The sequence below is a fragment of the Ursus arctos genome, unplaced genomic scaffold, assembly GCF_023065955.2.
Source record: "Ursus arctos isolate Adak ecotype North America unplaced genomic scaffold, UrsArc2.0 scaffold_19, whole genome shotgun sequence".
Lineage (NCBI taxonomy): Eukaryota > Metazoa > Chordata > Mammalia > Carnivora > Ursidae > Ursus > Ursus arctos.
This window is the reverse complement of record NW_026622863.1, coordinates 43,169,508-43,648,489: the sequence shown is the minus strand read 5'-3', so window position 1 is coordinate 43,648,489 and position 478,982 is coordinate 43,169,508. Positions and strand designations below refer to the sequence as shown.

Here is a 478,982-nt window from a genome sequence, read left to right as displayed (position 1 = left end):
CCTCTCCCACTCCCCCTGCTTGTGTTCCCTCTCTCGCTGGCTGTCTCTCTCTCCGTCAAATAAATAAATAAAATCTTAAAAAAAAAAAAAAAAGAGTCTCAATGTGAGGACAAAGACCTCTCCAGCACCCGAAACCCCCACCCCACCCCAGCCCACCCCAAGCCAGGGGTTGAGCTGGAAGACAGGACTGTGGTGAGAGCTGAGGCTGGAGAGGAGTCACAGGTCCATTCATTCATTCATTCGTTCATTCACACATCCGATCATTTGGCATATTCACTGAGCACCCACTATGAGCCAGGTATTGTTGCAAATGCTGGAGGAGATACAACAGTGAACAAAGCGAAATTCCTGCCCTATTGGGACTCATTTTGTAATATTGGGAACAGTGGGAGAACTAGCATATCTGACACCTGGAGGGGATAACTTTTTTATACTTCCTCCTCTCTACCAGAAAATTATTTTCAATAACATCATGTAAGAATCATTAATTTGGACTAACATAATATAATAAAAAAAAGAATCATTAATTTGTTCTTTAGTCTTAAAATTAACAATTGAAAATGAATAAATTTCAATTTCAAAGCCATTACTCAATTCAGTCAAATATTTCATGTGCGAATGAAAATTTTCACTTACCAAAAGAAAAAAAATAGTACAGCTCACAGTTCATTCACTATTCACTGATTCACTATTTTAAACAAAAAATTCCAAAAGAATATGTAGGATGACAGGATAGATTCTTCATCTTTACAATAATTGTGCTATCATTTTAATTTCTTTTTTTAAGATTTTATTTATTCATTTGACAGAGAGCAAGAGACAGCCAGCGAGAGAGGGAACACAGGCAGGGGGAGTGGGAGAGGAAGAAGCAGGCTCCCAGCGGAGGAGCCTGATGTGGGGCTCGATCCCAGAACACCGGGATCACGCCCCGAGCCAGAGGCAGACGCTTGACGACTGAGCCACCCAGGCGCCCCCTAATTTCTAATCTATTACTTAAATGCAAGAATATGTAGAATCACAGAGATTGGAGACTCAAACTGCACAAGCCCAAATGATACCAAATTGTTATGAACCTACTTTCAAAATGAACACATACAGCTGAGTCTTCATATGTCAGAGGTCAACTGTATACCTGGGAGTTCTCTATATTAACTTCCCTAGAATTTTGTGGTAAACAGACGTTGAGTAGCCCCCATGCTCATGGCTTGTGTATGCCCCTCCCCTCAAGTGTGAGCAGGACCTAGGACTTCCTTCTCATCGATAGAATATGGTAAAGGAGGTTTGTGATTACATTACATTATGTACGACTCCTTAGTGGGCTGGAGAGAGAGACTCCATTGCTGGTTTTGAAACAAATAAGCTGCCACATAGTAAGAAGACTTTTGGAAAAGGCTACATGGCAAGGAGATGGCCATTAGGGGCTGAAAGCAGCCCCTACTGACAACCAGAGAGAAACTAAAGACCTCATTCTTGCAAGGTCAAGAAGCTGGAAGCAGATCTTTCTCCCGTTGAGCCTCTGATGAGATGGCAGCCCTGGCTGACACCTGGATTATAGCTCAGTGCAGCCCTGGAGCAGAGGGCCCAGCTAAACCATGTTTGGCCTGGATCTGGAAACCATGAGATAATAAGTTTTAAGCCACAAAGTTTGTGGTAATTTATTCTGTAGCAATAGGAAACTATTACAAATACAATGTTTACTAAAGGATACAGTAATAAAAATAACTAACTGGAAGCCTATTATTAAAACTCAACAGGGGAGGGGAGCGCCTGGGTGCCTCAGTCCCTTAAGTGGCTGCCTTCAGCTTAGGTCATGATCTCGGGGTCCTGTGATTGAGCCCTGCATCAGGCTCCCTGCGCACTCTCTTTCAAATAAATAAATCTTTAAAAAAATAAAATAAATTCAACAGTAATTGCATCAATTGTTTATAAGCAGACCAACAAAAGATTTGGGATTAATTTGGAGGATTATTTTATCACTGATACTACTTAGAAATTGTCAGTGCGTGGTATAATAAAAACTGGGCCAACTTTTGGTCAGTTTTATTTATTTATATTTTAAATTCTCTACAGACAGCGCACCCCCTTTTTGCCTGTACTACTGTAAACCACTCCTATTGTGCATCACTAGTTGGAAAACAGACAATAAATAAAATGAGTAAATTCTATATTGAAAGGCAATGTTATGGATAAAACATAGAATCAGGTAAGGGCATGGGACTGACAATATGAGTGAGGTGGGGTGTTCGGACAAGACCTCACTGCGCAGGTGACATTTGAGGGAAATGAAGGAATGAGGCCTGCTCATACCACTCTCAGGAAGAGCCTCCCTGACAGAACCATTAGGGCAAAACACCATGCTTTGTAGAGGCTACTTTGAGACAACGGGCATGAGCAATGGACCGGCACAAGGGCCCACAGCGACCCCCTGGCTGAATCCACACAGCCCCAGCAGGCGACCCACCTCAAACTATCCACAGGCCCTAACTGACCAATGGGCTACTTGGAACCAGACACAGTTACCAAAGAAGGGAGAATCCCACGCGTCCCATACTTCCTCACCTTCCCGTTTTAAATACAGCCCCCCCCCTCAGTGGAGAGTCGGCTTCTCCCTCTCCCTCTGCACCCTCCTTGTGCTCTCTCTCTCTCAAATAAATAAAATTTTAAAAAATAAAGTAAAAAAATAAAATACAGCCCCCACCCACTGCCTTCTTGCAGACAGCCTTTCCCCTGCCGCCTGCCTGGCTCTCTCTTACGGTGTATTCAATAAACTTTTTCCTTTGTTCTGCCTTGGGTGAATCCTTTCACCTCCCGTGCCACTGGCCCCCACTCCACCTGATTATAGCCCCATACTCGCCCCCCTCATCCAATTGAGAGAGACACTGTAGGGTTGGCAGAGCTTTGAATGCCCCAGGACAATGGCGAGCAACGGACAGTTGTTGTTGTTGTTTTTAATATAACAGCTTTATTGGAATATAAGCCACATACCATATAATTTACCCTTTTAAAATGTACAATTCAATAGTTTTTGGTTTTGGGGTTTTTGATGGTTTTTAGTATATTAATAAAGCTATGCAACCATCGCACTACAATTTAGAAAATTGCATCATCCTCAAAAGAAATCCTGTACTTGAGCGCCTGGGGGGCTCAGTTGGTTAAGCGGCTGCGTTTGGCGCAGGTCATGATCCCAGGGTCCTGGAATCGAGTCCAGCATTGGGCTCTCTGCTCAGAAGGGAGCCTGCTTCTCCCTCTGCCTGCCACTCCCCCTGCTTGGGCTCTCCCTCCCTCCCTCTCTCCCTCTCTCTCTCTCTGGGTCAAATAAATAAAGTCTTAAAAAAAAAAAAAAAAAGAAAAGAAACCCCATGCTGATCAGCAGTCACTCCCCTTCCCCCCAGTTGTCTCAGCCCCAGGCAACCACTAATCTAATTTCTGTCTATGGATTTGCCTATTCTGGACATTTCACATAACTAGAATCATACAGCGTGTGGCCTTTTGAGTCTGGCTTCTCTCACTTAGCATGTTTTCAAGGTTCATCTATGGTGTAGCATGTATCAGTACTTAATTTCTTTTTATTGCTGAGTAACAGTCCACTATATAGACGTACCACATTTTATTTATCCAGTCATCAGTTGATGTGCTGCGTTGTTTCTACCTTTCGGTTATTATGAACAATGCTGCGACGAACATTCACGTACAAGCTTTTGTGTGAACATATGCTTTCAGTTCTCCAGTATATTCCTAGGAGTAGAATTGCTGAGTCATATGGTAACTCCAAGTTTAACCTTTTGAGGAACTGCTAGACTGTTTTCCAAAGTGGCTGCACCATTTTACATTCCCAACATCAACGTATAAATGTTGTGATTTCTCCACAGCCTTGCCAACACTTGGTATTTTCCATTTAAAAGAAATTATAGCTGTCTGGGGCACCTGGCTGGCAAAGCCTGCGACTCTTGATCTGGGGGGGTTGTGAGTTCAAGCCCCACATTGGGTGTACAGCTACTATAGAAAATAAATAAACACTAAAAAAGAAATAAGAAATTATAGCCATCCTACTGGATGTGAAGTGGTATCTCCTCTTGGTTTTGATTTCCATTTTCCTGATAATTAACATGGTAAGCATCTTTTCATATGCTTATTGGCCTTTGTATATCTTTTTAATTTTTTATTTATTTAACTTTTTAAAAAGATTTTATTTATTTATTTGAGAGAGAAAGAGAGTGAGCGAGAGAGAATGCACATGAGCCAGGGGAGAAGCAGAGAAGCGGACCCCCCGCAGGGAGGTCTGATGTGGGACTTGATCCCAGAACCCTGAGATCATGACCTGAGCGGAAGACAGATGCTTAACTGACTGAGTCACCCATGTGCCCTTTATATCTTTTTTAGAGAAATGTCTATCTGGAGCCTTTGTCCATTTTTTCATTAGGTTATTTGTCTTGTTATTACTATTGAGTTCCACCACTTCTTTATTTTATTACAAGTACTTTATTGGGGGTGCCTGGGTGTCTTGGTTGGTTGGGCACCCAACTCGTGGTTTCAGCTCCAGTTGTGGTCTCGGGGTCGTGGGATTGAGCCCTTCGTGGCACTCTTCACTCAGTGTAGAGTCTGCCTGGGATTCTCTCTCTGCCTCTCTCTCTGCCTCTCCCCCCCTCAAATAAATAAATAGGGGTACGTGGGTGGCTCAGTCGGTAAAGCATCTGCCTTCAGCTGGGCTCAAATCCCACATCCGGCTCCTTGCTTCTCCCTCTCCCTCTCCCCTTGCTCATGTGCACTCTCTCTCTCACTCTCTCTCTCTCAAATAAATAAAATAAAATAAAAATCTAACCCCCCAAAACAAGTACCTTATCAGATATATGATTTGCAACTCTTTCCCCATTCTGTGGGTTCTCTCTTCACTTTCTTGATGATGTCCTTTGAAACACAAAACTTTTTTTTTTTTTGAAGTAAGCTCTATGCCCAACGTGGGGCTTGAACTCACGACCCCAAGATCAAGAGTTGCAAGCTCCACAGACTGAGACAGCCAGATGCCCCTGAAACACAAAACTTTTTAATTTTGAAGTCCAATTTATCTATTTTTTCTCTTGTTGATTCTGCTTTTGGTGTCACATGTAAGAAACCATTGCCTACTTACGGATAGTTTTAAGCAGGGATCGGACATGGCCAAATTTAAGTTTTAAAGTATCATTCTTGTTGCTTGTAATTAGAAGTGGAAAGACTGGTGAGGTAAGGGACTTCTGTGATCACCCTTGCTAAAATTGCAACCCCTCCCTCCCTCACTTCATTTCTCCTTTCTGCTTCATATTTCTCCATAGAACTTATCATATTCTAATAAGCTGTATAATAGTGCTTACTATTATTGACTGTCTCCAGCACAAGAATGTCGACTCCCTGAGGACTGGGCTTGTCTGTTCGCTGTTCTATCTCTAGTGCCTAGAACAGTGCCTGGTGTGTGTGTGTGTGTATGCGATATGTATATATATGTGTATATATATGTGATATATATGTGTGTGTGTGTGTATATATATATATATATATATATATATATATATATATATAATATGTATATGCGTCATTGATATTTTCAGAAAGCTGAAAGGATTGAAGAGAGCAGGTGCCTTCTCCCCCTGCACAGGTCACTAAGAAACGCATTGGGAAGGAAGTCAGGCAGGAGGGGCCTGGTAATAACCAGAGGCAGAGAGGACCGTCTGGATGCTACCCTGCTTGAGGAGTCTGATATAAGAGAGAGGCTAACAGATGTCGTGATGTCAAACGAATACATATTTGTTGAATAGAGTGAGTGAATAGATGAAAAAGGCTACGTGGATGAGTGAATAAATGAAAGAACGAACAAATGACGTACTGTGAGTACTCCGGCTGGATCTTCTCTTGCAGAGAAAGGTGGCACGGGGGCTCCTGCACTGTCCCTTACAGCCGCCAGGGGGCGCAGACAGGCCCGGTCCCCAAGAGCCTGTCCCGGGACCCCGCCCCCCGGGATCCAGGCCCCGGGAGCCCCAGCCGCCCGGCCCCGGCCTGGGACTCCCGGACAGCGAGCAGACCTGGACTGGGCCCCGCTGCGGGCTTTAGGCGGTGCAGCGACGAGTCCCTGCGCTGCTGGCGGGGAAACTGAGGCCCGGGCGCCTGGGGCGGAGTTGGCCCCGAGGCGAGCCCGAGCCCCCGCCCCCGGCCGGCCCCGCCCCGGCCCGTAAGAGGCCCCCTGGGCTCCCGGCAAAGCAGCACAGCGCGACGCGGGGGCCGGGGCCGGGACCGCGATGGCAGCTCAGCGGCTGGGCAAGCGGGTGCTGAGCAAGCTGCAGTCTCCGTCTCGGGCTCGCGGCCCGGGGGGCAGCCCCGGGGGGCTACAGAAACGACACGCGCGTGTCACCGTCAAGTACGACCGGCGGGAGCTGCAGCGGCGGCTGGACGTGGAGAAGTGGATCGACGGGCGCCTGGAGGAGCTGTACCGCGGCAGGGTGAGGCAGGGAGGGGAACGGGGGAGAAAGGGGGGGTCTCGGACCGACAAACCCCGGGCCCGGACACCCTGCGCCCTTGGGGTCTCTGGTGCTTGTGCTGGCCTCAGTAACCCAAGAGAACGTGCGCCCCGGGACCAGGCATTCGTGGGACTCATTGGCCCTTGCCGACTCCCCTCCATGGCTCTCCGCTTGTGGACCCAGACACACACTTGGGTCTCCCGAGATGGTTGTGCATACCGGTTGGGCATATGGGGGGCTCGGAGGCACAACTGGGAAGCCTGAGCGGCCGTATCTGGACAGAGGTTGGGGGAGGGGCATGTCTTAAAGCCAAACTTAGATACGGTGAAGTGACCGGGAAGATAGTGAGACCCAGAGACGCACAGCAAAGGAAGCAACAGCATTCCCAGATGTGCACAGCGACTGGCCAGAGCCACTGCGACACAGGCTGTGGTCACCTACACATCAGCAGCCCCAGACACAATAGCTCAGGCCACAGCCCTATGCAGACACCCGGCACAAGGCACCCACACAAAAGGACTCCGGTTGCAACTCCTCAGAGACACGCAGTGGAGCAAGGCACACACCGCGCGAGCTGCAACTCCCCTGGGACACGGAATGATTCAGTAACAGCCGTCCGTTGCCTCCTAAAAGCAAAAGCAAGAACCACATGCAAACACAATGACAGACGCTACCCCTGCTCACAGAAAACAGCAGAAATGCTAGCTATACGCAGACAGCAAGCCGCACGAGCCGTAGGGACACACAGGCCTCACGTGGCAGAGACTGCAGCTGTCTGTGGGCACACAGGGCGTGAGCACAGCCTCGCGTGGGGACGCAGAGGCCACGGACACACATTTCACACCTTCCGCTTGAGTCTTCTTGAAGTCACACTGCACCACACACGAAACACAATCCAGGGATGTGGTGGTGGTGTCAGCGGACGGACAGGATGCACGAATGTTCCTGGGCACAGCTCGAAGGTGACAGAAGGCAGGGCCCCTCACGGCGACGCACACGGGGAGGCTCCTATAGGTGGACGGAGAAGTCCAGTAGCCATTGGTAGATGGCATCCTCTAAGGTCGTCCTCCGCTGGTGGGCATTACAGCTGCCATGACACATGACAGTGGGACAGACACAGCTAAACCAGAGCCACACGCCTCGCAGTCCCCCGACTGTAGGCCACCGTGCCATCCACGCCCATGACGCCCCATACCTCTGCACTCTCATGCCGGCCCTGGCCCCTTGGCCTGGGCCTCTGGCTCACACACAGAGCCTCACACAGGCATGTGATCCACTTAGAGACTATCCATGCCTTTGCTGAACCCCCTTCTCTGCGCCCAAAGCTGAGACCACCCAGCCCTGAGGCCCACAGTGAAGTCAGAAAGGACTTTGGGTGGGGGAGGAAAAAAAATCTGTAACCTCAGGGACCTCTTGCTTTGACAGCTGGATTTTGTCCCCCGCAGGGATAGTGAGCCAGCCTGCCTTTGGCTTTTTGCCCCAACAGGCTATACACGGAATCCCCCTCTGGGCCACGCAAAGTTGGGCTCCTGGCTCATGCCACCCACCCACTCCCGGGGGTGTTGGTGGTCATCTCTCTGGATGACCAGGGTGCACTCTTGGCCCTGGGGGCGGGCCTGAGCCCTACCCTCCCTTCCGGTCCTCCTAGGCAAGGGGCCTCCACCAGCAGGCTCTAGCCGGCCTGCACCCTTCCCCCACACCTAGTGCTTAGACTTTTCCTTGAAAGGGCAGAGCCAGCCCCTCTCCTGAATCTCAGAATCTGACATTCCAAGACTCGACCAGGCCTGTTTCCCTCTATGGGAACTGGGGCCAAGGAGAGAGACCTGTGCCAGCCCCAAGGCTCTCTGGGCTTTGGGGCCCCTCCAGCATCTGAGCTGGTACAAGCCCCTGGGCCTCTGTCAACCCATCTGTCACCCCTCCCCCCAACACCCAGATGTCCCGCCTTGGCGGTGCTGTCCCTGACTGCCACATTGTTGCTCCAGAACCCGCCAGCTGGGCCCTGGCGCTGGTGGGGCTTCTCCAGAGGCCTGGACAAAGGCGAGGGAGGGACAGGCAAGGGACCCTGACCACCCCTCCCTCCCTGCCTTAGGAGGCAGACATGCCTGATGAGGTCAACATTGACGAATTGTTGGAATTAGAGAGTGAAGAGGACAGAAGCCGGAAAATCCAGGTAGGTGAAAGGGAAAGCTGCCCTCCCCCCACCTTGCACCTTCCTAAAAATCACAATAGTCAACATGTTGATTGAGCACTTACTATGTGCCAGGCACTGTTTCACTTGCTTTCCACTTAACTCATTTAATCCTCACAAATCCTATGAAGGGTTTATGCTCTCCACCTTCCAGATGAGGAAAATGATTTAATCACTCTCCCTGGGTCACAGCTCAGAAGGAGCAGCTCTGGGAGTCAAAGCCAGGCAGGCTGACTGCCTGTGTCCTTGCTGTTAGGGCCTATGGACTCCCAGAGGCAGGAAATGCTGAGTGACCTTCTGGCCCTCTCTGGACTTAGAGCTGATCCTGGTGCTGAGTTTCTTGACTCAACCCTCCCCCCAGTTGCTCTGTAAGACCCTCGGGCTATGTTCTTCCCTGGTGATCAGATGGGAAGTCCACCCTGGAGACTGACTTCTTTTTGTCTTGTTGCCTTGGGGCTTTGTTGGGAAAGAGAAGGGGCTGGAGGGGCCTAGGGGCTAGTTGTTTACTAGTTTCTTTTTTTGCGGCGGGGGCGGGGGGTTTAGGGACTCCTGAAGTCGTGCAGGAACCCCACGGAGGTGAGTTTTTCCTCTCTGCTCTGGGCCCCTGCATCCTGGTGGAGAAGGGGGTCCCTGGGGAGGAGGGAAGAAGCTGCCTGGCCCAGGGACGGCAGAAGGAACTCTGGGGGAGCCCTCTGAGTTTCTCAGCCCCTTTCTTGTCTCCAGTGGTGTCTTTGTCTTCCTCACCCTAGCTCTTCTCTCCCCATCTGCCACTAGGGCCCGTCACCTCCTCCCACTGAGACGCTCCCCATCTGTGTCCGGCTTCTGCTGGTCCCTCTGCTGTCCTCCCCTTTGGGCGGCCCTTCCTGGGGCTCAGCCTCTCCCCGGCTCTCCCCCCTTCGGCTGCTTCTGCCACCCTGGGATTCCCTTCCCCACCTCTGCCCCCCCCATCCCTCTAGGCCCTGAAGCCCAGTGGCCCAACCCCTCCCACTTCCTTCCCTGCTTTAAAAGGGAAAAATATTCATGTTTCTCCAACCAGCTCTGGGCTGCCTGAGGGACAAACGTCATTGTGTGTCTGTCTGCCCCTGGAGCTAAGGCCTCTTTCCCTGGGGACCATCCTTGCGATCTCCTGGCCTGAGAAACATCTTGTTGTCTCTCTGTGGTTGTTTCTTTCTCTGTCCTTTTGTCTCTCCCTCTCCATCTGTCTCTGTGCCTCTGTCTTGGCTCTATCTCCCTGTCTGTGGCTCTATCTCTCCCTGTGTCTCTGTTTCTTTCTCTCCTTCTCTCCGTCTCTCTCCCTGTCTTTCTCTGTCTGTCCCACCACCCTCTTTCCCCATCTCTGTCTTTTGATCCCCCTCCCTAACTGCCTCCAGGCCCTCTCACTGCCCAGAGGGGAGGCGGGAGCAGTAGGGGCCCAGGTCAGAGGGGTTGGGCTGGGCAGGGGGCAGCCCCGCCCCTCCCCATGTTCTCAGGACCCCTGCCCCGTCCTCAGGACTTCGTCCAGGAGCTGCTGGGGAAGCTACGAGGCCTCCACAAGCAGCCCGGCCTCCGCCCGCCCAGCCCCTCCGGGAACCGCAGCCTGAGCCCCATCCAGGACTCAGCCCGGACTGCACCACCCTGACCTTGCCTCCGTGGCCCCCTCCCTTCTCCCCTACCCTCCACACCGTCCTGGTTTGTTTGTAAGTTGTATGTAATGGTTCTGTAACAACACGGTGTGCCTGTCTTTCCTCTCCCTGATTACCGTGGACTTTCCCGAGCTCCCCACACACACCTCCCTCTGTCCTGCTGCATCTCCCCTGCTCCCGGCACCCGCAGCTGGCCCGACAGATGGAGAATCACTCCTCAGCCAGAGAGCATGAGAACAGGCTCTGCTGGCCTTGCTCCCCCCCACCCCTCCCGGGACTCATCTTGTCCTCACTTCCCCCTCAGCCTTGGCCCAGTGCAAGCCAGCAGGGCCCAGTGGGTGTCATTCAGAGCTCCTGTGGGAGTGACGGCCTGTGGTCCTTGTACCACGGGAGATGCGCAAAACCAAATGTGCCCAGTGTTGCCACAACACATCATGAACAAACCAAGGGGGCTTCCTGAAGAAAGTGACACTGAGGCAGGGCTTTGAAGGATGCATAGGAGTTTGTGGGAAATGGGTACCCAGAGCTGAGGACTCTGAACCTTGTGGGTGGAGGGATTGACATTGAGGCTAAGCCAGGGAAGATACCAAAGATTGGCAGGGCCATCCACCCATCGGGATGGGCAAGTTCCCCAGAGCTGGATCAGGGAGGCCCCTGGGCTGGGCACTAGGGAGGCCTGAAGGGCTCCAGGGGAGGGGCTAGGGCATCAGAAGTGGGTGGCAGCTATTTACCCCAAACTGTGGGAGTATTTCAGTATTTTTTTTAAAGATTATGTATTTGACAGAGAGGGCACAAGTAGGCAGAGCGGCAGGCAGAGGGAGAGGGAGAAGCAAGCTCCCCGCCCAGCGGAAAGCCAGATGCAGGGTTCAATCCCAGGACCTTGGGATCATGACCTGAGCCGAAGGAAGACGCTTAACCGACTGAGCCACCCAGGTGCCCCAGTATGTCAGTCACAGCAGGTCTAATTGTAGCAGAGGTCCTGCCTGGGTCCAGTCAGGAGATGGGGGGACAGGGGAGCTGTGCCGGGCTAAGGACTGGGGCAGGGCCAGAGCTAGAGCACCCCCCCACCCCCACCACCAGGACAAAGCACACCTTACATCTTCCCTCTACCGACTGACATTGGGGCCCTGGCCTCATCCGTATGCCGTGCCACCCAGCAGCCCAGCCGGGATCGGGCAGCCATCCCAGGGAGTCTGAGCTCCAGTCTGGCAGGGAGAACTCCTGTCTGTCCAGCCCTGCAGGTGGCTCTGCTGTCCCTGCGCAGGCAGACCTCAGGCTTCCAGGGTCCGCTTCCCTCCACCCAAGTGTACAAAGAACAAATGGACATAGCCCTCCCGGCATCCAATCACCTGCGTGCATCTCCCAGAACATCCTCTTGGGCCTACGGAACTCCGACTTCCCTCTCCCAGAACCTGTTTTTGGTTCCTCATTCTGCGGAGGTGATTATGTGCTCAAAACCCAGGTCCTAAGGTCCTGGGTGTGCCATGTGTTGAGCCTCTCAGTTTCCTCATCTGGAAAATGGGGACTTTACAGATGAGGAAACTGAGGCCCAGTTTAGTAATATCAGTTGCCCAAAGTCACACACAGCAAGTGGCACTGGGCTTCAGTCCCAGGAATATGACTCCAGAGCCCAACTACTGAGCTACACTACACTTTGCGGTGATTGGTACACATTAGTGTCGGGGTGGGGGGTTTAACTCATTCATACTAAAGTGTTAGTGACTGCTCACACTCCTGAGATAGCCTATCCAAAGGGCCATACAACTTGACTGAGAACGAGGCTACAACGAAAGCACTGGGAAGCAGCATACCATGGTGGGTAGGAGCGTGGACTCTGGGGTTCTTGCCTGGATTCAAATGCCATCTGTCCCCCTTCCTAGTTGTGTCATCTTGAACAAGTCACTTTACCTTTCTGTGCCTCCGTTTCCACATCTGTGAAATGAAGAGGATATGAACAGTACCTATCCCCGGCGTTGCTGGGAGGTTTAAATGTAGAGATCACAGACGAGTGCCGGGCACGTAATAAACATCGTTATCAACCTTATCATTGTAGGGAGGAGCTGGACCATTAGCTCCTCCAGCCATCATCCCTGGCCAGCAGAGATGTGCCTTGGGAACACTGATTTTCAGGCCCTCTGATGTGGCAAAGCCCCAAGGGACACAGTGTACCCGACCTGCCAGCCTTGCATTGTTGCCCCCCAACTTGCCTGGTCACCAGGCTCCCTGCCTCCCAGGGTCTGTGCTGTTTCCCACTCGGCAGCCACAGGACGTCTTTCCCTCTCACCTTTGTCTCCATCCACTCCATTCCCTCTTTCTCCTTCCTCCAATTCATCATTTTAAAACATCAATTTCTTGGTATTGTTCTAGGATTTTTTTTTTTTTTTTTAGATTTTATTTATTTGAGACAGTGAGAGCACAAGCAGGGGGAGCCGCAAAGGGAGAGGGAGAAGCAGGCTCCCCACTGAGCAGGGGCTGGATGCCAGGACCCTGGGATCATGAGCCCAAGGCAGACGCTTAACTGACTGAGCCACCCAGGCACCCGAGAGAGAGAGAGAGAGAGAGAGAGAGAGAGCGCGCGAGAGAGCATCTTAAGCTGATTCTGCCCTGAGTGCGGAGTCCAAGGGGGAGGGGATGGTTCATCCCGAGATCACCACCTGAGCCAAAACCAAGAGTGGGACTCGCAACCGAATGCGCAGCCCAGGCGCCCCAACCCTGATACAATGTTAGTTTATTTTATTGTCTGTCTACACTCCCCGACTTTCAGCATATTAGCTCCTTGCCTGGCTTGAGCATGGCAATCCTAAGGTCTAAAACAGCGACTGGCCCACAGTAGGTGCTTGCCCCAAAGAGTGCCCCCTGGTGACCACATTCTCTCCACCCGGTGAGTCTCCCCGTATCTAAGTGAGTCCTCAGTGCCCCCTCGTGGCTATATGAGTTGGTTTTAAACTGCACGCCAGAGGTTGGTTACGCGGGTGGCGGGAGGGTTGTCAGCTGGATTTTAATTAAAAGAGCAGGCTGCAGAGGCAGCTGCTAGGAGGCATTCATCCATCTCTGATCAACAGTAGGGGCTTTGCTAATTAGAATGACAGATATTAGAAATGAGCTTTCATCAATGATATGACTGGTATTCACAATTGAGGCAGGAGGGCTCTTAGCAAAGAGATTAATCATGGTTGATATACAAAAATCAGTATCATCTCAGTAACACTGTAATAACCAACTAAGACATAACTTTAGGGGCGCCTGGCTGGCTTAGTCAGTAGAGCATGCAACTCTTGATCTCAGTGAGTTTGAGCCCCACATTGGGCATAGAGATTACTTTAAAAAAATTAAAAATAAAAAGTAAAATGTCAATAAAGGATATAGAAGGTAATCTGAAAAAAAATGAAACCATCCATGTCCTTGGATAGGGCATCTTAAATATTATCTACATGTCAGTTCTCTCGAAATTAACCGATACATTTAAACAATCTTAATAAAAATTCCAGATTTTTTTATTTTTTATTTTTTATTTTTTTTAAAGATTTTATTTATTTATTCATTCGACAGAGATAGAGACAGCCAGTGAGAGAGGGAACACAAGCAGGGGGAGTGGGAGAGGAAGAAGCAGGCTCATAGTGGAAGAGCCTGATGTGGGGCTCGATCCCAGAACGCCGGGATCACGCCCTGAGCCGAAGGCAGACGCTTAACCGCTGTGCCACCCAGGCGCCCCAACAGATTTTTTTAGGTACTTGATAAACCAATTCTCAAATTTATATGGAGGAATGAAAGTATACAGATAGTTAAGTCAACATTGAAAAGGAAAGGGGGGGTTGTGCTTTACCAAATATTAAGACAAACGGCAAAGCCGTAGTTATAAAAACAGTGTGTTGCAAGAACAGACGACTACACCGAAGGAACAGGACAGGCTCACAGGCAGACCCAGGCATGTATAGGGACATAAAATGATGGAGGTGGCACTTGCATTCGGTGGGGGAAAGGATGGATTGATTGTTCATCGCGGCTTTAGGAAAACTGACTCACTATATGGAGGGGAAAAAAATGGATCCTTACCTCACACCAAATACAAGGATAGACTCCAGATGAAGTCAAGACCTAAATGTGAAGAATGAATGTATGGAGTGAATGGTGGTGCCAGACAGGCTCAGTTGGTGGAGCGTGCAACCCTTGATCTTGGGGTTGTGAGTTTGAGCCCCACACTGGGTGTAGAGATTACTTAAAAACAAACAAAAAAGAAATGCATTTTCTCACAGTTCTCAAGGTTGGGAAATCTGAGATCAGGATGCCAGCATGGTTGGGCTCTGGCAAGGACTGTCTCCCTAGCTTGCAGACGGCTGTCTTCCTGCTGTGTCCTCACACTCAGAAAGAAAGAGAACAAGCTCTCTGGTGTGTCTTCTTAAGAGGACACTAGTTCCATCAGACCTCATCTAACCCTAATTGCCTCCCAAAGCCCCATCTCCAAGCACCATCACACTGGGGCTTAGGGATTCAACATACGAATTTGGGGGGGACACACAAACATTCAGTTCATAACAGTTACTTCTTTTTTTTTGAAGATTTTATTTATTTATTTATTTATTCATTTGAGAGAGTGTGCACGCATTGGGGGGGCACAAGCAGGCTCCCTGCTGAGCATGGAAGCCTGACGTGGGACTTGATCCCAGGACCCTGGGATCATAACCTGAGCAGAAGGCAGACGCTTAACCAACTGAGCCACCCAGGTGCCCTATAACAGTGACTTCAGAGGCTAGGTCAGAAAAAGCTTCAGCTGGATTCTCTTGGTATGCCTGGTCCTGGAAGCCAGCTGCCATGTTGTGAGGAAGCCATACAGACATGGAGGGGTTTTGTGTTCAGACAGCCAGAAAACAAAATAAAAACAAACAAACAAACAAACAAAAAAACCCACACGTGTGAAGAAGCGTGGAGAGAGAGGACCCCAGCCCTAGATGCCACCTGGCTGCAATGGCATGAGAGACCCCAAGTGAGAAGTGCTCAGCTGAGCCCTGTCACTGAGAACCATGAGAAATAAATGTAATAAACAATGCTGTTTTATGCCACTAAATGTGGCAGAGTTGGTTAAACAGCCAGTGATCACAGGAACAGTGACCTATGGGGTGGGGGTGGGGTGCGGCAGGACGGGAAGGACTTCTGAAACAAAACTTCAAGATGATAAACTGTAAGGTGAAAGAATTTGATGAATTTGATCATGTCAAAATTAAGAGTTCTGTCCAAGGAACAGCCTCATAGATGAAGCTAATGTTTAATGGGCAGAATGAGGGACGATATTTACAACATCTACAACTGATGAATGATTACAATTCAGAAGCTACAGGGAACTCTTGCAAATCGACGCCAAAAGATAACACCCCTGACGCTGATCTTGATGAGCACGGACTAAGGTACAGAATTGGAGAATCACTAGATTGTAGCCGGAAAGTACCATAACACCGTATGTTAACTATACTGGAATTAAAATTAAAAACTTAATTGGGGGGTGCCTGGGTGGCTCAGTCGGTTAAGTGTCTGCTTTTGTCTCAGGTCATGATCTCAGGGTCCTGGGACTGAGTCCCTTGTCGGGCTCCACACTCAGTGGGGAATCCGGGAATCCGTTTGTCCCTCTCCCCCTCCTCCCTGCTCTTGCTCTTTCTCTCTCATAAATAAATCAAACTTACAGAAACCCTTCATTTATTTTATTTTTTAAAAAGATTATTTATTTAGTTATTTGACCGAGGGAGGGAGCGCACAAGCAGGAGGAGCGGCAGAGGGAGAGAGAGAAGCAGGCTTCCTGCTGAGCAGGGAGCCCAACGCGGGACTTGATCCCACGACCCCGGGATCTTGACCTGAGCCAAAGGCAGACGCTTAACTGACTGAGCCACCCAGGCGTCCCAAAAACCCTTAATTTATTTATTTTATTAATTTTTAAAAAGATTTTATTTATTTATTTGACAGAGAGAGACAGCCAGCAAGAGAGGGAACACAAGCAGGGCGAGTGGGAGAGGAAGAAGCAGGCTCCCAGCGGAGGAGCCTGATGTGGGGCTCGATCCCAGAACGCCAGGATCACGCCCTGAGCCGAAGGCAGACGCTTAACAACTGAGCCACCCAGGCGCCCCCCCAAAACCCTTAATTAAAAAAAAAAGGGGATTAAGAGTACACATATCTAAGTACTGAGAAATGTATAGAATTGTTGAATCATTACGTTGTATACTTGAAACTAATATAACACTGTATGTTAATTATACTTGAATTTAAAAAAAAAAGTTCACACCAAAAACAAACAGAACAAAAACATCCCGGGTAGGAAAATATGCAAGGAATTATCAATAGTAATCTGAAAGAAGCAAATTAAAACAACACCGAGAGGGGTGTCTGGCTGGCTCAGTCAGTAGAATGGTGTGGTCAGTTCGAGCCCCATGTTGGGGGCAGAGATTACTTAAAAATAAAAATCTTAAAAAAATAAAAATAGAACAACAGTGAGATATCAGTTAACACTTATTCATGAGGCAAAAGTTAGAAAGCTGGATGATAACAAGTGTTGGCAGGAGTAGCAGTGGCATTGACCAACAGAAAGGACCAGAAAGCATGGATGAAGTATGTGGTAATGCATGGTAAGTGAACTGGATAAACTGGGTAGCCTAGGCCTGGGGAAATAGGGCCCCCATGCACCGCAGGTGGGAGTGGATCAGGGGCCAGGCTTCTGGAGAGTAATCCATTCATTCAGTCACAGAAATTTCTGAGCACCTGCTCTACGGCTGTCACTGTTCCAGGGACCAGGTTACATCAGGAGCTTAATCAGGGCAGAACAGGCAATAAACAATATCGTAAATAAGTGCATTATATATTAGAAGGTGATAAGGATAATGGGGAAATTTTTTTCAGATTTTTTTAAAGGATTTTTATTTTTAAGTAATCTCCACACCCAGCGTGGGGCTAGAACTCACAACCCCAAGATCAAGAGTCCCATGCTCTACTGACTGAGGCAGCCAGGCGCCCCAAGAATCATGGGAAAAATTAAACGGAGAAAAAATTAATCATAGCAAAGAGACTGGAAGTTCTAGGAAGGGGGAAGATTGCCATTTTCAATAGGGTACTGTGGTAGGCAGAAAAATGGCCCCCAAAATGTCTGTGTTCTAATCCCCAGAACCTGGGACTATGTTACCTTACATGGCAGAAGGGACTTTGCTAATGTGATTAAGTTAAGGGTCTTAAGGTGGGGAACACTCTGCTGGAGTGTCCAATGTAATTATAAGGGTCCTTATAAGAGAGAAGAAGAGAGGGCGCTTGGGTGGCTCAGTCAGTTGAGCAACTGCCTTCGGCTCAGGTCATGATCCCAGGGTCCTGGGATGGAGCCCCAAGTTGGGCTCCCTGCTCAGCGGGGAGGCTGCTTCTCCCTCTTCCTCTGCAGCTCCCCCTGCTTGTGTTCTCTCTCTCTCTCAAATGAATGAATAAAATCTTAAAAAAAAAATTTTTAAAAGAGAGAGAGAGAGGCAGAGGGAAATTTGACACAGACGACAAAGTGATGTGAAGACGAGCAGAGAAAGATTTGAAGATACCGGCCTTGAAGGCTGGAGAGTGGGCGGTCACAAGCCAAGGAAAGCGGTCAGCCACCAGATGCTGGGAAAGGCGCAGACCCGATGCTCTCCCAGCGCCTCCAGAAGGAGGGGGGCCCTATCCACACCTTGATTTCACCCCCAGTGATACTGATTTCAGACTTCTGGCCTCCAGGAGTGTAGGAGAAGACATTTCTGTCGTCTAAAGCTACTGAGTCTGTAGTCATCTGTCACAGTGGTCACGTTCTGTCACTTCTCATCCCCTCCTCACCCCTGCTCTGCCCCCTCCTTCCACTGGAGCCACTGTGCCCTCCCCATTCTCTGTGCTCCTGCCCCCCGAAACCGTGGGGATCTTTCTAGGACAGTGTTAGATCGTGCTTAGAATGTACCACTGGCTTCCTCACCCCAGGGTTTTAAGGTCCTACCTGATGTGGTCTGACCTTGTCCTCAGTCTCAGGATTGCTGTGAGGGTCACATGACTGGGCACCGGCAGGGGGAAGACTGCTCAGTGACCAGGACTCTCCCCATAGCCAGCCCGTCCGGGCAGCACACAGGTTGCTTTGGGGTCGGCACCCAAGTTCAAGTCCAGGCTTTGGGATTTATTTGTGATCCCCCACCAGAGACCACCCCTCTGGGGGAGGGGGAGGGGATGGAATCATGCCCATCCCACTAGGCTGTTGGGATTATATATGTAAAACCACAGCCCGGGTGAGGTGCACGGTCAGTGTTCAGCCACAGGCATTTATGATGTAAGGATCACATTAACACGTGCTAAAGTGTGCCAGGCGCTGTTCTAAGTGCTTCACATGGACCCACAGCATCCTCCCCACACACCTGGGAAGTTGCAACTATTACACCTGTTTTGCAGATGAGAAAACAAAAGTTCCGGAAAGATGAAGGAGGTTCCTGCAGAGCTACAGGGAACACAGGACATTGGCCCACAGAGCCCACGCCATCCACTCTTGGCTGTGTGGCTTGTGATATGACCCCCGCTCCCCCACCCCACCGCACCCCAGTGCTTGGTAACTTTCCCTTCAACAGCATTTTGTTTCTTCTTTCTGTGTTTGTCCTCAAACACTAACCCAGTGGTTCTCATGCCTTGAGGTCATTAGAAAGATGTGGGGGCTTACTAAGGATAGATTCTGGGGTCTGTTTTCAGACACCCTGAATCTCTAGGACTGGGGTGTTTTGGGGGGGGTGGAATTTTCACAGAAGACCTGAGTGGATTCTGACCCGGGAAGTGAGTAAGCTCCCTCTCAGAGTAGCACAGGGTGGAAAGGCGAGGTTAGCTTCTCAGTCAGACCTGGGTTCAAATGCTAGCTCTCCCTGCCCTGATGGGGCTCTTGGTGAAGGTATTGTCCCTCTGAGCCTAAGTTGCTTGTCGTGCTGAGGACCAGTCCTGCCTCCTGAGGGTGGGCAGTATGATTCAGGGATATAGAACCTAAAAAGCCCAGTCCAGGTCCTGACACACAGGAAGAGCTAAACCACTGGTGTGACTCTTATTAATCATCATTGCTGTTGCCCTGGTGTTGCGTGATCCCCAACCTCACCCCCTTCGTACTTCAATATCCCCGTCTGGTCAGACTTCGGAAGGTCATGTGTGAACATCCCAAGGGAGGCTTAGGGGAGGGCTGTATACTCTGAAGATTAGTGGCGAAGAGAGGGATGTGGGGTGGGAGGTTAGCAAAGGTGTCTCCCTCAGAGGCCCAGGTGAAGCCCCCAGGGGTCTGGAACAGAGGATGTCCTAGCGATTCTACAGGGCTTCTGGGGTAGGGTGTCAAACACCAGTGACCAGGTGCCGGACAGGGTCTGAGGCCAGGGTGGGTGGACCAGTGTCTCCACTAGTGGCCCCACTGCCAGCAGGGAATCTGTCCAGGTCTGAGGATTCAGAACTGCCTGTGTGGACAAAGACTGGGGCCATAGCGCCCTCTACCGGCCATATCCTTGGGCTCCAGGGTTAGGAGAAGTGACCAAAGGCTGGGACTTCCAGGATCAGTGTTCGTTCCCAACACTTGCGTGACAGCAAGATCGGGCATCAGGCCCCCAAGATGTCAGAACAGACAATTGCCCCATGTCTAGAGAGGGCAAGGGGTCAGGACTCGAAAGGATTCCCGTGGAATCTCCTCCAAAAAGCCCCTCCCTGACTCACAGCCAGGGGCAGGAGCCTCCTCTGGGCTCCCACTGTTCCTGTGCTTCCCTGTCCCAGCCTTGGCCCCTCTGCTTGTGCTTCATCCACTCTTGGTTGTCATTGTGTGCGGATGGGTTTGTTATCCCACCGGGCTGTGCGCTTACGAGCCCAAGGCAGAGCCAGCACAACTGTGTCAAGCATGCCTGCACAGAGCTGGGGACCGTAATACTTGAGAAAGGAGTGAATGTGCCTGTGAACCTCTCCTTCTCTTTGTCTTTGGCTCCAGCCCTCTGCTGGGGTGGGGGGAGTCTCCTTAATACAGCATCCCCTTCAGGGTGTGCAAGTGTCTCTGTGTGGGAGGGCACAGTCTGGAGCCCACCTTACTCTCTGTTCTGCTGGTTGCATGGCTCAGAGCTAGACGGTGGGGAGAGACACGGAGCATAACGTCTGGTTGATCCACTCATTTGTTCAACAAATAATTACTGAGCACCTACCACTTTTCAGGCCCTGTTCTAGGCACTGGGAAGACAGCAGTGGACAGGGCAACAATGCCTGCCCTCACAGAGCTTATATTCTAATGGGTGGAAACAGACAATAAGTCAAACAACTAAATAGATCTATTACACGATAACAAACTGTGATACGTGTTGGAAGAAAAGGCATTTGAGAGGACAGGGTTATGGGGGATGCTATTTTAGCTGAGGCTGGATCTGAGGAGGTGACATTTAATCAGGAACCTGAATAAAGTGAGGGATGGAGCCATGTGGATATCTGGGGGAGGAACATTCTAGGCAAAGAGAAGAGTAAGTGCAAAGATCCTGTGGCTGACATGGGACTGGAATCTTGAACAGGGAGGAGGCCAGTGTGGCTGGAGCAAAGTCAGCCAAGGGAAGGAAAGAGGGAGATGAGTTCGGAAATCTGATGAGGGTTGGGGAGGGGATCAAGTAGGGCCTCGAGGGCTGAGGGAGGATTTTGCATTTTATTCCAATTGTGAAAGAAGCCACTGGAGGTTTTGAGCCAGAGAGCATTGTGATGCCATGTGTTTTCGATAGCCCACTCTGGAGGCTGTGGGCAGAATAGACCTGGAGCTGTCCAGGCAGGAGACAATGCGGACGGTACCAGGTAGAGGCTGTGAAGGGAGAAGACTAGATGCATCCTGGATCTGTTTTGTGAATGTAGAGATAATAGGATTTGCTGATGGGCTTGGTGTGTGTGTGTGTGTGTGTGTGTGTGTGTGTGTGTGTGTAAAAGAAGAGAGCCAATGATTGATTGCACTTAGAACAAAATCCATTTTCTTTCTAATGTCCTACAAGGCTCTACATGATCTGGGTCCTTGCTCTCTCCCCAACCTTGTCTCTCCCCTCACTCACTCTGCTCCAGTCATACCAGCTTTCTTGCTGATCTTTGCACTTGTCAAAGCTCGCTCCCTCTCCCCTCCTATTGCCTGGCTGGAACTTCTCAGGTCTCAGCTCAAATGCCACCTCCTCAGAGAAGCCACTTTGTAGCATTCATAATTCTCTAAAATGCTTTTGTCTATTTGCTTTCTTCTTTATCACCTATCAGTTTTTCTCCATGAAAAGGTCAGCTCCTTGAGGGCAGTGACTTTGTTGGTCTCTGCTGTATGCCACAGTATGTAGAAGAGTGCCTGGCACCTGGCAGGCACTGAATAAGTGAACAAAGGCAGTGATTAACCCCTGTGCTTGTTTACACGCTGGCTTACACAGAAGAGACACCCAGACCAGCAAGCATAGACAAGAATACACACAGATCCTGGGGTCATCCACATACCCTGGGGAGACCCAGAGGCCAGGGACCACCTGCTCCCACGCCCGCGGTTCCTGGAGGATGGAGAGCCCGAGATGGGAAAGGAGAACCCTCAGGGAGGAGGAAAGGATGCTCTGGGACGAGCCCAGCCCCGCCCTGTATCCTCAGCAGCCAATGGGCGCGTGGTCCTCCCGGCGCCCCCTGGGACGTGTAGTCCGGCCGGGGGCGCCCTCGGGCGCCGCCGCGCGCCCCTAGACTCCACGTCCCGTCGTGCGCCGGGAGGTGCGGGGATTGGCCGAGCCCCGCCCCCGGCCCGCCCCGCTCGGCTCGCGCCGCAGCCCCAAGAATGAATGAAATCGTAGCGCGCTGGGCGGCAGAGCGGGCGGCGCAGGCCGGGCTGGGCCCGCGCGCGGCGGCAGCAGCGCCCCGGGCCGGAGGCGGCCCAGCCGAGCGGGCCATGGCCACCGCCATTCAGAACCCGCTCAAGTCGTGAGTGTCCCCGCCGTCCACGTCCCTCCATCCCGCCCCCCACCCCCGGCCCTTCCCCCGCCCTCGCTGGGGAAGGGGATGCAGCGCGCGGAAGGTAGTTTAATGGGGGCCCCCAGAGCGCCCCCGCCATCCCTGGGGGACCCGCCGCCCCTTGTTGTTCCCTGGGGTTGGGGGCGGGAGCCCCTTCAGGGTCGCGGGGGCGTCTCTTCTTTGTCGCTGTCAGTGAAGGAATGTGGCGCGGGCTGGGGGGTGGCGGAGGCCGTTTCCCCACCCAGAGTGGGGGTAGGGGCTTCCCTCTCCTCCTCCTCCATCTCTCCTCCTCCGCGTCTCCGGGGGCGCCGGGCCTGCCCCGGCATAGAGCTGGGAGTACGGAAGCCTAAGTCCAGACCTCGGTCTCCGGGGTCTTCACCACCCTCTTTCCTCTCATCAGAACACCTTTCTCTTTCCCCTCTCTTTCTCCGGGGACCTCGGCCCGCGCGGCCGCAGGGTGGGAGCTGAGACGTCGGGGATCCTGTCTCCCCTTTTTCCTCCCCAGGTCTTCAGGACCTGGAAGCTCCGACGCCCAGGTCAGCTTAGACCGTGGGATCGCTCCCTCTCCCCGCCCATAGGCATCTATCGAGAGCATCTCTCATCCCCTTGGGGACCGGATGCCTCGGGAGAGGATGCTGGCAGCGCCCTCAATCTCGGGGGATTCCCTCCCTTTCTGCCTGTCCGCGTCCCTCCTCCGAGCGTTAGCTTCCTCCTGGGCCCGGTGGCTGGGAACCTGGACGCCTGGGTTCGAGCCCAGCCCTGTCCCATCCCTCCCCTCTCCTAGCCACCCCTCGCTCTGTCCACCTCTCTTCTTCTCTCTCTTTCCATCTCTCTCTCTCTCTCTCTCTCTCGCTCCCTCTTCGGGATCCCGGACTCCCGGGTCCCAGCGCTCCCCACCCCCTTTCCTCCAGCGGTGACAGCGGGCTCAGAGTGACAGGCGCGCGGCCGTTCCCGCCCTCCCTCCTAGGCTGGCGAGCGCGGCACTCCCCTCCCCCTCCTCCCGGGCCTGGGGGAGGAGGCGGAGGGCGAACGCCCGCGGCGCCGCACAAAGGGGCTGGGGCGACCTCCCCCCCAATCCCCCTTCCCCGAACCCCTTGCGCTCGCCGTCTTGACCTTGAGCAACCGGTGCTCGTGGGTGGGGAGGAGGAAGGGACCGGGAGTGCCCCCCACCCTCCCAAGAGCTGTGTCTGTGGGCTGCACCCAAGGCCCCCAGTAGTTTCTGGTTTGGGCGAGGTGGCGGGGGCAGGCTGTTGGGAGAGGAGGGGGTCGGGGGTTAATAGGCACGCGCCTACACGTGTGGCTTTGCGGTGAGCCAGAGAGCTTACAGGGCGTGTGTGCCGAGCTGGGGTCAGTGTGAGGAGGTGTGTGATGGTGACACCCTTCTGCTTCCCTCTCACTCTGTCTTACACACAGACAGATGTGTCTCCTGGCTGGGACAGGGTTCCTATGCAGGTTGGTGGTGTGTCTACTGGCATTCTGGCCCCCTCCCTCTGACCCTGGCCCAGACCTCTTGGAGGAGGCCAGAGGCAGCGCTGGGGTGGGAGTGCCTGCGCCCTTATTTGCCCTTCTTAGCTCTCACTGTTGGAGAGGTCTGCAGGGTTGAGGGTTGAGGGTAGGAACTGGCTCCTGAAAGAATGTGAGAGCCAAATCCCCTTGGGAGTGGGAGAGTGGACTGAGCAGGCCTAGGGGTTCTGACTACCTGGTTTCAAACCTCACCTTGAGCAATTAATTCACACCCCCCATCCCCCTCCTCCAGAGCCTCAGTATTACCACCTGTGTAATGGGGAATCATAACAGTGCCTATGACCTCAAGAGGCTGTTGTAATCTTTGTAAAGCACTTGGTACAGAGCCTGACCCTCACTAAATGTACTAATTAGTAGTCATAGTATCAATATTGATTTCTCATGGGGCCCACTTTCCGTGTAGGGAACTGCAGGGGCCTGAATAAGGTTGGGGTGGGAGTGCCGGTGTCCTTCTCTGCTCTCATCTTCTGAGGGTCTGCAGTGATGAGGCTAGGCAGTGAGGCTAGGAGGACTGCTTCGGCAGGGGAGTTCAGGTGTGGGAGAGGGATCTGTGAAGGCGACTAGGGGAGAGGGAAGGGAGGGAAGTGACAGCTTGTGTCTGCGGGTCAATCGTACTGCTGGACAAGGGCCTCCAGGGAGGTGATGGAGTATATTCTACACTCAGGCTCCAAACTGATCGAATTGCTGTAAGTGTTCTGGGGTGGGGCAGGAGTGAGCTGGGGTGTCTGAGGCTGGAGGTGTGGGGAGCAAGTGTAATGTGCTGGGGGACCTGTGAGGGTGGTGGGAGGTGTGAGAGGAAGGTGGCAAGGGCACTCTCAGAGCTGAGCGGATGGGCGGAGGGGCAGGGCTTTCTGCTGGTGAGGTATGGGGTGGCCAGTATAGGAGCGTGGACATGGGGGTACCGGGCGTCCCTGACTTACTCCCCTTGCCACCTACTCTAGGCCAGATGTGAAGCCAAGACCCACTGTGTCCTGTTGAGAATGGGGGAGGGGTCAAGGCCTTACCTGGGGGAGATCAGGGAGAGTTTGTGGAAGGGGTCTAAGACTAGGAGTGAGTGAGTGAGTGTGTGTGTGTGTGTGTGTGTGTGTGTTTACAAGTGATAAGTATGGAAGACATTGAAGGTAGGTGGAGGCATCAAGTGACAAAAGAGGTGAAGCCTAGTCTGCTTCTCTGTCTGCTGGAGAGCCCCCTGGTGGACAAGGACATTTGTGGGCGTTTTTATCCATGCGGGGGCTCAAACTTGAACACAAACTTTGGAGGGGGTGTTCCAGGTGAGTGCTGGTGTGGCCTGGTGGGTCAGCTCGCTGTCTGTCTGGGGATCCCTTAGGGTACAGTATGTGTGGGTGACAGTGGGAGAAAGAAGGAGGTAAACCTCACTTGGGTACAGATACCTAGGTGAGTGGATAATCCTTAGTCCCACCTTCAAACAGTCGCCAGAGGGTGAGGGCATGTAATTTCACCTCCCTCTGTCACTGATTCCTTTTCTGGAAAATGGGGATAAAAATAGCATCGCCTCGGAGGGTCATTGTGAGGACTGTAGGAGTTAACTCCTGTCGAAGTACTTAGAACTTCTGGCACATGGCGGCCACTCAGTATGTTTATTTACTCATTCGGCAAAAACGGATTGAGCATCTATTATGTGCCAGGCATTATTCTTTCTAGTAATGGTTGGCTATCGCCATTTTACATCTTACTGCATATCAGATCCTCTTTGTGGAGTGAATTTACTGAACGTCTACTACCTGCCAGGTACCTTTTAAAAGGGTGCCTTTTACCTTTATGGGGGTGCCTCGGTGGCTGAGTCCCTTAAGCGTTGGATTCTTGATCTCAACTCAGGTCTGGATTTCACAGAGGGTGGGCTCCACGCTGGGCATGGGGGAAAAAAAATAAAAACACTTTATGCATATTTACTCATTTAGTCCTTACAACAATCCAGTGAGGTGTGATCCTCATTTTACAGATGAGGAAACTGAGGCCCAGAAAGTTAAGTCATTTGCCCAAGGCCACATGGCCAGCAAGTTGCAGAGCCAGGATTTGAACCCCCAAGGTGCGGCTCCTGCTCCTTGCCAGCATTGTGCTACCAGGCCTGCGGAAGGACGGGCTGGAGCAGGGCGGGGTCACTGTGAGAGTGACTGCCCTAGTGGGACAGCTAGGGTTCTCGGGAGCTGAGGGCTGGGGATGGGGGAGGGAGAGGTGTCAGCCTGTCAAGTGCAGGCACGCCGGTGGGGACGTTTGTGTGGGCACCTCTGAGGTATCTCTAAGTCTCATGGCATCGAAGTGTTTGTGTGAGTGTAAATGTATGTGAGTCTGTGAAGGTGTGGGAGGGAAGTGTGCGTGAGTCTGCGTGGGAGGCTGTGAGTATACGTGTGAATGTGTGTGTAAACTGCCGTACGGGGGTGTGTGCGAGTCCAGGTGTGCATATGTGAGTGGATGCCCGGGACACTGGATGCGCGTAAGAGCGGGCGCGTGTGAGTGACCGTGCGCGCTCCCTGGGCCGCACCTCTGCGCCCCCTTCCCCTCGGGGTCCCGCCGGCCCCCAGGCCCGGGACTACCACTCCCAGCATGGCCCGGGCGGGCCCGCCCTGCCGTCGTGATTGGCTGTGGCCCGGGTGCTCCCGCCCCGCGGGAATGAATGGATGGGCGGCCTCAGCGCCCGCCCGAGCGCTGGGAGGACCGACCCGGCGGGGACCTGCTGGGGGCAGGACCCGGGGAGCAAGATGGCCACGGTCATCCCCGGCCCCCTGAGGTGCTGCGGGCCAGCGGGAGGCGGGAGAGGGCGCGCGGGCGGGTCTGCGCGGGCGTGTGTGTGTGTGTGTGGCGGCCGGGGGTGGGGCCGATGGGGTGTCTGGGGGGCTGTCACCGTGGGCCGTGCTGCGCGGGGGTGCGAATGTGTGTGACTGTGGGTCTCTGGCAAGAACGGTGTCCGATGCGCTGCTCCTGGAGGAGCGGAGGGTGCGGGGAACTCGGAGTCCTCTTCGGGTCCTTTTCGGGGGAAGGGGGTCATGTCCCGCCCCGCGACCCCCTGGGTTGGGGAGAGAGTGAAATGGCCTGGGGGTGCGGGAGCCTTGGTAAACTTGAGTGAAGCCCACACTACCTTTGTCTTGGCATGTGGAGTGTGTGTCACTTGTTTGTTTGTTTGTTTGTTTGTTTTTAATGTGTGTGGATGTGTTTAATTTATTTTAGACTACGCTAGGTATCTTTGGATATTTGGGTCTTTGAGTGTGTGCACATGTCCTCTGAAACTGCATCATTTGTGTTCTGTGTTTGATTTGTAGGTATGGACGTATTTATGTGTAAAATTTTGTGTGACTATGGGTGGATTTGTCTGTTTCTGTGTTGTCTGTGTGCATCTTTGTGTGAATATGTGGTGTTTTAGATGTTGGTTTCTATATTATGTATCTTTGTGATTGTGTGCGTGTGTGTCCTGTGTGAATCTGTGTGATTTCTTTGTATAGTGTGTCTGGATATTGTGTGTGCGCGTGTGTTTTGTTTGTGTTGTATCTTAGGGTATGTAAGTGCGTGTGTGGGTAGTTTAACATTCTTCTCATAATATTTGTGTATCTCTGTGTGTCTTTGGATGTGTGTGTGTGTGTGTGTGTGTGTATAGTGCTGTGTGTGTGATCTGTGCTCATGTTGTGTGTCTTTGTGCGGGTGCTTTGTTTATGTTGTGTGTCTTTGGATATGTGATGTGTATTGCATGGATATATGTATGATGTGTCTGTTCCTACACTAGGTGACCACGATGTTTGTGTTTTCTCAGTAGATACTTGTGTGTGCATATATGTGGGATTTGTCCGGTTTTCCTTTGTGAGTTTTGGGATATGTCTCTCTTTGTGCGAGAATCCTGTGTGGTTTGGTTGTGTTGTGTATTTTGATATGTGCATGTATGGATGGGTCCTGGAGCATTTTGGTCTGTTTCTATACTGTGTGTATCTTACTCGGTGGCTCCAGCCCTGCTTGGGCCCTCGGTTGGGGGCTCCCGAGTCCAGGAACGCCAGGAGGGGAGAGGTGAGGTTGGGGGAGTCGGCGCACCCATTCCTGAGGGGCGCGCTGAGGGAGGGGTGCTGGGCGAGCAGGCGCTCCTGCCCTTGCTGACAGCCACTCGCCCGCTCACTCGCCCCCTCGCAGCCTAGGCGAGGACTTCTACCGCGAGGCCATTGAGCACTGTCGCAGCTACAACGCGCGCCTGTGCGCCGAGCGCAGCCTGCGCCTGCCCTTCCTCGACTCGCAGACCGGCGTGGCTCAGAACAACTGCTACATCTGGATGGAAAAGACCCACCGCGGCCCTGGTACCGGCCGGGAGGACGGGGGCGGGGAGGGGCGGGGCGGCGGCTTTGCGGCCGTCTTCCGTGTTCTCACGGCCCTTTGCCCTTCTCACTCCAGGTTTGGCCCCCGGACAGATCTACACGTACCCCGCGCGCTGTTGGAGAAAGAAACGGAGACTCAACATCCTGGAGGACCCCAGACTCCGGCCCTGCGAGTACAAGATCGGTGGGTGGAGCTTCATCCTGTGCCTGGGGTGGCCCCGTCGGTGTCCCTAGCGCACGCTGATAAGCGTGTGATGACGCCAGTGTGGATCCGAGCGTTTGCCTTTATTTCCCTCCGAGCGAGTGTCTGCAGGTGTGTGTCTGGGTGTAGCTCAGACCTTCTGCGGTTTTCCCTGAGCGACTGGGCTTTGCACTTGGACTGGATCTTTTCCTACTTGGGCCCAGGTGTATCAGGGGCGCAGAGTGGTATCTGTTACGTGTGTTGAGGCGTATCTTCCCCGGTGAGCTGGGATGTGTCAGCGTCTGGCTGTATTTCTTCCTATGGGCGCCTGCATGTGTCTGGACGTGTCAGTGTCTTTCCATCTGTAGTGGAGTGTATCTAAGTGTCTGTGTCTCTTTCTAGGTGTTTCCAAGAGAACTTGAGGGTTTACTTAGTCTTGTGTGTGTCTGGTCAGAGTGTCCAGCTGTTGCTGAGTGTGTCTTGTGTCTGGGTGTATCAGGGTGTCTGGCTGTCTCTTCCTTTGAGTGTCCAGATGCCTTGGAACGGCTGGGAGAATCTCTTCCCCTAGTGGCTGGTGTATTAGGTGTATTTCTGCCCACGAGTGCTGGTGCAGCCAGAGCGTGGGGCTTCCTTACTTCTTGGATGTGACCAGGACTGTCAGAGTCACTGGCTCTTTCTCTTCCCCTGTCCAGGTGTATCCAAGGGTCTGTGTGGGTCCAGGTGTATTGAAGTGTCCATCTGGCTGTGTCTTTCTGGGTGTGTCTGTCTGCCTCAGAGGGACTGTGTGTCTCCCCTGTGTATGTCCACATGTATCCATTTGAGTGATCCTCTCTAGGAATGTCTGTCTCTCCCCGCTGTGCGTCCAGGTGTAGGGTAGGGTCTGGCTGTCTTCCTCATGGGGATCTAGGGACAGCTGATGGTTTAATGGCTCTTTCTGATTGTCTCCGGGTGTATCCAAGGGCTTGGATGTGTTTCCTCCACGCGTCTCGGTGTATCTCTTCCTTTGTGTGTCTGGCTGTCTCAAGATGATCGGTCTGTATCTCCCATGTGCATCCTGGTGGAGTATCTGTGCCTCTCCATCTGCACCCAGGTGTGAGTGAGGGTCTGGCCGTGTCTCCTTCTGCGTGGGTCTGAGCGGGTCTGAGGGTCTGGCTCGGTCTCTCCCAGGGTCTCAGCATTCTTCCCAGTATGTACGATTGCAGCTTTGGGTCTTGTTGCTGGTCGAGTGTGGGAAAGCCTCTTTCCTGAAGCGAAGGGCATGGTTCCCCGACTTGGGCTGTTTGAAGAATCCTCCAGGGGCAATTTCCCCACTTGACCCCACCATGGCCTTGTCCCCAGATTGTGAGGCACCCCTGAAGAAGGAGGGCGGCCTCCCGGAAGGGCCAGTCCTTGAGGCGCTACTGTGTGCTGAGACAGGGGAGAAGAAGATTGAGTTGAAGGAGGAGGAGACCATTATGGACTGCCAGGTGGGACCGCCCCTCAGGCTCCGGCTGCCTTCTCACCCCCAGCCACCTGCCCCGGCCCACCCTGGCCCTGCTCTGCAATCGCCCCTGGCACCCTAGGGCTTGGGCATCCTAAGTCTCCATCCTTCCACACCGCATCTCTTTTTGGAAGACCTCCTGACTTGTCCTGCTCCCCCCAGTCTCCAGCTGTGTCCACAACCCCCACAAAGCAGGACAGCGTTCCTCATTTTCTTGACCTCAATCTCCCTTCTCCTGGTCCCCAGAAACAGCAACTGCTGGAGTTTCCACATGATCTCGAGGTGGAAGACTTGGAGGATGACATTCCCAGGAGGAAGAACAGGGCTAAAGGAAAGGTATTAACCGCCCCTCCCGTTTTTCTCCATCACCCCGCTCTTCAGTGACAGATCCCGTGTACTGAGCATGCACAGTGGTCAGGCCTTGCCCCAGTTTGACCTCATTTAATCCCCAGAGCTGCCCAAGGTGTGTGTGTGTGTGTGTGTGTGTGTGTGTGTGTGTGTGTATGTGTGTGTGTAGGCTTGTATACCCATTTTACAGAGGAGCAAACTGAGGCCTGGATATTGTTAAGCCATTTGCAAAACAGAGGTTGTGCAGTGGGTTAGACCACCTTTATGCCCACGCTACAGATGAGGAAACAGAACCTCAGAAATGTCGGGGCTCATGGTTAGGAAGTGGTTCACCTTTCGGGCTCAAATGATGAAAGCTCTTTCAGTTCCCTCCCTTTCTTTGCCCCTGTCCCCAACTCTTCCCTCCAGGCATACGGCATCGGGGGTCTCCGGAAACGCCAGGACACCGCTTCCCTGGAGGACCGAGACAAGCCGTATGTCTGTGATAGTGAGTCCTTCTGAAGAGGGGGAAAGAGAGAGAGTGGGGCCTAGAGACCTCTCCCCTGCCGGCCCCCTCCCTCCCGTTCTAGAGCCCGGTGGGAGGGGATGCTTAGGCCTCTGGCAGAGGGGGGAGGCGTGATCCCCGAGGCCAGGGTGGAGGCCGCTTGGGCTGGGAGGGCTGACAGGCCCTCCCTGCTCGCTCTCCAGTCTGTGGGAAACGGTATAAGAACCGGCCAGGGCTCAGCTACCACTACACCCACACCCACCTGGCTGAGGAGGAGGGGGAGGAGAACGCCGAGCGCCACGCCCTGCCCTTCCACCGGAAAAACAACCATAAACGTGAGCAGGCAGGCGGGCTGTGGGGTAGTGAGGGACCCTGGGAGTGGGGGCTGAGGAGCCTGGGAGGGAGGGGGCACATTAGACATTTCTGGAAAATCTCCAGCTCAGCGGTCCCCTCCCCCCACCGACCATGGGGATGCTGGCTCTGGGGTTGCCATGGCAACCAACCATCTCTCCCTCGCTCCCGGCCGGGCATAATATTTCTGGGTCTGATTTATTGTTTCAATTAGAGCTTGGGGAGGGGGGTGATAGATGACTCCCCTCCCTCCCTGCCTCCCTTTCTCCCTTCTCCGCTAAGCTTTGGCTGAGGGGCAGGGTCTGTGGCCTGCAAGCCCTCGGCGCCCGCTCATGCCAATCCCATGCTAGCCCTGACAGCTGAGGGGTGGGGGAGGGCTCGGGGAAGCCTCTGCCAGTGGAGAGACTGTCTTCCCACCCATCTCCTGGTGGGAGAGGGCAGTCCCTTCATGCCGTCCCCACTCCACCCCAGGCACCTCTGTGTTCAGGATTTTTCTTGTGAATGTCCGTCAGTCTCCATGCCAGATCTTGGCCAGTGGTGTACCCACTTTTTATCTAGTTGGGGCTCAGGCAGCACTGGTTTGTCTGGTAGAACTGTGTGAATGGGGAAGCAGGGGGCTCTTCCGAAAGCTGATATTTGCACTTTTACCTAAGAAAGAGGATGCGTGAGTTGTCCTCAGAGAGTTCGGGGTTCCTGATGAGAACTGTTTGGGCCCCCGACTCTGTCCTGCTCCTGGCCACAGCTTGGGGGCAGCTACTCTCTCTCCTTACCTCCCCCATGCCTGGAAAAAGGGGTCCACCCCTGGGGCTGAGGCTGGGGGCAGGGTGGAGCCTTGCCTATGGTGAGAGCCCCTCTCTCTGTCCCCCCAACCCCAGAGTTTTACAAAGAATTGGCCTGGGTCCCTGAGGCACAGAGGAAACACACAGGTAGGGACGCCTCCCTCTGCCCCGACTTCCACAGCAGCCTTTGACTAGGTGCCCCTGCCTGTCTGCGTCAACCCCTGCCTGCTGCTGTCTTTCAGCCAAGAAGGCGCCTGACGGCACTGTCATCCCCAACGGCTACTGTGACTTCTGCCTGGGTGGCTCCAAGAAGACGGGGTGTCCCGAGGACCTCATCTCCTGTGCTGACTGTGGGCGATCAGGTGATACCCCTACCCGAGCTTGCTGGGGGCCGGGGTGGAGGGCACCCCAGGAATCCAGATCTGGAGGGTGGGAGGCAGAGAAATGTGGCTGGGGGTGGGGGGACAGGACTCAGAGCTGGTGGAGTGGACTCCATGGCTGAGGACTGTGGGAAACTGAGGGGGCCAGAGAGGCTCTGGGAATAACGGGAGGTGTTGGTCATGGCATTGCTAGTAGTGGTCTGTGCTTGTCATGGCACAAGGGGTAATGAAAGCTGGTCACCGAGGCATTGTGGGTAGTGGACTGTGATAGTGAGATGGATGGATGGATGGCCATCCAAGATGGATGGCCACTGTCTGGGTACTGTGGATAACCGACGGCACTGGCCATGGACTTGTGGTTCACAGAATGTGGTTTCCCAGGGTGGGCTTGTAGGTAATAGACTGTGGTTGCCTTAACACAGCGGGTAAAGACTTGGGGTTGTCATGGTATTACCGGGAGTGCGATACGGTTGTCATGGCGACTGGGTATACTGGGTATTGTGGCTTGTAAGTGTTGTGGCACCAGGGGTAGTGGCTGAGGGGGTCTCTGCACCAGGGCAGTGGGACGGCCAGTGGGCGGGCATCGCTAAGCAGTGTCAGAGAGAGTTTGGTTGCTGTGGTGTCCTGGGTAATGGGCTTGGGCTGCAGGGAACCCGGAGCGTGGGGACCCCACTGTGGCAGGCAGTTGCCATGGCACCGTGGCTGGGAGACTGTGGTTGCCACGTTACTGTGGTTCACAGAACCTGTTGGCCATTCTGCTGTGGGTAATGGAATGTGGCTGCCTCAGCACAGTGGTTAACAGAACGTGGCTGCCCGGGTGTTGTGGGTGGTAGAAAGTGGTTGCCACAGCACTGTGGGTAATGGAATGCGGTTGCCATGGTGTTCTGGGGAGCAGAATGTGGTTACCATGGTGGCTGGGTAGGAGCCTGGTGGCCACGGAAGCGGTAGCCTGTGGACGCCCGGCACCGTGAGCGGGGCGGAGTCGGGGCAGTGCGCCTTCGGAGCCAAGGGTGGGGGGGCGAGCCATCTCCTCCCCGGGGCTCAGCGGCCCCCAGGGGCATGATGGCCCCTAACCGCACCCCTGCCCCTCGGCCCCCAGGACACCCCTCATGTTTACAGTTTACGGTGAACATGACCGCGGCCGTGCGCACCTACCGCTGGCAGTGCATCGAGTGCAAGTCGTGCAGCCTGTGCGGCACCTCGGAGAACGACGTGAGTGCGCGCCGCCCCCGGCCGCGCCCCCAGGCGGCCCCCGACCCCGCGCCTCCGCCGCCTTTGCCAGCGGGGCCTAGAGCCTCTCCCCGGAGCCCCGCCCCGGGGAGCACTAGTAACCGGTACTATTGTTATTGGTAGTGTGCATTAACTGAGCCCGGCACTTAGCACTTATGCTCTTCAGCTCTCTGACTCCTCCCAACCACCCTCGGAGGTAGGTGCTCCTGCCCCCGCTTCACAGAGGACCCGAGCTCAGAGAGGGGAACTGACTTGCCCGAGGTCACCCAGCTAGGCAAATAGTAGAGCTGGGACCCGAGCCCACATGCGCGGCTTCCAGAGCCGGTATCAGACCATCTGGGTGTCCTTTTAAGTGTTCCACGGAATCTATAAAACGCAGACTAGGAGCTGCAAATGGGCAGACCACAGGGGTGTTCTGCTGGGCCAAGCTGGGTTCTTCAAAGACCTTCTCGGAGCCCCTTCTCGTGGGAGGGCTCACCTTCCCCAGCCCCTGGGACCTACCCCTGCCCCAGCCCCCCCACCCCGGTTTCTGGTGCCCGTGCCCCCAGGGTGCCAGCTGGGCGGGTCTCACCCCCCAGGACCAGCTGCTGTTTTGTGACGACTGCGATCGGGGTTACCACATGTACTGCCTGAGTCCCCCCATGGCGGAGCCCCCGGAAGGTGAGAGAAGAGGTGGGCACCGCATGGGGTGGGGTGGGGGGTGGGTTGAAAATTGTCCTCCTGCTGGTGAAGACCAAGGACTGTGGGACTGTATCTGCTGGTTGGGAGGGAGGTGGGCCAGCCCTTCTGGGACCTGGGCCTAACTCCCTGTCTCTATCCCCCCCTCCCCCCCCCCCCGCCCCCAGGGAGCTGGAGTTGTCACCTCTGTCTTCGGCACCTGAAAGAGAAGGCCTCTGCCTACATCACCCTCACCTAGGCCTGGCTCTGGCGCACCTGGACCTCTGGGGTGGTGCTTCCCGAGCTCCTCCATGCTCTCCCCGCCCTCAGTGCTCCACAGTGGGAGGGGGAGAGGGGGAGCCCGAGAGCGGGCTGGGGCACCCCCTTCCCTCTGTGCAAGTGGAATATTTGCCCTGTGGGTTGGTGGGCCCAGCAGGGCCCCTCTCCCTTCCTCTCCTTCCCCATCCCTTGGCAAATGGGCACCAGGGGGTTCTGCTCCCCTCAAAGCCATACCCCGCCTCTGGGCGGGCATGAGGGGTGGTAGATGCCAGCCCGAGGCACGGACACAGCGTTTTTCTAAAGAAAAAGTCAAAAAGTAAAAAAAAAAAAAGAAGAAAAAAAAAAGAAAAAAGAAATTAATATATACAAAGAGTCCTATAAGGCCTGGCTGGGCGGAGGGGGCACTGCTGAGCACATCCACTGGGCACCAGTCTAAGCCAGCTTCCTGCCTAGCAGCCCCCCCACCCAGTTTCTGGAGTTGCAGCTGTCCCACCTCCTCACCCCAAGTGGGCACCATTCCCCCCTTGTGCCCAGGGCAGGTGGGTGTGGTGTCCACCCTCGCCCCCTCTTGGTGCCCACCGTGGATACTGCATGACGTGAACCATGGTTTTGAACTCCGCTCCTGCTCCCTCCCTGAGAGCCCCGCCCTGCCGCTCTGTGCCTGCCTTGGCTGGGGCCTGCCGTGGCTGGTGGGCATCGGCTGGGGGGGCCAGGCGGGCCCCTGCCCAGCGCCTGCTGGAATGAGAAGCACAGACTCTGCAACAGACTAGTTTTTCCTCCTTCCCCTGCTCCAGTTCCCCACCGGCCAGGCCGGGCTGCCCCCTGCCACCCTCGCTGGCCATTTTGGGGGTAGCGAGGGGGCGTGGTTGTTTCTTGTGGTTGTGTGTGTTTGTTGTTCGGGTTTTAAAAAAAAAGGGAAATTGAGACTGCAAGTGGGGGAGGTGGTGGGCTTGGGGGGGGGTCTCCCCCAATCCAGGCATGCCCCCCCCTTGTAAACGAGTCTCCTTTATTGCCTGCCTCTGCTGTGAATTAACTTGTTCTGTGTATTAAACTGGGCCTGACCCCTCTGCCCACGACTGCCTTGTTCTCCGGGCTGGATTGGGGGGCAATCGCCATGAAGGGGAGATGAGGGCCTTGTTGAGGGAGAATTGACCGAGGTTAACAGCTGGAGCCAGCCCGACCTCGACCTTCTTCTCCCTCCATCTCCCCCACCCCTGCACCCCGCCTTTCTCTGGCTTTGTCCCAGCTCCTCCCAGCCTCGCCGGAAAGGAGAGAGGGGGGATGGGGTGGAGGGGGCTCCCGCCCAGCCAGCTGTGGTTGCCCTGGCAACGGGCTGCTGCAGCTGCAGCGAGCAGCAGTGAGGGGGGAGGCGGGAGCTGGGGCCTGGGGGAAGGGATGGAAAGATGAAGAGGCTGCCTTTCTGGGCTAGGGTAGGGGGCAGGGGTGCCAGGAGCACCTCCTCCTAATCGCTTGACCTCACCTGGGGTTCCCCATCCCAGGGATGTTGGGAGGGAGGCAGATTTGGGTGAGGTGGGATGTGGAGAGAACCAGGACACCGACAGATCAGGAAGGAGACACAGAGCCACACATTTATAGAGAATGGGAACAAGAGCAGGAGAGGGAAGAAATAGATCTGGGGAGAGAGGTAGATGAGCGAGCCATAGGAGTGATGGGGGGGGAGAGAAGAGAAGAGAGATGGAGATTCAGTGGGAGAGGAAATAATAGTAAGAAAAAATAGCAGACACATCAGGGAGAGACAGAAGGAGGAAGTCGAGAGTGATCTGGAGAAGCAGGAGAGATTCTATGAGGGGAGGCAGAGAACCCGGGCACATAAATTAGGAGAGAGACAGAAGAATCAGAGAGAAGCACATGTGGGGAGAGAGACAGGATCCAGGGACAGGTAAAGTCCCAGGACAATGACACAGAGATGAGCCTTCAGGGGAGAGGACAAAGAATTTAGGGAACAATAAAATGTGGAGACAGCCAAAGGTATGAAGGGCTTCAGAAGTTGGCTGGGGACAGAGCCAGGGGTGACGGGGGGGGGGGGGGGGGGCAAGACTGGGGGAGGGTCCAAGAGGGCGCCTGCTGGAGAGATCAGGACGTGGCCGGGGAAGTTGAAAACTGGGGCAAGATGGGAAAGGGACCAGCGGGGCACAGTGTGGGTGCGAGTTGCGGGGCATTGGACGTTGGTGTGTGTCACAGGCGCCAGGAGAGGATGTGAGAACAGCCTGTTCCACCGTTCCCATGCTGGTGGGGGTAGGGCGGCACGGGGAGAGGATGGGGCCTCAAGGAGGGTGGAGACTGGGAGAGTGTCTGGAACACTCTAGAATTTTTAGGAGATGTGGAAATAGCTGGTCCACCTCCTCTGGAAAAAGGATATATACCCGTTTTGGAAAAAGATATTTTTTCGGGGGGGGGCAGGGGAGAGGCTGAGTCAGAGAAGCATCAGGTTTTAGCTCAGGGATGGAAAACTCAATGACAGGTAAGGGGGTGAGGCGGGTCAGGAAGACTTAGCCACCTGGCCAGTCCTGCCAGGAGGTTGGGCTGCTTCTCGGATCCGGACTTCCCACAAGAGGCCAGACCTTGGATTTTCACGTGGAATTCTGAGATTCAGAAAATCAGTTGGGCCCTGATCCCCAGGTCAAACTGCGAGTGTTTCATCAGGGCTGCTGCGTAGCCGGGCCAGGAGAGCCCCTGGAGGGAGGGGGTAATGGGACACCCCCGCTTCACTGTGTTCCCCCCTGGCCTGGAAGCAGGGGCTGATTTGCACCCGAAACCACCAACCAGACGACTGACAGTGGGAGGCCTACTCCCACCGATGAGGGCGGGGGCATGCAAATAAGCCAGCACCGGGAGGGTGTGGCCTGGAGAGGCCGCAGCCAAAGGAGGCAGGGGCCCCTTGGCTCTGAGTCCCGCTGCAAAGGACAGATTTACCAGGCTGGAAATCCGGCTGTCTGTACAACCTCCAGATTTTTAAGTTTGACCACTAAATCTGAAACCGGCCCGCTCCGCTGGCTTTCTGGCCGATAGAAATGACTTCTTCGGTGCAATCTCTTCCTCTTTTCAACTTAAGGACTTTCTCACCTTCTGAGGGCTGGATTCCTGTCATTTGGGTTCCAAAGAAAGGAAATTAGCAAGGCTGGTGCTTAGGGAAGAGTGTGTGTGTGTGTGTGTGTGTGTGTGTGTGTGAGAGAGAGAGAGAGAGAGAGAGAGAGAGATGGCGTTTGGGACAAGGGGGACAGGAGGAGGGGGCTGACGCTGGACCACACCCTCATCAGTGACTCCAGGCAGCTGCCCAGCTAGTGAACACACAAGCCATTTCTATGAAACATTTATTTCCTTTGAAACTTCCAGAAACATGCCAAAAAATCTCAAGACAGGGATGGGGGGGGGGGAAGACAATAAAGAATAAAAAATCCAAATGAAACAAATCAACATAATGAAAAAAACCCCCTGCTATTTTCAAGCCTTCAGATAGAACACCAACGTCAAATTAAATAGATTTCTTTTTCAGAGATCCTTAAAAAATAACAGAAAACAAAACCAAAAAAATCATAATTTACACTTGTCAATGTACATGATTAGGTCCCCAAAATGATCTGAATGATCTGAAGAGATGAAGAGAACTTAAAAAAAGAGCGGGGGTGGGGGTGGGCAGCCTCCAGGTTAGGGTCTGAGGAAAGGGTGGTGGGGTGGTCCTGGAGAACCCTTCCAAAAACGGGGTGGGGAAGAGGGGCAGAGATATCACAGTAGTTGGCCAGGGCGGAGGACCAAGCTAGCCCCACACCTGCGGCCCTCCTCTCACTCCGAGGGCTTCTTCGGGACTGCAGCGCTGCTGGGGTCAGAGGTTGATCGCAGGGAGACAAGAGTGTCCTTTTCTGCTGCCCCTGCTGGCCCAGCCTGGCCCCTCCCCATCTTGCCTGGCACCTCTCTGAATGCCTGTGTCCCGTGTGGTCCCCACAGCCCCCTTCCCTGAGGTTTCTGGACCCAAAGAGAAAGCGGTGGGGTCTCTGGACCAGGGCTGGGCCACCTGGTGCTGGCTTCCAGCCCAGAGAGTGCTGCCTGGAGCGGGGCCAACTCCCCCTGCCTGGGGCCTCCCCAAATGGGAAAGCCCACCAGCCTGCTCCCCCGACTATATCCCTCGGGAGTCCTCCCACTGAGTCCCAGCCTGTGGGGGACACACCTTGATCCTCAGCTTGAGGTTTGGGGGAATCCACAGATTGTGGCCATACAGACTTGTTCTGGCGCAACTCTACATGAAAAAATAAATATATATATATATATCTTTTTTGTTTTTAAAGGAAAAAAAAGAAACTCTGTTTCCTGGGTGAACAGTGTAGTACCGCTCTGGCTTGGCTGACTGGCAAGCTGCCCCTTATTGCCTTTAGAGAACCAGCATCCCGTGGGGGTTCACACAGCAAAGCACCCCCCCGGGGAGCACAGTGAGGGTGTCCGGATGTCGGCTTGTTCGCGAAGGGAAAACAAAACCAGAGAGGAGATGAAGACTGTTTTCTCATCAGCCCTGACCTGAGGGCTTCGTGGAGCCCCTCTTGGTGCCCGGAAGAGGCCCCGGCCGTGTGGTCAGAGCTGGTGGGGCTGGGGAGGAGAGATCGGGCTTTGCGGTCTGGGCAGAAGCTGGAAGGTGGCCTCTGGCGGTTGAGGGGCTGACCGAAAAAAGACTGTAGAAATGGTCCCAAGTGTGCAAATAGAGTTTCCCCTCAGAGAAGCTGACTCTGGATGCTGGGGCTTCCTCTCTCCAGCCTGCGGTCCCAAGAAAAGAATCGAAACTCTAAGAAAGTGCTCCGGGCGGCTTTTTGGAACAATACGGTTGGAAGGGGGTTATGTCCGTGCTTTCTGGAGTGAGCACACCAGTACTGAGAGCCCTGCCCAGTGTCCACACAGGCCCTCCTCTCTCTGGGGCCTGGGGGAGGCTTGGGCCAGTCTCACACTGATTTCTCATGCAGGGGGCTTGGCCCCACAAGCCCAAACTCTGTTGTACGCAGTGAAGAAACCTGGTTTGTGGACTCCTGGAGCTGTGGGGTTTGGAGACACACTCTGGCCCTCCCTTCTCCCCTTCCTACAGCTTCCGATGGCTTGGTCCTAGGAAGAGGCTAGGGCCCCCAGGGGCCAGGGTGGGCATGGTCCAGTGTCACGGACCAGAGCTGGGCAGTTCAGAGGAGGGGCCTGAGACCGGATCACCTTGTGGGACCGGAGGACCGCGAGCAGACAGCGGCCCAGCTCTGGTGAGGCCTACTGCCGTCCAGGGTCTCCATGTCCATGAGGAGGGTAGTGGGGCCCTGGCTGGGTCATCTCGGTCACACTCGCAACCGGGGAGCGAGCTGAGGGAGATGGGAGAGCGGGAGCCCACAGGTGGCCCGGCCAGGGGGCCTCGTCAGAGCTCCTTCTTCTCCCTGCAGAAGATCTCGGCGAACTTGCGCAGCTGCTCGCTGGCGGCCTGTGACTCCTCCTGCAAGCGCTGGTTGTTCTGTCGCAGGCTGGCCACCTCCGACTGCAGCACTGCCTTGTCCTGCTTCTCCTGTGGGGCGGGGCTGGCGTCAGCTGGTGGGAACAGCGGCGGCCTCCAGAGCGCCGGGCAGCCAGGGTTCAAATCCCAGCTGGGCTTGCTTGCTGGCTGCTAAGCGACCCTGGGCAAATCGCCTCATCTCTCTGGACCCGTCCCCCTCAACTCTTAGAACAGAGACCTCATGGCAATGATTATCACCTCAGTTTACCCTCACAGCCACCCACGGACTTGGGGGACTGCTGTTAGGCTCAGGTTCCCAGAAGAGGAAACCCAGCCTCGCACAGCAGGTGGGGAGCTGGGATGCGGACAAGGGCTGCCTGTACGGGCTCCGCTGGCCCTTCTGAGATGCCCTTCCAGTCTCTGTGACATCCCAAGGCAGCCGACTTGTCCAACGTCACACAGTATTACATGGTGGCATTGGAACCGGGGCCCCTAGGATTCCTGGGCTTGAGACTCGCACAATATATTCTGCCACCTTTTTGTCTTTTCCCCCAAAGTGTATAAAGCAACAAGCAGACGTTCTCTGCCCTTACTTCTCTCCCCCTGCTTCTACATCCTGGAGATAAGTATAACGAACAATTCGGAATGCTGCCTTCCAGATAACCCTCTGACCACGGACGTTACGCATTGTTTTTTCTTAAGTATGACGATGTTCTAGGCAATAGTTCTGTAGCTCGCTTAGTACCTACTTGAGTGACTCGACTTCTTTTGTATGTCAGTAAATACACAGATTCCTGCTAGTGTTTTAACTGGCTGCAGAATATTCCACTGCACGGGTGTCCTGTCCTTTATATAACCACGCTCCTGTGGAGGGACAGCTGCACTGGAGCCAAGTTTTTATTGCCAACGGAGCAGCAGTGAACAACCCTGCTCACGGATCTCTGTCCCCATGCTTGAAATTCTGCTGGACAAATGCCCACAAGCAGAACTGCGGGATCGACAAGATGCAGAATCCCATTTGTTTTTAAATAAATATTGTCCAACTGCCCTCTGAAAACGTGGGGCCAATTTGTTCTTCCTCTAGGAATTTAGGAGTTTTCTCCATGTGCTTACCAAACTTCGGTGGTGTCACTTTCTACTCTTTGCTCATGACTGCATTCCTTCAAAGCTGGGTGGCGCCCCTAGGATGGGTGGGGTGGGGTGGGGACAGGTGCTTCAGCCTCGCGGCCCCCCCGCCGCTCCGAGCGTCGGGGAAACGAACAGGGCGGCGCACACCGCGAGGGCTGGCTGCCCGGCGGCCTTACCTTCTGGAGGTCTGTGTGTAGCTGCTTCAGCATCACCTCCAGCTGGTACACCTTGCCTGTCAGGTCCAGGGGAGGCTCCTCGCTGGAAACACAGGGGGCAGGGTGAGACTCAAGGCCCCCAGGCCCCGGGGAGGGTTCCAGACCCACGGGGCCCAGGACCCTCTTGTCCCTGAAGTTCTGGGGATTCCTATCCTTGCTGGGGTCCTGAGGGATGCCTGGAGGAGGGGCTCCGGGGGAAGCCTGAAGCCAGCCCTCCTCCCTGCTGCGCTCCACCCAGAGGGAGTATGTCTGTGGGTGTGCATGGGGGCTGTGGATCTGTGGATGTGGACGGGGCTTGCGGGTGCCTGTGGAAGGCTGGGTGTGTGCCTGCCCTGAAGAGTGCCCTCCCCCCAGGCACAGACCATGCCTGGACTTCAGGGAGAAACTCCTCCCAGGTGTGAGCACCTCACGTGGCACAATACAAAGAGACCGCCTGCGGACATCCACCGAGCACCCCGCAGACCTGGGCCCTGCGTCTGCAATGGGCAATGAACGGGAAGGCCTGCCCTTGGGGACTATAATAAAGGACACCGACAAAGATGATGGCAGCGTTGCCCTTCCAGAGAGCCTACCCTGTGCTGGGCACAGTCTCAGTTTAACACAGCTCCTGGCCCAACGTGGTCTGGGAGGGCACCGTGTCCTTATCCCCTAGAGAGGGCAACCCAGCCTATGGCTCCTCCTCTGTGCAGCCCCCCAGCCCTGGCCTGCTCGGCCTGCCCTGCGGAGGACTGGGGACGGGGCGGGGGGGGGGGAGAGGGGGGCTGCAGCAGACCAGAGGGGAGAGAGAGGGGAGAGGACTCAGCCTGCCTTCCAGCCCCTTTCTTCCCCCTCCCCGATCTTGGATCCTGGGGACCTGCAGCTGCTGGGGAGGTGGGAGGCAGGTGGGAGAGGGTCACCAGCTCAGGGGCGAAGGGATTGAGGGTGCTCGCCCGGAGGCCACGGCCCTGCCATTCCCACAGCCAGCCTGCCCCCCCCCCCCCGCCCACTCCTCCCTCGTTCCTCCCCTCGCGGCAGTGCCTGCCTTATTCCTGCGATTATAGTTGGGCCTATATCTACCACCTCTTTGGTGGAGGTTGAGTTCTAAAGCCAGGGAAAGAGGAGTGTGAAGAAGAGTCAAAAAAAAAGAAGAGTCAGAAAAACCCAGAAGAGTCAAAATTTCCGTCGAAAATCCCTCCATTTGCCCATAAAGTGCAGCGCCCCGCTGATGTACACGTCAGCCTGCACGGCGAGGTGCGCCGGTGAGAGTGACGCGAACTCCTGAAATCCACGGACGTGCGAACATGCCCTTTCCACTCTGTCTCCCTCTTTTTAATTGTATTTCCGGCCAAGCGAGTGCAGTCAGATATGCTGCACTAGATGTGAGAAGACAGATGTGAGCGGTCTGTCTCCCCGTCCTCCTCCGTCCCTGCCGGGTCCATGGACAGCCCAGCTCCTGGGTCCATGGACAGTCCAGCTCGGGCTGCCAGGGGAGAGGTGACCGTCTGCATAATTCAGGCATGTATAGAGGGGACCCAGGAGCAGATGGAGGGGAAATGAAACGCAGGAAGGGACCAGGGTGGGGGGGTACCATGGGGGGCACTCCTTAGCGCTTCACAACTTAGAAGTGAACTGACTGTACGGCTTATAGTGCTGTCTCCATCCATGGGGATGGGGCTAACCTGGACTCGGCCACCACTGGGTCCCCGTGCGTGGATTACTCCACAGTCTGTTGGGGAGAAGAGTAGATGTCTCCCCCAACTAGTGTGGAGGGGGTGGTGGGGGATGCCGAGCAGCAGCTGCCTCTCACCCCCCACCCCCGTGGCCCCTCTTTCACTGGCCGTGGATCTGGGTTGTAGGGACTCAGGCTGCCGGCCTCCAGGTGTTCCCAGGGAAACCTCACCTCATGGTTGGGGTGGTCCTGGGAGTGGGGGGCCCCCTCTCCAGGCTCAGGTGGCTGTGGACAGGACTGTGTGCAGGTGGGACCTCCGGGCTCAGAGCTGGGTCGTTGAGGGAGAAAAGCGAGACGGCTCTTTGCACTGCCCAGGAGAGAGAGGGGAGAGGGGTCAGCCGGGCTCCCCGTCCCTCCACCCCCCCTGTACCTCTGCCCCACTGACTAACCACCTTTCCCGCACACCTCCCAGCCAAACCACCCCGACATTCCCAATCACTTTTGCTCGATAACACAGGCATTTAGGATGGGTTCCTGCCCCAAACCCAAACCAGGTGACACACAAAAATCCCATCCTGATTCTGAGCAAGATTCTGGACCCAATGAACGGTTTAAACAAAATTCAAGGGATAGAAACAAGTGAAATGACATTGTGAGAGTAACCACCCAAATTCGGCATAAATGACCTGGTTTCATCAACAAGGAATGATATGCAAAACATGGCCACAAGTGGATGAGGTTGAAGCTGGGTGAGGAGTTCATGGGGATTCATTTGCACTATGGTTTTGAGAATGTCTGTGAAATTTCAAAAGTGAAAAGAGAAGCAAGACAGAGAATACTATCCTACTGAAGAGAGAAAAGACATCCCATGGTGGTTAAGGCTCCGATTCCTAGGTCCCACCCTAGACTCACCCTGGGGACGGGGCCTGAGCACTTGCATTTTTAAACGGGGACCAGGAGATGATCTGTCAGGGTAAGAACTGGTGGCAGCCGGACCCTCTCAGAGCCACTAGGTCAGTGAGCCCCGGGGACAGCTGGACAGTGGAATATGTGGGCACAGAAAACCGGGGGGGGGGGGGAGTCCCTGCGTGCCCGTTGGGCACAGGTGCCACCAGGAGCTCAGGGGCACAAGCTGGCCACCCAGCTAAGGCAGGCCCCCGATTCAAGTTTTGACATTTTTAAAGAAGTTTTTATTTTGTTTTTGAAGATTTTTTATTTATTTGAGAGAGACTGAGAGAGCGAGAAAGAGCACGAGTGGAGGGAGAGGCAGAGGCAGAGGGAGAAGAAGGCTCCTCGCTGAGCAGGGAGCCCAACACAGGGCTCGATCCCAGGACTCTTGGATCATGACCTGAGCCAAAGGCGGACACTTAACCCAATGAGTCACCCAGGTGTCCCAGATGTTGATGTGTCTTGTTACCAGCAATGATGACCTTGCTCCCTTGGTTAAAGGGCTGTCCACTGGCTCTCTCCATTGTGAAGTGACTACTGTTCCCTTCCAATAGCCACTGAGTTAGGAGTGAGATGCTGAGTCTGGCCCGCTCCCAACAGCGAAAGGAAACGAAGCCCCACCTCCTGGAGGGACGAGTATGAAAGCACTTGGGGACTACGCAATCGTTCATTAAATATTTTGGGGTAGATACTTTGAGGCTATGTAAACACTTTGCTTCTGCTGAAAGTCTCCCCACTAATTTTAGAAATCATCAATCACTACTGTGTTATTTTAATGATGACTTTCCATTTTCCTCATTCCTTCTAGATGAACGGGGATCCTCTTATAAGGAAGAGCTGTCACAGAGCCACCGTCTGTCTATTCAGTTACTACTTACATGAGCACGGACTCAGGGACATTTATTCTCTTCTTTGGGTTAGAATCCAATACCGCTCTTATTTATTTTGTTGTTCAACTGCTCCAACTTCGGCCACTGGCAGCTCTTCAGGATGACTCCCGTGTCCCCCTGACTGCTCCATTCCCCCCACCCCCCTTTGCTAAAGCATTTCCTTACTTTCTAGCACCCCAAGATGTGATCTCCTTTACTTTTTTTTCTGGAATATTTTGAAGCAAACCCCATATTATTTTTGTGGTTCACCCACAGAAGCTTCCCTATGCCATAGCTATCACGCCGTGAATATACCTACCGAAATTAACAATAATTCCTTTAGTCTTTTCCATCCGTCTGAATCACACAGGATAACGCACATACAACATCCCGGAAACAAACCAACCAAGCTCACAGCTCTGCTGCCGGCCCGCGCCCTGCTCCACAGGGAAGTAACTGCCACTGTGGCACTGGTGTGTTTCCTTCCAGGCCTTTCTGCTACACAGTCCCACATCACCCATTACCTAACCTTCTGTGGTGTTGCGGGGGTTCATTTATTAATTTCATAGAGAAGGAGGAGAAACCCCCCTGGGGGACTCTGATGTGCCACCAACCTGCTCCCCCAGCTTTCTCACAGGTGGTGCTGGCTCCTTAGGCAAGGTGGGGGGGTGGAGCAGTGTAAATGGGGTGGCTGCGGGGAGGTGGGGCTCTGGCTGCCCCAGTCTCTCCCAGAAGCCCACAGCGGGGGCTCAGTGTCTGGACAGCTCTGCCTTCTGAAGACAATACCACAGGTACTGGTGGCATCTGGTCTTCAGGGAGCAGCTTGGAACCTCCCCGCTGCTTCCCACAGACCAGTGGTCTTGGCCCCGGGATGCCTGGACACCCATGGGAAGAGAGAGGTGGGGAGAGAGGAGGTGGCCCCGCTGCCTGGCACCCCTCCCGGGACATGCCCCCACACTCCCCATGCATCCCCTCAGATGAAGAGCCAGCTGCTTGGGGAACCCAGGGAGTGAGACCCCCTGGGGACCCTGTGGAGACTTGGAGAGTCCAATTGATAAAGGCCCTCAGATTCTCTCCCTGGATCCTGAATCTGGGGTTAAAATCCCAAACGGCCTCAGGGACGCACAGGTGCTACAAATGCTGACGCGCGTTCGTTTGTAAGCGCGGGAAGTCTACGTAAACCCATCAGTGCTTACAGACACCTTGCAGTAGGAATGTCACCTTGACTTTACAGATGAGCAAACTGAGGCAGCAGAAGCCAACCCCTTGTCACCCAGCTCATCAGTGGAGAAGCTGGGGTTCAAACCCAGGCTGGAGGCTCTGCTTTCCTTTTTAACCACGCCTGACCTTTCCTCCCTCAGGAGACAAGGATGCCTTCACTTGTCACATCCTGCGCTGGCCCCACTCCTTCCCCTCCCTCCCAAAGTCCTGGACCCAAGTAATGTTCAGCCTGACACTGCCCGTGACTTGTAGGGGGACGTGAAGTCCTTGGGGCCGGCAGCATCGAGTTTGTGGCATCAACGAATAAACGGATAAAAAAAATGAACTTTTTGTCCCCCAAGTCACCACCGCCTTCCCTCAGTGGCCATTCAGATCATGGGTAAGAGGTGAGGTCTGCCCAAGTCCACGCCAGGATGGACACACCACGGGGTGATGGTCAACTGGGCCACATTTAGAGGAAAGGCTTCCCTGTGCCAAGACTCCCGAGATTTGTGGGGAGAAAGGGCTTGTGCACTGTCCATCTGGCAGTGCCAGGGCCTGCATCCAGCTTACACCGCACCTGCCACACACGAGGGGCCCCCTTCCCCTGCTCACCCACGGGGTCCTCCACCTCCGTCTCTGCAGCTCGGAGAGGTGAAGAACTGTAGCTCAGTGAGTTACAACCCGAATTCATCTCAATGAGGAGAGCGCCTGAGCGTATGTACAAAAGTGTAAGAGCATCTGAGTTTCTTTTTCTATAAGTGGTCTGTTTCCTATGCCCATCTTTCTGGAGGATCTTTAGGCCTGGTTTCGAATCCTGACCCCGTGTGCCCGTGGCCAGGTGGGGGATGCTGGCAGCTGAGCCTCAGTTTCCTCATCTGTAAACAGGAATCCTAACACATCCCTGAGACCAGAGGTTAGAAGTGATGTCTGTAAGGTGATAAAGTGCTGGCTCTGTGGAGATGCCCTGTAATGTCATGGTGGCCGTGTCACCTCCTCCCAGAAGTGCCGTGGAGCAACCCTCTCCTCCGCTGTGTGTCAGAGCTCTGAGGGTCCAGTTTACCTGCAGTACTGGGCCCCTGCTAGCAGCCATTCCCCTGCCGGTGGTTCCTGAGCATAAGGCGGGGGTAGACCAGAGGCTCAGCCTGGTGTTCTCCGACCGCTTTCCCTCCCACCCTGCCCACCCCCGGAGGCCTGACTGTCTTCATCCTGTGATGGGAGAGGCTGCAAGGTAGGATGGAAGAGACCAAAGGAGCAGACAAGGAGGGAAGCTTTCTCCAGGCCATGTGCCAGATGTGGACTGACCCAAACATGGAAACAGGAAGGCCACGTACCCTATGGGTCTGGTTTAAGGGATCCTGCTCTGAGCCAGACCCATTCAGGGCATCCAGCAGTGACCAAGATGGTCCTGGGTCCTGCCCTCCCAGTCCAGCAGGGAAGACAGACCCACCACCGGATAGCAGTGGCCCTGAGTGGTCAGTGCTGGGCGAGCCCAGAGCAGGTGCCAAATCCAGACTACGGGATATCAGGGAGGGCTTCCTGAAGAAAGGACAGCAAAGCTATCATCTAAAAGATGAAAAAAAGAGCCAGAAGAATATGTTCATGTCTGTCAGGGGTCACCATAGGTCTCATTTTACAGATGAGGAACTGATGCTTAGAAAGACAAAGCTGCTTGCCCAAGGTCACGTGGGAAGGAAATGGCAGAGTGCTAGCTGTCCCTCATTATCTGTTTTCCCTTTTTCCCTAAGAACAAATCCCAAACGTTCGCTGGGCACATGGCCTCATTCTGCAGGCAGCCTGTCCTGGAGCTATTAGGTACGGCTGTGTGTGACACTCCGGCCCATGGTAAGGAAGTGGAGGAGGAGTGTCAGGGGATGTGTCCTCTCTCCTGCTGCTCGGAGCTGGACACAGTGGCCTGCACTCTAGAAGCCATCTTGGACCGTGAGGGTGAGGCCCCCGGAAATGGCAGAGGGCACAAGGAGCCTGCACCCTAGTGCATTTTTTTTTTAAAGATTTTATTTATTTATTTGCAGAGAGAGAGAGAGACAGCGGAGAGGGAATACAAGCAGGGGGAGTGGAAGAGGGAGAAGCAGGCTCCCCACTGAGCAGGGAACCTGATGCGGGGCTTGATCCCAGGACCCTGGGATCATGACCTGAGCCAAAGGCAGACGCCTAACAACTGAGCCACCCAGGCGCCCCGCCCTAATGCAATTTATGGAACTTCGGCTCCAGTCCCAGGCTACCCACTCCAGGAATTTTCACCTGCATAAGACCTTGCACGCTTAAGTCATTGTTACTTTGGGTTTTCTGCCGCTTGCAGCCAGAGCAAATCTAAATACAACTTGGAGGACTATAAGTTCGCCCTGTGACATGATACAAGGGACCGCCTGTTGAGGGCTCGTTCTGTGCCTGATGTGTTTCACACATGGTGTTTCATGCAATCCTCACTGCGGCCCCAGGCACGTTCCTGTTCTGTAGATCAGACAGGCAAATACACTTGCCCAGGACTGCACAGTGAGCCAGAGCCAGGGCAGGATGTGAACCTGCCTCCCCCTAATTCTGGATCCTGCGTGTGCCCTACTTCAAAGCCCTAAGGCCTTCTGCTGGTCCTTCTAGAGCAGAGCGGGGGGAGGGATGGGGCCAGGTGGGGTGGAAGGTGCCTACCTTCGTAGGCCTTGGCTGCGTTCACTAGACTGGACCATTCAAGGCCAGCAGCTGTGTCCGGCAGGGGCATCATCCCGGGGTCAAGGCGCCGCAGTGGCCGGTCCCGCCCATCGGTCAGCGAGAGCTCCGAGGCAGAGATGGTGGCTGGGTAGGAAGAGCGGGGGGTGGGGGTGAGGAGGATGACAACGTGAAGGAAACAAAGACGCTCATCCATTCTGTTTTACTTTCTGTGTAGCTCTATCTATTACGCTATATAATTGTTATAACAGCACATACGATCAAATAAATATGTTACCATCATTGGAAGATGCCAAATGCCAGCAGGTAAGAGGGTGGGAGTGTCAGGTGTTTATGTGGGTGGGGATGGGGTGAGAGGGACAGAACAGTGGGAGGTGAAGTCCGAGGTGACGGGGCTGGACCGAGTGGGGCCTCGTAGGTCAGGAGGACTCTGTCTTTTACTCTGAGTGGGATGGAGCCACAGGTAGGCTCTGAGCAGGGGGGGATGCGACCTGATGCAGGCGCTCACAGGCTCCCCCTGGCTGTGTGCGGAGGCAGGACCGTGTGGGGGTGGGGAGCAAGGAGGCAGTGAGGAGGCTGCTGGGGAGAGTGGACAGCACTGGGTGAGGTGGGGGGGGTGGTGTTTTTGTGGCAGGTCCTGGAATGATTTTGTACGTGAAACCAAACGGACTCCCAGAAGAGGGGAGGTGAGTGTGGGCCAGAGAGAAGTGTGTAGGGTGACCTCAGAATTCTGAAGCCAGCCCTGAGATGGGGAGGCCGGGGGTGGGCCACAAGTTTGTTTCTGGAGGTGTGGAGAGGGGGAGGCAGTGCTAGGCCACAAATATAAATCGGGGTCGTCAGTGTGTGGCCAGTGTCCGGTGGCGGGCAGCGTCACCGTGGGGAGACCTGCTGGGTCCCTGTCCAGAAGTCAGGGCAGAGAGAGGCCCCTGGTGTCTCCGGGTTGGGAGTGACAGCAGCAGCAGCTGCATTTGCTGCAGCCATCGGCTGAGCCCCACGTGCCGGGCGGAGGCCCCGGGCCTCACCTTGCTGACCCCTCACAGCTGCCAAAGGGGAGGGGACAGAGGACGGCCATGGAGCACAGAGAGGTCAGGAGGTGACTCAGGCAGGAAAGGCAGGGCCCAACCATGCTGGGCGCGCTCTGGGGACCACCATCTCACAGCCTCACCTCCAATAGCTGGGAGGGAGGTGCTGTGATGACCCCCCGTGTTGTGGAGGGGGAAACCGAGGCTCAGAGTGAGATGCCTGGCTCGAGTTCACACTCGCTGGCAGTGGCACTTGACTTTGAACTGCATGGTCTGACGCTGACCCTGCTCGACACCCAACCCCACCAGGCTTTGGGGTTTAGAAGGTCCCTGTTAATACTCTGTCCTACCCCTGCTCTCCAGTCCCGAGGTACAAACCTGACTCACAGGGGGATTAAAATGCTTGCTCCAGACGGAAGAATACCAACATAATAATAAAGAGCTAGTGCTCTTCAGTGCTTACTGCACCTGTCAGGGACAGTACGCAGCATCTTCCACATACTAACGTGTCTGAGTCTCGGTTTAATGCGGTGAGGGGTAGGCCGGCCTAGAGCTGAGACGGGGATGAGGACGGACAGGGAGCAGGCTTTGGGGAGGTCCACCTCAACGATATCCAGTCCTCAGCCCAAACTCCTGGGGTAGACACATCTCCGAAGTCAAGATCTGTCTGCCGCAGAGGGAGCTGCACAGGTGCTGCCGATTACACACCAGCCCCCGGAAAGGCTGGGCAGCACCCGTAGTCAGGGCCAGCGATCTGCAATTGAAGTCACGATTGCTCACACCACGTGGGGTAGAAAAGGGCAATAAACAAACAGCCCCGTGGCTGTCTGGGTTGGGTTTTGCTGCTCAATGAGCCTGGCCTGAACTTCTGCATCACCTCTCAGTTTTGGACCTTTGGGGTTGTGCATAAGGGATTAGAGGGGGGCTGGAGGCAGGGCCCGCCCTGCCGGTGCACGGGTTTTGATGGGGGCCATGTGCATTGTGACCCCTTTGTGGGGGATGCTGCGTAAGTAGTCGCTGGATGAGTAAAAGGATGGATGAGTCACCCCCTTACACCTCCTCCCTCCAAGAGTTGGCAGACTTGGGGCGAATCAGGTAAGTAAATAAACATTCACGAAACCATCTGCTTGCTGCTGGAACAGGGAGCTGGGGGAGCAGCTAACGGAAAGCCCGATCCTCAGGGCCTTCCTATCTGCAGCCGTGGGGGCTAAAACCCCCCTCTGGCATCAGATGACTCCAATCTTTGGGCAGTCCAGACTTCTAGCGAGGTGGTCCCCAGGAGACCCCGTGATGCTTGGCTAACAATCCCTTGTTCTGTCGGTGACACACAGTGCCCGACCAACAGTACCCCTCCCGAAGCTCCTACGTACCCCAGCTCCCCACCTCGACTGACAACAACACTGATGACCTCCAGTGTAGACTGCCCCCAACTTCCCAACACTGGGGGAAACCCCCCACCAGCCCCGGTGCGCCCAGGCTCACATTTCTTCTCGGGGAAGCCATTGCCTGTTGCAGGGACAGTGCTGGGGCTGCTGCCGCCGGGTGGGTGGGGGTGCTGGTGCTGGCGGCGGGCGGGCAGCGTGCTGGAGGGGAAGGCGCAGGTGCTGGTGAATAGCACGTCACTGGGGAGGCCCGGCTCCAGGCTGGCAGGGTTGGCAAAGCTGGGCTCCCGCCGCCCGCTGCACAGACTCTCGTCAGACAGCGTCCGCTGCAGGCTCTTGTGTGGTGACTGTTGACGAGACAGGGACAGTCATGGGGAGCGGTCATGGCCTGGCTCCTGGTCATTGTCCTCACAGGTGTCTTCCCATCCCAGACAGCTATGCGTCTTACCCACCCAGCATCTCTTTCTGCTCAAAGCACCTCACGTTTCCCCTGGGGATACCTCCTCTCCTCCTCCCTCCCCTCCTGCTCCTGGCCCTCTCGAGGCCATCGCCACCCTCCTGCTCTTGGTAAGGTTAGGGAAGGTGGTGTGATCTAAGCTGGCCTTATGGGAGCCAGTCCTTGGTGGGGACCACTGGAGACAGCTTGGTCCCAGAAGAGTATGGCCAACCAGGAGTAGGCGGGGACAAGAATGAAGAGAAGCAGTGTCGAGGGATTAAGGGAGCCTTATGTTTCCCCTGCCTTTGGGTAACAAGAGCCTGAATTTCCCCAGGGAACCCCACCCCCACTCTTGGTCCACAAGGTTTGGGTGGGAGGAAGCTGCTTCCACTCTGGGCCCCAGGAGAGGGACATGAGAGCCAGTAAGAGCATCCCTTTCCAGTCACGTGAGCTACCCTAGAGAGGAATGAATCCTCTACATGCCTGCCAAGGCTGGCTTATGCTGTGATTTGGCCCCTAATTTGACGACCTGACTCCTGGCTATGAAGCCACATACACCAAAATGGGGCTGGCAGGTGCCGCAGGTGGAGGCCACAGGCAGGAAGCTCTGTCCTGCTCCTGCGCCCTCCCGCGCACTCCCATGGCTACCGGCCCGCCCGATACTACATACTCCTGCATCTCTCTCCTGCTCGGGCACCAGGTTGTCCATGATGATGAGCTTTTTCAGGTCGTCCTCAATGGTGGATTTGTAGTTCTTCCGTGGGGAGCGGAGGTCTCGGAGGGATGCCCTCAGCCGTGGCTGCCCGAAGACGTTTTTCGTATTGGTGTCCACCTGCCTGGAATGAGAGGATCGGGGTCAGAGGGGCCTTGCAGAAGCTCATGCTGCTTCTCAAAGCGGTCCTGACCCAAGAAGGCTGGCTGCCCCCTTCACCCGCTGGAAGTGAGCCGGAAGAGGGATCACATTTATTCTCTCCATTCACTCATCCCACAAGATTTCCTGGGAACCTGCCCTGGGCTGTGCCTGTTCTAGGCGGGGGACACACAACAGTGAATATGGAGCTGACCTCCAGTCACGGAGATCCACAATGAATAAATGAACAGAAAGAGAGATCCCATAAGGTGGGGCAGAGGGAGGAGCTCTGAAGAAAAATAAAGCCAGGTAAACGGGTGGGGATCAGTGGGGATGGAGCATGGCTCTTCTAAGGGGGTGAGAGCAAAGAAGAACACTCCAGGTGGAAGGAAGCAGGTGCTGGGCTCTGAGGGGGTCAAGCCTGGTGAGTGAGGAGTGGAGGAGGCCCATGGGTTGGTGATGAGTGAGGGGACAGGGAAGGGATGAGCGGTGCAAGGTCAAGTCTGGGAGGGGACGGGACAGACCTCGCAGGAACTCATGAGCCACAGAGGACACCTGGGACTGCCTTTGGGATGGAAGCCTCTGAGATTCTGAGCGGGTGAGTGTGAGGTCCTGATCTGTGTTTTATTTTTTTTTAATTTTTTATTTATTTTTTAAAAGATTTTATTTATTTATTTGACAGAGATAGAGACAGCCAGCGAGAGAGGGAACACAAGCAGGGGGAGTGGGAGAGGAAGAAGCAGGCTCATAGCAGAAGAGCCTGATGTGGGGCTCGAGCCCATAACACCAGGATCACGCCCTGAGCCGAAGGCAGACGCTTATCCCCTGTGCCACCCAGGCGCCCCTGATCTGTGTTTTAGAAGGATCACTCTGGTGGCTGGACAGAACAGACACCCTCACAGAAGTGGGGCCAAGCATGGGGGGAGAGAGATTGTGAGAAAGTTCCTGCAGTTGTTCAGGTGGGATGAGGGTGGCCCAGACCAAGGTTTCCAATCGCAGAAGAGGGATGGGGTCTCGGGCTCTCATAGAGGGATAATCTCCTGGCAGTCAGGGCCCCATGGTGAATGTGGGGCCACAGACAGCAGACCTCTGGCCAAGTGCTCCAGGGTCTGTCGTCAGATGTCCCTAACTTCAGTTTCCTCATCTGTCACGTGGAAAAAGAGAGTTCACGAATCATGGGGTGGCTGGGAGGCTCAAAAGATGAGGCACCTGAACCCTGACCAGGGCCCCGGAGCCCCCTCACTGTCACCACCCCCGGGCTCCCGTTCCAGAAGCTGGTCTGTGAGCCGGGGTCACTCGGATCACCATCTTCTTCAGCACGCAAAGCTGACCCCATAATGCCTTCCAGAACATTCTGCCATCTAAAAGCCATCGAGGCACAGCCTTGGGTTAAAAGCAGGAGCCATGGAGGTGGACAGGCCTGGGTCTGAGTCCCAGCTCTGCCTGTTCCTGCTGTGGGACTGCAGACAGGTGGCCATCTCTTGGACCCTCTGGAGAATGTGCTGACCTCACAGCACTGTGGGGATTGCTGCAAAGTGCCCAGCTGGCACCTTACAGGGTGAACGCTTGGGAAATGGCGGGGGCGGGTGTGTGTGCTCTCGTTAACTGCTGACCCGAGCTGGCCCTGAGCTGCACACACTCCTCTGTCCCCTCTGCTGGCTCTGTGGTCTGTCATCCCCGGCTCCTTGGCCCTCTCCCAGCCACGGTTGGCTCTCCTGGGGCTCTGTGTCCTCCACTCCTGGGACTTCTCCTGAGGCCTCCTCTGGCCTTCTGATCCTGGCTCAGCCTTTAGGCTTAGGCCTTACTTCCCTGGTGAAGATTGGGTCCCTGACCTGAAGTGTCACCAGGAGAGAAATAATGACAGCTAACAGCCCTCACTGTGTACCGGGCCCTGTCCACCATCCAAGGGCTCTGTGTATGCCAACAGAGCCTTGATCTGCACAGCAGCCTTGATTACTATCACCCCCATTTTACAGACAGGAGAGTGAGGTACAAGGAGACTAAAAAACTATACAATAGGTGTCCAAGGTCACACAGCCTGTGGGAGTGGAGGAGTCAGGATTCCAGCCATGGCCACCAGGCTGCAGAGCCCACATGTGTCACCTCCATATCTGACTGCTGTGCTTGTATCACAGACATGGCATAAAAATGATGTACACAGGGCGCCTGGGGGGCTCAGTCAGTTGTGTCTGACTCCTGACTTCAGCTCAGGTCATGATCTCAGGGTCGTGGGATCGAGCCCCACGTTGGACTCCACGCTCAGTGAGGAGTCAAGTTTGAGATTCTCCCTCTCCCTCTGCTTCTACCCCAATCCCTCAAATAAATAATAAATAAATAAAATCTTAAAAAAAAATGTATAGTGTGTGGGGAGCATAATCACATTTGGTTTAGTAATACCCTTTTAAATGCAGAGGAAAAGTTCTGGGGAAATTATGAACAATGGTATGTGACCCCTGGGAGGTCAGGAGTCCCTTTAGGAAGTGGAAAGATGGGACTGTCACTTTTCATCTGATACCTTTCTTTTTCTTTTTTTTTTTTTTTTTTAAGATTTTATTTATTTATTTGACAGAGAGAGACAGCCAGTGAACATAAGCAGGGGGAGTGGAAGAGGAAGAAGCAGGCTCATAGCGGAGGAGCCTGACATGGGGCTCGATCCCAGAACTCTAGGATCACGCCCTGAGCCTAAGGCAGACGCTTAACGACTGAGCCACCCAGGCGCCCCTTCGTCTGATACCTTTCTGAACTGTCTCAATTTATTTTACCACAATCACGTGCCAGAACAGTCCTCATCATTTTAAAAACTAGTTTTTAAAAAAGGCAACACCTGGAATTTATCGATATTTTGTAACTCAAGAAAGAAAAAGTCTTTGGACCCAGGAAGAAAGACGATGTCTAGGGCTCCTGAGCATTTTGAAGTGTGCGTCCTTCTCATTTTTCTCAGCTGCCACCTTGGGGTTTTAACAAAAGAAGGAAGAGAGGCTGGCGAGTTTTTTCCTGTCAGGTCGTAGTCCTCCCCAAATTAGAATCCCAGGTCTAGGGTAATTCTGGCTTCATTACAGTGTTCTCTGAAGTGTGTTCTCTGGGCAAATGAAAAGCTTTAGAGCCCAAAGAGAGATATACACAGAGAAACAGAGGAAGAGCATACACCCCAATGTGTACATGGTTCCTCCCCTGGGAGCTGGAAAGGGGCTTAGCCCTCCCTCTTCCAAAGGGATTTCACAGTTTTCCAGAAACCCCTGCAAGGAGCTGGGTGGAGTGTGTGAGTCAGTGCAGGGCATGTCCCGTGCTGTGCCCACCTCCCCTGGAAAGGGAGCAGGCCGGGACTTCAGCTTATCTATGGCAAGAAAGGGACACTATTTATGAGGCTGGCCCTCCGGGAGGGGCGCAAAACCACCTGTGGAACACTTTCAGACGTGCACGCTCTTGGCCCTCGGGGCTCTACTTCTGGGCGTGTGTCCTTCAGAAAGGCCCAGGTGAACCTACGCGTGCCAAGTATATGGCAACGCTTAATGGGGTCCTGTCTGTGAAGCAAACACAGAATTGGTCCGCAGGGGAAGGGTGAGGCCCCACAGAATCAGGCCATCTAGCTGTTAAACAGAAGTGGAGCCGATGCACGTGACACAGAAAGAGGTTCTCCCAGATATGTCACAGGAATAAAGAAGCAGTATGTACAGTGTGAAATCGTTTTTAGAGAACAAAGCTTACACATAGCTTAGTTTGATATATTGAAATTTACCAAACTCTCAGCTCCAAAAGATGGGTATGTTGGGGGATTCTTAAAAATGTGCCTCACCACAGCCCATGAAATCCTTGACAGTCCGCCCTGCCCTGCCGCTGCCCTCATCTCCTCCCACACAGGTCTCCCAATTCTCCTTTAGCATGCCAGGCACGGTCCTGCCCCAGGGCCTTTACACTGGCTGTTCTGTCTGCCTAGAGTTGCCCTCCCCAGCATTCCCCATGAATGGCAGCTTCTCTTCTACCCAGCTTATCTCAGATGTTGCCTCCTCAGGGAGGCCTCCCCTGACCACTCAAACTTCTGGTGTCCCCTCCCAGCTCGGGTGTGCTCGATCACGTAATCCCGTGTGCTGCTTCACTGTGTTCATCTCCTGGTGGCTTGTCACAGGCACTTGTGTGTTTGTGGTTCCACTCCCACCTCATCTGCAGCCTTCGGTTCTGTGTTGGGACAAGGCCCGCCACGTTGTGAGCAGTCCGAAGCAGCTGTTCAACGTGAGTCACACGGAATCAACCTTCCTTCCAACCAACCCACCAACCCACTTCCCTACCTACCTCCTTCCTTTCAACCTTCCTCTCTCCCTTTTAAAAAAAAATTTATTTAAGTAATCTCTACAGCCAATGTGGGACTCGAACTCACAACCCTGAGATCAAGAGTCTTATGGTCCTCTGACTGAGCCAGCCAGGTGTCCCTCTTCCTTCCTTTTACAAGAAGCTTCAATGACTTTAATAAAAGAGGAGAAAGGACAGAGATATTTTAAAAAGTTGAGCCAAAAGAACACAAGCATTTCTCCCCTCTCTGTTTAATTCTGTGTTCATTTGCTAAAATCGCCTTCCCAGCTCCCAGGACTTCCAGCATTCTAACGGGCCCTCGTGATTCTGCGGTCGAAGGCTGGCTTGCCAGAACACATCCGGCTGCAACGTCCTGCCCCCACCCTCAGTCCTGCACACATCCCCTCCACTGCAGGCCTGCCTCCCTCAGTGCGCCGCTGGGATGTGTCTGAAGGGGAAAAGTATGCTGGAATTCAGTTTGGAGTGTCAAATCGATTGTTTTTGCTCTTATTCTCTTTCTTCTGGAAGAACTTCCCATTGTAGTTTCTAAATGGCAAATTCTAAGCAATAATGTAAAATGGCATTAACTCTAGGTTAACAAAACCAACCAGACTGGGCTTGTACATTCTGAATTCTGATCCGTTTCCTTTTTCTCAAGATCTCGGGTCCCCCCATGATTGTGAAAACCTGATGACCCCTGAGGACAAAACAGACTGCTCTCGGACTGTTCAAAAGGATGAGCTCATCTTTCACCTTCTCTGTGCTAATATGGTAACTGTCCCCAAGATATGAGCAAGTGAAAAAGGCAGACGTTAGAGACAGGGAGCCACGCTGGCCAAGGGAATTCCACGGGCTTGTCATGGTTGGAACACTTCAGGATGGATGCGGAAGAAATGAAGGCCATGGTTGCGTCTGGGCGGCGGGAGGCTGGATGGCTGGGGGCCAGGGGAGGGAGAGAGGCTGGTTTTGCGCCGCAAATCCTCTGGGACTAGTTCGGTTTTTATCCTGGGCATGGTTTACCTTTCACAATGCAAATGAAGAGAACACCCGGAAGGATGTGCTTTCTCTCCGGGTTCTGCCCAAGAGCACCGGACAGCATCTCTGATTTGCCCGTGTTGCCTGAACTTGGATTTGGCCCTGTTGTGGAATTACACCACTTACAGTAGAAAACAAAGGCAGACAACTTACAAAGAAGGCTCTGCAGTAAGGTCCCAGACTCCTTCTTCCTGTGACAGGAGGGCCAGAGGTGGACGGCGACCAATGGCTCCGACATGGCTGGGCCTGATTCCAGCTGACTCTGGGCTCTGGCCTCCAACTGGGGCAGCTCCCTTGGGGCCAAGTTAATTAAGCTAATTAGCACCACTGTCGGCCTGTCTGGGCTGGGGCTGTGCCGACGTGGTTGGTGAGGACATGCAGCAGGGCTGCACCTCAGGTGGCAGGCGGCTATTCCTGGAAGGACGGCTGGGAGAGGCCGGTAGGAGCAGGGGAACTGAGGAGTGGGGGCTGCCCTGCTATGGGGTGGGGACGTTGGGGAGAGGCCTTTCCTTGCTCCTTCCATGGCTGCACGGAGCTGGACCTAAGTCCAAGGAAGGAAGGAGCCCGAATGCCAGGTGCCAACCACGAGACAGCCGTGCCGTCAGCCCAGTCAACAGTGACTGGGTATTTCCCTATGACTCGCTGAAATCCTCACGTCACCTCTGGAATGTAGGGACTCCTGTCTTCCCCTTTTGAACCTGGGGAAACTGAGGCACAGTGGGTTGAGAACACTCAGAATCCATACGTGCTGGGTGCTCTGAGGCACCTCAAGATTCACTCCTAAGGGAAGTGGTGCTGGATGTGCACGGTTCGTGGTAGCAAGGGCTCCCAGTGACGTGGGCCCTTACCCCAGAGGCTGGTGTGTCTCGTGTGCGGCCACACTGTTTCCTCATGGCGGCTGTGAGAGGCAGCTTCTACCATCACCTCAGCCCACAGGTGAAGCCTACTGCTGCCGAGAGGTTCTGACACACAGTGCTGGTGGAGGTGGGATGCGAACCGAGTGGTGGGACTCAGGGACTGCTCTGGACTGCGGGTTTCGTAACAGCAGTGACAAAGCTCACGTCCCGAGTGCTCACTCGCTCCTGGGCCCCGGGCAGCCTTCACACACGTGATTTGCTTCACCCCCTCAGCGGCGCTGCATGAGGACGCTTGAGGCCTGGGTCCTCAGCTGTGACCTGGGGGCTGGCCCTCCCATCCACTACTCCACACTTAAAGGCTGGGCCCAGAGTCTGTGGGGCCAGGGGCCAGTGGGGCCTAACCATGTGTATCTCACAACAGCCCTATGTGGTGGGGCTGACTGGATTAACACTCAGAGAGAAGTATGGGGACATTTTCTGGAAGAGCAGAGGCCTATTCTTGGCTGTGCCTACCTTGTGAAGGAGGCTTCTCAGGGTGGCCCAGGGACTACTAGCCCATAGGGGCATCTCCAGCCCTGCAGTTGGGGCGAGACTGGCCCGTTGAGGAGGTGGTGCCCAAGAGAGCTGAGGGCTGCTGGCTCTGCCTCCAACCCGCTGGGCTCCAGCCTGGCCCCTCCTGTCAGAAGGGAAACCTGTCGGCCCAGTCACACCTCACCTGCTAAGCCCTGTGCAGCTCCAACATAACGCTGGGGCCTCGAATGGATTAACTCATTAAATCCTCACAACCCTGGAGCTAGGGACGACTGTCATCCCAGGTTAAAGAGAGGGAAGCTGAGAGGCTAAGGTGGGGGTAAACAGCCAATGGATTCCCATCCTGACCCTCACGCTGTTCTGCCCTCTAATGGCAGGAAGAAGGCAGGCCAATGAATTAATGAGTCCTGGGACAAAGTGGCCAAAATGGGGCTGTCTGGCCATCCCTGAGGCAGAGGTGCTGGCCTGTCCCTCCCCAAGTGTTGACCAGGGCCTGCCGCAGAGAGGCCGAGCGTGGGAGACAGAGCACAGATTCTCCGTCCTTTACTAACTTACTCCGTTGTTTGGTCAACTACTGCATGCGCTCCGATACAGAGGAGACTGTCCCCTCCAAGAAATCAGTCCTCGGGAAATAGGAGTCACTGCACTGGACAGGAGTCCTCCTTGGGTCTTTATATGATGAGATGCTCTGTTAGTTACCTAGCTGGGTGTGGATCCTAGTTCTGCCACTTCTGGCTGCGGACCTGGCTATGTACTTCTAACTGTGCCTCAGTTTCTCCATCTGGAAATGGGGGTAAGAACGAGATTCCTCACTAGTGGGGTTGCCGGAGGGTCACTGGGGCCAGGTCTGTACAGCCCCAGCAGTGCAGCCGGGCTGGTCCCTGACTGAAATCAATGACACAGGAAGCAAAGAAAATAGATTTGGGACTTACTCCTGGTGGGGGTGGGGGATAAGCTCATAATATGTGGTGACCTTGTGGGGACAAATCACAAAACCAATAAGCATAGTATTTGCTGTGATTAACCTTACCTAACCGAGTGAATCGGGCAAGTGACGTAACCATTCCGTACCTCAATTTTTCTTATCTGGAAAATGGGATGCAAAGTACTTACATCTCCTTGTTCTACAGTGAGGATTAAATGAGTCAATTGTAGGCTTATGACAGTACTTGGTAAAGTAGGTATTAACATACGCAGGTAAATAAGTTATGCAAATAAGCTCCTGAGCCTTGGGATAAAATTTCAGTGACAGCTTCATATACGGGAAAAAAAAAGTATGTTTAACCTCAAATAATTTAGCTTGAAGATGATATTTTCTGGAAAACTAGGTTAGGTGACTCAGAAGGATCTTTTAACAATGAAAAAGACACTATCTCCAAAACGCTCAGAGAGAGTCTGAATAAAACAGCTTTATGAAATGGGAGTATGTGGACAAAAGCAGTTCTAAATTAACACATTACCTTCCACGTGTGATTTAGAAAATGTATCTGTAAGGGGCGCCTGGCTGGCTCAGTCTGTGGACAGTGTGATTCTTGATCTTGGGGCTGTGAGTTTGAACCCCATGTTGGGAGCAGAGATTACTTAAAAAAATACAATCTTCAAAAAAATGTACCCATAATTAAATATTATAAGAAGCCATGAAACTATTTTATGTGTGGTCCCAAATATTTTATATATTAATTTAGCCCCGCACTGGGTTCCCTGCTCAGTCTGCTTCTCCCTCTGCCTCTCCCCCTACTCACACACTCTCTCTCTCAAATAAATAAAATCTTTAAAATAAACAAACACCTCTATAAAAAGTCTTGTTTGAATTTTATCATGGAGAAAAGGGGGTTTTTGTTTGTTTAGGGTTATTATACATCCAGGCATATTTTCTGAGTACCTACTATGTACTGGGCCCTGGATGGGGCTCACAGTATCTCTGCTTCCCCAGAATTCTCAGTCCACTGTGGGGGACAGAGAGGAGGCAAGCCACTAGGTCTGATGTGCCTGGGACAGGTGCCGGGGCAGGGAGGAAGCATGCGGTCAGTGGAAGGTGAACCCGGTGTGGGCTTGAACGAGCTTCCCCAAGGCTGGCGTGTCTGTGTTAAGACCTCAGAGGTGGTGTTATGGGTCCCTTCCAAAAAGACGTTGAAGTACGAACCCCAAGTATCTGAGTGTGACCTTATTTGGAAACAGAGTCTTTACAGAGGTAACCAAAGCAAAATGAGGTCATTAGGATGGATCCTAATCCACGGACTGGTGTCCTTATCCACAGGGGAGATGCCAACACAGAGGCACACGTACAGGGAGGGTGCCGCGTGAAGATGAGGGCAGAGGACGGGGAGCCGCACCTACCGGCCAAGGAATCCCACACATGGCCCGCGATCACCAGCCGCTGGGAGAGCGGCCGGAACAGATCCCCTCACAGCCCTCAGAAGGAGCCAAGCCCGCCAACACCACGATCCTGGACGTCTGACCTCCAGAACTGTGACACAATTCATCTTTGGAGTCGAGCACGGGCCTGTGGCACTCGTGAGGGCCGCCCTAGCGCGCACGCGGGGGAAGGACGGCTAGAGCAGCTGCCACACGGGAGAGCCTAATGGGGTCCGTGGGGCCTGCCCCTCTGGCCACCCTAAACAGTGGGGGCCTTGCAGTACCTCACGGGGTTGTGGTGAGATCAAAACGAGATGCGTGGCTCATGCGTTCACTGAAGAGCCACCCAGAACGCCAGGCTTATGACCGAGACAGTGGCGCCTGCCTTCCAGGGGAACAGAGAAAAGTGACACGGTGGCAGCAGGGTACATACAGTCGGGAGGCCCCATCTGAGGAGGTGGCAACAGACCAAGCCCCCCAAGATGGACGCAAAATCTGGAGGAAGAACACTCCAGGCATTAGAGAACCCCTACAACGGCCCTGAGGTTGGCCTGGCCGTGGCAAGCAGGCCGGTGGAGTAGAGAGAGCGAGGGGCAGAGCAGCAGGAGGGGAGGGCAGGGGGAAAGGAGGCCGATTGTGCAGGGTCTGGGCAAAGCACATGCCGCACCAATGCCTGGTACCATTGGTGTGCTTGGATCATCCGTCCCGGGAGTGGGGGAAGCTGCTGGAGGTTTTGCTCAGGAGAGCAGAGGCTCAGAGCCTGGGGCTGGCAGTGATGTCTGTGAACTGGATTCTTGGTGTGAGCTCCCCAGGCTTGCCTGCCGACGTTTGCAGGTACCCGTTTCTCTCTCCTGACACCTTTCTGCTTCTGAGCTCTGTGTCACCCACACATCTGAATGGACCATCCAGGTCATGAAAGACATTACAGAGAACCGGACGGAGGAGAGCAGAAGCTCCTCTCCCCTGGAACCAGCTCTATCCCTTACCAGCTGTTGTGACTCTGGGCCTCAGTTGCCATATCTGTGAAATGGGGTGAATAATAGATCCACCTCACGGAGCTGTTGTGAGGATTCAGGGAATTAATTCACATCTACGCGAGCTGAGAACCGAGACTTTTACACAGTGAGCACTAAGTAAATATGAGATACCGTATTCTTCTAACTTAAAACAGAAATCCTTCCCTAATGCATATTCCTCTCTTCTCTTTTGCTTTACAGCAAAATGCCTTAAATGAGCTGAGCACACAGTTTCCTCCAATTCTGCCCTACCCTTCTCTCCTGCACCCTTGAGGGACCTCCATGAGGCTCAAGGCGACGCCAGCTCACAGCCCATCACGCTTGGGGTCCCAGGACGCCGCACTCGCCCAGGCTCCTCCTTATACTCTCTGGACGGTGAGGGCTCTCTTGCCTTGTCCTGCACCTCCCCCTCCTCTCTACCCACACTCTCAGCCTTGGGTGTGCCTCCAGCCTTGTGCCTCTGTGCTGACGACACCCAACTGTCCTCCTGACCTCTCAGCTCCAGACTCCTGACCCGACCGCCTCCTTCATGTCTTCTGTGCCGCTCCCCCAACCAAGCCTGTTCCTCACTCAGTCCCCATCTCAGCTCAAGGCCAGTCTGCCCTTCTGGCTACGGGACCTGGGGTGTTCTTCAACCTCGCCCTTCCTCGCCCTTCCCCGCATTCAGTCTGCCAGCCAAGCCTGGCTGCTTCCCTTTAAGTGTATTCATCCTGAAGCCACCCCCTCTTCTTCCTCGGCCTCCATCCTGCTCTGCCTCCCCCAAACCCGGTCTCCTGCACAGAAGCTCCTTGAAGGCTGTGTCCCTCAGGCTGCCAAGGGATGCTGTGAACACCCAACTCAGGGACCTCTGTCCACAGCTGTACCCATGGCATCTTGCCGAATGAGCAAGTGAGGGGTCACCCTCCTCCCCGCCCAGAGACGCCTGGCTCGGCTCTTGCAGCACCTCACTGGGTGTCCAAGCACTTACTTCTTTGGGTCAGTGAAGGGGAGCGGCCGTGGCGGGGGCTCGTCTGTCCTCTTCCACCCCGTGGGGTGCTTATTGCGTACGGGCTGCTTGGAGAAGAAGGACTTGGGGACGGAGGCGGAGAGCTGGAAGGGGCTGGACTGGGTCAGCTGTGAAGGCCGAGGAGTCTCTGCGCTGGCAGTTTTGTAAACCTGAGCGGGGTAGCCAGCCCTTGAGCTCATGTCACTGCAGAGCAAAAACAAGAGAAATAAACAGTCGAATCCATTCCACATTTCCCAAAAGTGATCTGTTTAAATATACTCTTGGGATACAACAAAGTTCCTTCACACAAGAGAGATACAAATACACTGCTGCTGTGGAAAATTCCAGTATGGAAGTCTGAGCCGAGAGAAGGTGAAGTCGCCCACATGGCCCCTAGTTCCACCCAGGAATGCCCGCTGGCACACGTGTGTCTTTGTGGGAATCCACAAGTCACCACCTGTGGGTGGATGCACCCCGAGATTCCCTATCTCCTGGACACAGCCTACATTAGCTGAAGGTGGGGGTCCCACCTGCCCTAGAGGGATCCAGGGTTTACAATTTGCTCCCTCTCTCACTTGCCTCAACTTTCTCTCCCTTTTCCTATGCGTTACAAATATACACGTGAATACAATTAGGGAGGTAGGAATTTTTTGGGGGGATGAGAATTGCATTTTTATATAACTGGGATCACATTAATATATTGTTCTGTAACTTTTTAAACTTAAAATAGAGCTTGCCAAGGAGCCCTTTCATTCAAATATTTTTTGGAGTCCCTGCTATACATCAGACAATGTTCCCGCTAATCTAATCTAAAACCACAGCTCACCACCCCAAATGCTGGATTCCCACAGCATTCGTGCTGCAGCGAGCCTCACGCTGCTAACCAGAACCCAGCTGCTGGGGACCCGGCTGTTTACTCCCCTGAAACAAAGTGGCTTTCGAAACTTCTCAATAAAATTCCAATCTCACTTCAAGTCAGAGGCATTTAATGAGAAAATTAATGCCTTTGGGGTTAAGTCAACAAATGCTTTTTGAAGGTCAATTTAACAATATGAAAGGGGGGGTACTTTTGACTATGATCAAACAACGAGACCGGCAAATCCTCTCCCCTGAAGCACAAGATTGACAAAACCACCATTTCAGCACTCCGGCCATTGACCAAGGGCATACGACAATCTAAGAGTCATCTATGCTTGAAAAGCTGCTGCACGTCAGGTGAGAAAAGAGGGAATCTGTGGCATTTTGGCAGGGGCTCCTCCCACCCTCCCGCCCAGCTCAGTGCATAAGGACATACGCCGTACCAAAGTCTTTGGGACAGCATCAAGCGTTCGGACATGTGTGGACCCAGAGTTTTGGAAGGAGAAGAGAGAAAAGGGCAGAAGAGCGATTTAAAGAAGTAATGGCTGAAAACTCCCCACATTTGATGCAAAAAATTCACCTACACATAAGAAGCTCCACAAGCCCTAAGCATGGTAAATACAAAGACATTCATATCCAGAAAAAAGCTCGAAGTCAAACAGCGAGATACAAACCTTGAAAACATCAAGAGAAAAAGGATTCATCACATACAAAGAAGCATCAATATAATTAACTGTTGACTTCTTATTTGAAACAATGGTATGGAATATTTTCAAAGTGCAGAAAGAAAGAAACCACCAGCCAAGAATTCTGTATCTAGCAAAACTACCCTTCACATGTGAAGGCAAAATAAAAATATTCCCTAATAAACAGACTGAGAAATTGATTGCCAACTCATCTGCCTGGTAAGTTAATAAAAGAAGTCCTCAGGCTGAAAGATAATGACTCCAGGGGTGCCGGCTGGCTCAGTCCACGGAGGGTGCGACTCTTGATCTCAGGTTGCAGGTTCAAGCCCCCACATTGGGTGTAGAGATTACTTTTTAAAATATTTACTACTCCTTTAAATTTTTTAAAAAAGATTTTATTTACTTGAGAGAGCAAGCTAAAGAGAGAGCATGAGACAGAGGGAAGGGGGAGAGGGAATTGGAGAGGGAGAAGCAGACTCCCTGACGAGCAGGGAACCGGGACCCTGAGATCATGACCTGAGCTGAAGGCAGCCGCTTAACTGACTGAGCCATCCAGGCGCCCCTAAAAATAAAATCTTAAAAAAAAAGAAGAAAAAGACTCCAGATGGTGACCTGAATCCATACGGAAAAATGAAAGGTCCAAGATGGTAAATTTGTGGGTTAGAATAAGACTATAGATTTATGTTTTCTTATTTCTTCTCTAATTTCCTCAAAGCCATAAGATTGTAAAGGGCAATAAGAATAGCACTATATTGTTGGGCTTATAACATATATGGATGTAATAAAATGACAATAATAGCACAAAGGACAGGGAAGCGAATGTGGCTACACTGGAGAGAAGCTTCTTTCTTTAAAATTGAAAAAAAAAATTTTTTTTTTTGAGAGGTGGGGATGGGGCAGAGGGAGAAAGAGAATCCCAAGCAGGCTCCACGCTGAGGATGACACAGAGCTTGATCTCACGACCCTGAAGATTATGACCTGAGATGAAATCAAGAGTTGGTGCTTAACCAGCTGAGCCCCCCAGGCACCCCTGGAGAAAAGTTTCTATATTTTATTGGAATTAAGTTACTAGATCTGAATTACACTGTTAAGATGCATATTATAATAACAAAAAAAAAAAAAGTAAAAAAATCAAGAGGAATCCAAACGGTACACTAAAATAAATTTATTTAACACAAAAGGTGGCAGTAAAGGAAGAGCAGAGTGGGGCCTGGGTGGCTTAGTTGGTTAAGCGTCTGATTCTTGATTTGGCTCAGGTCATGATCTCAGGGTCGTGAGATGGAGCCTTGTGTCATGCATGCTCAGTATGGAGTCTGATTGAGATTCTCTCTCCCTCTGACCCTTCCTCTGGTCTCACTCTCTCTCTCTCTCTCAAATAAAATCTTAAAAAAAAAAAAAAAAAGGAAGAAAAGCAAGAAAGACAGTAACCATATAGAAAACAGCAAAATGGGGAATGTAAATCCAATTATTATCAACGATTTCTCTAAATGTGAATGTTTCAACACCCGAATCCAAAGACAGAGATTGTCAGACTGGATTAAAAGAAGCGAGCTCTGATCAGATATGCTTTCTAAGATTTAGCAACATCTATTAATGGGACCACAGGTACAAACTGGTGGGGGGATGCCCAGGGAGCCATGGAATGGACATCAGGGTGGTCAGGCGGCCTCCCCAGGGAGCCAGCGGCACCTGAGCTGAGAACTCAAGGATGAGTAGTGTCAGTCTAACATCTGACCTCCCAGAAATTCGTGCCACAGAAAAGCTTGCACAAATACTTGTGGGCACATACGAGGATGGTCACTGTAGTGCTGTGTGTAATTGAGAAAGTCAGGGGCACCTGGCTGGCTTGGTAGAAGGGGTATGTGACTCCTAATCACAGGGCTGAGGGTTCGAGCCCCACACTGGGTGTAGAAATTACTTAAGACAATAAATAAAAACTTAGAAAGAAAGAAACAAAGAAAGAAAGAAAGCAAGCTAGTTAAACCTGGCCTGGATGTCTTCTAACGGGATTAATAGATGTTCCAAGCACACCCTGATGATCAAAAACAATGTAGCCAGTTCGGGCGCGTGGGGGGCTCAGTCAGCTGAGTGTCTGTCTTCAGTTCAGGTCATGATCCCGGGGTCCTGGGATTGAGCCCTAAGCCCCTCTGTCAGGCTCCGTGCAGTGCTCAGTGGGGAGTTTGCTTCTCCCTCTCCCTCAGCCCCTCCCTGCTCATGTGCTCTCTTTCTCACTCTCTCTCGATTAAATAAAATCTTCAAAAAAAACAAAAAAACAAAACCCAAAAACGAAACGTAAAACAAAACAAAAAATGATGCAGCCAGTCCAAAGAATGAGGCAGGTTTGTTTATGAACAAGAACAGGTATCTGAGCTGGAACAGGCAGGGAAACAAGGCATGACTCTGCTCTTTCTTTTTATATATGCACAGAGTGTAGGATTATAGGGTTTTTTGTTTTGTCTTTTTTATAAAAAGGAACCATACAGTTTTTTTACCCTCAACTGTGGGTCATTAAATCATTTTACTGGCTCTGGACCATTAATATTAAGGGGGGAAAATACCCCAAACCAGACAGATAGGAATAAAAAACATCGGTGTACAGCATGTGAGGTAAGGAAGGGTAAGTGTTTTGTGAGACTTCATTCTGGATGTCCGTGCGGGGTTGTAACGTAAGTTGTAACGTAAAGTGCTTCCCCCATTTTGGGCAGTGGTCAAAAATGTTTGAAAGAACTGGGCTGGTTCAGGTCTGGAGAAAAATCTCCAGGGGAGTGTGTATGAGCTGGTTATCTCTGAAGGGAGTCATGATGGGCAACATGGGTAGAATTCAAGTCAAATGAAACCACACAGGTGGCGCAGGGTAAAAAGGCAGGGTGACCTGACACCTCGGTCTCCCTGCATGAGGTAACCGAGACCCACCCTTCTTCCTCAGCAGAGAGCCGGGGCACACGCAAGCGTACGTGTGCGAGAGGGAGTGTGTATTGTTTCTGCTTTCTTTTTTTCTTTTTTAGATTTTATTTATTTGAGAGAGAGAGAGAGAGAGAGCACGAGCAGGGGGAGCGGCAGGCAGAGGGAGAAGCAAACTCGCCGCTGAGCAGGGAGCCCGACTGCGGGCTCGATCCCAGACCCCTGGGATCATGACCTGAGCCAAAGGCAGACGCTTTACTGACTGAGCCACCCAGGTGCCCCTCCCATCTTTCTTTGTAAAATAAATGGCAGCAGACGATAAGCTTGCTGCGCACCTTGCTTTCACCTTAACAATATATTCTGTAGATCTGTCCGTGTCGGTCCATATAAGCCCTGCCCTTCGGTGGCCACAGGGGGTCCACTCTGTGAATCTACTGCTAGTGATTTTAACCTTTTTACTTTCCATGGTACGTCTCTCTACCTGGCCATCAGGCATGTTCATTCAGCTTTTGTGAGCTGAAAAAACCAGAGATGATTAAAGAAGGAGGGGGAAAAGACAAACACCCTTTGCCTCTGTCTACCAGCCGGCTCCATCCACTGCCTCTTTCGAGATGGGCTTGACCCTCCTCAGGCCCTGCCACTGACCGACACCGTGTCGGCCTAATCCCCCCATAACCTGTAAACTGAGGCTGATTTTACTCATCCCTTGCTTGAGGAAGGTGACCTGACACCACCCAGCTCAAAGGGCAAGTCCTGACTGGGTGACGCCACTTGTCTGGGAGGGGTATGGGTAAGTCTGTAACCTATTCCTGGCTGATGAGACATCAGGGAGTGCGTCTATGGGTTGTCTGCTGGGTGATTTCTGGGGAAGATTTCTTCTCTAAAAAACAAACAAAAAAACATTTGCAGAAAACATCTCCTTCTCCGCCATTGGACACCGTGACTACCTGGATGAAGGACAGCCACCTTGAGACGGAGCGGAGCCAGCCTGTAGGCCTCCCTAACTTGGCACTTTGTTCTGTGAGATAACAGACTTCCTTCAGCTGAGCTGGGGTTTTCGGTTACTTGTAACCAAAGGCATGCCCATGACTGTGTCCCTGTCTTCAGCGTCTCCAAGACTCAGGGAGTAGCTGGTGCTTCACACACAGTATGGCCTCAACACAGAACGATCCCCCGGAATATGCTGTGTATCTCGACCCAGCCCCGAGGTGGGTGCCCTTCCCACACATCCGTGGACCATAAGCCAGGTGCCCAGTCAGGGGTGGAGTTCTTACCCCACCTACCAATCCCTTTCTGAAGCACCAACATGGGCAGGTGTCTTCCCTGGGCCTCAGCCAGGACTTGAAAAACGAGGCAGCACCGTGTGGTGGACGAGAACTTGGGCTGCAACGCTCACCTCACCTGGGTTCCAACCCCAGCTCCGAGCGACACCCTGCAGCCTTAGCTCGGGTCCCTTTACCTCAGCCAGCCCATTCCCTCCTCTGAGGGAATAGCAGCACCACCGCCTGATGCCATGTGTCCAAAGTTGTGAAGATGTGTTGTGCCCGGGGGCGAAAAGCCGGGACTCTGGGCTTGGCCAGGACTGCGGCAGGGGCGATGCGCGTTTATCTGTGTTATGTCTCAGGGGAGCACTTCAGATTTTGTGGGAGGAAAAGGTTTTGTGGCTTACGAAAAAAGCTGAAAACACTGGCCTGGCTGGAGAAGCCAGAGCTGCGCGCGCACGCGCGCGCGCGCGCACACACACACACACACACACACACACACAAACGCTCTAGTCTTGGTGGGTGGCCCGGGGTGGGCGACAAGCTTTCAGGAGGCAGGGACAGTGCTGGCTGTGTGGAGCCTGTGAGCACGGCCAGACCCTGCTCTAAGAATCTCACAGGCATGGAGCGGGGAAACTGAGGCCCAGAGAGACGAAATAACTTGCCCCGAATGATGCAGCTGGTAGGGGATGGAGGCAGGATGCAAACCCCGTCTGGCTCAAGAGACCCTGCTTTCAACATGAGCCTGTACTTTCAAGGACAATGGCAGTCATGATAAATACGCGATAAGTGCAAATGAAACCTAGCAGCAGGGGGATATTTTTGGACCCAGCGACGTCTCAGGCCCCGCGCGCGCGAAGTACTTTAAATGCATGATGTCGGTTCATTCTGGCAGCCAGAGACCACAGATCCTATTATTAACCCCATCTTACAGATGAGAAAATTGAGCCTCGGAGAAACTAAGGAGCCTTGATGGAGATCACAGTGTTGGGTCAGCTGTGGAGCCGTGATCTGGACACTGGCAGTCCAAGGCCGGAGCCTGGGAAATAACACTGCTCACCCACGTACCCCTTGCTGCTTGGCCTTAACTGCTGGACCAACCTGGCCGTCTTGGCCTGCTGTTTGGCATGGCCTTGAGAGTTTGAATCAGTCTCTGCCTGTGGCTGGAGTTATGCTCCAGGGTAGGATATGGGGTCAAATTGATATAGAATCCAATTAATGCTCATAACCTCCACCCGACGCCCCCCATCACTGCAACAGCCTCCTCCTGCACCTCCCCCCCGCCCCTGCCCCACTGAACCAAACAGCCAGAGGGAGCCTGTAAACACCGGAATCAGATCACAGCCCTCTTCTGCCCAGGACTGTCTGTGGCTCCGCCTTACTCACAGTAGAGTCAGAGTCCCCCACTCTGCCCACAAGGCCCCACACCACCTGGCCTGCCCCCTTTGCCCTCAGCTCCTCCCACTCACCAGGCTCCAGCACGTGGAAGCTCTTCCTAGCCAGAAACATTCTGGCCTCAGGGCCTTTGCCTTGCTCCCAGCTTTCCTTTAGAGGGCTCGGGCTCCTCGCCCAGGCTGACTGTGACTCTGCAAGTAGGTCTCTGTCATGCGTGACCCCAGTGGATCCCGAGGCCCTCGAATTACCTTTAAGGGTTGTGTTCCCAGAAAGGATATCCCAGAGGCTCCTTCCTGGGCCAGCCTGAGGAAGCAAAGCCACCAGCTTCCTGTGGAGCTGAGAGCCTCTGAGTGCCCCTTCACAGCTCTGACAAATTGTTCTGGAAACCCAAGAAGCTTTGGAGCGTGTGCTGCCTTGGGAGAGGGCTGGGGGCCAGGTGGCTGCCCGCCTGGGATCACTCGGCCCACTGCGGTGCCCACAGCGGGCGCTGGCGCCTGGCAGTGCGCCTGGAAGCTGGGCTCCCATGACGAACGTCTGGGGAGAGCGTCTGCGAAGTCCCTGAAATCATCGACGGGCACAAGCTGCTGCAGGCCCCTGCAGCTTCCATGGCAGGGCTGGAGCACGGGGAGGGAGCACACGGTGTCTCCCTGTTCAGGCACGGTAGGGCCCACCCCTCTCCTGGCAGTCCTCGATTTTTGTGGGCAAACTCAATTCCTTCCACCCTTCGAATAGTCCAGAGTAATCTTTTTAAAACTTAAGTCAGATTATGCATTCGCAGACCTCCCATGGCTCCCACATCTCTCAGAACCAAATCACAGCAGCTGACCATGGTCAGTTAAGAGTGCGAGAACCGGGGTCTGGCCTACCCTGCAAAACTGACGTCCTCCCACTCTCCCCCCTTGGCCCTGTCTGCTCCTCCCTCTCTGGCCAGCTGACCATTTCTTAAGCACTGCAAATGAGTTCACCTACAGGGTCTTGGCATTTGCTGTTTCCTCTGCCTGGGTCAATCCCTTACTTCCTACAAAATACCAACTCCTCAAAAGGCCTTCCCGGCTCTCCGTCCTGTTGGGTTTTTCTCCCCAGGCCTCATCAGCCCCCTCCCCCCAAGCCCAGTGAGATCACGTGGTTGCTCAGTTTTCAGTCTGTCTTGCTCTCTCTCCAGGAGAATGTCAGCTCCACAAGAGAAAACCCTGACTTGGTTTCCTGCCACATCACCATGTTTGGAACAGTCCCTGGCACACAGTGGGTGCTTTAGTGGTAAGAATAACATTTTTGGGCTGGGCCTGCCTGGCTCTTGTTTCCAGAACCTCACCACTCCCTGTCTGCAGCAGCCTGCCGACTCTCAGCTTGCTGGCACAGTCCTGGACCTGTGTCTCCCTCCCTCCTTATGTCCTAGCAAAGCCACTTGCCGACACAGACACAGCTGCTCTGTCCCCTGGTCTGGGCCCCTTCCTTCTTACTCACATCTCAGCCTCAGCCCTGTCCCTGAGGCTCTGCTTCCAGTCCCATCTCCAGCACCGTCTTTCAAACCATTAATCTGCCTCTCAGCACAGGATGGAATCCGAACTCTGTAATGTGGCTGACAGGACCTTGCATGGTCTGGCTCCTGATGACCTCCCAAAAAACCTTCCATCAGCTACTCCCTTCAGTTTCTTCCCGTGAGCCAAGGAGCCTGTGGTTCTGTGACCTAATGGCATCTACCCTCCTTTCTACCTCAGGGCCTTTGCACGTGCTACTCCCTTTCATAGGGACACCCTCTCCACACTCCATCTTTTCTCTCTCTTTTTTGAAGATTTATTTATTATTTTAGAGACGGGAAAGGGGCAGAGGGAGAGGATCTCATGCAGACTCCCCACTGAGCACAGAGCCCGATGTAGGGCTCGATCTCACACCCTGAGATCATGACTCGAGCTGAAATCAACAAGAGTCAGATGCTTAACTGACAGAGCCACCCAGGGTCCCCTCTCTCTTAAAAAAAAAAAAAAAGTAACATAATATCTCACATATAGCAAAGTGTACAACGCATATGTATGACTTAAGAAATAGTCACAAAGCAGACACCATGTAACTGCATCCTAGGTTAAAAATATATCATCAGCCCCTCAAAAACCACTCACCTGCTCCCTCCTCCTTGTTGCTTTTATCGTTGGCAGAAATGACCCCTCTTCATGGAAACTACCTTTGCTTTTCAGGCTACAGATGAGACATGCCCTCCAGCCCTGCCCCACATCCACCCAGTGGGGTGGATGAGATCCCAGTGGGTCTTCTCTCCCCAGACTTTCCCCTAGCACAATGCAGTCATTACTTTTATTATTCTTTGCCTGCTGTCTCCCTGGTACCTGGTCTGTCAGGACAGAAGGCCCCTCCCCATGGGGCAGCACCCAGCAGGGGGCCAGGCACATGCCAGGCGCTTGCTGTGCAAATAAACATGGGGGCTCCGCTACAAAGTACTGGGGAAGCAGAGCCAAGGGCAGCTATGGAGTGCACATGCCTGCCCCAAGGAGCTGAGGCTGGGCTGCAGGCTGTCACTGCAGCTTCGTGCAAGGAAGCAGATTAATAACAGCCGATGCACAAGGCTGATGGGCAGCCTGGGGCCAGGGGCAGTGCGGCCGGGGGCAGGTGGAGGTGCGTGTGGGCTTCCAGGGCACAGGTGTCCAACGACCATCTGGGAACTTGGTTCCCCAGCCGAGATGGTAAGGTTGTGGGAGGGCCAGCAGAGTGGGGCCTACAGTGGGACGTGCACATCTTCTCTGGGACACTCCACTCTCTTAGTCCTCCCTGTTCTAGGAAAGCCCCTTCCACAATGGGGTCTGGCCCCTCCTTCGGGCTCCCACATCCCAGGTGCTTCCCTCACCTGGGCATTGACCACTATGGGCTGCCACTGTCTGGGGATGGGTTTGTCTCTCCCCTGCTGGATTTTGAGCCCCGAGAGGGCAGGCCTGGAGCTGTCTTAAGTCACTGTGGTGTCCCCAGCACTGCAATAGGCATGGCCCAGGAGAAACATTCTGATTTAGTTTTAGAACAATCCCCTGTGATTTCAATGACAGCAGGCTCAAGGTCTACTACCCAGTACCGTTCCAAGCGCCCTACAAACATCAGCTCATTCAGTCTTCACCATATCCCCAGGAGGTCAGTATGTGATTTAGCCCCCATTTTACAGACGAGGAAACGGAGGCGCAGAGAAGTTCAGTCATTTGCCCAAGGCCACAGAGCCAAGGCAAGGCAGAGGGAGGGCCTGAATCCTGGTGGAGGTCCATTCTCTCATCTACCATGCAGATGTTTCTTTAAATCCACTCATTTAATTTTCCTTAACTTGTCCAAGACAATATCTGTAAAAGCAGGGAATGGGCGGGGAACACTTTCCTAATACTCATTAAAGCAAACATATACCCATTTAAAAAAACACATTTTCCTCCTGTACCACCCAAATCACCTCGAGCACCCCATTTTGGGAAATGCTGTTCCACACCAGAGGCTGGTTGCCTAGGAGAAAACTTCGGGAAGCAGCTTAATGAGTAGATAAGAATGATTTGCAATTAGCATCAATTGTCTGTATGCAAATTAAAGCTCCCAACCGCAGGGCCCTCTTTTGTAGTGGGCTCCTCTCCTATTTTATTCCCTTCATTTCTGGGTTCAGCAAATCCTTCTCTCAGACACAGGGTAATTTTATACCCACCCCTGGCTTCAGCCAGTCTACTCCCCAGTGCTGCTGCCTTTAGAACACAGATTTCAAAACCCTACAGTTGCTCAGATTTACTAACACGGTCCCACGCCCAGCACGGGGGCTAGGAGAGCCGGGACTTGGGACCCCTGCGGCACCCAGGACTCTCCTGGTACAGAGTCCTTCTCGGTGGGCACACTTTGACATTTGTCTCAGTGATGGCCTGATTGGCATCTGTCTCCCTCAACAGATAGGGCGGGGAGAGGGGCTGGGGGTCTGCATTTGCTCAATATTTCTCCCCAGCTCCCACCCCAGCGTCTGTGATGATCTCTAAGAAATAGTTGTGCATGAAATGAACTGATAAATAAATGGATGAAGGAGCTGGGCAAAAGTCTGAGAGTTCAGATGACTGAGAACTACCTGTGTGGGGAGGAGGGCTGAGCCAGAGGCTAAACTCACTGGGACTCGAGCTCTCTCCCTCTCCATCTTCACCCTTCGGGGCCTGTGTCTCGGGGAGGTCAGGGACCAGGGCGAGGCGGGGCAGGGGGTACCCACAATGCGGGCACTCTCAAACACAGTTTCCAAATCTGTCAGAGAACCACTGCTAAGTCATGAGATCATTTAAGGAGGTATCGAGATGTATTCACATTCTCAACAGACGAGACTACATCAGAGTGCTTCACACACAGGCTAAGTGCTATTTGGGGCATTTTTGCTTTGCCTTTTTAAAAACACAGCTATTCCTGCAGAGACACAGAAGAAGTCCACTGTAGGTTGTGGTCAAGGCCTGAGGCCACTGCCTGGGTGCAGGAGTCCTGTGTGGAGAGAGGCCGTAGGTCTGAGGGCTGGCAAAGGCATTAGAAACCAAAGGAGAGGAGGACCCCCCCCCCCATTATCAGGGTCCTGGGCTGGCCCCTGCTCAGGTATAGTCAGGGAAGGGAAGGAATGCTGGGGCCTCTGGAGTCTGCACTGGGGGCCGCAGACCTCGAGGGGACACACATACCAAAACCACGTGAGCCCTGTGGGAGCAGAACCGTTTTCTCACCTCTGTGCATTCCTCTGGGAGATAGTTCAGGGTTTTAATCTGATGCTCAAAGCATATGCAGTCCAGGCCTCAGACTGATGGCTCATTAACGCCAGTTCCTTCTCACTTACTCCGCTGCCTGCCTCGCGACCAGTGGTTCTCAAAGTGTGGTTCCTGGACCAACAGCATCACCATCTACCAGGAACTTAACAAAATGCATATTCTCAGGCCCCGCTCTGACCTACTGAATCAGAAACTCCGAGTGGGGTCCTGCAGTCTGTGCCTGATGGCCTTCCAGGGGCTGGAGGGCTAAAGCGCGATCTCTCAGACCTTCTCAGGACATGCTTGCTCAAAGGGCTCTGGGAAAGCTCTTACTTTCTCGAGAAAAAGGGAGCTACAAGAAGTGATCTTCCTCTGTTCTCTGGCCCCATGCCCCCCACGGGCACCACGGCCACATCAGACGAGGAAGCTGTAGACAGTATGATAAGAATGGTGGAAAAGGAAGGCCCAGGGTTCAGGCCTTGAGGCCCTTCCTGAGCTGCTGTACTAGTCTGGCTTTGCCGTCTGTGGATTTCCCATCAGGGGACTGTGAAACCTCTATTTGTTTAAGCCACTGTGGGTCAGATGTCCTGTTACCTCCAGCCAAATGCACGCCTAACACATACAGTTACCCTCAGAAAGCATAAAACCACTGGTCTCAAGCAAAGAGAGAAGGCAAGAGAGACAGAGGGTCAGAGTGAATCAGAGACAGATGAAGCAGACAGCTAGGGGTTTCTTTCCCCCCACCCAGGGTACCTGAAGGCTAAATGATGGGCACGAGCAGGTGGTCCACGAGCCTCCTGACTTTGGAAGCAAACTAGTGTGTAAGCACATCCGTCTGCGAGCCTGTGTGTAGGGAGGGGAACCCCACTGTCGGGACTGTGGGGGAAGCAGACAGTCGTCAGGACCCCCTGAAGGACTGGGGTCAGGAGCAATGCCTTACCTAGACTGCCTGGGTGGGTCACGGCTCCCCCCTGCCAGGCCCGTCGGGGTGCTGGAGCCTGAGGAGTACAACTTCGGGCGGTAGCCCTTGGTCTGGCCAGCAACTGCAGGGGCCGGTGAGACCTCCCGCCGTCTGTCTGCATGGTGGGACCGCCCAGCGGCCTCCCGTCCGCCCCCACAGAGGCCCATGGTTCCAGGAGGCTTGTGCGGCTTGGCCTGCCGAGGCACCTTGGCCAGGGACATGCAGCTGGGGCTGGAGGTGTAGAGGGTGGTGTCAATGCCGCTGTCGCTGGAGCCACCCTTGGAGAGGGGGTCTTGCTCTGGCTCCAAGGGGTCCAGGGGGTCCAACCAGCGGTCGTCGCTGTGGCTGCTGGATGCGTTGCTGGAGAGCGTGTTGCTGCTGGAGTGACTGGAGTACGGAGGCTCCCCCTGGAAGGCGAGAGAAGCCTGTCATCCCAGACTCCACAGCCAGGGCGCGGACCTCACCTCCTGGCGTCCTCCCCACACCTAAGCTCTGGATCCCTCACTTCTTGGCCATGGTACCTTGGGTGAGTGACATAGCTCTTCCATGCTTCAGTTTCCACATGTGTAAAGCTGGGTGGTTGATAACCCTGCCTTACAGGTCTGCTCAGAGGGATACACATTATGAGTGCAAGGTGCCCCCATAGTGTAAGCTCAGCACACACAGAGCTGTGCTCCTGGCCTTCCCTCCCGGATCCGCCTCGTCTCTACCTCAGTAAAGGCACCTCCATCCTGTCAGCCGCCCCACGCAAGAGCCTTACAGTCACTCCGGACCCTGCTTCTGCTCTACACCCATGTCCAGCCCCACAGTAGATCCTGTGGCCTGCACCTTCAAAGAGGACCCAGGATCCGCCACTTCTGGTCCTCCACGGCTCTACCCTGGGCCTGTCCACCACCACCCCCCACTGCACCAGGCTCCTCCCTGGTCCTCTGGCACCCAGTTTGTTTCCTGCATGCAGCCAGAGGGAGGCTGTGAACACCCGCACTGTCTCATGTCCCTTCCTTGCTTAGAACCTTCCTGTGGCTCCATTTCACTCACAGGAAAAGCCAGATTCTTCCCTGAGGCCCTGCAAGGTCTGGCCCCACATTCTGGCCTCTAACTTCATCTGCCCCCTCCTGCCTGATCACTTTGCTCCAGCCAAACAGGCCTCCTCACTGTTCTTGGCGAGAGTCAGGCATACCCCCCACCTCAGGGCCTTGGCACTTGCTGCTCCTTCTGTTTGGAATGCTCTTCCCTCAGGTGTGCTCATGGACGGCCCCGTACTTCACTCAAGGCTTCAGTCACTTCCCCAGAGGCCCTCACTGACCACCTCACCCTAAAGCAGCAGTGCCTGATGCTCTCTTTTCCCTCAACTGGGCTTTGTTTTTCTTCCATAGCAAAGACCAGTTTCTGGTGTTCCAGAACATGTGTGTTCATCTACTTCCTGCTCATTGTCCCCATTTGGATGTCAGCTTTGTGAGCACAGGGGCCCATCTGTCCCCTCCATCACTGTGGTCCCAGGGCCCGGCATGTGGTTAAGTGCCCATCAAACTTCCACTGAATGAAGGGAAGCAGAGAGACTGCCGAGTGCCCACCAAAACCACCTCCTTTTCCCAGGCACACAGGACTATGCTTCCCAGCCTCCCCTGTGCTGTGGTGTGGCCACGTGATGGTTTTCTTATGTAACGGCCAATGCAATAGAAGTGGAAATGATTTATGCCATTTCCAGGCCTGGGCCATAGAGACTTCCCACCTGATCCTCTCTTCCTCCCACCCTAATCTGCTGGAAAGAGGCGGGGACCCAGCAGAGGGCTCTGAGGGCCTGAGGGACAGCGAGCCTAGGTTCCAGAATCACCATGTGGAAAGACGCTCACTGAATACCACACTGACTTGTTGTATGGGAGGGAAACAAACTACTGTGCGAGATCACTGAGATTTGGGGACTGTCTGTTACCTCAGTTAACTTACTGCCACAGCCTGAATGTCTGTGGCCTCCTAGTGTGATGGCATTAGCAGGGAGGGCCTTTGGGAGGTGATTAGGTCATGAGGGTAGAGCCCTCATAAGGAGGGTTATAAAATCCCTATATTTATTTCCCTCTGTATATTTATACATTCCTCATGAGTGGGATTATTAAATCCATATACATACACTTATATCCTTATACAGGAGACCCCAGAGAGCTCCCTCGTCCCTTCTACCACATGAAGTGAGAAGGAGGCCATCTATGAACCAGGAAGTGGGTCTTCACCACTCACTGAATCTGCCTGAGCCTTGATCTTGGGACTTCCCAGCCTCCAGAACTGTGAGAAATAAATTTCTGTTGTAGTTCATCTAGTCTGTGGTATGTTCCAGCAGCCTGAGCTGGTGAGAACACTGACCATGACTAGTGTAATAACAGGGTAACTGGCACAAGGAGACGAGGGGATTTGTTCACGATGACCTGGTTGGTGAGGGCTGGAGCCTGGCTGTGCATCCGGCTGGTACTAGACCAAGCAGTTATAGCCTGTCTGCTAGAGCAGAGGAGGCAAAGGTGGAGGATGTGCTCACGTGTGGCGCTCAGAGGCCCACACCCCGGTGAAACCACCCAACCCACAGTGGTCAGGGAGGCGAAGCAGCCAACTCCTGCAGCCCCGGCTCCCCAGGATTAGGCAGGTGGGGCCCAGACTCACTTTGGAATGCCTGTTGGGGGAATCTTTGCCTGCTGGGTCCTGCCTGGAGGCGTGCTTGCTCCCGCTGCTTCCAGCCATGGCTGAGAGCCGGGCCTGGGCAGGCACATGCCACAAAGGCTCTGCAGGAAGACAGGAGACACATCAATGGTTAGAGGTGACTCAGGCCCTAACCCGAGTCTACCTGAGGAATCTGGCCCTAATAATGGTCCCACCCCTCTGCCAGCTTGTCTGCTCAGCTCACACAGGACCATGGCTCCGTCAACTTATGTCTTGGGGTATAACAACACTCAGTAATGAAATATTTACCAAGCGCTTAGTATGTGCCAGACACTATCCTAGTGCTTTACATGGGTTAATTCATGAAAGCCTTAGGACCATCGTCCATCGTCCAGAGAAGGTTGAGCACATTTTCATCCTTACTGGCCATTTGAATTTTCTTTTCCTTTCTTTTTTTTTTAAAGATTTTATTTATTTATTTGACAGAGAGAGACAGCCCGCGAGAGAGGGAACACAAGCAGGGGGAGTGGGAGAGGAAGAAGCAGGCTCCCAGCGGAGAAGCCTGACGTGGGGCTCGATCCCAGGACTCCGGGATCACGCCCTGAGCCCAAGGCAGACGCTTAACGTCTGAGCCACCCAGGCGCCCCAGGCCATTTGAATTTTCTATTTTGTAAATTACCTGTTAATTTCCTTTTCCAATTTTCCATGGGATTGATATCTTTTATTTTATTGCCAAGTAGTGTTCTTTATATACGCAAGGTAGCAATCCTTTGCTGGTTAAATATGCATAACTTATTTTGTTAAACAAAAATGGGATCACACACTAGGCCTTGTCCTACAATGTGACTTTTTACTTTACGTTACATTTACACTTGCTTCTCACTTTATAGCCTCATAATACACCTTCACGTACCTGAACATCAAGTTACCTTGTTTTTAAAGGCTGTAGAGCATTCCATCATGTGAATGGACATCACTTTTTAAACCAGTTTCCTACCGATGGACACTTAGCTTATTTTTAATTCTTCCTTATGACAATGTTTGGGTGTCTTTCCCTCTACATGCAACCTTGAACAAGTGTGGGATTGTGCTGGGACCGAACTCCACAAGTGGAGTTGCTGGTTCCACGGTAAAATAGGTTTAAAATTGGGACAGCTAATGTAGGTGTGAATGAGTCTACACTTCCAGGTTCTCAATGTGCCTCAACTCAGCAACTGACCTTAAAAAAAAAAAAAAAAAAAAAGTACAACTTCAGTGGAGGACTAGTTAGTATCTACCAAACACAAATGCACTAACAGAGGAAAGAGGCCTGGAACCCTGGTGGTCTAACCTCAGGGCCCACACTTTTGATCACTGCTGCATTGAAAATAATGATAATAAAGATGACTGTTAAGCACATGACCTGTGTTAGGTATTAAGAACTGCTTTGCACACACTACTTTGCTAAGTCCTCCCAGTAATACTGTAAGGTGGATATTACACCACTTCCAAAAGATAAAGAACATCAAGACTCAGAGAGGTTAAGTACCCGGCCCATGGTCACACAGAAAGGGCCTCAGACTTGTGCTGCCCACCTCTGCACCCTTTCTCTGTTTCCCCAACAAGGACAACACTGGCAACGATGGAAAATACGTGCTTGCAAGACGGAAATCATCATTCTCTTAATGACGGGCTGGGGCCTGTGCTGAGAGAGCTGGGCAGGGGTGATCTCACTGGACCTTCAAACCATGCAGGAAGGAGAGACTGTTAGGATGTCCACCACAGAGGAGGGACCTGAAGCTGGGACAGATGAGGTCACCACCAAGGTCACATGGCTGACCCTGAACTTCCCACAGGGCCTGTTGGAGCCTGAGTTCACAACCACATGCTGCTGCCTCCAGGGCAGCCCCGGTGCACTGTGGGTCCATGTTCTTGCTGTGGAAGGTTCCTGCTCGAGTGCACTGGGTGGGGCACTCAGGGCCAACGCAGAGAACAGCCTGGTTGGCATAGTAAAGGGTGTCCTATTGGTGTGGTGGCTGGGAGGCTACCCATTGCGTCCATCTACTGTCTACCTCCGGAGACAGTTTTCCTCGGTGGAGCATTGCACGGGCCCACTGGTTTCCTGGGAGGTGGCCCCACCATGCTGGAGACCACGTTTCTACAGAGAGCCACGCCTGTAGCTGCTGCATCCAGCCCCAACTACCACCTATAACACTGGTGACTTCCATTTCCATCTCTGGCCCCAGACCTCTCCTGACCTCAGACTTGTATATATGGCTGCCTCCCAATGCCTCCTGCTGAACACGGGCAAAGCCAATTCCTTTTCTTCCCCCAAATCTGCATCACTCACTGTCTTTCCCGCTCAGTCCACATGGCTCCACGGTATCACCCTTGAATCCCGTCTCTCAAATCCACGTAGAGGATCAGGAAATTCTGTCAACTCTACCTTCCCACGACCGAATCTAGAAGCTGCCCATCTCCCTCACCCCCATCCCCACCCTACAAGAATCTGCAGCCTGAAGGACCCTGTGAACACCTGAGTTAGATCCCATTCCTTGAAGGACAAAGTCCTCCCCACAAGCTCTGGCCCCGTCACCTCCCTGACCTCAGCCTCCGTCACCTCTCCAGCTACACGGCCTCCCTACTGTTCCTCCTACACTCACTGCTACCTCAGGGTCTCTGTTTTCCCTGGAAGGTTCTCCTCCCAGGGGACTCCTTTGAATTTTTCCAGCCTTGCCTGAAATGTGATTTGCTCAGAGATTCCCCCAAACCCTGTCCATCTCTCTCAGCACTGTGTTATAGTTTCCCCTTGTTACTCAGCATTTATCAGTGTGTGCCTGTCTGTTGTCCATCTCTCCACCAGCCTGTCAGTCCAAGAAGGCAGGGAACGTGCCTGTCTGGCACACACTGTGCATCCCTGGTGCCCAGTCTGGTGTTTATCATTAGCGACATGTCAAATGAATGGAGGGAATCCCTCCTGGGCTGCCCCAGGGTCCTCAGCTCTGCCCTAAGCAATCCCTGATACTGAGCCCTTCACTGGTTCTCTGGACCAGCCCCCTGTGACCTCCTGGCTCTCCTGCTGCAATGATCTCCCTTGTCACTCTGGGCACATGACAGATGTGAATTTGGCAGACTTGGGGCAGCTGGTGACTCAGGAACTACCTTCCCAACCTGGGTGCTCTGAAGCTTGAGAAATCCTCACACCCGGCAGGTGAGGGGCTGTGGGTGCTGTCTATGGACAGTGGGGGCTGAGGGGTTCTAGCACCCAACAGGTCTTGGTTTCATCTCAATTATGCCCCTCACCAGCAGGGACCTCGGCCCAGTGACAAACTTCCAGGGCCTCATCTTCCTCATTTCTAAAATGGGGCCGTAAAAAGTGCCCACTCTGTCATGGTCCTGAGATGATTAAATAAGAGGGCACAGGGAGTACTTAGTACAGCACCGGGCATCTAACAAGCATGCAGAATCATAGTGCACTGTTCCTATGATTACGATCATCTGATCTGGGCGATTCCCCACATCTGTCATGGTGCCTGATTCTCCCCATCCTGAACTACCTTGTCTCTGTGTCTTGAGCACATTCTAGGCTTCATGAGGATTTCTAAACACCGACTGCCCTGATTTCTGTGTGTGGGGGGAGGCAGGGTGGTGGTGTTAAGTCAACTTGTAACAAAGTCCCAAGCTCTAGGAGAGAAGAAAGAAGGGAAGGACAATGGGGAGTTTCCATGACACCCTATTTGGGTGAACATTGGAAAAACGTGCTCCCCATGTTATACTTTGGTGTAATGAGATCGCCAAGCAACACTTTTCTTTTTCTGAACGGGCAGGGAGAAAGAGATGTAGATCTCTGTGTGTTGCAGCAGAGAGCACAGAACGGCGGGCGGTGGCAGGCAGGGTCAGGTGTGCTGAGGAGGGAAGCAAGCCATGTCCACAGGTCCCGGAGGCAGCAGAAGGTAGAGCGAGGTTGGAAGGCTGACCTCCTTGAATGAAGTTCAACCATTTTCCCTGGTTTAAGGGAACTACGGGGGTTGGAGTGCCAAGGAATTCCCAGGCCACCAATCCTGGGACACACAAGCTCTTCCCTGCCCTCCCCACCCCCGCCCCGTACCTGAAGGAGCCAGTGATGTGCTGACGTGGTCATCCCCTGGAGCTGCCTGGAAATTCTCGAACATCTCTCTAAGAGGACAGCTCCATCTCCCTCCTCCAACACCAACGCTCTTTGACACTTCATTTCTTTTCTTTGTTTTGAACCCACCCATTCATCTAATAGCGCTCAGGCTTTGGAGGGGTTCCAAGTTTGTCGCGTGAAATTATGTGTCGAATATTCATCTACGTGTACACGCTCACGATTAATCATCATACAGAGGAGCACACACAGATGAGAAGATGCTCAGTCTCGTCAGGCACCAGAAAGATGCATGTTAAAGCCACAACGTGATGCCGCTATGTGCTCACTAGAATGGCCCAAATGAAAAGGTGGGTGAGGACATGGGACAATTAAGCGCTCCTCTGTCGCTGGTGGGAGTGTGACGTAGTTTGTCACTCTGGGAAAAGTGTGGCAGTCTCTTAAAAAGTTCAGTGTGCAACCCAGCCATTCTACTTCCGGGCATACACCCAACTGAAGGGTGAGCGTGTGCTCAGCACAGGCAGGTACGAGAATATTCCCAATAGCACTATTCTAAGCCATCCCCAACTGGAAACGACCCCAATGTCCATCAACGCCAGAACGGAGTAATAAACTGTGGGTCGTTCACACGATGGAATACGCCTCGGAAACTGCACTGCTCCGTACAGCCATGTGGCCGGCACTCAAGAACACGACACTGCGCGACAGGAGCCAGACACGCACACACGATGCATCGAATCAGCAGGAGTCGGCCTCATATACACAAAATGCAGAATGAGGCAGAACTAAGTTTGGCTGTGAGAAGCAGGGCAGGGGTGGCCTGTAAGGGGCACTGAGTGGGAGGGGCCCAGGGGGCTTCAGAGGCTGGCCGTGTTCAGCCTCTCATCTGGGGTGTGGGGTGCTCACTAAGTGACAGGTTATCACGCTGGACACCAGGATCTGGGCTCTGGTCTCGGCATCTGCCGTACAGCTCCAGCAGTGGGAAGGGAGGGCAGGAGGGTTTATGTAAGGGAAAGCCTCAGAACGCAGTCGGCACTGCTTTTAGTCCATTTTCAGCTGTTTCCCCGGGAGGTCGCCACCCCCGCCTCGCACATCTGCGCGCTGGCTCCCGCGTGAGCACCACCTGCGGATGCCCTGTCTGGAGGGCCGAGGGGCAGGCTCACCGGTCCCTGCTGTTCTCTTGCAAGACCTCCCTGATCTCACATGTGGCTCCAACAGCTTCCTTTTGTGCGTCGCTAACAGGAGGAGGGGTGTCACCTGGTGGATTAGAAGAGGCCCTGCTGGGCACAGCCGGCCTGGGGAGGCCCTACCTGGCTTCTGACGCTCCATGGTGCTCTCCTGGCTGGTCAGGCCGCCCGAGGAGGAGTCGCCGCTGGACATCCCATCGTGGCTGAAGTGGGGATCAAAAGATAGCAGTGGGTGTGGGGCGGCTGCATACCTGCAGGGGAGTGAGAGGCAAGCACAGGGTGAAGGGCTGGTGGGACAAAAACCACCTGAGCCGGAGACTTGCTCACTGGTGGGTTTTAAATACACTGGAGGCTCCGTGTGGAGGGGAGGCTAGATGAGTAATCCTGGAAACGTGCTATTAGCGGAGGGTCAGGAATGAGTCTCGCCTGGGAAGCATGCCAGGGAGTGCAGGGCGATGCAGGGTCCTCCAGGGAGGGAGGGGCTAGGGCGGAGGCCCTACCCGTAGGTTCCTCAGGGGGTCTTGCTTCTTGGCAGAGAAATGGGGTGAGCTATTGTTAGCAGCCCCGCCTCCCAGGCCTGTCTCAGGGCTAAAGCATCTGTAGGTACAGGAGGCCTGGCCTCTTTCTCAGCCAGGGACAGTCCCTTCCTAGCCCTGAGCTGCAGTTTCCCTCAGTTGTCAAGAGGAGATCGCAATAGGCTTTTCCTCAGAAGACCGATGCTTGGCCTGAGACTGACGCACACACAGCCGTGACAACTGGCCAAAGGCCAGAACTCTGTGCCTGTGCCCCTGTTGGAGGAAGAAGCCACGTGCTCGGGCTCCAGAATGAGGCAGAGCGGGGCTCAAACCCCAATGCCACCCCTGACTAGCTATGTGACCTTGGTCAGGCGAGCGCTCGTTAGCCTGAACTGGTCTCCCTATCTGAAAAATGGGATAATGACATTTTCTACTTCACAGGCTTGCAGGGTGGATGAAATACCAAAGTTATCTCCTAGACAGAGATTCTCCCGGAGGCTGGTTCTGTACACCGCAGGGAGGGCTGAGATCTGGGGGAAGAAACAGCAGAAGGCTTTCCCTGTGGTCTCATGTCCCAGCAGCATTGGTTCTACGCCCTGGAGTGAATCCTAAGGGTGCCTCCAACGTCCATTCCACCTCAGATCAGAACCAGTCATGACTGAACCCTTCTCCCTGCCTGGGGTTGGTTCAGGCATAGGACACAATTGTGGCTAATGTGACATGAGAGGATGTGAGACTTATAAAGACTCTCAGAAAACATGTCCTGCCCTCCCCCTGGCAAGCACGCAGCAGGACCGCACTTCCTGGGCCCTGGAGACGGGCTGGGAGGGGTCTGGGCCTGGTCTTGTCAATGAGCTGTGAGGGAAGTGACTTGGCGGCGGTGGCTGCCCCGGCAGCCTGGGTCCCAAGGGGTCCCCTGCCAACCAGCAGTGGAGCCGCAGTGTGGGTGTGAGATACACCTTTGCTGATTTAAGTCACTGCTGTTTTCAGGTGATTGTGACTGACACGGGGGAGGTGTGCTGGGGAGGGCTTCCGGGAAGAGTCTCCCGGTTCCTCAGACAGATGACGAGGAAGGATGGCTGTTCTTCTTCACCAATTATGGCTGGGTCCGGATAGAACACCGCGAGCTGCCACCGCCCTCCTGCTACCAGCCTGAGGATGAGGTTGCTGCTGAGGGTAGAAGACAAAAGGTGGGATGGACGAGGCCTTGACACAGCTGCCAAAACGCTGGCTCCACCCTCCCCGGAGACTGACCTACTTCTGAGACTCCTTTTCTGTGAGAGCACACATTCCTACAGTGACCCAGCCAGCCAAATTTCAGTTACTTGCAGCCAGAAGCACCCCGCTGACACAGGCCTTGTACTTCGGAAAATTATTGAGTCTCCATTAATAGAGCTGATTTTGTGATTTCCCCATTTGGTTCCTTTTGTCTATCCTTGCAACTTGGGATCGTCTCCAGGGTCGTCCTGCCAGCCAGGACTGTTTCCGCAAAGACTAACTCTGAATCCCTAGGATTCGCCACCTCCTGGACAGCAGAGTGCTCTGGAGGAAAACTCTGTTTCTACCCACCTGCCAGGAAAATACGTATTCTCCCCACCTGCCCAAACCCTGACCTCTAGTTCCTCCAGAGAAGGAAGGCTAAACCGAAATAAGACAAAGTACAGCAATCTACAATACTGACTTATCAGTCAGCCAACTGCCTGCTATAATGCGTCTCCACCACGGCAGGAAGTTGAAGTGTTGACGAGTTTATTCCATTTTCTCAAGATGTTTGTATCAAATCCCGAGGACTGAAGGAAAACGTCAGTGGCCGCTGGGGTCAGCCAAGAGGAAAGTGGAAGGTCTGAGTGGAGGCTCCCCCGTCTCTATTCTCTGCTTCTTTCTTGGTAACAGAACCCCGACCGTATCCGGGGCTGCAATGTAACTGGTTAGCAGACTACATTTCCAGGCTCTCTTGCAGTTCTGGCCAATGAGATAAAAGTGTCGCATGTGACTTCCAGGAAATGTCTGGGTATGCTGTGCGCGCCTTTGCCCCATCACCTCCTTAAGACCAGGAGGCAAAAGCCAAGGACGGCAGAGCACCAGTGAGGGGGAGCCTGGGTCTCTGACAACATGGGAGAAAGAAAGAAACTGTCTTGTCTGAGTCATTGTTTTCTCTCTTAGGCAGCTAAACCTAATCCTGACTGACAGACTGTAGTTGGAAGTGTTTTACCAGGCTTCAGCACTCGGCTACTGTCCTCCATGAAGACAACCTGTATTTTGTGCAATCACGTAATTCTCGAACGAATTATGAGAGCCCGATGTAAACTGACTGGCTTATGCTGCCCATTCTCCGGGGGTGCAGATATGGCCCCATATGGGGCCATTTTGATCACGGCCAAGTCCCAGTCAAACCGACTGGAAATCTGGACCTGCTGGTATCTTACCATGCACGGCTCTGGGCAAAAATCCCCGGAAGAAGAGAAGTCCAGAGCTGTCCTCAAGCTCATCTGAGAAATGTTAACGTCCTGTATCTTTTCTCGGAAGATGACATCACTTTAGAGATAAAGGGTTTGGGTTCTGGTGAGAAACTAACTCACTGAAATTTCAAGCATCGTCAGGCAGAAGCTGTTGTGCTGACTGACCCTGGGAGGCAGGTGGGCTGGGTGTGGGATGGCTTTCGGGTCAGCAGGGTCGGGCCTCTATGGCCACAAAGGAAAGTACCAAGACAGATGTGAACATGGGCAAGAGCCTCTCCGGAGGGGAGGGCTCCAGCCTGCTCTGCTAGTCTCCTACACAGACCGATGGGACATCACACGGGTGAAATCCCAGATGACCGGTTGATGTAGCCATGAGTGGCCGCCACACCAACAACCATCAACCTTCTTGGTCTCTGCTGGTGAAGCCCAGGTTTCCCTGTGGAGGCCATCCCTCAGCCATGTGACTTGAGTAAATCTTGACAGTTTAAGACAGTCGTGCGGGTCCAATGTGACCTGCCAGCGGCTGGTTCAGGGGTAGGCAAAATGACCCAGCTCCTTTACTCTTAAAAACTCTTCCCTCCTTTTCTACAGGGCACTGATTCTGCCTGGGGCCCCAAGAGCCATCATGGATCACTAACGGAGCCAGGTCCCTGAGGAATTCCCTGAAGAATTCGCCAGTCCTATAGCTACCCTACCTGTGGACCTACTATGTGATGATACATCCTCTTAGTGCCTCATGATTTTTTGAGTTAGGTTTTCTGTCACCTGCAGTCAAATGCCTCCTCACCAATGTACCACTCTTTATGGAGCTGACAGAGAAAAACAGGAGAGAAGAAAAGCCAGCCAAGTGGTCTGGTGAGCAAATGTCTAGGGTCCAGTCCAACCCTGCAGGCTTGCTGAGCCGGGCACACTATTCTGTTCTAACACTCCGTACGAGGTTTGGTGGTTTCCTCAATTTGCCAACAAGGGTGGCCACTCCTGAGGACAGGGACAGCATCTGCCAGCCTCTGTCCCCCAGCTGCCAGCACAGGCGCTGCACCGGGCAGTAAATAACAGTCATCAACATTAAGGAGCACTTACTATGTGCCAAGCACAGTTCTGAGTGCCCTAGAGGACTTTCCTCCATGAAGACTCTCAGTGCTGCTCAGGGACAGACATTTTACATGGAGCAAACTTGAGGTGCAGAGAGGTGAAGTCACTTGCCCACACTCACAGGGCTGATAAAGGGGTGGGCCATCTTACCACCTTGTCTCCCAGTGATTCTAAGATGGCCCTGGGACAGATTCTGTGCATATGGGCCTCCACAATCCTAAAAGCTTGATGAATTCGGCAAGTAGCAGGCCCGCTGGAGACAGCAGGAGACAGAGGAGTCCTGAGTGGGGGATGTCCAGAGTTGGGCAGGAATGTCTGGCTGGGCTCACATGGGTTCCAGGATGTCAGAGGGCGGCTGTGCGGAGGGGAAAGGGGAAAGGAGCTGAGGCTAAAGGCCACTGGAGTAGCCCTGGCCGGCTCCCAGGTCTCGTACCACAGGCTGGTGACCGGCCCTGAAAGACAATTCTGAGGTTTTAGGGGATGCACTGTGCTGGCACCCTTTCGCCAAACTTGGAACCCAGATGTTGACAGAAATGAAGTGTCACTGTGGGACGGGGACTATATAGGTGGGACCACGTATTTTACCCTGATTTGGAGGGAAAGCTCAGAGTCCTTTGGCAGGACAGGTCTCACTCGGGTCAATTTCCGCCCTCCAGAATCACGTGGGCCTGGGTTCCTGTCCCAACTCTGACACTTCCTGGAAGAATGACCCTGACCAAGGGGATGCACTGAGCCTGTTTCCCCTCTGTAAAATGGGATAATTAAGTACCCACCTGTGGAGCACTCACTGAGATCATGCATACAGCTCAGGGGAGCCAGAAACAGATCCACACAAATGTGCCCAACTGAGCTCCCCTTCCAATGATCTTTTGTTTTAAGGAGCAAGAGCAATGCAATGGAAGAGGGAGAGCCTTTTCCAGAAACGGTGCTGGAGCAAACTGGACATCAGCAGGCCAAAAAAGTAACATCAACCTAAACTTCTCACCTTATGCAAAAATGAACTCAAAATGGATCATGGACTTCAATGTGAAATATAAAAACATAAAACATCTTGGGGCACCTGGTTGGCTGAGCCTGTGGCGCATCCGACTTTTGATCTCAGGGTTGTGAGTTCAAGCCCCACACTGGGTGTAGAGCCTACTTTAAAAAAAAATAAATAAAACTTCTAGAAAAAAACGAGAACATCTTCAGGACCCAGGTCTAGGCAAGGAGTTCTTAGATTTCACACGAAAAACGTGAACTATAAGAGGGGGACAATGTAACTTGGACCTGATTAAAATTGAGAACTTTTGTTCTGCTATAGACCCTATTAAGGAGAAGAAAGGACCAAAAAAAAAAATATATATATATATATACAAAAGGACAAATAAAAAACTGGGAGAAAATATTTGCAAATCACACAGCTGACAAAGGACTCGTGTCTAGTATATACAAAGAACTCTCCAAAGCTGAAAAATGTTGAATCCAATTAGAAAATGGGCAAAAGACATGCACAGACACTTCCCTAAAGAGATATACACAGTTGGCAAATAAGCACACGGAGAGATGTTCAACATCATCAGCCATTAGAGAAATGCAAATAAAAACCACAATGAGATCTCCTTACACGCCTATCAGAATAGTTAAAATGAAAACCAGTGAGGACACCCAGAGCTGGGGAGGACGTGGAGAAGACAGATCACTCATACACCGCTGGTTGGGGGGGGGGGGGTGTAAAATGGTACAGGCACTCGGGAAAAGAGTTTGGCAGTTTCTTTTAAAACTAAAAAAGGACTTACCACACGGTAAGCAATTGTACTTTTTCTCCCCTCTAAGTGCTTCTGTCTGTGCAATGCAGAACAGTCAGCACACCCATTCACTCAAGTAACACTGTCCTCCATGCACTGAGCAAGTAGCACTCTTAGAGGCACTGCTCCCTCCCCCCGGCCTTACTGGGGCACAGCCGACAAATAAAACTGTAATCGGTTTCAAGTGTACGACGCAATGATTTGATGTACGTACATACACAGTGCGAAATGAGCACACCTCTCATGGCACAGAGGTACCTTGTTTTGGGGGACAATGCTGAAGGTCTACTCTCTTGGCAGACTTCAAATGTATGGTGCAGAATTATTAACTCTAGGCACTAAGCCTACACATACATTAGATCCTCTGAACTTACTCATCTTATAACTGCAACTTTGTACCCTCTGGCCCAAATCCCCCATTTCCCCCATCCCAGCCAACCACCACTCTACTCCGTCTTTTCTAGGAGTTCAGCTTTTTGATTCTCTGTATAAGTGACACCATCCAGTATCTGTCTTATTCTGTCTGATTTATTTCACTTAGCGTAATAACCTCCAGGTTCATCCATGTTGTCACAAATGGCAGGACTTCCTTCCTTTACGGCTGGATAATATTCCATTGCGTGTATCTACATCACATCTTCTTTATCCATTCATCTGTCAACGGACGCTTAGGTTGTTTCGCTATCTTGGCAAGCAGTTGTTTACTTGGGCATTTGTTCCAGGGAAAGAAGAATTTATTTTCATGCCTGTTCAGAGGATGAATGTTTGTAATAGCCCAAGCCCAGAAACCACCCAAATATCCTTTGATGGGCGAATGGTTGGTTATACATACGAGGCTGGTTCCATACCATGGAAACAGCTCAGCAATAAGGAACTGACTACTGATACCCACAACGGTTTGAATGAACCTCAAGGAAATTATGCTGGGTGAAAAAGAATCTCCAAAAGATATATACTGTATGATTCCTTTTATATAACAGTTATAAAATAGCAAGAGTTAGAGATGCAGAACAGATTAATGGTTGCCAGAGATTAAGGATGGGGGAAGGGATGGGTGCAGCTTTAAAGGGGTAGCAGGCGGGAGCTCTGTGGTGATGGTACAGTTGAGTGTGTAAATTGTGGTGGTGGTTACACAACAGCACACATGTGACAAAACTGCACAGAGCCACACACACTCACTGCACACACACACGTGTACACGTGTAATTGGTGTTCTATGGATTGTACCAATGTCAACGCCTTGCTTTGTTATTTGCATGGGGAGGCTGGGTGAAGGGTTCATGGAGCTCCCTGCACATTTCTTTGCAACTTCCTGTGAACCTGTAATTATTTCAGAAAGTTTAAAAATAATAATAAAGGGGTGGGACTCCAAGCCTTTGAAAAAAAAAATGTTCCCTGGATTTAATACAGTGACATCATTCCCACCACCTCTGTTCTTGGACAATCACTGGGTACCAGCTGCCATTTCTAGGCTCAGCCGCTGCTGCTGCCCAAGTGCCCCCACACCCCAGACTCCTCTCCATTCCTTCTGTATTCCACACCATTCCACTTGCTCCTATCTGTGGCCTTTGCTTTGTCTAGAAAGACTTTCTTCCTCTTCTCTGTGGCAAACTCCTACTGACCTCTCAAAGCCCTATCCAAACGCTGCCTCCTTCAGGCAGCCAGCCTAGACCTCTGGGGCTGCACTGGGCTTCCTTTACCACAGCCTAAGTCTATCACAGTGCTCGTCGGGGTGCGCATGGTTTCCAGGGTGCTCCCTCCACTGCAGCCAGCGGCACTGACCACAGGAACCCCTGGTAAATGAGTATCTCAAATAGCTCTCTGTGGGCCTGGCACACAGACTGTGCCTGAGACCCTCTGCTGAATGAAGGCTGAACCGTGGTGGCCGGAAATGGAAGAGAAGTCTGTTTTCCCTGATTTTACAGCAGAGGCTGAGATCCGACAATGGTTTAGCTCAGTGGCTCTCACCCTGGACCAGCAGCGTCAGCCTCCAGCGTTCTATACCTACCAAGTCGGAGCCTCAGGGGGGAGGTCCAGCAAATGTTTGTTTCCAGGCCCCCTTCTGGGTGATCCTGAGGCACGCTGGCTGGAGATCAGTGGACTGATCCCTGTTCTGACAGCAGGGGGTCTCACTTAAATGAACTCACGCACTCACCCTGTCCTTTGACCCAACAGATACTGAGGATCTAGCAGGGGTCAGCCTCTGTGCTGCATGATGGTCACACAAAGACGCACTGGGAGGGTCCCCGATCTTGAGGATGCACGCGCACACATGTGTGCACACACACTCTTGAGCTGGCTGACGGAATGGAGACAGCCCAAGGACACGGTCAGGAAATACACAGGGAACTGAGGGGCACAGTGGCAGCACCTCATCTAGTGCTGGGGGAGGTTCGGGGAAGGCTTCCCAGAGGAGGAGTATCAGTGCTCAAGCTGGCAGGACGGGGGAGTGTGGGGTGAAGTGTGTGAAGAATCTGTAGGCAGAGGGAGAACACAGAGGCGGGCTCTGAAATTCAGACAGCCTACCCGGGGAAGCGAAAGCAGCCAGCGAGGCTGAGGCTGAGGTGTGGCGCTCCAGGCTGGAGAGGCGGGGCGGGGCCTAGTGGCCACACGGAGGTGCTGAGGCTGTGCCCTGAGGGCTGTGGGACACACGGGAGGGTCTGAAGCAGGGGACAGACATGGCCAGACATAGAAAGATCTCCCTGGCCGCTAAGTGGAGGGTGGACCACAGGAGGTGGAACGGAGGCTGGGGGCTCAGGGAGGTGGCCAGGGTGGGGCACTGGGAGGAGGAGGAGAGGGTGGGGGGCAGAGCTGCTCAGGAGGCCGAATGGATGGTCTGCAGTAGAGGGGAGGAGTTAGGGAGACATCCAGGAGGAAGCCCAGAGCTCTGGCCTTAGGACAGGGGAGTGCTGGGGCTGGCCCTTACTGAGACAGGGATCCTGGAGGACCAAGGGCACAGGGCACTAGGGAGCCATGGAGGAGTTGGGAGGATCACTGAGTGGCCATGCTAGGAGGCAAATGGTCTTACTTCGGCAAGTGATACAGGTGTCAAGAACACGCCAGCAGAAATCCTGCCATGAAGAAGGCCGGCAGTGAGTTGTGCCCAAGGCAGCTCAGCCCTAATTCACAACAAACAACCAATCCTTCCAGAGGTCCTCTGATGACCTTCAGGGATCTAGAAACCCCATCAAATGGCAAATAAACTTGTAAGGTCTGTGCATTTCCTGGGGAAGAAAGATCCCCAGCTCTCATCAGATTCCTTAATTTGGAAAGAGTGAAGAGATTCTGACCTTTCTGGAGATGGCTTGTATCTCGTGTAGGTGGCCGAGCCGGGGGTGGAGAAACTCCCAGAAGGCTGTCGGTAGGGAGGGACTTTGTCGGCCCCTGCTGGTGATGCTGTGTAAGGGGTTTCCGGGAAGCTGACAGGCCTGCAACAGAAACAGGAGGGAGGGCGGAGGGCAGGGTGAGTTGAGGATACCCCTGCCCTCAGAGGACAGAAGACAGACCTTTCCCTCAGGCCCAGGCACATCCCATCTGCTTCGTCTGCCATGCTCCCGTCAGAATCAAAGGACGGGGGAGTGTGGGGTGAGCAAAGGGTGGTGTCCGGGAGCCCAGATACCCCTTGCCCTCCCTCTCCTGTTACAGCTGTGCCTGCCCCTCAGCTTCTGAGGCCTGACCGGGGTCACTGAAGCAAGATGAACCTCTGCAAGTTGGATCCCTTCATTTCTTAGAGATTTTTCTTTATTTTTAAGCATGTACTGCCTTCAAGAGAATTTACCTGTGAGCTACACCCCGTCATAATAAAACAAACTCCCAAAGCTACCACCCAACCCAAGAACTAGAATGGCAGCACCTCTACATGTTTACCTGTGGGCTTTCCCCCTTCCCTGCTCTCCCCCCCCACCCCGAGTAATCACTAACCTGAAGTTTGTGCTTATCAGTCCCTGGAGCTTTCAAAAAATATATAGCTTTAATCATACATGGTATGGTGGCTATCCAGCCTCAGACACCGAGCTCCCCAGCCCTGGGCCCTCACACAAGAGGCTCGTAATGAAAATTTAAAGGAAGGAAGGGAGGGAGGGAGGCATAAGGATGAGGAGGGGGAGGAGAAAGAGCAGAGGAAGAGACTGGACAAAAGGGGAGGAGGGAGAAAAGGGCAAAGCAGGGATGCAGACCGGAGGAACATGGGGTGGCACCCCTCATCAGTCCTTACCTCTTGCTGTGCAGGGGCTGGGGCTCCCGGAAGGGGACCATGGGGGTCTGCTTTGGGGGCCGGCTCAGGGACTGGGCGTGGCCAGGAGTGCTGGGGTTGGCCCACTTGGAGGCTGGTAGAGAGTTGTGGGAGGCAGGCCCGCTCCACTGCCAGGGAGCATTGCTGCGGTAGGGGGGCCGGCCCCCAGGGGGCATGTTCTCCGGCTCCGTCTTGGGCTCCGAGGTATTCATGTCATAGGTCTCCAGCCACCCCCTGGGAAGAAAAACTTCGTCACTCAGAAGGGTCCCAGCCCACCAGCACACATGCCTGCTGCCCAGGAGAGACCGCTGCCTTGTCACACTGGGCTGGGTTTCCCGGCCAAATCTGAACCAAGAGAGCCTATTGTACAGGCTGAGTAGGTACCTTTTAAATTGCCTGAAACTTAGCAGCTCAGAAAAGTCAGTCGGGACAGGGCTCAACCCAGAGGCTCTGACCGCTTGGCCCTCTCTCCCTTACCTCCTCTCTGCTCCTCACTCTCTCTTCGTCTTCCCTTCCTCTCCCTTCTCCCTGACCCAGGCTTCAAGTGGACCAGTGTCCTCTATGGAATGGCTCAGCAACCCCCTCCCCACCCCTGCAGCGGTCCTCGGGGCCAGAAAGGTGGATGCCCTCAGAATCAAAGGATAGTATCTGCCTTGTTCCAAAGAACCTCAAAGGCAGCTGGAAGAGGAGCAAGTGACCTACTTTGCAGGGTGGTTTAAAAAAAAAAAAAAAAAAGCCACAAAATCCAGAACCTTGAAATAGATGCAGAAGGGCCTGTGACTCCCCCCAGACCAGGCTGGCACACATGCTGCAGGGTTCCTGGCTCGAGGTGGGGTGATCCACATGCTGGGCTGGTATCCTCCCCGCTGCCGCGGTGCAGCATGGGAGGGGGCTCCAAGCCCAGGGAGGGGGCCAGGCTCATGAAATCCACCTCCCAGCAGGAGGAGTTTGGAGCTGAGTTTGGAGCCCTCGGCCTGGAAGCTCTCATGCCCTCGACTGAGCTGAGCCTCTGTGGCTCTCCTGGGTCCTCTGGAGCCCAGGGAACTTTCAGGACTGGCAAAAGATGTGGTGGATTTGGTGGCTGGGGGCTCAGGACACGGCTGCTGAGGAATCTTCAGAAGGCGACCGGAGGAAGTGCTCTGGCATCTGGACCCAACACGCTGTGCCCTTCAGCAACATTAGGGTCAGAGCTCCTTCTGGCAATCCCTTGGGTTGGGAGGTGCCAATGCCTCACCAGGTACATGAGGAATGACAACAACAGAAATGTCTAACAGAACCCACAGATAGGCCAGGCCCAGGCAGAGATGGACGAGGGGGCCATCATGGCACCACTGCTTCTGCCTGCTCAGCTCCTACACCCCTTCACCTGGGAACAGGTCTGTGTGCTCTGCAGGGCTGACCCCGCTTCTTGGCTCCGGGTACGAGAATGTCACCCAGGCCTGGCTAACCAGAAACCCCTCCTCCTCCCCCTTCCCCGGAAACAATGATTGGCCCAGGATTGTCACATGCCTGATGTGCAGCCATGCAGAGACAGCATCAACTCTGGAATTGTTTCTGGAACTAATGGGGGAAAGATCTGGTTCACTAGGGCTGCTGTGCTGGAGAGTCCCAAGCTGAAACTGTGAAGAAGGGTGGGTCATCTTTGTCCCATGAGAATGACAGCAGTGCAGAAAAGGAGACAGGTGATAAAGATTCCTGGTGAGGCCATCTGGGTCCCTGCATCTGGCCATGTCTAAACCTTGCTCTGCCTCCTAGTTTGTCAGGGACAGAAGCCAGGACAGTCTGTCTTTTGTTTCACCAAGCTTGAGCTGGTTCTGTTGTCGGGAACCAGAATCCTGATCACTACAGCCGTGCTTTCAAGAGAAGTAAACTGAGGCACAGAGAAGCTAAGTAACCTGTCCAAGGTCATGCAGCCAGTAAGAGGTGGAAACTGGATTTAAATACAGGAAGTTGGCTCCAAAGGCCACAACTTTAACCACCATGCACATGGGCCACTGAAGAGTGGTTTGGGAGCCAGTGAGATTTCTTGGGTCCCGGACTTCTCTTCCAGTTACTGACAGAGTGGCCTTTGGCCAGGAGCCCTTGGGCATGATCTCAAAGAGGGCAAGATTATCCAGTCCTCTTGAAGGCAGCACAGGGTGGTGGAGAGCCAGGGCTTCTGGGCCACATGGTCAGTTCACACCCCAGCCTGCATGGCCCTGGGTGAAGGATTTCCTTCCAGAACCTGTTTCCTCATCTGTAGGACGGTGGTGGCTGCAGGCGTTCTAGAGCACTAGGAGAAAGTCTGGTGCTTGCCAAGTGCTTAATAAACAGGGCTTGGCACTGTCACCTTCTCCAGACGATTCTGTGGCCAAACCACCTGCTGTTCCCACATGCTCAGAGGTCGAGTCTCCCTTCCACCTTCTGAAGTCCAGCCACACCCTGCGGGGGCTCTGGAACAAATCCTTCCCCATCGGTCTGAGAACCAGCAGCACCCACACCACCCTGAGAACTCAGCAGAGGAATGCAGATACCTGGGTCTCATCTCAGCCCACTGGAGTCAGAGTCCTCCTTGAGCTGGGGGCCCAGGAATCTGCATTTTACCAAGCTGCTGGAGATGGCTTCAACACAAGACAAAGTTTGAGAAAGTGGGACAAAAATGGCATCCCTGTCCCCTGGTTTCACCCACCAGAAAGACATCACAGCTTCCATTTCTTATATGTTCTTTCAAAAGTATCCTATGCAGGTATTTCTATGCAGATATCCTACACAAATATTATTTAAAACAGAAATAAAAAGGACAGCACACTTAGCTCCAAATACCATCTTGCTTCCCCCTTCTTGCTCCCCAACTAACAATATTTCTTACCAGGCCCTCTCGGTACAAACAAATTCACTTTATTTCCTTTAAATAATCAAATACTATCCCATCCCACAGATGACCAGGGATTTACTCAGCCTGGGTCCTCTACGGTTGGATATTTAGGTTGCTTCTAGTCTCAGCCAACAACGCTGCGCTCGTGGGTGTGCTCGTCTCAGCCATGTGCCGGAGACGTCTGAGAGGATGCCCCTGGGCTCACAGACCTCTTTTCCTCACTGCCCCCTTGTCCTCAATTCCTGACAGCTGAGTTTCTGGGGGCCATGAGGACTCCTTTCTTACCCCATCTGCTCACTCACTTGCGGGGTTTCGATTTTCCTTCTCAGAGAGAAGTTTCCAACCCCCTTGACCAGAGCTCCTGAGTCCAACTGAAGGTGACAAAAGCATCCCAGATGGCCTCCTCTATCCGGAAGCGACAGAGAAAGTCAGATGAGAGCATTCCTCCTGGGCCTGTGCAAGCAGCCGACGTCACGATGACCATCCCATCAGGCTGGGGGACGTTTTCCCAGCTACCCGGCCCAGCTCAGCTTTGGCCAGTGGTGCAGTGCTCAATCGAGAACCCCCGTCTGATGGCCTGGGAGTGTGCGGATGATCCACTCTGCTATTCAGTGTCTGAAGAGTGGGGTCCCGATGCACACCATGCAGAGCCTGGCTAGTGAGAGGGAGAGCATCTCTGCCCATCCCCATGTGTCTCTTGTCAGGGCTTATTTTGACATCTGAGCCAGGAGGCCAGGGCTGCAGCAGGAGGCTGGAGAGACCCCAGAAGTGGGGTGACCAGCTCTGCAAATGAAGTCAGCCAGACCCCTCTGCATTTGAAGAACAACAAAAACCATACAAGTCCCAACACACACGTGCCCTTGCAAACAGGAGATCCTGTTTCAGTGGCTGCCCCGTCAAGGGAGTAGGATGATAGCTTTTCTCCTAATGAGGGCAAGCAACAGGGCTTGTCTGTCTGGTCACACCCTCCCTGCCTGGTCTCCCCAAAGTCTCCCCAAAGCTGGAGAAGGGAGCCTGCAGACTTTTACTGTTGCTTCCGCTGGTCCCTTCCTGCAGGTCCAAGGATGTCTTTGCCGCCTCCGGTGCGCAGAAAGTTGTCTGACAGGCGGACTGGCTTATCGTGTGCACGCGCGTGGGTGTGAGGGTGTGTGCAGAGCAAGGCAGAGGGGGGTCTGCTGGGGAGCTTGCCTGTGGAGTTACTTCGGCTTGACTTGCCCCTGCAGAGCCTGGAGCGGGTGTGGCTGGGCCGTGGTGCCATGAGAAGGCTGAGAGAAGGGGACGCCTGGGGCTTGACTGGAGTCCCGAGGAGAGACTGGGGAGGTGGGTGAGGGGAGGCCCAGCCCTTGGTTGCAGGGTTTAGGCGTGCCCTGAACTGCCCTCTACCAAGTTCAGAGCAGGCAGGAAGGGGCGGGAGGAGCAAGCACAGCTGGGCATGCACACAGCTCTCAGCAGCCTTCCCAGGTGGCAGAGGACCGTGCAGCTGGGAAACCTGGATTGAGGTTAGTAGCTGTACAACTCTGCACAACTGACGGGTCCCCTCGGGGCCTCAGTTTTTCATCTGTAAAGTGAGGGTCACACCAGCCCTGTGAGGTCACGTGTCACCTCATGTCAGCCTTCCCCTTGGCTCACTCTGCTCCAGACCCCCTTGGAGGTCTGGCAACAAGCCAAGGGCCTTTGTCCTCACTTCCCTAATGGCCACGCCCTCCCTGCAAGGTCCTTCTTCCGGCTCCTTCTCACCTTCAGGCCTTCCCTGACCACCTGGTCTGAAGTCAGGCTATATGCTTTTTATTTCCCTCACACCCAGTATCTCACAGGTGGTGTCTCTAGGGTGCCCCCTCCAGGACGAGTGCTGTTCTATATGCTTTATTTACAAAGCTTTTCTCCAGCCTCACCGCCATCTTTGGAAAAAGATCTATTACGGCCCTCGTTTTATAAATGAAGAAACTGAGGCGCAGGGTATGAGGCCACTGGCCCAGGGCCATGGTTTACTATGAGGGAGAGCTAAGATTCAAACCTAAGTAATCTCACTGCAGAGCCCGCCTTCCCATGATGCTCAATTGCCTCCCGCTTTTGCTATGTGAAATCATCTTATTCCCTTGTTAACTGTTTACCTCCCCTGACCCATTCAGTAGCTCCACGAGGGCCAAGGCCTGACTGCCCTCTGTGCAGCTGTGTGTCCAGCACTTGGGATGTAGTGCTTCTCTCTCTGTTTCCGGCCACCTGTGGAGGTTGCTGAGGCACCAAGTCACCATTCTCAAAGCTGCATTTACCCTGCCTTCCCCATAAGATCAATTCTACCTCAGAGTAACCAAACAGTTACTGAAGGAACGTTCTTTTTAGAAGAATTTCAGCCAATAAATGAAGAAGGAATGATGGAATTGAGAGCAGTACTTGCTACTCTGTGACCCATGATGACATAACTGATGGAGGCAATAATGACACATGGCTGTTGAGGGGGACAACGTATGAAGACGGGTCAGGTGCCACCACATGAACCCTCTGCTCTTTGGATCACTCACAGAGGGCAACACACACAACCGGGAAGTGTTGTTACCAGAAGAAACCTAACCAGAATTGGATCAAGCTTCTACATCAAACTCCAGTGTACAGGAAATTCATGTGCTAGAGGAACAGGGTAAGGGACACCAGGGGGATGGCAAGCAGCTAAATGCAGGAAATGCATCACTCCAAAGGGCCAGTGACCTGGGTTTCTTCCCCAAATAAATCTCAAGGGGAAAAAAAAAGTGGGATGGAAAGCTTATAGATTGAAAGAGCCCGAAGCGACCCAACAACCAAATACAACAGGAGGAGCCTGATTAACAGAACGATTCTTTTTTAACGAAGATCTCTCTGATATACCAGGAAGGTAAACACAGATGGGAAGCTGATACTGACTTACTGGTAAAATTTTTCAATACAGTCATAATTTTTTAGAGGTTCTTATTGCGTAGAGATACATTCTAATCACTGGAACTGCTTCAAATAATCCAAGGGAGGGAGGGAGGGAGGTACAGAGCTTGAAAAAAAACTAAACAACAAAAAGCTGACTGCGTATTGGTTAAGTGTTAAAATGGGGCTCGGTACACTTTTGATATGTTTGAAATGTTTCATTAAAAAAACAAGACAAACTCTCTATTGTCTTCCCATTGTATGTGGAATAAAACCCAAGTCCGTCACTGTGTCCGTAAGCCCCCCTGAAGGGTGCCCCTGTTCCAGTCTCACTGGTGTCTGCTGCACAGATGGACGTGCCACACACATTCACACTTCGGAGCCTCTGTGCGGACTCCGTCCAGGACCCCCTGGCCCAGACAAGACCACGTGGCTGCCTCCACCCAAGAGCCTTCCCTGACCCGTGCGCAGCTCTCCCACCATGCTGCAGGCCCTGTAGCCACCATGCTTTAATTTTCTTCTTAAACCTCATTACTGCCTGGTCCTGCATTATATCTAATTACTGCCTGTCCCTGCCTCTAGAACACAAACTCCAAGGGAGCAGGCGCTCGCTCCATTTCGTCCCCGCTGTCTCCCCAGCACTTCAGATGGAGCTCGCACCTCGTTAGAGGCACAATAAATGTGTGTCGAAGCAGTGGATCAAGTGCAGCGCGCGCTCGGGGCAGGTTAGTTTAATGCCGTGTGCATCATCTAGAAGATGGGACCGATGAGGGTGCCCACCTTGTGCGGCTGTCACGGACATGAAGTGGGACAGTGCGCGTTTGGAGAGCTTCAACCGTTAAGTAGCACGCGGTAGGCGTTCGACAGATGTTGGCTCCCCCTGTCACCATTAGTGCTCTTCCTGCTGAGGAAGGGCCTCGGGTGACAGTGCTCTGGAAGCTGCCACCCCCCACCCGGCTCCCACCTTGCAGGGCAGATGCCCTTACCTCCGGGGAGTGCCGTCGTCGAAAGGCGGGATGATGACCACCTTGACAGTGACAGAGGTGCGCAGGAGGTCGATCATCTGATCGTGGGTCAGCGTGACCACGGCCACCTTGCAGATCTCCACCAGTCGGCTACCTTGCCGGAGGCCAGCCTGCCAGGCAAACCCATAGTCCTCCACCTCGGCCACCGTCCCGTCATACTTCACGTGGAAGCCCAGCTGCCCGAGTCCGTTCCGCCGCAGGGTCATGTCCACCGTCTCCCAGCCATTGGTCATGACCTGTAGGCAACAGGCAGGATCTAGCCTGAGAAGCTGTTTGGGGCCAGCTCTGGATGACCCCTGCACAGATTTCCCCCCTTCAGGGCCAAAGACCCTGCTGACCTCCATCCCTTCCAGGTGATGCCAGGATACAGGAGCACAAACACCCACCTAGTCCCAGCCTCAGCTCTTGACTTCTGAAGAAAGTGGATAGGCAAACATGTGGCTTATTAGCTGGCAGAGACCGTGGCAGTCATGAGCCGTGTTCTCCAAATGCCCCTGGCCTCCCCCCTTCCCAGCTATAGGGGGATTATACTTCTTGGCCCCCTTGTGGTGGGTGGGCTCTGGGACTTGTTTTGGTCAGTGAGTTGTGAGTGGAACTGTCATGTCATGTCATCTAGACTGGGGCATTTAGTTGCCAGTGCAAGACCCTCCGGAGGCCTTTCCCCTCTGCCACAGCTACTGGGATTGTTCCAGAGAGTGTCTGTTTGTGGTCAGCTGGGGTCCCAGGGTGAGAACACTGTGGAGCAGAGACCCCTGCTGAACCTAAGCTTGGACATGTAGTGTGAGCAACAGATAAATCTTCGTTGTTTTAACCCACTAATATTTTATCCTGACCCAATGACTCTAACCAAAGTAGGCTGGAGAAGCAGCAGACCAGAGATCCTGGGATCTTTGCTGGCTGGAAGCTTGCGCCGTATTCTTTACTTCATGGTATCCTTCTTAGAGGCACAACCCCCTCCCCAATCTCTTCCTCAGACTGTCCTGCAACCTGGAGCTGACCAGACCACACAAGGCCTTGCTTCCGATTCACTCCCTGCTTCATCTGTGTGTGACTGTCGCCACGATCACATATTACTATAGATAAGAGGACCCACCGAAGAGAACCCCAGTCTCTCAGTGTGTTCTTAGGAATTCCCTCCTCTTCTTGGGAGAAAAGGATTAATTTAACAAGCCACAGCTACGGCTACTGAACAAGTTACATCGAGATCGGTCTGCGCTCTCCAGAAACTGCATTAAGGAAACAGAACATGTAACAGTTCAAATTGCTGGTGGAAAGCCATCCCGTGGCTAGAAATGATGCCACCTGACATACCTATGACAGCAGGGGCTTTCGCCCTTCTCTGACCGCTATGCTCCATGAGGAAATTTTAGGTCACAAATCACTCTATGCATTCACATGACCATCTACACACACATATTCCTTGCAACCCAAATCAACCACATTGGTGAGCGTAGGCATCCGGAAATGAGAACGTGGATGGTGAAGCACTCACCTGAGGACATAACCACATCTGATTTAGATGGTGAGAGTCTGCACAGTGAGGGGCACATGTGGGACCCGGCACCGCTCCCCAGAACGGTACTTATCCTTACTCACTGGGACGGGCTGTGACACTCTGTATCCTTTCCTCCAAAATTCTGGATTGAGACCCAGCAATTGATTTCATAGCCCAACTTGTTCACATGCCAGTGAAGAATTACTGTGACTGCTTCGTGTATGATAATGACAAAACAGTTGTTTTTTGAACAGTCTTTATGTTTTCGAGATAAATATTGAAATGTGTATAGATGAAATGATAGGCTATCCCGGATTTGTTTCCAAATAATCGGGGGCGGGGGAAGAGAAGGGAGGGAAGGAAGAAACAAGACTGGCCACAGGCTGGCTGAGAGCTGAGGGAACCAGTGATGGCCTGGGAGTTTGCTAGGTTGAATCCTTCTGCTTTTGTGGCTGTTTGATGTTTTCCATAATTAAAAAGTTTAAACTGGTTGGAAAGGATAGTGTTTAGTGCACTGAGAGAGAAACTTGTGTGTGACTGGCTCCATCCTAGCCCGTTACTTCTGCTCTGGGAGTCCAAATTCTCCTCCCTGAAGCGGTCACCCTTGTGTCCAAAGAATCTGGCTATGGGTGACAGAGAAACGTCCCGTGTGTCTGAGCCCATGACCAATGAGGCCACACCAGCCCTGGAGGGGGGGCTGCGTGGGGAGGCCCCGACCATCCCTGGAGGCTGCAGCGGGCCTGCTAGCTGCTGTCCATCTTCCATCCTTCCCTTCCTGCTTTTGGTAATAAGACCTCCCACAGCACAACAGACTTGGATGGGCGCGCGGCCACCCAGCAGAGGCCCGCGTTTCTCAGCTTCTCTCACAGCTGGCTGTGGACATATGACTTGCTTGGGGCCAGCAGGATAGACGTGAAGGCATTTCTTCTTTGTGTTCTTCCAAATAGTACTGCTTGCCCTCCACACTCATGCCTTCTCCCTTCCCGCTCACAGGGACATGGATATGGAGCGATACCAACCAATACGGAAGGAAAAGGAGGTGCCACAAGATGGAAGGGACTGGAGTCCTTGGGCTGTCCCTTGCCACCGTGACCAGCCTGGGCATTAGCCCCAAGAGAAATAAATCCCATCTTGTTTCAGCTCCTGGATCTCTGAGTCTCTCTCGGCAGCCCGGTCTGTAACCACCCACTACAGCTGCTCTGGACCATTTCAGATAGGGAAGGGAGGGGTGGTCGGGGATCTCTGCGGCTTCTCTCTTAAATGTCCTGCCACTTCCGTCCCTTTTGCTTTTCTAATGAACCAAAGGAAGCCCCACCTGAAGAACAGAAGCATTCCTGATGTTTACAAGATTCCAGAAGGGCCCCGTGCCACAGGGAACACCGTAGGAGACCGAATGCCTATCAGCTGAGAGGAACCTGTGCCATGACATGTGGCCACACTGCCCCAGGCCCCCCCTTAAAGTTAATCTTCCTGGGGACTGATCTTTGTGTGCCAGGCACCGATGAAGCCCTTCCTAGGCCTAATTTCACCAATATCTCACTGGGGAGACAGGTACAACTAAATTGCTTATCTTACAGTTGTAAAACTTGTACAGACCTGACTTTTTAACTCTTGCTTTTAGCCTCCATGCTATATTCCCCGCTGCCCCCTTTGTTTCCTTCCCCCTCATTCTGCACCAGGATGATTCCAACTTCTTGCTCTTGTCTCAGTTTAAAAGTTGTTTCCTCAGGGACCCCCTGGCCCGGGCTCACAAGGTGGGGTACTTGGTGGGTACTGTAAGGGAGAAGCAAGCTGGTGGAACTGTGGCCAAACAGTACACCCTATCACCCTGCTTCAGCTGCCCACCGCCCTGTGCAAACATATGCCCAGTGTAGCCAGAGCCCCCGGGGAGCTACACTCTTGTGAAATCTTCTGAAGGTCAAGATTTGGTAATTAACTGAATAGGTCTTGGAGCTGCATCCGACCTGTGGCTTCAAGACCTCTCCCCACGATAGGTTCCCCTGGCGTGCTCAATACTCCCTCTTTAACCTTTTGGCACTTGTAACTTTTTGTTCAATTTCTGCCTCAGAGGGGAGCCCCAGAAGGGCGGCCAGGGCCCATCATGGTCACTGTTGTGTCCCAGCACTGCCTGACTCAGAGAAAAGCACACAGTAATACTTGCTGACTTAACACAAAGGATGTCTGAATCCCAACTATGTTGGGGAGGGCGTGGACTCCTTCCCCTGGAGGACTCTGCAAAGCCGACTTGCTGTCACGAGTCGTGTATGACAGGCTTGTCCCTTCACAAAAGATGGCTTACATCATCACTTCCTGGCCACCCGGATCCTCAGTGGGCTCTGGGGCACTGAGACTGTGAGGGGGGCTGTGGTAACAGGCTGTAAAATGCTGCACTGACAATCGGGTCGGGGGTGGGCGTGGGACGGAGCAGCCCAGAGAGGACGTGGGTAAAACATGTCACCTGGCACGGTGCCCGGCATGGTCACTGCTCAAGAAAAGTGAGCTGCTGTCAGGATTCTGGGAGGAAGAATACTCTTCAGTGGGGATGAGAAAGGTATCTCCTTCACTGGGCTTTGGGTAGGAAAAAACGCAAAGTCGTGCAAGGTGCTGGGCAGGGTCTGACAGCCCTACGTAGACGTTCGCTTTTGCTATTACTACAGGGCAGTATGCAACCGGGCGTTCAGAATGAGTTCGCCAAGTGTGTGCTGCATTCCAACCTCAGTGCTGAGGACACAGTGGCGAACAACAAATACATAAATATGCTTCATATGGTGTAAGTGCTTTGGGGAAAATTAAAGCAGGGTAAGTGGGTGGAATATGCTCAGGGCCAAGCTGGGGGGGGTTTGCAATTTTACATAATGAGGCCTTCCTGACAAGGTGACATGTAACTTAAGGAGAGGAGGAAGTGAGTCACAGGGGGATCGGGAAAAGTACTCCAGCGAGAGGGCACGGGGCAGGGCAAAGGCCCTGAGGCCGGATGCCTGCCTGGCACACTCGGGAAGCAGCACAGGTCTGTGTACCCAGAGCAGAGACAGCGACAGGGAGCCGGGTCACACTGGGTCTCAGAGGCCACTGCAAGGACTCTGGCTTCCATCTAGAGAGGGCAGGGAGTTTTGGGCAGAGCAGTGATGGGATCGGATCCCTCGGGTTGCCTTACTGAGGACAGACCATAAGGAGGCAAGGGTGGAGGCGAGGGAGACCAGCGAGGAGGTGACTACAGAGTCCAGGAGAGGCCGGGGGAGGCTGTGGAAGGGGAGAAGTGGCTGGAGTCCGCCCACCGGAGGTGGTGCTGCCAGACGGGGTGTGGGAGTGACAGAACAGCGGGGCTGATGCTGAGGCTTCTGACCTCAACAAATGGAGTGACGGACGTGCCCTTTCTGGAGACAGGAAAATTCTGTGGGGCAGGAGAGGAAAACCAGGAGTCTGCTCTCGGACATGTTGTTTCGGGGGCTTAGAGACCCCAGGTGAAGATGCCAAGTGAGCAATGAGCTACCAGTCTCGAGTGTAGGCACAAATGGGTTTCAGAGTCAGGAAAACCTGGATTCAGACCCCAGTCTGCCACCTGCTGGCTGCGTGACCTTCTGTGAGAGTGTACCTCTCAGAGCCTCAATCTCCTCATCCTGTCAAGTAGGGTAAGAACAATACCTACGCTCCGTGGGGCGGACGGCTGTGATCTCGCGTGTGAACGCTGCTTATCAGCGTGCAGTCAGGGTCCAATTAAACTCATTCAACTAATCAATTGATCTGCACTTACTGAACACCTACTAGTGCCAGCCCTGATCTATGCAGAGGACATGAGCACGTAAACAAAACAGACGGAGGCCCTGGTTCTCATAGCTCACATCCATGTTGCTATCTAACGCTGAGCATGAATTTTGGGGTCAGAGAAGCTGAGAGCAGGGCTCCATCAATCCAACTTGAACTTAATGAGAGGGGGCAAAGGCCCGGAAGGGTGAACGCACTGGCATCTGGAGGTCACAGCCCATTGAGTCAGGCAAGCTTCTCTGGGAAACGTAACCCATCCAATCCTTAAAACTTGCCCATGATGTAGGGTAATTTTTGTTCCCATTTTTCAAGTGGGGACATCTGAAAAATGTCAGTCACACGGCAGTTAAGAACTTGGCTCAAGGTCACACAGCTGGCTAGCGGCAGGGCCAGGACCTGAAGCCAGGCCTTGTGACTCTAGAACCTGTGTCTGTGTTAGGCTCCCTTCCCCATTTCACACATATGACATGGCCTTCTGTGAAACGCACCGGGAGCCCATCGCCAACAACAGCATTCCTTCCCGCGAGGCTCCCATGTGGCCTGAGGCTTCTCAGCACCATGATTCAGGCCACCATCTACGAAGCTGTCACCTGAAACCAATCTGCCACTCTTGGTTTGGCCAACAGTCTGAGCCTGAGCTGCCTATCAGGAGCTTACGGTAAGAATTTACCCAGACTGTGAATCTTTGTCTTTTAATAGAGGAAGTTAAACCATTCACATTTATTGTGATTATAGATACGGAATTACTCCTGCTATATAACTGTTTGTTTTTTTAAGAATGCTTTCTTATATTCCACCACCCCCTGCCCTGTCCCATTTATGCCCTATCCTTCGATGGCTCAGAAGCTTTTCATTCTATTTTAATTCTTCCAGGAAGTACCCTTACATTTTGAACATAAGCATGCACGTATATTTTCCATCAAGATCTAGAGTGAATAAATCTATCTTTTGTCTTCCCAAGGTGATGGCATGGGCATGGTCCAAACTGTCTCCAGAAAGAACCCAGGCTGCAGGGCCCATGAGACCCCCTAGTATGTAAATGGCAATTCTGACTCCCTTGGAGCCAATTAGTGTCCTGGCCTGACGGGCTGGGGGCAGAGGGGGTTCCCTAAGGCCTTGGCCAAAGCACAGAAGTGCTGCACCATTGCGGAGCTCTCTCCCTTACCTTCAGTCTCTGGACGATTTCCCTTATGTCCTCCACAGAGCCTTCTGTGGCCTGCAGGAAGATGTGGTCCCCTCTCCCGTAGAAGATTTTGAGTGTTGAGGAGTCTGGGGTCCAGCCAATGACGTCCCCGCAGTAGCAGTTGAACACCACCTCCTTGGTGCGCAGGTCCAAGAGCACCACAAACTCGTTGGAAATCCCCAAGATGCAGTCGATTTCTACCCCCTGGGCATAGTCCTGAGCCGCCACCCTCCAGGCGATGGCCCCTGCGCTGTGCTGCTCAGCGCCTGCCCGCGCTTTTGTCTTCTCCTTTTTCTTGGAGGTCAGGGAGATGAGGTTGAACTTGCCAGTGGAGTCAATGGGTGTGTTAGAGACACAGTTTTCTGCCAGGTCCTTGAGGTACTCCTGGCGGGTCCTGGTGGCCATGGTGTGGAATTTGTCCGACTTGTGTGCAGCATTCTCGGCATTAATGACCTTGGCCAGCAAGAAGTCTCTGAAGACATCAGACTTGCGGAATGTGGTTCCACTAGGGATCGGGGGACCGAAAGGAGGAGCATCTTTGGATCGGGTCACAGCCATACTGAGGAGGGAGAAATAGGTGGTAGAGAGAAAAGCACTTGAGATTCCCTTTAGAAAGTAAATATGCGATCAGAAATAGGAGTTTGCTTTTTAAGAATTGAAATCTACATCTAACTAGTAAGTTGCTGGCCAACTAGACTGGAAATGAGACAGTCTTAGGGCACATACATGCGTTTTTACTTCCTGACAGATGTTAGAACATCCATTGGCGTTCCAAGAATAATTCTCCCAGCACTGTTCCATTTCAGTTACTCTCATACCACATACATATAAACTATGTGGTAGATTCCAGTTTGGCAAATCTTGAGCTACGCTGTTTTTGTGATGATGATTAAAACCGGAAGGAGTCACTGTCAATGAGTGAGCAATCAGCTTCCTAAGATTTTCTTAAAGAGCATTGTATTCACCCTCCACAAAAACTTCACTGTGTGAGCACGGCATTAGGAGAGATTTCCTAATGCTTCTCTCCCAACTGTAGAATAATTTTTAAATAATGAGATTCCCGACTAAAACATATGCCATGAAACCCAAACACAGTGTAAAGTCTTGTTCGGGTTTTGACTCCTAGCATCCCCACCCTGGCCCCCACGTGACAAGTGGGACAGTGTAACATTTCTGCCTCTGTGTGACAAGCATTTCTGGGATGCCCTCTTTTGGGCATTGGGGGTACAGTAGTCCCTGACGCCAGAGCTTTTAATCCAGGAGGAGATGCATACCAAACACATACACTTACAAATTAACTTATAAAGACAAAGAAAGGAACGGGGTACAGACTGAACAACAGATGGACAGGATATAGATGGGGGGGCTACGGGGGGAATCCGGGAGGGCCTCTCTGAGGAAGTGATAATTATGCTGGGATCTGAGGCTGAGTGGGAGGCAGAGGAAGAGCTGAGGGTAGAGCCCTGTATGCAGTGGACACGGCACGTACAAGGCCTGACTGGGAAAGATGAGGCTGGGGTGGTTTGAGCCCAGTGAGGAGCGGGATGGGAGCCAGGCCTCTCAGGGCCTTCATGGTATGTTAGCACTTTTCATCTTGATCGTGAGAGCAAGCCATCCTTTGACCATCTGGACTCACTATTCACTCTCTGAACCCCCAGATCTGGTCTCTGCCATTCTCTGCCCTGCTCAGTGCCCTGGAAGGTGAGTTTCTGCATGCTTTCACCTTCACCTGGCTTCTAGTGAATCCTGCCATTATGAAGCGGCAGCAGGCGACAGGAGGGGACAGGAGAGAAAGGCTGGCGGATTGCTTTCTCTTTATGGCCTTTTTGCTGGGCGGGGGTGGTGGCAGTGGCTGCCGTCCCTGATCCTTCAACTCACAGCCGCAGCTCCTGTCTGGTGGCCCCTCTTCCAAAGCCTAGCTCTCTCTAGCTTCCAGAAACTTCTCCCATCCTCTCCACCCTCATCAAGCCAAAGCGGTGGGTATGTCTCCCTGCTGCTGCGGCTGGTCCCTGGATGCCTCACTCTTCTGTACTGGTTCCCTTAACGTAGGCCTGCCTGTGAGTAGCCTGTTCATTCATCTTCGGTTAAAACCCAAGTGGGGCATCTGCCTCTTGAGGGTCCATGATGGACACAGGTGCTAGCAAGTGACCAACAGACTACCGATCTGCAAGAATCAGCATGGCTGCCCCACAAAGAAAGGACTGGAAGGGATCAGAGACCATCGAGGGAGCTCCTGCACACCCCAGGTGGGTCAGGCCAGATCCCTCGCTCACCACCTCCACTGTTCAGGTCCAGCGACCCTTCCCCAGTTCTGGAGTGCCACGTGGGCAGGTCCCACCTGGAGCTTAGCTGATCCCCCAGCACCAGCACAGGTGTTCACTACTGATTAAAATACTGACTTAGGGGCACCTGGGCGGCTCAGTTGGTTAAGCGTCTGCCTTTGGCTCAGGTCATGATCCCAGGGTCCTGGGATCAAGTTCCACATCTGGCTCCTTGCTCAGCGGGGAGCCTGCTTCTCCCTCTCCCTCTCCCTCTGCTGCTCCCCGTTTGTGCTCTTTCTCAAATAAAATCTTTAAAAAAAAATAATGACTTGAACAGACCAAGAAGAAACAGATTTCTACCAATGCACAGGAGGTTTTCTGTAGGTTTGACAGAAAAAGGCATTTCCCACGGGTGAGGTTCTTCGAAGGCCACACAAACCAGGCAGGTTTTCTTCTGTGCAAAGCCATGTGGGTAAGGCCTTGCCTACAGCCTGGGGGAGGGATGAGATAACTTGGCCAGTCTTTCTAAATCACAGTGTGTCCACACTGTACTGTACAGATGTGAACAGCTTTGCAACTTCTCCAGTCAGCACCTCGCTGCTTAGAATGACAGACTTTGGGATTTCCCATAATCCTGATTCATGATTTTAAGAATCATGAAATTACAAGGTGCTGAAGGTTTCTGGACAAGCAGAACAGCTGGTCCCTTATGTCCCAACAGGCGGGACTGGGTTTTCACAGCACACAGGCTGCAGGGACGCCGGTGTGCCCCTCAGAAACAGCACACTTGGAACCAGAAAGGATGGCACCTCGCTACACAACCAGGAGACGGAAGTATTTCCAGAATACTCAGTTATTCCTTAAACAAATATTTCCTCAGGGCCTATGATGTTTGGGCCAGGCATCTGTCTGGCCAGCAAAAATGTCTTTAGGGCCCACTAGATGGCAGGCCCCGTGCCATGACAGATACACAGAGGGGGATGTGACATGGGGTTACCTTCAAGGGAGGCTAGGGCCATGCCAAGAAGTCGTTTTTATAGCATGATGGGTGCTGTGATGGAAATGTGTTTGGGGACATGATGGGGGTACAAGGGTGGGGGCAGGGTGTGGTCTCTCGGGGATCAGCTGCCTACGGGGACGGAGGGCGGGCAGCTTTGGTTGTGTCTTTAACATTTTCTTTCTTTAAAAATAAAGAAAAGAGAGCTGAAGCAAATATGGCAAAATGTTAACATCTGTTAAATCTGATGGTGGGCACATGGGTGTCTGTTATATTATTTTCTGTGCTTTTCAGAATGTTTAAAATATTGCATAATAAAAATATTTTAAATTAAACTGTAAAAAAACAAAGGGTTTAGGGATGCCTGGGGGGTACAGTCTGCTGAGTGGCCGAGTCTTGATTTTGGCTCAGGTCATGATCTCAGGTTGTGAGACCGAGCCCTGCAATGGGCTCTGCACTCCACTGGGAATCTGCTTGAGACTCTCTCTCTCCCTCTCCCTCTGTCCCTCCCCCTGCTCACGTGGGGCGTGTGCTCTTTCCCTCTCTCAAATAAATAAATAAATCTTTAAAACAAAACAAAACAACACAGAACAAAAAAACCAGGGTTTGTAAATCAGAAAAAAGCCAGCATCCTGGAGGCCATGGAAAGGCTGGCCTGGACAGGTGGGGGGGTCGGCCGTGGGTTGCTGTGACAGCCCAGGCAGGAGAGGGGAACGGGGGAAGGGGAAGGGCTCACCCCACATCCCCAGCTCAAGCCTTGCCTCTGATGCGCTGGGAGAAGGTGGCCTTCTCCTCTGGGTTGTGTGTGTATGTGAACAACTCCATCTTCCCTCACCACGGCTAACTTCCAGCTCCCGAGGAACGTGGGACATCATGCGAGTGTGGCTACTGCTCCATGTCCCAGGAACAAAACGAGCAAGGAGAGAGGGGGCCTCGGGCCTGCTGACGCCTGGAGGCCCTGCCGTGCAGTGTGCTGGCTCCTGGCAGCCACCCGGGCAGCACATTCAGCACGGCCCTCCTAACCGCACTCACTGCACGGTGGTGGAACCCTCCTCCCGTCTCTCCTTCACCTCACCAACAGAAGAAAATAGTAGGTTCTGGCAAATCCGCCAGGACCACCAGTGCACCTACTGCACATATCCTTTGACTCCGTAGCCCTGTTTTTAGGAATTTTCCTAGCTGTCTACTTGGACGCATGTGCAATGAGAGCAGAAACAAGATTATTCATGCAGGACGGAGTGGACAGTGGGTGACAAGAAACAACCCACATGCCCATCGAAGGGGGAAGATTCTCGTGCATCCACACGATGGCAAGTCACGCGGTCCTAAGGAATTTGAAAAAGCACTTTATGTACTGGTTTGGAGAGATCTTAAGGATCAGTGAGCAGAACAACAAAGGCTGCAGGATGGTGTGTGTGACGCGCACCGCGTGTATTAACAAGGGGAAAACGAATACTTAGAAGTAGTTGCCTGCATATGTATGAAACAGTCGGATGCACAAGAAACTGCTAACAGGGCGAGTGGGTGGGGGCAGGGGTGGGAGGGGGACTGTGACTTTGCTTTACTTTTTATATCTTTTGAATTTCAAACCGTTTTCAAAAAAATGGAAAATAGCGAGTTCCCCAGAGTCTGCAGTGCTACTCCAGGAACATGTGCGCCCTTGGCACATGGTCATCGGTCAGGTGGCGTCCAAGGACTATAGTTCTATCCTCACCCCACACCCAGAGAGCTTTTCGCTTGGCCTCTGGCTGCTGGCCGCTCCCCGGGGTGAGAGCCGGCCCTTGGGGAGGATGCCGAATGGGTCTGAGGCCTGTGCTGCCTGCTGATCTGTGAACGAAACCTCAGTTCCATATCCAGAGTGGCGCGTGTGTGCGTGGGTGTCTGCCCTGCCCCCATCCTTCCATCTTCTGATTTTCCTTTGGGCCATCACTCCTGTGTCTCAGCCCCTGTGCCCGCCCCGCCCGGGTACGGCGATGGCTTTGCTCTACGATGGGCTCCTCACCCCCCAAGCAGGTCAGCGAGCCTCAATTCTGGAGCTTCTTTTCCCGGGAAGTGAAGCTCTCTTTTGGCTGGATCTGCAGCTGGGAGGATGTTAAGCTTCGATCTGCCAGCAAATGAAGCAGCGTACAGGAAAGAGGAGAAGGTCGAGCTACGCCTGAACCTGTCATTTCGGAGAGCCAATATATACAAATGCCTGTCTTAAGCCAGATCGAGGAGGGGTTCTTGTCACTTGCATCCGAAAGATTCCAGGCAAATATGAATCCCTAATGGTCTCCTTATCAAAACTGGGGTGCCATACCCCTTTTTGACTGAGGATCGCTCTCTAGAAGGTGTGGGGATGTGAGGACATGTGGGGAGTGGGGACGTGAAGCACACACAGGCGGCCAACTGCTGGCTGTCTCTCTGCATGCTGCCCGGGGATGGAAATCCACTGCTGTGACTTCCTATGGGTGCAGGGGAGGGGGCAGGGCTGGGGGGCCATCCCCGGGCTGCTCCCTGGAGCCCGTGCGGGGGTGCGTACCTGTAGCAGACATTATCAGTGCAGGGGTTGTGAGCTCGGATGATGATGAAGACGTGCTGAAAGTGTGAGCGGATGTTCTTGGGGGTGAAAGGCAGCGCCCCTGGCTCCTGGAAGATGATCGTCACAATGTCGTTTCCTATGTGCCTCTTTCTTAGTAGCTGGTAAATGGAAATGGGGGAGAGGAGGGCGTTACAGGTTGGCTTGAAGGCCCTGCCAGGACCCTCACAGCAGCGTCCCCACCACCTCGTGGTTCTCACTCCTCCCCGGTCTGGTCCCCACAGGCAGCCAGAGGGAGCCATGGACCTGGGTTGGATCATGTCTCTCCCTGCTCAGAGCCCTCTGGTGGCTCCGCCTCACTCAGGGTAGAAGAGTCCCCACATGGCCCAGGGGGCCCCCAACACCATCTGCCCCCCTCCCACTTCTCTGGTATCTCCTCCCACGCTCCCCCTCGCTCACTCTGTTCCCACCACACTGGCTTCCTGCTGCTCCTCAATTGCACCAGAAACACTTCCTCCTCAAGGCCTCTGCCATGGCTGTTCCCCCTGCCTGGAACATTCCTCCCACAGGGACCCACGGGGCTCCCTCCTTCAGGTCTTTGCTCTAACACCTCCCTCCCACAGAGGCCTTTGTTGACTGCTGGGTCCCTGTGACAGCCCCTATCTCTACTCTCCTGCTGCCTCACTCAACAGTTACTGACACTGAGCACATGGTGGCTTTTCCCTCTTCCTTTTGTTTCTTGTCTGCTCCTTCCCACTGACACTTGTCTGTTTTGTTCGTTGCCTACTGCTGTGTGCTTAGTGCTGACAGCAGAGTCAGCACACAGTAGGTGCTCAATAAACATCTACTGTAGGTAGACATGGGCTGGCAGACGCTGACTTGCTCTGGGCCTGGCTAACAGCCCACTGTGGCACGCGGGACACCGCCGGCAGGGCCGATCCCAGGCCACCACCGCCCCTGCCCCGGATACTAGGGTTGGGAGGGTTGGGGCAGCTGTGGCTTCGGACTGGCCCACGGGAGCCCAGTCCTCTCTGTTTCTCAAAGTCTCTAACAAAGAGACTGTTACCTTTATAGGTGATGACGTATTGACGGTGTTTTACTTAATTGCTGACATTACAGTGTTCCTATTTACACGAGTTGAGCCTTTGCGGGACTGCCATGGTCAGGAATCCACGATGGAAACGTGAGGTCCACAGATGGGCGTCCCGTGTAGCTTGACACGAAATGGCCCAGAATGTGGAATCCAGACACACTTACACTGAGTGGCACAACTCGCACTACGGAACTATTCTCTATGTGTGCTTTAAACCGGTGACATTGCTAGGTAAAGTACCCATTTGCTGTGGCCAGCCCCGGGCGAGGCATCTCACCACTGGGTCTCCAAGAGGCCAGCTCATCTTATCACAACAATCCTGTGAGGCATGAACTCATCCTACCCTTTTACTGATAAGAACACTGAGGCTCCCAGTGGTTAAGTGACTTGCCTTCAGTTTCAGTCATGGGGAGAAAAAGCCAGGATTTGAATCCACTTCTGCTTGACTCTGCAAGCCAAGCTTTCCCCACCTACCAAATACCCAGCATGAGGGACTGCTTCCTACGCCCCTCCTGGATGTTAGGCTCTGCCTCATGCAGGGACCTTTCCCAAGACATGGGTGCTATCATTCTGCCCATTTTACAGAGGAGGGACCCAAGGTTCGGAGAGGCAGGATCACACAGCTAAGAAGTGGCAAAGAAAGAACTCAAACTCAGGGCTAACTCTGAGACCAACGCTCTTACAGAACGTTACCAGGTTAACCTTATGAGATCACTCCGATCTGACCATTTTTGGTCTATAAAATCTACAATGTCATCTGTACCAATGGAAAAAAAAAGGCATTTCCTAAACCACAGGTCTGTGGGGTTTCTGTTCTTTAGAAACTAGGAAGAGTTGTCTCAGGACAGCATCTGGATGGCATGTCTAGGAGAGGAGCCTCATGAAGTGGGCGTTAGCTGCTCTTGCCCACCTAGTACCTCTTCCTTCTTCTGGCAGCCATGTCCATCCCTTTTGGGAAAGCACCTCCCTGATCCCTGTCAACGTTTCACATTGAGCTGACCCCATTTTCCCTCCCTAGGGGTGGACACGTGCTTCAGGCTTGGCCAGTCAGCTAGTTCCATCCCCGCCCCAGGCCCAGGGACTGGCAAGTGAATGGTCAACAAGAGTCAGGCCTGAAATGTTTCTGGGACGCCAGGGAGGCACAGCTCTCTCTCCCTGGGGTGGCTCTGCTGGTGGGATGTGAGCAGAGGGCATCTTTGCCACTACTTGGGAAGACCTGTGAAGAAGGCCACGATGAAGAAAAGCAGAAGGGAGAAATGAAAAGGATTCCTAACATTGTTGAGCCCCTGGATCCAGCCATACCTAAAGTCAACCCTATCCTGGCACTTGAGAGTTACACCACACAGTAAGACTCATTTTTTGCTTATGCCAGTTTGGTTTGTGTTTTTGTTACTTCTGGTCGAAATAATGTTTACTGATTCACTCTTCTTTTTCACAGGACCCCTGATGACACAACAGACTGTTGAGTTGGGTAGCTAGATGATAGCAGGGTGGCCAAGGAACAGCTAGAAAAACACTGGTATCAAACGACACATGACCTAGCCTCCATCCCCTAGGTGACAGGACCGTGGTGTGGAGGGTCTCCAAGGCCATAGGCCCCCATCTGCTGCACGGGATGGTAGCAGGAGAGCCAATGCCCGCCAGGCAGCCAGCTACCAGCCACAGGGAGGGAGAGTGAGTTGGAGTTCAGTTGTGCATCCACTGGAAATCATGTGGGGCCCCCCCGCCCTGGGCCCCACTGACCTGCTGCCTGTTGTTGGGGGTGTAAGGGAGCAGGGTGGAGACATGGAACATGATCTCGTAGTCCTGGTATGTCGTGTAGAGGGAGTGGGTGCCCGTGGAGTCAGCTGCAACAGAAACACCAGTTAGCACCACGTTTCTCCAACCTCTGGGTTTGTGCCACGTCCCACAGGCCATCTGCATTCATTTTCAGCTTGATGTTTGCACTTAACTCCACTCTTTAAAATTAAATAAATTTAGGTAAAAAGGAAACCTGTTACACACCCAACACGTTGGTAAAAATTTCAAAGTCTGACTGTAGCAGGGGCAGGTGGGGATATAGAGCCACCGGATCCCCTTCTGTGGCTTGTTAGGCGTGTAAATTGGTACAACCACTTTGGAAAACTTCTTAGTAATAGCTAGTGATTAAGCCTGAAGATCGGCTTAACTGACGGCCCAGCACTTCGTCTCCTAGGATCATAACCTAGAGAAATCGCATACACGTGCCCTGCGGTATAGGTAACGAGTGCCTTCGAATGTCAGTCAGACAGATGAATAAACAAACTGGTATCCTCAAACTGTGGAAAAATACAAAGCCTTGAAATGAGCCGTAGTCACCACATGGGTGAATCCACATATATAATGCTGAATGAAAGATGCCAGACACAAAAGGAGCACATACTGTAGGATTCCATTCACATTATGTTCAAAACAAAGCCAAACAAGTTACATTCAGAGATGCATCTATAGGTAGCAAAACTATGAATGACAGTCATGAGAGTCAGGATACTAGTTGCCCCCAATGGGAGGGGGTTGTGACCAGGGAGCACATCTGATTATTGGCTCCAGGTTTCCGAGGGGGAACGGAAGCACAGGGAGGGAATGACTTGCCTGAGGTCACACTGCAAGGCACAGTGGAGTCTGGACTGGAACTCAGGCTGACTCCACAGTGTTTTCTTAACAGTACTCGGTGCTGCTCTTAAGGGTTTCACATTCCTCATAGGAAGCATCCACATCCCTAAACTTGTGTCCTGAGGGCCCTGCAAAGTGGGTCCTGCCTGCCTTCCTCACTCCATCCTCCACATTAATTCCCTGCACGACAGCCTTTAGACCTCACGGCTTTTGCATGTGCTGTTCCTTTCTCCTGGAATGCTTTTCCTGCTCCCTCTTTGCCTCTTATAGTCCATCTCACCCCTCTCAGGCCACAGGCCATGTTCTCCAGGGCCCCTTCCCCACTCGGACCTAAGATCAGGTTCCCCATGCATGTTCCTCTCATCTTGAATGGCTCCTTCCTGCCCAGGGAGAAAGGCTGGGAGGTTTTTGTTGAACAAAGGAGCAAACCCACGAACTATGCTGCCAGGATCTCCAGGGTGTCACGTTCACCCCAGGAGGCCCATTCGTTGGCCCTTTCAGGCATTCAGGGCCACCAAGCTTTAGTTAACCACAGGTGCTGGCGAGACAGTGGTAGAACAGCCCGAGAGTGGCCTTACATTGTGGGGAGAAGCTGGGACCGGTGAGGGCACTGAAGCAACCACTAGCCAGTGCTAGAGCCAGGTCCGGGGCCAGGTGACCTTTAGGGGGCTGCAAGCCCAGGGCATCCTTATCTGGTAGCTGGGGACACTGGCAGCAGCTGGCGCCTGCGTTAGGAGTCTCTGTAAGGTGCTGCGCTGGCGTCTGATCCTCAGAGCAAGTCAGGGAAGGGGGGCAAGAGGACGGCCGCCACGTTGGGCAGGACGCTGAGCCCCAGGAGCAGGCATCTGTCTGAGAAGGGGGATAACAAGTCTGTTCCTTTTTCTTAGGGCACCGGCCCTTCAGCGGTGAAGGAATCACCTGAAGGAAGGAGCAACAGAACCACAGTCCTAGCGCTCACGCTTGCCACTGGCTTCCTGGGCGCCGGGTGTGGAGTGGATGCGGCAGCTCGGGGAGGCCGGGCAGGCCCAGGGTCCCGCACGGGGTGAGGGCTGGGTCTGGTAGCTTCACCACTGTGCTCCTGAGGTAAGTGCCACCATCAGCCTCACTGGACAGATGAGGAAGCTGAGGCAGAAGGAGGCAAAGCCACCGGTCCAGGATCCCTAAACCAGCGATGGCACAATGATCTTATTCCTCCCACTGCCTCCTTCGATGGACGCAGGACAGACGCAGGCCCCAGCGAAGGCTCCAGTCATCGTGCCCAACTTGGTTTCCTCACCTGGGCCTCCGTCTTCCCCATGAGGAAGCCGAAGCCAGCAAGGTGAGGAGAAGAGCCGGTGATCAGGCCAGGGCCCCATCACAGGGCTTTCCGACTCCGCCAGAGCAACTAACCCGGCAAAGGCGCCCCTCTAAGGACGCTGGGCAGTCAGGCCTCTCCCCAGGGAGCTGTGATGTGAGTCCACAACATCGCTCTTCCATCCCCCCAAACTGCCATGAAATACTTCCATCCTATTCGTCCTATGTACACATACTATGTACATACGTGCATATGGATGCATGGAAACGCTGGAAGGAACATGTTGTCTCTTGCATCTGCCTTATAGGAAGCCGACCACCACCAATTCTCCATGATAACGTACATTTTCTATTATATCCACCCTCTCCCTGGAGGCGGCCACCACCCTGAACGTCGTCGTGTCCATCACTGCCTCGCTTGTCTTTAGAGTTCTACTGTGCAAGAGTAACCCCCTGAGACCATACACTGTTGAGTGTGCTTTAAAAATAACAGTTGTGTAAAAGGCATCACTCAGTACCCGCTCTTGTGAGGTCACTGTCCATGCTCACCGACAAGCATGCCGCCCTTGTCCAGGATGACGCCTGCGACTCCTGTCATTGCTGTCACTGTCACACAGCACTGTGCTGTACGAAACACAATTCTGCCCGTGCGCGCTGGGCCCCTTGGGTCATGAATCCTCATCTCCCAGCGCACGTGTGCGTGAGTTCTCAGAGGATGCATCTGGGAGCGTGACTGCTGACCCCTGGAGGTGCTGTATCTACAAACTTTACTAGAATATGCCCTACTGTTTTCCAGAGTGGTCACACTATCCACGTCCCCGTCAGTGGAGGCTGAGAGCTCCCACTGCCCTGCGTCCTTACCCAGGTACCACCGGGCCCTGTGACTTTGCCCCCGGGGTGGGCATGCGGTGGTGGCCCCCCGTGATCTAACCGCCCCCTCTCAATGTGAGGCCACCTCGTCACTTACTCTTGACATCCAGCTGGGCGGCATACTTGGTGAAGCCCTTCAGGCAGACCTTCTCCCCGATCAGGGAGAGGAACTCCTCGAAGGCGGGGCCGGCCTCCTCGTTGTTGTACATCTCCTCCTCGGAGCTCTGGCCAGCCTTGCAGTAGAGGATGCCCACTTTGTGCTTCCGGCACAGCTGCAGAGGCGAGAGCAGCTCTGTGAAGCGGGCCCCGCGAGCGGGGATGTCAGAAGGAGCGGAACAAAGGGGCTTTCTCAGGCATGGCATCCAGGGAGCTGCTGGGGTCCCACAGCCATTCAGCGCCGCAGCCAGAGAGGAAGGAGAAAGGCACGGGGGCATGTCCCCATTGTCCCTCTCCCTCCTTCCCATTCCAGAGAAGCACAACAAGGTGTCCGTGCAGCCAGCTCCTGTTCTCTCTGTAGAGGGCCGTGCCACTCTCCCAAGAGTAAGACACCGTGGCCTTGGCTGGCTGGCCACAGTAGGTGGCCTGGAACTGGCTAAGATTCTGCAAAAGGAAATTCTCATGGGCTCGGGGCTCAGTACAGTCAACACTGTTTTCAGGGGGTGGGCCTACAATCACCATGTTTGATCTGTGTCTCGCTCATTCCCCTGGTCACTGGTGACTGGACCGTGGACAGACAGCTGACTTAAGCGTGGGCCAGTCAGAGGCTCTCCCGGGACTGAGAGTCAGCCAACTGGGGTCTGCAGGTAGCTGTCATTCTCATAGACACTCTAAGAACTGTGGGGGGACAGAGCAGAGGAAGCCAGTGTGCAGAGAGGGGGAGGGAACACACGAACACACACACGCACGCCCAGTGGCTGTCTCATCCTCAGATCATTTTTCTCCTGAGGCCCTGTCACATCCCTGCTCTTGGCACCCTTGGAATTTGATAATAGATCCCTCCTTTTACTTAAAGTAGCTTAGGTGGGTCTCTATTCTGAAAAAAGAAGAAGAAAAAAAAAAGACCAAGACAGAAAGAGGTACCAGGATGGGGTTGCAGTGGCCCCCCCTCTGGCCCCCAGCTCACCCCTTGCTCGTCGAGCTTCAGCAGCTGCTCGGTCACCTTGGGAGTGTTGAGAGCCAGCCGCAGGCAGTGGATGTTGAGCTCGGGGATGACGTACTCCAGGGCGTCCTTCAGGGGGAGGCCCCGCCCTGTCCCATGCTTCGTGGCGGTGGGGGTGGCGTCCTCCAGGATAGAGCCCCGCAGGGTGATGAGCTGTTTGAGGAAGGGAAGGTCAGGTCAGGAAGCTCTCAGGACCCAGGAAGGGAACAGCATCCTGTTCTCAGAGCAAAGTGTGCGATGGTCAGAAGCTTGGGGCCCAGGGCCAGCCCTGGGTTTGGACCAGGATTTGAACTTGCTGCTTCCTCTGTGTGATCTCGAGCAGCCACCTTCAAATCTCTGGGCCTCAGCTTCTCTTTCATGAAATGAGTATAGTGATGGCATCACAGTCCTGAAGGGTGCTGAGAGGACTAAGCTGGTTAAGATTTTGAGACAAAGGATGGAGCACACCTTTGTCCGTCAACAAATACCAACTGAGTGCCCCCGAAGTACAGCCCTGTTCTGGGTGCAGTGAACGAAACAAAGACCCCTGCCCACACCCAACTGGCATTTAAATGGGGAGCAGATTATGTCAGGTTAGTAAGAAGTATAATGAATAAGACAGGCTCCATAAGGAGAGTACCCAATGAGCACTCTGGCTTTGTTACAGTATGTGCACATGTTATCGTGATAACATGGTTCGTCTGAGGTGGGGCCCAGGGATGTATGCACACGTGCATGTATGCATTCAGATTTATATAGGTGGATACTTAATGCACGTGTGCACGCACACACACAGTCTTTTCAATCACTCAGGTGATTCTGATGCGTAGCCAGGCTTGAAAACCTTGAGTCAAGCCAATCACGGCCATCTCATTGCCCTTTCCCAGATGGTGCTTTCCAAGTTTTTCCTATAGCTGGCCACATGACTAGCTCCAGGTAATGACACGTGAGGGGAATTCAGCTTGGGAAGGACTTCTGGGCACATGTGCTTCCTTTAGTTAGAGGAAAGCCTTTCCACCTGCCTATTTCTTCTTGTTGAGGACATTGGTGTGAGGATAAGAGGTTTGGGGCTGTGGCAGCCATCTCGTGATCACGAGGAAAGAGACAAGAAAACCATGGAGAAGTTAATCTCTGCAGTTGCCTACCTCCAGAACTCTCATTAGAGAATTAAAACAACCCTCTATTTGTTTTAGCTATGGTTAGTCAGATTTTTCAGATTTACAGACAAAGCAGTTTCTAACTGATACACCTTTATAACAAAGTCACATTTGTGAAGGTGCAACTGACTATGTTATATTCCAGGTACAAGAGTAATTATCTAACTAAATGTATAGGTTTGTTCAGGGGAGGTTTTGTCATCTCCATTTTACAGATAAGAAAACTGCAGCTCTGGGACACCTGGGTGGCTCAGTCGGTTGAGTGCCTGACTACTGATTTTAGCTCAGATCATGATCTCTGGGTCATGGGATCAAGCCCCGAACTGGGTTCCACACTCCGCAGGGAGTCTGCTGGAAATTCTCTCCCTCTGCCCCACCTCTGTGCACGCATGTACACACACGCTTTCTTTCAAGAGATAAATAAATAAAACCTTAAAAAAAAAAAGAAAACTGAAGCAATGAGAGGTTAGGTGTCTTCTCTAAGGCCACCATAATTAAGTGACAGAACCAGGATTCCAATGCAGCCCTGACTTTTCCAAAACTCATGATTTTTTTCTTTGAAGGTTTTTAATTTTTTTTTTTTACTGTGAAGCATTATCCACATACAGAAAAGTACACAACATATGTAAGCATAGCTAAAGGAATTATCACCCAGCAAACACCTAGGTAATCACCACCAAATCAAAAAATAAATATTTTCAGCCCCCTGAAACCTCTTCCCTCCTCCCCAAAGCCAACTCTACCCCAACTTCTAACTCCATAATTTATTTCTGCCTGTTTTTGAGCTTCATGCAGTTTGTATTCTTTTATATCTGGATTTTTTCTCTCAAGGCCATGGATATGAGATTCGACCACGTTGCTGTGAGAAGCTGATGTTTTGCCACGATGGATCCAATCCATTCTACTGTGGAGCACAGAAACTGCTTCCAGTGGTGGACAACTACGAGCGCTGCTGTTAGGAACACTCACAGAAGCACCTCTTGGTGCACACGAACACATTTTCTTTTGCGTTTATACCTAGGAGAGCAACTGCTGAGTCACCGGGCATGTTAATCTTTAATTTTACTGAAGTTTTCCAAGTGGTTGTACCAATTTACACCCCGCTAGCCCTGATACCTCCCGCTGCTTCATGTCCCCGTTACACCAGCTCTGGCTTCTATTCACAATGTGAGCTGGCCATCAGGTGATGCCATGGGCAGGGCCAGGCCCTGCAGCTCCAGTCCCCCAAAACAGCACAACGGGGGGGTCTGCAGCAATACCAGGAAAAACATCCTCCTTGAGGGGACTGCTACAAGCACCCAGAACACACTTGAGACTATGGTTTAAAGACTAAGGAGGATCAGTGTTAACTGGAAAACATGCTGGCCCTAAGTCAACATGTTGACACAGAGGTGGCAAAAACAATGTGTCATGACATTGCCTCTAAGCATACAGCCCACCCTTTCCAAACAGGACCTGGGCAAGAGGCGTACACAGAAGGAACGGAATGATCTCGTGTTTGGGAGTTCCCAGTTCTGGCCCCAGTAATTAATAGACAAGTCTCTCTTATCATGATCTTGAAAAAAGATCATGAAAAGCAATGATGACGGTGCTTTGCCCTGCTGGTCTGGGTGGCCCTGCTGGTCTGGGCGGCCCTGGGACTGTAGATTTTAATGAATGCACCAACAGGATCAGTGTTTTTATATCCTGCTGACGCTGGCCCGCAGCGCCCTCTGCTGGGCCCAAGGGGAAGCGTGGTCCTGCACCTCATTCTTTCTCCCGCACTAGAGACAGGTGGCCTCCCGTTATATTCTGGCTCTGAAGACTGGACCAAAAGCCACGACCTGAAAAGCTCCCAACTTCTCCTTTTCTGCTGGGGATAATAAGTAGGGCACTGGCAGGATGCAAGGAGGGGCCAGCCATCTCTAACCTCCACCTGGTCCTGTCCACCATCATCACCTACCTGGCCTGTGATAACAGCCCTCCTCCTGGTCCCCCTGCTGCCCCCCCGCCACCACCCGATCCATTCTTCCCGCAGCAGCTTGAGTCAGACCACGCCTCTCCTCTGCGCAGAATGGGCTAGTGGCTTCCCATCTCTCTCCAAATAAAATCTATATACCCTGCTCAGCCTGCAAGGTCCTGTGTGATCTCACCCTCAATGACACCTGTCATCATTTCACAGAGGATAACCAGTCAAGTGAGCCGCAAGAAGGTCTCAAGGCCATGTAAGCCAGGAGATTTCGATTTGCACAAGTTGTTCAATGTTGGCTTCTGACTCAGATGCATCCCCTTCTCTGCTGAGCGGTGGGTGCACCTGTCAGGAATGTTTGCTGGGAGGTTACTGAGGAGTCTGTCTGCCTGGGTTCAAATCCTGACTCTACCCCTTCCCTGGCTGTGTGACCCTGGGCAAGTTGCTTAATTTCTCTGTGCCTGTTTCCTCATCTATAAAATGGGGATAAAGCACCTACCTCCAAGAGTTGTAAAGATTCAATAAGATAGTCCATGTGCAGCACTCCGCATTGTGTCTGGCATACAGGGAGCGCTCAATACGTGTGTTAGCCATTATTATGTATACGCACATGTCAAATGTGTTTGTACAAAGCCATATGCATAGTTTTAACCTTTAACAGGAAAATACAGTTGGCTTTTCTCCCCATTTAACAATATGCTTTGGAGATTATTTCCAGAAACACACACAATCAGAGGTACCCACTGAACACAAATGAGGTCCTAGTCAATACGCTGTTGCTCCTTGCTTTTTTCACTTAATAGAGGAGACTCTCCCTTTTCTACTTTGTGTCCTTATGTACTTAAATTCTTTTTTAAAAAAGATTTTACTTATTTACTTGGCAGAGAGAGAGCAAGCACAAGCAGGGGGAGCAGCAGAGGGAGAGGGAGAGGCAGACTCACCGCTGAGCAGGGAGCCTGATGTGGGACTCAATCCCAGGACCCTGGGATCATGACCTGAGCTGAAGGCAGATGCTTAACTGACTGAGCCACCCAGGCGCCCCTTCAGGGGGAGGCCCTGCCCTGTCCCATGCTTTGTGGACATTCATCAAATTCTTAATGAGTGACTGTTACTTTTTAAATTAAAAAGAAAAGACAAGTCCAAACCTCTAACCCTAACGAAACCAAAGCCTATCAAAAACTCATGCTTTCTGGGCTAAGGGGAACCTGCTGGGTCAGGAGGCTAGACCATCCCTGGCTGGCTGGGGTTCCCTGTGTCCTGAGAGAGAGAGGCCAGCAATGGGCTCGGGACAGGGCAGCCTTGGCCCAGGGTTCATCCTGTCTGGGCTGGGGTGGGGGCAGGGGCTGACGGTCAGGCGTGTGGTGCCAAGGCCCAGCTCCAAGTCTGTTCCTGTCCTGGCGGGAAGCTCAGTGCTTCCCATCTGCTGGGAGATGGGGGCCCACTTGACTGTCTGCTTGGCGGCCAGGGGTGGCCATCTGGGGCGGGCCGGCCTGCTGGCTTGGAAAACAGTCTGAGCCCTTCACTCTGGACCCCACACCTTGGTTTATGGGAGCCTGAGGTCTGTGCATGTGGAAGGAGGACAGCACTCTGCCTGTAAGCTCAACCCTCGCTCCCCAGCATGGCCCTCGGACCTCGTGGGGGACAGTGACAGCCAGGGCACTCACTGCCCTGCAGCCTTGTACGCCGGTCCAAGAGAACCTTCTGCCGTTCCTGGAGACGGGGAGCAAACAGCACAAAGCCTATTTACAGATGAAGAAACTGAGGAGCCCAGAGGCAAAGCCATCTGTCCAAGGTCACATGGCCAGTGAGTGGCAGAGCTGGATCGAACCCAGGGCTGTCTACTCCCAGAGCCAGAATTCAAATTCAACCCAACAGGCAGGGTGCCGAGTGGTTAAGAGCATGGGCTTGGGCCCTGGGCAGCCTGGGTCCACAAGCCGGCTCTGCCACTGGGGACCCTGACAAATGATTCTCTCTCTGGGCCTCAACCTCCCATCCTCATCTGCACAATGGGAACAATGGGAAGCACATCATGAGACTGATGCAACACTTAGGACAGTGTCCAGCAAGAACACGTGCTGAGAGTGTTAGCTATTATTGCTGCTGACTGTGGGACCGTCCTCCCTGCCGCTGCCACAGGAAGGGCTCGAGGAAGAGGCAAGGCAAACCTTGCTGGCTGCTGCCCTCCTTCAACCCCAGATGAGGAGGTCCTCGGGCCCAAGTGCCCAGCAGGGCAGCTCCACAAGGAGTAGGGCTCAAAGCTGAGTCGGTGGGTGGCCTGCATGCATGTAGGGAAAGAAAAAGGCCCTGCCTCGAATGTGACGAGGGGACAGGAGATGGAGACACCCTGCCAACTAACTTCACTCGGCTCTCCTGAGTGCTGGCACTGCCTGTATGTGTAACCTCGCAGGGTCCACACCACAGTCCTGTGAGACTGGGATTCGCAAGGGGGAAACGGAGGCTCTGAGAGGAGAAGCCAGGTACCCATGTTCACAGCTGGTGAGTGGCCAAAATAGGAATCCATACCAGGTCTCCAATGTGCCAGACATGGTCCTGCCTCTGGACCTTTGCACTGGCTGTTCCCTTTGCCCAGAATGCTCTTGTTCCAGATGTCCACATGGCTCCTTCTCTCATCTCCTTCAGGTCATTACTCAAAAGTTATCCTCCCAGTGAGACCTCCCTTGACCATTCTGCCTAAAAATCAAACCACCCCTCACACTTCCTAGCTCTTCCTTTACTTTCTACCTTGTCACCACCTGCCACATTGTATAATTTACTGAAGTATGTGTGTACTGTCTACCTCCCCCACAAGACTGCGGTCCCACAAACATCTCTGCTGCCTTATTCACCATGTGTCCTCAGTGCCCAGCACAGGGCTGGCAGACAGTGGTCCCGAGAGAACCTCTGCGGAGTGGATGAATCCCAGACCTGTGGCCCTAAGCCTCACGAGCCTCGTGCCCACCCTGGGGAGGACTGGAGGCTAGTTTTGTGGGTGTTGGGGCTCGGAAGTGGACGGAAGCAGGTGCAAGGCGGCACGGCCCTAAGCTGGTTCAAACTTCTTGAATAGGAAACACAGCAAAAATATTATATCTCAACCCAGCATCCCTTCACCCAAGTCTCAGAAGCCCTGGTATGCGCAATGCAGGCTGGTTTTTAAAAAATTCATTCTACATATTCCACTTTTATTAATAAAAAACACCACCACCAAAGCGCTGGCACTGAGGTGAGTTTGTAACTCAGCAATGGGTCTGCCGGGCAGTCTGAGCCAAGTCAGTGGAATCCCAGAGGCAGCTGAGCTGGGGCTAGAGAACAGGCGGACTCTTTGCCCTGCCGCCTACCGGAGGCTGCTTTGGGCAAGTCCCTTAACCTCTCTGAGCCTATTTCGTCTTCCGGAAATGAGGCTAACGGTGCCTTCATGGAACTGTCATGACATTTAAGTGCATGAATATACATAAAGGGTAAAGCTAATACGTGACACAATGTTAAGGAGATCGGCAACATAACAGTAATTGTAATATTATTTGTGTTTGATTGTTGTCATTTCACCCAGCAGTTCCCTGGATGTCATGACACAATCTGATGCAATGTGAGCTGTCACCTCACATTCTGCCTGATGCTCATCTGGCCATAAAGGTGAGGAGAGGGGGAGGAGGCTGGGAGATAGAGGGGCTGGTGACCACCTGTGGTCTGGGGCATGAGGTTTGGGGGCTGCCTCCTCTAAGCTGCCACAAAGCCTCTGTGTCATCCCATTCCTCCTCAGTGAGAGGGTCTTACTGAGGGGATGGGGCCCTCGGTACAGCATCTGTCAGTCTGGATGACGTCCAGGCTCGGCTGGCCCCACACCCAAAGCCCCTGGCGGCGGCAGCCTGCTGGGTCCCCATGTCTGGGCAAAGGCCAAGAACAAGGGGGATGGGGCAATGCAGGGCTGCGGGAGACCCATTTTCGGGGCCTGTCCAGCTGACTTCCACCCCCTTTTTGGAAAGGTTGTCCTCACTTGGGTCTTTTGGAAGTCTCTAGTGTTTTTGCAGGCCTAGCTCCCCTCTTTTGGCAGAAGAACTCCCCGGCTGCCTTCTCCAGGTGGCTCTGATGGAACTGTCATCACAGTGTCCTGCCCTGCCCCCAGACCCAGCGGAGCACATATGATCCAAGCAGAGCCAATCACAGTCCTCCCCACCGATCTGGCAGCAAGTGTCTCTTCCCTGTGGAGGAGAACGTATAAAGATGCAGAAGAGCTGAGCCGCCAGTCTCATTTTCCCATGACATGGAGAGAGCTTGCTGGTGGCAGAAGAGAAGAAAATGACATTCACAATGCAGAAAAGAAACAGAGCTTAGAGGAGCAGAGCGGTTAAGGGGCAGAATTCTGGTGACAACATTTGAGTGCCTGGATCCAGCTATGCCTGAAGCCAGTCCTACTCTGGATTTGCAGTTATATGAACCAAAGAATTCTATTTCTGGCTTAAACCAGTTAGAAACAGATTTCTGTCAATTACAATTCAGAGTCCTAATTGAGTAGGGTGCCCCCAGCAGGCCTCATTCCCTAGCCACAGCTGATATTTAATCTAGGTGAAGACCTGTGACCAAACCAGGACAACGGGTTTCTCTACTCAGACTGGAAATCACTGGGAGTGTTTGAGCTGAACGGTGTCGACAGCAGTGCCTGCTATGGCTGAGATTCCCCAATTCCTGTCTTGCCCGAGGCTTGCTGCCTTAATTCTTTCCATTCTGAGGATATCTCATGATCCTGAAAGAATCCCTTATAGCTCTCCCTTTGTTTCTTATGCTAACCAGAGTGAATCTCTTGCACAGGTAACAATCTTGGGCTCTCCAAGATTCCAATCCTGGCCTGGCTCCTTATTCACTGATCCCATACAAGTCACTGAATTTCTCTGAGTCTTAGTTTTCTCTTCTGTAAAATGGAGGGACTACCAGAACTGCCCTCAGGAGGTTACTGGGAGGCTTAAGTGAGATGTAGCTGGGGAAGCACTTGCCCGCAAAACCCGGTGCAGACTAACAACAGTGACAAGACCTACCTCGCGGGTCCGGAAGATGATTCTGTACTGGTACTGAGGCCCGTGGTCCTTGTGGTCCTCCAACTTCTCCCGCTTGATGCTCACCGCCACTGGCCCCAACTTCTCGTCCACACCAAAGTAATTGGCATGTTCTGAGAGAGAAGAGAGGAGGAGTTCAGAGTAAGCTCTCTGGGAAGGAGGGGTGATGTGCCATGCCTGGGGCAGGTTCTTAGGTGACCCGTGGGATCCTGCTCACACCAACCTGCCTGGTCACGGCCACGCTTGATAGACGGACCTCAAGACCTGACTGTGCCACGTCTGCCAAGTCACAGAACTCTTCCGAGCCTCAGTTCCCTCATCTGAGCAATGGGGGGCTCTGATGCTACCCACTGATGTAACTCATTGAGTGGATGTGAGGGTGAAATGAAGCTATAAATATTAAATGCTTAGCACCGTGTCTGGCATGTAAAAACCCAGCCTTGTTATGATTATCCCAGATTTGCAAATGTTCGCTGTTGGCTTAGCTACCGATTAGCCCCGTGAAGTGGTTAAGATTCTATTCTGGAGAGCCGCTCGCCGGGCTCAAATCCGGGGTCTGCCACTAGGTTAGACGAATGGCCCAGGTCAAAGTGCTCCACAGCGTTCTTGTGAGCAAAACGGGATCAGTAAGGATGGACCCACCTCCCGGCATGGTTGTCAAGATTAAATAGGTTATTAAGCGTGAAGCACTTAGCACAGGGCTGGGGACACAGTAAGCACGAAAGAAATGCTATTATCATCCCAGGGCATGATGTTTGTCAGAGAAAAGGGACCATGATTCAAGCCCCTAAGCATCACCTTTATCCAGCCATGTTTCTATAACACCTAGGACACTTAAACTACTCTTTCCTTACAGTGATAGAACCTTTGAATCACAGAGCAAGTCTCCTCTTCTCTTCCCTAAATAACAGCTGTCTCCCCCTTTCTCTAAACATGCTGCTATTTTATAATCCCTCCAGGCAAACAGTTTTTCTCCGATGTATAACCCAAGTATTTCCTGCTTGTGGCAGATATCCACCAGCAGTCTGCCTTAACTCAAGTCCACGAGGTCAACATCTAACCATCGCCAGGAATTCCTTCCCATCCCAATGCTCTGAATGTTTAACTGATGGTTCCTGTTCTCACGAAGTGCTCTTAGTGAATCAAAGGCTTACCTAAGGCCCAAATAATGTGTGTTAATTAATGGCACCCAGTTAAACCATCTCTGCAGCTGGTCAGAGAACAGCAGGATTATCTGCTCCACACATAGCGGTTCATTCCTGAAACAGCTGTACGGGTTTGTTTTATTTTCCACCAATGCATACCCAGCACCTTGCAGCCCTGGCATACCACAGGCACTCAATAAACAATGACCAATGAGTAATTTATTTATAAGCTTCTAGGGCTCCAAAGAAGTCCACTTTTGAAAGGAAACGCCTTTTTTTTTTGAAGCTCCATGACAAGTACTTACTACCGCACGATGAAGAACTGTTTTAATGTACAATCTTATATGATCCTCAGCACAGTCTTTCATGTAGGTATTTTCATGTGTGAATTGAAAAGAACATGTTCTCTGTTGCTTAGGTACAAAATTAATAATTAATTATATATCTATAACAAAACATATATAATTAATAACCCAATCAAAACCTGATCTACATTTATGTATAATATATATAATAATATAGTATAATATGATATAATATAATAATAATAATATATATAAATGTGATTATTTGGGTTATTCAAATCCTCTTCAGCCTTATTTTTTTGACTACTAAATCTGTCACTTTCAGAGAGACCCTGTCAGCGTCTCCCACTGATTGTGGATTTGTTTACTTCTCCCTGTAACCTTGTCAGTTTTTAATTTATTTATCCCCTAACTCAGGGTGCCAGGTGCACAAAGGTTCATAACTATTCGAGTTTCTTTTCTCCAGGTTAGCAACTGCCTGGAACTTTCCGCCCCATCCTCCTATTTTCAATTTCTGTGTCTTTCTGTTTTGGGGCATATGATGCTTCTACAATCGTCCCAACATTCCTAACATGAGGATACAGAGCCCAGTGAGTGAAACGTGTCACCCAGCTAATAAGCTATGACACAGACACCCCAAACCCAGGGCTGTCTGACTCGAAACACTGGAGCTCCAGACAGTGCGCACACTCTGAGTCCCACGGAATGACTTAGTTCATGTTTTGTTAGGTTTGACTAGGAAACTGGTTTAAAAAGATTTTTTTAACTAGCTGCTGTGGAGTACTAGCTGCCTACCCATTCTATTCTTCCCTTTCTCCTTTTCAAGAAAAACCCTCTACTCTTAGGGGAGGAAAAGAGAGGAGATTTGTCTAGCTAAAAACCTGTATTTCCCAGCCTGCCTTGTAGACAGAAGTGGTCAATAAGCAGCTGTGGTTGGATGGGGCTTATGAGAAAGCTCTTTAAAGGGGGCTGACTTGACAGGAGATCTGTCTTTTTGCCCTTACCCTTTCCTCTTTTTCTTTGCCTGGAAACATGGATGCAACAGCTGGAGCTGCAACAGCCATCTTGGACCAGGAGACTACTCTGGGGGCTGGAGGCCACGCGCTAAGGTTGGCACTCCTCTGATGCTGAGGAGAAACCATACCAGCCCTGGGCTGCTGACCTCCAGACTTCTTTATATCAGAGAAATAAACATCTATGTAGTTAAAGTCTGTCACTGGTAGTTATAAGCAATTCCAAATCAATACAGCTGTCAGCATTTAAAATTAGGAGAATCCATTTAAAAAAAAGAGGAACAAAATTTAATTTCAGGAGAATCTGCAAAAATCGGAAAGGCTGGCAACACTGGGCTTGCCTGCATTTCCTGCATGCCTACAGTGAGATGGAGCTGAGCAGGAGCTGCCCTTTGCTCAGTCCCTGCCTGGCCCCTAATGTAGCTGCCGGGCTTTGTGGTCTCTGCACTAGGCTATGCCGCCTCCTGCAATTGTCCCACTGGCACCGACAAACCTAGAGATGTAGGAAGCCCATCTCTCCCTGGTGTTAACACCTTTGCAACATCAACAGCTCCACCTTCAAAGGGGATCCAGAACCTGCCAGCTTTTCCCCCATGCATGGGCTCCCAACCTAGATTTGTCCATCATCATCTCCTGCCTAAATAGTGCAGCAGCCTCTCCCCTGGTTTCCCTGCTTCCCAATCCCCCCACGTCTGTCCCCCAGAGGGAGGTTGTGAACATCTGAGTCAGATGAGGGCCCTCGACTGCTCAGAACTCTCTCGTGGCTCCATCTCACTCAGGGTACAGGTGAGAGTCCTCACCATGGCCCACAAAGTCCCACACAATTTGCCCCTGTCACCTCTCTGCCAGCTCCTTCCACTCTCCCTCAGTCACTCTGTCCCAGCAACACTGGCCTCCTTCCTCCTCCTTTAGTGTTTCAAAACTATTGTCTTGATCTTCCCTGCGCCGGAACACTGTTCCCAATCTCCACACAGCTCCCTCCTTCAGCCCAGTACTCAAATGACACCTACGTAGGAGGCCCTCCCAGGCCATTCCCTATTGAAAATGCAGCCTCTGACCTGGACGCTATTTCCCTCTCCCTGCTTTACTTTTCTCCACAGCACTTGCCACCCTAGGACACCTTATATATTTTACACACTAATTTAGTTTTACTGTCTTACCCCTGCTTAAGTGCTAGGAAGACAAGATCTTAGTTTTAAGCTGCTCAGTACCATATCCCCAGGCTCTAGAAAGTGCCTGGCACATAGCTGAATGGAGCACAGTGTTACTAAATAAATGCCTATCGTCTCCTGTGGCTCCAGGCTTTGGCGAGTTTGGCCCTAGCTAAGTGCTGGATGGGGCCCCGCTCACTGCATCCTCAACCCCCTCCAGGTGCTGCATCCTCGGGGCCTGGGAGGCAGGGACCCGGCACACAGGGAAGGCACACGCAGCGGGAGCCCCGGGGACAAGCTGCGGCCCGTCACCTCTGCCTACGAAGTGGTCCTGGTAGTAGCGGGCGCCCAGGTCCACGTGCTCGATGCTGTACTGCCGCGGGCGGCTCTGCGTCCTCTGCTGCTCCTTGGGCACCTCCAGCACCGAGATGCTGGCGTTGGTGCGGTGGGCGCTGAGCGCGGGCTCGGCTGACCGGCCCTCGCCGCCGCCGCCCGGGGAGCCCACGGCCGCCCGCGAGAAGCTCACGTTGCGCTCGCACTCGCCGCCGATCTCGTTGCGGAAGTGCGGGCAGCTGAGCAGCAGGTCGTTGCTGTTGTCGTCGCCCAGGTCCTGCTCCAGGTTCTCCTTGCAGTTCAGGTCCTCCGTGCTGGGGAAGGCGGCGTCCAGGCCGCCCAGGCCGTGCGCCCGCGACGCCGAGAGGGCCGCCGTGGCGGAGGCGGCCGAGGCGCCCGTGGTGGTGTTGCGCCGCTGCGCCGGGGCCACCCTGTTGGCGGCCGCCTCGTTGAGGTCGAACAGCATGCTCTGCACGTCGAAGTGGGCGAAGCTCTTCTGGCAGACCCACGGGCGGCCGGCCTCCGGGGGGCTCCGGCCCTCCTCGGCCTCCCCCAGCGCGCGGCCCATCTCGCCGTCCGCCTTCCCGCTCCTCAGCTTCCGGAAGATGGACGAGTCCGTGGCGTCCCCGCCACCCAGGCCGCGCGCCGGCTTCTTGCGGGCTTTCTCCTTCTCCTTGGCGGGCTGGGGCCCCAGGAGGCTGTCCTTGGCGGGCTGGCCGTTGCGGGGGTCCCCCTTGGCTCCGCCGCCGCCCCCCGGGACGTGGGGGCTGGCGTCGGTCTGGAGCAGCTCGCTGAGGTGCTGGGGGCCCGCGGCCTCCGGCTGTTCGCTGCGAAACTCGTTGAGAATGTCAAAGAAGCTCTGCTCGGGCACGCCCTGCACATCGATGGAGGACGTGCTCCCGTACTCCCGGAACAGGGGCAGGACCCCCGAGTGCCGGGGCCCCCGAGGCTCCCCTGTGTCCTCCACGTCACACTCGCTGAGGGTGATCTCGCTGCTGCTGCGGTGCCGCAGAGGGAGGAAGGCCCTGCCAGGGGACCGGGGCCACCCGTCCTGGAATTCCACATCTTTAGACCTTCTCCTGGAGAGTCGGTGGAAGGCTTTGGGCCCTGAGGAAGCCGGGGTGCTAACAGGGGTCTGTCCGTTCTGTATGCTCCTCATGGAATGGGCCACCTTTGTGGCCTTCGTGCCATCTGTGTCCTGGGAGGGGCTTGGGTTGTTCTGCTCTCTCAGGGCCTCCCGCTTGGGCGGCCAGTCGGCCACTCTTGCACGCACACCCATCTTGGGCACTGCGGGGGTGGTGGGACTGGGGCGGGTGGTGGCGCTGACTGGGCTCTCACCAATGGGCTGGGGCATGCTGCCGTTCTGGACCCAGAATCCCATGGGAGCATAGTCCCCTGTGTGCGGCCCTGGGAGGACATCGGCCCCCCTGGCCCCACAACTGGCTGCCAGGTCCACACCATCATTGGGAATGGGCCGATAGGTGGTCATAGTCCACGGGCACTGGAGTGCTTCTGGCCACTGTGAGCTGTGGAGTGACTTTATGGGGTCCCCTGGCCCTCAGCCATTGTTCAGGGCCACCAGTCCCAGGATGAAGGATGCTGGCCCCTGAAGCCTGATGGGAAGGTTGTGAGCCTGTGGAGTCCAGTTCTCCACCATCGCTGTGGACAACTGAGCCAGGACAACCTCAGGAGGCAGGTGCTGTCCTGGGGTCTCCAGTCTGGCTCAGCAGGACAGAGCAGGCAGCAGACGTGGGTGAGGGCTGGCAGGCTGTAGGGCTGTCTTCCCCGCCATGCTGAAAAAGGAGAGAAGGCAAAGGTCAGATACGATGTTACTGTTCCCAGAGAAAGACTTTTTCTGTGTGTGGCAGCTTTATACTCATTTAAAGAACTTGCTTATTATGGAAATTTTCAAACATACTCCAAGCAGAGAAGAGCATGATGAGCGCCCCAGCAGCTTCAACAACCGGTAACTATTCCCCATTCCTGTTTCATCTATTCCCCCACTCCTACACTTTTGACAGAATATTTTAGAATATATCCCAGGTATCAGCTCATTTCACCTGTAAAAACTTAAGCTTATATATCCAGCAGTTAAGGTCTTTAAAAATTAACCACGATACCTTTTATCACACCCATATAGATCAACAAGTGTTTTTTTCCTTAACAAGAATTCTTTAATATTATGTAATACCCCATATCTGCATTACATTTCCCCCATTGTCTCAAAGGTGTCTTTTAGAGTTGGTCTGTTCAAATCAGGATCCAAACAAGATCCCTACTCTACTTTGGCAGATACATTTCATAAGTCTCTTCTATAATGTCTCCCTTACGCCCATCACCTTCATTGTGATGCTGCTCACTTGTGGAAGGAATGAGGTCACTCATCCCATGGAGTTTTCCACTTTCAGGATCTGGCTGCCTTTTCCCTTGTGGTGTCATTAAACACGTTCCTCTGCCCCCTGTGAGTCCTGTAGGTAGAGGCTGGACTGCTGTCTATCTGTCCTGCAGTCTGCCTGGCCAGCCACCCCGTCAGAAAGGAAGTAAAAATGACAGATGAGTCACCATGAATACTGGTAGATTTGGGGGAGGGGATGATTCTAGAATTCTATGTGATTAATAGATACCATGAGCCAGTAAGTCAGCTCCTGTCACTTCCTTGCTGAGATCTCCCCAGTGGCTCCTTACTGCATTAGAATAAAACCCAAATTCTTCTGCTGGCCCACAAGCCCCACAAGCTCTGGCCCCTGCCAGTCTCCCTGATGCCTCTCTTCATCCCATCACACTGGCCCTTTTTTTCTGTTCTGCTGACATACCAAACCCCACTAGGATATCGGGATATGCTTCCTTTGGTTCTTCACTAGGCTGGCTCCCTTGCATGATGTCAATTCTTCAGTGAAGCCTTCCCTATAAAGAGAAGCCCACCAAGGACTAATGGTGCTTCCTGATGAAGGGGAAGGCAGTGGGTGCATGTGTGTGTGTGTGTGCGCGCGCGTGTGTGTGTGCATGCGCGTGCGCGTAGGGAACATTTCCTAACTCATGTCCATAGGTACGGAACAAGCTGGCAGAGAGAGAACCAGGGGGCAACATGAAGCAGATTCATGGAGCAAAACAGTGAGGCAAGCCTATAACATCTGAGAAAGTAAGAATCAGAAGTCAGGGAAAGGGAGGAGTGGGGAGCAAGAGTACACACCTCTTCCTAGTTCTCAAGGGAGCACCCTCGAAGCTGTAGCAGAGAGGCACACAGGGGAGGAAGCAGAGAAGGGGGAGGGAAGTAGAAAGCTCCCAGGGCTGGGTTGGTTAAGGGAGACAGAAGCAAGGCCAGGTGAGGCTGGGTGAGCAAGACAGCAGAGGCATTTCTTTCTTTTTCTTTCTTTCTTTTTTAAAAAGATTTTATTTACTTATTTGAGAGAAAGCACAAGCAGGGGTCAGGGGCAGAGGGAGAAGCACACGCCCTGCTGAGCAGAGAGCCTGATGTGGGGCTCGATCCCAGAACCCTTAATCGACTGAGCCACCCAGGCGTCCCAGCAGAGGCATTTCTACAGAGGCAGGTGGGCCTCAGCTCCGGAGACCAAGCTTTGTGGGAATGTGAATGCCAGATCATTAGATTTTTAAATAGAAATCAGAAATCTTGAATTGTATGCAACTTTTCCCAGTTTGAAAAACAAAAATAACAGCAGCAATGACAACCAACTACCATGCAGAGAAGAGAGCTACAAGGATTTTCAAGAAACTGCTAACAGTTGTTGCCTCTGGGAAGGGGAACTACGTCTCTTTCCCCCACATCCAGCCCTCTCTCTTGCTGCACTCTGTTCCTTAGTACTTCTGAATATACTCATTTATTTATTCCTGATCCCCCACCCCATGAGGAGGTGAGATACTGCTGTGTCTTGAAAGTAGGGGAAGGAAGGAGCCTTTCTTTTCATCGTACACCACTGGCGACCTTCGGAATTACCTGCGTGTACTTCTAGTCAATAAATAAATACTCAAGAACGTTACCAACAAAAACCAAGTAAGGGTCAACAAAATAAGAATGTGGGCCAAATTTGGGCAGGGGATGCTGGTCTGTGATCTCAGGTGACTGGCCCAACCAGAAGCTTCGCCAGAGAAGAGTGCCCAAGGCCTGCCCTACACTCTGCTGGGCCCTGGGTCCAAGGCCAAACTGGGGTGTGCAGCTTGGCCAGGGGCACCCTTGGGAGTGCCAGCCTGGGAGAGCATGGAGGGTTAGCTCTCTGAGGCCCCACTGGGGCTGGCTGGGAAAACCAGTGGCCCAGATGTGACCCTGGCTTGCTTATGCAAGCACCTCCCGACAGATGGGCTTTGCTGATGGCATTTTGTTTCCAGCTCAGTCAGAAACCCCCCATCTGTTTTGCTCTCTTCTGTGAAAACACACAGATGTTCCTGAGGCCCTGGTGTCTTTCCACAGATCCCTTCCCGGAGCAGGTGTAGCCAAATCTCCCCGTGATGCTCAGAGGCTGAGTGATATCCACAGCCTGTGGGATTCGGGGACTGCTGCACACTGGTCCCTTTCCAGCTGCCTGCTGTCCAGCTCCCTGCTCCGAAGAGCACCCCCATCTTCCCGATGGGGAAGCCCCCATTCTGAGGGCCAGCCTGCCTGGGTTCAGATCCTAGTACGCCACAGGCTGTACTAAAACTGTGACTCAGTTTCAATCTGTAAAATGGGGAGAATACTGCTTATCTCCTGGCCACGCCTATCATTTAGGTTCCTTCCTTCATGTATCTTCTCCCTCCCCCCAATTACAGAAGCATGGCGGCTGAGTGTTCGCTGCTTGATCTCTCTGCACAAGTGTCTTCTCTTCAGTGTTCCTTGGCTCCTGCCTGTTCTCTACGCCTGCTTCTCTGGCCTCCTGGTGATCTGTCAGGCTCTGATAAATTCTGCTTCTGCCCAAGACCGTCAAGCGTGGCTTCTGCTGCTGGCACCGGAGGACCCCGACGAATGCACAGTGCTGCGTACAAGGAAGGCAGCTGGGGATGGTGGACGGGGAAATGTGGGGGCCGGCAGCACGAGAAGCGAGTGGCAGTGGGAGAGTCAGGTGGGAGGCATGTGGCTGTAAGTAAGAGAATCCCATCTACTGGAGGCTTGGGCAATGAAGACATCTCATTACCCTGTGTCACGAGGAGGCCAGATACGGTGACTCCACTCTTGATCCACTGGAATGATGTCAGGCACTTTCTCTCTCCCAACCCCATCATCTTCTGCTTCCCTCAGTGTGCTGCCGGCCTACATCTTTGGATTTTGGCCTCAGAGCAGCAAGCTGGCGGCCACAGCCATGCTTCTCACTGAACCATGGGCAGGGGGGAAAGAAAGGGATGACATAAGGCTGTTCTTACTTCTTACCCATCTGACCCTAGTCAGGAAGTAGAATGTTTGCCAGAACATTCCCCCCACACCTCGACAGACTTTCTTTGATGCCTCACTGGCCAGAATGGGGTCACATATGGCCATTCCAGGTGCAGGGAAAGCTGGGAAAGCCAAGAATCTGGATTATCCTGACTGCCCTTAGGCCAGTGAAGACTTACCTCTTGGGCTGGCCACACTGGCTCCCTAAAAATGTCAGGGTCTGTTAGAGGAGCAGGTACCCAATAGTGTATCTGTGTAAATGCTCCCAGACTATCACTTGTGAAGAAGGTGGGGAAGTCTGAGCTGAGAGGGTGCTGCCTTATCAGGCCCCCAAAGCCTGGAGGCTGGAACAGCAGACATGCAGGTGAGTGCCACAGCCGCAATGTTCTGACTCCAAAGGGCCTTGCTCTTCTGTGAAGGAGCCACGATGTCTGCCAGAATCTCCCAGGGCAGAGCAGAAGGGAAAAACATAAGCCTTCCAGTGGTAGACACTTGTGGTTTGCTTCCCTGGCCTCTATGACTCTTTTTTCCAAAAACAGCCCAGATTTCCCTTTGGGAACCTGCTTTCTCTGACTCCCACCCAGTGGGCTAGAGGAGGAGCTCCTTCTTGAGCTCAGGAACTAACCATGTAACCTGCTCAGAACCAGTGAGACCCAGTGACATCATTGCCAAGAGTCCTAGGGCTGAAGGCTATGCTTTTCCCTCTTACCGTGAGTCTGAAAAGATGTGAGGGATGGAATCACTGTGGCCATCTTGTGACCATGAGGGAAGAACCATTTGTGAAAGGGGCTGAAATAGGGGGGATCTGGGGGCTGTAGTCATCACTTTAGTCTGAGTCAAGGTGGGTCTGAAGCCACCACTATTCATTCTACTTCCCGCCACTAGATGTTTTAATTATATAACAAAACAACACCTATAAGAGCAGCTACCACCAATGTGATCCTTCTATGGTCCAGGTCCTTCTCTAAGCACTTTACATCTATTATCTCTCTTAATTTCACAGTAACTCTGTGAAGTAGATATTGTCTCCATTTTAACATACGGAAATTGAAGCGGGCAGATGAGGTAACGTGCCTAAGGCCAGATGGCCACGAGGTGGCAGAGTTGGGAATGATCCAGAAGCTTCATTCCTGAAGTCCGGCGGTCCCGAGTTCAAGCACGAGCGCTCCCAGTTGCTCAGCGGGCAAAGTCCCAGACCTCCGATTCTCCTTTTTCTCACTGGTGACACACCGTAAAATATCTCCAGATCCAGCTGGTCCTGTGGGTTCTAGGCCATCTACTTACTTGACATCACCACGTATGTATGTCAACAGGCACTGCAAACTAACCATTCCCACCCCGAACTCCTGATCTCTCCCCATCCACGAAACTCGTTCCTTCTCAGAAATTGTCAGGGTGGGCCACAGTAACAGAGGGCCCCAAATACCAGGGGCTTACACAACAAAGGTTTCTTGGTCATTCTTCATGTCCAACACGGGTGGGCCAAGGGCCTTCTGCCCGCTCTACTCCCAGCCGACAGAACCGTCCTTCCATGAGACTCAGACGATTTCACAGGTAAGGGAGATGGCTAAACCACATAACAGCCTCCCTGTTCCCTCTGTTTCTGCTTCCCTAAATGCCCTCTTCCAAGCAGTAGAATTCATATTCACATTTGAATCTTAGTATAAATTCAAATCTTAGGATAAAACTCAAAATCCTCACCTCACCCCTCAAGGCTCCTTTCCACTTCTTCTTGTTCTGGGAGCCCGGGGCACAATGTCCATCTTTCAGTTCCACTTACTGCTTATCCTCCCTGTTGTCTCAGGCCTTTGCACAGGCCATTCCCATTGCCCTTGCCCTTACCTAGATAGTTCTTTCTCCACATGCCTTTCCCTTCTCACGAACCTTGTTCAGTCCCCAACCTGAGCTCTTAGAGCACTCTCGGAGCATATCTCTTTTGGGGTTACCTGCATCAACGTATGTATGTAATTTACCATGTAATGAACTATTAGCCATATGGAAGGTTTGTGAGGCACTGGAGTCTATTACTGCCTGCATCTCCAGCACAGGCCTGACACACAGTAGGCCATTAATAAATATCTGCTAAATGAATGAGTGGAGGGATGACAACCTCACTCAGATCAGGAAGAGCACTGGCTCAGTCAGGGTCTGTGATGGGTAGGTGGCACTTGCTTGGTGAGACCCAGTGTGTCTGCCCCTGGGAAGAAGCATGCTCAGGAAGCTGAAAGTAATGCGTGGAGTGTGTGTGTGTGTGCACGCGCGTGCGCACAAGCTGCCCCTTCACAGGCCTCTGAATGAGGGAGCGGGTAGGTATCTAAAGCTTCCTTCCTAGGCAGCCTTCTGTGTCCAAGGGTGCCCCCATCTGCTTCATGGAAATGTGATCCAGTCACTGCAATGGGGACTCCGTGGGACCTAAGAACTCTGGTCAGTTCAGGGTTGTGGCACCGAGTCTGAGGGCTACTCTCTGAGGCCCAGGGGGAATGATGACCCCACTGCATGCACTTGGCAATCCAGCAGTTTCTGGGCACATACAAGTCATTCATTTGTCCAGTAAGAACTAGTCCTTCCAGCTTATTCGTTCATACAACAGACACCTATCACATTCTTAGAAATCATTTGGCCCAAAGAATTCATTCAGTCAAAAGAACACTAAAACCTTATTCTTTTAGTGAACATTGACCAGCATACAGCTCATTCATTTCACAAACACCAAGCACCTAAACACCGCACACTTATTCAATAGATTTCTCAAGCACCTACTACAGCTATTGTAGGCGCTAAAGATACAGCCCCAAGCAGGACAAACACTCCCCCTCTCATGACCTTACTTCCAGTAGAGGGAAGCCACAGAAATAAGTCAACCGAGACAGAAAACAAGGTAACTTCAAATGGTGATGAGCAGTTAAAAGGACTAAAATGCTGACGGGGGTGCTGAGGGCTGCTCTCAATGGGGGGGTGGCGGTTGGGAGGGCTGGTTGTGGGATGCCATCTGATCCGGACAGAGGGCGCCTGCCACGCACCAGGTATGCTGATGCACCAGGCTGACATGCACGGGCAGGAAAGCTGGGAGTGGCCAGTGCACAAGGCCCTGTGGGCTCATCCAAGGCGGTAGTTGTCTCCCCCACTGTCCATTAGAGGCACCGGGGGAGCTTTGTAAAAATATAGGTGTTCACATTCCACCCCTGGAGAGTCTGAATCAGCTGGTCTGGGGTGGGGACCAGGCCTGAGAGCCTTTTAAAAGCTCTGCAGCTGATTCTAATGTGCAGCCAGGGCTGAGCACAGAGGAAGAGAGAGAGCAAAGAAAGGAGGGCCTGACACCAAGCCCTGATTTGCTGCAAATGCAAGAGGGGGCAGGCATGTTAGCCAGAGCAGGCCCGTGCAGAGGGGCAGGAGAGCAGGTGTCCCCGAGGCCCCGGCAGTGGCTGTGGTCTGGGGAGGAGCAGGTCCACAGGGTTGGAGGCTGCTGAGAGGGTCATATCTGATGACAATTATCGGTCTGAAGGTCACTGGGGACCATGGCAGGAGGTATTTCAGGGGACTGCTGCTCTGGGATGCCTTGTCCACACCCCTTGTCCCCCTCCCCATCACCCCCAGTGTGGCTGGCCTACCCCGTCTTCTCCTTCCTAACTTCCTACCATGCCCCAGACACAACAGCTCCCATCCTCCCTTTGCTGAGCTCCCAGGGGTCTGCACATGCTCTGTGCTACAAGAGATAGCTCACTCGATTTTCAAGCCTCTAGTAGCTTTGGTCCTCCTTGGGCTTTGAGCAGCTCCCAGTGTGCAGGGCACTAGGGCCTACCACATGTGTTCTTGCCACACAGCCAGGGCAGAGGGGGCGACGTACTGGTGATGGTAATATACATACTTGGCATGTATGAACACGTGCTGTAATAACCTTATAAAGCAGGGACTTCTGGCACGCCCAGTTTACAGATGAGGCAAAGGTCACGTGGCCAAGTCACACAGCGGGCAGGTAGGTGGAGCAGCTAGGACCCAGATCTCGTCAGTTTGGCTCCCATACCTTGACACTACACTCTAAATAAGAGGTGGAAGCCCAAATGAGCGTGTTGTGTGAATACGCAAATGATGCAACTATCTTCAAAAAGTCAATTCATAAGGACAAAACTCTGGAAAAGTCAGCAGCAGCTCAGCAGATTTCAGGTTAAGGATCTGTTTTCTCGGGATGTCTGGGTGGCTCAGTCAGTTAAGTGTCTGCCTTCGGCTCAGGTCATGATCCCAGGGTCCTCCTGCTCCCTCTCAGTGGGGAGTCTGCTTCTCCTCTCCCTCTGCTGCTCCCCCTGCTTGTGCTCACTCCCTCTCTCTCTGACAAATAAATAAAATCTTATTAAAAAAAAAAAGACTGTTTCTCCCTTCTCTGTCTTCCTCCACTTTACTGGAAATTCAAGCATACACTGGACACTCTAGGGCTCCCCCAGGAAACAAAATGGGTGGAACTTCCGGACATCTCATTAGGGAGCCCCAAGGCAGAGACTGCTCCACCAGCCCAAAACACGAGGAACAGGGCCCTAATCCTGGCCACCCGGCTGCCTCCTGCTCCGATCTGTTCTTTATTCTGAATGCCTCTGATGCCAGATGTGTGGGTTTTCCACCCCAAGCAGTTCTCCAGTTCTCTCCAGACACCGCCGGGGTGTCCCACAATTTAATTCAATCCCAACACTAACTACCTGGAGTCAGCGTAGACGCCACACGGGTTAAGGGCCCAGTTCCACCCGACAGCCCCCAACTTCAGATGCTAATCCCAAGTGGTGGGTCCCCAGGTTACCCATACGGCTGTCTGCCTTGGCTACAAACTGGGGTTCCCACCACCCCCTCCTCAGGCTCAGTAATTGGCTGTAACAGCTCACAGAACTGAGAGAGATACTTTACCTACTATTACTGGTTTCTTATAAAAGATACAAACCAACAGTCAGATGAAGGGATACTCAAGATGAAGTCCAGAAGGGTCTCGAGTCCCATAGAATTGGGGATGCACCACCCTCCCAGCACGTGGATACACTCACCAACCTAGAAGCTCTCTGAACTCTGTCCTTTCGGGGGTTTTATGGAGGCTGCATTACGTGGGTATGACTGACTAAATCACTGGCCATTGGCGACTCCTGCAAGCTCCAGCGCCCCCGCCTCTCCAGAGGTCAGGAGGGTGGGGCTGAAAGTTCCAACCCTCTAATCACGAGGCTGGTTTCCCTGGCAACCAGCCCCTCTCCCGAAGCTATCTAGGAGTCCACCAAGAATCACCTCATTAGCATAAACTCAGGTACGGTCCAAAGGGGGCTTATTCTAAAGAACAAAAGAGGCTCCTATCACTCACATCACTCGGGAAATTCCAAGGGTTTTAGAAGCTCTTGGGCCAGAAACTGGGGACGAAGACCAAATATATATATATATATATATATTTTTTTTTTATTTTATTTGCACTTTCCTATTTCAGGTCAAAGAACTTAGAGAATGGGTGCTTCCGATTGAAATCTTACAGCCATTACACTTAAACCGGCAAGGGTCCCAGGAGTCTGAGTTCCTGAGAGAGGCCCGTTCTCTTTGAAGTGTGTATATCAGTAGAGCTTCTTCCCCTTTCTTAGGGGGGAAAGAACTGTAACGATGCGCTGAAATAGGAGGTGTGCACGCTACTTTATTTTAATCCAGCAGTTTCATTTCCAGGCATCTGTCCCTCAGCTACTCACACCAGTGCATGTGGAAACACAGGGGGCATTCACACCGCCACACTGTTGTAATATGGAAGTGGTGGGAAGAGCCGAGAAGCCCGTAGGCAGAGGATGGACTAAATGTGTCTGGGTGCCTCTACTCCAGGGATACAATGCAGCGGCAATAAACAGCGAGGGAGAGGTAAAGCCATGTGTCCTGCGTGTAGGAGGCCCACATGGCCTGAGGTGAATGAGTATAGCCCATACTTAGGAGGGCTCGGGCTGTGTACTAGGCTGAAGTGCTTTACACACATTAACTCATTTCATCCTTATGAAACCCTGTGAGGGAGTGGCGATCACCCGCCTCATTGTAAAGCCAATGCAACGGAGTCCAGAGAGGCCAAGTAACTTGCCCAAGGTCACCCAGCGGAAGACCGGTGGCACTGGGATTTGAACCCAGGCAATCCAGCTCCAGAGTTTCTCCAGTTTTACTCTATGGTGCTACTTGTGAAAGGACAGAGGCAAACCGCAGAATCAAAACAAAAAACAAAATCATTTGGCTCAAACAAAAGGGGAAGGATTTCATTAGACAGAAAGAGATCAAGAGAGAACATAAATGTCTGTAAAGAAAGGGCCTAGGAGGACACCCACCCAAAGGTTAACAGTGGTTACATTCTAAGGAGTAAAACCGGGGATGGAGATAAAAGGACACTTTTTTTTTTTTAAATTCTACGTGTCTGTGCTTGAATTCTTACAAACATGTAAGTTCAAGGGCCTCCTCGGGCCCCCTATGAGGCCTGCCCTGAATCCACATCCTGGGGAGGAGCCCTATGAACAGGTTTGCACGCTTTCTTCCAGACCTTTCTCTGTCTATAAGGAAATACAACTGCACAGGGTAGGGGCGTCTCGGGCTTTAAGTTTTCGGTTTTGAAAGTGAGCATGGAGGGGAAGCATGGGCAGAGGGAAAGCCGCCCCTGGAAAGTCCTGACTGTCCAGAATGCAGAGTCAGAACAGACCAGCCGCACCACCTCCCCCGCTGAGCGCCAGTCCCAGCATCAGCGAGGCCCGGGGAGTCTGAAAACTCCCCATCTTTCCAAGTGGAGATTCCTCCGTGGCCTGGCAAACTGCCCGCACTCAGACCCACCGAGGGAAGGAAGGGGCATCCCATCTTGTGTCCACATGCACCTCGGGGGAACAGAGGCTGTACTTAAATGCTTCAAAAGCAATCTGGCCTTCTTTGTTTTAGTCTGTGAGCCAGTACGGTCCAAGTTATGTGGGTTAAATGCTTGTATAATTACATGCTTATATAGAGAGATGAATTTAAAAATAATAAACAGCCTTCCTGGTTACTCTTCTTACTTATTATCAGATCTTGGAGATTTCCTGCTGCAGCAGCTGTCGCACCGGGGTTAGAAGCCAAGAAGACTCAGGTTCAATTCCCAGCTCTGCCACTTAATTACCTGGACCTTGGGCAGGTCACTTAGCCTCCCTACATCTTGGTTTTCCCATCTGTAAAACGAGATAACAATAGTACTTAACTCCTAGGGTTGCTGTGAGGTAATGACTGTAGAGACTTCGAATATCCCTGTCATGCAGGGATACACAAGTATTAGCTATTAACGTTTTACTTATATAATAATAAAAACGAAACCTCAAGCAAACAAACAGAACCAAATGTGGCCTTGGCATGAACTCTGGTTGCTCTGGGCTCAGGACCCGGGTCACCCAGGGTGGCCTGCTTTGAACCAGAAGCTGGTCCAGCCCCTCCTTCCCGGCGGCCCAGAGCCAGGGCCACAGGGAGGTGCCCCTTCTGAGTCCCTGTGGGTCGGGAGGGTGAGACGAGAGTGTTGCTACCTCCCCCGAAGTGCATGTGGATGAAGCATCTTGTTTCAATTCTGGGCATAGTCCAACTCACTTCAAATGAGACTTTGAAATGCAAAATTACAAAAGGATGCCTCCTGGAGTATGGGCACGCGCGCCAGGCCCACCCAGGAGCTGCAGCCAAGCTTGTGCACTCGGATGATGTGACCGAGCGGCGCTGGCTGAAGGCTGGATGAGGGGTCTGTGGTTGGGGAAGCCCCTTCTGGGGAGACGTCATCAGCACCACAACCACTGCTCCAAGCAGCCAGACGTCCCTAGAGGGATCTCCCCGGCTCTAGCCAGGCCCACAGTCAAGCCACTGGGGTAGCCCTGACATTTATTTTGATACTGAAACTCTTTGATAAACAGCTGCTGCCTGGAACCCCGAGAGCCCCCACTATCCCTGCGTGGGGCAACACTTCAGGGTCTGCTCCCATGGTTGCTGCTGCTCAGGCTGGAGTGCTGGTTAAATGTTTAGCGTGTCCCCCAATGGGCTCGCTCCTGTGACCAGGCCAAGCCTCCTTCAGGAGATGGTGTCTTGTCAGCATGGAGCCTGACTTGCAAACTAATCCCAGCTAATTGCCACCGAAACCTGCTAAGATCACATCTGTTGGGCTCGGAGATTAAATCAATATTTGACAATCTTGATTAAATAGAGTCAGGGAATCCTTGTCAAAGAACATCTGTTAAAGCTCTGTTCTTTCCATCCTTTTCTGGGGGGCCAGCTGGGGGCATCTCTGGCTCTGCTTCTCCTTACCTGAGGAGCTTTGTGGAGGGATGGGGGTGGTGGGGGGTACAGGACACAGAAACAGAAAGGCTCCCTGTGGTGGGAGGGGAGGGGAGTAAACCTTGTTATCCTGGGGGGCACCATCTGCCAGCAGTAATCACCATACCTGCCCCTGACCCCCGGGGCTGCTGAGGGCCAGGCCCAGCTGGGGTGGAGCGCCTGCCACAGAACCTGTCTGCTAATGGTCCACTGAGGCAGTGTTCCCGTCACCTCCATTACAAAATGGGGAAACTGAGCTTCTCAGAGGGGACAATGCTTGCCCAAGGTCAAAGAGAGGATGAGAAGAGGAATGGGGGTCTAGACCTGGCTCTGGCTGACTCCAGGGTCTGCCCTGTGACCAACTTGAGACAAGCTGTCAAAAGTAAGAGCAAAAACTGGCATTTAATGCCACCAGGAGCCCAGACTGGAGGCCTGCTCCAACGGTCCGGTTCCCAAAGTTATACATAATAATGGCGGCCCCACTGAGAAACACTGGCCTCATACTTGGCCCTCTTCAGCCCATGCAGCATCCCGGGGCAAGGGCCCTACTATTCTCCTCCATTGACATACGGGAACACAGAGACTCAGAGGGACAAGCTTCCCATGAGGTAAAAGGCAGAGGGAGGACTGGAACCAGGTGGTGACTCTATGACCACCAGAGCTGCTGTCATCTCTAAAAAGTCGGGACAGAGCTGTGAACATGATGGGCCTCGATAAATGCCCACTCTCCATCCCTCGGTGATTTGAGACAGAAATCAGGCTCATGCTGGGGTCCTGGGATCACATAATGACCCCAACACAGACCAGAGCAGGCAGCAGTGCCACCTTGTCGCACTGCTAGAGGAGCCCAAGATGATCCCCCTAAGATACCACTCCCCACGGTAAGGGCACAGAAGAAGCACGTATACATCCTTACTCAGGATCTGAGAAACAACGAGAACAACTCGACGGCTGCACTCACAGCACTCTCACGGGGGGAGGGGCAGGGAGCAGTGGTCAGACACCCAAATGTCCGCAGCCACTGTTCACCACTCTTTGCCCAGGTCCAAAGCAGTGCTGAGATCAGGGGAGTGCTCCATTAGTCTCTGCTGAGTCCATTAAAAAAAAAAGAGAGAAAGAAAAGAAAAGAAAAGAAAAGAAAAGAAAAGAAAAGAAAAGAAAAGAAAAAGAGAAACAAGCCAGTCAGCCACTTGGCCAGATAACCAACTAGCCAGCCAACCAGATAACCAACTAACCAACCAATCATCCAGTTAATCAACCAACTAGCCAGCCAGGCAACTGGCCTACTTCTACGTCCCTATCAATTTCCACCTCGACCCAATCTCTCTGCATCGCTATCCCATGTTTCTAGGTCTCTGTTCACACCTGTCCGTGTCTCCCTGTGTGTTCGTCTCTCTCACATATGTGCACACACAAATGGACATAGCTCTGCTTATTTCTGGCCCCTGAGTCACAATCTCATGTTAACTTATCACTGAGGATGTGTCCCAGGCCAGGCAGTCTCTGCCTGGTACCTCCTAACTCTCTCCCATATTCTAAGTTCCCAGCATCTGCAGGAAAGGAGAGAGGCTAAGGAATTGGCCAAATTATTAAAAAAAAAAAAAAATTCAGGAGGCAGATCCTAAACTACTGAGTAAAAGAACCACTGGCATGTGGGCATTGTTTGGGCCTCTAATTTCTCATATTCCAGGAAGGATTTATGCCTGTCTTGTCCAGTCTCACCCCCACCCTGATGCGGAATCTTACAAGGAAATTGGCTGCTTTAATCAGAGAATAAACTCAGAAACGCCTAGAAGAATGTATTCACAAGTAGTTAAGAAGAATGTCATACTCTCTCTTACAATTAAAAAAAAATCAGTATTAAAAAAATCTCCATGCTACATATTTTATATCTATATAACCACCTAGATCAATCCAGAGCACCTACAGCAAAGATCTGGAAGGCCAACCTCTACCTCTAAGTGGTTACCCCAGGAAGGGGAGCGACAGTGTGTGTGAGCATGTGATTGTCCAATCCTCAGCTCTGAAGCTCCGAAACTTCCCAAAGTCACCCACCTCCACTTTGGTACCATCACAGACCACCTGTACTAGTATTTCCTTAAGATAATCTTTTCAACCAACTCACTTCCTAAAACCTTAATAATCACACTAGTATTGGATTCATTATATTTTTTTTTTGTAATTTTTATTTTGTTATATTAGTTACCATACAGTACATCCCCAGTTTTTGATGCAATGTTCCATGATTCATTAGTTGTGTATAACACCCAGTGCACCATGCAATATGTGCCCTCCTTAATACCCATCACCGGCCTATCCCAATCCCCTACCCCCCTCCCCCATTATATTTTTTCTAATACTCCTCGAACAGAATGCACGAATATGAACATTTGTAAAGCTTGTCTGTGTGTCCATGGAAATGAGCTTTGGTCCCAGAAATGTGCCGATGTCAAAATCAGAATGCAGCTTTCAGACATGATTCTGAGCAAAAGAGGCAGATACGGAGCACCATGTATCACTTATGATTTCATTTATGTAAAATTCAAAAATAGGCAGAATGAAACGATGTTACTTAGCGTTACTCTCCTAGGCAAACAAATCTTCAAAAGCATGGAAGTCTGGAGAGTAGAGGCCTCTGGGGGAGAGAGAGGGTTTGGATGCCAGGGGTACACAGAGGGTTCTGGGGTACTGGCAAGATTCTCTTTCTTGATGTGGGGGTTACATGAGTGCTTGCTTTATCATTGTTCACTAAACTGTGTGTTTATTTTATTTTCTTGGTGCAAGGGTTATTTTTCACAATAAAGTTTTAAAGTCTTTTGCATTGTATCAGTTCATCTTAAAGAATGAGACTGTTCTCTTGTATGACGTGTGTAATTTAAAAAAATTAGATAAGACCATCTTTGAGGGGTGCCTGGGTGGCTTAGTAGGTTAAACGTCTGACTCTTGGTTTCGGCTCAGGTCATGATCTCAGGGTCATGGGATGGAGGCCTCCACTGGGCTCTGTGCTGAGTGCAGAGTCTGAGATTCTCTCCTTCTCCCTCTCCATCCCCCCACCCCCGCTGGTTCTCTCTCAAATTAACAAATAGATAAAATCTTAAAAAAATAGATAAGACCCTCTTTAAAGACCTGCGTGTGTTCGTATACACACACACACACACCCACACCCACCCAGAGGCAGCCCAGTCACTCTCACTCCCCTGGCTCAAAATTCACTTTCTCTCCCATAAGAAAGGTTTCCACTTCCCAGAACCCGGCAGAGCCACTTTACCTGGCCAGCTAGCTGAACACAAACATCCTGGGCCTGCTGGGGGACTGTGTACTTCCTCCTGGCCCCAGGGGAGCCAGGGAGCTGGGGAGAGTGGGGGAGTTATACTCACAGCAGCGGTTTTGGGACAACTCAACACATGACAGCTGGGGGATGGAAGGGCACGGACCCGCATCCACCTGGAGGAGGCCTTACAGGGCAGAGGGGTTACAGGGCCCTGCTAGCATGCATCCTAGCTCTGCCCCTGCAGGGATTCCACAGTGAGCTCTAGAAAGACTCTAGTTCTGACCCTTGACTAGGTGCAAAGCCTCTTGTCAGCCTGAGGACCAGCTGGCAGATGGCGAATGCCTGCAGCTCTGTTTGCACAACACTGTAATCAAACACCCTACCCGGGGAACTAAGACCAAGGCAGAAGGGCTGGAAGGGGGCACTAGGCCCTCAGGAGCCTAAAACAATGGCTCCCCAGGAACCCAGGACACCAGGAAATCAGCCACTCATTCCTAGGACAACTTTCTTTCTTTTCTTTTCTTTCTTTTTTTTTTTTTTTAAATGTTCACAGTTGATGGAACCTTTCTAGAGGCAATCTGGCAATGGCTTTTAAAAATGTTCTTACCCTCTGAATGTGTAATGCTACTTCTGGGAATTGATCCCAAAGAAACAATGGAAACGAAAAAAAAAATTTATGGCATTGGTTATAAAGCAAAAAAAGAGTACCAACCCCAACGTCCAACAACAGGAGAATGGTTAAATAAATTACCGCACGTCTCATTGCACAACCTTAGGACGCTAAACATTTATATATGTGTGCAGATGCAGTCACAGAAAAAAGACTGAAAAAATGCTCAAAAATATTAACTGGGGTTAGTTCTTGGTGCTGGGACTACCACTGATTTTTGAAAATGTGCTCTTTCTGGTGCGCCTGGGTGGCTCAGCCATTAAGCGTCTGCCTTCGGCTCAGGGCGTGATCCCGGCTTTCTGGGATCGAGCCCCGCATCAGGCTCCTCCGCTGGGAGCCTGCTTCTTCCTCTCCCACTCCCCTGCTGTGTTCCCTCTCTCAATGGCTGTCTCTTTCTCTGTCAAATAAATAAATAAATAAAATCTTAAAAAAAAAAGAAAACAAAGAAAATGTGCTCTTTCTACCTTCCTATATTCTCCCAAATTACCTTTAATGAATGTGTTTTCAAAATCAGGGAAACAAAGCAGGAAGTTTCCATTCATGTCATTGATTTCCATTCACTAGACACATATTTCCTGAGAACCAACTATGTAAGAAAGCAGTGAACGAGGTAGACCCTTCTCTGCCCTTTGCCCGGAGAAGGGAGACACGCATGAATTGAGTGCCTTTACCAAGTACACGTGTCAGTACACGTGTCAGCACAAAGTAGGACGAGGAGAGGATAAAGGGTAAATAAAGGGAAGAACAGGGTGCTACACAGTGGGTGGTCAAGGAAGGCTTCACAAAAGGGGTGGTGGTAGCTGAGGGGGACAGATGCAGCAGGTGCAAAGACCCCAGCGTGTTTGGAGGCAGCAACCTAAACCGAATGCCACATAGGTAATGAAACCGACGAGCAGCAGTCTCATGAGGAGGCCGGGTAGCCATCCCTGGGGGTGGGGGCAGGGGTGGCGCGGCCCAGAACAGGGACAGCGCTGACATGGAGAAGGGGACAGACTAGAGAGGATCTGGCCATTTCCTCACATGAAGAGGAGCTCCACGGCCTTCAGTCCTAAGCTGAATACTAGGTGGGTATACGGCGCCGTGGCAGATCTGGTCACAGAGATGCGCGCTGTCACTCCTGCTCTCGCCCCCACGCTTTCCAGACCAGAGCGGGACGGAGATATGAATAAATGAGCCACTTCAGGTCAATATGTTTGGGCTGACCATCTGCTGCCAGGACTGGGCTCAGCTTTAAGAAAAATGGACAACTTTCCAAACAAAAGCTAGCTCCAGCCCTCCTGCAGGGTGGGATGTACCTCGAAGTCCTTCCCATCGAGGTTTTCATAGGCTCACAGGTGCTCTCCAGGAGGCCCGAAGGTAAGGAACCTCACTCCCAATGGGCAGCTGAGGAGACTGCGCACAGGGCGGTGTCCTTTCTTGACAACAAGAACTCAGGCCCTCAGTAGGAGACTATGTTAGGCTCCACTGGGGGGCTGCTCCTGATGCTGAAGGCCTCACACTTGGGGCTGCACAGACTCCAGTATTGTTCAAATCCAAACGCACCTTCCTTCCTTCAGAGAAGTCCGAATTAGTCTGGAGCAGCAGGATGCCCATTGCAAAACCCGCTCTCCCAGGTTCCCTTGCAGCTAGGGCTGTGTCCCGTTCTAGTCAATGAGAGGTGAAGTGGAAGTCTGCGGGGGGTGGGGTGGGTGGGCGGGGGGTCTTCTGGTAAAGCTACTGCTTTCCAGTAGAAAGGAGTAACCTCAGTCAGCACACCCCTTCCACCCTTCTCCTTCCTGGAATGTGGATAGCATACCTGGAGGCGAGGTAGCCATCTTGTGCTTGTTGAGGCTGAAAGCCACATGCTGAGGATGGCAGGGCAAGGAGTCAGAGGAGCCCACTCTCGCGGCCAGTGGCCCTGCCCCAGTCTACCCATACTCCCTTCCCTTCCTATGTGCCAGGGAAAAACTGTTGCCTTATTTAAGCTACTGCCTGCTGGCTTCCTGTTACGTGTAGCAGACTACAATCCTGACTGATAGAGGCCCTACCCAGATCCTCAGTCTACATACAAGGAAACTGAAGCTCTAGTCGCTAGCCCAAGGTCCCGCAGAGCCAGGCAGAGCTGAGGCTGGATGTGAGCCTGTGTCCCTAACTACTTCACAGCAGCATCTTGAATCTTAGTCACGAGTCCTGGCTTTGGAGAAAGCTTGGCTTCAGTTAACTTCTCCATCTAGTAGTTGGCTTGTCCATCCCGCACACCAGAAGCGTGAGCTCCACAAAGTGTGGACTCTCCACTGCTCACTCCCCACCACACAGAACAGCTGTGTGGCAGGTGCTCAACAGAAGCACACCAGAAGCGTGAGCTCCACAAAGTGTGGACTCTCCACTGCTCACTCCCCACCACACAGAACAGCACCGGGCTGGTGGCAGGTGCTCAACACACACACTCGAAAGGGGCAATGACTGAATGCGTGGGAAGGTCGAGTGACTCTTCTGGAAAACAGGAATGCCACCCTTAACTTCACAGGAGGCTGGGAGGGCTCACAGGGTATGGTGTCCAATTAAGTTCCCAATAATTGATTTCATTATTACCAAAATGGAGGCTGTGGATCTCCTCTTCCAGAGACCTTTCCCCATGACCAGTTTTGCCAACTCTAGATGATCTTTTTTTTTTTTTTTTAAACTTAGGTTCCAAGATGATTTCTCTATGCAAACTATCTGTAACTCACGTCAAACACCCCCAGGACTCCCGACTAATTCCCAACCACGCATAACTGGAGCAGCATCCCTACCTCCCTGCCTCAGCCTTGGGTTCTGCCAGCAGAAACTGCCCTGCACTTTGCACACCAACCCTTCCTCTTCCTTAGACCCGCTTCCCAAGCTGCCTCCTGAGTGACGCCTTCCCTGACTCCCCACCCCATCTGGTACTGCCCCTGCCCCTGGGGAAGCCCTTGGGGCCCTCCCCGTCTGGCCTATCCTCTTCCAGTGTGGTCTCCGCAGAGGCCATCTACCTGGCATTCCTGCTAGGTGCTGTGCGTACATGCACCTGCCCTCCACAAGACCAGCTCCTGGGAGCAGGTACCACCCCCCCTCCTGCCTCCCCGGGGGTGCTACACCTCGAAGAGATGCTCATCGACATCCGGGGAATGGGAGAATGAATGATCACACTGCCTGACATTTATATGGGTCTCCAGTGCGCCTGGCATTGTTCTATGCGCTTTATTCCTATTAATCCATCTGCTCCGCACGGCGATCCTTTGAGAAGTACTATTATTACCATCTCCGTTTTATACACAAGGAAACTGAAGCCTAAGGTCACGCTGCTGATAAATGGCAAAGCTGGGTTCTAATCCTGCTGACTGACTCCAGAGTCCAAGTTTCTAACCTCTTGGCTCTCCTGCCTTGTTGCATGAGTAAATGCACAAATGTCCATGGCATGAAGAAAAACACGTGGGGCCAGGCCTGAGTGGAGGGCGAAGCTCACTTCCTAAGCCAGAGCACACATTCTCACTGGTCTCCCCATAACATTCCAACCCTATTCTCCTTTGCTTACCTGCCAATATTGACGCCCAAAACCCCAGACATTCACTTTTCTAGCTGAGAGCTGAGAAATCTGCTAGAAGCGGGGAGGGGGGTGGGCTTCCTGACAAAAGAGCAGAAACATGGTCCTGACTGCTCCCCCCTTCCTTCCTCATGGCTATGACAGGATGTGATAGCTGGAGCCACAGCAACCATCTCACAACCATGCAGAAAGGCTAAAAATGATTTCAGAAGCACACACTTGGGCTTCTGACATGTGGAGCCGTTGAAGCATCCCAGAACTGCTGCGTATCTATTACTTATATTCCAGGCTGAGATTCAAAGTATTTAGAAACCCGTATGGCACTGGCAACAGGCATTCAAAACGGATGGTAGCTGGTGAACGCCGCCAAACGCCAGCCCTGCTTGAATCCAGATACTTGAATATGAACGCCTTGAGAATGAGCATCAACGCCAGTTTTGCTCACTGTTGTCTCCCAGCACCAGCACAGCACTCGGCACGGTTGGCAGAGTCGGCACACAGTCAACGTCTGGTGAATGATCCTGCCTGACCTCCCTGGAGATCTGCAGAGGGTCGTTGACAGCACGGGCACTAGAGACTGCCGCAGTAGGACCCGAGTGCCCCGGCATACCTCCCAGCTCTGAACAAGGCTGCTTCATCTCCCCCAGCTTCAGGTCCCTCATCTGTGAGTATTTACCTCACAGGGTTTGGGCGGGAACTCTGATAAGCCCTGTGTGTGCAGCACTTGGACAGGACCTGACGTGATGCTGGGGACGTGTGCTAGCTGTTATCGCCCTCCGCCTCTTTCACCCTGTGTCCTCGCCCATCAAATGGCTACCATGATCTGTCTCTCCTTTAAAGAGACAAAATCTGAAAAAGTACAAGAGAAAGCACCCTGCAAGCGAACGGCAATTCTTATCTTTGGCTCCGTGTGGTGTGGCAGCTAAGAGCATGGATTCAGAACACAGGTTGCCTGAGTCTGAATCCCAGCTCCGCCACGTGACCTTGGCCAGTCACTCGACCTCCCTGTGCCTCAGTTACTTCACCTGTAAAATGGAAATAACATACGTACCTCCCTCACAGGGTTGACATGAACATTAAATGAGTTAATATGTAAGGGCGCCTGGGTGGCTCAGTCAGTTGAGTGTCCCACTCTTGATTTTGGCTCAGATCATGATCTCAGGGTGGTGAGATCAAGCCCTGTGTTGGGCTCCATGCTCAGCAGCAGAGTCTACTTGAGATTTTCTCCCTCCCTCTCCCTCTGCCCCTCTCCCTGCTTGTGCTCCTTCTATCTCGCTATCAAAATAAATGAACAGAATCTTACAAAAAAATGAGTTAATATGTAAAGCTCTAGAGCAGAGCCTGGCATAGGTGATCACCAGGAATGTTAGCCTGAGTGACCTTGGGCAAGTTACTTAACTCTCTTTCTCTTCTCTAAGACTACTAGTCCTACCGACCTCACAGGATTACTGTGAGAATTAAAGAAGTTGATCTTCGTGAAGCGTGGAGTACTTGAAACAGGCCTGCTTTATGAGAAGTGCCCAGTTACTGTTAGCAGTCCTCATTATCTCTGACTGGGGGCTCCCTTGTAGGACTGACTGCCTGCACTTTTGTTTAGCTCTCTTGTCTGCATATCTGGCACCGCCCGTGGTTCCCTAGGCTTCCCCCACCTTCACAAAGCTAGCAGCTCCAGGAGCGTGCCACTCTGCTTGTAGGCACAGGGTCCTCAGGAAGGCTCTCCTTAGGTCACGGCACAACCCAGTCCTCTGACGGGAACAAAAGGGAGTGTCCTGTCTGAACCTAGGGTCGGGGGAGCTTGGAGAGGATCCCTCTAGCAAAGGAAGAAATTGTAACCATGGGCAAATGGCCTTGAGCCTCCCAAGGGAGGCCCGTCCCAGGCAGCAGTGACTAGCAGCTGGCCAGCAATGCCCAAGGAGCTGCCTCAGGTTTCTCTGGAGACCAAGGGACTCCAATGTCCCGGATGGTGCTTATCACCAGGCAAGTGTGCGCCCCTGAACAGGCCACTTAGATGCTCCGGTTTTCTCATCTATGAAATGGGTATCAATTTCCTGATTGATCCATTGCTCCACCCCCGGCCCTGCTCTGAGTCACAGGGGACTACACTTCCCAGGATTCCTGGTTAAGTTCAGCCAATGGGGGTGCTTCTCCCTCTCACCCTCCACCCCTACGGCCCTGGGCTCCAATAATACCACCTCCCTCTTGTGTTCCTCCAGCTCTGGGTCTAGTCTCAGGACTGCCTCCTGTCCCTGTTTGGTTCCTCTGTTCCTCCATCTGCATTTAACCAAATTCTCTGGGTCGAATTCCCTCTGCCTGGAGTACCTAGAGTAATACCTAGAAATACCTAGATGCTGTTTTCCTGACAGATACACCTGCCTTGCTTGCATTTTTGGGGCATCTGAAAATGAAGGGAGAAGATGCACCTGGAAAGTGGAAAGCACCACACAAATCAAGGATTCGTTTATGGAAATAGCCTCCCCTCTTCCATAAGGTACAGGCACATTGTGGGAGTGGTGTTTAAACCCCTCCCAAACAAAACGATCTGATGTTGGAGAACTGCTTCGAAATAATCCAAAGGCAGGGCGATGGCTGAAGCATGCTTGGCATGTGCCAGTAACTACAGGCTCTGGTGACAAGCCTGTACCCGCGGGATCTGTCTGCTCGTCTTTCTACCTCTGGAAATGTTTGAAATTTTCCATTATTAAAACAAAAACCAAGAGGCAAGAAAAAACTGATCCCTGTTCTGTGGGTGGGGGTACTACCTGGCAGAAACTTCTTTGAAGGCAATGTGTCAGTTATTAAATTAAAACCATGCACATCCGTGGATCCAGACACTCCAACATCAAGAGAAATACAGACACGAATATAACACTGACCGAGGGCCGGCACTTTATACGGACATTATCTATCATTCGCTCATTAAACCCACCCAGCTAGATACAGTTAGTCTCCGTTTTACAGAGGAGGAAACCAAGGCACAGGATGTCAAAGTCAGATGTTGAAGTCCCAACCCCAGTACCTTGGAATGTGACTCAATTTGGAGATCAAGGCCTTTAATGAAGCAAATTAAAAGGAGACCGTTAGGGTGTGTCCTAATCCGATCTGACTGGTGTCCTTGGAAGGAGAGATTGGGACACAGAGAGACAGTGGGCCCCATGTGCCCACAAAGGAAAAAAAGCAGTTGGGCAGCTGCCTACAAGCCAAGGAGGGAGGCCTCAGAGGAAACCAACCCTGCCGGCACCTTGGTCTTAGACTGGAAATCTTAGAACTGGAGAAAATGGATTTGTTATTTAAACCAGCCAGGCTGTGGTGGCGCCTTATTATGACAACAACGGCAAGCTAACGCACTAGGTCACATAGTCAGGCAATGCGGGGACCAAGATGTAGGCCCAGGTCACTTGGCTCCAGGGCCCACACCCTTAACAGTATGGGGGCGACGCTGCAAACTGTTTACGATGATTATGTTACCTCCAGGAAGGGAGACTGGAGGGGGGTGCTGGGAACGGAGGAACAAGATTTTCACTGTTTACCTTATATACTTTTATAATGTTGACATTTTTAAAAATTCACATATCGCATTTTAAAAAATTAAAAATAAAACCATATACATGCAAATGAATATATACCACCCACCCAAATGTGGGAGAGAGGAGTATATCCAGGCCTGATTTGTCTTCTTACAAGTTTCACTATAATCTCTCTCATGCTTCCTAAAAAGCCGGCAGAGAGTAGCCAGAAATGCCCCCACAGGCAGACAATCTGAGGTGCATTAAAAGAAAAGACAGAGTAACATATTTGAATGTTCTGACACTTCACAACCCTCAGTAATGATGACAGTGATAATAACTGCTGGTATGTTCACATCACACATATGCTAGATACTGTCCGTGATGCTTTATATGTATTATCTCATTAAATCCTCACAATATCTTCAAATATAGACAGTACTGTCGTTTTCATTTTCTATTTAAGGAAACTCAGGCTCAGAGAGGTTGAGTAACTTGCCAGGTTAGATGGCAGGGTCAGGATGTGAACCTAGGCCAGCTGGCTCCAGAGTGTGGCCCTGATGACCATGCCCTTCCTGCCTCATTTCATCTCTTGATGGGCCACTCATGCCGAGGGAGGCCTGAGTCTGGGAAACGGGCAGGAGGAGGCAGGAAGTAGCTCTCAGCCAGACTAGCAATCAGATCATTAAAACCTGAGACCCCAATTTTACTGGCTTAGCACAAAAGGAAGGAAAATAAAAGCAAATGGTGACAAGTGAACAGAGTGCTCTGCTGCACTCTGGAGGGTGCGTGGGCGAGAGCCACCTCCTGGAGAACCCCCCCCAGCCATTCCTGGGGAAAGAGGGATGCCCGTCTCCTGCCCTAACATGACCCCTGGATGTAAACCCCAGGGACTCAAAAGGACACAGGTATGTGGTTGTTCACAGAGTCTGTGGTGGTGTGGAGCTGGGGGTGACCTGGGTTCCACACCGGGGACTGGAAACGTGAGGAGTGACGGATATACATCACGTACGGCTGTCCAGCGGGCAGACACAACACACCGGAGCTCACAGAGCGACATGGCTCATCTCGAAACCTGCTGTGTGGGAAAACGAGAAGAGATTTGGAGGCCCAAACCACTTCTGGAAGCTCTTATGCAAATCTCTCTGTGTATTTTGCAAGCTATGTACATAGCCCTAGACACACCACACACACCTCAGAGTGGGGGAAGGAAGGGAAGGACAGAGAATGAAGGAAAAAGTAAGAAAAACCTACCCACTGAGAAAGGAGGCAACACACACGCAGTTTCTGCCAACAGACAAGTGTTCTATGAGAGACAAACTCTACTTGTCTGGGTGGATGAACAGGCAGGCAGAAGGCAGAAACTGGACACAAATCACTCTACTTCTTCAAAAGAAAACCATATTTCTGTGTTCTCAGATGCCACCATCTGCTGGGCCTGACACAGTCTTAACTTCGTTAGCCTGTGTCAGGGGCTGAGTTTGGAGGCAGGCATCTGGCTGTCTGCTCCGTACCAAACTGGTCAAAGGCAATCAAGGTGCGCCATTCCTCAGGTGATCTGACTGGCCTGGTGAGGGGGGTACATGACCTAAGTGGGACCGATCACAGACTAAAGGAAGTATTTATAATCCACAAGGGATGAGCTTCCCCCACAACCCCCAATGTCTGTGGACAAGAAAGCAAGGGACCCTGACTGTCACTGGCAGCCATCCTGGGACAAGGAGGCATACATCTATCTACATCTATAGCTAGATCGATATATCGGTATCTGTATAGTTCTCCATACTAGGAAGAAGCTAACGCTGAGAACCTGAGTCCTTGATGACAGACATTTGAACTGTTGATCCTACCCCACCTAACCGCCACTGCCTGACGGATGTCTAAGACACATTAAATTTCTTTGCGATTTGGCCAAATGATGTCAGGGTTTTGTTACTTCCGACTAAGAGCATCCTAATAGGGACCCACAAACTAGGCAGCCATTTTCTGACTGTTAACAAGGAAACATCTCTGCAAGAGGGAAAGGGGGGCTTCAGAGACACCCTGAATCCCGACATAAGGAGATTATTTACAGGTCTCAGGTTGCAGGGCCCCTGCCCACCCAAACGGCTGTACACGTGATGCCAGAGAAACAGCCAGTTGCGCCGTCCTTTGTGCGCGAGGGCTCAGGAACCTCCCACAGCGGGTTACTTTGTTGCCCTCATTCATCACAAGAGCCGAGCTGTAGTAAGCGTCCTATGTTCTATTTCTCCTGATAACGGCAGGGGGCTAATCCCCAGCTGGCTGGAGATGCGGATGAGAGAGGACAAGAAAGCCCAGCCCGGGCTCTCCTGCAGCGGCTCTGTTCCTGAATCAAAGGTCGGACTTCTGGCTCTGGGCTCCCCGAAGATCTGACGACAGCAGGGCTCTCTGAACTAGCACGTGGCCCGAGGCCCTCAGCGAAGAGACCCCACTGGCTATGCAGTGCATCATCATTCCATCAGGATCAAGGGAAAGGTCCAGGCAAAACGACTGGGAACTCAAAGGAACCTTGAGCCCTGCAGTCAGCCTGCTCTGGGCGCCCATCACTGCTCTGCCAGAAGGCAGCCCTGTGACCACGGACCAGAGGTTTTGCCAGCATTGCCTCATCTATAAAATACCAACAGAAGTACCCATCTCACGGAACTGTCGTGCTGATAAAACGGCTTGACACGTGTAAAGTGCTTAGCATGGAGCCTGGCACAGAGTAAAGGCTCAATAAATACGAACTATTCTATTATCGTTATGATTTGATGGAAGATATTTAATTACTGAAGTATAATTACACACATGTACCTGTTCTGAATGCACAAGTTAATGAATTTTAACGCATGTCTACATCTGTGTAATCCACACACCAAACAAGACACAGGGGCTGGCCAACGACACCTATTAATGGAGTAAAACGCGTTCTTAGGGACTTGAGGGGGCGTACGGGTGAGTATCAAGCCATTTTCCCCACACGAACGACGAGGTTGGAGCCAGGACACCTTCCTTGCACACAAAGCCCCCTTCCAGACTTGTGCGGCCAAACACCGGCTGCAAGTTAGGATCCAGGAGTTGCCCTAGCTTCTCTCCCTGGGGCGCTGGGCTGCTGCACCCCTAAAAAAGCTCACCAGCAGGTTCACTTGTCTCCACACTCAGGTTCCCTTGCGGTAGCTCTCTCTTACCAGATTCTTACACCCCAATCTCTCCTGCAGCAGCCAGGTTCATTCAGAAATGCTGACGTGGCCAGGTCCCTCCCCTGCCTGAACCCCTCCTGAGGCTGAGCTCGGGATAAACGGATAACCTCTCCACTCCACGGCCACTCCTCTCTGACCAGAGCCATCTCCACTCCCCCTTCCCCTCTCCTTCAGTCTCACAGGCAACTTGTTTGAAACAGAAATTTTTATTGAGAACACTGCAGACTCACATATACTTTTAAGGCACTGCGAGATGCCATATACAGGCATGCCTCGCAAAGACTGTGGGTTCAGTTCCATGCCAATAATACAGTGATTACTTCAATAAAGTGAGTCAAATGAATTTTGTTTCCCAGTGCATATAAAAGTTATGTTTAGACTATACTGTCTCTTCTAAGTGTGCAATAGCATTATGTCTAAAACCCCCCCAATGAACCTATCTTAATTTAAAAATACTTTATTGCTAAAATATGCTGACCATCATCTCTGAGCTTCCAGTGAGTTGTCATCTTTTTTGCTGGTGGAAGGTCTCCCCTCGATGTCGGTGGCTGCGGACTGATTGAGGTGGTGGTTGCTGAAGGCTGGGGAGGCTGTGGTAATTTTTTTAAAAGACAACAATGAAGTTTGCCACACTGATCGACTCTTCCTTTCATAAATGATTACTGTTAGCATGTGATGCTGTTTCATAGCATTTTACCCCCAGGAGAACTGTTTAAAAAAAAAAGTCGGTCCTCTCAAAGCCTGCTGGTGCTTTATCGATGAAGTCTATGTCATATTCTAAATCCCCTGTTGTCATTTCAACAGTCTTCACAGCATCTTCACCTGGAGTAGACTCCGTCTTGAGAAACCGCTTCCTTTCCTCACCCACGAGAAGCAGCTCCTCATCCATTAAAGCTCAGTCATGAGATCGAAGCAGGTCAGCCCCATCCTCAGGCTCTACTCCTAATTCGAGTTCTCTTGCTGTTTCTACCATACCCACAGTGACTTCCTCCACTGAAGTCCTGAACCCGAAAACCAAGAGTCAGACACTCAACCCACTAAGCCACCCAGGTGCCCCCATAAGATATATTTCTTAAATAACAAGACTTGAAAGTCACAATGACTCCTTGATCCATGGGCTGCAGAGGGGATGCCGTATCCGTAGGGGTGAAAACAACATGAATCTCATCGTTCATCTCCATCAGAGCTCTTAGGTGACCAGGTGCCTTGTCTGTGAGCAGTTAATATTTTGAAAGGAGTCTTTTTTTCCTGAGCAGTAGGTCTCAGCAGTGGGCTTAAAATATTCTGCAGATCATGTTGTAAACAGATGTGCTGCCATCCAGGCTTGGTTGTTCTGTTTACAGAGCATAGGCAGAGCAGACGTAGCATAATTCTTCAGGGCCTTGGGAGCCTCAGAATGGTCCGGGAGCACCGGCTTCAACCTAAAATCACCAGCTAGCTGCGTGATCCTTAACAAGTCAGTCAGTCTGTCCTTTGAAGCTTGAAAGCCAGGCATTGACTTCTCCTCTCTAGCTATGAAAGTTCTAGACGGCATCTGTAAAATGGTTACTGTATGTAACCATTTGGGATTGACTTTTTCCCTTGGGTTCACCCACACTGATGCATGTTATCAATAGTTTGTTCCCTCTGGCTGCTGAGTAGGATATCATGGTATGGATGTATTAGGGTTGGTTTAACCAACTGAAGGACCTCTAGGCTGTTTCCAGTTTCTGGCTGCCGTGAACAACGTGTGCAGGTTTTTGTGTGAACATCATTCTCATCATTATTTCTCCGGGATAGATAAATGCCCAAGAATGCAAGGGCTGGGTCACAGGGTAGTTGCATATTTAATTTTTAAGAAATTGCCAATCTGCCCCGCGTTGAGCTCCCTGCTCAGTGGGGAGTCTGCTTTTCCCTCTCCCTCTGGTCCTCCCTCTGCTTGTGCGCGTGCACACACACACACACACACACTCTCTCTCTCTCTCTCTCGATCACTCTCCCTCTCAAATAAATAAATAAAATCTTAAAAAAAAAAAAAAAAAGAAATTGTCAACCTGTGTTGGCAAGCGGCCATTTGATATTCTCATCAGCAGAGTACGAGAGATCCAGTTTCTCCACATCCTTTTCACTGGCAGCTTCGGTTCATTCATTCAACCCAGAGTGACCGAGCAGCTCCTACGTGCCAGGGACTATCCTAGATACTATTCTGGGTTTACAGTAAGGAACAAGATGCATAATTTGTATCACATAATCCAGATCACCATAGGATCGTACATGCTAAAGGGTGTAGACAGGCAACAGACAAGTCAACAAATTGATTATGATAAGTGCTGAGGAGAAGATCAACAGTGATGTGATAAGGAGAGTGTGTGCAGGTGTCAGGGGGCGGATGGGTAGTCACGGCACAGTGATTATGAAGCCAGATGGCCTGGGTTTGAATCCTGCCTTGCACTTTTTAGCTGTATGGCTCAGACAAGTGAGCTGCTTATCTGTGCCTCAGTTTCCTCATCTATAAAATTGATAGTACCTACCTCCTAGGGCTGTTGGGAGGATTAAATGAGTCAACAATACCCAGAACACACTTAAGAGCAAGGACCAGGTCTGGATGGGGAGCCCATCTGTTTAAGAGTCTCTGTAAGAGTCTCTCAACTATGTGGGGGGCACAGCTAAGGAGCCACAGTGGCAAGCTTTGTGGATTTCCTAAGACGCAAGGCACCCAAGCGCTCTGGAGGGAGGCCGCCCCCACTGTGGGGTCAGAATCCTTGCTCTGGCAGCAGGTAGCCATGGGCACAGCAGAGCAAGGGACAGCAAGGGCCTCCAATTACCGAGCCACCAGCAGCGGCCCATCCAGCAGAGTGGCTGCTTAGGGTACCCGAGTCTCTCCACACCTCAAGAATCTGACACCATTCCCAGGCCGGAGTGGGTGCTGGCAGACTCACCTGGGCCCTCACTACAGGGTGGAGACCCTGGCAGAGGGCCTCCCAAAGCAACTGGCCCACAAAAATAGCTATTTCCTGTGCCGGGCTGTGGAGACAAAGGTAATTTGGAAACTCCCCTCCCCGTCCTGTCCTGCCCCTCTCCGGGGTCTGGCCCAGGAGAGGGAACCGAGAGAACACACTGGTTGGCATCTTATAAAAGAAACAGGGAACTGGGGAGGGAGGGTGCTGTTGGCACCTCCGGGTCTGGGGCGGAAATGAGGTAATTTTCGTAGGAAGCGCACTCAGTCCCTTCTCGAAGAGGAAGAGCTGGCGAGTCAGCGAGGCCCAGAGACTTTCCGAGGGGTAGGCGGGGCGGCTGGGACCTGCGCTGCGGGCCTCCCCGTGGCCTGGCCTGGGCTGGCAAGTGCTGCTTTCCTTGGGAGCCATGAGTCTGGAACCAGGGCACCTTCTCCTTAGATAAAGCTGCTTTCAACCCTGCACATTGAGTGGCCTGAGGACAGTACATGTCAAGGTGCTGCATGTTGGGGGAGGACTGGAGCGCCTGCCTGTGACCCTGGCTTGTAGCAGGTGGTACAAACTGTCCTAGGGGAAGGAATGGGACACCGAGCCTTGAAAGTACACACGGGAGTTAAAAAACCAAACCAAACCAAACAGTATCACTGCTCTCTTTAAAACCCTCCCAGGGGCCATGGAAAGAAAGTCCAAATCTCTTACCACCAGGCCCAGCTTGACAGGCCTGATGACCTGGAGCCCCCCGTCCCCACTCAGGGCACACACCAGGTTCCTCCGACACGCTTCAGAGGCACAGCATCTCAGGACCTCTGTACAAGCAATTCTCTCTGCCCAAAACACCTCGCCCCTGGGGGAGTTCCTCTTTATCCTCCAAGTCTAGGCTGGCGGGGCACTTCTCCAGGAAAAGTCTTCTCAGACCCTCCCAGACCCACCCTCCTGCGTTGAATAAGACCGTCATCTCCTGCCCTGCTACTCTCTCAAGGCACCCAGGCTTTTCCTTACGAGTTTAACTTCCAGTTAAATTACGTGGTTATTTGAGTGATGATTTGATATCTATCTCCCCCACCAGCTGGGGAGTGCCATGAAGTCAGAATAATGGTAATGATATTATTACTTTTAACAACAGCTCACATTTATTAACACCTACGGTGTTTTACAGCATTATATCATTGATTCCATACGACAGCTCTGTAGGGTCAATACTGTCATTATCCCATTTTACAGATGGGAAAGTCATGTCAGTCCTGCCAGGGGACAATGGTTAGTTTGGGGGCACCCGATGTCCGGGTGACATTTCCAATCATTCCTTCCCCCTGGATGGGGGGGAGGGAAGATGCTCACTGGGGACAGAAACTCAGGTCCATATGACATATTTTTGTCACCTTCTGGAGTGACAACCTCTGATTCCAAGGTCTCCTTCAAGTTCGAGTCCCTCCCCAGTTGGAGAAGACATTAATTTCACACATTTTTACTGTGCAACTACGGTGTGTCAGATGTGGTGGCCTGAGTACGAGAGACAGAGCGATAAACAGGACGCACGGGGCCACACGTTCGCACAGCTCATGCCCGCTGGGGAGGTGGATGCGAGGCCCGGTCCCGGAGCAAGATCAGTCAGTGGCTGCTGGGAGAAGGGGAGAGCAGGAGGAAGACACAGGGAGTGTGGAACTGTTCTGTACCATACTGTGATGGTGGCTCCATGTCACACCCTGTGAAAACCCACAGAACGAACGCCAAGAGTGAACCCTAATGCAAATGAGGGACTTGAGCTAATGATAATGAACATCAGTTCATCAGTCGGGACAAATGCACCATGCTAACGGGAGACGTAAAGACCAGGGGAAATCGCACAGTGGGGACAACGCTCTGTGATCAATTTTCCGTAAACCTGAAACTGCTCTTCAAAAAAAAAACCCCCCAAACCACCTCCAAAGCCCTCTCTTGAACCTGCTCCCATCAGCCACTCGTCCCTCATGTCGCCTGCCCTCACCTGGCCTCAGGGGCTCCATGGTCCCCGGGTCTTCCCGTCCCCCGGCACCCCCTTCCCAGCCTCCTCTGTGGATTCTTCACCACGACTCTGGACAGCTTTTCTCTTCTCTATCAACACCCCTCCCTCGGTGATCTCGTCTAGTCTCTTGGCTTTTAAATACCGTCTCTTCGCTGAGTACTCCTACATTTCCCTCTGCAGCCCAGACCTCTCCCCTCAACTCCAGACTTCAACATTCAGCTGCCTCCTAGCCGGCTCGCACAGCTGCTTAAAAGGCATCTTACGTTTAATAGACCCAAAGGTGTATTCTCGATTCTTCACACCACCTTCACCTTCTCCTTGCAAACTTCCACTCAGGTGGTCCTCGACTCAATGTCTTCACTATTTACCTGGTATTGAGGCCAAAACCTTAGTGCCATCCTTCCCAGGCACCCCCACCCCCACCAACCCAGTCCAGTCGGACTTACTGTTGGCCCCACCTTGAAAACATTAGGATCTGCTTACTTCCCCGCACAGTGTCTCTCGCCTGGACCATGGACTTGGCAGGAGCTTCCGCCCTAGTTTCCTGGCTCCCACCCCTGCTCCCACACACAGCCAGAGGGACTCTGTTAACATGACTCAGATCACGTCCTTCTTGCGCTCAGAACCTTCCCACTATACATTTAGGAGAAAGCCTCAGTCCCTACATGGCTTCTCATGGAATTCTCTGACCTCATCTCCTCCCATGTTGTCTTTTATTTTAGCCATTGAGGTGGGTGTGTAATGGTATCTCACCGTGGTTATCATTTGCATTCCCATGATGATGATTAAGATGAGGTATGCACTTTGAATAATAATAAATCGGTACCATTAACACAGCATTTATTTTGTGCCAGGCACCACGCTAAGTGCTTTTCTACTGCGTGATCCCTTTCCAAACCTCCTGGGCCAGATGTATTTTGGAATTCTGGATAATCTGGATTTTAGACAAGCAAAAGAGCTTGTACCCCAGCGAGGTCTGGGGAAGCATCCATCACACGGATATTTCTGCAGCAATGATAATCTGTCAGTTTGGATCATGTTCCATCTGGGATGGTGGATCTGTATGAAATCCCTGACTCTCCACAGCCATTTTATGAGGTAGGTAGTATTACCACCTCTAGTTTAGAGAAGGGGAAGTTGAGGCACAGGCAGGTGAGTGCTTTGGCCATAGTCACACAGGTAGAACTGAAAGGCTGGAGTCCCAACACAGGCCATTTTTACTATAGTCTTCCACCCCAGTTCTTAGGGCAGTTGACAGGAAATTAATCAATGCTTGAATGAGTGAATGAATAAATGAATGAATGGGATTAAAAGCTGGGAAAGTCAGAGAACCCAGGCTCTCCAACTAATTATTGCTCATGGCAGGAAAGTCAAATGCACTCAGCTAATTCTGTGTGTTTAGCCTAATCAATGTACTTTGAATCCAAGATCTGCTCAGATATAAAGCAAAACACACCCCCTCCCCCCGCCCAAAAAATGATCCTCAGAAATAAGAGTTGTCTCTGAGAGTTTTCGTATTACCTTATTTTGAACAGAACGCTATTTGGCAGAGACACATTAGCACCTAAAGACTTGCCTTTTAAAGATTCTTTTACAAAGGAACAGGGACAAATAATTATAAGCAACATTCATTTATTTTTATTATTATTATTTTTAAAGATTTTATTTATTTATTTGACAGAGAGAGAGACAGCCAGCAAGAGAGGGAACACAAGCAGGGGGAGTGGGAGAGGAAGAAGCAGGCTCCCAGCAGAGGGGCCTGATGTGGGACTCGATCCCAGGACTCCGGGATCACGCCCTGAGCCAAAGGCAGACGCTTAACGACTGAGCCACCCAGATGCCCCAACATTCAATTATTTTAAACAAACTACTTGATGTAGAAGTCTTACGAGGCATTAAACTAGAGGCATTAAACTAAAATTTTGGAAACTGAAATAAGTGTGTGTATGGTAATACACCTATCTTGAAGCACAGTGCCACTGGGCAGGATGAAATTTCATTTTCCTCAATTGACCTTTTTTATTCATATTAGAATGATTAGTCTGATTGACTCAAAAACAAGTGCTTATGTAACCACTCTTACGTGTTCACGTTCATTGGTTTATTCATTTTCAGCAACTGTCCTTAAAAAAACATTAGGTTTTTATTTCTAAAGACCCAAATTTCTCTACACCCAACATAAGACTTGAACCCACAACCCGAGATCAAGAGTCGCAGGCACTATGGACTCAGCCAGCTCTATGGACTCAGCCAGCTGGGGACCCCTAGGGTTTTTGTTTGTTTGTTGTTTTAATTTTTTAAATGTAACAAAGTAAGTTAGTGGCTGGCTATACGTTAGAGATCACCAACACACAACTAAAAGGGGAATTAAAAAAACCCGACTGTCTCATATATATGACTGGGTTCCTGAGGCTTGGGGTATGGTTTCCAGTGAAAACGTAATACGTAAGTTCCAAAAGTGCCGTATCACACTTTCAGATGGGTGTGGCAATGATGGATGTTGGAAATATATATAAATGGCCTGAAAAATGACTCTCGTGAGAAGGATGCCTGTGATGAGTAGAACATTGTTTTCTGGTATGTGAGAAGATGTAAGCAACATTTACATTTCAGCTTTTTTTTAATATCATAATGATTCTAAACGTGTCACAAAATTTAAAAACTTAAACATATAAGTAGACAGCTGATTATGTCATCTATAATCCCTACACAGTTCAAGTAGGCCCCAAAACTTTTTAAAAAATCTCTTTGAGGGGCACCTGGGTGGCTCAGTCGTTAAGCGTCTGCCTTGGGCTCAGGGTGTGATCCCGGTGTTTGATCGAGCCCCGCATCAGGCTCCTCCACTGGGAGCCTGCTTCTTCCTCTCCACTCTCCCTGCTTGTGTTCCCTCTCTCACTGGCTATCCCTCTCTGTCAAATAAATAAAAATAAAATCTTAAAAAAAAAAAAACTCTTTGAAAAGACAGGGAACACATGGTTTTTGGACACGTATGGGTTTTTTAGTACAAGTATTTAAAAAAACTGGGAAGAAACACATTAGTTTGCAAATGTGATTGTCTTGGAGGATTCTGGGTACTCTGATTTCTTTCTTTCTTTTTTTTTATTTTTAAACAACATGTAAGTATTTGATAATCAGAGATGCAAACAATACAGCTTTATAAATCTGAAGCTCACCCAAGGACACGATAAAGTAGTAGCTCTCACCCTTGGCCGCACCCTGGAAACATCTGGGGAGCTTTAAAAGAAAAACATCCCACGCCTGGTCCCACCCTTGGTGATTCTAATGAACTGGTCTGGGGTGGGGCCTAGGCCTCGGGGTTTCTTAAAACTCCCCACATGACTCTAATTCGCAGCGAGGAGGAGAAGCATGGAAGCAAAAATTTTCCAATCTTTTTGTGGAACATGTTACTAAGTGTCTTTTAGAAAGTAAAAAGTTCCCATAGCCAAAGAAGCAGGGTTCTTGCCTGTACGATTTCTGAGCCTGTAAAATGCGACTGTGGACCATGACTTTTACAGGAAGAAGCCACAGCGCAGGGTGGACATCTGTATGAGTCTGTGTCTGTCTGTCTGCTCAGCATTCCTTCTTTGGAGCAGCCGTGCCATTAGCAAGCCCTGTCCACTCCACCTCCTAACCTGCCCCCCATTTTCCCTCTCCTTGCCCCACCTTGGTCCTGTTCTCCATGGTCTCCCATCTGGACAATGGCAGCAGCCTCCTCCCTGCCCTCCCACTGCCCCTACAATTCATTAGCCACAAAAGTGAGCTAGTGGAGGTCCCTGGGGCACACCGAGTTTGAAAAAGCTGCTTCCAATGGAGACCGCCCACAGTGTCCCTAGGTGCCACACTAGGACTGCGGACGGGTCTGCCTTAAAGTGAAGGCAGTGTCAGGGATGGCAGGGCTGCGTCAGAATGAACCCGGGTCCCTGATGCCTCTGTGGAGCCACCAAGTCACGGGCCCACAAGGCAGCCCAAAGAACCCCTGGACTTGGGAGTTGGGGAGCCCACCCATTCCGACAGCCTACGCTGGCACAAATGGAGTTTTCTGTTACTTGTAGCCAAAAGTATCCACGCTCTCCCCTCTGTGAAAGTACCGTATTTATGGGTCATACTCATTTTCCCGGGTAAAATCACCTTATTTCTTCATCTCGCCGGCTCTACAACAGCGGGGACATTTGTCTGTCCTGTTTACCGCTCTGTCCCTAGTACCTGAAACACTTCCTGCCAAAGAGCAGGGACCCGGTATTTGCTGAAACAATGACTGAGCTCAGTTCTTGCAACAGCTCCACAAGGTATGTGTTCCAAATGCCCAACTCCTCCCAACGTCTCCCCGTTGTCACCCTGCAGTTCCACTGGCCTTCTAGCTCCTTCGCAGAGCCAAGCTCTTCCCAGTCCAGGACTCCGCAGATGCTGTTCCCTCTAATGGGAATGCTCCCTCACATTCCACTAAGGTCTTCTCATCCCTCTGGCTTCCCCTCAAGTGTCAGTCCTTACAACAGACATCTCCTGACCCCTCAAAACACATCAGGCCTCCCTTGGATATGCCCTCATGGTCCCGCCATTGGGCCACTTAGCACAGATTCAATCACACAGCTGGTTTCCTCCCCTGAACTATGAGTTCCAGGAAGGTGGGGACCTCTATGTATTTCCAAACCCCTAGAGGGCCTGGCACACAGAAGGTGCTTAATAAATCCCACACCTGACTACTGTGGGCAGGACACTTACTGCTCACTGAATACCTTTCTAGCTCCTGCTGTGAGGCGGGCCCATTCAACACGTGCTGGGTGTGAAGGGAACTGAATGAACTGTGTCACTCTGGGCCTTGGCATCTAAGTGCTGCTATGTGACTCTCTCGTTCCCTGTCCTGCTGTAATGACCCTGGAAGCTACGTGTTCTAGGCGTGAGGCTTCAAGATGGGAGCCGCCATCGACCTGTGTCTCTGAGGTACAATATAAAGTACCCCCGACCTGACCTGCCTGGTGTCATGAGTAAGGAAATGATATCTGTTGGGTTCAACTTCAGGATTCCAGGGTCAACCTGTTCCGGCAGCAGAATCCTGCCTCTCACTAGCATTCCTGTGAATAGAGGCAGCTAGACTGCAGAAACAATCGTGACCACAGATGGGAGGTGAGGTGCAAGGCGGTGTGGCCTCTGGTTGCCAGAACTGAACCCCTGAAGGGAAGAGAGAAAAAGGGGATGGAATAACTCATCTCTGGGGGAATCGCCACTTTCAATTCCTGATGTGAGGGATGAAAGGACCCGGACCCCCCCCCCCAGACAGAGCCTGCCTGGGGGGCCCTCATCAAACACAGCTCCTTAGGGATCACGGCCGAAGTCTCAGCCCCTGGGGACGGGAGGAGGCTGCTCAGAAGCCAGCTATGGCCTGGAAAACCCGATTAGCTAGAGGAAGCTGAAGCAGCACGGCTGCAGGAAAGGGCCTGGGCTAATTCGGGCTGACAACCTTCCCGCGGAATCACCCACTGGGGCTCTGCCCTCCCGGCTCCATCCCAGAGAATAAATCACACTGTCAGGTCTAATTTGGGATTCGGCTGATGGGCTGAGCAGAGCATCCATGCGTTCTGCCCACAGAGGTCAAGGGCAGCCCACACACTAGCGGCCAGTGCTGAAAGGCCCCGGGATTAGTGAGTTGGAAAAGGACTGGGAAGCCAACAGCAGTAGGTTTCCGACACACACCAGAGAGGCTCTGCTCTGCTCCCATGAGATTGCTGGCCCAGGCCTCGGCTGTACAAGCCCCACTTCCAGAGCATGGAGCTGTTATATCCAGCTTGGGGCTGGATGCAAGATAAACACTCATATTTAGTAAATAAATTGTCATAATGGCACCAGCGACTGCTTATTATCTTACAGGCCGGAGATGAAGCTGCCCAACCCCTGACGCGCAGTAAAGGCTAATGCGTGTAAGCCATGGCCACCCACCATCACCTCCACCCCTTGTCTACCATGTAACTACTTGGTGCCAGGCACTACTCTAAGTATGAGATCCACAATCACTCCAATTCTCAAGGGTTAGGAGGCTCCTGGGTGGCACTCCCTACCCTGGGCTTAGCCGGACTCTGGAGCCTGTGCTCTTGGCAACCACGGCAAACCATTTTTGATTTCGCCATTTTTATTTCAAGAAGCCCGCCCCGAAACCCCGAGACAGGGTTTGGTGTCCCCTGAATTTCCGCAGCCCTGTGGCTTCCTGTATTAGAACTCTCATCACTCCAGGCTGTCTACCTACAGAGCTCTCCCCAAATACTCTCTCTCCAGGAGGGCATCTGGTAAGCCTAGGGCACAGCACCGGACCGGGAAGTGGGAACTGCCCCATGTTTGTGAGACGGATGGATGGTGACCCAAGTCCCAACCCCTCATTTTACAGAGGAAGGGGTGGAGATTCAGAAAGAAGAGCTGTAGGGGCAGTTTCACTGAAGAAAGGGGACATGGAGAAGGAGAAACTGCTCCTTGATGAGTCTCTTCCTCCTCTAAGGCCCAAAGCTGCTTCCAGAATGCCCATCTGACCTCTGGGCTGGCTCGGCACCTCCTCTGGAGGCCCACCGCCCGCTCTGGGGGGTCACTGCCACTGAGGGCCTGCTTCCCTCACCAGATGAGGAGCCCCACAAGTGCAGGGTCCCCCCCGCCATGAGGCAGCCTCTCCACACCACCACACTACAGGGCTGGGCACAGAGGAGGCGCGTGTTAAGTGTGTGTTGAATCGGCCAGCAGAACCCCAAGAAAGGAAACAAGGCCGGAGCCTCATTCTAGGAAGAGGAGTTAAAAGCACAGGAAGGGGAGGCCGGGAGAGGTCTTCTCAGACATCGACCTGCAAGCCAGAAAGAAGGCGTGGGGTTGGTGCTACTCACCAGGACTGGACCGGAACCAGGGAGAGGTAGTTAACGCAGCGCGGATGTGATTCACGAGAAAGCTCTGGAATGACTGAAGCATCCCCAAAGCAAAATATACAGCCCCGTTCCTCCCCAGGTGGGAGGATTTAAACCGAGGTCACAGAGGCAGCAGTCTGGGACCCCAGGACCTCTTATGAGGTAAAAAAGCCCAGTGCCAAGAGCGAAGGATTTGGAGATAGACTGCAAAGGTCCCCACCCCAGCTCCTCTACTTGGTAAGTAGCTTCATCACTCTGTGCCTCAGTTTCCAAGTCATTACTGTGGGGGAGATCACAGCAGGGACTTCACAGGGTGAGTGCAGGAGGGGAATGATCTTGTGCACACAGAGTGCTCAGGGAAGGGCTGGGTGCAGAGTCAGGACTCATTCATGTTAATGACTATTGTTTTTCTTCCCCTGTGGAGCCAGACACTGTTGGCTGGCTAACCCTACTGACATTCTCAAGTCCCTTTTCCCCTGGCTTCTTCCCCAGGAGAGGCTGAAAAGCTCAATGAAATTTCCCACCCTCCTGGGAGCAAGGGGAGGCCACCTGACACATTTCTGGTCAGTGAGATGTAAGTGGAATCTTCTGGTGGGGTTTTGGGGGGGAAATCCTCAAGCAGTTCATGACTGGAAAACACTTGCTGCTGGGGTTAACCTTCCCCTCCTCGGCCTGGCTGGAGCCACAGCAGCAACCTTGCGACCTTGAGGGGAAGGCCGAGTAAATCCAAGAAGCTCCAGGCCGGACACCATGCAGCCTCTGAACTAACCTCCCGGCCAAGTACCTCTGGATTCATTGTTACGGGAGAGAAATCAATCCTCATTTGTTTAAACCGCCGTGGGCTGGGTTTTCTGTTCTTGCAGCTAAAAGCATTCCTGGCTGATGCACCCACCGTAACACAAATGGCTCAGGACACAAGTCCACAGTAATAGTTTGCCATCCTCCCGTTTGGGTCCCTGGGCGAGAACCTCTGCCCTAGAGGGGAAAGTGTGGGAAACTGGGCTTGATTAGTGCTTATGAAGCCTCCGAGGCCATATTCTGCTCTTCCTTTTCAGCTGCATCTAGTCCCATCTGGGCAATTATTCACTTACTACGTTCTTTAAGCTACTTCATTTTCATTTTTAAAATTTCATTTTTAAGTAATCTCTGTACCCAGCGTGGGGCTCGACCTCATGACCCCGAGATCAAGAAATGCACAACTCTCCCGATTGAGCCAGCCAGGCGACCTGGTAAACCAATTCATTTTTAAACTTAAATATACATTTAAAATGGAAACTGTGGTACTACCAAAATGAAAAGCTGGCATCGTTGCTGCAAAAATAACTTAATAACTAGTAACAAATACAATGTAAACAAAATATGTTCATCTACAAATCACTGCGAATTATCTGATGTAGCATAATTTGGGTTCATTGGACTAGCAAGAATTCTTCATTTTTGCCTTCTATCGGGGGAAAGAAAAGATCTGGCAATGCTCGGCATTTTCACAGGGGAACAGAGGGCAAGAGCTAAGTAGGGGCTGCCCCTCGGAGAGGGGACACGTTGTCTTATTTGCCAGGACTCCCGAAACCCCGTTCCCAAGTGAAATAATTGGTTTAGATCTCCCTCTGGCCGGTGGAAGAATTAGGTTGGGCACCTGCCTTACTACGTCCATTCGGGGCCTCCTCAGAGAGGCCTTCCCGGATTACCTGGCCTAAAATCGCCCCTGTTCCTCCCAGGCAGCCTGCTTCCTGCTTTACTCATCACTGTAGTTCTTAACCCCACCCGACTTCTCCTCCGTTCACTTGTTTGCCTGTCTGTTGTTTTATTCTCCAGGAGAAAGTTGGTTCCTGTAGGGAAAGGATTCTCTTTTGTTCATTCTTGGAGGCCCCAGGGCCTAGAACATCACAGTCGGGGTTTAAATGCATATTTCTTGTTATGGTCAGGCAACACAGGGAAGACTGAGGAACCATTACAGCCTGGAGGATATGAAGGAGACAGAGCAGCCACACACGGTGTGGCATCCTGAGGAGGATCCTGGCATAGAGGAGGGTCGTCGGTGGAAAAGAAGCAAAACATGACTAAACCCTGTGATTGAGTTCATCATACCAGTGCTCGTTTCCTGGTTCTGGTAATCGTGCCAAGGTGCATAAGACGGTAACGTGAGGGGACGCTGGGTGAAGGGTCAATATGTGATCTTTCCGTATGCTTCCTGTAACTTTTTTAAAATCTAAAATTCCTTCAAAATAAAAAAGTTTTGTTCTTCTAAAGACTCTATTTATTTATTTGAGAGAGAGAGGGAGAAGCAGACTCCCCACTGAGCAGAGAGTAGACTCAGGGCTCGATCCCAGGACCCTGAGATGATGACCTGAGCCGAAGGCAGACACTTAACTGACCGAGCCACCCAGGCACCCCAAAATAAAAAAGTTAATAAAGAATTGTGCTAAGAAGCATTCTTTGATGGAAATGTGGCCCCTTGAGACTGTCCCACAAACACACTCCAGGTACGTGGGCAGAGCCTTACGCCAGGATGAAGGAATATGAAGAGACCCAACAAACAGGCAAGGGAGAAGTACCTGCCCAGATTTGCTCAGTTCCCAAAGTTTGACTCCCTGGTCCCTGCAACTGAGCCAACAACACTACCTGTGTGCAGAGTCTGGATGCTAAAATCTTCTGGTCTCCACTTTCCATACTGGGAGGGTCATTTGGTGCTTCGACGATCAAACGATACCCTCACTCCCACTGCTCCCAAGCACCCTGACTGCATCCTGCCAATAAAGGTTGGTGTCCCCTTTTATGAATGCCCCACTACCAACTGCAACACCACTTAGTCTACGCCAAAGGAACAAAGAGGATGTTCACTAGCAAAACCCCCAGAAACCTAATTATAATATGCTCGAGATCTTTCCATCACGGGTATTTGGCAGATACACAGCTGAATGCATTTGCTTAAACCCAAAGACTGGATACCGAAGAGGGAATTTTATTCTATGTAAATTTTAAAAAGTAAATGGAGTTAAAATTGAAATTAAAACTGAATTTAAAAAAAAGTGTGATATACCAACGGATGCTATGAACAAAGATCTCCAAGCTCCCCCGTTGCTGGGGACAGTGGGAAACGTGCTGTGGAGGCTCCCACACAGAGCATGGCCTCTTCCCTCTTCGTACTGCAAAGCATGTAAGTGTGTCTCTGCACAAGGAGGGCTGTTCATGTGCGGGAAGAGATTTGGCAGGACACCCCCGCCCCGCAACTGCTGATGTCATTATCTCCGAGGGGAGGACATCAGGCTTGCCGGTGACGTGCAGGACAGTGAAGGAGACTTCCATTTTCCCCTTGATACTTTTTCAAGTAGTTTTTAAAAATAACAGAGGCCTATGTGTCCTAGCTGCACAATTTAAGCAAACAAAGAGCCACACTCTACTCACCCTCCGTATGTTCCGGACACTAGTGCTGCTTGAGGGTCCCAGGAGAGCCGATGTCAAAGACTGTGCATCTATGGAGAAGAACAACGCAAGGTTATGTCTTTGGCCAACCTGAGCCTTCCTGCTCCAATTTGTCAGTCACAAATTCATTCCCTCAACAAATACTTATTGAATACCTGCTCTGTGCTAGGCACCAAGGGTATACCAGTGAGTAAATATACATTAAAATGGAATGTCAGAGAGTAGACATTCCAGGAGGGGAAAAGGCAATAAACAAATAATGTGGAGTCAGGGAATGGTGAGTGTCTTGAAGGAAACGAAGCAGGGTGAACAGAATGATGGGCCTGCTGCTTCCCATACTGTCAGAGAAGGCCTGAGGAGAGGGCAGACACTTCAGTGCAGGAGGACCACAAACTGTGTGACTATTGGGGCAAGAGCCTTCCAGGCCATGGGAATGAATGGCCAGTGCCAAGGACCTGAGGCATACTATGTGTATGGAGCATCTTAGGAGTAGCGGGAGGCCTGTGTGCCTGGCGCAGGGTGAGTGAGGGGACAAGTGGAGGGAGGTGAGGGCAGGGAGGTGACAGGGGCAGATGGAAGGCCATTATGAGGATATTTCCTTCAGACAACTGTGAGCAGAGGAGTGGCGAGAAATAGCACTCGTCCTGACTTGTAACTTTATATTATTAATTTATGTTTTAAAATATTTAGTATGATTGTTCATATGTGAATGGATAGTTCATGAAAACTTTATATTATTAATTTATGTTTTTGAATATTTAGTAGGGTTGTTCATATTTGAATGGATATTTTATGGATGAATGAATGTCTCCAGGCTGAGCAGCCATTGTCCATATTGTTCACCCTCACATTTCAGTTTAGGCCAGGTACTTACTTACGAAGGCAGGAAGATGAGATCTGAGGGGATAATCTAGAACCTTCCTATAAGGTTCTAGGTTAGGCCATTAAATTAATGACTCTCACACCCTACGTGCCAGGCTCTGCCCTAGCAGACACATACTGATTCATTTCACTCTCTCAACAACCCTACAAAATAGACACTACGATTTCATCCATGGTGCGGAGGAGGGAACTGAGGCACAGAGGGGGTAAAGAACCCATTGGCTGAGGCTGCCCAGCCAGTCAGAAGTATATTATAGCTGGATGAACCCAGGCAGCGTGGCTTCAAGGCCCACTCCTGACCACTTGGCTAGGCCAACGGTCATGGCGGTCAACGAAGAGAGAGCTAACTACAGGCTGGAAATGCCTCCCAGCTCCACCTCCCCAATACCACAATGTCTGAATGCTACCCAAACACCAAGGCCGAGCTCAAACTCCAGCCAGCTCCTCAAGGAAGCGTCCAGGAAGGAAACTAGCAAGCAGCCAGCCAACTTCCCAGAATCTAGGAATCAGGTTATCTTCAATAATCTTGCCCCCAGAGGGTCCAGGAGAAGCCAAAAGGGCTTCTTAGCCTTTTTCATGCCACAGAGCCCTGTTGGCAGCCTGCTAGAGTGTGGACTCCTCCTCAGAATCATGTTTTTAAGTGTACAAAATACAATACACAAGGTTATAAAGGAACCCAATTATACTCAGATATCAAAGGATCTGTTAAAAAAAAAAAAAACCCTAAAAAAACCTAACCTGAGATACAGTAATATTCATGCTTCTTTATAAATGCTTTAAATTACGAGATCCTAGCGGTGGGTCCAATAACTAGAGTAATTTAGAAACAGATGAGTGTAAATGATATTTTGCAATATCTGCAACAATTGTAATGTGATATGGAAATATTTTTACTGTCTCGTGGTGACAAAGTCATAGTCACTGCCAGTACAATGTGGCTTGTGGCCCTCACTGGCAAGGAAGGGAATGCTAAATTTCAGAAGGTAGAGGAGATAAAGATGTAACCCCCCTCCCCACCCCGGTCAACCTCACGGTCCTCTGAATTTCGTCCTTGGATGAAGGGTCCACAGACCTGAGATTAGGAATCCCGAAGCCAGACGCCAGACAGGGTGAAGGTAGAGCATCAGGCTCCCCGGGAAGGTAAATGGTGAGCGCGGGGGCAGATTCAGACCCTTGTGACTCATATGGGAAGGGGTCCTGAGAACTGGCAGTTTGGGCCCACCCTGCATTCGTCTCGCTTTCTCAGTCCCCTGAACCTTACCTTTCCCCCTCAGCACCTGGAATTCCTGTGGGAATGCCCCCCACCTCCACCATGAGTTGGCAGGGAAGGGGAAGGGCTGGTCATACGATCCAGGCCAGGCCAATAAAGCCACTGAACCTCCTCTTCCCTGCTCCTGGCCTCAGAGATGGCTCGGGTAGCCCTAGCATTGAAGCCAAGGTGATTAGATTCAATAAACAGCAGCCTCAGGATGTGTCTGGGGACTACAGGGAAAAGAGATGGTTTCTTTCTCCAGGGGCGCTGCTTAGCCGGCTGGATATATACATGGAGCTGCCTCACAGCCTAACTGAACACAGGGGATACACAGCCAGGAAGCAGAAGGAAACGGGGCTCTGGCCACTGCCTGTGAGGCTCTGGATCTAGCCACACCTGAAGCCATTCAGTACAGAACGTCCCAGGCCTTGAGTTCAAACACTTCCTTTGATACTTAAGCAGGCTGACCTGAATTTCCATTTGTCCACAAAACCAAATGACTCGATTAACACAGAAGGGCAGAGCTGAGTGCAGTTCTCGACAATTCCCCTAGCTCACTACCAAGCCATTTAGAAAAGCACAAAATAAAATCAGATACAGTTACTATACATAGAAACACCAAACAGAAAAACACATATTCTTTAAAAGCTCAGAAATGGTCTCTTGGGTAGTTGCTTTCCCTACGCTGGTCTATGAAGCCCTGACAATCGTGGTTTTTAAGATGCTTCGCAGGGCAGGAGAGAATCAGAAGCACCCTGAACATTTTCCTTTATCACCAGACTTCCCATTAAAAAAAAAAAAATTCCTGGGATGATCGGGAAACCCCTGCAATAAAGCTCCTGTAAAATTTTAATAGCTGCCTTTTAAATGACAGTGGAAATTGCTTTTCTGCCACTTTCATTCTCCCCCTTCATTTCTCTAGAGTGAGGTATGTGGCTCTTTAAAGGCACAATGGCAGTGACGTGTTGCCGTGGGAGCTGTCATGTCCATCAGTACGGGGTCCCTCATCCATGGGAGGGGCTGCAGCAGAGGGGAGGATGATGAGGGGTTGGGGCAACGGCAGCAAAAGTGGGCTACAGGGCCAGCAATTCAGCCAGGACCCCAGAGCTCCCAGAGCCCCTCCTCACACCACCTGGGGAAGAAGGATGGCCTTGCAGTTGCCTCAACAATCCCAGCACACCTGCCAGAGCCACAGCCCAGCTGGCCCACCTGTCTGTCACACAGGCTACGCTCACAGGGCCACGCATCTCGTCTCCCAGAGTTTACACCAAGAAACAGAATTCCAAATGACAGCACCTGTGGGTGAGAGGGTATCCTGGCCTGAGTCCCAGCCTGACTGGTTCTTCGCCTCGGCCACAGTGATTGGCTCTGGGAGAGACACAAGGTCCAAGCAGGGCCAATCAGTGCAGGCCCTGGAAAGAGTGCTGGAGGTACTGGGGGGAGGGCATGGGATGGAAGGCGGTCTGCTGAGGGCTCTCTGCCACCTGGGAGGTGGGGGGCACCGGAGAATGAAGTCAATGCTGAGAGAGGCAGAGCCCGGAAGTGGAGAAGGGTGCGTTCCTGACAACACCTGAGTGACTGACTCCAGTGGGGCAGCCCTGGGACTTTCGGGTCCCAAAGCCATTAACTTCCCTTTGCAGCTTCAGCCAGTTTGAGCTGGAAGATTCTGTCATTTACAACAGAAATAACTGACTGACGGAACCGGAAGGGAACCTCAGAAATCAATAGCGCATTCCTTGTGCTTTGGTGAATGCGATCCTTTCTAAGCTGACAAAACAAAACTATGTCATGTCTCTCCAGAAAAGAAAACAAAACAAAACAAAAACACAAAACACTATGTTTCAAAAATGTCAAAGGCCTCTCTGAAGCCCCTGTCCACAGGAACTGGGAGAAGAACATTCTGATATAGTCTGAACTGTCCACTTGATGGATAAGGAAACTGAGGTTCAGAAAGCTCACGTGACTTGTTTGGGGCACAGGGCTAGCTGGAGGCAGAGCCAGGCCCTTCCAGAGCCCCCAGGAGGTACAGTCCTCGGGCAGACACTGCAGAGGGAAGGAGAGGCAGTGGGTGAGGCTGCAGGCCCCCACACCCCCATTTACCAACAGCAGCTCCACTTTTTTCTGCTTTAAAAATTGGGCTTTCAGGGAAGTATCTGACCGAAGTTCTGCCACTCCACAGTAACACAGAGAAAACCAGTCTCCTGTGACATTTCAAAGTACTTACGTGGTACTGACCTTGGTTTTGATCCTCACTGAAATCTTCCGAAGCAGGCATTACATCCGCTTACATCTCTCCATCCCCCTTTGCTCGGCCCTCCCCGAAGACCACGTGAAGAAGCGGTCGCTAATCGGACGGGTCAGAGATTCTGGCTGTTGGTACCTGCTCTTCTGGGGGGTGGGATTACTAGCCCCAAAGGCTAGCACCATGCCCACACGCTCTTTTCTCTCCCTGCACCCAGAGATGGCAGCTTTCTCTCGCGCTTTCTGTCTTGGAGCAGGACACACAACCCTGGGCAATGTTCATCCAACCTCTAAGAGGGCCTGGCCACACGCACGCCCTCTCCTGACCAAGCGCTGATGGGGGCAGCCAGACCTTTCTCCTCTGTGCAGCTCATCGTGTAAGTGGCTCACAGGGGAACCTGGCTCGCTGGGGCCATTTGCTACAAGTTGCCTTCTCCTTTCTAGACTTCATCAGAGATTCACATTGTGGCATCAGGGACCGACCCACCTATTAATAAAGTGGTTCAATCATGCTTCATTTAGAGAAGATTCCCATTATACCCATCCTCACTCCATCTTTGAAAGAGTGATTTAGGAAAATATCTGTTCATTCAACGGCTTCTACCCACCTGCCAACAAAGAAAAGCTGCTATGTGCAAAGACTTCTGCCTTGGGAAAATCTAGGTCCTCAACTGCTATACTGTATGGCAGCCGCTGAGATCATCTTGCAATTAATCATGTTTTCTCTTATGACCTATATTCTATTAATAACACACTAACGACTTAGCGCTAGTTCTTTCGTTGATTGATTCAGTCCGCAGATAATGCCTGAGGCTGGGGCACTGACTTGGAGGGTCTTATGTCCTTGTTTCCTGTCCCTCCTTCCCCTACCCCGCCCCCGCCACTGAAGGGAAACATCAGGATACAGGACATCACTGTGTCAGGGGGCCCTGTGGCTGTCCTGCCTCCAGCCTTGCCCAAGCGACTCCGTGGAAGAGCGACATAAGACAGACCTCTGCAGAGAAACTGCTGAGGGAAAGCAGCTTCGTGTGACCATTTCATGCACAGCAGCCTGGCCAGAATGTCAGGCTCTGCCACCACCAAACGTACTGAAGCCACAGACTAAGGGGAACTCTCTGTCACTGCAGGTGGGAGCATACATAGGAAGAGACAATTTGAGAGAGCGGTTGGCAATTTCTTGTAAAGAGGAAGAGACCGTAACCTCAGTGACACACTTCACTTCCCCACTGGCTGGGGTCTGGGATTCCCTGCCGAGTTCCCAGACCCACTGTGGCCTTGCAAATTCTCACTCTGGCCTGAAACACGAGGTTTTTGCTTTGATTTGATGACATGCCAGGCGCTGTGTTCAGTTAACTATCAACCCATTTAACCCTTGTAACAGCCCTGAAAGTGGGTCTAGTAGCATCCCCATTTTAACCAAGCAGCGAACTGAGGCACAGAGAGGTAACTTGCCCAAGATCCTATAGCAAGTGGATGGCACAAATCCACCAGGATTTGAACCCAGTAGGTCTGGCTCCAGAACCACCCACAAAGCCAGTTCCCAAACACTGCAGTTCAGAGTACGGGCTCCGCCTCGAAAGCCAGCGGATTCCACATCCAGACAGCCATTTCAGATGGATCAAAGACCAACTGCAAAAGGAAAAATCTAAGTGTGTCTAGAAGATAACACAGGAGCATATCTTCATGTGGGTGGAGGTGAATCCCCTTCAGCGGTTCGAGGAGAGTGTGTGTTCTCCTCATAGAAAGGGTCAGACTCATTCCCACAGTCCTTTGTCCCCTCCCCTGTCTGCCTTGTTCCAGCTTGTAATGTGGAGGTGACACTTGGATTTGAGAGAGTCCCATTTGTCCCCAGAACACCAGTCTCCCAACACAGAAGGACTGAACTCTCTGGATGCCCCAGCCCCCCAGGGAAGGTGGGTTCAGCAGCCAGACCAGTGCTGGTGTTCACTGCCGTCTGCCAAGCCATTGAACCACATGTCATTTGACACATCTTTCATATTGAAACGACAACTCTCCTTTAGACCACTACTTGCAGCCGCATGCACGCCTAACTAAAACTTTACCTTGCCACAGCTGGGCTCTGGCAGCCCCATGCAGTGCCATCCCCCTGGAGAGAGTGAATAGCCACTAACATGGATCTGAAGGTGTCTCCAAAAGGACTTGGCTCAGGGATAAACTTTGGGAATCAGAGATTTCCACTAAGCATGACTGATCACAGGCATCAAGAGAGAACGTGGTGTCTGAACTAATTCTCACGGGACCTGAATTTCGAACAGTTTTCTTTCTCCCTATGGACGTCTAAGAGCCGTCAGGGAGACTGTGATTCTAGGGGCCAAGCCCAGCGCACTGGCACAATGACACTGTGCTCTGCTGGCCCCAGGCTCACAGGCTGGGGAAATCCTGCATAGCTTGTGGATCCTTTTTCCTCCTGTCACCAGCCGTTTGCTGGATGTGCCAACAGTTAAGCCCCTTCCTGCACTCCATAAAAACAGCCTGTCAATGTGGCTGACTGCTGGGTGCTTTTCCACAAAGCGCTCCCCAGATCTCAGCTAATCAGATGGAAGATAGAACAGTGGTCACTCTACCAAAATAGGTCAGGCTTTATTTGTTAATCCTCTTGTTCATAATATACTGAAAGGGAAGAGTGAAAAAAACATTAGCAGCGAGAACACGTAGGGTTGTTACTCAACCTATCTGTGCCTCAGTTTGCTCACCTATAAAATGGGGATAATAATAGGGGTGTTGTGAGCACTACGAAAATTACTCCATGAAAAAATATTTAGAGCAGAACCTATCATGTCGTGAGTGTTCAATAAAGGTGAGCTAACATTACATTACCTTACTGCTGGTGACATGGCGAATATTTTACACTGAAGGCCCATGAAAAGCTTCAAAACCCTCCTCTCTGCAAAGAAAGGCACTGTTCTCCAGGGCTCAGGGTCCTGTGGGTAGGAAATGGACCTACTGGGTACTGGCTGCCCACCCAGCAGCCATTCTTCCCTTTCTTCTCCAGGTACTCGGTTAATACTACATCTCCCGACCTGCCCTGCAGCTAGGGGCGGCCAATAAGAGGTGGGACTTGCAGGAAAATTCCTCACTAGAGACCTGGAGCTGGACTACACTTTTGTGCCCATTCCCCCACCCCAATTCCCACCTGGATTCAACTCACTGGTTTGACTCCAGGGGTCCTACTAGACCGTGATGCCACCTTATGGATGAAGGCCATCTGCTGGGGATGGTGAAGCAGAAAGATAGAAGGATCCCATGGAGTTGCCACACCAGCCCCGGGCTGCCAAACTCTGGACATTTTACATATGAGAGAAACCATCTTCCATGGATTTTATACTGGTGTCCTTTCTAGTCTCTGCAACTGGCAGCCAAGTGTACTTTCAAATGATACTCTGGCCTTATGCAGCAGATGGCCAGTGGGACAGCCTTCTACACCAGAGAAATCCCTCTAGAAACCTGCCACCATGTAACATGCCCTCAGGCTTTAGAGGACCCTTGATCTCTCCTCAACACCAGGCAGAAAGCTAGATGCAGAATTTCCCACACAACAGGGTTACCACCATTTTGCCTTACGAGGAGGTAAAATAAGAACTATGGAACATCTACTGAGTCATTCATTCAGCAATTATTAAGCACTACTGTACGCTGGACACTGTGCATGGTAGGGTGCTGGATACGGTAGATAAAGGCAGGCACAGTTCCTGTCCTTACAGGTCTTACAGTCTAGAACGGGGGACAGAAAATAAACAGGCACACAAATACATTTTTGAGCGCAAATGGTGAGAAGTACCATTCAGGAAACCCAGGTGGATTTTAGCTCAGAGCTAAAGAGAAAGGAGAAGGAAGCCATTTGAAAAGTGGAAGTAAAAATACCCCAGGATGTCCATCAACCGAAGAATGGATAAACAAAATGTGGCACATCCACCCAATGGAATAATATTCCACCATAAAAAGAATGAAGTACTGATTCATGCACGACGTGAATGAACACTGAAAACATCATGCTGAGTGAAAGAAGCCAGTTACAAAAGACTACGTATTGTAGGATTCCATTTACATGAACTGTCCAGAAGAGGCAAATCCGTAGACACAGAAAGCAGATTAGTGGTTGCCAGGGGCTGGGAGGAGGGGGAGGTGAGGTGGGGGGGGGGTGACTGCTGATGAGTACAGTTTTTTTGGGGGGGGGCAATGAGAATGTTCTGGAATTAGATACTGGTGATGGCTGCATAACCTTGTGAATACACCAAAACCCACTGAACCGTGTACTTTAAGAGGCGTGAATTTTAGAGCATGTGAATTATACCTCAATTAAAAGACACTCAAAGGGCTACCCTGATTTCAATCACTGTGTTGATAATATAGTTCCTAGTGAAAGTAAAAAAAAAAAAAAAGTATCCTGGAGATGGAGGAGAATGTTTGAGTCTGTTCAAGGGAACTCACAGGAGGCCTGTGTAGCTAGATCGTTGGGGCCCAGGTCAGATACATGCTTGTTAATTCTAAGTATGATGGGGAGCAGGAACATGATGTGCTCCGATCTACATTTCTGAACGATCCCTCTGGTTGTTGCAAAGAGAGTGTCGGGGTTCAGAAGAAACAGGGAGAACAACAAGGTAGCCACTGCATTATCCAAGGAGAGGCAGTGGTGGCTGGGCCCAGGCTGAGGGCAGAGGGATGGGAAGGAGGAGGCTGGCAAAGATGTAAATTTCAAATCGAGGACATGCAGGCCTCGCTGATGGGGTGGTTGGGAGGGTGAGGCAGAAAAGGAAGATGTGCAGGTCTCATGAGTTTTTCCAGAGTGGTTTTCTGCCTGATTCAGACTGTGCACAGAACAAGAGCAGGTCACCAAATGCCTGTTAAATGAATTGAATAAATGAACAAAATCACTGCCTGGCTTTTTTGGGGGTGGGCACATTTTTGTGTTTTCAATAAAGATGTTAAATTCTCTCTCTCTCCCCACATATATATATATATATATACACATATAGAAACATATATGTACCCTTACCTTCAACATAATATCCTTACCCATACCTGCTTCTCTCCCATCCACTGGTAGAGAGTGGACCACTAGACACCATCAACTACCCATCTGCTCAAACCAGAAACTTGAGGGTTATTCTTTTATACATATACACACTCTGTGCGGGATAAAGCTGCTAAGTCAGTGACAACAAGGCCCTTCCATCTCTGAGGGGGGCAAAGGAACAGATAAGCCAGCAAGACGTGAGCTCTTTCTTCTGATGAACAACCTATAGGAAAGGACAGAGGAAGAGATGCTGCTCCAGAGACAGGAAGTGTCCTCTGTCTTGTTAGTGGGGGTGGGGAGGGGTAAGGGATACGGTCAAGAGGGGGAGAAAGCACTGTGAATACATACAGTCAAGTCAGGGGAGGAAGCTCAATTTGACCCTTCTAGCTTTCCCTGCCGCTGCAAGTGAAGCCCAGCAGAAGACAAGTTATAATCCAAACGGGTCATTAGCCCCAATCCGCTGCCAGCCACATCCGTTCCAAGGGAAACACCAGAACCCTGGAAGAATGCATACTTATCCTGGAACCAGAAGTCGGAAAGGGGAAGGCATACAGAGTCTCAAAGAGAACGTCTCCACGGCCGCTGCCATCACAGACCACAGTGCGCGTAGCACCCCGGGCTGACGCAATGCAATGGTCTTGCCAGGGTGTGCCCGCCCAGAAACTTCCTTCTGGTTCCACTCTCCCCACCAATAGGGCTCATCTGGTTTAAGAACAGGGTGTGAGAAACATTTTACTGGGTGGTTCTTGGGTGGTGGGCTTGGTCGTGGACGTAAGGTAGATTAGCCTGTGTTGCCTGCCCCACGAAGCCTCATCTGGAACACAGCCAGGGCCCCGATGTTCGACGTTAGCGGTTCTAGGGCCCCTGTGTTATTACGAACGGCAGATCTGGTTGCACTGAATGCTTCAAACAGCTGACCAAACTCTGCATATTTCATTCTACGGGACTGGAAGGAGGTCAAAGTACTTGTCACGGTCGGTTAGAAGGGACTTCTCATGCGGCACTCACGTTCGCCTCTCCTAGTGTGACCAAGGTCCAGGTGAGCGTTCACCAACACCAATGCCATGGACTCTCCACCTGTGGGCCGGAGCACCCTCCCAACGGTCCCTAATGTGGACGGACATAGGAAGTTCGTTTGGACCACAATTAAGGATACTGCAGCACCTTTCGGACAGAATGCCGAGCAAAGCAGGCCACATGACGTGGAAGAGAACGAGGGTACGACACCATCACTCAAACACAAGACAGATACGTAAACTTTTGTCATTGGATTTTCCATGAATGGGATCATATCATTTTACTTCTCTCTGACTCTTGCTTTCCCTTAAATATATCACAAAAATGCCTTCGAATCAACCAGCATGCTTTTACCCACTCTTTTTAGCAGCTGATATTCCATAGTACGGATGTGCCAGGTTTTACTCAATCATTTCCTGAAGAAATGGACATGTATTTTATTTCCAGGGTTTTATTTATTTGCTACTGAAGATCATTCAGTAACAAACATCTTTTGGTACTGGGGCCTTTTTTTTTCCTGTAGGGTAGATTCTTGGGAGTGGGAGTGCAGCGCTGAAGACTATTTATGGAATGTTATATAGTTATCTTATGGAATGGATTCCAAGATCAAGGTGTAGAACTGTATGTGTAGGACGTGCTTGTTTCGGGATTGAGTATCTCAGGAAGAACATACCTGAAACAGGTGTCCTCACTGGAGGGTAACTAGGCTACAATGGATGGGGGCGCGGGGGGCGCCACTTACTTTTTCACCGTCCCTCTTTTTGGGTGCCATTTGAATGTTTTATCACGTGCATATACCACTCATTCAAAAATAAATAAAAATTCTTTTTCAGGCTGTCTTCTAAAGTGGTTGCGATGATTCACACGTTCTCCAGCAGCCTGGGAGAGTACTTAGCTGAGCTCATTAATGCCCTCTATTTTTCTCCTTCAAGGCTGCCCTCCTCTGCACACCCCCCCCCCCCCATTTTTTTGACCCAGTAGGAGCTGAAACATGTCAGATTTTACCTTCCTGTGATTCACAGTTCCTCCTGTTCTACAGCCCTTGGGCAGACAGAAAGCAGACTCCCCGAGATGCTCATTTTGACAAGTCAACATGGACAGCCCCTCCCAACAGCCTAAGAGAGAAGCCCGAGCCAGGATGGGAGCCAGATCCTCAGGGGCCCGAGGGCACCCACGGCTCTCTCTCTTCAGATGCCTGCAGGCCACACTGTTTTAAACTCATGCTGACTGAGGGGCACCTGGGTGGCTCAGTCGATTAAGTGTCTGCCTTTGGCTCAGGTTATGATCCCAGGGCCCTGGAACTGAGCCCCACATTGGGCTCCCTGATCAGGGGAGAGCCTGCTTCTCCCTCTCCCTCTGCTGCTCCCCCTCTGTTCTCTGTCAAATAAATAAAATCTTTAAAAAAAAAATTTGCTGAAAAGAGAAATTAAAACAAACAAAAAACTCATGCTGACTGAGCTGCCCCCTCCTAGCTGAGTGGCCCAAATACCAAATGAGTCCCCTAAATGCCCAAAGTCTCTCAGAGAGGGCCAAGGAGGCTGGCAGCAGCTGCCGCTGCCCAAGGGACCCGCGCTCTTAAGAACAAGGCCAGAGACAAGAAACAGGAGGGAACAGGGGACAAAGAACACAAAAGAATCAAGCTCATACAAATGAGAGGCCTTCTCATTCACTTTCTATGGGCCAGGCATCCTCGATGGCTGGCCCCCAACCAAAGGCCTCGCCAGCCAATGCTTTTAAGCCCCACTGTGACTCTCGAGACAGGAAACCCAAGCTGACCTCGCAAGGAGAGCAGGCCCCGCTTAGGGCAGCAGCTCCGACAGCAGCACCTGTGGCTCCATGGCTGGCAGAAGCACCAGGCTAATCTGCAGAGGGGAGGGGACTGGAGGAGAAAGCAGCTCTGGGGAAGGTAGGGGATGGGAGAGCACGAAAAAACATCTCAAAATAGGCAGCGGGTCCACTCCATGCAAGTGGTGGGTTCAGGTCCTGTGCTCCTGTTCTGCAGCCTGCACTCGGGCCTGAGTTGAGCGTGGTACAGGGGAGGGCCCAGCCTTTGCCTGAGCAGTTCCCTCCACCTGGGACACTCTTGCCCTTGATCCTCCCAGACCCAGCTCAGCAAGCATGTGTTCGTGTGGGTGCTATCTAGACTGGCCTCGTTGAGTGAGGAAAATGGGAGACAACCTGAGTGGCCACCAGCAGGGATGAGTTGATGAAGTACGATGCAGACGCACAATGGAATCTTAGGTCTCTCCCTCCCTTGTCCTCCACGGCAAGTTCATTGGCAGGTTCTGTTGCCACTATCTCCAAAATATACCCTGAATCCATTTCTTTTCTCCTCTTTCCTAGGCCAGGCTACCACTCTCACTTTTCACCTGGACAATGCCATCAGATTCGCTGCTGGTGTCCCAGGGCCCAATCTTGCCTTCCTAGATTCTCGTCTCCACACACAGCCAGAGCAATCAAATCAAACAGAGATCATAGATTGCTTACCTGCTTAAACATCCCTCAAACTTCATCGCCTTTCATTTTGCCCATTGCTCAAATGCTCGCAGCACACTGGCCTCCTTTCCCTTCCAAGCTTATCCCTACCCCAGGGCCTTTGCACATTTTGCTCTAGCTATTCTCAAGGCTGGCTTCTTTCTGCCAGTCAGGTCTCCCTGTGACTGTGTACAGGAGTGAGTAGGCATGAAATCTAACTATATGCAATGACACGGACATCTCATGGACCTAATGTGGACTAGAAAGGCCAGACACAAAGGAGCATTTACCTAAGTTCAAAGTCAGGGGTGAGACGTCAAGAATGTGGTTTGACTTGGAAGGAAGGAGTGACTGGGAGAGAACAGGAAAGGGACTTCTGGAGGATAGAAATATTGTTTGTTTGTTTTTTTTAAAGATTTTATTTATTTATTTGACACAGAGAGAGAGACAGCCAACGAGAGAGGGAACATAAGCAGGGGCAGTGGGAGAGGAAGAGGAGGCTCCCAGCGGAGCAGGGAGCCTGATGTGGGGCTTGATCCCAAGACCCTGGGTTCATGCCCTAGGCCGAAGGCAGATGCTTAATGACTGAGCCACCCAGGCGCCCCTAGAAATATTGTTTTTAGAGCTGGTTACATGAGTGTGTTCAGTTTGTAAAAGTTCACCCAGCTACACATTTTCAGCAGGTGCTCTTGCTTTTATATATATATATCTATATCTATATCTATATCTTTACCTATATAGATACAGATAAAGTTTAATAAAAATGTTCAAAGAATTAAAACATTCTGGCTGTATAATCTTTGCAAATCATAATCCTTCTTATGATTTGGGAATTTCCCACCCAGAAGTCTTAGCAGAAGGCTGGGCCTACCTCCCATACCAAATATCAAATATGACAAAGGGACTGGCTCTTACAGCCTCCCCTGCAGCTAGGCCACAGGTGCAGGATCTGTGTTCTGCTCAGCAGATGCACCCTCCTTCCATGGCTTAAATCAGCCTGGAGAACCAGGGCTTATCTATCTTGTTGTTGGAGCCCAGAGCTGCAGCTTGGCATGAGAGGAGCTCACGGAGGCTTGAGGAGCATGACCCCCCCCACACACCCATTTCCTCCCCCAGCACAACAGTACAAGAGCGGACCATTCTGTACTTGGGAGCCCATTCATTCTTTCAAGAGATGTTTACTGAGTGCCAGTTGATTTAGTGCCAGGCACTGTTCCAGGCACTAGGGATTCAGATGAACAGAACCCTGGAGCTGGCGATTCTAGTGGGGAAGGTGAACAATAAAGTAAGTAAAAGATGGGTTAGAAAAGTGGTACAGAGAAAAACAGAAAAGAGGAGGCGACATATGAACAAAGGCTTTTAGGATGTTAGGGAGGATGTGGGTAGGAGAGGAGAGCTTTCCTGGTAGCAGGAAGAGCCCATGCAAGGACCCTGAGGCAGGCACATACCTGGGTGTCTGTGGAGCACTGAGGAGGCCCAGGCGCCTGGAGCAGGGCAAGTGAGAGAACAGAAGGAAGAGGTGAAGCCACAGGTAATGGGGGCAGATTGTGCAGGGCCTGGTTGGCCACGGTGAGGACCGTGGCTTTCACTCTGGGTAAGATGGAGCCACATGGGAGGGATCTCAGCAGAGAACGGAGGGATCTGATTGGGTGATAACAGAGTTCCTCTGGCAGCTATCCAACTCCCTCTCCTGCCCAAGATGGAAACCAATCCCAAGGAGAAGGAGAAGTTTGGTCATTTGTGTGGCAAATGTCTGTGAGAAATAAACAAGCAAAAAGCTCTCCACCCACTTCCTCCAACCCATCAAGGCCTCGTATGGGCCAGCATGGCTTTGCAACACTATGAATAAGCCACATCACATTATAGGAAACCAGACCCTCCTCCTCTGGTCACTGGGAGAATCCCAAAAGCAGATGGAGAAGCAGTAAGGCCGTGTGGCCAGGAGAGAGCCATCATCAAGTCCCAGCTCTGCCTCTTAGAACCTCTGTGCCCCATGACTCCTCACCAGACCTTTCTGAGTCCCAGGCTTCCTTATCAGTACAGTGGGGAGTGGAGAGCGGGAGTAATTTCTACCCTCGATGGGGCTGTTGGGAGGATTAAATGAGCTAACAGTTATCAAGTGATTGGCAAAGGGCCTGGCACAGAGGGAGGCCTAAAAGATGTTAGCAGAGCTGTCACGGTAACTGAAATCCGGAACGAAGCCTGAGGGTACCCCCTGGACAAACTGGACTCTTGACGACAGTAAACACTGGGCTGAGATGCAGGGTCCTCCTGAGGAGCGAGGCCTTCAGAATGGAAGTTTCTTTCTCCCTCTGCCTATTCTCCGGGGAATAACTGCCCAGAACAAGCATCACCCAAGCTATCCATGCCCGCTTCTCTGTGCCCCAGGAGCAGAAGCCCCAGCAGAAGAGACCCTGACCGGGATCCACCTCTCTCAAGGAAATGTGAGTCAATGGAGATGCATAAATGACAGCATAGCCGGTGGTCTAGGGCAGTTTCTTGCTTCTCCAGTCAGAACAGCAGTTGGCCCCCGTCTGTTCCATGCAAGGAGGGCCAGGGCTCTGGGGGCCTCAGGTCCACATCCGTAACAAAGGGAAAACAGTCATTATTCAGGCTTGTTCGCATTCATTCAGCACATACTTACTAAGCTACTCGGCGCCAGATGCTGTTCTAGACGCTGAGAGGATAGCAAGTAATAAAACAAAGATCCCTGCCCTCACAGCTCACAGCTCAGGAGAATGGTGCAAAAAGCAAACAGACGTAAAAGGTCAGATGATAAGTGTTATGAAGAAAAATACAGCAGGGGACAGAAGGCGATGACAGGGAGGGCCAATTTAGACAGGGTGCGCAGGAAGGCCTGCCTGAGGCAGTGTCTCAGCCATTCAAGCAGAGACCTGAATAAAGTAATGAGATTATATGTGCATGCATATTTATATATATATAATTCTGGATACGTCTGTCTGTATATAAAATATACACACACACAGAGCCGAGAACACAGTGCCTGCTATGGAAACCTAAAGTGATCTGGTTTGGTAATTAAGAGTGTTCTTGGGCTTAAGACGCCTGCCTTCGGCTCCGGTCATGATCCCAGGGTCCTGGGATCAGCCCTGCATCAGGCTCCCTGCTCAGCGGGAAGCCTGTTTCTCCCTCTCCCACTCCCCCTGCTTGTGTTCCCTCTCTCTTTTTTTTTTTTTTTAAGATTTTATTTATTTATTTGACAGAGATAGAGACAGCCAGCGAGAGAGGGAACACAAGCACGAGGAGTGGGAGAGGAAGAAGCAGGCTCACAGCAGAGGAGCCTGATGTGGGGCTCGATCCCGTAACGCCGGGATCACGCCCTGAGCCGAAGGCAGACGCTTAACCGCTGTGCCACCCAGGCGCCCCTTGTGTTCCCTCTCTTGTTGTGTCTCTGTCAAATAAATAAAATCTTAAAGAGCGTTCTTGGACTAACTGGGACTGGCATCTTTATAAAACCTACACTCTTCCCTCAGATTCCAACATGAGAATTACTACTAAAAGGTGTTCCCTGGGGCGCCTGGGTGGCTCCGTTGGTTAAGCGTCTGCCTTCAGCTCAGGTCGTGATCTCGGGGTCCTGGGATTAAGCCCCACGTCGGGCTCCCTGCTCAGCGAGGAGTCTGCTTCTTCCTCTCACTCTGTCTCTCCCCCAGCTTGTGCACTCTCTTTCTCTCTCTCTTTCAAATAAATAAATAAAATCTTAAAAAAAAAAAAAAAGATTCAATGAGATGGCACAGGTAAGGGACTTAGAATAATGCTGGCACTCACTGTTTGATAAACTACTCTTGTTATTATATTTGATAAATGGGAGACATCGTTCAAAAGCTTTGTATGTAAAAGTGCTTAGTAGTATGCCTATTATAAAGTAGCTATTGTTTTTATTATATTACTATTATAATTTCCTTCATTTCCTCAGCAAGATTCAGTAAAGTGTGTATCTGGTGGAAGGGGTTACACCCTTAACAAAATGGATGTAGTTCCCTCCTTTAGGGAGCTGGTACCATCAAGAGGATGACAGGCCTCAAATACACCAGCTGAAGAGTTCAGGAAAGAAGGGTGGTACGCAGTCGGGGCAGGCCCCTTGCAGTGATGTTTAGAGATCTGAAAGAAGAGTCAGCTTTGGCAGGCCAGAACTGGGTGGGGTGGGGGTGGGGTAAGAGGGAGACCGGGAGAAGAGGAAGCACTCTGGGGCCAGGGAACAAATGCCCTGCATCACAGGAACTGGAAGCAGGCCAGGTGGCTGGAAGGCAGATGCAGAGGTACCCAAAGGATGAGGCTAGGGCCAGGTGGCAGGCAGGGGCTGTGGCAAGCCGGGCCTGGGGGGCTGGCCTTTCCATAGGCTGCTGCTTTGGAAACGTGGACACTGCAGGGGACACCCCTCATTCTCTAGTGGCCCAGGAGTGAAATGAAGTTTTAGTGTCCCTACGGTAAAAAAGTAAGCCCAATCACTGTCCTTAGGGTTTGCTTAGACTCCCAGCTCAGAGGTCCTGGGAAGAGGACACAGTTGGTACCCAGGAGAGGAGGACAGAGTAAACAATGACCTCATCCCTGCCTACAGCTGATCAGCCCAGGGAGAGCACCTGGCCTCAGCTGGACCTGTCTTGGGAACCCCTTCCTGGTCCTGATTAATGAGCCAAAGGGAGCTATCTTCTCTTCCTTGGGTTGTGGTGGGCTTGGGCTAAGAGAACACGGGGCTGTTCTCTTTCGGAGTGTGTCCTGAAAGATGTACAACTCGGTCAGCGGATGGCCAATTTCCCACCCAGTGGAAGGAAAGGCAGAGAGAGACAGAGACACACACTAATATAAGAGAATGAATAAAGCAGACATGGGCGGGGGGGAAGCCATGAGGAAAGAATCCTGATAGTGGCATTCTGTTCTGGTTCCCATCCGCAGGCCAGCTGCTTCCCAGCAGCCATCCTGACTGTGATCCCACCCTGGCCAGTGATTGGTTCAGGGAGGTCACATGACCCATGCGAGTCCAGCTGGAGAGCAGCTCTGACACCTTCCACTACAGTTGAGGGGCAGATACCTCCCCTCTTCCTCAAGCCAGGAACAGAGTCTTAAACCTGGACCAGTGGTGACGGCTAGTCTGCAACCTCCAGGGCAGCCAGGTTTGAGGATGACCTGATTATCAGAGGGAAGAATGGATGGACGGAAAGAAAGTGGGTCACTGGTGATGGCCCTGAGCTCCAGGCCCAACCAGCCCAGAAGCTGACCCCACCTCTGGGCTTTCCAGTTGTGTGAGACAATCCTTTCCCCTAGGGCCTATGGTGTTTCTGTTACTTGCAACCAAGTAACTGACGAGTACACAGTCCTTCCTGAGGCTTTGCTTTTGGTTTTCTGAACCATCCAGCACCCTCTGGTTAAATCCCCCTTTTTCACCTGAAGCCCTCAGGTGCTCTAAGAGCAGTCTAGCAATTTGGCCAAGGACTTAACTTGCCCCTGCCACAGTTTCCCCAGCTGTTAAATGGGGATAATAATGATAAACACTTCATTGGGTTGTTAAGAGGATTAAAATAATTTAAAGAATACCTCGCGCATTGTAAATTCTCAACACATCAGCAATTATTCTTCTAAAGCACTGAAGGGTAACTGAAAGGTCTCAATCTCAGTAAGCAATTAGCTACACCCCTCCCCCATCTTGTTTGCTGTTTCTTTGTTCAGGTCAGCCAAGTCCTTTCTTCGCAAACAGTCCCAAAGAACAGCCAGCCCAGTTTCTGTCAGGAGGGTGGCAAATCTAGCCTCAGTGGGGGATCGGAATGAAAGAGATTTGACTCAACTTCTCCGGGTAGCTGGGTGGTGGAGGAAGCCCTCATGAGCTCATTTCTCCATCAAATACAAGCTGGGGTCTAAAGTTTCAAAACACAGGCTGGGGCATGTTGGCAAAGTCCCACAGGAGGACAAAGAAAAGAGAGTAAGAGCCTGGATGGAAGAGAAGCCACAACACGGCAGGTTCCACAATGAACTCTGTTGGGAGGAGGCTCCCGGGCTGGCTTCCAGCCACATCCGCTCTCTGCACAGCTATGAGGCTGCAGGAAGAAGGGACCCCACCACGTCTGTATTTACAGCTGGGAACTGGCACGGGCACGGGAAACTCGGAAATAAACTCAGGCAGGAAGTAAGAACTGGAAGATGCTTCCATAGCAACGCCCATCTGGAGCTCCCTGCCCACAGCTGGAAACATTCAGAAGCGAGGCTTATCTAGAGATGTCCACCGAATTCACTTTTTCCGTTTGTACCAGGAATATGTTACTTCGACCTCACTTCCTTGGGGAGCCTCTGGCAAGCCCCTGTTCTATGGCTCAAATAAATCCCATCCTTCTGAACATTTAGAACACAGGACCTGTCTGTGTGCCTGTGTGTGTTTCTTGTGTCTTCTCTCCTCTCTCTCTGGAGAGGTGGACTGTGTCAGCCTTGCGCACTGGTACCTGGCCCAGAACAGGTCCTCAATCCGTGTTTACCAAATAAATCAATCAACTGTTTTGTTCTCCATTTTGTTGCGATTCATTACACGTAAGCCCCCATATGTACACGGCAGTGAACTGAGATGCGTGACACCTCCTGACAGACTTACTACTGTTATGCTCGTTTTAAAAATGAGGCTCCTTCTTGAGGTCAGAGTCACAAAAGAACTGGAGTTCTTTCATCTCAAGAGAAGGATAGGAGACAGAGTGAATACCTAGAGCAGGGCTGGGCAGGTGGAGGGATGGCTAATTAGTAACGGGCTTTGATACTAACAACTTTTTGAGTAGAAATTTTGCAGAGCTGGAGTATACCTCATCAAGGAAGTTTGGAACATAGCTTCTTAGGACACAAACATTAAACAGATGGCTGTATTCTGGGAGAATTCTACCCAACCTCCCCAGAAACCACAGCTCACATGATTCCTTACATTTTTTATTTTTTAATATTTATTTATTTTTAAAAAGATTTTATTTATTTGTCAGAGAGAGAGAGAGCACACACAAGCAGGGGGAGGGGCAGGTATACAGAGAAGCAGGCTCCCCACTGAGCAGGGAGCCCAACATGGGGCTCAACCCCAGGACCCCGGGATCATCACCTGAGCTGAAGGCAGACGCTTAACCAACTGAGCCACCCAGGTGTCCTTTATTTTTTTAAAGATTTATTTTATTTGGGGGGGGAGGAACAGAGAGAGGAGGAGAGAGAATCTCAAGCAGACTCCCTGTTCAGTGCAGAGCCCAACTTGGGGCTTGATCCTAGGACCCTGAGCTAAGATCATGACCTGAGCCAAAACCAAGAGCTGGCCACCTTAACCGAAAGAGTCACCCAGGTGACCTGTGATTCTGTACTTTTGAACATATTTTTTCTATTTATGAAAGTGGTATATGCATACACACACACACACACACACACACACATTTGGAAAGTCACTTAACCTTTTTTTAAAAAGATTTTATCTATTTGAGAAAGAGAGGGAGCAAGAGGAGAGCACAGGCAGTGGGGAGGGGCAGAAGGAGAGGGAGAATGCATATATATTACATAAAAACATATATGCATATAAAAAAACTTGGGGGGGGCACCTGGATGGCTCACCAGTTAAACGCCTGCCTTTGGCTCAGGTCATGATCCCAGGGTCCTGGGATCGAGTCCTGCATAGGGCTCCCTGCTCAGTGGGGGGTCTGCTTCTCCCTCTCCCTGTGCCTCCTCCCCTCTGCTCATGCTCTGTTTCTCTCTTTCAAATAAACGAATACAATATTTTTTAAAAACCCTGGAAAATAAAGAAATGTGCAAAGAAGAATATAAAGTTACCCATGATCTCCCCACCAAAGGATAACCACTGTAAAGATGTTGGTTTATTTTCTTCCAGTTTTTTTTTTTTCTAGTGTGAGCAGTGTGTGTATAGAGAAGTAGGGAGAGAAATTTTTCCCCTTTAAAGTCTCCCACCCATGCTTTTCTATGAGATTTTAAACATCAAGTGAAAAGTAGTATTTTAAAATGGCAAATTAAGCTTCTTTCCCCGAACTACAGACTTGGGGAGGAAGGAGACTTTGCTGTGTCTCTCTTTCAATTTCTGCTTCCACCTGAACCCTACTACAGTCCAGCAGTTCTCAATCCTGACTGTGCCCAACCATAACAGTAACTGCCATGGTCAGGATTAAATGAGCAACTACTACAGAACGGGCCATTTAAAACATCTGACAATGTTCTCTAATTTAATCCTTATAATCCTATGAGGCAGGTATCATCATTTTTACAGATGAGGAAACTGAGACCAAGAAGGTTAAGTGACTTGGGCGCCTGGGTGCTCAGTCGGTTAAGCATCTGCCTTCGGCTCAGGTAGTGATCCTGGGGTCCTGGGATGGAGCCCCATGTTGGGTGCCCTAGTCAGTGGGGAGTCTGCTCCTCCCTCTCCCTTTGCCCTTCCCCACCACCTGTGCTCTCTCTCAAATAAATAGATAAAATGTTTTAAAAAGGTTAAGTGACTTTCCCAAGGTCGCTTGGCTGTTAAGTGGTGGTGTTGAGATTTGAACCCAGGCCATGTGACTCCGTTGTGCCCCTTTCCCTGGTCTACACTGCTCAAGACCTTGGCAACAATGACACCAACTGTGAGCTTCAGGGCAAGGTTCCCAATGTCCCTATTGCCAAGTGTGTCATCATGATTATTCATACTTCTCTCCAGACGAATTTTGTTTCCTAAAGGAAATGAGAAATTGCTGAAATTCAGCAGAAGTGAGACAGCCGGAAACTATAGCTGACCACATCCACATGTAGGTCTCCTATGGGGCTGCCTAAGAAACATTCTTAAATGATGACCTTTCTTGAGGGTCCAGGGTCAGCTCCTTGGCCGTTTATCCTCCACTAACTGAGACCCCACCCGGCACCAGCTGGGATGGGAAGGCCCCTCCTTAACTTCCCTGCAGCCAGTGGGACACAGAACAAACTGAGCTGGAAAACTCAACAGCCCGCCACCTACTTACGAGTCAGTCTGGAGAAGGGGCTGGGGGCAAAGCCTGTCTGGCAGGGTTGGCCAAGGCCTGATCTTGCGTGTTCAGAGGACTAGGTGGGCTAGGATCAATATCCAGTCACCGCTGGGGCTCAGCCAGTTCTGTTTTTGCCACCAGCACACAGATCCCTGGACAAGAGCAGCTCTCGAGACTCCCTCCGCCCCATGACACAACCACACCCACCCCCAAGGCCGGGGGCGGGGGGAGGGGGGTTCCCAGGAGTTAAGGCACTAGGGAGTTTGTGGGAAGAGAAAACCTCCATTTCAGAAAAAGGATGCTGAATGCCAGGGTCAGATGAGAAATGACTGCTTTGGGCCTGAAAGCCACTACCCTTCCAGACGCTGAGCCCAAAGGGTCTCCCCACAAACGGGCTCCAGGCAGAGGAAGGGCTGCAAGACTGTTGTTGAGCCAGTGGGCCCTCCAACTGCCCATGCACAGCAGGAGTTAAGTAGCTTTTTACCACCCTTCAATTTTAGGCCGTGTGTGCGTGTGCGTGTGCGTGTGCGTGTGCGTGTGTGTGTGTGTGTGTGCACGCACGTGTGTGTGCATGTACTGGGCACTGAGTGGGGCTGGGTTTGTTAACATTCTAAAAAAAGGTCGAGGGAAGGGTACAGTGAACTCCCATATCCTCCAACGCCGATTCAATAATTACCAAGATCCTGCCCCCCAAATTTCATCTATTCCTTATCTATTGCTCCCCTCCCTTCCTTCTTGTTGAAGTAAAGTAACTCCCAGACATATGTTATTTTACATGTTTCAGTTTATAGCTCTGAAAAACATGGACATTTTCGTATGTGTCCATAACATCAGGCTGGTTTCACTGCTGATCAAGAGAACAAGGAATTTTTTTTCTCCAGGAAATAAGACTCTCAAAGAGAAGTGTTGACAAAGGAGCAGGGAAATGGGTAATCTCGTCTTCTACTGATGGAGTAATGGCTTTCTGGAGGGCCGCCTGACAATACAAACCCAAAAAGGTTTAACAACCTGTGTGTGCCTTCTGACTCAGCTTTTCCATTCGTGCATTCATCAAGAAAATATTTGCTGATGTTTACCATGTACCTGGCAGTGTCCCGAGCACTTGGCTCCCTGGTTCAGATGTAGGAATGGAGGCACAGAGAGGTCAAGGTGTTTGCCCAGGGTTACACTGCTCTGACGTGCCAGAGCTGCTACCCGAACCCAAACCACCTAGGTTTAAGCGGTAAACCCAGGTCCTGGCAAAGTAGCATCTCGGGCCTTCCACCGGGGAGGCCACTGTTGTAGGCTCCACGGAGCACTCGCTATTCATCCTGGTGAATGCTGGTCATGTGCGGTCTGCCCAAGACCCCATGTATGAGGTGGGGATGATCACAGCAGTCCCATTTTTCAGATTAGAAAACTAAAGTACAGAAGTTGAAGACACCCACTGCAGATTGCATATGTGCTAGCAGATATGTGTTGTGAGCCCAGCATCTCTTCCTTATCATTCAGGAGGTTCCCTCTCTACCCTGTTGTCATGCTGCTCCACCATCCTGGCAAGGCTATGGCTCTGGGTTTATCCTTCATCCCACCTTCATATGCCACTTTTGGGGATGGGCAGAGGCCCTGCTGCTACAGACCGAATGTGTGTGCCCCCCACACAATTTGCTGAATCCTAATCTCCACGGTGATCGTATGAAGAAGCAAGACCTTCATTCATGCCCTTATAAAGAAGGTTCCAGAGAGCTTCCTTGACATTTCTGCCTTATGTGAGGGCAGAGCGAAAAGATGGTCATCTATGAACCAGGAAGCTGGCCCTGAGCAGATGACAGATCTCCCGACACCCTGATTCTGGACTCCCGAGATTCCAGAAGAGTGAGAAAGAAATTTCTAGGTTTATAAGCTACCCAATCTATGGTATTTTTGTTCTAGCGACGGAATGGACTGAGACACCCGATGACAGTCTTCCCTAGGGCTTGTATAAAGATGTAGAAGACAAGAAATTCTCTTTCCCCGGGGTTTATACATCAGGAGGATTTGCACCTTAACCCTGCCTGTCTGGACAGTGAAGCCAAGTGGAGCAAGGGAGAGAAACAGAACCCCAGTGACATGTTTGAGCCCCTTACTTGGGTTGGGTCTGAAGCTCCTCTCCTCCAGGCTTCCCAGTGACATAAGACCAATTGATCTTATATCCCAAGGAGCCTTGATTACTCGGCATGCGCTGTCCCACCGCCCACTTCTGTTCATCCTGGGGTCCACCTTCCTCATGCCATTTCCCTTGTACCTGGTAGAGTCCTTTCAAAGGCCAGCACAATCGCTGAGCGTGATTCTCTACACACTCTTTTCTCTCCTCTCCAGCCCACTCCCCCTGCCTGTGCCCGAGCAGGATCTCTGTCCTCCGCGTTCCCACAGCACTTGGTGCTCGCCACTCATCACCCTGCATTATGGCTGTCTGGGTGTCCCCTGCCAGAGAGGCAGTACCGGACAAGGGTTAAGACTGCAGGCTCCGCAGGAGGAAAGATGTGGATTCAAATTCCTGCTCTGCCACTACGAACTCTACAGAGAGCGAGGCAAGCCATCTTTTTCTCTCTCTGCTCTTGATTTTGTTCATCTAGAGAGGGGGGTAGTAATAGTACCCACAGGAAGCAGACCCTGGCTGTGTGGCTTATGGTCACTCCCGACCCTTGTCTCTTGCTGCCTCTTACTACAGAGACATCTGCTTTCCCAGCCTCCCCTGTAACCAGGGGCAATCACTGGCTCCTTTATGGCCAATGAGAGAGAAAGAGAGGTCTGCTGGGGTTAGGAATGTTTATGAGAACATGTTCCCTTTGGAAAGGAAAGACACAGGAAGAGAAAGCCTTTTCCCCTGCCACTCTCCCCTGCTTGGGATGCTGTGTGTAAGGATGTGATCATCCGGCTGGGGCAGCCACCCTACAACCGCACAATGACCAACATCGGGATGAAATGGACGCACACGAGGACCGTGAAATAGAGTTTAGAAAGCACCCAGTTCTCAAAGGTGTCACTGAGCCTCTGCACTGGCCACGGAGCTTGTCTCTTTCACACTCTGAAGTGAGAGAATTCATCGTCTCCATCGCTTAGCCAAGCATCACCCGGCATCTTGGTACCTGCGGCCCAACGTGTCCCAACCGGCAGATCGCCTCGTAGAGTAAGGGTTCAGTGCCATCACGTGCGCAGAGAGCAGAGGAGGAGGGGCGGGGAGGCCAACGGCTCAGCAACCTACCAAGGGAGCTGCAGCCTTTCCATGGCCAAGCGCTGAGAGTAAAGCCCCGCTTGGACCTGTTTCTCCTACTGTCACATGTCCCAGCTGCTAGAATCCAAACGCACCCGCACCATGTTTGCCACATCTATCCCTGTACCACCTGTACTATTACTTACTCTGCATTTGTCTTTAACTGCATTCACTTTTATTTTGGCTTACATACCAACGTTAGCCTCACCCAAAGCAGAAATAGCCAAGGAACACTGGGTTTGATGTGCTATTGAAATTCTTTTCCTGTTACGCATTAAAATAAAAGTACAACTATTAAAATGTTTAAAGAACTTATTCATACACCACCTCAAATTATCTAGTGGAATAATCTGACCTTGGGAAACCTGTCCCTATGGCAATAAGACATCATTCCTAGTCAGCATGCTCTTCCTACCCCCTTACTTTCCACGTTCTCTCTTCATTTACGTTCTAGAAACACAAAAGCTCGATTGCCAGCTCTAAATAACCCTTCCAGAGGCTGAAATCTCTCCCAAACTCCCTCATCAGGGTGCTTCTCCCCCGGAACACATCCGCGGTTTATACTTGCTTCCTACCTTGTCTTCTAGGACAGGTTAATAGTAATAGCAATAAAGCCGACATGCACTGGGTGAGGACTTCTCTGTGCCAGGTGCCACTTTTAAGGATTTTACATAGATTAACATGATCTTCATGATCTTCAAATGGCACCATGTGAAGCAGGCACTATCACCCCCATTTCAAAGATAAGAAAACTGAGGCTCAGAAGGAATTCATTTCCTTGCTCAAGGTCCCACCATTCGGACATGATACAGTCAGGCCCCGATGCAAGTGACAGACTCTGGGGCCTGCCCTCCTGACCTCCTCCCTACTCTGCTGTCCCCACAACAGCCAGCACTGACCAAGTTTTATGCGGACGGAATACTGTCGTGAGCGAGTCTGAGGAACTCACCTCAAGTCAAGTAGTTGGGAACACCTGGGACCCAGGTCTGCCAACTTCTTGCTCGCTCTCATCCTGTACAACAGACCACGGAGCCAGCATACATTTCAACCTTAATGGAACCTTCCTCTACTCCTGGAGGTCATGGTGCACCTCCACTTCCTGGCTTCCTCCTGTCCCCTTTGAGCTCATATTACTCAACTCTGAGGGGCCAACTCTCCTCTGAAAGGAGGAATAAAGTTCCTGATACAACCAAACAAAGCCTCCTGTCACCATCCCTCATGCCACAGAGGGGCTGGCTGACCCAACAGTAGTTTTCTAACACCAACCCATTCATAACATTATTCTGCGGAAGGTTTCTCCTCACCTGGTTGCTGGGCCCCAGACCCACAATCTTAATTGACTGTCATCATGACAGCCAATGCTTATGGGGCTTACCATGAGTGTTGGGCCATGTGCTAACGTGTGCTAAATGTTTCACAAGTAATGACTCACTGAATGCTTGCAACCTCCTTATGAGGAGGGCACTAACATTATCCCTATTTTAGGGTAAGGAAATGCAGCTGCATAGAGGCTAAAGCCAGTGGCCTAAGGCCAATGAGCTGGGAGTGGTGGTTCCAGAGGCCCTGCCTTACCCACCTGGTGACACTGCCTCCCACAACATAATCTCTCCCGTGTATTGTGCACTCACAGGGTGCCAAATTCTGGACTAAACACATAAGATGACCTCATGGAATTACCACCACTCCCATACACATATACCTCAGCGAGGGAGGTATTTTAAAAACAAAGCGCCCGAAGCTCAGAGAGGTGAAGTCACCTGCCCAAGGTCACACAGCTATAGTACCAAGTGGAGCAGGACACAGTTACCTACAGTATGACTATAAGCCATTAGCTGTGAGGCTCCATAGCTTCAAACCCAAACTCGTACCCAAATCTCCCTGTTCGCAGCAAGTCCCTAAGAGAAATCAATCTCTAGCTCCAAGGAAACGGGGTGGCCCGTCATCTCTGTAACAGACTATCAGCGTGCAGGACAGAGCTCAGCAGCCGCACTCCTCCTGCTAACTGCTGCTCTGCAGCTCTAGGAGACCTTCTCAGCAATGAACCCACTGAGCTCATGTGCAGGGGGTGCTCTAGGAGCCAGGCCAAGTCTCTCCAGGGCAACAGTAACTGCCCAGAGACGCTGCTCTCTCCCTTGCTCTGCTGTTAGGTTTTTCTCTATGGCCTTTGCTCTGGGGGTGCGAGGAGGTGTTTATTCCCTGAAGGTCTGCCATTGAGACTCTTTGCCTTCCCGCCCTAGTAGGGCCTTCCTCTAGTCTCCTGATGTGTTCACAGGGTGTGTTAAGAGCAAGGACTCCAAAGACAGCCCAGGTTCAAATCCCAGCTTTGCCATTTGGGATCTCAGATAAGTTATCTCCCTTCTCCGTTCCTCATCTGGAAAATGGGATAATGTTAGTACCAACATCTTAAGATTGTTAGAGGAATTAAAAACACTTAGAATAGGGCCTGGCACTCAGAGCTACATAAATGTTTGTTACTGTTTGTGTGAGTGACCCAATAAAACACACGCCCACCCCTTCGGTGGGCAGAGATGTCCACTGGGCCTCTAAGACCTTGTGATCACCCACCAGCTACACACCAAGGGAAAGCAGACTCTCTCAAAGGACCCACTGGCTTGCCAGTGGCAAAGGGCACGTGAGCCTACATTTGGCACAGGGTTCTTGGTTCCTGCTGGACCAGCCGTTGAGACAGCAGTAATTCTAGTCCACTTGCAATAATTTGGCTTGTTTGGCTGTTTGTATGTTTATTCTTCGTTCCCGCCCCCAGACAGAACAGAAAGTGCCATGAAGGCAAGGCTAGTGTCCCAGACCCCACAGGACTTGGCAGGAGATGGAATTCAATAAATGTTCCCTTCATGGCCAAGGTCTTGTGTGAAGAGAATCCCTCCACCCCCTGATTGTCTCAATTGGCTGCTTTCCCCTTACATGCCATGCCCAAGGCAGTGCCTGCCACACAAGAGGCCCCCAAAGAGATATCCAGTGACTGAATACGGTTCTTGGATCCACTTAACAGAGCACCTACCACCTGCCAGGCCTAAGAGACCAAAAAGAGATGCCTCTATCCCTGCCCCCAGGCATCCGGTGATCTAGTCCATCTGGTCACAGGGATCAAGATGTGGTATAAAATGACTCAGAAACACCCCAGGGTGGTTCAGCAGCCAGCAGATGGGAGGGGTGAGGGGAGGGACAGAAACAGAAGCTGACACCGCTCCAGAAGTCTGCAGAGCATACACCAGAGAATGTGCCTCCCTGACCCTGCCATACAGAACCTAAGTAAACATAGGAGCTCCACTCGTGCAAACAGACAACACCGGGCCCAACAAAAAGGCCAGGTGGGTGGTCCACATGGTCGTCCTTCTAAGCAACATCAACAAACTCAGCAGTGAACCCCATATCCTCTCTCCCGGAAGGCTGGCTCAGTAAGGCCCTCGCACCCCCACTGGGTGGGTGGAAACCCAAGGCCCAGTCTGGATGTGCTGTGCCAACAAGCAACAATGTACCGAGTGAAATGCATCCTGACTAGGAAGGCCTGGTGTGGATCCTGACCCCACCCAGAACTAAAGCAGCCGTGACCTCCGCCGCAGGGTCTGCACATCTGTAGGCACAGCTGAGCTTCTTTAGGCCACTGGTTCTCACTGTGGGGTGATTTGCCAACCCTACCCCAGAGAACATTTGCAGACAGTTTTGGTCATGACTGGGGGTGGGGAGCTGCGAAATGCCCCATGATGCACAGGACAGCCCTCACAACAAAGAATGATCCCACCCACAAGGTCAACGCCGTTGAGGTTGAGAAACCCTGGGTCTAGGCTCTCAAACTGTAAAACACAGTGAATCACCGAGGGATTTGGTGAAAATGCAGACTAGATTCAGTGAGGGGGGGCCCGAGATTCTGCGGTCTGAGAAGCAGTCCAGGTTGGAACTGGTCCGGGGGGCAGTGGCATCCGGCAGCATCCATATCCCCGGGAGCTCCTTGGAAATGCAGACCCTCAGCTCTTCCCCAGACCCGATGAATCAGAATCTGCATTTTCACAAGATTCCCAGGTGATTCTCAGGTACATTCAGTGAATGGAAATTAAGGAGCTCTGAAAAAAATCTCCATTCCTGGGTCTTAGGCCCTTTGGCAGGAGCAGTCACCTCTGTGGGGGTGCCACACAGTTCCTGATGGCTGGCGACAGATATCCTGTCAACTCTCAGCTTCTTGGCATCAAATAACCTGTCCCTGCCCCCAGGAGCAGAGCTGCTCTGGCACCTGAGGCCTGGCTGTCTGCCAGACGCCAAGATCCTGGGCAAGAGTCTGGCTGAGGTGTGGAGAAACAGCAGTCAAATCCAAGCATCTTAATTGTTAACAAAAGACGAGAGGAAAGAGGACTTCATCTCACAGTGACTTAAAAATTGGAAGCTGATGATAATGATAGCCAACCTTTCCTGTGTGCACTATTCTGAGCATGGGAACTACTGTCCCTATTCTACAGATAAGAAAGCAAAGGCAAGGCACAGGTAAGTTATTTGCCCAAGGTCACATGGGCGGGGAAGTGGTGAAGTCAGAGCTGACACCCAAGTCCAGGCTCCCACCTGCTGCTCTATTCCACCAAGCCCTGGTGTTTTAATAGCTTACTTACCTTTGGCACAAAGGAAAGAGCTCATTAATCCCCCACACCACCAAGAAACAGACTCCATTTGGCTGGACTGTTTTCTGGCACTTCTCCAGGGCAGCTAGCTTTCGGCTGTCCTACTTTGGAGAAGAAAGTAGGCTTCAGGCACAGAGCATCAGAGCACAGCTGGGCCACCGTTGGGACAAAAATGTGAACCACATTCTTGTCTGAGAAATCAGAGAACCTAGCTGTGGGGTGAAGGGTCTCTTCCTCGTGGACTGGAGTTCCTGGGTAAGGGTCTTCAGAAGGTTCGAGTGAGGCAGGTGCCAGACCTCTCTGGTCCCCTCACACCTCTTCCCAGATGCCAAAGTCAGCCCCCCAACAGCCCTTTTCTCCAAACGATCCCAGGGATAGAACAAAGTGGAGGCTTCAGGGAGCAAATCCCTCCCATCACATTCTGAACCTTGTTCATCCAGCTCAAGCCGTGCCAGCCTCCTCACTGTTCCTCCAACTTGCCAAACCGGTTCCTACCTCAGGGCCTTTGCACCTGCAGTCCTCTCTGCCAGGAACCTTCTTTTTTCAACTCTTTGTACGGCTGGCCCCTTTTCATCCTTCAAGTCTCAGATCAAATGTCACTTCCTCAGACAAGCCCTTCCTGACCCCACTTAGGTATCCCTGTCACCAACTGCTCATATCACACAGTATCCTGTCTTAGTTAAGTGCCTGGCACAGAGCAAAAGCCCTCTAAATATTTGTTGAATGAACACATGGATCTTTATTCCTACTCAGGATAATGAAATGATGATTATCTTCTTAAGGGTTCACCAGAACAAGAGGCTCTACTTTGCTAGTTGTAAACTCTATTTGTGGATACAAGACCAGCCACATTCCACAGAAACTAAAGAATAATAAAAACAACAAAACGATTAAAATAATATTAATGCAGTTAACATTTAATGCACATTTACTATATGCCAGGGACCGTACAAGGTGTTTTACTAGTTCAAAGCTCATGAATAAGCCTGTGATGAACTTGTTCTTCATTTTACAGAGACAGACACCAAGGCTTGAAAAAGCTATGTCATTTGCCTAAGTTCACAACTTAAGGATCATAAGGATCAAATACAGCGCAGGGCCCTTAACCACTGCCCAGCCCCCACCCCACACAGCTTTTGACAGTGTTCCCTGAGACTGGAATGACAGGGCATCTGGGAAAGTGACTTGTTGTTCTCAGGAGATTCAGCCCAACTGTGTCTTTCTCCCACAAAGAACACACAGTTGCTCACAACTCCCAAAATTCCAACTCTAGGGGCGCTTGAGTGGCTCAGTCAGTTAAATATCTGCCTTCAGCTTGGGTCATGATCCCTGGGGTCCTGGGACTGAGCTCCCTGCTCAGCAGGGAGTCTGCTTCTGCCTCTGATCCTTCCCCATCTCGTGCTCTTTTTCTGAAATAAATAAATAAAATCTTAAAAAAAAAACCCTCCACCTCTAGAATCATATCTGTACTAAGCAAACTTATTGATCAGAGTTGGATATAAAATTTTATGTTTTTTTTTTTTTTTAAAGATTTTATTTATTTGACAGAGATAGAGACAGCTAACGAGAGAGGGAACACAAGCAGGGGGAGTGGGAGAGGAAGAAGCAGGCTCATAGCGGAGGAGCCTGATGTGGGGCTCGATCCCATAACGCCGGGATCACGCCCTGAGCCGAAGGCAGGCGCTTAACCGCTGTGCCACCCAGGCGCCCCAAAATTTTATGGTTTTTTAAAAAAGATTTTATTTATTTATTTGACAGAGAGAGAGAGAGCACACACAGGGGGAGGCGCAGAGGGAGAGGGAGAAGCAGGCTCACCACTAAGCAGGGAGCCTGATACAGGGCTCGATCCCAGGACCCCAAGATCATGACCTGAGCAGAAGACAGACGCTTAACTGACTGAGCCACCCAGGCGCCCCAAATTTTATGGGTTTTTAAAAAAGATTTTATTTATTTGAAAGAACGAGAGCATGAATGGGGCAGAGTGTGGGTAACAGAGGTAGAGGGACAAGCAGACTCTCTGTTGAGCAGGGAGCCCAATGCGGGGTTCAATCCCAGGACCCTGAGATCATGACCTGAGCCAAAGGCAGATGCTTAACCGACTGAGCCATGCAGGTGCCCCCAAATTTTGTTTTATATGTAAAACATAAAATCATTGCTGGGCAGCTGTTTTTAGCTGAAGTTACTGGCTGAACTGGGCTTCACTTCCCCTGGAATTGAGCTCAGGACTTGACATACCTGAATCCAAGACTCAATTACTCTTCATGTTCGAAACTATCACATAAGACCTGATAACACTAGATAACTTTTATGCATGTGCCTGTGTGCCAGACACTTTACAATTCCAACTCATTTAACCCTCACAACCACCTCATGGGGTAGGTCCTATTATTATCCCCACTTCACAGATGAGAACACTGAGGTCCCAAGAGGGAGCAGTCCCTTGCCTAAGATCACCCAGCAGGTAAGTAGCAGAACCAGATTTGAACCTCAGCCCCTGGCTCGGGTTTGCTTTCAATCACTGCCCTCCACTGACTCTGTAACCGAGTTGACATCTGCCCAGAGGATATTGCACGTAAGTTCTGTTTAGCTTTCACGGTACCACAAGAGTCATTCATTCACTCATTCATTCAGACATGTTTTTAAAACCTATTGCACGGTCAGGATTGGCCTAAGGGAAGTGGATGCAAAGGCTCCCACCTTCCAAACATTTGGCTTAGGTGAACTAATAACTGAAAAGACAATTTCATAACATCATAATCTTAGAGGCTCAAAGCTTTCCCACTAAGATCAGGAACAACGCAAGGATGTCCCTTCTCACCACTACTTTTCTTTTCTTTTTTTTTTTTTTTTAAAGATTTTATTTATTTATTTGACAGAGATAGAGACAGCCAGCGAGAGAGGGAACACAAGCAGGGGGAGTGGGAGAGGAAGAAGCAGGCTCATAGCGGAGGAGCCTGATGTGGGGCCTGATCCCACAACGCTGGGATCACACCCTGAGCCGAAGGCAGATGCTCAACCACTGTGCCACCCAGGCGCCCCTCACCACTACTTTTCAACATCATGCTGGAAGCCCTAGCTAATGCAATAAGACAAGAAAAGAAAATAAAAGGTATACAAATTAGAAAGGAAGAAATAAAACTGTCTTTGTTCATAAATGACATGATCACATGTGTAGAAAATCCTAAAAATCAAATAAAAACAAAGAAAACACAAAGCTCCTGAGAATGAGTGATTATAGCAAGGTTGTAGGATACAAGGTTAATATACAAAATCAACTGCTGTCCTATATACCAGCAGTGAAAAAAGTGGAATTTGAAATTAAAAACTCAGTATCATGTACATTAGCATCCCCCAAAATGAAATATTTAGGTATAAAGCTAACAAAATATGTACAAGAGCCATATGAGGAAAATTCTGATGAAAGACATCAAAGAAATAAATAAATGGAGAGATATTCTATGTTCATAAACAGTAACACTCAATGTTGTCAAGTTTTCTGGTCTTTCTAACCTGGCAAGGTGACATGTGCCTGTAGTCTCAGCTACTTGGGAGGCTGAGGCATGAGGATGCCCATCAGGTGTCAGCACTAAGTTCAGCATCAATATATTAACCTCCCGAGAGTGGGGGGGAACACCAGGTTACCTAAGGAGGGGTGAACTGGCCCAGGTCAGAAATGAAGCTGGTCAAAACTTCTGCGCTGATCAGTAGTGGGATTGTGACTATGAATAGCCAGTACACTTCAGCCTGGGTACATAGTGGAACCCCATTTCAAAAAAAAAAAAAAAAGAAAGAAAGAAAAAGATACCAGTTCTTTCCAACTTAATCTGTAGATTCAATGTACTCCCAGCAATTCTGAATAGACAAAATGATTCTGAAGTTTATATGGAGAGGGGTGCCTGGGTGGCTCAGCTGGTTGAGTTCCACTCTTGATTTTGGCTAAGGTCATGAGATCAAGCTGTCTGGCTCTGCACTCAGTGGGGAGTCTGCTTGAGAGTCTGTCTCTCCTTCTGCCACTCCCCCCTCTAAATAAGTAAATCTTAAAAAAAAAAAGTTTATATGGAGAGCCAAAGACTCAGAATAGCCCACCCAATACCGGAGGAGAGGAACAAAGTCACAGGATTGATACTACCCAACTTCAAGACTTATTACAAAGCCACAGTCATTAAGAAAGGGCTGTATTGGTGAAAGAATAGACAAATAGATGAATGGAACCGAAGAGACAGCCCAGAAACAGACCCACATAAGTACAGTCAACTGATCTTTGACAAAGGAGCAAAGACAATACAATGGAGCGAAGATAATCTTTCCAACGAATGATGCTGGAACTGAACATCCACATGCAAAACAATGAATCTAGACACAGACTTTACACCTTTCACAAAAGCTAACTCAAAATGGATCACAGACCTAAAGGTAAAACAAAAAATTATAGAACTCCTAAAAGATAACACAGGAGAAAACCTACGTACCCTTGGTACCCTTGATTACTATAATCATTTTTTAGATGTAACACCAAAGACATAACATATGAAAAAAAGAGCTGATAAGCTGGACTTCATTAAAATTTAAAACTTCTCTGTTAAAGACAATGTCAAAAGAATGAGAAGAAAAGCCACAGACTGTGAGAAAATACTTGCAAAAGGTTTCAAAATGGGCCAAAAATCTTAATAGACACTTCACTAAAGAAGACCTAAAGATAACAAATAAGCTTATGAAAAGATGTTCCACATTACATGTCATCAGGGAAATGCAAAGTAGTCTAAAACAAGAGGGGTGCCTGGCTGGCTCAGTTGGTACAGCATGTGACTCTTGATATCAGGGTCATGAGTTCAGCCCCACGATGGGTACAGAGTTTACTTAAAAACAAACAAAAACCACAATAAGATACCACCACACACCCGTTAGAATGGTCAAATCCAGAACACTGACACCAAATGCTGGTGAGGATGTGGAAAAACAGGAACTCCCATTCATTGCAGGTGGTAATGCAAAATGGTACAGCCACTCTGGAAGACAATTTGGCGCTTTCTTACAAAAGCAAACATACTCTTACCATTTAATCCACCAATCATGCTCTTTGGTATTTACCCAAAGGAGTTGAAAACTTCTCTTCACACAAAAACCTGCACACAGATGTTTACAGCAACTTTATTCATAATTGCCAAAACTTGGAAGTAACCAAGACGTCCTCCGTAGATGAATGGATAAAGTGTGGCATATCTAAACAATGCAATATTCTTCAAGCCATATAAGGACATGGAGAAACCTTAAGTATATTTACTAAGTGAAATAAGCCCATTGAGAAGGCCACATACTGTATCATTCCAATCATATAACATCGTGGGAAAGGCAAAACTATGGATACAGTAAAGAGATTGATGATTGCTAGGAGTTAGAGGGAGAGAAGGACGAACTGATGGAGCACACAGGATTTTTAGGGCAGTGAAACTACTCTTTATGACACTACAACTGTAGATATGTGTCATTACACATTTGTCCAAACTCATAGAATGTACACGAAGAGTGTGGGAACTATGTAAACTATGAACTCTGGGTGACAACGATGGGTCAGTGGAGGTTTGTCAATTGTAATAAATGTACTACTCTGGTGGGTGATGTTGATGACAGGGGAAGCTGTGCATCGGTGGGGTAGGGGGTACTCTCCATTTTGCTCTGAGTCTGAAAGTGTTCTAAAAAGTAAAGTCAAAAAGAAAATCAGGCTACCAAAATAAGCCATCAATGAAAAGGTTCATGTTATTCTGAGATACCACATTATCCATAATTTTAAAAATTGAACATTATGAAAAATCAGGGTTTGTTTCTTTTTTAATTAAGACTTGATTTTTCACACATCTGTAATGAGCCTGATGCAGACCCATCTCTTGGGGCTGCTGAGAGGGTTAAATGAGTTAACCCAAGTACCTGCAATGCATGGCACCTGGTGAACGCACAATAAATGTTACCTATTATTATCTCCAGCACCCTGGACAGTACCCCGACACACAGTAGGCATTCCCTGGCCCAAGGGGCCCCAGCCATCTGCAGAGAGAGGCCCAACACAAGGGAGGAGGAGACCTGGAAGGCCTCTAAGAGCCAATGGGATTGTCCTCTAGGCAATCAGACAACTAGGTAAATAAGATCTGCCTAGAAAAAACCGGTTCTGCAGCCTTTCTCCGGCTGCTCTAGGCCCTCTTCCCAGAGCCTGCCTCTCAACTTTGATCTAGGAGGTATAATTGTTTCCCTGATTAGACAGATACAACTCAAGAGGCTTTAGAACTGTGTCCCTCACAAGCTTTCCTCCAGCACCTCAGGTCGGAGGCCAGCAGTTTTGCCACATTCCAGGGGTCACTCTCTGCAAACTGACCCCAACATGGACATGTGTAATATGTTGGAAGGAGTGATGGATAGACTGGTAAATGGATTCATGTGCTTGCAAATATTTACTGGGCACCCCTGTGATTATGTATTTCTCTTCTACAGGAGAGACAATTAGGAAAATTCTAGATTTCCCAGACTTCCTTGCACTTCACTGCGGTCACATGGCTTTATATGGTCAATGACATATAAAGGGGAGTCTAGTGGAATTACCAGTACTGACTAAACAGACAATCCTCTGCTCCAGGTATGTGTAGGAAGGTGTTTTCCGGAAGAGGTGGTGTTCCTGGTAACAAAGGGCACTGTTCCCCTGGAATGATGGTGGCACCGCCATTGCGGCCATCAAGTTCCCCACAGTAATGCAGGGACTTCCTGAGGGAAAGCAGAGAGTGTGCAATAACAGTACCAATAATAGCTGGCAGCCACTCCTGTCACCGCTTGCTACACACTATTTTAAGTGCAACACAAATGTTATCTCATTTCCTCCTCAGCACCGGACCAAGAGGCAGGTATTTATTATTTCCATTTATAGATGGAAAAAGTCTGGGACAGAGGGGATAAGTTATTTGCCCAGTGCAGACAGTAAATGGCAGAAGGGTTATCAGTACCCAAGTGATGAGGCTCTGAATCAAAAGTCTTCACTGTGAGCTATGCTAACGAAGTATGAGCCCAAACCAGGCCTGTGAAAATAAATGGAAGCCATCACCACCACGCACTGGGCACTTACTATGTGGTTACCTTGGAACTGAGCGCAGCGTGGGGTTACGCTTCAAAATCCCCGTGGCAGGCACTGTGACTGTGTCTACTGAAAAGAGCAGTGATGGACTTGCCCTGTGTCACATGATTGGTAAGGACCATGAAGTCCGGAGGTACAGGCCTGCAAACCCCTAGATACTAGATCACACCTCCTGGGAAGAGCTCACAAGAGAAATTTTCTTTCATTATTAACTACAGTCAATAACCTGCTCTCAAGGACATTCTTGGCCTCTCCTTCGCCACACGTGGTAAAGGCCACATGCACTTGGCCACACACAAAAGCAGGGCATGGAAGGAAACAGAGCAGAACTCCACACCCAGGTGCTCCTAGAATCAAGGCCATGGTCCCTCCCTTGGCCTTCAGGCCCTGGCAGCCAGAACAGGCTCCTCCTCCTTTACTTTAGCCTCACAGGCCCTCTCTCGACCCCGGAGGAAGCAACGCTCCTCAGGACCTCCACACATGCTGTTCAAGCTATTTTCTCTGCCTGGAATGCTCTTCCTCAATACACACCTTTCTCTTTCCCCTAATTAACTCCTACCCATCCTTCAGTGTTCAACCGCTGGGCTGGATGGATAAAGAGAGATTTCAAAAAAAAAGCAAAGTGTAGGATAGGGTGTATGCTACATTTTGCATAAGGAAGGGAAGATAAAAATAGATATATGCATTTGCTTAAAAAAACTTTAGAAGGATATGTAAAAAACTAATACAAATGGTTGCTTAAGGGGTGGAGGAACAAGGCAGGCAGGAAAGGGAGCAGCAGAGAAAGACCTGTCAACGTATAGGTCTACACATGCACACATACACACATGCGAGTGCGCGCATGCACACACATACACACACACACAAATTGACTTTTCAAGCATATAAATGCATGACCTAATTTTTTAAAAAGGGTCACAAATAAAAACAAAGCAGGAGTAATGGGCAGAGGGTGAGAGAAGGCACTTAAATACATCCTTGTGTGAGACTGCCTGATACTGTCTGACTCTCCCAGCGGCCTGTGGGTTCCTGAGGGCAGGCCTAGACCTGCTGTGGCTGCCACCCGGGGGCCTGCCACGCAGCTAGTGCCCAAGAAATGCTTCGAGTGAGCGTGAGCAGAGGCATGAACCGGCCCACCTCCAGCCACACACCGGGGCTTGGTCCACAGCTTGCGGCCCGGCTGTTTTCTATGAAATAAATGGGTGAGGGAGCACAGCCACCTTGCAAGAAAAGCGCTCTAAAACATACTGTTAAAGGAAACTGTGTCGTGCAAGGATCGACAAACCTTTTCTGCGAAGGGCCCCATACTAATTACTTTTCAGTTTGGGGGCTGTATGGTCTCTGTTGCAACGACTCAACTCTGCTAAGACAGCATGGACACAGCCACAGACAATACCTAACCAGATGAGCATGGCTGTGCCCCAGTAAAACTTTATTCGTGGATGCACAAACCCAAAGGTCACGTCATTTCTCATGTCATGAGAGGTTCTTCTGATTTTTTTCTCAACCATTAAAAATGTAAAAATGTAAAAGCCCGGGTCATACAAAAACAGGCAGTGGGCCAAATATGGCCCATGGGCTGTAGTCTCCTGCGCTGGTGCAGATCAAGAGTATGGCTATCGGGGCGCCTGGGTGGCACAGCGGTTAAGCGTCTGCCTTCGGCTCAGGGCGTGATCCCAGCGTTATGGGATCGAGCCCCACATCAGGCTCCTCCGCTGTGAGCCTGCTTCTTCCTCTCCCACTCCCCCTGCTTGTGTTCCCTCTCTCGCTGGCTGTCTCTATCTCTGTTGAATAAATAAATAAAATCTTTAAAAAAAAAAAAAAAGAGTATGGCTATCATTCATATAGTAGTTGTACATTCACAGCGAATTTCTGAAAGGAGGCGGGACCCTGTGGAGGGTTCAGGGGAAGGAAGAAAGTTGACTTTATTTTTAAATAACGTACCATGTGCAAATTAATAAAAGACTGTTTTAAAGTCAGTACTACAGAGAGAAAGGAGACTGTGCATGGGGTGAAGAGCCCAAGCTCTTGAAGCGAGAGACCATGGCCAGAATCCCAGCTCTCCTCCTCACTTGCTGTGAACCCAAAAGGAAAGTAATTTTTCCTCCCTGAGCCTCAGCACCATCGGGCTAATGTTAATACGGGCCTCACGGGATGTTATGAGGATTCTGTGGGTTAATCCTTTTGCACGGTGTCAGGCACCTGGAAAGTGCTGGCTATTATTATCTTCCTTATTAAGAGTCTTTTGTGGAAAAAGGGCCTTCTCCGAAGGGAAGCCTGAAGCATAACTGTGGCTATGAATTTCCTCTTGAGAGCCCGCCCAGTCCCAGAGTCATCCAACTGTTCACATAATAGATGCCTTGTGACGTGAGGAAGCTCATTTGTATTAGCAACCGCATTCCACAGCGATGCATCCTGGAGCCACGTCTGCACATCCTGTTCCATGGAGAAGGCAGCCAGCTCCCCAACTCTGGGTCTGCCCCCGACTGTCACACCGGGTGGACTGAAGGGGCTATGCACCTGGGAGATCATAAGCCGGCCATTTATTAAACACCTACTGTGTGCAAGGAGATGCAGGCATACAGCCCTCTGCACCTCACCTGGAGGCTGCAGGTGCAACCATGAGCTTCTTTTGCCATTGCCAGTGGGACCAGAGAGTAGCTGCTTTGGTTGTGTGCTCCCATAAACCTCTTGCATTTCCCTGTGTGTTGATTCATTCAAGAAATATTTACTGACATCCTAAGGGCCAAGCATTGTTCCAGGCACTTGGTCTTAACCAGGATTCTCATTCTCCAGCTGTTTCCCTCTGAACTTTGAGACGTGCCAGGAAGATACCTTGCATATCTCTGTCTCCTTTTGCAAAGCAGACAAATAACCGATATTTATTAGGTCAAATGACTGAGCACAGAGGACATGTGGAGTCAGAGCCTGACTGGTGTCTCTGCCCTAACTTCTGGGGACAGCAGCCCACTTTTTCTGGGGACAACCAGTCCTTCCCAGTTCCTCCTAGCTGGGGGGCTGGAGGAGGCCTGTCCAATCACAGACCCCACCCAGTCACATGATCCAAGCTGGGACAATCAGCTACTCTTCCTCAGGAATTTGCATTCCAAGCTGCCAATAAAAACAGTGCTAACGCTAGTAACATAATAATGACGCAAATAACCAAATAATGATAAAAGCAATAAAATAAAAATAGTGGCTAATATTTATCTAGCCACATGCTCTGTACTAGGCACTGTTTGAAAGGTCTCAAGTATCAGCTTGCTGGCTCCTTGCAGCAACCCTCCTGTCTATCCGTGTCTTACAGCTGACACACCGAGGCCAGGAGGGCTGGAAAACTTATGAAGTGGTGGTGAGGCTGGAAATCATGCCCAGGAAGCCAGCGACAGTCAGAGGCCTTCTTGCCACCTCAGTGCCTCCTCCTCTGCCAGGACAGCCCTGAAGGCACGGCCCTGAACACAGCCTTCAACATGCCCCAGAGCTGCTTGACCCAGGTCTCACTTTTACTGCACCTGTCCAGCTGGTTTCTGTTGCCTGCAACCCAAGAACCCGGACTGATAAACCAGGACTGTTTGCTTGGTTTCACCCCTTCTGCCAAAGAGCCGGCAGTGCTCCCAAGTGCTGCAGGGCAGGGGCAGCTCGTGAACATTTCAGGAGGTGGAGTTAGTGGTCAGGGCATCTGGGGGCAGCCCACACCTGCAAAAGCAGCCATCTTTCCACTGGGGAAGGAAATCCACCAGGAGCAGGAAGGAAAGCCAAGGATGGACATTAGCGGATGCCAGCCCCGGGGGGCTACTGCTGGAGCTCTGGCTGGAACAATGCTTTGTTCTAACACCAATCTTCTGCATTGCAGGAAGTTTAGCATTCTTGGCCTCCAGGCCACTGTGAGAACAAACCATCCCACACATCTCTGCATGCCTCCTGGGGGGTAGCAGCCAATGGTTGCACCTTTGACTGCCACACCAAGTTCCCCTGTCTGGCAGCCCCTCTCAAGCCCTTTCCTAACTTGGATTTCGGTTTTCTATTAGCGGTTTTAAGTCCCACAACATAAAAGGCTTAGTTACTTATTAATACCCATAGAGCCCTTGCTCCATGCCAGAGGGAGTTCTAGAGGTCTTATGTATACTACTCACTTAACCCTCATGGTCACCAATGAAGTGGGCACCATGACCAGTGTGGCACCCACCTTAAAGATGAGGAAACAGACTTGCTAGCAGGCGACACAGCCTTGATGTCAGGCGGTGTCCTCAGAGTCCAGTGGGAGTCGGGGGGTTCTGACCAGTACCTAGGGCTTTCAACTTCACCCTGGAGGTGGTCTGCCTCCCCTCTGCCCAGATGCTGCCCTCTTGTCCCCATTCAGCCTTAGGGCTTGGCAAAGCCATGTGCCTCCTCAGGAAGTACCCCCTCACCAGCTCCCAGGACCCCTGGGTCAGGCCCTCTCTTCCACACAGTAATCTGCTCTCCAAGGTCCCTGTATTTTCCCTGTATGGTATTGAACACAATCCGTGTTGGTGAAGTTATTTCGTGAGTGTCTGAATCCTTTCCTCCCCTCCAGATCATCAATTCCATGAGGGTAAGGGGCATGCTTAATGATGTACCTGTGTCTGGTGGCCCAGATCTGGCACCTCATGGGCACTGTAAATATTTGCTGAGTAACAAATCAACTGCTTTTTTATAATTCATGTTTAAAACTAGGCCAGCTAAACACTGGCTCTTAAAACCTGAAACCAGGCTGAGGGCTGGCCTAGAATCAAGGGAGAAAGAGATCGGTAGTCAACGTGAGCATTTACTTGGTGGTGTGAAGGAAGGGGGTATGTACCACTGGGTGCAAGAAGAGGGGGAGGGGGTCTGTGATGGCACAATTACAGGAACTCAAAAGTCATTGTTAAAAATAAATACCGGGGAAGCAAAAGCATGAAAGTGAACACAAACTTCTCTGTCCAGAAATTCAAGCCTTCTAACTCCTGCACTTTACCGTCCTCCCTCACCTTCCTCTTAAGGTTAATTAAAAGCACAAGCCAGAAATGGCCCCTCTGGGTTCAAATTCCACCTCTACCACAAATAAACAAACATATGATCTTGAGTAGGTCAATTAACCCCCATGCATCAGGAAAATGGGGACATGGCAGGATCCAGCTCATGAGGCTGTAAAATGAGTTCATCCATGCACACTGCCAGGTATACGGTAAGTGATCAATAAAGACCAGCTGTTACCATTATTATGAGCAGTATCAATGCTCTTCAACCCCCACAAGCAAAACCACGGGGAGGTCACGCTGCCAATGGGTCATACACATCCTGCGATTTCTTACCCTTGACACCTAAGCTGCCCTCTCTCTTTGTTGCTGACCTTCCTGGATTCTGAGCCAATAAATCAGTCACTCATCTGCCTCAGGTGATCCAACAGGAGCTCGGACACTTTGAATCAAGCATTTAAGCATAACACCAACATCCAGGCATTTGAGAAGCCAACCACACATCTTCTGGCACAGTAAAAAGGTAACAAAATGGTTGTGTCAGATGTTTAGCTCAACATACTCAATGATGCAACTGACCCCCTCAATCCTCCCGTACCTCCAAAAAGGACAAATAATTTAAATAGCACAGATGTCCACCATCCCACTTCATGAGCATTTGCCCTGGTGTGAGTGTGAGATCAGAGTCAAGCATATGCCATTCCCTCAGGCAGACTCAGTTCATCTTGGAGCAGATTACCACTCTGAGTAGCATCTAGTGTTTCAAGAAGTACATTGTAGGGGAGACTGGGTGGCTCAGTCGGCTGGGCATCTGCCTTCAGCTCAGGTCGCGATCTCAGGGTCCTGGGATCAAGTTCCACATGGGGGCTCCCTGCTCAGTGGGAAGTCTGCTTCTCCCTCTCCTTCTGCCCTCACCCCTGCTCGTGCGTGCTCTCTGTTTTAAATAAATAAAATCTTAAAAAAAAAAAGCAGCACATTGTTCATACAATATGGCCTCTAAAGGGCAAACCCCTTTGGCAGGTGCTTCTCAGAAAAAAGAACACGTGTTTTGAACCCAGGGAAGAAACTGGCTGTATGGGGTGTAGTGCCATATTGACTTGCTATCTTCCAATACCCAGTTTCCCTTTTCCTTTAACAACTGAACTCCTACATTTAGCCAGGCACAGGGCTGATGTGAACAAAGACTACAATTCCCAGCCTCCCTTGCAGCAAGGTGTGGTCACATGACTAAATTCAGACCAATGAGATGGGAGCGGAAGAGGTGTACATGACTTCTGGGTCACCCCTCTGAAGCGTGACAGAACTCAGGAGCTCCAGTAATTTAGAGTGGGGGAAAAAAGACCTATTTTCACTAGCCTTTAAACTGAAATTCAGCATTTTCTTCAATTACGAATGCAGGCAAACCACAGTAGTTTTCACACCTGTGAATTTGTCATCAACTGAGATCACAGGTATTTTTTAAGATCACATTAGTTCTTACACATATCTCAAAATAACATTCATGTCCTTTAGTACTTTGAAATCATGTAGTTATTAGACCCATCACTGGATTTTGCCATACTAGATCACAGATTTGTTATAATACTTCACATTTCAAAAAACCGTATTTCTTTCTTCTTTTTTTTTTTAAAGATTCCATTCATTTACTTGACAGAGAGAGAGACAGCCAGCGAGGGAGGGAACACAAGCAGGGGGAGGGGGAGAGGAAGAAGCAGGCCCCCAGCAGTGGAGCCCGACGTGGGGCTCGATCCCAGAAAGCTGGGACCACGCCCTGAGCCAAAGGCAGATGCTCAATGACTGAACCACCCAGGCGCCCCTCAAAAAAACGTATTTCAACACAACTGGTTTACTTTGTAATCCCATGTGTTTTATGAATTCAAAAACAAGACTTTGAGAAGTACATGTACAAAAGTCTATGGCACACCAATGTTAAGAACCTCTGCCTGTTCTTCAGGAAGTTAAAACATACTTAAAATATGGCCCATCAATTCCACTCTTAGGCATATATCCAAGAAAACTGAAAAATATGTTCACAGAAAAATCTGTACATAAATCAACGTTCACACTGCATTCAGAATAGCCAAAAAGTGGAAATAATCCAAAGGTCCATCAACTGCTGAATGGATAAGCAAAATGTGGTACACCCATACAAAAGAATGTCCAGCCACAGAAAGAAATTAAGTACTGGCCATCAGTATGCTGAGTGAAAGAAGCCAGACACAAAAGGCCCTATATTGCATTATTCAATTTACATGAAATGTCTAGAACAGGCAAATGCATAGAGACAGAAAGTAGATTAGTGGTTGCCAGGGGTTGGGAGGAGGGGGAAAGGGGGAGTGATTAGGTTCTGGGTTTCTTTTTGGGGGTCATGAAAATGTTCTGCAATTAGATTGTGATGATAGTGCACAACCTTGTGAATACACTAAGAACCACTCAACCGTTCACTTAAAAGGGTAAATTTTATGTGAATCTTAGGTGAAAAAAAATTTCCTGCCTCAAGAAGGTGGCAGGAAATTTCACTCTGTCCTCTCTCGCATCTTCCTTTCCCACAGGCTGGAATGTGCGTGATGGTGGGTAGTCTTTCTGGACCATGTAAGATGAAGGCAACATCCCAGGAATGGGGAGCAACAAATTGGTAGGCCCCCAACACCGCGGAGCTGCCTCATCAGCCCTGGGCTGCTCACTCTCAAACTGTTTCATGAAAGACAAATCAACTGCTCTCTCATTTACACCACTGCTATTCTGAGTCTGTTACAGCAGCCAAACCCATAATCAATGAATCCTCGACATCTTAAGGAAAGGTTAAAGGGGATCTCACTTCACAGCCTTTTTGCATGACCTGATGACTGCCGAAGTTAATTCTTCCATGAGATGTACCCCCACATCCTCGAGTGTCCCCATGCCCGCCTTCTGCCAGAGAAGAAAATTCAGCTACCTTTGCCATTATGCCAGTTTGGTGACCACTTCACTCTGCACTAGGAGGCTAACCGTGGCTTTAGGAGGGAAGTGAGCGACCTGTAACAAGGCTTCCATCCTTAACGGACTGCAGATTCTGAAGTGTCAGCAGCATGGTTCCTGGGAGGCATTCGGAGAGCCAAGTGTTAAAACACTTGGCCTTAGCTCTCCATTCCCCGGCCTCCTCAGATACAAGATGACTAACAGGCTAATTTAAAAAATGCATTAACTGTCATACTCCAGTTAACGTGGTGAAGTTTTTAGTGTTAGGACATGTAGATGAGATGTCGGCTGGCCCCAAGACTCTTAAAGGAGGGTCTGGGCATCATTAATGCCAAGACGCCTACAAAAAACTGAAGCATGCATTTCAGTTAATCAACGAGTAAAACTTTCCCTTTGAAATTTCACTGCCAGGGTTTTTAATACTTCCTGCTAGTCATTATTCCCTGCTCTAGTTCAGTAACAGGCTAGCCATAATCTTAAATGAGGAAACCATTACAATTCAACCACATTCACTTAATACTTTTTTTTTTTTTTTGAGCACGTAGTACGTACTGGGGATGCAATGGGAGGAACTATAAATAGGCCTGGGCTTGACCTTCCTGTGGGGAAGACAGACATGAAGCATGTAAACATAACGTGTAATAAAATAAGACAACTGCTCTGATGGTTTGCTGGATGAGAAGAACAGGGGCCCTAGTTTAGATTCAGGATGGTCCGGGAGACCCTCCTGGAAGACCTGACATTTAAGCTGAGGTCTGAAGGATGAGAAGGACAAGGCCAGGTGAAAAGTCAACAGGAATAGCATTTTAAGGACAAGGGAGAGCACATACAAAGGCCCTGGGGTAGGAAAACAGCCTGGCTTGTTTGAGAAACTACATGAAAGCCTGGCTGGTGTGCCATGAGCGACACTGGCAGGGGCTGCATCATGGTGTGGTATGCCACAACAAGGACTTTTTCCCACAAAGCACCCTATTTTCACTTGGAGCCCAGAGAGCCCCCTCTTTCAGGCCATGAGATAGCCAGGGAGCTCTGGCCCTGACCCAGGCCTAACAAAGCCCATCAAGGCATCCTGCCTTCCCCCAGTCATCGTGATGGTAATAGTTGCAACACGTGACCTAAGCTGGCTCTCAGTGCATCTCAGAATTTTTGTAGAAGAAGTCCCACAAAAAAGGTCTTTCGCCCTCTTTTTCCACTGGACTTGTGCCTGTAATTCAAGGCTGGGGTTTGTTGCAATCATCTTACAACTATCAGAGAACAACCAACTTGAGACTGAAACTGTGATAAATATACAGTTGGCCTTTGTCCCTGGTTGCTGACACAGAGCTTCTAAAACCCTTGGAATTTCTTGAATGACAGGGGTGATAAGAACATCTTGTGTTATTCTTAACAAACAAGCCCCTTGCAACCTGAATCTATGCTAATAAAGTGACTCCTGGCTGAGAGGCCCCAAGATAGCTTCATAGCTTTGGTATGGGGGCTGGTCACCAGAAAGAACAAGGCATGATAAAAGGGTTGGAACTGGCAGTCCCACCCCTCAACCTACAGGAAGGGAGAGCGGCTGGAGATGAAGCTAATCATCACCGGTCAGTGATTTAATCAATCATGTCTGCATAATGAAATCCCCATGAAAACCCCTCAACAACAAGACCGGAGAGCTCCCAGGTTGGGGAGCATGGCAGCGGTGTGCATGGAAAGGTCACGGAAGCTCTGTGCCTCTTCCCCCACACCTTGTCCTATGCATCTCTTCCATCTGGCTATTCCTTTTTTTTTTTTTTTTTTTAAAGATTTTATTTATTTATTTGACAGAGAGAGAGAGACAGCCAGCGAGAGAGGGAACACAAGCAGGGGGAGTGGGAGAGGGTGAAGCAGGCTTCCAGCAGAGGAGCCGGATGCGGGACTCGATCCCAGGACTCTGGGATCACGCCCTGGGCCAAAGGCAGACGCTTAACGACTGAGCCACCCAGGTGCCCCCCATCTGGCTATTCCTGAGTCATATTCTATCTAATAAAGCAGTAAATGTAAGGAAAGTGTTTTCCTAAGTTCTATGAGCCATGCTAGCAGCAAATCATCAAATCTGAGACAAGGGTCACCAGAACCCCCAATTTACAGCCCGCTGGTCAGAAGTTCGGGTGGTAATCTGGGATTTGCTACCTGTGTCTGCAGTGGGACTGAGCCCTTAACTTGCAGGCTCTGTGGTAAGTCCGGGTAGTGTGTGTCAGAATTGAACGGAATGGTAACACACCCAGTTAGCATCTGGGGAGTTGGGAGAATCGGTCGGTATGAGAAAAACCCCCATTCATTTGGTGTCATAAGTGTTACCTGTAAAAACAGCTCCGAGGAACCAAATGAGAGATCAAGAAGAGAAACCTCAGTATTGGTAATAACATTATTTGAGCTCTGCATCAAGTGGCCCCAAAAAAGATTACCCTCTGGACTTCAATTATGTTAGGCCAATAATCTCCCAATGTCCTTAAACCAATTTGGGTTGGGTTTTCTGTTACTCGCAGCCCGAAGATAGATCCTGACGGCTAGAAACGGGAAATGACTGAAGTGTTTACATTTGGGGTCTGACATGACTTCATTTCTATCTCTGGAGAATGGAATGGAAGAGGCAGGGACAGAAGCAGCGGGTCCATCAGGAGGCGACTGCAAGGGTCCCATTGAGAGAGGAGCTCATCAAAGCCCTTTAAGAAGACTAACATTACTGAGCAATTACTACGTGACAGGAACTGAGCTGAGTGCTTTACCGGCGTGAACTAATTACCTAACAACCCTAACGTGTGACAATTATCAATGCCACTTTTTTCTGCTATAGGTTGAATTGGGTCCCCCCAAAATGTACGTGTTGAAGGCTTAACCTCCAGTACTTTAGAATATGACCTTATTTGGAGCTGGGGTATTTGGAGCTGTAGTCTGAGTGAAGAAGGTACACTGGGATAGGTGGGCCTCTCATCCAGTGTGTCTGGTGTTCTTACAAGAAGGGGAAATCCGGACAGGGGCATACACGCAGGAAGACCGCCATGGGAGGACGAAGGCAGAGATTAAAGTGATGAAGCAGAGGCCAAGGAACACCAAGTATTGTCAGCAAACCAGCAGAAGCTAGCAGTAAGGTGTGGAACCGGTCCTTCCTCACGGACCTCAAAAGGAATCATCCCTGCTGAAACCTTGATCTCGGACCTCCAGCCTCCAGAACTATGTGGACAATACATTCCTGCTGTTTAAGTCACCCAGTCTGAGGTACTTGGTTATGGCAGCCCTAGCAAACAAAGCTGCAACGAGGAAACCGAGGCCCAGGAGGGCATGGTAACCTGCACCAAATTCCCCGGTCAGCTGCTAAGCACAGGGTTGCCCACCTTGGGAAGCCATGTTTCCAACCACTGTGCTGTTCCTCTGGCCTTGTGCGAATTGCTCTGCCCTCAACCACGGGATCTAGAAAAGTCCTGAGCCCTCCATATGCCCCTGTTTTCCATCTGCATGACTGACATCTGCCCGCCCCCTCCCCCTCTGCCTGGCAGGTGAGGCGAACAAACAAGAATGGCTATAGAGGAGAAGGCCTCTGGAGGCAGCACAGAAGCCAGACAATCCTGGACGATATTCTGAGCAGAACACCACACTGGAGAGGAGGGTGGAGGCGAATCAAAATCACTTCCCTACCCCAAATGGCTGGCACGACACGATCCAGCCTCTCCCTCCTGCAGCCAACTGGAGAACAGAGCTGGCCCCTGACGGGCAACACAGAGGGAGGTGGGCCTGTGGCAGAAGTCATCCAGAAGACATGGGAATGCTCCCGAATCCCAGATCAGGAGTCCACTGCCCACCTACTCCAAACTGGTCACATGACATCCTGCCAGCCCCCATGAACCAAGGCCCCATGATGCCCCCTTGAAGAAGGGGAGCTCTGTCCAAACCTGTCCTTGCCATCATGAGCAAGTTGCTGCAAGGCATCCCTTGCTGAGCCCAAGCAGGTGGTACATGCGGCTGGCTGAGGCCCAGGGCCACCATAACAAGTTGGGAAGGACAGAGGCTGCCAGAGCCCTGTGATGCTGATTCTTCCTCCCGAGGAACTTTTCTTGAAACGGATCAATGTTTCTGGACCAAGGCTGCTGTGGACAGCATTAAAATCCAAGAGGAACTGAAAACGAATTATTAGCACTTCTTCTGGGAAAAACAGTGAGCTATGTATCACACAGCAGGGGAGTGGGGGGACTCCGTGTCTAGACCAAATGGTACTAACAGAGTGGGTGGGGAACTAGCCCAGCACACACCCGGGCCACGCGAAATCATGTGTTAGATCACAGCTTGCTGCTCCTAATATGCACATTTCCTCAAAGTGCCTACCACACACAATCATCAGAAACGCAGCAGGTGCTTTTGAGGTGGGCAGGAGCTGGCAACGTCCTGACATCCTTAAGACAGAGTTGAAGGCTGGGTCCCTAACTTGAACCCTGCAGAGATGGGGGCCTATGACAGAGGGGCTGAAATTGCATTTGATGTCACCCAACACAGTGGATGACACCAACATCAGAAAACATTCCAAGTGCAACTAAGGACTGGAAAATGCAAATGTGGGGGGCGGGGTAAGACAGTCTGCTGCTGTTTTCCTTTACTTCACATGGCAAAAAGTTATGAAGGAAATAGGAATCTAAATCTTTAAAACATTCAAAAATATAAGAACTGACAAAATCATAATCACTGTGAGAACACACTTCTTTTAGGAGAGTAACAGATAAAGCTGGCCAAAAATAAGGCTAGAGAAATTCAAATAACACAAACCAGCAACTTGATTTTAAAGGTTTATATAAAGCTCTTTTACCAGAATACAGATGAGATTCAGTCTTTATAAAATATCCATTGAATGTTTATCAAAACTGATTCTATGTTAAGAAAAGAAAAAAAAAAAACCTCAAATTCCCCCTTAAAAGAGAATTTTTCCTATCATAATACTCTGACTCTAATGCATTTAAACTCGAAAGGAAGGACAATTTTGGAAAGGGATAGAGAAATCTAACAGAATGGTTTTCAACCTTTGCTACATGTCACAATTCCCTGGAGAGTTTAATCTATTCTGATGCCTGGACTTCTCCCTCAAGAGTCCGATCTCACTGGACTGGGCAGCTTATTTTTCAAAGTTCCCCAAGTCTACTTGATGATACTAAGGAATTACTACTACTCATTGTTTTAGCTGTAATAATGGTATTGTGGTTATGTTTTAAAAACAAAGCTTCTCCTTTTAGAACTGCATGCTGAAATACTGGTGGGCAAAAGGATATGACGTATAGCGTATGCTTCAAAATAATGGGTGGGGGGAGGGCAAAGTCAGAATATAAATGAGACAAGACTGGTCACAACTAGGTAACATACACCCTATTTCTTATGTCTGCAACTGTTCATAAGGAAAAGTAAAATGGGGGTGCCTGGGTGGCTCAATTGGTTAAGCACCTGCCTTTGGCTCAGGTCATGATCCCAGGGTCCTGGTATCGAGCCCCAAGTTGGGCTCCCTGCTCAGTGGGAGTTTGCTTCTCTATCTGCCTCTCCCCCCTTCTCATGCTCTCTCTCTCTCAAATAAATAAATAAAATCTTTAAAAACAGATAAATAAAAGAAAAAGTAAAATATAAAAAAACAAAAAATTTTAAAAGTTCCCTAATGGATCACAATGTGCAGCCAGGGTTATGTATTTGAAGTTTGTAAAATACATCTTTGTATGTCTTAAAGAGGAAATCAATGTCAAAACTGCCAACCAGACCTCTGGAATGGCAAAATGAAGAGTTCAGAAAATTCTTTCTTCTAAAAACCAACAATAAAATGGAACTACCACTTGAGGGCTCTAGAAATCAAAGGTGTACAAGAACCTGAGAAACATTTATTCAAGGAGAACCGAAGTCCACTCTTCGGTTCATGGCCACAGTGTTGGGAGTCCCCAGAATTCTCGGAATCTCCCCAGGCCTCGAGTGGCACAATCACTTGGTTGGGAAGCCGTGAGGAAGCAGCCTGGTGGCCAGCCTGGCAAAACCAACACCAGCCCCCAGTCCTGAGTAGCCAGCACCAGCCACCAGACTTCAGGAGGCACTAGGCTCATCAGAGCCCCTCCCCGCCCCACCCAGTAGACTAGACAGGCCGCAACAAGCAGAAGCAGTTGGGTTCTTTTACATCAAGGCAGCAAAACAGCAAAAAGGTAGAGAACCCCGCTCTTTACTATCCAAGCCACACATGAGCCTTCCTGATAACCTATAATGTGTCCCTTTCACTAGGTGGAAAATAAACTCCAAGCAGCCAGATAAATAAGAAAGAAAATGAGAGTCACAGACTAGGAGAAATATTTGCAAATTACGTATTTGATGAATGACTTATCTAGAACATAAAAGACTTCTTACAACTCAATAAGAAATGAACAAAAGATTCAAAGAGATGTTTAATCAAAGAAGACATACATATGACCAATAAGCACAAAAAAGGATGATCAACATCATTAGTCCTCAGGGAAATGTGAATCAAAACCATAAGACATCACCATACATCCACTAGGATGGCTGTAAGAACAAGTGTTGGTAAAAATACGGAAAAACTGTAATCTTCAATACATTGCTAGCAGGACTATAAAATGGCGTGGTCACTTTAGAAAACAATTTGGCAGTCTTTTAAAAAGTTAAGCAGCAGAGTTACCAAAGGACCCAGCAATTCTATTCCTAGGTGGAAATGAAACCATATATCCACACCAAGACTTGTACCTAAATGTTCACAACCGTATTACTCATAATAGCCCAGCACTGGACATAATCCAAATATCCATCAACCGGTGAAGGGATAAACAAAGTGTGACATACCTGTACAAGAGGTATTTGTTACTCAGCAATAAGAAGGATGAAATACTGATACATGCTGCAACACGGAAAAATCTCAAAAACATTATGTGAAGTGACAGAAGCCAGATGCAAAAAGTCCTGTCTCAAGAAAGATGTTTAAAAATTGTGAAACATTTAGGGGCACCTGGCTGGTTCAGTTGGTAAAACACACAACTCTCGATCTTGGGGTTGTGAGTTCGAGCCCCACACTGGGTGTAGAGCTTACATTAAAAAAAAAAAAAAAAGTTGGGGCACCTGGATGGCTCAGCCGGTTAAGCATCTGACTCTTGATTCGGCTCAGGTCATGATCTCAGGGTCATGGGATGGAGCCCCACGTTGGGCTCCACACTGTGGAGCCTGCTTGAAATTCTCTCTCTCCCTCTTCCCTCTGCTCCTCCCCCCACCTCTAAAAAAAAAAAGTTCAAAAAATAGCAAATCATTTAGAAATGAAGGACTCACGAGAAATGACATATCAAAATCTGTAGGGTATGTGTGGGGGGTAAATGGAGTGTGGAGGGAAAGAACAGAGAAGTGATAAGTAATTTGAAATTTACTTGATGTGGGACATTTCAGGGCCACCTAGTAAAGCAATATTGGTGACAACAATAGTAACAACCCACTGTTTTTTTCCGTAGGCAAAAATATTTTTATTAACTTAACTTTTTAATTCCAGTATAATTAACATTGTTATATTAGTTTCAGGTGTATGATACAATGATTCAGCAAGACACATTACTCAGTGCTCATCATGATAAGTGTGCTCTTAATCCCATTTACCTATTTCACCCCCCCACACATCCATATCCCCTCTGGCAACCATCAGTTTGTTCTCTATAGTTAAGAGTCTGTGTTTTTTGTTTGTCCTTCTTTGTTTTGTTTCTTAAATTCCACATGAGTGAAAGCATATGATATTTGTCTAACATTTCATTTAGCAGTATAATCTCCAGATCAATCCATGGTGTAGGAGATGGTAAGATTTCATTCTTTTTTATGACTTAGTAATATTCCTCTATGTGTGTGCGTGTACCACATCTTCCATAATTTGCCTACTGTAAATAATGCTGCAATAAACATAGGGTGCATGTACCTTTTCAAATTAGTGTTTTTGTATTCTTTGTGTAAATAGCCAGTAGTGGAATTACTGGATCCTATGATAATCCTTTTTTTTTTTTTTTTTAATTTATGAATCTCATACTGCCTTCCACAGTGGCTGCACCGGTTTGCTTTCCACCAACAGTGCACAAGGGTTCCTTTTACTCCACATCCTTGCCAACACCTGTTGTTTCTTGTGTTGTTGATTTTAGCCATTCTGACAAGTGTGAGGTGATATCTCATTGTGGTTTTGATTTTCATTTCCCTGAAGAGTGATGTTAAAGATCTTTTCATGCGTCTGTTGGCCATTTGTATGTCTTTGGAGAAATGTTTGTTCATGTCTTCTACCCATTTTGTAATTGGACTATTTGTTTTTTTGGTGTTGAGTTATAGAAGTTCTTTATGTATTTTGGATGCTAACCCTTTATTGAATATGTCCTTTGCAAATATCTTCTCCCATTCAGTAGGCTGTCAGTTAGTTGATTGTTTCCTTTGCTCTGAAGCTCTTTATTTCAATATAGTCCCAATAGCTTATTTTTGCTTTTGTTTCTCTTGTCTTAGGAGAAATATACAGAAAAACGTTGCTATGGTCAATGTCAGAGAAATTACTGTTTGTGCTCCCTTCTAGAATGTTTATGGTTTTAAGTTTCACATTTAAGTCTTGAATCCATTTTGAGTTTATTTTTGTGTGTAGTGTAAGAAAGTAGTCCAACTTTATTCTTTTGCATATGGCTGTTCAGTTTTCCCAACACTATTTGTTGAAGACTTTTTCTCATTGTATAATCTTTCCTCCTTTGTCAAAGATTAATTAGCCAATATAATTGTGGGTTTATTTCTGGGCTCTCTATTCTGTTCCATTGATCTATGTGTCTTTTTTTGTGCCATTACCATACTGTTTTCATTACTATAGCTTTCTAATATAACTTGAAGTCTGGAACTGTGATGCCTCTAGCTTTGTTCTTCTTCTTCAGGATTGCTTTGGTTATTCTGGGTCTTTTGTGGTTCCATACAAATTTTAGGATTATTTGCTCTAGTTCTATGAAAAATGCTATTGGTATTTTGATAGGGATTTCATGAAATCTGTTGATCGCTTTGGGTAGCATGGACATTTTAACCATATCTGTTCTCCCAATCCATGAGCATGGAATATCTTCCCATTTGTTTATGTCATCTTCAATTTCTTTCATCAATGTTTTAGAGTTTTCAGAGTACAGGTCTTTCACTTCCTTGGTGAAGCTTACACCTAGGTATTTTATTATTTTTCAGTAACAATCCACTTTTGATTGTGTCCAGCTCAGGCTCTGGACTGATTCCTTCCATGCATGAACATCAAATCACCACATCCCCAGGAGTTCACTACTATAACCACTCTTATTTAACAGGGTTAGCAAGTAGGGGAAATGAGACTGGAACCTTAGTCACCAAGCTCATCCACCAGCCCCCAATGCAATTTGCAGGATGAAAGTAGTAACCACTTATTCTCCTATCATCATCAACCATGATAAACTGCACTTCCATTTCCTGCTTTTACTGTGACTTAATGATGACTACTTCGTACAATTTACCTTATTTAAACTTCAGGGCAATTGTGGTAGATGATAGTATTCTTACTATTATTTCTGATTCACTTTTCAGGCACAGAGTAGACCTGCACTTCCTCACCACCCTGCAGTTGACTATGGCTATAAGATTTGCTTGAGCCAATGAAACATGAGCAGAAGCAATGGGGGTCAGTTCCATGTGGTATCATTTGAGAGCTAACGTATAAGCCCCTATCTCCCTCTTATTGCATAAACAAATATGTTCCAGATGGTGGAAACTGGGTCCCCGAATGAAGTGATATAGAGCAGAGACCACCACCAAACCATGAAGAACATGTGGCATTAGTAAGACTTAACGAGAAGTCTTTTAAACCACTGAGATATTAGGGTTATTAGTTACAGCAGCAGAACCTAAGCTGTCCTTACTGATTCAGTACCCTTTGAGTTAATCCTCTTTTAACTAAGAGATTAACTGAGGCTCAGACAAGTTAAATGATTTGTTCAAGGACAAACAATCGAAAGGTGGCAGAGGCAGGATTAGAATTTAGGTCTGGTTCCAGGACTCTTAAAAGTTGTCAATTCAATCACCACCCTGTACTTCCTCCTAATTCACTCACCACTTAATTCATTCAACAGCAACATGTACTGAGGGCTTATGATGGGCCAGGGGCCACTGCAAAGAATGTCTTCCAGGTTAACACTTTTTTCCCCAGTAAAATGCCTTTTTGGTTTTTAATATTCAAACTTCATGGAATGTATATAATTCTTCATGTGTTTTCATCTAATTTTTATACGGGAAAATTATATGCTCTCAAAACTCAAAATATTTTTTAACAAAACGATAAGCAGGAAGTCTCAAGATTACATTTTAAATACAATCAGTAGAAGGTCGGAACCATGTGTGGACACAGAAAGGTTGACTGAGGTCAACAGAGGCGATGCAAGATTGAGATGCTGTTGACCAGAAGGCAATGGCGGTGTGAAGGCTGTGCAAGCTGTTTTTTAGCCACCCTGTTTGTTGTTTAGTGTTCCGGAACTGAAATATTTTTGAGCATTTTACATCTTAACATATTAGTTTGTTACTTCTCTCTAGAAGATAGGCTGGCCTAGGTCAGTTGGGTCAATGAGATATACGGAGAGAGTTGCTGCCAGGGTTTCTGGAGACAGGTACCCAGCTTCCTACTCCTTTAGACACCATCTTGTCTGGCCAGGATGCCCAACACTGCCAGAGTGCTCCAGGGATCAGGCTAGGGCTGCACACAGGAAGAAGTCTCCAGAACCAGGAAATGAGATAAACTGGGTCTGTAATGGTGGTGGTGGTGGTGAACCAATCAACCACCTTTGCAACCTTTGGACTTCCTCCTCTATAAGATAAGAAACACCCAGATTTTTTAAGCTGACAGTCTTCAGGCTTGAATGTGCTTATCCCCAAGGGTTTGTGGAGACTTGTTTTGTTTTGTTTACTTAAGAGAGAGAGCCCCCTATGGGCATAAGCAGGAGAGGGGAAGGGGCAGAGGGAGAGAGAGAATCTCAAGCAGACTCCATGCTGAGTGGGGAGCCTGACATGGAGCCAAAACCAAGAGTTGGATGCTTAACCGACTGAGCCACCCAGGGGCCCCTATGGAGACTTTTAATGGATCCAAGGGCACAAATGTTTTCAAGGGAAGCAATGTTCAGATCCTCAATGGCCTCAAGTTCCCCTTCCCAAAACTGATCTGACTGCAAGCCAGCCTTCCTTCTCAGTTGTCCAGTCCCTACTGTACAGCTGCCTCCTCATCCCAAGGAGCACTGCCCAGGGGGGTGTGTAAGCCTCTAGGACTCCAAACAACACAAAACATCAAAATACTGGTTTGAAGTAAGTTGTCTTTAATGAATAATAAAGCTCCTTAAGCTCCCAGGCTTGTCTGTCCTTCCCTGACTTACACATCTTTCTGTTAAATATGAATCTTGGCTTTAAAAACAGGATATTCTGGCCCACGCTGGGATCCCCTAAATTCCAAACACTCAAAGCTGTATAGGTTAGTGGCCCTTTTTCATTTAAATGGAATGGTTTTGCAGGACCATCAAAATTTCGAGTCCCCTACAAAAAATTTCCTGGGGAAAATGTATGTGATTTCTCTTGGATTCTGTGTGCTTTGTACAATAAAGTGGTGAAAAACCTACTTTATCTAGCCATATTGTAAAATACTTATTTCAACTACAGCCAATCTCCATCGTATCTTACAAAATATGTACTATTTTCTTTCTCCCACAAATAACAACATTTTAAAGTTACCATAAAATTATTTTAGACATTAGCTTTATGATGCACAAGAAGGTATGGTTTATCAAAATTATTTTGAGGGAACACAAACAAAAATATTTGAAGATGATCAGTTTAAATTTGAATGATCCCCGCCAGCCCACACCCTAATTCCTGGTGGCTGAGCTACAGGAACTAAGCATGGGGTACAAATCCTGGGGGAAAAAAGACTTCAGACAATGGCAAAGTCACACGTGCCTGGGGTGAGAGCCAAACGGTGCAGTCAGTCAGGCTCCACACCCCCTCCCTCTCAGCTCTCAGGGGCCTCAAAAGAAAGCTGCTACAAGACAGTATTTGAAAAGGGATTTTCTGGCCCAATGGATCAACTCAAAAGATTCCCTTTCACCCAAGTAAAAGAGCTGTGGCCCTTCCTTTACCTCCATGTTAAGTATGGGTACACGTTTGTGTACACACACACACACACACACACACACACACACGGGGGAAGTATTCATCGTAAATTACTTGGGACCAAGTCAGTGAGTAATTACCCTCTTGAATAGTTTCCACTATTACCAAAAACTCTTCTTCAAGAGATGACTGTTCTCGATCTGAAGCAACATTTCAGCATGTACTACATCCAGTTCTTTCCAAAGTCACCTGAGGGGCTACACACTGGTAAAACCATTATGCCAATAAAGCTCACCTATTTAACCAAGTTTCCCCTAAAACACGATGTGATGTGCAAGGCTGGGTAACAGGCAGGAAAGGAATCATTTCCCAGAGAAGACCTAGACTCATACTACTTTCACTGATTTGAGAAAGACCCTGGGCCCCTCTATGGGTAAGGCCCAATGTTGGGCATGATCCCTGTACTGCATCAGAGTGCTTCTCAAACTCTGATGTATGTCCAATCACCCAGGATGTTGCTCAAAACTCAGATATACCCAGGCCCCAGATCAGAATCACCAGCAGTGTGGAACAGAGCCTCTGTATTTTTAACAAGTTCCCCAGACCAAGTCTGTTGCTCACTGAAGTCTGAGGACTACCACCCAGAAAAGTCTAGCAAAGTGGGGCGCCTGGGTGGCACAGTGGTTAGGCGTCTGCCTTCGGCTCAGGGCGTGGTCCCAGCATTACGGGATCGAGCCCCACATCAGGCTCCTCCGCTAGGAGCCTGCTTCTTCCTCTCCCACTGCCCCTGCTTGTGTTCCCTCTCTCGCTGGCTGCCTCTATCTCTGTCAAATAAATAGATAGAATCTTTAAAAAATATATATTAAAAAAAAAAAGAGAAAAGTCTAGCAAAGTGGTTCTCAAACAGCTGATTCATACAAACTATGGAGAATTTTGTTTTATTTTTTTAAGATTTTTAAAATTTGACAGAGAAAGAGAGCAAGCGAGCGCACAAGCAGGGGGAGCGGCAGGCAGAGGGAGAAGCAGGCTTCCTGTTGAGTAGGGAGCCTGATGCAGGGCTTGATCCCAGGAAGATCGTGACCAGAGCCGAAGACAGACACTAAACCGGCTGAGCCACCCAGGTGCCCCTTTATGGAGAATTTTAAAATACGGATTCTAGAGCCCACGGGAATTACTGCATCCTTTATAGGACTCTTGGCTGCAAGTGGCAGAGCCCCAATTCAAACTGGCTCAAGAAAAAGCAATTTTTTGGCTCATGATACTGAAAAGTTCAGGGGTTATTCTGATTTTCAGTTACCCAAAGAATTTATCAAGAACCAATCATTTCCAATGTCGTTTCTATCTCACCCTTTGGGCAAACATGGCCCCCTGTAGCATTAGGCTTATGCCCCACAATTTAGCAGCCCAGTAGAAAGAAAGCACCTCTCTCCTGGCAGCTCGAGCAAGAGACGCGTATAAACTGTGAACAGACTGACGTGACTCATGAGCCCTTTCCTGAGCCGATCACCGGGGCAGAGAGAAGCAGAACAATCTGAGAGGCCCACGACTACGCCCGTTCCACATCCAAACCACATGGACCAGAATGCTCCACAAGGCGGGGGCACCCTTTTTAAAAGTTGGGGTTTTTTACTCCAGGTTCTAAAAGTTCTTTCCGAAAAAATATGCAAAATACATACACATATAAAGAAAAAAATGAAAATAATCTAAAACACCCTACCTACTGAAGTTTTAGAATCTGTAAGCTCAAAATTGTGCATATAAGCATTGATTTGTTGAGTAGAAACCTATTCTGTACAGTAGAGCATTTCGCTATGGCTGCGTCTTCATGACAATACCCCCAAACTGAAAAAAGACAACTATTTTAGACATTTTTATGACTGTTCAGCCAATACTACTTTGCCTCCCTTTCTCCATGAATTTGTTCTGGCTTTGAATCCCTACAGAAGTCAGTGGGTGTCTGCTAAGAACAATGATATTCTCTCAATTACAGTGTAATTATTGAAATCAGAAAGTGCCAGTGTGATAATCCTGCCAGCTAATGTACAGTTATCTATTGTATAACTTATAATTTACAACTTATAAGATAGTTACCTCCTTCCATTTTCCAAGGCAGGGCTTCTGTCTGATTCACTGCACACACACGCCCAGGCCCCCCAACCCCAGGCCTAGAGTAAGTAGTGTCGCACACACAGTTGGGCTCAGTGAATGAATGAGCTGGATGGCGGAGGAGCAATCCTCAAAAGGAAAACCACAAAAGAACCATGAATGGTTGTTGGGCCAAACCAGCAGCCAATATCCACCACACCTACCCAAACAGGCGCTCCCAGAGCAAGGCCAGAGAATCCCAACTGTTAATAAGACTCCCTAGGTGGTGCCAATCCCCCGCCCGGGTTCAGAAGCACACTGTCCAGGGACTGGGTGTGATTGGATGCAAACACAACATTTCTTGAGAAAGCTGTTTTTCAGATTTTTCGTAAGAGGAGAAACCTGATGAAGGCAAGCATTCCTGCACTCCCACGCGGCACTGCGGGCCAGGGACCTGGAGGTGGGGGGGGCGGGGTCAGGCCTGGGTCCTGCTCTCACAGATCTCACAGCCTAGGGGGCGGCAGATGTGCCTACAGGGAGCAGAACGGTGCTCTGCCACGTGGAGGAGGCCCCCACACAAGCCGTTGTGAAGGAGGTGAGGCAGGTCCTAATGTTACCCTTACGGTCAGGTCACACTCACGGGCTGAGATAAGGAGCCAGGGCTGCACTGCACCCAGGCACCTGGGATTGATGTGGGAAACAAAGGCTGAAGAGAAATGATTACATTTCCTTACTCCCTACAGCCCACCGACAAGTCCTTGAAACAGGCAGAGGGACCTTCCTCTAGGAGCTCAGCTGCCTCGATGCTGACACTTGGCTAAGGGCAAAAGGCTGACCCCCAGGATCCTGTACGTCTACTTGAACATATAAAAATTCCTTTGGAAACTTCCTTTATCTCTACCCTCCAAGATATATGTTGGCAATCATCCCCAAGTATATGACCTACCGATATACATCTGAAGGGTCTCATGACTGAGTTTTTACTAAACAGGAATAAATAACCCTTCCTAACAACAGCTAGCCCCCTCAGGATCCCAGAAACCTTGTTTACAAAATACCTGGAAGGCTCATGCTCTCCCAAATCCCCTTCCAACTTGAAAGTATATAATGGGCCACTCCTCAGGACCCCGGGGCAGCTCTTTCTGCCCACGGGCCCTCTCCCAGTGCTTTAATAAAACCACCTTTTTGCACCAAAGATGTCTCAAGAATTCCTTCTTGGCTGTCAAGCTTCAAACCCTAATGTCTTTCCTACATCAGGATCACTTGAATTTCCACAGTAATCCCAAACCTTAGACAACACACATATACCCAATGAATGAGTCCTGGTGGCTTCTCATTCTTTCTACTCTGAAGAAAGAAGTTGCTTACTTGGCCAAGATCAAAGAGCTAGTTGGTGGTGGAGCTGGGATCAATTCCAGACTCTATCCCCAAGCCCCAGCTTGAACTACAAGGAGCACTATCCAGGAGGAAAGGTGAGGAGGATGATAAACAGCACTACCTGAGTGCCTAGTATGGATCAGGTGCCAACTAAATTCTTTACGTAAACTTATTTAATGCTCTCATGGCCCCTTGAGTAGAAACCTTTATCATCCACATTTTATAGCTGACAAAACTGAGGGCCAGAGACGTGAAGTAATAAAGCGAGGGTCACACAGCTAGCAAGCAGGTAAGCTCTGAATCGAGGCCATTTGACCCCTGTTCTTAACCACATGTTGATGCTGCATATGGAAGAGGAATGATGCCCTAGGCCAGGAGACCAAAGAAAGTCCTCATTTTATGAGAAGTATGTGTGTCATGCTTACTGCCTTGCCAGAGCTCACTGGATAAGAGGCAGCCAACTGACCAAAGCTGGGCCAATCGGACTCCTGTCTCGGGGCCCTGAGCCTGTGGATCCTGAGGCCAGCAGACAAGGCCTGTCCCAAGCTCCAGGAGGCATCTTAGAATTCCTTTAAGTTTGGATGGATCGCACATGGGTTTCTTTCATTTTCAACTCAGAAAACCTAGGCTAAGAACTTCCTACCTGGCTCCTTCTGCCATTCTCACCTTCCCTTCCCTCGTAGCCCTCTGGGCACCATGGTCTCCTTGTACTTCTCAGAACATGCTCTGTGATCTCCTGCCTTAGGGCTTTTGCATTTGCTATGCTGTCTGGAATGCTCTTTCCCAAATATTTCTATGGCTGGCTTCTTACATTCAGGCCTTGATCAGAGTCACCTCTTCAGGGGTCTGCCCTCATCACCTCTGCTAAAATAGTAGCCTCCCACTCTCCAGTCTTTCCCCTGGTCCGTTTTCTTCACGGCACATCTCACTACTTAACATTACATTATTTATGTTTGTTTAGGCTCCAGATCCCCTCCAGAATGTCAGCACCAAAAGTGTGGGGACTGTGTCTATCCTGGGCCCTGCTGTGGCCTGAGCACTTGGGTGCCATGTCGTAGGTGTTCAGGAAATACCTAAGTGATATCTGCCCCCACACACTTTAGTACATCTCTTGGGACCTTTATCCCCGCCCTCCGAAATACAGAAAGGGTGGGGGGACAGAGAAAGAAACAATGACTCACATTTATTTGAGTGTTTACTATGTGGCAGCCACAGTTCTGAGCACTTTGAATGGATCATTTGATCTTCACAAAAACAGAGGGTAGGAGCTATTATTATTCCATTATACAGAAGCTGAGGCCCAGAGAGGCTAAATTACTTGCCCAAGGACATCCAGCCAAGACAAGGCAAAGTTGAGCTGTGAAGCTGGCAGTCAGATGTCAGGCCTCATGAATCCCAGTGGGCAAGCAGTTCCCCAGATCCAGCAGCGGACTCTGAAGCTGTCTTCTCCATGTCTGTGTCTGCTATGCTAGCTTCCTGCTGAGCTCTCCACAACTCTGTTGACTTTTTTCTTTTTTTCCCTATTAGTCAAGGCCCCAGAATGTTGCCCACTGCTGCTTGTACTCAAGTTTTGTCACCCTTAATGCCAGCTTTTCCCCTGGTTTGGCCTAACCATGGGAACAGAGGAGTTCTTCACCGATGTTGTCACACAGTGGCCACTGTGGACTTCTGGGCCCTGCCTAACCAGGCCCCCATCAATGGGGGCCCTGTGGGATAAAACGTCTGAGGGCACCCACACCTGCCCGTGACCTCCACTGGCTTTTAACACCATCACGGAAGTCTTGGCCAGGGCAGCGAGGGGGGAGAATAGGCCTAACCCAAGCCACAACAGGGACTATCACCGGTGGACAAAAGGAAGGTTTGGGGAGGAACTGCAAGAAAGCTGCTGGATATACATTAGTAATAAGGACGCTGGTTACTAAGTCTGCCCTATTCCAAACTAGACTCTGCCTCATCCAAGTTGTGAGACATTAAGCGAGGTCTGCACTCTAGGCTCCTCACCGTGGACGGGAACGTTGCCAACCTGCGTCACTGAGTTACGCCAAAGGATTGAAAGGTGACCACTCCAACACACAGACTGGGGCCAGGCTCACACTGAGCTTTTCAAGTCAGTGCAAGAGGATGGATTATTTGATCGATACTACGAGAGATAACTGGTTAACTATTGGCAGGGGGCAGGTTTAAGTTCTGTATCCCACACCTAACACCAGGGGGGAAAGAATCCAGGTGTTGGATATAAACTATGAAGCTCTACACGTGACTCCTGATCTCGGGGTTGGGAATTCGAGCCCCATGTTGAGTGTAGAGATTACTTAAAAATAAAATCTTAAAAAAAAAAATGAAGGTATAAAATGACTGGGAAGAAAATAGTGTTTATTTCATGTTAAATTAAAAGGCCAAAGCACAAAAGCAAACAACATCAACAAAAAAACCTCAGTATGATGATTAATAACAACAAAATCCAAAGGTGAACAACTCACTAGGGATGTAAACCTGCATCCTGTAAGACATGATTTCTACCTCCAATAATATAAAGAGCCCCTACAAGCCAGTAAGAGACTAAAAACTACCCCCTAGAAAAACAGGCAACAAACGAGGAAAAGCAGATGGCTCAGAAACAAGCAAGTCCGGGAGGCATAGCACAAGCCTTTAAACATATTTATACACTTTGTTTCAGTAATTGCAACCCCAGGACTTTGTCCTAAGAAAAATCTAAGAAGGAAATAAAGGTTTTTGTGTCTTCAGAGCCATAATAAGGAAAGGTGGAAATAAACAGAATGTCCAATGACAGGGTGCTACCAGGATGGAGCATCAAGAAGTCATTAAAAAGAATGTGGCCGGGGTGCCTGGTGGCTCAGTGGGTTAAGCGTCTGCCTCTGTCTGGCTCAGGTCATGATCCCCGGGTCCTGGGATCGAGCCCCGCATTGGGCTTCCTGCTCAGTGGGGAGTCTGCTTGTCCCTCTGCTTCTCCCCTCCTTCTCATGTTCTCTCTTTCTCTCAAATAAACAAACAAAATCTTAAAAAAAAGAAAAATGTGGTTGACCTTGACCTTGACCCACGGCCAGGATAGGCTCTCCAAGGCAGATCCTTAAAGGAAAGTATAGTCTGCGGAACAACATACCTAGAGAGTATGTTTGTAAAACAAACAACTACGGGCATACGTGTGTGTAACAAATAACTAACATGTGAGTGCTTATCACACGCCAGGCGCCACTCTAACTTTTACATATATTAACATGATGAATCCTTACAAGCCATCACCACCACTTCATAGCTGGAGAAAATGAGGCACAGAATGATTAAGGCCCAAGTCAGTACATAACAAAACTGGGATTTGAACCCAAGCACTGTGGCCCCCAGAGCCCAGGCTCTTAAACATAATCTACTGCACACACAGCAAGAAGGGCACACTTAATGTCACTCTGGACAGGTGGGGGGGGCGGAGAGGCCAGGTGCCAGGGTCACCAGGGGAACAAGGAACTGCCATGCTATGCTTTACATACTGCTCTACTGCTTGAAATGTTCACAACCAGCATGTGGCTTCTGTAAGTTTTAAATCAATAAAAAAATCAATCAGTATGAGATTTCTGTCATGTGACCTAAATGCAAGAAGGAGCACGAGAGGATCAGCATCTCTCAGTGATGCTGAGCACCCAGCAGACCAAACTGAGCACCACCTTTCACCCACCCCACATGAAGACAGAGGGTGGGGGCACACCTCTCCCCTAGAGGACGCCAAGTAAAGCCATGTGCCTGGGCTGAGGTATCACATGGGTCACACCCCAACGGGGAGTGAGCTCCCTTTACATGTGGCTCGCTGGAGGAGGAGATAAGAAGGGTCTGATGGGCAAGAAGACTTTCAGCCCAATCAGTTAAGCAGGCTCAGAAGCTCAAAGTCCGGGGGCCTACATACACCTTATCTGGTCCACATGTCAAGTTACCTAAGTGTCAGCACCCAGAAAGTCCATTTTCTGCCCTGTAATAAATACTGTAATAAAAGGCACGTCAGGATCTAGGTTAGTGGGGATGGTGGAAGGGCCACCTATGTGGACTTGAGCCCTTCCTGATTTCATAAATGTAGGACACTGACATCACCTCCTCCTGGGCATGGGCTGCGTCAACACCAGGAATTAACAGCTGTGGCTGGAGTGAGAGAAAGGGGAACAAGGTCAGACTGCAGGTTGGGCTATCTAGGTTCCAACCCAGCCCCAACTGGCTGAGTGACAAGGATCAAGGGCTTCGTTTCTCTGGGCCTCAGTTTCCTCATCGGCAAAATGGGGAATAAGAGTCTATTATAAAGAGGGACTGTGTGAGTAGGACACCTCAGCCCGTTAAAGGGGGCCATCCATCCGAACCTGCAGACCAAACCCCAAAATCTCTCACCTCACTCACCACCCACTGACCCATCCCTTAGCAAGTTGTCAGGCCATGTACTTCTCTTGAGTGCCAATTCCAGCACTCGGGTCCGGTACCACACCCCTCTCCACCCTCCAGGAACAGCTGCCTCCCTCCAGCTTCCAAGGCAGCCAGAGGCAATGACAGCGAGAACACTCAGGATAAAAGTCGAACCCTCTACCAGCCTCCCGCCCCTGCCCGCCCTTCCACCTCCCTCTACGAAGCTCCAGCCACACAGGCTACTCTACTGTTCCTCCACACACCTAGCTTATTCCTGCCTCAGCACCTCCGCACTGGCTGTTCCTTCTGCCAGGACGCCTCTTTCCCCAGATCTCTTGCAAGGCAGGTGCCTCTGTACCATCCCAGTCTCCGCTGCTGCGTCACCACCCCGGTGAAGCTCTCCCCCAAGCTCCCCCGCTATCCAGCCTCCCACAGCCCCCTCCACCTTCCAGGTGTGTCTCTCATCATTCTGCTTTAATCACTTCATAACACTATTCATCCCCACCTGAAATATCTGATTAATCTGTTTACTACTTTATCTTCTGTGTCCTTCAACGTGAGCCTAAACTCCAGGAGGACAGGCCTTCTCGGGCTCTGACCCGGCCCTTGGAATGCCTGTGGTGCTCAATAAATATTTGCCAAAGGAACAAGTCAGTGACTGAATGAATTAAGGAATTCGACATCATTCTACATCAAATCTCTTCCCCCCCCAGACGGAGTAAATGTGGTGTAATCTCCAGAAGAAAAGAAAGCCCTTAGGTAGCGTGCAATATAATGCGTAACTGATCCCAAGGCACCCAAATGATTTCATGCGTGCTAGTGCTCTAAAGAATTTATGACCCAGACAACAGCGCCTGGGGTCAGAGCTCGCCCCTGACGAGGCTACTAGAAGGAGAGCCTCTCCAGTGGAGCAGAGCCCTTTTTGTTCTTTTGTCTAGGAATGGGGTTTCAGATCAGAAGAAATTCAGATGCTCAAAAACCTCTTGCCCCAAGCATAAGGGTTTAATCCCCCGGCGTGGAGCAGGAACTCTCTAGAGGCTGTAAGTCTGAAAATACGTGGCCAGTGAAAGAGAACAAAAAAAGGAAATGTCAACAACACCCTAGAGTCATCTCTCCCTGGTTACGTGGGGTGACACACACAGGCTCCACCTGGCCAAAGGTAAGGCCCGCAGCACCTGTGCCTAAACAATGAGAGATCTGTGACAGTTCATCTATTTATTCCCGAATCCAAGACGAGGCTTGCCAGTAGCGGAGACCAGTACACGACGAATGAATGAACACGAAAACAAAGACGACTTGAATCACCGAAGGAAAAAACTGCCGATCAGAAGCCCCCAGCCCAGTTGTTCGATACTCATTTCTAATGTAAACAAAAGTTCAAAAGAGTCGGTACCCTCAGGATACCTGAATAATAGATGAGGGAGGTTTCTCTCAAGAAATATTCCAGCTAATAAATGAAGAGGAGGACAGAACTACAAATGTCACAATTTTTGCAAACCCCAAGTGAAATCATGGTCTAGGAAATGGTTATTTACAGCCATTAACCCTACAGAACATGACAGAGAGACACCACGGGCTTTGCCCACTTGCTGACGGACAGAACACGCAGCAACAGCCAGAAAAATTGACCACCATCCCCGCCCCTGAAACACACACAAATGTGTGTGTGTTGTGTGTGTGTGTGTGTGTACATCTCAAATCTGAATCTGATCCAGGCTCCAAACGCAACCACCCATTTGCAGGAAACACAGGGACAGAAGAACGAGTTCACCGCCACCACAGAAATACTATCCCAGACACAGACTATGGGAGATCTACACAACAAATCGCAGGGCTTTCCTCAACAAATAAACTATACAAAAAAGGGGGGATGGCGGGGGTACCCATAGATTAAATGACACTTAACAGGCATGTGAGCCAAATCCCACAGCGGACCTTGATTGGAACAAATCGATTCTAAAAAGACATTTATGAGATGATCTGAAATGTTAACACTAACTGGATTCTAGATGAGGTCAAGCTATTATTGTTAGTTATTTTAATGAGGACTATAATATTGTCATTGTGCCCTTAAAAAAATTCTTATCTTTCCTAGATAAAAACTGAACTATTGAACTTTAAAATCATCCTGTGGGGGTGGGTAGTGGTCCTGGTTAAGGAGAGTTGAAACTATTTACTTTTTTTCACAAGGCATCTAGAGGTGATTAAGAGAGCTGGACTCAGAGAAGACGGCTCGTGACTACTGTCACTCCCAAGGGCTAACGACCGGATGGCGTCTTTCTCCTGGGGCTTCATGTCAGTGTAGGTAAAGCCAGAGTCCTCACTGTGGCCCCCATGGCCACGCAGATCGCCCCCGCTCATTCCCACCCTCCTGCTCCCCTCCCCTGCTCCCTGTACTTATTTTCCCCCAAATGCTCTTCCCCCAGATACCCACGTGACCCCCGCACTCCCCTTCTCCACCTCTGCTCCAATGTCATCTCCTGAAAATGGCCTGCCCTGACCCCACCCTCTACAACCACACCGCATGTCTTCAGAAACCAGAGAGCACCCCGTGCTACTTACTCTCATTGTGTGTGCCCTCCTTTATTGTTTCTCACACCTATTCTCTTTTGGACTTACTACACACTCCTTGTTTCTTTACTATTTATCTTCCCTTTCACAATGCAAGCTCCACAAGGCTGGAAACGTCATCTGTTTTGCTCGTCACTGTCTTCCCAACTCCCACAACAGTGCTGGTACAAAACAGGTGCTCAGGAAATATTTGTGTAGGTGAGCCTGGGTGGCACAGCGGTTAAGCATCTGCCTTCGGCTCAGGGCGTGATCCCAGCGTTATGGGATTGAGCCCCACATCAGGCTCTTCCACTATGAGCCTGCTTCTTCCTCTCCCACTCCCCCTGCTTGTGTTCCCTCTCTCGCTGGCTGTCTCTATCTCTGTCGAATAAATAAATAAAATTTAAAAAAAAAAAAAAAGAAAGAAATATTTGTGTAATAAATCAGAGAATCAAAAGAGTCATCATCTTGAGGTACCATCCTGGTTGTCTGGCAGCTGCTTTAAGAGCCATTTTTAGGAAACACATCTGAACTAGTAAAGCTGCTGGCTGCCTAATCCAATAGCGAGTCTCCCCTTTTAACTTAGAAATTTTTTACCTCAAAACAAGGGCATGTGAAATAAAGACTACACTTCCCAGACCCCTTGCAACTATATATGGTACTGTGATTAAGTTCTGAGCAAGAATCTGAAAGTAGAAAATTTGTGTGCTACTTCCATTAAGACTCTTTAAAGAGACAGGGGTGCCCAAATTCATTCCTTCTTTCCTGCTTGCTGGGATGCAACGGCTGGAGCCTAAGCAGTCATATTGAATCATGAGGTGGCAGGACAAGGATGATGGATCAAAGAGATAGAAGGAGCCCAGGTCCACGATAAGAATGCAGCACTGGGCTCCTTTATGTGATAGAGAAATAAACTTCTATCTTGCTTAGGCCACTGTCATTTTGTTTTATATGCAATTTTCTACTATATGCAGTTGAACCTAATCGAACTGATACATTGGGATCAAAAAGCTCTGCACAGTGAGTGGGGTGGGTCCTGTAACTACACAAATATATAAAAATGCCCACAAATTGAGGACTACTCCAAAGAAGAGAATCACCGTGAGCTGCGGATACACAAAGAGCTATCATGGAGTTGGTGGGCAGAGGGCAAGCGGGGGTTAGGAAACAACCAAGGAAATGACATAAGAATCACAAAATTTTAAATTAGGTTAAATAGGCTGCTGCCCCAGGATTAGTAACCGGAGTACAGCTGACCTGGAAATGATTTTCAAACCTGCAGGTTTAAACTGCGCAGGTCCACCTATGTAGTTCGTACAGTACTATAAATGCATTTTCTCTTCCTCGTGATTATCTCAATAACATTTTCTTTTCTCTGGCTTACTTTAAGAATACAGTACATAATACATATCACATACAGAAGGCGTGTTAACCAACTTTTTATGTTATCAGTAAGGCTTCCAGTCAATAGTACGCAATTAGTAGTTAAGTTTCTGGGGACTGAAAAGTTATACACAGAGTTTCAACTACTCCGTAGATATGCGCCCCTAACCTCCACAGTTTCAGGATCAAGTGTATATAAAGAACCCCTACAAATCAGTACTAAAAAGCAGCAAAAGTGATGAGCAAGCTACAACCAGGAGAAGAAAGGTAAAAGATATTCTGCCTTATGAGTCTTTGGAGGAATGGAACTGAAACCGCAATGAGATTTCATTTCGTATCTGGCGAAAAATAAAAAAGCTTTACCAAACCGAGCCCTTAGTGGCAATGTTCAGAGAACAGTCACAATATTTGGCCAAGTCAAAGATGCTCACATCCTACAACCCATCAATCTGGTGCCCACTACATACCCAAAGGAAATTCTTGTCAATGCATACTAGGAAATCCATGGGACAACATTCACAGTAGCCCATGAACAGCAAAAAATCTAGAAACCAATGAAACGCTCTTTGGCATGCAAATAACGAACACAAAAATGTGGTATATTCAACCAGTGGAATATCACATTGCAGCAAAAAACAGAATGAACTACAGCTACACAAAAAGTCTGGATCAATCTTAGAATCACAGTATTACGTGAAAAATGCAAGTCCCACAAGACTATACATGTTTGTAGACAATATCATTTGTATAAAGTTCAAAAATAATTCTTTTTAAGATAAAGAATGATAAACAACAAATTCAAGATGGTGGTCACCTCCGGGAGAGCAGGCAGGGGATGGGAGGGGAAGTACCACAACACAGGTTCACGTGTTATTGCTAATGTTCTCATTCCTGGGCAGGCAGTAGGCTAATGGCTGTTCATTGTAACAGACATTTTTGGATGAACCCCCAAATCCCAGTGTATGGTGCACCAAGGATTCTGATTAATTTGATGTTGTGTGCCCAAAGGCCATTTTTAAAAAATGGAATGCATTTAGAAAGAGGTGAGGAAGCATGTTCACCAAGTGACTGACAGATGGGACCAATGAGGCCGGAAGCAGGAGTGGAGGGGATGAAGCAGTAGGTGGTTTCTGCTTCATGTTTTGTTCTGCCGTCACTCACATATTCACTTCCACAAGAAACAGTTCCTGTAATAAACTCAAAAAGCATAGCGCAGTGGTTCACAACTCCGGAGCCAGACCACCAGAGACCGCATGTCGACTGTCACTCCCTGGGAGGGGGGGTTGGCTATGGCAAGTTACTTAACTTTGTGCATCTGTTTCTGTAATCTGAAAAGGGAGGACAGTAACAGTGCTACTTCATGGGGCCATCGTGAAGACTGTGTGGGTTGGTTCATAGTTCCTCTACACGAAGTAAGTCCTTAACGAGACTGGCTATTATTATCATTAGTCAACTTCAAACATCTACATGGGAGACGTGAGCTGAGCAATTATCTAGTCAAGGCCAGCAAATGATCAGTGTTAACCCCCAGAGGGGCTCCCTTCCCCAAGACCTGCAGCCTCTCTAAGAGGCCCGGTGTGCCGCCCCTCCCAAGTACTTACTGAACAGATGCTAAATGAATGCATGCTGCCTCACTGCCTCTTAGGCTGTCTGGACAGACCACTTCTAGATGTCTACTCGCAAGCCCATTCTCTCTTCTTCTTCAGTACTGACCCTTCATTCAGGGAGGTGAGAAGCCCGGCTTTAAAAACTCCATTTCCAAGACTTCCCCGTAGCTAGGGGTGGTCATGCTATGGACTGCTCCAGCCAAAGCGACACAAGTAGAAGTCAGCTAAAGATTTCAGGAAAGGTTGTGGTTTCCCAATAGAGGATCATCTCCCTTCCTTAAGAGTTCTGCTTCTTTCTGCCTGTAACGAGGATGTGGGGCTGAGGTGGATCAGCCTTCTTAGCACTATGAGGTGAAGGGCAGCAGCGACACACACAGAGAGGAGCCTGGGACACTGGAGCTATGGTGAGCTGTGGCACCACCTTCTCCTGCTCACCTCGGCACTTGTCCTTACGTGAGAAAATGAAGGCTGTGGTAGTCTCTAAAGATGGTCCCCACTGGCCCCACCCCTCGGAACTCAAGTCCTATGTCAGCCCTCCCATGCTGTATCTGGGCTGACCCTATGACTCACTTTAGCCAACAGAATGAGGCTGAAGTGAGCTGGGCCAGTTCTGGAAGGAGGCTTAGGAAGCCCTGGGCTGCCATGTTGTAAGTCCAGCTACTGGCTGGCAAGGCCATATGCAAGAAGAATGGAGACGACGGAGGTGGCCCAGCCATCCCCAAGGTGTCATGTGAGTAAAACAGCTTGAGCGTTCCAGCTCCATCCACCCTTTGTCTGCAGCCACCTAAGAAACCGCAGTCAAGACTGGCAGGAGAGCCATCCGCATGGGCCTCAGTAAACCCGAGTTTGTCATTTTAAGGCCTTATGTTTTAGGGTGCTTGTTCTGTAGCAACAGAGAACTGGAATAAACCTCTATCTTGTACACCGCTGTACAAGTTTCATGAAGCCAAATACGTTCCATAATTAAAGGACAACCCATCGATCCAAGATCCCCACCAAACCTCTCACATACTGATAACAAAGGTTCTTAAAACGAAAACACACGAACCTCCTCTCTCTCTTTTTGTAACAAGTATTCATTAGGCACAACTGATCTGTATTAAGGGTGATGAATCTATTAATCACTTTCATAATTAAAAAGCATTTAAAGCAGATAGTTCAACATTGTGCTGGACCTGGTGAGAACCCTCAGAAAACACATCTCCTATCTGGGCCAGAGGTATCATTATGTTAATGCTACTTCATATTCGTTCTCAAAGGCTGAGAGCTTAAGTTAACAAGGTTGTGAAGCAGGTTGGACGCCTGCAATCTAATTAAAGAAGGCTATCAATAAAAATAATAATTTGGGGAAAAAAAAGCCAGAAACAAAGGGAATGTACATCAGGGATGGCCTGGCCAAATAAATTATGGTACACCCACACCACCATGTGTTACTGCAGCCATTAAAAAGAGCAAATGTGAGTGCTACCTGAGAACTTGGAGCCGTTTCTACATGGGATCGCCATGTCAGAAAAGCCAAATGCAGGAAAATGCGGGTAATATTATCCCTTATGGGATAACATTTCTCTCTATAGGATTATACAACCATGGGGGAAAATGAGGAAAGACCTATACAGTACTGGATTGTTACTATGAGTGCAGTATTGGGGGAGGATGCGGACATGGAGGAGGGGGCAGAGAGGAGTCCACAAAACAGGGACAGAAAAAAATTTAAAAGGGGCTTGGAATTAATTCATAATTATCACCCCCATTTAGTGAGTGCTCTCTATGCATTAGACACAGTGCTAACTAGGTCACCCGATCTCACTTGAACTTCTCATTGAAGGCAGGAACTATTAATTATTCCCATTTTCCAGATAAGGAAATGGAGGCCCAGAGAAGGTAAGCACTGTGCCCAGAGCGTAGGCAGTGCTGGGACTTGAGCATCATGTGCAAGGGTCTCTCAGGAGGGACCCCAACCCGACTCCAAAACCGCTGCACTTGGAGCTCGAAGGGCACAGTTAAATGCTGTAGGAGCCGCTCCGCTGGCACTTCGCACATCCTTAATATAGCAAGCAGCAGGCCCAGAGGCGTGATGATATGTGATGCAGCAAGAGGTCCATCAGCACCTCAGTCCCTCCGTGTCTCATGCTGTTGGGAGAAATCCGAGAGGGCCACTGACCTGGTTCCAAGGAGCCTGGGGAAGCCCTGCCCAGGATATTTTTACAGAACCAATTGCTGACACCAGGAGCCAGAGGACTGATGAGGTGTCAGCTACGACACAGACTCCTCGAGTTCACCGTTTAATTAAATCTGTTCAGCCCCAGAACGAGAATTATTGCCTGTGAAAGCAGGGAAGACCAATAAAATGTACCTAGCTGGTTAATTCTTATTTCCAAAGCATTCCCTGACCTTACTGCAGGAACACCAAGCAGGACGTGGGGACAGAGCGGGCTTTCCATATACACGGGAACATGTGTGCATATGGGTGGTGTCTCCGACAAAGCTTGCCCCACCTGAATTAACCTGCACACATCCTCCACACTCACCAGGGCCAAGGCCGTCTGTCCCCTGCCACGTGAATCTGGGCTGCCTGGGTGAGCTACCGGCAGGGCCCGGACTGTACACACTGGAGGGGCTGAGGGACAGGAAGCCAGAAGCCTGGGTGCCTCAGGCAGGCCCAGTGAGGATCAAAGGGAGGGTGTGGGTATGCCACCTCCCCACAGCTGCAGGTTTGGTGACATTCTAACTCAAACCCCAAATGCGGACAGCCATCCATCGTCGGACAATATTGCACCTGATATCATAAATTCATTCATAAAATAATTTATCCCACACCTACCACATGCCAGGAACTGCCCTATAAGGATAGAGACAGAAGTCCCTGCGCTTTTATGGAGCCTACAGCTGGGGTGGGGGTGGGGGGGCAGATAATAAACAGTATGTCAAGTGGTAATAAATGCTCTGAAGAAAAATAAAGCACAGTAAAGGGCTAGGAGTCAGGGAAAAGGTACTATTTAGTAAGGACAGAGGCCTCATGGACAGGGTGACATCTGAGCAGAGACCTGAAGGGGGAGGGAGTTTGGGGGATACTGGGGGAAGTGTTCTAGGCAGAGGGACAGCCAGGGCAAAGGCCCTGAGGGAGGAACAGGAGGAGGCCCGAGTTCTGGAGTACAGCCAGCGGCAGTTAAGAAGTCAGAGATACAGCCAGGGAATTGGGGGGGGGGGGGGTGATGGTTGGGGTGGGGGCACAGGGACAGCTGACACTGAGCACCACTCAGTGCCCAGGCTGTAAGCACTTTACATAATAAGATTCATTGGAAAGGTGAGTGGGTACTGCTCCTATTTCCCATTTCTTCAGATGAGGACAAGGAGGCCCAGAGAGGGAAAGGAACCCGCCTGAGATCACACAGCTCCTCTGTACCAGGCTGGGATGCCCCACGGCCCCTGGCACAGAAGTCTGCATCCCACAGGAGCTCAGCATTCACGGACTGATTCCTTCTGGTGGGGAGAAATATCCTCCATTTTCTTCTCACTCCCTCAACACTCCGCCCACCTTTCTTCACAGTTAGGAGCGGACAGGTAAACATTTCATGACAGAGAAGGGGAGGGCGGAGAAAACAAGAAAGCCACCAGTCTAATTCCCGAAACCGAGAAACACATTATTACCTTTCTTTGCTCTACAAGTTACCAGCAAACTTGGCAACCATCACTCACCCCAGAGCCGGCCTGGAACGCACCCGGATCACAGAGCCGGCAGGTGAGCGGGCAGGTGGCTGCGGGGAGCTGGGGGCCGCGTCCGCTCCCGGCGAGGGGCAAGGCCACCTGCCCGAGCGCGGCGGGCTGCGGCGGCCCCCGGCGGCTGCCTCCCCCGGCCCCCGGCCCGCTGTGGGTGTCTGGAATGCGGAAACGAACCTGCCGCGCCAGCTCCCAACAGCGGCTTATTCAGCAGCCGCAAGCACACGCCAGCCGCGGAGTTTCCCGCGCGGGGCCGGCTCGCCGAGAAGCGAACCGCCGCGCTCCCGAGGAGGGCTCTTCGCCCACAGTCCCTTTGGAAGGGCGGGGTGGGGGGGAGGGAAAAAAAGAGCTCCTTACTCACCAGACACGTGGTCTGAGGAGCCTGAATGGGCTGCAGAGAAAGCTCAAAGGTAACAAAGACGGCTCGCCTGTTAGCGCCGACCCACGAGCGGGCCACCTGTTCGCCGACCGAGCCAGGGCTGGATCCGTGCCCACAGCCGCCCCGGCCTGGCGCCCGCCCGCTTCATTCACAACCTCACCATCCAAAGGTGGGCTCCCTCCCCCGGGGCGGACTCCCCGCACGCTCCCTGCCCGCCAGCTCTCTCGCTCGCAGAGGCAACACAGCTTAATGATTAAGCACCGCCGCTGGGCCTCTCCCGCCGGCTTTGCAAACACAGCCCAATGGCTTTGCCTAATAATAACAACGACCAGAACCTGAGGGCCCTTGCACCAGGCACCCTTGTAAGCACTTCACAGGAGTTCTCTCCCCCAGCCCTCACAGCCAGCCTCCTAGTGTGCACTATTATCATTCCTATTTCACAAGTGAGAAAGTTCAGGAAGAGAAGTCACAGGTTGGAGGGCACTCCCCAAGAAAGTGGTCCGTGGGGGGGGGAGGTAACCCCAGAAGAGCAGCTCTGGGTTTCCAGTTTTAACCACTGCACCAGATCTCCTTGCAAGATGAGAGACAGGTCCCCCCACTGGGCCCTAGTTGCCACATCTGTAAAATGGGGTGAATGTGAGAGTTAGTGAGGTCTGTAGAGTGAGCACTTAGCCTAACCCACAAAAAATGCTCACCAGCTATCAGCTACAGTTATGACATGCTGCCCTCAGATTCAATCAGATTCAGCCTCTACCTTCAAAATAGGGGGTGATCATGGTCACGGTGTTTAAATCCTGGGCAGCTGAAGGGGGAAAAAAAGATTCTTACTGCCCTTCTTTTCATTCACACACACACAAATACTGTTGACCCCTGAACATGAGTTTGAACTGTGCAGGTCCACTTATATAGCTCTTATAGTACAGTACTGTAAATGTACTTCTCTTCTTTATGATTTTCTCAATAACATTTTCTTTTCTCCAGCTTATTCTAAAAATACAGTATATAATACAACATACAAAACATGTGTATGTGATCGGTAAGGCTTTGGGTCAACAATAGGCTATTAGTTAAGTCTGGGGGGAGTCAAAAGTCATATACAGATTTTCGACTGTATGGGAGTCGGTGCCCCAACCCCCAAGCTGTTCAAGGGTCAACTGTACGGCGTGTATTAAGTGCTCGCTGTGGGCCACTGCAGTGTTCTAAGTGCTCTATATACTTCAACTAACTGAATCCACCCAACAACCTAGAAGTCAGTACCACTACCAACCCCACTTTAGCCCACACTCGTTCCTCAGTCCGTCTGTAGTCTTGCAGGGCAGTAACTTTACACTGTGTCCATGAGCGGGAGCAACAGGCACGCACAGGAAACCTCAGTCTGCGAAATGAATGGTCACTTTCACGACTGTTGGAAGGAGAGGGCGGGCTTATTAAATGGTAACTTAATTATTCAATTAATAAGTCCCATTTGTTGGGGCACCTGGGTGTTAAGTGTCAGCCTTCGGTGCTCAGGTTGTGATCCTGGAGTCCCAGGATTCAGCCCCAAGTCCCGCTCCCTGCTCAGCAGGGAGTCAGCGGCTCCCTCTGCCCCCCCACCCGGCTTATGCGCGCGATCTCTCTCTCTCAAATAAATAAATAAAATCTTTTTTTAAAAAAGTCCCATTTGTTAATAGCGGAGGTCATACTTGTGAGCACTTATCATGTGCCAGTGACTGGGGGTAAGCACTGGACCTGTATCCTCTCCTTTTATCCACCCAGCCACCTTACAAGCCAGTCCTCAGAAGGGAAAACTGAGCCTCTGCCAGGAGCACCTTGCACAGCAATTGGTCAAGAGCAGAGAGAGAATCAAGTGTTTCTGAGCAGAGCAAACGCTCTCAAACACGTGCACACTGCCCTCAGACTGCTGCCTCATCACTCTCAGCTTGCATTTGCCTGGATTTTCAGACAAAATATTAGATTTCTTGGGCGCCTGGGTGGCTCAGTCGGTTAAGCAACTGTCTTCAGCCCAGGTCATGATTCCAGGGTCCTGGGATATCGAGTCCCCCGCTGGGCTCCCTGCTCAGTGGGGAGCCTGCTTCTCCCTCTGCCCACACCCGCCCCCCCCCACGCCCCACTCGTGCACGCACGTGCTTGTGTGCACTCTCTCACACACGAAAATGTATGAATAAAATCTTTAAAAAAAAAATACCGGATTTCTCAACAAGACCAACATCTCCTATGGTACAGGGACTGGGTGCACCTTCTTGAAGGTGGACATGAGTAGAAAACAAAAGTGATGTCCTGATTCAGGTAATTATAAAACAAAGTGTGTAAGTACACTGACATGAGAATATATGAGTGTGATGCTTCCACTTTGTTTTACTAACTTCTGCAGCAGATCCAGTCATTTGCCTACCAATTCCAACCCCCTCTCCAAGTCCTTTTCTAAATAGTACTCCAATTTTATTTCTGTAGCCACTCTCCTCCCAGCAGTCATGTGCTTCAGGTAAGGATGGTTCCGGCCTCAGCCCTGAGAGTAAATCCTGATCTGTTCTTGCCTGTGATTTGCCCAGGCATGGTCATATGCCACAATGCTGGCAATGAGATGTGAAGGGAATCTGAGAGTCGGATTGTCCAGGAAAGGTTTCCTCACTTGTTAGAGATAAATGGTGAGTAATAGATAGATGCCCTCTTTTCGCTGCTAGATACAGCCTTGTCAGGGTGTGACAGCTGGGGCTGTGGCAGTCACCTTGTGGCCACGAGGAGAGTCTGAGGACATGGGAGACAAACCAAGGATGGCAGAATGGCACAACATAGAGGGCTTGCTTAGAGGCATTGTGAGTCAATCCTGGTGCTGCCAATCTATGGGCTTCTTTGTTTCGTGAGATCATAAATCTGACCAGGCCACTATCATCTGGGTTTCCTATTCCAGTAGGTCAGTGGTTCCCAAAATGTGCTCTCAGGTCTAGGAGCGCTAGTAGCACCTGGGTACTTATCAAAAATGCAGATTCTTGGGTTCCTGGGTGGCTCAAGCGGTTAAGCATTTGCCTTCTGCTCAGGTCATGATCTCAGGGTCCTGGGATTGAACCCCATGTCAGGCTCCTCGCTCAGCAGGGAGTCTGCTTGTCCTTCTGCCTCTGCCCCCCCAATGTGCTTTGTCTCTCTCAAATAAATAAATAAATAAATAATCTTTTTTTAAAAAAATGCAGATTCTCAAGTCAGACCTATTGAATCAGAAACTCTGGGTGGGGTCTGGCAATCTGTGTTTTAACAAGCACTCTAGGTTTGGGGGTTGCAAACCACTCCAGAAACGCACAGTGAGTTCAGAGTGAGGCCTCTGGAGTCATACTCCTTGGGTCCAAATCTTGTCACTACTATTTTCTGGGTGTGCGACCTTGGGCAAGTTATTTAAATTTAATTGTCTCATCTGCAAAAAAAGGAATAATAAGAGTACTTCTCTTACAGGGTTGTTGGGAGACTTGGATGAGTCACTCCGTGGGAAGCGCCTAGTACGGTGACTAGCATAGGGCAGACATTATATAAATTACCTATTTGCTGCTGCTGTTGTTGCTACTACTATTGTTTGCAACCAAAGGCATACCAACTGACACAACCTCCTCACTGAGCTCCTCCAAAGCTGGGTCCAAAACTCCTTTACCTTTATTTTACACCCAGAACCCAGCCCAGTGCCCTGGGCTTCTAGAGACATGAGACTGTCTGGTCAGTGCAGGGATGTAGCACACAGGAGGGGCTGAAGGCCTCTCTCCATCATTCCCGGACCTCCTTCTGTAGCCTGAGCCTCTGAGATCCCAGCAGATATCCCACGGACACCCCAGGCTGGGCACTCTGCCAGCTACTCTGCCCAGCCAGTGATCCAGAATGCCCAGAAGTTCTGCCCGGCCCCAGAGAGCACCCCCACCACGTGAGTCATGCCAAACATCCGGCAAGAGTCCAGGGGTGCCCTTCCTTCTGGGAGCTCTCTGTGATTTCAAAACTGGTAGCACTAAGATGCAGAAAGCCAAAGAATGACTAATGGCACCCCCAGGTAAGGTCCCAGCAGAAGAGGTACCCTCTTGTCAGGCTTAACAGCAAGACTGGGTATGGGGCTCTGGCAGGGGCAGGGGTTCTGTACTCACTGGTGTTGTCGCTGACACTGTTGGGCTACACTGACAGAGCTGTGTAGGATGCAGAAAGGGGGAGGGGGTCCTGACCTCTGACCACTAACCCCTGCAGCAGGAAAGCACCGGTCGATTTCTCAGGCTCTGGAAAGCTATTAGGCTGAACCTCATAAAACTGCCAATACTCAAACACTCTGGGCTCTGCAAAAAGGTAATTTCATATGGTTCAACCGAATACAAGCCAGGAAACTCACTTAATGCAGTGTCAAGAAGCTGGGAAACTGGGATGGTGGTGGCCTCTGCGCACGGGAGGTGAGTGCCTTATTTTTGTTCCTTTGATTCCATGCATATGTGGTGACTTTTCAAAACTTAATGAAATGTAATAAATCACTCAACCCTGCAATATCTTCCCATCTCAAAAAAAAGACAAACTTGTACTGGATCCTAAGAGATCACCAAGCCTGTCACTTCTCTGCCCTCATTCCCCTGCTCTGGCCACATGGGCCTCCTTGTAAGCTTCTCAATCTCACCAGGCCCATGTCTCAGGGCCCTGCACTGGCTGCCCCCTCTGCCGAGACACCCGCACCACTCACACTGCCTCATCTCCTTCAGGCCTGTACTCATGTCACCTCCCAAGGAGGCCATCTCTGGCCACGCTGTCTAAAACTTCAACACCCTTCCCCCTAATACTTCCTATCCCCTTTCCCTATTTAATTTCTTCTGCTTAGTGCTTATTACCACCTGACACAGCATACATCTTCCCGAGTTCTCTTGTTTACTATCTGAATCCCCTACTTGAATGACAGCCCCAGAAGGGGAGAAGCTTTTCTGTCTTGCTCGCTGCCATCTCCCTAGTTCCTAGAAGAGTGCTCTGCTCCGTGAATACCCACCGAATGCCTATGCTGAAAAATCACAGTATTTAGGGTTTGCCACCCTCAGACCCCACATGCGCAGGTCTACACTGGCAACACGGGAAAATCAAGCTAAGCTGGTGACAGTGCCTCCTCATGTTTTCACCACACTGGACTCACCTCAAAGCCTTTGAAAGGAAAAGAAAGGACAGAGTTGAAGAGGATGCTGGGGGCAGAAGGCGGAGGAAACCAGAGGGCTGCAGAAGGAGTTCTGCGTTCCTGCCCACACACTGAGAAAAACCGGGCACTGGAGAAAAGAACGAATCAGGAGACGAACAAATGCCAGCCTCTGGCAGGATCAGACCAGCGCTCCTGTCCCTGTCACCTATGTCTACCTACCTGGCAGGCAAACGATAAGCAGAGACCCCCAAACGAGGGTGTCCTCTTTTCCTGCCATTTCCACACAAGGATTTCTGCCACATTCAGATTAAGTGAGAGTCCCCCAAAGAACAAATGCAACAGGAGTCTCTACATATGGGGAGTAGGGGGGTGTATATATGTGATAAAGGAGTTTTAACTGCTGGCTGGCTGAGGAATATTAGGTCCAAGGCACTGTCACAAGCTGCATCTTGCCCCTTCTGCTGTCAAAAGTCAGAACTGAAAGGGGGCACCTTCCCTGCCTCCTGCTGCAGTGCTAGAGGCAAACCAAAGGCTGGGTTCTGGTTCTCTGTGGGGCCTTAACAAAGACCCATCAAAGGAAGGATCTGTGCATGTCTGTCCTGAGGGGAGGATTGGGGGAGGATCTGAAGCCTCCTGTTGAAACACGTCTTAGGAAAAAATGTGGGAGGGGCCACCGAAGTCAGGTGGTGGAAGAAACAGATCTCAGGAAAGTGGGACCTCTGTAAACTGCCTCAGAGGGCCAGTGCCACTGCGGCCAGTACTCACAGCCGGGCATGTGTGTGGCCACTGGGACCTTCACTGGTGTCCTCACGGCTCCCAGATGCTGCTTTACCAAAGGGGGTTTCTAAGGCCTTGGGCCACGTATTGACCCCCATAATGGAAACAACAAGAAAGCCCCAAAACCCTGTTTTTATTATACAAGTGGACTGGGCAGAGGCAAGAAACTCCCCAGACCTACACTTGAGCTTGAAATACACAAATTCCAAGTGAAATTTTAGTCCTTGATTCTAACTTTTCATGGAGAGACATCTCAAACACAAAAAGGTGAGAAAAGAGTATAATAACCCCCCTTGGCTGTTTCAACAGTTACTTCATCTCTTCATTCACCCAGACACACTGTCCCTTCCACTCCCAGCCCGTCCACATTATTTTGAAGCAAATCCTGGACACCTTACCAGTTCACGGTATTTTAGAATGTGGGTCTTAAAGATAAAGACTTTTTTCTTAAGCAGAACCCCAGTAGCATTATCGCACCTAAAAAAAATCAGAATTCTTTCATAATATCAAATAACCAGTTAGTTCTTGTTAATTTAAAGAAAAGGGAAGTGCAGGTTCCAGAATCATAGAAAAACCTCACGCCCAGAGTGGTGTTCAAGCCTCCAGGCCCAAAGGGGCTGAGACCTGACGCAGGGCTATCCCAGAACAGGAGGACAAAGACCACACGTGGAGTGGAGAGGCTGAAAGAGTTAGTATGGTCCCGCTTGCCCACCCCATTCGTCCATCTGTCCTTCCGCAAGAGACCAAAGAGTTAGTGTTTAAGAGCCTGCACCGGGGAGCCAGTGGCTCAGGTTTGAATCCTGGCTGGGGTACTCAGCAGCTTTAGGACCTGCACTTCTCAGGACCAGTTGCCTTATATGGGAAAGGGGAATAATAACAGAACCTACCCCACAGAGCAGTGATGAGGATTAAATGAGAAATTACATGAAAAGCACTCAGAGCAGTGTGTCTATACACAACAAGAGCTCGGCGAACGCTAGCTAGTATCATTACTTCAGCCGACAGACACTTTACTGAGCTTCTGTCACATACCAGGCACTGTCTAGCAGCAGGAGACGAGAGTGGTGAAGAGGTTAAAACCTTCATGAGTCACCACCTGGGGACAGAGACTGGTACCAGGCCACTACCTGGGGACATGAGCAAACTGAGAAATCTCCAGTACCTGCCTTGTTTGGGTAGGAGGCCCAGATTCATCCTGCCCCTGAGCGGGGGCACCCTGAACCAGGAGAGTAATTAGAAGTCTAGAACAATGACTCTCAATGGATGAAAGAGGAAAACCACTGTGGCGTCCCCCTTGCCCCCATCCAGCAATACCTCTTTGGATCAGAGCAAAAGCAAGATTCGTGCGCTGGGGAAGTGCTGCTGTCACTGGGCTTGCTGGAAGGTGTCACACAGCTCTCATAGAGAGCCACAGCCTCGAGGGACAGAGCCAGTGGGGAAAAGAGGCTTCATGCCCAAAGAATTAGAATGAGCTTTCAATAGGCTGGGCCCTTTTCTTGCCTCCCTCACTGTCCCTGCCCACCCTCCTCCTTAGTCCTCAAAGTCCCCTGTCTTTCCTGGCAGATAAGACCTGTTTCCGCTGAACCTAGAGCTCAAAGTAAGGAGTGCAAGTGTCAGTCACTCACGTCTACAGCAGCACCCCAGCACCAACATGGCCTTGAGGATTGTTCCTGGCAAACTCTGGGAATCCATTTTGTGCGATGAGTCCCTCCTGCGACTTTTATTGCTCAAAACTCAGAGCCCATCTCCCTCAAACACTAATACAGCAGAGACGACAGAGATTTAAGAGTACGGTCTCTGGACCAGAGTTCAAATTCTGCCTCCAGCACCTCCGAACCTTGAGCAAGTGGCCTCTCGTAGCCAGACCGCAGCTCCCTCAGCTGTACAACAGGGATCATCATGGTCCCTGCCGGCACGCACGGCACGCACGGCACGCACGGCACGCACGAAGCACAGTGCCAGGCCCATAGGGCACCTATGACGGATGACAGATGGGAGGTTAGCTATACCTGCCTATGGTAAATACGCTTTTCAGCCCTCATGCGCCTTTATTCACCAAGATACGACAGGGACGGCACCTCTGATCTATCGCCGCGAACTACCACCCTCGATTTCCATATGAGTCTCATACCCTATGCCCGCATTGTCCAACACATGTGGCTACTGCGCCCTTGAAATATAGCTGGGCAAATGGAGATAGGCTGAAGGAGTAAAACACACATTGTATTTTGAAGACTTAATGTGAAAAAAAAAAGTAAAACGTCTCAATAATTCTTACGCTGATTTCATGTGAAATGATAATATTTTAGATGAAATAAAATATATTATTAAAATTAATTTCTCCCATTTCATTTTACTCTCGTAAATGTGGCCATTATAAAATTTTCAGTTCTGTATATGGTCCACATTGGTGGCTCACACTGTATTTCAAATGGACAATACTGCTACCGACCCTTGGGAGTCAGTGTCTTCTTACAGGACTTCAGATTGTCAGTGTCTGGCATGGTGCCTGGCACACAGGCTAGGTAGGAAAAAAATGTTTCCTAGATGGCGGGATAAAAGATGCTCTCCTCTTAAAAGCACCCACCACTGTCTTCACATCTAGCCAGGCCTGCCCTTCTTTCAAACAACCCATAAAGCCCAGGCTATGTCAAATCAAAATGGACACAGTCATGGTGATGGGAGCAGGGTGCAAGGGCCCCCACAGGTCCAGGTAGCTCTGTAGTTGCTGGGCTGTATTCTGATACTGTGACAGTCAAAAAAGCTGGCCTAGTGCTTAGAAACACTCTTTCCCCTTTCAGCCCAAGTCCCTCTTCAAAGCTCACCCAAATGGGACACTCACCTTGCTCACTCTCCTTCACACCTCAAGCATGCTCACCCTTGTTTTATTTGAAGACAGGCTCTGCTAAAGAGCCTTCAATTCTGAAACAACCAAACAAACCTCCCAACAGAAATTGACCGCGTTGTGTCTGTCAGTGGAAATGATGCCACAACCTCCCCAGACCACTCACAGTGCCACATGAATGATGTACTAAATATAGGCCACAGCGCTCTGCATGTCAGACAACTTGGAAAGGAAATGCTGCATCCACATCGTAAACTTGCCTCAGACTCGTAAGGAGGGCCTGGGAAGAGGAGCAATTTGGCATGTGGGCAGAGCCTAGAGTCTGGAATTGGCTCCTCATCTGTAAAGTGAGTCCCATGCACGTATCTACTTCATGGGAGTCTTGTGAGGATAAGTGTGAAATGCTTAGAAGAGCAACTAGTACAGAGTAAGCATTAAGAAATGTTAGGTGCTATTAGAATCATTAGCCAATATTTTACAAAAATTAAAGTAGCACGAACTTGAAAAATGGGATTTCGCCTTTCTCCAGCCACAATGATCCTGTTTTTGTAGTCAACTCACTCCCACCTCTGGGCCTTTGTATTTGCTGTTCCTGCTGCCTGGAATGTTCTTCCCACAGCTCTTGGCACATCTGGTGCGTCTTGCACCTGCAGGCCTGCCCGTAGCATCCGAGTTAAAGTAACCACTCCTTCCCCCCCACCAGCCTGCCCTATCAGCCACTCTCTAACCCCTCACCCTGTTATTTCCTCAATGATACTTAAACCATCTAAAATTACCTTGTTTATCGCATGCCTCCTCAGCTAGAATGTAAACCCTAGGACAGTGAGGATCTTACCTGTCTTGTTCACTGTCCAAATGCTTTCAGTCGCTATGCTCTACTGCCTATGTACCAGAACGCTTACTGGATTTGTCTCTGCAAAGGTAAAAAAAAAATACCAGAAACAACCTAAATGTCCAGCGACAGAGGAATGGTAGTATAAAGCATGGTCTCCTCATACTGAAGAATGCGGATCTAGCTGTTAAAAAGAATGCGTCAAGCGTGCCTGACTGGCTCAGTTGGTGGAGTATGCAACTCTTGATCTCAGGGTTGTAAGTTTGAGCCCCAGGATGGGTATAGAGATTACTTAAAAATAAAATCTTAAAAAGAAAAAAGAAAAAAGAATGAGTCAGATCTGTATGCAATGACTTGAAGGGATATGACCTATTATTAATTGAAAAAAAATCAAATTACAAATACGTGTGGTTTGATCCCTACCCCTCCTTTATGGGGGAGTGGCGAGGGAGAAGGAAAAAAACAATCATTAGATGCATATATACATCCTTACAAGCACAGAAAAAGGCAAGGGAGAGCGTCTACCGAACTTGCCAAAGGCAGAAAGCATATCCATTGTGTTCACTACCTCATCTCCAATCCCAACCGCAGATGCTTAATAAAGACTCCCTGCCCGAGTAAATAGTTACCTTCAGGGGAGGGGATTTTAGAGTGGAGGGCGGCACCTACTACCTTCTTTATTCATCTCTGTGTCGTTTGACATGTTACACCAAGCCTGTATATCTCCGCATAACCTTTTTAAGGACAAATTCAACCCATTCTCCCACACACGAATCAAGTCCATGACCAGAGCAGTCCTAAGCAACAGGAGCAGTATCAGTCTTAAAGAAAGCACAGATGCACGAATTGGTTCAGTAGCCTCTCATTCTAAAAGCTAAAAACAAACACTTTAAAGGAGATCACTGTTTGTCTTATTAAAACATAAATATATTTAATTTAGATTTTGCAAGTTAAACACATGACAAGGTTAAGCTGTTACCATAACCGGTGTCATTTTTTAAACCTAAATTTGAAATCTACCAGTGAAATATGTTTACAGGAAAAAAAAAAGCACCAATTACTGAACATTCTAAATTCCATTTTTGATTTACCACCTGACAACTGCAATGTCTGAAAAACAGGCTCACATTTAACTCTTAGACCATTCCACACAGACTGCTAAAAAACCATGTGCTGTTGTCACTAACAATTAAGACCAAGATTTCTTTAAAAGTCACTACTCTATTTCCTCAGATTAAAAAAACACTTAGGTAAATTTGGTGGCCAACACAAATGTGACTGAGATCACAGGTTCCCATCATCAAATGAAATCACAATGACAGGTTTCTGCCAACAGACTTAAACCTACACGGGGATATAATAAATTCCCTTGCCAGCCTCTTCCCCGGCATGTGCACTGCCTCCCCAAATGCCCAGGATGGCTGCCTTCCCATTCAGGATATTCTAACTCACCGACACAGTATAACTTTTGAGAAAGAAATGAACAACTTACCCACATCGGTAGAAATGAGCCCCCTCAGAATCCAGGCCTTTTTGCCACACCTGTGGCCACTGCAGTCAGCCCAAGTCTGTATTGTCTTTTCCAACCCTTAATAATGTTTTACATGCATTAATCCTCGGTGAGCCCAAGGAAATAACTCAACCTTACCAGAAAAAGGCCATCTCCAGTGACTAAGGTGGACTTTCGGTGCCCACGAGATGGGAGACCATCATGGGCCAATGAAATGGTATTTCTTTGAAATGGCAGCTCCATCCTTCTTGCCAATCAGCTGGACCTGGGAAGGCTGCCGGGAGAAGCCCAACTCCCAAGTTTCTGGCTTGGGCAACTGGGTCACAGTTGGCCCATTTGCCGAGATGGAGACTCCTGGGTCTGGGAGGAGAAGTTTAGGTTGAACATGTTGAGATCATGGTGTCCAAGGGAGAGTCACCAGGGGAAATCAAGGAAGCAGAGGCTCTGCACCTGGAGCTGGAACTCAGGGAGCTAATACAGCTTCGAGACAGGGTCAAATGCTTGCAGCCCCAGGGTGGTACATAAAGCACTGGGGTAAATGTGCTGGCTTGGGGGGAAGAGTGTGGGAGAGGTGAGCAGGGGGCTGCCGACAGCAGGCCAGTGCCATCTCTTCTCAGGCTCCTACACGGTACATGTTCCAGAATTTAATCTCTGGTGAATAAAAATTAGAGGGGGAGCACTAACTTCATCCCTGCTCTGCTCTGTATATAACCAAAAGCAGCAAAGGCCTATTAAGAGAAACAAGATATGTTTCTTAAGTGCTTACTATGCACCCTGCCCTGTGCTAAACGCTAAACATGAATTATCTCCTGGAATCATCAAAACAAGCCTGGCACAAAATCCTGTGACTACCATTTCACAGATGGGACACTGAGGCTGGGAGTGAACGTGTGGGGGAGCTCAGGGCTGTCATGTCACAGCCCACAGTTAGACAGTCTCTGGGCCAGATGGAGAACATTGAAGAAGAACAATTATAATACAGAAGAGCTGCTACTTAGTAAGAGATGGCTCTGGACTAGGAATACAATCTCAGCAAATCCTTACAACCCGGTGAGATGATGTTGTCATCCCATTTTACAAACGAGGAACCTGATGCTGCAGGAGAGGAAATCAAGTAAATCAGAGGTTTTCCACGGTGGACCAGACCTAGACTACAGCTAGAGCCCCACCCTCAGAGGGTCTCTGGGACGCAGGAAAAACGCTGAATAAATGGTACCCTTTATTGAATGCTGACTATGTGCCAACTGCTGCTCTAAGCACTTTACAACCAATATTCTCAATGCATCCTCAAAACAACTCCTTGAGGTGGCTGCTATTAAAATCCCCATTTTACAGAGAGGGAAACCGAGCCACAGAGGGGTGAAGTCAGTTGCCCAAGGTCACACGCCTGATAAATGGCAGAGCTTAGATTTGAGTCTGGGTCTCCACCTCCCAACCAAAGCTTAAAATAATTTCAGTTAACAGCAGCCACCCTGCACTGAGTGCTAACTACGGACCCGGCCCTTTACACGCACACCCTCAACTAACCCTATGCTATAGATAACACCTTCACCCTACTTCTTGGGAGCCAACAATAGCGCAAATATGTAGTAAGTGTCTCCCATGTGCCAAATGCTTTATTCGCCATATCTCAACATCTCAACAGAATCCCCAGCAAAAGATACTCTTCTTCCCGTTTTACCGAAGGGGAAACTGAGGTTCGGTGCGGTTTCCCTAGATCGCAGCTCCCGAGTGGCAGAGGCAGGACGCGAACCCACCGCTACCCGACTCCCACTCCATGCTCTTCCATACAGTGCTGGGTAGCACGTCTCGAAAGTTGAGCCATGCGGGCACAGGTCCGGTGAGGTCCGGAGGGCGCGAGTCCCAGCGCCGCCGCCCCCCACAACCGGTGCCCATACTCGGCCGTCCGCCGGGTCTCCAGCCCGCGCTGACCCTCGGGGTCCGAGGGGACACCGATTCCCCGCCACCCTTGAGTGAGGCCGCGCCTGCACCCGAAGCCACATACCTGGGCGTCACTGCTGCCCGCCCCGCGGGCCCCACGACCGCGGCGGCCGGCCCCGCGCGGTTCGCTAGAGACGCCGCCAGCTCGGGTGGCCCGAGTGACTTCCAGGCTGCCCACTTCCAAGCCGCTTTGCGCGAAGCCTCCTGGGAACTGTAGTTTCGCCCTAGGCAGCAGCAAACTGGAGGGGGGGCGAGGAGGGGGAAGGCCTGGCGCGCAGGTATTGCCGGGAGCAGTAGGCGCAGCCCCGCGCCGCCTTCTGGGAATGGTAGTCCACCTGTCGCCTCCGTGCCGCGCCAGTCTCCAGAGTACTTCCGCAGCCCCGAGGGGCGTGAGGGACGGAGGCGTGTCTTCTGCAGACTCCTGCCCGGTGGCCGAGCTCTTCGCTCCGCGAGGGCGGTTTTTCCCTTTCTCCCAGACCTGTCCGCCTCCAACCTTCCTCCGGCTGACTCACCCCCCTCTCCGCCAGGCGCGAGGTACCTACCCCGAGGGCGCGAGCCTCGGGAGAGGTGGGGACAGCGGAGCTGTGCGCTAGACCCCCAATGGAGGGGAGCAGCTGAGGAGGGCGTCTTTGCGCGCTCGCGCACGCGCGCTCGCCGGCCAACACCGGCCTAAATGCCGCGGGCCCCCGCGGGGGAGACTTTTTTTTTTTTTTTCCTTTCGAACGCGCGCGCGCGGAACCGCGCGCTGGGCTTTTTCCTACCGGGCGCGCGCCAGTGCGCACGCACGCTCACTCCCTTCGCCTCGGTCTCGCTGCGGGGCGCGGGGTTGGGGGGCTAACCGCTCGGTCCGCCGAGTCTTCCCGCAGCATCCCCAAGGTCGCTACTCAGGCGCTCCTTCTAGGTCTACTCCTTCACATAGGAACTCCCGGATATCGCCTGACACACGCCGTACCCGTCCCTTGTCGGGAGTCCTGTCGTCACAGGTATTAGGCATGGATGGCCCCAGCCTTGAAAAGGCGGTCACCCCCTCCTTCCCGCCCGCTCCGAGGGCCGGAACACCAGAGAGTGTAGGGACTCGGGTGTGGTGGCCTCTCGCTGGCCCAGGCAGCTCCAGAGCTCTTCCTTTCACGGGACCCTCAGGACCACCACCTAGAGGGCTGCCCTGGAGGCCCTGTGAGGCACCTTTCAGTCACTGATCAGACATTCTGAGGGTGTCCAGTGTTTGTTGAGTACCTACAGCCTGGGAATTTTGTTCAAATTTAGTCCACCTGCGGACATAATCAAGAATCCGACCCTTTTATCAAAAAATGGATGTTACCACTCCAACTCCGTAGGGGTTACCGAGGGAATTGGCTTAAGTGCAAGGTCCTCCATCAAGAAGACCCCGTCAATACCATTCTTTCTTACAAGAAGATGCTCAGTAAGACTTGAAGCTGGGAAGCATATATTCTTCCTGGGAGAGGGCAGAGGGTCATTCATTTGCTCATTCATTCAACAAAACTGTATTAAGCACCTACTTCATGCCAGGTTGGGTGATTATGGGGACAGTGGGAAATCAAGACAGACTTGAGTTCCTACCCTAGGGAATTCAGTCTGGTGGGGGTATCAGACCACCGCCAGAGAGGGACAATCTAAACCAGGACTATCTAACAGAATTATAATACAACCACATATGCCTTTTTAATTATTACATTAAAAAATTAAAGAAACGGGTGAAATTAACTTTAATATTTTATTTAACCCAATATATCCAAAATAAGTTATGTTTAATGAGAAAACATTTACATTGCTTCAACTTTAAATTTTCATTTAACTAAAATAAAATTAAAACTCTGAGGCATAAACAAAGATACTCATTTGTGGCATTGTAGCAAAAGGTTGGAAACTGTCCAATGTCCATTAATAGAAGTTTGGATAAATAAATGATCAATACCATGCCACTGGCAACTGTTGAAAAATGAGACCAAGCTATATGTAATTACTATGAGTTCATCTCTAAGATATATTAGGTGAGAAAGAGGTGCAGAACACTGTATGTAGTGCACTATTCGTAAGGATATCTTTTACATATATGCTTGAGTATGTACAGAACACCTGTAGAAAGACAAAACCAGGGTTACCTTTGTGAAGGGGAAACAAGGATAGGTTATCATGCATTATATGCTCCTTAGTATCTTTTCAATATTTTTTACCATGTCCATTTAAAAAAGTTGTTTAAATGGAGGATGGTAGCTAAGTCATAGAATCATCATAAGAATGAAACAAAACAATGTATTTAAAATGCCTAATCAATTCCCAAGATTGCCTCTGACATTACAGCCCCTCTGACTAATTAGGCCCTTCTGATACCAGCTTTCTGCACCCCTGTCACCTGATGTGAGAGCCATCTACGAGGCCACAGGAATTCATGCAGGGCATTATCGCAATGTGTGGAGCACACATCACCCTTCTTTTGGGTGGCCAAGTTTCCTTCTTATATGTACTCATAGCACTTTGTTCCTTTGATTCTTAAAAGTGAATCAGTAGCATAATTTAATTTGTTTTAAGCTTGAGAAGATTAAAAATTGCAGAAAAGTTCAAAGAATAATAGAACCCATCACTCAGAATTTCTCATTGTAATCAATTTTATGACAATTCTTTGATGTCTGCCTTCCCCGCTGAACTGTAAGGTCTATGGGGCAAGAACTGTATGCCGGCACGTTCCTATAACAGAGCACATGGAGCCTCCGAGTGACCCAAAAGGAGTGCAGTGCCCCCCAGAGCCAATTCTCTTTATTACAAAGGCATGGCTTGTTGGAATCTGGCCTTCCATCCCACCACATGGGAGAGTGGACTGCGGCTAAGAAGAGGATGCAGTGCGATGCCCAGTCACAGACCTGGTTTGCCTCCATAGTCAGTAAGACATACCAAACCTTGGCCCCAAGTACTAACTCCCCTAATTGACTGCAGGGTTTGAATTCTCCCGTTCGATTATCTTTGGGTTATCAAGATATTAAAAAGTCAAGACTATTGGAACTAAGGCATCTGGAGCTCACTCCGAATTTGGTTTTAAGGACAGATAATGGGATTAGGGAATCAAAGGTGGGGGAACTTTAGGAGAGAGGTTTCCTCTGAGGGTGACCCGAGGAAGTTGGTACATGGGGTAGGAGAGAGTGGCAAAAATAAATAAATAAACAGAGGCTTGGGGTTGGAAGGCCTTCTTTCTCTCTAACCCCCAAGGAATGTGCCCCCAAAGGGTCCTAACTGGTTGCTTTTTGCAGTCTAGCCAAGAGAAGTTGGACCCAGAGGAGATGTTAGAAACAGTGGAAAGTGATGGCAGTAACTGCAAATTTGTTACAAATGACTACTCTCTCAGCAGCTCTGGGGCCTCAAGGAGGAGCCAGTGGGGCAAATACGAGCTGTGGGGCCTGGCCCACTGGGCCATCCGCTGATGTGCAGGATCTGAAGCAGCTCACACAGGCTCCTGAAATGTGGTCCAAAGGAGCGGCAAGTGTAGGCTTGTAGGGGAAGAAAATGAGAAAAGCAACAGCAGGAGGGCAGCATGCAGTAGAAAGAGACAGAGGGGACGTTAGTGTCTGATAGCCAGTCATCAGTCACCAGTTCTCATTTGTGGGTCTGTAGGTCGGAGAGCTTCCTTGGCATCAGCTGGCAGAGCCTCTTCCTCCTCTGATATGGTAGAAGCAGCCTGAACTGTGGGTTGGATCTTTGTTTTGAATCTGTCCCATGTAGCCTTGAACACATCCCTTTCCCCCTCTGAATTCATGTTCCCCATAATGTATAATGGAAATAATACTATTTGCCTTTCAGAATTCTTTTGATAAGAAATGAAGTGATTGATGTGAAAACTTTTGGGGGGAGGGCTCTAACAAGTGACTGATGTGAAAACTCGAGGTGGGGGGGGCGGTTTCTACACATGAAAGGATGATACATTTTGCCTACTGCTTCCCCCAAATCCAGCCACCAAGTCTCTGCGGCAACACAGGGCTTAGGCTTAGTCATGCCAGAGGGTAGGCTCTGCTGACCTCACCTCAGGAGGCCCCGGGCCAAACTGATCTGGAACTCCAACCACTCCAGGTAAGTGGTTCTCAGAGTTTAGTGTGCCTAAGATCAGCCGGCGAGATTGTAAACCTCAGATTTGGGGGCCCTACCATCAGGGTTACCAGTTCAGTAAGTCTGGTGTAGAGCCCGATAATTTGCATTCCCAACAAGGTCCCAGGTGATGCTGATGTGTGGCCTGGGGATCTCATTCTGGTAGGAGCTACTTCTTCAAACCCGAAGTTCATCAGGTTTCCTTCATCAGGCAGGCACAAGATGGCCTTCATTGCCCTCTGCTGGCCAGACTATAAATTCAGCTGTCATGTTTCCAGAGCAACTAAAAAGCACAAAGTAGGGGTTGGAGAGAAACAAACACTTCTCTGAGAACCAGAGGAGCCTAAAAACAGCAATCATAATGGTTTATTGCTTCAGAGTATACTTAAAAAGGAATTCACAGGAATTATTTGATCTTTGCAACAATCCTGTGAAGTAGGCAAGGCTGGCATTTTCCTTTTACAAATGAAGAAGACAAGCCCATCGTCAGACCCGTAATGACAGACTCCCTGACAGAGGGGGGCTTATTAAAAGTAAGATTCCCAATCCAAGAAGGAAAAGTAGAGGTTTGTTCTCACGAAGGCCAAGGAGAAGGGAATGGGGAAGAGGATGATGAACAGCAGATGCGTCATGAGTAAGAGAGCTACTTGATTCCACAAGCCAGGAAAGCCTGCAAAGCCAGAGGGCTGGATCCTTTCTCCAGTGGTGCAAGGTGGGGTCGACTCTTAGTACTGGGGGCTCCCTCATTTCAATTTTCTATTTCAGTAGTCAGACTTGAATGTCCATAGAATCACCCAGGGAATTTGTTAGAAGTGAAGATCCCTATACGCAACTAATGAATCATCGAACTTTACATCAGAAACCAGGGATGTACTGTGTGGTGACTAACATAATATAATAAAAAACATTTAAAAAGAAAAAAAGAAGTGAAGATCCCTGGGTCCCGCCACCATGGTTCTGCTTCAGTTGGTCCAGGACAGTACCCAGGGATCTGTATTTTAAGACAGACTCTTTCCCTGGGGATCCCTGCAGGAGATCCAAGGATCGCACTCGGGAACTCCCAAGTCCTTGCAAGAAGCTCTCTTGACACACCACCAGCAGCAAAGAGATGTTATTTGCCTGTAACGGTATTCCTTTCTAGCCCCCCTCCCTGCTTCCTTCACCCATAATATCCTACGGGGTTATGACAGCCAATGTTAAGATTCAGTCCTCAACTCTTGTATTCACCCCACCCCAAGCCTCAATTTCCTCATCTATAAAATGGGGTCATACCTACTTCACCAGGCCTCCGTGAGGGTTAAATAAGAAGATGTGTCTTATGTATAGTTCCTGATGTTCAAAAAGTGTTCAATACACATGAGTTCATGGATCTTGACTTCTGAGTCCTAGTTCCTCAAAAAGTAGTAATGGCTAAGCTGGCCTCTTTTGGATTCCCACAGGTTTTTAAGCAACGGTCCTCAGGAGGACCAGGGAATAATCAAGGTGATGTCTTCTGCCAGACTCATTCCCCTATGGAAGGATTTTAAATACTTGGTAAATGACATCATACATAAGAGCAAGGTAATACATATGTAGGATATAAATATGTTATTGGCCTCTATCTTAATTGTTATGAGTACTTCAGAGGAGCATAGATTTTCCAGGGTGGCAGAAAGCAGGCACAGTAGACCATAAGACAATCGTCCTCTTAATAGGAAGTGGGCCATCCATTTCCAAATGAGCCTCGGGATCTCTCGCATGAACATTTTGATAATGGAAGGTGAATACTTTGGAGCATTGTCAGAGGAACCAACCCTTTGGGGAGAGAGATTTTTCCAAAAGAGAAGGGAGAGTGGGGCACCTGGGTGGCTCAGTCATTAAGTGTCCGCTTTCGACTCAGGTCATGATCCCAGGGTCCTGGGATCGAGCCCTGCATCAGGCTCCCTGCTCAGCAGGAAGCCTGCTTCTCTCTCTCCCACTCCCCCTGCTTGTGTTCCCTCTCTTGCGGTGTCTCTCAAATAAATAAAATCTTAAAAAAGATAGAGAGAAGGGAGAAGGCACCAGACAGAACATTTGCTGACCTCAGTTTCGCGCTGGTTAGCTCTGTGTACACTATTCTAGGCGAATGTGTCATGGCGCATGTTCTGTCACCGTGGGATAATACATATTGTATATATTTTATCCTCCTCTGTCAAGTTTAAAGGCCAGGCAGGGTATTAAAGTCTTTTTTTTTTAATTTTATTTATTTATTCGACAGAGATAGAGACAGCCAGCGAGAGAGGGAACACAAGCAGGGGGAGTGGGAGAGGAAGAAGCAGGCTTCCAGCGGAGGAGCCTGATGTGGGGCTCGATCCCAGAACGCCGGGATCACGCCCTGAGCCGAAGGCAGACGCTTAACGACTGTGCCACCCAGGCGCCCCAGGGTATTAAAGTCTTAACTTTGTGAACTTTTAAGCCTTAAGAACTTAAAGTTGCACCAACTTTTGTCACACTCTGTTACATTTCATGTAGGTCTGCGGCGATGCACTTCCCTGGGTAATGGTTAAATATGCCTTTTATGACATCTGTACCTTGTAGACAGAAGGGGGAGTGTTAGCAAATGGGTATGTTGGGAAGAACATCTGTTTTCCCCAGTACTCTCACCATGAAATTTGCCCATTTAGGCCCTGTAGGGGTTTGGTTCTCTCTTGTGTCGGGTTGTGTTACTTGCTTGTGAAGTGTAGGTGTCCTACGAACAACAAGTCGTGCATGTGTGGGTGTAACAGGCATGAGGCATGACCTTGGGAATGGCTTCAGTTGTGACTTGTGTGAGAATATATTTAGTGCACGTGTGTCCTGGTCTCTTCGTTTCATGCCATGTCTCTCCCCAGCAAACGTCAGAAGACCCAAAGAATGATGTGGTTGTGCTGAGTGACCAGTCCCAGATACTGTTCAGAGAGTCTCGCCATCCTCAAAATATGCCACTTATATGCTATTACTTCAGTGATGCCAACTTCTTTGCCTCCCTCTCTTGGGTGACAAGCGCCAAAGAAATCCAGGTAAAACTGCGTCGCCTTTCTTCTCCTCCTTAGCTCATTCGACAGGGGCCGTGCCCACATAAGCGCTCACCCCAGACTGACAAAGGGAGATCTACCTCTCGAATGAAAATGACCTAAATCTAGGGTTCCCCCTCTCCTCCCTTCTCCAATTACAGTCTCTCCTTGCGTAGATTTTCTGGTTCCCCTAAAGTAGGCCACGGTTAGGGAAAGGGTCCCAGGCTTCCTGCTTCTACAGTATTTCCAATTCCCATAACCGGGGTGGGGGGCAGTGGTGGTAAAAACACTTGAGAGTCTTCCACATCCTCCTCAGCACGAGCACAGGGGAAAGGAGCTGCATGTTCTGCCCTTTCCTCTTCTATCTTTCCTAGGCAGGGTCGATCTTACTCTCTTGTAGGCTGTAGTATGGATGAAGAGCAAAACTGAGGACATGGTCGAGAAGAGAACATTCTCCATGACTGAACGATTGCCACCCATCCAGTCCATGGTCCACACAGGTTCCTTTCATATCCTCGTGGCCTACTGTGGTGATCTGATCCTGCGGCTCTTTGGGGACCACTTCCGGTCGTTCAAACCCCTGGGTATAGTGCCCTGCCGCTTTAACATCAACTGCCTCTGCTACGACCCGGAAATGAAAATGCTTCTGTCAGGCATCCTGGGAGCAGTGGTCACCTGGATCATCGAGAGAAGCGGCAAGGGCCTCCAAGTAGCCCACATGGTTCCCATGTCTGGTGATGAGCTCGTCCAGGACATCAGGCTGAACGGCCCCAATGGCTCTCTCTTGGCGCTGTGTGAGACGGTGGTGAGGGTCCTTGAGCGCCAGGGCCACGGCCAGCTAGGAGAGGTTCAGAGGTTCACGTCCACCACCAGTGGCTCCTTTATCACCTGCTGCTTCACCTGTTTTGACCAGGGCTTTCTCTATGCTGGAAATAAGACTGGGGAAATCCAAGTATGGAGCCTCGTCCGGGGTAACTCTCTCCACAGTTTCAAGGCCCATTTCTCATCGGTGATCTGTATCCGCAGCCGGCCAGAAGCCCACACCCTGCTAACAGCTGGCAAGGAAGGCCTGATCAAGGAGTGGAACCTGACTTTGGGGAACCTGCTGCGGCGGCTAGAACTTGGAGAGGAACTGTATAAACTCGAGTTTATCGACAACATTACTTTCTTCTGCCAAACTACCCATACTTTCTCCTTGCGTCGCCTGCCTTGCTTCTACAGCCTCTTCAATGTCTGTGGCTCTGCTCCCCAGCAGCTGCGTCGGGTCCACTGCGGTGAAAACCGGTTCCGGATCCTGTGCAGTACTGAGGATGGCTTATTGCGCTTTGTGTCCCCACTCACAGGGGACCTTCTGGTCCTCACCTGGCCCTTCACGATCCTGGACCAGGCTGTGGATTGGGCCTATGACCCAGAAAAAGAGGAGCTCTTTGTAGCAACAGGCAACGCAGAGGTACTGGTGTTTGACACGACCCGCTGCCCTTGCCCAGCCAAGTATCTCTTGTGCACCTCACCAGATTCTCAAGACTGGGTACAATGCCTGGCTTATGGGCATTTCCACCTGGGTCGGGGTCTACAAGGACTGGTGTTCTCTGGACACCAGAGTGGTGTGATAAGAGTGCTTTCCCAGAACTACTGTGCCCGAATAGAGAAGTTCATGCACTTTGGAGCTATACTGGCACTCTCTACACTACCTGGAGGGGTTTTTGGTAGCCGAGAAAACTCTTTGCTCTGTTCCTATGGAATGGATGACTATGTACACCTATCAGAAGCTGTGCTCGAGGGGAAGAAAGTACATTTGAAGCCCCTTGCCAGCATTCTCAGCAGCTGTCATCTAAAACACCTGATACTCTTACCCACATCTGTGGGCGCTATCACGGAGACTAACTGCCTGCGTCTCTGGAAGTTCCATGATTTTCTGTCCTCTGAGTCACAAGAAGGCTCAACGTTTATAGAGACATTGCCTCTGCACCAGTGTCCCATCACATCCTTTGATGTCTGCTGGTCCTTGAGTCTTTTTGTCACGGGGGGTATTGATGGGTCTGTCCGGGTCTGGAACTTCCATGGAAGACTTGTAGCCATGCTGGACTCATCGCTGCACTTTGGCCCACTCTGCTTTGCAAATGACCGGGGTGACTTGCTTGTGACTTTTAACCACAGTCTTTATCTGGTGTCCTGTCTAAAACTGCTTCACCCAACCCTGCTGGCTCGCCTTTCCTTTATGAGCATGACAGATGAAGTGCTAGAGGCCCCTAAGCCTTTCACACCAAGCTTCTTCTTCTCTTTTGAGACCATATTTGTGCCCAAGTATATCTACCTTGGAAAAGGGCAACAGGAATTAGTCGGTCTAGAGAAACTTGTCAATAAGCGGGCCATTGCCTTTGATCATACAGTGCCACATGTCATAGAAGAAGATGAGCAAGGGAGCCCCACATTACTGTCTGCCTTCAGATGTGGTTTCTTGCATAAAGAGGAAACTGATGGGATGGAGGTGAGCAAACCTCCCCATTACATGTTTCCTCCCCAACTACAGTTGACTACCTGGGATGGACTCAACCCCTACCAATTATTGCGATGCTACTTTGGTCATGGGCGGAAATGGCTCTTGGCTCCTGACTGCTACATCCCCAACTCAGTGATTCGTGCCCGTCTTTGGCCAGAGGGAAGTCCAATATACCTACAGTGCAACCTGCATTCACCCGTGTGGGAAATGGAATGGGACAAATCCGAACAATTCTTCTTCTGGCACAGTAGGGAAAAAGCTCTAAGTGATGCAGGAGAATATTCACAGGAAAGGGAGGATGCAGACTTCATAGAAATGAGATTGTCCAAGGATATAACTTACAGTGTCCTTACAGACTCAGCAAACCGTAGTTGGCTGGGGAAAAAGATGAGTGAAATAGCTATTAATAGCCTAGTAGAGACAATCCTCAACATTATGATCCACGCTTCTCCACTGAAGTACCAATGCTGTATTGGTGCACTGGGGCAAATCTTTGCCTCTTACGAGGTGTCTTCATCCCTGCGCTCTGAAACAGCCCATCGTCTACTGGATGACACCACCAATTCCAACCCACTGATCCGAGAGCTAGCCTGGGAAGGGCTGAAGCGTCTAGGAATGATTACTCATCTTTTTGCCATGCCTCTGGCCCAAGGATTGATGGACAAGGACCAAAGAGTGAGGAGTAAGGCCCTAAGCCTCATGGCTGACACTGGAATCCACTCTAAGTCCTCACTCTTAAACCTGATCCAGCACCGAGAGACCTTCCGGGAGATGCAGTAAGTTCTTTGTGTCTTCTGCAATTCTCGACTAGCCTCTAGTTTTCTTCTCCCTTTCCCTTCCTTCACTATCTCTTCATACCTGTCCATTAACTCTTCCTGTCCTTTTTCTCTTTCATAGTCTTTTTCCATTCCTAGACCATCCTGACAATCCTGACTCCTTCCTGTCTCCATTTTTTCTCCTGCTCCTGTCTGTCCCCTAACTCTTGAGTTCCCCTTTTCATTCTTTTCTCCTACCCCCTCAGTCCCCATACAAACCACTCCATTCATTGCCACCTTAGCTTTCTAGACTTTTTCTTTCTTGTTGGCCATCCTTTACCTCGATGTACACTGTCTGTGTTGGCCACTGTGCCAAGGCCCCTGCCTGTTCCACAGCAGTTCCTTCCTTTTCGTTCTCCCTGTTGTCCCTAATTCACCATGGTCTTTCCTCTCCTTTGACTTTCATAGGCAGGAAATGATTGGGGAGGAATCCCTAGACCATCTGTTGGGGATGCGGGCCACAGATCTCCAAGTCCTTCATACTCAAGTGGAGCAGCGATTAAATGAAAACCTGACCTTGTCAGAGGGACAGGAAAAACCTGCTTTTTCTTTAGAGGTCTCAAGGGTTTCTGAACATGTATCCCTTTCCAAGCAACCTGATGTAATTCCTGAAGAAACTGAAGCTGCCACGAAGTCCGGCAAAGGCCAAAGACGGGGCCGAGCGGCAGTCAAAAAGCACAGTATGTATGGGGTGATCTGGTTCATGCCTCAGGGTCTCCAAGAGGCAACACAGTTAGGGCTAACTGTGGGTCAAGAGTTATCAATCAGGTGGGACTGGAGACAAGCAGACAGATCTTTTCTTAGAAACTTCCTAGAAAGAATCTGCCCAAATTCAGGGATACTCCAGTGCTTATCTCCATAGGATTTGGAAGGGGGGAGTGCTGGAATAAAGCAAGGAGAATCCTTTCTTTTTTTTAAAAGGCCTCAGCCCCGTGCTACTTCTTTTATGGCAATTCCTCTTACTCATGCCATTAGTGGGAAAGATGTGACTTAAGCCTCCCATGCCTTCCTTATCTCCGTCTCCTGATCTTCCCTGCAGCCCGAAAATTGTGGAGGGCCTTCAAGAAGATAAAAGAGGCTGGCAAAGAGCCAGGTCCCTTAGAGGGTGAAAGTGACCAGAGGGAAGCTGCACCAGTTTTGGTGGAGGATACAGCCACCCATTCTAGAATGTCTTCAACCATCAGTGTGTTAAAGATTTCAAAAGATGGTGAGCAACACCCTCCAGAGAAAGATACCTCAAAGGACCATTTTGCATTGACCCTGAAGATGCTGAGGAAAATACATGACAGAAAAGGCAAGAAAAGAACAGTTCAGAAACCCCAAAAGAGGCACAAGAAGAAGACAAAAGACGCTGAAGTTACAACTGAGGAATCTCTACCTGCTGTAAAGAAAGAACCAGTGGTGAAGCAGCTGAAAGCCAAAGGGCGGGGTGCTGCTGGAGCACCTGGCCGCAAGACCATCCCTGAAGAGGGCTCCTCATGGAGGGATGATCTCTGTCGTCTTATGACCCTTAGAATATCTGGTTCCCAAACAAAAATGTCAGAAGCTCTGAACATGGAGCTAGTGACCATGGCTCAGGAAGTGCTGGCAGATCAACAGCCCAGTTGGGAACTTTTTCAGGAGATCTGCCCCTTGCTGGAGAAAAAAAGTGAGGTTCTGCTTGAGGACCTCCAATGGGATATAGCCTGGCCAGAGGAGAGACCAATTTTTATTCATGAAAGGGCAATTAGAGAAGACATGATGGTCAGAAGGGAGGACGAGATACCAGAGGTGCAAGAGCAAGTGCAAAAGGAAGCAGAGGACACGCCATACTTGCAGGAAACCCAGGTGATTCCCAAAAAAGGCAAGAAAAAGAAAATTATCTTTTTAGGACCCAGTAGCCTAACCAAGGGAAAACGAATATCGAAGAAAGAAGAGAAGAATTCCTTTAAGAAGCCCTTTAAGCAAGAGAGGAAAGAAGTTCAGCAGGAAATAAAAGTGGATAAAAAAGAGACTGTGAGCAAAGGAGAGAGGGATGTGAGTCAGGAAATAGAGGAAGTGGCCAAACCAGAGGAGGAGGAAGTAGTTAAGCAAGAAGAAAGGCCAATTATGGATGAGAGGAAGCTGTCTTGGCAGGAGTGGAAGAAGTCCTGGGATGAGTGGAAACAGGCCCAGGATGAGACAAAGATATCCTGGGATGAATGGAAGAATGCTTGGGACAAGAGGCATCTTGAGGAAGAGGAGAAACAACAAACAGATGAAAGGAAGCCACTCCCAGAGGAGGAAAAGCTGGATGTGGACAAGCTGAGATGGGATGAATGGTTAGACGTCTGGGAAAAGATAGAGGCCAGGTCCAGAGAAGAACACAAGGATGAGGAGGAATTGACCCTGGAGGGAGAAGAATTGTCTCAGGAATGGGGAGAAGAAGAACAAGAAGAGGTGATGTCAGAGGAGCAGAGACAGATCCAAAAAGAATATAATCAGGCCTGGATCGAGAGGAAACGAGCCCAGGCTGAAAGGAAACGAGCCCAAGAAGAAAGGAAGCTAGCCCAAGAGGAAGAGAAACTAGCACAGGAAGAGAGAAAACTGGCCCAGGAAGAGAGAAAACTGGCCAGGGAATATGGGAAACTGGCTCAGAGAGACAGGACAATGGTCCAGGCAGAGAGAAACTTTGTCCACAATGAGGAAAAGTTGGCCCAAAGAGAGGATAAGTTAAGCCAAGAAGCAGAGAAACTGGCCCAGAAAAGGAAGAAACTGGCCAAGCAATTTGAGGAACTGGCTCGAGAAGAAGAGAAAACAGCAAAGAAAGGAGGGAAGCTGGCTGAAGTAAAAAAGATACTGGCCCAGAAAATGGAAAAACTGACCCAGAAAGAGCAAGATCTGGCACTGCAAGAAAAGGAACTAGCCCAGGAATTGGAGGAGCTCATGTGGGAAGAGGAGGAACTGGTGCGGAAAGAAGAGGAACTGAATCAGGAATTGAAGGATCTGGCTGAGGAAGAGGAGGGACTGGTTCAGGAAGAGAAGACACTGGCCTGGCAAGAGCAGAAACTGATTAAGGAAGAGAAAACACTGGCCCTGGAAGAAGAACTACTGATCCAGGAAGAGAAGAAACTGGCCCAGGACAAGGAAAAACTGCCTGGGGAAGAGGAAAATCTTGCCCAGAAAAGGAAGAAACTGATGGAGAACAAGTTAAAACTGGCCCAGGAAAAAGAAAAATTGGCCCAGGACAAGGAGAAACTCACGAAGAACAAGAATATACTAGCCTGGAGGGAGAAGTCTCTGGCTCAGGAGAAGGAGAATCTGCTTCAGGAGAAAGTGAAATTGGCTCAGAGGAAAGAGAACTTCCTCCAGGTCAAACAAAACCTCGCCCAGAACAAAAATAAATTAGTCCAAGCAAAGGAGAAACTGGACATGTACAAGAAGAAACTTGCGCAGGTAGAGAAGAAGCTGATGGAAGAAAAGGAAAAACTTTCCCAGAAGAAGGAGAAGCTGGACGAGGCAGAGAAAAAGCTGACCCAATTAGAGGAAAGTCTGGCTCAGAAGCAGCACAATCTAGCCCAAGACAAGATGGAATTAGCTACGGAGAAGAGGGCAGTATTTCAAGAACTGAAAATGCTCAGAGGAGAGTGGGATAGTGCCAAGGAAGAAAAGGCACTGGGCACAGAAATGAAGAAACTGGCCCAGGAGAAGATCAGGCTGGCTGAGGAAAAGCAAATTCTCTCTGCAGGAGAGACTGAAGAAACCTTAAAACAGATAAGACTGACTAAGAATGAACTAGAACTAATCAAGAGGAAATTGTCACTAGAGGAGAAGATACTGAGGTATGAAGATAGGGTATTGGCCACAGAGCAAAGGGACATTGCCAAAGGAAAACTGGAATTTACCAGAGGAGGGAGAGTCTTTGCCCAGGAAGAGAGGAAGCTAGCCAAAGTAGTAAGGAAGTTGATTAAAGAAAAGGAGGGCACTTCCAGGGCACAATCAAAAGTGAGCAGCAAAGTCTTAAAGGCACTTCGAGATCTTACTAAAAAAGAAATGAAACTGACCCAGGAAGAAATAGAGATGACAAAGATGAAGAGGAACTTCTTTGTTAAGGAAAGGAGATTGAGCAAGGAACAAAATAAACTTGATGCCAAAGAGTGGGATTTTTCTGAGGAAGAACCAGAAGTAACCAAAGATGAGAAGAAACTGGCTAAGAAGCAGAGAAAACTGGCCAAGGAAATGAAAAGAATGATGAAGAAAGAGAAAAAAATAACTGAGGAAGAAAGCAGATTGGCCAGACAACAGAGAGAAGTCATACAGGAAGAAGAGGAGGAAGGACTAACAAAGGATGAAGAGGTAATACCACTGCTTGAACAAAGGTCAAGAAAGAGAGAAGAGAAAGGAAGAAAAGAGCTAAAGACAGTTGATACACCATGGGAAAAGCTTCCTAGTCAAAAGGAAAGTAGAGATAGCCTTTCTGAAGAAATGGAAAGCTTATTAGATGAAATAGAGCAAGAGAGTTTGTCTGAGGAAGAGGAGGAGGAGGAAGAAGAGGAGGAGGAGGAGGAAGAAGAGGAGGAGGAGGAAGAGGAGGAGGAAAGGAAGGTGGCAGAGGAGGCAGAGGTAGAGGGGGAAGAGGAGAGAAAGAAGGAGAAAGAGAAGAAGAAGGAGAAAGAGAAGAAAAAGAAGAAAAAGAAGAAGAAGTTTCAGGAGGAGGAGGAGGAGAAGGAGGAGGAGGAGAAAGAGGAGGAAGAGGAGGAGGAGGAAGGGGAGGAGGAGGAAGGGTCTGAAGAGGAGGAGGAGGAAAGCATCAGTGAGGAAGAGTCAGAAAGTCTGCGTGAGGAAGAGTCAGAAAGTCTGAGTGAGAAAGAAGAGGGGGAAAGCTCACTGAAAAAAGAGGCAGACAAGAAAAAAGAGATCTTAAAAAAAGAAAAATTATTTAAGTCACAAGAGGAAAGACAAAAAGACCGAAGAGGAAGAGAAATAATCCCTTCTATTGGAAAAAGAATCCCTGATATCAAAGACAGTGCTATACAACTAAAAATTCTGAAAGCCCCTTCCAGGAAAGTGATCCCAATAGCTCTGGGCAGACAAGAGAAGATACCAGTACCAGTGTCTATGAAACAAGTACCCTGGGAAGAAAAGGCCAGAGCACCTGAGGCATCCAGGATACTTCCAGAGTCAAGGTTTATGGATAGGCAAGGAGAACTGTTGAAGAAATATAAGCCCAAACCTCTACAACTTTTGGATACAGTTTTGGAGTCCCCAGAGCGAGACTTAAAGACTCCATATTTACCTCACATATTGAGGAAGACCATGGAAGCTCACAACCTCCAAGGCGAACCACTGGAGCCCAAATGGCAGTGGATTTTGAAGCATCATCCAGCTCTGATGAGAAAGACTAAGGTACCTGTGCCCCAAATCTGGGCCAAGGAAATAGGTGCTCAGGTAGGACTCTCAGATATAGAATGGATCCACCATGTCCTAGAACGGATGGAGGCAGGAGAACAGCTTTCTAGGGATAGTTTCCACAGATTGTGCCAGCTTCTCAAAGACCTCACCTCAAAGGGAAACTTAGAGTGGCTACATCTGGCCCAACTTGAAGCCATTGTGTATCATCACAAGCAGGTCCTGGAATCACAAAGCACACATATCTCAAAACCCAGTAAGGAGCCCATGGGTCCAAAGTACCTGAAAGTGATCCCGCCTATAAAAGGAAAGGAAAGCTGGTTAAAACCTTTTGCTGTTCCCATACCAAAGTCCCCATTAGGTACCAAAGGGATTCCAACCCCAAAGGGCGTAAATTGGCATCTTCTAGAAGAGCCTTACAGGAGTGCATGGGCAGAGCAGATATCCACTGCTCTCAAGGAGATGGAGGTGCAACACTTTCATCCTGCCACAGGAGACATTTTCATAGGTGCCCATGCCTCTGTAGAAAAACAAACCCTTGCACTGATGTTTCAAAAGGACTTCTGGGATTTTAAGGACAAAGGCAGGTTTCCCAGATTGCCCAAGCTGGAGAAGAAGGCACAGGCCATCTCTAAGAAAAAGGAAGAGGTGCCTCTCTGGGAGACATTTGTGGCACTGTACTATGTCTTGCGGATGTTGCAGCAACGATATGCAAAAGACAGTGCTGCTTGGATGGAACAGTTCCACCAGCTCATGGACCTGTACCAACTTAAGTCACCCCGAATCCAGAAGCTGCTACAGGAGCTGTTATTGAGAGAGGAACCCCAATCCCAAGAGATCACCTACGAGGAGGCCCTGAAGGCCATGGAGCTGGTTCCTGGGGAGCGCTTGTTCTGCCACCTGTTTTGTGGTGGCTCTCAAAACCCTAAAGGTCCTCTGGAGTTCCGGGAGGTGGTGTCCCTCCCAGGTCAGAATAACGTCCGTACCATGAGTCCCATGGGCATTGCTCAGTATGGGATCTTAGAACTTGCCTGGAAGAGCCTGCCCCAAGCCGATATTCACCTCACCAAGGAAATGCCCCACATCATTGCTCCCGCCCCCTAACTTGGGACTGACTGGAGGTCAGGACTTTTCATTCCCACCTGGAGGAAGGACTTGTCACCCTAATCTAGACCCTTATCCCTAGGGCCCACACAGAGGTAGGGCCAGGCCAAAGCCCTTTCCCTACCTAGCTCCAGAAACCAGCTTCCATATGTGGAATAAAGAGGAGGTTCTCATTTTCAGCATCCCTGTAATGTGTCCCTCTTCCTCAAACATTGCTCCTCCAGAAGGGTAGCCAGGGAGACCAGATATATACTCCCGAGAATGGGAAAACATCCCAAAAGCCAGTGGGTGCTCACCCTCTGGAGGCCTTCAGGCAGAAGAGTCTTTCCTTGTCTTCTTCCTTCCTTGCCTCCCCCCATCCTCCCCTAAAGACTATAGGAAGGAAAGATGAATGAATATTTGGCATTAATATTAGAGGCACTGACATAGTAGGAAGAAAATGGACTTTAGTATCAGAAGACCTGGCATAGTTCTTGGAGGTTTGCAGTGGAGGCAGACTCTATTTCCCTGTTCATAACTCTGCATGCTGATGACTGGAGTCCCAAACAGCAGGTGTGGTGGGTGTTGAGGGGACCCTGAGAGTATCTCATGAGTCCCTTCCCTCTAGCAATGAAGAAGACAAGAGTTAAAGGGAAGGGGTAGTAAAGTGGAGGAAGTTGTCCCTGCTGGTAACTGTGTTCCCTCCCTGATCCCTCCCCACCATGGAAACTTCAGAATTGCCTTTCTCCAGGTAAGCTGAGCCTTCCATCAGCTTCTAGCAAGGAGCCCGTCTGTGCTATTTGCCACCCAGCATCGTGACGTCGTCTTTGTTATTCTGTTCCCTCTACCTGTGTTTGGTTTTGTGGGAGAAGCCAGAGATAGAGGGCAAGAGAACATTCTGAGAAGTTGGGAGTCACTCAGAGGCCAAGCAGTACAGGCCCATGTGGAGGGTACAAGAGCTATGGGCTGGAGATATGAAGCCACAGTGGCTGCAAAATTATTTTCTGACTCCAGCATGACCACCATATTTTCTAGTCAGCCCTCAGCCTCTTGTGTCCTTTGTGACATGCTTCCTGACCTTTTTTTTTTTCCCCTTTTAGCACTTCATTACTTTCTGGTATAACAAGATATTCCAGGTTTATCTTATACCCACCCTTCTCCAGCTCTGGAATTAGCTATTTCTCTGGGGAGACCTGGTTCCTCTTAACAGGGAATGGTATTAGAAACTATTGTGAGTTGAATTATGTCCTGCCAAAAGTTCTAACCTGCAGAACCTATGAGCGTGATCTTTGGAAAGAGAGTTTTTGCAGTTGTAATCAAGATGATGTCCTACTGGACTAGAGTAGACCATAAATCCAATGACTGGTGTTCTTATAAGGAGGGGGAAATTTGGAGACACACAGGGAAGAAGACCACGTGATGACAGAGATAGAGGGCGGAGTGGCGCAACCGCAAGCCAAGGAACTCCAAGGGCTGCCAGCAACCACGGGAAGACAGGAGAGAGGCACAGAACAGTGTTTGTTCACACCCCTCTTGGGAGCTTTCCAGGCATAATCTGAAACCAGTCCCTGTACACCGAGGGCAGGGAGAGAGAGAAGAAAGAGGGAAGGCACCCCACGTTGGTACGTGGCAGTTTTAATAGGCAAAACGAACTTACATATGAGGCTTGTCTTGGCAGCAGCGAGAAGAATGGATCCTGCCCACCAAATCTTTATTTTATTTATTTTTTAAAAAGATTTTATTTATTTATTTGACAGAGAGAAACAGCCAGCGAGAGAGGGAACACAAGCAGGGGGAGTGGGAGAGGAACAAGAAGGCTCTTAGTGGAGGAGCCTGATGTGGGGCTCGAACCCAGAACGCTGGGATCACGCTGCCCACCAAATCTTAACAGTTTATAAAGAGGTCCTAATTAAGCTCAGTCATGTATACCATGCAGTGTTTTCAGCACCACATCCTTTTTTTTAATTTTTAATTTTTATTTTTTTGATGTAAAGTTCGATGATTCATTAGTTGCGTATAACACCCAGTGCACCATGCAGTAAGTGCCCTCCTTACTACCCATCACCAGCCTATCCCATTCCCCCACCCCCTCCCCTCTGAAGCCCTCAGTTTGTTTCCCAGAGTCCACAGTCTCTCATGCTTCATTCCCCCTTCTGATTACCCCCCTTCTTTATCCCTTTCTTCTCCTACCGATCTTCCTAGTTCTTATGTTCCATAGATGAGAGAAACCATATGATAATTGTCTTTCTCTGCTTGACTTATTTCACTCAGCATTATCTCCTCCAGTCAGCACCACATCCTTATCTCATCCTTCTGTCCTTGAAGCAGCCTCTGGGAAAGGCAAGCAGAACCTCCATTCCAAGAGTAGAGGAGAAGGTGAGGAGACTCTGAGTGCCTGGGTCCACTTCATGGGTCAATCAGCTGTCACATCTTTTTGATGATGTTCCCCAACAAACAGATTCTCCCTCAGAGCCTCCAGAAGGACCCAACCCTGCTGACCCTTTGATTTTGGACATCTGGCATCCTGAACTCTGAGAGTATAAATTTCTGTTGTTTTAAGGTTCGTGGTAATCTATTATGGCAGCCCTAGGAAACAATTAAGATCTGGACACTAAGTGTGCTCATTGCTATTGGGGTGACTTTGCTTTGTGGCCCCTTCAGCAGACACAGCTGGGAATCTGTGTATGTATAAATATACATAAATACATACACATCTACATATATGCATGTGCACATAAACATGCTTATCTATATATATATACACATATTTTAGAGACCATGAGTACACACCAATACCTTCAATTTCAGTCCATCTCCAGAGGGGTCATTGTTGCCTGTTCTTATCTCGTATTAGCATGTCTTGTCTTGAACAGTCAGTACCCACACCATAAACACACCCATTTTTACTCAAGCCTATGGTGCATTTAAAATAGTTCAGGGGTGCCTGGGTGACATAGTTGGTTAAACGTTCAACTCTTGGTTTTGGCTCAGGTTGTGATCTCAGGGTCATGAGATGGAGCCCCACATCAGGCTTTGCACTCATTGTGGGGTCTACTTGAGACTCTCTCTCTGTCTCCCTCTGACTCTCCCACTTGTGCTCTCTCCCTCTCTCTAAAATAAATCAATCTTAAAAAAATAGTTTCAGGGCACCTGGGTGGCTCAGTTGGTTAGCGGCTGCCTTTGGATGAGGTCATGATCCCAGGGTCCTGGGATGAGCCCCACTCATGCCCCATCTTGCTAGCTCTCTCTCTTTCTCTCAAATAAATAAAAATCTTAAAAAAATAAAATAGTTTCAGAATTGCTTTGCCCATATCACTACAATAAATAAACCTATTAAAAAGAATTCAGAATTTGTGATTCTTTTCTCATACATACCTTACCCTGCTCAAGACTGAGAGTATTTGTCAAATGCTATGCACATAAGATATTTGGACTAGTTCATCCTTCCATTCTTTCCTTCCTTTTTTCTTTCAGGATTATGTTATTTGTTTGAAATAGAATCAATTTCATTTCTGTTAGTTTGCTATCAGTTATAGGATTTCATACCTTCCAATTCTTACTAATTTATTTTTGCTTGAATATGTATTTAGCTATGCTTTCAAAAGTCAACAGTACACAAAAAGTATACTCAGAGAAGTGTCATTCCCACCCATATGTCATCTGCCCCATTTTGCCCAACATACTCCTTGTTTCCCCATGTAGAAAACAATTGCATTGACTGAATCTGTCTGATAGAACTATGTTGAAACTCTGGAGTCTACTGAGGCTTGCAACTTCTAGGGGAATACTTAGATGGGAAACTGCAGTTAATTTGGGTCAATTTCAGCTCCTAGCACAGTAGCAGCTACCCCGCCCCCAAACCCAGCCCAGTGGCAGACAGCTGTGCGTGTGTTCTTGGAGCAGCTTGCACAGAAATTGCAGGAGCCAGGACAGGCAAAAAGGACCCTACCCTTCAAATATAAGGGATCTGTGCTCTCACCTCTTACTGCTGTTTCTGATCACAGAGGTGCAGACAAAAAGGTGGGCAACCACTTCAACAATGTACCTCCTCTATTGTTGTAAGCCCTTTCCTTCTGACTGAAGGGACTTCCAGGGTATTTAAAGGGACAGAGCTGTTTATTTCCCCTCTTCACTTTTCTACTTTTTCCCCCTTTGGGATCCAGGTAATAAACAGTAGGACATTCAAAGACAACTGCATAGGGACGCCTGGGTGGCTCAGTCGGTTAAGCATCTGCCTTCAGCTCGGGATCCCAGGGTCCTGGGATCAAGTCTTGCATTGGGCTCCTTGCTCAGCGGGGAGTCTGCTTCTCTCTCTGCCTGCCACTCCCCTTGCTTGTGCTCTCTCTCTCTCTTTCTCTCCCTGATAAATAAAATCTTTAAAAAAAAACTGCATATACAGAGAAAATCAGAAAGTGACCATATGTACCAAGGAAAGGCTCAAAAAAGACCTTTGAAGACTTTAGGTTTAGGGTCAGCCTCAGCACACAGACAGCCTATGACAATAATAAATAACAAAACCAGCAAACCCAGGGGAAGGGGAAGAATTTCATTTACAGTCATCATATTAGATTCAAATGTCCAGTGTTCAGCAAAAAAAAAAAAAAAAAAAAATACAAGGCATACAAAGAACAGAAAAGTATGGCCCATTCAAAGGGGAAAAAAAAACAATCAACAGAAACTGTCCCTGCAAAAGACCTGACTGCACATACACTAGACAAAAACTTTACTGTAACTGTTTTAAAGAAGCTCAAGGAACTAAACAATGATGTGAAGAAAGTAAAACAACAATGTCTGAGCAAATGGAAATATCAACAAAGTGATAGAAAACCTAAAAAGAAATGCTGCAAAGTACAATAAGTGAAGGAAAAAAAAATCACTAGAGGGACTGAATGGCAGATCTGAGCAGGCAGAAGAAAAGAATCAGCAAATTTGAAGATAGGACAAAGGAAAGTATTGAGTCTGAGGAAGAGAAATAGAAAAAATTGAAGAAAAGTGAACAGAACCCATGGGTCCTGTGGGACACCATGAAGTGGACAAACATAATCCAGTGCTGGAGTGGAGAAAGAGAAATGAAAGCTCAAAAAAGAAAAAAAGAAAGTATCTGAAAAAACAAAGTCTGAAAACTTCCCAAATTTGATGACATACATGAATATAAACGTCCAAGAAGTTCAATGAACTCCAAGTAAAATGAATTCAAAGAGACTCACACCAAGACGCATTGTAAACAAACTTTTAAAAGATAAAGACAAAGAATCTTAAAAGCAGCAAGAAAGAAGCAAATCATCACATACAAGGGACTCCTCCACCCCACCATCACTAATAAGATTACCAGCAGATTTCTCATCAGAAACTTTGGAGACAGCAAAACATTAAGATGCTGTATTCAAAGTGCTAAAGAACAAACTGTCAACTAAGAATCTTATATCCAGCAAAACTGCCCTGAAAAGGGAGGGTGCGGCGCCTGGGAAGCTCAGTCAGTTAAGCATCAGACTCTTGATCTCAGGGTTGGGAGTTCAAGCCCTGTGTTGGGTTCCATGCTGGATGTGGAGCCTACTTAAAAAAAAAGTGAGCGAGAAATTAAGACATTCCCACATAAACAAAAGCTGAGGGAATGGAATTCATTGCTACTATTCCTGCCCTGCAAGAAATGCTTAAGGGAGTACCACAAAGTAAAATAAAAGGACACTAGACAGTAACCCAAAGCCATATGAAGAAATAAAGATCTCAATTTAGGTATATACACAGGGAGTTATAAAAGCTAGCCATATTCTAAAAATGGTTTGTAGCTGTACTTTTTGTTTTCTGCATGATTTAAGAGACTAATACATTTAAATATATATATATATAAACAGGGCCTCCTGGGTGGCTCAGTCGATTAAGTGTCTGATTCTTGGTTATGGCTCAGGTCATGATCTTGGGGTCCTGTAATTGAGCCCCATGTCAGGCTCCATGCTCAATGGGGAGTCTGCTTGAGATTCTCTCCCTCTCTCTCTGCCCCTCCCCCTGCTCATGCTCTCTCTCTCCCTCTCTCTCTAAAATAAATAAATAAATAAATCTTTATAAATAAATAAATAAATAAAAACAATTATTACTCTAAAAGTTAGTATTATTGTCTAACTTTGGTTTGTAACTCCAAAATCTTATTTTCTACATAATTTAAGAAATGAGTAAATTTAAAGAATTATTAGTTTATGTCTCAGGACATACAATGTATAAAGATGTAAATCTGTGACATCAACAACTGGAAGGGGTAGGGACACAGCTATAAGGGAACAGAGTTTTTGTATGTTGTTGAAGTTAAGCTGGTATAAATTCAAATTAGAGTGTAGTAACTTTAGGGTGTAAAATGCAATTCCCATGGAAACCACAAAGAAAATAGCTATAGAATATACATAAAATAAAATGAGAGGGGTGCCTGGGTGGCTCAGTCAGTTAAGCGTCTCCCTTCAGCTCAGGTCACGATGCCAGGGTCCTGGGATCCAGCCCCACATCGGGCTGCCTGCTCAGCAGAGAGCCTGCTTCTCCCTCTCCCTCTGCCTGCTGCTCTGCCTACTTGTGCTTTCTCTCTCTCTGTCAAACAAATAGAATCTTAAAAACAAAGAAAATGAGAAAGGAATTTAAACATTTCAGTACAAAAAACTGACTAAACATAAAATAAGATAGTAATGCAGGAAATGAGGGACAAAAAAAGCAATAAGGTATCAGGAAAACAAATAACAAAATGACAAAGAAGTCCTCCTTTATCAGTAATTAAATGTAGCAACCAGGTTAAACTCTCCAATCAGAACACAAAGACTGGCAGAACAGATTTAGGGGAAAAAAACAAAACATGATCCAACTATATGCTGTCTACAAGAAATCTGCTTTAGATCCAAACACACGAATAGACTGAAGGGGAAAGGATGGGAAAAGATATTCTATTTCATGCAAATAGTAATCAAAAGAGCAAGCGTGGCTATATTGATATCAGACAAAACGTACTTTAAATCAAAAGTGCTTACAAGCGATAAAGGACATTATATGTATTAATAAAAGCTTTAATACACTAAGGGGATATAGCAATTATAAACATTTATGCACCTAATGACAGCCCATTAAAATATATAAAGCAAAAAGTGACATAGCTGAAGGGAGAGACAGAAGAGTTCTACAATAGTTAGAGACTTCAATAGCCCACTCACAATAATGGATAAACCACCAGACAGAAAGTAAGTAAGGAAACAGAGGACTTCACACAACAGACCAACTAATCTAACAGATATATACAGAGCACTCTCCCCAGCAAAAGCGCACACATTCTTCTCCAGTGCAAAACGGAATATTTTCCAAGTTAGACCATATGTTAGGCCACAAATTAAGTCTCAATAGATTTTAAAAGATAGATGTCATACAGAGTATCTTCTCCAACCACAACAGACTGAAGTTAGAAATCAGTAACAGAAAGAAAACTGAAAATTCACCAAACTGGGAAATGAAAACACACTTTTAAACAACCAGTGGATCAAAGAAGAAACGACAGGGGAAAATGAATTAGTTGAATGAAATGAAGTTGAATGAAAAAAACTTTTGAGATGCAGTGAAAGCAATACTAAAGAGGAGATTTATACCTGTAAATTCTTACATTTAAAAATAAGAAAGATATCAAGCCAACAATGTAATTTTACAATTTAAGGAACTAGAAAAAGAAGAACAAATTAAACTCAAAGATAGCAGAAGGAAGAAAATAATGAATATTAGATCACAGTTAAATGCAATAGAAAACAGAAAAAATTAATGAAACCAAAAGTTGGTTCTTCAAAGATCAACAAAATTGATAAACCTTTAGCCACATGGACTAAGAAAAAGAGGGGAGGGATGCCTTGGTGGCTCAGTCAGTTAAGCATCTGACTCTTGATCTCAGGGTTGTGAGTTCAAGCCCCCACCTCCAAAAAACAGAGAATACTCAAATTACTAAAATCAGAAATGAAAGTGGGGACATTACTAAATTACTAAATGTTCTACCAAACATTTAAAGAAGAACTAATACTAATCCATCTCAAACTTTTCCAAAAAAAATTTAAGGGAACAACTTCCTAATTCATTTATGAGGTCAGCATTACCCTAATATCAAAGCAGATAAGGACACTACGAGAAAGAAAACTACAGACTGATATCCCTTGTGAACATGGATGCAAAAATCCTCAACAAACTATTAGCAAACTGAATTCAGCAGCATATTAAAAGGATTAGACACTGTGACCAAATGGGATATATTCCTGGGATGCAAGGATAGTTCAACATTCAAAACTCAGTCAATGTAATATACCACATTAACAGAACGAAGGAAAAAAACCCACATGATCATCTCAGTTGATACACAAAAGGCATCTGACAAAATTCAACACTCTTTCATAACAACGCTCATAAAACTAGAAATAGAAGGAAACTACCTCAACATAATAAAAGCAAGATGTAAAAAGCTTACAGCAAACAGACTCGATGGTGAAAGCTGAGAGCTCTTCCTCTAAGATTAGGAACAAGGCAAGAATGACTGCTCTCACCACTTCCATTCAACATATTATCGGAAGTTCTAGCTAGATCATTTAGGCAAACAAATTGAAAAGGAAGAAGTAAAATGATCTCTGTTTGCAGATAAGATGATCTTATATGTAGAAAATCCTAAAGACACCATATACAAAATAAGTTGTTAGATCTAGCAAATGAATTCAACAAAGCATCAGGATACAAAGTTAACATACAAAAACCAGTTGCATTTTTATACACTAACAATGAACAATCTGAAAGTAATTTAGAAAAATAATTCAATTTACAAATGCACCAAAAAGAGTGAAATACATACAAACTAACCTGAACCAAGGAGGTGAAAAACTTGTATGGTGAAAACTACAAAACACTGCTGAAGGAAATTAAAGAAAATGTAAATAAATGAAAACACATTCTGGGGTACCTGGGTGACTCAGTCGGTCGAGCATCTGACTCTTGATTTCAGCTCAGGTCATGATCTCAGGGTTGGGAGATTGAGCCCTGCTCAAGATTCTCTCTCTCTCCCTCTCCCTCTGCCCTTATCCCCACCCTCGCCTCTGCTCATGTGTGTGCTCTCTCTCACTAAAAAAAAAAAAAAAAGAAGAAGAAGAAGAAGAAAAGTAATAGGTCATATATGACAACCAGGTTTTCTTCTCATGTAACTTGAACACATATTGTTTTTCCTGAAAAAGATAGGAGTTTTTAAGTGGAAATGAAGAAAGGCAGAGAAAAGGTGCTCAGTATGAGACATGCTGAATTTGAGGTGCCTATGGAGCAAGAAAATGGCAATACCCAGTGAATGATGGGAAATTTGTGTCTGAAACTCGGAAGAAAAGTCTGGGCTGGAGACAGAAGATGGGAAGTCATCAATATATAGATAGCAACTGAACTCCCGGAAATTGAGATTATCCGAGCAGCATAAACTAGAAAGAGAAAAGAGTATAGGTTTTAACTCTAAAGAGCACCACCATTTAACGAATGGGTAGAACCAGAGGAGACAGACAAATTTTTAACGTCTACATTTTTTATATTATTCTGAAAGCTGGATCAGAGACCAGACATGATAATAGTTACTTATAACAATAGCTGCATTAGTTCCCCATGGCCAGTACCCTACAGCTGACAGGACGGGAACCAAATGAATCCTGCTCACGTAAAAGAGTTTTTTTGAATCACAAGAGAGAAACGTGAAAATTATGAATCTGACTTGATACAGACTACATGCTGCCCATCGGCCACCCTTCCCTCCTAAGAGAGGGAAAGAAACCCAACCTCCCCAAAGTAAACGAATCCCTCCCAAGGTAAATAACTTTTCTCAGGAGGGGAAAGAGGAGAGTCCTGCCTTAAAATGGAGGCATTTGGCTCTGAGAACTTTAATTACCCTTTGAACAGAAGCAGATGGCTCTAGGTCTAACATCATTGGAACGTGAGGAGTAAATGGGTCTGGAGAAAAGGAGACATTCCCTAGCATGTCATTCTCCTTTGCTCAAGAAATCAAAATGTGTAGAAACGTGACAATATTCAAAGAGCATTATTTCCCTGACAGAGACTTTGAGGGAGAAGCCAGAGAAAGGCAGAAGAACAATCAGGAGGAATCAGGAGGAAGAATGTCTGGAGATAGTGCTCGATAAGGTCTGTTACTACAGAGAAGTGTGAAACGGACTGCAGGGGATTCATCGCATTTAGCAATAAGAAGGTTGTGGTGACCTTGACCAAAGCAGATTCAGTGTAGTGACTGGGGCTGAAGCTAGACAGCAGTGGCTTGAGGAGTGAATGAATAGTGAGAACAAAACATAATGTAAACTCAATAGGATTGACTGTGAGATGGGGGGAGGGCATAAAGCAGCATCTCATCAGAAGGTAGGGTAGGGAGACTTTAATACGGGAGAAACCCACTCGTTTGATGTGCTGATAGGGCCAAGTTAGTGGAGATGGTAGTCTTAAATACATCGGAGAAAAAGCAGAATCCTGGAGATATTGGTATATGTGAGGTCCTTGAGAAAACAATGGGATCCAGAGCCTAGCTGGCAGAATTCGGTTCAGACAAGGGGGGGTGGTGCGGTATATCTTTCCAACATGGTAAGAGGAATAAGAAAAGATAGGTAAGACTGTAGGTGTGACAAATAGTTAAGAAAAAAATACTAAATAACACTTCTTAAGGCACGATAAGGAAGATTTTATTCAAGCAAGGCGAGACTATCTCGATAGGTATAGGGACCACTGTGATGGAATTTTACAGCGGGAGAGAGAGACTCGGCTCAGCTCTGAGTACAACAGGGCGAAGTGCAAATTTATAGCCAAAGAGCAGGGTAGGGGGTCAGCAGATGGGAAATTACTAAGAGGAAACATCAGGAGGAAGAAGGGATTCTGGCCAAACTGACCCAATGGGATTCTTACTAAAGGCGGGCCAGGGCAATCAGATGTCATCTGGCAGGTGGTGTAGGACAAGACACCCCATTAGATATGTTGGGTGATCAGATTTCAAGGATTGGGGGTGATTTTGCTAAACTGACTTAGCAGGGTTCTTGCTAAAACTGGATTTCAAAGTGCGTAGATGGGCCAAGAAGAAGGTTCAGGAGTCTGACAAAGTTTGGTCAAGCAAAGAATCTTTGTCAGAGCTCCCATCTAATATGTTCACTTTCTTGAGTGAAGTAAAAAGTTATTTGCTGGGAGCATGCAGCGAGTGAGAAAAGACTTGAGCTTGTAAGGCACTGATCTCCACAGATGCACAATATTCTCCTGGAGCGCTTAGAAGCATGGGTGCAAGAGCAGTGAATGTGGTCAAATCGAACAAAGGCTTTTCTTTTATAGGGAGGGCAGCCAGGGACTTTTGTGGGGAACCTGGCAAGTAAGGAGCTGGACAGACAGCACGATCAGGTTCATCTGACAAGAAATATTTCTCCCTGTGTTCAGCTGATAGCTGATTCTCAGGAAGAGTTGTTAAGGGAGGATGTTCTGCATTTTAGTGCTTGCTTGGAAGAGGTCAAGTTAAATTTCAGGGGCTGTCAAGGAGAAGAGAATCCTCACTAAAGTTTGGTGAAGCCAAGGCAGAGGGTTAAAAAATGGGCAACTGGGAACACCTGGTCAGTGTGCACATATGGACTGATCTACAGTGGAAGGTTTCACTGAGTGGGAGAAAAAGAAGCAAGGAGGATTAAGTATACTGGCAAAGGAGTGGATAAATCAAATGTTCCTGGTATCTAGGCTGGATAGAGAAGGAAATGAAGTTAGCAGGAGGCTGATAAATAGGGAGAAAGGTCAATAATTGGAGACCTTGATGCAGCTGAAAAATAGGTATGTGGTAAAAATGGAGAGAGTAAACAGAAGAATCATCCCAGGGTTTAACCATCCCAGGGCCAGGTACCAGGCAATGAGAGACCACCCCTAAGGTCCAAAACCTGCTGAGATTATTCAAAGTAGCCAATCTTAGTGTTCATCCTACCCTGCCCTGCCTTTCTGTCAGAAGCTCCAACCAAGATTGTGACCTAAGCCTTCCCCTCATTCCTGTCTTCTGCCTCCTAACTACCCTGGTGTATTTCTCGAGCAGCCCCCTGTGTGGTATGCCCTGCCTCCTGTCTCTAGGACCTGTGAGTATGGTAAACTGGATTCCTGAACCTCTCCTCTGTCTCCTCTGATGGCTGCACCTGACTTACCGTCTCATAAAAGAACACAAAACACAGAGAAACAAAATAGTCACGGTCCCGTGATCTCTTGGGATCAGACCAAATGCTCATTGTAAGTCAGTTACTGGGGGATTTGGAGGCTAAAAACGCAAAGATATCAGAATGTGTCTGGTAACCTGTGTAGTCTTCAGTAAAATGCAATTGGGAAGAAATAGACTTTAGTCTAGTAGGTATGGGGGGGTGTCCCTAGATAGCTCAGTTGGTTAGGCATCTGACTCTTGATTTCGGCTCAGATTGTGATCTCAGGGTTGTGGGACCCAGCCCTGAGTGGGCTCCAAGCTCAGCAGGGAGTCTACTTGAGGATTCTCTCCCTCTGCCCTCTCCCCACTCACTCACTCTCTCACGATCTCTCTCTTTAGAAAAAAAAAATCTTTAAAAAATATAAATAAAAAGCAGTATGGGATCTAGAATTAGATTGCTTGGATTCAAATCCTAGCTTTAACAGTGAAGGCAAGTTTCTGCATCTGTAAAATGGGTATATTAATAACATCTACCTATATTAGTTAGGGAATGGAAGCAGAGAGGTAAATCAGGAGGTTACTACAATAACTCACAGGAAAGAGGAAAGTGGATTTGAACCATGGAGAAAGAAGCAGTAGAAGTGAGAAGTACGGGCAGATATGCATCTAGCTACCGTAACATAAACACTAACATTTCAGTGGCTTTATGAAAGTAAAGCTTATTTCTCTTTTGCATAGGTGGCAGATATCCCTGGTCATCCATGCAGTGATTCAGGGACCATGACTTCCTCCATCTTGTGGCCCTTGGAGTCCTCTGCCTGCAGAAAAGAGGAGGCGAAGAAGGCAAAGCCGTTGGCCCGAAAGCAACACTTACCATTTCTGTTTACATTCCACTGGCAGGAGTGGTTAATGGCCTCACCAAAATGGAAGTGGTTGAGCAGCCTTGGCTGGGCAGTCCCTTCCTAGTCTCAGCTCAATACTATGAGAGGAGAAACATGAATTTTGATGGACAGGTGGTCATCTTATGAGGATTAAATGAGATAAACGTATGCTTAAAAAGTCTAGAAATGTCATCCCCCTCCCCTCTGAAGCCCTCAGTTTGTTTCTCGGATTCCACAGTCTCTCATGCTTCATTCCCCCTCAGGGGGGAGGGGGGTGGGAGAATGGGATAGGCTGGTGATGGGTAGTAAGGAGGGCACGTATTGCATGGTGCACTGGGTGTTATACGCAACTAATGAATCATCGAACTTTATATAAAAAACCAGGGATGTACTGTATGATGACTAACATAATATAATAAAAAATATTATTATTAAAAAAAAGTTACATTCTAAAAAAAAAAGTCTAGAAATGTCAATACCCCAATGCTCTTCTTCCTAAGGGTTTAAAGGAGAAACACTGATCACAGAAGTTTCCTACTACACTAGCAGCAAATAGGAGTAATCAGTAGTGGTTATTTGGCGCCTGTGGCACTCCACGATGGGTCTCATCCCTCTCCCCTCCTCACCCTCACCAGAACTCCCTTGTTTTCAGCCCTGTCTCAGTACATGTTTCTCAGACAGGGAGGATGACTTCCCCAGGAGAACATGAGCTCACAGGCCAAAGAAGCCACATACCTGAGGAACACAAATTCCTTAAAAGAGGGAACATGATGGAAAAACATACACCACCTGAAGTAGAACTATGTGAACAAAGAATTTTAAATACAAGATAAATACTCTTAAGTAATTCAGGGAAGATATCTGTAATATGAAACACAGAATAATATAAATTTAGGAACCAAGAGGAAATTTTAGGTATTAAAAACATAGCAGCCGATATAAAGAACAAAACAGATGAGACAGTAGGCTAGATATAGCTCAGAAATGAGTTAAGTTGAAAGATCAGCTTGAGGAGCCCCCCAGGAAATAGCCAGAAAAGTATAAAGAGAAAACATAAAATAAAGGCTATGAGACATACAGGACAGAAATAAAAATGCCCTCACTCAGATAACAGAGCTCCAGGAGAGAAGAATAAAAATGGAGACAAATATTTGAAGAAATAATTGTGATACTTTACAAGAACCAAAAAAACTACTACATAATGGGTCAGCAGGATAGAAGTGAGGACATCCAAAAGAGCTCTGCCACAGTCAGCCACCCAGAACATGCAGTCTCTTGGTGACCTTGCAGCCTTGACTTGGTCTTCCAATTACCTTCCCGCACTAACAGGGAAACAAGTGCCGCAACCTGTGGATCTCCTTCTGTGGAGGATTCCCAGCAAGCCTCTGATTCCTCTCCACACCCATGCCATTGGTTGCTGATCATCTGTAGAATGTATGCATTCCAAAGGGTTGGTTTCTGTTTGCCCAGAGATTGCAGACCAGCTCCATCCTGGGTAAACCAGCAAAATTTTTTGCTACCCAGTGAGCTGAACTATATCTTCTCCAGTAAGGTCTGAACCCCAGCCTTGGAGAGAGACCATCCTTCCAAGTTTGTCCTTGTTTAGGTATTCTCTCTTAGTTCTAGGGTAGCAAATAGGTTTTCCTTATATCTTATAATGGCTTTTGGGCCATCTTAAGGCCTTTGGCTTTTACCCTGTATGAGATGGAAACCATAGGTGGGTCTGAGCAGAGGAGTGATACAATATAATTTACATTAAAAAAACAACAACCTTTGATGGTTGTATGAATAAATTGTGGCATTGGGAGTCAAGAGGTTGGGGGCAGGAACCAAAGCAAGGAGATAAGTGAGGAGGTTCTACAATAATTCAGAGGGAAGAGGATAGTGGGTTTGAAACAGGGAGAAGCAGAAGTGAAAAGTATTGAGCAGATCTGGATCTATTTGGAGATAAAGCCATCAGGATTTGCTGATAGACTGGATATAAATGTGAGAGAGAGGAGTCAAGGATGACTCCAAGGTTTCTGGCTTGACCAGGTAGAAACTGGAGGCACCATGAAGTTAGTTGAGGAAGATTCACAGGGGAGTTGACACCAGGAGGAAGATTAGAAATTCAGGAGTTCAGTTTTGGACAAAAAGAGATTGAGATTCCTATTAGGCACTGAAGTAAAGATGTGTAGTAGGCAACTGGATATAAGAGTCTGTAGTTCAGGGGACAGGTTAGGACTGGAATTATAAATCTGGCAATCACTGGTATATAGATGATACTTAAAGCCACAAGACTGGATAAGATGACCAAGGAAGCGCGTGTGGATAAGGAAAAGGACCAAGGGCTATAGCCTGAGGAGCTCTAACATTAAGAGGTCACGGAAAGGTCAGAACCGGAAACTGAGAAGGAACGACTGACTACTGGGCAGGAGAAAAACCGAGAAACTAGTCTGTCATAGAAACTAAGAAAGCGTATCAAGAAGTGGTAGCGATCGATTGTGTCAAGTGCTATTAATAGGTCAAGTTGAGCAAGAATTGAAAGTCAACCATTAGATTTAGTAAAAGGAAGATCACTGGTAACTTTGACAAGAGCAGTTTTAGTTGAGTGATGGGCACAAAAAGTCTGATTAGAGCGGATTCAAGAGAGAACGAGAGAGAAAAAAACTGGAAGCAAGATATATGGATAATATATTCCAGGAGTTTTTCTAGAAACGGGACAGCAGTTGAAGGCAAAGGCGAAACTCACGGAACTCGGGAGGGATCGTAGTGGAAACTGCAGTTTGCAGAATATGGCCGCACACTGGAAAATCCAGTGGGCAGTCCTCACGTGCCCCGCAGAGACGGAGAACGGTAGGGCCTAGGGAGCGCCGCACCTTGGACGCCGGGAAATACAGTCTCGCCTCCCCGGCCTAACTGGGAATAGAAGCCACGTGCCGACCTGAGTGTTGTTCTGGGCCGCCTGCCCGGAGGCACAAAGTCTCCCACCTCAAGGGAGATGACGCACTACTCCCTTCGGGCCACCCCTTCACGCTGCTCTCTGTCTACCCCTTCCAGCGTCCATCTCCAAACCGGACAGGAGCCGCGAATCCTGTTGAGAAAGAAGGCAGAGAGCGCGTGCGCGACCAAGAAAGGCTGCCTGTGGAGCTCCACGGAGGAGGCGGGGTTAGCCGCGCGGGCTCCCGGGGTGAAAAGTGGGGTCCCAAGCCGGGCAGGGCGTCTGGGATGGCATCCCCGGTCGCTGGCGCGCGCACGCGCATCTGAATGCCTATCTAACCCCTGCTCGCCGCGCGTCTTAGCTCCACCCATGTGCCCGCACTCACGCGTGGTGAATGAGTCTCGCGTGCTTTCCCGCCAAAACTTGGCAATGGCATTTCCCAGCCCCAGCTGGGAGGGCGCGGAAGTGAGCGACTGCTTCCGCTCAGGCAGCGTGCCTGGTCCCGACCAACCCACTCAGACAGCGGTTTCCTCAGGCGTCTACACCGAAGGCAGAGGGGAGGGGGTGCGGTTTGCCTTTCCGTGGCCGCCCCGCCCACCTATGCGCCTCTGTGAGGAGTGGTGCAGAAAGAAGCCAGAGGAATATTTGCGTACTGATTGTTCTGTTTCGTGCAACTGTTGTTTTTATAATAGGTTTTGCTTTGTGGCTTCTCCAGGCTTGGTGGCGCTGGGGCGCTGCCCTCACACAGGGCCCAGGGAGACCCTTTATAAGCACACAAAGCCAGCCACGCCCGTGGGCCGCTGATGCAGGGCCTCTGTCATAAAGCCTCACGCACACATACTCGCCTGTCCGGTGACTGGCATAATAGCTAAGGACATGCCTGGAGTGTGACTGTTGCCCAGGTCCTCAGCCAGATAAGTGCACAAATTCAGAATAAGCATTTAGGAACTTTTATAGTAATTTGACAGAATAATCTTATGTCTGATGAACTTATTGAAAAATCTGGAGTTAAAAAATCTTTCCTATATACTCTTCTACCTCTCTCCCTCTCTCTCGCGTTCTCCTCTTCTCCCTCTCTTCCCTTCATCCCCAAGCTTTTGAAAAGTTCTTACTTTTCACTTACTCCTCAGTTCCTTCCAGGCTGACATCAGGAATAACTACTCTGCTGATACTGTTCTCATTAAGGACACCAGTACTGTTTGCCAAATCCACTCTTTGTCTTACCTGATGTCTCTGTTACAGCTGACCTACCTTCATGAAACTCTCCTCCTCTGGTTTCTGGAGGAAAATCCTATATCTCTATAGGTCTTTCTCAGTGTGTGCTCCCTTAATTATCTGGTTATCAGGTCTCCTTCTCAGGCTGCATGCCCCCATATGGGCATACTGCTCCAGATACCTGGCTTCAGCTGTTTCTATAGGTTGGTTATTTCCATATATTTGTTTCCAACCTAGACCTATTTTCCTGATCTCCAGACCCATGTATTTAGTTGTCTTCCTTCAGATGTTCCATAACCACCTCAACAAATCCAAAGCCAAACTAATCTTTTCTCCTCCATACCCTTCTTTAGCCCATTTGAATATAACAAATTTCATTCAGAGCCTAGCCCAGAAGCCCAGGAACCATTCTAGATTTCTCTTTTCCTGACTCTCCATACCCAATTAATCTTCAATATCCATAAATCCTACCCCCTAAATATTTTATATCCTAAATATTTTATATCGTTCTTGTCATTTGCTTTTCCTTTCCTGCTGCTCTAAATCAGAATATATAATTATATTTCATCTCTACTATTGCAATAGCCTCCTGCGGGTTGTCTTGACTGTTCCCCAATCCAACTCCAGGCTGGACCAGTGAATATTCGAAAAGGTTAATCTGACATCACTCTCCTACTAAAATTGTTTTTCAGTGTTTCAGTATGAAAACTGAATTCCTTAGTATGGCACTTAAATTTATTCCCACCTGTCTAGCCATTTTTCTTCTACTGCCTTCTTGGACATTGTGCTGTAAGAATATTTAACTCCTCTGTAGTTTCTGGCACAAATCGTACTTTTAAGTGTCTGTGCCATCTTTTCTTCCTCGAGTGCCTTAGTAAGCTTCATCTGCCTGGCAGCCTCCTTGTGCTACTCCTGGGTTAAGTGCCAGCATTTTCTCCTGGTGTCTTCTGTGGTGCCCATGCAGTTTCGGGTGCTCTGTTACAGCAATTACCAAATTTTAACAATTAAAGTTTCTTGAAGACAGTACCGACTTTTGAACTTAGGATATCCAGTCAATAGCAAAATACATGTTCTAAAGTAGAATCTCAGCAAATATTTGTTGATTGTTTTTGGAATTAGCATTTTTGAAACTAGACCAACCAGCCTCACTTTTGAGCTTAGCTAATTAGATGCTGTTTCACGTTGGACACACTTAATATAAGTACTGTGAGCTCCACTGACTCTAGGAAGGTTGTGTAGCTCAGTAGTTCAAAGCATGCATTCTGTAGTCATGCTTCCTGGGTTGGAATCCTGGCTTTGTGACTTACTAGCTATGCAACTATAGGTATGCCAATTAACTTCTTTTGCAGAATGGGAATAAAACAAGCTACTACTTCAGAAGGTTGTTGGTATTAAATGAGATAATACACAGAAAGTACTTACTGCATAACTGAACATAATACAAATAAATAAATAAATAATAAATAAAAAGAAAGTACTTACTGCATAAGTACATTTTCAAAAAACGTTAGTGCCTGAATTAATTGTCTATCACTTCTGTAACAAATTACCATAAACTTAGCTGCTTTGAACAACATAAATTTACTTTATCATATTTCTGTAGGCCAGAAGTCCAGGTAGGTTTGGCTAGTTTCTCTGCTCTGAGTTTCACAAAGCTGAAATGAAACGGTTGGCTCCGGGTTCATATTCAAATGCTCTGGAAAGAATCTGCTTCGAAGCTCATTCAGGTTGTTGATAAAATTCAGTTTCATGAGATTGTAGAACCAAGGTTTCTGGTTCCTTGCTAACTTTCAGCTGGAGGTTGTCCTTGGCTCCTAGAGGCCTCACTCCAGTCCTTGCACTTGGGCCTCTACGTCTCAGAGCCAACAATGGCACATCAGATCCTTCTTACCCTTAGAATTTCTCTGACCCTTTTGCCCGCTTTCCCTTCTGCTTCCTCTTGTGCCACCTCTTACTGATTCCAACTGGAGAAAGTTTTCTGATTTAAAGGAGTCATGGGATAAGAGTCCATTTCCCTCCCCACCGATAATCCAAGATAATCTCCCTATTTCAAAATCCCTAATCTTAATTACATCTGCGTACCTTTTTGCCATGTAATTTAACATATTTGCAGGTTCCAGGGATCAGGTCATGGACATCTTTATGAGGCCATTCTGCCTACCATTATGCCCTTCTTGTATCTCTATTTGGAAGATAGATAGGATGGATTCAGATACATGTGTAATGTTTTACATGTAGTAGGTCTCCAGTATATGCAGGTTCCCCTTAGCTCTGGAGAAACATTTTTACTCCAGAACTTTCACCTGAGTCCCTCTAATCACAAGTATCTGTCTTGTAAAGGGTTTCTCCTTGTGGGAAAACAAGCAAACAAATACCACTGATGTTCTAGGAAAGCTGCATGTCCTTTGAAGTTTCCTCTCTCAATGTTTGAAGCAAACATCTCCCTCTTCGGGCCTTGGAGTCAGTTCCCATTGTTACATACCCTTATTATGCACTGTTGTCCTTAACATTTGGTACAGCTGTAATTTGTTTTCAACTTATACACATTGCAGAAAAGTATATGGAATATTAGAGCAAGTACTCATGTCCACATAACTCAGAATTTCATATTTGAAATTCATTGTATAATTGGTTTTTTGTGTAGTTATCCACTGTCTGGAGGCTTTCACTTAGCATAGTATTTTCAGGGTTCATCCACACTGTAGCAGGTACCAGTACTTCATTCCTTTTTATGGCTGAATAACATTCCATTATATATGTACAAATTTTGTTTAACCATTCATCATGGACATTTAGGTTGTTTCTACTTTGGGGCTATTATGAACATTCATGTACAAGTTTTTGAGTGAAGATACATTTTTAAAAGGTTTTATTTTTTCAGAGCACTTTTAGTTTTATAACAAAATTGACAGGAAGTCACAGAGATCTCTTTTATACTCCCCGTGTCCACACATGCATATCATCATCACTCACCCATTATCATCACTCACCGTAATGGTACATTTTAAAAGAGATTTGTTTATTTATTTATTTTAGAGAGAGAGTGGGGGGAGGCATAGAGGTAGAGGAGAAAGAATCTCCAGCAGACTCCCTGCTGAGTGCAGAGCCCAATGTGGGGCTTGATCCCACAACCCTGAGATCATGACCTGAACTGAAACCAAGAATTGGATGCTCAGCTGACTGAGCCACCCAGGCTCCCCCATTATGGTACATTTTTTTTTTTTTTACCAAGGATGAACCTACATTGACACATCATAATCACCTAAAATCCATAGTTTACCTTAGAGTTCACTCTTGGTGATGTACATTCTATGGGTTTGGACAAAAGTATGATAACCTATATGCATTAATTATAATATCATAGAATATTTTTACTGCCTTAAAAGTCCTCTATGTTCCGCCCATTCATCTCTGCCACACCCCAACCCTGACAATCTTTTTATTGTCTCCATTGTTTTGGACGTTTTGAGAATGTCATATAGTTGGAATCATACAGTATGTAGCCTTTTCAGATCGGCTTCCTTCACTTGGTAATATGCATTTAAGATTCCTCCATGTCTTTTCATGGCTTGGTAGCTCACTTCTTTTTAGCCCTAAGTAATATTCCAATGTCTGGACGTACCACAGTTTATCCATTCACCTACTGAAGGACATCTTGATTACTTCAAGTTTTGACAATTTGATTCCAATTTCTCCATAACCTTGTCAACATCTATGATTTTCCATTTTAAAAAATTATAGCCATCCTAGAGGCACTTGGCTGGCTCAGTCAGTGAAGCGTGTGACTCTTGATATTCGGGTTATAAGTTTGAGCCCCATGTTGGATGTAGAGATTACTTAAAAATAAAATCTTTTAAAAAATTATAGCCATCCTAAGGGATGTGAAGTGTTATCTCATTATGGTTTTTATTTCATTACCCTAATGACTAATGATGTTGAGCATCTTCTCATGTAGGTATTGACCATTTGTATATCTTCTCTGAAGAAATGTTTTTTCAAATTGTTAGCCTATTTTTAATTGGGGTTATTTGTCTTTTTATTGTTCAGTTGTAACAGTTCTTTACATGCTCTAGATAGTGTACCCTTACCAAATAGATGATTTGCAAATATTTTCTCCCATTTTCAGGTTGTCTTTTCAGTTTTTTTTTATAAGGAAAATATATAGGAAAACAGCTGGAAGGTAGTGGGGGTGGAAGATCTGGAAAAACGTAATCACAAAACAAGCTGCCAAAACATGGCTACCTGCTGTGGAGGAGAGATTTGGCCCTTATCTTTCCCACCTTTCCTGACTCAAAGAAACCTTCTCTTAGCAGGCTGGGCCTAGGGAGCCCCATTTTCCAATCTGTCTCTTCCTGGGAATTTGGCAAATGTTGTACCGTTCTCAGGCTTTCAAGATACAAAACACAGTGTGGAGAAGGAAAGGATGTTATAGCCCTTTGGTCTGATGTCATCTCCAGCCCCATCTTTCAGTATTTGTTGATGCCAAAGAGATGAACCCCATGGAAGTGGGGCAACTTAGGCAGCAGTACACTGAGCAATGACGCTGTGTTGATGAGGAAATGAGCAACACCACACTTGGTGTAGAAGCTGGCCAGGATGTAGGAGAGATGCTGAGGAATTTGCAGGAAGAGGTAAATTGGAGCCTGTTCCCAGCATGTCAGTAGCTGAGCCTTTCCTTGGTCAGGGGTCTCAAAGGGTGACCCTTTCACTGTATGTAAGAAGACATACATAGCCTGCTGGCTTTAGATGCCCGTCTGACTTGAGGTGTGGTTCTCATTTCTGCACCTGTGGTCTCCAGAAAGCTGCTACCTGTCTTTTTACTTTTTTGATAGTGTCCTTTGATGTACAAATTTCCACTGCTTTTCTCAGCCCTTACATGTAATTTGTTATCTACAGATTATACTTATCTCCTGGTTCTGCTGAAGTTGCACTTGCAAAGATCTTTTGGTTCTCCTTATTGCTTTTAGATGATTTTCAGAACAGAAGGCAATGGTAATAATGATACTTTAATGTTTCTATGTTTTTACATTTTAGATATGCCTGTTATTAACAGCATGCAACAATATTTTATTCATTTAAAAGATCTAACGGAAAAATTGTCTTCTATGGGTTTAGTCTGTATTTGTTACTAGAATGACATATTTAGACTTGTTTCTATCACTCTCTTTCTATTTATCATACCCCCTTTTTTTCTTGTTATGGTTCATCTTATATTTCTTTCATTGGATCAATATGTATTTCCTTTATTCCTATCCCTTCCTTCAATTGGTTAAATCATACATTCTGTTTGTTTCTTTCTTTTTGGTATTAGTATTTTTTTTCCAATTTTAAAATCTAATTGGCTTTATTAATCAATTCATGAATCAAGCAGCATCCTTTCTAGCAAGTAGAGGGAAGCTTTCTTCCTTAGCATTTTTTTTTCCTAAGAAAGCTCTATGACCAATGTGGGGCTTGAACTCACCTTGAGATCAAGAGCAGCATGCTCTACTGACTGAGCCAGCCAGGTACCCCTATTCCTTAGCCTTCTTTTTTTTTTTTTTAAGAGAGAGAAAGTGCAAGTGGGAAGGGACAGAGGGAGAAGGAGAGAAAGAATCTCAAGAAGGCTCCATGCTCAGTGCAGAGCCCAGAGCCTGACACGGGACTTGATCTCATGACCCTGGGATCATGACCTGACCCAAAATCAAGAGTCCAACACTTAACCAACTGAGCCACCCAAGTGCCCCTAGCAATTTTTTTAAGAGAGAGAGAGAGTGTGCATGCACATGAGCAGGTGGGGGAAGGGCAAAGGAAGAGGGAGAGAATCCCAAGCAGGCTCCACAACCAGTGCAGAGCCTGAGGTGGGGCTTGATCTCATGACCCTGAGATCATGACCTGAGCCAAAATGAAGTCAGGCACTTAACTGACTGAGCCATCCAAGTGACCCAACCCCTAGAAATTCTAATTTACACATATAACAGGATATTAAATGTGACTTTCAGTGTGCTGGGAATTTCATTAAAGAACAACAAATGTCAGATAAACTACTATGCAGAGCATGCTAAGAGTGTGAAGGAGATTTTTGTGACCCTTAGATCATTGTCCTCTCAGGTCTAGATTTTACATGATGACTTCTTTAGAGAGAATTGTTGGTATGCTCTGTGGTGTTTCTTCTTCCCTCTTGCTTCTTTTCCTTGTCAATCCAAGTGAGGTATATGTCAGAGAATCATTTGGAGAACTTGATGGGTATCCCCTGGAATTTGGAGGTATGTAGGTTCCTGACTCGTTCTTGGAAAAATGTTTAAATGTGTGTAAGCTTTCAGAAAGCTGGCCATGAGCCAGCTCTGTCCATGGAAGTTTCTCTTTCTAAGGTAATGGAGGGGTCTCAGTTCCAGCTCCCCAGCTCCTATGAGCCCAAGTCCTATCTCCTCTCTTTGTCAGGGCAAACTACCCTAGTTCCTAGTCATTACCATCACTTTGGGGTTCTGATAACTACACCTTGTCAGAACTATCACAGAGGCACTTTGCACTTATTGCTGTATCTCCCCCCACCTCCTTTATTTCTGGCTCCTGGAATTCAGCCTCGTATTATCTTATCCAGAATTTCTAGGAGCGTGTAAGTGGGAGAATTTCAGGTTATTTTAGTCTGGCATCTTACCAGAACTAGACATCTATTTTAAGTTGTTCAGTATCTGCCTTCCATATTAGATAGTAAACTCCAGGCAGGCAAATAATCATTCTTGTTCACTGTTTTATCTCCAGCTCTCAGCACAGAGGCCTGGAATATAATGAATATTGAGTAAATATTTGTTGAACATGTGAGTGACTCACATACATGAAGCCTTCAGTAGGAAAGGGGGATAGATATAATTAAGTCTAAAAATTAGGTTTATAAAAATAAGCATCCCAATGAAGAGAGTTAAGGAAGGGCTACAAAGCCAGGCTCTTGTATTCTTTTAGCTATCTGCAACTGACTCACCTAAGCTTACATCACAGCTTTCTCTTGCCACATTTTTTTCCTGTTTCTAGACTTCCTAAAACTCGCACTTCACTCCTTTCTTCTTTTAATAATCAAATTTATTAGGTATAATTTATATGTAATAAAGTGTATGTTTAAGTGTATGTTTCGATGAGTTGTGACAAATGATATATAACCATATAACCACTACCATAGCCAAGATATCGAACATTCCCATCACTACTATAAGAAGTTCCCTTTTGGGATGCCCGGGTGGCTCAGTTGGTTAAGTGTCTGCCTTCAACTCACGTCATGATCTTGGGGTCCTGGGATTCAGCCCCACAACAGGCTCCCTGCTCAGTAGGGAGTCTGCTTATCCCTCTCCCTCTGCCCCATTCCCCGCTTGTGCTCACTCTCTTCTCTCCCCCCGCCCTGATAAATAAAAAATCTTAAAAAAAAAAGTTCTCTTTTACCCCTTCTCATGAATCTCCCAATCTCTCAGCCCCAGGTAACGACTGATTTGCTCTGTCCCTATGGGTTAGATGACTCTTTTCTAGAATTTCATAAAATTGAAATCATATAGTACGTGCTCTTTGGTGTCTGGCTTTCCTCACTATAATGTTTTTGAGATTCATCCATGTTGTTGCAAGTGTCAGTAGTTCACTGTCACTACAATCTTTCTGAAATGAGAGTTTCTCCTGTTTCTAATACTCTTGCTTTCCCTGTTGCTCTTCCCTCTCTCAATTCCCTTGATTTCCAGTCTAACATCAGATGTTGTGATTAATTCATTTTTACCTTCCACAGGTTCTGTAATGCATGATGTCTGTAAAGAACTGGAACACTACAAAGATGTCACCTTTGCCCAGACTTATTCCTCAGTGGAAGGACTTGAAACTCCTCATAAATAATACCCTGAAGGATATAAAGGTGATGTGTATGAGAGATATGCACACAGTGGGCTTGTACTGAATATCCCTGCCAAGGCAGCCTGTTGCATTGGCAACATGTGAGCAGCTTTGGAAGAGCCCTCCTGTACCCATAAACAACTCCTCCTTATAGATTGAGATGATAATACATATAATTAAATATACATATAATACATATAATTAAAATTCTGCTGCAAAAAACCCCCAACCCAAAACCATAAACAGAAAATGGACTCACATGGGTTAAACAAGCAGGAGGTGCCTTTGTCTTACATGCTGTCAAGGACCCATGTTCTTTTTCTTTCTTTTCACATCATCCTTAATATTTTAGCTTATCATCTTATGGTTACAAAATAGTTCCTGTACTTCTAGGTATCAACTTTAAATTGAAAGTAGGTAGAAGAGAGAAGTCCTGAAAGTACAGAGCTGTGCCAGCCTTGGAGTACCACAGTGCCACTCTACATTGCCAGAATTTCTGGGTCCGTGATCACCCTAAACAAGATCTGAGTTTTATTGGGATGGAAGGAGGGGGATGAGGAAGAAGGGGGATTGATACAGAGTAGGCAATACTACTTCCAGGCACAGATACATTGCTTGGGTTTAAGATAGTCTTTTAGCGTCTTCTGAGAAAAGCATCGATACTGTTGAGCGTGTGAGCAAATTGTTTGTGCATAAAGTCTGGAAAGGAGAAGTGTAATGGTGATTAATGGAATAAGTGGTATGTAAACGAGTTTTGAGCGATGGGAGATTAAGAGCTCAGATACCAGGGTCCTTAGTCTCAACTTTGCTGCTGTCACTGAACCAGCAATGACTGTGGAAGCTCTCCAGCTCTCTGTATTCTGTATTCTCTCAGTTACACAAAGATCTGGATATGAGAAATATAAAGAGAAGAGAGATTCTAAGTCGCAGATAATGGCCTCAGTATAGTCTCAAATCCTTTATGGGTGCAGAGAAACTCGGAGGGTTAGAGTCATGGAGCATCGTTCAAGAGGCAGTGTAGCACAAGCATCTGCTGAGAAGAGGGACCTCAAAAGTAGATTTTATGAGCCTTAGTTTTGGCTGATTAGCATGAGGAAGTTTATGTATTTACATCCTAGATATGTACTATGTCACTAGAAGATAGTATGTGTTGTACATGTTCTACTGTGTATCATGTTAAAAGGCATATCACACACACACACACACACACACACACACACCACTGGGTCAGAACACAATGTTAGAGCTGAAGCACCATTAACTCCATGTTGTGCATAGCACACATTTTCCTTGGATGCACATAAGAATAGTGAAAGGTGCATGCCAAAGGGTCTAGCTCTAATGCCCATTCTATGTCTGTGAAGTATGGATTTCCCATAGGCAGTGTAACATGAAGTGTGATGGTGACAGGATTGGTCCTTTGGGTATAGGCAGGAACTCTGAAGTGCTGTTTCAACTGTGACAGGTGGGGATATTTGCCAAGATTGTATTCCTTTCTCATATAGGATTGTATTCCTTTCTTTTGAAGTACTTATTTGTTTGTACAGACATTTGTTAGTTGTTTATACAATGCCTGTTTTCCCCACTGGACTCTTATCTTCTGAAAGCTAAGGGCACGTCTCTTTTGCTCAGCATCATATTCCCAGTGTCTGCCTTAGAACATACCAGACTTTCTCAAATGTTCCTCACCTAAACCATGGAAAACAAAATTATTTGAGGGGATATTTTCTTAAGGATGGTACATAACTAGTAGCATTCTAGATATATAGGGGAGAAATTAATGCCTTATGTAAAATGGATACTTTAGGACATTAGGTCTTCCTTCTCATGGAAACTTGGTTGAGAAAGGCTGGAAGGTACTTTGAATTAAGATGTGGGTGAGGATGAGGGAGGGTAACTCCCCCAAATAGTGCTTTCCAGTGGTAGGGTGAATGAATAAATGTTGGTTAGCTAAAAAACAACAGATGTCCACAAATCCTCAATAAATATTTATCAGATGAATGAGTGAGTGGGTACTAAGGCCTTTTAGCTCAGGCCACTCTTCTCTCTCAGGCTGAGGAAAAACCAAAGAATGATGTGATTGTATTGAGTGACTGGCCTGAGACTCTATACCAGGAGCCTCACCATCCCCAGAGCAAGCCTTTCATCTGCTTCTACGCCATCGATGTCAACTATTTTGTGTCCTTAAACTGGGCGGAACCACATTCAAAACAAATACAGGTAAAGCTCCCTCATTTTTTTCTTCCTTCTTAATTTACTTTACAAGCATCGTACCTCAACTGCCCTCATATCAGAATGATAAAATTGATTCTGAGTTAGCTCATTTTAATATCCATCTCCATATCCCAATCTGTCCTGGATGCAGTGATCCTTTTTCACCTCTAGTCATCAGGTCCAGAGAATTCATATTTCCCAGAAAGCAGACTGAAGGCCAAGGAAAGAGCCTTAAGCATCCTGTTTCTATTACATACCTGAAACCCAGTACCAGGAAACTCCCGAAATCAAGCTGTTCAAACTTTCCTTAGTCTTTTTTAAAAAAATATTTTATTTACTTATTTGGGAGAGAGAGAGTGATAGAGCACATGAGAGGGGAAGAGGGAGAGGGAAAAGGAGAAGCAGACTCCCCTGCTGAGCAGGGAGCCTGATGTGGGGCTCGATCCTAGGACCCTGGGATCACAAACTGTGCCAAAGGCAGGGGCTTAACCAACTGAGCCACCCAGGCGCCCCCAGTCTTTCCTTAGTCTTACAGGAGGGAACAGGCATCTAAACATTCAACCATTCCTACGCCTTACTTTTGGGAGATAATTTGTCTCCATGGTCAGGTTTTCATCTCTCATCCTCTTCTAGGCAGTACTTTGGGTACAGAAGAAAGATACAGAAATGGGAGGAATGATAGAGAAGATGAAGTTTCCTGTGACGGATCAAGTGCCACCCATTGAAGCAATGGTCCACATAGGTTCCTACCACATGTTAATTGCTTACTGTGGTGACATGCGCCTGCGACTCTTCGGAGATCACCATCAAGCATTCATATCTCTGGGCACAGTGCCCTGTCGTTTCTTCATCAGCTGCCTCTGCTATGACTCAGAAGCTGAGATACTGCTCTCTGGTACCTTGGGGGCCGTGGTTACCTGGCTTATCTTACCAAATGGCAGGGGCCTCCAGATGGCACAAACAGTGCCCATGTCTGATCATGAGTTTGTACAGGGCTTTTCCCTGAATGGCCCCCAGGGCTCCCTCCTGGCTCTTTGTGAGAATAAGGTGAGAGTCTTCACCCACCAGGGTCAGGGCCAGCTGAAAGAGGTAAAAAAGTTCACTCCCACAACCGGTGGCTCTTCCATCACCTGCTCCTTCACTTGTGTCTCTCAGGGCTATTTCTATGCTGGAAACAAGGATGGAGAGATCCATGCTTGGGGTCTAGACCAGGGTAACTTCCTCCACAGCTTCCAAGCCCATTCCTCATCAGTGATATGTGTTTACAGCCGCCCAGAGACCTACACCTTACTAACAGCAGGCCGAGAAGGCATTGTAAAGGAATGGAATCTTGCCTTTGGGAACTTGCTGCGGCAGCTGGATATTAATAAGGATTTGCAGCAACTCCAGTTTATTGATAACACCACTTTTTTCTGCCAGACTACCCATACTTTCTCATTGCACCACTTGCCTTATTTTTATAGCCTCTTCAATGTCTGTGGTTCTGCTCCTGAGCAGGTGCAGCGGGTCTGCTGTGGTCGTAATTGGACTCGGATCCTGTGTGCCACAAAGGATGGTTTGTTGCGCTTCTTGTCTCCAGTAACAGGAGATCTCCTGGTTATCACCTGGCCTCTGCTTGTCATGGATAAGGCCGTGGCTTGGGCCTATGACTCAGACAAAGAAGAGCTCTTTGTGGCAATGGGAAGTTCAGAGGTGCTGGTGTTTGATGCAACACGCTCTCCTTGCACAGCTAAATATCTGGTATGCACTTCAGTAAACTCTGGGGATAGAGTAAGGTGCCTGGCCTATGGGCAGTCCCATTTGGGTATGGGCCTAGTAGGACTGATGTTCTGTGGGCATGACAGTGGCATTGTGAGAATCCTTTCCCACTATAGCTCTGCCCGAATAGAAAAGTCTGTTCACTCTGGGGCAGTTTTGGCACTGTCTACCCTGGAAGGTCCCCAGGAAATCTCCTTACTCTGTTCCTATGGCATGGATAATACTATATACCTGACAGAAGCTGTACTTCAGAAGAACAAGGTAATCCTGCAGCCCATAAGCAAAATTCTCTGTGCTTGCCCCCTAACACACGTGATCCTCTTGCCAGGTTCTGTGGGTGCCATCACTGAGAACCACTGCTGGCGTCTCTGGCACTACCAAGATTTTCTGAAATCTTCAGAATCAAAACAAAGGTCTATGAGAGACAAAGAGACAAAATGCCTGCACCAGTGTGACATCACTTCATTTGATGTCTGCTCTTCCCTGAAACTTTTTGTCACAGGGGGCATTGATGGCTCAGTCAGGATCTGGGATTTCCATGGTAGACTCATAACTGAGTTGGACTCAGCATTGCATTTTGGCCCACTCTGCTTTGCCAATAATCGGGGTGACCTGCTTTTGACTTTCAACCAGAGTCTTTACCTGGTATCCTGCTTAAAATTGCTCCCTCCTGCTCAGCTGATTCACCTAGCTATCCTAAGCAATGCAGATGATATACAAGAAGTCCCTAAACCCTTCCTGCCTAGCTTCTTCTTTTCTTTTGAAAGAGTATTTGTACCCAAATTTGTCTACCTTGGACAAGGGCTGCAGGAATTACGGGGACTAGAGGCCCTTGTTAACAAACGGGTCATTGCCTTTGATAATACTGTGCCCCATGTTGTAGAGGAAGAAAGACATATGTCTGCTGTGATTCAAGTGGAACCCAAATCACACTTTTTGGAAGATAAGGATATTGCTTTCGACCCCAAGCGTAATCATCCCCAACACGTGGTTCCTGCTCAGTTACAGTTTGCTGGCTGGGATGGATTGAACGCCTACCCTATATTATGTTGCTTCTTTGGTAAAGGGCGGCAATGGCCCTTTGCTCCTGATGGCTATATCCCCAACTCAGTTATCCGTGCCTGCCTTTGGCCTGACGGTACCCCAATCTTCTTACGCTATGATCTGTACCGAGATAAGGACTGGGACATGACCAAACTCGTCAGATGCCAGACACTGTCACCTATGCCTCTACTAGAAGAGAACATCTCAATGAGAAGAGAGAGGGTTAAATCCAAGAAGTGGAAACGAACTTTCTATGATGTTCTAGTAAGCATGATAAACCAAAATTGGACAGGAAGAAAATTTGATGAAGGAATTATAAATAATTTAATTGAGGCCATCCTCAACCTCACAATTTACTGTTCTGTAGACCAATACAAAACATACATTAGTGTCCTGGCACAAATTTTTGCCACTTATCAAGTATCTCCAAGATTGTGCTCTGAGGCAGCCTGTTGCCTGATGGAAGATACAGTTCATCCCAATCCATACATCCGTGAGCTAGCCTGGGAGGGGCTGGAGAGGCTAGGTGTCCTGAGCCATCTCTTTGCTGTTCCACTGGCTATGGGATTGATGGACAGTGATGAAAATGTGCGGGCTAAGGCCTTATACCTTATGATAAGAGTCACAGGCATCCAAACTAAGACTATGCTGGTAGGCTTGCTGAAGAAACAAGACACTTTCCAAGAAATGCAGTAAGTTGGGTAGTGGCTTTCCCCCTTCTGTTTTGTCTAGTTCCTAACCTTTTTCTCTTATTCTCTTTTTATACAACTTATTCTCTTTTTACATGACTCTCTTTCTATTCTTTTCCTCCCACTATGTTCTTTGTTTCTATTTGCTTTTTTCCCTGGTGCTTACCCTTCTTCTTCTGAGCATTGATTAGCCTGCCCTTCTGTCACTTCTTCACTTCCTTAAGACTCCTCAAGACTCAAGTCCACAAATCGCCCAACCAAAAAGGCATCTCTAGCAATTCTATTCCTTGCTATATTTGATTCTTTCTTCTTTACCCATCCTTTACTTCAACTGCTCTGTCCTAAATGGCTACTTTATCCCTGTCTCTTCAATTGTAATTTCTCCTTCTCCTCCTCCCTGTCTCTCTCCCTTCCTTCACTCCTCTTCCTTCTTCAAATGTTGTTTTGTCACTGGCTTGGTGTCATCCTTCTTTCCTCTTGACTTTTGTAGGCAGGAATTTATTGGAGAAACCTCTCTGGACCAGCTTCTAGGGATCCAAGCTAAAGATATCCAGTGCCTGCTTACTCAGGTAGAGCAGCAGCTAAATGAAAACCTGACCTTGTCATATAGAGACGAACAACCTACTTTTTATTTAGACATATCAATGGCTGGTAAACCTGAGACCCTTGTCAAACAAATAGTCATACCTGAAGAGATCACCAAACCAAAGAAAACAAAGACATATGTTCAAGCAAAGAGAAAAGAGCTTGGTATGTATGGGGTAATATATGGGATGTATTTGGGTCCCACCTCAGGGCACCAAAAGAAAGGGTCAATAAGGCCAGGGTATCTAAAATGATGCCAGTGGGAACATAATTACATAAAGAGATTCTTTTCCACAGAAAATAGGCTTCCTGGGAAAGAAACACATATACCACAACAAATACCAAGGTCTTGTTTCTTTAGGATATGGAAGCTGGGATGAAATGGCAAGCATTTCTGTACCATAAAGCCTCAGTCCCCTTTGCCTTTGTGACTCTTACGGCTGTTCATTGGACTAGACATTACAAAGGATATCACTTAGAACCTCTGTTTTTTATTAACTATTTTTGTCCCAATATCTCTGCAGTTGAAAAAGACCTGAGAGTTTCCAGAAAGCCAAGACAGACAGAGTTTGTAAAATTTAGCTCTATGTTGGTGACTTCAAAGGCTGAAGATGAACAAAGGGAGGCCAGGCAATCAGAGCAGATTGACACCCAGGATGTTGCCTTAGAGCCTGAACTGCCATTAAGTACTTTCAGCCCAGCCAAATCTCAAGAGGATGCTGAATCAGAGGAGGTTGTGATGGAAGCTACAGAAGGAAGAGGCCACATGGAGATGACAGAGGTTATGAAGGCCATAGGTCAATGTGGCATGAGAGATTATGGAGAGGTGTTCCCTAAGGTGGAAAGACATGAACTCACGAGTAGACTTTGGAAAAGGGCACTGGAAAAAAGCCGTGAAAAAACAGCTGTGAAGTTGAAACAGGAGAAAGACTTAAAGGATATTTCAAAGACAACTGCAGAAGAGCCCAAGGAAAAAGTCAAGCAGATTACTGAGCAAGAAAAAGATACAAGGAAGAAAAATGGAAAGAGTGGCAGAGGTTTGGCTGGTATGCCTGGACGCATGGGTAGATCAGATACCCGGTCTTGGCGGGATGACATTTGTTATCTAGTCACCTCAAGGATAGCAAGTTCCCATTCAGGAATGTTAAGGGATCTGGGTCAAGAATTGGTGGACTTGGCTCAGGTGATGCTTGCTCCCCAAGAGCCCAGCTGGGAACTCTTCCAAGAGATCTGCCCCCTTCTAACGGACTCGTCAGAATTGGATGAACAAGTGGTAGAAGAACAATCTGTTATAACTGAAAACGCGGATATAGAGGTTGTCGAGGAAAAAGAGACAGAATTGAGAGGACAAGGGGGCAAAAAAGCATTAAAGAAGGACAAGGGATTTTCTCAAATGAAGAAAAAGAAAGTTGCTTTCTTAGCTAATCTAGTCTTAGAGAAAAGGAAATTTAAAAAAGAAGCAAGGAAACTGGCCAGGCAAGAAGGGAAAACAGCTGAGGAAGAAAGGAAACTGAGTACACCAGAGAAGAAATTAATGCAGGGAAAGGAGAAACTGACCCATCAGGAAGAAAAAATAGCCTGGGAGGAAAAAATAATGGCTTCCCCACAAAAGAAATTAACCAAGGAAGAGCAGAAGTTAGTCTTAGGAGAAAAGAAAGAGACTGGGAAAGGGGGAAAACTAAGGGAAAGAAAAAGAGTGACCTGGAAGGAGGGGGAGGCAGGGATAAGTGGGACTTGGAGAAGGGGTAAGCAGGACTTGGAGAAGATTTTGATGGCCCACGAAGAAGGCATGTGGCCCCAGGAAGAGGGGTTGCCTATCTGGGGAGAGAGGAAATTGTCCCAGGAAGAGGAAGAGCTGTATGAGGAAGAGGAGGAACTGGGTGAGAAAGAAGAGGAACTGGGTGAGGAAGAGGAGGAGCTGGGTGAGGAAGAGGAGCAGCTGGGAGAGGAAGAAGAGGAGCCGGGTGAGGAAGAAGAGGAGCTGGGTGAGGAAGAGGAGGAGCTAGGTGAGGAAGAGGAGCAGCTGGGTGAGGAAGAGGAGGAGGCAGGTGTGAAAGAGGAGGAACTGTCCTGGGATACAGAGGAACTAATCCTGCACTTAAAGAAACAAGTTAAAGGCAGGAAGAAAAAGTCCCACAAAAAGAAGAAACACGTCCAGGGTATGGAGAGACATGTTAAGAAAGAGACCCAGGAAAGGGGGAAGTTGGCTCAGGAAGAGGAACATTTGTTTAGTGAAGAGGAGGAACTGTCTGGGGAAGAAGGAAAACAGGCATCAGAAAGGGGCAGCTTGGCAGAGCAAGAAATTAAACTGACTCCAGAAAAGAAGAAATGGTTAGAAAAGGAGAAAAAAGAGGTCTATGAAAAGAAACAAATCCAAGAAAAGAAAAAACAAGTTGGGAAACTTGTTTCCCAAGGGAAAGAAGACCAGACTAAGAAAGAAGCAAAAGAAGCCAAGGACAGATGGTTAGCCCGGAAAAGAAAGAAACTGGGCCAAGAAGAAGAGGACAAGCTTGTGGAAAAGGAGAGAAGGGCCCAGAAAGAGGAGGAAACAACCAAGAAAAAGAGGCAACGGGCCTGGGGAAAAAAGAGAGCAGACTTAGGAGAGGAGGAACAGACTGGGGATATGGAGAAGTGGAAGGAAGAAAAGAAACAGGCCTGGAAAGAAAAGAGACAGGATCAGAAAGAGGAGAAATTGGCTCGAAAAGTGGAGAAACAGACTGAGGGGAAAAAACAACGGGCCAGAGAAAAAATGAAACTGATTCCAGAAGAGGAAAAAAAGATAGAGGAAATTGAGGAAGTGTTCCCCCCAAAAGAGAAACAAGCTAAGAAAGAGGAGAAACGGGTTGGGAAAGGTAAGAAATCCATTGACGAAAAAGAACAGACCCACAAAAAAAAGCAACTAGCCCCACAAGAGCAGAAACAGGCCCAGGAAGAGAGAATATGGAGTCAGAAAAAGGAGAAAGAGAGTGATCAAAGAAAACAATGGGCTTGGGAAAAAGAGAAGTTGTCTGTAGAAGAGGAGGAACACGTTGGTGAAATGCAGAAAATGTCCCAGGAAAAAGAGGAAAAAGCATTGAAGAAAAGACTGACCCAGAAAGACAGTAAACTGGCCAAGGAAGAGAGGCATATTGATAAGAAAGAAAAGGCAATAGCCAGGAAGGGAATTGGCATAACTAAGAGAAAGAAAAAAACTGAGGAAGAGAAAGAAATTATGGAAGAAGAGGAATTGTCCCAGAAAGAGAGGGAACTGGCCTATGACATTAGGACCAAGGAGATGGTTGTTGCCAAGAAGAAAAGGAAACGAACCAAAGAGGAGAGAATACAGGCAATAAGGAAACTGGATATGGAGAAAGGGATTCGTTCTGAAGAAAAAGAGGCTAGTTCCAGGTTAAAAGATATAAGGAAGAGAGAGAGTTATCTGTTGAGGATCCTATCTAAAATAGTTAGAAAAAGGAGTATAGTACCACTGGAAGAAACAGAAATATCTGAGGAAGAGAGATCATCTATGATGGGGAAGAGTGGAATGGATGCCCAGAGATGGGAATTTTTTAAGGAACAGAGAGAAATGATGAAACAAGAGAAGGAGCTGGATCAGGAAGAGAGGAAAGTAGAAGATGACAGACTGGCCACCAAAGAGAAAACACTGACCGATGGAGAGAGCTTGGAGGAGAACCAAAGGTTATTAGAGAAGGTCCAGGGAAAGATACCATTAGATAAAGTCCAGGTAGAGAGTATATTAAAGGAAGTCCAGGAACAAAATCTGTTAGGAAAAAGGCAGCTAAAGAAACTTCTGAGGAGAATGAAGAAGAATAAACCAGAAGAAACTCCAGTAAAGTACTTATTAGAGAGTATCAGAGATATCCTGCTTGAAGGCTTATCTGAGAGTTTAATTGAGGAGGAAATAAAGGAAAGTCCAATGAAGAAGGGGAAAGAGAAGGAGAGCATCACTCAGGAAGGAGAAGAGGAAGAAATTTTGCCCAGGAGAGAGAAAGGGAAATATTTGACTAGGAAGAAGAAAAAAAAGGCAAACCTGAGTGAAGAGGAATTGGAGGAGAACTTGGCTAAGAAGCATAAGAAAGAGAGTTCAACCCAAAGAAGGAAAAAGGAAAAGAGGTTGACTCAGGAGAAAGAGAGGCTGAGTAAGAAGAAAAAGGAGAGCCCACATAAGGAGGAGAGCCTGTCCGAGGAGGAGGAGGAGAGCCTGAGTGAGGGGAAGGAGAGCCTGAGTGAGGAAGAGGAGGAGAGCCTGAGTGAGGAGGAGGAGGAGAGCCTGAGTGAGGGGGATGAGGAGAGCCTGAGTGAGGAAGAGGAGGAGAGCCTGAGTGAGGAAGAGGAGGAGAGCCTGAGTGAGAAGGAGGAGGAGGAGAGCCTGAGTGAGGGGCAGGAGAGCCTGAGTGAGGGGGAGGAGGAGAGCCTGAGTGAGGAAGAGGAGGAGAGCCTGAGTGAGGGGGAGGAGGAGAGCCTGAGTGAGGAGGTGGAGGAAAAGGAGGAAATGGAGAAGATAGAGAAAAGAGAGAAGGACGAGGAGGAACAGGAGGAAAGGCAGAAGGACAAGGAGAGCAGACTTATAGAGGTGATACGCTCAGAAGAGAGAGTATTGAAAACAGAGGTCTCCAAGGAAGAAGTAAGCTTATCGAAGCTAGCAATAGAAGATGAGGCTTTTGCTGAGAAAAGGAAAGGTACAACTAGAAGGGAAATGCCTTTTAAGAAAGAAAGATTGCTTGATGGAAAGAGAGATACCACATTTATGGATAAGGTCATGTGGCCAACAGTTCCGAAGAGCCCTTTCAAAATACCACTCCCAGTAGCCTCGGAAAAAGAGAGAATGCCCCTGAAAATGTTGGGGGTTCATTTGGATTTGGAAGGACGGGAAAGTCAACTTCTTGGAACACACCCTATGACAAGTTCTTGGGGAAGACAAGAGGATGCGCTCTTGGAGAAAGCTGGGGGTATGGGTATAGGCTTAGAGACCCAGATCCCAGAAGGCCTCTGCAGGCCGGAGTCCCACTTATCTGATATTATCATGAAATCACAGAAACCTGAACATTGGCCCAAAGGTGGCAGGTGGAAGCAGTTCTCTAAGTACCAGGATATCCCAGTGAGGAAAACTGAAGGCCAGACCCCAGGGCCAGCCCCAACCCCAGCCCCAGCCTCATCCCTTACTTCTATACCTGCTGAAAGGCCATGCTACTCAGAAGCAAGCTTCTCAGATGAAGACTGGATTAACAATGTCTTAGTAAGACTGGAAACAGGAGAGCAGATTTCCAGGGACAGTTTCCATAGACTGCACCAGCTCCTCAGAGACTTCACTTCAAAGGGATACTTGAAATGGATCCATCTGTGCAATCTTAAAGCCATTGCTAAACACCTCAGGCAGAACCTCGAGGTAAGTCACACAGACATATCCCAACAACATAAGGATGTTTTGAGTCCAGTGCACTTAAAAGTGATCCCACCAATTAGAAGAAAAGAAAAAGAGAGCCAGCTAGAGCCATTCCCTATCGTTGAACCAGTGTTACCATCAGCTGCCAGAAGGTCTCAAACCCTAGAAGCTCTCAGTCGGCATCTCTTAGCTGAGTCCTACAGGAAGAACCAGGCACAACAATTATCCTCTGCTGTTAAGGAGATACCGCATCTTTATCCAATCAGAAAGGATGTTCCCACAACTGTCTATCCCTCTGTTTATAAAAAATCCCTGGACTTGATATTCCAGAAGGACTTCCAGGCCTTGAGGGATAAGGGAGAGCTCCCCAAATTTCACAAGGCACAGAGGGAAGCACTGCCCATACCTTCACCAGTGTTACCATCAACCACCAAGAGGATGCAAGTCCCAAAGGCTATAAATTGGCATCTTTTAGGAGAACCTTACAGGAGTGCGCGGGTACGGCAGCTATCCAATGCTCTCAAAGAGATGGAAATGAAACACTTTTATCCTGCTGCAAGAGAGATTTTCACAGGTGCCCATGCTTCTGTGGACAAACAAACTCTAGCACTGATGTTTCAGAAGGATCTCAGGACTTTTAAGGGAAAAGAGAGGCCCCTTACATTGCCCAAGTTGAAGAAGGCACAGCCCATCTCTAAAAAAAAGGAAGAGGTGCCTCAATGGGAGACATTTTTGGCCCTGTACCATGTTTTGCAGATGTTGCAGCAACAATATGCAAAGGACAGCACTGCTTGGATGGAACAGTTTTACCAACTCATGGATCTGTACCAATTTAAGTCCCCCCAAATCCAGAGGCTTCTACTAGAGTTGCTGCAGAGAGAGGAACTCCAACCCCAAGAGACCATGTACAAAAAGGCCCTGAAAACTCAGGAGCTGGTACTTGGTGAACGGTTGTTCTGTGGCCTGTTTTGCAGTCATTCCCATGCCCCTGCAGGTCCTCTCAAGTTCCATAATGCTGTACCTCTGCCTGGGAAGAGCAGAGTGCATACTATCCAACCTGTGGGCATCGCCCGATATGGATTCCTAGAACTTGCCTGGAAAAACCTACCACAAGTCAATTCTTACTTTATTGAGAGGCGGCCCAACATCCCTACGCCTACTCTATGATTGGGCCTAACATTAGGACTTTGGGGTCTTGGTGGGAAATAAGGCTGGCCATAGATTTTAAGCCTCCTTCCCTTTCCCCCACTTCAAGGTGGGGCTAGACAAGGACTTGTACTCATTTAGTTCCAGAAACCTGCTACCTTATACTGAATAAAATGACATTTCTCATTTGTTTTTTTTTCACCATCCCAAACCTTTGTCTTTATTTTTAATATTATTTTTATGTTATGTTAGTCGCCATACAGTACATCATTTGGTTTTGATGTAGTGTTCCATGATTCGTTGTTTGCATATAACACCAGTGCTCCATGCAATACATGCCCTCCTTAATACCCATCACTGGGCTAACCCATTCCCCCACCCCCTCCCCTCTAAAACCCTCAGTTTGTTTCCTGGAGTCTATAGTCTCTCATGGTTCATCTCCCCCTCTGTTCCCCCCCACCTTCATTTTTCCCCTCCTTCTCCTAGCAATCTCCCTGCTATTCCTTATGTTCCACAAATAAGTGAAACCATATGATAATTGTCTTTCTCTGCCTGACTTATTTCACTTAGCATAATCTCCTCCAGTTCCATCCATGCTGATGCAAATGTTGGTAATCATCCTTTCTGATGGCTGAGTAATATTCCATTGTATATATGGACCACACCTTTTTTATCCATTCATCTGTTGAAGGGCATCTCGGCTCCTTCCACAGTTTGGCTATTGTGGACATTGCTGCTATGAACATGGGGGGTGCATATGGCCCTTCTTTTCACCAAATCCGTATCTTTGGGGTATATACCTAGTAGTGCAATTTCTGGATCATAGGGTAGACCTATTTTTAACTTTTTGAGAAACATTTCTCATTTGTAACAAACATTTTGGCTTCTCTTCCTCCCCAAGCCTAGAATCCCCATTGAAAGTAGATAGAGAAAACAGATAACTTTTGTCCTAACAGGGCCAATTGTTTTTTCAGTTGGTGGGGTACATCCTTTGGATGGTAGGGGCCAGATTTTGATCAACTTTGGATAGAAAAGTCTTCCTTGAGCTCTTTTCTTTGGTTAATATTTCCTTCCTCAAAAGTTCCTAGGGGGAGAGTGCTGCAGTTGGGCTTTTATTTATTTAGCATTAATCTGAGAGGAAGCAGAGAAGACCCATAATTTTTAAAAAATATTTTTTATTATGTTAGTCACCACACAGTACATCCCTGGTTTTTGATGTAAAGTTCGATGATTCATTAGTTGCGTATAACACCCAGGGCACAATGCAATACGTGCCCTCCTTACTACCCATCACCGGTCTATCCCATTCCCCCACCCCCTCCCCTCTGAAGCCCTCAGTTTGTTTCTCAGAGTCCATAGTCTCTCATGCTTCATTCCCCCTTCTGATTACCGCCCCCTTCTTTATCCCGTTCTTCTCCTACCGATCTTCCTAGTTCTTATGTTCCATAGATGAGAGAAACCATATAATTGTCTTTCTCTGCTTGACTTATTTCACTTAGCGTAATCTCCTCCAGTTCCGTCCATGTTGCAGCAAAAGTTGAGAACTCGTTCTTTTTGATAGCTGAGTAATATTCCATTGTATATATGGACCACAGCTTCTTAATCCAGTCATCTGTTGAAGGGCATCTCAGCTCCTTCCACAATTTAGCTATTGTGGACAATGCTGCTATGAACATTGGGGTACATATGGCCCTTCTCTTCACTACATCTGTATCTTTGTGGTAAATATGTAATAGTTTTAAATCAGGAAGTGTGATGACTCCAACTTTGTTCTTTCTCAAGATTGCTTTAGCTATTCAGTCTCTTGTGATTCAATACACATTTCAGGATTCTTTGTTCTGTTTCTTTGAGAAATGCCATTAGAATTTTTAAAGGGATTGCACTGAATCTATAGATTACCTTGGGTAGTATGGACATTTAAGCATTATTAATTCTTCCAATAAATGAGTGCAGAATATCTTTCATTTGTGTCTCCAATTCTTTCATCAGTTTTATACTTTACAATATACAGGCCTTTCACCTCCTTGGTTAAATTTATTCCTAGGTATTTTCTTTTTCATGCAATTGCAAATGGGATTGTTTTCTTAATTTCTTTCAGTTTGTTATTCATGTATACAAACCCAACATTTTTGTGTATTAATTTTGTATCCTGCAACTTTACTAATTTCATTTATTCTAACAAATTTTTGGTGGAGTCCTTAGGGTTTAATATACATGTCATTTGCAAATAAACAGTTTTACTTCCTCCTTCCCAATTTGATGACTTTTCTTTTTTTTGCTTAATGATTCTACCTAGGACTTCCAGTACTATGTTGAATAAAAGTGTTGAATGTGGGCATCTTTGTCTTGTTTCTGATCTTAGAGAAAAAGCTTTCAGCTTTTCACTGTTCAGTACAATGTTACTTGTGGGTTTGTCATATATGGCTTTTGTTAAGTTGAGGATATTCCCTATATACCCACTTTGTTTGGAATCTTTATCATGAATGAATATTGACTTTCATCAAATGCTTTTTCTGAATCTACTGAGATGATCACATGATTTTTATTCTTCATTTTGTTAGTGTGGTGTATCACATTGATTTGTAGATGGTGAACCATTCTTTCAATCTGGAATAAATCCCACTTGATCACTGGGTATGATCCTTTTAATGTAGTTGAATTTGATTTGCTAATATTGTGTTGAGGATTTTTGCATCCATGTTCATTAGGGATATTTGCCTATAATTTTCTTTTCTTGTAGTATCCTTGTCTAGTTTTGGTTACCCTGATACCCTTAAAATAAGCTTGGAAGTGTTCCCTCCTCTTCTAGGTTCTGGAAGAGTTTAAGAAGGTGTTAGTTCTTTAAATGTTTGGCAACAATTTTTTTTCTTTTATTGTGGCATCTGAGGATTCATGTGTTTCTTCAGTACTGGGAAATTCTCAAATGTTAACATTCTTCTTATCTCCTCTCCCTCATTCACTCTACTGATTCTCTCGAACTCTGATTACAAATAGGTTGGCACTTCTCATTCAATGATATTGCCTCTTGGCCTCTCATAGTTTCTATGTCTATACATCTAAATTATCTTTTCTTTAATTTCCTTTGTTAAATTACTCATCCTACCCCCCTCCCCAGGTGTATCAAATCAGTTAACTGCTTTAAGGTCTGTCATTTTTCAAACCTGTTTAGTGTGTGTGTTTTTTAAAAAGTGATTACTTACTTATTTATGAGAGAGCGTGCAAGCACAAGCAAGGTCTGTCGTTTTTCAAACCTGTCTAGTGTGTGTGGTTTTTAAAAAGATATTTATTTATTTATTTAGGAGAGAGCCCGCAAGCACAAGCAGGGGGAGGGACAGAGGGAAAGGGAGAAGCAGACTCTCCACTGAGCAGGGAGCCCGATGTGGGGCTCAATCCTAGGACCCTGAGATCATGACCTGAGCCAAAGGCAGATGCTCAACTGACTGAGCCACCCAGGCGCCTCACTGTCTAGTGTTTTAAATAGTATTTGCTGGGGCACCTGGGTGGCTCAGTCATTAAACGTCTGCCTTTGGTTCAGGGCGTGATCCCGGTGTTCTGGGATCGAGCCCCACATCAGGCTCCTCCATTGGAAGCCTGCTTCTTCCTCTCCCCCTGCCCCTGCTTGTGTTCCCTCTCTTGCTGGCTGTCTCTATCTCTGTCAAATAAATAAATGAAATCTTTAAAAATAAATAAATAGTATTTGCTTTCCCCGCATTTTTAAATATCTATCTCAATTATCGTTTTAACAATAGTTATAGTATAATCTCCAAGCAGTATTTCTATTTCCTGACAGGAGTAAGCATGGCCTGGAAGTGTTGGGAAATGAATGGGTAACAAAGCTGTAGAAAATGTGAGCGGATTTTTGACCCCTTAGGCCCAAGAGGGAGTGCCACTAACATTATATAGTAAGAGCAAAAATTATATCTGGAATACCAAGGAAGTAAATTCAGTCTCTTGCTCAGTCAGACTAAGGTATACTCAAGAAATTCCTGGTCCTGGTGTGGATCCCCAGAATCTTTCCTTATTGTAAGGGAAGCTGTGAGTCTCCTCCGTGAAAACTTTGAGGGAGAATGAATACGGCATATGCATGAAGGAGAGAACATGGCTAATTTCTGTCTCCACTCCAGAAAGAGACTGGAATCCTGGTGCTGAAGGAAGGAGTGGCTGTTATCTAGACTTGCTCAACCTATTTGGGAAATAAGCCAGTTTGGGAGCTAAAAGTCAAGACTATTCTCTCATGAACCTAAAAATGTATATGTTTTACAGTATGCACTGTCAAGCTTTCTGAAGAGGCTGAGATTTTACCCTATGTGATGGCTATTGAGCTAGCCTATTACTGTTTCATGGAAGCTGGCAGAAGACACGAAATTTCTTTTTCTTTCTTTCTTTCTTTCTTTCTTTCTTTCTTTCTTTCTTTCTTTCTTTCTTTATTATTTTATTAATAATGATTTTTTATTATATTATGTTAGTCACCATACAGTACATCCCCGGTTTTCGATGTAAGGCTCGATGATTCATTAGTTGAGAAGACACGAAATTTCTGGTTGAAAACAAAGGACTTTACTCATGGCACACCAAGAAACTTGAGCTTCTTGTTTGTGTAAGTTCTCCATGCCCCCAAATTCCCAGAGGCATGAAGCAGGTGGGCCTAGACAGATGCCTACCCACAAGGTGGTGGGTTATGTTCCAGGCGAGAAACACTGAGGAGCATGCTACTTTCTAACAGCCTATGAACAAACCTCTTTGTCTAGAGTGAGACATTTCCTTATGTCTCAAATTCGCTTGCTGCAAGCACAACCCTGAGAATGTCCTGATAAAATGTAGAGATTTGTGGTTTTGGTATACCCAGTGTATTAGTGTAGTAGCACTGCCATAACAAAATTATCACTGACCGGGTGGCTTAAAGAAGATAAATTAATTTTCTCACAATTCTGAAAACTAGAAGTCCCAAGATCAAGGTGCCAGAGTTGATTTCTTCTGATGACGCTCTCTCTCTGGCTTGCAGATGGCTGCCTTCTTGCTGTGTTCACATGGTCTTGTCTCTGTGTGTCCAAATCTCTTGTTATAAAAACTTATCAGAGAGATTGGGTTAGAGCTCACCCTAAGGGTCCTTATTTTAACTTAATCACCTCTTTATTATTTTTTTTTAAAGAATTTATTTGAGAGGGGGGGGCGGGCAGAGGGAGAAGCAGCCTCCCTGCAGGGAGCCTGATGTGGGGCTCAATCCCAATCATGACCTGAGCTGAAGACAGATGCTTAAACCACTGAGCCACCCAGGCACCCCTTAATCACCTCTTTAAAGGCCTTCTCCCCAAATACAGTTATATTCTAAGGTAGTGGGGGTTAGGGCTTTGTGATTTTTAAAATTTCTTTGGCAGAGGGGGAGCACAATTCAGCCCAAAACACTCAGCAATAATATGCAGAGTTGTTGAGGGTCCAAGACAGATTCTCACCCAACATGCACATATGTGGGAACAGTGCAATGAATTTTCTTAAGCTAAACAATCTTTTGTAACCAGCACCCAGATTAAGAGTAACATCATTACCAGCACCTTCAAGGTTCCCTTTCATGATTTCCTCCAGTCACTACCTTTGAAGGAAACCTCTGTCCTAATTTATTAGAGCATAAATTAGTTTCCCAATCTGTACTGTTAGGAAACATAATTGAAATTATATATTACACAGTCCTTGGTATCTGGTTTCTTTTTCTCAACAACATTCTTCTTTGGGGGATTCATATACATTGCTGACTGTGGTTTTAGATGACTCAGTGTCATTGCTGTATATTATTCTATTGTGTAAATATACCCGAATTTATCCATTCTACTGTTGATGAGCATTCAGGTTGTTTTCAACTTTAGACTCTGATGTAATGGGCTACTACAAATATTCTAGTATATCATTTTGATAAACATATGTATGCTTTCATGGACTTCTGCAACTCATGTCTGCCTGCCTCAAAGATCTGCACAAAAAAGGAACCTTAAGGAATGATCAGCTATCATGATTTTGAAAGCTATATATCAGGTGAATTACTGATTTTACTTTTGCAAATCTGCTATATTTATATTTCTCAAGGACTGGTGTTATGGATGGAATGCTTGTGCCCCCCACCCCAAATTCATATGTTGAAGCCCTTAACCCAATGTGATGATATTTGGAGATGGGGCCTTTGAGAAGTAACTAGAATTAGATGGGGGTCATGAGGGTAGGGTCCTCATAATGAGACTAGTGCCCTCATAAGAGACACCAGAGAGCTTGCTCTCTCTGCTATGTGAGAACATAACAAGAAGGCAGCCATCTGCAACCCAAGGAGAGAGTAATTACCAGACACCAAATTGCTGGCACCTTGAACATGGACTTCTAGACTCCAAAAACTGAGAAAATGATTTTCTGTTGTTTCAAGCCAGTCCATGGTATTTTGTTATAGTAGCCGAAGCAGACTAACACAATTAGGAACATTTATTTTCTTTCATGAGACTTCCTATCTAGCCTTGTTCCACAAAGTAACTAGTGGCTCCAACCAGACAGTAGTGTATTTCCCTATCACATAAAAGTCTGGAGAAACTATATGACTATGACAAATATGTGATGTCCTCAGGGATATCACATACATATGCAGGCAATAGCAAAGAGAAAGGGAAGAAGAAAAGGAGTAAAGGATTTGAGCAAAATGCTTTCAAGAAAGTTACCCAGAAACTGCTAGAAAATTCCAGTGTCAGCCTATTGGTTATGATTTGTTCTATGGCTACATCCAGCAGCAATAAATGAAGTCCCTAATCTGAATGGTCATTACATCAATTAACAACTAGAATATTACCTCAAAAGAGGACTATAATGAATTCTACACAGGTTATAAATAAGACTGCTTACTATGGGAGCCAAAGATATAAAGTTTGGCTAAGTGCAACTAAGCACAGTGGAACTCAGTGATTTCGTGGAAACCATTACTTGTAGAAAGACTTACTGAATTCAACCAAGATACTGGAATTGAGGACATACAGGTTCACTTCCAGAGCCTTTGAAAAAAACCTAGTCATCTTCTTCCATTTCCCTCCCCAATTTCACATCTCATCACATAACACCCAAATTTTGGTTTCTAATGTTGTTCTCTAGCATAAGAAGGGAGGCTGATTCCCTGTCTCAGGGCAAAATTGAAAGCAAAGAGGCAAAAGGACAGGTTTAAACATCCATTTTCAGAAAAATGTAATGCTTTCAAGGAAATCATGGACAGTGCTAAAAAAAAGGAGTCAATGTAATGAGACTTCTACAGGTGAAGTTCCATTTAAGTACAAAATGACAATATTTTATTATTTTATTTTATTTTTAGAGATTTTATTCATTTGAGAGAGAGAACGAGTGGAGCGGAGCAAAGGGAGAGGGAGAAGCAGACTCCCTGCTGAGCAGGGAGCCCCATGTGGAGCTTAAACCCAGAACCCTGGGATTATTACCTGAGCTGAAGGCAGACGCTTAACCAATTGAGCCACCCAGGGACCCCAACAATATTTTAATAATCACGCATAAAATGATAACATTAAAATGAGATGGTTAGAGAAAAATTAATATAAAAATGTACAAAATAGTTATGAAAAACAAATATAATAAGTTACATGTATTGTACTGTTCACATCAATAAGTTAGAGTGTTAATAGAAGATAAACTCCAAATGGATGAAAGACCTCAATGTGAGACAGGAATCCATCAAAATCCTAGAGGAGAACATAGGCAGCAACCTCTATGACATCGGCCACAGCAACCTTTTTCATGACACATCTCCAAAGGCAAGAGAAACAAAAGATAAAATGAACTCGTGGGACTTCATCAAGATAAAAACCTTCTGCACAGCCAAGGAAACAGTAAAAAAAACTAAGAGGCAATCCATGGAATGGGAGAATATATTTGCAAATGACACTACAGATAAAAGACTGGTATCCAAGATCTACAAAGAACTTCTCAAACTCAATACACAAGAAACAAATAAATCATAAAATGGGCAGAAGATATGAACAGACACTTTTCCAATGAGGACATACAAATGGCTAACAGACACATGAAAAAATGTTCAAAATCATTAGCCATCAGGGAAATTCAAATCAAAACCACACTGAGATACCACCTTACACCAGTTAGAATGGCAAAATTCACAAGGCAAGAAACAACAATTGTTGGAGAGGATGTGGAGAAAGGGGATCCCTCCTACATTGTTGGTGGGAATGCAAGTTGGTACAGCCACTCTGGAAAACAGTGTGGAGGTCCCTTAACAAGTTAAAAATTGAGCTACCCTATGATCCAGCCATTGCACTACTGGGTATTTACCCCAAAGATACAGACGTAGTGAAGAGAAGGGCCATATGCACCCCAATGTTCATAGCAGCATTGTCCACAGTAGCTAAATCGTGGAAGGAGCCGAGATGCCCTGCAACAGATGACTGGATTAAGAAGTTGTGGTCCATATATACAATGGAATATTACTCAGCTATCAGAAAGAACGAGTTCTCAACATTTGCTACAACATGGACGGCACTGGAGGAGATAATGCTAAGTGAAATAAGTCAAGCAGAGAAAGACAATTATCATATGATTTCTCTCATTTATGGAACAGAAGAAGTAGGAAGATTGGTAGGAGAAGAAAGGGATAAAGAAGGGGGGGTAATCAGAAGGGGGAATGAAGCATGAGAGACTATGGACTCTGAGAAACAAACTGAGGGCTTCAGAGGGGAGGGGGTAGGGGAATGGGATGGGCTGGTGATGGTTAGTAAGGAGGGCACGTATTGCATGGTGCACTGGGTGTTATACGCAACTAATGAATCATCGAACTTTACATCAAAAACCAGGGATGTACTGTATGGTGACTAACATAATATAATAAAAAAATATTATTACAAAAAAAAAAAAGAAACTGGTACTTTTTTGCTCTCTTCAGTTGTCTATTAATTAATTAGTTAATATCTGAGGAGTGAATGCTCCAGAGTGCAAGTTTAATTTGGTTTTGTTTAGCCAAGAGACTTAATTTTTTTAAAGATTTATTTATTTATTTGAGAGAGAGAGAGAGCATGTGAGAAACTGGAGGGAATAGCAGATGTAGAGAGAGAATCTTGAGCAGACTCCCCGCTGACATGGAGCCCAACGTGGGGCTTGATCCCATGACCCTGAGATCATGACCTGAACTGAAACCAACAGTCGGATGCTCAACTGACTGAGCCACCCAGGCGCCCCTTGATTAATTTTTTTTAAGTAGACTCTATGCCCAAACGGGACTTGAACTCAAGACCCTGAGATCGAGAGTTGCATGCTCTACTGACTGAGTCAGCCAGGTGCCCCATCATCAGTTGTCTGTTTAGAAGGTAAAGATATCCATTTCTAATTTTGTTAATCTGTGTAAATAGGGAGAGAAATACAGGAATTCAAAGCAGGCATGAAAACCATAAGAATTATACTAAGAAAAGGAAAAATGGATCAGCACCGATGACCATTCAGAATAACTAACTACACAGAAGGAGGTCCAAAAGGTCATCAGTACGAGGCATGTCATAAACAATAACCAGATACAGGATTCAATAGCAGTCCAAAAAGAAAAAAAATTACCAAACGTCCTTAAGAGAATATATAACAACAGACTAAATCATTCACCTCTCAGGAGTTAAAGTAACTATCAATTATTTTTAAAAGAACTATTACTTTTAGTAAGAAGCAAAACATTTAAAAAAGCAAACTGGCACATTTAATATAATAGTGAGGAAAAAAAGGCACACAAAATTTTAGTTAATAAGAACTGATTACGCCTTAAATATCCTATAAGTTAATCCATCTTTATTATTAAAAGAGACCCAAACTTTAAGCTGGTGTAAGTTCAGATTGGAATGTTATAATGTTATGATGTTAAATGTTATCTCCATGGTAATCACAGAGAAAATAGCTTTAGAATACAAACAAAAATAAGTGACAAGGGAATTAAAACACTTCATTGCAAAATATCAACTAAACACAAAAGAAGACAATAATGCAGAAAATGAGGGACAAACTATAAGGCAAATAGAAAACAAATAGCAAAATGACACAAATAAGTCCTTCTCTATCAGTTATTACTTTAAATATAAATGGAGTGAACTCTACAATCAGAAAGAGTTTGGCAGAATGGATAAAAATTATTGAGCTAAATATGCTGTTGACAAGAGACTCACTTTAGACTCACTAGAGACACAAACAAGTTGAAAGTGAAAGGCTGAGGAAAAAAAATATTCCATGCAAACAGTAATTGCAAAAAAGCAGGGATGCTAGAAATAAACTAGTCGCAAAAATACAAATAGTGTTTGACTCTATTTACCGAGAACTGTTCAAATCTTAGAGACAGAAAGTAGAATAATGGCTGCCAGGGGTTAGGGGGAGGTGGGAATAAGGAGCTATTGTTTAATGGTTATAGAGCTTCAGTTTTGCAAGATGATGAATTCTAGAGATACATGGTGGTGATGACTGTCCAACAATATGAATGTGCTTAATATCACTGAACTATACAGTTAAAATTTTATGTTGACAGTAAATTTTATTGTCTTAACATAAATTTTATATTATGTGTACTTTACCACAATTTGAAAATGTTTTATTCGATTAAAAAAGAAAAAACACCTAAAGGAGTTCAGGATCACATTGACTCTGACCAGCTCCAATAATCTGACCAAGAAACAACTATGTGATCACTCAGATCCTGCTACCTTGTTTGTCAGGTAAGAATACTGAAAGTATAAACTATAAAACTTCTCAAGGGGAAAAAGACCAAGGAAGAAAAACTGGGAAGGTATTAGAATATAAATAAAAATGCATAAGAATAGAGAAAAAATAATCAAATCTATGGCAATTTGTTTGAAAACAAATTACTGTAAATTCACTGCTAAGTTTTATGAATATTTCAGTCTTTTGTGAATGTTGTCTCAACATTTACAGATTTGGGATGATTCTGAAAAACATTAAATTTCTGATTTTCAGGAACTGATAACTATATAAAGACACTTCATTTGTTAAATCTTTAAGATTTGGTTTATTAGCAATATAAATAGAGCAATTATTTAGAGAAATGCTGAATAATGCTTAATGAAATGCTGATAGATTAAAAGAATAGGAATTGGCTTTAAACAAAGGCAAAGCTATTTCAATGAAAGTAAATAATCCATATAAATATTAAGAAAAGGAATTTTCATTTTCACTTTCAGATAACTGATTATTTAGAAAAGTAAATAGTCTAATAAAATTGTGAATAGAAGTAAGAATATTTGGTAGGACCAAAAACTTACTATATCAAAATTTAAAATATTTGCATGAGGGGTACTGAACATAGTAAAAAACAGACATAAGTCTGGGAAAAAAGCAAAGGACTTGAATACTGAGTATTTTTTAAGGCATCTATAAGTCAGGAGAAAAAAATAAATAAATGGGTAAAAGAACTAGAAAACTCACAGTAAGTAGCATGACTGGCCAATAAAAATATGTGGAAAATATTCAACTCACTAGTAATTAGAAAAACTAAAAACTGGGGCACCTGGGTGGCTCAGTTGGTAAACATCAAGACTCTGGATTTTGGCTCAGGTTACGATGTCAGGGTTGTGGGATCGAGCCTGGCCTCCGGCTCTATGCTCAGTGGGGATTCTGCTTAAGATTCTCTCCCTCTACTTCTGCTCTACCCCCCCCCCCCACCCCACGCTCTCTCTCTCTAAAATAAATAATCTTAAAAAGAACCACATACTAGAAGGAGAAACATAAGACATATTTCATCTTTGACTGAGTTGTCAGATGCCAGACGTCAAAAATAAAGAAGTTAGCAATCCATACCAAGGTTGAAAATGTATGCAATTTATGCCTTAGTAAAACTAGAAATACTAGTATATAGGAGCAAAGCTATTCACTGTTTTTGTAATCGTGGAAAAATTGTTAACTGTATCATGGTCAAAAGACAAGATTTAAATTCATTGAGGTATATGTACATAAAGATTGAGCTAAAAGATATTTCGGTTGGTAGAAAAACGGAGCTGTACATTCAGAAAAACAGAGATAATTGTGGTTCATAGTGTGAGCTGTCTGCCATCCAATCATCACTAATAACATGAAATAATAACAGATAATTCCAACCTTAGAGTCACTCCCCTTGGATTTGGCAACATTTCCTCGAAATGTTAACAGGTATCAGGGATGGGGGTTCCCTGGTAAAATTTTATTTATTTATTTAAGATTTACTTATTTATTTGAGAGAGAGGGCGCTCTCAAGCACAAATGTGGGGGAGGGGCAGAGGCAGAGAGAGCCAGCCGGATGCGGGGCTTGATCTCAGGACCCTGAGATCAGGGCCTGAATTGAAATCAAGAGTCAGAAAATTAACTGACTGCACCACCCAGGCCTCCCCCACCCCACTCCCAGTAACATTTAAAAATGTTCTTTACCACAGATCTCTAATCATGTTTGGCTGCGATAAGATTTTCACTGTTCAAAGGTAGAGATTTACTATTAAGTATTTCATTAACTTATTTAAGCACAATAACTTTTTAAAAAGTACTAGAACGTACTAATGGTATGCCTTATGGGGGCATAATTTTCAAAACACTGGGTAAAGGTATGTCTCTATATTCAACATGCATATATAGTAACCTGGAGAAGTACCATGCTGCCCTATTGCAATGACATATTTTACTATAGAACTCAAGTTATTGTCTTGTGTTATATTTAATTCTCAAACCTAAACTTGTATGAGACAATGGTGTTAACTGTCAGATGAATGACTAAATAGGATATTGGATTCCCCATCTGCAATAAATGGACATAGAAGTGTTCACTATAAGGAACAATCACAGTGACATCATAGATGGTTAACTGACACTGGGTGTGATTTCCCACAATCATTCTTATTTGAAAGGTACTGATTCTTTTATAGGATTGAATACTAATTGTGGAAAAACACAGTATTTCATCAAAACAAGTATGGTTTGATGCTGGCACTTTCTTGACAATGCCAGAAAATACAGAGGAAGTTATTTTAAATGACTTAAGACATTTATCTGGCTAGAAGGAACTGAAAGTAGTTATCAATTGTAAATAGGATCCTGATTTAGAAAATGGTAGGGGCACCTGGGTGACTCAGTTGGTTGAGTGTCTGCCTTCAGCTTGGGTCATGATCCCGGAGTCTCAGGATTGAGCCCCACATTGGGCTCCTTGCTCAGCGGGGAGTCTGCTTCTTCCTTTCCCTCTGCCCCTTCCCACTGCTTGTACGCTCTCTAATAAATAAAAATTTAAAAAATGGTAAAATGTGGCAGTGGGGGTGAGTCTCCATTTAGTATTGAAGAAATCAGTTATCTATAATTCAACTTATTCCTGAAATTAAACAAAGATTAGAAAAAGTAATGAACCTAGATCACAGGTTGGTCAACTGTCTCTTCAAAGGCCAGTGGTTAAGAGCAAATAGTAAATATTTTTAGCTTATGGGGCATAGTCTATATTACAACTAGTCAATTCTGCTGTTGAAATGAGAACGCACCTTCAGATAATATGTCAATGAACAAGTACGGCTGTTTGAATAAAACTTTATTTAGAAAAACAGGTGCTTGGCCCACAACCTGTCATTTGTTGCTTTCTAATCTTGAAAGTACCAGATCAACTGTTTTGTCATTCATCAAGACTTATAATTAAACCAGAATAGTTAACTCTTAAATATTCTAAATTAATGCTTTTTAGTTTCATATTTCTTTTGGTAGATCCTTAGTTTCAATTGCTATGTAATGTATTTAGATTTTCTGTGCTTAATTTCACATGGAAAACTCATTTTGCTTTCGATTTTTAGGACCTATTCTATTAGAGATTTGTTATAATTATGTAATCCATGTAGCAATGAGCTAGAAAGACTCTGTTAGAAATAATTCCTTAACTTTTACCTGAATATATGCTATAGTGCTGCTTTTAAAAGAAAAAGGTTATCTTCCTTTCATTTTTAAAAAATTTAAATTAAAAAGTGATATCATCTTAGGTTGATTTTGATAAATTATATTTTTCCTAGGAACATAATACATTCTCTCTAGATTTCTAAATATGCTAGAATAAACTGAAGTATTTTCTTTTAATTTAAAATTCTTCTTCCATATTTATGATTTTATCCTCTTTCTTATTAATGCTACTATAATATAATCCTTATTTTTATCTTGACCGGATTTACCAAAGCCTATTTGATGTTAATATACTTCTAACAGAAAAAATTTAAAGTTAAAAAACACTGTTTCAAGATTTCAGTTTCATTTCTAAATCACTACACCCTACTTCTAGATGTATTCATTGCTTTTCCCAGAAAAAAACCCAAAGCTGTTAAAATACTATTTTGATTAATAATCAATAAGCTCTAGTAATTTTAGTTTTATTAATTGCTTTCTTATATTGGCTTAGAATTTATGCCATTTTATTTCTAGCTTTGCAGAATTCGTATTCATTATTTTATCAGTATTATCAATGCCTAATAAGTGGTAGACAATGGATACAATCTGGGGATAAAGCAGAGAACAGAAAGTTCTAGTCTTCAATTTTAGTTTTCTGCATCTACTGAAGAGTATTAAATTTTCAGTGAATATAACACTGATAACATCCCAAAGTTCTGGTGTATAAGCATTTCATTATCATTCTTTTCTGAATAGGACCTAATTGAATTTTCTATTTAATTCAGAACTTGTACATGAGAAGATCAATTTGCAAAAGGAGGTGATAAAATATTACCATACAAATTAATAACTATAAAATGGATCTCTACAATGGAGAGATCTAGCAGTCACCACTATAACCGGTGTTAACATCCGGCACCATTAATAGTGGGAAAACTCAACATTATATGCTTTTTAATGTTCACAACATTGACTCAATGAAACCTCTTCATTTAACTTTGAATTTACTAGAACTATCAGAGATAGAAGAACAGGATAAATGACCCACAAGGAAATAATTTTAAAAATCCAGAAGGTGGGGCCATTCAGTAAGACAACTTTCCTGTACTCTTCAAAAATCCAAAGTAATGAAAAAATGGTGGGGATATTAGTCTAAAACAGGAACCGGCAAATTTTTTTGTAAAGAACCAGACAGTGAATATTTTAGGTTTTCTGGGCCATACAGCATCTGTTGCAACTATTCAGCTCTGCCAGAGAAGTAGGAAAGCATTCACACATAGTATGTAAACGAATGTGTCAGTCCTTCAATAAAACTCATGTTAAAAATTCTCATGACTTTCATATTCTACTAGATTTTACCCAGAAAAAAATTACTTAAGATTCAAAAAGGCATAAGTAATTTCATTAAGTAATAAAGTTTTTCTTTTTTTTTTTTTTTTTTTTTTTTTTTTTTTTTTTTTTTTTTTTTTTTTTTTTTTTTTTTTTTTTTTTTTAAAGATTTTATTTATTTATGTGACAGAGAGACAGCCAGCGAGAGAGGGAACACAGCAGGGGGAGTGGGAGAGGAAGAAGCAGGCTCCCAGTGGAGGAGCCTGATGTGGGGCTCGATCCCGGAACGCCGGGATCACGCCCTGAGCCGAAGGCAGACGCTTTAACGACTGCGCTACCCAGGCGCCCCAAGTAATAAAGTTTTTCTAAGTTCATTACACACATATTGACTTAATCTCTTAATAGTTCACTAATAATAACACAAATAATAATATTAAAAATAGTATCTAAAAATTGTACCTAATAATTATTGAGCAGAGACTATGTTTAAGGTGGCTTTCCATGTTTTCTACATTCCAAAAACAGCATTATAATGCAAGTACTATTATCACCATTTACAAATGACTCCCACAGGGATAAATAGCTTGCCCAATGTCATACATGCTGTAAAGAATCAAATGGCAATCACTTTGGTTCTTGCATATTTGTTAGGTCAACAGGGATTTTCTGTGGTATGATTTTCCCCAAATTTAACAATAATTGACTAGGGCTAGAGAGCTTTTATAAATACAGCATAAAAAACAAGGGCATTTCCACATTCTCTAAATTTTCCTCCATTATGAATATTCTGATAATCCATAAATAGAGAAATCCTAATAAAGGCTTCTCTATGTTATATAAAATACATTATAAATTCTTAATATGAGATAGCAGGAGAAAAGATGGCAGAGGAGTAGGGGACCTTCTTTCAGCTGGTCCCCTGAATCGAGCTGGGTATCTACCAGATCATCCTGAACACCCACGAAATCGGCCTGAGACGTAGGAAGATATACCTGGATCTCTACAAATGAACATCTCTGGTGCTGAGTATTGAGGTACAAAGCGGGGAGCCATGAATCTGTGTACAGATATTGGAAGATAAACGGAAGGAGTACTGTATGGTGACTAACATAATATAATAAAAAACAAAAACTAAAAAAAACAAACAAACAAAAAAAAAAACGGAAGGAGGGGGAGCCGCCGCACTCGGGCACAGGAAAGCAGTAGCCTCCTGCACTGGGGAGTGGGCTAGACTCATGGACTGGTAGCCACCGAGAAACCAGACTGAAACTGGGAACTCGGGAGCATGAGCGCGACCAGACTGAAAACTGGAGCTCCGGAGCCCATGTGAACCACACTGAAACAGGGAGCTCGGAAGTGTGCATGGGAACCAGGGGTGGCTGGCGGTGTTAGAAGCACAAAGGACAGACACGTGCCAGCCCTGGGAGCGAGGACTGGAGAGCAGCTGTGGGGTGCACAACCCGGGACCCTATGGGGTTTTTTAGCAGCACCAACAGAAACAGAGTTAAAGTGGCCAGCAGAGCTCAGTGGAGAGTAGATTGCGATCTCTCTGTTCTGAGACAGAGGCTTGGATACGGCCACTGCTGCTCTGACTCTCAGAAGAGTCACAGAAAACTGCCAGGGAAAGCTGCCAGAGAACAAAAGCCCAGAAAAACCATTTCGCATTGTGCCCATCTCTCCCCCCTCCCCACCCCGGGGGGCCGGGGCAACTCTACCCAAACAGGGTTGCCTAAGTATCAGTGCGGCGGGCCCCTCCCCCAGAAGGCAGGCTGAAAAATCAAGAAGTCCACATCCCTAAGGTCCCTATAAAATAAGTGCACCTTGTTTGGGTCCTGGTCAATAATTTGGGGTCTGTACATCCCTGCAACAACTCCTCATCGGAATGACAAAGAGGAGGAACCCCCAACAAAGGAAAGAAACAGAGACTGTGGCCTCTGCCACAGAACTAATAGATATGGATGTAACCAAATGGTCAGAAATGTAGTTCAGAGTAACAATGGTCAACATGATGTGTAGGCTTGAAAAAATATTAACAAAAATATTAACGAGAATATAGAATCTCTAAGGGCAGAAATGAGAGTGAATCTGGCAGAAATCAAGAATGCTATGAATCAAATGCAGTCTAAATTGGATGCTCTGACGGCCAGGGTAAATGAGGCAGAAGACGAATTAGTGAATTGGAAGATGAGATGATAGAAAAGAAGGAAAAAGTGGGAACTTGGCTTAAAAAAATCCAATCCTCAAGAATGTAGAATACAGATTACTGACTCAATGAAACGTTCCAATGTCAGAATCATAGGCATCCTGGAGGGGGTGGAGAAAGAGAGAGGTCTAGAAGAGATATTTGAACAAATTGTAGCTGAGAACTTCCCTAATCTGGCAAAGGAAACAAGCATTCGTGTCCAAGAGGCAGACAGGACCACTGCCAAGATCGATGAGAACAGACCAACACCACGTCACATAATAGTACAATTCACAAATCTTAGATGCAAGGATAAAACCTTGAAAGCGGCCAGGGGGAAGAGAATCCTCACCTACAGAGGGAGAAACATCGGAATAACGTCAGACCTGTCTACAGAGATCTGGCAAGCCAGAAAAAGCTGGCAAGACATATTCAGAGCACTAAGTGAGAAGAACAGGCAGCGAAGGATCCTTTATTCAGCAAGGCTGTCATTCAGAATTGATGGAGAGACAAGGACCTTCCAAGACGGGCAGAAACTGAAAGAATATGTGACCACCAGCCAGCCCTACAAGAAATATTAAGGGGGGGGGGTTCTATAAAACTAAAAACACCCCAAGAATGATACAGAACAGAAATTTACAATCCATAGAAACAAAGAGTTCATAGGCAGCATGTTATCATTAAAATCGTATCTCTCAATAATCACTCTCAATGTGAACGGCCTAAATACTCCCATAATGCCACAGGGTTGCAGATTGGATAAAAAGACATGACCCCTCCATATGCTGTCTACAAGAGACTCATTTTGAACCTAAAGATACATCCAGACCGAAAATGAAGGGATGGAGAACCATTTTTTTCATGCCAATAGACCTCAAAAGAAAGCTGGGGTAGCAATTCTCATATCAGACAGATTAGATTTTAAACTAAAGTTAGAGATACAGAAGGACACTATATTATTCTTAAAGGATGTATCCAACAAGTGGATATAACAATTATAAATATCTATGCCCCCAACAGGGGAGCAGCTAGATACACAAGCCAACTCTTAACCAGAATAAAGAGACATATAGATAATAATACATTTATAGTAGGGGACCTCAACACTTCACTCTCAGTAATAGACAGATCACCTAAGCAGAAAATCAACAAAGAAACAAGACCTTTGAATGACATACTGGACCAGATGGACCTGATAGATATATACAGAACACTCTACCCCAGAACAACAGAATACTCATTCTTTTCTTTCTTTTTTTTTTTTTTTAAAACATAATGACTATATATTTAAATATTGTACAGCTATTAAAAACATGCTTTATAAAAATATTTACAACAGGAAGATAAACTTTTTATAGCAATGAGCTTGACCTTGAATCTATCCATAAACCCAATTCTAAATTTAACCCTTACCTCAAACTGAAAATATAATATAATCATAATCACAATTTTACAAGGAGAATTTAAATGTATATATGCACAGATAAAATTGAAGGAAATGCAATATCATTTTCACAATGGCTTGTAGCACCGTTGTAGCCCTAGGAGTCGGTCTTATATATTTCTTTTTTGTTTGTTTGTTTTTTAAATGATTTTTTTTTTTAAATGATTTTTTATTATATTATGTTAGTCACCATACAGTACATCCCCGGTTTCCGATGTAAGGCTCGATGATTCATTAGTTGTGTATAACACCCAGTGCACCATGCAATACGTGCCCTCCTTACTACCCATCACCAGTCTATCCCATTCCCCCACCCCCCTCCCCTCTGAAGTCCTCAGTTTGTTTCTCATAGTCCATAGTCTCTCATGTTTCATTCCCCCTTCTGATTACCCCCCCTTTCTTTATCCCTTTCTTCCCCTACCGATCATCCTAGTTCTTATGTTCCATAGATGAGAGAAATCATATGATAGTTGTCTTTCTCTGCTTGACTTATTTCACTTAGCATTATCTCCTCCAGTGCTGTCCATGTTGTAGCAAATGTTGAGAACTCGTTCTTTCTGATAGCTGAGTAATATTCCATTGTATATATGGACCACAACTTCTTAATCCAGTCATCTGTTGAAGGGCATCTCGGCTCCTTCCACAATTTAGCTATTGTGGACATTGCTGCTATGAACATTGGGGTGCATATGGCCCTTCTCTTCACTACGTCTGTATCTTTGGGGTAAATACCCAGTCAGAATACTCATTCTTTTCGAATGCACATGGAACTTTTGCAGAAAAAACCATATACTGGGTCACAAAACAGGTCTCAACTGATACCAAAAGACTGAGATTATTCCCTGCATATTCTCAGACCACAATGCTTTGAAACTGGAACTCAATCACAAGGAAAAATTTGAAAGAAACTCAAACACTTGGAAACTAAGAACCATCCCACTTAAGAATGATTGGGTAAACTAGAGAATTAAAGAAGAAGTTAAGTAATTTATGGAAACCAATGAGAAGGAAAACACATTGATCTAAAACCTATGGGACACTGCAAAGGCGGTCCTAAGGGGAAAATACATAGCCATCCAAGCCTCACTCAAAGGAATAGAAAAACCTAAAATGCAGTTTTTATATTCTCACCTTAAGAAGCTGGAGCTGGGGGGCGCCTGGGTGGCACAGCAGTTAAGCGTCTGCCTTCGGCTCAGGGCGTGATCCCGGTGTTGTGGGATCGAGCCCCACATCAGGCTCCTCCACTATGAGCCTGCTTCTTCCTCTCCCACTCCCCCTGCTTGTGTTCCCTCTTTCGCTGGCTGTCTCTATCTCCGTCGAATAAATAAATAAAATCTTAAAAAAAAAAAAAAAAAAGAAGCTGGAGCTGGAACAAAAGAACAGGCCTAACCCATGCACAAGAAGGCAGTTGATCAAGATTAGAGCAGAGATCAATGAATTAGAAACCAGGAGCACAGTAGAGCAGATCAACAGAACTAGAAGCTGGTTCTTTGAAAGAATAAATAAGATCGATAAGCCACTGGCGAGATTTATTCAAAAGAATAGAGAAAGGACCCAAATTAATAAAATTATGAATGAAAGGGGAGAGGTCACGACCAACACCAGTGAAATAGGAAGGATCCATAGAAACTTTTTTTTTTTTTTAAAGATTTTATTTATTTATTTGACAGAGATAGAGACAGCCAGCGAGAGAGGGAACACAAGCAGGGGGAGTGGGAGAGGAAGAAGCAGGCTCAAAGTGGAGGAGCCCGACGTGGGGCTCGATCCCGTAACGCCGGGATCACGCCCTGAGCCGAAGGCAGACGCTTAACCGCTGTGCCACCCAGGCGCCCCCATAGAAACTTTTATCAACAGCTTTATGCCAATAAATTAAACAACCTGGAAGAAATGGATGCCTTCCTGGAAACCTATAAACTACCAAGTCTGAAACATGAAGAAACTGATTATTTAAACAGACCGATTAATTTTGAAGAGATTGAAGCAGTGATCAAAAACCTTCCCAAAAACAAGAGTTCAGGGCCTGAAAGATTTCCCTGGGGAATTCTACCAAACACTCAAAGAAGAAATAATACCTATTCTCCTGAAGCTGTTTCAGAAAATAGAAACAGAAGGAAAACTACAAAACTCATTCTATGAGGCCAGTATTACCTTGATCCCCAAACCAGGCAAAGACCCCATCAAAAAGGAGAATTACAGACCGATATCCCTGATGAATATGGATGCCAAAATTCTCAACAAGATCCTAGCTAATAGAATCCAACAATACATTAAAAGGATTATCTGTCAGACCAAGTGGGATTCATCCCTGGGATGCAAGGGTGGTTCAACATTCACAAATCGATCAGTGTGATAGATTACCTTAATAAGAGAAGAGACAAGAACCATATGATACTTTCAATTATGCAGAAAAAGCATTTGACAAAATACAGCATCCTTTCCTGATTAAAACCCTTCAGGGTATAGGGATAGATAGTACATTCCTCAATTTCATAAAAACCATCTATGAAAAGTCTACAGTGAGTATCATTCTCAATGGGGAAAAGCTGAAAGCCTTTCCCTTAAGATCAGGAACACGACAAGGATGCCCACTCTCACCATTATTGTTCAACATAGTACTAGAAGTCCTTGCAACAGCAATCAGACAACAAAAAGGAATAAAAGGTATTCAAACTGGCAAAGAAGAAGTCAAACTCTCTCTCTTCGCAGATGACATGATATTTTATATGGAAAACCCAAAAGACTCCACCCCCAAATTACTAGAACTCATAGAACAATTCAGTAATGTGGCAGGATACAAAATCAATGCTCAGAAATCAGTTGCATTTCTATACAAGAACAATGAGACTGAACAAAGAGAAATTAGGGAATCAATTCCATTTACAATAGCACCAAAAATCATACGATATCTCGGAATTAACTTAACCAGAACACCGATGAAAGACATTGAAGAAGACACAAAAAGATGGAAGAACATTCCATGCACATGGATCGGAAGAATAAACATAATTAAAATGTCTATGCTACCCAGAGCAATCTACACTTTCAACGCCATCTTGATCAATATACCAATGACATTTTTCAAAGAGCTGGAATAAACAAGCCTAAAATTTGTGTGGAACCAGAAAAGACCCTGAATCGCCAAGGAAATGTTGAAAAGGAAAAACAAAGCTGGGGGCATTACGTTGCCAGATTTCAAGCTATACTATAAAGCTGTGATCACCAAGACAGCATGGTACTGGCACAAAAACAGACACATAGACCAATGGAACAGAATAGAGAACCCAGAAATGGACCCTTGGCTCTTTGGGCAACTAATCTTTGACAAAGCAGGAAAAAACATCCAGGGAAAAAGACAGTCTCTTCAATAAATGGTGCTGGGAAAATTGGACAGCTATATGCAAAAGAATGAAACTTGACCACTCTCTCACACCATACACAAAGATAAACTCCAAATGGATGAAAGACCTTGATGTGAGACAGGAATCCATCAAAATCATAGAGGAGAATATAGGCTGTAACCTCTTTGACATCAGCCGCAGCAATTTCTTTCATGACACATCTCCAAAGGCAGGAGAAACAAACAAAAAAAACCCCACAAAAAACAAAAAAGAACTTGTGGGACTTAATCAAGATAAAAAGTTTCTTTTTTTTTTTTAAAGATTTTATTTATTTATTTGACAGAGAGAGACAAGAGAGGTAACACTAGCAGGGGGAGTAGAGAGGAAGAAGCAGGCTTCCAGCAGAGGAGCCTGATGCAGGGCTCAATCGCAGAATGCCGGGATCACGCCCTGAGCCGAAGGCAGACGCTTAACGACTGAGCCACCCAGGCACCCCAGGATAAAAAGTTTCTGCACAGCAAAGGAAACAGTCATCAAAACAAAGAGGCAACCCACAGAATGGGAGAAGATATTTGCAAATGAAACTACAGAAAAAGGCTGGTATCCAAGATCTATAGACAACTTCTCAAACTCAATACACGAGAAACAAATAATCAATGGGCAGAAGATATGAACACTTTTCCAATGAAGACATACAAATGGCTAACATACACATGAAAAAGTGTTCAAAATCATTAGCCATCAGGGAAATTCAAATCAAAACCACACTGAGATACCACCTTATGCCAGTTAGAATGGCAAAAATTGACAAGACAAGAAACAACAGGTGTTGGAGAGGATGTAGAGAAAGGGAAACCCTCTTACACTGCTGGTGGGAATGCGAGTTGGTACAGCTACTCTGGAAAACAGTGTGGAGGTCCCTTAAAAAGTTAAAAATTGAGCTACCCTATGATCCAGCCATTGCACTACTGGGTATTTACCCCAAAGATACAGACGTAGTGAAGAGAAGGGCCATATGCACCCCATATGTTCTAGCAGCATTGTCCACAATAGCTAAACTGTGGAAGGAGCCGAGATGCCCTTCAACAGACGAATGGATAGAGAAGATGTGGTCCATATATACAATAGAATATTATGCAGCCATTAGAAAGAACGATCACCCAACATTTGCAGCAACATGGACGGGACTGGAGGAGATAATGCTAAGCGAGAAGTCAAGCAGAGAAAGACAATTATCATATGGTTTCTCTCATCTATGGAACATAAGAACTAGGAAGATTGGTAGGAGAAGGAAGGGTTGAATGAAGGGGGGTAAACAGAAGGGGGAATGAACCATGAGAGACTATGGACTCTGGGAAACAAACTGAAGGCTTCAGAGGGGAGGGGGGTGGGGGATTGGGATAGGCCGGTGATGCGTAATAAGAAGGGCACATATTGCATGGAGCACTGGGTGTTATATGCAGACGATGAATCATGGAACACTACATCAAAAACTAGTGATGGGGCGCCTGGGTGGCACAGCGGTTAAGCGTCTGCCTTCGGCTCAGGGCGTGATCCCCGCGTTCTGGGATCGAGCCCCACATCAGGCTCCTCCGCTATGAGCCTGCTTCTTCCTCTCCCACTCCCCCTGCCTGTGTTCCCTCTCTCGCTGGCTGTCTCTATCTCTGTCAAATAAATAAATAAAATCTTTAAAAAAAAAAAAACTAGTGATGTACTGTATGGTGACTAATATAATAAAAAATTTTTAAAAACCTGTAAAAAAAAAAAAGATCATAGCAAATCTGGGCATGGTCAAGGGCAGAAAGCAGAGGAAAGAGGACTGAAATATAAAAGCATCAACAAGGGAGGGGTTTGGGGGACTAAAGAGTACACTTATGAGGAGTACATCATTTGCTGTGCTGAATCAGTGTACCATACACCTGAAACTAATGTAACACTGGATGTTCACGGTACTGGAAGGAAAATTTAAAACTTAATAAAAAAGAAAAAAAAGAAAAAACAGGAAATGGCAAAATTTTAACACCTCAAATTCAAGATTTCTCATGGTAAGTTTTGATACAGTGCTCAATTTGACATAATCTCCAAACACTTCTTTAAAAAAAATAAATAAAAACAACCAATTAAGCAATGGGAGGCTTAATTCTTTTCTATTTAAAGAAAAAAACCCAATATTTTTTCCCACACATTCCACATGGCGTATGTGTGCTCAACCGTACAAAAATAAGACAGTTAAAATTTTATTTTGAAAATGAAAACCATATTGAAACATCTACTTATGGGGTGACAAAGTAAATGTTATAATATCCCGCAGATGTTTAATAAAAGGCAATTTCCTGCTGTCCTTTTAAAGTTAAAAATAAGGCCAAACTACAACTGCAACAGCAAAGGGTCATTGTGCTGTATATAAAAAGCTCAGCATGGAAACAGATTCAACAAATGTACAAAAAGAGTTTCCATGCCCAGAAAGAACTGAAGGCATCAAAAAACATGCCCCAACTACAAATAATGTAGAGCTCAGTTCAAAAAGACCAGCAAGTTCCTTCACTAAAGCAGAGCAAATTAAACTTAATCAATGCCTCTGCAAGGTTGAACAGACAATCCACCTTTAAATGTCCTCACAAACAAAACCTCAGAACAAAAGAGGTTCCAGAGTGTAATAAATACCGAATCCACAGTAGGCGACAGAATCCTTACTGTACACAGCTGAGAAAACCTGCCGCGGGACAATGGATCACGTTTCATATTAAATTATATTTATCACGCTGAAAAATGCTTAAACAAAATACAGGATTTCTATTGGCCATTTCTGTACTACACTCACTCCCTAAAACCTTTCAAACCAGCTGCGTCCCAATGAAAATCGTTTCTACCCCATGGTGCTCTGAAGAAGCCACTAGACAAAGAGCTGGGATGATGAAGAGAGGGCAGGACAACTACCCTCACCCATGATTTCAGAAAATAAATCAATAGGGGCGCCTGGGTGGCTCAGTCATTAAATGTCTGCCTTCGGTCAGGGTACTGGGATCAAGTCCCCCATCAGGCTCCCTGCTCAGCAGGAAGCCTGCTTCTCTCTCTCCCTCTGCCCCTGCTTGTGTTTCCTTTCTCGCTGTCTCTGTCAAATAAATAAATGAAAATCTTAAAAAAAAAAAAAAAAGAAAAGAAAAGAAATTGATAAAAGAGGATAGAATAGCGAAAACAACCTTGGCATAGGGTATTTCTGGGAAAATTACCGCTGTGACAAATGGCCTAAAGTGAACTCTTACAGCGGTCAAGAATCCCTAGCAAAGGCCCCTCCCCTCCTTCTCTATTGCTCAATTGTACAATACTACACTTTGAAAATACAACACCCTCTTGGAGCTGGGCAAGATGAAAGAGCTTTTGATCCTGCATGATCCTGCAACGCCTATTAATTTTTGCTACAACAGCCTCACAGCTGATTAAGAAAAGAGAGGGCCAGTCCAGCCTCACAGTCCCATCTCAAGACCTGAGAGAGAAAATGTTAAAAGTGAATGAGCCCTGCTTTTCAGGGCAATGTATTGATTTTCATGTCTACACACACCAGAGCTGTTGCCCCTCCAATGGCAGGCAATTTGTTTAGATTACAAGTTATTTTCCTCCCTGAAACCTCAGGATAATGCTGCTAGATTCCTATGCACTTACAGAATTATCTGTCCAAAATGTTATGACTCATGCACCACCTCCCAGATCACAGGTTTAGAAATCAATGGCTTTGGTCACAAAACAAAGTGTCCCAAAGTATACTCATGTTTTTATCATCATTGGTAAAGCAACATGATCAAATGGGAAAAGCACAAGAAATATAGTCGAACCACAGGGCATTCGAAACTCCATATTACCACATATTTCTACGTCAATTTGGAGGTTACTTAGACTCCCTAGACTTTTCAGCAAATATCACCTACATTGTAAGGTGATTTTGAAGTTTCACATACAATGTAATGAATGCTGAATGCCAAATATGATAACTAGCATGAAAAATATAGCTTTTAGTTTTGTTTTATAAAGTATAATAACACATGACTAAAAGTACAGATCTTAATCTTAGTGTTCAATGATTTCTGACAGATGTACACACTGTTGTAACTGCCATCCCGATCAAGATAGACAGACCGTGGAAATAGAATGTGACCCACATATTCAATTTTAAATCTTAGGTAACCACATTTAAAAAAGTTAAAGGAGACAGATGAAATTAACTTAAATATGTTTTATTTAACCCAATATACCCAAAATACTACCATTTCAATCTGGAATTGATTTTAAAAATATCATCAATGTGGTATTTTACATGTGTTTCATAAGGCTTCGATCTGCTGTGTATCTTATGTTTGCAGCATTTCGTACTTTGAATTAGCCATAGTTCCAGTGCTTACTAGTCACATGTAGCTAATAGCTATGGTATTACCAGTGCAGGTACAGACCACAGCCCCAAATTTCCAAAGGTCCCTTTCTACTCTATCCTCCTCCTCCCTGCCGCACGTGAACCACTATGCTGATTTGTTCCCATAGATTAATTTTGCCTATTTTTGAATTTCATAAAAATGATATGTATGGACTTTTTGTGACTGGCTTCTTTCAACAAGCATGCTCTTAAGATTCATACATGCTGTCCCAAGTAGCAGTGGTACATTCTTTTTTCTTGCTGAATAGCATTGCACTGTACAAATACACCACTATCTGTGCACCTGCTGACCAGCTGATGAACACTTAGGTTGTTTGCAAATATGTTACCATTAATAAAGCTGAACTGAACATTCTTGTAAAAAAAAAAATTCTTACTATGAGCAACATTTGAATCATAATGAAAACATTCCAAATATTATTTACATTTTGAGGAGTCCTCACCAGTGTAATTTAATGCCTTATAAGAACTGAACCATATCTAAAAGCATTCCCACATTCCTTTCATTCACACTGTTTCTCAGTGTTATAAAGTTGATGTACTATACATTCTCTACTGCATATATATGCCTTTCCACAGTCCTTATATTATTAAGGCTTCTCTCCAGTATGAATTCTCTGATGTGCTTTAAGACCTGAACTAAGCCTAAAAGACTTCCTACATGTGTTACATTCAAAAGGTTTCTCACCACTGTGAATACTCTGGTGTCGAGTAAGTCGTCCATACACACTAAAAGCCTTCCCACATTCCTTACACTCATAGGGTTTCTCACCAGTATGAAATCTATGATGTATAATTAGTTGTTTGCCACTACTAAACGCCTTCCCACACTCTTTACATTCATGGGGTTTCTCACCAGTATGAATTCTATGATGCATTCTAAGGCTTTCAATATGACTAAAGGCCTTCCAACATTCCTTACATTCGTATGGTTTCTCACCTGTATGAATTCTCTCATGCCTAACAAGGTTTGAGGCGCGACTAAAGGCCTTCCCACATTCCTTACATTTGTAGGGTTTCTCTCCAGTATGAGTTCTATGATGTACTCTAAGATCTTTACCACGGCTAAAGGTCATCCCACACTCATGGCATTCATAGGGTTTTTCACCAGTATGAATTCTGTCATGTTGCACAAGATGAGAGGCTTGACTAAAAGCCTTCCCACATTCCTTACATTCATAGGGTTTCTCACCAGTATGAATTCTATGATGTATTCTAAGTCTTCCACCCTGACTAAAGGCCTTCCCACATTCATTACATACATAGGATTTCTCACCAGTATGAACTCTCCCATGTTGAGTAAGATGTGAAGCACGACTAAAGGCCTTCCCACATTTGTCACATTCATAGGGTTTCTCACCAGTATGAATTCTCTGATGAACTTTAAGGTCTATCCTACGACTAAATGTCATTCCACATTCCTCACATTTATAAGGTTTTTCACCAGTATGAATTCTCTGATGTTGCAGAAGGTTGGATGCACAATTAAAGGACTTTCCACAATGCTCACATTCGTAGGGTTTCTCACCAGTATGAATTCTCCGATGTACTGTAAGGTCTGTATGTCGACTAAAGGCCTTCCCACATTTGTCACATTCATAGGGTTTCTCACCAGTATGAATTCTCTGATGCATTCTTAGGCTTCCACCATGCATAAAGGCCTTCCCACATTCTTTACATTTATAGGGTTTCTCACCAGTATGAATCCTTTCATGTTGAATAAGTGCTGAAGCATGACCAAAGGCCTTCCCACATTCATTACATTCATAGGGTTTAATGCCAATATGCAATGTCTGATGTGGAATGAGTTGATAACCACGACTAAATGTCATCCCACATTCCTTACATTCATAGGGCTTCTCCCCGGTATGAATTCTCTCATGTTGAACAAGATTTGAGGCACGACTAAAGGCCTTCCCACATTCCTTGCATTCGTAGGGTTTCTCTCCAGTATGAGTTCTATGATGTACTCTAAGATCTTTACCACGGCTAAAGGTCATCTTACACTCATGGCATTCATAGGGTTTTTCACCAGTATGAATTCTGTCATGTTGCACAAGATGAGAGGCTTGACTAAAAGCCTTCCCACATTCCTTACATTCATAGGGTTTCTCACCAGTATGAATTCTATGATGTATTCTAAGTCTTCCACCCTGACTAAAGGCCTTCCCACATTCATTACATACATAGGATTTCTCACCAGTATGAACTCTCCCATGTTGAGTAAGATGTGAAGCACGACTAAAGGCCCTCCCACATTTGTCACATTCATAGGGTTTCTCACCAGTATGATTTCTCTTATGAACTCTAAGGTCCATCCTACGACTAAATGTCATTCCACATTCCTCACATTTATAAGGTTTTTCACCAATATGAATTCTCTGATGTTGCAGAAGTTTGGATGCACGATTAAAGGACTTTCCACATTGCTCACATTCATAGGGTTTCTCACCAGTATGAATTCTCCGATGTACTGTAAGGTCTGTATATTGACTAAAGTCCTTCCCACATGTGTCACATTCATAGGGTTTCTCTCTAGTATGAATTTTCTGATGTAGAGTAAAAGACGAATGTTTTTTATAAATGTGTACTTCGTCACAGCTGATTATTTCATATCTTGACTCCAAATCTAAGAGAAAGGAGAAAACATTTTGTTTTCCTGGACAAAATAAGTGAATGTTTTATAGTAAATTTCTTTAAAAATTAAAAACATTTTAAAAATTAAAAACATGACCCATTAGAGATGAATATTTTAGAGAAGTCTAAAATCAGCTATATAGTTTGCAAGTTACGGATAGTGTCTCCATAACTCATTACATGTTACTAAAATAATTTAATGTACTCTCTCCGGTATCAGTTTCCACATAAAATATAAATATATTAAAAACAACTTTTTATACTGGATCTTTAAATCTGCAATTAAAATTTCCCCATAAAATATAAATATTGTGGTCATTCCCTCCAATGAATAGCCATGTGTGCATTTCTTTGTTCTCATTTTAAATAAAATAATGAGAGTTCTTGTTGGTTATCTTCACTGAGCTTTTTCTTATTGAGTACACATTCTACAAATGTTCCGTCTGTTTTATTCCTTCATATCTTTTCTCAGGTCCTCTCCACTTTCCCTTTTAACCAAGATTGACCATTCTATTAATTCCTACAAGTCTGTCCATGAATTTTCAGACAGGGACTAGGTAGGTATACACCCTACTGAAAGTCTAATGGAATTCTGAGCATTTGGGTATTTTGAGGAAAAGTGAAATTGAACTATACAGTAAAGGAATCTGTAAAAAGAATTTCAGGAAATATGTGAAAAAGAATGAACAGATAGCCTGCAGAATACCAACCAATATGAAGGAATATCTTGATCAAATTCATATGTGCTGAACAAGTGGGAAGACACTTGGGGGCAAGAAATACTACCCTGTGAGTAGAATATGGTAAGTGCTAAACCCTGAGATAATACAAACACTTTCTCTTCAAAAACAAGTAACAATAGGAATTAGTAATAATATCAGAAAACCAAAACACATTTGAAAGGAAACGGAAATATCCTCTCCAGAATAAACACTGGGTAAGTATGGAAATAAAAAAGTGAACAGTACAACAGAGAATATAAGTACATACTTGAATTTTGGTCATTCAATTTGAGCATTCAGAGAATTCAAAGACTTAAGTAATTATTGCCATTAAAATGGAAGCAATAAATGAGTTAAGGACCCAATTCCAAAACTTAAAAAAAAAGTGAAGTAAAGGAAAAAAACAAAAACAAAATCAAATTGAGAGCAGAATGTAATGAGTTAGAAAAGTGTAGTATTAACAAATAAACTAAAGAGCTCGTGGTTTAAAAATCAAGAAGTCAACATTAGCCAAACCAACAAAAAGTGGTAAAAATAAAAAATATGAAAGAAATGATGAAGGGGGATATGCAAAACTAAAATGAATTTTATTGATATTATGAATACTTTAAATACATCACTAATACTTCTAGAAAAATTCATCAAAATTCCTCAAAAAAATCACAAGAAAAAGCTCAAACAGACCAATTGCAATAGAATAGAACATGTTGTCAAAAAAGATAGTTGTAAGGAGTGTTTAGCTCCTAAATTATCATTTCTAAATATCAATGTCATTAAATGGATCCAGCATAGTTAGATAAACAGTTTGGAACAGGGCAAAAAAGGTAGGCCTAGAAATCTTAGGCCAAAAAGAAATGAAAACATCAAAGACTTACAGAAGTGTGACTGGCCAACATTGTGAAAATAGTAGTATAAAAATGACTGTGATAAATATAAATGTAATTTTAAAATGAGTCCAGAATGATACAAGAGAAAATACATGAAAAATAATTTCACCATTAAATAACTGTTTAATTGAAGAAGTTCTAGTTCCATCATAGTGGTGTAAATCCCTTATAGTTGTCTCTCTCTCTGACTGATATCAGCTAAAAATGCTTGGCAAAATAACAAAACCCAAACACTCGAGGTCAGTAATTAAAATAAACAAAAGAAGTCTATGGAGGGGTGACTGGCTGGTTCAGTAGATAGAGCACTCGACTCAATCTCAGAGTTTGAGTTCAAACTCCAAATTGGGTGTGGAGTCTACTTAAAAAAAAAAAATTTAAAAAAGAGGACAGTGGAGAGGAGTGAAAACATTAAAAAATGTGCTGTAAAAGCCCGGACATATTTCTGGCTGCAAGAATCATGGCAAGGAACACTACCAAACTGGAAAGTAAGGGAGGAACTCTTGAGGGGGAACATTCTGAAAAAGAGATTACCTAGTTTTGGATACAAACTAGTTCAAAGCTTAGCCTAAACGTGAATCATACGTGCATGAGGAAGACACAAAGCATTGTTAGCAAAGCCTTAGAGAACTAAACTACTTTCCACAAACAGCAGGACAGAATGTACAGTTGAAGTTTTATTGCTTTGATTAATTGCTAAAATATAACAATATTCTACTTTCAATAATGAATAGAAAAACCAGACAGAAGATCAATAAGGAGAGAGGACTTGAACAGTCTAAACAAACTGGACCTAAGAGACATACATGTTGTGTGTTCTACACACAACAGCAGAATACATGTTTTTCTCAAGTACACATGGAACATTCTCTAAGACAGACCACACTAGACCCAAGTCAACTATCAATAAAATTTAGAAGACTGAGAGTGTCTTTTCCAATCACAAAGGAACAAAATTAGAAACCAGAAGTAGGAAAACTAGAAAATACACAAACATGTGGGAATTAAACAACACACACTTAAATAACCAATGGAACAACAAAGAAATTACAAGGGAAATTAGAAAATATCTTGATAAATAAAAATGAAAACAGAACATACCAAACTTATGGATTCAGCAAAACCAGTGCTTTCAGTCTTTCACCACTGAATATGAGGTTAGGTGTGGACTAACATAGATGGTCTTTATTATGCTGAGGCAGTTTCCTTCTATTCCTGGTTTCTTGAGTGTTTTGCCATGGGAAATATTACATTTTGTTAAATGCTTTTTCTACACTGAGATAATTGTGTGGTTTCTTCCTCCTTCATTCTGTTAATGTGTATCACATTGCTTGATTTTATATACTGCATCGTCTTTGTATTCCAGAAATCAATCCCACTTTGTCATGGTGTATAATCCTTTTCATGTGCCGTTGAATTCAGTTTGCTAGTATTTTTGTTGAGAACTTTTGCCTCAATATACATGAGGAACATTGGCCCGTGGTTTTCTCTTCTCACACTGGATTTGTCTGGCTTTGGGACCAGGGTAATGCTGGCCCCAGAGTAAGTTTGGGAGTGCTCCTTCCTCTTCAATATTTTGGAAAAGTTTGCGGGAAATTGGTGTTAATTCTTTGCTGAGTAATATTCCATTGTCTATATATATATACCATAGCTTCTTTATTCATTCATCAGTTGATGGACATTTGAGCTCTTTCCAATATTTGGCTATTGTTGATAATGCTGCTATAAACATCGGGTTGCAGGAATACCTTCAAATTAGTATAGTTGTATCCTTTGGGTAAATACCTAGTAGTGTAATTGCTGGATTGTAGGGTAGTGCTATTTTTAACTTTTTGAGGAACTTCCATACTGTTTTCCATAGTGGCTGTACCAGCTTGCATTCCCACCAACAGTGTAATAAGAGGGTTCTCCTTTCCACACATCTTCACCAACACCTGCTGTTTCCTATGTTAATTTTAGCCAAGTGACAGGTGTGAGGTGATAACTCACTGTAGTTTTGTATTTCCCTGATGATGAGTGATGTTGAGCATCTCTGCATGTGTCTGTTTTTTTTTTTTTTTTTTTTTTTTAAGATTTTATTTATTTATTTATTTGACAGAGACAGCCAGCGAGAGAGGGAACACAAGCAGGGGGAGTGGGAGAGGAAGAAGCAGGCTCCCAGCGGAGGAGCCCGATGTGGGACTCGATCCCGGAACGCCAGGATCACGCCCTGAGCCGAAGGCAGACGCTCAACGACTGAGCCACCCAGGTGCCCCGTGTTCGTTTTTGATTACTGATTCAATCTCTGTATTAGTATAAGTCTGTTTAGATTTTCTATTAGGTCAGGATCTCTTGGGTTTCCCAATTTGTTGGCATACAATTCTTTACAGTCTCTTCTTTAATTTCTGATTTTAGCTGAGTCTTTTCTCCTTTTTTTAGTCAATCTAGCTAATATTTTCTCACTTTGGTTTATCTTTTTGAAGAACCAACTCTTGGTTTCATTGGTTTTTTTCCTATTGTTTTCTATTCTCTACTATGTTTCTATTTTTTATTATTTTCTTTTTTCTACTATCTCTGAGGTTAGTTCATTCTTTTTTTACCTAGTTCTTTGTCATATGAAGTTAGGTTGTTTTTTGTTTGTTTGTTTGTTTTTAAAGACTTTATTTATTTATTTGAGAGAGAGAGACAGCCAGAGAGAGAGGGAACACAAGCAGGGAGAGTAGGAGAGGAAGAAGCAGGCTCCCAGCAGAGGAGCCTGATGCGGGGCTTGATCCCATAATGCCGGGACCACGCCCTGAGCCGAAGGCAGACGCTTAACGACTGAGCCACCCAGGCGCCCCTGAAGTTAGGTTGTTGATTTGAGAATTTTCTTTCTATAATAAGCATTCAGAGCTATAAACCTCCTTCTTAGTGCTGCTTTCAAGGCATCCCTTAAGTTTTGGTATGTAGTAAGTTTTGAAATTGGAAAATACAAATCCCACTTTTTTCTTTTTCAAGATTTTTTTGACTATCCCAAATCCCTTGCATACCCACATGAATTTTATGATCAGGATGTCAATTTCTATAAATAAGCTGATGGGATTTGGGGTGGTATTGCCATCTGAACAATATTAAGTGTTCTGACTTTGAGAAAATTCTATGTGAAATGAAAAAACAACATAAATCAGAGTTAGAAAAACTGAGAAATGAAGTGATAAATTTCAGGAATACAGTAGAGATAAAAAAATGATTTCAGAATACTAACCTATGAAGAAAAAATGCTCCCAATAGATATTAGGATAAAAATTTTTTTAAATAAAAATTAAGAAATACATAAAAAGTATATGAGAGAAAGTGAATAATCACTTAATGTTTATTTTATCTAGATTTCTGTGTAAGTCTAATAATTAATAAAAGGTTTAATTTTTAAAAATTAAGGATATAAAAGATTTAACCAAATCATAGCTCTACAAATAATTTTGGAAAACAATGATAACTTTTAATCACAACACCTTACAAGATTTGATCCCCCATAACATGTTAGTTGTTAGTCACTCTTCAGTAACTCTGCTCCAATCTACCTGCTGCTCCTAAACACACAACACTCATGTTCCCCTTCAGGCCTTTGCATTTGTTGTTTGCTCTTCTTGGAATGCTCTTCCTCTTATACTCAAATAGCCTGGGACCTTACCCTCCACATCTTACCTCCTCAGAAAAGTGTTCCTGACCATCTTACCTTACCTAAATTTGTCCTGTCCTTAGTTTCCTTTATACTATATTTCACCATGTGAGGTTATTTATCTACTTATTTATGTGTTTATTTTACATTTTCCCTAATATACTATAAACTCCATTTTATTAACCAGTTATAGAAATGCATTTATTTTTAGACAGTGAAACTACATACACAAATCTAGGTGCACAAGAGGACCCAGAGAGCAGTTGAGTCCAAAACACAGATAAAATGGTGCATGAAGAAGAACGACAGTGCCCATTACTGAATTGGGAGGGAAATATGAAAAGAGTAATAAAAGGGAGTAGTTAATGAGGTGAAGATGAAATTCATTTGGTAGCTCATGCACAGCATGTATTTCCCCTCTAGATCACAGGTATTTTCTCCAATGTGAGTGTAGTTTTCCAACCAACATTTCAAGTGTGCGTCTTCTCCTTGACCACTTAGCTTTTACCTACACAGATATATTCCCAAAGCTTGACTTGCTCATACTTACCTGTACACCATCTTCTTGTATCTTCCTTCACAACCATCCAGGGATCTTTTCCTTGCTCCAATAATGTAATCACATCTGGCTTAGAAATGGAATGTCCTGCTTACAAAGAAAAAAAAAATGGCACATGATGTAGAACAAAACATTGCTTGGTTAAAATTATAATACTAAACTAAAGGTCAAAATGGTAAGATTTTTGAGAAGAGAGGGTAAAGGAACTAAAGAACAAGAAATAAGGTATAATAAGGCCTTTTTTGTGTTTTTTTTTTAAATACACTCATAAATCCTCTTTTTCTTGGGAGTATGCATAATACCATAGTTTAAAATACAGAATCTGGAGGCTTGGTTCAATTCTTGTCTTTGACCTTCCAGCTATGTCTAACCTTGGGAAAGTCACCTAGACCCAGCGCTTTAGTATTCTCACTTTTAAAATGTGAACAGAGCTGTTAGGAGGATCAAACAAGTTGATATATATATGTAAAGTGCTCAGAGCATTGCCTATTACATACATAAGAACGATGCTAGCTGTTAACATTTTTACTGATATTGTTGTTTTACGAGAAGAGTACACAAGAAGAGCTATCTATAAGACATTCATTCCATTTCAATGTAATGTTCATAGATTACAACTTCCAATCACAAAACAGAATTTCTTATGAAATAAAATGTGTGTGCCTCAGTTTTCAATGAATCCCATTTACCTAATCCATCACTATTTAAACTATAGAGGCTCTTTTAGGGCAATAAGAGCAATTCAGGACCCTGTGTCAAGCTGATTAACCTGCACAGAGCCTGACATGGGGCTCCATCTCATGACACTGAGATCGTGAACCAAGCCGAATCCAAGAGTTGGGTGCTCGACTGACTGAGCCACCCCAGCACTCCTGCATATTATTTTATTTTTTTTAAAGATTTATTTATTTATTTGACAGAGAGAGAGAGAGAGAGAGCACGCGTGCAAACAAGCAGCGAGAGCAGGAGAGGGAGAAGCAGGCTCTCTGCCGAGCAGGGAGCCTGACGTGGGGCTTGGTCCCAGGACCCTGAGATTATGACCTGAGCTGAAGGCAGATGCTTCATCGAGTGAGACACCAAGGCACCCTTTTATTGATTATTTTAAATTAAAAGTTCAATGCAGGGGCAACTGGCTAGCTCAGTTGGTAGAGCATGAGACTCTCAATCTCAGGGCCATGAGTTCAAGTCCCACGTTGGGCATGGAACTTACACCTACTTAAAAAAATAAAAAGTTAAATGCAAGAAGAACACTATGGGGCACCTGGGTGGTGCAGTTGTTAAGTGTCTGCCTTCGGCTCAGGGCGTGATCCCAGCATTCTGGGATCGAGCCCTGCATCAGGCTCCTCCGCTGGGAGGCTGCTTCTTTTTCTCCCACTCCCCCTGCTTGTGTTCCCTCTCTTGCTGGCTGTCTCTCTCTCTCTGTCAAATAACTAAATAAAATCTTAAAAAAAAAAAAAAAAGAACACTATGATCCCCACTTTGTCTTCAGAAAGGAAATAAATCTCTTAATGGAAGGTACCCTCCCTGTATCAGGAGATAAAGAGACACCCTTATAACAAATATAGGAAATTTAAAGCTGAGAAGGCTGTGTTAATAACCCTTGTTACCTTTTACTAATTTACTACCCCAGCCCAAATTGTGTTTAAGATTACTTACTACTTGAAATTCCGAACATAAGTTTTCTTTGTCCTGTCAAATCTTCACAGATTTGTCGTCTCCTTGTCTAAAAAGTATAAAACCTGTCTGATTTCATCATTTTGGGGGTCCCGGTTTCATTTTGAGGACTCTGTGTACACATAAACTTTTGTTTTTTCCTCCAGTTAATCTGTCTCACATCAATTTAATTCTTAGACCAGCTAGAAGAATTCTGAAGGGTAAAGGAAAATCCTTCCCCCTTAACAATATTTAATGGAGAGGCAATTTCCAAACTGACAAAGCTCAAACCATTTCTTTGGGAGAAAATAACAAAGAAATGTAACTAGTTTCCTAAAAGCAGCTCTGAAAATCACAGTGGAAAAAAATGCTTATCTTAAAGAACAGACTCTAAATTATCCTAAATCAACAGACGCTGATAAACATACCCAATGAGACCAAGGTATCATAGTTTTCCATCATCACATCCCGGTACAAGTTCTTCTGAACAGAATCAAGATATTCCCACTCCTGCTGAGAGAAGTCTATGGCCACATCACTGAATGTCATAGATCTCTGAAATGGCAAACCCATGTATTACTAGAGAAATTAGAGAAATATTTTGTTGAAGATGGAAGGAGAGGAGATAAAGACTGCACTGCAGGAAGAAAGCAATATAGCAAGTATGTAGGCTAAAAATCTCTAACACACGAGGGGACTGAAGCAGAATATATACGTATTTTTTAAGAAGCCTGCTGGAACAGACAAAATATTCCTTAAATATTTGAATCATTTGAGACTAGATAAAATAATAACCACTGACTATTAAATAGTGAATTCAAGCATAATGTTTGTTATCTGTCACATAAACTCAGTAAACATGGGTTGCTGAAGAAAATCTGCTTTTTAGAGAAGAGAAAATTTAATCAAATATTTTTCAAAATGTAGTAGGAAGTCTCAATTTTAGAAAATAAGGTTTGTATAAAATTAAGAATTCCCTCAAGCATGAAATACTTCATTATGTCAGATCCTACCATAAATATTTTTCTTGTTTTGATAATCCCCATGTACTTTCTGGCACATGATATAATTTATGGATATGTTGTATTTAATCATTAATACAGGTAGAATATATCAAATTTGTAAGGTCTTCCCCAATTCTGTGATTCTGTGTTCACCTACTACTTATGATGATATGTAGTTTTCTTGTTGTCATCTACCATCTGTCACTGAACACCTAGCTTATGCTGAGTATGGTAGGTAGCTTCTACTTAGGTTACCAATGATCACCTGCGGGTATTTATGCCCTTGTGTACTCTCCTTCACATGTGTGTGAGCTGAACTGAGTGACTTGCTTTTAATAAATAGAATATAACTAAAGTGATGAAATGTTACTTCTGACAGATTACAAAAGACTATCATTGCCACATTGTTTGCCCTCTTTTGATGTCTCACTTGCTTAACCAAGAGTGGCCTCCAGTCAACAGCCCATGAGCAACTGGATCCTGTCAAACCCAGGTGAGTGAGCTTGGAAACAGATACACCCAATGTTGGCCTTAGGATGACTTTAGCCCTAAGACCTTGATAGCCTTGTAAGAGATCCAGACAGGAAAGCAAGCTAAGCCATGCCTAGATTTCCAAACCACTGAAACTGTAAGATAAATGTTTACTGCTTTGAGCTACTAAGTGTTGGCGGAATCTGTTATACAATAGATAACTAATACATTGAGTTAAAGAATACTGAAGAAGGATGATGAATTATGCAGATATCACCTAAATTTAGTATGTTTCACCCAACAACAGAACAGTCCTCATATTTATCTCTCAGGGATTTCCTGCCAAAGTCTATGACTCAGTTTGCAAATCACAATTATATACTAATTCACACAAATTATGAGATTTTACTCTACAATGAGACTTAAGTCATTCAATACCAAATTTCTATCCTATCTACCCATAAATCTCAAGTCTGGAAAATTTCAAAGTCTTTTCATGGATGGTTGAATACAACCATTGTACCCATCTGTCCACACTACAGAACAACCTCACATAACATAAATCTTTACTTTAAAGGACATATCTCCTCCACCACTCCATCACTGCCCTTGATAAAAGAATGCACACTTAAGACATGTTGAATAATTTTGCAGTAATAACATAAACACTAGTTAGTTTACAAGAGGTCATATAGAGAGGATGCTGGGTAATCTAGTATCACATTTCACTGGAACAAAAGATGGGAAGAAGGTTATTGGATGGGACTTCTGCTGGTAGTAAACTTTAGAAAAATTAATGAAAATACTCACATGACCTAAAAAAAACCACACATATTTCAAGAAGGAGAGAAACACCAACTTACGTGGGCCATGGTTTTAGACTTGCAAGAGCGGATCAGTCCTCACGATTCCTCTAACAGAAAAGCACAGATCCAGAAAGTCAGAGCTGGGAGAAGAGAAAGACCTTGAGACCGATTTTGCTTTAGTGTTTCCAACAGGACATAAATTAATGTTAGGACAGTCCACTCCAGGTTCCAAACCTATTATCCATCACACATAATTTGGGGAGATTAGGATTCTAGATAAGGCCATTTCTTTCTCCAAATCCTAGGGGTCTCTGACGAACAAAATCATAGAACAGAAGCATATCTGCACTAAAGTCAGACCTAGATATGTCAGCAGAAGTTCTCTGGCCACTGCATCACTTTGGTGAGGCAGATGCAGACCCAAGAATGGGCAGTGCAGTCTTATTTTGATCCTCTTCCTTCTACTCTCATCTTCTGAGACTGAAAAGAGCCTACATCATCTTAATGAGAACCTCTTTTGTGGCTTTGGAACTGAGTGAAGTTGGTTAAGACACTGGAGATGGAACGTCAGTGTTCAGTATGTTAAGTCTAGCAAATCTTACTAGTTAAATACATGACAAACCATCACTGTACTACAACACAAAGTAGATATCAAATGCGAAGTTGGAAAAACTATTTAAGGATATGAGACATATTCCAGAGTTGTCAAGAATAGTGTTGTCAAGAACAGTGTTGTCAAGAATAATTAGATTGACCAATATAATTATTATGTTTTTAGAAACCTAAGAATACATCAATCAGTGTAGAGAAAAAGTGGCAGAAAAACAGACAATTGAAATCAGTAGATAAAAAAGTCTGGAAGGTTACGGGGCTATCCAATAACAGTGCTTTTCTTTTTATTTTGATCTTGATTTTTCTTTTGTTATTTACTTATTTATTAAGATTATTTATTTGAGAAAGAAAGAAAGAGCAAGCACACAATGGGAAGGAGCAGAAGGAGAGGGAGAGAATCTCGAGCAGACTCCCTGCCAAGTGCAGAGCCCAACTCAGGGCTTGATCTCAGGACCCTGAGATTATGACCTGAGCTGAAATCAGGAGTCTGACATTTAATCAACTAAGCCACCAAGGTGCCCCTTTCTTGATTTTTCTTTTTAAAGCTTGCTTCATAATTACTGTAACAACGACTATAGGTTAGCTTGAAATATATGTGTGTGTTTTCTTTGTTAGCAGGAAGATATCCAAAAAGGAGAATTCAAGAAAGTCCTTTGTTATCTAAAGTTAGTCTGTTTTACTGAATAGCTTATCTTTTGTCTGTTTCCTTTGGATCCCACTATCTGAACTCATGCTATCATTGCTTCAGGTATTATGGAGTTCTTTTTTTTTTTTTTTAAGATTTTATTTATTTATTCAACAGAGATAGAGACAGCCAGCGAGAGAGGGAACACAAGCAGGGGGAGTGGGAGAGGAAGAAGCAGGCTCATAGTGGAAGAGCCTGATGTGGGGCTCGATCCCATAACGCCAGGATCACGCCCTGAGCCGAAGGCAGGTGCTTAAGCGCTGTGCCACCCAGGCACCCCACAGGTATGATGGAGTTCTGTCTAGAAGAAACAGGAAGCAGTCTCTGTGTAATCTCTTATACAAACCGATGATACTCGTGCAGCTTTATGTCAAGTCTTCTTGACAGAAGGGTTTGTTTTCTAAACCTGTCAGCTAAGCCATCATGTCCCTCAGACAACAACTGAATTGATATCCTATTAGTTTTACTTTACATCTAAAAAAAATTAGAAGGAAAACTGTGATATAAAAGTCACAGCACAGGGGCGCCTGGGTAGCGCTGTCCTTAAGCATCTGCCTTTGGCTCAGGGCGTGATCCCGGCATTCCAGGATTGAGTCCCACATCGGGCTCCTCCGCTGGGAGCCTGCTTCTCCCTCTCCCACTTCCCCTGCTTGTGTTCCCTCTCTCGCTGGCTGTCTCTCTCTCTGTCAAATAAGTAAATAAAATCTTAAAAAAAAAAACAAGTCACAGCACAAAATCCACTTATTACCCCAGATATTCCATAGAATTGGTATATTTTGTTTATATCCTGACTGTTGCTATAGATACACTGGTGTGTCTTTCCTGTATTCACAAAGTAGGTCACCTAAATCTCTCCACTGGTCTTCACCACACACTGCCTTACAATTATTTCTATTCAGATTTTACCTCATTTTAGATAATAAGTTTTTAAAGGAAGCAACTATGGCTATCCAGGATTGTAATATTCCAAAGCCAAAAATTTCTAGGTCTAGAATTTTGTAGGCACTTAACAGAAGTCTGATTTTTTTAAACCACAGAATTCCATTTCTAGGAAATTTTTAAAGGAAATAACTATAGAAGTACGTAGGGCATGTGCACAATGATGTTCACTGGAGAATAATTTTTGATAACCAAAAATTAAAAACATAACTTTCTCACAGAAGCCAACAGGTTAAATATATTATGGTCTGCAATATGGTGACATAATGTGGCTTCATTCATAATCCACAGGAAATGATGGAAAACAATATTAACTCAGTGAAGAAGACAGGTTTTAAAAGGTATGAATAATGTAGGAGGTGATGTTCTGTTGAAATTAAGAACACAGGCTCTATTGTCAGACTTCTAGGAATTGAAAATAAGCTTTAAGCTGTGAGGGTTAATAATACCTCAGTGCCTCTGTTTATTACAAAATTAGCAAAGAAAGGTTAAGAAAATTACCTACTATGTATGACTATTTTGAAGAATAAACAAGACAACCTATATAAACACTAAAAAATATAAGATGGCTGATATAAATTATTTATCACTACTGAAAATGAAAGTCATTACATGATGCCTTTCCTTAATCCATTATTATACATGGAAATTAATTCTGCTGCATTATGTTTTTCTCATAGAAAATTTGTGCTTCTTGGGCTTTCTCTTTACTTTTAAAAATTTCAGTTCCTATCTTTGAGAAAATATAATTCTTCTTAATAAAATCATTAGTAACAAGAGAGAGATTACCAGACAGGAAAAGACATTATGTCCCTTTCCTCACTCCCAGCAGCTATGTAAACACACACAAGCGGATTTATGATGCTGAATGGAGTTCTTGCTCTCTAAGGCTGCTGGGGACTGATAAAGGGTATATATTAAGTATATATATGTATATACATATACGTATATATGTATACGTATATGTATATACATATGTATATGTGTGTGTATATGGCTGCTGGGGACTGATAAAGGGTATATATTAAGTATATATATGTATATACACACACACATATATAATATATATCAATACCTATAATCACGATGTGATAAAATGCAATCTTAACAAATGAGTGAATCTTATTCTGCATAATAGGGGGATTTATATTACAATCTTTATCTTCTGTTATAAAAACTATCTTTGGAAATATTATTTGTACTTCCCAGACACCTAGAATTGGAATTTAGTGCAATTTTCTCTGAAAGTAACCTTAAATCTGTAAATTATTAATTATGATCAGCACAGTTTTGACTTGCTCTGATTCCAATCTGGAGCAGTTCATAGGCAACATGGTGGTCTCCTGTATTGATGCCAAACTTACTGCAGACACCCAATGGGCATGGTGCACTACAGTACAGATCTCCTGGGCTCAAGTGATCCTTCCTGCCACAGCCTCCCAAGTAGCTGGGACTACAGGCACATGCCACTGCTTAAATTATTAATTATGAAAGGATGTATTATTTAGTAATTTGGTGCCACAATAAGATTTTGAACAACATTCCTAACATCTAAAAGGTGAAAAATGAATGTTCTTCAAAGGAGATCCCTGGCCATTTCCTCCTCCCTAACAAACAGAGGTACAAGGAAACCCATGACTGGGCTAGATTTCTTTTTCAAACTAAGAGTAGAACTCTGTCTCTTTTATTTCACCAATTATGTTTGACAAAAACAAAGCCACACAGAAATCTTAACACATAAATGGGAAACACGATCACCAAAATACTAAAAGTGATTATTTTCAGACAGTGAGATTTTCTTCTCACATTTCTTAGAATATTAATTTCTTTTGCAATAAGTCTGCATTAATTCTATTATAATAAATACAACATAAAGATATTCAAAAGTATTTAAGATATTTAAGTCACTCTTGTGGCAGAGGCTGTATTTTCATCATTTAAAAAAATCTATACTGGGATGCCTGGGTGGCTCAGTCGGTTAAGTTCTGCCTTTGGCTCAGGTCATGATCCCAGGTTCCTGGGGCTGAGTCCTGCATCGAGCTCCTTGCTCAGCGGAAGCCTGCTCTCCCTCTGCCTGCTGCTCCCCCTGCTTGTACTCTCTCTCTGACAAATAAATAAATAAAATCTTTTTTAAAAATTAAAAAAATTTAAAACTCTGTACATACTAGGCCTGCCATGAAAAATCAGTGATTGAAACAACTACCACTTACCTGTTCTTTAATAGCCTTTAGTCGTATTACACGGATATAATCAGATACATTTCACTATAAAGATTTTTCCATTAACAGAAAGGAAATGGCCTTTGCAGATTAGAGAATATGTATGTAAAATAGGCAGAAAAGTTTTTTGAGTACACAGAAGCTGTCCAATAAATATGGCTACATACCTTCCATTCTTTTCTGAAAAACCAATTAAAATATCATTTTGGATACAATCCTCCCAAAAGGGTTTTACAAAATTCTATTTTTAAAAATGAACTTCATATATAATTTAAATTTTTCTCTTTTGTAAAACCCCAAAAGGGTTTTACAACATTCTGTTTTTAAAAATGAACTTCATATATAATTTTAAATTTTTCTAGATTTTATTTATTTGAGAAAGAGAGCACGCATGCACACCAGCAGGCGGTGCAGCAAAGGGGGAGGAAGAAGCAGACCCTCTGCTGAGCAGGGAGCCTGACATGGGGCTCAATCCCAGGACTCTGAAATCATGACCTGAGCCGAAGGCAGACGCTGAAGCAACTGAGCCACCCAGGCACCCCTAAAATTTTCTTGAATACTATATCCACAAACAAAGATGGTTTCATTAGATAAGTCTCTTTCCTTATAATAACTAATTCTTATAAACAGAAATTGCATCACCTGCATAATATTCTCTCATTGATGTCAAGAGTTTTCTCAACCATTCCCATTATCTTGATCACTAATTTTGTGCAAAATGGTCCCAATGTATAACAATTTTTGATTCTAGATAAAACCAAGTGTAAATTTTTTGAGTTATGTACACCCCTGGAAAATTAGTGTTTCCAAATATATGCAGCAATTATCTACACAATTTCAGGGAGCTGTGGTTCCCTCTACACTCACAAATACAAAGGACCCCTGTTAAGAAATCCTGGTCTTGGACACTTGAATTCTGACTCAGTCCCTTAACTTGTAAAAACACATCACAACCTCATATTTTCATTGCTTCTTAACTACAGAAACCTGAAAGGGAATCATCAGTCACCACAGTGCTGAGCATTTATGTTCTACCCCCCATGGCTACATCCGCTGTGACCTCATGCATATTAACCAGAATGAAGCAAGACTGTTCACACGTTGTTCCTCCCTTTAGGGCTCAAAGAATGCGGACATTCTCAAGTGTGTAAATGAACCCCAGAAAACTCCCGGGAGGGGCAGTCCCAGGAAGGAATACCATTCTTGGAGTCTATCCACACGTTCCTAGAAGCCTTTCTCTGGGGTAATCATGATCTAAAATTCCCATTCTAACAGCTGGTCTGTACCTTTTTACCAAAATCCTCCATGGAGGGCTCAGTATATGGTTTCCCGCCAGGAGTCGTTTCTCTGTGGTAGTCATACGTGGCTACCAGGAAGGTGGAGGAAGCGGCAGCAAACCCAGAGCCACCGGTCCCAGAGCCACTCACCAAGCTCAGATGAAGGGCACGGACCTTACGTCTCCGTCACAAGAGGGCAACGGCGCACCTCTCCTAGTCTTACCACTGCACCCCAGTTCCGCCTCCCACAAACACACACTCTTCCCGTCTTTCTCACAAGGACACAAGCACCCTTCTCTGCGGCTTGAGCACCCACAGGCCTGAAGGGACCGGCACCCGAGCTCCTGACTCCCACTCTCACCGCCACTCGCCGTGCACGCGGGCTCCACGCTACGTCCGCACAGCCTTTTCCACGGTGACCCACAAGGACGTCTTCCTCACACTGGGGCCACTCACGGGCGGCGCCCACCAAGGGACACGCAAAAAGAGCCCGAGGTCCCAGTCATCACGCGCACCGTGGGACGCGGAGCGCAGGGTCGTAAAAGTCCGGAAGTAAAACAACCAGCTCCGCGCCCGAGCCCCGGAGACTTCTGGGAGTGGCCGCGCGGTCCGGACGTGCGCAAACGCAGATCACAGGCCTGCGGGAGGCGGGGACCTGAGGCGAAGGGCGCGTGCCGCGGTTGTTCTTGCCGGGAGAAGGCGAGTCCGGCTGGTCCCGGACCAGGGAGTTTTGGGAAGGGGACTGCGGAGCGCTTCTCTTCGGAGGCCTTAGGCGTGTGTGTGAGGGTTCGCCCTGTAGAATCAGCGATGTGGCCCCGAGGACCATGGTGTGCTTGCCAAGATGTGAGCATCTGAATGTGGGATGCTGAGTCTGTTGTGTCCCCTGAAATAAAGACAACCTGTTCAGTAATGTATGTAAATGTTAACTTTTATACCACGGGGAAAGGTCTAGCGTGTCCAGTGAATTGTTAAGTAAACGACTAACATACTATACAGGTGACGTTACATTCTTCATTCCATTGCGTTCTTCATCCTTAGAAACATTAAAGATGGACTGAATAATTAGAAGTGGCAAAAAAAAACACAAAAAAACAAAAAAACCCAAAAAACACAACCCCCAAAACCGATCTGAAGAAATATCTTGTAAGTATTTTTATTATTTTGGTTTAGGCTACAGATTTTCTAAACGTAAGCAACGTGAGAAATCCAGAGACAGAGAGACAGAGAACCTTCACATAATCGTTATTTGCAAATCTTAATGGTTATTTATAAATATACAAAATATTTGAATAGTATAAGTAAATAAAACAAAAACAAAAACAACATCTATGAATTTGGGGGAATATTTATAGCAGATTAAATGGACAAATAGGTATTAATTTAATGTCTTTCTCACTTAAAATATTGGTCAATACCCTAAGAGAAGAAGGAACAAGGACTAAAAAATTAATCATTCACAAATACCAATAAAGTAGTAAAAAAACACAGTGAAGCCACAACCTATGAACTTCTTGATCAGGGGAGGAAAAATAATTTTCCTTCTACCCTTCTGAGCAGCTGGCTGAGACCCCTGTAATAAAAGACAAGATTAACGGCAGAAAAACAGCTTATCAAAGTGGGCAGTAGGTATCACCTAGGAGAAATCTGAAACAAAAATAACTCAGATCTGCTTAGAATTCCAAATTATATAGCATCTTCAACAAAGAACAGTAAGTTTATAGGGAAATGACAGGACAAAGCAGTTTTAGGCTTCCAAGAGCAGCAAACTGTGGGAAGGTAAATATACAAGAGGAAACATGGTGTAGGGTTTGTTTGCAGATTCCTCTGATGCCCTCTCTGGGGTGAGTAGTCTGTCTCCTGCAAAATAACTTTTTTTGCCTTTAGGCAGAAAAGGGGGAGTTCTTTCTGGGTTTGTAGCTCCTTAATTGCCTTCAGCTCAAAGTAACTTTAATGTCAAAGAAATATATTTGGAGGTGACATATTCCGGTTTCTTTCAATCAATTCTCTCCTCCATTAAATCAGTTCTTAGATGAATCTCCTGAGTAATCCTGTACATCTACCGTTTCTAAAACCGTTCTCAGCAGCCTCTTTCTCTTCGTTTTCTTTATATTTATTCATAGGCTACCACATTCTCTTCATTACCATTGTTCTCTTCTTTATATATCAGAAAAATATCATCATACATTATCTACTAGGTTTTCCCTGGAACTCTTGCTGGTCCTCAATAACTCTCCTCAACTAGGCAATAAGCCAGGAGGCATTTCTGTCCTTTGGGTTGGTACAAAGGAAAGAGAGAAACAAAAATCAAAACTCTTAACTTTCACAATTGAGGACTAGGTGAAAGCCTACAAATATTATTCTCCCCTCAAGAACATTTAAGGTTATTTAATTTTCTGGAAGGTCTTGATGGCAAGAGAAGATTGTAAAGCATTGCAGACAAGTTTCTTGCCCACACATTCTGCTCTGAGTGCCTAAATCCAAATGAGAATTTAGAGGTTTATAGGTTTATTTTGTTAAAATATTTTATTTATTTATTTGATAGAGAGCACACGCAAGCAAGCATGCACAAGCAGGGGGAGCGGCAGGGAGAGGGAGAGGGAGAAGCAGGCTCCCCACTGAGCAGGGAGCCCAATGCATCCCCTTTAATCACAATTTTTTAAAATGTCATAATCGACCTTAAAAATTCCAGAATGTGTAACTCTTTCTTAAAGATGGGCTACACAGATTGACTTGCTTCTGAAAATGGGGGGGACAAAGGGGTAAAAAGAAAGATCTCAATAAAAGAAGGGCAAACTAAAAATAAAGCAAGCGGAGGTGCCTGACTGGCTAGGTAGGTAGAGTGTGTGACTCTTGATCTGAGGGTGGTGAGTTGGAGCCCACACGTTGGGTATAGAGCTTGGTCAAAAAAAAACAAAAAAGGCAGAAAGAAGGAAATAACAAAGATGAAGGCAGAAAGTAATTCAACAGAAAACAGAAAATAAAAAACAATAAAATATGACAAAATGTGCAAACTATTCCTACTGTATAACCTGTATGTATCTTACCATTTACTGTGTGAACTGTTAATATAATGTCTAACTTGTTCAATTAAAAATACGAGGGGCACCTGGGTGGCTCAGATGGTGAAGCATCTGCCTTTGGCTGAGGTCATGATTTCAGGGTCCTGGGATGGAGCCCCGTGTCAGGCTCCCTGCTCAGTGGGGAGTGTTTCCCCCTTTGCCTCTGCCTCTCTCCTCCGCTCATGCTCTCTCTCTCCCTCAAACGAATAAATAAAAATCTTAGAAAAAAAAACCCTGAAAAAAATTAAAGGACAAATTATCAATGAACTACATAATAACAACTTTTAAGGGAGGATTTAAGTGGAAGCATTCTTCTTCTTTTTTTTTTAATTCATTCATTGGTGTTTGAGATCTGCTTAATGTAGACACTCAAGGCTTGGGAGGAGTGGGGAAGTGCTCAGGAACTGGACAGGCAGGTAAGGTGGGTCACAGGCTCACACCTGGCCCCAGGAGGGGATGCCAAGTGGTGGGGGCTGGCCCAGGTAGGTAGACCTACCAGGGGACCTGTAGGTCAGACCTTGAGAAGGTATCTAAGTCAGGTGCTGAGTGCCCAGGGCCAAAGCCTAGCCCAGGGAGGAAGGGTTTGGGCCTGATTGGGGGCTAGCAGAACCTAGAGGCCTCCCTGAGCTGGGCTGGAACTCAAAGCATGTCTGCTGGTTGGACTCAGACAGCTTCTGGAGACAGATGTGGAGGCAGAGGTTCTCTTCCGGGTGGTCCAGACACAAGCTGCTCTGGTCCAACACCAAGCTGATGGCAGCATCTTCTGCTTCCCTGAGCCATCATCCTCACCTTTCCCTCTCGCCTGCACAGGCTTGCCCAGATCCAGGTTGGGGTGACATCTGGCTGGGGAGCCAAAAGGGCCTTACAATCATTGATGGGGTGCCTGTTGCACCGACAGCTGCCACCTGGCAGTAGGTGGAGGTGCCAGGTTGAAATTAAAGCTTTTTTTTTTTTTTTTTTTTTAAGAGAGAGAACACACACGTGGGTACCAGGAGGGAGGGGCAGAGGGTTAGGGAGAGAGAACCTTAAGCAGGCTCCACACCCAGTGAGGAGACACACTTAGGGCTCATCTCAGGACCCTGAGATCATGACCTGAGCCAAAATCAAGAGTCCAGCTTAACCACCTGAGCCACTCAAGTGCCCCTGAAATTGAAGAATTCTAACAATTATTGGTGTGTGGAAAACTGTAAGTATCAATTAGATGTGGACTTTCTTATGTTAAAATGCTTGTTCTATTTCTATATTAGCAGCCTACAGAATCAAACAAGAGTGAAAATTTTCCAAAGTGATAAAAGAAAAAAAATGGATCGAGAAAGAATAGGTAAATGTGAAAGAAAACAAGAAACTAAGAGAAAAACACAGAAAGAACATGAGACAACTAAAAATGATTCATGTTTGTCAATAATCATTGGTAATTTAAGTGGATTAATTCCATTAAAAATTTAAAAATTAAGGAGGTCTCAATTTCATTATTGAGACTCCACTGCACAAAATAAAACTTTGGGGTTTTTTCTATTAAAAATATAAAAATAGGGGCACCTGGCTGGCTTAGGTGGAGCATGCCACTCTTGATCTTGGGGTTGTGAGCTCAAGTCCCACTTAGGGTGTGGAGATTACTTAAAAAATATAATCTTTAAAAAAATAAATAAAAATAAAAATGTAGGTGTAGGTGTTAAACGGGTCACATCTAAAGCTTAAGGAGAAAGGCAATGAAAAAGATGATAAAAATTATACCAGTTAAATACTTACAAAAGAAAGTTAACATAATTTTGGAGCAGACAAGATTAATTTGAAAGGATGACTATAGACTAAAAAAAAAACACTACATGTTGATAAAAAGTTTAATTCTCTAGAAAGATGCAACTTCTAAAATTGTATGTATCTTATTTTATATTCCAGTGACATATAAATTAAAAAATGGGTAAATCTATGAGGATCAATGGACAGTTTTGACATATAATTATGATCTTTAAATCAGATGTCCCTCAGTGATTAAAAGTTTAAACTGGCAAAAGTAATAATAGGGAAATTTTAATAAGCCACTGAAAACTACATAACAAAAAATGGATAACATTACTTTTTAAAATGTTTGTTTGTTTATTTATTTATTTATTTATTTATGAGAGAGTGAGCTGGGGAAGGGCAGAGGGGGAGGGAGAAGGAAAGAGAGAGGAGAGATAATCTCAAGCTGACTCCACAATGAGCACAGAGCCCTGACATGGGGCTCAATCCCACAACCTTGAGATTTGGCCTGAGCCGAAACTGAGTTGGATGCTTAACCAACCGACTGAGCCACCCAGGTGCCTGAACTTAATGAAGTCTCTGGATATAATTTCCAATTTATGGGAAAAATGAGGGACAAATCAACAAATCATATCAGGAGGAAATAAATCAAGAATGTGGGCACTCTAGACACGTTACAAAAAGATCAAAGACATAGGGATGCCTGGGTGGTTCTGTCCGTTAAGTGTCTGCCTTCGGCTCAGATCATGATCCGAGGGTCCTGGGATCGAGACCCACGTCTGAATCCCTGCTCAGTAGGGAGCCTGCTTTTCCCTCTCCCCCTGCTTGTGCTCTCTCTCTGTGTCAAATAAATAAAATAAAAATCCTTAAGGGGCGCCTGGGTAGCACAGTCGTTAAGCGTCTGCCTTCTGCTCAAGGCGTGGTCCCAGCATTATGGGATTGAGCCCCACATCAGGCTCCTCTGCTGGGAGCCTGCTTCTTCCTCTCCCACTCCCCCTGCTTGTGTTCCCTCTCTCACTGGCTGTCTGTCAAATAAATAAATAAAATCTTAAAAAAAAAATATCAAAGCCATAAAAAAGTACTACCTTAGAAAAGAAAAAAAAATCCCAAATGCAATATATTAACTTAGACTAGATACTGATTAAAAAAGAAATATTTATATTACAAATTTAGGAAAAATCTTCAAAAGAATAATTTACTTTTTACTAGCCCATTAATTCCTACCTAATCTTAAATGTGAATAGAGAATATGAATTGTTGCTATTTTCATAATCTCTACACACCCTAAATCATATACTTATTTCCAGAATTATGTAAAATTTAATGAGTGGATTTAAGAAGCTGTTTGAAATTAAACTGATAAAATCTCACTCATAAAAACTATCAGCAACAGAAGTACTGATGAGAGTACCAGCTCATATTTATCGAACACAGGTTATATGCCAGATAATCTTCCAAGGTTTTACAAGTATGACTTTAATTAATCTCCATAATAAGACTATCATGTATTCCTGATTAGCACTTTGCAAATGATGCCATGATAGATGATAAGTATCGTGGCCGATAACACACTATCCATAAGTTGGTAGAATGGCAACGATGACAGGTAAGGTAACTGCTGTGGCTTAAAGAATTTCTGTATACATGACACAAACACGTTTATTATTAATTTTGGAGAGTTGAACAATGATTGAGCAGTGTTGGCAGGTATGGTGATTTAAAAATATGTCTGCAAATGTTTTGACACTTCCCCCTTCAAAAGGTGAAGCTGGATTCCTCTCCTGGTGGATGTGCGCTGGACTTGACCTATTTACTACTAAGGAGGATGAGGCAGAAGTGACTGCCAAGGCTAGATTATAGCAAGGATTACTTCTGAGAAAAGCCAATTATCCTATCGCAAGGACACTCAAGCAGCACATGGAAAGGTCCCTCCAGAGAGGAAATATTTGCCAGGATGAACTTATGAGCCACAAAACTAAGGCACCTTTGAAAGCAGATCCTCCAACCCCAGTCAATCCCTTCAAGATCTTCAACCCATGAGATACCTGGCACCAGAACTCCTTCGCACATCTGCTCCCAAATTCCTGACCCACAGAAACTGTGAGAAGCAGACATACTTACTCAGATTTTCAGGTAGCCTGGAATGCAGCAAGAGAAAAACTTCAGTTTTTAAGGGTGCAGTTTCAAAGAATTTGCGGATATATTTTTAAAAACACAACCACTGGTCCTCTGAGTATAAATGGTTTACATTCTTACCACATGCAAAATATACTCAAGAAGTGCCAGAAGCCTTTCCCATTTACAGCATCAACCTCAAGTCCAGGATTTCCTCATGTAAATCAGGTCCCCTGTGGGTGAGGACGGCTTTCTCCTGACACTCTCTCTCTGTGCCAGCAGGCAATGTGAGTGAGCCACCCGACCTGATCCTTCAGCCGGTGTCAAGCCTCCGGATGACTGAAATCTCATGAAAAACCCAATCCAGAAGCACTCAGCCAAGTCACTCCTGAATTTCTGACCCCCAGAAACTGTGAGAGCTATTGTGATAAGCCATTAAGATTTGAGGTAATTTGTAACATGGCCGTTATTACAGAAGGCTTTTAGCCATTCATTAAATTAACAAATTTTTTTAAAAAGATTTTGACAAAGAGAGAGTGGGCACTCTAGAGAGAGAGCACAAGCAGGGGAAGTGGCAGAGGCAGAAGGAGGCTCCCCGCTGAGGAGGGAGCTAGATGTAGGGCCCAATCCCAGAACCCTGGGATCATGAGGGGAGCCAAAGGCAGACGCTTAACAGACTGAGCCACCCAGGCGCCCCCGAATTAACAAAGTTAATTGAAAATTCCATGCACGTTGTAGGCATGAAAAAATTGAGATTCCCATTTTTTTAAATGTCATTATTTTTTAAAAAAATTTTAATTCCAGTATAGTCAACATATTAGCTTCAGGTGTACAATACACTGATTCAACAATTCTATACATTACTCGGTGCTCATCATAAGTACTCTTAATCCCCTTCACCTATTTCACCCATCCTCCCCAGCCCCCAGAGTGGTAACCATCAGTCTGTTCTCTATAGTTAAGAGTCTGTTTTTTGGCTTGTCTATTTTTATTTGTTTTGCTTCTTAAATTCCACGTATGAGTGAAATGATACGGTATTGGTCTTTCTCTGACTTATTTCACTTAGCATTATAACCTCTAGATCTATCCGTGTTGTTGCAAATGCCAAGATTTCATTCTTTTTGATGGCATATATATCTTCTTTATCCATTCATTTATTGATGGACACTTGGGCTGCTTTCATAATTTGGCTATTGTATATAATGCTACAATAAATATAGGGGTGCATACATCTTTTCAAATTGGTGTTTTTGTATTCTTTGGATAAATATCCAGTAGTGGAATTAGTGGGCCCTGTGATAATTCAATTTTTAATTTTTTCAGGAACCTCCATTCTCTTTCCTTCAGTGGCTACATCAGTTTGCATTCCCCCCAACAGTGTAAGAGGGTTCCTTTTTCTCCATATCTTTGCTAACACTGTTTCTTGTGTTGTTGATTTTAGCCATTCTGACAGGTGTGAGGTGATACCTCATCATGGTTTTGATTCTGATGATGAGTGATGTTGAGCATCTTTTTATGTGTCTGTTGGCCCTCTTGTGTCTTCTTTGGAGAAATATTTGTTCACGTCTTCTGCCCATTTTTAAACTGGATTTTTTTTTTTTTTTGGTGTTGAGTTGTGTAAGTTTTTAAATATTTTTTGGATACAACCCTTTATTGGATGTCATTTGCAAATACATTCTCCAATTTTGTAGGTTGCCTTTTAGTTTTGTTGATTGTTTCCTTTGCTGTGCAGAAGCTTTTTATTTTGATGTAGTCCCAGTAGTTTATTTTTGCTTTTGTTTCTCTTCCCTCAGGGGACCTATCTAGAAAAATGTTGCTATGACCGATGTCAGAGAAATTACTACCTGTGCTCTCTTCTAGACTTTTTATGGTTTGGGGTTTCACATTTAGGTCGTTAATCCATTTTGAGTTTATTTTTAGTGTATGGTGTAAGGAAGTGGTCCAGTTTTCCCAACAGCATTTGCGGAAGAGACTGTCTTTTTCCCATTGCATATTTTTGCCTCCTCTGTTGAAGCTTAATTGACCATATAATTGTGGATTTATTTCTGGGCTCTCTATTCTGTTCCATTGGTCCATGTGCCTCTTTTTATGTCGGTACCACACTGTTTTGATTATTACAGCTTTGTAGTATATCTTGAAATCTGGGATCATGATACCTCGAGTTTTATTCTTTTTCAAGATTGCTTTGGCTATTCAGGGTTTAATTTGCTATTGTTTAAAAAGTCAAACATTCCATTAAAACAGAAGTGACACTGAAATCTTTATAAAGTGATAACAACTACATTATGAACTCTCTCATCTTGTGAAGACATATCTATAAAGACTAACATTCAATAATTTCTCACCAGTGTGAACTGCCTGATGTTAAAAAAGCTGGGCCATGCCTAAAGGCACTGTCACATTCCTTATGTTCTTAGAGTTTCATATCTGTATGCATTCCCTGATGTGCTTTAAGGGCTGAACCATATCTGAAGGCTTCCCCACACTTCTTACACATGTAGGGTTTTTCACCAGTATGAATTCTCTCATGTTGAACAAGGTTTGAAGCACGACTAAAGGCTTTCCCACATTCCGTACAGTCATAGGGTTTCCCACCAGTATGAATTTTCTGATGTTGTGTAAGGTAGCCATACATTTTAAAGGACTTCCCACATTTCTTACATTCATAGGGTTTCTTATCAGCATGAATACTCTGATGTGCAGTAAGGTGTGAACTACGTCTAAAGGTCTTCCCACATTCCTTACATTTAAAAGGTTTCTCGTCAGTATGAATACTCTGGTGTAGGGTAAGGTTTCTATAGAAAGTAAAGGTTTTCCTACATATCTTACACTCATAGGGTTTCACACCAGTATGGATTTTCTGATGTTGATTAAGATATCCATGCAAGCTAAAGGTTTTACCACACTCTTTACATTCATAGGGTTTCTCACCAGTATGAGTTTTCTGATGTTGCACAAGGTTTGAGGCAGTACTATAGACCTTCCCACATTCCTTACATTCAAAAAGTTTCTTACCAGTATGAATACTCTGATGTCGAATAAGATTTCTATACAAAGTAAAGGTTTTTTTACACTCCTTACATTCAAAGGGTTTCACACCAGTATGGACTTTCTGATGTTGATGAAGGTATCCATACAAGCTAAAGGCCTTTCCACATTCCTTACATTCATAGGGCTTCTCACCAGTGTGAGTTTTCTGATGTTGAAAAAGTTTTGAGCCAGTAGTATAGGCCTTCCCACATTGCTTACATTCAAAAAGTTTCTCACCAGTGTGAATACGCTGATGGCGAGTAAGATTTCTATACAAGGTAAAGGTTTTCTTACATTCCTTACATTCATATGGTTTGCCAGCTTTATGAATTCTATGATGTAAAATAAGGTATGAGGCAGTGGTATAGCCCTTTCCACATTCTTTACACTCATATGGTTTTTTACCAGTATGAACACTCTGATGTATGGTAAGTTGGTGACCTCTTTTAAAGGCCTTGCCACATTTCTCACATACATACGGTTTCTCATCAGTATGGATTTGCCCATGTTCAACGAGGTTTGAGCGCCTACTAAAAGCCTTCCCACATTCTTGACATTTATAGGGTTTCTCACCGGTATGAATTCTTTGATGAATTCTAAGGTGTCCACCTTGACGAAAGGCCTTCCCACATTCCTGACATTCATAAGGCCTCCTGCCAGTGTGGATTCTCTCATGCTGAACAATGTGTGAGGCATAAATAAAGGCCTTCCCACATTCCCTACATTCATAGGTTTTCTCACCAGTATGAAATCTCTGATGTACAGTAAGTTGATAACCACTTTTAAAGTTCTTTCCACATTCTGTACAATCATAGGGTTTCTCACCAGTATGAAATCTCTGATGCAGGGTAAGTTGATAGCCACTACGAAAGTTCTTCCCACATTCCTTGCATTCATAGGGTCTTCTGCCAATATGAAACCTGTGATGTAGAATAAATTGATAGCCACTACTAAATTTCTTCTGACATTTCTTACATTCATAGAGTTTCTCACTGTTATATGTGCTCTGATGTTGTGTAGAAGATATATCTTTTTCATAAGTAGACATTTCTACATAGCTGATTACCTTACAATGTAAATCCAAATCTGAAACAAAAAAAGAAAACAAAAGACATTTGTATTTCTTATACTAGAAAACATGGAACTTCTATGAAAGAAATATGAACCAACACTCATAATAAGTGAAGGGCTTACTAAATTGTAAAATATGGTTGTGAAATTTTTGAAAGGCCATGAGTTCAGAGATGTTTATGTGAAGTTATGTGAGATAGTGAAGTTACTGAAATTTATGTGGGGGCAGAATCTTTGGCAAATTTGTTATAAATCTGATATCCGGGTTCTATCACAGACTAACTAAATTCGAATTGAGGGAAAAAAACCTTAGCATCTCTATTTTGAATCTTTCTACCACTGATTGAAATGCAGAACAAAGGTTAAGAATTTATCCTGTTTCTCTAGTGTTTCTCTTTACTCTTGGAATATGATCCAAACCCCTTTCAGAGCATAGCAGGACTCCTTCTACCATGTCCAAACACTGCCCCCTTGGCCCCTACCTCCTTTCATGTTCTCTCTTTTCAGCACTTAGGATATAGTACAAACTTCTCTATCACTTGATACCTTCCACAGACTGTTTCATCTGACAAGACTCCTTGGACCTGGGCACTTTGTAAGCTGATCCTTCTCATCCTTCAGTCTCAGGATAAATGTCCTATCCCTTGGAAAGGCTGCACCTGTTAACTCCATCTAAGTATACCCATGTCTCTCTTTTTACGTTCTAGCACTTCATTCCTTCCAACATCCCTTTGTTTCCAATTATGATATCATTGGTTTCCTTATTTGATATTCTATTTACATTTCCTTAAACTTCCCCAAGAACAGACACGATCCTTCCTTTTTTCATCGCTGAATTACAATGTTCTGATATATCACAGGTGCCAAATAATTGTTTTTACTTATCTTCAGTTGAGTTTTATTATTCCTCCTCCATTCTAAATATGCTAAATCTGTGTTGGTTCATATCCTTTTTCACATCCTCTCTTCCTTTCCTTTATTTTCAAGAACAGCCAGCCTTGTACTTCCCAGCATTTTGATGCCTTTTCAGACAATTCACAGACATGTACTTGAATGAAATAAGAAATTCCTTCCATTTGGAGATGCTGGAGAGAAACAAGACATTAAAATGTGGAGTAAAGTCTTGGGATACCAGAGTGCCTGGAACTGTTAAAAGGAAATATCAGGGGCGCCTGGGTGGCTCAGTCATTGGGCGTCTGCCTTCGGCTCAAGGCGTGGTCCTGGCGTTATGGGATCGAGCCCCGCATCAGGCTCCTCCACTGGGAGCCTGCTTCTTCCTCTCCCACTCCCCCTGCTTGTGTTCCCTCTCTCTCTGTCAAATAAATAAATGAGATCTTAAAAAAAAAAAAAAAAAAAGGAAATATCAGATATCAGCTGGAAGATGGCAATCCAGATTCAGGAGAAGATTCAGGAGTTTCAGTGCAGAACGAGGGGGGCATGAGTCAAAGGTAAAGAGTATGTGACTCAATTGTGGAATGTGTGTAACAGGTGATATGATACATTCTCTGACCACAAAAAATAACACTGAAAATAATAGCAACATCAGAAAACAAAAAGCACTTTATCTAAAAAATTAAAGGCTCTCCGCTAATTAAATGCTAGGACAATAAATGTAGTGGACAACCAGCAGAGGCAGGATGGATACCCACACAAACTTTGACTTGGATGTCAAGACTAATGATGACAGATATACATCAGGAAGGTGTGAGAAGATTTATTACTTGTATAACAAGGCTTCCTAGAAAGAGCAGAGTGGCTCCCAAATAGGTCTGAAAAGGACTTGAGAGATTTGGAAGACAATGACTTGGGGGGTTTTTTGTTAGTTAAGGTGTGGGGCAGGGCTGAGGGTTCCTGGGCATGGGGTTTGCATGGTTTGAACTTTCCACGGGCACCAAAGTAGGGAGCTCTCAGGCTTTTTATCTGCTTGCCCAAAAGTGGGGCAGAGAGGTGGGGTTTGAAAGCTGTCAGCAGTCAAAAATCAAAAACAGAGTCAGTATCTTTATGATACTGAGGAAATGAACAGTGAAACTAGAGAACTATAACCAGACAAAAAATGAAAATACTACATTTCAGAAGGTACAATATCCAATCATAATGCCCAAAAAGTTGTCACCTCAACACAAACTAAACAATTTATGAAAACGTTTAGAAAAAACATAAAAGTAAGCCAAAGGAAAGCAGAAAGTATAAAGAAATCCAGAATGTAATGAGTTTAGAAAAAGAAAATCAACACATAAATTCAAAAAGGTATCTCTTGGGGGTGCCTGGGTGGCTCAGTTGGTTAGCGTCCAACTCTTGATTTTGACTCAGGTCGTGATCTCAGGGTTGTGAGATCGAGCTGCCCTGCGTTGGGCTCGGAACTGGACGTGGAGCCTGCTTAAGATTCTCTCTCCCGCTCCCTCTGCCCCTCCCCCTCACACTGTCTAAGAAAACAAAAAAACTCCCAAAACAAAACAAAAAACAAAAAGGTATCTCTTGGGGAAAAACTCAATGTGTGATGATACACTAGCTAAGCTAATCAATAAAAGAGGGGAGAACAAACAAATAATTAAGATATTATAAAAGTGAAAGACAAACATAGGAAAATATTGATCCAAAACAGTCCTACAAAGGACAAAATTCTGAAACAGGTTAATTTTCAGGAAATAGAAAAATGTCAAAAAGGCTAGTTGCAATATGCACCCTGATCATTTATACTGTCATCTCTAAATATCTACTATTATGATCAGAGAATCCTTAAAGAAATGTTTAATTCCAAGAATGGGGCAGGGAAGATATAAGATAATTCTCACAAATCTTGGGCCAAACACGTAAGGAAAATTTAAAAGACTTTTGGTTTTGTTTTTGTTAAAAAACACATGCTTCTGACTATTAAGCTGTGTTTGGCCAACATTGTGAAAAAAAAGCAGAAAAAAAATGATTATGTTGGATTAAACATATGAAGTAAATGAAAGATAGATAATGGAGGAATCAAACTGTTAGCTTAATTGAGTTTTAACATTCTAAAACTAATAGTGCAATTTAATACATGTTGTGTCTCTTGACAGAATATACATAATCACCTATGTGATGTACTTCAGCCACAAATATTTAATATGAATCCCTCAGGACAGAAAGTAATTTCCAATCTACAAAAATACTGGGTAGAGAATAAACAAACTGTATAGTGGGCAGTACTGAGATAAGTTCAAAAGATGGCTAATTTTGCAATATAAGTGGCCTTGTCTCTTCAAAGTGTTAGTATCATAAATAAAGGGAATGTGTTAAATGAAGAGAGATTTCAGTGTATGATAACCAGAGGAATGCACAGTCTTGCACTGGGATACTGATTTAAACAAATCAAATTGGGCCAAATGGGGTAATATGAACAGAATTTGGGTTTTGAAGATGCAAGAAAATAAAAATGTAATAGAAATAGAAAGCAGAAAAATCACTGATAAAGAAATCAGGTTATAAAACAGTAAGAATATGGTGTCTCTTTGGTAAAAAGAAAAACATGTATAGGCATGTGTGTATTATATCCACTAAGGTGTTATAGTGGTAGGAATAAGATATTTTAATATTTAAAATTTTTTTTTACCTGTCTCTATTTTCTAATTCTCTACAGTGCACATGGAAGATTGCTTAACAAGGGTTATTAATTTTGTGCTCATCTATTAACACAGCATGAAATAAGCCAAATATCTATACAATCCAAAGTCTGAGTGAAACATTTAATAAACAAGGATCTAGAACTTCGTGGCTATAAGCCAAATATTGCAGAATTCAGTTCCTTTTCCGTCACAGACAAATTACTTATAAAAATAGACCATAAACTGGGCTACAAAGCAAGTCTCAACAGATTTCAAAGGATCAAAACCATGCAGATTATGTTGCCCGATCACAAGTTATGCTAGAAATCAATATTACAAAACCAACTAGATTATAACATATATTGGGAAATTAAAAAATGCTTGTAGTTGATCAATACACTATACAAACTGTGCCCTATGATGTAATAATAGTTACAAACTTTAAAAAACAATGTTTTAACTGAAAATTAAAGGCCAAAGGAACTGCAATTGGAACTACCGAGTTAGTAATTGTTTCTCATGGGGATGGATGATGGATGGTGGGAGCCAGTTTTTTCACTGTCAGAGAAAAAAGTAACAGATAAACAAGACAAGAAGGCTAGAATGACCCTGAGATACTGGATGAGAGTTGGAGACATCAGTTTGAGCTCATGTTTAGCTTAATGTAGATACAGACAGATAGATAATAAAACGATTACAGCTATAGGTTAGTACACATGGGTGAATACACATACATTTACTGCCGGATTAGGTCGTGTAGAGGGCATAGAGGCAGTGGCATACTGACAGCAATGAGTATACCTAGCACCCCAATCTTGGTTTCTAAATACTACTTTCCAATAAAAGGAACCTGGGCTCTTAGGAGAAATGGCAGACTCTAGGAGCAGGCAAGGGGAAAAAACAAAATGAATCTGAAAATCGTATCAGGAAAGAAATCTTCAAAAAACAAAAGGATGGGGGATATTAATGGACACAGGAACCAAACTAAAAAAGCTATCTGTGTCCAAAGCAAAAGAAAGAACATAACATGTAATTAGATCTCCAAGTGTAAAATAAATAGGAGTCCACACTTAAATAAAGGGAGAAGAGACAAATCTTTTATACAGAATTCCAGATAAAATATATAGATTTTCTACCCTACATAAACTTAATTCCCAATCCTGCACCCCTACCCACAGGGTGAGCTATACTTAGTGGGCTGCTTCTAAAGAGTGGAGTATGGAAAAGGAAAAACAGTAACTTTGGAGTGGAGAAAAGTTAACATCACCAGTGATGTCACATGGATATGATGTACCCCTCATATGATATGATGAAAGGGACATTTCACTTCTGTTGCAGTCTTTATAAAAACCCCTATCTCCAGCCTAATCCTGAGAAAAACAACAGACCCAGATTGGGGATATTCTGAAGGATACCTGGCAGGGTCTGTCAAGACAGTCAAATTCCTGCAAGACAAGGAAAGATTGAAAAACTGTCACAAACCAGAGAGACATGACAAATTAATGCAATATGCTACCCTATGGAAGGATCCTGGAACGGAAAAATGACATTAATGGAAAAAAAGGTGAAATATACAAATGGAGCCAAGGGTTTTTAATACCAATGTCATTTTCTTAATTTCGACAAATGCAGGTTAGTGATGTAAGATTTTAACAATGGTAGAAATCAGGAGAGGTATAGACAGGAAGTCTCTCTACTATCTTAGTAACATTCCATAAATCTAGAATCAATCTAAAATAAAGTTTACTAAAAAAAAATAATTACACACCACTTCGGTAGTATTCTGGGCAAAAATGTTCAACCTTATTCTAATTATAGGAAGAAAACTTCAAACCTAGAATGCAGAAATTCCATAAGAAAACTAAACTGGATGCTACAAAATAATCAAACTCAAAGTGAAAAAAAAAGGTAGGATAACAGTAAGATAAAAAGCCTAACACCCAAATGCAGTGCAGTGTATGAATCTGGAATGGATCCTGGAAATAAACTTTACAAATGATATTTTTTGGAAAAAGTTCAAAAATTTAAATATGGACTCTATATTAGATGGTAAGCTGAATTGCTATGATAATAATAGTGTGACTTTATAGAAGAAAGCCTTTTTTCTTAGGACAGGCACACAGAAGTGCTTGAGAGGTGAAATTTAATGATTAACCCACTACTTGCCATCAAGTGAGCCAAGAAGAAAGGTGCATATATAGAGAGAAAAAGGCAAAATGTTAATAACCAAAGTTAAATCTATGTGAAGGGTAATTAACTACATATATATTTATAATATTCTCATTTGGCTTGGTAATTTTTAAAAACAAAAAGCTGGGAGAAAGAAAGAAAATAGTGTATCTAAGGCAGTATTTTCTAAATTTCCATATAGAAAATATTTTGAACCAAATTATAACATCTGCATCCATTTATATCTAACATAGTTGAAGTAGAAAAAAATTATATAACAGATTTAAATACATATGAGAAAAGAAAACCTGAAAACTGATGATCTAAACATTTATTGCAAGAAGCTACAGAAAGAGCAACAAAATGAAAACAAATCAGAAAGAAAGATAAAGGTACTTTTACAAAATAGTGCCCACAAATAACACAGAAGATCCACAATGCCAAATATTGTAATTTTAAAGCAATGTCACTAATGTGATTCTCTCAAAATTAATAAAAGGGAAAGGAGACAGCAATAATATCCAATGCAGGAATGCCAGCTAACAGGGACCTCACTTATGGGCCATCTATACCTCACAAATGCAGTAAAATGACAGGAAAAAACACTGTTATGTTAATAACCTGGATGAAACACATAAATCTCTAGAAAATAGCCTCTGCAAAATCAACAGACAGAAAATTTCAACAATTCTAGCGTTACATAATCTGAATAACTTTTATTATTTTACAAATTTTATTTATTTGTTTTTTAAGGAATCTCTATCCTAAACATGGGGTTCAAATCCACGACCCTGAGTTCAAGAGTCACATGCTCTACTGACTGAGCCAGCCAGGCACCCCAATCCAATTAAGTTTTTAAAAAATCTACAGGGGTGCCTGGGTGGCTCAGTCGGTTAAGCATCTGACTTCAGCTCAGATCACAATCTTGGGGTCCTGGGACTGAGCCACCACATTGGGCTCCCCGCTCAGTGGGGAGTCTGCTTGTCCCTCTATCCCTCCCCCTGCTCGTGTTCTCTCTCTCTCAAATATATCAATAAAATCTTTTTAAAAAGTGACTCTTGATTTCAGCTCAGGTCATGATCTCAGGGTTGTGAGACTGAGCTCTGTATGGGGCTAGGTGTGGAGCCTGAGATTCTCTTTCTCCCTCTTTCCCTCCCCTCCCCACCTCTGTCTCAAAAAAACAAAAAACAAAATAAACTACAATGGTAACTGAAGGTCCAGATGGTTTTTCTGGCATATTCTTCAAACGTTCCAAAAGCGGGGAGAAAGCATACATTCTCCTCAACACAAAGCTAATGTAACTGTTATATCCAACCTTAAAAAGAATAATAAACAAGGAAAACTACAGGCTAATCTCATTCATGAAACCTAAATAAAATATGAAAAATTCCAATCTAACTATATTAAAAAGGGATAATATAGCAACACACCATGACTGGAACTAGACTCCAGAATTCAGTCACTCAATAAACAGAATTCACATAGTAAGAGAACCATGGAGAAAAAAATAATATGATTATGTCAATAAATGCAGAAAGAGTAATTCCTGAGAACAATTCTAAAAATTATGTAAAACAGAACCTCCTCTCTATTGTATATAAACTTTTAAAAACACACTTTTTTTTAAAGATTTTATTTATTTGAGAGAGTGAGAGCAAGCCAGGGGTGGGGGAGGGACAAGCAGACTGCACTGAGTGCAGAGCCTGATACAGAGCTTGATCTCAGGACCCAGAGACCATGACCTGAACTGAAATCAAGAGTCTGACACTCAGTGGACTGCACCACCCAGGTGCCCAAAAACACACCCTTGGGAAGCCTGGCTGGCTTAGTCAAAAGAGCATGCAACTCTTGCTCCTGGGTTGTGAGTTTGAGCCCCACACTGGGTGTAGAGATTACATACGTACATACATAAACTTAAAAAAAAAAAAAACACACCCTTATTTGTGGAGATATCCTATTCTTAGGAGATGTTTGCTGAATGATTCATGGGTCAAGTCATGATACCTAAGGCATGCCTTCAAATACCTGCATAAACGTGGTATAGAGAGAAATAAAGAAGATATGGCAAAAACTTATCAGTGGGTGATCTATGTAAATGTCATTTTCACTGTGAGGCTCTTTCAATAGTAAAGAATTTTACTTTTTTTTTTTTTTTTTTAGTAGGCTCCATGCCCAACATGGGGCTTGACCTCAAGACTGTGAGATCAAGAGTTGCATGCCCTACCAATTGAGCCAGTCAGGCAGCCCTAATTTTACTATTAAAGAGCAAGAAGAACCAACTGCCTTTACTGGGCAAGTGTGCTGGGGTTTTCTTACAGACATCAGGAACTTTTGGTATTTTGCCTTTAAGATATGCTAGGATGTGGATTTTGTCTAGATTTACTACTTTTTCATTGCTTTGCCCTTTTTGAAGGAAATATTAGGAGACAAGTACCAGAAGGCTATAACTGCTTTTACCCATAGAGCTAAGGCTCCAAAATTGTTCCAGATCATTGAAAATGAAGGAGAACTTGATAATTCTCTTGTAATTCTTATGAAAAAATACTAATATCTAAACCTGATAAGAGACATTAGAAGAAAATATGGGCCAAAATAACTTACGACTATCAAGAGAAAACATATAAAATACTAGCGAAGAAGAATCCAAGCAAACAGGAGCGCAGGGATACGTCCACAACATAAAACACACACACACACACACACACACACACACACACACACACATCCTTAGTTCTAAAGTTGGTTTATTATGTGAGGAAACACTACAGGCATTTCTGCCGAGATCAAGAACAAATCAAGGAAGCGACTGTCTCTGCAACTATTCAAGACTGTACTAAAGATATTAGCCATTCAGTCAGACAAGATAAATCAGAGGTAGAAAAGGAGGTAAAGAAGAAATAAAATTATAAAAAAAAGAAATAAAATTATCATTATAACATAGATGGTGTAATAGTATACCAGGTTATAAAGTCAACTTACTAAAATCAAGGGTACCAATCTAAAACCAAAATTAAGAAAGAAATGCCATTTACAGTTATATCAAAAAGAATAAAATATGTAGGAATAAACTGAACAAAAGAAGCCTGAGATCTATACACTGACAATTTAAAAATATTGTGGAAAGAAATTAAATACGTAAATAAAAGGAGAGACCTCTCAGGTTCATGAAACGCAGTGTTGTTAAGATTGTAACGTTCTGCAAACCGATCAACAGATGCAATGCAGTCCATATCAAAATGTCAACTGCTTTTGTTGCTGAAAATGACAAGCTGATCATATGGAAATATAGGAGACTCTAAACAGCCAAAATAATCTTGAAGAAAAAAAAAGAAAAGAACAAAGCTACAGTACTCACACTTCCTGTAAACCAAGACATTATGGTGCCGGCATAAAGACAGATATATAGATCAATGGATAGAATTCAGAGTCCAGAAATAAAACCTCCATTTATGATCAATTCATTACTGAAAAGGGATCCAACAAAATTCAATTGAGTCTTTTTAGCAACAGTGAGGGAACAAGTGGATATTCATGTACAAAAGAATGAAGCTGGAACCTTACACTTTAAAGCACACATGAAAATTAACTCAAAATGGGTCAAAGGCCTAAATGTTAGAGCTAAAACTAGTAACTTCTTAGAAAAATACATAGCAGTACATTTTTGAGACCTTGGATTACACAATGATTTCCTAAGTATGATACCAAAATCAAGGCAACAAAAGAAATAATAGAATGGAACAGAATATTATTCAGCCAGAATAAAAGAATGAAATTGATATTATATTGATGAATCTCAAAAACATTATGAAAGAAGCCATTCACAAAAGTCTACATGTTGTATGATTCCATGTATATAAAATACTCCTGATAGTCAAATCTACAGACAGAAAGGAGACTAGTGGTTACCAGATGCTGAGAGTAGGGTATAGAGAGTGACTGCTAATGGGTATCAGATTTCTTTTTGGGGTGATGGAATTATATACTGGTGATGGTTGCACAAAATTGTGATTATATTAAAAAACACTGACTTGTTCACTTTATTTTTTTTTAGATTTATTTATTTATTTATTTATTTGAGAGAGAGAAAAAGAGAGAGAGAGAGAATGCATAAGGAGGGGGAGGGGTAGAGGGAAAGAACCTCTAGCAGACTCCCTGCTGAGATCATGACTTGAGCCAGTATCACTTGACCTTAGCCAAAAGGCCAAGAAGCGATGACTTGAGCCAATATCAAGAGTTGGATGGATGCTCAACTGACTGAGCCACCCAGACGCCCCTGACTTGTTCAATTTAAAAGAATGATTTTGTGTTATATAAATTATATATCAATAAACCTGATGAGGGGCGCCTGGGTGGCACAGCGGTTGAGCGTCTGCCTTCGGCTCAGGGCGTGATCCCGGCGTTATGGGATCGAGCCCCACGTCAGGCTCCTCCACTATGAGCCTGCTTCTTCCTCTCCCACTCCCCCTGCTTGTGTTTCCTCTCTCGCTGGCTGTCTCTATCTCTGTCAAATAAATAAATAAAACCTTTAATTAATAAATAAATAAATAAATAAATAAATAAATAAACCTGATGAAAAAATTAAGAGTCTTCCTATTGGAAAACCATAACTAAAACTAGGTAAAGGACAAAACGGTAGCGAAAATGTGATTTCTAACAGTAAAGAACAAGATTAAATATTTAGAAAAAAATTAATAAGAAATACATAAAACCCATTCAGAAAAATTTTAAGCACTCCTGAAAGACATACAAGTAGCCTCAAACAAATGGAGAAATAACCCCTCTTCTTGGATTGAAAGACTTAACATTACAAAGATCTCAGTTCTTCCTAAATTAATTTGTAAATTTAGTGCAATTCAAATAAAATACCAACAAGCTTTGCATGGAGTTAGAAAAGTTAATAACTGAGTTCACATGGAAAAACAAACATTGAAAAATAGGCAGAAAAACACTGAAAATCTAAAAGGGGGAATAGCCCTAACAAACATTAAAATGCGCTACAATCTTACCATAATAAAAGCGATGTGTTAGTGATGCATGGATACAGAAATAAAACAGTAGAACAGAACAGAAAGCCCAGAAATAGACCCAAGAATATATGGAAATTTATTATATGATGAAGGTGGCACTTCAAATGAAGGGAGCAAGGATGGATGTTCAAATGAATGGCATTGAGACAACTGGGGTAGCCATGTAGGAAAAGATTTCATTAGGTCCATACCTTACTTTATATATAAGAATAAACTCCAAATGGATTAGGGATTTAAATGTAAAAAATAAAATCATACATGCAATAGAAAAAAAGATGTATATTTATCTTTAACCTCGAGATAGCTTTTAACTAAGACACAAAATTCAGAGATAATAAGAGTGATGAATCTGACTATATTAAAAAATAAATAAACTGCCATAATCAAAATAACAACAATAACAACAACAAAAAACCAATTGAGAAACTGGGAGGAAATATTTTCAATATATACTTCAGACAGATGGCTAATACTCCTAATATGTAAAAACACTCTTAAAAACTGAGGGACAATAAAAAGCCAGATAGAAAAATAGGGAGACACACAACCTAACAACTCAAGAAATAGAGAAGAATGGCCTATGAAAAAATTTTTCACTCACTCATAGAGAAAATGCAAACTGAAACAATGACAAGATACCATTTCTCACCTATCAGGTTGAGTTTTTATTGAAGAGTATTTCTTTTTAAAAAAAAATATTTTATTTATTTATTTGACAGAGAAAGAGAGAGAGAGAGCACAAGAAGGGGGAGCGGCAAAGGGAGAGGGAGAGCAGGGAGCCCGACGTGGGGCTGGATCCCAGGACCCTGAACCAAAGGCAGATGCTTAACCGACTGAGCCCCCCAGTCCTCAAAATTCTTACCCAATTTCCATGAATTTTCCACTGTTATATCTTGATCTTCACCCATCCTAATCACATTGAAAGACTGGCCTTAAACTGAACTTCCAATTGTCAATAACATCCATCCTTGCATTTCCCCCCTTTGAGACACTACCAAAGCTCTTTAGAGGTGGTGTTCTCCTCTACCACAGTAAGCAATAAGCTCGGTTCTGTCTGATATGCGGGGAGCCAGCATTTGATACTACCGACATATTATATATACAAGACTGTTCAGGAAGTTGTCTTGCCAAAATATATATTATATAATGTATTTTTATATATATTTAAATATATTTTATTTCTGTTATTTATAAATTTTATATATTATGTATTATATAATATATAATATGATTTATAGATAATCTAAATCTCATTACGTTTCTTGATCTCACTACTTATTTAGAGGATACAAAGAGGTCAGAGAACATGTTTAAGTAAATCTCAAAATGGCATCAGCAAAACAGAATGGAAGATGTTCCTTCAGCAAATAAATGGTTAGAAACAAAAGAGATGAAGAGGAAACTTAAGAGATTAAAGAAGATTTTAAAAGCATATAAAGAAATTGGAAGGAGAAAAAAGGGAAGGAACTGATTTCCATTAAAATCAGAAGAGTGGTTACACTTAGGGGGAGAAGATTGTGACTGGGTATGGACATGTGAAGGGCCTCAGTGTGGACTAGAAAAGCTTTCCTTGTTTGGAAAGGTATAAAAGAATCTTTTGCATTATTATTTTCTTTCTGTGACTTGAAATTATTTCAAAATAAGAAGTTAAGAAAAAAAAAGTTTTATTTCCTAACTTGGGTATTTACTGCATTTAACTCATTGAGCTAGACATGAGCTTAATGTGGCTCTCTGTATTTGACTAACATTTTTAAAAAAATGGTTTAAAATTAAAAATTTAAAAACAGATAACATAATTTATTCTAATACTTATTATTCCTAACAATTCAAGTCTAATAAAACCTCATATGATCTGATGCCTCCTAACAGTGGCTTTGTTACTTATTACTCTCCCCTTAGGCCTTCTAATCCGGTCTATGATGGTGCTCCTCAAACTCAAAGCTCTCTCTGGCCCCCTTCCCTCCAGTCTCCTCATCCCTTTCCCCCCCTTCCCCAACCATCTCCTGAGCCTTCCAAGCTGTTCATTTAGGGTGGAACAGTTTTCACAGACAAACACATGTCCTGCGCCCTTATGTCAGGTCTCCTCTCAAATGTTACCACCTCAGAAAAGTCATCCATAACCACCTTATCTAAAATGGCCCGATTTCTGCTTGCTTTCCATCATAGCTCATTCCATTGTCCAATATTATTCGTTTGTTTAGCTGTTCACTGTTCTCCTCACTCTAGTACTATGTGAATTCCACGAGAGCAGGGACCTTATGTCTTGTGCACTATCACTGCGTTGATATATGTGTGTGTATGCAAAGGGGGAGATAGAGAGCACTTGAATCCAGTGTACAGATAAAATATTACACTAATGAAAAATGAGATTCCCTGTCACTGAAAATGGGGTTGAAATATAAGAGAAATAAGGTGAATGGCAAATGGCGTAAAGTTGAAGTTTCTTCTATAGTTCATGTTGAGACCTTGATTTCTTCCCCAGGTCACAAGCCCATGCTCCACAGGTCTTGGTGCATTGCAGGGCTTTACAAATACCACAAAGATGTACTCCTCTCCCTTACCACATAGGCTGCTAGCTACCAGCCCTGATGGCTTCCCCTTTGCCCTCCTTGCCCTCCTTACCTGTGTACTGTCTTTGTGTTTCTTCCCTCAAAATTATCCAGGGCTCTTTTCCTTGCTCCAATAAGTCAACCACACCTGGCTTGGAAATGGAATGTCCTGCTTACAAGGAAAAAAAAAATGCCACATGGTACAGAAATAAAAACAGAACTCACAAAATCTTTAACTTTGCTTAAATTTGTAATGAAATCAAGGTTAAATGTTACTGATACAGACTTCAGATAATAGAAGGATGAGATGATTTAAGGAACCAGGCAGGTATAGTGAAATTTTATTTTAATTTGAACTCATATAGACTCTTCCTCTTAAGAGAAAATTGAACAAAGTGATTGAAAAGGTTAACAATATTTGAGGACACTCATTGGAGCAAAGGGCCTATGCCTGGATTTTCTCCTCTAATATCTACCAAACTTGTGAGTTTGAGGAAATCATTTCAACACACTCTTCCACAATGTTGGCAAGTAAAATGGGGATGATAATACTATTATTGCTTGGTTATTTGATGATTTAATTTGTATGCATGTTTACCGCTCCGCAGGAAAAGTGTTATAATTGGGACATAATGCCAATTTTAATTATTTTATTTCCTTAAGAGGAAAACAAGAAGCATCCTGATTCACTTACAAATTCACTTACAAATCATTCTATTATAGATGTCAAGCTCATGAATTGTAACTCTCAACCATAAATCATATAAAATTGGTTGCAGGAAATGAAATGTGTACTCTTCAGTTTTATATGAATACTGTTTATCCAGTCCACCGCTACAGAAGTTACACAGCTCTTCTCATAGCTACAGCCAATCACAAATCTACATCTAACGACTGCCCTGCAGGTGGATCAGAGGATGAGCCAGCAAATCCACAGCAATACTCAGCCTGAACACGATGGGAAACCAGGCTTCTTGGACAATAGCTACATATGGAATAAATATAAGGAATTTTTGTCCAGCCCCTTGGGAAGTAAGGAAGGGAGGCAATGACAGGAAGGGCCAGAAGGAGATGTGAATATCACTAAAAGAGGAAATGACCACGGTTGGTGGCAGAGGCACTGACAAACTGACAGACCTCAAACCTTCCTCTGGGAACAAGAAAAAGAAATTCAGCTTACATCTTGAAAGACAGCTTTGAAATTGCCTGTGTTGAAAGTCAACATACCACAGAGCACATTCTACATTTCTCGTGGCAAACGAACTTACCCAATGAGACCAAGTTTCTATAGTTCTCCAACATCACATCCCTGTACAAGTCTCTCTGAATAGGGTCCAGGTATTCCCACTCCTGCCGAGAGAAGTCTATGGCCACATCCCTGAATGTCACTAATTCCTGAAACTGCAAACCCATGTAGTATGAAATTGGAAACACATTTTCAAGATGGTAAAGACAGGAGATTACAGGAGTGAATTAAAGAAAGGGAGTGATATAGTACAAGTAGACTAGAAAACCAAAGCCAAATGTCTACATATTCCTAAAGAATCTTACTGCTACAGACAAATCTTTGTAGGTTGTGGGCTATCACAAAAACTCAGACTTACTGGGGAATGGATAAAATTAAAGTTTTTTTCCTCTTCAATAAAGTATAATGCACAATCACATAGTTAGCTAGTTGCATGACGTATAAATTCTCAAAAAAAAAATGCGAGGTTCTAAATTATCTTCCCCTCAGAGCTAAACGAAGATGGGATTTCCCTCCCATATTGAATATAAAAATTTCTGTATTAAATAAAAACTTTTGAAAAAAGTTTGACATTTCTACAAGCTTTGAGTTCATCTTTTGTCAGAACATATCATAAACATTTTTCTTTGTTTTGACAAATAAATTTTGGCTGTGTCACAATCCATTTTATTATAGGTATCTCAGACTTAATCCATTCCTGACATTTATACACTTGGTTGGACAAATTTCAAAGGTCTTCATCAATTCTAGAAATCAACACATTTACACTCCTTAGGATAATATTCTCATTCATTGTCATCTTTCATCACTTACTCAACATCTTTCTTGTTTCTAACTGTATACTGATGAAGGATGAACCATAATCAAATAGATGTCACCCAAATTCAACAGATCACATTCAACCACAAAATAGATTTATTTGTCTCTCAATAATTCCTTAGAAAGATGCATGACCCAAATGTTTCCAATCATTCTACAATGTCAGGAACATGAGATACCATCACATACTAAGACTGAGACCAACTGATACCAATATCCATCTCATCTGCCTAGAGAATTCAGGTCTGTGGAGAATTTGAAAGTCTACCTGTGGTAATTAAATGGGACCAACACCTCTAATTCATCAAACCAGAGACCTATAAAGGAAACTCAAATATATCCTTCATGGGACTTCACTCCTTTACTGCTCCATCATAGCCTTTGAAGAATAAGCATGGAAGTAGATTGAGTAAATTGGATAATAAATACAAAAACTGGATAACAAACCCTCATTAAGTGGGAACTGAGCTACTTGCTATCACTTTTTTTAAATTTTAGGACGAACTGTAGAGCAGATAACTGAATGAGGCCCTCTTAAGAAGGAAGCTTTGGGTTAATTAATCAAAAAACCCACAAAGACCAAAATCATAATAGTCTAAGAAGACAGGAATAACCAACTTACACAGGTCATGGTTTTAGAATGGTAAGACCTGATCAGTGCTCCGTGGTGTTCCTCCATTAAAAAGAATTCAAATTCCAGAGAATCCAGAGCTGAAAGAAGAAAAAAAGTCTTAGTGTTCCCAATATGACCTAATTTAATAAAATCTTTTTTTTTTTTAATGATTTTTTATTATATTATGTTAGTCACCATACAGTACATCCCCGGTTTCCGATGTAAGGCTCGATGATTCATTAGTTGTGTATAACACCCAGTGCACCATGCAATACGTGCCCTCCTTACTACCCATCACCGGTCTATCCCATTCCCCCACCCCCCTCCCCTCTGAAGTCCTCAGTTTGTTTCTCATAGTCCATAGTCTCTCATGTTTCATTCCCCCTTCTGATTACCCCCCCTTTCTTTATCCCTTTCTTCCCCTACCGATCATCCTAGTTCTTATGTTCCATAGATGAGAGAAATCATATGATAGTTGTCTTTCTCTGCTTGACTTGTTTCACTTAGCATTATCTCCTCCAGTGCTGTCCATGTTGTACAAATGTTGAGAACTCGTTCTTTCTGATTGCTGAGTAATATTCCATTGTATATATGGACCACAACTTCTTTTTTTTTTTTTTTTTTAAAGATTTTATTTATTTATTTATTTGACAGAGATAGAGACAGCCAGCGAGAGAGGGAACACAAGCAGGGGGAGTGGGAGAGGAAGAAGCAGGCTCATAGCGGAAGAGCCTGATGTGGGACTCGATCCCGTAACGCCGGGATCACGCCCTGAGCGGAAGGCAGACGATTAACCGCTGTGCCACCCAGGCGCCCCTCAATGACTTTTTTTAAATAGGTGTTATCTTGGTTTTCTTTTTGTTTTAAATATACTTCATAATTATTTTAAAAGCTGTCATACAATAACTTAAAAATTTATACATACACAAATGTATGTGTTAAAAGAAGCTATTCTCCAAAAAGTAGAGACTTCATTTAATTTTAAAACACTCTCTTCTTGAGTTTCTAAAAAAGCTCTGAGTACTCTAAAGTCTTCTTTACCCCAAGGAGGCTTGACATTTAGTCACAATGTCTTCCAGACAACTGCCAAATCAACTTATCCTACTGTTTCATTTTGCATCTAAACATCAGTTGAGGGAAAAAAATTAGAAGGCAAAAGTTTACACAATAAATCGCACTTATCTCCAGAGAGATTCCATGGGCTCAGTATAACTCGTTCATACTTTATAGTGATGGCCAGAATCCGACCATTGTCACTTTCCCATGAATTCCCAAGGTATGTCACCTCTCTTTAGCGGTGTGTACCATACACTGATTTATATGTATTCCTATTCGTAGTTTATGTCCCGTTAGATTACTGGCACTTCAAAGTAACAGCTAAAGGGGTGCCCGGGTGGCTTAGTCGGGTGACTTAGTGGGTTAAGTGTCTGACTCTAGATTTCAGCTCCCTGTGCTGAGCATGGAGACTGCTTAAGATTCTCTTTCTTCCTCTGTGCCCCCCACAAGTCCACTCATGTACGTTCTCTCTCTCTAAAAGAAGAAAGAAAGAAGAAAACGAAAGAAAGAAAGAAAGAAAGAAAGAAAGAAAGAAAAAGAAAGAAAGAGAAAGAGAGAAAGAAAAAAAAGGAAGGGCTAAATATGTTTAGTCATTTAATCAACTCAAATGCTAATATCACAGGGTCAGATAATATTGTAGCCCCTTAAAATGTCTGATTTCTTATATGAAAGTCCACTATTAAAAATTTATCCTAGGGAAATAAAAATAGAGGTACACAAGTTATATGCAGAAGAATGTTTTTCAGAGAATTTTTTTATAACAAAAAACTGAAAACATGTAAAAGTAGGCAACATGTTAAAAGAATTATGTTGTGAGGTGCCTGGGTGGCTCAATCAATGGTGGACTCTTGATTTCTGTTCAGGTCATGATCTCAGGGTCATGAGATCAAGCCCTGCCTTGAGCCCCAGAAATGGGCTCAGCAACCAGCAGGGAGTCTGTTAGAGATTCTTTCCCTCCCTTTCCCTCTGCACTCCCCCTGACCACTGGTGCTTGCTCTCTCAAATCAATCAATCAATCTTAAGAAAAAAGAATTATGTTGTAATATATTCTGGCAAACTATTCCATTATTAATAATTATGATTTTGGTTCACACAAACAAGTGAAGAAAGACACCTGTGATGAATTACTGAGTGAGGCAGGTAGCTTTTTTTTTTTCTTTTGTAAAGATTTTATTTATTTATTTGATAGAGAGAGAGACGGTGAGAGAGGGAACACAAGCAGGGGGAGTGGGAGAGGGAGAAACAGGCTTCCCGCTGAGCAGGAAGCCCAACTTGAGTCTTGATCCCAGCACCCTGGGATCATGACCTGAGCCGAAGGCAGGTGCTTAACGACTGAGCCACCCAGGCGTCCCAGGCAGGTAGCTTTTAAAAATAATCAATATTTGAGAGCTGGTCTCTTGCTGTAAAGAATATAGAATGTTGTCAGACTTTTAGGACGTGAATTTCAGATTTAAACTCTGATATTTACTAACATGCCAGTCCCTTGAAGTCTCATTGGTAAATTGGGAAAGAATATCATATAGCATATAAAATAGTCTGAAGATTAAGTAATCTACATAAAGTACTTAATAAAATAATTGCTTAATTTAAGTTAGTTATTATTATTATTAAAGTGGAGAAATTTTGGGGCACCTGGTTGGCTCAGCCAGTTAAGCATCTGCCTGCCTTTGGCTCAGGTCATGATCCCGGGAGTCCCAGGATCAGGCTCCCCACTGAGTAAGGAGTCTGCTTCTCCCTCTAACCCTCCCCCATCTTGTGCTCTCTCGCTCTCTCAAACAAATAAAATCTTTAAAAAAAGATAAAGTGGAGAAACCTCCAAGTTCCTTAATTTACTGTTTTAGAAGAAACACAAATCTGCTAATTCCATTTTTTCTTACAATAAAATTTAAGTTCCTTTGGCCTGCATTCTTATACTGCTAACTAAAAAAATGTCAAAGCCTAGCTTTAAGCATGCAATTCTCCTCAATAACCAATATCAACAGAAAAGATTCTCAAACACTGTAGGAGAAAATATGCCCATCCTCCGCCCCAGGCAGTTTCAGAAAAATCATTTCAGCATCCTAAAGGAGCTCAGAGAATCTGATCTGATCTGATCAGGTGCCAAATTAAGAATTTAGTGAGTGTCTAAATATTGTTTTTTGGGGGCACCTGGGTGGCTCAGTCATTAGGCGTCTGCCTTCGGCTCAGGTCATGATCCCAGCGTCCTGGGATCGAGCCCTGCATCGGGCTCCCTGCTCAATGGGAAGCCTGCTTCTCCCTCTCCCACTCTCCCTCTGCTTGTGTTCCTTCTCTCACTGTCTCTCTCTCTATCAAATAAATAAATAAAATCTTTTAAAAAATTAAAATTAAAATTAAAAAATATTGTCTTTTGGAATAAGGTGAAGATTTATCTGATTATTCATAACTTTTACTACCTATTCCATCTTTCTGTTAACATAAATCTATCATTGGAAATGTTGTTCATATAAGATACTTGGAGTAACCCAGACATAGATCTTTTCTATATTCTCTGAAATGACATTTAATCTCATTTTTTAAAAAATGATTTTATTTTTATTCAAAGATTTATTTATTTGAGAAAGAGAGAGCACAAGTGGGAGGGGAAGACAGAGAAAAAGAGAAAACCTCAAGCAGACTCCAAGCTGAGCACAGAGCCTGACACAGGGCTCGATCTCATGACCCTGAGATCAAGACAGCCAAAACTAAGAGTCCGATGCCAACGAACTGAGCCACCCAGGCACCCCTAAAAAAACAGATCTTAAAATGCTATGTTAGGGGTACCTGGGTTGCTCAGTTGGTTAAGTGCCTGCCTTCGGCTCAGGTCATGATCCCAGGGTCCTGGGATTTACCCCCCCACTGGGCTCCCTACTGAGCAGGGAGCCTGCTTCTCCCTTTCCCTCTGCCTCTGCCTGCAGCTCCCCCAGCTCGTGCTCTCTCTCTAACAAATGAATAACACCTTTTAAAAAAATGCTATGCTGCTGATGACCCCATTTTCTGGTAATTGATTTTAACTGACAAATCTATGCTCCTAAGAGGTGAAAATACTCAGAAAGGTACTATAAACCTAAGGGGGAAAAAACTGCAAATAAGCAGAACTCTAGTTAGTAAATTTGGCTCTTAGAGGGATACGCATTTGCAGTTCTGAAACTACTTTATATGTGTTGTTCAAATAGAGCATAAAGGAACTTTGATTTTCACTGTCCATAGGAGGCTAGGATGTTGGGGTGCCTGGGTGGCTCAGTTGTTAAGCGTCTGCCTTCGGCTCAGGGTGTGATCCTGGCGTTCTGGGATCGAGCCCCACACCAGGCTCCTCGCTGGGAGCCTGCTTCTTCCTCTTCCACTCCCCCTGATTGTGTTACCCCTCTCACTGGCTGTCTCTCTGTCTGTCAAATAAATTAAATAAAATCTTTTAAAAAAATAGGTTAGGATGCACCTTTTTGGTGCTGGATTGGAGTTATCAGTATGAACTCGTGTTACAGGTAGATAGATAGATACAGAAATATAGACATGTCTACACAGACTAGTATCCATACATACATTTCCCAGCTTTGTCTGTTGAGAGGACCTAGAAAGCAGTGATGCCTCAGTATCAATGAGCACATCTAGCACCCAGATTTTGTTTTCTAAATACTATTCTCCAATAAAAAGAACCAAGGCTCATGGAGAAATGACTGATTCTAGGACCGAAGCAGAGAAAAATACAAAATGAACCTGGAATGTTACAGTGTCAGAAAGGAAGTGCTCACAAAAGAATAGTGGCATATTGAAGACACAGGAACCAATCTGAAAGAGTTCCCAGTGACCAAATCTGGAATAATTTGAGCGAGAAAATAATGGCAGTACTAGACTGTAACCCACAGAATAAAATGTATATCTGTGAGTCCATATTTACATGTAAAAAACATGACTGAATAAACAAGTAACAGAGGCAGAAAGGACAAATCTTCCTTAGGAAACAATTCCAAATAATTTATATGTGGAGTTTAATTATAATAACACAAAACTGGAACAACCAAAATGTCAACAGGAGAAAGGATGAATACATTATGATATATCCATGTAATGGAATACCATTCAACTATATTCTGGATTGAACTGATACAACAACATGGATGAATCTCAAAATAATTCTACTGAATGGAAGAAACAAGACAGAGTTCATACTGTTTGATTCTATTTGTATACAAATCTAGAAAGTGTAAACTAATTTACGTTAACAGACAGCAGATGAGTAATTGCTTGGAGGCAGAGTGGGAGGGGACAGGAAGGGTTGGGAGGGAAGGATTACCAAGGCTTTTGGAGGTGATGGTTTCATGGATATATACACATTTCACAATGAATCCACTTGTACCTATGTGTGGTGGTAGATGTTAACCAGACTTACTGTAGCGATCATTTCACAATGTTACAAATATCAAATCCTTATACTGTATACCTGAAACTAATATACAGTAAATTGCTGATTGTAAATTGTAAATTATTGTAAATGTAAATGGACTAAACACTCCAACTGAAATAAAGACATTGTCACAAGGGATAGAGAAACAGTAGTTTGAGAAAACTAAGGAATGTCTTCAGTCCTCATGTTCTTTACGTTAAATCCTATCACACGTGGGGTGCCTGGGTGGCTCAGTCGTTTAGTGTCTGCCTTCGGCTCGGGTCATGATCCCAGCATTCTGGGATCAAGCCCCGCATCCGGCTCCCTGCTCAGTGGGAAGCCTGCTTCTCCCTCTCCCACTCTGCCTGCTTGTGTTCCCTCTCTCGCTGCCCCTCTCTCTGTCAAATTAAAAAAAAAAAAAATCCTATCACAGTTTTCTTCTTTTGACAAATATTTTGAAGGGTCACATAGCACTCTAACTTAAGAGTTATAATTAGTCATCTTTAGGTAATTAGGTTTGTATGTGTTAGGCTGGACAACTATTCTAGGGTCCTTTCACAATTCTTCATCTCTGTTAACTCATTAATTATAAGTTTATTCTCTGTTATGGCCATCAACAATCCCTCACTGAAAACTTTTCTGGTTTCTGAGTTAGAGGATACTAACATAAGATAATCCAGAATTATATAAAAGTTATTCAATTTCAGCACATCTAGTCAGCAAAAAAAGAGTTATGATATTTATCATTTAGAAATTCCAGGGGCACCTGGGTGGCTCAGTCAGTTAAGCATCTGCCTTCAGGTCATGATCTCAGGGTCCTGGGATTGAGCCCCATGTCAGTCTCCCTGCTCACCAGGGAGTCTGCTTCTCTCTCTCTCTCCCTCTCCCTCCACCCCTCCCCCATCCCTGCTTGAGCTCTCCCTCTCAAATAAATAAATAAAATCTTTAAAAAATTAAAAAACCAGTATATCAAAAAACAGAAATTCTTTGCCAAAAACTATGATCCATATATTTGCAAGTTCTAAATCACATGTCCATTCAATTTTAAAAGCCTCACAAAGCATTAATCTCAATCTACACTAAGACAGAGACCATTTATTACCAGGCTTTGTCACCTGTCCCTAGAAAACTCATGTCTATGAGAAAGTCAGAATCTTTCCATGTTTGGCCAAATGGGAATCTCATCTCTAATTCATCAGCTACAATCCTGACATGGGAAGCTCAAATCATTTCTTTACAGGACTTTATTTTTTCATTCTTCCATCACTGCTCTTAAAATAAGTTGGGCACATAACAGATAATGAATATTCTGGCCAGTATATACACATAAACACAGGTTGGAAGAGACTGGGTCACAGAAGGAGAACATGAGGTTTCTGCAATGATTATTCACTGGTATAGGGAACCAATAATTGATTGGGGTGTTTTCTGGTAGGAAGTTTCCAGGATAATTAATGAATACATTTATATCACAAGAATGAATGAAATATAATGAAAACATTTATTTCAACAAGAAGGGAACACCAACTTACATATGTCATGGTTTGATTATCTGCAAAAACTGATCAGTCCTCCTTGGGGCTCCTCTACTGGAGAAAAACAGAGAATCTAGAACTGGGAAGGAAAAAGAGACCCTGTGAGAGCAAGCATGCTTTAGTGTTACTGTATAAGAAATTAAATGTTTTGCTTCTCCACTCCATTTTACTTAATACCCCTACCATACAAACACACACAACTGCAAAAGATTAGAAGGATTTTAGATAAACTGAAACTTCTTCCCCTAATCTCCAGGAAATGCAGATACTTCAGCAGACAGCTTTCTGGGCAGTCCTCCAATTTCTGGGAAGTTGCTCTGCACCTGAGACTGGGCTGCTCAGTCCTGCCCTGAACACATCCTCCTCTCTTCATTCACAGCCTTCAGGACTGAAAAGGACCTACACCATCCAAACCACACCTTACTTCCTGACTTTTGGGATCAGTGAGGATGAACAGGTTGGAAAAGGCGTACAGGTTAGGGGCACCTATGTGGCTCAGTCAGTTGGGCGTCAGGCTCTTGATTTAGGCTCAGGTCATGATCTCGGGGTCCTGGGATCAGGCCCCACGTCCAGCCCCCTGCTCAGCGGGGAGTCTTGCTTGTCTCCCTCTCTCCCTGCTCCTCCTCCTCCTTTCTCTCTCAAATAAATAGATAAATCTTTAAAAAAAAATTAAAGAAAAGAAAAGGAAGAGTGTACAGGTTAGAAACGCCATAGGCAGGGCTCAACATTCTGATTCCAGAAAAACCGACTGCTGAAATACATTATGAAATACATTACATACAAAATGTGAAGGGAAAATAATGAAGATGTGGAAAATATTCCAGAAATACTGTCAGAAAAGTCAGATTATGAAACCATATTTTCACTATACTATTTGTAAAATATATGCATATCTCAATATTGAGAGGCTGACAGATCAGGCTCCAGTAGACAGAAAAAGTTCAGAAAGCTATACACTCATACATCAACAGTGCCTTTTCCTCTTGATTTTTTTTCTTGGAAAGTAATAATAATTGCCTACATACAAGAGACAGGTTTCTTTGCTGTTTCAATGACGTAGACATTTGAAGAAAAGATTTCCTTTGACATAGGCATTTCATAGTACTGATGAATAAAAAAAGAAAGGTGAAGCTCACATGGCTAATCTTTAGCCAAAGTGTATGTGTGTGTACACGTGTGTGTGTGTGTGTTCCAGAATATTGTTATGCAATTTGAGTCATAAACTCTCAAAATTTCACCAGGGATCAAGTAACTAGATACTTAGAAAACAAAGCTGACGGAAAATACCTAAAGCAACCTCAAGGTCATGCCTCAATAACCAGTTTTTTGAGAGTATACTGTTGCATTAGACTTGAACCTAAAACTTACATATTTTTTTGAGATATAATTGTCATATAATACTAGTTTCAGGTATATAGCATGATTCCACATTTGTATTTATTGCAAAATGATCACCACAGTTAAGTTGGGTTAATATTCATCATCATATGTTTTTCTTGTGATGAGAACTCTGAAAATCTCCTTTCTTGGCAACTTTCAAATATACAATACAGTATTATTATTATTACAATACAGTATTATTAACTATAGCACCATGCTGGACATTACATACCAATGACTCATTTATAACTGAAAGTTTATATTTTTTGCATGTACTTCATGCATTTCACCCGCCCGCCCGCTCACCCACCACCTCTGGCAACCACCAATCTTTTCTCTGTATCTGAGTTCAGTTGTTTTTTTTTTTTTGAGGGGGTGGAGGACTAAATTCATCATATAAGTGTGATCATACAGTATTGCTACTTGTCTTTTTCTGTCTGATTTATTTCATTTAGGTTAACATCCACCCATGTTGTTGCAAATAGCAAAATATTCTTTTTAATGGCTAAATAATATTCCTCTGTGTATATAGCACATATTTTTCTTTTGATCTTGATGAGAATTTGTTTAAGTATATGAAGTTATTGATTCAATGGCCATGTCTTAAAATGCATATGAACATTTGTCATATTTTAAGTGGAAGTTGTTTTCTAAAATGTGCACAGTTCATTCTTTTAAACAGTATTTACTTGGTCGTGGAGAAGTACGTTAAATTTGGATTGTTTTGCTAAATGGTTCTTGTTTTCTTCAGCTACTGGTAATACAACATTCTCTGATTTTTATGTACGTCCACTGCTGGATTAGTTCCTAAAAAGATGGGTAAAGTCTCTGAGAATAGTCTTACATATATTGACGCTGCTCTTACTGCCACATCCCTTTGCAAGTTTTCCTCACAGAGCTATTTCCCACCCTGTGGGTCACATCCTCCAGAAAGCTGCTGAATTGTTCTTAATTAGTTTCACTTACATCAACATCATGAGAATAAAACAGGTAATGTAGGAGTTACCAGGTGATCCAGCAATTCTACCCTTAGGTACATACCCAAGAATAGAAAATACACATTCACCCAAAAAAACAAAAAAAAAAAACAAAAAACCCAAAACAACTTGTACACAAATGTATTTATAACAGCCAAAAAGTGGAAGAAACCCAAATGTCCATAAACCGATAAAGAAAATGTGGTAGATGCATGCAAGGGAATATTATGCAGCCATAAAAATGAGGGTTACTTTGATACAAGTTACAATGTGGATGAATCTTGAAGACATTAGGCTAGCTGAAATAAGCTAGTCACAAAAGGACAAATATTGTATGATTCCTCTTATATGAGATTCTTAGAATAATCAAATTCATAGAGACAGAAAGTGGATGCCAGGGACTGGGGGGAGGGGAGGATGGGAAGTGTTTAATGGAGAGAGCTTCAGTCAGGGAAGATGAAGAAGTTCTGAAGATGAATGGTGGTGATGGTGGCTACTTAACTGTATGCTTAAAAATGGTTAAAACGTTGGGGCACCTGGGTGGCTCAATTGGTAGAGCATTCGACTTTTTTTTTTTTTTTTTAGAGAGAGAGGAGAGAGAAGAGAAAGCAGAAACAGGGGGAGGGGCAAAGGGAAAGGGAGAGAGAATCCCAAGCAGACTTCACACTCAGCATGGAGCCCTACACAGGGCTCAATCTCACAACCCTGAGATCATGACCTGAGCTGAAATCAAGAGTCTGATGCTTAACCGACTGAGCCACCCAGGCATCCCAAGCATGTGACTCTTGATTTCAGGGTTGTGAGTTTGAACCCCATGTTGGGTGTAGAGATTTCTTAAAAATAAAAAAAAAAATCTTTAAAGAAAAATCTAACTCTGAAAGACTGTCTTTTTGACACTTGCTGCCCTGGTGACTAATGGTTATTTCTATTATTTAAAAGATGTAAATATCTGGAAAGTTTTTCAAACCAGAAATTGTCACTTCTCTCTTCCACTCACATGCACATATAATAAAACTCATGGTCTCTTTTTGCAAACTCAGATTCTTACTTCTTTATGGCTTGACTCTTACACTTAATCAATGTGATCATACTCTTCAAATCAAAATAATATATGTATATATATACATATATATATATATACACTAAATGGAAAAATATTAATAGGTTATCTCTGGGTTGGGAATAAGATTATTTTATATTTCTTTATCAGAAGTTCCTTAGGAACTGCATGTTTTACAACAAGCCTTCATTATGCCATCACCAGAATATAAGGTATTTCAAAATATTTCAAAGACATTTCAACATATGACAAATGTTAAAATATCACAGAGGGTGGCTCAGTCAGTTGAGCAACCGACTCTTGATTTCAGCTCAGGTCGTGATCTGCCCTCGATGCAGAATCTGCCTGAGATTCTCTATCTTCCTTGCCCTCTGCCCCTCCCCCACCTAGCTCGCTCTCTCTCCCTTTCGCTCTCTCAATAAGTAAATAAAATCTTTAAAAAATCATAGAGAAAAAACAAGAACAGGTTGTTCATTCTTGTATTTATGAAACCTGAACTCTATGCGTGACATGGGGAAGTATTACAAGGGAAACAAATTACACCTACAGTCCTTGGATATCCTTTGGTTACATCTCCCCAACACTTTCATTACCAAGATCCTACTGAAAATGAACACAATATGGTAAGTGGCACTTGCAGACTGATCCTAGAATGTAATGAAGGTAGAAGAGTGTTTGGACCACAATAGATGCTTGATAAATGTAGCTACACCACTACCCTTCCTCAATAAACAATTAAAATATTACTTTATGATGCACTCCTTGCAAAACTGCTCACAATAATACCTTCTTAAGTGAGATTCATATATAATTGAAACTTTTCCAGGGTATTACTGTTGATAAATACAAATATTGCCTAATATTATAGAGCATACATTGTCCTTCTGTCCTAACTCTGTATAAACATAAAAAAAATCTCTAAATATTTTAGAGAGAGAGAGCATGCACATGAATGGGGCAGGGACAGAGGGAGAGGAAGAGAATCCCAAGCAGACCCTGTGCTGAGTGGGGAGCGGTACTAGAGGCTCCACTTTATCACCCCCAGATGATGACCTCAGCCAAAACCAAGAGTGCGACGCTTACCTGACTGAGCCACACAGGCACCCCTGTATAAACATAATCTAATTGACTGCATAATATTCAACCATCTGGGTTAATCAATAAGCATTTCCATAACCCTGAACGTTAATTTTTCACATCATCAAAAACAGGAAAATTGTCCTTGATTCTAGACCAAAAAATCTGAATCTTTTTGGGTTCTGTTTACGATAACAGAATACACAGGAGGATGTAAATGATAACCCAATGAATATGAGAATGTTAACGAGGTTTATGTCAATAGTACCCAACATCCATGAGGAAGAAAGCATTTCAGACAAAGGAAAACATGCCCTAAAACCAATAACTTAATGAAAGAAAAACTAGACCAAACACTGATTTTTTCTGGATGTAACAACTCTTTTCTCCTCATCAGGGTCCTTCTTTGGGGGAATGGCAGGACCAGGTAGGGAGTCATAGGCCACTAGGTTTTTCTTGGAGCACTGAATGACTTCGTTGCACAACATTCTCTAGGTCCACGCCCGCCCTGCTAACACACACACCCAAACAGATGGAAGTGGGACAGCGTGTAATCTGTGTAAGCTTTACAGCAAATTCCTGCGGTCAGATCCCTGGGAACACCGTGGTTCTGAGACACGTGGCTGCCCCTCAGAGCTGCCAAGTAAAGAATTTCCAAGACGCTCCCAACCTCCAACTTCATTCTTAACGGCCATTCCTCTGTGGCAGCCACAAGTAGCTGTGAGGAGAGAAGACGAAGGAAGCAGCAGGAAACCCAGAGCCACGGGACGATGACACAACAGAGCCACAACAATCGCCGCACAGGTAAAAGACCTGCAACCAAATGCACATCACACGCGCACAGCCACGCACCTGTCTCACCCTCACTTTGATGAGGGAACGGAAGGCAAGCTGAAGACAAAGCAGAAGCTGACACCCTGCAACCCCCCCACCCATGGGATGTATGCAACATTCCTCAGGCACTCCTGGCTGCCCTAAAGGACAAAGAAACAGTCCTTACTACCTACAGCCCATTGACAAATCCTTGAAACAGGCATGGTGACATTCCTCTAGGAACTCAATGTTAATACTTTGCTAAGGGCAAAAGGCAGTCCTAGCCTGACCCCTCCCCTCCACCAAGATCCTGTAAGTCTACTTTAACATATAAAAATTCCTTTGGAAACTTCCTTTATCTCTAACCCCCCAAGAGACATATTGGCAATCATCCCCCAAGCATATGGCCCACCGATATACATCTGAAGGGTCTCATGACTCAGGTTTTATTAGACAGCAATGAATGACCTTTTCCCAACAACAGCTAGCCCCCTCAAGGTCCTGGAAACCTTGCTTCCAGAATTCCTTAGAGACTTACGCTATCCCTAACCCCCTCCCAACTTGAAGGTATATAATGGGCCACTCCTCACAACCCCGGGGCAGCAGCTCTTTCTGCCCACAGGTCCTGTTCCCGTGCTTTAATAAACCACCATTTTGCACCAAAGACGCCTCAAGAATTCTTTCTTGGTCGGGCTCCGGACCCCACCCCACTGAACCTCGCGTATAGTCCCCAACCTCATCAACTTCACAAGCGCACCTACTGTAGCGGAGGCACATTTCCACGCGCACGCGCACACACACACACACACAACAGGCTTCCCCTCTCCCCATCTGTTCCTACAGACACACACCACCCTCCTCTATGGTGCTTGAACCGCAGGCCTGAGAGCACGGTAACAACTGGCCACCCCTATTACCGGCTTCCAGGCTTTAAAGACTTCCTCCCCCACCCCGGATTAACTTGGTTGTCCAAAACCCAGCCTGTCCGCACCCTGTGCCACTTACATACTGAGACGAGTTCAACTCACCAAGCGCAGCGCGAGAACCGCGTGAAAATGGAAGGGACGCCAAAGAACCTCTGTGACGCTGTCCTCTGGGAAATGTAGTTCGAGCCTGAATGTCCGTGGCCGCGGTAGCTTGTGGGAAAAGTAGCTGGAATTCCCAGAATCCTTGCTGGAGTGCTAGTTGGCTGCGGGGACCTTGCTGCGCGGGCTGCTGTAGGACTGTCGCTCTAAGGAGTGCGCCCCGCAAGGGCTGGTATGGTGGCAGGGAAACAGAAGAGGGCGCGGTGCGCGCGTCCTGGTGGTCCAGATCAGGCTAGAAGGCAGGGCAGGGCAGTCCGGAACTGGCGCTTGTCCGAAGCCTCAGGCCTGTGGGTGCAGAGCCTCAAGGTAGGGTCACTGGTGCGGCCCCAGGGCCATGGCGGGGACTCTGGTGCAGCATTCCCTAAGGTAGCTGCAGCCTGGTGATAACATACGGGAAAGTAACTTTTGGTACTGCCGGGAATGGGCTGGTTTTCTCAACACACCGTGTTAGCTACATTTAATAATGGTGAGTAGGAGTGAAGTAATATTAATTTAATACTGTACATTAGGATATATTCAACGCTGATTGAATAATTAAATGTAAAAGTAATCTGGTGATAATCTTGTCTATGTTTTGTAATACTGGTTTAGGAATAGATTTTTCAAGCATAACCAAAGAGAGAAATGCTATATAAGTATTAAGATTTGACTGGATGATTATTTGTCAGACCTCCAACTTCGTTCTCCTTCAATACTGTGTTGGGCATTCTTGTCTTCTGCCTCTCCTTATAAACCTTAGTATCAGTCTGTTGATCTCCACAAAATAGCTAGCAAGGATTTTGTTGTTTCATGTTTTTATGATGAAAGGGTGTTGAATTTTGTTAAATAATTTTCTGATCAGTTGAGATGATCATGCATTTTTCTTTTTTCAGCTCTAACCCTGTTTTTATGCAAGAATCATGTTGATGTAGAGAAAGTGTAGGGGTGGGAAAGAATTTTAGGTCTTAGTCTCTCAGTTTGCCTGCAACCGTGGAGCTGTGACCTGCACAAGTTCGTCTCAGGTCCTTTCCTCCCTCAACCCGTTAGGTGACAGTAGAGAAGGCTGGGTATTTCCCTTCCTCCACGTTGGTTAGTCTCTGGTAAATTAGTTTCCTTTGGGGGCAGGTGGACAGCAGACTATCTAAAATATTTCAAAATGGTTATTTTCGCCTCTCCCTGCTAGAAGCGTGAGGGGGATTTCTTCTGATCTTCATTCTGAGGAAGTGGTGGTGTTTTTAGAGGTTCAACTCAAGAAAGTGAGGGCCTGTAGGAGTTTTTAACTTTCAAGATGATCCACACTCAGTTTCCAGCAGTTCATCAATTCCTACCAGTTCCTGGCTCTAGCAGCTTCTCTTTTAGGTTATCTGTGATTCTCTTTGCCTGTCTCTCCAGTTCTCAGACCATTTGTTTGCCCTCTGACCTCAATTCTCTGAGGAAAATAAGAATTATTAATTTTCAGTTTGCTTGGCTTTTTTTTTTTTTAAAGATTTTATTTATTTATTTATTTGACAGAGAGAGACAGCCAGCGAGAGAGAGAACACAAGCAGGGGGAGTGGGAGAGGAAGAAGGAGGCTCATAGCAGAGGAGCCTGATGTGGGGCTCGATCCCACAACACCGGGATCACGCCCTGAGCCGAAGGCAGACGCTTAACGGCTGCGCCACCCAGGCGCCCCTGCTTAGCTTTTTTTCTTGCTGTGAGGATAGTAGTGATTACTTACAAGCTTTTTCCATTTTGGAGCAAAAAAGCAGAAGCCCTCCTGATTTTGTAATAGTAACTTCTGTGCAATATGCATACCTAAAAGCACATATAGCCTGAGTACTGCTGAATGGATTTTCCGAAACTGAACACATCCATTTATTTAACTAGTATCCAGATCAAGAAACAAGTCATTACCAGCCTCCCAAAGTACATCTTCATGCTCTCTTCTGTTTTCTTTCTCCTTCTCCAGGAATGATCACTATCCAAATTTCTAACAGCAAAGATTGGTTTAGCAATCTTTCTGTTTTATATCAGTGGAATTACACAGTATATACTCTTGCATCTGAATTCTCTTGCCCAACGTTATTTGTGTGATTCACTGATTGCATGTTGTTGCATGTAGTTCTAGGTTATTTACTGATGTAGGAAGTGTTGGGGTTTAGAGCTGATGACCAAGAAAGAATTCTTGAGATATCTTCAGTGTAAAAAGGTGGTTTTACTAAAGTATGGGGGCAAGACCCATGGGCAGAAAGAGCTGCACTGGGGTTATGAGGAGTGACTGATTATATACTTTCAAGTTGGAGGGGTTTACGGATAGCATAAGTCTCTAAGGAATTTTGGAAGCAGGGTTTCCAGAACCTTGTTAGGAAAAGCTCGTTTATTATTGTCTAATAAAACCTTAGTCATGAGACCCTTCAGATGTATATCAGTGGGCCATATGCTTGGGGGATGATTGCCAACATATATCTTGGGGGGTAGAGATAAAGAAAGTTTCCAAAGGAATTTTTATATGTTATGTAAGACTTACAGGATCTGGGGGGTTCGACTAAGATTGCCTTTTGCCCTTAGCAAAGTGTCACCATCGAGGCAGCTGAGCTCCTAGAGGAAGATCTCTCTACCTGTTTCAAGGTCTTGTCAATGGGCTATAGGCAGTAAGAAATTTGATTTTTTCTTTTGCCTTTGCTTCCCACATTATTTATTCATTTTTGTGTCAAAATGCTGCATTTATTTTTCCTTGTATAAACATGCCACACTTACTTTCCCATTTCTGTCAGATGAACAGAGAGACAGAGTGAGAGAGAAAACAAGGTAGGAATGAAAATTGGGTCACTCTGAATCCTGCAGACATTAAAAAGATAATGAAAGGATTTTGTACACAGTTTATACCAATACATTTGAAAATTTATATGAAACAGATAAATTCCTAGTAATAAACAATAAACCAACTTTGCTGGGGGATAAAGGCAATGTGAAGAGTCCTATAGCTGGTAATGAAATTGAATCCATTACTACAACCCTTTCCAATAGATAGTTCAGGCTCACATGACTTCATTCTACCAATGATTTAAGGAAAAAAGCCCACTTATACAAAGTTTCAAGAGAATTGATAAATGTTGGAACACACTGCAGTTTATTTTATGAAGTGAAGCAAACATGGATACTGAAACTTTATAAGGACATTCAAGAGAAAGGAAATTTATAGGTCACTCTCACTGATGAAAACAGATATTCAAAACAAAATAATAATAAATCCTGGAATATATGAAAAGGATAATATATCATGACTAAATTCGGAATATTGTCAGAGTGCAGGTAGGTTTAACATTCGAAAATCAGTGTAATTTAGCACATTAATGAAGTAGAATCATCATATATTCTCACATGAATAGATGGAGAAAAGACATTTCATAGAACTTATCCTTTGAGCAAAGACAAAAAATAGGAACTTCCTCAGTCATATAAAGGTATGTATAAAACTCCTGGAGAAAACAGCCTTCTTAATGGTGAAAGCTTTCCACTGGCATCTAAGAATAAGACAAAGATACTTGCTCTCAAGCTTTCTATTTAATATTGTAATCGAGATTCTTACTAATTCAATAAGGCAAGAAAAAAAGGTGCAGTGACTTGAAAGAAAAAAGTTATTATTTACAGATATGAATGTGTTCATAGAAAATCCTAAAGAATATATAACTTATCAATTCTTTTTTTCCTCCATATTTTTTCATTATTTCCCCCGGGAGCCTTTAAGATATTTTGCCCCTAATCATTATCCCTGTCCCCATGAAATCTTAATATAACATACATATCTTTTTATGTACTATGCTGCTTTGAAGGGCCACAAACCAGAGCCGTCTTAAGATTTTTTTTTATCCTCCAAGAACCAATTTTTGCCCCTTTAGGAGTGTTGTCACACTGTTGGGAATGCATGAAATAATTAATAATTATCAGACGAGACTGCTTGATAGCCTTCTACAATTAAATAAGCAACTTTTCACCTGAGGGCAGGTCCCAGGCAGTGCCACATAAGACAGCTGAAAGTCAGCAGTTATAACTGGTGTGAAGAACTACAGGCTGTCCTTCAGCAGAACTATAATAGCAGGAAAATAGAGGGGAGGAAAAGGGAGAGAATTCCACAAAGGAGAAAGAGCAGGGGCAAATTCTTTGTATAAATTGTCCAAATCTCTGAATGACTCCTGAACTATGCATGTGTGGGGCTGAGTCTTTACAGCCCAGCTAATGCTAAAAGAAAATTCAGATTCTTAAAACAAGGACAGAGTTTGAGATCAAGTCCAACAAAGTTGTACAAACAAAAAATTCAACATCCTTCAGATGAATATAGCAAAATCCAGTCTTTAAAACACCATTTACAATGTCAAGGATATAATGCAAAATTGCTAGATAATGGAAGAAACAGAAAGATGTTGCCCATATTTAAAGGAAAAGGAAATTGGTGGAGACCAACCCCAACACGGCCCCGTTGCTAGAATTAGCAGATCAATGCTAAATCACAGAGTGTTTAAAAGCTTTTTAAAACACCCATTATACTTATGCTCAAGGATGTAAAATATGCTTATAATGAATGAACAGATAGGGTAGAAAGATAACGTATTAAAAAGAACTTAATGAATTTCTAGAGCTAAAAATAGCGTATTTGAAAAATATATCATTGGATGGGCTTGCCAGCAGATGAGCTTTGCTGGGAAAAGACAAAAGAAAGTCAGCAAACTTATGGATCAGTAGAAATTGTCTAAACTGAAGAACAGAGAAAAAAGATTTCCAAAAAATTAATATTCTCCTCAGTTACCTGTAGGATAATATAAAAATGTAAAAAATTTTAAAGTATTAATAGGTGAAATTTTATAGATCTGTACGAAAATTATTAAGAACTACCCTATGATCCAGCAATTGCCCTATTAGGTATTTACCCAAGGGATACAAAAATACTGATTTGAAGAAATACATGCATCCGATGTTTATAGCAGCCTTATCAACAATAGCCAAATTATAGAAAGAGCCCAAATGTCCATCAACTGATGAATGAATAAAGAAGATGTGGCTTACGTATATAGGGGCGCCTGGGTGGCTCAGTCAGTTGAGTGTCTGCCTTCGGCTAGGGTTGTGATCCTGGGGACCTGGGATCGAGCCCTGTGCCAGGCTCCCTGCTCAGGAGGGAGTCTGCATCTCCCTCTCCCTCTGCCCCTCCCCCATTCATGCTCGCTCTCTCTCTCTCTCTCTCTCTCTCTCAAATAAAATCTTTAAAAAAAGAAAATGTGGTTTACATCTGTGTGTGTATGTGTGTATAATGGAATATTATTCAGCCATAACAAATGAAGTCTTGCCATTTGCAATGACGCAGATGGAACTAGAGAGTATTATGCTAAGGGAAATAAGTAGTCAGAGAAAGACAAATACCATATCATTTCACTCATGTAGAATTTAAGAAACAAAACAGATGAACGTGGGGTGGGGGAAGGAGAGGCAAACCAGGAAACAGACTTTAACTATAGAAAACAAAGTGAAGGTTACTGAAAGGGAGGTGGGTGTTGGGATGGGTTAAATAGGTGCTGTGTATTAAGGAGGGCACTTGTGATGAGCAGTGGATGTTGTACGTGATGAATCACTAAATTCTACACCCGAAATGAATATTACACTGTATGTTAACTAACTGAAATTTAAATAAAATCTTGGGGAAAAAAGTCTCCTGCCTTTTGTTTCAGGAAATTTGAGCTACTCACACTGGACTCTCTTCCCTACTATGGTAGTTATTAATGAATAAAATCTTTCTTTACCACCTGTAAGTAGCATCCTGCTTTGACAAGACCTTTTCTCTGAACACTAGTTGTATCATTGTTATGAGTAAATGTAAATGAACACTAACAAACCAAACAAAATTGTACTGTTGTAATTTGGGTAAGGGTGTCCATTAAATTCAGTAATTATATGCATACAGAGATATGTGGTAATTGATATCTTGTATTTTAAGTCTAAGGGGACAAATGTAATTAAATGCATTACTTGAGAGGAGAATGAGAGTATTGAAAACCTTGTATTTTGGTAAGTATGACAAATTCCCGGAGCTGTGACTAAAAGAACCTACCAACTAATAAAGGCAAAAGTTGGAATAATAATAATTTTGAAAATCCAATATAAAGGAGAGACAAAACATGCAACACAAAGTGAAATATAAAATGGCATGTTTAAATCAAAATACTTCAGTAGCTACATTAAATGTAAATGGTATAAATGCTGCTGTTAGGAGACAGATGTGACAGGTGGATTTAAACGTTTTGCATACAGGATCTTTTCTGCCTTGTTCTGACACCAGCACAGTCCTAAGCACTGTCGGCTCCGGCACTGAGATTTCACACCTTGGGCAGCCCTCGGCCTTGCCCAGCAGAACATCACCCCTCCAGGACCTCCACTAAAGGCTCCTCAGGTAGGCAGGCGGCTGAGTCCCAGCGGAAAGCACGCGACCGCTAAGCCCTCTGGGAAGTGTAGTCCAGCTCTCCAAGAATAATGGGACCACCAGAGCTGGGTCGTCAGTCCCTCTTTGCCACAAGACTGACCCCGAGCAAAGAACTCCGACCCACCCTGAAGTGAAATGCTTCATAGGTTTCAGCAAGTTGCCTATTGAAGCTCAGAAGAACACATTCCATGAACTGTGAAGTTGCAGCAGCAGAGCCCTCTGGAAAATGTAGTCCAGGCTGAGTCCCAAAACAGTGGAACTGAGACGCTTTCTGCCACATCTATTGCGGGAATGAAGACCATTCTCAGAATCACACTGTCGCCATTCCAGAAATGTCAACATCACTCTGAAAGGATGCACTGTTATTGTGAAGGGCCCCAGGGGAACCCTGTGAAGTGACTTCAATCACATCAATGTAGAACTCAGTCTTCTTGGAAAGAAAAAGGAGAGGCTTGGAGTTGGCAAGTGGTGGGGATATAGAAAAGGACTGGCTATTGTTCCCACTGCCTGTGTTCAGAACATGATCAAGGCATTACACTGGGCTTCCCTTACAAGATGGGGTCTGTGTATGCTCACTTCCCCCATCAGCGTTCAGGAGAATGGTTCTTGTTGAAATTTCCTGGGTGAAAAATAAATCCACAGGGTTGGGATGAGGCCAGGTGTTGCTTGATCTGTATTTCAAGCCCAGAAAGATGAGTTAATTCTTGAAGGAAATGACATTTAACTTCTATCAAACTCAGCTGCTTGATTCAGCAAGCCACAACAGTTAAAAACAAGGATATCGGAATATTTTTGGATGGTATCTATGTTTCTGATAAAGGAACATTCAGCAGGCTGATGAGTAAGATCTGAGTTGTCCAGCTACAAAAACAGCAAGATGCCAGATGATTTTTCAGATGTATTTGTGATATTTTAAAGATGCAGTAAAAGATGTATTGATTGAGGGGGCAGCAAAACTGACTTGGGGGGGTTGTGAAAAATCTCAGTGCCCAACCTGACCTAAATGGGGGTCACCCAGCTTGTGCCAGAGACTTTGAGGAGCACTCACCCATCCTAGGCTTGCACAGATGCATTATTTATTCTTGTAAAATAAATAAATAAAATCTTTAAAAAATAGGATTTTTAAAAGATTTTATTTATTTATTTGAAAGAGAGAGAACAAGCGGGGAGGAGAGGCAGAGGGAGAGGGAGAAGCAGACTCCCTGCTGAGCAGGGAACCTGATGTGGGGCTTGATCCCAGAACCCTGGGATCATGACCTGAGCCAAAGGCAGATGCTTAACCAACTGAGCCACCCAGGCATCCCTAAAGGAAAGATTTTTAACTGCAAATTCAATTTAATAGATATGGAGCTACTCAGATGATCATCTTCTTCCTTTTAAAAAACCATTTTATTAAAATATGATTGACATACAAAAAGCTGTGCATATTTGGGGTGCCTGGGTGGCTCAATTGGTTGAGCCTCCAACTCTTGATATCAGTTCAGGTCTTGATCTCATGGTCATGAATTCAAGCCCCATGTTGGGCTCAAAGCTGTACATATTTAATGTATGCAACTTGATCAGTTTATATGCAAGTATATACCTGTGAAGCCATCGTACCAGTCTATGCCATGAACATGTCCATCACTTCCAAAAGTTTCCCTTGCCTTCTTTATTTTATTTTGTACTGCTCCAGTCAATGAAAGAGAAATTTTATTGAGGCCCAAAGGCCTTGGGGCTCAGACAGGTCACCCTGCAGGCAAAGGAGGAGCTAGCGAAGGGGCCTTACTTGAGCTTCTTCTTGAGGGCATAGGCAGTTGCTGTGGCTGCACTTCTTGCGGCAGATGACAGTGCTGGGAGCATGCAAGAATAACACCTTTGTGGCGGATCATCTTGTTGCAGTTGTATTTCTGGGTGAGCTGGTGGAGGGAAGGCTCAATGATGCCACCCTGCAGGTAAAGCACCAAGTGCAGAGTGGACTGTTTCTGGATATTGTAGTCTGAGAGAGTGCAGCTATCTTCCAGCCGTTTGCTGGCAAAAATCAGATATTGCTGGTCAGGTGGGGTGCTGCCCTCCTTCACTTGCATTTGGCTTTGACATTCTTACTGGTGTCATTGGGCTTGACCTCACCGGTGATAGTCACAAAGATCTGCATCTCTTCCAGACCACCACCACTGATCCGCTTGGCCACCTTGATCTGCCCTCTTGGTGGTGATGATGATGATGATGTGTGTGATAAGAGCACTTAACATAAGATCTACATTCTTGGCAAATTTTTAAGTATACAATAAAATATTGTTAACTACAGGCACTATGCCGTACAGTAGATCTCTAGGACTGATTGACTGACTTTGTGTAATTGAAATTTTGTATCCTTTGACTAATTACTTCCCATTTCCCTATCCCCCAAGCCCCTGGCAACCACCATTCTACTCTCTGCTGCTAAGTCTACTTTAGATTCCTCGCATAAGTGGTATCATGAAGTATATGTCCTGTGTATACCTTATTCACTTAGCATAATTCCTTCGGGCTTATCCATGGGCCATCTGTTGAAGGCTCCCTGCTGGTTGTTGAGAGCCCCTGGCCCTGTGTTCCTAGTTGGCCCCTTGGTGATCTAGCCATGCCAGTTTCTTCTGTTTTGTGTGAGGTGTGACAGACAGAAGGAGACCTCTCAAGTAGCACCCTGAAAGGCTGGGCCAGTTGGACATTCATTTAATTTTTTGTTTACCCCATGGAGAACTCGTAGACCAAGAGTATTTCTCTTGGTTCTGTGCTGTGCCAATTTGGGGAAGTAGTGATGTGTATAAAATTAAATTGTTCTCCTTACCCTTTTCAGTACACCTGTGCCTCCCAGACGTCCCTTATTACCAGTAATGCTAATTTTGTTCAGTTGGTTATGGTAGTGTTCTCCAGGCTTCTGCACTATAAAGCCACTAGTTTACCATGCAATCATTAAGTAGCTTGTTGTGAAGACTGTATCTGTCCTCTTTCTCATGATAGCTTCCCCTATATTTTAGCTTCCATCAATGATTGCTGCATGCAGCAATTATCACTCTTGTATTTGCCAAATGGTGATTTGCTGTTTCCATCTTCTGATGAACAATTTGATCTGAATTTGCTTAGGTTAAACCAACTCTAAATAAAAAATTTGCTCATTCATTCATTCATTCATTCATTATAATTGAAGAATAGTTGACACTATATTCATTTTTAATATCCTTTGTCTTTGACCAGGACTTGCTATTTCTAAGCCAGGAGTGATTTCCCTTTTGGAACAAGGGAAAGAATCCTGGATGGGTGGAAAAGCAGGAGGGTGTCCAAGTGAGCATGTTGGGAGCAATAGGAATGCATTGCAAAGAACCCAAAACTAATCAGAGTAGTGGTATCTTTCCTTTGAGATACTGTATGAAAAGTTTTCCTCGAAGGCCCAAGGTAAAATTTGACAAATTTTGTGGGGGTGGGGCAGAGGGAGAGGGAGAGAGAAAATCTTAAGCAGGCTCCATGCCCAGTGCAGAGCCTGAGGGGGTCTATCTCAGGACCCTGAAATCATGACCTGAGCAGAAATCCAGTCGGATGCCTAACCAACTGAGCCAACCAGGAGCCCCTTGACAAATCTTGATGTATGTGTATATTTGTGAAACTTTTACCATAATCAAGATTATAAACATATCGATCACTCCCATTGTTTCTGATTTAAAGGAGAAAGCCTTCAGTATTTCACTATTGAATATGTTATTTATGTATTTTCAGTGCCCTTTATTTGAGAAAGTTAGTTCCTCTCTACTCTTAGCTAGGTAAGAATTTTTATGAGGACTGTTTTGATTTTGTCTAAGTATATTATGCCTTTATTCAAGTGATCTTATCATTTTGCTTTTTAATCTGTTAATGTGTTGAATTACATTAATTGATATTCAATTGTTAATCCAACTTGTATTCATGGGATGAACTCTGGGTTATGCTGCATTATTAATTTTATAAATATTATTGGATTCTATTTGTTAGTACTTGAAAAGAATTTTTACGCTAGTGTTCATGAGGGAAATGTATAGTTTTCTAATGCCTTTTTCCTGGTTTTAGTAGCAGGGTTAATGTTGTGTTCCTGCATGAGTTGGGAGCTAATTCTAAAAGATTTTGTATGGTATTGGTATTATTTCTTGGTAGAATTTATCCATAAAATCATTTGGGCCATGTTTGTTACGGCAATACTTACAATTGTTAGGGCAATACTTTTACTATAAATTCAATTTCTGTGGTATATATACAGCCATTCATATTACATATTTTTTTTAGGAATCTTCATTAGTCTCTGTCTTTCAAGGAATGTATCCATATCATCTAGCTTGTATGAAAATGTTCATAATAGTTTCTTTAATTATTTACTCATGTATTCTTTATTACTTAATTTGTATAGCATTTATAATTAGAAACCCTCTGTTATTCCTGTTATTTGTGTTTTTCTTCTTTATTTTTTCTTGGTCATTTTTGTTAAGAGTTTATCAGGCTTGCTGATATTTTCAACTTTGCTTTTGGCTATGTTGATTTTTTCTATTTTGTCAGTTTTCTAATTCATTAACTTCTGTTTTTATCCTAATTATTTTCTTTCCTTCCAGTAACTGTGGGTTTATTTTGCTCTTCTTTTCCTATAATCTTGCAGTACAACCTTAGGTTGTTGACTTTATGCTTTTCCTTTTTTGTGATATAAACGTATAGATTTCCCTCTAAATACTATCTTAGCTACATAACATACATTTTTATATGCTACATTTTCATTATTGTTGATTCCTATATATTTTCTAATTTCTTGTGTGTAGTATTTATTTTACAAATGCTGGGAGTTTCTTTAGATATTTTAATGATTTCAAATTTAATTCCACTGTGGCCAAAGAGCATATTCTGTATGGTTTCAATCCTTCTTAGTGTTTTCAATGAATGGTGTTGGGAAAACTGGACTGCCATGTACAAAAAAATGAAACTGGACTACTTTCTTAAAATATAATTCTAAAACTCACATGGAAACAGTCTCCAAATAACTGGAGAATAAAGAATAAAACTGGAGGCATTACACTTCCTGATTTCAAAATATATGTCAAAGCCTTAGTAATTAAAACAGTATGGTCTGGTAAAAAGACAGACATATAGACAGACTATAGACCAATGGATCAGAACAGTGAGCCTAGAACTAAATCCACATATATAAGTTCAATTCATCTTCAACAAGGATGGTAAGAATACACAATGGGGAAAGGATAGTCCTAACAAATTATGTTAGAAAAACTGGATATTCACATACATAGGAATGAAATTGGACCTCTGTATTACAGTATACACAAAAATCAACCCAAAATGGATTTAAAACTTAAATGTAAGTTCTGAAACTCTGAAACTCCTACAAATCATAGAGGAAAAGCTTCACAGCATGGATACAACACCAAAAGCATAGGCAACAAAAGCAAAAACAGACCAGTGAGACTGCATCAAATTAAAAAGTTTCTGACAGCAAAGCAAATAATCAATAGAGTGAAAAAAATATTTGTAAACCATATCAGATAAGGAGTTAATTTCTAAAAAAAAAAAAAAATAGAAGGAACTCCTACAACTCAATAGCAAAACAAAGAAATAAAACCCATTGCATACCTCTATTTAAAAATGGGCTAAAGATTTGAATAGACATTTCTGCAAAGAAGACATAAAAATGGCCAGCAGGTATATGAAATCTATGCCAGCAATCTGTGAGGGTTCCGGTTTTTCCACAACCTCATCAACACTTACTATTTTCCTTTTTTTAAAAATGGCTGTCCTAATGAGTACAAAGGTGGTGTTTCACTGTGGCTTTGATTTGCATCTCTCTAATGATGTTGGACATTTTTCCATGGGCTATTGGCCATTTATATATCTTCTTTGGAGAAATGTCTTCAAATTCTTTCCTTGGTTTTAGATTGGGTTATTTGTCTTTTTATTGTTGAGTTTTAAGTGTTCTTTATATATTCTGGACATTATACTCCTATCAGAGAGAGGATTTGAAAATATTGTTCCCATTCTTGGGTTCTTTATAATGTCCTTAGACTCAAAAAAGTATTTAATTTTGATGAAGTCCAGTTTACCTACTTTGTTTGCTTGTGCTTTAGACATCATCTAAAAAAATGTTGCTTAATCCAAGGTTACAAGGATTTACATTTCTCTGTTCTAAGCATAGTTGTGGTTTTCATCACATACAACTAATTTTCCTTCCAGTGCCCTCCTAGTCCCTCAAAACTGATAGCCTCAGACATGTTCTTCAACTTCACTGAGTTGTCCGGTGGACCAGGAAAGATTCCTTGGATCAAGACCATACAATTCCTTGTACCAGGCCTCTGGCAGGAGGATATTTGTTGAACTTCTACCATCCATCCTCTCTCTCAGATATCTCTTAGGTTCTAGACTCACACTTGCTGGCTTCAGTTCCCATCTATACCTTTTACTGAGCTCCATGACTTTGAGTGAACCACTGACCTCTCTAGGTCTGTGCTGCTCACAGTGCCATCTGAGTACCACCAGTCTCACCGCCACCTGGGAACCTGTGAGAAATTCAGATTCTTAGTCCCCAGTCCACATTTCCTGAATCAGAAACTGGTGGTGGGGCTCAGAAATCTATGTATTAAAAAATCATCCAGATAAGTGTGATATGAGTAGTGAGGCCTAATATCAGCTTGCTTAGCTATACTTATTTAAAAACATATCCTAGAGAACCCCAGAATAATATTGTTCTTTCTGTGTGCATCCTCTTTATGCCTCTTCAGTTTAAGCATCTTGGGGAGCTCCCTTTGCTCTCAGCATTCACTGTGCAATTTCTGTGTTTCAAGTTTAATAATTCTAGGCACTTCTGCTGATGAGGGAATTCTCAATAGGATAAGAAACAGAAAATGTCCTTTATTCTCTGTAGCTTCCAGAACAACATATGATTGTCATGAAACCATCCATTTCCATATTATGCCAACAAAACAGTGTCGGGGGCATCGGGCTATGGGAGGTTGCTGCTGTTTTCTGGTGTGTATTACCCTTAACCTCTGAACTGCTTCTGACCCTTACCTTCTGCCTTCCCTGCGTCAGGAATGATGGGTCAATTTATAACTGCATTCTCTCCAGGGTGTGAATACTTGTGACTCTCCTTTGTAAAGCAGGTAGGATGACATTAGAACCTCCCTCTTTTGCACCCACATGAGGTAAAATAAGTTAAAATGATTCTGCTTAGTTTGTGTATAAGGCAGGTAGAGGAGTTCTTGATCATTAAGATTAGCTGATAGCGCTGGGGATCAGCAGGGCTAGAAGAAGACTGTCACTATGGAGTGTAGTCATTCTGTGGAAGGCCTGACGCGTAGACTGTCAGGAAGGAGAGATAAGCCTCCCAGGCCTCAGCTAGCTGCTCTAATTTAAAGCTGTCTCTCCTGTTTTTTTTTTTTAACATTTTATTTATTTGCAAGAGAGGGAGAGAGAGAGAGAGAGCATGAGCGGGGGCAGGGGGAGGTCAGAGGGAGAAGCAGACTCCCCGCTGAGTGGGAAGCCGGACATGGGGCTTGATCCTGGGACACCGAGATCATGACCTGAGCCAAAGGCAGATGCTTAACCGATTGAGCCACCCAGGTGTCCTGCCTCTGCTGTTTTTGTTTTTGTTTTTAAGATTTTATTTATTTTTGTGTGTGAGAGAGAGAGAGTGCACGTGCACAAGCAGGAACAGGGGGAGGAGTAGAGAGAGCAGCAGACTCCCTGCTGAGCAGGGAGCCTGATGCAGGACTTGATCCCAGGACTCTGGGATCATGACCTGAACCAAAGGCAGATGATGCTTAACCGACTGAGCCACCCAGGTCCCTTCTCTGCTGATTCTGAATGATACTTCAGAAGAATAAAAGTGATTCTGTGGACTCTCCAGCTGGGCCAAGAAGATCATTTATTCTGCAGTTGGAATGAGGATCTCTCCCAATGGGAACTGAGAGATACGAAATGAGAAATACAGGGGTTTCCTGACCTAAGGGCAATACCAACCATTCTGAGGCTAAAACTGTACAGTCAGAAATATTGTCTACCACCTGATGGTTAGAGTTAGCCCCACAGATTTCAAAGAAAAGAAGTGTTCTTTGGAGGGTGCTATGGACTGAACTGTGTCGCTCTAAAATTCCTATGTTGTAGCCTTAACCTGCAATGTGACTGTATTTGGCCATAGGGATTTTAGGAGGCCATTATGGTTAAATGAGGTCATAAGAATGGAGTTCTAATCCAATAGGATTGGTAGGTAGCCTTATAAGAAGAGGAAGAGGCAAGATCATCACTCTTTCTCCATGTACATGCACCAAAGAAACACCATGTAAGGACACAAGGAGAAGGAAGCCAGGCAGGAAGTGAGCCCTCATCAGATGGGATCAAAGCTGTCACCTTAATTTTGGACCTTCCAGGCTCTCAGAACTGTGAGAAAATAAATTTCTGTTGTTTAAGCCACCCACCCAGTCTATGGTATTTTGTCATGGCAGACTGAGCTAAGACAGAAGGGACTTTGTTTTTGCTTGTTTTGTTTTTTAAAGATTTTATTTATTTATTTGACGGAGATAGAGACAGCATTGAGAGAGGGAACATAAGCGGGGGGAGTGGGAGAGGAAGAAGCAGGCTACCAGCAGAGCAGGGAGCCCGACGCAGGGCTCGATCCCAGGACCCTGGGATCACGCCCTGAGCCGAAGGCAGACCCTTAACGACTGAGCCGCCCAGGAGCCCCTGGGACTTTCATTAGATAGGACCCCTTGGAGCTACTTTTTCCATTGGCATCATGGGTCATTAAGTGCTGACGTGAAGCTTAGACAGGGAAAGACACACAGGTGAAAATAAATGAATAAATAATTGAACACCATATAAAGATTGAAGTGTTAATCAGTTATGGTAGGATAGTTATAATATTAAAATAATGATGTTAATGATGTATTATTTCTATGGGGTGCAGTGGGGGTATAGGAATAACCAGCCTATTCAGAGAGAAGTATTACAACCATGTTATAGTAAAAACCAGAGTGTGTGTGTATGTGTGTGTGTGTGTGTGTATAGATATAATATATATATATTATATATATGCATATATAATAATTGAGACTGTAAGTGATTATACTAATGATGACTTTTGAGGGGCAGCATTGCATGGGGATTAATATAATAGATCTTTTAGCCAACTGGCCTCAATTTGTGGGTTTTTTTTTTTTATGATGTTCAGTTAGCCACTGTATAGTATAGATTCTGATGTAGTGTTCAGTGATTCTTAGTTGCATATAACACCTAGTGCTCATCACAACACATGCCCTCCTTAATACCCATCACCCTGTTACCCCATCCTCCCACCCACTTTCCTCTGAAACCCTCAATTTGTTTCCTAGGGTCCATAGTCTCTCATGGTTCATCTCCCTCTATGATTTCTCCCCCTTCAGATTTCTCTCCCTTCCCCTATGGTCCTCCATGCTATTGCTTATGTTCCACATATGAGTGAAACCATATGATAATTGTCTTTCTCTGCTTGACTTACTTCACTTAGCATAATCCCCTCCAGTTCCATCCATGTCGATGCAAATGGTGGGATTCATCCTTTCTGATGGCTGAATAATATTCCATTGTATATATGTACCACATCTTCTTTATCCATTCATCTGTTGAAGGGCATCTTGACTCCTTCCACAGTTTGACTAGCCTGACTTTGAATCCCCCTGTGCTATTTACTAGCTTTTTACGTTGGGCAAGTTCCTTTACTTCTTTATGACACACATTCTTCATCTGTGAAATGGGAATAATAATGAGCCCATCTTAAGCATTGTTGTGTGGATTGACTTATTATAAATTTAAAGTGCCTAGAACAGGGACTGGTGCACTCAGACACTTAATAAAATTTGCTGCCATCATCATCCTCATCATCAATCACTATTAGTACTGTGTACTGGGTTCTGTCATTTAAGCCTTGTAATATGTGGACTATTTCCCTCTGGTTTACAAGATTGTTATGATTCCTAATAGTGTTATCGGTTGCAATGATAATATTAACATAAATGCAAACAATCACAATGTTTCCATGGTAGCTAGTCTCCAAGATTTCCCTTAATGAATCTTGCTTCCTGTATTCAAACCTCTTCCACAATGAATGGATTGACCAATATAACAAATTCAGCCACCATATTTGTGAATACACTCAAGAGCCCTAAATGGGGCCTATGTGGTGAGGAGCTAAGGCCTGCCAATAGTCATGTGAGCTGGCTTGGAATCAGATCCCACAAGCCTCAATCAGCTTTCAGATGACTGCAACTCTGGCCAACATCCTGACTGTAACCTCATGACAGTTCCTAAGCTGAACCACCTAGCTAAGCTATTCCCAGCTTTTTGGCCCTCAGAAACTGAGAGAATAAATGTTGATTGTTTTGTTTTGTTTTTAAAGGTTTTATTTATTTATTTTAAAGAGAGAGAGAACACGAGCGGGAGGAGTGGCAGACAGAGGGAGTGGGAGAAGCAGACTCCCCTCTGAGTAGGGAGCCTGACACGGGACTCGATCTCAGGACCCTGGGATCATGACCTGAACCAAAGGCAGGTGCTTAACCGACTGAGCCACCCAGGCACCCCATGTTTATTGTTGTTTTAAGCCATTAAGATTCTTTTTTTTTTTTTAAGATTTTATTTATTTAAGAGAGAGAGCACAAGAGAGCAAACACAAGCAGGGGGAAGGACTGAGGGAGAGGGAGAGAGAGAAGCAGACTCCCCACTGAGCAGGAAGCCCAATGTGGAGCTTGATCCCAGGACCCTGAGATCATGACCTGAGCTGAAGGCAGACGCTTAACTGACTGAGCCACCCAGGTGCCCTTAAGTCATTACATTTTTGGTAGCTTGTTACATAGCAATAAATACTGTAGTCAGCAATGCATTATAAACGTGCCATTTTCCGGAATGTAATGGAACACACCATGGGTTCTCAGAATTGACATTAATTATGGTCGTATCTTTTTGAGTAATCTCTCCACCCAACATGGACCTGGAACTCATGACCTTGAGATCAAGAGTTGTATACTCTACCAACTGAGCCAGCCAGGCACCCCAAATATAGTCATAACCTTAATGTAATTCAAATGATTGTAATAAAGTAGTGCTTACATTGTCCTGTTTCACAGATGGAAACAGAACACCAGTTTTTGTTTTAGTAGGATGCCCATTATAATAAATATTAAAATAGTACAATCATAATATCATTAAAGGAGTAATCTAATTGAGCTTGTTTCACAGAGGGGGAAAAAACTTCACCTCTAGAGGTGGCACTATCATTGTGTTAATATAGTGCAAACACCACTGACCTGAAGGTGGCAGAAAGCAGAAGGGAATACAGGATTTCTTAGCATCAGTTTGTGTTATTCACAATATCTTAATAATTACAGGCAAAGTATAAATAATGAGAGAAATTTTGATATAAATTAATTATACTTCAATAACAGAATCAATGTAATTATGGAATTAAGTAAAATGGTTAGTAATTGGTATGGTATTGTGTATGGTAAGGTATGATGTATGGCATGGGAAGTGGGGTGGGGTGTGGTAGGGTATAATATAGATAATAGTCACACCAGCACCAGTACCCCCAATTGATGGCTGAGAGTGGAGGGCTCAGCCTATTCTGCTCTTAGGGCAAGTGCCCATGACAATCATGGCTTTAACCTGACCTTGCCACAGGGTCAACACCTGCCACGTTGTGTCATATTTATCATCCAGCAAGGTGCCTGAGGCTGGGAAGCCTCAGCCCTGCCACCTTCCTCTTGTCCCCATGGTTTCATATCCTCTGGTGGTTCTTCTGGTCCTGGAGGAGGCAGGGCAGACCACATGGGATGATGGGATAAAGAACTGTTGGGGTGGATGCTAACAGGATGGCCCTGCCTGTTGGTACCCTGCTATTGTCCCTCTTCACTCTACATGGCCTGCCTATTGCAACCAGGAGTCTGAGTAAAGAGACATAGCATTGACCTTGTGGACGCTGGGGAAGATGCAGATCAGATACACTGGGGAGGGGGAAGGATGGGGTGGTTGAGGTTGGATGAGGAAGGGTTAGGGCTTAGATGTGCTGAGGTGTGGGAAGGGGCATTAAATCTTGAATTAGAGGACATGTAACCAACCTACCCTCCCTCCCTCAAACCCACCCCCCATGCATTTAGCTCATTCGGTGTGGGGCACTTGGTCACCCTTGATGCTATTACTATCATTCATTCTTCCGTTTAACAAACTTACACAGAGGGGCGCCTGGGTGGCTAAGTCAGTTGAGCATCTGACTCTTGGTTTCAGCTCAGGGTATGGTGGATCAAGGGATTGCCCCAACTCAGGCTCCATGCTCAGCAGGGAGTCTGCTTGAAGAGTCTTGCCCTTTGCCCCTCCCCCGACTCCAGCAAGTTCTCTCTCTCTTGCAAATGAATGTATAAATCTTAAAAAAAAAAAAAACTTATACAGAGTGTCTATTTTGTGCTAGTGCTGTGTGCCTTGGACACAGTAGGAACAATACAAAGTCTGGGCATCATGAGGTTGACAGTTCAGTGGGGAGGCGTGAATGATAAACCAAAAACAGAAACATTTAATATCAGGTCAGATGGTGGTACTTGCAACACAAATATAGTACAAAACACAAAATGATCATAAAAAGTGTTACTTCACATACAATGGTTGAGGGATGGTAGCAGAGGATTCTCCAAAGAATGGAAAAGACACCAAGCTGCATGAGCACTGGGGAATCAGAATACTCTCAGAGAACACAGCTGGGCAAAGTGGAGCAAGCTTCCTTGATGTTAAGAACAGCCAGTGTTGAGCTGTTGACATATAATAAAAATGTTGACCAGCTACAACTGCAGGCTCTCCAGACCATATGCTCCCTTTTATTATAGTTATAACTTTACACTATAAACATTAAATGTAAACATGTCAAAATATAAATAACTGAAGTGTTATGTGGAAGTTTGATATATTATAAAAATTACATAATTCAATAATTGTACAATACATACTATATATCATAAAATAAACATTTTATTATAAGGAATATACAATATTATAATGTGCTATATATTGCAAATATACATAATAGTATGTAATGATATGCACATATAAAATTATACAAACCTATTTATATTTATAATCTAATATCTAATCTTTTATCAAATATAATTTAAATTATCACATGGTAAAACAATACTTTTGAGATTCATCCACGTTGTAGCTGGTGTCAATAAATCATTCCTTTTTATGGGTAAGTAGTATCCCCTTGTATAGATATCCTACAATTTGTTGAATTATTCACCCACTGATGACATTTGAGTTGTTTCCAGTTTTTTTGGCAACTGAATATAGTTTCTGTGAACATTCGAGTCCATATATAATTTTTCATTTCTATAGCTTAAATAACGAGGAGTGAGATTGCTGCATTATAGGGTTAGTATATGGTTAATTTTATAAGAACTTGCCAAATTTTGGCTCAAGGTGGATAAACCACTTTACCTTTCCAACAGCAATGCATGAATGTTTCCATTGCTTTGCATCCTTGACAACTTTTGGTACTAGTTTTAAAAAATTCTTAAAGCCATTCTAATAAGTGTAGTGGTATCTCAGCATGGTGTTAATTTGCATTTTCCTGACTAATGATGTTGAGCATCCTTTCATCAGCTTATTTTCCATCCAGCCATGTGGATGAATCTCAAATACATCATAAAATGAGATGTCCGACTCAAAAGTAGATACATACATATGTACATACATACATATGGATACACATATATTTCTATAACATTGTGGAAAAAAGCAAAAATATAAAGACAAGAAACAGATCAAATTAGTGACTGCAAAAGGGTGGAAATAGGGAAACTGCCTAAAAATGGATAGGAAGGAATTTTGGGGAGTGAAGGAAACGTTCTCTGTCTTGATTATGGTGTTGATTACATATTGTATGCATTTGTCAAAACTCAGAGTTGCATACTAAAAAGGGTGAATATTATCTTATATAAATACCTCAATATACCTGACTTTAAAAATATCTCAGTACTACAGTATCATAATACATGTAAAAGAGAAATAATTAAAAGTAACTCACAATAAAATGTTTCCCTCTGTGAGGTTTGGGCCCAGCCATGCAGATGTTGGTCAGATGTTTCTGTCAATTTATAACTAGTAATGTTATTAACAGTAACAGGATACCCTCATTGGCCTCCACTAGCCCTGCTCCCTTAATAAACCCTGACTTATAGTCACTTCATTCTCCATAATTACATTTTATAGGTGAAGCAATTGAGGCCCAGAGGGAAAGTTTGCTGGGTTGCCCAGAATCCCTCAGCAGATCAGTGTTGACACCAGGATTTGGATCCACATCCATAGCCTTCTCTATTCTGGTTGCATCATGTGAAGCTCAGCTTGTGGTCTCCTGATGCCCTCAGATCCTCTCTAGCCCACTCTGGGCCACTAATTCCCCCAGAGGGATCTATGAAGCTAGGATCTCATCCTCAACCCTTCTCCCTCTTCCAGGTCTCCTGTCCATGCAAACAGTGGGGATGTGGAGAAGCAATGCTGGAGAACTTGCAGTAGCCATGCAGGGGCCTCATGAAGCAATGGAGGCAATGGGGAATCAGCATTATGTTAGTGGGGACCAATAGGGGAAAAGCAAATACTACCAGGATTTAACAGAGGGGTCACAGATACTGTGTTACTGGGTAATGGGCATCAACAGACTTTTTGCTGGTTATTAATGCAGGTCCTACAGAGAGTGGGAGAGTGGAGGCTCCAAAATGCAGGTCAATGTGGAGTTTATGGTGCATTATCAGTCATTGCCCTTACCTGTGGGGAGGGAAGCAGGTTAATGGCACTTACCAGTGTTCAGAGAAGTTACTGAGGGCATCACCACATGCTGAGTTTGGGATCATTACAGACTCTGCTAGGTGGGGAAATGGGAGATAATTAGTCACCATTGTTGTGATGGACAAGTAATGGAGGGAGATCATAAACCATCCTACTAGAAGTATAGAGAAAGTATCAGAAGATATTATTAATAGTTGGATGGGGAGTGGTAGCAACACAGCTCCCTATTCTAAGGACTACAGTAAGTGGTCATCCGTCACTACTTACATGGAAGTAGGAATAAATGTGGAGTATGGAGGCTGCTAGACTTTGTCACAAGTGAAATAACAGGCATTATGCTGGAGGTAACTGTAGAGGAGGCAATGAGAAAGTCTCCAGACACTATTTCCTGGAATTAAGGAGGGGTGATAAACATAGTAGTGGAGTAAAAGAGGGATAACGGGGTCTCCAGACACTCTCTTGAGGGTCAGCAAACATTGTCCTAAGTTGGGGCAGAATTGTGGGTTGCAAGACATTTAGAGAAGCCCCAGATACAGTATTGGATGAGATAAAGGGGTTAATAGGTTGCCCGCCATACATTGTTCATAGACAGAGAAAGGTGTATGGGGGAATCATCAGATACTGTGAAAGGGACCTAAAGATGAATCAGACACTGATCTACAGTGGAGTAATGGGATGTGTCACAAAGCACTATGAAATTTAAGTGAGAGGGTTAAAGGGGGAATTCCCAGGCTTGCTCCCTTGACCAGGTTCTGTCCCAATCCTCAACCACTATGCTATTGTTCACAAAGGCGAGAGCATCTCTGTACAACCCCACTACTTCCCACTCCCAGTTGTTACCAGTGGACCGACCTGGAAGAACTATTCTGCTGGTTCCAATTTGGCTGCCCAGCAGCTAAGTGTTCAGTCAGACCCTCTGCCTGCATTTGAGGCCACTGCTGCCAGTCTTGGGTTGAACACCTATGCCCTGTTTGCTCTCAGCCCCTTCATACCATTAGCTCTGGCCTGCCAGAGCATGAGGAGAGGGTCCATAGGTAAGGGTCTGGGGTGGGGTAAGGTTGTGCATACTAGGGCAAAGTGCACAGGCTCTTCTACAATGATTTCAGAGCTCACTGTGGTATTTCTGAATCATGGTAAGAAATCCTGGAACACCAAGCATCTATGTGGGATTTCCACTGCATCAGTTTTCCCTTCTTTAAAGTGGTTGGCATCAGGCCAAAAGGTTTATGGTGATGTTTCAGCTTTAGGGCCAGGAAGGAGGCACAGCCCAGGTAAAAACTAGAGATGAAAAAGCTAGAGATGGTGTTTTAGGCAAGTTGGTTCGCCCCATTGCAGCATCTTATGCTGTAATATAGAAAAGATCAAAGGGAAGTTGTGATGAACAGGGTCAACACTCCACGATGTGCATTTATGCAATGCTTGTTGTCAGGCACAAATCAAGGCTCACAGTGGAGAACAAAACAGGGAAAAACATTCCAGTTTGGGAGCCAGAGACAAAATATACAGGGTATCATGGCAATAAGTGCTATGGAGAAGTATAAAGGATAGAGGGAAGGGGGCCAAAATTTTATACCAGGCAGGAAAGCACAGGGGCCTCTGTGAAAAGGTGCCATTGGAAGACATGAAGGGGCTAAGAACACAGATATGAGGAACCTTTTTCTTCAAAGAGAGTGCAAAGGCCCTGAGGCAGGACCTGAACTGATATGTTTGAGGCACATGGGGAGAAGGTGCTTGTGGAGCCCATGGCATGAAGATGGACACAGAAAAGACATGAAGAAATGTTGGTTTTTTTAATATGAGTTACTGATTTGTTATTATTATAAATGTCAGGTCATTAAGGAAGGCAAATGAGCTGGAAGAACTATGACAGTAAAAGGGAGACTGGATGAAAAGTTGACCAAAATGATATGAAAATTCTTACATCAGAAACTTTCCTGAGGGTAATGGAGATTCACAAAATGTTATGCTGGGAGCTAAATGAGTTACTGGCAAACACAGTATCCTCAGCAGACACAGTGTTTAGCACTAATGCACTTATGGGTGTCAGAAGACAATGTGCTAGGGACTCACGAGGGTCAAAGACACTTTACTGGTAGATGATAAAGGGGGGTTACAAGTCATGATGTTAGAGGATAATGGGTCAACATACGCTTTGAGGTTTGTGTCCGTATACATAAAGAACTTTTTTACTGAGTTATCTCTTTCTTGATGGAAATACTCAGTGGGGGTTGGATACACACAACCATGTTAGATTCAACAGAAGAATGAAAAAAACACCTGACACTGTTAGACAATGTGTTCTGCAGCAAACATCTCACAGAACTTAGGGTCTGTCACTATTATATATTTTATGTTGTTCTACCATTCAACTTTTTGGCACTTTACCTATTCCACAGTAAACAGAATTATCATTAACACGACATAACATAAACTTTCTTATGCAGAATTTGGTAACAATGTTCCAACACATATATATATTTAAGTAGGCTCCATACCCAGCGCAGAGCCTGGAGCCCAACACAGGGCTCAAACTCACAACCATTAGATCAAGACCTGAGCTGAGATCAAGAACTGGGCACTCAACTGACTGAACCACCCAGGTGCCCCTGTTCCATCATATTTTTCATGAAAAGCCTTCTTCTAATCTGTCAAATTGACAAAATTACTTTTCTTCCAGTATGACTGCCTCAAGGCTTAATGAAGGTGGTGACAATGTGGGAAGGGCCCCCTGCATTCAGGGCCCTCTTCTATAGAGTAATGCATGACATTTTGATGGGGTGTTTCTACTTATGATAATATGCATATTTTCTGAACAAATTCAATGATGTACAATCAGACCCGATTTCACTGAGGTTTTCTCATACCGTTCCTCTCAAGTGTGAATACTCTGATGGACACTGAGCACAGATTTCTGGACGAAGCCTTTCCCACAGACTACACACTTATAGGGTTTGTCTCCAGTGTGCGTTGTCTGGTGTTTATTTAAATTTGACCTATCTGTGAAAGCCTTCCCACACTCAGCACATACATAAGGCTTTTCTCCTGTGTGAATTCGCTGATGCACTTGGAGTTGTGATTTCTTAGTGAAAGATTTGCCACAGTCATTGCATTCATAAGGCTTCTCTCCAGTGTGAATTCTATGATGTATAATCAACTCTGACTTCTGTCTGAAGGTCTTCCCACATTCAGAACAGATGTAGGGCTTTTCTCCAGTATGAGTTTTCTGATGTTTACTGAGATTTGACCTGCCACTAAAGGCTTTCCCACAAACAGCACACACATACGGTTTTTCTCCTGTGTGAATTGGTTGATGCACCAGGAGCTGAGATTTGGAGGTGAAGGATTTCCCACAATCACTGCATTCATAAGGTTTCTCTCCAGTATGAATTCTCTGATGAGTAATGAAATTTGATTTCCGGATGAAAGCTCTTCCACACTCACTGCATACATAAGGTTTCTCTCCTGTATGAATTTTCTGATGCACAATGAGTATTGACTTCTGGTTAAAGGCTTTCCCACATTCATGGCATTCATACTGTCTTTCTCCAGTATGAATTTTCTGGTGTATATTAAGGTGTGACTTTTGGGTAAAGGCTTTTCCACAGGTACCACATTCATAAGGTTTCTCTCCAGTATGAATTCTCTGATGTGTAATCAAGTCTGACCTTTGCGTGAAGGCCTTTCCACATTTAGAACATATATAGGATTTCTCTCCTGTATGAGTTTTCTGATGTGTAATAAGATTTGACCTGTTGGTGAATGCCTTCCCACATTTAGTGCACATATAAGGTTTCTCTCCTGTGTGAATTCGTTTATGTACATGGAGTTGTGACTTGGAAGTAAAGGATTTCCCACAGTGGCCACAATTATAAGGTTTCTCTCCTGTGTGAATTATTTGATGTGCAATCAAGTGAGCCTTCTGGATGAAGGCTAGTCCACATTTCATGCATATGTATGATTTTTCCCCTGTATGAATTCTCTGATGCACTGTGAGTGCTGACTTCTGAGTAAAGGCTTTTCCACAATCTCCGCATTCATAAGGTTTTTCCCCAGTGTGAATTCTCTGGTGTATAATCAGTTCTGACCTGTACGTAAAGGCCTTACCACATTCAGTACATATGGAAGATTTCTCTCTAATTTGAACTTTCTTATGTGTAATGAGGTTGGAACTATTGTTGAACATCTTCCCATATTCAGTATATATAAAGGGTTTCATTCTTGTGTGAATTCGTTGATGTACCTGGAGCTGTGACTTAGAAATGAAGGACTTCCCACAGTTATTGCATTCATACGGTTTTTCTCCAGTATGAATTCTTCGGTGTGCAATCAAGTGTGTCTTCTGAATGAAGGCCTGTCCACATTCAATACATATATAGGATCGCTCACCTGTATGAATCTTCTGATGCATCTTGAGTGTGGACTTTTGTGTAAATGCTTTGCCACAATCATTGCATTCATGGTGTCTCTCTCCAGTATGAATTTTTTGATGTATACTGAGATCAGAGTTATAAGAGAATCCTTTTCCACATTCACTGCATTCATAAAGTTTCTCTCCAGTATGAATTCTCTGGTGCCTTAAGAGAGATGATACTTGGAAAAAAGCTTTTCCACATTCACTGCACTTATAGGGCTTCTCTCTAGTATGGGTTCTCTGATGTGTAATGAATTCTGGCTTCTTTACAAAAGCCTTCCCACAGTCGATGCATACATAGAGTTTTTCTCCTGTGTGAACTTTCAGATGTACCCTGAGCTGTGACTTCTGGGTGAAGATCTTTCCAAATTCAGCACATTCATAAGATTTTTCCCCAGTATGAATTTTCTGATGTTGAGAGGGTGCTTGTTTATAGCTGAGGATTTTTCCATATTGATTATGGTCCCATAACTTCTCTCCTGTTGGAGAACACTCAGGGTCAGTATAGGAAGAAATTTTACTATATTCAGTAATCTTATTAATGTTCTTTGATGCACTGTTTCTATAATGACTGTGTAAATCTAAATTATGCTTCAAAGCATTTCCAAATGAGTCACATTGATGGGGTCTTTTTGGTGGAAGAATGTTTTGGCTCACATGAATTATTTTTCTAATGTCCTTATATTCATAATCCTTTGTAGTCAAAATGTTCTTGATGAAAGCAACATCTCTTAAAGTTTTGTTTTCTCTTTGCTGATAGCTCTCTATCTCGTCACGAATCTGCCACAATTCTTCTAGAATGAAATACAACAAAATATCACTTGTAGCATCATCTTCCTTCTCAATGTAGAAAGAAGCTTTTTCAGAAATTCTCTGCTGTGACATTTAAAACCTAAACTCTCCTCAACAGAGAATGATGTTTTAGCTTGAAGACCAGTTAGTCTTTGAGCTAGCAGAGGCTAGAGGGGAGTGTCATATGGCTCATCCATGTTGAACACAGAGAAAAGGGTGAGGGTGACTCATCTGATGAAGAGGCTAGTGACAGTGGCAATAGGAAACATTCTGGGATATAATTCACTGGTTAGAGTAAATAAACATTATGAACATAACCCACCATGGACAGAAGTGGAAAAAGCAAGGCAAAGAACAAGATATACAGCACAGCAACATTTATATAAATTAATAATACCCCAAGTCACTTTAAATTTTAAAATATGCATACATTAAGAAATATGTTTCCATCATATAAAGTAATTGCCTATGGTGAGAAGTGAGATGGGTATAAAGAAATGGTAATAAATCAAAAAATAAAATACAGGAGTTCCATCCTTATCTGAAGGGGACATGTTCCAAGACCCTCAGTGGATGCCTGGATCCTCAGAAAGTAATGAACCTGATTTTTTTTTTCTTATTCAGTCAAGAACTTTCAGCTTTTCACTTAAAGGAAGCACTTTATGGATTCTCTTTGACATGTCGGAATTGCCACCATCACTACTCTTGTGCTTTGGGGCCACTGTTAAGTAAAATAAGGGTTACTTGAACAGAAGCACTGCAATATCATAAGAGTCAATCTGATAACCAAGATGGCTACTAACTGATTAATGGTCAGGGCATTTATAGCATGGATATGCTGGACAAAGGGATGATTCAACTCCCAGGCAGGATGGAGTGGGATGGCAAGAGATTTCATCATGCTACTCAGAAAGGCACACAATTTAAAACTTATGAATTGTTAATTTCTGGAATTTTCCATTTAGTATTTTCAGATTACGGGTGACTATTGGTAACTGAAACTACAGAAAGTGAAATTACAAATAGGGCCAACTACTGTAATAGAGAATCTTTACCCAGACTGATGATGACAGTGTGCCCTGAATGAGGACCGTGATTAAGCTCAAACTTCATCATGTGAAGTATAGAAATAAAACAATTACAAAAATCAGTCAACGAGGCAAAGAGACCCCAGCTAGGGTGAAGTCAACCCACATCAGAAGGAAATATCGGAAAGTACTCCTAAAGGTTAAGAGACAATTACCCCCAAGTCATCAGTTGGGTGAAAGGCATGGGGAATGAGGAAACAAGAAATCTTATATGTCAGTGCCTATGGAGGAAATAGGAAGAGAGGCTGGTTGGAGTTAATGTTCTGAAGCATTCCATAGTGGAAAGACAGAGGACTACCAGAAGTGGGAGTGTGTGCCTTATAGTAACTAAGAAAGAAAGATCTATGAATGCCTGAATGCATAAAGAATCCTGGACCATGCGGAAGGCAGAAAGAAAAAGAATGGTTGAGAAAAGGAGCATAATGAAGGAAACCTGTAATGAGGCAGATTGGCATGTGATCCAGATTCCAAAAAGCTAATGAAAAAGATGAATAGGCATGATGAAGCCATTTGGTTATTTGAGAGGCCAATGTCAAGGGTTTTCAAGCAATACAAAAAAAAATTAAAGCCTTCCAAAAGAGTCATCTTAATAGCATTTCAAAGATGCCAGTCTTTCTCAAGACAGCTGAGATTTGCTTCCCTTTCTCCCATCTGTCTGGGTCACACTCACTCACCTGGACAGTTCTGATGTGGGCTCTCACCCTGCAATGCCCATGGCTCCTTTCCTTGCTCCAACATGAAAACTTCTGGTTGGGGAACTTCATACCCTGTTCGTAAGAAATGATAAAGGACTGGATCCAGCTAATTGTGTTTCAAAGTGCAATCAATAAAGTCTTGTTCAATGAACTTTCTTCTTCAGTAATGTAACCATATATTTCTGGGAACAGAGTAACATTCAGAATGCCCAAGGGGATAAAGAATTCTAGACAAATCAAGGACAAAACCATCATACTTCAGATGTCTCACAGCATTCAGCAACTGAGAATGGGAACACTCTGTGTGGACCCAAGTGACTGTGCTTACCTACAGAGAGCAGGTGACTGTAGGTCTCCAGCATCACATCCCGGTACAGGTTTCTCTGTGCAAGATCTAGATGCTGCCACTCCTCTCTGCTGAAATCTACAGCCACATCCCTGAAGGACACCGATCCCTGTAAGGGCACATTCCTATTCAATGTGAATAATTAGCTTTGGGGGATGGAAAGACTATATTTAGGAATATGGAATGTGGGTTTTGTTGTTAATTTACTTCCTCTTTTTTTTTAATTTTAAAAGATTTTTTTATTTAACAGAGAGAGAGAAAGAGTGGGAGGGGCAGAGGGAGAGGGAGAGAGAATCTCAAGCAGACTCCACTCTGAGTGCAGAGCCCGACGTGGGGCTCGATCTCATGACCCTGGAATCATGACCTGAGCCGACACCAAGAGTCGGACATCCAACCGACTGCACCACCCAAGTGCCCCTACTTGCTCTTTTTAAAAACTCACCTCCCATTTCCCTAACATTTTATTATAGAAAATTTTGAACATATGGAAAATTTAAAAGAAACTGTATATCCACCACTCAGGATCTATCATTAACATTTTAGTCTATTTGTTTTATCACACATTTAGCCATCCTTTTATCCATCCATCAATCCATCCTACTTTTATACAGTTCAGAGTAAACTATAAATGCCAGTACACTTTGTTCTAAATACTTAAGAATGCAAATCATTAACCAGAATGCAGTATTTGTTTACCTTCTTAAGGTAAAATTTACTCACAATGAAATGTACAAATCCACAATATATCATTTGAAGTTTTGATTACACAGATGTATAATACAGTTTTTAAAAAATGGTATTTCATACAGGGTGCATATTGAATATCTAGTTTTACACAATATTTTGTGGAAGAAAGAAATCCAATAAAGAATTTCTGCCATTTGTTCTATACTACAGTCAGTTTATCACTTTTCAAAACTAAAGAATGAAATAGGCTCTCTTGGGGTGCCTGGGTGGCACAGCGGTTAAGCATCTGCCTTTGGCTCAGGGCGTGATCCTGGCGTTATGGGATCGAGCCCCACATCAGGCTCCTCTGCTATGAGCCTGCTTCTTCCTCTCCCACTCCCCCTGCTTGTGTTCCCTCTCTCGCTGGCTGTCTCTATCTCTGTCGAATAAATAAATAAAATCTTTAAAAAAAAAAAAAAAAAGAAATAGGCTCTCTTTTAGTCTTCTCGCAAGTGGATGAATGACCCGTAATACAGTATCTGAGCAATTTAGGAGCAGTCATCATGCTAGTCCTGGGAACAAAGAAATGAATTATTTTTCTAATCTTCTAGCAACTTAAAAGTCCTAAGATTTAAAAGGAGGAAAAAAGAAGACACACATTTACTAAAGTGTCAAAAAGTAAATCTCTTACGTAGAACACACTGAGAACCCAAAAAAGGGAAAGGTGTATTTGGCATGGGGCTATAACTTTTTATTAGTTGAATTTAAGTTGAAAGATGGTAAGTGTAGGGTGTCTGGGTGGCTTAGTCGGTAAGCATCTGCCCATGGTTCAGGTCATGATCCTAGGGTCCTAGGATCAAGTTCTACACTGGGCTCCCTGCTCAGTGAGGAGTCTGCTTCTCTCTCTGCCCCCCCAACTGGTGTGTGGACTCTTGCTCTCTCTCGCAAAAATAAATAAAATCTTAAAAAAAAAAAGGAAAAAAGAAAGATGATAAGTGTAATACAAAATGGAGGGTAGGGAAGGTCATTTCCCAGAGAAAACAAGTAAAGGTGAGAGACAGGAAAATACATGATGAGTTTGAGGAACACTAAATAGCTCTATATAATGGAGAGAAGTCTACATGTTATGTCTAGAAGGTGGTTATGGAAAAAACAGTTTGATCACAGAACAAGTAAGGATTTTTTACTTTCAGTAAAGGTAATTAATTAGATTTATATTAATTTTTTTCATATAAGATCCCTATTGCAAGATAACCAAATAAATGATGAGGAAAAGTTTCTTATAGAATGATGCTAGCTAATAAATGAATAAGTTAGGACAGAATTAGAATATCATAATTTTGTAATTCCTATGAAATAATGAATTTATTCAGTAATCATTAATGGTTGCTTAACTGTTTCAAGTGAAAGGCTGAAGAGAAGTTTACAATGGATGGACCATTTATAACATCTATATCCAATGATCAATTTTAACATTACAAAAAGAGAGAGAACCAAAAATTATGTACCTCATGAAATGATAAAGTAATTGATTTCATTATAACATCCATTAAGTATTCTTATCAAAGAAGAAGAAAAATCCAATCTGAATCTTTTAAGCCTCTGGATGAAACAAATCATACATAGATAAAGTGAAAGAAGAACATATTGAACAATATTAAGACTGAAATGTCAGCTAAATCCAGAAGGCAGCAAATGGCTCATTTCTTCAAAAAATAAATTACAATAAAAAAAAACAGTGGAAGGGAATCTTTTCTTTATTAAAAGAGACTTTAAGTGGTGCCCTGGGTCAGTTGGTAAAGCAGGTGACTCTTGATCTCAGGGTAGTGAATCTGAGTCCCACATTGGGTGTAGAGATTACTTAAAAATAAAATCTTGGAAAAAAAAGAGAGAGAGAGAGAATTAAGAGTCATACTAACCAAATCCAACTTGTAGACTTTGGCCCTTCACTAAAACAAACCAACATTAAAAAGACATTTATGACGCATTTTAAAAAACTCAAACAATAACCAGGTACTAGATGCTATCTAGAAATTAGTTGTTTTAGGTGTGATAATGACTTACTGGTTATGTTAAAAAAAAAGAAAGAAAGAAAGAATTCTCATCTCTTAGAGACACATGTCAAAGTATTTACAGATAAGAGAGGTGTTTGGGATTTGCTTTAAAATAATCCAGCAGCTAAAGGGGCAGGAAGGTGGTTTTAGATGGAATTAGAATGACAGAATATTGATGACTACTAAAGCTAGATGGTAAGCACAACAGATAAAGGGCTCCGTAGACTACTCTCTTTAGTTTTGTATAAATTTACTTCTTTTCATAATAAAATATTTTTTAAAAACATGATCCTCCATGTTAAAAAAGTTTAATCTGTAAATGTATAATTGAAGGAATGGCTATTTCTACCTGGAGTCATAAACATTTTTTAAAAAAAGGATTATAGAAGGGGGCTGGGTGGCTCAGTCAGCTGAGTGTCCAACTCTTGGTTTCAGCTCAGGTCATGATCCTGTGGGTTATGAGATGGAGCCCCATGATGCCTCTGTGCTCAGTGGGGAGTCGGCTTGGGGGTTCTCTCCCTCTGCCCCTCCCCCCACTCACCCACACACACACTCTCTTTCTCAAATAAATAAATAAATCTTAAGGAAAAAAAAGGATTATAGGGAGCTGAATACCCACACTCAGCAATTACAGAAACAGTACACAGGAAATAATCAATGATATAGAAGAACAAACAATAGGATCTAATCAATATTTATAGAATACTCCAACTAACAGCAGTGAAGTACACATTCTTTTCAAGCACCCATAGAACAATGACCAAGACAGGTCATAACCTAGCCTGTGAAACAAATGGTGACAAATTTGAAAGAATTGAAATAATACATAGTGTCTCCAACCATAATGGAATCAAACTAAAAATCAGTAACAGGGGCGCCTGGGTGGCACAGCGGTTAAGCATCTGCCTTCGGCTCAGGGCGTGATCCCAGAGTCCTGGGACCGAGCCCCACATCGGGTTCCTCTGCTGGGAGCCTGCTTCTTCCTCTCCCACTCCCCCTGCTTGTGTTCCCTCTCTCGCTGGCTGTCTCTATCTCTGTCGAATAAATAAATTAAAAAATCTTTAAAAAAAAAATCAGTAACAAAGACAACAGAACAATCTGCAAAGGAATTATATTACAAAATAGTAACAAAAACTATCTAGAAAGCCACAAAACATTTGGAAATTAAACAACACATTTCTAAACCTGTATGTCAAAGAGGAATTCTCAGAAGAAATTTAGAAAATACACAGGACTGAAAGAAACTGAAAATACAATGTATCAAAATCTGTGGGATACAGATAAAGCAATGCTGAAAGAGAAATAATAGCACTAAATGCTTACATTAGAAAAGGGAAAACAATCCAATTAAAAAATGGGCAGAGGATCTGAATGAACATTTTTCCAAAAACATACAGGAAGCCAACAGGTACATGAAAAGGTGCTTAACATCACTAAACATTAGGGAAATGCATATCAAAACCATAATTAGATACCTTACACCTGTCAGAAAGACTATTATCAAAACAAAACAAAACAATAATTACTGATGAGGAAGTACAGAAAAGGGAAGCCTTGTGCACTGTAGGTAAAAATGTAACTTGGGGGGAGGGGTGCCTGGGTGACTCCGTAGGTTAAGTGGCCAACTCTTGACCTCAGCTGGGGGTCTTTTTTTTTTTTTTTTTTTAAGATTTTATTTATTTGACAGAGATAGAGACAGCCAGTGAGAGAGGGAACACAAGCAGAGGGAGTGGGAGAGGAAGAAGCAGGCTCACAGCGGAGGAGCCTGATGTGGGGCTCAATCCCATAACGCCGGGATCACGCCCTGAGCCAAAGGCAGGCGCTTAACTGCTGTGCCACCCAGGCGCCCCTCAGCTCAGGTCTTCATCGCAGGGTCATGAGTTCAAACCCCCACACTGGGGCTTCATGCTAAGTATAGAGCTTACTTTAGAAAAAAAAAAAAAAGTAAACTGGTGCAACCATTATAGAAAACAGTAAAGAGGTTCCTCAAAAACTAGAACTACCATATGATCCAGCAATTACGTATCTGGGTATTTACCCAAAGGAAATGAAAACAAACCCAAAAAGATATATGCAGGGATGCCTGGGTGGCCCAGTCCGTTAAAAATCCGACTCTTGGTTTTGGCTCAGGTTATGATTTCATGGGTTATGAGATCAAGCCCTGCATCGGGCTCTGCGCTCAGCATGGAATCTGCTTGCGATTCTCTCTCCCTCATTTATTAAATAAATAAACCTTAAAAATATATATGTACCCCCATGTTTACTGCAGCACTGTTTATAATAGCCAAGACATGGAAGCAACCTGTGTCCATCAATGGATGAATGGATAAAGAAAATGTGATACACATACATACACACACAAAATGTAATATTATTCAGCCATAAAAAAGGAAAGAAGTCTTGCCATTTGTGACAGCATGGATGGACCTTGAGGATATTATGCTAAGAGAAATAAGTCAGACAAAGAAGTACAATTACCATATGATCTCGTTTATATGTAAATCTCAAAATGAAACAGAACAAAATTTAAAAAGTCACAGACACAGGGGCGCCTGGGTGGCTCAGTCGTTAAGCGTCTGCCTTCGGCTCAGGGCGTGATCCCGGCGTTCTGGGATCGAGCCCCACATCAGGCTCCTCCACTGGAAGCCTGCTTCTTCCTCTCCCACTCCCCCTGCCTGTGTTCCCTCTCTCACTGGCTGTCTCTCTTTCTCTGTCAAATAAATAATATCTTAAAAATAAATAAAAAAGATTTAAAAATATACTGAAGAAGGTGTATTCTCAAAACAGAGCATTTCAGAATAGGCATGAGTGGATAGTCAGTCATGAGATCCCTGCACAATTCATGTGAGACAATATGAATTTCTTACTTACTTAACGTTAAGGCTGGAGTAGTAAAGCTATAGAAGGGATTATAATAAGGAGATAAAATTGTTATCAGGTGTGAAGGTGAGAAAAAGGGACTCAATTATCAGTTATTCAGTACAACTGTTGATTTGTACATATTGAAAATTAGGTGATAAGACATATACAAGGATCTACACTAAGTAGTTAAATAGAGAGCTAGTATGGAGATGAAGATTCAGGAGTTGTACGTACAGGGCAGGCCACCGTATTCAGGGGAGGGAAAGAGCATACAGGAAGGGCAAGGATAGAGAAAGTATATCTATATCTGTGGAAGGTATATCTTAGATATATATATTTTTTAAAGATTTTATTTATTTATGTGACAGCGAGACAGCCAGCGAGAGAGGGAACACAGCAGGGGAGTGGGAGAGGAAGAAGCAGGCTCCCAGTGGAGGAGCCCCATGTGGGACTCGATCCCGGAAGGCCGGGATCACGCCCTGAGGTGAAGGCAGACGCTTAATGACTGTGCTACCCAGGCGCCCCTTCCTTAGATATTTTTATTTTTATTTTTTATTTTTTATTTTTTTTTTAGATATTTTTAATATCTAAAATTATGATTTTGTTATTTCTTCATATAAATAGATGTCATATAAATAGCTTTGACTCCTTACCAAATGAGCTTCTTTTTTTTTTTTAAGATTTTATTTATTTATTTATTTGACAGAGAGAGACAGCAAGAGAGGGAACACAGCAGGGGGAGTGGGAGAGGGAGAAGCAGGCTTCCCGCTGAGCAGGGAGCCCGATGTAGGGCTCGATCCAAGGACCCTGGGATCATGACCCAAGCCGAAGGCAGATGCTTAATGACTGAGCCACCCAGGCACCCTCCGAATGAGCTTCTTATAAACAGTTTATCCAGGAAAATATCTCCTCATTCAAAGACAATAATAAACATCTCCTGATGTACAACGATACTATAGCAAAAAGAATGAGAGAAAAAAAAAAGAAGAAATTAAAAGGAACATGCTAGAAATAAATTGCCACAATATAGAAGAAAACACATTCACCATGATTTCAAGGAATTCACTAAAACAATTAAGTACCTAAAATAAATAGGAATCTAAGAGTCCAAGGAAGAAATAATGGGCAAACAGGCTAAAGAAAATGGTTATGTAAATTAAAAAAAAAATAAATTGGCAGAACTCAGTAAAGAAGTGCAAATGAAAAAGCAACACAGAAATGGGAGGTCTCTCTGAAAGCAATAAAACACCATGTGAAAACACAAAAAGTGGCAAGGAGCAGATTAAGACAAGTGAGCAACATGAAATGGAAATAAGGACTTTTAAAGGAAAATAGAAAAAAAATAGAGGTCAATAAAAACCATCTAACAAATAAAAGAATCCTGGAAGTGGAAGCACAGAACTTTCATCATTAGTCGCAGTATAAATTTAATAGATATTATCTAAAACAAAAGATTAAAAGATTTAGTTCAAAAAAAAAAAAAAAAAGAGAGAGGGAGGCAAACAATAAGAGACTCTTATCTATAGAGAACAAACTGAGGGTTGCTGGAGAGGAGGAGGGCAGGGGATGGGCTAGATGGGTGATGGGGATTAAGGGGGCACTTGTGATGAGCACTGGATGTTATATGCAAGTGATGAATCACTAAATTCTGCTCCTGAAACTAATATTACACTATATGTTAACTAACTAGAATTTAAATAAAAACTTGAAATAGTAATAAAAAAAAATTGAGTTCAAGATGTTAATGTGATAAAGATCACATTAAAAGAACCAACCATATAGAAAAGAATCCAAACCTTCAAAATTACCAGAAAGGACACAGAACCCAAGCAAGAATACAGAGTATAAGGTGAAAGATACATAAAAAGTATCTTTATCAGAAATGTACGCAAAATACATCTTTCCAAACTGCTATACAGAAAAAGTGCACAAGGACTCTGAAGGATGACAGTAAAAGGATGAGCAAAAGACTTATCTGGAAATGCCAACTGAAAGGAAACAAGAACCTCCATCTTAATATCGGAGCTGAATTCTAGGGAAAAAATATTAAACAATCCAAAATTAATTTCAGACGTCATTACTATCACCACACCAAATTTCATAGCATCGAAGTTTATGAACAGAAACTACAGATAAATATAGGCAGAAATATATTTGTGGTGGGAAACAGTCTCTCTCAGCTCCAACAGATAAAGTAAAAACAAAATAAAACAAAACACACTGTACAAACCTCACAACTATGTAAGATAGCTTATTGATAAGACAGCAAATTCTATATCCTGAAACATTCACATGCCTATATAACATTCAGAAATATTGAACATAAAATTTGCAAACACACATACTTTACACAGAACTTAACACCAGGGCAAATAAATCTCTCCAAAGCTGCAATCATAATTTTATTAAAAGTAGAATTAGCTTAAATGAAAATCTTAATATCTAAAAGTGAAAATGTGGTAAATAGTAAAGGTCTGGTGAGAAATTTAATATGTTCCTAGAAACTCACCCACTCCATCTAGATTTTTATATTTATTTGCATACGACAAATTATTTTTCTAAATTATTTCTGAACACTGTTTTGCTGTATATCTTATCTTTTGATATATAGCAGTTTTATTATTTTTGATATATTTTATTATTTTAACTTTGGAGTGGACTGCTGAGAAAATAATGTCTGTTTCACATGTGTCCCTATGATAAACCCTATTTGGCCACTGTTTTCATGTACTCTTGAATTCAGTTAGTTAATACATTTATGGCTTCTGAATCTAATTTCCAGTTCTTTTACTGTTCTTGACTGGTTTGGGCATCAAGACTAACATAGTAAACAAAATAAAACAAACACCACAAACAAGGTTGGGAATAATTTTAGATATCAACTTTACCTAAAACTTTGGCATAAAGATCAACTTAATCCACCTGACATTTTCCACCATTTTTGACTGTGTAGGAAATGTTTGATGAACACTTTAATTTCTTCAAGGCCTTCTGAACCATCTGTATTTACCAATTTTGACATTTATTTTTTTATAAAAGTATATCCCTTTTGTTTAGGTTTTCATATTTTTGTACGATTTTGTATAATATTCATTCAAGATTGTTTTAATCTTTGATAAAGAAGTAACCATCTCTCCTGTTTTGTTACATACCCCAGTGTATCTTTACTCCCTGTTCCTGATCACCACATTCAGAAGCCACTTATGCTTCTGTTAGACATCTTCATCAATTATGTTTGTTCTCTACGTGACTAATTTCTTCCCTTATTTTATTGTTATTTTCTAGTCCTTATTGTTATTTTACATTTATTGAATTCTTTTTCTAACTTCTTCAGTTCTAAATGTTACTCAGACCTTAGGTCTTTCCCCCCAAAACTTCCAGGATTCCTTAAAAAGGCCTTTAAACCTATATTTTTTCCCCCTCTATCTAGAATTTAGCTTTGCTACATAAACTTTAAAATGTAATTCTTTATTTAATTGAAATTAAACTCAAGGAATTTTCTAAGCCCCTTTATGGTTTTCCCTTTAAAGAATATTTATGTAGAAAAAAATTTAAAGTTTTCAGATACGAGGGTTTCTTTTGCTAGCCTTTTACTTTTTTTAAACTATTTTTTATAAACTGTGGTAAAATGTACAGTTCAGATATTAAGTCTATTCCCAACATTGTACAAAAAGTCTTTTACTTTGTATTTCTTTTTTTTCTTTTAATAATGATTTTTTATTATATTATGTTAGTCACCATACTTACTTTGTATTTCTAATTTAATGCTCTTGGTTACAGAGTAAAATCAACATTATAGCAAAGTTTCATATTTTTTGTCTGCCTGGATTAATGTTTTTGGAAGTAGTTCATAAAATAGATCAATGAAGAACCAACATCTAAAAAACAAATTAAAAAAAAAAGAACAGAGAAATATTTACTTATGTGGGGAGAAAGAGTTTAAGAAGAAATAAAGAAATACTTCCAGCATTGTGCACAAAAATGTTTTCTAATCAGGAATATTACCCTCAGCCAAAGATCAACATAGCATGAGAACAAAAGAAAAGGCAGTTTTTGACATTCCACCTCTCCACCGTCATACAATTGGCCTCTGGATGTGGAGACACCCATGTGTTGCTCATTCTTGGCAGTAAGATCAAGATTTGCCTCAGGGAAGTAAAAGAGTCTGGTTGCTTCCTGTGACCCATCTGCCGCTGCCCAGAGGCTCTGGTGACATATCGGAGATATCTACTCCCAGGATGAATCCCTTCCCCCTGGAATTCATCCTTCTCACCTCATATGAATTGTCACGTTCCTCTGGAACCAGGACCAGGGATTTCTGGGGAGAGGTCCGATTAGCTGACATGGTCATGGTAGGTCTCAAACTTTATTCTCTCAGGAGCCTAAAGCTTTGTAGACATCTGTAAACTCAAGCAGAGCTGCTGGAGAGAGGCAGGCTGGAGTCTGGAGAAAGATCTAATGCAGGGGCTCCCCAGAGACACCAAAAAACCTAGAAAGACAATGTCCACATGGTCAGATACTAGATATTCATCACACAAACCTTCTTGTGAACACCAAGGTGAAGGTCCCTGAACTAGACACATAGAGCAGAAGCTCTCAAACCTACGTGTGGATTCAAAACACTTGGAGGACTTCTTAGAATACAGTTAAAAATCCTCAACCTCACTCCCAGTTTCTGATTTAATAGGCCTAGGGTAGCAATTGTTTTAGCCCAGTTAAGCTGCTGTAATAAAATACCGCAGACTGGGCAGCTTATAAACAACAGAAATTTATTGCTCACAGTTCTGGAGGCTGGAAAGTCCAAGATCAAGGAGACATTATAGTCACATTTTAGTCAGGGGCCTCTTCCTGGTTCATAGCCAGCACCTTCTCACTGTGTCTTCACCTGGTAAAAGGGGCTCAGGAGCTATGTGGGACGTTTTATAACAGCACTAATCATTTATGAGCGCCCCACCTCCATGACCTAATCAGTTCCCAAAGGCCTCACCAACTAATATGATATTTCTGGAGATTAGGATTTCAACATCGAAATTCTGGGGGAACACAAACATTCAGACCATGGCAGGGCCTAAGAATTTGCATTTCTAAGTAGTGCCCAGGTGCTGTTGATGCTGCTAGTCCAGGCACCACACCTTGAGAACCAGTGCTGTGGAGAATATAAAGTTTAATAAAACCTGTGATGAGAATTAGTCATGAGATATGGAGTAATATTACTTAAAATTAGAACTGCAGCTCTGCTATCTTTCAGCTATGAGAATATGAAGAAGTTCCTTCCATGCTAGTTTCAAAAATGAGGATGGAAGTATCTATTTCACAGAGTTATAAAAATTGAATGAGATGATGCTCATAAAGTATTCAACATCTCCCTGGCACACAAGAAGCATGTAATAAATATCAGCAATTACCATTCTCTATTAGATATTAAAACTTAATATAAAAACAATGTAATCAAACAGAGACAACAACAGCTCAGACAGTACTGACACATATATAACAAAAATAACATCCAACTGAGTGTGCACAGGACATTTATTGTGTAAGTGGCACTGACATAACTGACCATCCACCTGGAAAAAAAAAACCTATATCACACATTATACATTAGACTGAACTCCAGTAGGACTAAACATTTAAGTATATGTATTTTATAAACCCCAAAATATATCTAAATAAATTTTAGTAGTATATGTTTGTATGAACATTGTGGTGGGGTGGGAGAGATCCTTATTACACATGTGAGAAAAACCAGAAGCTATTAAAAGAAAAAACAGGTATTTCTGGTTAGGTGATATTTCTTAATTATATACTAAAGTACACTTTAAAAATAAAAATGAAGAAATATACATATAAAATTTCAATATGTAACAGTAAGTTATCTCTAAATTTTTTTAAAAAAATCTAGCAATCAATATGGAAAAAGAAGCCCAGAAAAAAAATCTGAACAGAGTACATGAAAATTCACAAAAAGGAAATTTAAAAGGTAATTACTAAAAAGATGCCAATTTTACTAACAGGAAAAGTGCATTACAGCAATTACATATAATTTCTCCTAGGAATAGTAAAAACTTATTTATTTCATTTTATTTTATTTTTTAGGTAGGCTCCAACCCCGTCGTGGAGCCCAAGGCAGGGTTTGAGCTCACCACCCGGCGATCAAGACCTGAGCCAAGATTAAGAGTGGGTAGCCCAATCGACTGAGCCACGAAGGTGCCCAGTAAAAACTTATTTTTAAAAAATCCAGTGCTGGAAAGTATTTGGGAAATGAACCGTTTTAAAAATTATTGGTGGGAGCTTGAATTGTTATGGTATCTTTATTTACTCATATATATTATTAAAAATAAGCAACTGTTACCAATAATAGTTTCAAATATACAAAGCAGATACTGACAGAAGGAAGAACTAGTAGACAAATCACCACTCCAGTGAGTTTACCTTTCTCTGGAATTAATTAAGCAGACAAAATAAACTGAGAATATACATGAAGTAATACAATAGAGAACACACATTGTTTTGACCTAATAGATGTGACATTTATGAAAACCGACCAAGAACTAGACGGTAAAGTAATTTTTAAACTCGAGCATTACCCAGAGGCGTTATATGAAATGGACAACGCACTTCTAAATAACTCATGGATGAAAGGAAAAAAATAACTAAAAATTAAAAAAACCTAGTACTTAGCTTTGAACAATAATATGCTACACATCAAAACTTATGAATGTTTAGAAAGCAAGCTCATCACAGACCCCACCGACCCCCATAACTGACTAAACAGCTCAATGACAACTGACTCCCACCACTGAGCCCACAAATCCCACACTCATCTCAAAGATTCCCATCACTGACCCAAGAGACTCCCATCACTGTTCTCACAGCAACGGACGCCACAGACTCTTCACCACTGAGCCCCAAACCGCCATCACTCACTCTGTGGACAACACCCCCATCATCGACCCCACAGAAGCCCTTATCACGACCGACCAAAATTACCTCAGAGACCTCTCGGAATTAAAATGCGGAGGAACTCCAGACACCAGCGGCGAAAAGCCTTCGAGGACCACTTCCGCTTCCGGTCTGGCCTGTAGGACCGCCTCTCCCTGACCATAGCTAGTGCGCATGCTCTGAGTACGTCGGAAGCCTCATATGCCAACAGTTAACATGGCGCAGTTCCGTAAGAGAGGCTGTCGGACAGAGAACATGGCCTCGCTCAGTAGTGCTTCTGCGCGCGAGTCGCCATCTCTGAGGCGTGTCCATTCCGTACAGTGGAGGAATAGGCCTCCCGCGGGTTTTCATAGAGCGAGGCCGGGATTGTCACACGGAATGTCGAGGTAGGCTTCAGGGAGGGAGAGGTATTGGCGATGGGGTCTGGTACTCTGTGTTGTATTTGGAAAACCTAATTTGCCTCTAGGGATACGGCGCTCTTCTGAGAGCAATTATCTGCTGGGGGAAACCACCAGGGTGAGGGAAGCCAGGGAAGAAAAATCACCAAGGGAGAAGGACAAACGTCTTATATGTTACGGCTGAATCCTGGGAGGAGTCAATGGGGGATGAGGGGAGAAATCAGGACAGTACTGATGAGGTTACCGAATACACTGGGGTTCAGTGGGATGGAGTCCAGAGCCTACGACCAAGAAAGAATTCTTGAGGCGTCTTTGGTGCAAAATTGGTGGTTTATTAAAGCACGGGGACAGGACCTGTGGGCAGAAAGAGCTGCTGCCCCGGGTTGTGAGGGGTGGCTGATTATATACCATGGGGTTGGGGGAGGAAAGGAAAAAGGGAGGTTGAGAAAGGACTTCAATATGTTAAAGAAGACTCACAGTATACCGAGGCCTTGCCATTGTCAAGTCAAGGCTGTTTACCCCTCTCCTAAGGCATTAACATGAAGATAGTCGGGAACTTCCTGGAGGCTGTAGACTACAAGGACATTCAATTGTATCTACATTCCCTTCTGGAAGCTAGGTTACCGACAGAGATGCTTTGTTCTTGTAGACTGCTAAGACATTTGTAAACTGAGGGATTGTGGTATCTATAGGTTAACTATTTCTTTGTCCTTGAGGGCAGCCAGGAGTGCCTGAGGAATGTCACATACATCCCATGGGGGTGGTGGGTAGCAGGGCGTCAGTTTCTGCTTTGTCCTCAGCTTGCCTTCTGTTCCCTCATCAGTACAGTCTGCTTTTTGGAGAAACCGCTCAGGGAGAATGTGGAGACGTCAGAATGGGAGCCCCATCCTGGATGAAACCACCTGGCAAGATAGATGTCAGAATGGGCAATCTGCTGCAGGAAGGGTAGTTTAGCCTTTTCGGAGAGGAACCACCTGGGGAAATAGGTACAAGTCGAGGTGGTCCAGTCCTCTCCTGAGGGATACCACCAGGGCAAGACGGCACCTTCTGAAGAGCTGGTGGAGGGAAATGGAGCCTTGAATCCCCATCAATCTCCAATAGTAGGCAACAATTATAAAAATAATAATGGTTTTTAATATGGTCAATATTAAAAGCACCTAAGGAAAACTATTTTTGTTTATTTGTAAATTAAAACATAAGTAATAACGTGCTTGGGATGTAAATGAAGCCTAAAGGCCAGAGGCGGGGGGGGGGGGGGCTGCTTTAAATGAGGGGGGTGTGTGAAGACACAACTCCTTTCGTCTGGTGTACTCCTAAACATTCTTCAAAACCCCGCTAAATATTGCCTCTGCCAGGAAGTTCTTATATTTGACAGTGGTAGGAGGTTCTATGACCTACTGAAAGTCTGTCGATCCCAGAAGTTTTTTGAGGGAACTAGACCTAAACTCTAGTGAGGGCCTGCTGGGTACCTTCAGGTTAGTTATGTCCCTCTCTGGGATTCAGATTAAAAATAGGTCCAGTTAGAGGGTTGGACTATGCTTACACCAGGTTCTCCTTATTCTCCCAAAGCCTGGTTGAAGGAAAAAATCTGTGAAAGTCGATTACTGAACACACATTTTTACCAGAGGTCTAAGAATTACTGTTAATTTTATTGGTAATGTGATTATGTTGGAAAGAAGATTTATCTTTTAAATATTTGTATAGAAATACTAACAAGCAAAATGTTAGCTTAAAAAACATCACTGAGGGGGCGCCTGGGTGGCACAGCGGTTAAGTGTCTGCCTTCGGCTCAGGGCGTGATCCCGGCGTTATGGGATCGAGCCCCACATCAGGCTCCTCCGCTATGAGCCTGCTTCTTCCTCTCCCACTCCCCCTGCTTGTGTTCCCTCTCTCGCTGGCTGTCTCTATCTCTGTCTAATAAATAAATAAAATCTTAAAAAAAAAACATCACTGAGGAGGGGTAGATGGATTAAAAAAAATAACAGAATGTTGGTAAATGTTGAAAGCAGGTGATAGGTACATAAAGTTCATTATAATGTTTTCTTCAGGATTTGTGTGAACATTTCACAGTAAAAATTTAACTAAAAGGAAAGGAATGTAAAAATCATTTACAAGGGAATATTACCAAGAAGAAAGCAGGTGTGTTGATAATATCAGATTATACAGATTTCAAAGCAAACAATATTAAAGAAATGTTTCATATTTTAATAAGACGCAGCTACCAAGAGTATTTAACAATATAGTTATCTAACAATATAGCTCTGAAATATATATAGCAAAGACTAGTAAAATAGGGAAATTTTGAGGAACCCACAATCACAGTAACAAACTAACATATCTTTCAGAAACAGATCAAATAGAAGAAGGTAGGTATAACACTATATTGGGATAACATAAGTAATTTGCTTGATATACATCTACATTTTATTTTTATTTTTAGCCAGAAAAAGAAAAAATTTTCAAATATACATGAAACAGTCATAAAAATTCTCCAAAAAGTAGGCCATAAAGAGATTATAAAGTCCCCAAACTAATATCACATATGTCATACCCTCAGGCTACATTTTAAAAATGAAAATAGAAACCGAAAACAGACAATAAAATATATAAAATGTTCCAAATGCATGTACATTAAAATATACACATCTGAATAATCTGTGGGTTAAGGACAACGTAACATCAGCAATTGCAATCTATTTAGAATGAAGAGGAAAATGATAGATAGTACTTGCATATGAAAAATCTAAGGGATGGGCCAAAGTGATACTCAGAAAAAAATCTCACCTAGAATTAGAAAACTAGGAAGGGTGAAAACAAATTAATTAAGGTTTAATTCAATCACATTCTACTAAAGTCCGAGGAAGTAATGTGATAAACAGTTGTTAGTAAAATAAGTAGGAAAAAAATCCTAATAGAGATAATTAATAAAACCATGAGCTGGTTCTCTGTAAAAGAGTGCAGTCATTTTTTTTTAAAGATTTTATTTTTTTGACAAAGAGAGACACAGCAAGAGACGGAACACAAGCAGGGAGAGTGGGAGAGGGAGAAGCAGGCTCCCCGCTGAGCAGGGAGCCCGATGCGGGGCTCAGTCCTAGGACCCTGGGATCATGACCCGAGCCGAAGGCAGACGCTAAACGACTGAGCCACCCAGGTGCCCCGAATGCAGTAATTTTTAAAGAAGGACTAAAAAAATTAGAGAAGATAAACGCAAACAACATTAGAAAGAAAATGGGACATTTCTATAGAAAGAAAATTTGAAACTCAAGAGAATTCTATGGTTATTTTGAGTAATGTGTTTGAAAGCCTTAATGAAATGAGTAATTTGTTTGAAAGTCTTTCTAAGAAAACCTAGAGGAAGAAATTGCCACATGAAGGAAAGCTGGATAGGCCAAAAACTATAAAGGAAATGGAATTGGCACCATATGCAAAAACCAACCCTAGAAGGATTAAAGATTCAAATGTCAAACATAACTTTAATAAAACTATTAGTAAAAAATATATCAGCAAATATTTTTTAGACTTCGTGGTAAAAGATTTCTTACACAGAACGCAAAAGAAATAGTGATACATTTGACTATATTAAAATTAGCACTTTTATTCATCAAATGACAGTCAAAAAAGAAAAGTTATAAACTGGAACAGATTAACAGAACATGAGCCTATAGGAGACTGGTAGCAGGAACAACTCCAAATCATTAAGTAAAGCATAACAAACCCAATAGATATATGGCAAGCAATATGAAGAGGCATTTCATAGAAGAGGAAACTCATGTAGTCAATAACATGAATATTATAAAATATGGATAATATATGAATAATGTGAATATTTAGGGAGAGATGTCCAGAAAGAGGAAACCACATTTGCAAAGACTTCTAGGAATATCAAGGAATCCAGTGTGGTGGGAGTAGAGTGAGCCAGGATAAAAGGGGTAAGGAGATGAGGTCAAAGAGGTGTTGAGGGGGCCAGGTTGCAGACCTTGGAGACCATTCTAAAGACATCAGCTTCCACACTGGGTGAAACCCATGGGAGGGTTTTGAGAAGAGGAGTAACATCATCTGATTCTTTTTTTTTTTTTTTTAAAGATTTTATTTATTTATTTGACAGAGATAGAGACAGCCAGCGAGAGAGGAAACACAAGCAGGGGGAGTGGGAGAGGAAGAAGCAGGCTCATAGCAGAAGAGCCTGATGTGGGGCTCGATCCCATAACACCAGGATCACGCCCTGAGCCAAAGGCAGACGCTTAACCGCTGTGCCACCCAGGCGCCCCCATCTGATTCATTTTTTAACAGGACCCGTTTTGCTCCTTTTTGAGAATTGGTGGGAGGAAGGCAAAGGAAAAAGCAAGATCATTTGGGAAGATTCTACAATAGCCCACATTGCCTACAGCCACCTTCTTCTCCACTGTGCACAGGTACCACAGCTTGTATTTCTAACAGAGATATGGGATGTAGCAGTTAGGACTATAGCCTCTAGTGCATCTCTTTTTTTTTTTTTTTTTAAGATTTTATTTATTTAATTGACAGAGATAGAGACAGCCAGTGAGAGAGGGAACACAAGCAGGGGGAGTGGGAGAGGAAGAAGCAGGCTCATAACAGAGGAGCCTGACATGGGGCTCGATCCCAGAATGCCAGGATCACGCCCTGAGCCGAAGGCAGACGCTTAACGACTGAGCCACCCAGGCGCCCCTCTAGCGCATCTCTTTGACACTCACCAGAATCAATTCCATGTATGTCTTTATTCTCCACATCACTCTTCTCTGAGTCAAAAGTACCTTACTTTGAGGGGAGTTTCTAATTAGGAACTTTGGGAGATGGGTCTCATAATGTAGCAAGCCCCCTGAATATAGGGTGGGCAAAATATGCCAGGAAGCCAGAAAGCATGGCAAATGTCCACTACAGTCCACCCCTTGTTGCCCAGCATCTGCATGTGCTCTCCTTCCCAACATAAAACAAACAAGCAAATATACAAACAAAAATGCTCCCTCAAATAATGCAATTGTAACTTGTACAAGTCAAAATATGCAGTCTCCAAAATAGTGAGTCCAAGGTAACATTAGTAAATGCATCTAAATTCACATTTAGGTGATGTCCATTCATTTTCTGGTTCTGTCACAATCCCATCTTGATGTTCTGTATCTTGTGGAATAATTAGTAAAGATACCAATGAACAGTATGCCCCTTATAAAATAACAGAGGGATGGGTGACAGGGAATAAAAAACTTCTAATATATTATGAATCTGCATAAGACAAAGTAAGAAAGAAAATATAGGTAGCGCCAACAACCTTTTAAAACTCCACCTGAAGTACTTGGGCGGCTCAGTTGGTTGGGCAACCAACTCTTGGTTTCAGCTCAGGTTGTGTTCTCAGGGTCCTGGGATCAAAACCTCAGCTCAGGCTCTGCACTCAGTGAGGAGTCTCCACTTGAGATTGTCTCTCCCTCTATTTCTGCCTTTGCCCACCCCTCTCAAATAAATAAATAAAATCTTTTAAAAAAATAAAAATAGGGGCGCCTGGGTGGCTCAGTTGGTTAAGTGTCTGCCTTTGGCTCAGGTCATGATCCCAGGGTCCTGGGATTGAGCCCTGCAGTCTCTCCCCAGGCTCTCTGCTCAGTGGAGAGTCTGCTTCTCCCTCTCTCTCTGTGTTCTCTCTCTCTTGCTCTTGCTCTCAAATAAAAATAAATAAAGTCTTTTTTTAAAAAAGGTTAAAAAATAAAATTAAATAAAACCTCACCTGGAAAATCTGTTACCTGCCATTTGAGTAGCAGGAGCCTTATTTCCTCGTACAAATCAGAATTAATCATTAAATACAGAACCCTCTTTATATCATGTTATTCAGTGATTTGAGGAATACCAAAATGGCTGTGTGGCACACTCAATTTCTAATTCAGTGGAATGAACTTGATGGAGTAGTTTCTCCCTGAACATTAAGACCTCCAAACCAGCAAAGCCCAGAGATGATAATATTTTAAATAGGAGGGAACAAATATTTTGGTGGTAGATCATTAGGTGTAATACTGATAAGTGCTGTCCTGGTCTCCATTTTGGGTATCCAGACCCTTAAAAACTACCATATAATCATTCTGATGAGACCATGTACTAGATGTGAGGACAATACCCACCTTTATAAGGTATGGTCTTCCTGATGGTACTCTTGTCTAGTTTTTAACAGTTTTAGAACACTATACAGTTCTAAAATGTCTGAACTTTGTGTGTGATGAGGTACAGAATAAGACCAGCAAATCTCAAGAGCATCAACCAATTCCTTTACTTTTTTCACTATAAAAGAAGTCCTTTGGTCCAAAGCAATGCTATATGGGAAGTGTGATTATGAATAAGGAGTTCATAACATCCATAGCTGGTATTGCTGCCATAAGCATGTCAGGCAAATTTAATCCCCATGGAGTATCTATCCCAGTAAAGAAAAAAAAAATTACCTCTTTCATAATGGATGAAATCTAGCTAACTGGTCAACCTGGTGATGGCATAACCCTGTTGCTCATGGTCGGAAACTGTGGCAAACTGCTTGGGTACCAACAAATGTGAAGCCATCCCTAGTAAGGGTAAATCCACATTTTTAATACTGTGAATAACTACATAGTTCATGAGCCCAATGAGCAAGCATTGGGGTGGCTGGATGAAGCTAATATCCATAGAGCATGTCATCCTCACTTCTTAATCACAAAGCACTTCTTTTACAGTGGTAAGACTAAGAGAATAGATACAAATATGTCACTCTCTGGATACATTTCAAGGGGTCCTTCTACATACTTCTTTCCAAACCTACTTGCTATCAACACTCCAAGTGTACTCTTTTCAAGTCATTGACCCTCGGTGCTAACCACTGGATAAGAATCAGTGTAGTTACCTCATGCTATCTTTCTTAACTTAGAGCATGCATGAGATTTAGATCTTAAAGTTCTGTTCATTGGGTGAATTTTCCGTCCCAGTCAGTCTATAAAGCCCCCGTGAGAGGTTTTAAAGCTCCAGCAATGTATTTCTAGTGGTTGCCAGCATTTTGTGCTGTTATTTAGAGATCAGGCAACTGTTTTTTTGCAACTGGTCATACAGAACTCTTCATGAATCTGAAGCTCTGAGGGACGGACATAGAAGTGTCAATGAGAGTAATACACACTGGGGATATGAGACATCTGGGACTTTCTTGGGCCTGTCCTATTTATAGCCCTCCATTCGATGATGAAATGTTGATCCTGCCTGACTTAATAACCTGGTAGACCAGATGACATTCTGCTTATAATGGGGACCCAGGTTGCAGTTGTTTGTGTACCATAATAATCAGGTGTGTAGTCTCTACTAGGGACCCAGAGCAAGGCAAGAGCTATTTCATAAAAAGGATGGTGATTTCTTATCAAAGTGAGTGTGGATCTACCCTAAAATCCTAGGGGCCTCTGCCATAGTTTATCCTACATGGGTTTTCCACAAACTCCTTACAGCATCATGATTGGCCACAGACACTCTCAGTACCATTGGAAGGATTCAATGGTCAAAGAGCTTCTAATGCAGCCTGCATCTGCAGAGCCTTCTCTTTCTCTGGTCTCCACTCAGACCATACAGCCTTCTAAAGCACAGACTAAATAGACCCAAGACCTAAATATGATGCATGCTCTTCTCCAGAATCCAAAGAGAACATGGGGCGCCTGGGTGGCACAGCGGTTAAGCGCCTGCCTTCGGCTCAGGGCGTGATCCCCGCGTTGTGGGATCGAGCCCCACATCAGGCTCCTCCGCTGTGAGCCTGCTTCTTCCTCTCCCACTTCCCCTGCTTGTGTTCCCTCTCTCGCTGGCTGTCTCTATCTCTGTCAAATAATAAAATAAAATCTTTAAAAAAAAAAAAAAAAAAAAAACAAAGAGAACAAGCATTGCCCCTCTGTCTTAACTGATATATGGTGTAAAGTTCAGCAACTTATCTTTCACCTTGGGAGGAGAGCTACCTTTGCAGATCGCTGAATCCCAGAAAGTCCATGAATACAAGTCCCTGTGTCATTGGGGGCTTTAGTCCCTACCTTTTTGCATGCATTTACCTTACCAATGCATCTAAAATGCTTCTATTTTCTACTCTCCAGGTCTTATTGGCATGCTTTACACTGGGAAAAGCCTTTACGACCAAATCTAGATTTTGACTGCTGTACAGGTCAAGTTGGCTTTAGTGGTCTGTTCAGTGCTAATGGTCCCTGTGGGCCAAATCTATGACAGAGCAGGATGCAAACTATAAAAAAAAAAATTTTTTTTTAAGTAGGCTCCATGCCCAGCGTGGAGCCCAGTGTGGGGCTTGAACTCACGACCCTGAGATCAAGACCTGAACTGAGATCAAGAGTTGGATTCTCAACCCAGTACTGGGTACACAGCATGAAGCTGGTACCACAGAGACCTGCTGCACTTGAATGCTGAAAGCCTCTCTATCAGTCTCGCAAGGATCAATTCTGCACGGCATCCCATGCCCCAGTGGGAAAGGAAAGGGAAACTCTGTGTGGAAGTACAGGGTGGGATGTTGCCCAAGAAAGGGGAGTAAAAAAAAAAATAAAGCCACAATTACTGCCTGGGGAAATGGGGACATGGTAAAAGAGAAATTACACTTCACACTAAGGATGACAGAGCAGAAATGGTGGAGCCTGGGACACAGATGACATGATGGTCATGTTGCTCCAACCTGGGGTGTCTGTCTACAGATTTTTTGTTATATAGGAAAAGTCACCATGGTTTGTAGTTTATAGCAGATGAAAGTATTCTTAATTGATGACTGACCAAGAGAAAGTCATTCTTTTTTTTTTTTTTAAGATAGATCCATTTATTTATTTATTTATTTGAGCAAGTACAAGAGGGAAGGGCAGAGGGAGAGAGAATCCGAAGCAGACTCCACACTGAGCATGGAGCCCAACACAGGGCTTGATCTCATGACCCCGAGATTATGACCTGAGCAGAAACCAAAGGTCAGACACTTAACCGATTGTACCACCCAGGCACTCTGAGAAAGCCATTCTGAGGTAAGAACAGAAACCTGACTGTAAGGGACCAAGTTATGAGGAGACCGTGGGTGAGGAATATATCAGGTAGAAGGGTAAGTAAGTGTGAATGAACAAGAAACCACAAGTGCAAGAATAGTAAAGAAGAGAAATCAGGAAGAAATGAGCATAGAAATTTACGAAATATTTTGTTAAGTTTAACTACAGACTAAATAATGTCTGTTTAATGCATGTCTTTTTTAAAAGGTAGAACTAACATTCTGTATCTGTGCTGTCCAGTACAGTGGCCATTAGCAATATGTGGCTATTGTAGGGCACCTAAAACATGGCTAGTCTAAACTGTGATGTCCTGCAAGTATAAAAAGCATATCTGATTTTGAGAACTTAATAGAATATCTAATTAACAATTTTATATTAGTTACATGTTGAAATGATAATATTTTGGACATGTTGTGTTAAAGTGTATTATTAAAATTTATTTTGTGTGTTTCTTTTAACTTTTTAAATATCTCCACAAACAAATTTAAAATCACCTGTGGCTCCCATTTTATTTTCACTGGAGCACTGTTTAGACATTGACAATTTGGAGAGGGTGTTCAGAAGGTAGTTAAAGCACACTCAAGCACTTGACTTCTTTATTTGGGAGGAGGATAAATACACTGAATATCATTAAGTGTTGTTAGAAATTTTCTTGATTAATTTTGCAGGTAAGAAATATAACAGCAATCATTAAAATTCAGTGGGAGCAGTACTGCTTCCTATAGAGTGTTTTGGAAATTTCTGAGATGTTTCTAGTTGTTTTATATCTATATCTATATCTATATCTATCTATATTATTATATATTATCATATATAATAAAGATTTTATTTTTATATATAATATATATTATTATATGTAATAATAAAGATTTTATTTATTTTATTTTAGAGAGAGCATGTGAGTGAGTGGGGGGAGGGGCAGAGGGGGAGGGAGAAGGAGAGAATCTCAAGCAGACTTTGCCCTGAGTGCAGAGCCCAATGTGGGGCTCAATCCCACAACCCAGAGATCATGATCTGAGGCAAAACCAAGAGTTTTGCTAACCAACTGAGCCACCCAGGTACTCCTCTAGCTATAATATTGATATTGGAAATGCTACTGGCATTTAGTGGGGGGGATGCTAGAAGTCTGCTAAACATGGAAGAATTGTCCTATGTCTTGAATGCCTTTGAATATGTTATTGAACATTCATGAAGGTCAGGGATTCTCAGTGAGGGTGAAACTACTCCAGGAGTAGGCAGCTGGATATTTGTGGGACAACTGCTGGCATTAAATATGTGGGGGCCACAAATGCTAATGTCCTGAAATGCAAAAAACAGCCCTGTACAATGAAGAATTGTCTTACACCACCATGACAATTTTTTAATATCATGCCGGATATTTAAATAGGTGAAAAACCTACTAATGATTACCTGAGCCTATAACCTATTTTACATATAAACACAAAGTGGTTTTAGATGGTTTTAATACATACCAAATTTTCAAGGTATGCAACTATCAAGACAATTGAGGCAAAGTTGCACTTTATATTCAGAACTTTATCATAAACCCTATCATTTTGGAAAAGTCACATCAACAGTGGCAACACTGCTTACAGTATTCACATCACCAACACATGTGGAAGTCTGCATTTGTAGCTGTCATGTTTATGGTAACTGTATATATAGGTGTAAGAATGTGTTAGTGGTTTTGGGCATTTTGTATTATAATTTTCTTTCCTTTAATGCTCCTATTTATGTCAACTTAGGGCATTATAGTGAGTTTTAAAACATTATGAATGGTGAGGGATTATACTACCTGTATACTTAATTTTAGGAAAGCAAAAGAGTTGTAATAAAATATTTGTTGTGAAAAGGAGACTTGTGTCTAATATGATTGAGAATCTGTACTTGAAACAATCAACAGCTTATAAAGGAGTATATTTTTAAAAGGGTACAAGAGAAAATATTATCAACTCATAGAAGACAAGAAGAGAATAAATGAAACAAAGTGTTAAAGGGAAAACAAAAAACAAGATGACAGAAATTATTCAAATATCAATAATTACAATAAGTATAAAAAGATTAATCTCAGTTATTAAAAGACAGAGATTATAGAATGGGTAAGAAAACAAAATCTAAGTATGTGGTGCTTATAAGAGATAAACCTTAAGAAAGGATTGGAAAAAAAAGGACTGAAAATAAAGGAAAAACTGCCCCATGCAAACTCTAAGCAAAATAAAGTAAATATGGCGATGTTAATACCAATCAAAATAGTACATTAGACTAAACACATTTATAGGGATGAAGAATGGGTACTAAATAATAAAAAAAAAATCTACCATGAAGATTGAACAATGAAGAACCTGTATGGCTCTAATAATATAGTCTCAAAATAAATACGTTACAACTTGAGGGAATTACAAGGAAAAATGAGCAAATCTGGGGTGCCTGGGTGGTTCAGTCGGTTAAGTGCCTGCCTTCAGCTCAGGTCGCAATCCCAGGGTCCTGGGATCGAGTCCCGCATTCAGCTCTCTCCTCAGTGGGAAGCCTGCTTCTCTCTCTCCCTCAGCTGCACCACCTGCTTATGCTCACTTGGGCTTGCTCTCTCTCTGTCGAAAAAATAATAAATAAAATCTTTAAAAAGTTAACAAATCTACAATCATAGGTTTTTTAAAATAACAGGTCCATCAATTGATTAATTAGAAACAGTAAGAATATATTAAAATTTAACAACTATCTTGATTTATAAGCTGTATTTTGAAAGCTTCTCTGCAAAAATACTTTTTTATACTTCCTGACAATACAAACAGAATAGTTCCCTGAAATTGCCCATACTTCAAAGATGAAATATCCTACAGTCCACCTGCTGGACTACAAGGTAATTAAATTAGAAGCAATAAATAAATAAATAAAATCAAAACATATATTTGGAGACCCAAAACAATCTTAAATTTTTCATATGTTAAAAAGCAATTATAATGGAAATGAGGAAACATTTAAAACTAAAATATAAGGAACTTTATATCAAAATGGGGATCTAAAATTAATAGCCTTAAATGCATTAACTACAAGAAAATTTGAAAATAAAGCAGTTTTCTATTCAAATAGTTTCAAAAAATAAACTCAAAGAAAGAAGAAATGAAATCATAAACATCAAAGTGGTGGTGGAAGGCTTTCCCGCATTCCCCACATTCATAGGGTCTTTCTCCACTGTGAACTCTCTGATGTCCCTTAAGAATTGAGCTGTTGCTAAAAGCCTTCCCACATTCTTTACATTCATAGTGTTTTCTTTCAGTATGTGTTTTTTTATGTCAAATGAGGGATGAGTGGTAACTGAAAGCTTTTCTACATTCTTTGCATTCATAGGGTTTCTCTCCAGTATGAATTCTCTGGTGTACAGTAAGGTGTGAGCCATGACTAAAAGCCTTTCCACATTTGTAGGGTCTTTGTTCAGTATGAATTCTCTGATGTCGAATGAAATTTGAGGGGTGGTGGAAAGCTTTCCTACACTCATTACATTCATAGAGTTTTTCTCCATTATGAATTCTCTGATGTCCGGTAAGTTTTGAGCAACTGCTAAAAGCCTTTCCACGATCCTTACATTCATAGCATTTTTCCTTGGTGTGATTTCTCCCTTGGGGAATTAGCAGTGAGTGGTAATTGAAGACTTTCCCACATTCTCTGCATTCATAGGTTTTTTGCCTAGTATGATATATCTGGTGTAGACTATAGGATATTTGTTGACTGAGACTTTGCATATTTTCATGGGTTACTGTCACAGCTTTAAGATACTCTTCTTGATTTCCCTGTTTTATCTGAAAATGGTGATTATACTTCCATTTGTCTTGAAAAATGGAACATCCAAACTCATGGCTTGTAAGTCTTTCCATTATCTTCCTGTGAGATAACTTTATTTCATAATTGTCATCATTTGATGATAACTCCTTTGTTGCACACTGGGATTTCACATCTGAGAAGTAAGAAAGAGAGAAAGAAAATATGCATTTTTTCCAGTTCGTGGAAGAACAAGATTTCTGAGATAGGAATATTAACACAATAGGAATATTAACACATTACCTACAAGAAATTGATAGCTTGGAAAGATCTCAAATATAACCATGGAAGATGAACATGGACAGAGAAGATGATTAAAGAAGCAGGTTAACTAAGTGTTTCTAAAATGTTGTTTCAGATCAGAATTACTGAGAAGCTTGTTAAAAATACAAGTAACACTTCAAAGCAGTTGAATCAAAATCTACAGGAATAGGCCTTGACTTTAAGGAAAATCTCTAGTGATTCTGACGTAGTCTGAAAAGGAGAATCACTAAGGTTTTCCTTTGCACTTAGTTTTTCCTTTGCACATTTGAATAACTTAACATTAACTCTAAGGTGATGTCATGAGCTGGCCCTAGCTAACATATCATGGAACCATGCTCTCCCCCAGTTCACTATGCTCTGTTCCAAAAGGAAATAAAAAACTTTTCCATTAGCGTGATTTCCATTGCTCCTCTGGCAGGTACTATCTTTGTATGGCTGGCTCCTTCTCATCCTGCTCTCAGTGCAAATATAATTACAGATAACACTAAAAATCCCCTCTCTCAAACAGCATCAGACAACACCAAATCTTATCCTAGTGCTAGGATGACTAATCATACTCCTCACAATTTTTTCCCCTCATTTATATTTCTCATTTTCTACACTAGACTATAAAATTCCTACTGGAAAGCACCATGTCTGTTTCACTATTATTTAATCAGCTTTTAGCACAATATCTACCATATAACAGGTGTTCAATAAGTAACTATTGAGTGGTGATGGTTAAGGAAAAGGAAGGAGAAGGGTATTATAGGAAAATATCAGGAAGTTAATAGGGAAAACAGTTAAGTTCCATAATCATTATTTTAATAGAATCTTTATGGTAGTCTATGCATTGTGGCAAAATTATATAACTAAACTTTCATGTGATTACGAACATACAGATTTGCTGATGTGGGGAAACTAGAGGATACCCTCCAATGGGACAAAGGGTGTCTTGGTGGCTAGTGAGCCAGAAATTCTGTAATAAAAAGAATGTTGGGTGTTAATTGATGGGGCAAGACGATGGCAGTTCAAAGTGGAAAATATCCTGGGGAAAGTTCAAAGGGATCAGTGAGTCTGCTATGAGCAGATGACAAGGAGGTAGTTTTTGTGTCTAGAGTAGAGACTGTGTAAAATACCATTTATTTGCTTGGCATGTGATGATGTTCACCAAGGATAAGAAACAAGTAGACTCACCAATGGCAATAGCCACTGAGAGTCTGAAGTGAAAGCAACCTTTGGATAGCATGACGGAATAAAATACAAAGTGGTGTAGAGGGACGATCCAAGGAACTATATCACAGAGACTGGATTTCAAGTCTCAGCTCTGCTAATTACAAGGATTGTGTTGTTGGAAGAATTACTTACAATCTCTAAGTCCCACTTCCATATCTTTAAAATGATGATAACGCCTAACACAGGTTAATTGCTAAAATTAAGAGTAATTTAAGGTGAGATTGGGAAAATAATGGAAACTGTTTGAAGCTTGGTGATAAGTATGTTATTATTATTCTCTTTACTTTTGCAAACATTTGAAAATTTCTATAATAACAGAAGAGAGTAATTTGGGCAAAGTCCCTGAAAAAAAATTAAATGCTATTTTAATCAGTGTTAATTGTAATAAAGAAAGAAAATATTCCACAAAAATGATGAAAGTGGATAAGGCATACTATTTTGAAGACATCAACAAAGTACACTCCTTTCTAGTGACAAATAATATTACATTGTATGGTTATACCATGCATCATACAAAGTAGATTAGCTGTTGCCTGCTTCTCCCTCACTCTCTGCCCCTCCCCCAACACATGTTCTCTCTCGTGCACTCTGCTCTCTAATAAATTTTTTAAAAATAAATTAAAAAGCTTTAAAGAACATATAATTCAACACCAAAAAACCCCACAAACAATCTGATTAAAAAATGGGCAGAGGGTTTTCCAAAGAAGACATACAGATGGCCAATCTCAATGTAATAACTGTATTGACAAAGAAGAATGTATGTATGTATTCTTTTTGTAATTAAAAATAATTTTTAAAAATCAGAGAAGGGATAAATAATTATCCAAGATGAGAGTAATGGAAATCATGTTCTTTTCTAACAGCTTTATTGAGATAAAAATCACACTCCATACAATTCACTCGCTTAGAGAACATAATTCAGTGATTTTTAGTATATTTACACAATTGTACAACCATCACCACAGTCAAGTTTAGAATATTTTCATCATCTCCAAAAGAAAGCTGTATCCTTCGGCAGGAACTTCCCATTGTCCCCAGTCTCACTAGCCCTAGGCAACAGCTAATCTACTTTGTATCTCTACAGATCTGCTTGTTCTGGACGTTTTATATAAATGGAATCATACAATATATAGTCTTCTGCGTCTGGCTTCTTTCACTTAACATATGTTTTCAAGGGCCATCCATATTGTAGTGTACTTCACTCCTTTCTAGTGACAATATTACATTGTATGGATATACTATATTTTATTTTTCTGTTTATCAGCTAATGGACATTTGAGTTGTTTCTACGTTTTGGCTATTGTGAATAATGCTGCAATGAACATTCATGTATAAGTTTTTCTGTGGACATTTTGATTTTCTCGTGTAAATACCTAGGAGTATAATTGCTGGGTAAAATGGTAACTCTATTTTTAACCTTTTGAGGAACTGTCGGTTTTCCAAAATAGCTGCCCCACCTTACATTCCCACCAGTAGTGCATGAGGGTTCTAGTTTCTCCACATCCTTGCTAACACTTGCTATTATCTTTTTTATTATAGCCATCTTAGTAACTGTGAAGTGGTAAAGTTGTCTTAATAGCAGATTTTGAAAGATAATCTGCATATTTATCATTGGGATTTTGGTTAAGTATATGAAAAAATTCCATATAACAGAATACTAAGAAACTAAAAATTGGATCCAGATTCATGTTTACAAATAAGGAAAGTTATCCAGGATACAGTGAAGTGCACACAGTGCATTACTGTGGCTTTCTCTAGTTGATACAATTACAAGTTTGCATTTTCTTATATTTTTCTTATATTTTACTAAATATTTATAAATTTTTAAAAAAGATTTATTGATTTATTTGGGGGGGCAGGGAGAGAGAATCTCAAGCAGACTCCATGCTGAATGCAGAGCCCAGTGTGGGGCTTGATCCGATGACCTTGAGATCATGACCTGAGCTGAAATCAAGAGTCCAATGCTCAAATGACTGAGCCACCCAGGCAACCCAATATTTATAAACTTTTAAAGTAAAAAAGAATAATGCTTTACCGTATTTCCAAAAACAAGGATTTACTTCTACCAAATTGCAAATTTTCTTTAAGCAAGAAAAATGTCACTTCCATTCCCTCTTTTCCTACATGCATAAAGGTTATAAAATGGCTGCTCGGTATCATATTTACTTATTTTTTATTTTTAAAAAGTTTATTTGAGAGAGAGAGAGATCACAAGCAGGGGGGAGGGGTAGAGGGAGAAACAGACTCCCCACTGAGCAGGGAGCCTGATGCGGGATTCAATCCCAGGACCTCAGGGTCATGACCTGAGCCGAAGGCAGATGCTTAACCAACTGAGCCACTCAGGTGCCTTTTGATACCATATTTAAACAAATATATGCCTCATTTAACTTCACAATATATTATGACTAAAATATTTGAAACATGCCCCTAAGATCTTAGAAATGTATTTTTTTAATAAAAACAATTTCTGGGGCACCTGGGTGGCGCAGTCGTTAAGCGTCTGCCTTCGGCTCAGGGCGTGATCCCGGCGTTCTGGGATCAAGCCCCACATCAGGCTCTTCCACTAGGAGCCTGCTTCTTCCTCTCCCACTCCCCCTGCTTGTGTTCCCTCTCTCGCTGGCTGTCTCTGTGAAATAAATAAAATCTTTAAAAAAAAAAAAGAAAAAGAAAAACAATTTCTTCTCTATCCCTCACATTTCAAATGAAGAATAATTATTTGGTGGCTTTCCTTTGTAATCTCTTTATGGTTCTTGAAGACGACATGTCAAATGCCACAGCCTTTGGTGGCTCTTTATCCTCTTCTGTTTCTCACAGATGTGTGCCACTGCTGACCTTTTTGAAAATTAGGCCTTGGTTTTCTGGCCCTGCACTCTCCTAATCCTCAGCTTTCATATCTAAGTTCTACTTTACCTCCTCTTCCTCAGAACATACACTGAGCCTTTATTTGCAATCTCTGACGGTCTCCTCACTCCCACACTCCACCTACTGGCTCCACTTTGATAAATCCCATGGCTACATCTTTAAGCATCACCAACATCTGTTCTTTGTGTTGTTAATTTTAGCCATTCTGACTCCTAATTATAGATAACAAACTGATGGTTACCAGAGGGGAGGTGTGGGAGGGCAGGGGGTTAAATAGTGGGGACTAAAGGGTGCACTCGTTTATGATGAGCACTGGATGTTGTATGGAAGTGCTGAGTCACTAAACTGTACACTTCAAATATTACACTGTATGTTAATTAACTGGAATTTACATCTCAGGCTGAATTCATGGGTATTTAGAATGCTTTGATAGTTATCTAGCTAAATTCAAGGGACCAGATGAAATGAGGTACCCTACTGTACCACCATCTTGCCTCCCTCCCAACTAACTGGAATTTAAATAAAAACTTAAAAAAAATAAGTAGGCTAGCAAAAATAAATAAATGAGTTACATATACCATCAAATGATTTTCAAGAAGGATGCCAAGGCTACCCAACAGGGAAAGGATAGTCTCTTCAACAAATGGTGCTGGGAAAACTGGATATCCACATGCAAAAGAATGAAGCTGAATCCTTACCTTGTACCATACACAAAAATGAACTAAGAATGGACTAAATTCCTAAACATAAAACCTGAAACTTAAAACTCCTAGAAGAAAGGATGGGGGAAGGGGGGGTAATCAGAAGGGGGAATGAAACATGAGAGACTATGGACTATGAGAAACAAACTGAGGGCCTCAGAGGGGAGGGGGGTGGGAGAATGGGATAGACCCGTGATGGGTAGTAAGGAGGGCACGTATTGCATGGTGCACTGGGTGTTATACGCAACTAATGAATCATCGAGCCTTACATTGGAAACCAGGGATGTACTGTATGGTGACTAACATCATATAATAAAAAATCATTAAAAAAAAAAAAGAAAGAAAGGATGGGGGAAAGCTTCATGACATTGCATTTGGCAGTGATTTTCTGGATATGACACTAAAAGCAAAAACACAAAAATTGGACTACATCAAACTTAAAAATATCTGCACAACAAAGGAAACAGTCCCTAATGTGTAAAGGCAATCTATGGAATGGGAGAAGTATTTGCTAACCATATACCTGGTAAGGAATTAATATCCAGAACATACAAAGAATCCCTATAAATCAACAACAATTTAAAAAAATCCAGCCTGATTTAAAAGTGAGCAAAGGACTTAAATAGATATTTCTCAAAAAAAAAAAAAGAAATACAAATGGCTGACAAGCACATGAAAAGGTATCACTAATCATTAGGGAAATGCAAAACAAAACATAACAAGATATCACCTCATACTCATTAGGATGGCCGCTATCAAAAAAAAAAGAACAGAAAATAATGAGTGTTGACAAGGATGTGGAAAAATTGAAACCCTCATGCACTGTGGGTGGGAATGTTAAATTGTGCAGCCACTATGGAAAACAATATAGAGGTTCTTCAAAATATTAAAATAGAGTTACCGTATGATTCAGCAATTCCACTTCTGGGTATACATCCAAAAGAATTGAAAACAGGATCTCGAGGGGCGCCTCGGTGGCTCAGTCATTAAGCATCTGCCTTCGGCTCAGGGCGTGATCCCAGCATTCTGGGATCAAGCCCCGCATCAGGCTCCCTGAGCCTGCTTCTTCCTCTCCCACTCCCCCTGCTTGTGTTCCCGCTCTCGCTGGCTGTCTCTCTCTCTGTCAAACAAATAAATAAATAAAATATTTGAAAAATAAAAAGGATCTTGAAGAGATATTTGCACACCCATGTTCATTGCAACATTATTCACAATAGCCTAGAGGTAGAAGCAACCTAATGCCCTGACAGTAGAATGGATGAAGAAAATATGGTATATACATACAATGGAGTATTATTTGGCCTTAAAAAGAAGGAAACCTGTCATATGCTACAATCTTCATATGGATGAACCTTGAGGACATTACATGAAGTGAAATCACTCAGTCACAAAAAGACAAATACTGCACGATTCCACTTATATGAGATCTCTAAAGCAGTCAAATTCTTAGAAAGTAAAATGGTTGCCAGGTGATAAGGAGGAGGGGAAAGGGAGTGATTGTTAATGAGTATAGAGTTTCAATTTTGCAAGATGAAAAAAATCCTATAGCTCTGTTGGACAACTTATGTGCATAACTAATGCTATACTGAACGCCTAAAAATGGTTAAGATGGCAAATTGTTATGTATGTTGTTTTTTTCTACCACAATAGAAAAATCTATAATCTGAGAAATTAAAAATGAATAAATAAAACATTGAATCAAAGAGAAACTAGTAGGGGCACCTGGGTAGCTTAGTTAAGCATCTGACTTCAGCTCAGGTCATGACCCCAGGGTCCTGGGATTGAACCCCGAGTTGGGCTCCTGGCTCAGTGGGGAGTCTGCTTCTCCCTCTCCCTCTCTCTCTCTGCTCCTCCCCCTGTTCATGCTCTGTCTCTCTCTCTCTCTCTCTCTCTCTCTCGAATAAATAAAATCATTTAAAAAAAGAGAAACTAGTAAAGAAATGGGAGCATATTACTGGAAAGTAGCTAAAATAATGTGAGTAATATTTAGAGAAAAGAATCCATACAACAGAAGATGGAGAAACTATACAAGACCAAAAGAGAAAGAGGAGCAGGGAAAGACCCGGATCTTAATTATAGCCAGAACACTTATCACTGGGGAAAAAAAACAGGACACCTCCCTCTTTGAAGAACATTCTGGACAATCTTGCCTAAGGGCTATCATCTCACTGAGCAGGTGGTCTATTCCTGCAGCAGCTTCCCCCTCTCTAAATTTCCCTCACCTATCTGGATATAGAACTTTTGGTGACTTTTTCTCAACAATCCAAGGCTCATTATCCTGTTCCAAAAAGGAAATCAAAGTTGGTTTAGGAAGAGAGAGTCCTGTTGACAACAACAAAAAAGGAAATAGAACTTAGTTATGCCAAGGATATCCAATCTTCAGACCCAATTCCTTGGTAAAGAAGTGGAAAACTCAGAGAAATAGTCAAGATTGTCTAAAGGATGGGGAAGATGAAGCTTTAGCCACAGTACAAAAGGACTGCCCATTTCCAATTCTACAAAGTTCAAATTGCTCTGTTCAGAAGCAGAAAGTCAGAATGGCATCCAGAAAATTTACAGCAGAGGATTGAGGCATTCTAGGTAGAAGGGGTTTTTTTTCAGTATCAACTATTTTTATGTATTGTTATGTAAATTCAAAAACTATCATATATGCATATACAAATGTTGCCTATACACAGATCTGTATATAATGCAGAATCTTAATTCCTGGGGGGGGAGGGGAAGCATCCTTACCCAATGAGACCAAGTGGCTGTAGTTCTCCAACATCACATCTCTGTACAAGTTCCTCTGCTTCAAGTCCAGAAATTCCCACTCCTCCTGTGAGAAGTCTACAGCCACAGCTCTGAACATCACTGCTTGCTGAAAAAATTAAGCTATGTATTACTTATGAAATTCATCATATATCTCTACTTCCCTAAACCCCAAATCTGATGAGGGATGACTTGCTGGTTCCTTGAGAGAAGTGCTCCTATTAAAAGACTGAGCACGAGGTTTGCTGATTGATTCATTGAATGAGTATGTAAAGGTGTAAAAAGAAGAGAATGGAGCGAGGCTCTAGAGTATGAGTCCCACCACTGCTGGAAGGAAGAAGCTTGGAACCAGGCTCCTGGATGGGGCTCGGTGTGAAAGTTTCAGGATAAGGAAATCTAATTTAATGGCCTGGAAAGAAATGGTTGTAATCCTGGAAAAAGAGAGAAAACACCAATAACCTTAATCATGACTCAGGATTACAAGCACTATTCAGTTCTACTCTTTTCTTTCTTCTCTCTTCAGCTTTATTCCCTCTTCCCTTGGAGACAGGCTGAGTTCAGAGAAGACAAAACTAAGGAAGGAAAAGAAAAGGCAGTGAGAAATAAGAATTGCTAACAGCTCTCTGAATCATCAGGTTAAATATGACTCCCATTAGTACAAGAGTATTTGCCTTACAATAATTCATTAAGCTATATGTTTACATCCTGCAGTTTTCTGCATGTTACCTTTTGCAATAAAAATTAAAAAAAAAAAAGAACTATCACTTCCACTCTTCTTCCTATTCCTACTCTCCTTGCCCATGCCATCTACTCACATACCTAAACACAAGGGACATATGAGGGAATGTAGAACATAAGAGGGCTGTCTCCTACATAAGGACCAGCATTATACCTCCTGAATGAATGGCGTTCCAGACACACAGGAAAAAAACTCATCATACAAAGAACTAGAAAAACTTCAACTTGTAAAGACAAAGACAACCAATAGATGCAAATGCTAAAATGACACAGATGGTTGAAATTATCAATCACTTTAAAGAAGCTTTTATAAATCTGCTGTTGAACACTCTTGAAATGAAGAAATATAGAAGATCTCAGATTCTGGGACATGGCAGAGTAGGAGGAACCAGCAGTCTGTCTCACCATCTAGACAACAATTGTGCTGGGAGAATCTAATATAACTTTTAGAACTCTGGAGTCTGGGGTGCCTGAGTGGCTCAATAGATTAAGCATCCCACTCTTGATTTTGGCTCAGGTCATGATCTCAGGGTCATGAGATTGAGCCCTATTGACGTCAGTCTCCGTGCTGGGCGTGGAGCCTGATTAAGATTCTCTTCCTTTCCCTCTGCACCACCCCCACAATTGTGTGCACGCTCTTTCTCTCTCTTAAAAAAAAAAAAAACTCTGGAGTCTATTGAAGGCTTGCAGAGAAAGGCTTGTATAATAAATTCTAGTCACTTTTGGTCAATTTTAGCTCTTAGCAAAGTAGTGGATATCCAATGGCCACCCCCAGGCAAGTGGCAGGCACCTGTGCATGTGTTCCTAGAGCTGCTTGCACATAGCTTCTGGGAGCCAGGGTGAGAGAAAAGGACCCTGTCCCTGAGATATTGGGGATCTCTGCTCTCATTGCTGATTGTTGCTTCTTATCAGAGAGATGCAGACAAAGAAGCAGGTTAGTGTTTCTACAACTCCTTCTTTGTTGCAAGCCCCTCCCTCTCCACCTGAAGTGACTTCCAGGAGATTTTTTTTTTTACATTTAATAATATTTTTTTATTATATTATATTAGTTGCCATACAGTACATCCCTGGTTTTTGATGTAAAGATCAATGATTCATTAGTTGCATATAACACCCAGTGCACCATGCAATACGTGCCCTCCTTACTACCCATCACCAGCCTATCCCATTCCCCCATCCTCCTCTCCTCTGAAGCCCTCAGTTTGTTTCTCAGAGTCCAAGAGATTTAAAAGGCCAGTGTCCCAGGGCGCCTGGGTGGCTCAGTTGTTAAGCGTCTGCCTTCGGCTCAGGGCGTGATCCCAGAGTCCTGGGATCGAGCCCCACATCGGGCTCCTCCGTTGGAACCCTGCTTCTTCCTCTCCCACTCCCCCTGCTCGTGTTCCCTGTCTCGCTGGCTGTCTCTATCTCTGTCAAATAAATAAATAAAACCTTTAAAAAAATAAAAGGCCAGTGTCCTTTATTCTGCCTACAGGTTTCATTTTCCCCCTTTTGGGAGGCAGACATCAAAGTCTATGACATTCAAAAACTGTACATCATGGGTTGGAAGAACAAATATGTTAAAATGTCTCTACTACTCAGAGCAATCTCAGATTTAATGCAATCCCTATCAAAATACCAACAGTATTTTTCCCAGAACTAGAACAAACACTCCTAAAATTTGTATGGAACCACAAAAGACCCTAAATAGCCAAAGCAATCTTGAAAAAAATAACAAAACTGGAGGTATCACAATTTCAGACTTCAAGTTAAGTTATAAAGCTATAGTAATCAAAACAGTATGATGCTGGCACAAAAACAGACACACAGATCAGTGGAAAAGAACAGAAAGCCCAGAAATAAACCCACAATTATACAGCCAATTAATTAATCTTTTACAAAAGAGGAAAGAATATACAATGCGAAAAAGACAGTCTCTTCAACAAATAGTGTTGGGAAAATTCAACAGCTACATTGCAAAAGAATGAAACTGGACCACTTCCTTACACTATACACAAAACCAAACTCAAAATGAATTAAAGACCTAACCATGAGATCTAAAACCATAAAAATCCTAGGAGAGACCACAGGCAGTAATTTTTCTGACATCGGCTGTAACAGCATCTTTCCAGACAGGTCTCCTGAGGCAAGTGAAATAAAAGCAAAAAGAAACTATTGGGACTACATCAAAATAAAAAGCTTCTGCACAGTGAAGGAAACAATCAACAAAACTAAGAGGCAACCTATGGACTGGGAGAAGATATTTGCAAATGACATATCTGATAAAGGGTTAGTATCCAAAATATATAAAGAACTTATAAAACTCAACAACTAAAAGACAAATGATCCAATTTAAAAATGGGCAGAAAACATGAATAGACATTTTTCCAAAGAAGACATACAGATGGCCAACACATGAAAAGATGCTCAACATCACTGATTACCAGGGAAATGCAATCAAAACTACAGTGAGAAATCACCTCACACCTGTCAGAATGGCTGAAATCAAAAACACAAGAAACAATAGTGTTGGTCAGGATGTGGAGAAGGGGGAACTCTCTTGCACTGTTGGTGGGAATGCAAACTGGAACAGCCACTCTGAGAAACAGTATGGATTTTCCTCAAAAAGTTAAAAATAGAACTACCCCAAGATCAAGCAATTGCACTATTAGGTATCCACCTAAAGAATACAAAAACACAGGGGCGCCTGGGTGGCTCAGTCAGTTAAGTGTCTGCCTTCAGCTCAGGTCGTGATCCCAGGGTCCTGGGGTGGAGTCCTGCATCAGGCTCCCTGCTCAGTGGGGAGCCTGCTTTTCCCTCTGCCTACCCCCCACTCGTGCTCTCTCTTGCTCACTCTCTCTCTCAAATAAATAAAATCTTTGAAAAAAAAAAAGAATACAAAAATACTAATTTGAAGGGATTCATGCACCCCAATGTTTATAGCAGCATTATCTGCAATAGCCAAATTATGGAAAAGGCCCAAGTGTCCATCAACTGATAAATGGATAAAGAAGAGGCGGTATATATACACAGTGGAATATTACTCAGCCTTAAAAAAGAATGAAGTCTTGCCATTTGCACCAACATGGATGGAGCTAGAGAGTATTATGCTAAGCAAAGTAATTCAGAGAAAGATAAATACAATATGATTTAATTCATATGTGGGATTTAAGAAACAAAACAAATGATAAAAGGGGAAAAAAAGAGAGACAAACCAAGAAACAAACTCTTCACTATAGAGAACAAACTGATGGTTACCAGAGGGGAGGGAGATGGGGGGGATGGGTTAAGTAGGTGTTTTAAGGAGTTTAAAATATATAGAGAGAGTGTGTGTGTGTCTTGGAAGAAAACATAGTACAAAAGCTTCACAACATCAGAGTTGCCAATAATTTCTTGAATATGACATCAAAAGCACAGGCAACAAAAAGAAAATATTGACAAATTGAATTTCATGAAATTTAAAAATTCTGTGCATCAAAACACACTCTCTTTTTTGTTTAAGTTTTTATTTAAATTCCAGTTAGTTAAAATACAGTGTAATATTACTTTCAGGTGTACAATGTAGTGATTCAATATTTCCGTACAACACCCAGTGCTCATCACAAGTACACTCCTTAATCCCCAACAGAATAAAAAGGCAACCCACAGAATGGAAGGTAATACAAGCAAATCCTGTGTCTTAAAAGGGACTAATATCCAGGACATATAGAGAACTCCTAAAACTCAACAACAAAAAGACAAACAACCTGATTCAAAAATGGGCAAGAAACTTGAATAAACATTTCTCCAAAGATGTACAAATAGCCAATAAGCACATGAAAAGATGTTCAATCATTTGGGAAATGCAAAGCAAAACTACACTGTGATACCACTTCACACTCCATTAGGATGACTCACACTCATTAGGATACAAAAAAACAAACAAACCAGAGACTATGGATAGATTGGTTGGATTTATCAATATCAATAATTAACATTAAGTGTGAATAGATTTAACAATGCAATTGAAAGTCTGAGACCTGATTGAAAAAAGATCCAACTCTATGCTGTCTGCAGGAGACAATCTAGATTCAAAGCTAAAATAGACTGAACATACAAGGACGTAAAAATATACCATACAAACAGAAACTGTAAGAAAACCAGTGTTTTTTTTTTTAATGTTTCTTTATTATGTTAGTCACCATACAGTACATCCCTGGTAGAAAACCAGTGTTCTTATACTATTATCAGACAAAATAGGCTTTAAAATAAACAAAAAAGTTACTAGAGGTAAGGAGAGAAATTTTATAGTGACAAAAGTCCCTCAGGGGTATATAAAAATTATAAACATACATAAAACTAGCAACAGACCCAAACATACAGGAAGCAAACACTGACAGATTTGAAGGGAGACATGGATAGTTCAACAAAAATAGTTGGAGGCTTCAACAGCCCACATTTAATAATGGCTAGAACAACACTGCAAGCAGATCAACAAGGAAATGGAAGACCTGAACATGTATAAACTAATTAGACCTAAAAGACATCCATACATCCATGTTCACACAGCATCAGCGGAATATACATTCTTTGCAACTATACATAGGACAGTCTCCAGGATATGCTAGGTCAGAAAAAAATCTCAATAAATTTAAAAGAAACAAAATCATATATGTTCTCTGATGTGGAAATGGTGGGATTCAGAGCAAAGAGTCAAAAAATTCTTGAGACGTCTTTGCCTCAAAAAAGTGGTTTTATTAAAGTACAGGGATAGTACCCATGGACAGAAAGAGCTGCACTAGGGTTGTGAGGAGTGGCTGATACTATACTTTCATGTTGGGAGGGGGTTAGCGAGAGTTTAAGTCTCTAAGGAATTTGGAAGCAAGGTTTCCAGGACCTTGAGGGGTCATTTACTAAAGTCTAGTAAAACCTCAGTCATGAGATCCTTCAGATGTATAGTAACAGGCCATATGCATGGAGGATGATTACTAACATATATCTTTCGGGGGGTGGGAGGGGGTAAGAGATAAAGGAAGTTTCCAAAGGAATTTTTATATGTTAAAGAAGACTTCAGGATCCTGGGGCAGTTGGGATAATGTTAAGGTAAGATTGCCTTTTGCCCTTAGCAAACTGTCAACATCGAGGCAGCTGAGCTTCTGGTGGAAGGTCACTCTGCCTGTTTCAAGGACTTGTCAATGGGCTGTAAGTAGTAAGGAAATTTAATTTTTTCTTTTCCCTTGTTTCCCCCCATCATTCTCCAACCACAATGGAACGAAACTATAAATCAATGCCACTGATACACCTGGAAAATTCACAATATGTAGAAATTAAACAACACATCCTTAATCAATGGGTCAAATTATAAGTGAAATTGGAAAATATTTTGATATGAATGAAAACAAAAACTCCACATGCCAAAATCCTAAGGAAAAAGCAAAACAGTGCCCAGGAGGAAAGTTATAGCTATAAATGCCTATATTAAAGAAAAGGTCCCCAAACAATAACCTAACTTAAAATGTATTAAGAAAACCATGTCCTTCCCCAAGTACTAGAACAGGGTTTTGCATGTTGCAAAATTGCAAATTCTAGGTAACAATCCTGAAGAAATAATTATGAATGGGCACAAAACTGTATTTATAAGGAAGTTTGACAGGGAAAAAACTTACTGGAAACGACAGACTTCAATTAGGTAACTAGTCAAATAAATTATGCTACATTAAGATCACAATTCAACACAGTTATTAATTATGATAGTGCTTATCCACAAAGAGGAAAATGTCTCTATTTTGCATTATTGAGAGGGGCAGGCAAGTAACAGAAGGTAAGTCATCTTACCCTATTAAACTATAGAACCATGCAAGTAAAAATTTGGAAATACATTCTTGAAAATGAGTACTTCTGGATGGTGGAATTATAGGTAATTTAAATCTGATTCTTTATAATCTCAAGTTTCTGATTATTTTTCATTAAGTCTGTAATACTTCCATCAGAAAAAGACTATAAGGTTATTTTTATTTTGTGGAAAAAAAAGTAACCAGAGATAGGGTAGGCGCATCCTAAATGGCAAGAAAATTACGAACAGACTGTAAACACATGCCTGTGACAGGAATATGGGTCATTAAGAAATCAATGTGACTGAAGCAAACACCACAGACTTGTTTCAGAACATTAAAAAAATGACACAAACTCTGAAACAATATATATTAGTTGTGAAAAAATTCTATTACATGGATATGGCCTGGATTAACTTAACCATATCCCACTGTTGTTTTTGGATATTATCATCTTAAAGGTCATTCCAAGACTTTGATTTTTGGGCCTGGTCTCTCACATTTTCATTAACAAATGTTTTTACTATTATTATTTTGGTATGAAGCTCATGTCTCTCCCTTGTGATTCTCAGGAAAGTACTGGGGTGCGGGGATGAAGCACAAAATCAAGTAGCTGCAAAATTTGTAGTTTAAAGTTTGAAGGGGATTTTCATCCCCTGGAAACTAATCTTAATAATTACTGCTTTAGATCACTTGAATACACTGATCATCATCTTACGTGCAAGGACCATCACAACCTACTTCATATTTTCACGTCTCCTGATCTAAAGCAAGAATCAAGTAGATGTGGCCAGAGACAACACGGACTAGGCTTCTCAACCTCAAGCCAGAGCTGGCTGCCGCTAAGAGTGCATGTTAAAATTTTCCTGCGAAAACCGTGCCCGAGCCCTGTCTCAGTTCCGCTCCTCCCATCAAGAGAGGAGGGGGGTCCGATGAGGCTCTCAGGTAGGACTGACCAGAATCGGTCCTGAGTGACAGGGGTCTCCTGGGACAGAGTATGGGAGTCACAATGGCAGTCGAAGGCACTCCATAACCATACACGCAATGCCACGGTCACGGTCACAATCGCACATTCCCTCGCATACACACACGACATCTGTACAGTCATAGGCACCACACGCTCGCACACGTGGTTTCTCGTAGATGAACCATGCCAGGGATACACACAGTCATACCAGCAGAGCCATGGGCTCCCCGCACCTAAACACACACACACACACAGTCACACAACGTCACAATCATACACCCGTCACGGGGACATGGTGATTGTCAAACCCAGCGTCACAGGCGCCTCACACCGTCACACACTCACATCCATCCACATCCACAGCCTCTACCCCTCAGCCCGCTCCAAGCTCAGAGGCCTAAGCTGTGCATCCGCTCTGCTTCCACACGGGTTCAGACTGCTTCACCTCAAGCCGCTCCAGCGTTAGCTCCGAACAAGCCGAGCTGAGCCACGCCTATCGCAGTCTCCAGCTGCTCTCAGCTGGGAGGTTAAAGTTCCGCCCCCGTGAGAACGGACCCAACGGAAAGTTGAGTAGCGCCGGGGGACTTCTGGGAAGTGTAGTCTGGAGCGAGACTGCGCGGGGGGAGAAATGGCGCCCGCCGGGCGGGATCTGAATTCCTGTCCACTCTTCAGGAATTTCGCTCTAAAATCCGAGCGAGGGCTCCCAGATGGCCCACCGGCCTAGTGTGGGAGCTTCTGCATCAAGAAGCAGGAAAGAACTCCCAAGTCCCTGAAAGCACTTGATGTGGGAAGTTGCAGAGCTATCTGAAAACTGTGGTCTGGAGATGAAAACATCAGGAATCTGGTGGAAAGCACTTTGCACTCCACTGAGTCTGGGCACGGGACTTGTCCTTACTAGGGGTACGTAGAGGTTGATTTCCTGGGTAGGCATTTTTACGGTGGCTGAGATCTGTGCTTAGCCAAGTGGGTGATAAACACTGGGCATTTCAGACCCTGTTTGTTTGTTTATTTATTTATTAAAGATTTTATTTATTTCAGACAGAGACAGCACTAGCTGGGTGCTACTAATAAGTAGTTATTATTAACTTATTAATAAGTAGACATACATATGATCAATAAGTACATGAAAATGTGCTCACTGTATCAGGTAAATGCAAATCAAAACCACAATGAGATATCCCCTCACACCTGATAGAATGACTATTATGAAAGGATAAGAAATAAGCATTGGCAAGGAAGTGGAGAAAAGGGAAATTTTATGCACTGTTGGTGGAAATTTAAATTGGTCTAACCACTATGGAAAACAATATGGAGTTTTCTCAAATAATTAAAAGTAGAACTACCAGATGATACAGCAATTCCACTTCTGAGTATTTATCCAAAGGAAATGAAATCACTAACTCAAAAACATGTATACACCCATGTTCATTGCAGCACTATTTACAATAGCCAAGACATGGAAGCAATCTACGTGTTAATCAGTGGATGAATGGAAAAAGAAAATGTGATATATTTAGAACGTGGAATATTATTCAGCCACAAAAAGAAGGAAATCTTGCCATTTGTAACAGCATGGATGACCTGGAGGGCATTATGCTAAGTGAAATCAATCACAGAGAAAGACAAATACTGTATGATCTCACTTATACACAGAATCTAAAACAAAATAAAACCCAAATTCATAGGTACAGAGAACAGATTGGTGGTTGCCAGAGGTGAGGGGTGTTGGGTGGCTGAAATGGGTGAAGGTGGTCAAAGGTCTAGTTATAAATAGGTTCTAAAGATGTGATATACAGTATGGTGACAATAGTTATATAATTGAAAGTTGCTGAGAGGATAGATCTTAAAAATTCTTATCACAAGAAAAGAATTAGTAACTGTGTACTGATGTTAACTAGACTTATTGTGATCATTTCACAATATATACAAATATTGAATTGTAGAAAAACTCAGTTGTATTTATATACACTTGCAATGTACAATCTGAAAATGAAATTAAAAACAATTTCATTTATAATAACATCAAAATAATAATATGCTTAGGAATAAATAAATTTATTTAAAGATTTTATTTGCTTGAGAGAGAAAGAGCACACAGGCAGGGGGAGGGGCAGAGGGAGAGGGAGGAGGAGACTCCCTGCTGAGCAGGGAGACCGACGCAGACTCGCGGACCCGATCCCAGGACCCTGGGATCATGACCTGAGCCAAAGGCAGACCCTTAAACAACTGAGCCAGGCACACCTACTTAGGAATAAATTTAACAAAAAAGTGAAAAACTTAGAAAACTACGAAACATTTGGTTAAATAAATTTTAAAATTTTTAAAGATTTAAGCAAATGGAAAAACATTCCAAGTTTATAGATAGGAAGACTTAATATTGTTAAGATGGTAGTACTCCCCAAGTTGATCTATAGATTCAAAACAATCCCATCAGAATCCCAGATGACTTATTTGTAAAAACTGACAAGCTGATTCTAAAATTCATACGCTATAAATCACTCTTGAAAGACATTGAGGAAGACATAAAAAGATGGAAAGATATTCCATGCTCATGGATCGGTAGAATTAACATAGTTAAAATGTCCATGCTACCCAGAGCAATCTACACTTTCAATGCTATCCCGATCAAAATACCGAGGACATTTTTCAAAGAACTGGAACAGAGAGTCCTTAAATTTGTATGGAACCAGAAAAGGCCCCGAATTTCCAAGGAACTGTTGAAAAGGGAAAACAACACTGGGGGCATCACAATATCGGATTTCGAGCTGTACTACAAAGCTGTGATCACAAAGACAGCATGGTACTGGCACAAAAACAGACACATAGACCAATGGAACAGAATAGAGAACCCAGAAATGGACCCTCGGCTCTTTGGGCAACTAATCTTTGATAAAGCAGGAAAAAACATCCGGTGGGAAAAAGACAGTCTCTTCAAGAAATGGTGCTGGGAAAATTGGACAGCTACATGCAAAAGAATGAAACTTGACCACTATCTCACACCATACACAAAAATAAACTCCAAATGGATGAAAGACCTCGATGTGAGACAGGAATCCATCAAAATTCTAGAGGAGAACATAGGCAGCAACCTCTACGACAGCGGCCAAAGCAACCTTTTTCATGACACATCCCCAAAGGCAAGAGAAACAAAAGATAAAATGAACTTATGGGACTTCATCAAGATAAAAACCTTCTGCACAGCCAAGGAAACAGTCAGAAAAACCAAGAGGCAGCCCACGGAATGGGAGAATATATTTGCAAATGACACTACAGATAAAGGACTGGTATCCAAGATCTACAAAGAACTTCTCAAACTCAATACATGAGAAACAAATAAACAAATCAAAAAATGGGCAGATGATATGAACAGACACTTTTCCAATGAAGACATACAAATGGCTAACAGACACATGAAAAAATGTTCAAAATCATTAGCCATCAAGGAAATTCAAATCAAAACCACACTGAGACACCACCTTACGCCAGTTAGAATGGCGAAAATAGACAAGGCAAGAAACAATTGCTGGAGAGGATGTGGAGAAAGGGGATCCCTCCTACATTGTTGGTGGGAATGCAAGTTAGTACAGCCACTCTGGAAAACAGTGTGGAGGTCCCTTAAAAAGTTAAAAATTGAGCTACCTTATGATCCAGCCATTGCACTACTGGGTGTTTACCCCAAAGATACAGACGTAGTGAAGAGAAGGGCCATATGCACCCCAATGTTCATAGCAGCAATGTCCACAATAGCTAAATCGTGGAAGGAGCCGAGATGCCCTGCAACAGATGACTGGATTAAGAAGTTGTGGTCCATATATACAATGGAATATTACTCAGCTATCAGAAAGAACGAGTTCTCAACATTTGCTGCAACATGGACGGCACTGGAGGAGATAATGCTAAGTGAAATAAGTCAAGCAGAGAAAGACAACTATCATATGATTTCTCTCATCTATGGAACATAAGAACTAGGATGATCGGTAGGGGAAGAAAGGGATAAAGAAGGGGGGGTAATCAGAAGGGGGAATGAAACATGAGAGACTATGGACTATGAGAAACAAACTGAGGGCCTCAGAGGGGAGGGGGTGGGGGATTGGGATAGACCGGTGATGGGGAGTAAGGAGGGCACGTATTGCATGGTGCACTGGGTGTTATATGCAACTAATGAAGCATTGAACTTTACATCAGAATCCGGGGATGTACTGTATGGTGACTAACACAATATAATAAAAAATCATTAAAAAAAATAATAAAATAAAATAAAATTCATATGCAATTGCAAGGGACCCAGAAGAACCAAAACAACCTTGAAAAAGGAAAACAAAGTAGGAGGACTCCTACTTTTCTATTTTAAAGTTACTATAAGGACAATCACACACTATTATATTGGTACAAGGATGGGAACATAGATCAATGGAATAGAATTGAGAGTCCAGAAATAAACCCAAACATCTATAAGATCAATCAATATTGATGATTCAGTTGAGAAAATTTGAGCAGGCTTTTAAGTAAATATACTGCGACAACAGCACAGCTACCTGCAAAGAATGAAGTTGGGCCCTCATCTCTCATCATTTACAAAAATTAACTCAAAATGGATCAAACTGCTAAATTCAAGAGCTAAAAGTTTTTTTAATTTAAATTTTGTTAGTTAACATACAGTGTAATACTGATTTCTGGAGTAGAATTCAGTGATTCATCACTTACATACAGTACTCAGTGCTCATCACAACAACTGCTCTCTTTAATACCCACCCCCCATCTAGTCCATCCCCCACTTACCTCCTTCCATCAACCCTTTTGTTCACAATGATATATCACTTCATACCCACTAGAATGGCTATAATTTTAATGAATGGAAAAATACAGCTGTTTTCAAGCATGTGGAAAAATTGTAACCCCCAAACTGTGTGACTATCCTCATTATCTAATTTAGAAACATTTTTATCACCCCCAAAAGAAAACCTAGACCTACCAGCAATATCTTCCAATTTGTCCTAACCCTGCCAACCCTAAGTAAACTCAAATTTACCCTCTGTCTATAGATTTGCCTATTCTGGACATTTCTTATAAATGAAATGTGGTCTTCTGTGACTGGCTTCTTCACTCAGCATGTTTTCAAGGACCATCTGTGTTGTGGCATATATTTTTTATTGCCAAATAATATTCTATTGTATGCATATACCACATTTTCTTTGTCCATTAATCTGTTTATAGGCATTTGGGTTGTTTCCACTTTTGGCTATTGTGAAATAATGCTTCAATGAACAATTGTGTGCAAATTTTTGCATGAATATACATTTCCAGTGTTCTTGGGTGTATGTATAGGAGTGGAATTACTGGGTCATACAGTAACTCTATGTTTAATATTGGCTTCAAAGAATGAGTTGGTGTTTAATGTAATAGTTTTTGAGGACTTATTTTGTGTAAGCTTTACACATGTTTTCCTTGATTCATATGACACTCCTGAAAAAAAAATACTGTTATCAAGATTTTTGATGATGTAGAATATGTTGTATATAGAGCACACATCATTAGTTCAAGGTCACAGATGGTAATTTTCAGGACTGGGATTTTAATCTCAGGCTTGTCATAATCGGAAGCATACAATCTTGAAAACCAGCCATTTTATTTCACATTTTACTCTATTCCTCATAGTTCTTTTCTACTCTCATCTCTGTAATAGCTGCATCCATAGTCTTCTTTCTTGTCCTAAATAATTCTCATGCAAACTCTTCTTCCATCAAGTCCTACTTATTCTACTTTATTTCCTCCATTCTCTTCTACTCATACCAGGCCAACACTTTAGTATCTTTGGGGGGTTGATTTGTTTTTAGCTATTTTTACATTTTAATTGTCATCCTCTGTGTTTTTCTATTAGCACAAACTCACCTTCATATTACTACCCTTGGCTCTCAAGTCACCTTAGTTCACTTTCTTATTTTAGGATGACTCTAAATTATAACCATACTTAAATTGCAGCTTGACTCTGGACAAAAATCTTTGGCTTTCACTCCCTTGATTATCCCTTTAGTTTTGTTTGACTGATTTGTGGTACTAAATACTATTGAGTATAAACTTGACACTAGTTGATGTTTCTCTCCTTTAAGCAACTTGAGGTTTTCTCTGGTGTCTTATTTTATCTTAAAGACATATTTTAGTTTTCCAAATCAATTTTCCCTTAAACATGACTGTCCTGATCTTGGCACATAAGTTCCACCTGATATCACTCTGCTTGACCTCTACTCTCTTCATGGCATTTCCCTTTCCAAAGGTCATCCTTCAAGGTAAGCTCCTAGTCTTCTTGAAGTGATTCCACTCCGCCTCCCATCCCCACCATTTCTGGAGTCTTTTCTAATAGGCTTCACCAGCTTCTAAGCACCACTTCTATCCTCTGCTTACCAGCTCTCATTCTCTGACATTCTTCTGGCTATGTCAACTGTATTGGGAAGTACTCACATGTATTTTGGAGTTCACGGGCTTTTCTTTATTTTTGTTTTTTTGTTTTCATTTTGTTTTGTTTTTTGGTTTTTGAGAGAGAGAGAGAGCAAGCATAAGTAGGGTGGGGGGAAGGGGCAGGGACAGAGAGAGAGTGAGAGAGAGAATCCCAAGCTGAAGGGACTGAGCATGGGGCCCGATCTTACAACCCTGAGATCATGACCTCAGCTGAAATCAAGAGTTGGACACACCCAACTGACTGAGCCACCCAGTTGCCCCCATGGGCTTTTTTTTTTTAAATCTCACTGGAACTGGATTTTTCTGTTTTGGCCCCCATTTGTGACTTTTAATTGTTTCCAAGAGGTTAAAGGGGTAGGATTCATATCTAAGCTGTTGTACTGGTCATACTGGTAAGTCCAACCCCCCCCCCAAGTTGGGGGAGTCAGGGATCAAATCATAGAAGACTGGAGAGGAATAAAATACAACTCCAAATGCTGTAGAAGGAGACCGAAATTATACACATGAAAACAAGATCCCTAAGGCATTGGAGGGTGGGGTATCCACAGCCATATGCAAGGAATAGAAAT

General features: G+C 45.8%; 8 protein-coding genes, 1 non-coding gene and 1 pseudogene across 20 annotated transcripts; 5 read left to right on the top strand and 5 right to left on the bottom strand.

The window, feature by feature from the left end:
• Nucleotides 1-5,990: 5,990 nt before the first annotated feature.
• Nucleotides 5,991-13,441, top strand: PPP1R14A (protein phosphatase 1 regulatory inhibitor subunit 14A). Of its 2 annotated transcripts, XM_026482408.4 has the most exons (4): nucleotides 5,995-6,464; nucleotides 8,572-8,652; nucleotides 9,214-9,246; nucleotides 10,160-13,441. In XM_026482408.4, the coding sequence occupies exons 1-4, from the start codon at nucleotides 6,264-6,266 to the stop codon at nucleotides 10,286-10,288; spliced, it is 444 nt and encodes a 147-aa protein (XP_026338193.1). In that variant the 5' UTR covers nucleotides 5,995-6,263; the 3' UTR covers nucleotides 10,289-13,441. The 2 variants fall into 2 exon arrangements, with proteins under 2 accessions (XP_057170591.1, XP_026338193.1); XM_057314608.1 differs by lacking the exon at nucleotides 9,214-9,246 and having other exon boundaries at nucleotides 5,991-6,464.
• An 8,705-nt stretch (nucleotides 13,442-22,146) lies between these two features.
• DPF1 (double PHD fingers 1) lies at nucleotides 22,147-34,571 on the top strand. Of its 4 annotated transcripts, none has more exons than XM_044378212.2 (12): nucleotides 22,147-22,220; nucleotides 27,903-28,063; nucleotides 28,158-28,265; nucleotides 29,601-29,728; nucleotides 29,989-30,078; nucleotides 30,499-30,577; nucleotides 30,778-30,909; nucleotides 31,801-31,851; nucleotides 31,947-32,066; nucleotides 33,184-33,296; nucleotides 33,893-33,974; nucleotides 34,160-34,571. In XM_044378212.2, exons 1-12 carry the CDS (start codon nucleotides 22,189-22,191, stop codon nucleotides 34,228-34,230), a joined length of 1,167 nt encoding a protein of 388 aa, XP_044234147.1. In that variant the 5' UTR covers nucleotides 22,147-22,188; the 3' UTR covers nucleotides 34,231-34,571. The 4 variants fall into 4 exon arrangements, with proteins under 4 accessions (XP_044234147.1, XP_057170130.1, XP_026338194.2 ...); XM_057314147.1 differs by having other exon boundaries at nucleotides 33,863-33,974; XM_026482409.3 differs by lacking the exon at nucleotides 22,147-22,220 and adding an exon at nucleotides 26,444-26,520.
• A 2,997-nt stretch (nucleotides 34,572-37,568) lies between these two features.
• On the bottom strand, nucleotides 37,569-262,602 carry SIPA1L3 (signal induced proliferation associated 1 like 3). Its single transcript, XM_057314358.1, has 22 exons — nucleotides 249,116-262,602; nucleotides 175,115-175,182; nucleotides 132,055-133,868; nucleotides 128,111-128,241; nucleotides 119,964-120,152; nucleotides 118,938-119,112; nucleotides 115,790-115,893; nucleotides 112,957-113,114; nucleotides 107,160-107,736; nucleotides 100,699-100,973; nucleotides 93,952-94,203; nucleotides 93,029-93,166; nucleotides 84,009-84,136; nucleotides 78,597-78,715; nucleotides 75,927-76,354; nucleotides 63,140-63,361; nucleotides 51,915-52,080; nucleotides 50,909-51,155; nucleotides 48,387-48,530; nucleotides 42,937-43,072; nucleotides 41,019-41,100; nucleotides 37,569-39,786 (listed from the first exon to the last, which is right to left on the bottom strand). Exons 3-22 carry the CDS (start codon nucleotides 133,562-133,564, stop codon nucleotides 39,643-39,645), a joined length of 5,325 nt encoding a protein of 1,774 aa, XP_057170341.1. The 5' UTR covers nucleotides 133,565-133,868; nucleotides 175,115-175,182; nucleotides 249,116-262,602; the 3' UTR covers nucleotides 37,569-39,642.
• Nucleotides 262,603-268,100: 5,498 nt separating this feature from the next.
• LOC113243629 (WD repeat-containing protein 87) lies at nucleotides 268,101-279,431 on the top strand. The gene is made up of 5 exons (XM_048223993.2): nucleotides 268,101-268,194; nucleotides 269,484-269,651; nucleotides 270,046-272,921; nucleotides 273,369-273,640; nucleotides 274,000-279,431. The coding sequence occupies exons 1-5, from the start codon at nucleotides 268,120-268,122 to the stop codon at nucleotides 279,429-279,431; spliced, it is 8,823 nt and encodes a 2,940-aa protein (XP_048079950.1). The 5' UTR covers nucleotides 268,101-268,119.
• Nucleotides 279,432-301,151: 21,720 nt separating this feature from the next.
• Nucleotides 301,152-317,271, top strand: LOC113243261 (WD repeat-containing protein 87-like). Its single transcript, XM_048223992.1, has 8 exons — nucleotides 301,152-301,223; nucleotides 306,484-306,651; nucleotides 307,279-310,139; nucleotides 310,627-310,816; nucleotides 311,326-312,197; nucleotides 313,986-314,550; nucleotides 314,977-316,224; nucleotides 316,492-317,271. The coding sequence occupies exons 1-8, from the start codon at nucleotides 301,152-301,154 to the stop codon at nucleotides 317,269-317,271; spliced, it is 6,756 nt and encodes a 2,251-aa protein (XP_048079949.1).
• Nucleotides 317,272-343,649: 26,378 nt separating this feature from the next.
• Nucleotides 343,650-408,296, bottom strand: LOC113243638 (zinc finger protein 573). Of its 7 annotated transcripts, XM_048223526.2 has the most exons (7): nucleotides 402,282-408,296; nucleotides 395,944-396,025; nucleotides 388,987-389,075; nucleotides 387,568-387,700; nucleotides 386,373-386,471; nucleotides 371,327-372,997; nucleotides 343,650-346,413 (listed from the first exon to the last, which is right to left on the bottom strand). In XM_048223526.2, the coding sequence occupies exons 3-7, from the start codon at nucleotides 389,041-389,043 to the stop codon at nucleotides 344,450-344,452; spliced, it is 3,924 nt and encodes a 1,307-aa protein (XP_048079483.1). In that variant the 5' UTR covers nucleotides 389,044-389,075; nucleotides 395,944-396,025; nucleotides 402,282-408,296; the 3' UTR covers nucleotides 343,650-344,449. The 7 variants fall into 7 exon arrangements, with proteins under 7 accessions (XP_048079483.1, XP_048079478.1, XP_048079476.1 ...); XM_048223524.2 differs by lacking the exon at nucleotides 343,650-346,413 and having other exon boundaries at nucleotides 370,000-372,997; nucleotides 386,373-386,468; XM_048223523.2 differs by lacking the exon at nucleotides 343,650-346,413 and having other exon boundaries at nucleotides 370,000-372,997; nucleotides 402,259-402,473.
• TRNAE-CUC (transfer RNA glutamic acid (anticodon CUC)) lies at nucleotides 353,426-353,498 on the top strand. Its single transcript has one exon. It is a non-coding gene; the product is annotated as a tRNA-Glu (tRNA).
• A 1,874-nt stretch (nucleotides 408,297-410,170) lies between the features above and the next one.
• LOC113243637 (ubiquitin-like) lies at nucleotides 410,171-411,100 on the bottom strand (annotated as a pseudogene).
• A 14,268-nt stretch (nucleotides 411,101-425,368) lies between these two features.
• LOC113243630 (zinc finger protein 585A) lies at nucleotides 425,369-443,585 on the bottom strand. 2 transcript variants are annotated; one of them, XM_026482416.4, is made up of 5 exons: nucleotides 443,500-443,585; nucleotides 440,783-440,998; nucleotides 430,910-431,036; nucleotides 430,561-430,653; nucleotides 425,369-428,800 (listed from the first exon to the last, which is right to left on the bottom strand). In XM_026482416.4, exons 2-5 carry the CDS (start codon nucleotides 440,858-440,860, stop codon nucleotides 426,468-426,470), a joined length of 2,631 nt encoding a protein of 876 aa, XP_026338201.2. In that variant the 5' UTR covers nucleotides 440,861-440,998; nucleotides 443,500-443,585; the 3' UTR covers nucleotides 425,369-426,467. The 2 variants fall into 2 exon arrangements, with proteins under 2 accessions (XP_026338201.2, XP_044234054.2); XM_044378119.3 differs by having other exon boundaries at nucleotides 425,369-428,485; nucleotides 443,500-443,580.
• Nucleotides 443,586-455,952: 12,367 nt separating this feature from the next.
• On the bottom strand, nucleotides 455,953-472,891 carry LOC130544164 (zinc finger protein 566-like). Its single transcript, XM_057314637.1, is given in 5 exon segments — nucleotides 455,953-456,812; nucleotides 464,452-464,578; nucleotides 464,792-464,900; nucleotides 471,950-472,193; nucleotides 472,681-472,891. Coding segments are annotated over 5 exon segments (1,551 nt in total).
• Between the last annotated feature and the right edge of the window lie 6,091 nt (nucleotides 472,892-478,982).

What these genes read in the sequence shown, in the direction of transcription:
- PPP1R14A (XM_026482408.4), top strand. Translation starts at nt 6,264, where the DNA reads ATGGCAGCTCAGCGGCTGGGCAAGCGGGTGCTGAGCAAGCTGCAGTCT. An exon ending in AGGAGCTGTACCGCGGCAGG is followed by an intron (nt 6,465 to 8,571) that starts GTGAGGCAGGGA and finishes TCCCTGCCTTAG; the next exon opens with GAGGCAGACATGCCTGATGA. An exon ending in CGTGCAGGAACCCCACGGAG is followed by an intron (nt 9,247 to 10,159) that starts GTGAGTTTTTCC and finishes CCCCGTCCTCAG; the next exon opens with GACTTCGTCCAGGAGCTGCT.
- DPF1 (XM_057314147.1), top strand. Translation starts at nt 22,189, where the DNA reads ATGGCCACCGCCATTCAGAACCCGCTCAAGTC. An exon ending in AGACCATTATGGACTGCCAG is followed by an intron (nt 29,729 to 29,988) that starts GTGGGACCGCCC and finishes CCTGGTCCCCAG; the next exon opens with AAACAGCAACTGCTGGAGTT. An exon ending in CAAGCCGTATGTCTGTGATA is followed by an intron (nt 30,578 to 30,777) that starts GTGAGTCCTTCT and finishes CTCGCTCTCCAG; the next exon opens with TCTGTGGGAAACGGTATAAG.
- SIPA1L3 (XM_057314358.1), bottom strand. Translation starts at nt 133,564, where the DNA reads ATGACCACCTATCGGCCCATTCCCAATGATGGTGTGGACCTGGCAGCC. An exon ending in TCATCTTCCGGACCCGCGAG is followed by an intron (nt 120,153 to 128,110) that starts GTAGGTCTTGTC and finishes TTCCTCAAACAG; the next exon opens with CTCATCACCCTGCGGGGCTC. An exon ending in CGCAGCCAAGGCCTACGAAG is followed by an intron (nt 43,073 to 48,386) that starts GTAGGCACCTTC and finishes TCTCCTGGGCAG; the next exon opens with TGCAAAGAGCCGTCTCGCTT.
- LOC113243629 (XM_048223993.2), top strand. Translation starts at nt 268,120, where the DNA reads ATGTCTTCTGCCAGACTCATTCCCCTATGGAAGGATTTTAAATACTTG. An exon ending in CAAGCGCCAAAGAAATCCAG is followed by an intron (nt 269,652 to 270,045) that starts GTAAAACTGCGT and finishes ACTCTCTTGTAG; the next exon opens with GCTGTAGTATGGATGAAGAG. An exon ending in GAGACCTTCCGGGAGATGCA is followed by an intron (nt 272,922 to 273,368) that starts GTAAGTTCTTTG and finishes TGACTTTCATAG; the next exon opens with GCAGGAAATGATTGGGGAGG.
- LOC113243261 (XM_048223992.1), top strand. Translation starts at nt 301,152, where the DNA reads ATGAGCAACACCACACTTGGTGTAGAAGCTGGCCAGGATGTAGGAGAG. An exon ending in GACACTTTCCAAGAAATGCA is followed by an intron (nt 310,140 to 310,626) that starts GTAAGTTGGGTA and finishes TGACTTTTGTAG; the next exon opens with GCAGGAATTTATTGGAGAAA. An exon ending in ATAAACCAGAAGAAACTCCA is followed by an intron (nt 314,551 to 314,976) that starts GTAAAGTACTTA and finishes AGCCTGAGTGAG; the next exon opens with GAGGAGGAGGAGAGCCTGAG.
- LOC113243638 (XM_048223526.2), bottom strand. Translation starts at nt 389,043, where the DNA reads ATGGAGGAACACCACGGAGCACTGATCAGGTCTTACCATTCTAAAACC. An exon ending in ATTCTAAAACCATGACCTGT is followed by an intron (nt 387,701 to 388,986) that starts GTAAGTTGGTTA and finishes ATGGGTTTGCAG; the next exon opens with TTTCAGGAATTAGTGACATT. An exon ending in TAGAAACTTGGTCTCATTGG is followed by an intron (nt 386,472 to 387,567) that starts GTAAGTTCGTTT and finishes TTTCCTTGTAAG; the next exon opens with CAGGACATTCCATTTCCAAG.
- LOC113243630 (XM_026482416.4), bottom strand. Translation starts at nt 440,860, where the DNA reads ATGACCATGTCAGCTAATCGGACCTCTCCCCAGAAATCCCTGGTCCTG. An exon ending in AACGTGACAATTCATATGAG is followed by an intron (nt 431,037 to 440,782) that starts GTGAGAAGGATG and finishes GTGCCCTTACAG; the next exon opens with GGATCGGTGTCCTTCAGGGA. An exon ending in CCCACATCAGAACTGTCCAG is followed by an intron (nt 428,801 to 430,560) that starts GTGAGTGAGTGT and finishes ATTTCATTCTAG; the next exon opens with AAGAATTGTGGCAGATTCGT.